The sequence below is a fragment of the Schistocerca cancellata genome, chromosome 1 (genome assembly GCF_023864275.1).
Source record: "Schistocerca cancellata isolate TAMUIC-IGC-003103 chromosome 1, iqSchCanc2.1, whole genome shotgun sequence".
In the NCBI taxonomy this organism is placed as follows: Eukaryota; Metazoa; Arthropoda; class Insecta; order Orthoptera; family Acrididae; genus Schistocerca; species Schistocerca cancellata.
This window is the reverse complement of record NC_064626.1, coordinates 662,908,551-663,485,266: the sequence shown is the minus strand read 5'-3', so window position 1 is coordinate 663,485,266 and position 576,716 is coordinate 662,908,551. Positions and strand designations below refer to the sequence as shown.

Sequence of the window (576,716 nt, the reverse complement as noted above, 5' to 3'; positions counted from 1 at the left end):
AATGCACAACGCGACTCTTTTAGCGTCTGCCACCGTAGCTTTGTGAACATTTTCGTCACGCTCTCGCGCCGACTAAACAGTCGTGTGACGAGACACATTGCTGTTCGTTGGATTTTGTCTGTCTCTTCTGCTAAGAGACTGATAAGCATTACTCAATAATCGATCGAGCAAGTGTTCTGTGAGCCACTTCTTTCGTGGATGAGTTACATTTCCTTGAGATCCTTCTGGCTGGCGAAAATTTGTTCATATGTTTTACGAGGTCATTCCACTTTAGGTCGCTCCCGATTGTTACTCACATGCATTTTAAGATCTTTACTGCGAGACGTACAGGAAGAGTCAGTGAGATTCTGGAAGGTACCGACAGGGTTGTGAAGTCACTCCAGCCTTGTCCAGCTGCGACAGTTCACTCGGTTGATATTGCATTGCGCGAACAGCCCGATCGAGAGGCTTCCACAGGCTATCCATTGGATTTTAATCTGGTGAGTCTGGTGGCCACGGAAGTATTGTAAACTAATCCTGGTGTTCTTCTAACCACGCACGTAGACTGCGTCATGTGTGACACTTTGCACTGTCCAACTGGTAGATGCCATTGTGCCGAGGAGAAACGAGGATAGCTGCATGCTTGTGTTGATCCATTGTGACTTCCAGAATGACGAGAGCGCCCTGGGACCGCTATGAAAACATTCCCCGGGCCATAATGTTCTCTCCTCTGTCCATGGACTCGTACAACGATGGTTGCAGGACGTTTGCTTTCAGACGTGCAAATTCCAGCCTCCGTCACCGCTGAACAGGAGTCAGCATGGGTGCATGAACCTGGCGCTTTCTGCGGAGCCAAAAACGCAATAACGTTCGCTGAACGGTTGTTGAGGAGACGCGGTTAGTAGCCGCTTGGTTCATATGGGCGGACAGTTGCTTAACTTTGCACGTCTGTTCGCCGTTACACATTTCCGCAGCTGACGTTTACCCCTGTCATTTATGGCTCTTAATCTGATGGGTATCGACTAGAATTGTGCTTGGATGACAGATATGAGTACGTCAGCCTACGGAGCTTTGCCTCTGTGCCAGGGCCCATCAACAGTAGTGTCTGGCTAGTGGTTGTGCGCCATTTCTCTGTAACCCATGACCAGATGTTTTCAGTGAGTGAGAGAGATCTGGAGAACTCTGTTTTCTGGACAACAGTCGAGCACACTTTGTATAGAGGCAGGTCAAAACAGTACGAGCAGCATGCAATCTTGTTGAAATATGACGTAACGGAGACCTAGAAAATAGGGCACAGCCACCAGCCTTACGTCAGAATTGTACTGGCTAATGTAAAGAACAATTACAAGCTAGGCGAACCAGAGGTGAACATATTGTGTTTTCAATGCCCCTCGTACCGTCATTCCAGGTACTGGGCCGGTATGACGATGACGAATGCGCTCTGGCAACGTCGCTTCTGCTAGCAGTCTCCATTCACGGACGCAGTTATCTTGATGCTGCACGTCGAACGCGGCACGTATCAAAAGATGACATACGAACACTCCTGCGTCCAGTGTTGACGTTGGGCGCACCACTGTCGCCTAGCCTCTCTCTAATGTTGCCTCAAGGGAAGCCGAGAAAATGGTCGCTATGTTGACATTCCGTGATGCTGCAGACATCGTCGCCATGTCCGTGTGGATAAGTGTCTTGGGGTAAACGAGCCTATTACCTGATACTAAATACACTGATGGAAAAAAAATTGCAGCACCAAAACATAGATTAATGAAATTTCGGGACTACATTTGTCTACGTAACATAATTAAGTGATTAACATTGCAGGATCACAAGTTACTGCAATCGCGACATAAGCCATTGCAAATGTAAAATTCTGGTACATTAATAACCGGCGTAACCGCCAGAATGTTAAACGCAAGCCTGCAAAGGTGCATGCATTGTGTTTTACAGGTGTCGGAAGTCAGTTTGTGGGATGGAAATCCAAGCCTGCTGCACTTGGTCGGTTAATACAGGGACGGTTAATGCTGTTTGTGAGTGACGCTGCGGCTATCGTCCGGTGATGTCCCATATGTGCTCCACTGGAGACATATCTGGTTATCGGACAGGTCAACACGTCATGTCGACGCTCTGTAGAGCATGTTGGCGAGCATTATCCTGTTCACAAACACCGTCTGGAATGCTGTTCATCAATGGCAGCACAACAGGTCGAATCACCAGATTTATGTACAAATTTGCACTCATGGTGTGCGATAACCACATTCATACCTGTCACATACTCCAGACCATGACTCCAGCGTGTTTAGCACGCGAACAAGTTGGTTGCAGGTCCTCAGCTGGGCTCATTATAACCAACAAACGGCCATCACTGGCACCGAAGCAGAAACAGCTTTCATGAGAAAACACAACAGACCCTCCAATGAGCTCTCGTTTGACACCACTGAAGCCGCAAACGGCAGTGATTTGGGGTGAGTGGAAGGCACACTACGGGAGGGGGGAGGGGGTCTAGCTCGGACCTGTCCTTCAAGTAACCGATTTGTAACAGTTCGTTGTCACCGTGGTGGCAGATGCTGCTAAAATTGCTGCTGCGGCTGCAGTACGATGCACCCGAAACACAAGCCGAACACGATGATCCTCCCTCTCGGTAATGCCATGTGGCCGTTCGGAGCCCGGTCATCTGGCGACCGTTCGTTTTTGCGTACATTGCTGCCCGCAATCACGTACAGTGGTTAAATTCCTGTCAAGCCTTTCTGCAGTAACGCAGAAGGAGCATCCAGCTTCTCGTAGCTCTATTGCACGACCTCGTTCAAGCTGCATGCCACCGCCAGTTACTGTGAACGTGTAGGCAGAAACTGTGTTGCTAATGGCGCCTTTGTCGCCTTGCAAGCATTCATGATTATCATCAGCTCACCAAGTCCAGTCTCAAAGGTAACTACCTCTCACGACCGTTACAGTGCGTATTTAAAGCGAACCTGATTTGCATCCTCATAGTGGCGCTGCTAGTACCACTCTAACGGTACTGGCGTGAAATTTGAAAACATATCATCTTTCAGATGTAGAAACGCGCCTACCAGCTTTCATTTATGTGGCACAACTCGCTCTTGGTGTTGCAATTCTTTTTTCCGTCACTGTACGTGGCGTGGCTGTACGATCCTGCTTGGTCCGTGCACACAGTATATCTTTCCTGTCGGGCGCTACTTCGCGGGCAGTTGAGATGCTGCATGACTTCGAACATGCTCTCCTAAACCCACTAACTCTATATTCGAATAACAGCCGTGGGATCTCGACCTAGGCGAGCGGCAATATCGCGAAACGGTAAACCATATTCTCGACAGGACATGATCCTGCCGCTATCGAATTCCGACACGTCCTTCTCACTGTCATTCACTTCGCACGTAAACAATATTCAAATGTAAATTCCTGTATGAGAAATTGGTTGTGTAATCATTTCTTATATGCTTCGGGAGGTTGCAGCGAAAAGCTAATTATTTACATCTACATCTACGTGATTACTCTGCTATTCACAATAAAGTGCCTGGCAGAGGGTTCAGTGAACCACCTTCATGCTGTCTCTCTATCGTTTCACTCTCGAACGGAACGCGGGAAAAACGAGCGCTTAAATTTTTCTGTGCGAGCCCTGATTTCTCTTACTTTATCGTGATGATCATTTCTCCCTATGTAGGTGGGTGCCGACAGAATGTTTCCGCAACCGGAGGAGAAAACTGGTGATTGAAATTTCATGAGAAGATCCTGTCGCAACGAAAAACGCCTTTCTTTTAATGATTGCCGCTCCAATTCACGATCATGTCTGTGACATCAACTCCCCTATTTCGCGATAATACAAAACGAGCTGCCCTTCTGCGTACTTTTTCGATGTCATCCGTCAGTCCCACCTGATGCGGATCCCACACGGCACAGCAATACTCCAGAATAGGGCGGACAAGCGTGATGTAAGCAGTCTCTTTGGTAGACCTGTTGCACCTTCTAAGTGTTCTGCCAATGAATCGCAGTCTTTGGTTTGCTCTACCCACAATATTATCTATGTGATCGTTCCAATTTAGGTTATTTGTAATTGTAATCCCTAAGTATTTAGTTGAATTTACAGCTCTCAGATTTGTGTGACTTATCGGGTAATCGAAATTTAGCTGATTTCTTTTAGTACTCATGTGAATAACTTCACACTTTTCTTTATTCAGGGTCAATTGCCACTTTTCGCACCATACAGATATATTATCTATATCATTCTGCAAGTCGTTTTGATCATCTGATGACTTTACAAGACGGTAAATGACTGCATCATCTGCAATCAATCTAAGACGGCTACTCAGATTGTCTCCTATGTCGTTAATATAGATCAGGAACAATAGAGGGCCTATGACGCTTCCTTGGGGAACGCCGGATATTACTTCTGTTTTACTCGATGACTTTCCGTCTATTACTACGAACTGTGACCTTTCTGACAGGAAATCACGGATCCAGCCGCACAACTGAGGCGATACTCCGTAGGCACGCAGTTTGATTAGAAGACTCTTGTGAGGAATGGTGTCGAAAGCCTCCTGGAAATCTAAAATATGGAATCAATTTGACATCCCCTGTCGATAGCACTTGTTACTTCATGAGTATAAAGAGGTACTTGTGTTTCACAAGAACGATATTTTCTGAATCCGTGCTGACTGTATGTCAATAAACCGTTTTCTTCGAGGTACTTCATAATATTCGAATACAGTATATGTTCTAAAACCCCACTGCAAATCAACGTTAGTGATATAGGCCTGTAATTCAGCGGATTTCTCCTACTTCCCTTTTTGGGTATTGGTGTGACTTGAGCAATTTTCCAGTCTTTAGGTACGGATCTTTCTGTGAGCGAGTGGTTGTATATAATTGCTAAATATGGAGCTATTTTATCAGCTTACTCTGAGAGGAACCTACTGGTATACAATCTGGACCGGAGGCCTTGCCTTTATTAAGTGATTTAAGCTGCTCTGTTACACCGAGGATATCTACTTCCATGTTACTCATCTTGGCAGTTGTTCTTGATTGGAATTCAGGAATATTTACTTCGTCTTCTTTGGTGAAGGAGTTTCGGAAAACCCTGTTTAATAACTCTGCTTTAGTGGCACTGTCATTAGTGACTTCACCGTTGTTATCGCGCAGTGAAGGTATTGATTGCGTCTTGCCACTGGTGTGCTTTATGAATGACCAGAATCTCTTTGGGTTTTCCGCCAGATTTCGAGACAGAATTTCGTTGTGGAAATTATTAAAAGCATCTCGCATTGAAGCACGCACTATATTTAGAACTTCTGCAAAACTTTGACAGCCATGGGGATATTGCGTTCTTTTGGAATGCTTTTTTCGTTGCTTCTGCATCAACAATCTGACCCGTTTTGTGTATCATGAGGGATCAGTACCATCAATTACTAAATTATATGGTATATGTCTCTCAACTGCTGTTGATACTATCTCTTAGAAAACATTCCACAACTTTTCTACACTTACATGATCAGATCGGAAGAAGTGAAGATTGTCTCTTAAAAAGGCGTTAAGAACATTTTTATCAGCTTTTTTAAATAAATACGCTTTAAGTTTCTTTTTGATGGTTGTAGGTGTTACGGTATTCAACCTAGTAGCAATTGCCTTGTGGTCGCTAATCCCTGTATTTGTCACAACACTCACTATTTGCCCTGGATTATTTGTTGCTAAAAGGTCAAGTATGCTTTCGCAACCATTTACGCTTCGAGTGGGCTCTTGAACTAATTGTTCAAAATAGTTTTCTGAGACAGCATTCAGTACAATTTCGGATGATGTTTTATGCATGCACCGGCTTTAAACGTATAATTTTTCCAGAAATACAGAGGGTGGATTGAAGTCACCACCGACTATAATTGTATGAGCGGGGTTCTTATTTGAAACGAGACTCAAGTTTTCTTTGAACTGTTCAGCAACTATATCTTCTGTGTCGGGGTTCGGTAAAACGATCCAATTAATAGTTTAGTCCGATTGTTAGGTATAACCTCTACCCACCCTATTTCACGTGAACTATCTACTTCAATTTCGCTACAAGGCAAAAAACCTCTGACAGCAATAAATACTTCACCACCAACTGTATTTAATCTACCCTTTCTGAACACTGCTGGATCGTTTGAAAAAATTTCGGCTGAATTTATTTCCGGCTTTAGCCAGCTCTCTGTACCTATAACTATTTGAGCTTCAGTGCTTTCTATTAGAGCTTGGAGCTCTGATTGTTTCCCATAACAGCTACGACAATTTACAACTACAATACCAATCGTTTCTACAACTGCCTTACTCAAGCATTTACAACAAATCATGCTAATTTGAATTTTGTTGGAAATCGCCTTCGTGACGTTGCTATTTTAATGGACAGCTGTGTAGATCTGAGACATAAGTCTATTTCAGACTAGATGCTTTGGTTGTGCACATTCAGTTATTCTACATTCTGAAATGAGAAGCTGTGTGGTAGGCTATAGGTGACACTGGTATTAACGAAGTTTTGTTTATGTTTTATTAGGATATATTGCGCGATCGTGTTGAGTACGTTTCGCTCAAATGTGTGTAACAAAATAACAAGTCGTCACGAAATTCTCTGCTTATCCCTAACACAAAATCATCCGAAGCTGGACAGAGTTGGTAAGGAGTTTGTTCATTCTAAACGATGAATAAATTATCTGCTCAGTTTAAACTAAGTTATACATTTTCTTGTTACCGTGCGTCCCAAAACTGCAAGCACGGAGAAACTCCACACATGCAGCTGCCCCTAAAGCTGTCGTTTTATGCAACCCTCAATGTTATATCTGGTCTTCAAAAACCATGCTCGAGATTTTCATATTTCTCGAACGGTACGCGCAAACTATTACTCCTACACAAAAAAGAGAAGGATTTTTTTGTAGGAAATTTGCTGCAGTTAAATTTTCTACTGGATTACGTTGTCGCTGGATGCCACAGTTTTTGAGTTATTCAAGGGAAACACTCAATTTCGCCTTCAAACGCACCTCCACTCATACTATACGAGCCCGATATTTGACCTTTTCTGGTCTTCATTGACTGGCCTTATTATGCCACCAGAATAATCGAGCACTTACAAATTGTAAAACTGGCGTTTGTGTAAACGTAATAAGTTTTAGCATAACGTTTACAAAAGTCGTTTTCCTGTCATTACCCTCACGGCCGCGTTTAAATTGATAGTGCTAATGAAACAGCCGACTATGCTAGTGACATAGTAGTCCAATCAAGAGAGAACATGTAAGGTCGAGTATCGGTAATATTTGGTGTAGTAGGAAATTTTTGTACAGTGATAGGGGGAAGGGCCACGAACAAAATATTAGAAATCTTAATTAATGATGGGTGAGGTGAAAGTGCTATTGAATGTCACTTTTGTACGTTTTACTTGAATAACTCGAAAACCATGGCCTCCATGACAACGTATCCCAGTACAAAATTTACCTATCTTGAATTTCCTACAAAAAAAGATACTCTTAATTTTTTGTAGGACTAATAGTTTGATTGTAGCGGGCGAATGAATATGAAAGTCTCACGGGTGGGTTTTGGATGTCAAATGTAACACAGTGGTTTGCATAAAATGACAGCGGTAAGGGCAGCTGAATCAGCGTGAATAATATTCACTAACTAACATAATAAGTGTATGCTACACCTGATGCCATAGGGTTATCAGAAGGGAGAGTACGTTCTGCTTAACATGATCGCGCTTTACATGAACATCCAGGTGTGGAAAAGAAAATAACACTGGATTTCTTTTAGACGTCTGGATCACTTGCTCAGTTGGGTGAGTAAAGAATTGCGGTAGCTAGAGCAGTGTCTTAAAGTCGTTCTTTCTGTGATTCAATATATCATTCAAAAAAATGGCTCTGAGCACTATGGGACTTAACATCTGAGGTCATCAGTCCCCTAGAACTTAGAACTACTTAAACCTAACTAACCTAAGGACATCACACACATCCATGCCCGAGGCAGGATTCGAACCTGCGACCGTAGCAGTCGCGCGGTTCCGGACTGCAGCGCCTAAACCGCGTGGCCACCGCGGTCGGCATATATCATTCAGTCTGAGATAAAACAAAAACAAAGAACTAGACCGACGACATACGCTATGTGATCAAAAGTATCCGGACACCTGGCTGATAATGACTTTAAGGTTCGTGGCGCCCCCCATCCGTAAGGCTGGAATTCAGTATGGTGATGACCCACCCTTAGCCTCGATGACAGCTTCCATTCTCGCAGGCACACGTTCAATCAGATGCTGGAAGGTTTCTTGGAGAATGGCAGCCCATTCTTCACGAAGTGCTGCACTGAGGAGAGCTATCGATGTCGGTCGGTGATGCCTGGCACGAAGCCGGCATTCCAAAACATCCCAAAGGTGTTCTATAGGGTTCAGGTCAGGACTCTGTGAAGGCCAGTCCATTACACGTATGTTATCCTCGTGTAACCACTCCGCCACAGGCCGTGCATTATGAACAGATGCTCGATCGTGTTGAAAGATGGCCGGCCGCTATGACCGAGCGGTCCTAGGCGCTTCAGCCCGGAACCGCGCTGTTGCTGCGGTTGCAGGTTCGAATCCTGCCACGGGCGGCCGAGCGGTTCTGGGCGCTACAGTCTGGAACCGCGCGACCGCCTCGGGCATGGATGTGTGTGATGTCCTTAGGTTAGTTGGGTTTAAGTAGTTCTAAGTCTAGGGGACTGATGACCTCAGATGTTAAGTCCCATAGTGCTTAGAGTCATTGTTGAAAGATGCAATCGCCATCCCCGAATTGCTCTTCAACAGTAGAAAGCAAGAAGGTGCTTAAAACATCAATGTAGGCCTGTGTGTGATAGTGCCACGCAAAACAACAAGGGGTGCAAGCCCCTCCACGAAAAACACAACCACACCATAACACCACCACCTCCGAATTTTACTGTTGGCACTACAAATGCTGGCTGATGACGTTCACCGGGCATTCGCCATACCCATATCATGCCACCGGATCGCCACGTTGTGTACTGTGTTTCGTCACTCCACGCAACGTTTTTCCACTGTTCAATCGTCCAATGGTTACGTTCCTTACACCAAGCAAGGCATCGTTTGACATTTACCGGCTTATGAGCAGCCGCTCGACCATGAAATCCAAGTTTTCTCACCTCACGCCTAACTGTCATAGTACTTGCAGTGGATCCTAATGCAGTTTGGAATTCCTGTGTGATGGTCAGGATAGATGTCTGCCTATTACACGTTACTACCTTCTTCAACGGTCGGCGGTCTCTGTCAGTCAACAGACGAGGTCGGCTTGTATGCTTTAGTGCGTATGTGACCCTTCACGTTTCCACTCTACTATCACATCGGAAACAGTGGACCTAGGGATGTTCAGGAGTGTGGAAACCTCGCGTACAGACGTATGACACGAGTCACACCCACACCTGACCACGTTCGATGTCCGTGAGTTCCGCGGAGCGCATCATTCGGCTCTCTCACGATGTCTAATGACTACTGAGGCCACTGATATTGTGTATCTGACAGTAGGTAGCAGCACAATGCACCTAATATGAAAAACGTATGTTTTTGGGAATGTCCGGATATTTTTGATCACATAGTGTATATGTTAGCGAACTTTCGAAATTAGTTATTGCGTGAAGTTGTGAGTACAGAGTATTTCAGAAGTAAACTGCCGTAGATTAAGATGAGGTATGATGGACCATCAACGAAACAAGTGGTCTTTTGCCTATGGTTTCCAAGATAAAGCTGCTTGAAATTATCACGAATAGCAATGACGCAGGCTGTAGTAAATTAACTGACCCCTTGGAGCGTCTTATTGTTCCTGTACCTTGACTACTAATATTAAAAATTCCGCCGCTGGTTACAGTACGTCTCCCAGCACGTGGAGTCAGAAGGCGTTTTGGTGTTCAGAAATAGTGTCTGTATTCTTTCGTAAGGCGTGTTCAAGGAAACTGGTGGTTATTCTACTGTTGGCAAATGCTTTCTCTATAATGAAGTCATCAAGCTTCTGTACAAAACCTGACTAACAGTGAACCGAACATAACCATTTATTCTAAATCAATCGCACTCATTCCGAAAACCTCTGTAAAAAATCTTCCATTCTCTGTATTTTTCACGGTTCTCCATAACCATCATTTTGATTTTTCTGAAACTGTCTTCGAAAACCCACCTATAATAAACAGCATGATATTCACTTCTGGAAATATCCTATGTTTTTTTGCGGTTTGTATATTTTTTGGTTAGGTGCGAAGTATGAGGGCTGTGAATGGAAAGGCCGTCCCGTGTGGCCTGTGGTGGTTGTGTATGGTTGGCATACTATAGTGTTGTCTATATCTTTCTACGCATCAATAAAAGTTTAGGGAAGAGATGAAAACTCAGAACGAAAGGATGTCAGCGGTAAGATTGGCTCATGACATTGCTGTCTTCAATGAAAGTGAGGAGAAACTACAGGCCCTGCTAAATGGAATGGACAGACTGTTGAGCATAAGCTATGGGTTGAGAGTAAATCGAAGAAAAACGAAAGTAATGGAGAGTAGCAGACATGAGATTAGCAAAAAGCGTAACACCAAAATTGGTGACTATGACGTATACAAAGTGAAGGTATTCTGTTAAGTTGGAAGCAACGCAACACATGAAGGACGAAAGAAAACTAGCGAGGGCAAAGCAGGCATTCCTGGTCAAAAGAAGTCTTATAGTACCTAGCACAGGCCTTAATTTCTGAGAGTGTGTGTTTGGAGCACAGAATTTTATGGCGGTGGAGTACACACTGTGGCGCTAAAGAAGGACGTTGAAAATTAGTTGGAATGAGGATCGGCGAGGAGAGGAACATGTTGAAAAAATCGGTAAGTAGGGGGGGGGGGGGAGGGGGAGAGAATGTCAGGACTTTAAGGAATAACCTCCATGGCACTTGATGGAGCTACAAGGGTAAAATCTGTTGGGGAAGACGCTATTGGAATACAGCCTATAATTGACGACGTTGGTGTAAGTGCTATTCCGAAAGTCGGCGGGTTGGCGCAGGGGAAGAATTCGTGGAGGACCACTTCAAGTCAGTCAGACCCAAAGTGTTTCAGTCACTTCAACTTGGAAGTACTATCTGTGAAATTCATCAATGTCCAACTCCCCGGTCTTTCTGTAAAACTACGCCTTATAAAAAATTGTTGAGGGCCGTGAATAACAAAATGATTCAAATGGCTCTGAGACTATGGGACTTAACTTCTGAGGTCATCAGTCCCCTAGAACTTAGAACTACTTAAACCTAACTAACCTAAGGACATCACACACATCCATTCCCGAGGAAGGATTCGAACCTGCGACCGTAGCGGTCGCGCGGTTCCAGACTGTAGCGCCTAGAACCGCTCGGCCACTCCGGCCGGCCGTGACTGACACTAAACGAACATTTTTGTATGTGCATGAGAAATTTCCAAGTCTCAGAGAAGTTAAAACAGAAGAGTTTTCTTTGGTTCGCAGAAATTCACAGTAATAAAGGACGAATCCCTCAACAATATTTCATAGAGGACGAGGAGTTAATCTTTGCGTTAGTGTCTACTGATTTCGCTGGAGGCACAGTGCGAAACTAACGTATTAGAATACGGCAGCGCTTTGAAGCAAGTGTCCTTGAGCTACCTTCTTTTAATTCAAACTTTTGTGATCGCTCGAAAACTCTAGTACTTTCAATGACAAGTATGATTGAGATGAACTCAAAAAATTTATGAATGGAAGAAAGGTGTCGGAGGATGTTGCTGAAGAAATTTTAGTTGATTACTGCCGAACATCTACCTGAGTGTCACCAACGGCAGCATATAAATGTCAGACAAACCGTGTTCTTTCTTCGAAGGAATACAACATGGTACATACATTCATGACTAATGATTGTCACCAAACGTGAAACTCACTGATCGTTTCCTAGATCAGCAACATGAAAAAGAAATAACGATGTATTGTTTTTATGTGAGATGCAGACAACATGTAAAATTTTATTTAATAGTATGCACTGATGGGTATACGTTAGGTAACGTTAATGCCACGCAACAGGACTGCAGTCGACCTCACGTATTGTAATACCTTTAGTATTGTACCACTGGCTACGAGAACGCGCAAGGGCCCTCTTCTAGCGCTTGTAAGCTGCAGTCGTCGTTGTCCTAGGAACATCCTCCAAAACGGCCAAGGAAAAAAAATTACAAGAACGAAAACGCAGCTGAAAACAGGGAATGTGTTCATGAGATTACAAAATGGAGTAGTTCTTCGGACAAGAAACGGGAAAACATCCCTTCAGTGTTTATTACATGTGCCTCCAGAATGAATTTTCACTTTCTAGAAGAGTTAGCGCGCTAATTTGAAACTTCCTGGCGGATTAAATGCATGTGGTGGACGGCGACTCGAACCAGAAACTATTCCATCGCGAGCAATGCTCGTACTAAGTGTACTGCCCAAGCACCACTTCGACCCGCCCTCACAGCTGCACTTCCACCAGTATCTCATTTCCTACATTCCAAAATCCACAGAAGTTCTCCTGCATACCTTGCGGGGCTAGCACTCCTGGTAGAAAGAGGGTGAGGGCGGGTCGTAAGTCGTGTTCGGGCAGCTCAGTTGGTAGACTGAAAGGTTCGAGTCGCGGCATCCCACAGTTTTTAATCACTCAGGAAGACCCAGGTGTCTTGACTTCAGACGGCTTATCTTATCGCTCTTAATGCATCTCCATTTACTCCAAGAAGATCCAGTGAATACTCAAAGAAAATGAGATCAAAGACAAGACGAAACTGTGAATACTGCCTCCTCATAGTAAGATAAATAACGATGGTACTTAGATATCGAGAAAGAGAAGACAAAAACAGCTTCGCCACTGCCAATAAGATAAGAATATTAAATTTTTGAGGGTACTTAGTCCTGTCGTTCCAACTCACCAGACGCGTTTAGCTTTATTGAGGTAAAGCGTCATCAGTAGTCTGTAATTAAGTTACGTACATTTTGATTTGCTTTAAGATCGAAAAACAGTTCGTTAACAATATGTTGGCTTGTGCTTACGGCGATTTTCGCTTCATTTCTCTCTTACATCGGGAAATGCCGTCTGATAGCACATCGTTTACGTTTTTTTTCTTCAGACACTGGTAATTGCGGTCTAATAAAAGTTGTTCTGCAGCACTACGCATTTCTTATGATTTTCACACAACACTTTCTCGCACACCACTGTTTACTGTTTGTTTTTAAACTTCCCAGTATGTGTTGTGGTTTGTGTTTTGTAGAGTTGCTAACGTAACTTTGCCACTAAGTTGTCTTTGACCTAGAATCTTCTTTTTTCACCGTAAGTACGAACCAACATATTGTTAACGAACTGTTTTTCGATCTTAAAGCAAATCAAAATGTAAAAAACTTAATTATAGACCACTGATAATGCTTTACCTCAAAAAAGCGAAACGTGTCTGGTAAAAAAAACACGCATTTTTGTAGTTGCAACGACAGAACAAAAATACTCTCAAGAATTGAAAAGCAACTACTGACAACATGGCTACACAAATGAAGAAAGAATACTAAAGTTTATAAAGTCGGGAAGGTCAGCATATAAGAAATGAAAATGCTGTTACGGCTACAGGAAAAGAACGCGTTGCAGCGCCAGCATAGGACGCTAGCGTAACAGGATTACTGAATGTCTTGCTCGGCCGCTCGTCTTCATTAGGAGTTAAGGCAAAGGCAGCCAGGAACATCGCGTTTCTCTTCATCTCCAGGGAGCAGTAGCACGGTTTCCGCGGGCAGTGTCTATGCATAGACGTACGTAACGACATCAGAACGTCCCAGAACGTGCAATACGTGCAAGTGAATTACACTCAATTCATTAGCGACGGCACATACAATTCCGTTCAACTTACCTGGTTGGAGGTAGATGGGAAAAAAAGTCGGAATTTCAACTGAACACGAAAGACAAGTGAGTCACCGTCAAATATTATTGTGTAAGCACCATGATTTGTACTTGTGTGTCAGCAAATGGCTTCAAATGCAAAGTTTTTAGTTGAATTGACTGTGGGATCTTGTGAAATACTGGAACTACTAAACTATAAAATACACTTACGCGTATGCTTACAGTTTGTGCCTACATATTTAGGTCGTATACGGCAAGATCTGGATTTTATATCTAAAAAGTGTCTAATTTCTTGGTCGCATACTGTAACCCTCGTTGTATTTAGAATGTGACTTGGAATCTGAAAAATAGGTCCCGCGTAATACATCATTGTGAAACATCCTCAGGAATATACTTTCTTGTGAAATAACTGTACTTCATAACATACATAACCTGCCTGACAAAAAAAACCACCCAGAAAGAGAGAAGGAAACGAAATGAACTTTACAGGTTCAAAGGGCATGTAAGTTACTTCCGTGATTAAGCCCGCCCGGTTAGCCGATCGGTCTAACGCACGGCTTTCCGGAGCGGGAGGAGCGCCTGGTCCCCGGCACGAATCCGCCCGGAGGACTTGTGTCGAAGTCCGGTGAGCCGGCAAGTCTGTGGATGGTTATTAGGCGGTTTTCTATCTGCCTCGGCGAATGCGGTCTGGTTCCCCTTATTCCGCCTCAGCTACAATATGTCGGCGATTGCTGCGCAAACAAGTTCTCCACGTACGCGTACACCACCATTACTGTAACACGCAAACATAGGGGTTACACTCGTCTGGTGTGAAACTTTCCCAGGGGCGTCCACCGGGGGCCGAACCGCACAATAACCCTGAAAGAGTGGTTCGGTGTGGGGCGGCGGAGGGGCGAAGTGCACTTCGGTAGTCGTCGTGGGGTTGTGGACCACTGCGGCTGCGGCGGTGACGGAGCCTCTCCGTCGTTTCTAGGTCCCCGGTTAACATACAACAGACAATAAACTTCCGTGATTACAAAATCCCTTCAAATTTACTGAAAAAAAAACTTGACAGTATAAACCCACTTATCATTATGAGGTTGCACCTCTTCTGGCCTGGGTACGTGCACTGATTTGGTTGGCGAGGGTGTCATAAGGTCGTTGTATCCTGTCCTGAGACAACCTGGCCCACAACGGTTGCAACTGCTCCTCGATATCCTGCAAACAGGCAGTGGGGCAGAGTTTATGTCCGAATTGGTCCCACCCTTGTTCTACTAGGGGCAGACCTGGGGATCTGCCTGGCCACATGAATACGTCAACGTCACGCAGACGGTCCGTAGAGACATGTGGACGAACACTGTCCTGTTGAAAAATGGCGCCACAATACTGTCTCATGCGAGGTAAGAAATGAGTACATACGTGTCCGTGACTTGCAGTTCCAGCATCAAAATTCTGACAATCACTACCGACCGTGGCCGGAAGTGTTACCCGGTGGCTCCCCAACCATGACGTCAGGAATAACACCGCTCTACCTATTCAATACAGTGCACGACTGGGACCACTGCCCCCCCCCCCCCCCTATCCACCCCAGGTCGCCGCAGTACGCGCTGACGACAATGATATCCAGTAGTACAGAGCAGCGGTTCATCGCTGATCACAACGCGACGCCGTTCATCAGCAGTCCATGCTTCCCGCTCACGGCACCACTCCAGAGGCAGCCATTTGTGTTGTGGAGTTAATGGCATGGGATGGTAATACCCTACTTTGATTGCTCCTAATCTTCACTCAGCGGTGAGGGATTGCACAGAATGTTGCAGAGAGTCCATTACTTGATGTCGGATGGCAGGCACAGGTGTACAGGAATTGCGATGTATTTGGGCTTCAATACGACAATTGTTCGTTGTGGTGGTCAGACATCATCGAACGGAAACTTGACGACAACTCTGCCTGTCCTCATGTTCTGAAGCAGTCCATCCGAATGCCCCACAAATCTGGATATTGCACGATTTCACCATCTGGCCAAATTGAGCCTAACAGTGGGGCCACATTCAGACTATGTCAGGTAGGTGATAACACTACCTCACAAGAGTACGCAGTGTCTCCGTGTCCTTTATAGTGATCTTTCTACAGATGATGCCGTTCACGCCCCTTACATACCGTAGCAAGCCTGGTAACAACACAAAACACGAACAACAATAATGCACTCTAGTGGCCGCTTTACTTGTCACAGATAATTGCAACTTCACCCATTTATACCCATGTCTTCTGTGTGTTCCACTTCTTTTTTCAAGCAGTGTATTTAATGGCCGAGCTCATCCAGTGAATTTTATATATCATCTGAAACAACTAACTCAAAAATTCGAAAGTAGCGTAAATAACTTCAGAGGTCAGTATGATAGTTATCTCGAGTATACTGTAAAATGTGAAAAACTGTGGCACTTCTGCAATTGTCTTAAGCTACTGCCTGCCGCTTTCTATGCTTCACTCCAATAGTAAATGTGTTGGATGGGCTGCAGAAACAAATGTAAGAGATGTCTATTTATTTGTGACTAACATTTACAAAGCACGAGCAATACAAAATTTACCGAACAGATCGGTCTGAGAACTGGTCCATAGTACAGCGTTGAGGCCACAATTCCATTTCCACTAGTAGTCGTTTACCATTCTTTTGTACACTCTATCTTCGTTCTCGTTAGTTTCCAAATGCTTTTGTTTCCTAAGGCATACTGAGACGACAGTGAGCATGGTAGTCGGGGAGTTGATGACGCTGGTTTTTTTACCGGAAAAATACTACACAAAATTACGAGGGTAAGTCAATTATTATCCGCAAAGTTGTTATAAAATTTTATTGTAATAAAATAGGAAACTTACAAGAACATCATTTTTCGACATAATCTCCTTGCGTTTCAACCCACTTGGTCCATCGTCATACAAGCTTCCTGATCCCCTCATAACAGAAGGTTCTCGGTTGAGCTGCGAGCCAAGAATGCACTGCTTGCACTGCTTCTTTCACTGCTTCCTCCGAGGCAAATCGACGCCCCCTTAATGTCTGTTTGAGTGAACCGAACAAGTGATAGAAGGGGTAAGATCAGGATCACATGGAGGATTATTCAGTACTTCAAATTTGAATTTCTGGAGCGTTTCAGCAGTGTGGGCAGCAGTATGCGGACGGGCATTGTCGTGCAACACAACACTTTTTGACAGCAATCCTCGGCATTTGTGTCGAATTGCAGGCTTTAGCCTGGCAGTAAACATCTCACTATAACGTACACTGTTAATTGTTGTGCCCCTTTCCCCATAATGTTCCAGTACTGGACCTTGTGCGTCCCAAAAAACCGTAATTATCAGTTTTTCTGCGGACGGTTAGGTCTTGAACTTTTTCTTGCACGAAGAATTTGGAGGTTTCCATTCCATACTCTGCCGTTTACTTTCCGGCTCGTAATGATGGATCCATGTCTCGTCACCAGTAATGATTCTGTCTAAGAAGGTGTCCTCTTCGTTACGATATCGATCCAAATGTTTTTCCAGATATCCGAGCGCGTTTGTTTATGCAACTGTTTGAGTTGTTTTGGGACCCATCTTGCATAAACTTTATGAAACCCACGTCTGCTGTGGATGATTTTGTAAGCAGAACCGTGAGTAATTTGCAGACGATGTGCCACTTCGTCAATAGTTAATCGTCTGTCTAAGAGAATCATTTCGCGTGAACGTTCAATGGTTTCTTCATTTGTGGAGGTAAACGGTCGTCCGGCTCCTTCATTGTACATAACACTCGTGCGACCATTTCGGAATCTTTCAGTCCATTCGTAGACACTCCGTAGTGGCAAAACACTGTTCCCATACTATACAGAAAGTCTTCGATGAATTTCGATCACTTAACGTTGCTCTTCTTTGGTGCAAATAGACAACGGAGCAGCCATGATTAACAGTACGGCAGCGATAACGAAACTAACCTAGCAGTTTGAAAATTGCAAAGATATAACAACAAATAAACAAAGCATGATTCATCAACGTAAAACGACAGTACTACCAAAATAAACAAAAATATAACTAAATTGCGGATAGTAATTGACTTACCCTAGTATAAGAGCGACTTCACCCTGGTTGATCACAACAGTTTGATCTCAGTGTACACTTTATCACATTTGGCCATAAGGTAAGAAATTATAACGACAAAGCTTCAAGTCAAAATACACATAATGATATTCAACCATAAGAAAATGAATATTGACCTTCCAATGGTAGCAAAATATGCGTGGCTGTAATGTCTCATGCACATTATGAAGAAAGAATAAGAAAACTCATCGAGGCACATTGATTCACCGAAGGTGGTGACAAAACTGAATGCAAATGATCAATTTAAAGAAAAGACTGTGATGACAAATACACTTTAAGAAAAACATAAAAACACTCCACGAAGGAAGTATCCGAATGAGTTGAAAATCGGTAGATGTGATTTACATTTACAGACAAATGATTTCAATTTCAGAAAAATTGGATGATTTACTCAAAAACTTAGCAAGTCAACATCAACAACGCGTTGGTCCACCTCTGGCCCTTACGTAAGCAGTTATTTGGCTTAGCATTGATTGAAAGAGTTGTTGCCGGCCGCGGTGGTCTAGCGGTTCTGGCGCTGCAGTCCGGAACCGCGAGACTGCTACGGTCGCAGGTTAGAATCCTGCCTCGGGCATGGGTGTGTGTGATGTCCTTAGGTTAGTTAGGTTTAAGTAGTTCTAAGTTCTAGGGGACTTATGACCTAAGATGTTGAGTCCCATAGTGCTCAGAGCCATTTGAAAGAGTTGTTGGATCTCCTTTTGAGGGATACCGCGCCATATTCTGTCTGATTGGCGCATTAGGTCGTCAAAATGTAGCGATGGTTGGAGGACCCTGCTCATAATGCGCCAAACGTTCTAAATTTGGGAGAGATCCGACGAACTTGCTGGCTAAGGTAGAGTGTGGCAAGGACGAGGACAAGCAGCAGAAACTCCCGCCATGTGCAGGCGGACATTGTGTTGCTGAAATGTAAGCCTAGGCTGGCTTGCTATGAAGGGCAACAAAACGGGGCGTACAATATCGCTGACGTACTGCTTCGCTGTAAGGATGCCGCGGATGACAACCAAAGGAGTCCTGCCATGAAAATAAATGGCTCCCCAGGTCGTCACTCCTGGTTGTCGGCTCGTATGGCGGGCTACACTTAGGTTGGTATCCCTGACGTACCAGACACGTCTCCACTGGGCATAGGGAGACAGTTCGAAGTGAGACTCGTCACAGAAGATAATTCTACTTCTGTCAATGAGATTCCAGTCCGAATGTGCCCGACACCACTGCAAACGGGCTTGTTGGTGTACACAGGTCAACGGTAGGCGGCGCAAGGAGCGCCGAGAATTGAGCCCTCTTTCTGTGAGTCGTCTGTTATTGGTCCCTGTGGTCATTGAAGCACCAGTTGCACGCGGATCGACGGTAATGACGCAGCTGGGGCTCTGAATGCGTCTCTAAAGACGATTGCTCGGTCCTGACGTTTTGTCGTCTCTCTAAGTCGACCGCTTCCTTCTTGACGCTGTGTTCGGCCATGGTTCACCCATTCCTGCCAACACGGTGGAATAGTGGCATCGTTCCTATTCAAATTTCCAGTGATTCGCCGAAAACTACACGTCTCTCTCAAATGATGACATCTGCATATAGCGAAACACGCCTATCTGCGAGGCATATTTACTGCCCAACTGAGTACGCTGAAGGAAAGTTGCAGAACTTTATCTTCTGGTACTGACATGTCCCCTGTTTACTATCCTTGCCAGCTGCGGAGTGACATCATGCTGCAGCGTCAGACATTCATCCATTGACTGTCAAAGTTTACAATGTTGCAATTTCTATAAATACCTATGTGAACATTGATGTGTGTCCGACTTGCATTTTTGTTTTGTTTTAGACCTATTTAAATTTACAGTTATTGCAGCTTCACAACCAGCAATACTTTCTGCTTATGAATCGTGAAAAGCCTTTACAAATAATCAACAAATTATTTAAAATAAATATTCACGTAAAAAAATGGATTAAAAGAATATATAACTCATGTACATTGGTTAGATAAACTATGCCCTAACTAGAGCACTAAAGCTCACATAATTAAGTGGTGACACATTTACGAGGAGATAAGAAATTCTTTAAAATCAATATCCAAGACAAAACTCTGCAGAAAAAAAGAACACACATGAAAGTACATCAATTATCACATTTCGAAGTCTTCACAGACCATTGGCCGAATTGGCGCACTAAACCTTACAGAATCTAGTAGTAGCAACCTGAGATCAGTAGCTTTACGTATTTGTATATGAAACCATATGGTAGACTACCCCAGTGCTACCGGCACAATAAATATCTAACGGTAATGGACTGGTGGGAAGCTTGACAAATCAACATCCCAATAAAACATAACAGCCCTTTGCGGCGCGTAAAACACATAGCTACCGACACAGACAGAGAAACGACAAACCAGGCTAACACTAACTGCAACCAACAGCGCCATACAAGAAAGAGTTCCACATTCGAAAACAGGCCACTCGCTTGTACGAAAGTCCCACGCACTGAGATACCCAGTTTACCAAGAACACTAGCTCAGCAGCAGCAGGCAACACTAACCCAACTCAGTGAAATACACAACATGACATCAAATACAAGAGAAAAAAAAATACAAGGCCGTATGGACCACAATGGAAGACAAATAACGTCGCCCACACACATGATCGAATTTTTGTAGCCGCAGCTAAGTTCCATGCTAATCTGATGCCGTCACTTCAGCATCTACACCAATGGGGACGTGTGGTTGTTATGCGTGTGTGCTTTTGCTTAAAGTCTAATCCCTTTGATGATTTATACTTCTGTAGTGTATGGTACAGTTAAAAGATTTGCATATTTTGTTTATTGCTTCAGTCAACCATCAGCTAATTTGTGGCTGATTTCAAAGAGATAGTATCGGCGGCAATTGAGAGATATATACCACATAAATTAAAGGGTGATGGTACTGATCCCCCATGGTATACAAAATGGGTCGGATCGCTGTTGCAGAAGAATCGATAAAAGCATGCAAAATTTAAAAGAACGCAAAATCCCCAAGGCTGGCAAAGTTTTGCAAAAGTTCGAAATATAGCGCTTGATTCAATGCGAGATGATTTCCACAACGAAACTCTGTCTCGGAATCTGGCAGAAAACCCAAAGAGATTCTGGTCATACATAAAGCACACCAGTGGTAAGACGCAGTCAATACCTTCATTGCTCGGTAACAACGGTGAGGCCACTGATGACAGTGTCAGTAAAGCACGGTTTTCCGAAACTCCGTCACCAAAGAAGACGAAGTAAATACTCCCGATTTCCAATCAAGAACATCTGCCAGGATGAGAAACATATAAGTAGATATCCTCGATGTAGCAAAGCAACTTAAATCGCTCAATAAAGGCAAGGCCTCCGGTCCAGGTTGTATACCAGTCAGGTTCATTTCAGAATATGATGATACAATAGATCCATATTTAGCAATTAAGCAATTATATACAACCGTTCGCTCATAGAAAGATCCGTGCCTAAAGACTGGAAAATTGCTCAAGTCACACCAATACCCAAAAAGGAAAATAGGAATTGCACGCCCATATCACTAATCTCGATTGGCAGTTGGCTTTTGGAACATACACTGTGTTTGAACATTATGAATTGCCTCGAAGAAAACGATTTATTGACACATAGTCAGCACTGATTCAGAAAATATCGTTCTTGTGAAACAGAACTAGGACTATAAACTTATGAAGTAACGAGTGCTATCGACAGGGGATGTCAAAATTATTCCATGTTTTTAGATTTCCAGAAGGCTTTCGACACCGTTCCTCACAAGCATCTTCTAACCAAACTGCGTGCTTATGGGAATATCGCCTCAGTTGTGCGACTGGATTCGTGATTTCCTGTCAGAAAGATTACAGTTCGTAGTAATAGACGGAAAGTCATCTAGTAAAATAAATGTAATATCCGGCGTTCCCAAAGGAAGTCCTCTATTGTTCCTGATCTATATTAACGACCTAGGAGACAATCTGAGAAGCCGTCTTAGATTGTTTGCAGATGATGCTGTCAATTACCGTCTTTTTAAGTCATCAGATGACCAAACCGAATTGCAAAATGACTTAGGTAAGATATATGTATGGTATGAAAAGTGGCAATTGACTCTGAACAAAGAAAAGAGTACTACAAGAAATACGCTAAATTTCGATGAAACGATAAGTCATAAAAATCTGAAGGCTGTAAATTCAACTAAATACTAAGGAATTACAATTGCAAATAACCTAAATTGGAACTATCGCAAAGATAATGTTGTGGGTAGAGCAAACCAAAGACTTTGGCTCTGAGCACTATGGGACTTAACTTCTGTGGTCATCAGTCCCCTAGAACTTAGAACTACTTAAACCTAACCAACCTAAGGACATCACACACATCCATGCCCGAGGCAGGATTCGAACCTGCGACCGTAGCAGTCCCGCGGTTCCGGACTGCGAAACCAAAGACTTTGATTCCTTGGCAGAACACTTAGGAGGTGCAACGGGTGTACTTATGAAACTGCTTACACCACGCTTGTCCAACCAATTCTGTAGTACTGCTGTGCGGTGTGGGATCTGCGTCAGGAGAGTAAGCAGTAGTAGGAGAAGAAATAAAAACTTTGAGGTTTGCCGATGACATTGTAATTCTGTCAGAGACAGCAAAGGACTTGGAAGAGCAGTTGAACGGAATGGACAGTGTCTTGAAAGGAGGATATAAGATGAACATCAACAAAAGCAAAACGAGGATAATGGAATGTAGTAGAATTAAGTTGGGTGATGCTGAGGGAATTAGATTAGGAAATGAGACACTTAAAGTAGTAAAGGAGTTTTGTTATTTGGGGAGCAAAATAACTAATGATGGTCGAAGTAGAGAGGATATGTAGACTGGCAATGGCAAGGAAAGCATTTGTAAAGAAGAGAAATTAGTTAACATCGAGTATAGATTTAAATGTCAGGAAGTCGTTCCTGAAAGTATTTGTATGGAGTGTGGCCATGTATGGAAGTGAAACGTGGATGATAAATAGTTTGGACAAGAAGAGAATAGAAGCTTTCGAAATGTGGTGTTACAGAAGAATGCTGAGGATTAGATGGGTAGATCACATAACTTATCAGGAGGTATTGAATAGAATTAGGGAGAAGAGAAATTTGTGGCACACCTTGACTAGAAGAAGGGGTTGGTTGGTAGGACATGTTCTGAGGCATCAAGGGATCACCAATTTAGTATTGGAGGGCAGCGTGAAGGCTAAAAATCGTAGAGGGCGACCAAGACATGAATACACTAAGAAGGTTCAGAAGGATGTAGGTTGCAGTAAGTACTGGGAGATGAAGAAGCTTGCACAGGATAGAGTAGCATGGAGAGTTGCATCGAACCAGTCTCTGGACTGAAGACCACAACAACAACATTATCGTGAAGTAGGGGAGATAGTGCCACAGACATGATACGTGAATTGGAGTGGCAATCATTAAAACAAAGGCTTTTTCGTTGTGACGGCATCTTCTCATGAAATTTCGATCACCAGTTTTTCCTCCGATTGCGAAAACATCATTCTGTTGGCACCCACCTACGTAGCGAGAAATGATCATCACGATAAAATAAGAGAAATCAGGGCTCGCACAGAAAAATTTAAGTGCATGTTTTTCCCGCGCGCCGTTCGATAGTGGAACGGTAGAGAGACAGCTTGAAGGTGATTCATTGAACCCTCTGCCAGGCACTTTATTGTGAATAGCAGAGCAATCACGTAGATGTACATGTAGAAGTGGGCACACTCGTGGGTTCGTGATCCTGCTGTTATTTAATTTTGTTTTTTCGCATGGTCGGATTTGTAGAACTGATAATGTCTCTACGACTTAGTGCCATGGTATACGGAGGGTAAGGTACTATTGGCTTGGGAACTTCGTACTTGCTTCTCGGTTCAGCTGTCTCTATTGAACCTATTTGGCATACTATGCATGGGAAGGGTCGTACTTGTCAAACAACTTTGTAGCCTCGTCTTACAAGGATGTGACGGATGTAGCATACACCCGGGTGCCGTACCCCACACAGTGAGAAAGTGGTATGCCGACAGCTTACACCCATTTCCGGTGAATCCGCTGCATTCATCCGAGCCTCATATTTGGTACACGCCACCGAAGTAGTGACAGACAGACAGCCTGCGATCAATGCCAGTTTTGCCACAACTTCCATATGGACGCCACTGAGAAGTGACACACAAGCAAACAGCGTGCACTCGGCGGACACGACTCGGGGCTGCCCTCATCGCCCACTGTCGCTGCCACAGCTCCAGTACCCGAGCTGGCCGCAACTCGAGGCACTTCAGCGGGTCGGGTGTTACCTTCCTCATCCGAAGACCGACTTCAAACTGAGAACCAACGCTGCTACGCTTCCGCCTCGACCACAGATAACAAGCCTCAAAGTGCACTCGTGGCATGGCTCTACAGGGTGTTACAAAAAGGTACGGCCAAACTTTCGGGAAACATTCCTCATACACAAAGAAATAAAATATGTTATGTGGACATGTGTCCGGAAACGCTTACTTTCCATGTTAGAGCTCATTTTATTACTTCTCTTCAAATCACATTAATCTTGGAATGGAAACACACAGCAACAGAACGTTCCAGCGTGACTTCAAACACTTTGTTACAGGAAATGTTCAAAATGTCCTCCGTTAGCGAGGATACATGCATCCACCCTCCGTCGCATGGAATCCCTGATGCGCTGATGCAGCCCTGGAGAATGGCGTATTGTATCACAGCCGTCCACAATACGAGCACGAAGAGTCTCTACATTTGGTACGGCGTTGCGTAGACAAGAGCTTTCAAATGCCCCCGTAAATGAAAGTCAAGAGGGTTGACGTCAGGAGAGCGTGGAGGCCATGGAATTGGTCCGCCTCTACCAAATCCATTGGTCACCGAATCTGTTGTTGAAAAGCATACGAACACTTCGACTGAAATGTGCAGGAGCTCCATCGTGCATGAACCATGTGTTGTGTCGTACTTGTAAAGGCACTTGTTCTAGCAGCACAGGTAGAGTATCCCGTATGAAATCATGATAACGTGCTCCATTGAGCGTAGGTGGAAGAACATGAGACCCAATCGAGACATCACCGGCAATGCCTGCCCAAACGTTCACAGAAGATCTGTGTTGATGACGTGATTGCACAATTGCGTGCGGATTCTCGTCAGCCCACACATGTTGATTGTGCAAATTTACAATTTGATCACGTTGGAATGAAGACTCATCCGTAAAGAGAACATTTGCACTGAAATGAGGATTGACACATTGTTGGATGACCCATTCGCAGAAGTGTACCCGTGGAGGCCAATCGGCTGCTGATAGTGCCAGCACACTCTGTACATGGAACGGAAACAACTGGTTCTCCCGTAGCACTCTCCATACAGTGACGTGGTCAACGTTACCTCGTACAGCAGCAACTTCTCTGACGCTGACATTAGGGTTATCGACAACTGGACGAAGAATTGCCTCGTCCATTGCAGGTGTCCTCGTCGTTCTAGGTCTTCCCCAGTCGCGAGTCATAGACTGGAATGTTCCGTGCTCCCTAAGACGCCGATCAATTGTTTCGAACGTCTTCCTGTCGGGACACCTTCGTTCTGGAAATCCGTCTCGATACAAACGTACCGCGCCACGGCTATTGCCCCGTGCTAATCCATATATCAAATGGGCATCTGCCAACTCCGCATTTGTAAACATTGCACTGACTGCAAAACCACGTTCGTGATGAACACTAACCTGTTGATGCTACGTACTGATGTGCTTGATGTTAGTACTGTAGAGCAATGAGTCGCATGTCGACACAAGCACCGAAGTCAACGTTACCTTCCTTCAATTGGGCCAACTGGCGGTGAATCGAGGAAGTACAGTACATACTGACGAAACTAATATGAACTCTAACATGGAAATTAAGCGTTTCCGGACACATGTCAACATAACATCTTTTCTTTATTTGTGTGTTAGGAATGTTTCCTGAAAGTTTGGCCGTACCTTTTTGTAACACCCTGTACAATATAGACACCCAGAGACGTGCAGGCATTAATCACACGTCTGAGATTACTTTCCCTCTCTTCTGTCGTCACTTGTTCCATCTAGTAAACGACTCGCACTGGAATCCTGCAGCAAACACCACTGACATTCTAATTTACCTTATTTTAGTCTGTTAATGTCATCAGGCATTCTTCCATCTGAAAAAGTGTATGTATGCACAAAAACATACTTCCTAAGTATTATTACAATCGGCCGAGCGGTTCTAGGCGCTTCAGTCCGGAACCGCGCTGCTGTTATGGTCGCAGGTTCGAATCCTGTCTCGGGCATGGATGTGTGTGATGCCCTTAGGTTAGTTTGGTTTAAGTAGTTCTACGTCTAGGGGACTGATGGCCTCATATGTTAATTCCCATAATGCTTAGAGCCATTTGAACCATAATTACAATCTGTTGTTTGGTTAACAATACGAGCCCCTGCCTGCCAATCCATTCTGTGTGAACCGCACATCAATAGCACTTTCCATTTCCGCAATACTGAGAGTGCAAGCTTTAAGTGATTCAACCTGTATAAACTAATACGAACAAAACGTTCCACATAACGTGTGTCCAATTTTCAATAGTTAATGAGGTACAGCTCTTAGAATGTAGTCCGAACTAATATTCATAGAAGGAGTTAGCAAAGGCGTGATTATTTTTTCTTTGTATTCTTCATCTGCCAATCACAGGCAAAAATCAAAAGAGGACCTTGGTGGCCAAGCAGCACGACGATTTCTGCTGATACGTCTTCCTGGGAACGTTAGGTTTATATGAAGTGTCACCCAACGTTTAGAAAGTGCAGCGGCTTACAGGAAGAAAATAGGCCACTCTCATCCTTGTAGCCAAAGGAACCTTTTATAGTATTACTGTAAACTCATTTTCAAGAAATTCTAGTTAACGGTGTGATTTGTCTTTTTCATTGAACGTTTGTACCTCACTGCATCGCGTTGCGATATCTAAATAGCTATAAAGCTATATGCACGACCCTTTTATAACTATCTGACGACATTCTACATTTTGCTCACTGGAAGAGGGCAATATAAAAATAATTGTCATCCACTACAGAAACCATTTTATTCGATATTCTTGAACTCATCACGAATGAAGTGGTAGTGCTGTTATGATACTGTATGCTTGAGCAGTAAATCAAATAATTAAACTAAATAATTTTAAATACGAACATTTTAGACCAGGCTTTACCGGGAGTGTTACTGATATCGAATGAAACATCAAGTTTACTGTTACCAGTCGCTGTTTATTTATTTCCACAGCGCTTTTCAAAGGTTTAAACTTCCATCAACACGTGGATTTATGGGTGTTATGGCATATGTGTGTTGTGTTACGGCTTTGGGGTAACCTGTGACTCTGTCTAATAAAGGAAAACAAAACCCTGTTTCCGAATATGCCTTTGTTGAGGTCTTTGACTAAAGACTGAACGTAACTTGGCAAAACATTTACATTTACATTTACATTCAGTCGTTAGTCAAAGACACCAAGAGACATATTCTGAAAAAGGGTTTTGTTCTTCTCTACTACAAATTGTCACAGGTTACCCCAAAGTCATAACACGACACACACACATGCCATAATACATGTAAATTCACCCGCTGATGGAGATTTATACCTTCGAAACGCATTGTGGAAAGAAATAAACGGTGACTGGTAACAAACAACTAACTTGTTGTTTCGTTCGACAAATGAAATAATTTCACTCGGCTACGTAATTTATACCAACTTCGGTCGTTGACATATAAATGAAATATTTAAGTGAACGAGCTTTAAAGATCACAGCAAGACAGACGTGAGAGTAGTATAATATAATATGTGATGTTTTCGTTTTCTGTCTTATGCTGAATCGGTTTATGATCTTATTTTTTATTACGGCTACTTTAATAAGAACTTGCAACTTGGAGATAGTTTTCAAGACAAAATTTTTCATTTTCATACCGCGAAAGTCAATTTGTTTTACGCTGTGCACCATATAGGCAATGTACTACCGCATATTTTGGTTGATGATGCATAACGTATTACTACGGGGATCTGTATATAACAGACCAAGTTAACCAGTAGTCTATTGTACCACACCACATATTTACAGAGAAGTGTTCTTGAAAATGTGTCACCACAACGGCATACGGGTTTTCGTCGAACAACCGATGAGAGTTGCGAGTGTTACTGATACCGTCAAGAGGGAAAGTGACTTCATCAGTAAACGGTATTAATGGGATTACTCGGCGATTTCTGAGTAGCCAGTGACAAAATCTACTTACTCCTTCTCGAAGGTATTGAACCCGCTGTAAATGGTAGGGACAGAGGCCGTGCATACGTAATGTACGCCATCTTGTTTATGCGTAACACATATAGGTGTAGAAATTATGGGTGTGATTGCTGAGAGATTAAGTTGTACCAACTGCGTAATACCTCCATCCACATTCTGTTCATTTGAACGTTCAGATTAGATACGACTGCTGGTCACTGCACCAGTCTTATGCAGCTTAGTAAAATCAAGAGTGAACGCTCTTTAATCTGGTACTCTGCAGTTAGGGAATCGTTTACCATGTTTTCAACAAGCTGCAGCACGGTTTCCATTACAAAATCCGGCGAACTCAGCATCTGTAAATACGTGACGCATGGCAAATAAAACAGTAGAATTGGCCAACAAATCACAGCCACAGTTGAAAAATTTAATTATGTAAACTCAGTCACAACTTCATAACTTAAACTTCAAAGCAAAAATGATAATGGATAAATAGAGCTATAGCAGCTGGAGTCCAACAGGCAGAACAAAACTTATGTCTGTAATCGGCTGTAGTTCCTTAAGCAACATAATTATTGAATGTATGGGTCAACTCAACTATAAATACCGGATGTTGGCTTCATCCCCTTACGTGATGATATTGTGGAGTATGACGCCACATGTGTGCAAACAGAGGTGGAACGGAATACTGATAATATTTTTTTGCATCTATATTATTACTTAGAATGTAGCTTATGCTAAGTACCTGGTCTGTAACAAAGCGTGTGGTATAATACACGCCTGGAAATTGAAATAAGAACACCGTGAATTCATTGTCCCAGGAAGGGGAAACTTTATTGACACATTCCTGGGTTCAGATACATCACATGATCACACTGACAGAACCACAGGCACATAGACACAGGCAACAGAGCATGCACAATGTCGGCACTAGTACAGTGTATATCCACCTTTCGCAGCAATGCAGGCTGCTATTCTCCCATGGAGACGATCGTAGAGATGCTGGATGTAGTCCTGTGGAACGGCTTGCCATGCCATTTCCACCTGGCGCCTCAGTTGGACCAGCGTTCGTGCTGGACGAGCAGACCGCGTGAGACGACGCTTCATCCAGTCCCAAACATGCTCAATGGGGGACAGATCCGGAGATCTTGCTGGCCAGGGTAGTTGACTTACACCTTCTAGAGCACGTTGGGTGGCACGGGATGCAAGCGGACGTGCATTGTCCTGTTGGAACAGCAAGTTCCCTTGCCGGTCTAGGAATGGTAGAACGATGGGTTCGATGACGGTTTGGATTTACCGTGCACTATTCAGTGTCCCCTCGACGATCACCAGTGGTGTACGGCCAGTGTAGGAGATCGCTCCCCACACCATGATGCCGGGTGTTGGCCCTGTGTGCCTCGGCCGTATGCAGTCCTGATTGTGGCGCTCACCTGCACGGCGCCAAACACGCATACGACCATCATTGGCACCAAGGCAGAAGCGACTCTCATCGCTGAAGACGACACGTCTCCATTCGTCCCTCCATTCACGCCTGTCGCGACACCACTGGAGGCGGGCTGCACGATGTTGGGGCGTGAGCGGAAGACGGCCTAACGGTGTGCGGGACCGTAGCCCAGCTTCATGGAGACGGTTGCGAATGGTCCTCGCCGATACCCCAGGAGCAACAGTGTCCCTAATTTGCTGGGAAGTGGCGGTACGGTCCCCTACGGCACTGCGTAGGATCCTACGGTCTTGGCGTGCATCCGTGCGTCGCTGCGGTCCGGTCCCAGGTCGACGGGCACGTGCACCTTCCGCCGACCACTGGCGACAACATCGATGTACTGTGGAGACCTCACGCCCCACGTGTTGAGCAATTCGGCGGTACGTCCACCCGGCCTCCCGCATGCCCACTATACGCCCTCGCTCAAAGTCCGTCAACTGCACATACGGTTCACGTCCACGCTGTCGCGGCATGCTACCAGTGTTAAAGACTGCGATCCGCTCCGTATGCCACGGCAAACTGGCTGACACTGACGGCGGCGGTGCACAAATGCTGCGCAGCTAGCGCCATTCGACGGCCAACACCGCGGTTCCTGGTGTGTCCGCTGTGCCGTGCGTGTGATCATTGCTTGTACAGCCCTCTCGCAGTGTCCGGAGCAAGTATGGTGGGTCTGACACAATGGTGTCAATGTGTTCTTTTTTTCCATTTCCAGGAGTGTATATGCTTGACATCATTCAGGTTACAGATTATCAGGTAAGTTGCAAGGTGACGATTTGATTGTGAATAGGCGGTGCCAACGAATGTATTAAATCATAGATTCGATGAGGTACTTATCTGTAGGGTAGACCGAGGCTTAGGTCACGTTGACATGTCGCAGCATGGTTGTCATTTGGCAAAGCGGTATCGAAGGGTGCAGCTAATCAGAATCGATTTTTTTCTACTTAGTCTACACTACCATCTCTTTCAATGTTTACTGTTCTTCCTGGAACGCCCTATAGATCAGTAATAAATAAAGAAATAAGTAACTCATCCCCAGTAGTAGCACAGTCTAATATGAACTGTCGTAGTACTCACTTCTGTGAAAGTTGTTATTGTCAGGCAGTTGCAACTACACTAGCGCCCCTAGCGGAGATAAAGCTGGCCGTAAGATTGTTTGTTTATAACTGTATTTCTATTTAATTAAAGAAAGGGTTATTATATATTTGTTTTCCGAGCATTTACTTATTGAAATAATCGGCAAAAGCACTATGAACCGCATGACCACAGCAATATGCTGCATGCATTTTATTTTTGACACTCGCAAATAATGCGATAGTTACAATCTGCTGAAGAAGGATACTAAGCGCCTAAAGCCCATTAAGGTAATAAAATTTCTTTCGTGCAACTGGATGTTGATTATTTCAATAGATACAACTATAGTTGCTAAAAATGGTTAATTACTGATTTATCACGAGACATAAATGATCGTGAAGTAAATGTAAAAAAGAGCCGATAGTCACCAATTCAGTGACAAGCTACAATTTATTCTAGCAAAAGTACTTTCGAATACGTATATAATAGTAGCTTACTCTGTTGAAAGCAACAGAATATAACCACGGTGTTTCATCCATGACAATCATACATTTCTGCCGCTGTCTGTTCTTATTACGATAGTCGTTTTCCTTGACACGTCATTCTTTTGTTTGGAGTCTGAAAATTCGCACTTTGTTATACTTCATTCGATTTACCAATGCAAGTATATTTTTGCAAACATAATTAATTTTTCATCAAAAGATGAATGTATTGAAGATTCTTGCCATTTGTAGCTCAGAGGAAGCAACAATTGCAGAATTGTTTTTTTTCTGTGTTGGGAAAGAATTGAATTGTTTTTGATGTTTTATTATCACGTCTGTGTGGTTTTCTCTTGAGCTACATTTGTGGTGGCTTTATGTTGCGGTAAATAATGTAGGTTTTATATTCTACAGAGGTTTCCTACGTTTCAGATTCACTGATTTGGCTGGAAGTGTAGCGAACATAACTTCACTTTGCTGAGTAGATATACGGCGTCTTCCTACAATAAAATCTGGTCTTCTGCTGTTTCGTGGACGTTCTTTGTCCTTAAAGGAAACGACATTTTTCAGTTAATGGCTCTAGTTGCAAGAGAATCATAAATAAACTGTCTCGTAGTGAAGTACCGTTTCATGCATCGCAGGGTGTTTTGGAAACTAAAGAAAGAGAAATGTGGTCTAATTTTTTACTTAATGCCGACTTTTATTGCATACGTACGCCCACATTTGCAAAAACTATGTTACAGTTCAATATAAACCGTACTATTCGCCCTCATCCGATGTTGTTGTTGTCGTCTATAGTCTGAAGACTGAATTGATGCAGCTCTCCAGACTGCTATATCCTGTGCAAGCCTCTTTACCTCCGAGTAACTACTGCAACCTACATCCTCCTGAATCCGCTCTCTCGGTCTCCCTCTATGGTTTTTACCCCATACTTTCCTCCAATACTAAACTGGTGCCGGCCGCGGTGGCCGTGCGGTTCTAGGCGCTCCAGTCCGGAGCCGCGCTGTTGCTACGGTCGCAGGTTCGAATCCTGCCTCGGGCATGGGTGTATGTGATGTCCTTAGGTTAGTTAGGTTTAAGTAGTTCTAAGTTCTAGGGGACTGATGACCACAGCAGTTGAGTCCCATAGTACTCAGAGCCATTTTTGAACTAAACTGGTGATCGCTTGATGTCTCAGAATGTATCCTATTGACCGATCCCTTCTTCTTGTCAGGTTATGCCATAAATTTTTCTCCCCAATTCTATTCACTATCTCCTCATTAGTTGCGTGATCTACCCATCTAATCTTTACCATTGTTCTGTAGAATCACATTTCAAAAGCTCCTCTTCTCTTCTTGTCTAAAATGTTTATCGTCCATGTTTCACTTCCGTACATGACTACAATCCATACAAATACTTTCGGGAAAGACTGCCTAACACTGAAATGTATAGTCGATGTTAACAAATTTCTCTTTTTCAGAAACGTTTTTCTCTACTTCGGCCATCATCAGTTATTTTTCTGCCCAGATAAGAAACTTCATCGAGTAATTTAATTCGCTACATTCCATTTTCCTTGTTTTGCTTTTGTTGATATTCATCTTTCAGTACACTGTCCATTTCATTCAACTTGTCTTCGAAATCTTTCACTGCCTCTCACATAATTACAATTTCATGAGCAAACCTCGAAGTTTTTACTTCTTCTCGCTGAACTTTCATTAGTACTTCAAATTTTTCTTTCGTTTTCTTTATTGTTTTCTGTATTGCTTTCTCAGTGTACAGATTGAAGAATATCGGGGTTGGCTACAACCCCGTCTCATTCCCTTCTCAACCAATGCTTTACTATCATGCCCCTCGACTCTTTGTAACTGGCGTCTGGTTTGTGTATAACCTCTCTCCTCCTGCATTTTACCCATGCTACCTTCAGAATTTCAAAGAGAGTATTCCAGTCAACATTGTCCAAAGTTTTCTATAAGTCCACAAATAATAAAAACGTTGGTTTGTCTTTCCTTAACCTATCTTTTAAGACAAGTCGTAGAGGAAGTATTTGCTCGCGTGTCTCCGGAATCGGAAATGATCTTCCACGAGGTCGGCGTCTACCAGTTTCCCATTCGTATGTAAAGAATTCGTGTGAGTATTTTGCAACCACGACTTATTAAACTGATAGTTCCGTAATTTGCACACCTTTCAGCAACTGCTTTCTTTCGAATTGTAATTATTACATTCTTCTTGAAGTCTGAGGGTATTTTGCCTTAGGTCTTTCAATGCTCTGTCAGATTCTTCTCCCAGTATCATATCTCTCTTCTGATCTTCATCTACGTCGTTTTTCATTTCTCTAATATAGCCTCCGAACTCAAGTTCATCCAATGTCACATTCAAAAATGTAGCTTACTGTCCGCTTGAAGCTCTACTGTCGCAGTGTGTAACAAAATCGAGGAGGAGTATTGTGACTAATGTGTTACAAACGGTAGTACAACTGAACAGAGAATATACAGAAAAGAAAGCAGAGGATGGCTCCTCTGATTTGCATGAAGTCAAGTATTGCGCTTGACGCCATATGGAAACCGGGTATTCAGGAACGTGGCTGCTTCTTACTGCGGCTCTAAGTAAACATTCTTACGAAACAAAACTAATCTAATCGACGAAATGGAAAATTTTAGGAAAGGAAAAGCTAGTACAACAAGTTATGATAAATTTTTAGTAAAAAACGTATCGCAAAAGCTTTTCAATTCTTACTGTTTGTAGCCTCCCCCTCACTTATCGACCTTAATGACACTGAAAAATTAAACTCCTAATCTTATTCCACTCTGTCATCTTGCACAAAATAAAACAGGTTGACAACATAGTAAAATTCATAGAAAACGTAGAAAATGATTTAGCTATTCCAAAATCGTCAAAATTCGTAACACTATCAAGAAATGGAATACTATTTACAAAATTAATCAGAGTACATGGTCATAAAAACAGGTAGATCAAAAAACGCAAATTAATTATTAATTACATATTATACACATTGTATGTAACCTTTTCATAATTAATATTCTCGTCATGAGAATCCAATTAACGCTAAACAAGAAAATAATATTCAGTAGATCGAAAAAACCATAAATATTGACAACGGAATTCTTTCACATCAGCTGTTCGGGAAGAAAAACAACTCCGCCTTCCGTACCCGCAAGTACAAAGAATGCCGACAGCGGCACAAGAGCCGACAGCGGCACAAGAACCGACAGCGGCACGCTTGATCTCACTCGCCCTGTGTAACGGCATCTCCAGAACGTCCGTTTCACTGAATCCTTTTGAAAAAACTCACTCCCGAGTAATCTCAAGGAGTCCATTAACACTATCACAGTGGATAACTCAACACTGTCCATCATCACACATGTACAAGCCTGAAACTTAAAACATTGTCTAAGTACATCGGCAATGACTAGTAAAACACATATTCATGAAATCTTACAGCTTGTTACAAAATCATATTTCCATTCCTTAATCTACTGTGACTCAGCTGAAAACTTAAACTAGCAGCTTGGATTTTTCAGTAGATTAATAATCAGTTTCTCTTAAATCATTTAGTAAAAATTAATTACTTATTAATTACAACTTCTTTAATGTCCTCTTGCTCAGGCAAAAGCATAGCAATCTAGCAAATCATTTAATCTTACACTCTATATTTACATACTGTACAAATTACCCATTGTGTGGTATTAATCGATCCTAGGTTGGTACAATTTCAAGTCTACAATATTCCCACAATATTCCGTATACCTAATCGTTTTCCAGAGCTTGGATACTCTAAGCAATAAGCATTTGTGTGAGGTATACCAATGACTTTATATGGTCCATTATACACAAACTTAAATTTAGAGATTTCATTGTCTATCTCGCTCAATTTCTCATGAGCTTTTACAAGTACTAAGACTCCGATTGCAAACTTAGCAAAACGCGCTTTAGCTTCATGACGACGTATGCGAGCATCGGCTTTTAGCTTCATTACTTCTCGCAAACGATCTTTTTTCACACCAATACTAATGTCAATCCGTGGAGGGAATTTGATTATCTCTTTCACTTCACTTTCTACACTTTTGTCAATGCCGAAATTCCTCACGTTACGGCAGTTCAAATTCATTCCTACGTCAATGTCATCTGGCCAGTTAACAATGTGTATAGGCTGGTATTGCCTATGCACACCGTCTCCTGCCTCGTCAAAACCAACTACCATTGTTTTATCTAGTGACATACATGTCAAAGTTTTGCTTTCGCAGTTAATCACTGCACGGTACTTTAATAGCCAATCTAACCCGATAATTACTTCCGTAGTTAAGTCTGGCGCGACGACAAACTCTCGTTCAAATCGTGCCCCACATATCTCGAAGTGGACAAAAATCTGTTTTGTGACCCGTTTACTGGCCTTCCCAGTAGCAACGATAATTTTCACTCCTGTTACTGGCATAACTACGATGCCAGGTCTGTCTTTCAGTAACTCAAATATTTTCCCAGATATAGCACTCAATTCTGCACCGGTGTCAATCAACACGTTTAGTTGTAGGTCGTGCATATTAACAGACACTACTATCTGTCTACACTTGTCCTCGACTGTTTCTTTATTTTCCCACAGTAAATCCTCGTCTATATCCAGGTCATTCCAGAAAAAACCATCCGGCTTTGATCCTAAATCCGGCTTATCGGCCTTTTCGGCCTCTGTTCACATACAGTTTTAATTTCAACACGTTTGTTCTGCGGCTTAGTCTGTAGCTTCGCCTCCAATACCGAAACCTTTTCCTGTAACTCGTCAACTAGTGAGTGTTGCTTTGCTATAAATTCACTAATTGTCACCTTCTTTGATTCCACTTTGGTCAGATTGATCTCATCTGCCAATCTACCTGGAAGAATGTGCCCAGTAGTATCTGCAATTACTTCCTCTGGATCTGCGCAACCCACACTGCTACCGTCTGAACGTTTGACGTCAGCTCTAACCTCATACAAGCTGTAATCTACGGCTATCACTAAAATTTTCGTAATCTTTCTCCTTAATACTCTCGCATTGTTTAAACTGAAGGTTTGCGTCGGATGGGTCGGCTACTTCTGCCACTACAACTTTCGGTAAGGTCTGCCGGTTAGGGCCAGAACTTTCTGTCATTTCACAAACACTATCTTCTTGCGGGACGAGACGCGGAAAATCCTGCACGCGATCCCCATAAACACTTCTCCCATACAGGTCCCTATAATCTCTTAGTTCGTCGTATAAGCGACCGAACTGCCTTAACCAGACCTCATCCCTCTCTGCATCCACTCGCTCGATGACGGACGTTTTATCCGACATCTGATCTTCTCTCAACAATTGCGAATCATTCTTAAACTCAATCTCCATTTCCGTTGTGGGTGTTACAGCTGCCACTTTATAATCGATTTCCGGAACACTACTTAAATTGTTCTGACAGTGAATGTACTTCCTACTGCCGTGTATACAGCTGATCTGCTACTTGTGGGCGCACTCCATTCTCCTAACACTGGCACACTCTCCCGCCGTTGATTATTCCACACGGAATTTTCATAACGACGACACCTGGGTTTTCTCCTGTTATTGGGCCGCCAAAATTTCTCCACGCCCGGTCGGCCCCTCACCGGCGCGGCTAATGGTTTCCCTGTCTCGTCCCAGCAGATACGCTCCCCGGATGCTGCTGAGGCGGCTGATCACACCCTCTGGCGTTATTACTATTCTGCGAAGCCCGAATCGCGCTAGTATGATACTGGTTTCCGTCATTCCTGTTATTATTTGCATTGTACCGATTGTTATTACGGTCCGAACCATTATTGTTATTGCTGCCATGGTTGCGGTATGCATTATTCCCATGGTTATCGTTGTTGTGGTTGCTGTGGTACCCGTTGTTGTTACCACGGCCTCTACCACTGTCGCGATTATTGCGCCAATTGTCCTCGTCCTCAACTCTTTCCAGGAAATCATTGATTGTCCTGTAATTGCTTCCTATGTAGCGTTTTGTATCATCTGGAAGCTTCTTGTAGAGTTCCCAGACTATTTCGGATTCCGTGCGGCGATCACGCAAATATTCCAACTTGCGGATCCAGCCCTAACAAAACTCCTTCATCGAACCGCGCGAATTCGCATCGAAAGGCCTCGATACGACAAATTCGCGCCAGACACTTGGTTGTTTTTGCTCTGACCAGTATTCAGCCAGAAACAAATTTTTAAACTCGTCAAAAGTCAGGTTCGTAATGTTGAGGTTTAAGCTCCAACGCTTGGCATCACCAGCCAACACATCAATAATCGCATTAATTTTTCTCTCATTAGTCGATGATCTGGGTAAAACTCTTTCACAATTTTTAATGAAATGCGTCGGGTGTATACCGCCTTTTTTCAAGGGGTCGAACCGCTCCTCTTTCGTCAACAATTCCGAACTGTGTGCACAGATTGGCACATAGCTCTGTTTTTCAAGTTTCTTTTCTAATTCCGAAACTCTCGTAATTACTTGGCAAGTGGTTGTCGCAAGCGTTTCCACTTCCCTTTTTTTCTCTTCGCAGGTATTAGCCTGCTTCGTCACTTTAGCATCAACATCGGACACTAAAGCCTTTAAAGTTTCCACCTTCTGTTGATCCTCTTTTTTCACTAATTGAATTTGTTCCGTCACCTTATTCTCGATGATCGGAGCAACTGCTTTTCCTACACTTTTCTCGATTCTGCTAATTTCGGAATTAAAACGAGTATTAATGCTCACAATTTCCGCCTGAACGCCTAGCATTTCCTGTTTAAGATTACCGATTTCGGTATTAATTACAACAATATCTTCTTTGATTTTATCAACTTTTGCGATAACAACTCCAATATTGTTGTTAACAACATTAATAGCTTTGTTCTGATTGTCTAGCTTCCGTTCAATTTTTTCAGACTGAGCTTCTTGCTTGGCAGCCTGAGCTTTAATTTCTGCCGATTGACTCTTGATTTCATTAAACAAAACATTCAATAAATCAGTTAAATCCCCGGAAACTACCGGTTTTACTTCCGTAGCTGGTTCCTCTATATATGTTCCCCCGTATTCGTCATCAAGGGGCACAGATTTGATTTTCGCTTCCGATTCCGAAACATTTTCTAAAGTTTGGAATTCCATTTCTGCTCTTTGTTGCGTTTCGGCGGCCGCGTCTTTCATGCTAGCCGCCTGCCTCTGACCAATGGGTTCCGCGGTGCGCGTTTCCCACTGTTCGACCGATTGTTCCGTATCCAAGTCTACCAAATTTTGTTAATTGTTGCCTTCACTCATTTTAATAATTTTCAGTATAAATGACAAACCTCAAATCTAATTAGGAATCCTCCCACTACTTATTCTCGCTGACGTATCGACCATTTCGTAACCGGTACTTTGTTACGAGATTTTCACAATGCAAAATTCGTGTCCAGAACAACCTCAAATTCGAAGATTGTCCTGTCACCAGGTCGCCACGTGTAACCTCCCACTCACTTATCGACCTTAATGACACTGAAAAATTAAACTGCGTGTACCTAATGGAAATTTGAGAAAAGCAATCGTCACCGAAGTCAATCTGTCGGTAAAGAGGGAGGAAAGGGTTACATCTAAATGAAAGGAAAAATGCAAATGAAACTGGCGGAAATTAATTTTGAAAAGGGGCAAAGTTAATAAAGAAAGTAAATGTGCGGCCGTTACGTTAACAATTAACTAGTGGTAATTAGATATTTGAGATTTGGGGGAAATTACGGTCGCCAGTCCTAAGGACAATTACTATAGTAACTGAAAAAGAAAGGTTATTACACATATAATTAGCACTAGAAGCGTGGCAACTGAGGGTTGACACGTGTAGTGTGAAAACTGAAAGTTTGTCAGAAGTAATAAATTTCGCTACACTCTAACTTAATTTAGCAAAAGAATTAATAAAACCGGATAATTGAAAGTTAATTTAGTGACTGAAATTAATAGTGAGCTTTGTTTCTGAAGCATATCGAAATTCAGTAAAATACGATTAGTGTTGGGCTACCTCAACAATCATTTCAAAAGCTACTTGAATCTACGCAATTTAGAAATAAGAGATTTAACTTTGAACTTGAATTAAATGATTCTGAACAATTAACAATAGTAAAATTCAGTACATACCAAGCTGAGCTGCAGTCAAAGGTAAGCTAAAATACGGTAACAAAACTCGCACTCTTAATTTGTGCTTGTGTAATCTAAATATTGTAGCCAGCTATGAATACCTTAACTGAACTTTGAAATTAAAGCAGTGAAATCGAATGATGCTGGCGTTTGAATTTCAATGACACTCGGGTTCATTCCCGAAAAGGAAGGGACCCTGCTTGGTAATGCATTTGGGACAATGAGCAACAAACGTTCATGCTAAGTTGCGGCAACTCGCGGGAGCTTCACACAACACACCTGCTCCACTGCACCACCCCAGCCAGACTCTCTCTGCTCAGCCAGCGCTCCACGTGGCAGAGTTAACACTACCAAAGATCCTACACACTTTGATTCTTCACACGACCTATCGATGTAATCGTTCGATAGCAGTTTTCCCTAGGCAAGACCCAGCGTAAAAATACAAATAATATTTACGAAACAAACCAACATAAATGCATAAATACATACATACATACATACATATATATATATATATATATATATATATATATATATATATATATATATATATATATATATACAAACAGTAAAACAATTACAATATATAAAGAGACAGAAATGTCATATCTTGAGGTAACAAAGCAAGGAAAAAAAATTACAGTACAATAGATGGAAATAAGAGGATATGCATTTCCGGCGTTACATGTTGACATGAGCAAACTGTGAACTGCCACTGCTTTTTGCATATGGCGGTGAAGCTACTTTGTTCTGTAAATATCGGTTTGTTCCTTGCAGCAGTTTTATTTTACTTATTAATCTGATTTAGGATTGTGATCTCATCAATCCACTTCCAATCGCAACAGCTGTTACGGGAAACTCTGCAGGAGTTTCAGTGCATTAGGCTGGAATTCTCATTCGTGTTTTTATCCTGAACGTGAGACATAGGTATTACTTTAAATGAAGAGAGGAGCTTGCACTAAAATTTAATTTATACGAATGTTTTGAACTGGCCCAAGATCTGTAAGTCCACACTAACGTATTATGTAATATGAATCGTGTAAATTTAATAACTGACGCTTGATAACTGTCGTAAAATACTTTTGTAAACGTTTGTCCTAAATATGAGATGTGTTTCACTTTTTCTGTTATGTAACTATTGGTCATTTTCTTCATCATTTTCTTCCAGCATTAAGCAGGCAATAAATCAAGACCACTAATTTGAGAAACGTGCCTCTACTTGCACGAATTGTTCACGACTGAACTGCAGGCTACTTGCACGACATGCGCTCGGCGCCAGCGCACTCAAACAAAACACTTTAACTTCTATTTTTTTCCATACTGTAGCAAGACATGACTTTTCTTCCAACTTTAAAAACAAGTTCGATATGTTAGCTACAATTGGTACACAGCAAGGTATCGCTTAAAATGAACCAAACGTAAAGCAGTCAGAGACAATGACTTCACTGCAAACCTACAAATTTTATGATACAGGGGACTTGGAAATTAAGTACCGCAGGAACTGTGACAAAATCGAAAAAATAGTCACTTCACTATCAAGCTATGGTATGAAAGTATAAGTTACGAAAGAAATCAATTTTCTTTGCCCTTTAGTTTAATCAGAATCGAATGAGAGGTATTTTTTATACAGCAGTGAAGAAAACGCACAAGTCGTTTTTAATTTTTTTTAAAGAAAAAGGAGAACCTCTTCCAGAAAAATAACTACAGGAGTTGATGTAACTTTCCTTCATCTACCCATATACTTTTTTATAGTTTAATGACTTTTTATTCTTTACGGTAAGAAAATTGTGAAACTGATTTTTCCCATATACTGCTATCAGCCGCTTTGTGGAAATCGCTCATTACTTTCCTGTGTGGCGTTTTATCTTACTACTTCTCGTTATATATTTCTAACGTTAACAGTACATGAAACAACTGTGTAATTGTACGAAGGTGGTTGCGAAAGGAATGCCTCCTATTTTTTTGTGGCGCCTTTCGATGTCCGTGTCAGATGTCACTGGTGTAGTGCTTGATTGAAACTTCCACTTTCGTTTGCGGGTGGTTCCGTTGTTCTGTGGTAGCTGGAGCCAGCAGAGGAGTGTTCCAAAATGGAGCCCAATAAGGGCCCGCGTATAAAATAGCGATGTATGATTGCATTCTCACTGCTGAAAAAATTGCACTGATTGAAATCCATCGGCGCTTGCTAAAGGTATATGGAGACGATACGATAGACGTGAGCAATGTGAGGTGGTGGGTACGGCATTTTCAAGGTGATGTGCAGGGTCTGCACCACAAGCCACGGTCCGGTCGGCCATGCACATCTGTCATTCCCCGCAATGAAGACAGTCTTGATCAACTCATACCTGCTGATCGGCGTATAACGACCAGAGAATCGTGTGCAAAGCTGAATGTCGGCTGTAATGCCTTGGAATCAATGTTGGGACACCTTCGTTATCACAAAGTCTGTGCGAGATAGATCCTCGGATGCTTAGAGAAGAACAAAAAACTCATCGAATGGAAATTTCTCGGGCCTGCTGCACCAATATGAAGCTGAAGGTAACAATTTTCTGAATAGCATCGTCACCGGAGATGAGAGGTGGTGTCACAACTACGAGCTGGAATCCAAAGCCGGCCGTGGTGGCCAAGCGGTTAAAGGCGCTACAGCCTGGAACCGCGCGACCGCTACGGTCGCAGGTTCGAATCCTGCCTCGGGCATGGATGTGTGTGATGTCCTTAGGTTAGTTAGGTTTAAGTAGTTCTAAGTTCTAGGGGACTGATGACCTTAGAAGTTAAGTCCCATAGTGCTCAGAGCTATTTGAACCATTTTGGAATCCAAAAGGCAGTTCACGGACATGCGAATTTCAAGACACAGCCGTCTGCGGGCAAAGTGATGTGCACAATCTTCTGGGATGGCCAGCGTGTTGTTCTTTTGGATGTGCTGGAGCCTGGAAAAGTGTCAATTCGGCATGCTACAAGACAACACTGACTAAGCTGAAAGCCCGAATTTCCAGCGTAAGACCAGAGAAGAAGACAAACCTTCATCTGCAACACGATAACGCCAGGCCCCACACCACTTTTGCGACCACGCAACTCACTGAAAAATTCGGCTGGACTTCCTTAACACATCCACCGTATACTTCCGATTTAGCACCTTCTGACTTCCATCTCTTTGGACCTCTGAAAGATGGATTGCGTGGCGAACATTTTAAAGACTCGAATGCTGTCGTCAGAGCTGTAAGGGAGTGACTAGCCTCAGCTGGTTCCGATTTTCACAAGGGCGGCAAGCAGGCTCTGGGTCATCGTTGGCAAAAGTGCATAAGGAACGGTGGTGACTATGTGGAACAATGACAGTCTGTATCTGAAATAGTGCTGTATTTAGCTGTGCTGTTATGACTTATGTATCTCCTGTAGTTTCCATGAATCAAAATAGGAGGCATTACTTTCGGAACGACCCTCATAGGTCAGCCCAGCGGCTAAAATGCACAATTACTAAAATAAACAGAGCGTATGCGTCACCCCCAACTTTTTACTTGTTTTCAATATGGCAGACTTCAAGCGTGTGCACTAAATTTCGGCGCACGGTTTGCAGCCGAATTTTCATTCTGTATACTGTCTATTTCAATGGTTTCCAACCTGGGGGTAACTGCTCACTGAGGGGTGAAATGAAGTTTTCTGAGGGTTTATAAATAATTAATTTTTCTCTATTAGTAGTACCGCAGTGGTGTGTGGCTTATGAGCAGCGGCTCGACCATGAAATCCAAGTTTTCTCACCTCCCGCCTAACTGCCATAGTACTTGTAGTGGAATTCCTGTGTGACGTTCTGGACAGACTTCTGCGTATTACACATTACAACCCTCTTAAGCTGTAGGCGGTCTCTGTCTGTCAACAGACGAGGTCGGCCTGTACGCTTTTGTGTTGCACGTGTCCCTCCACGTTCCTCTTTCACTGTCACACCAGAAACAGTGCACCTAGCGATGTTTAGGAGTGTAGAAATCTCGCGTGCAGACGTATGACACAAGTGACACCCAATCACCTTACCACGTTCGAAGTCCACACACACATAAACTAAATATCATTCATCTGTCATCGTTTTAAAAATAAAAGTGTTGGAAGAAAAGTCTTTCATTATCCGTTTTAGTTGGTTGCTAAAGTTGGTGATAACGTGGGTGAAGAGGGGAGGCACAGATGCCTGGCTTTGGGGGAGGGGGGGTGGCGGTGTGGGGGGGGGGGAAGGCGGGGGTACTAGGTAGTGTCTGATTGCATTCACACCCAAACCTCTAGGTGTCAGACACTCAGATCGATACCAGACGTTCTATGTTGATAGAGTATCAACCAAAACTCCGATTTAGTTCGTACTATGTGCTGTCGCCTAGCATAACGGGCGTAAACGTTAATTAAAAGTAACACCAAAACTACGTAGCACATCAAAAGCGCAATTGTGAGTAAATTAGAGAAATTGCTACTGTCGGGAAGTTGGCAGAGCGCTACATTTACGATACCATGGGTCGCGGGTTCAAGCCCAATGATGATAAATCTTTTTCCTGTATTATGCGTAAAAGTGTTATACAGCAATATTCTGTTCGCAATCTGCTTTCACTTCGTTTCTTTGAAAGTAATAAACCTATAGAATACATTTGCAGTTTCACAGAATATACTATCAGAACAGCAGTAATTTGTCGTAGATCGCTTGAGCAACGAAAGGTACCTAACGTCAGGAAGAAAACACAGGTCATTCCCATTTTTAAGAAAGGCCGTAAGACAGATCCACACAATTATAGACCTATATCGTTGATGTCAATCTGTTGTAGAATTATGGAACATGTTTTATGCTCAAGAATTATGACGTTCTTGGAAAATGAACATCTCCTCTATAAAAATCAACATGGATTCCGGAAACAGAGATCCTACGAAACTCAGCTCGCTCTGTTCCTCCATGAGATCCACAGCGCAGTGGACAACGGCGCTCAGGTTGATGCCGTGTTCCTTGATTTCAGTAAGGCATTTGACACCGTCCCGCATTGCCGTTTAATGAAAAAAAGTACGAGCTTATGGAGTATCGGAGCAGACCTGCGATTGGATTAAAGACTTTCTTGCAGATAGAACTCAACACGTCACTCTTAATGGAACTAAATCGCTAGATGTACAGGTAATACCCGGAGTACCACAGGGAAGTGTGATAGAACCTTTGCTTTTTACAATATATATAAATGATCTAGTAGAAGGCGTCTGATGCTCTTTAAGGCTGTTCGCAAATGATGCAGTTGTCTATACCAACGTAGCAACTCCAGAAGATAGTAAGAATCTGCAAAACGACCTGCAGAGAATTGATGAATAGTGCAGATTCTGGCTATTTGCTCTCAATATAACATATTGCGCATACATAGGAAAATAAATCCACTATTATACATCTTTACTATTGATGACAAACAGCTGGAAACAGCGTCTGCCGTAAAAGACCTAGGCGTAACTATGCAGAGCGACCTTAAGTGGAATGTGTTCAAATGTGTGTGAAATCTTATGGGACATAACTGCTAAGGTCATCAGTCCTTAAGCTTACACACTACTTAACCTAAATTATCCTAAGGACAAACACACACACCCATACCCGAGGAAGGACTCGAACCCCCGCCGGGACCAGCCGCACAGTCCATGACTGCAGCGCCCTAGACCGGTCGGCTAATCCCGCGTCACTAAGTGGAATGACCGTACAAAACAGATAGTGGGAAAAGCAGAAGAATCTTAACGAAATGTAACTCATCCACGAAAGAAGTGGCTTATAAGGCGCTTGTTCGCCCGATTCTTGAGTACTGTTCATGTATCTGGGATCCCTATCAGATAGGACAGATAGAGAAGATACAACGAAAAACGGCGCCTATCGTCACGGTATCGCTTAGCTGGCGAGAAAGCGTTACGGAGATGCTAAATAAGCTCCATTGGCAGACGTTCCAAAAGAGTCGTTGTGCATCACCGAGATATTTACTATTGAAATTTCGGGACAGCACTTTTCAGGAGTTCAAATGGTTTAAATGTGTCTGAGCACAATGGGACTTAACTTCTGAGGTCATCAGTCTCCTAGACCTAGAACTACTTAAACCTAACTAACTTAAGGACGTCACACACATCCATGCCCGAGGCACGATTCGAACCTGCGACCGTAACGGTCTCGCGGTTCCAGACTGTAGCGCCTAAAACCGCTCGGCCACCCCGGCCGGCACCATCAGGAGGAGTCAGACAGCATATTACTTCCCTCACGCCAGCCGGAGTGGCCAAGCGGTTCTAGGCGCTACAGTCTGGAACCGCGCGACAGCTGCGGTCGCAGGTTCGAATCCTGCCTGAGGCATGGATGTGTGTGATGTCCTTAGGTTAGTTACGCTTAAGTAGTTCTAAGCTGTAGGGGACTGATGACCTCATACGTCAGGTCCCATAGTGCTCAGAGCCATTTGAACCAACTCCCCCCACATACATCTCGCATATTGTCCACGAGGAGAAAATTCGAGAAATTAGAGGCACTACAGAGGCTTACCGACAGTCATTCTTCCCACGCACTATTCGCAAGTTCAAAAATGGTTCAAATGGCTCTGAGCAGTATGGGACTTAACATCTTAGGTCATAAATCCCCTAGAACTTATAACTACTTAAACCTAACTAACCTAAGGACATCACACACATCCACGCCCGAGGCAGGATTCGAACCCGCGACCGTATCAGTCCCACGGTTCCGGACTGCAGCGCCTAGAACCGCTCGGCCACCGCGGCCGGCTATTCGCAAGTAGAACAGGGTTTGAGATATCAGATAGGGGTACCGAAAGTACCCTCCGCCACACACCATAGGTTGCTTGCAGAGTATGATGCAGATGTAAATGAAAAATAAAGAAACAATTGCATCACACATACGGAAGTGATAGTAATAATAATAAGTAATAATAAACAAAATAGTAAAATCGATAATAAGTATATAACGTTCAATTAACGAAGCGAAAGCAGGCTGCCAAAAGAATATTGCTCCAAACTCCGAAAAGTTCTTTTACATATCAACAAAATGTTAATCCATATAATAGTTTCACGCGTAAACAGTTAAAAAAATTATCAATGGGATTTGGACGCGGGACATTTGCTACGACAGCCGATCGCTCTACATTCTCATCCGCCCGATATATACAATACAATCACTCACAGATACACCTTTCCTCTGCTGCTTAGCTCTGGCGATATTTTTAATTACCGTTCACGCATGTTCTATTCGCCGACAGCGCACAGCACGAACTAAATCGGTGTTTTCGTTCATGCTCTATCCTCATACAGCGTTTGGTACCGATCAGAGTGTCTGACATCTGGAGGTTTGGGTGTCGGGGGCAATCGTATGAGAAAGGTTGGGATCCACTGTTTTATTTTTACTCTCGTTCTTGGAAGTCCGTCTCGGCGAGAGGGAGAGGATGGAACGGCCGGTGTGTCTCCCTGGAGCCTGTCCCGCCGGGCTTGCCTCGGTGTGGCGTGGCGTGGTGAGCCGCGGTCCCGTAAGGGGATCTGTCAGGGCCGCGGCGTCGCTGACGCCGCAACAGCAGCGAGCAGACCGCCGGCGCCTTACGTGTGCGCGCTCGGCCTCAACATGGCCGCTCCATTCACTGCGGACTAGAGAGCTTGTATACGGAGAGAGTGGCCATAGGTGGAGTTGTCCGTGATTGGTTGATTAGCTTTGGCCCCATTTTTCTGCCAAACGTCTCTCGCGCTTCCAATGTTCGCCGTGCTTTTGAGTTGGTATGAAGTTCAGAGGACTTTTGGAAACGATTAAAAGGTATCTGAATAATTGAGAGACTTGTTATGCGTTGTGCATACATGTTCGATTTAGTTGTATATCGTTTTTAGTACGTAATTAGAGTTTGCGATCTTAAATACGAGTTGAAATAATGAAGCGTTTTGTGATGAAGTCGGTAAGCCTACATGTTTGATGTAAACACTGCATTTTTAAGCTCTCATTTCTTTAACAGTTCGTGCATACTGGTAGCATCACAAGCTTTTCTGAAGCCAATATCTGACAGTCCTTGCTGGAATCGGGAAGTGCCTGTAATTGTTATGCCATGCTCATTCGACTTTATGGCGACAAACTGTATTTCGGTCCGAATCAGAACACTAGGCATTATTTTGGTTTCAGTATCATTGCCTGACTGTTGACGCACGCAAGTTGTAAGCACGTTTTCCGCAGTTGTCGTGGTTGCTGAAACATTATTCATAATAAATAACTGTAGGTACTTTTGAAGACAGTTTTTAATAGGCCTACTTACTGTGGGGTAGAAAGGATACGGTATTTTCTTGTTATATTTGGTCGTTATTACAGAAGTGTAATGTCTCTTGCAGCGGTCTCTCCGCGATATTTTCAGAAATTTTATAAATTATATAACTCAGTACATATCTCGAAATATCTCTTCTTATCTTACCGATTCCTAAACTTTAATATACGATGATTATCAATGCAAAGTAGTTTCAAGCCCTATTATTCCTTGGAGCGTCCATTTACTCCATGGAATAGCTTCTCTGTTATCTATGTTTTCTCCTATGAAAAGAATGAAGGAGATCTTGCCGATTAGACGTGAAAGGAGGAGGATGTATATGTATGTATTGTTGAGCTAGTCGCCATGTTGATGAGATTCTGTATGAGAAGGAATTTAATACATGAAATAAACTAAAGTAAGTGTGTTGGCGTATTATTTAACTGATTATTATTGACAGTGTCTGCTTACTACGCTGTGTTGCACGGGATCAGTGGGGAACGTCTGATTTACACTGGACGAACCTGCCGTTTTGTATGCTCAAGATATCTAGTTTATTACTTCAAAGAAATACGCTAACACGGTCTTACCAGCAGATCTCCGGTCTTCCCCATGTGATCACCGAAAGTTAATAATTATTACAAATGTTTTCAGGAGATCGACTGACAATTTTCGTCGCACCGAGACTTCGAAATTGCTTCACTGCCTTATGGAATTTAAGTTAAGCTCAATTTAATCAGGATAGAACAGTATTGAACTGTGTGAATGTGATAAGCCTGCTTTGTGAATGAAAATTCCCTTAATATACGCATGTTTTTTACTATCCTGATCAGTGAAGCTAAATCAGGCCGGTGTGAGAGAGGTTTTCAAATTTTAGATCCAACACAAAAAAAATTAAAGTAGCCTACATTCAACATTACCTGATTTTTGTAATCTTTTTCGTTTGTTATCTACGGGAGGTATATATATATATATATATATATATATATATATATATATATATATATATATATATATATATATATGTGAAAGAAAGTCGTAAGCAGTTGTTTACCTGTGACATGCAAAATGTTTGAAGACGTGACAAGAACTACTAATACGTCTCACACTTTTTGCATGTCACAAGTAAACAACCGCTTACGACTTACATTCATCTGATGTAATACAGGTACGTTAAATCTTTAGCACTTCCGATACAAAACAAATGCTATACACTATATTTTTTTATTTACGTTACTTTCATTGCAATATGTCTAGTAAACGAACTTTAAAGGAGATAAATGCAAGTAACGAATAATTTTTACAGCCACTGTATCAAATTTTCCTGTGCTCTACGTAGTAGGCTACTATGAGTATATTATAGCTGTAAAGTAAGGCATTTAACGAATGATTTCGCCATGTTGTCTTGTGCTTTTGATTCGTTGAGTGTGTACTCCACTACTCCATTACTGGCCATTCAAAAGTCCCGCCCACAGTTTGGCAGAAAAATGGCCGCCGTATCGTCCGGTTGGCCACACTCTCCCTATACAGGCTCCACCCTGCGGACGAGCGCCCAGCGCTCCACCAGCTGACCACGTGCGCGTTGAGCCGCTTTTTCCCCTCCTTCTCTCGCATCACCACGTGAACCGCTCGGCGTCGTGTCTTCGTGTCTTCCGGCTTGCTCGTCTCAGGGAAGGAGCGAGGGAGACCGGCACGCAGAGTTTCGGCAAGCGTGACAAAATTCCGACAGGTATGTAATGTACTGGCATTCAAAGTTCAAAAGATTGGTCTTACGTTGAGAAAATCGAACAACATTGAATATGTCGAACAGCGGTTTACTGATCCTTCTGAAATAAAACTGCAGTCACTCTGCATCCACTCATCTTAAATAGTGTGATTTCGTGTACAACTGTAATTGTGCTGAATGATTCGTGCAAGCCGGTCGTGGTGACCGAGCGGTTCTAGGCGCTACAGGCTGGAAACGCGCGACCGCTACGATCGCAAGTTCGAATCCTGCCTCGGGCATGGATGTGTGTGATGTCCTTAAGTTAGTTAGGTCTAAGTAGTTCTAAGTTCTAGGGGACTGATGACCTCAGAAGCTAAGTCCCATAGTGCTCAGAGCCATTTTTTTGATTCATGCAACCTAGCAACGGAATCAATGAGCTACTCCGTATTGCCCATTATTTCAAGATTCAATATTTTAATACTTAGTCTTTCAATCGCTGCTATTTATTTACGCACTACACTATTGTCTATCGCGCAGCTATTCAAATCTGCGTGTTTTCAATTAATTCGGCAAAGTCAATCGCACACAATGCGTCTGAATGCTTCCTATACCATGGTGTTATTTGTGTTCTCTCTGTGACTTTAAACTACTCTCGTCGATGTTGTCAAGCGACACAACTGGATTAATGTACCAATTACAGAATGTAGTACTTTTTCCTACAAATAATGCGGACAAATCACCAAGACCAATTATTGATTCATGCATACGTCTTCGTCCAATAAAACAGAATAAAGCAAAAGCGCTCTCTCCTCTGTTCACGGAATAAACACGGCACTTATATCTCACCTTCCTCTGACACGAAAATCCAAAACACTTCAATAAAGGTATCTATGCAATTCAAAGCCAGACAAAATGTCAAAACAAATATTCTACTGTAAATAGAATTATATCCCGTAATTAAATCACCACGTTGCAAAAATTTAATTCCGAGATCGTCCACTTTGCAAGCAAGAGCAAATTTGATGTTTTGGTACTTATCGCGAGTGCAAGTAAAGTCTTTCTCGAGATTCATGTTAAATGGAGAAACTCAAACTTTTATTGATTAGGGGAGGGCACATTCAGTCACGTTATAGTGTGTTATCACTGATCGATTCACAAGAGCTACTTGCCCTCATAGACGTCCGGAAGGAGTAGCAAGAGGGAAATTTACTCCCTTCTGGTATCTGGTTCAAAAAAATGGTTCAAATGGCTCTGAGCACTATGGGACTTAACTTCTGAGGTCATCAGTCCCCTAGAACGCAGAACTACTTAAACCTAACTAACCTTAGGACATCACACACATCCATGCCCGAGGCAGGATTCGAACCTCCGACTGTAGTGGTCGCACCGTTCCAGACTGTAGCGCCTAGAACCGCTCGGCCGCCTCGTTCGGCTGGTATCTGGTGCCCAGACTTTAAATTCATTACGCACATCAACAAATAGTTGCCGTTTACTGCGCTAAATTGCAGATTTAGCACTGCTGTGACGGGAGATATTAGTGCTCTAGCAGACGATAGGTAACTTAATGTTGTTAGGTTGTCACACTCCCGACGGCAAATCTTTCCTCGACGAGTGTCCTGCAGTTCTCAGGACATATTGCCAACGGAAACCTTACCGGAACTCTTTTTGTGAATATAATTATAGATGGTTACACATTTCATGTTACAGTTATTTTTGCACATTTTACTGAATTATACCCTGAAGAGCCAAAGAAACTGGTACACCTGCCTAATATCATGTGGAGCCCCCGCGAGCTTGCAGAAGTGCCACAACACGACGTGGCATGGGGTCGACTAATGTCTGAAGTAGTGCTGGAAGGAATTGACTCCATGAACCGTGCAGGGCTGTCCATAAATCCGTAAGAGTATGAGGGGGTGAAGATATCTTCTGAACAGCACGTTGCAAGGTATCCCAGTTCTGGTCAATAATGTTCATGTCAGTGGAAGTGTTTAACTCAGAAGAGTGTACCTGTAGCAATTCTGAACGTGTGGGGTCTCGCATTGCCTTTTCTGGAATTGACCAAGTATGTCGGAATGCACAATTGACTCGAATCTATGCAGATGATCCGACAGGATGCTTACCTAAGTGTCACCTGTCAGAGTTGTATCTAGATGTATCAGGTGTTCCATATTACTCCAACTGCATACGCCCCACACCATTACAGCGCCTCCTCCACCTTGAACAGTCTCCTGTTGACATGTAGGATCCATGGTTTCATGAGGTTGCCTCCATACAGGTACATGTCCATGCACTCGATACAATTTGAAACGAGACTCGTCCGACTAGGCAACATGTTTTTTGTCATCAACAGTCCAATGTCGGTGTTGACGCGTCCAGTCGAGGCGTTAAGGGTATACGAGTGAGCCTTCTGGTCCGAAATCCCATATCGATGATGTTTTGTTAAATGGTTCGTACACTGACACTTGTTGAGGGCTTAACATTGAAATCTGCAGCAATTTGCGGAAGGTTTGCACTTCTGTCAAGCTGAAAGATTCTATTCAGTCGTCGTTGGTCCCGTTCTTGCAGGCTCTTTTTCCGACCGCAGCGATGTCGGAGATTTGACGTTTTACCGCATTCCTGATATCCACGGTACACTCGTGAAATGGTCGTACGGGAATATCCCCACTTCATCGCTACCTCGAAGATGCCGTGTCCCATCGCTCGTGCTTTGACTGTAACACCACGTTCAAACTCACTTAAATCTTAATAACGTGCCATTGCAGCAGCAGTAACCGAGCTAGCCCGCCCGGTTGGCCGTGCGGTCTAACGCACGGCTTGTAACCTCCCCCTCACGTATCGAGCTTAATGACAGTAAAATTTAAACCGCGTGTACCGAATGGAAATTTGGAAAAGCAATCGTCACCGAAGTTAATTTGTCGGTAAAGAGGGAGGAAAGGGTGACATCTAAATGAAAGGAAAATGCAAATGAAATTGGTGAAAATTAATTTTGAGAAAGGGGTAAAATTAATAAAGAAAGTAATTATGCGGTCGTTACGTTAACAATTAATTGGCGTTAGTTAGATATTTGAGATTTGGGGAAAATTACAGTCGCCAGTCCTATGGACAACTACTATAATAACTGAAAATGAAAGATTAATGCACATATATTTAGCACTAAAAGTGTGGCAACTGAAGGTTGATACGTGTTGTGTGAAAACTGAATGTTTGTCAGAAGTAATAAATTTCGCTACACTCTGACTTAATTTAGCAAAAGAATTAATAAAACAGGAAAACTGAAAGTTAATTTACTGACTGAAATTAATAGTGAACTTTGTTTCTGAAGCACTACGAAATTCAATAAAATAAGGTTAGTCTTGGGTTACCACAACAATCATTTCAAAAGCTATTTGAATCTACGCAATTTAGAAATAAGAGATTTAACTTTCAATTTGAATTAAATGATTCTGAACAATTAACAATAGTAAAATTTAGTACGTACCAAGCTGAGCTGCAGTCACAGGTAAGCTAAAATATGGTATCAAAACTCGCACTCTTAATTTGTGCTTGTGTAATCTAAATATTGTAGCCAGCTATGAATACTTTAACTGAACTTTGAAATTAAAGCAGTGAAATGGAATGATATTACTTTAATGCTGGCGTTTGAATTTCAACGACACTCGGGTTCATTCTGGAAAAGGAAGGGATCCTGCTTGGTAATGCAATTGGGACAATGAGCAACAAAGGTTCATGCTACGTTGCTGTAATTTAGTAAGAAAAATTTAACAATTTGAAAAGCTGAGGTCTGCCATACAGTTCTAAACCTTTACGTGCTTCCAGTCTTCCTTGTTGGTTGGTTGAAGGTTTGAAGTCGTCGATCGAGGAGGTGGTGACAGTCACTCATTGTCGGCCGTCGCTGTTGCAGAAGCTGGATGTTGGCGCGCCTTCTTCTCGACATCGTCACCAGGCGAAACGGGCTCTTGATGTGCCCCAGCTAATGCTTCCCGTCCGCGGCACCGTGTCAGAAACTATCATAGCCAGTCGAGCGCAATTACATGCTGCCAAACCCCGAAAGCCCGGCAAATCGCGGGAGCGTCACACAACTCACCTGCTCTACCGCCCTACTCCAGCCAGATACCTCTCTGCCTGCGCTCCATGCGGGAGAGTTAACACTGCCAACGATCCTAAACACTTTGGTTCTCCAAACGACCTATTGATGTAGTCGTTCGATAGCATAGTTTTCCCTAGGCCAGACCCAGCGTAAAAATACAAATAATATTTACAAAACAAACCAATTATACACTCCTGGAAATTGAAATAAGAACACCGTGAATTCATTGTCCCAGGAAGGGGAAACTTTATTGACACATTCCTGGGGTCAGATACATCACATGATCACACTGACAGAACCACAGGCACATAGACACAGGCAACAGAGCATGCACAATGTCGGCACTAGTACAGTGTATATCCACCTTTCGCAGCAATGCAGGCTGCTATTCTCCCATGGAGACGATCGTAGAGATGCTGGATGTAGTCCTGTGGAACGGCTTGCCATGCCATTTCCACCTGGCGCCTCAGTTGGACCAGCGTTCGTGCTGGACGTGCAGACCGCGTGAGATGACGCTTCATCCAGTCCCAAACATGCTCAATGGGGGACAGATCCGGAGATCTTGCTGGCCAGGGTAGTTGACTTACACCTTCTAGAGCACGTTGGGTGGCACGGGATACATGCGGACGTGCATTGTCCTGTTGGAACAGCAAGTTCCCTTGCCGGTCTAGGAATGGTAGAACGATGGGTTCGATGACGGTTTGGATGTACCGTGCACTATTCAGTGTCCCCTCGACGATCACCAGTGGTGTACGGCCAGTGTAGGAGATCGCTCCCCACACCATGATGCCGGGTGTTGGCCCTGTGTGCCTCGGTCGTATGCAGTCCTGATTGTGGCGCTCACCTGCACGGCGCCAAACACGCATACGACCATCATTGGCACCAAGGCAGAAGCGACTCTCATCGCTGAAGACGACACGTCTCCATTCGTCCCTCCATTCACGCCTGTCGCTACACCACTGGAGGCGGGCTGCACGATGTTGGGGCGTGAGCGGAAGACGGCCTAACGGTGTGCGGGACCGTAGCCGAGCTTCATGGAGACGGTTGCGAATGGTCCTCGCCGATACCCCAGGAGCAACAGTGTCCCTAATTTGCTGGGAAGTGGCGGTGCGGTCCCCTACGGCACTGCGTAGGATCCTACGGTCTTGGCGTGCATCCGTGCGTCGCTGCGGTCCGGTCCCAGGTCGACGGGCACGTGCACCTTCCGCCGACCACTGGCGACAACATCGATGTACTGTGGAGACCTCACGCCCCACGTGTTGAGCAATTCGGCGGTACGTCCACCCGGCCTCCCGCATGCCCACTATACGCCCTCGCTCAAAGTCCGTCAACTGCACATACGGTTCACGTCCACGCTGTCGCGGCATGCTACCAGTGTTAAAGACTGCGATGGAGCTCCGTATGTCACGGCAAACTGGCTGACACTGACGGCGGCGGTGCACAAATGCTGCGCAGCTAGCGCCATTCGACGGCCAACACCGCGGTTCCTGGTGTGTCCGCTGTGCCGTGCGTGTGATCATTGCTTGTACAGCCCTCTCGCAGTGTCCGGAGCAAGTATGGTGGGTCTGACACACCGGTGTCAATGTGTTCTTTTTTCCATTTCCAGGAGTGTACACCGACATAAATGCATAAATAGTAAAACAATTACAATATATAAAGACACAGAAATGTCATATCTTCAGGTAACAAATAAAGGAAAAAAAATTATAGTACAATAGATGGAAATAGGAGGATATGCATTTCCGGCGTTACAGGCTTTCCGGGCAGGAAGGAGCGCCGGTCCCCAGCACGAATCCGCCCGTCGGGTTTGCGTCGAGGTCCGTTGAGTGGGCCAGTGGGCCAGTCTGTGGATGGTTTTTAGGCGGTTTTCCATCTGCCTCAGCGAATGCGGGCTGGTTCCCCTTATTCCGCCTCAGCTACACTATATCGGCTATTGCTGCGCAAACAAGTTTTTCACGTACACGTACACCACCATTACTCTACCACGCAAACATAGGGGTTACACTCGTCTGGTGTGAGACGTTCCCTGGGGGGGGGGGGGGGGGGGGGTCCACCAGCGGCCGAACCGCAGAATAACCCTGGGTTCGGTGTGGGGTGGCGGAAGGGTGAAGTGGACTGCGGTAGTCGTCGTGGGGTTGTGGAACACTGCGGCTGCGGCGGGGACGGAGCCTCTGCGTCGTTTCTAGGTCCCCGGTTAACATAACATAACATAACCGAGCTAACGACTGTGCCATGTAGGCGTTGCCGACCGCAGCGGTGTTTATTTTGCCTGTTTACATACATCTGTATTTGAATTCGCATGCTTATATCAGTCTCTTTAGCTCTTCGATGTATAAAGGGATGAAAGCTGCATTCCTTCATTCCTTGCTGAAACCTTTTACATTTTGCATAAAAAATTGAAAACCCTGAATTTTGGAATCCCATGTTCTTTGACGGCGTTTTCAAACAATTGATTATGATATTTCGAGTTAAGTAACTCACTGCTCGTTGTTGGAAGAATCTGCATCGAATGATGACTGCGAATTGCGATTGCAAATGTGAAGGAAGCAGAAATTAACAGTCTGAGATTGTTGTCTTGTTTCGAAATGCATCCCACAACCATCTGCAGAAGTCCTTCGGAATTTTCTGTAGTAGGATGTCTTTAAAATGTCAAGAAGTTCGTTCCGAGGTCTGTTTCGTTCTTTTAGACTCTCACGAATGCACCATCGTTTATGAGCAACGCTGCTAGTTTGCTTTTCGGTTGGTGCACTTCAGATTATACATTGCTGTACACGAAATGCAGCTAACATAGGCCAATCGAAATTTTTTTTATGATCGTAACAGCTCTAAACCCCTTTGACGCTAGCGGAAATTCATTTACCAGTCTTAGGTATAATGTTAAAGTGTCCAAATAAATAATATCTCAATACATTGAGTCGCGTCACACTGAGTGAACCTTGATGAACCAAACACATTCCACATGTTGTTTGCACATGAAACGAATAGTGGCGGTTGTGTCCTCAGTTTCACTATGTCTGTATCGTATTTGTAAACGATACACAGAATACTTTCATCGTGATCAGTCTATCCATTACTGAGAGCCGTATCAAAATTCATACGGTATTTCTTAGGATTAGCCGAATACAGACATAACACGGTAAACGATTTCCATTTATGTATTAATTTTGTAGAAAAGAGGACAGAAGATAGTACAATATTAATTTTTTCATAACTGCTTTTCTTCTGGTAGCCATGCTCATCATTAGTTATTTTGCTACCCAACTAGCAAAATTCATGTATTAGTTTTAGTGCCTCATTTCCCAATTTACCTCATACAGCTTCGCCTAATTTATTTTTATTACATTCCATTAACCTTGTTTTACTTTTGTTGCTGTTAATCGTATAATCTCAGAACAGTATCCATTCTGTTAATGTTTATCTTCCAAATCCTTAACTGTCTCTATCGAAATTACAGTGTCATCGGCAAAGCTCAAAGTTTCTATTCTTTCTCCCTGAGCGTAAAATCACTTCTCGAATTTCTCCTAGGTTTACTTACTGCTTGTTCAGCGTACAAATTGAGTAACGTCGAGGAGAGCTACAGCCCTTCCTCACTCCCTTACCAGCTACTGCTTCCCTTTCACGTCTTTCGCCGGTTGGTGTGGCCGTGCGGTTCTAGGCGCTTCAGTCTGGAACCGCGTGACCGCTACGGTCGCAGGTTCGAATCCTGCCTCGGGCATGGATGTGTGTGATGTCCTTAGGCTAGTTAGGTTTAAGTAGTTCTAAGTTCTAGGGGACTGATGACCTAAGATGTTAAGTCCCATAATGCTCAGAGCCATTTAAACCATTTTTTCACGTCTTTCGACTCTTACAACTGCAATGTGGTTTCTCTATAATAATCTTTCACTTCCCGTATTTCCACATCGTTTAGATACACTGCACAACAAAATGAAAGCACCCCTTTTTTGAAACCCCATAGATGCCTCCCAACGGAATTCGTAAGTTTCGAATTTGGTACAAAGGCACCTACAATATTTACTTGTAATGGTGCAAAAGCATGGCTCCCGTCTACCTCACCCCCCGACTCGGAGACGCTTCAAACAGCAAGGTGTCAACATACGCGGAAAAAGGCCACAGGTCAGATTTTCATGTGAGCCTTAAGGTGGGTTAATGATGTCACATTAGCACCAGAATTCACCACAATTCTGCTCTCCTCAACCGTGGACGTGTCACACGATAGGAAGGTCGTCACAGCCCCTCTTACCCTCATTTCACCCCTTGTTTAGACGCCTCTGCGACGGAGATCAGAAGCGCGACACCCAGCGTTGAAATCGCGCGGTTTTTAATAGGTGCCCAAGGAAAACATTTCAGTCACACCGCCGCTCAGAATCGACAAGCAAAGGCCTAAGGGAGCGGCATGAAGGACGTCAATGAAACCACCCCTTCTCTTGGGGCGATGATCCCGACACATTTCTCGGCCGAAAACGACAGTTCACAGTGCGATGAGCAACAACTCGACGTTCTTGACAGATCTGGCCGCTGCTGCCACCTGCTGGGTGCTTCAGCAATACTGTATGGACTCTGCGCCCTTTATGCTATCCCGCGAGGTCTTTGCTTGTCGATTGTTAGCAGCGTTACGTCTGAAACGATTTCCTCGACCACTCATTACAAATTCGCAGGGTTTCAACGTTACGTATCGCGTTATTGACCTCCATCGCAGAGAGGTCTAAAGAAGGGGTGAAATGAGGGTAGGACGGGCTGTGACGATCTTCCTATCGTGTGACATGTCCGCGGATGCATCTTGGAGAATTGTGTTGAAATTCGGTGCCAATGTAACATCATTAACAAACCTTACAGCTCACATGAAATTCTGAGGCCGCGCGGGATTAGCCGAACGGTCTCAGGCGCTGCAGTCATGGACTGTGCGGCTGGTCCCGGCGCAGGTTCGAGTCCTCCCTCGGACATGGGTATGTGTGTTTATCCTTAGGATAATTTAGCTTAAGTAGTGTGTAAGCTTAGGGACTGATGACCTTAGCAGTTAAGTCCCATAAGATTTCACACACATTTGAAATTCTGAACTGTGGCCTTTTCTCCAGAAGTGTCGACACCTTACTGTTTGAAGCATCGGCGATCCCAAGGGTGAAGTCGTAGGGCGCCATGCTTTCGTATAACTAGAGAGGAAACTTGCAGACACTTTTGAGCTAACTTTCAAGCTCACGCATTGCAACACGAGGCAGTTAAAGGTTTCGAAATAGTGACCCTTTAATTTTGTTGGGCAGTGTATTTAGACGTTATAGTAGACAGTGATATGATACGGGTCAGTATTCGAGAAGACGAATGAAATATTTGTCGGAACGGCTCTGCGAAATAGCACTGCATCTGTCATGGTTATTGCTATTGCGACCATTTCTAGAACTTTTCCGGCTTTTCCAAGCAGACATGACAGCAGATTTCGGAAGAATTCATAGACGTGTTGATAGGACTGTAACACATCGATATAGCCTATATGAAAGTGTAACACAGATGCTCAGGGAACTTATATGGGAATCTCAGGGTGAATGTCGACGTTTCTCCAGCGAAACATACTGGCTAAATTTAGAAAAGTGGCGTCTGGGGGAGACAATGTGACAATTCTGCCTCCACTACCGTATATGTCGCGTAAGGATCATGGGAATAAGCTAAGGAAAATTAGTGCGCGTCATAATGGAGTAGGGTAAAAACTCGTTAATACTGGAATATTTGGACGATGTACCCTCCACCACCGAAAGTACACTGGCTTGCGGAGTATACAGGGTGCCCCATAAGGAATGGTCAACATTTGGTGATGTGACAGGAACGATCATTCGCAGCAAAATAGTCTAATAAACATCGGCTCTTAAATGCGCATCGTAAAAGCTACGGACACTTTGACACTGTGAAACAAATCTCTTTGCTTTCCTTATTTTGGGAGGTGGTAGTATGGACTGGAACAAAGCGAAAAAATCCAATAAACATGAGCTCTAAGCTGCATAGCTGAAAAGCTATGAGTACTTGTTCATCTTCGCTATTGCTGGTTACTGAAGGAGTGCTCATAGAATTTTAGAGCTAACGTTTACGGACTGTTTTGCTTCGTTTCGTCGTTATTGCCATACCCCTGAATACCGACAATCCGACCTGGGACAGCCTGTATAGTAATGTAGCTGTGCACGTACCAAGGTACTTCGTCTCTTGCCAGTGACCCGTGTCCCTCTCACTCAAGATTCACTGTGGTATGATTAATACAAGTAGTCCGCTCCTGGTAGCTGAATGGTCAGCGCGACGGAATGTCATACCCAACGGCCCGGGGTCGATTCCCGGCTGGGTCGGAGATTTTCTCCGCTCAGGGACTGGGTTGTCCTTATCATCATCATTTCATCCCCATCGACACGGAAGTCGCCGAAGTGGCGTCAACTCCAATGACATGCACCAGGCGAACGGTCTACCCGACGGGAGGCCCTAGCCACACGGCATTTCCATTAATACAAGTAAAATGTTTCGTAAATGGAAATATGTTGTTGCACATTCGTTCTGCACGTATAATGCTGTGATCATACTTGCAGTTCGCTTCTTCTCTGGTACCATGCAACGTTATCGCCATTCTGACGTCAAGAATAAAACGCAGCTCGTCTCTAAGGGACTGCCCTTCTGGAACATTGTCTGTGTTTCGTAAATTTTCAGTTTGTAAGATAGGTATTGCTACAGTCGCACGTTTCCACGACGTGTGTGCTAACCAAGTGCAACACTGAACTACATCTGTGCACGTGGCGGAGATTCTTGGCGGGTATAAACTACAGTAGAAAGGTGGAGAGTTTGTGTTCTCTGGCCACAGAGATCATCAGAAACTGGGTGCTAGCTCAGTTGGGTTAGTATATCGGACGAAATAGGTTGTCTTCCAACAGCACCGTGTACAGCACCCTTTCAGTGTTCAACGGAATGTGTTAGCAGTGCGGGCTGAGACAGGCACTACACATGATGGTGGCCCGCTGTCGACTTCAGACAAGCCGTAGACGACGGCACACTGTTTATAGGGGAGCAGCTCCCTTCATGCCCTGTGAGCGCTGCTAGTTGTTGCTGCTGCTGCCATTGGTTCCTTTTTTACGGGTCCTCATTCGCTGTTTACGGCCTCTCTTTTGTACGACGCCGCCTTCCGCAGCTTGTCTGCTGCTGATAGGGCGACAGCACCACCTCTTCTGCTTGCTGCCTGATTCGGCTCGGAACATTTCCTGTAAAAGAACTCTCGCAAACTCTTCAGCAAAAACATACTTATCGCTGTCATCCTACTCGAATGACTGTGCTCGTGCCTAGAATTAACGGCTGCGGGGTCAACTGGTCAGTTCGCTCTAGCAAACGAAAGAATAAAGCAGATACGTAATATGACAGGTTTGTATTGTAATATTCCGCGTGTATGGTTCAAATTGCTCTAAGCACTATGGGATGTAACATCTGAAGTCATCAGTCCTCTAGACTTAGAACTAGTTAAACCTAACTAAACTAAGGACATCACACACAGCCATGCCGGAGGCAGGATTCGAACCTACGATCGTAGCAGCAGCACGGTTCCGGACTGAAGCGCCTAGAACCGCTCGGCCACAGCGACCGGCCCGCGTGTATGGCTTTATTACACGCTGGAGATATTCTGAAGAACAGTTCTCCAAGTTGTCATTTATAACTTGACAACTTACAAGCCTATTGTAGCAATTACCATTTAATTTCTTTGCATTTTGATGCCTACCCTACTTCGTGGCCGAGGTCGCTAACGCACGCCTACGTGTTAGCGCCCGACTCTGACGGAAACCAGTTAGAATCGTGCTGGTAGATGGAACTTTCACTGCCTGTACACTGAGGTGACAAACGTCGTGGGACACCTCCTAATATTGTGTCTGGCGTAGTGCAACAACTCCTCAGGGCATGGTGTCAACAAGTCGTTGGAAGTCCCCTGCAGAAATATTGAGCCGTGCTGTCTCTATAGCCTTCCATAACTACGAGAATGTTCCTGGTGCAGGATTTTAAGTACGAACTGACCTCTCGATTACGTCCCGTGAATATTTGATGGCTGATCAAATCATTCGCTCGATGTGTCAAGAATGTCCATCAAACCAGTCGCGAACAATTGTGGTCCAGTGTCAAGGCGCATAGTCATCCACAAAAATTCCATCGTTGTTTGGGAACAAATGGTGGCCAAGCAGCCGAAAATAATCATTTTCAGTCAATGGTTGGTTCAGTTGGACCAGAGGACCCAGTCCATTCCATGTAAACACAGCCCAGGCATTATGGAGCCACCACAAGACTGCACGGTGCCTTGTTGACAACTTGGGTCCATGCCGTCGTGGTGCCTGCGCCACATTCGAACCCTACCACCAGCTCTAACCAACTGCAATTTGCACTCACCAATATGGTCACGAGCCCAGGAGAGGCGCTGCAGGCGAAGTTAAGGCCAAATTTAGCCGCACTGTCCAAACGGATACGTTCGTCATACGTCACACATTGATTTTTGCGGTTATTCGACGCAATGTTGTTCTGACAACTCTACGCAAAAGCGCTTCTCTCGGTCGATAAGTGAAGGCTATCTGGCACTGCGTTGTCCGGGATGAGACGTAATGCCTGAAACTTGGTATTCTCGGCACGCTCCTGACACTGTGGATCACGGAAGATTGGATTCCCTAACGATTTCCGAAATGGAATCTCCCTTGTGTCTAGTTCCAGTTACCACCCCACGCTCAAAATCTGTTAATTCCCGTCGTGCGGCCATAATCACGTTGGAAACCATTTCACAGAATTCACATGAGTTCAAATGATAGCTCCGCCAAAACACTGCCCTTTTGTATCTTGTGTATGCGATATTATTGCCAGCTGTATATGACTTTTGTCACCTCAGTGCGCTTGGCCGGCAAGGAGAGGAGAGGTAGTGGTGTGAAGTTCGTGATCTCCAGTCTTTACACCAATGTTCTTGATTAAATTCAAAGTCTCTCCGCAGTGTGTTCTGAAGTAAGGCGATATGACAGTGTTGATGGTGATCCATGCGTCACATGGGGACGTTAAACTCGGCGGTCCTCTGGATGCTATTGTGTAGGAGCAGGCTATGTGCCAGCACAAGGTTTCACTCTCTCTCTCTCTTCACTCATCATCATAAAACACAAATATAACACTACACTATATACGAAACTATAAAATTCACGTTACATACACAAGTACACATATGACGCAAGTGTCACATATTCGCAAGGAAAGGGGTCAATATGCGCGGAGGAAGAACACCTATTCGAACAGGCAGCTGAACCCACCCTCTGAGATTTCGCAGCCAACAATACCATACGACATTTGCGTTTACATTCTTATATCTGACGAATCAAACAATGCAGCAAAGTACTCATGACTTTGATATTATTCATAATTAGAAGCGAAATTACTCTGGTGTCACATTTTCACAACCTGTTCAGTCTTCAGCGATTTGTTCATACTACGCTCCTTGCTACACGCCACTCAGCAATGTAATTGCACGTATGATCGTTGCTGAGCTAAAAATGGACAGACAAATACTGTTAGTAATTTAGGCATCTTCTAAACTCAACTATGCTAAGTGTTTTCTGCGATAGTTTAACTGTTCTATCACGAGAAAAACTGTCCACATCTTTGCTACTATCATCGTAGTAATTTCTGAAACCATTCAAAAATTAAAGCTATATAAAGTAATAATACACAAAAAACGTAACTGACCCTGACTAGATCCGACCTTTATCACCCATGAGCTTCTCCATTACTTATCAAATAGAAATTTCTTATAAAATACTGTAGCTAAGGAACGTCTGTTTCCAGAGAAGATAATTTATTAACCAAACATTACTTGTACAGTCAACCAATTGTTCTAATCATTGTACTGTTTTAAATTGGTCAAGTTGAACTCTATATCAAACAATGCCAATTACTGCTTTGTCTTTCATAGAAAGGTAAAAATAAAAGACATTCACACGAGCATTCATGTCGCACCAAGTTCATACTCAAATGAAAACATGTTATTAAAGAAATCTTTACAAGATACCACTCTACGTGCTGTTCTCAATATCTCAAACGAATCGAGTCTGAAAGTATAATTGCACCGAATTGTACAGGAGTAGCAGTTAAATAACAGCAAATGGGTTAACTTAATACCGCCAGTTACAATCACTTGAAACATGCAACGTTAGTGCTATGCAAAGTTAATAATATTAAGTGTTCCAAATTTACGTCACTGTGGAATCTAGGATTATGATCTGGGATACTAATAAGCACAGTACAAAGAATTGCGTTTTGAAAAATAATCTACACATTTCAAAATTTACGGACTGAATGAAGAACAAGCTTTTACAGTGCTGACTAGATTCTACCTTTCTGCGTCATTTCACCTTCGTTGTGATGCGCAGATTGCAGCCAGAGCCCTCTTTCATCCAGAAAAATACACTTCCCACTTATGCTCCCTTCGTGCAGAATCAGCTTAGTAATTTCATTCCTCTTAAAGGGCAATGTGTGTATGTGAAATAGACTGATTGGACTACAGAAAGCATTCGCGTGTTGAATACTAGATCCCTTCTGTTGAATATGAGCTCGCTTCTGTTGGGTTTTGATCAGCCACCTCTTACCGCTTTATTTTACGTGAAGAACACCTGGATTTGCAGCCTAATAATTCCTAATAATGCCATAGATCTGAATCCATTAACATGCCTTAGAAGTCATGTAATTTAAAAGGGAGAACAGAATTGTTGTTTCATTGATACAATAAAATTGTTGGTTTCTTTCATGACATATGCTAACATAGGACATACATACAGAGCGGGCGCACCTGGAGCAGTATCCGTTTCTGTTTTACACACGGTATTTAGTTTAGTTTGTTTTCAAGTACTTATGCGAAGAAGTGAATTGAACCCATGTATTTCACTGTGTAGACTGGAGTTCACTAACTTACTCTAAGTATTTTGTGTAAATTTTAATGCATTAGGTTTATGTGAGCCGACTTCGGAGTGTATTATAAAGCAAAAAAAAAAAAAGGTTCAAATGGCTCTGAGCACTATGGGACTTAACATCTGAGGTCATCAGTCCCCTAGAACTTAGAACTACTTAAACCTAACTAACCTAAGGACATCACACACATCCATGCCCGAGGCAGGATTCGAACCTGCGACCGTAGCAGTCGCGCGGTTCGAAACTGAAGCGCCTAGAACCGCTCGGCCACCGTGGCCGGCTATAAAGCAAAAGTGCATAGTAGTAGAACTTTGACTGCACCCAGCGACTTATTGTTTCAGCTTTCGATGACTACCTCCGTCATCTTCGTCAGGGGTAAAACTGACTGTCGTGGACCGGTGAGGCTTCCGCTTTTATATGCAGTGGACGGCTTCTCATTGGCTGGATGACGTCACGGAGAAACCGATGCGTACTGAGGTGGCGGCCTCTATATCCTATAGTCGGCCACTGCAGCCATCATATTACTAACTCACAAATGTTTGTTGACATTATAAAGCAGATGAGGATAGGTCCGAATGACATCATGATCAGCCTAGATGTGGTCTCTTTGTTTACAAAGGTTCCAGTGGAAGATACGTTGAAAATGTTGGCTGCTCATTTCTCTCCTGAAATACTAAAGTTATTTCGACACACTTTGACGACCACCTATTTTTTGTATGGTGGAAAATATTATGAAATGATTGACGGAACAGCCATGGGTTCGCCGCTGTCACCAGCCATAGCTAACTTCTTCATGGAGGATTTCGAAGAACGAGCGTTGAACAGTGCTCCCTTACGTCCATCCTGCTTCTTCAGGTATGTCGACGATACTTTTTTAATCTGGCCACATGGCAATGAGGCACTGCAGCAGTTTGTTGAACATTTGAATGGTATACATCAGAACATAAGATTTACAGTGGAGGTGGAGAAGGATGGAAAGTTACCCTTCTTAGATGTACTGGTGGAGCGAAAATCAGATGGACGTCTCGGACATTCTGTGCACAGAAAACCGACGCATACAGATTTATATCTAAACGCGCGTAGTTTTCACCACCCAGCTCAGAAGAGAGCTATGCTGAACACCTTGGTACACAGAGCAAGGACTATTTCGGACAAGGATCATCTCGGCTCCGAGATTAACCATCTGACGACGGTATTCATAAAAAATGGTTATTCTGATCGTGATATCAGATCTACTCTGGCGAAGAAACCAAGAAAGGACGCTGTTCGAACAGATCAAGAGGACCAACACATCGCGCGGCTACCATTCTGCGGTGCAACGACCAGCAAGATCGGCAGAGTCCTAAGCCGGCAAGGAATCAGACCAGTCTTCCGGCCACCCAGGAAGAATAAGGAAATGCTGCGACCCGTGAAAGATAATCTTGGCCTGAGAGTACCGGGAATTTACAGCATTCCTTGCGAGTGTGGCAAAAGTTATGTGGGCCAGTCTATAAGAACTGTCGCCGATCGCAGTGTGGAACATCAGCGTCACCTGAAATACAGGTATCTAGAAAAATCAGCGGTGGCTGAGCACAGTTTGTTAAATAAACATAAGATTTTATTCGATGAAACAAGACTACTTGCTCACGCTTCAAACTATTGGGACTCTGTCATCAGGGAAGCAGTTGAAATTAGACTCTGTGAAAATAATTTCAACAGAGATTCCGGTTATGCACTCAGCAATGCATGGAAGCGCGCAATTGATATAGAAAGAGCGCAGAGGGAGACTTCTTACATTCCTCGCAGTTCTCCGCCTGTTGCGATGGATGGCGCTGCAAGCAACGCTGGATAAAGCGCGCAAATAAATCTGTGGATATAGAGGCCGCCACCTCAGTACGCATCGGTTTCACCGTGACGTCATCCAGCCAATGAGAAGCCGTCCACTGCTTATAAAAGCGGAAGCCTCACCGGTCCACGACAGTCAGTTTTACCCCTGACGAAGATGACGGAGGTAGTCATCGAAAGCTTGGGATTTTATCCAAATTTGACGCGGCAAGTAAACCGAGAACTTTTTATGCAAGGACTCCGTCGCGAAAGACTTCGTAGTCATACTTCAGACATTAGTCGAGTCCAAGCCACGTCGTGTTGGGGCGCTTCTGGGTGCTCGCGGGGGCCCCACACGATATCAGGCAGGTGTACCAGTTTCTTTGGTTCTTCATTGTACGAGTGTGTAACATTCGGTTGTTTGATCACATCAGTCCTGTGCTACGTTAGACTGGATAGGGTCGGACAGGGGAGCGGTTTACACGCGTTCTGTTTACGTTGCTACATTGTAAACTATCGTTACTTTTCACTTCTGTATTGTTGCCATATCTTTCTGTTACATGTCATACCTCATATTCGGAGACAGCATAATGGAAAACTGCTTAACTGACTGTGAATAAGACATATATCTTGAAGTCCATATATTCGCTATTATGTATTCATTATTATCTATTGGTCACCTAGGAGGTGGGCAAAAATATGAAAACACCGTGAGAAACGCATGCATGAACGCAAACGCAGTGGTAGCTAAATCTTCAGGTTGCGCTGTTGTATTTGACCACGAACGGCACTTCTGCAATGTCCTCCACGCGTTGCAAGTGTCAATCGTGGTCAGAACAGCGTTCTGTGTAATGGGTGCATTATGTCTGAGCCAAGTGAAGTCGAACATGGGCAAACTGCTGGCGCTCGTATGGTGGGTGCTTCCGTAAACAAGTCGTTGGTGACTGAAGAAGCGCCTTATCGAAGATTTGTACTTCATACAGGGAAACCGGAAGAATATCATCCACCAATTCACATCGCGGACAAAACTGTGTGCTGAGTGGTCGTGACAGACGGTCGTTGAAGAAGATTGTGACGAAAAATAAGAGGACGATAGCCGCAAAAGTCACTGCAGAACTGAATGTCGCACGCGCTGTCAGCAGCAAAACGTCGCGAAGAGAGCTCAACAAACAAGGCATTGCAGAGCGAGCTGGAATTCCAAATCCACACGTCAGTAAAGCAAGTGCCCGTAATATTAAAACGTGGAAGCCAAGAAACCTGGGCTATGTAGCAATGGAAGAGAGTCATTTGCTGGAGTGAGTCTTGTATTACAGTTTCCAAATTCTGACCGAATTTATACTCAACGAGTAAAACATGGCGGGGGTTCGCTGATGATTTGGGCAGGAATATCGTGGTGTACCACAGGCCCATTGGATACTCTGTAAGGTCGCATTACTGGCAAAGATTATGTGACCGTTTTGGCTGAACGGGTCCATCCTACGGTATAATGGTTATTGCCCCGTGTCGTGCTGTGCTCCAAGACGACAGGACCCCTGTTCCAGCAGTGAATTTGTGAGCACGAAGAAGAATTATCGTATCTCCGCTGGCCTCCACAGTCACCAGATCTCAATGTTACTGAGCCTTTGTGGGCTGCTTTAGTGAGAAGTGTGCGCGATCGCTATCCACCTCCATCATTGTTACCTGAGCTTGCCACTGTTTCGGAGGACCAGTGGTATATGATTCCCTCAAAAACCATACAGGACCCGCATTTATCCATTCCGAGATGACTGGACGTTGTTTCGAGTGCCAACTGTTTTCCTGTCCCATATTAGGCTTGGTAATGTGCGCTGTTTTTCTTGTTTCCATATTTATGTCCGGCATTTAATGTTGTACAAATTATACTGTTGACTCACTAAGGATGTCTGTTTAGGTGTAAGAGGTAGCGCGAAAGCCCTAATCTTGATGATAAAAATTTTTTCGGGCTTCCAGCCGCGTCCATAGATTTAAAATCCACGAGCTTTCGGCCGCGTTCTCCTCGGCCATTGTCAAGTGGTGACTGTCGAATGATTGCTGCTCCTTTCCTTATACAGCCACGCTGTCTTCAGTGACGTCACTGGTGCTCACTCCAGCACCATAAATGGTAGGGTTTTCATTGCGCGCTTGCCGCTCCCTCTTCAAATTTCCGATGGCCGGGTTCCAAGCTATACTTAGCTGCAGGCCGCCGTCTTTTTGAGGATGATGCCAGAAATTTTTGACTCGATCGCTTCTTTTGCTACACTGTCCCAAAAAACTAGTAGTCCGCGTAGTGACAGATGTACCGGAAAATGCAATACGGTGTCCGTTTTCTAATGCATGTTCCGCCACCGCTGATTTCTCAGGATACCGTAGGCGAAAACGTATCTCGTGTCTCACACGGCGCTTTTCAATAGTACGTACAGTCTGCCCAGTATAGAACTGGTATTTTATATACGGTATTTATATACTCCTAGCGTTCTGAGACCAACCTCGTCTTTCACAGGCCTCATTAGCTGTCGAATTTTGGACGGTGCCCTAAAACCGTATCGATTTTTCGCTTCTTTTCTATTATTGAGACACAGAACGGCAAGAACGTAAGCTTTTTCGTGCCCTCCTGAGAGATCTTCTGCTTATATTTCTTCGGCAAGATGGCTTGCGAAATTTGGCGGTTGTTGAAGCAGTTTTCTTTGAAGAGTTTTCGTAAGTGGCTCGGTTCCTTCGAAAGGTTTTCAGTGTCTGAAACGGCTTCCTCTCGATGCACCAATGCTCTTAGAATAGAACTTTTCTACGAAGGTTGGTGATAGCTGACAGTATGTAGATATCGGTCTGTGTGGGTAGGTTTCCGATAAACGCTGTGGCTGAGACGCCCATTTTCTTTCCGGCGGACGAGAACGTCTAGAAAACGAAAGGCGCCATCTGTCTCTAGTTCCATCGTGAATCTGTTGTTATCATGGATGCTGTTGATGTGGTGGACAAATTCTCTCAGCTTTTCACGCCCATGACGCCAGACAACGAATGTGTTGTCGGCGTAACGATAAAAGCAGCTAGGCTTTGCAGGAGCTGCGTCCAGGTCGATGTTCTCAAAGTACTCTATGATGAGGTTGGCTATAACTGGAGCTAATGGGCTTCCCATCGCGATTCCCTCCCTAATTTTTCCAAGTTAAATACATAAATAAATGAAATACGTGGTATATGTAATTTGTCGTATTCAACGTAATTCTCTGGGCACGGAGCGTCTATCTCAGATGAAATTCTTCTATTTAAATGACGTTGTTCTTTCTTGAATGATTTGTGTTCGTGAAAATGTCCACTTCAGAAGAAATTGTTTCCATTTTAACTTGCTGAGTAAGAAAAGTTATGGTAGCAAATATTTAAGGTGTGGTAGTTCTATCAGATGCCCATGTGCGTTGCGCTTACAAAATGTGCACAGAAAACACGATTTACAACGTAATATAAGCAATCAACACTTCTCTTACATGCAATGACCATCTCTAAGACCTTAACTTCAACGTGATTATTACCTAATCTTTGTTCTTCAGGTTACACGCCGCAGGACGTCAGTAACGCGAGGTCGGATAGGAACACCCAAAGTGAGTTCTAAAGAGACTAAATCGCCATGTTCTGCTGATGTTTTCACCATGTACAGCATCTAAAAATGGTTCAAATGGCTCTGAGCACTATGGGACTCAACTGCTGTGGTCATCAGTCCCCTAGAACTTAGAACTACTTAAACCTAACTAACCTAAGGACATCACACACATCCATGCCCGAGGCAGGATTCGAACCTGCGACCGTAGCGGTCGCGCGGTTCCAGACTGGAGCGCCTGGAACCGCTCCGCCACTCCTGCTGGCGTTCAGCTTCTGTGACAAGTTCCAGATTAGCATTACACGGAAGTTAGGTCCCGTATATCTTTCGTGGATAATGTCACTTCAGAGGACCATTGTAACAAACCATCACAGTTAAACTAAAAGTACCTGCCCTTAGGTACAATACAGTAATCACCAGAGTAGAACTCTAATTTTCGAATCTCACTTTGCATATAACTAAGATATTTCTTTCATTAGTTTCTATTCGATGGTTGCTAGTCTCTCGAGGCTCACGGGAACGTTTGTGTAAAGATTTGAAGAGGAGCTTAGTCAGCTCATGAGTCATTCTATCTCCAGGTCTCATCGTTTGCGGAAACCTTTGTGCATTGGCTGAGCCCAGAATATCGTGTGTTTTTGATGGCAAAAAATTATAAAGTATTGCTCTCTGCAGTCCACTGACAACTACAGTTGTTCTTCAATGCTGATGAGAGAAACTCCCGCTCAGGGGGATCATCTGTCGTGTCAGACGAAACATGACTCGCTGCAGTCACTGCAAGCGTGGTCGAAAGAAGTAAGACACGAAACTTCGCGTCTGACAGAGCCTCGTCAAACGTCGAAACCAAGTGTCTTTATTGTAAAGCTGACGCAGGGCAAAATTCAGTTACTTTAGCCATTCGCTGCACAAGACTGTATTTGAGAACATGCAGGTCCCGGAATCCTATGATAAATTTATAAATGGTTGTTCTCAGAGTACAGAGGTCGACAATGTGAACTGGAGTATCAGCAAAATGACACTAGCAAATCCATTATTTGGAATCTAATAATTCCTAATTTATATGCTGATATTATTAATAAATCCGTGCCTCTTTTAACCCAATAAAAACAGAGATAAACTCAATAATGGAGAGGATTCGTAGAGAAACCGAAGACAATGGTGTTAAATTGTTCAAAATAACAAGCAAAAGGCATATTCTATCTAGTATAACCGAATCCTTATGCAAAGCTTTCCGATACGAGACCAATAGCAGAGTATGTAATGACTATGTTACAGTGGTCTGTCCAGGTTGAGATAAAGGGCGCTTTAAAAACTTTCCGTTCGAAGGCCGTACGGTGCACAATCTGTATGCTAATCAGGCAAAATCGCCCTGAGCATTGGGGGAATCATTCCTCCGACGCGTCTGGTTGAAGGTAGTCGTTTCGTAAAACACCTTGCGCTGTTGTGTGAAGAAGACCGGAACTGCCTGCTGCACATTCTCGTCCGGCAGGATCATCTAGCTGATACTATTATGGCTTTTATTTTAGTGTACTTAGTGTTCAAGCGTGTTTGTTATCGTGAGGTAACGTTACTTTAGTCTGTGACTATTGAGTCAGCAAAAACTTTTTTAGCAGCTTCTTTTCCGTAATATTTTCAATTTCACCGTTCACCTCCGTGTTTTCCATGCCTAGATGGCAATGTACCAAATGTAATGGCTTTATAACTGACGTATCCGATGGCATATAAAACTTAGTTAACGTTTTTTAAGGAATTACGTTTGACAAAGTTTGTAACATAATTGTAACTCTTGCCGATCTGAAGATGGCAATGTAACTATGCTGAAACTAGGAATTAGGATCTGCATCAACGGCGGTATGGGCTATAAAACTTCTATTTTGGAAGTTTTTTTACACTGATGTAGAGATCGCAGACCTTTTGACAACGCCATTTAATTATAGTTGCTGATAGGATTTACGTCTTGTCAGAATCGGGGACTATAATTGCCATTGACTTTTACGAGACAAACAAAAGCTGTTTGTAACAGTTTTCTGGGAAAATATTAATCCTTCCCGGGCAATGTTGTACAAGTGCATCAGGTTATTCAACTGGTCGACAGTTATTTCCGTAACTTTCTCACCTCGGAATAATAAAGTTCCTTGTACTAGAGATGTGATACATCTGGTTTGATCCCTAAATGCCGCACAGCGAGCTGATGAGGTGGCGGCGAAACTTTGTCATTTTCCCGGAACCTATTGAGTATTGGTGCCTAAACCAAAATACATGACCTGTTAAAATGGTTCACATGGCTCTGAGCACTATGGGACTTAACTTCTCAGGTCATCAGTCCTCTAGAACATAGAACTACTTAAACCTAACTAACCTAAGGATATCACACTTATCCATGCCCGAGGCAGGATTCGAACCTGTAGCGGTCGCGCGGTTCCAAACTGTAGCGCCAAGAACCGCTCGGCCACTCCGGCCGGCGATGACCTGTTATTTTTGCCGTTGTTTCACCCCGCGGAGCTTCGACTGTGTCATAGAGAGACCTATTAAGGGTTCCTATTGTGAGAAAAGAAAACAGTGTTTACCCGCTGACTGGTTTGATGCGGCCCGTCACGAATTCCTCTACTGTGCCAACCTCTTCATCTCAGAGTAGCACTTGAAACCAACGTCCTCAATTATTTGTTGAATGTATTCCAATCTCTGTCTTCCTATACAGTTTTTGTCCTCTACAGCTCCCTCTAGTACCACGGAAGTTATTGCATGACGTCTTAACAAATGTCCTACCATCGTGCCGCTTCTCCTTGTCAGTGTTTTCCACGTATTCCTTTCCATTCAGATTCTGCGCAGAACCTCCACATTCCTTTCTTTATCACTCCACCTAATTTTCAACATTCGTCTGTAATACCACCTCTGAAATGTTTCGATTTTCTTCTGCTCCGGTTTTCCTACAGTTCATGCTTCACTATCATAGAATGATGTGCTCCAAACGTACATTCTCAGAAATTTTTTCCTCAAACTAAGGTCTATGTTTGATACTGATAGACTTCTCCTAGCCAGGAATGCCCTTTCTGCCGGTGCTAAGTCTGTTTTTGATGTCCTCCTTGCTCCGTCCGTCATTGGTTTTTTCTCGCCTAGAGAGCAGAATTCCTTAGCTTCATCTACTTCGTGGCCGTCAATCCGTATGTTAAGTTTCTCGCAGTTCTCATTTCTGATACTTCTCATTACTTTCGTCTTTCTTCGATTCTCTCTCAGCCCATTATTCTGTACTCGTTAGACTGTTCATTCCGTTCAGCCGATCATGTAGTTGTTCTTCACTTCCACTCAGGTTAGCAATGTTATCAGCGAATCGTATCATTGATGTCCTTTCACCTTGAATTTTAGTTCCATTTGTGAACCTGCATACAATATTGATTGTTGTTGTTGCTGTCTTCAGTCCAGAGACATCACTCGCTATGCACGCGCACGCGGAATCCACGCGGCCGGCAATTCACTTACTCGATATTACACGGCACTCACTCATAGACTGAAGGGCAGCAGCTGCATGGCTTTGTCACATGGGTAAAAGGAAACATTGACTCTACCTATACAGCATAGACACAACATAGCGGCACTAATGGGCCCGACAAGCATTCAAATGTATTTAGAATAATAATTTCTTTTTAGCTGTCCATTTTCCGTTTTTCTACGGAGACGGTGTGTGCTACATACCTGAGATTCACTTAGATTTACCGTGGAATAACAAAAAATAAAGTGAAAATCGATTATTCAATGTTCTGGAAGGTCATTGCTTCAGTTATGGGACTGTATTTCTGTGAAATAATAGCTCATGAATCAATGCTCGCTTTCAGTCAGCTCCTAAAACCGCAGTGACATTTAGATATATTTTCTACAGAACAAATTAAAAAGATTTCCGTTGAGAGTATGAGTATGACTACAGACTGTCCGCAGCTCGTGGTCGTGCGGTAGTGTTCTCGCTTCCCATGCCCGGGTTCGATTCCCGGCGGGGTCAGGGATTTTCTCTGCCTCGTGATGACTGGGTGTTGTGTGCTGTCCTTAGGTTAGTTGGGTTTAAGTAGTTCTAAGTTCTAGGGGACTGATGACCATAGATGTTAAGTCCCATAGTGCCCAGAGCCATTTGAACCATTTTTTTTTACTACAGACTATAATTGTCAACGTTGTTTATACTTAACAAAAAACTTTCGTCCAGCTACACCATAGGGTTTCATGGGTAACTGGAGCAAACAAACTAGTAGAACTCGCTACATTTGATAATATGAACAGAAAGAGAAAGGAAGCATAAGGTGTACTGGCGAAAAAAAAAGGTTCAAATGGCTGTGAGCACTATGGGACTTAACTTCTGAGGTCATCAGTCCCCTAGAACTTAGAACTACTTAAACCTAACTAACCTAAGGACATCACACACATCCATGCCCGAGGCAGGATTCGAACCTGCAACCGTAGCGGTCGCGCGGTTCCAGACTGAAGCGCCTAGAACCGCTCGGCCACTCCGGCCGGCGTAGTGGCGCAAAGAGATTGGTATTATTCGAATAGATTTCTGTCTGGGTAATTGTTCAAATAAGTACAGTATTCAAACAGATTTATTCGGCAATAAATTATCTGTAAATTTTTAATGAATAACACATAATACCACTACATTTTCTTTGTCTGCTTCTTGTACAGAATTGAGATTTGTTCCATTGGCTCGGTTACGGTTCTGTTTTATAAATAACTTATTGACACCATCGTCCGACACAGCGGTAGCCGACAGCAGCACTGGTGACAACACGACGACGCCGTTTTTTTTTTTTTAAATAGTAAGATCTGCAATCGGCTTCGACATGTGTAGGCCGCATTGTACTCAGTAAACGTTAAAGTGTTAATGAGTAGGAAGAAGATGCTCTTCTGGCATGCATAGGTTTACGAGCTCAAATTTCGGGAGTTACTCTCGTCAGATCGCGGAAAACGTATCAGTGTGCTAATAAAATTGTAATCTACCTGTCGGTTGTTTGTCTTGAATCTCCACCAACCTTAGTTACTTATAAACGATTCGTGTTCTTGTGATAATTTGTCAGTGAACAGCATGTTATTAAACATGTTCGTGCTATGCTTCAGGGCAACTACTGCACTCTTTTGTGTGAGTATATAATAAAGAATAGAACCTACGGTAACTTTGACTTTAATTAAATACGTATCTCACCTGATCGCAAAATTAAATTACAGTGTCACTATTCCACCGCCCTTTTGAGTCTACAGGGCCGTAAGTTACCATTAATTAAAAAAATCTTTGCGCAATAAATGATAGCTCGGACTTCATTGGCCATCTACATACCGGAACAGGTTAATTACCTAAAAGCTTGGGCGATGGGGTAGTACATTTTTTCGGAGTACATGTTGAAATGTAGAACAGCTGTATAAGTCTGTTCAGACGTGGGAGGAAGTCTAGGGCACACCACCAAGCCTAGTAAAGCACTGCAGTGCCGAAACCATCCTTCAAGTTGAGCACAGCTTTACTTGATTTACAGATCAACAAACGAAACATAAAAATGCTTCTAAGCGGACGGACACTGCAGTATGGGCTATAACGCACTAAGCACCTGCAATATTAAGCAGCCAATTTAGTCAGTCAGCTGTCAGTCGTGACCGATCAGCCGAGCGAGATGGTCGTGGAATATGTTATTCCTTTTTCCTGATAACAAAGGTACTTTTCTATAACTGTCAAAATTATTTTTATGTTGTTTTACTTGCTTTATGCACTATGGGTTATAAATTCACTTACACATATGTTTGAGCATACGGAAAATATAGCCACTCACCTATTTTTATGCATCCAGTTTTGCATGAAATCTCGTTACCAAAGAAGGGAGTACCGATGCAGTGCGTCTTTGTCGGAGACGAGGCGTTTGGTATATCTGAAAATTTAATGTGTCCTTAAGGAGGAAGGAGTTTAACAAACAATAAAAGAATCTTTAAAAAACGGCCGTCTTGAACTAAGTAGGCAGTTTATAGAATACACTCTGGCAAATAAATGGAAAATGGAGAACTTGTCATCGCCCAATGAAAATTCGCGGTAAATTTGAAATTTCTTTAATAAATGCGTGCTATGTTTTACAAATTAATGTGCCACAAAGAGATGGGTATAAATCTGAAGTCACACTGCACATCCCTCCAAGATCTAGAAACTCCCCCAAGTCCTACAAACTGTCGAAAGTCACCACGAAATTTGTTTTAGGGTGCAAGGGAGGTCAGGCTGATTCGACATGTGCACGGACACTGAAGGCAGCCACACACGGCCTGCTCACAACTGGCAACGCACAGCCAGCTGGCTGTCACAGCAGCCCAGTGCGAGGGCTACAACGCTCGTCATTTTTTTAGTGGCTGCCGCAGACTGCCTGCCTAAGGCTGCGGCCACAGTGGCTCCGATATCGGTGAATTACGATTACGACCGACATCGGCCGAAGACGGCCGAGCTTTTCAAATCAGTACGCCACTACGTGCGTGGTCACACTATAGCCGCTCTTATCTCTCGAACGTACAGACTTCGGATGACAATCGGTGAAATTCAGATCAGTTTGTTTTCTTCGGTAAAATCAACCGACGTTCTCGCACACGAAATTAGGATCGTGTGAAACTGATAAGTTCAGTCCAAGAAAGAGTGAATTCGTGGCACCCTGAGAATGAAAATATCATAATCAGGTTATAGCTCGGAATCTATGGACTGAAATCGCAGGTTTATTCGAAATCTCAAATAAGCAAAATCCTTATTGAAAATTTTAAGCGTAGATTATAACCTTAAAAAATGATTTATTACCGAGCGAGGTGGCGTAATGGTTAGCACACTGGACTCACTTTCGGGAGGACGACGGTTCAAACCCACGTCCGGCCATCCTGGTTTCGGTTTTCCGTGATTTCCCTAAATCGCTTCAGGCATATGCTGCGATGGTTCCTTTGAAAGGGCACGGTCGTTTTCCTTCCCCATCCTTCCATAACCCGATGGGACCGATGACGTAGCTGTTTGGTCCACTCCCTTAAATCAACCAACCAATAATTTGTTGAAGTGAAAAGGGTGGCGTATCTTATGTGCCTATACCTACTGTACTGGATCTTTTTTGTGGTATGTACGAGTAGTCATTAGTTGTCTACGAATTATTATTACTGGTTCAAATGGCTCTGAGCACTATGGGACCTAACTTCTGTGGTCATCAGTCCCCTAGAACTTAGAACTACTTAAACCTAACTAACCTAAAGACATCACTCACATCCATGCCCGAGGCAGGATTCGAACCTGCGACCGTAGCAGTCCCGCGGTTCCGGACTGTGCGCCTAGAACCACTAGACCACCGCGGCCGGCTATTATTACTGCTTGTTGTTGTTGTTGTGGTCTTCAGTCCTGAGACTGGTTTGATGCAGCTCTCCATGCTACTCTATCCTGTGCAAGCTCCTTCATCTCCCAGTACTTACTGCAGCCTACATCCTTCTGAATCTGCTTAGTGTATTCATGTCTTGGTCGCCCTCTACGATTTTTAGCCTCCACGCTGCCCTCCAATACTAAACTGGTGATCCCTTGATGCCTCAGAACATGTCCTACCAACCGAGCCCTTCTTCTAGTCAAGGTGTGCCACAAATTTCTCTTCTCCCCAATCCTATTCAATACCTCCTGATTAGTTATGTGATCTACCCCTCTAATCTTGAGCATTCTTCTGTAGCACCACATTTCAAAAGCTTCTATTCTCTTCTTGTCTAAACTTTTTATCGTTCATGTTTCACTTCCATACATGGCTACACTCCGTACAAATACTTTCAGAAACGACTTCCTGACACTTAAATCAATACTCGATGTTAACAAATTTCTCTTCTTCAGAAGCGCTTTCCTTCCCATTGCCAGTCTACATTTTATAGCCCCTCTACTTCGCCCATCATCAGTTATTTTGCTCCCCAAATAGCAAAACTCCTTTACTACTTTAAGTGTCTCATTTCCACATCTAATTTCCTCAGCATCACCGGATTTAATTCGACTACATTCCATTATCCTCGTTTTGCTTTTGTTGATGTTCATCTTATACCCTCCTTTCAAGACACTGTCCATTCCGTTCAACTGCTCTTCCAAGTCCTTTGCTGTCTCTGACAGAATTACAATGTCATCGGCAAACCTCAAAGTTTTTATTTCTTCTCCTATTACTGCTTACTCTCATTTTATGCAAGAAGGGTAGTGACTCTATTAATATGAAGTGGTTTGCAAATGTTGAGTATGTATTTCAATTTTTAAGTACTTTAGGTTTTCAGAGTATCTTATGCTATACTTTATACTTGACTTTCACTCGTGTGTTAAATGACAATCATTGAATTGATGAACGTCTGCACAACTTTAAATAATTACAGCGAAACAGAGTGTTTATGACACTCTTTTTCAAGGTCACCACGAATTATCTCGAGTATTTAACAGAACATTTCTCCCGTCATCTCGTATATCCAATAAATTTGTCTGGTTATTCCGATAACTGAGGACAGAGTGCACAGTACTCCCCACGTTCTTTGCGAGACTGGAAAGCTCATTCGCATGCATTCGGCGTCTCTTTAATAGCAGAAACCGCTATGCAGCACTCGTTTCCAAGCACATAGGCGTCGTGGTATTCACCCCACCCTAAGAGGTTAAAATCTAACCCACTTCGTACATAGAATAGATTCTAACCTAACCTAGCCTAACCTCCTTGACCATGCCAAAAACTGACGGAGGAGGTCTGACGCACTATGACCTCGCTGTCGGCCGATGTTATGGTGCGACCACAGGCGACAGTGTCTGACGACCGTTGTCGGTGCCACTGTGAACGAAGCCTAATGCGTTACAGCCCTACTACATTATCGACTCGACGCCCTTCATCTGTCTTTGCACCTGCCAATACGCCTCCTCCTCCCACTGCTAACATGGCGCAAGAACTCTAAGTAAGCAGCCAACGATGAGAATGCAGCCGACAAAACCCTTAATGTTCAAAAACTTTCTTAGGTTGCTAAAGCTATCGGATCTGCGAGTCTCCTTAGTGTAATTACTGTATTAATGGTTGTAGTGCTACAAAATGAGTGAACCAAGGAAGACCTCAGTGGTTCATAACGATTAATATCACAAGAGTTTTAACCTAAAATCTCGTAAAACGTTTATGAATTCTGCTGGAAGTCCTGAGTCATCCAAAGTATTTTCGGATTAACCCTGATTGAGCTTGCCGTTAAAATGTGGAATAGTTTTTCGATATGACATCCGTCTATGCAAGTACGCAGAGCTTTGAGATTTAAAAATTTCGGAAGAGCTACTGTGTTCGAGTATATAAAAGCGTTCGTAATACTGCAACACACTTGCAACTTGTGTCTCGTGGAATTATTAAGAGACGATTGGAAGACGTTTTTCTTCTTTCTATTCCAACTGCAGTTACTGCAGCAAAGTCTTTCCACGATTTCAGAACAAGTAGTTCTCCTGTATTGCTGTCCTTGAGCAAGGGAAGCTTACAATAAACTTCAGACATACAACAGCCAAACAAACGTCAAAGAAATCGGGTTACGACTTTAGAATGACATTATGACGTAAAAAGAAGAGTTTATTTGGAATGTGATTTGAAAAGTGAAGTTAAAGTTGAATCACAACGAATTATTTACCAAAAACTACAGAGGTATTGATGATTTCTCAATTCTTGCTGAAAGTCATACATCGAATTTATGATAAAGGACGAATTCAGAGTGCATTAAATGTGTAGAAAGTTGTGTCGCAACAGTAAATCTCCATAAATCAAACGAAGTTTTTGATGAGACGTTTCGAAAAAAGAGTTATTCTGGAAACTGATTTAAAAGAAACGACAAGTACACTCGTTTAATAAATGATAAAAAACTAGAGCTGTAAATGCAATTAGCTTTAAGATTTTTTAAATTATTCTTAGCACTTTTTAGTCATAGATGGCGAATATGAGTTTTTATTTGTGCATGTGAATAATGTTTCGAATAACATTTGTTACTCACGAATAACGGATAATAAGTTCTGTCTGTATTCGACCCGCCAGGGTAGCCGAGAGCGCTAATGCGCTGCTTCCTAGACTCGGATAGGCATGCCAGCCTAGGATCGAATCCGTCCGGTGGATTAACGATGAGGGCCGGTGTGCCGGCCAGCCTGGATGTGGTTTTTAGGCGGTTTTCCACATCCCACAAGGTGAATACTGGGCTGGTCCTAACGTCCGTCTTAGTTACACGACTCGCAGACATCTGAACACGTTCGTACTATTCCATGGCTTACACTAGATGCAGACATCTAGGGTATACTAATTCCTTCCCAGGGGGTACGATGTGGCGAAGGGAAGGGCATCCGGCCACCCCTTGTTATCAACCTTGCCAAATCCGTTCCTAACCATGTGGACCCTGCACAACCGCGGGATAAAGGCGCAAGCAAAAGCAGAAGAAGAAGATTTCTGCCTGTATTCGTTATTCGTCATTCACACGAATTTCTCCCATGTCAGGTGCTCAGCAAGAGTATCGCAGCAGCGTGTACATGAGTTGTCACTGCCGCGCGGGGTAGCCGCTCGGTCTTAGGCATTTTGTCACGGTTCGCTCGGTTCCCCCCCCGTCGGAGGTACGACTCCTCCCTCGGACATGGTGTGTGTGTGTGTGTGTGTGTGTGTGTGTGTGTGTGTGTGAGTGTGTGAGTGTGTGTTGTCGTTAGCGCAAGTTAGTATAAGTTACATTAAGTAGTGTATAAGCCTAGGGGCTGATGACCTCAGCAGTTTGGTCCCTTAGGAAATTTTCAAAAAAATTGCGGCTGTTATTAGTACCGGTAATCTTCCGCCAACGTTCGCCTTAGCGTATTAGCGCTCTCACTCGCACAACACAGGCGCGTGCAGGTCACGCGGATAAGCCACACTGTTGCAGGGCTATAGCACGCACCCTTCAGTACCCCAAGTGGATTTTCGGAAAGTGCGTGACATCCGGAGCAGTTAGCTCTTCTGTGGTGATCAATCTACAGTCATTTCTTCTGAGAAATGCTACCTGCTCCTGTATTAGTGCCCATATGTCTCTATAGCGTTTGCAAGTAAACTTATGGACTGTCACGTCCATAAATCCACAGCTGAGACACAACTATCAGTCAGACATACCTATAGCGTTTGGCCTCTTGTTTGTTTCTACAACACCGGTAACAGCCTGACAGTATGTCGACCGTATTTCTATAATTAGTATTTTGTTACTAATGTCCTTCTATACATTATCACAATCTTTGAAGAGGGATTATTTTCTCTATTCTATTCCTGCTGATATGAATAGGACATCTGAGCAATAGGTACAGGAACACACATTATGCTTACAGACTTCTTTCGATCCGACGCTGCTCAATTTCAGCAAACTGTGTCTAAGTTATTACTGAATAAAACGGTGTGTTCTACCCATACACTTCAAGAGACCAGAAAAAAGAACCATCTTCTTTTTCTTTATCTTAGCATGGTGTTTTTACATTGTCTAGTGGTGTATGTATACGTTCTACAAATCTACTGCGTTACTTTTCGGGTTTTACGTAGATATTGTGCCTTGTGCAGTGCCTGCGTTTATATTACATACTGCTCGGTGCTGATGCAACAAAATGTGAGCAGCTGATAGTGTCCACCTATCGTTACAGGCGTCGTTGCATCTTTAACCGTTCCACGAATTAAAGTTGTTGATTCATGGCCGTAGGAGGTAAAGACAGGAGATAACGACGGTGTTTTGTAGATAACTCCAGCCGGATGCGGGTGTGTGTTTTGCTCAATTTTGTTTGTTTCTATAAATAATGCCATCATTCTATTCTCCTCCCAGCTAGAGTGGAGAAAGTAAGTATTTGGGAAACTGCTAGCTTCAGTTCTGGAAATTCTGATTCATAGTACACAGACTTTAGGAACAATAAAGATTACATGAGTGTCATGAAAAGAAAGGTCCACAATCGTATGTTGGTTTGAGAGAATATTAATATCCACTTTATTTCCTTAAAACTTTCAGGCTGCTTTGGTTCAAATGGTTAAAATGGCTCTGAGCACTATGGGACTTAACAGCTGGGATCATCATTCCCCTAGAACTTAGAACTACTTAAACTTAACTAACCTAAGGACATCACACACATCCATGCCCGAGGCAGGATTCCAACCTGCGACCGTAGCGGTCGCGCGGTTCCAGACTGAAGCGCCTAGAACCGCTCGGCCACAACGGCCGGCCAGGCTGCTTTAAGTAATTAAAGTTGCAACATATTTTTTGTAGGAAGTGTCTCAAAATTAGTAAATATTTAAAATAAGTCATCTTTATACAACGCCATGAGTTGCTCATAATTATGGAACCTCTACATAAACGGAGAAAATATGCGAGATACATTTGACTATCTGGTAATAAAGGTGATAGTATGTGCTGAGCATATTCACGGAAAGTGTCATAGCATAAATCTTTTATAAATAAAAATTGTTATTGGAGACTGCATGGCCTGATCAGTGATGCGTCGTTAATAAAAAAAAATAAATTCGCAGGAAGCCATTAAGTCACTGAAAATAAAAAAAGAAAACAAATAAACTGGTGGATGAGTGTTTTAGCGTTACCAAGAGAGACGTTCAGCATTTATTCGCCAATACCAGGCTCTAGACTCTCAGTAAATACACTGGTGTCCAAAATTAAAGCTACAAACGGAAATTGTGCAAAGCTGAGTCTATTTTGTCTCGAAATAGTATAAACGGATGACTGTAAACTATACACAATGTAAAGAATACAGAAGATAAACAACTGCAACGCGTATAACGGTAGACAGAAGTGTTCTTCGCTATTGCAACTTATCGGATTTGCGCACACATTCCGATGACTGGTTAATGAGCTCAGTGTGCGGTGTGACCACCTCTGGCAGCAATACAGATCTAATAACGAAGGAGAATGCTGTGAATGACGTCATCAGTCTCGTGTTGAGGCGTAGCGCCCATTCTTCCTGCAAGGCTGCTCGCAAGTCTGGGAGAGTGGTTGGTGAATGCTGGCGTGATGGAGTCCGTCTCCCTTGGGCTCCAAGACGTGCTCTATGGGATTCAAATCAGGAGAGCGAGCAGGCCACACAACGCGTGCAGTATCTTCCGTTTCCAAGAAAACATCAACCACATGTGCCCTATGAGTTCGAGCGTCATCGTCCATGAGTATGAAGTCTGGGCCCACAGTATCCCGCAACAACCACACTTGAGGTCCCAAGATTTCGTCACGATACCTGACCACACTTGCCGATCTACCTGTACAATTTCATGAAGAGGCATTCGAATGTTCCATATTCACTCCAGATTCGAATGCGCCCAGAATCACTCTCCAGACCAAATCTGGATTCATCTGTAAGAAGAACATTGGCCCACTGTTTGACCATCAAGGTTGCATGTCGACAACTCCACTCTAGACGTTCCCTTCTATGAAGACGCGCCAGAGCTACACATACAACAGGTTTCCGACAGTAAATGCCACTGTGCCGCAGCCTTCTCTACGCCGTTCGCCTCTATGAAACACGTCCAATGGATGCTGCGAGGTCAGATGTCAGTTGCCGTGCAGTGTCCTTACAGTCTAATAATAGTCTTCTACTTCTGATGTCACACGTCGTCGGCCTTTCTCTCGTGTTTCTGATACGGTTTCGGTCTCTACAGACTGTCTCCACATTCGAGAAACAACAGAACGATTCACATTAAGCCATCGGGCCACATGAGTTTGCGACTGTCCTGCTTCCATTCTTCCTATGCCCCTCCACTGGAGAGAGTCTGGTACGCGTTTTTTCTGTTCCGTACTGCACCGTTTATGACTGTGTACACAGCTCTTGTGGATGTGGGTCTACTTGGAAAACAGTACCACATTTGATAGGTACCATGACGTAATCGTTGACGTGATTGTCCGTTGACCGGGATGCCATCCTCTGTGCAGAATACGATCATACGGGCAACTGTTGACAGTTTGTATGATTATATCGTGACTTAGACACAGGACGGGAAATAGCGGTTTGTTGCTTCTATTTTGGAACCAGTGTACGTCCTTCCTGGACGGGAATATAATGTACGAATATATGTTATGTTACAAGGCCGACGACATAGGGAAGTTTTGGTCTGGCTGTGATTCGTGCACGGATAGCCGAAGCGGTTAATGCGACTGCTCGCATAAAGCAAAATTTTCATTGTCGTCTTACCAATATACAATAGATGGTGGCTCGTATTCGCAACTAGAAATACATTTCCCGTACATAATCAGTAGGTTAGGGTTCAAATTCCTCTGAGATTCTTTTAATTTCCATGATTCCTCCGAACACTATGATGTATCCTGACACAAGGACTGGGAAGGTTTTATTTCTCTCATCCTCCTATATTTCGTGTTCTTGATGCATTGTGGCATGGCATGGAAGAGACGTTAAACGCTGGAATTCTTCCTTTGAAATTTGAGAAATATCGATATATGTTAGCATACAAAAAGAGACAACTCTGGTACTTCCACAAGGTACGCGAAGAATGGAAGAATGCTGTAGAAAATGGAAAATGGTAATGCGATAGAAAAACTGTAGTTAGTCGTATGTGGAAATGACTGATGAAGTAGCAGTATTAAGAAAATGCCACGTCTGGGAATAAAGAAAGAAATCCGCGAAAGAGACAGGTGGAAGTTCCCGCGCGACGGCGGCTGCTGGCAAACACGCAGCAGCAGCACTCAGCGCGCCGACAGAGCGGCGGCTACAAGTAGCTCGGCCGGCGCCCGCCACGCAGGCGCAAACAAGAAAACATCGCCTGTCGTGTGGTGAAGCATACTGCACAGGCAGTGAAAAGCGGTAACCGATAAAGTACAGACTGTCTGACCCGCATTCACATCCTTTTAAACTGACAAGGGGGCCGATTTCGTCGAAATTTCTCGTATTCGTAGAATTCTGACAGAAATGAAAGTGACAGAAGTTGGAATTCCAGACGGCCAACAGTGTAGAGAAAATAGCATTTTCGGCGCGGATAGTGCGAGGCTCGAACCATTTATATTGCGTAGTCACCAGGCAGTGGTTGGCGCAGCGGAAGAAGAACAGAAAGGTAATCCAGTGGTGGTGGGGTCAAAAGCCTTCTTTCATTTTCAGTTTTTTCTTTACTTACGGTGCAGATAAACAGAAAATTCAGAAATAGTCCACTCGTGTACACTGCAATACGGTATAACCCTTTCTGCAGAATTATTGCCAACAGTCTACGGAATCTCTCTTGGACCGAGGAATCTATAAACTGTGGATGAATAGGTGGCAAAATAGGAATGTCGTCATTAGTTCGTCCAAATATGGGAAATCCACAACAGCTTCATGGGAAAAAAGGTCGACTGATGAGACGAAACTCTAAGTGCAGGAGAACAAATGCCTTGTGTTAATTTACTCAAGAGTAATAGAGACAAATCCACGATTGTACGTCAAGATTGCTATAGCGCAGTATTAAAATAATTCCCCCATCTCCATATGTATATGGACATGGTCTTTCGTACAAGATGCTGTGTGGTTTTAAATATTTTTAGCTATGACAAACGTTTATAATAGGCTGAGTTTTATACACTTGATATCTTGTGCATTAAATCAGCGTAAAATGAACATGTTTTCCAAAAAAAAGTATAAGAGTTGAAGATGACGGCTGAGACTGTTGAAACCGATTGCCTTGAATAAAAAATATTTTGTGTGATCTTGGCTTTTGAATGGTTTCTAACAATACAAGTATCTAATTTTATATACGAAGTGATCGTTTATGCCTTGTAACCACTTACTAGAAATTTATTTACAATCCCAAATTTTCCACTACCATTTCTTTTCATGCCTTTTATTAAAATTTTAATAAATGCAAACACACTGAACATTATTTCGGTTTGTTTGCATTCCACGTAACGTAAAAGTTGAAAAGAAACAGGTTTTATAGAGGGACTCGACCCTACGACCTCCGTATTTTCACTCGGTACTCTTTCCGCTGTGCCAACCGCTACCTGGAAGCGATGCCGACAAATGTACCTCATGCTTCGCCCGATCCGCATCAAAATTGCATCTAAACGCTAAGCCGCCCCTTGATCTACTACTTCTGTCACTTTCCGTTCTGCCCAAGTAGTACATATACCATAAATATAGCCGAAATCGGTGATGAAGGGCAGATGTGTTCCCCTTGTGAGTTTATTTCGTTAAACGTTCAGTAGGCACTTGACATAAATCGCAAGTAAGAAGAAGTGTTTGTAGGGGTGTGTGTTCTAATGAACAACAACCTTAGGTGTGATTGCCTTGGTGGCCTGGGGGGTAACAGCGCTGTCTAGCGGAGCTAAGGTCACGCTTTCGAGTTCCACGGGTACGGGATTTGAAATACATCGCACAACTGTTGCAGAACCCTCACTGAGAGCAGCATTCGCAGATAATGGTTCTGACTTATCAATACCAACATCACTCCCCTCCCCCCCCCCCCCCTCCTTTGACTGTTTTTGAACTGTTGAACTTTTATTCATGCTATCGGCACTAGCTCGTTAAAAAATAACGTCGTATTTACATATTTTCTAGCCTCTAGTTCGTACTAAAGAAGTTGTACGTGAGTAAGAGTATCGTCTTTCACTAGTAATCAAAACGTCCTGTCTGCTGGGTTGAATCTCAGCTACTCCTTGTATTCCGAAGAAAAACCATCATCAATGATGACCGAAGATTCCCGGTAAAAACAGTTATCCTCTCTCAGCTTACGGGATTGTCAAACAGAGCGAAAGAACGGACCGAGGTTCAGGGCACTCTCTTGTCCATGGGTTGGGAAACTGCTCCTAAAAGACCGAAGAGTTAGCATTCATCAACGGCACGAGGACGCAGGAGGCAATGGAAACCACTGAATTAAAGACACATAATTTGTATCCACAGAACATGTGGTCTGTAATTGGTTGGTTGGTTGATTTGGGGGAAGGAATCATACTGCGAGTCATCCGTCCCATCGGATTGGGGAAGGAAGTCGGCCTTGCATTTTCAAAGGAACCATCCCGGCATTTGCCTGAAGCGACTTAGGGAAATCACGGAAAACCTAAATCAGGATGGCTGAACGCGAGTTATACTGTCGTCCTCCCGAATATGAGTTCAGTGTGCCACTCGCTCGGAGGTCTGTAATTGAAAACTGTAATGATGATCTCGCCATTAACAAAATATTCCAAATTAGTCACTCATTCGGATCTCCGGGAGGGAGTGGGAGGTAATCATCAGGATAATATTGAATAACTAACGAAAGAGTAACATTCTACGAGTCACGGAGGAGGGGGGGGGGGGGGTTGAAATGTTAGAAGTCTGATCGTGGTAGGAAAGCTAGAAAACCTGGAAAGGCAAATGCAACGGTTTAATTTAGATGTAGGGGGGTCAGTAAAGTTAAGTGGAAAGACGGTAAGAATTTCTGGTTAGACGAGTGTAGGGTAATACCAACTACAGCAGAAAACGCTGTCACGGGAGTAGGATTCGTTGTGAACTGGAAGGCAAAGCAGATAGTGAGTTACTGTGAATAGTTCGGCGATACGGTTGTTCCTCTGATTCTATAGCAAATTAATACCGACATCAATCGTCCACTTGTTCATGCCGTTGCCTCAGGCATAAGATGACAAGAGAGAGAAAGTACACGGGTAATCAAATATATAAAACGAGATGATAATCTACTAGTCATGGGAGATAAGAATGCGGGTGTAGAGGAAAGAAGAGAAGAGAGTGTTACGGGCGAATAAGGGCTTGACTGCAGGAATGAGGAAGGAGAAAGGCTAATTGAGCTCTGCATTACATTTCAGCCTGTAGTAGTAAATACACTCTCCAAAATTCACAAGAAGAGGAAGCTGTAATATTTTTGGTTTTACAGCCATCATATTCAGGTGGAATAAGCTGTTCTTAGAGCAGTTGAGAAGGCAGCAGTGGGAAGATGAGGTAATGTGGTTTGAGGTACCGATGACAGATGGTTTCTTCGGTACCGGTATCGTGAGAAAGACCGCCTTTATTGTGGTCCTCATCCGCGATTGGCTGCTTCGTTCGGAAGTAGCGCGCCAAAATATAATCTTCTGTTATTAATATTTGAAAAACTGAACAGCGTATTTACTTGCGTTTCATATTAAAACATCTCTCAGTAGTGTGCTATCATTCAATTATTTCACAAGTATTAATAACCAGCAGAATAATAAAGTGTCTGCTGTACGAAAAGGCAGACGAAGCACTTCGGAGATCTTCAGATCGCGCCTAAATTTGATGGCGGGCGAAGTGTTCGGCTGCAAGACCAGAACTGGACTGGCAGTCTCGGAACACAGACATGTTGTCTGCCGCGGTCCGCATCAGGTTAAGATTATCTTAACAATGTATGGTTATGTGCGCATGTAACTGAGAACAATTTGATAGTAATTACGCAAATAAGCAGTTTATTGTCTGGTTTTAATGAAAATATGAAGATTGGAGATTATTTGTGTTTCATAAAGTGGAATATAATTGTACACTTTCTCGTATTCTGCTAATAAAAATCGAGTGGCATTCCGTGCAAACGAACTAAGTGGAAATTTAACTATTTATAAAATATCAGTTCCTCGCTAAGAATTTGTTACAGCCTCAGGATAACGGATTTATGACCTACGTGCTGTTTTCTGTACAGGGGACAACGTCTATAGAAGACTGCAGGTTGATGAATGTTGATTAGAGCCTATGCATTCACTCAGGGCGGTGGAAGCAATTAGGCACTCAGCGTGTACTGCAATCTTAGTAAAAAAATGGTTCAAATGGCTCTGAGCACTATGGGACTTAACATCTGTGGTCATCAGTCCCCTAGAACTTAGAACTACTTAAACCTAACTAACCTAAGGACATCACACACATCCATGCCCGAAGCAGGATTCGAACCTGCGACCGTAGCGGTCACGCGGTTCCAGACTGAAGCGCCTAGAACCGCACGGCCACAGCGGCCGGCTGCAATCTTAGTACAAATGAGATCAATGACACGTGGTGGTGGTAAGTTCCTGTTGTGGCGTAGCAAGACAGCCACGCCACTCGGAGGTAGCCGAAAGGCACGCGTACACACACGCCGGCAGGCGTGAGTTCTGGAACAGGATACTTGGTGAATGCTATAGAGAAAAATATGCAGTTCCTCGGGTACTTAACTTTATTGCATTCTTGTGGTACATCGCTCTTGACTATACAAATGAGACTATCTGCAGATACGGTTAATTACAATCACTGTAAGGCTAATGGCGCCTTGCTAGGTCGTAGCCATGGACTTAGCTGAAGGCTATTCTAACTATCTGCTCGGCTAATGAGCGATGCTTCGTCAGTGTAGTCGCTAGCAAAGTCGTCGTACAACTGGGCGAGTGCTAGTCCGTCTTTCTAGACCTGCCATGTGGTGGCGCTAGGTCTGCAAGTACTGACAGTGGCGACACGCGGGTCCGACACGTACTAATGGACCGCGGCCGATTTAAGCTACCACCTAGCAAGTGTGGTGTCTGGCGGTGACACCACAGTTCCTATGGGACCAAACTGCTGAGGTCATCGGTCCCTAGGCTTACACACTATTTAATCTGAATTAAACTAACTTACGCTAAGGACAACACACACACACACACACACACACACACACACACACACACACACACATATATATATATATATATATATATATATATATATATGCCCCAGGGAGGACTCGAACCTCCGACGGAGGGAGCCGCGCGAACCGTGGCAAGGCGCCTGAGACCGAGCGACGCGACTACCCCGTGCGGCATAGTGACACGTCATCTGTGGTAACACAGAAGAGGTATGAAGGAGGGAAATTTTCAAGGGAAGGCGTTTATCACAGGTTCGAAAATATCACCCTCTGTCCCTCTCTCTTTTTCAACTTGCTGTAAGCTATAACTGCGAAAGGCCAGGAGACACGGGAAGATTACAGATGGATTACATCATGGTCAGATAGAGATTCTGAAATCAGAGGAATAGAGATTCCGAAATCAGATGTTGGACTTTAAGCGCAGCCAGGAGTAGAAACACACTCATGTCACAATTTAGTAATGATGAATAACAGAGCGATGTTTAAGAAAATTTGGTAATTTGTGGTAAGGTCTTATGGGACCAAACTGCTGAGGTCTTCAGTCCCTAAGCTTACGCACTACTTAATCTACCTTAAACTAACTTACGCTAAGGACAATACCCACACACCCATGTCCGAGGGAGGACTCGAACCTCTAACGAGTGGAGCCGCGTGGGCCGTGACAAGACGCATCAGACCGCGTGGGTACCCCGCGCGGCGATGTTTAAGAGAATCGTCCAGAAGACACAATTCACAAAACAGTGGGATACTCAACCACTGAGGAATGATGAGATGCCCTCGAAGTTCTCTGAAGGTACAAATACTGCGATAGTGAATAGTTCAGTAGGCACTTCAGTTGAGGGGGAATTGACACTTCTAAAAAAGGCATTTACAGAAGTAGGCGAAAGAAAACAGATAGAAGAATGGCAACAGTGAAGACGTCTTCGTTAATAGAAGAAATACTTCAGGTGATGGACTAAAGAAAATATTACGGAAACGTTAAGGGAGAGACAGAAATACTGCAATACGAGTCTCTTAGGAAATAAATAAATAGGAAGTTCATGGAGACCAAAGCGAATTGACAGAAAAAAAATCAAGAAATCGAAAAAGAATTGTCTGCAGAAGAACTGATTTTTCTTCTTCATTTGCCTTTGCCTTTATTCCTTACCTACACTAGGGTGTCATGACTGTTATGGGATTTGGTGTTGTTAACATTGGAGGGTGGATCTATGATCTCTCTGTCACCACCCCATTAGCACATTGGGGAGGAATTTGTGTAGCTTAACTGTCTACGTAAAGTGTTATGAATGTGAAAGTGAGCGACGTTTTCTAAATGTTTGCGAATCGTGTAATTAACGCGGGACATAGGTACCAGCACGGTATTCACCTAGTCATATGTGGGAAACCACCTAAAAATTACATCCACTCTGGTCAGCGCACTGGCCTTCATCGTTAGTCCGCCGACCAGCACGCCTGCCCGGGTGGCGAAAGCGGCGTGCCAACTTGCGCAGATGTCTGGGAGAGAGTTGAAAGAGTTGATTCAGTACATAAAAAAATAAAAACAACCTTCGGTTAAATTAAAAGCAAGGGTGTCAACAATTAGAGAACAATGGGAATTTTAGAATTAAGCGCTGGGGACATTATGGGTAGGTGGAAAGAACACAGGGACAGCCTCTACGGGAAGGAGGACTTGTTTGCTGACGTGATAGAAGAAATGGGAGTCAGTATGGAAGATATAGAGGATTCAGAATAAGAGTTAGAGTTTAAATGAGTTTTGGAAGGCTTGAGATGAATTGATACTGAAGGGATAGACAATATCCCTTCGGAATCTCTAAAATCATCAGGTAGAGTGCCACCAAACGATTATTCAGGTTGGAGTGTATACTCTATGAATTGGAAAAATACAATCAGACTTTCGGAAAAATATCATACACGCAATGCCGAAGACAGCAAGGGCAGGTAACTGCGAGAACCAACGTGCGTCCAAGCTGCTAACAAGAACAGTCTACAGAAGAATGGAAAAGAAAGCTGAGGCACTATTAAATGGCGATTAGCATGGAAATAGGAAAGGCAAAGGCACCAGTTATGACTTTTCAGTTGACGATGGAAGCAATACTGAAGAAAAATCAGAGATTTGTCGATCTAAAAAAAGCATTCGACGATGTGAAAAGGTGAAAGATGTTCTTAATTGTAAGAAAAATAGAAATAATTTATATGGAAAGACGGATAACGTGCCATATGCGCAAGATGGTTCAAATGGCTCTGAGCACTATGGGACTCAACTGCTGAGGTCATTAGTCCCCTAGAACTTAGAACTAGTTAAACCTAACTAACCTAAGGACATCACAAACATCCATGCCCGAGGCAGGATTCGAACCTGCGACCGTAGCGGTCTTGCGGTTCCAGACTGCAGCGCCTATGCGCAAGAAACTAGAGGAAACAATAAGAATAGAAAATTAAGAAAGAAGTCCTGTGATTAAAAAGGATGAAACATAGGGATGCAAACTTTCGCCCTTACGATTCAATGTACCAATCGAATAAGCAATGACGGAAATAAAAGACAATCCAAGAGTGAGTTTAAAATTCAGAGTGAAAAGACATCAGTGATAAGTTTCGATAATGACATTGCTATACTGAGTGAAAGTGAAGAAGAACTACGTGGTCTGTTTGATGGAGTGAACAGTCTAATGAGTACAGAATATGGATTGAGAATAAACCGAATAAAGAGAAACGTAGTAAGGAGTACCAAAAATGAGACGATAAAAACTGCAGGAGAAGACAGTCAAGAATATATCTAACAAATAGTTACGGACGTTGTGCAGAAACGCTACGCTGAGATGAAGAATTTATCAAAGGAGAGGAATTCGTGTTTGATCTCATCAAACCAGTCAGAAGAATGATGATAAAAAAATGGAAATGAGCGTATGGCATCGTTCGCCGGGATGCCCTATCCGGGGAAGTTCGGCCGCCAAGTGCAAGTCTTATTTCAGTCGGCGCCACGTTGGGCGACTTGCGCGCCGGTGATGAGGATGAAATGATGATGAGGACAATACAACACCCCGAATGAGATTTTCATTCTGCAGCGGAGTGTGCGCTGATATGAAACTTCCTGGCAAATTAAAACTGTGTGCCGGGCCGAGACTCGAACTCTGGACCTTTGAATTGCGCGGGCAAGTGCTCTACCAACTGAGCTACCCAAGCACGACTCACGCCCCGTCCTCACAGCTTTGCTTCTGCCAGTACCTCGTCTCCTACCTTCCAAACTTAACAGAAGCTCTCCTGCGAACCTTGCAGAACTAGCACTCCTGAAAGAAAGGATATCCTTTCTTTCAGGAGTGCTAGTTCTGCAAGGTTCGCAGGAGAGCTTCTGTTAAGTTTGGAAGGTAGGAGACGAGGTACTGGCAGAAGTAAAGCTGTGAGGATGGGGAGTGACACGTACTTGGGTAGCTCAGTTGGTAGAGCACTTGCCCGCGAAAGGCAAAGGTGCAGAGTTCGAGTCTCGGCCCGGCACACAGTTTTAATCTGCCAGGAAGTTTCAATACAACACCCAGTCCCCAAAAGGAGAAAATCTCCAACCTGGCCGGGAATCGAAACCGGGCCCGCTTGCATGGGAGGCGAGCACGTTACCACCCACCTAAGCAGGCAGACATAATTTGAAAAAAAGCTAGTAATAAAATGTTACATAGAACGGTCTTCATCGCATAAAAACACGCTTTTATTCATAATATGGCGCCTCTTTATGAACAGATTAGCAATTTAATAAAGTATCTCGTTTTTCAAAGTAATTCTACATATATACCGGAAATAACTGTGTTCTACAGTCCTATGATTTACGTAAACTGCCATGTTTATTTGAGAGTATGCGTACATTAAGGAGATAGGGCTCCTGGTTTGTTTCATGTTTCAGCACATAAGTATAGTTATTCACAACAGTGACTCGTTCATTCGAGGACACTCTCTTCTGTTTAGCTATACGATTACCATTGCGATTGCTGCCTTTGTTGTGTGAATGTGTCTCTTTCTACTCGAAATAATAACGATTGAAAAGATTCTTTCGACTTTCTTTACTCGATTTCCTATCCTTTACTATTCCGAAACATTAAAGTGAAACGTGGCCGCTGTAATTGTAATAGTGGAAGCTAGTGTGATTTGCGTAGCGCTATCAACTTTGTCATTTTTGATAGCAATTACTTCTATCTATCGTTTAATAGAAGCTAAACACAGTTTATTTGCTTTCGGAGTCCGATACTTTATTGGGTTGACGTGGTGTAGATAATTTTTAAGTAGATTTATATCTGGAATGCAACCACGTAAGCCGAAACTATTTAGAAACTTTCGCTTGAGCAGAAATCAGTGTTTTCGTCCTTAAAAAAGAAAATAAATGGATCATGATTTGAGTAAAAGGGAAAATATTACATGCAGTCTGTGTTAATAATGGAACTCTAAACTCAGAGATGTTATTTAACTTCGATAATCATTTCTCTCAATTGCGACGAGTTTATAGCGGATCCCCTCAACATATTACTGCAACCTATCAAAAAAGATTGCATGACATACTTGTAGTGATATAGATTCAAATAACAATAAAGGCCAGTTATAACAAGTCGTGACCGGTTTCGACACGATGTGGATTGTGTTCGGACGATACTACACTAGTGATCAAAAGTATCCGAACACCCCAAAAAACATACGTTTTTTATATTACGTGCATTGTGCTGCCACCTACTGCCAGGTACTCCATATCAGCGACCTCAGTAGTCATTAGACATCGTGAGAATGCAGAATGGGACGCTCCGCGGATCTCACGGAATTTGAAAGTGGTCAGGTGATTGGATGTCACTTGTGTCATATGTCTGTACGCGAGGTTTGCACTCTCCTAAACATCCTTAGGTCCACTGTTGCCGATGTGATAGTGAAGTGGAAACGTGAAGGGACACGTACAGCACGAAAGCGTACAGGCCAACCTCGTCTGTTGACTGACAGAGACCGCCGACAGTTGAAGAGGGCCGTAATATGTAATAGGCAGACATATATCCAGACCACCACACAAGAATTCCAAACTGCGTCAGCATCCACTGCAAGTACTATGACAGGAGGAAGGTGAGAAAACTTGGATTTCATGGTCGAGCGGCTGCCCATAAGCCACACATCACGCCTGTAAATGCCAAACAATGCCTCGCTTGGTGTAAGGAGCGTAAACATTGGACGATTGAACAGTGGAAAAACGTTACGTGGAGTGACGAATCACAGTACACAATATGGCGATCCGATACAAGGGTGTGGATTTGGCGAATGCCCGGTGAACGTCATCTGCCAGCGTGTGTAGTGCCAACAGTAAAATTCGGAGACGGTGGTGTTATGGTGTGGTCGTGTTTTTCATGGATGGGTCTTGCACCCCTTGTTGTTTTGCGTGGCACTATCACAGCACAGGCCTACATTGATGTTTTAAGCACCTTGTTGCTTTCCACTGTTGAAGAGCAATTCGGGAATGGATATTGCATCTTTCAGCACGATTGAGCACTTGTTCATATTGCACGGCCTGTGGCGGAGTGGTTACACAAGAATAACACCCCTGTAATGGACAGACCTGCACAGAGTCCTGATCTGAATCCTACAGAACACCTCTGGGATAGTTTGGAACGCCGACTTCGTGTCAGGCCTCACAGACCGATCATCGATACCTCTCCTCAGTGCAGCACTCCGAAGAAACCCTCCAGCACCTAATTGAACGTATGCCTGCGAGAGTGGAAGCTGTCATCAAGGCCAAGGGTGGGCCAACACCATATTTAATTCCAGAATTACCGATGGAGGACGCCACAAGCTTGTAAGTCATTTAGTGTGTGTGATTGAGAATACAACAGAAGAGAGGGAAGCATCTAATGTAATTAACGTTATGTTAAACATAAATTATAGGGTGTCATATTCAGTGATGACATGTGGAGACGATGGCTTGTGATCTGTAGATACCACCGACTAATGTCGACTGCTGACTATGTGGCGGTGTCATGGAAATAAAAAGTAGATATCATCCCCCTTGCCTGTCATAATACGTATTCTTTATCCAATGGTATAGAACGTTTCGTTACCTGTCATACAGCATGAACATAAAACTTAATACTATGCTACGTACTATCGTAATTCTAGTTAAATAAAAATTTATATGTTATGAGGTTAAAATTTAACATAATATTGCATTAAAAATATAACAGACCAGCCAGTGGCATCATGTTACATGACTGAGTATAACGTCGGGTAATTTATTTTTAACATAATGTTAATTACTTTAAATGTTTCCCTCTTTTCTGTTGCATTCCAAATTGCAGAGTATGGTACGAAAATGATCCATATCGGGTCGAAACTGGTCACTACTTATGAATAAAAGTGTGTTTTTATGCGATCAAGCCTGTCCTGTATAATACTTTATTAGTAGTTCATTGCGGTCGCTGCTGTTCCCAATATGTTTACAAAGATTGCGTAAAAGGCTGTCTTACTGTTGCCTCTACAGTTGTGTAAAAGGGATGTAAATAAAAGCCTGCATGTGACTGAGTGTCGGAAGTGGAGAGGAAGGGAGCTGATGTTGTTGGCTCCGCTTGTTGTGTCGGTGTCCGGTGGTGACCTGGAAGGGTCAGCTGGATGCATGCCGTTCCTTCCGTGTGGAAGTATTCACAGCCGCGAGTAGGAGAGTCTCGCGAACGACGGGAATTTCCGCTAAATATGCCATTCCTCTATTATACACTCCTGGAAATGGAAAAAAGAACACATTGACACCGGTGTGTCAGACCCACCATACTTGCTCCGGACACTGCGAGAGGGCTGTACAAGCAATGATCACACGCACGGCACAGCGGACAGACCAGGAACCGCGGTGTTGGCCGTCGAATGGCGCTAGCTGCACAGCATTTGTGCACCGCCGCCGTCAGTGTCAGCCAGTTTGCCGTGGCATACGGAGCTCCATCGCAGTCTTTAACACTGGTAGCATGCCGCGACAGCGTGGACGTGAACCGTATGTGCAGTTGACGGACTTTGAGCGAGGGCGTATAGTGGGCATGCGGGAGGCCGGGTGGACGTACCGCCGAATTGCTCAACACGTGGGGCGTGAGGTCTCCACAGTACATCGATGTTGTCGCCAGTGGTCGGCGGAAGGTGCACGTGCCCGTCGACCTGGGACCGGACCGCAGCGACGCATGGATGCACGCCAAGACCGTAGGATCCTACGCAGTGCCGTAGGGGACCGCACCGCCACTTCCCAGCAAATTAGGGACACTGTTGCTCCTGGGGTATCGGCGAGGACCATTCGCAACCGTCTCCATGAAGCTGGGCTACGGTCCCGCACACCGTTAGGCCGTCTTCCGCTCACGCCCCAACATCGTGCAGCCCGCCTCCAGTGGTGTCGCGACAGGCGTGAATGGAGGGACGAATGGAGACGTGTCGTCTTCAGCGATGAGAGTCCCTTCTGCCTTGGTGCCAATGATGGTCGTATGCGTGTTTGGCGCCGTGCAGGTGAGCGCCACAATCAGGACTGCATACGACCGAGGCACACAGGGCCAACACCCGGCATCATGGTGTGGGGAGCGATCTCCTACACTGGCCGTACACCACTGGTGATCGTCGAGGGGACACTGAATAGTGCACGGTACATCCAAACCGTCATCGAACCCATCGTTCTACCATTCCTAGACCGGCAAGGGAACTTGCTGTTCCAACAGGACAATGCACGTCCGCATGTATCCCGTGCCACCCAACGTGCTCTAGAAGGTGTAAGTCAACTACCTGGCCAGCAAGATCTCCGGATCTGTCCCCCATTGAGCATGTTTGGGACTGGATGAAGCGTCGTCTCACGCGGTCTGCACGTCCAGCACGATCGCTGGTCCAACTGAGGCGCCAGGTGGAAATGGCATGGCAAGCCGTTCCACAGGACTACATCCAGCATCTCTACGATCGTCTCCATGGGAGAATAGCAGCCTGCATTGCTGCGAAAGGTGGATATACACTGTACTAGTGCCGACATTGTGCATGCTCTGTTGCCTGTGTCTATGTGCCTGTGGTTCTGTCAGTGTGATCATGTGATGTATCTGACCCCAGGAATGTGTCAATAAAGTTTCCCCTTCCTGAGACAATAAATTCACGGTGTTCTTATTTCAATTTCCAGGAGTGTATGTCTGATCCCGTACTGAAACATTTAAAAGACAACATTTTTTGCAATCAGTCTAAAATGTTCAGCTGAGTGAGTCACGACATCCTCCAGAAGAAAAAGTTAATGGCGTTGAAGGTACAAGGGGTAACTGATTCACTTCTGATTCAAACGGTAGTTATGCGAGATAGTTGAACGAATTTTTACACTGCATCATCTGCTGACAGGAATAAATCGTTATTAAATGTTGGGAAAGTTCGATATTTGGCGTGCTCTTTGAACGTTCTGAGCGTTTTACTCAAGTTTGGAGAGACTGTGTAGAGCACCTGAAGCAGTAAAACTAACATATTAACTTTTCTCTGTTTCTTGCGTCGTGTGTCTGTAAAAAGTTGGATGCGTGAAGTATACAACAACAACCACCGTCATACCTTAGCAACAGAACTTGCTGAGAACCCGAGAAAATTCTGGTCCTACGTAAAATCGCTAAGCGGGCCTAGTGCTTCTATCCAGTCTCTCGTTGGCCAGTCTGGTGTGGAAGTAGAAGATAGAAAAAGGAAAGCCGGAGTTCTAAATTTCGCATTTAAGAAATCGTTCACGCAGGAGAATCATACAAACATACCGGCGTTTGACCGCCGCGCAGACTCCCGTATGGAGGACATGGTATAGAAACAACTGAAAAGGTTGAAAGCAAATAAGTCATCAGGTCCGGACGGAATCCCAGTTCGGTTTTACAAAGAATACGCTGCAGCATTAACCCCTTACTTACCAAGTGTTTATCGCGAATCTCTGCCCAGCGACTGGAAACATCAGTTTGCTGGAGAATTCTTGAACATATTCTAAACTCTCTTCGTCCTAACAGGCCTCGGAAGGGCCGGTGGTACTGACGGACCACTGTGTCATCCTCAGACTATACGCGCCACTGGATGCGGATATGGAGCGCCGTGCGGTCAGCGCAAAGCTTTCCCGGGCGTCGTGAGTTTTCGAGACCGGAGCGCTACTTCTCAGTGAAGCAGCTCCTCATTTGACTTCATAAGAGCTGGATGCACCCCTGCTGCCACCAACGCTTGGCAGACCCGGACTATCACCCACCCAAATGCTAGGCCAGCTCGACAGCTCTTAACTTCGGTCATCTGACGGGAACCGTGTTACCACTGCGGCAACGCCGTTTGCATTCTAAGTTCGAATATAATAAATTCACTTGAGACAGAAAATCTCCTGTCCACGTATCAGTACGGTTTTAGAAAGAATCGTTCTTGCGAAAACCAGATTGCCCTTTTCTCGCATATCCTGCGAACTAATAAAAAAATAATGATCGTATGACATTGTTAGCCGGTTGGTCCCATTCGGGGGAGTTCGGCCGCCGTATTGCAAGTCCTTTCTATGCGACGCCACATTGGCGACTTGCGAGTCAATGATGATGGATACACTGTACCCAGACCCCTGCCGGGATTCGAACCCCGGCCCCCTGCGTGGTAGGCGGTAACGCCACCGCTACGCTACGGAGGCGGACTGCGAGCTATAGATGAAGGGCAAAAGGCAGATTCCTTATTCCTAGATTTCCGAAAAGTATTGACATGTCGCTCCGCTGCAGACTGAAGACATAATGTGTGAGAATATGGAATAGGTACCCAGATGTGTGAGCGGCTCAAATACTTCTTAAGTGGCAGAACCCAGTACGCTGTCCTCGACGGCGAGTGTCCATCAGAGACAAGGCTGTCATCAGGAGTATCCCAAGGAAGTATTATATAGGACCACTGTTATTTTGTATCTACATAAATGATCTGGGAGGCAGATTGAGCAGGAGTCTGCAGTTGTCTGCTGTGATGTACAGGAAGGTGTCGTCGTTGGGTGACTGTGGGAGGATACAAGATGACTTCGACAAGATTTCTGGTTGATATGATGAATGGCAAGTTGCTCTATATGTAGAAAAATGTAAGTTAATACAGGTGAGTAGGATAAACACACCCATAATGTTCGTATAGAGCGTTAATAGTGTTCTGCTTGACACAGTCACGTCCTTTAAATATCTCTGAGTAACGTTGCAAAGCGAAAGTAAATAGAACGAGGGTATGTTCAAATGTGTGTGAAATCTTATGGGACTTAACTGCTAAGGTCATCAGTCCCTAAGCTTACACACTACTTAACCTAAATTATCCTAAGGACAAACACACACACCCATACCCGAGGGAGTATTCGAACCTCCGCCGGGATCAGCCGCACAGTCCATGACTGCAGAGACTGGGGAACTCAAATGGAATCTCTCTATGGAACGCGATACTCTTTTCGAGGAAAACAACTGGGAAAATTTAGAGAATCGGCACTTGAAGCTGTCTGCAGAACGCTTCTGCTGCCGCCAACGTACATTCCGTGTACAAAAGACGAAGATAAAAGAAACTAGTGCTCGAACGGAGGCATATAGACAGCTGATTTTCCCTCGCTCTATCTGAGAGCGGAGAAAGAAAGGAAACGAGTGGTAGTGGTGCAAGGTGCCGTCCGTCATGCACGTACGGTGGCTCGCGTAACACTCATGTACATGTAGATGTACATAAATGATCAGTCATTGTTTACTGACAAAACATAGATAATATCTGTTGCTTATGATGAAGGAACAAGCAGAAAAATTTTGATTTGAAGACTGAACGTCGTAATATACGTAGAAATCTGGAAAAGACCTATATTCAGCGGGTGGTGATAACTGGCTGCTCCTGCTGCTGTTGATGACGATGATGCTGATGAAAATTATCCACGTGGAGTGAAAGTAGATTAACCGCGCAAACCTTGTGGAATGAAAATCGGATGCCTGGCTGCTATTCGTTGAAAAAATCCTAAGGAAGTGTGATTCATTACAAAAACTAGTTTGACCTTTCTTTAGTGTTGCTTCTAGTCCGAGACCCTTACAAAGGTGAATTAATAGAAGAGATAGGAGAAGGTGCCGGATGAGTGTTAGGGAAATGCTCATCGAGCTCCAGTCTCAGAAACCGCAAGAGGAGTGTTGGGGGTCACGGAGTACTGTTGGAAATTCCGAGAGCGTATGTTCCTGATAGAGTGAGGCGACACGTTATATCCTGCCACATACGCCTCGCGAAATGTCCAGGAAAATTAGATCTCATATGGAGGATGATCGAGAGTCCATCTCTCGCATTATTTCCGAATGGGAGAGGATAGTTGGGAAATTACAGTGGCGAAAGAAATACCTACTCTACACCAGTACGGTAGCTCGCAGACTACATATTTAGATCTAGACAATTGGGAAAACACCGTCATAGACAGTGGTTTGTCACCTCCTAGAAGTTTATGAATGCATGATTTCGCGGCGATATATAGGATGTTTCACTAAGAGCGTGCAAAAATGTAACATGACATAGACAGTGCTCCACTGAACAATTTGAGGCCGGGAACCTGGGGTCCCAGAAGCCAGCTTACGGAGATATGGAAGTAAACTTGTCTACCGCTTTGTCTAGCATTATTGTTTTCCAGCTTATTTACAAGTAACATGCGTACAAGTTTACACGTACTGTGCTGTTTACTTATACGTACATTCTTTATTTCTTGCATGGAAACAAGGAGAACGAGCTGTCAGGAAAACATGATGCAGGTCTAGTTTACTTTACTTGTCCATAAGGTTGGTCTGCTGTATCGTAATTACATTGCCCCATGACAGAACGTGCCACGAATCAATGAAAAACACATTCATTACTCACTGCTGTTCAGGGACGTACAGTACAATACGGTTGAGCAGTACCGGTACAGTTTCGCAGAACTCATTGACGTGTACCTTGTCTGTGTGGAAGTACGTTGCAATGCTCTCGCTGCTGAAAGGCTGTAGAGGGAAAGATTTCCTAACAGGCATCATCCGTCTCTCGATCGACGAATGCGGGAGACTGGTTCATTGGAAAGAAGAAACGAAAGATCTGTCAACATGAGGACCATTCGTACACCTGATTTTGAAGAGGGGTATTGGAACGTGTTGCAGCGGACCCCACTGCAAGTACTCCTCGTGTTGCCCGTGAAATTGGCGCTGGACATACTAGCCTGTGGCGAGTACTATACCAACAACGATTACACACATACCACCCACAACTAGTCCATTCAATGCTTGTGACTGACTTTGCACCATGGGTCGCATTTTGCCAGTGGTTGCTCCAACAATAGATTGATCGCCATTTTTCCTCCAAATCGTGCTGTTTGCTGACGAGGCCTCATTTTGTCATGATGCTGTTTCGAACAGCAGGAACAGCCATGTGTGGGATGACGAAAGCCCTCGCGCTGTAGTAGAGTCACACCATCAAGTATGTTTTGCTGCGAATGTCTGGGCCGGCATTGTAGGCGACAATTTAATTGGGCCATATCCTCTACCTGGCCGTCTGATTGGCATCTGTACTTGAGGGCCGAGCAAAGAGTTCTACGCGAGTCGTTGGAGAACGTACCCTTGGCTATTCGTTAGAGGGTGTGGGTGCAGCATGATGGTGCACCGCCTCACTTCAGTGAGGATGTTAGGAACCACCTCAGAGCTGTATACCCTGTTCGCTGGATTGGAAGGGGAGGTCCTATTCCATGACTTCCGAGGTCACCTGATCTGAATCCCCCTTGATTATCTCATACGGGGATATCACAAGTCACTTGCGTATAAGACCCTAGTGGACACACAGGTGGATTTAGTTGCCAGAATTGTAGCTGCCTGTGACGTGATTCGAAAAACAACAGGGATATTTGTCAGGGTGCGTCAGAATCTCGTTCGCCGATGGCATGCTTGCAATGAGACGTCAGTTTCAAACATTTTGTAAGATACGGTAGAGATGGCATGTTCACTGTGTCAGTGACGATATTTGCAGTCAACTGTAACTAATGTAAGCAAAAAAGTGCAAGTAAGGTAATTTTGTTCCTATTCTCTTCTTAAGCTGGCTTTTCCGACCCCAGCTTCCGTGCCTCAAATTGTTCTGTGTAGCTTCCTTTATGTCCTGTTAAATTTCTGTACACTCTTACGGAAACACCCTGTATGTAATGATAAAATTCTCTCTGCCTTACAACTTCGTCAAGTGGTTTATGATCCATGAGATTTTGGCCAAGTGCTCCTCGGCCACTGACAAGTGCGACGGCAGCAGCAGTCTCACGACAGTAACCATCTGACAATGACCAAGCAGCACTTAGCCAGAAACTCCAAGATTTTAAACCACTTGACGCTGTTGAAAGCTCGAGAGGATATTATCCTTCCTAGAAATTGTCTACTGAAGTAATATTGGGTTGGTGCATACGTTCGTAGCGTCATCCATAAGTTTCATAAACACGAAAGATACACATAACAGAGACCTCAATCATCAGTAATATAGTCTCCTTCACCATTTACAACAGTCTCTGCCAACGTTGTGGTAAGTTTTCGATTCCGCAATTGTAGAACTCCCGTAGATTTGGAGTGAAGAACTCGTCAGCCATGTTTGGAACACATTTTCCTCAGGAAAGGGAGTTGCTTGAAGACTTTACCATAGAGAGAGGGAAAGGTAGAAAATCTGACGGCGCAATGTGAGGTGAATGAGATGGATGTGGAATTACTTCTCAAGTTAACTCCTATATAGCGTTTTTTGTCGGTCTATCAGAATGCTGGCTGGCATTATCGTGGAGTAGCCTCACTTCACGCAGTCTTTCTGGTCGTTGTTCTTGGACTGCCTCTGTTAGACGTCTCATTTGTCAACAGTAAATGTCAGCATTTATGCTTATACAGGGTGTTTCAAAAATGACCGGTATATTTGAAACGGCAATAAAAACTAAACGAGCAGCGATAGAAATACACCGTTTGTTGCAATATCCTTGGGACAACAGTACATTTTCAGGCAGACAAACTTTCGAAATTACAGTAGTTACAATTGTCAACAACAGATGGCGCTGCGGCCTGGGAAACTCTATAGTACGATATTTTCCACATATCCACCATGCGTAGCAATAATATGGCGTAGTCTCTGAATGAAATTACCCGAAACCTTTGACAACGTGTCTGGCGGAATGGCTTCACATGCAGATGAGATGTACATGTACTGCTTCAGCTGTTCAATTGTTTCTGGATTCTGGCGGTACACCTGGTCTTTCAAGTGTCCCCACAGAAAGAAGTCACAGGGGTTCATGTCTGGCGAATAGGGAGGCCAATCCACGCCGCCTCCTGTATGTTTCGGATAGCCCAAAGCAATCACACGATCATCGAAATATTCATTCAGGAAATTAAAGACGTCGGCCGTGCGATGTGGCCGGGCACCATCTTGCATAAACCACGAGGTGTTCGCAGTGTCGTCTAAGGCAGTTTGTACCGCCACAAATTCACGAAGAATGTCCAGATAGCGTGATGCAGTAATCGTTTCGGATCTGAAAAATGGGCCAATGATTTCTTTGGAAGAAATGGCGGCCCAGACCAGTACTTTTTTAGGATGCAGGGACGATGGGACTGCAACATGGGGCTTTTCGGTTCCCCATATGCGCCAGTTCTGTTTATTGACGAAGCCGTCCAGGTAAAAATAAGCTTCGTCAGTAAACCAAATGCTGCCCACATGCATATCGCCGTCATCAATCCTGTGCACTATATCGTTAGCGAATGTCTCTCGTGCAGCAATGGTAGCGGCGCTGAGGGGTTGCCGCGTTTGAATTTTGTATGGATAGAGGTGTAAACTCTGGCGCATGAGACGATACGTGGACGTTGGCGTCATTTGGACCGCAGCTGCAACACGGCGAACGGAACCCCGAGGCCGCTGTTGGATCACCTGCTGCACTAGCTGCGCGTTGCCCTCTGTGGTTGCCGTACGCGGTCGCCCTACCTTTCCAGCACGTTCATCCGTCACGTTCCCAGTCCGTTGAAATTTGTCAAACAGATCCTTTATTGTATCGCTTTTCGGTCCTTTGGTTACATTAAACCTCCGTTGAAAACTTCGTCTTGTTGCAACAACACTGTGTTCTAGGCGGTGGAATTCCAACACCAGAAAAATCCTCTGTTCTAAGGAATAAACCATGTTGTCTACAGCACACTTGCACGTTGTGAACAGCACACGCTTACACCAGAAAGACGATGTACAGAATGGCGCACCCACAGACTGCGTTGTCTTCTATATCTTTCACATCACTTGCAGCGCCATCTGTTGTTGAAAATTGTAACTACTGTAATTTCGAAAGTTTGTCCGCCTGAAAATGTACTGTTGTCCCAAGCATATTGCAACAAACGGTGTATTTCTATCGCTGCTCGTTTAGTTTTTATTGCCGTTTCAAATATACCGGTCATTTTTGAAACACCCTGTACCTAGGGGAAGCAATTCGTAGTACACCACACTGTCGCTGTTCCGTCAAATGCATAACGTTATCTTTTGTGCGGGGACTTGCTGCATTGTATGGGCTCATGCACTACTTTCTTTTCGTTATGTTAGCATAAAGACACCAATTCTTGTCATTAGTCATGATACACGATAGGAATCGTGGGTGTTGCTCACGAGCCTGTTGATGACGAGCAAGCAGAGATACATACATGGCCACAAGCAGATTTTTGTTATTTTGGCTTAGAGCATGCGGTACCCATACACCCAATTTTCGAATCTTTCCCACTGCATGCAAATGCCGTCTACGGTGGAATGATCACAGTTCATCACACCTGCCAGTTCTCAAGTACACTAACGTCGATCATTGCGGATTAACGTGTTTAAACAATGCTAGTAGGTAGATGTAGCTCCCAACGAGACCTGTAGAATTATAGCAGGTTGTTTGAAATCCATTCCTGTCGAATGGATTTATCACCTCGCAGGAATAGCACCACCTCCCATTCGAAGAGAAATTGCGGCAAAGAAGGAACGAAAGACGGTGGAACACGAACAAACGGATCTCTTGTATGGGCATAAACCGCATTCGCAGCGATTGAAGTCAATGAAGAGTTTCCATCAAAGGCACTTACTACCACTGCAGAAAATGCCAGGATACAACTTTGGAGGGGTAATACTTCCCTTCCCTCTAGTTGGAAAAGAGTTTCTGAAACTCTGCCTCTAGGACGTGACTAGGAGTGGAACGCCTGTATCTTTGAACAGGTAGTGATCAGGAGTGGGTGGATCAAGGTTTAATCTGGAAAGATGGTGCTATGGTACAAAAACAATATTAGGTGCGATTGTGAAGAAGTCCAGACTGTCCAGCACATGCTTCAGTATCGACTGTGTCAGTCTCCTGTACGTCGGAAGATCTCCATCAAGCGACAGAAAATGGACTGTAAGTGGCTAAATTTTTGTCAAAGATTATATGATATTTAACTGTGAATCTATGTATGTTTCTGATAGGATAATAATAATAATGAAAATAATAATGTGTTTAAACGATCTTCATCAAGCCAGAGGGTCTTCCGAATGAGGAGAGTCACTAATGTCAAAACGATCCTCCTTAAAACAAGAAAACCTTTTTCTTGCTGTGCTCTGTCCAATGACATTATCCCCATGCACGGTGCAAATACTGTATTTCTTGCTGCCTTCGTTACTGCCATTCCACTATAGAACTCAAAAAAGCGAATACGTCGCGTATGTTCCCATTTCTCTACTTGGCATTTCATTTTCTAACGTCCACTGCTCCACTCACTATCTCCTAGTGACAAAATGACAATAAGTAAACTCAAATAGCAACTACAAATAAAAAAGGCAATCGATAAATAAACCAAGAGCAGCTGAAATACCAGCATGCAGAAGAAAAACGCTACGAACTTACGTGCGCCCTAATATTTAAATCAACAGAGAAATGTGTCTAGTTATGAAACTTCCTTAACATACAACTGTTTGCCAAAACTGGACTCTTGCTTTTGGCGAACAAAATTCTTACAGAGTTTATTATCCACGTTGTCTCATGTTCAAATGTGTGTGAAATCTTACGGGACTTAACTGCTAAGGTCATCAGCCCCTAAGCTTACAAACTACTTAACCTAAATTATCATAAGGACAAACACACACACACCCATGCCCGAGGGAGGACTCGAACCTCCGCCGGCACCAGCCGCACAGTCCATGACCACCTTGTCTCATGAATCGACTTAGTTTCAGTCTGAAATACAGGAGAGAAGTGTTGCCAGTTGGGACGTGAGACGCGAGCATTGAGCACTGCCTGCACACAGCGCCTGGGTTTGATTTCGAGTCCAAGTGCGGTTCGCAGTAATAGAGTCTGGGATTTTACGTGTACAGTTGCTGATACCTTACAAAATATCATTAAATTTACACGCCCAGTTGCGTGTGTAGTGTTGACGGTGCCGTGCGCCAAGTTTCTTGCGAAACTGAATCCCAGATTGTTGGGAATTTACAGCGGTAAAACGCTAAAGATGTGTAGCGTGCTCCGGTTAATGTGATAAACAGACGTACGCAATGCTGAAAAGCTGGAAGCAGACTGCTTTCTTAACGCCCTTATTCTGGGCACGTCTCTCGCCAGTATTTGGCCAGCCACGGCCGACGCGCTCAGCAGGCAAGGTCTTGGCCTTCGGTCGTTGGCGATAGCATTCAGCTTTTGGGCAATAAAGATTGTACTTCGTTCCTGCTGCATGATGTCAAGAAGAATTCTGCAGACAGCTGGTAAAATTGTTGTTTTATTCATACAGCGTCAACAAAACAACAATTTTACCATCTGCCAGCGAAATTCTTCTTAACATCACACAGGGACGTCGGTTTTATCTTAAAGCCCGTAAAGCGCGAGCGACTTTCTGGTCAGACTCGAGTACTTCACGTATGCGTGCTTTTCGTGCCTGCGTGTAAATCAGAAACCAATCACGACACAGTTATTTCTATGACGTCAGTTATCTATAGACAATGCCGAGCGGGAGCTGTAAGTTTCTGAATATGTTACAAATTGCGAACGCGAAGGAAGGAGGTACTACGGCGGAAGTTAACCTATTCTGGCCGAGCGCACTCCTGTGATAAAAGCGAAAGTTGTACTTTCGTGTTATCTTAATCTTTATTGTGTTGTTCGCTTTGTTTTAGTGTGACACATGGAGAAGATTGTACGAGGTCTCGGTATTTTTCCTACTAGTGTTCTCCAACAAGGGAGAGGAACTATATGAAAGCAAAAAGGTATCTTTGTTTTACAAACAAAAATCCTACATCATGCCCAAATAAGAACGTAAATAGACAACCATGTTTTAATGAAAATCATTTCAATATTCAAAGAGTCAGATTTATTTAATGAGAAATATTGGTTTCGACGTTATTAGGTACTTTAGCCATAAGACAAGATAAAAGAAAAGATAAACTAAAATGGCGCTATTTAATGTGTCCTGGATATTGATTGACGTGATTGCAATATATGTTTTTTTGAGCAAATAAATGTTTATGTTCTGAACTATTTGGATGACACTTTTCGAATTTCTTGTTTTCTCAGGAATGGAAAGAATCTCCTTTGACAAGAACTTTAACTATGAATTTAGTATTGGTCATTAAAAAAATAAACTCAATAAACTCTATTATCATTGCATTTCTGAAAGTATTTGTATGCAGTGTAGCCATGTATGGAAGTGAAACATGGACGATAAATAGGTTGGACAAGACGAGAATAGAAGCTTTTGAAATGTGGTGCTACAGAAGAATGCTGAAGGTTAGATGGGTAGATCACATAACTAATGAGGGGGTATTGAATAGAATTGGGGAGAAGAGAAGTTTGTGGCACAACTTGACTGGAAGAAGGGATCGGTTGATAGGACATGTTCTGAGGCATCAAGGGATCACCAATTTGGTATTGGAGGGCAGCGTGGAGGGTAAAAATCGTAGAGGGAGACCAAGAGATGAGTACACTAAGCAGATTCAGAAGGATGTGGGTTGCAGTAGGTACTGGGAGATGAAGAAGCTTGCACAGGATAGAGTAGCATGGAGAGCTGCATCAAACCAGTCTCAGGACTGAAGACCACAACAACAACAACAACAATTCCTATATTTTGTTACTATATTTAGATTTTTTCATAAAAAAGATAGTCCCTTATAACATCACTTTCACCGCACAGCAGACAGCTCTCACACCACCCGAAATTTTAGCACTGACGTGTAAACGAAAGTTCAAATGGTTCAAATGGCTCTGAGCACTATGGGACTCAACTGCTGTGGTCATAAGTCCCCTAGAACTTAGAACTACTTAAACCTAACTAACCTAAGGACATCACACACACCCATGCCCGAGGCAGGATTCGAACCTTCGACCGTAGCGGTTGTGCGGTTCCAGACTGTAGAGCCTTTAACCGCTCGGCCACTCCGGCCACTGTAAACGGAAGTGACCACTCGAAACAGACGAGATTTAGTAGAGACGTAAAACGCCAGGGGCGCTGCTGTAGATTCACTTGTCCTGGGCAGTCAATGGGGACAAGAGAGTTGATTGTGTAAAAGGCGTTTAATGCAATGTCAGTGATATCTGGCACAGTTTACAAGTTTAGAGTTATAAAACCACATTTCAGTTGATGAGGTTCGAGAGGAACAAGCCAGTCTTAGGAACATTCACGTAATTAAAAAAGCTTCACAAAATTACAACACTAGAAACGTTAAAAATAGTTAAAACGTCGAGCTAAATTGTCTCCCTCATACGGTAAAACGGATCTTGCTCTTGTACCGTTGGCTCTGCCGAACTCACATGCTAACTTTACGCTGTAGAGTGTCCTCCTCTACCACCCAGCATATATTTGTCGACTTCAATATTATTGCCCCTGGGAGTCGGCTTATCGTGACTTTTTAACTTGATATTTCACGAGGACGCAATGAAAAACTCGGTAGTATATGCACATGTCTTGAAATCATTTACAGTGCAATGCGTTTCTTTCAGATGTAGTGGTAATATGGGACGGAGGATAGCCCGTAAAAATGCAGACAGATCAAGCATAAAAACACGAAGAAAGTGTACTGGTGTATGAAAAAAAAGCAAAATAGAAACAGCGAACGGTTCAAGGTCAACAACTGCAACATCGAGCGCAAGTCAAGAGCTCTGGTGTTGTGATTAAGTGAACACAGTATTGAACAGCTACCAGGCTGACGCGAGTTCTAAACTCCTCTGTGACTTTTTAATTTATTTTTCCTCAAAATTATGAACTGTCCGTCCGGTCATCGAAATGTTTGTTCTCTTTCTGTTGTCTTGGCAGTTGTCGTACTACACATTGGTTATAGAATATGAGTGGTAAGTATACACCAAGTAAATGTGACGAATAGTGAAAGCAGACGAGATACCCAACAGACGTCTCACGGAGGTGAAAACAACAAATAAACGTGCGTTACAACAAAGGAATTCAAGGGTCCAAGCGTCCAAAACGTTAAAAATATGTTTTGACGGAGCACACGGAAAACTGTGTTATTGTCTGCGTTCAATTTTTTGCAGATTATGTGACAAAATATTATGTTTTCATCGTTTCATTTGGCAGTAATCACACTCACATTCACACTAACACCTAAATCGGGCAAGGAGGCATATCTCACTCGCTCACCAGGCGCAAGTGTTAGGTGTGTCTATAAGAGATTCCTATCATATGTCGCTAATGCCGTGTGAGACACTCCAGACGTGTTTTCCAGTGGAGCATTCGGTTGACCAGTGGCCTTGTCATCAAATGTTTGCGGTTCCCATTCGAAAGCCACTTCCTTTCGGCAGTTAACAGAGTAGCTAGACGGCCGCTGTGGCTTCAGTGCGGAAAGCGCGACCGCTACGGTCGCAGGTTCGAATCCTGCCTCGGGCATGGATGTATGTGATGTCCTTAGGTTAGTTAGGTTTAATTAGTTCTAAGTTCTATGAGACTGATGACCTCAGATGTTAAGTCCCATAGTGCTCAGAGCCATTTCAACCATTTTTTGAGAGTAGCTGTGCAGAATCAACTTCCATTATAGGTCCCTTACACCTCGCTCAACTGCGCGGTCATCAGGGTCCGCACAGAGTCTCAGTTTTTACACAGTCCAATTTTTTACACGGTCCAATCTAGACACTATGACGACTGATGATTATGGTGAAATGATGAGGACAACACAAACACCCAGTCCCCGGGCATAGAAAATCCCCAAACAGGCCGGGAATCGAACCCGGGACTCCGTGATACAGAGGTAGGAACGCTAGTCACCTCGCTGTTGGTAACGGATGTTACCCCGCAACAGACACACATTTGAATACAGCGAGCAGCGAAAAAAAATATTGGGACGAAGAAGCTTTTAACCTCGCCCACTTTACAGTCAAATACCGTTACTACTTGACCACGACGCCGTTGCACTTTGATGCTGCTCTATGTTGCACTTCTTGTGCTTGAACCGTTCTCTGTTTCTATTTTGCTTTTTTTTCGCAGTTCAGTACACCTTCTTCCTGTTTTCATGCTTGATCTGTGCTCAGTTTTTGACGAGATGTTCGACTGGGCCCTCTTACCACTGAATGTGATGGGGAGTTTCCCTTGTTACTCACCTCTGTACTTGTTTACTGTATCGTCACGGATTGTTTCCGATAACGGCCACGGAAGGTCAAGTGAAATAATGTCAGGGTCAAGTAGTACATACAGCCCTCGTGAGCGATGCGATGTGTTTACATTCGCATCAACGGTACGGCGTACTGGCCTGCTGCTGTAGAGCGTTTCAGTAGCCTACAAAGCCACTTGCTATATTGTATCAGCTACTGGTCATCACATACAGATTAGAAAGATCGTTGGATTTCAGAGTATTATTTCCGTGGTATATTGGTAAGTGAATTTCTAGAACAAAGTAATAATTTAAATTCAGAGGGGTCCAGAAAAATGTAGACACTCTTTGATAGTTAATATCTTTGGAACAAAATGACATGTCATTGCAGTTTTAAGCGGTACCATAGTCCATTATTTTTTTAGCAGATCTTGGCGCGTGTTTTCCAGCAGATGACAGTTAAACAATGAATGAAGTAAGATTGTCAGCCCGCATCTCGTGGTCGTGCGGTAGCGTTCTCGCTTCCCACGCCCGGGTTCCCGGGTTCGATTCCAGGCGGGGTCAGGGATTTTCTCTGCCTCGTGATGGCTGGGTGTTGTGTGCTGTCCTTAGGTTAGTTAGGTTTAAGTAGTTCTAAGTTCTAGGGGACTGATGACCATAGCTGTTAAGTCCCATAGTGCTCAGAGCCATTTGAACCAAGTAAGATTGTCAGAGCAACGCATGGCCGTTTCTGAAGCGGTAGAGAAATCACGAAAACATGATGGAAATACAACGCGAATGGCATAATGTGTACGTAACTCAGCCACCAACACGTACAGCAATATAACGTATACAAGATAAATCTGAATCTGGCGGTAATGTTCAGGACGTGCATAAGGAAAGGTCTGGTCGACCAAAATATCAACAAATCTAGCTTCCAGCGCTGAGACGTTGCAAGAGTTTACTAGTTCGCCTCAGAATTCTGTGAAGCAGGGTGCACATGAAAGCGGGAGTAAGCCGATCAAACGTACGACGAATTCTGAAGGCTGAAACGTGGAAAGTGTACCTTTCAAGATCGCTGCAAGCTATGAACGAGGACCATCCGGATCGAAGAATGGAATACTGCGAATGGTTTGACGGCGTGCTTCGCGTGGATTAGCGGTTTGTAGGGTTGGTTATCTGGTCTGTCGAGGCGCAGTTCAAACTGAACGGTACTGTAAAATGCCACAACTCCGTGTACTGGGCTCCTGAAAAGCCTCTCATTCGCGTGGACGAACATGTTAATCTTCCGGGTGTTAATGTGTGGCGCAGTCTGTCATCGCGCCATTGACCGATTCTTCTTTAAAGATACCGTAACTAGTGAGATGTATCTTCATATGCTGCAAACGTCGATCTTACCTGCCATCCGAGAGGTGTTTGGAAATTAAAGATTTTACCTACAACAAGATGGCGCTCCGCCTCACTACCACAGAGATGTGAGACCTACTTGGATGAAAATCTACCTTGACGATGGATATGAGAAGAGAAGCTGTTGGTTACGCATCACGTTCTCCAGACCTTACAACCCCTTGATTTCTACCTACGTGGGACCTTGAAAAATGAAATTTATCAACAGCAGCCAGCTACACTGAACGAGGTACGAAAACTATCGAGGTGTCCTGTGAAGCTATCACACCGGCAACACTGCGAAACGTACTTCGGTTATCAGTTCAGCGAAATCGACGTTGTTTGGCTGCTAACAGAGTTTCTTTGACTACATATAATAACCTTATCCCCCGCGCAAGAATTGTGACGGTATGCCATTTTTTCCATTAAGATTGACTATCAAAAGGTGTGCACATCTTTCTGCACCCCTCTGCAGTTTTCTGTCTGGCAGTCTATTCCATAAATAACTACCTGTCACTGAAGATTTTTTACTGAATCTTTGTTGAAAATTTAAACACGTTATACTACTCGTTCGTAACCTAAAATCAAAAGCAAAGTAGGAACGAATCTACCTCAAAAAATATAAAAAGAAAGAAGACTGTAGGATTTCTAATTCTTCAAGCAGGTCCAACATCTGTCCTTCATTTACTGTGCGCAGCTGCCGCGCGGGGTAGTCGCGCAGTCTGCGGCGTCTTGTCAAGATGCGGGTGGCTCCCCCCGTCGGAGGTTCGAGTCCTCCCTCTGGCATGGGTGTGTGTGTCGTCCTTAGTGTAAGTTAGTTTAAGGTAGATTAAGTAGTGTGTAAGCCTAGGGACCGATGACCTAAGTAGTTTGGTCCCATAAGACCTTACCACAAATTTTTGTGCGCAGCTAAGGCCAACACGTACACATACAGCGCAATACACATTTCGCAAAGACAAAGTGCCAATCTTTGTGATAAAGAAAATAAATTTTTCTTGTAAATTGGCTCAACCTATCCTAAGAGGTTCCCGAGCCAAAACAAAAAAAAAGGAGCTTTACTTAACTTTAGAGGATGCCATTGTGAAACGCGTATACACCAACTCCAGTTCCGTAAGTAAAACGAATGCAGTTAAAAGTTAATATTTCGAGTTTTAGATAACAATGAATCGCCAACTGTTACTGAACGAAAGTGCAAACAGTTAAATAGTTTTTAGCTGAATGAAGCTGTAAGGACGCAACCAGCTCTGATTCTCCGCATACAGACGCACAAGTATGTTCAGGATCAGTTTATATTACTGTATCACTTACTTGAACTTCGTGATTAGTTTTTAAGTATTTCGATTGTTGGTAGGGTACTGGTCAAAATTACTGAGTGTTAATGATGGATTAAGGCAAAGAAATGAAGTAACCAGACGGGAGGGAGGAAGTGAAATGAAGCTTCACGGGTTAAGAGTATATGCAATGATGTTTCAATGATTACAAAATTGAACTAATTGATAAACAGTTTCGCAATATGAGTCCTCTTATCAGCATGACGTTCCGCCCCTAGGGCCTGAAAGCATTTACTGATTCAGTTAGGAATGGAATTAAAAAGCCACAGTATCCTCTCCCGAAGCAAATTAGCCAACGACAGTTGTAACTGGTTCTTGATATGCTGGATACTGGGAATGGAGCGGAGTCCGAGGGGATTTTGCTGTCCATGGGTGTGTCTCAGCATCACGTGTAGAGGAGTATTGTGCTGCTGAAAAATGTCACTGTTAAACTTCCGCATCAGAGGTACCACATGAGGATGTGCGTAACGTACCGTTGTGCCGTCGGAGTTCCGTGAGGCCGCGCGGGGTAGCCGCACGGTCTTAGGCATCTTGACACGGTCCGGGCGGCGCCCCGTCGGAGGTTCGAGTCCTCCCTCGGGCATGGATGTGTGTGTTGTCCTTAGCGTAAGATAGTTTAAGTGAGGTTTAGTAGTGTGTAGGCTTAGGGACCGATGACCTGAGCAGTTTGGTGCCTTAAGAATTCACACACATTTGAACATTTTAGTTCCGTCAGTCGCTACGAGCCGTGACCGGAAGCCATAACTGATGGCTCCCCACGCAAAGACGGCAGGAGTAACATCGCTGTACCTCTCCAAAACACGGAATAATGGTACCATACCCGCTGATGATGGTCATTTGGGATAGTGCAAAACCACGATTCGTCGCTGAAAGCAATGTGTCGCTATTCATCAGCCGTACAATCTTCCCGGGTCACGGCACCACTTCAAACACAGCCGTTTGTTTTATGATATTAACGGCAGCCTATGTTTGGAACAGTAATTCCCTAGTCCCGTTGCTGCTAGACTCCGACCAGTGGAGTGGAACCACACAGAATGTTCAGGGAGTCCATTACATGTTCTCAGATGGCAGGCGCAGATGTGGAGGGGTTACGATGTGCTTGGAGCACAATGCGGCGACCCTCCGTGGTGGTCAGAAGTAGTCAACAGGAACCTTGACGACCATTTTGTGTGCCCTCATATTCCCCACAGTCGATTACAGAGCCACTGCCACACCCCAATGGCCCACAAATCTGAATACTGCACGATTCAACCGGCCATCCAAATGGAGACGAACAATTAGGTCACTTTCAAACTGGCAGGTGCTGATAAACCTGTCTCTCGCCAACACGAGGCATCGCCGTGTCCTTCACCCGCTCAATGTCTGACGCTGTTTGCGCCCCTTATATGCCGTTCACGCCCTTGATATAACGTACCAGGGCTGGTAACAACACTTCCGGAAGGCTTTTGACACTGTACCACACAAGCGGCTTGTAGTGAAATTGCGTGCTTATGGAATATCATCTCAGTTACGTCACTGGATTTTTGATTTCCTGTCAGAGAGTTCACAGTTCGTAGTAATTGACGGAAAGTCATCGAGTAAAACAGAAGTGATTTCTGGCGTTCACCAATATAGTGTTATCGGTCCTTTGCTGTTCCTATATATTAACGATTTGGGGGACAATCTGAGCAGCAGTCTTAGGTCGTTTGCAGATACGCGGTCGTTTATCGACTAATAAAGTCATCAGAAGATCAAAGCAAATTTCAAAACGATTTAGAAAAGATATCTGAAAGCCGCGAAAATTGACAGTTTACCCTAAATAACGAAAAGTGCGAGATCACCCACATGAGTGCTAAAAGGAACTCGTTAAACTTCCATTACGGGATAAATCAGTCAAATCTAAAGGCCGTAAATTCAACTAAATGCCTAGGAATTACAATTACGAACAACTTAAATTGGAAGGAACACATAGGAAATATTGCGGGGAAAGCTAACCAAAGACTGCGTTTTATTGGCAGGACACTTAGAAAAGATAACAGATCTACTAAGGAGACAGCCTACACCAGGGCTTCCCAACCTTTTCAACTGGTGGACCCCTTCCCCTTCTTCAGTCGAAAATCCATGGCGGACCCCTAGTCTGTTCCCAATGACCACCCGTTCCCCCCCCCCCCCCCTACCCCACGAAGTATCAATAGCCTTTGGTTTAGAGGTGAATGAAAACAACTTGAAGGTCAAAAATCGACTTATGAAATCGGTAGTGCACTGACAAAGCAAGTTTAACATTTAATGATGCCTGGGGCCGCATACGTGCCAGCGAGTGCTGTGATTGGTCGACAAAGTGCGCTCCGCGCATGCGTAAAAGGTTTCAGCGCATCTACCGCCGTGAGCCGGCGCACAAACGACCCCCGTATTGTTGCGAAACAGTCGATCAGAGAAGACGCATTCTCCGGCACTAAACTGCGTATGCGCTCTCACTTAGGTACCGCAAAGGCTGCTTGGGAATGCGACCTGAAGTAAAAGTACACGTTTTTTTCACACGAAAAAAAAGTGATGAATTTGATTTTCACATTTTTATTCAATAATTTTACTCATCATTTTACGCGATTTGGTGAAGGGTGGCCGCGGACCCCCTAGAAAGAGCCGGCGGACCCCTAAGGGGTCCGCGGACCACACGTTGGGAAGCCCTGGCCTACACTATGCTTGTCCGTCCTATTTAAAATACTGCTGCGCCGTGTGGGATCATTACCAGATATGACTGATGGAGTACATCGAAAAAGTTCAAAGAAGGGCAGCACGTTTTGTATTATCGCGAAACATGGGAGAGAGTGTCACTGAACTGGTACAGGATTTGGGTTGGACATCATTAAAGGAAAGGCGTTTTTCGTTGCGACGGAATCTTCTCAAGGAATTACAGTCACCAACTTTCCCTTCGTATGCGAAAATATTTTGTGGACACCGACCTACATAGGGAGAAACTATCACCGCGATAAAATAAGAGAAATCAGAGCTCGCACGGAAACATATAGGGGTTCGTTCTTTCCGCGCGCTATACGAGATTGGAATAATAAAGAATTGTGAAGGTGGTTCGATGAACCCTCTACTAGGCACTTAAATGTGATTTGCAGAGTATCCATGTAGTTGTAGATGTAGAAACACCATCAACTCTATTGCATTCTGGTGGACGCTCTATCTGTCACAGAGAAATACAAGCCTAATCATTTACTTACACGCCTATGGCGTTACGTGTTCAACGTTACATTCACATAATTTGTAAGTTGTATGGACGTAAGGTTAAGGAAAACATGTCACACATAGCTATGGAATCAAATACCTTATACATCAGACCATGCCAAACTGGCATGGTTGGACATATTTTTGATCCCATGCCTATGTATCATGTGTTTTTCTTAACCTGGTGTCAGTTACAGCACTGATACAATCTTCAAATTACGTAAAAATGGGTGCATACCTGTTAAGTGACTTCACGTCACACCTATTTCATTGACATCCCACTGTGTGTTCTGGGTGCTTCACGTGTTTTTATAAGGCATTGTATGACAATATTATGTATCAATATTCATTCATAATTATAGACAAACCTTATAGTCATTTCGTATAAACATTTGTCCACTTTGGAGGATTCCAGCCCTATTGCAATGTAACTACACTGATTTGGGCATGAGAACTTACATATAAACTACGCAATGTAGAATACACTGCATGGCGGCTTGAATACAGTATGTCTGTCCCTGTCTAAATTTCAATGATCAATGAGCAAAAAATGAGTCACCCGCTTAAAAGAGACACTGGTAGCTTTGGGGCCCTCTACATGGCGTACATGGTACTAGGTCATAACAGTAAGTCATGGCAGTAAAGTGGTGTGTGTTTGTGTGTGTGTGTGTGTGTGTGTGTGTGTGTGTGTGTGTGTGACAGTCAGTTGTACGGAATCAGCGCAGTAAGACGGCTGAATATGGAGCGTGACAGAATGGCAGAAAGAACATGCCGTGTTTGGACGTGCCCGTGACGACAACGCGAACGATGTCGCGCGATTTGTTCATGTGTAAATGTGGACGGTCCAGCTTGTCTACGAAGCTATGATACATCTCTTAAACCGTGAAACACGGCCTAAGAACAGTCGTCATGAGAACAGAGGGAGCGAAGATGAACGTCACCTCTTGTAAATGACAATGAGCTCCGAAGCCGGCATCAATTACTGCCTTCAATGTATGCACGTCCATCTCAACCAATTTCCGAACGAGAATGGTGTAGGCAACTGCATAAATGAATATTTTGAGTGGGGTACCTCACAAATAATCATTGCTCTCTGTAGATTATAAAGCTGCACGTCTGCCATAGGTCAAACAACATACACTCCTGGAAATTGAATAAGAACACCGTGAATTCATTGTCCCAGGAAGGGGAAACTTTATTGACACATTCCCGGGGTCAGATACATCACATGATCACACTGACAGAACCACAGGCACATAGACACAGGCAACAGAGCATGCACAATGTCGGTACTAGTACAGTGTATATCCACCTTTCGCAGCAATGCAGGCTGCTATTCTCCCATGGAGACGATCGTAGAGATGCTGGATGTAGTCCTGTGGAACGGCTTGCCATGCCATTTCCACCTGGCGCCTCAGTTGGACCAGCGTTCGTGCTGGACTTGGCAGACCGCGTGAGACGACGCTTCATCCAGTCCCAAACATGCTCAATGGGGGACAGATCCGGAGATCTTGCTGGCCAGGGTAGTTGACTTACACCTTCTAGAGCACGTTGGGTGGCACGGGATACATGCGGACGTGCATTGTCCTGTTGGAACAGCAAGTTCCCTTGCCGGTCTAGGAATGGTAGAACGATGGGTTCGATGACGGTTTGGATGTACCGTGCACTATTCAGTGTCCCCTCGACGATCACCAGTGGTGTACGGCCAGTGTAGGAGATCGCTCCCCACACCATGATGCCGGGTGTTGGCCCTGTGTGCCTCGGTCGTATGCAGTCCTGATTGTGGCGCTCACCTGCACGGCGCCAAACACGCATACGACCATCATTGGCACCAAGGCAGAAGCGACTCTCATCGCTGAAGACGACACATCTCCATTCGTCCCTCCATTCACGCCTGTCGCGACACCACTGGAGGCGGGCTGCACGATGTTGGGGCGTGAGCGGAAGACGGCCTAACGGTGTGCGGGACCGTAGCCCAGCTTCATGGAGACGGTTGCTAATGGTCCTCGCCGATACCCCAGGAGCAACAGTGTCCCTAATTTGCTGGGAAGTGGCGGTGCGGTCCCCTACGGCACTGCGTAGGATCCTACGGTCTTGGCGTGCATCCGTGCGTCGCTGCTGTCCGGTCCCAGGTCGACGGGCACGTGCACCTTCCGCCGACCACTGGCGACAACATCGATGTACTGTGGAGACCTCACGCCCCACGTGTTGAGCAATTTGGCGGTACGTCCACCCGGCCTCCCGCATGCCCACTATACGCCCTCGCTCAAAGTCCGTCAACTGCACATACGGGTCACGTCCACGCTGTCGCGGCATGCTACCAGTGTTAAAGACTGCGATGGAGCTCCGTATGCCACGGCAAACTGGCTGACACTGACGGCGGCGGTGCACGAATGCTGCGCAGCTAGCGCCATTCGACGGCCAACACCGCGGTTCCTGGTGTGTCCGCTGTGCCGTGCGTGTGATCATTGCTTGTACAGCCCTCTCGCAGTGTCCGGAGCAAGTATGGTGGGTCTGACACACCGGTGTCAATGTGTTCTTTTTTCCATTTCCAGGAATGTAGAATGGTGGTTGCAGGCGTGTACTGTGATCCGACGCGGCGCGAATTTCGCTTCTATCGAATAATGCAAGTGGTCGATTGAACCGACAGTCCAATGGGGGCTTTAACCCACTGTGTGTGGACGGTGCAGTTCCGGCCGGACAGTAGTCTGTGATATATTGTGGGTATTTTTCGTACCATTAATGTCCCCACGCATTCACGCCACTGTGAACATAAACTAGGACGTTTACTTCAATTTCTCGATGACCAGTAGTTTTGCCTTCCTTCTCCATCCTCATTATGAGTATTTTTTGAGCCCTTTCATCTTCCAAGGTGAGAACAGCCGTGAGCACAGGGCTGTATTCAGACATTTCTGATTTGACGCATACTCAGCTTGCCCTTTCCCCTTCCGATATCCTGCTAGCGAGGATGAAGTACAATACCAAATTTGGTGTTCCTAGATTTCCGGAAAGCGTTTGACACAGTGTTCCACTACAGACCGTTAACGAAGGTCCAGGCATACGGAATTGGTTGTCGGATAAGTCAAGATTTCTTAAGTTACAGAACGCAGTACGTTGTCGCGGACGGCGAGTGTTCGTCAGAAGCGATGATACCGTCAGGAGTGCCCAAGGGAAGTGTGATTATTTTCGGTATACGTAAATGATCTGGCGGGCAGGGTGAGGACGAATGTTCGGTTGTTTGCTGATGAAGCTGTGGTCTATGGGAAGATGTTGTTGAGCTACTGTTTACCGTAGGAAGATACAAGATGACTTGGACAAACTGTCTGGTTGGTGTGACGAATGGCAGGTAGCTCTAAATGTAGGAAAATATAAGTTAATGTAGATGAATAGGAAAAACAATCCTTAATGCACTGGTACGGTGGTATGGTGCTTGACACAGTCACATCTAACCGTAATTTTACAAAGCAATATGAAGTGGAACGAACTCGGAAGGTCGGAAGTAGCGAAGGCGAGTGCTCGAGTTTGGTATCTTGGGAGAATTCTAAGAAGGTATGGCTCATCTACAAAGGAGAACGCATATAGAGTGCTTGTGCGACTCATTCATGAGTAACAGTGGCGAGCTTAGGACCCCACCATGTCGGATTAAAGAAAGACATCGAAGGAATTCAGAGGCGTCCTGCTCGGTTTGTTAGCAGTAGCTACGATCAACACGCGAGTATGACAGAAATGCTCCTTGAATTCAGTTGGAAATCCGTGGAGGAAAACATTCGTTTCACCAAACACTGTTGAGAAGATATAGAGAACCAGCATTTGCAACTGACTGCAGTACGAGTCCATCGCCACCAACAAAAATTATTGTTGATTTGACCGTTCAGATGTCTCTGAGCACTATGGGACTTAACATCTGAGGTCATCAGTCCCCTAGAATTTAGAACTACTTAAACCTAACTAACCCAAGGACATCACACACATCCATGCCCGAGGCAGGATTCGAACCTGCGACCGTAGCGGTCGCGCGGTTCCGGACTGAAGCGCCTAGAACCGCTCGGCCACACCGGCCGGCCTGTTGATTTGAGAGGAGGGGACCAAACAGCGAGGTCATTTGTCCCGTCGGATTAGGGAAGGACGGCAAAGGAAGTCGGCCATGCTCTTTCAAAAGAACCATCCCGGCATTTGCCTGAAGCGATTTAGGGAAACCTCCGGAAATCTAATTCAGGATCGCCGGAGGCAGGTTTGAACCGTCGTCCTCCCGAATTCGAGTCCAGTGTCCAATGTAAATACCGCGTAAGGACCACAATGGAGCAGTCTAAGGCACTGCAGCCATGGACTGTGCGGCTGTGCCCGGCGGAGGTTCGAGTCTTCCCTCGGGCATGGGAGTGTGTGTGAGTTTGTCCTTAGGATAATTTAGGTTAAACAGTGTGTATGCTTAGGGACTGATGACCTTAGCAGTTATGTCCCATAAGATCTCATACGCATTTGAACATTTGAACCACAATGGAAAGGTAAGAGAAATTAGCGGCATATCGAGGCACAGAGTCATTTTCCCCTCGCTCTGTTTGTGGGAGAAAGAAAGGCTATGACTAGTAGTGGTTCAAATGGTTCAAATGGCTCTGAGCACTATGGGACTTAACTTCTGAGGTCATCAGTCCCCTAGAACTTAGAACTACTTAAACGTAACTAACCCAAGGACATCACACACATCCATGCCCGAGGCTGGATTCGAACCTGCGACCGTAGCGGTCACGCGGTTCCAGACTGACGCGCCTAGAACCGCACGGCCACACTGGCCGGCAGTAGTGGTTCAAGGCAGCTTCCACTATACACTGTATGGTGGCTTGCAGAGTGTGTATGTATGTGTAGATGATCTTAAACAGATAGAAAACGTCTGGACGTATTTAGACCAGGAGATGAAACGTAGAAATCACTGTCCCTACAATTTGGTAGCCCTGCAGGACCAGTCAGATGGATAAAACGTAATGTTTTCCTCGCCAAAGTGAGCTCATTATCAAGGACAGAAGTGGTGGTAAAGGTATTAGCAGGATAACTCCCATGGATGACTATTTTTTGTGAGTTTAGGTTAGTTGTAAATTACATAGTCACGGTCAAGTGCTGGTGTTGCCGATGTGATGCCTGTGTCTACAGAAGTGGTAAGACCATTACTTTTCTGCCGACCCTGTGTAACGGTGTTGTCGGTGTTGCAGAAGCGAAACCTGTGACTGTATGTGTATCGGCTCGTGACGCCGGGACGCCCCGTGTTGCAGGCGTGCCGTGCGCGCTGCTGGCGGCGGTGGGGCAGCCGCGCAACCTGCGCGCCTGCCTGTCGACGCTGTCGCTGCTGCTGGCGCTGTGCACCTCCTCCATCCTCAGCCTGGTCGCCGTCTCGCTCGACCGCTACTGGGCCATCCTGCACCCGCTCGTCTACTCCAGGCACATGCGCACGCGCACCTCGCTCAGTGAGTACGCACGCCACTCTTCAGTAATCCTATGTCACACACTTACAGCCGCTTCCATAACATTTTTGGTGCGTGGGTGCCTTTTCGTACCACACTTACCCACCATATCTTGGATACCACAAAAGAGGAAGCGGTATGGAATCGTGGTTGGTAGCAACAATTTATAATTAAGAGTGTTTATTGACATTACGCCTTTTAAGGAATTTGACAATTACAAATTGTGGACGAGCCACTATAGACAGGGCGTACAAACTTTGTGAACCTGTTTATTTATGTGGTGTGCGTACTGTAAGACCTTCGGTACACACACCATCAGATTATTTGACTTGTCGCTCTAACAAAGTAGGCGAGTGTCAGCAATATGTCTCGTGGTCTTATCGTGGCGTGTTTATCTTCTGCCCTTAGGTCAGACGATAGAAATGCCACTTGCACGCTTAGAGTAGCAGATTGACGGTGACCAACTGTAAACAGAACTTAATTAATTTTCACACACATTTATTAAAATAATAAAAAGCATATACACTCCTGGAAATTGAAATAAGAACACCGTGAATTCATTGTCCCAGGAAGGGGAAACTTTATTGACACATTCCTGGGGTCAGATACATCACATGATCACACTGACAGAACCACAGGCACATAGACACAGCCAACAGAGCATGCACAATGTCGGCACTAGTACAGTGTATATCCACCTTTCGCAGCAATGCAGGCTGCTATTCTCCCATGGAGACGATCGTAGAGATGCTGGATGTAGTCCTGTGGAACGGCTTGCCATGCCATTTTCACCTGGCGCCTCAGTTGGACCAGCGTTCGTGCTGGACGTGTAGACCGCGTGAGACGACGCTTCATCCAGTCCCAAACATGCTCAATGGGGGACAGATCCGGAGATCTTGCTGGCCAGGGTAGTTGACTTACACCTTCTAGAGCACGTTGGGTGGCACGGGATACATGCGGACGTGCATTGTCCTGTTGGAACAGCAAGTTCCCTTGCCGGTCTAGGAATGGTAGAACGATGGGTTCGATGACGGTTTGGATGTACCGTGCACTATTCAGTGTCCCCTCGACGATCACCAGTGGTGTACGGCCAGTGTAGGAGATCGCTCCCCACACCATGATGCCGGGTGTTGGCCCTGTGTGCCTCGGTCGTATGCAGTCCTGATTGTGGCGCTCACCTGCACGGCGCCAAACACGCATACGACCATCATTGGCACCAAGGCAGAAGCGACTCTCATCGCTGAAGACGACACATCTCCATTCGTCCCTCCATTCACGCCTGTCGCGACACCACTGGAGGCGGGCTGCACGATGTTGGGGCGTGAGCGGAAGACGGCCTAACGGTGTGCGGGACCGTAGCCCAGCTTCATGGAGACGGTTGCGAATGGTCCTCGCCGATACGACAGGAGCAACAGTGTCCCTAATTTGCTGGGAAGTGGCGGTGCGGTCCCCTACGGCACTGCGTAGGATCCTACGGTCTTGGCGTGCATCCGTGCGTCGCTGCGGTCCGGTCCCAAGTCGACGGGCACGTGCACCTTCCGCCGACCACTGGCGACAACATCGATGTACTGTGGAGACCTCACGCCCCACGTGTTGAGCAATTCGGCGGTATGTCCACCCGGCCTCCCGCATGCCCACTATACGCCCTCGCTCAAAGTCCGTCAACTGCACATACGGTTCACGTCCACGCTGTCGCGGCATGCTACCAGTGTTAAAGACTGCGATGGAGCTCCGTATGCCACGGCAAACTGGCTGACACTGACGGCGGCGGTGCACAAATGCTGCGCAGCTAGCGCCATTCGACGGCCAAGATCGCGGTTCCTGGTGTGTCCGCTGTGCCGTGCGTGTGATCATTGCTTGTACAGCCCTCTCGCAGTGTCCGGAGCAAGTATGGTGGGTCTGACACACCGGTGTCAATGTGTTCTTTTTTCCATTTCCAGGAGTGTATATTACGTAACTTGATTCTGGATGCTGTTTACAATTGACAATCTGAAGTTCCTTTGGTCTTGGTACGTTAATCTTATTCTCACATATCTCTGATACTTGACAAAGTGTCTATACATTTCTCTTCATGGCTATGTACAGGAATATGATAATCTTATTAGGTACAGACTAATGCAGACTGGTGCAGACAAAGGGAGAAACTAATCGGAGGTCTGTACACTCGTTATAATACCTCGCGCGTTCAGGTATCACTGCGCGAGTGTGATCCGCGAGGAGAAAAGGGTTCTACGTTAGCAGCAATCTCATTGGCTGCGTTACATATTAATACGCGGATCGGCGGAAGCAGAATTTGGTCCGTCTCTAAGAGAGCGTCATCTCGTAGTGCGGAGACGGACGAGCGCTGCGCCTGCGCTGTTGTGCTTAGCGGGGCGCGCTCTGGTGGGAAAGTTGTGTAGGCGCTGACTACGCGGAACTATGTACACAACAATTTAAAAGATGAGATTGAACATCTACGGTCAACTTTCGTGAAGAATGGCTATTCTAGCAAGGAGATCGAGCACTTCGCTCTAGGCAGAGAATCAGGAGTAACGACGAACAACAGTCGTCCAAGGGCGAAGTTTTTCTTTCGTTCATTAGTAAGGTCACAGATCGCATTGGGAAAGTTTTAGGCAAGTATGGGGTGGAAACTATTTTCAGACCCACCAGAAAATTAAAAGAATTTTTAAGGTCGGCAAAAGATGCACGACACCCTTTGGCTACACCGGGGGTATATAAAATTCCTTGTAGTTGTGGACAGGTTTACATCGGTACCACAAAGAGAAGTGTGAACACCCGTCTTGTTGAACATAAGAGGTTCAAAAATGGCTCTGAGCACTATGCGACTTAACTTCTGAGGTCATCAGTCGCCTAGAACTTAGAACTAATTAAACCTAACTAACCTAAGGACATCACACACATCCATGCCCGAGGCAGGATTCGAACCTGCGACCGTAGCGGTCGCTCGGCTCCACACTGTAGCGCCTAGAACCGCACGGCCACTCCGGCCGGCAACATAACAGGAAATGCCGCCTGGGTCACACGGATAAATCGGCCGTAGCGGAACATGTTTACCAGGAAGGTGATCATGAAATAAAACTCAGCGAGACGAGCGTCATATCAAAAACCTCGCATTATTATGCAACGTTGTATAGAGAGGCTATCGAGATTGATAAACATCGTAATAATTTTAACAGGAAAGACGAAGGTGTTAAATTGGATAAAATTTGGATGTCAGCGTTGCACCGAAAGCGTGACGATCAATTACTTTCAATCGAGAATGTTGGCATTACCAGAGACAATCTCATAGCCGACGCCACGTGATCGACAGTGGCGCCCTCTGTACTGCCTATATAATCAGCGCTTCCTCGAGTTCTCTTCGCAATTCGCCGCTTTACCTCCGAGGATGTCTCCCGCAGTCGGAGACGAAACGTCAGGAGAAAGTTTTATACTTCGACCATGGACTATCAGCCCTGAAGTTTGAAGTGAAGACAATACCGGCCGTGAAAGCTTACATTGTATGACCACTATATAAACTTTGCGAATACACTTAGAAACCCAACGTACTCATACTCAAATAAACAGTCCCGTAAGAGAAGGTTATAAAAAACTTTGTGCCAGGCGTTTATAGAAAACTTAAGCATAGCAATTATCAATTACTTCACATAGCCACTTTATCACACTTCTTAAGGGGGCTAGGACGTGAAACGGGCCGACTTGGAGCAGGAGAGGCACCACAGGACATTTTAATTTGCACTGTCTATACTTTTACAAAAAATGGTTTAAATGGCTCTGAGCACTATGGGACTTTACACCTATGGTCATCAGTCCCCTAGAACTTAGAACTACTTAAACCTAACTAACCTAAGGACATCACACAACACCCAGTCATCACGAGGCAGAGAAAATCCCTGACCCCGCCGGGAATCGAACCCGGGAAACAGGGCGCGGGAAGCGAGAACGCTACCGCACGATCACGAGCTGCGGACATACTTTTACAAATAAATTCATTAAACTTTGTTAGCATGACCAGGAAGGATTCAGAATTCACACTCATAGGAGTGGATGTTCAAAAACCTAACAAAACAATTTTTTTACATGTGTAATTTCATCATTTTTTCACTTGTATTGGCTGCATTTGTTGCCGTAGGTACACTTTTCTTCATAAGTAAGAGAGATTCTTCGATGAATTTTGCACAGCATATAAACCATACTTGCAGGTGTATGAAACTCTAGAATTTCCCAAATCTGTTAAAAACTGTGGTAAAAATTGAGACAATTAACTATAAAATTCGAGTTTTCTCTAAACACGAAGTTTAAAATGTAACAGCCCATTCATTTTTTCATAGATTGAAGAAATTTTAGAGTTTCATACACCTGTAAGTATGGCTTGTAAGCTGCGCAAAATTAATCGAAGAATCTCTCTTACTTATGAAGAAAAGTGTACCTATAGCAACAAATGCAGCCAACAGTAAGTGAAAAAAAATCATGAAATTTCACATGGAAAAAAAATTATTTTGTCATGTTCTTGAACTTTCACTGCTATGAGTGTGAATCCTGAATCCTTGCTGGTCATTCTGGCAAATTTTTATGAATTTATTTGTAAAAGTACAGACAGTGCAAATTAAAATGTCCTGTGGTGCCTCTCCTGTACGAAGTCGGCCCGTTTGACGTCCTACCCCCCTTAAAACCATTTATTACATTAAGATGGCCACACTTAACATTCTTCACTGAAATACCCTTACAAACTTACTACTTCAATCCGTTAAAGAAGCACCTGTTAAAAGGTTAATTACAAACTTAACGTTGCCAGGCACTAACGCCCCTTGCTTTATTTTCCCTTACTAAGAAAACAGAATTACTGACAAACTTCAGAAATTCAAACTCACAAATAGGATTTCCCTCAAAATACGAGTACATATAATGAAAACAGGTACCAATGAAGGGTGACTTAATGACACTTCAACACTAGTGCCGAGCTAAGATCCAATTACATAACATGATAGTACCACTTACATAAAAAACTACAGCAGAAACACTGATCTTTAAAAATGAATGTTCACGACGAGTTCAGACGAGTTAATAAAAGACTGCTAGAAAGAGCTGCGCAAGGAACTCAGCAGATGCTATGCAATTTAAAGTTAGGCAGTTGCCAGTCGCCAATATTTAAGGAAACAGGCTCGTATAAGAACAGGTTACATGCAATATATATTTATGTATCTACCAGCTTAACCCGCCTTGGCGGAAGGAAGATAAATACTAAACTTTGGAAGGCGGTATGTGAACAACTCCCGGTAGTGGCCAGGTTCTTAAATACTGCTAGGCCTAGACCTCGGGTGACATTTCACTCCCCACCAAGGCGCTGGCACAATCAAAGGTTTTTGCACGAATCACAAAGACATTCCAATAACTAACATAGAAACACTCGGCAGACCCTTTGACTCGATATATGGGTAAGCGTGCAAAGGAACACGTTACACTACTGACAAATTTGCAACTTTGACCTTAAGCATTTGACCCACGAATAACTGTATTAATAGGGTGCAGGCTTTGAAAACGTCAACATAAAATCATTTGATGCAAGAAACACAGAGCATTAGTAAAACTTCTGAGAAAACTTTCAAATAACGGCCACCATTTAACTACGCCAACTGAACTGTTCCACACCATCTTAAAGTTCGACTATGAAAGTCTCACCATAATAATAAAATTTAAATGCCTCTGAGTGCCTCGGTCAACAAAACACAATTACGACCACTTACTTCATATCAAGTACACAACGCGAAGGAGCGGGTTCCACAGTTTCACCGCTTCACTTTAAATTTTGTTCCGAACGAATCACAGAATTTGTATCTCCAAGCTGCCCATGTCGCCAAAACGCCCGACCTATTTCTCACCGCAACATATAACGGTCCTCCGGCTCGTTCGGCAGCCTTTGACACTCGTCTCCCAGCGAATGCCTCGAGATCTCGACGGCTACTCCTCGATAGGCTAACAACCCAATCCCTTCACCCGCCTGGAGGGACTGGGACCGACCGACCGTCGCGTCGTCCCCAGACAATGCTGTAAGGAGGGACGTGGGATCAGCACACTGCTGTCCCACTTGGAGGTTAGCAGACCTAGTGCTGCTCCTAGTCGTTCAAGTAGATGCTCAGTTGTCATCACGAGGCTTAGTCCACCCTGTTCCAATCCTTCCACCAAGGAAAAAAATCCTTGACAGTACTGCGGATCGAATCCGGGTTCCCCATATGTCAGTAATCCGTGCTGACTACTCAGTTCTGGGGGTGGACGGGGGACCTCCGTAAGACATTTAAAAATAAATCTGAATCTAGCGATCGAGGAAATACGGCCTGTTTTATTTTAAAATAAGTAACACATGGACATTCTATAACAGAACTTCACAAGCCAAGATCGCTTAAAAACAATCTTACTGGATGCTGTCATCATAGGATTTCACGATCTATAATTTTTGCAACATATTGCAAAAAATTTTAACGTATAACACCCTATGATGAGAGCGTAGCTCTGTCGAAATCAGTCATTCCTTTAAAGTGCTTTCTTAGCAATCTTGGCTTGTGAAGTTTTCTTCGGTAGCCATACATTGCAGGTAGCCCCCAGACTGACGATGTCAGGAATGCATAAAGAAATAAACTGCCGAATCTTATTCCAGTGCTAAATATTAAATTAACAGACAATAAATTTCCATTTAAGGTAATTCCTGAGATCATTGAAAGCTGAAACGTCCCCTTAGAACAATTTATACAAGACTGTGCTTAAACTGACACACAATATTTTTTAGCGCAACGCAATCTGACTTTCAGAAATCCCTACAAAGGAATGGCCCTAACTAACATTAACCTGTACCTTTCACAAATCACTTACCTCACCAAAAATCTTCGTTACTCGAACTACTGCAATACAGCGAGCGCCACTACTGCCAGCTAAATAAAAGATTCAAACTACGGAAGTCACTAACTACTGATAGGGATAGTTAGCAAATGAAAGATTTTAATAGAGAACAAACAATGTATTTACCTTAATAGTCATAATATATATAGCAGTTCATAATATCCAGTATAACAAATTTCAAAACTCCGCCATCTCACTCCCCACATCCACCACTGCTGGCGGCTCACCTCCAACTGCGCAACGCTACGCGCTGTTCATATCCAGCTGCCGCTGCCCAACACTACAATGGCAGACAACAATGCAAACTAGCCACAGATTGCACACAGCACAGCCAGTGATTTTCATACAGAGCGCTACGTGGCGTTACCAATAAGAAAACATAAACAGCCTACTTACATAGCCCCCATGCTCCCCACAAAAAATTTTACAAATTGTTTTGGGCAGTGGCCAATAATGTCAAAATTCGGAAGGATGAACATCAAATGACAGGCATAGATAACAACTTACAAATGCTCCACCTGACTGACGAAGGGTAAAGAGTGAACTTACTTTAAGAAACTGAAATTTATTCTCACAGATGTGCATCCACAAAAGATATCCCAAACGGGCAAGTAGAACTTTTTCTAACGAATTTTCATATTTTTCCTGTCAGCCATACACTAAGTACAGTTGTGACAAAACAAATCCTATATGAGCCCACCCAATGCAAATAACAATTCTGCACCAAGTAAGTCAGTTGTTCTGCCTTTTGTTGTTTCTAAATGTAACTCCAACAGTGAGTAAAATATGTAAAAATTAATTCTTTTATATAATATGTACTGTATTATTTTATAATTATCGATGTATTTTAATTAACCAGTCACTACTGTGTTCATTAAATAACCATACAAGCAGTCAGCACATTCATGCCAAGCAATTACAGTTTTTTAGTCATATAGAAGTGGGCTTTCAGAACCTGGAAGTAAAATATGACTTTGACCATAGATATAATTTTACGATGCAAAAAAAAAGACGTAAGTCGCCAACACGGCGGATACTGCATTATCTTCGTGCAAAATACAAGTAAAGAAGGTCTCGTATGTGTCAATCTAATGTTGTTAACAACCATTTCTTTATATTTGTACGTGGCAAGCACTTCGAATTTATTTCTCTGTTCAAATAGCAATCCGAACAGCCACGTGCAGATATAGCGCAAAAAATCGCTAGTACTTCCAACCGTTGGGACTGGAAATGATGGGCTTTCTAAGCTAAGGTGGGCCACTGGTTGTAGGCGGGGACAGAGTTGGTATGTATGACGGCATTTCAGACCCTTTGGTGTGTCATCTGATGCACTGTGCTGGGTGTTAATCATTGTTGCAGGTGTCTACATGTCCTTTACTTCGTAAGGGCGTACTCGCACTACTTTACCCACTGTGTATCGCCCTGAATGCTGGTTCCTGGATTCACGGGGCTGTAGGTCCAGGAGATGGAGGAGCATTTACAGTTTTCTCCACTGGAGGAGCTTGGCCACACGGGCCATAAGTTGTCCCTCACTGTCATCGTTCCTATGTGCTAATACTGCACTGAGGCCCTATGGAGAGGCATCTACAACCAGAACAAGTGGACGTGACGGTGAAAATGGTATAAGGCAGTGTTGAGCGCAATATACGCCTCAACTGTGTGGAGGCGCTCTCACGGGCTGCCGTCTGCCTGTACTGAACACTTTTCTTCAACTGGTTCAGTTGTTGCATGATATGTGCTGCTTGTGAGAGGAACTTTGAACAACAATTGACAACTGACTTTTCCCAAAAAACTTTGCATGCCCTGCAACTTTCGGGGTCGGGATAGAAAGTCAGTCAGTTGCTTGGATCCCTTCTTTGTTTAGCAAGCGCACAAAGTGTTCCACTTGCTCTTAGGAAAACTGGCATATATCTAAGCGGCACTTCAGCGCCACGTCACGAAATTTAGTAAATAAAGTGAAAAGGTTCGCAAGTGTTCCTTTCGCGTAGCACCCGCAACATTTAGGTCGTGTAGATAGTTAGTGCAACTTGCACTATTTCAAGCGGGTGCAGACATCGTTAACAGTTCATCTACCTCAGGAAGATTGTAGGAGCGGAAGAGATCGCAAAAGCCAAGCGCTTCCATTTATATAACATGAAGGAAGTGGCGATAACCACGATGTTTTGCGACTCCTCATCCAGCAGTATATACAAATATACGTCGGAAAGATGTACCGGGTGATCAAAACGTCAGTATAAATTTGAAAACTGAACAAATCACGGAATAATGTAGATAGAGAGGTACAAATTGACACACATGCTTGGCATGACATGGGGTTTTATTAGAACCAAAAAAATACAAACGTTCAAAAAATGTCATTTGATCAGAATAGCAATAATTAGCATAACAAAGTAAGACAAAGCAAAGATGATGTTCTTTACAGGAAATGCTCAATATGTCCACCATCATTGCTCAACAATAGCTGTAGATGAGGAATAATGTTGTGAACAGCACTGTAAAGCATGTCCGGCGTTATGGTGAGGCATTGGCGTCGGATGTTGTCTTTCAGTATCCCTAGAGATGTCGGTCGATCACAATACATTTGCGACTTCAGGTAACCCCAAAGCCAATAATCGCACGGACTGAGGTCTGGGGACTTGGGAGGCCAAACATGACGAAAGTGGCGGCTGAGCACACGATAATCACCAAACGACGCCCGCAAGAGATCTTTCACGTGTCTAGCAATATGGGTTGGAGCACCATCCGGCATAAACATCGTACGTTCCAGCAGGTGTTTGTCAGCCACGCTAGGGATGATGCGATTCTGTAACATGATTGTCATGCGCAGTCACTGACGTTTTGCTGTCCAGCGCCATCTGCTGGACATTTTGTGAACTTTTTTGTTCTAATAAAACCCCATGTCATTCCAAGTATGTTTGTCAATTTTTACCTCTCTATCTACATTATTGCGTGGTTTATTAAGTTTTCAAATTTATACTGACTTTTTGATCACCCGGTATATTAGAAAAATGTTCTCCTTCTTCTCAAGCTTTTGTTGGGAGGTTTTCTGGGTGTGGTATAGACTTGTGCCTTGACATTTATTGCTGATTTAAAAATTCTGCATAGCCGGAGGGAGCCATTGGGTTTCTTGATGACTACCAGGGGCGGGGCCCAAGCGCTTGTGTTAACTGGTTCAGTCACGCCAGCCAGCCTCATGGAGGTGGTAGAGTTCCTGCTCAGCGGATGTCCGTAAGGAGACGCACTCAGCAGAAACGGGGCACTACGTCTGGTCGCAATGAGGTACAAGCCTGGTAATCTGTGGCCCACCCCAAGCTAAGTTCGGATATACAACACAGACGCCAATATGAAACACAGGTCATCCAGCTGCCATCATCAGATCCTTTATAATTACTTGTACATCAATCGTTACTTATAGATTCATTTGGAGTCTGATAAGGCCTGTAATAAGTTGGATGTAACACCGAAATATTTCTTCACCTAGAAGAATTTAATTCTTTTAGTCTGCTAAATTAAGTGTATTGTTTGTTTAAATAACCTCAGTGATGTCCTATACTACACTTTTGGTCAATATGTTCTTGTCTGACACGCAGATCACATGAATGAACACAGCACCATCACTTCAAACTTTCAACTACAGTTATTTACAATCCAAAGATAACTGCTGAGATAAAACGCTCTAACACAGTAAATACGCTAAAAACATAGGCTTTTTTATGTGGTAGGTATAGTTAACACATAAATGCCTACCAAACAAATAGTTACACGAAATCTGCTATAGCCACCCACATTAAGAACAATCGCTACCCATTCCAGGATATCGCGAATGGTCTTCATGTATTACCTAAAATGAAGAAATGAGTTTATGTGAAGTTTTAGACATTTTCATCCCTGGCTCAGTAGGTAGTAACGAGTTGCTAAATGACAGGTTGGAAAAGAAAAAGAAATCCAATGTGGAATGCTTGTTTCATTAATATTTCAGAGACCAACTTAATTTAATAATACTGTATAACATGTGCCATGACATAAATACGATCATGCAAAGAAGTTTGTGTTCTTTGTGTAAGTGGTATTTTACCAATTGAAAAGAGTTTTATCTTAGCAGAAAAGAATCTTTAAAATGGGAACAACGGTAAAGTGATGGTGAAGTGTTTATCTTAATATTGTGTGTCAGACCAGGATATATTCGCCACAAATGTAAGTCATCACTGCGATTATTTATATATTCAATGCACTTAATAGTGCACATTAAAATAATTAAGTCCTTCAGCACAGGGGCAAATTTCGGTGCATAACATCACTGGTACACCCAAAAAGTGAACCTTATCGCACTCCAAAGGAATCTGAGTAAAAATTAATATACATGTAACTGTCAAGCAACTGATGATAGCAGTATGATTCTGGAACTGATCGAAGCTGAATAATTATTTTATAAATTTACTTTTGATAAAACATATCTAAATTATTTTCAAAATTTAATCTGAGTGCTCACAGCGGCGTTTGTTTTGCTGTAAGTATGGACGCTTATAACTAAACAGATCGCTTTCAGATATTTTATTCACGTTACTGCGACAAATGCAATTCAGGCGCCAGTAGGTGTATAATTACTTAATGTGAAACGTCCCCTTAGAACAATTTATACAAGACTGTGCTTAAACTGACACACAATGTTTTTAGCGCAATGCAATCTGACTATCAAAGATCCCTGCAAAAGAATGGCCCTGAGTAACTTTAACCTATACCTTTCACAAATCACTTACCTCACAAAAATCTTCGTTACTCGAACTACTGCAATACAGCGAGCGCCACTATTGCCAGCTAAATAAAAGATTCAAACTACAGAAGGCACTAACTACTGATAGGGATAGTTAGCAAATGAAAGGTATTAATAGAGAACAAACAATGTATTTACCTTGGCAATAGTGGCGCTCGCTGTATTGCAGTAGTTCGAGTAACGAAGATTTTTGTGAGGTAAGTGATTTGTGAATGGTATAGGTTAAAGTTACTCAGGGCCATTCTTTTGCAGGGATCTTTGATAGTCAGATTGCGTTGCGCTAAAAACATTGTGTGTCAGTTTAAGCACAGTCTTGTATAAATTGTTCTAAGGGGACGTTTCATAAGTTAGTAGAAATTCTCTCAACTCTCGTAGAAAGACGCTTGTCGTAATCAGGTGTGCAGATGTAAAAATATTTCTCGTCATTTCATTAGGAATTTCAGTAAATATCATAAATTACGAGCTCCACAGTATGCTTTCAACGGAAATGTCAATAGCGAGGATAATGGCCACCCTTTTTTTTTCTACCTGTGCTTCCGGAAAGGCACACCCTAATGGCTTGTTCTCCAGGTGTCTGACACAGCTGTGTGCCGACGACGCACGTGCAGGTGGTCACTTAACTTTCTTACGGAAATATTTACAACAGCAGTTTCCGCTACAGTGACAGTCTCATATAAAAATTTCACAGGTCCAGAATTTACGTTGCAAATGTGTAGAAACAAAATCCTATGAATATAACAGTGTCCAAAAAAATTTTTGCCGGCATTGTGATACATTCACGCATTTACACACATTTCATAACTCTTAAAGTACGATTCTTGGTTTCCAACATCCTTTTTCACAAGTCAAGAGTCCCTAACTTTTATTCATTATTCATATACATATAAACACGTAATCACATTCCTCATATATGGTAGCATCATCTTATTGACATAAATATACCTCAACAGCATAATACACATCGTCGTCGTAAAAATAACATCATAATACCTCAGTCAAATCTCAAAAAGGTCGTAGCTTTCTGCAATAATTTCAAACCATAAAAAATATTCTCTGCTCATTTCAATAGTGTCATCTGCATTATCCGCAAGACTCTTCAATGGTGATTGTGCACCTGCACAGTCACAACAGATGGCTGCTGGCCATCTCTACAAGGACTGCAGTGGGTCTGCATCTTTGATGACTCACCAATACCATTATTTCTACAAGGACTACTGTGGGTCTGCACCTCTGGTGGCCCACCAATACTCTCTACCAGGACTGCAGTGGGTCTGCTCTGTGATGACCTACCTACCAATATTCTTCAAAACTTCGAATGACTGTGCTGTGGGTTTGCTCTGTTGTGGCCCATTACCTGTCAGCATGTCAAGAGTCAGCACTGTCTTTCAGTTGGAAGGACAACACTACTTCTTCAAGACTGCATGGAAATCCACTACTTCTGTGTGCATTGTCTTTTACTGCTCAGACTTTGAAAAAAAAAAAACACTGAAATTTTACTGTGATGAACAATGTGGACTGTCTTTATGGGCTGTGAGAAAATTTTAGCTTTTGACCAACATTGTATCAATAAGTGTGTGCATTTGATTTCTTGGTTATTGTAATTATGAAAAATTTTATCAAATCATTATTGGCCACTGCCCAAAAATATTTTGTAAAATTTTTTGTGGGGAGCATGGGGGCTATGTAAGTAGGCTGTTTATGTGTTCTTATTGGCAACGTTACGTAGCGCTCTGTATGAAAATCACTGGCTGTGCTGTGTGCAGTCTGTGGCTAGTTTGCATTGTTGTCTGCCACTGTAGTGTTGGGCAGCGGCAGCTGGATGTGAACAGCGCGTAGCGTTGCGCAGTTGGAGGTGAGCCGCCAGCAGTGGTGGATGTGAGGAGAGAGATGGCGGAGTTTTGTAATTTGTCATGAACTGCTATATATATTATGACTATTAAGGTAAATACATTGTTTGTTCTCTATTAATATATTTCATTTGCTAACTATCCCTATCAGTAGTTAGTGCCTTCTGTAGTTTGAATCTTTTATTTAGCTGGCAATAGTGGCGCTCGCTGTATTGCAGTAGTTCGAGTAACGAAGATTTTTGTGAGGTAAGTGATTTGTGAAAGGTATAGGTTAAAGTTACTCAGGGCCATTCTTTTGCAGGGATCTTTGATAGTCAGATTGCGTTGCGCTAAAAACATTGTGTTTCAGTTTAAGCACAGTCTTGTATAAATTGTTCTAAGGGGACGTTTCAAATGGAGCTCTTAATCAGTCGCCCAATACATCAAAACGAAAAAAAGCAGACGCTACTGAGACTTACGGAACTAAACTGGTTAATTTAATTCGCAGCTATGGGAGGTTTATTATGACATGAAGCCCACTATTATTATTTCTTAACACGTGTCTTACGAATCTCTGCAGTTAACTGAGATTTCATGCATCTCAGCACACCTTTGTATTAGACTTAATATCTCGTCGGAGGTATTCCATTTTAGCTTATGTTGGACTGCAAATACAACTTTCTGCTCAAACCTTTGGAAGAGACAGGTACGCTGAAGCAAAGTGTCAACACCGCCGACAATCTGTCGCTGGCCTCACCCGTGTGCGTTACTACCAGTAAAAATATGAGGGGTATTTTGGCTGTAGCCGTTACCTGCGTTTGATTAGCCTATTGAAGTCACTCGTCAGTACCATTCATTTGCACTTGGCACCTCTCTAATGAAGTATTCAACGCAGCGCAAAGTGAAGAGCCGAACAAAATGCTCTAAGCGTATCAAAATGTTCACATCTTTATTCGATTTACTCTCGGTGTAGCTTCAGTTTCAAAGTCGCGGTACTCTATGAGCGATCAGTTAAATGAGTTCTGTTGCCAAGTATTGGGTGTAACAAAAATAATCATCCGATTTTTAAAAAAATCATAACTATTATGTTACTTGAGGTATGTGCGTGAACAACGTAGTGCTGTTGTACGTGATTCCCGCTAGGTAGCAGCAATTCAGTTACATTAAAAATAGTGTCGGGACAACAGAAAGCGTTTTGTGTTCTACGTTTTGCGCAGTGCAGGTCAATAATAACTGTGATTTTCGTACTAGGTATGGTGTGGATCCTCCTACAGCACAGAACATTAGACTATGGCATGAACAATTCCGAGAAACGGTTTGTTCGTGTAAAGGCAAATTGTTGGGCCGTCCCCGAGAGTCTGACACAGATGTCGACTTCATCCACCACTGTTACAGGAAGCACACATGCTTGAGAACTTTCTTTTCTCACAGTTGGAGACTGATTCAAACTACTTCATTTACTAACGGGATAGGGCACTGCCACACTGGCATCTGGAAGTGCGGGGATATTTAAATCAAAGGATTACTGAATGTTTATGTGCGTCCGTTACCAACAACAAAGAATGAACTGAGATACCGCATAACAGCAGCTGTGGAAGCTGTAACTCAAGACATGCTCGCTGCAGTCTCGAAACAATTTGATTGCGGCATTGACATATGCCGTGAATCTCAAGGGAGGCCTATTGAACACCTATGGAAAGGTATGAAAAAAAAACTTCTTGAGCTTCCCGTCCATAAAAAAAAACAAAAAAGAACTGATTGTGTATGTTTATTAGTTTCAGAAATACAGATGTGCCAAATCAGATGATTGTTTTTGATACATCAGTTTAATAAGCCACAGCTGCAAAATACTAACACGAATTCTTTACAGACGAATGGAAAAACTAGTAGAATCCGACCTCGGGAAGATCAGTTTGGATTCCGTACAAATACTGGAACACTTGAGGCAATACTGACCTTACGACTTATCTTAGAAGAAAGATTAAGGAAAGGCAAACCTACGTTTCTAGCATTTGTAGACTTAGAGAAAGCTTTTGACAATGTTGACTGGAATACTCTCTTTCAAATTCTAGAGGTGGCAGGGGTAAAATACAGGGAGCGAAAGGCTATTTACAATTTGTGCAGAAACCAGCTGGCAGTTATAAGAGTCGAGGGACACGAAAGGGAAGCAGTGGTTGGGAAGGGAGTAAGACAGGGTTGTAGCCTCTCCCCGATGTTATTCAATCTGTATATTGAGCAAGCAGTAAAGGAAACAAAAGAAAACTTCGGAGTAAGTATTAAAATCCATGGAGAAGAAATAAAAACTTTGTAATTCTGTCAGAGACAGCAAAGGACTTAGAAGAGCAGTTGAACGGAATGGATGGTGTCTTGAAGGAAGGATATAAGATGAACATCAACAAAAGCAAAACGAGGATAATGGAATGTAGTCGAATTAAGTCGTGTGATGTTGAGGGTATTATATTAGGAAATGAGGCACTTAAAGTAGTAAAGGAGTTTTGCTATTTGGGGAGCAAAATAACTGATGATGGTCGAAGTAGAGAGAATATAAAATGTAGACTGGCAATGGCAAGGAAAGCTTTTCTGAAGAAGAGAAATTTGTTAACATCGAGTATAGATTTAAGTGTCAGGAAGCCATTTCTGAAAGTATTTGTATGGAGTGTAGCCATGTATGGAAGTGAAACATGGACGGTAAATAGTTTGGACAAGAAGAGAATAGAAGCTTTCGAAATGTGGTGCTACAGAAGAATGCTGAAGTTTAGATGGGTAGATCACATAACTAATGAGGAAGTATTGAATAGGATTGGGGAGAAGAGAAGTTTGTGGCACAACTTGACCAGAAGAAGGGATCGGTTGGTAGGACATGTTCTGAGGCATCAAGGGATCACCAATTTAGTATTGGAAGGCAGCGTGGAGGGTAAAAATCGTAGGGGGAGACCAAGAGATGAATACACTAAGCAGATTCAGAAGGATGTAGGTTGCAGTAGGTACTGGGAGATGAAGAAGCTTGCACAGGATAGAGTAGCATGGACAGCTGCATCAAACCAGCCTCAGGACTGAAGACCACAACAACAACAACGTATAATCACTGAAGATATATTATCTCGCTATTAATTTCTTTGACTGTGAAGTCATTTATCCCACTCAGTCAAGGCGACAAGTCTGCGTCCAGCGTGTCTTGAATTATTGCGGGAAAAAATTCACATGCCGCCTGCCCCACTACGTCCACCCTTAGATGGCGTCCTTGCTCATCTCTATATCTTTAAAACTGGACGCAGTGAAATATGTCAAATTTAAATCGTCAAGTGTAGCATACACTATAATTTCTGCTGAAGTGTGCACCTTACGTCACGACGAACCCCTTCTGCATACTTCGGTAGTGCGAAAGAATAAGCTTCAGGATTGTGATATCGACACCCCGTGACATTTGAGATATAATGCAGATGTATCGCAACATGGTCATGTATCTGCAGCGGATGACGATATCAATGCCTACTGGATCCGAATATGGTACTGTTAGTGATCTAAATAAAGACTGGAGAATGGTTATAGCAACTTATCATTTTAAATAACATTTTAATCCTTTTCTTGTTTTGAGTATCGAGACCCATAGATCGGAGTCGTGCTTTATTCATCATACTATGAAGCCATCAACATTTAATATCAATCAGTAGCGGACATTCAAACGGTTTGTAGTGAACAAGACCCATAATCCGTTAAAGGAGCGTCGAAAATTATAGAAAAATATTGCTGAATTGCTGATTCCTACGTCTGGTGCAACAAAAATTCCGTAAACAGATTTGTGGCTTTCTTTTTGCGTTTAACATTACAAAATTAGTACACGTGTTATTTATAGTACACTTTGAGAATGTTTGTAAAGTATCTTCTTGGATATATGTAACAAAATTCGGTCACGTCTTGACAAGTGTCACATCACACTTCCTTCTATGTTCGGTAACATGTCTGCTTCGAATAGAAATGACATTGTGTGTTGCTTAACGCTTCTGATAAAGCTTGTTTTGCCGTCGCGGAACGCAAGCATCGGGAAAATCGTATTTGAAATGCTGTTCTGTCGAATGAACTTAGATTAATTGAGAAACACACTTACAGCAAGAATTTTTAAGTAACACCGAGAGCTGTTGCTAAAACAGACCTTTCTCTGGCACCAGTTTCGCTCGACATAATGATCACCAAGCAACGGAAGAGTGTTACAGTGGCCTATATGGAATCACATGCGTTTATGCGTCTGAGTAATGTAGGCTGATTCTTGCTGAGAAGAAAACAGCAACCAGCCACTTTTTATAATGCTATTCGCTCGCATAAATTGCACCGTTACCGGTTCCGAACAGGCAGGTTCATCATCAGACGGTTGCTCGCATTAAAATACGAATTTGTTGTTGTTGTTGTTGTTTGTGCCTTAACGTCAACAATCGTCTTCTGATTAACCTGTCGGTTAGCAACCGGTAAGGGCACTATTTATGCGATTAAATAGCATTATAAAAAGTGGATGGTTGCTGTTTTCTTCTCAGAAAGAATCAGCTTCTATTTTATTCACAGCCACGATCTCAAAATGTCAGTTTTCGACATCATATCATATACGATTTGTACACTGCCCGTTTCTACATCCCTTGCTTCAAGGAATATAGCAGTTTTCAAGCTATGTAACTACGACAGAAATGCAATGGTTGGACTCTAAAGGCGCTATTCTTGAAGACAGTGTTCAAACTCAATTGAACGATAAGTCAGAAATTTTCACACATACCCAGCTTCATAACTGCTTTGAGACAGAAGTCGTAGTGTGTCAAGCAGTTTAGCGGACGTACATGCACTGCGGCGCTTCGCTATACTGTACGCAGCGGGTGCGATGAATCAGGTTTCTTCTTGGTACTCGAGTGTGTTTGATAAATGGCATGCGTCGGCTCAAAATACAAATGAGTTTACTGTCATTAAGAAGGAAGCAAAAAGAGTTATACCTTTTTTTTCTCACCGGAACGATCGTGTTAAGTTTCAAAACATAGTAGTCAGTGGTAGTGTATAACAGACGACTCTGTGATCACGTCACGTTCTTTATAAGGCAGTGCAGTACTGCGAAATTCTCACTCTTACATCAGAGATGCCGGACAAGCTGAAATATGCACTATCTTTGGGAAAATTACGATGCAAATGACTGAATGAATTTCATACCAAAAACTTGTGTACGTGACGATATACAGATGAATGTCATTACAGAACTGTACTCTGGTAAGCCAAAGCATTAAGACCACCGCGGCGTTGGATGACTTCTGGTGACGTTGCGGGAACATGACGCTGTAACAAAAGTATGTAGGCTGGGAAGACACGGATGTGGGATCACTCTAGCGAAGATACGGGCTGAAAATGGGGAAATCTGTTGAGATAAGCGACTATGCCAAAGCGCAGATCATTATTACGCAGAGACTGTGAATGAGAATTTCGAAAACGGTGAAGCTGGTCGAATGTTCACGTGTTCCTATTGTGAGCGTCTACGGAAAGAAACAGAAGGACAGTGAAACTACCACTAGGTACCAAACGGTTGGACGTCCACGACTTGTCACAGAATGTGGGGTCAGAGGCTTGATCTGTGGCATCTCTGCCGAAAGAGCAGAATGCGGTGCAGGTACAAGTGCTTCGGAGCACATCGTTCATCGTACATTGTTGAACATGCAACTCCGCGGCGGACCACACCTACGTGTTCACATACTGACACAACGACATCGTCAATTACCATTGCAGTGGGCGCGTCACCATCGGGATTCGACCGTAGATGAATACATACACTCCTGGAAATTGAAATAAGAACACCGTGAATTCATTGTCCCAGGAAGGGGAAACTTTATTGACACATTCCTGGGGTCAGATACATCACATGATCACACTGACAGAACCACAGGCACATAGACACAGGCAACAGAGCATGCACAATGTCGGCACTAGTACAGTGTATATCCACCTTCGCAGCAATGCAGGCTGCTATTCTCCCATGGAGACGATCGTAGAAATGCTGGATGTAGTCCTGTGGAACGGCTTGCCATGCCATTTCCACCTGGCGCCTCAGTTGGACCAGCGTTCGTGCTGGACGTGCAGACCGCGTGAGACGACGCTTGATCCAGTCCCAAACATGCTCAATGGGGGACAGATCCGGAGATCTTGCTGGCCAGGGTAGTTGACTTACACCTTCTAGAGCACGTTGGGTGGCACGGGATACATGCGGACGTGCATTGTCCTGTTGGAACAGCAAGTTCCCTTGCCGGTCTAGGAATGGTAGAACGATGGGTTCGATGACGGTTTGGATGTACCGTGCACTATTCAGTGTCCCCTCGACGATCACCAGTGGTGTACGGCCAGTGTAGGAGATCGCTCCCCACACCATGATGCCGGGTGTTGGCCCTGTGTGCCTCGGTCGTATGCAGTCCTGATTGTGGCGCTCACCTGCACGGCACCAAACACGCATACGACCATCATTGGCACCAAGGCAGAAGCGACTCTCATCGCTGAAGACGACACGTCTCCATTCGTCCCTCCATTCACGCCTGTCGCGACACCACTGGAGGCGGGCTGCACGATGTTGGGGCGTGAGCGGAAGACGGCCTAACGGTGTGCGGGACCGTAGCCCAGCTTCATGGAGACGGTTGCGAATGGTCCTCGCCGATACCCCAGGAGCAACAGTGTCCCTAATTTGCTGGGAAGTGGCGGTGCGGTTCCCTACGGCACTGCGTAGGATCCTACGGTCTTGGCGTGCATCCGTGCGTCGCTGCGGTCCGGTCCCAGGTCGACGGGCACGTGCACCTTCCGCCGACCACTGGCGACAACATCGATGTACTGTGGAGACCTCACGCCCCACGTGTTGAGCAATTCGGCGGTACGTCCACCCGGCCTCCCGCATGCCCACTATACGCCCTCGCTCAAAGTCCGTCAACTGCACATACGGTTCACGTCCACGCTGTCGCGGCATGCTACCAGTGTTGAAGACTGCGATGGAGCTCCGTATGCCACGGCAAACTGGCTGACACTGACGGCGGCGGTGCACAAATGCTGCGCAGCTAGCGCCATTCGACGGCCAACACCGCGGTTCCTGGTGTGTCCGCTGTGCCGTGCGTGTGATCATTGCTTGTACAGCCCTCTCGCAGTGTCCGGAGCAAGTATGGTGGGTCTGACACACCGGTGTCAATGTGTCCTTTTTTCCATTTCCAGGAGTGTATGTGTCGGTTTTTCGCGTGAATCACACGTCTCCACAAACGCCGTCATCGAGGTGAACGGCAACTCGAAACGTGGAGCGTACCACAGATGCAGGCTGGTGGGAGCAGTATAATGCTATAGGCGACATTCCCCTACGCTTTCAAGGGACCTGTGGTAGTAATCGAAGACACGCTGACAGCTGTGAACCACCTGCATTCCTTCATCCTTGTTGTCTCCCCTGACGACGATGTCCTCTTTCAGCAATATAATTATCCATGTCTCGGAGCCACAACCGAGCTACAAAGGCTTGAGGAGCGTTGTAGTGAACTCACATTGATGTCTCGGTGACCAAATTCGTCTGTTGTAAATCCTGTGGAACCCATTTGGATTGCTATCGGGTGTCATCACCGCGTACGCAAATCAGCAGCCCGATATTTACGTGAATTACATGACCTGTATGTAGACACCTAATACCACATACCTCAACAAACCTATAAACAAACTGTCGGATCCCTGATGCGTAGAATCAGTGGTGGATTTCGTTCCAAAGGCGAACAAACAAGCTATTGAGCAAGTAGTCATATTGTTTTGGCTCATCAGTGTACTTGATCTCTCGCTGAAAGAATTCTGTATCAACGAGGGTTGGAACTTTAATAATGGCAACTATTTATTTACAGCTCGTACAAAATAGATACATATTTCAAAGTTTTACTGACCTTCAAAGTAGTCACCAGCATTGTGTATAACCGGTTGCCAGCGATGTGGAACTCGTAGGATACTCTTAGCAGTGGCAGTTGTGTTGACAGTTCGAGCGGCGCGGTCTATTGACCGACGAATTTGTAGCAGTTCTGGAGTGCCGTGACGTGTTTCCTTCAGTTTAGAAATCGAGTTGAACTCACGACGGCTGAAGTCAGGGGAGTGCAGTAGGTATTATAGCACTTAGCAGCCTCATCAGTCAAACAAATCAGTAACAGCTTGCACTGTACGTGCTTGAGCATTGCCCTGGAAAATGATGGTCAGGTCCTGCACAAAGTGTCATCACTTCTGCCTCTAAGCTGGTCTTAGGTTGTGTTCCAAAAATGTACACATTTAAGTGCCTGGCAGAGGGTTCATCGAACCACCTTCACAATTCTCTATTATTTCAATCTCGTATTGCGCGTGGGAAGAACGAACACCTATATCTTTCCGTACGAGCTCTGATTTCCCTTATTTTATCGTGGTGATCGTTTCTCCCTATGTAGGTCGGTGTCAACAAAATATTTTCGCATTCAGAGGAAAAAGTTGGTGACTGGAATTTCGTGGGAAGATTCCGTCGCAAAGAAAAACGCCTTTCCTTTAATGATGTCCAGCCCAAATCCGGTACCATTTCAGTGACACATTTTCCCTTATTTCACGATAATTCAAAACGTACTGACCTGCTCTGAACTTTTTCGATTCACTCCGTCAATCATATCTGCTAAGAATCTCACACGGAGCAGCAGTATTCTAAAAGAGGACGGACAAGCTTAGTGTAGTAAGTCTCCTTAGTAGACCTGTTACATTTTCTAAGCGTCCTGCCAATAAAACGCAGTCTTTGGTTAGCCTTCCCCAAAACATTTTCTGTGTGTTCCTTCCAATTTAAGTTGTTTGTAATTGTAATTCCTAGGTATTTAGTTGAATTTACGGCCTTTAGATTTGACTGACTTATTATGTAACCGAAGTTTAATGAATTACTTTCAGAACTCATGCAGATGACCTCACACTTTTCGTTATTTAGGGTCAATTGCCAATTTTCGCACCATACGGATATCTTTTCTAAATCGTTTTGCAATTTGTTTTGATCTTTTGATCACTTCATTAGTCGATAAACGACAGCGTCATTTACAAACAACCTAATATGGCTGCTCAGATTGTCTCCCGAATCGTTTATATCGATAAGGAACTGCAAAGGACCTACAACACTACCTTGGGGAACTGCAGAAACCACTTCTGTTTTACTCGATAACTTTTCGTCCATTACTACGAACTGTGACTTCTCTGACAGGAAAGCACGAGTCCAGACACATAACTGAGACGATATTCCATAATCACGCAATTTCATTACAAACCGATTGTGTGGTACAGTGTTAAAAGCCGTCAGGATATCCAGAAATACGGAGTCAATCTAAAATCCCTTGTCAATAGCACTCAACACTTCATGCGAGTAAAGAGCTAGTTGTGTTTCACAAGAACGTTGTTTTCTAAATCCATTTATTCTTCGAGATAATTCATAATTTTAGAACACAATATTCGTTCCAAAACCCTGCTACATATCGACGTTAATGATATGGGCCTGTAATTTAGTGGATTAGTCCTACTACATTTCTTGAATATTGGTGTGACCTGTGCACCATTCCAGTCTTTGGGTACGGATCTTTCGTCGAGCGAACGGTTGTATATGGTTTTTAAGTGTGGAGCTATTGCATCAGCATACTCTGAAAGGAACCTAATTGGTATACAGTCTGGACCAGAATATTTGCTTTTATTAAGTGATTTTAGTTGCTTCACTACTCCGAGGATATTTACTTCTGCGTTACTCATGTTCACAGCTGATCGTAATTCGAATTCTGGAATATTTACTTCGTCTTCTTTTATGAAGGCATTTCGAAAGGCTGTGTTTAGTAACTCTCTTTTGGCAGCACTGTCTCTGAAAGCACACATGTAAAAGAAAAGTTTTGCATCACGAGTTCCGATACCTGTACAGGATATTGGAATCGAGATACATAAACATCATTTCCGTCCTTTTTATTGCTCATGAAAACCACACATTGCATGTTGTATCACCATACAGAGAGACCGTCAGAGGTGGTGGTTTAGATTTCTGTACACACCGGTATCTCTAATACCCAGTAGCACGTCCCCTTCCGTTGATGCATGCCTGTATTCGTCGCGGCATACTATCCACAAGTTCATCAAGGCACTGTTAATCCAAATTTTCCCACTTCTCAACGTATTATAGTGGCCAAGATAGACACGAAGCCCATGCCTACTACAGTAGTACAAGTTTATATGCCAACTAGCTCTGCAGATGACGAAGAAATTGAAGAAATGTATGATGAGATAAAATAAATTATTCAGGTAGTGAAGGGAGACGAAAATTTAATAGTCATGGGTGACTGGAATTCGACAGTAGGAAAAGGGAGAGAAGGAAACATAGTAGGTGAATATGGATTGGGGCTAAGAATGAAAGAGGAAGCCGTCTAGTAGAATTTTGCACAGAGCATAACTTAATCATAGCTAACACTTGGTTCAAGAATCATAAAAGAGGGTTGTATACATGGAAGACTCCTGGAGATACTAAAAGGTATCAGATAGGTTATATAATGGTAAGACAGAGATTTAGGAACCAGGTTTTAAATTGTAGGACATTTCCAGGGGCAGATGTGGACTCTGACTACAATCTATTGGTTATGAACTGCAGATCAAAACTGAAGAAATTGCAAAAAGGTGGGAATTTAAGGAGATGGGACGTGGATAAACTGACTAAACCAGAGGTTGTACAGAGTTTCAGGGAGAGCATAAGGGAACAATTGACAGGAATGGGGGAAAGAAATACAGTAGAAGACGAATGGGTAGCTCTGAGGGATGAAGTAGTGAAGGCAGCAGAGGATCAAGTAGGTAAAAAGACGAGGGCTAGTAGAAATCCTTGGGTAACAGAAGAAATATTGAATTTAATTGATGAAAGGAGAAAATATAAAAATGCAGTAAATGAAGCAGGCAAAAAAGAATACAAACGTCTCAAAAATGAGATCGATACGAAGTGCAAAATGGCTAAGCAGGCTTGGCTAGAAAACAAATGTAAGGATGTAGAGACTTATCTCACTAGGTGTAAGATAGATACAGCCTACCGGAAAATTTAAGAGACCTTTGGAGAAAAGAGAGCCACTTGTATGAATATCAAGAGCTCAGATGGAAACCCAGTTCTAAGCAAAGAGGGGAAAGCAGAAAGGTGGAAGGAGTATATAGAGGGTCTATACAAGGGCGATGTACTTGAGGACAATATTATGGAAATGGAAGAGGATGTAGATGAAGATGAAATGGGAGATACGATACTGCGTGAAGAGTTTGACAGAGCACTGAAAGACCTGAGTCGAAACAAGGCCCCGGGAGTAGACAACATTCCATTAGAACTACTGGCGGCCTTGGGAGAGCCAGTCCTCACAAAACTCTACCATCTGGTGAGCAAGATGTACGAGACAGGCGACATACCCTCAGACTTCAAGAAGAATATAATAATTCCAATCCCAAAGAAAGCAGGTGATGACAGATGTGAAAATTACCGAACTATCAGTTTAATAAGTCACAGCTGCAATATACTAATTATTTACAGACGAATGGAAAAACTGGTAGAAGCCGACCTCGGGGAAGATCAGTTTGGATTCCGTAGAAATGTTGGAACACGTGAGGCAATACTGACCTTACGACTTATCTTAGAAGAAAGATTAAGGAAAGGCAAACCTACGTTTCTAGCATTTGTAGACTTAGAGAAAGCTTGTGACAATGTTGACTGGAATACTCTCTTTCAAATTCTAAAGGTGGCAGGGGTAAAATACAGGGAGCGAAAGGCTATTTACAATTTGTACAGAAACCAGATGGCAGTTATAAGAGTCGAGGGACATGAAAGGGAAGCAGTGGTTGGGAAGGGAGTGAGACAGGGTTGTAGCCTCTCCCCGATGCTATTTAATCTGTATATTGAGCAAGCAGTAAAGGAAACAAAAGAAAAATTCGGAGTAGGTATTAAAATCCATGGAGAAGAAATAAAAACGTTGAGGTTCGTCGATGACATTGTAATTCTGTCAGAGACAGCAAAGGACTTGAAAGAGCAGTTGAACGGAATGGACAGTGGCTTGAATGGAGTATATAAGATGAACATCAACAAAAGCAAAACGAGGATAATGGAATGTAGTCGAATTAAGTCGGGTGATGCTGAGGGAATTAGATTAAGAAATGAGACACTTGAAGTAGTAAAGGAGTTTTGCTATTTGGGGAGCAAAATAACTGATGATGGTCGAAGTAGAGAGGATATAAAATGTAGACTGGCAATGGCAAGGAAAGCGTTTCTGAAGAAGAGAAATTTGTTAACATCGAGTATAGATTTAAGTGTCAGGAAGTCATTTCTGAAAGTATTTGTATGGAGTGTAGCCATGTATGGAAGTGAAACATGGACAATAAATAGTTTGGACAAGAAGAGAATAGAAGCTTTTGAAATGTGGTGCTACAGAAGAATGTTTAAGATTAGATGGGTAGATCACATAACTAATGAGGAAGTATTGAATAAGATTGGGGAAAAGATGAATCTGTGGCACAGCTTGACAAGAAGAAGGGACCGGTTGGTAGGACATGTTCTGAGGCATCAAGGGATCACAAATTTAGCATTGGAGGGCAGCGTGGAGGGTAAAAATCGTAGAGAGAGACCAAGAGATGAATACACTAAGCAGATTAAGAAGGATGTAGGTTGTAGTAGGTACTGGGAGATGAAGGAGCTTGCACAGGATAGATTAGCATGGAGAGCTGCATCAAACCAGTCTCAGGGCTGAAGACTACAACAACAAGAACGGCGATTCGCCGGAGATCCCTCAGAGTGGTAGGTGAGTCACGTCATCCATAAACATCCCTTTTCACTCTATCCCAGGTGTGCTGGAGAACATGCTGGCCACTCTAGTCGAGCTATGTCGTTATCCTGAAGGTAGTCATTCACAAGATGTGCACGATGGGGCGCGAGTTGTCGTACATGGAGACGAATGCCTCGCCAATATGTTGCCGATGTGGTTGCACTATCGGTCGGAGGATGGCATTCACGTATCGTTCAGCCGTTACGCCGCCTTCCATTACCACCAGCAGCGTAGGTCGGCCCCTCATAATGCCACCCCAAAACACCAGGGAGCCTCCACCTAGCTGCACTCGCTAGACAGTGTGTGTAAGGCGTTCAGCCCCCGGTTCTCTCCAAACACGTCTTCGACGATTGTCTGGTTGAAGGCATATGCGACACTCATCAGTGAAGAGAACGTGATGCCAATCCTGAGCGGTCTGTTCGGCATGTTGTTGGGCCCATCTGTACCGCGCTGCATGGTGTCGTGGTTGCAAGGATGGACCTCGCCATGGCGTCAGGAGTGAAGTTGCACACCATGCAGCCTATTGCGCACACTTTCAGTCGTAACACGATGCCCTGTGGCTGTACGAAAAGCATTACTCAACATGGTGGCGTTGCTGTCTGGGTCCCTCCGAGCCACAATCCTTAGGCAGCGGTCATCCACTGCAGTAGTAGCCCTTGGGCTGCCTGATCGAGGCATGTCATCGACAGTTCCTGTTTCTCTGTATCTCCTCCGTGTCCGAACAACATCGCTTTGGTTCACTCCGAGATGCCTGGACACTTCCCTTGTTGAGAGCCCTTCCTGGCACAGAGTAACAACGCGGGCGCGATCGACCCGCAGTATTGACCGTCTAGGCATGGTTGAACTACAGACAACACGAGCCGTGTACCTCTTTCCTGGTGGAATGACTGGAACTGATCGGCTGTCGGACCCCCTCTATCTAATAGGCGCTGCTGATGCATGGTTGTTTACATCTTTGGGCGGGTTTAGTGACATCTCTGAACAGTCAACAGGACTGTGTCTCTGATGTAATATCCACAGGCAACGTCTGTCTTCAGGAGTTCTGGGAACCGGGTTGATGCAAAACGTTTTTGATGTGTGTATCTCAATTGCTATCGTGCAGAGAGGGTCTTGCCGCTAGCATACTTCACTGACGACCAGAATCTCTTTGGATTTTCTGGCAGGCTTCGAGACGAAGTTTCGTTGTGGAAACTATTATAAGCATGGCGCATTGAAGTCTGGGCTAAATTGCGAGATTCTGAAAAAGATCTTCATCTTGGGGATTTTGCGTCTGTTTAAATTGGACACGTTTGTTTCGTTATTTCTGCAACAGTGTTCTGACCAGTTTTGTGTACCAAGGAGGATCAGCTCCGTCGTTTGTCAATTTATTTGGTATAAATCTCTCAATTGCTGCCGAACTATTTCTTTGAATTCAAGCCACATCTGATCTACACTTAATATGTTAATTTGTAAGGAGTGGAGATGGTCTCTCAGGAAGGCGTCAAATGAATTTTTATCTGCTTTTTGAACAGGTATATTTTTCGGTTATTTTTGGATGATTTGGAGGTTATAATAATATTCACTCTCGCTGCGACAACCCCGTGTTCACTAATCCCTGTATCCGTTCCGATGCTCATTATTAACTCAGGATTATTTGTTACTAAGAGGTCAAGTGTGTTTTCACAACCATTTACTATTCGCGTGGATCATGAACTAACTGCTCAAAATAATTTTCAAAGAATGCGTTTAGCACCATTTCGAATGATGTTTTATGCGTACCTCCGGAATTAAACATGTATTTTCGCCAACATATCGAGGGTAAATTAAAGTCGCCACTATAATCGGCTTCGTGCTTGGAATCAAACTCAAGTTTTCTTTGAACCTTTCAGCAATTGTATCATCTGAATTGGGAGGTCGGTAAAGGGTTCCAATTATTATTTTATTCCGGTTGTCAACAATGACCTCTGCCCATACTAACTCACAGGAACCATCCACTTCAATTTCGCGACAAGATAAACTATTTCCAACAACAACAAACACGCCACCGCCAACCGTGTTTAGCCTATCCTTTCGGAAGACCATTAGGTTCTTCACAAAAATTTCGGCGAGTTTATCTCTGGTTTTAGCGATGTGTCCTCAGCCCGTAAGACGGCAGAAAGGAAGATTAGGCTCTAACGACCCATCGACAGCGAGGTCATTAGTGAGGGAGCACGAGCTCGGATTATTTCACGGATGGGGAAGGAAATCGAGCGTGCCATTTCAAATGATCCAGCCTGGCATTTGCCAGCAGCGATTCAGCGAAATCACGGTAAACCTAAATGTGGGTGGCGGATTTGAACCGTCGTGCTCCCGAATGCGAGTCCTCTGTGCTAAGCACGTCAACCCGTAAGAGATGAGATGGCGCGAGTAACCAATAGCTCCCCAGATCATAGGATTAGTCTGTCCGCTACGCCGTTCAACAGTGCAGTCTGACATTATGCAATCAACATGGTAGCTTCTTGCAAGTATGCAGCTATGTCTAGACGAGTTTTAAGTAGACTTGTACGTAGAGCTACATTTTATCACTCAGCAAGCTGGCGGCCGGCCGGTGTGGTTCTAGGCGCTTCAGTCTGGAACTGCGCGACCGCTACGGTCGCAGATTCGAATCCTGCCTCGGGTATGGATGTGTGTGATGTCCTTAGATTAGTTAGGTTTAAGTAGTTCTAAGTTTTAGGCGACTGATGACCGCAGATGTTAAGTCCCGTAGTGCTCAGAGTCATTCGAACCACCAAGGTGGCTTATCCGAAAACATGAATTCTACCATATAGCACGACGTTTACAATGTTCGCTTTCCCACTGCAGTGAGAGGGGTTTCTGATTTCTGGACACTGCAAGCCGGCTCACTGCCACGCACGTCACCGGCCCATCGTCACCAAGCAACGTCAGACTGTCCATTCATTCGACACCAAACTTCCCACTACAGCTATCGAGACAAGATGGAGGCCGTCCTATTCTGTGATCGTGGTCACGGTCCAATACTCACTGTTAATGAACACCTCCCTTTTTTTTGTTTCTGTACAGTGGTCCCCATTCAGGCCACTGCCTTAGCAGCATCCCCTCTACATGCCGAAATATTTTCTCGGTACAACAAACCAGTGTTCAGAGTATCGATCATTTCTGCCTCGGTCGAATTCACTCCTCCACTACTTGACGCTTACCGTCATATGCTTTCACAGACATGTTGAGCCTACTTACAACGGACGTTGTTTTTGACCCGTGACGTAGTTTTGTGATGTACGAGGCACAGACGGAGATAGAACAATGACAATGTTTGTTTTGCTTCTGTATTTTTTTTTTTCGAAATGTAGATTGCGGCGACAGACTGACGCGTTGCGAGCCTGCGGTTTACGTTAGGTTGGAACACGACAGTTTCTTTGTGAGCTGGCGAAGTCAACGAATCGGTGAACGAAAGGGACATTGGATTTGAGTGAGTTGTTTATGTCCGCCATCTTGAAGACGACATTGCTCAAAGCAGCGGGAGGTTAAGCTACGAGGTGCATTCAAGTTCTAAGGCCTCTGATTTTTTTTCTCCAGACTGGAAAGAGATAGAAACATGCGCATTGTTTTAAAATGATGCCGCGTTCATTGTCAATACATCCCAGAGATGGCAGCACCGTATGGCAAATGGAATTTTACCGCATGCGGCGAGAATGAGAACTGTTTTAAATACTTAAAATGGCCACGTTTTCCTTACTTGAACAGCGTGCAATCATTCGTTTTCTGGATTTGCGTGGTGTGAAACCAATTGAAATTCATCGACAGTTGAAGGAGACATGTGGTGATGGAGTTATGGATGTGTTTGTGGGTGCGACAGTTTAATGAAGGCAGAACATTGTGTGACAACAAACCGAAACAACCTCGGGCTCGCACAAGCCAGTCTGACGACATGATCGAGAATGTGGAGAGAATTGTTTTGGGGGATCGTCGAACGACTGTTGAACAGATCGCCTCCCGAGTTGGCATTTCTGTGGGTTCTGTGCACACAATCCTGCATGACGACCTGAAAATGCGAAAAGTGTCATCCAGGAGGGTGCCACAAATGGTGACGGACGACAACATGGCTGCCCGTGTGGCATGTTGCCAAGCAATGTTGACGCACGACGACAGCATGAATGGGACTTTCTTTTCGTCGGTTGTGACGATGGATGAGACGTGGATGCCATTTTTCAATCCAGAAACAAAGCGCCAGTCAGCTCAATGGAACCACACAGATTCACCGCCACCAAAAAAATTTCGGGTAACCGCCAGTGCTGAAAAAATGATGGTGTCCATGTTCTGGGACAGCGAGGGCGTAATCCTTACCCATTGCGTTCCAAAGGGCACTACGGTAACAGGTGCATCCTACGAAAATGTTTTGAAGAACAAATTTCTTCCTGCACTGCAACAAAAACGTCCGGGAAGGGATGCGCGTGTGCTGTTTCACCAAGACAACGCACCCGCACATCGAGCTAACGTTACGCAACAGTTTCTTCATGATAACAACTTTGAAGTGATTCCTCACGCTCCCTACTCACCTGACCTGGCTCCTAGTGACTTTTGGCTTTTTCCAACAATGAAAGACACTCTCCGTGGCCGTACATTCACCAGCCGTGCTGCTATTGCCTCAGCGATTTTCCAGTGGTGAAAACAGACTCCTAAAGAAGCCTTCGCCGCTGCCATGGAATCATGGCGTCAGCGTTGTGAAAAATGTGTACGTCTGCAGGGCGATTACTTCGAGAAGTAACGCTAGTTTCATCTATTTCGGGTGAGTAGTTAATTACAAAAAAAATCGGAGGCCTTAGAACTTGAATGCACCTTCTTAAAAGAAGGCAGTATGTATACGTCATCTCTCTACAGTCTTAATCATTTATTATTGCTACAGTGTTTAACACACCCTCAGTTTTTTGTTCATTCATCTCATTGCTTCTATTTGCTTCATGCTGACAGCCATTAATGGTGAGTGGAACGTATCCTTTACTATGAGAAATACAGGGTGTCATACTCAAACCTTCCTGATTTCAATGACCCAGGAGAGAAAAACGACAGTAGATACGACAATGAAAAATGCACCACATTGTAGAGTATCTCAAAGAATTTATATTCCCGCGTCAGAAGTGCCAAGTATTGTCGCCAAAGTGCAGCATGGTGGTATGAAGTGAAAATGGCGACTCCACAGCAGTACGCGCAAGCAGTAGTGTGGTTTGCAGAAACAAATTCGCCGATTACTGTGCAAAGAAATGATCGTCGTGTGAATGAATGTGATTCACCTGATGTGAAAACAATTAAGGAATGGTATAGGACGTTTCTGGCAACAGGAAGTGTTCTGAAACTTTCTGGCGGTGCACGTTACGGAGTTTCAGAAGAGGCAGTGGAGGACACCAGACAAACGTTTCTCAGAAGCCCACGTATGTCAATTCTTCAAGTATCTAGGCACTTGATGTACCTCGACCAACATTGCGTCGTGTAGCTCACCAGCGTCTTCCTATGTGTGCTTACAAAGTGCAAATTCTGCAACATCTGACGCCAAACAACAAACCATAGCGACAACAATTTGCTGCGGATATGCTGCAGCGTTTTTATATGGATGCCAGCTTCCTGGAGAGATGTTTATTCTCAGATGAGGCAACCTGTCATCTATCAGGAAGGGTTAATAGGCATAATGTTCGGATTTGTCGTTCGCAAATTCCGCACGTTGTCATTGAAGATGTTCGTGATAGCCCGAAACTAAACGTCTGGTGCAGGCTAATGCACCACAGGATTGTTTGACCGTTCTTCTTTGCAGAGCAAACAGTAATGGGTTAGTGTATCTGGACATGTTGGAGCAGTTTGTGTACCCTCAGATACAAGACTTGCAACCCAACACCAGTTTTTCAACAAGATGGAGCTCCGCCGCATTGGTCAACGGCTGTTCGCAAGTTCCTGGATAGGAAATTTCCCAATCGTTGCATCGGATGGGGAGGACTCATTGCCTGGCCACCACTTTCACCCGACATTACGCCGCTTGATTTCTTCACGTGGGGATTCGCCAAGGACCGCGTGTATGCGATCAAAGTGGACGATATTCCTACGTTGCGACATCGTATCACTAATGCGATTGCAGCAATAATGGAGAAAATGTTACAAAGAACTTGGCAAGAAATTGAATATAGACTCGATATTCTTCGAGCTACAAATGAATCACATGTAGAGTCGTACTGATGATAAATAAATAAATGCTCTACAATGTGATGCATTTTTCACTGTCGTATCTACTGTGTTTTTTTTTCCTGGGTCTTTGGAATCAGTGAGGTTTGATTGGGACACTCTGTATAATAAAATGACTAGCTATCGAGCTCAGTATTCACTTTTATGTGTACGATAGTGATAACTGGAGGGTAGTTAGCGTAAATTATCTAAATTCCACAATCAGCAAGTGTTTCCACAAAACATAACAACAGTTGCCGAAGTTGGCATTTCGTCAGAAGGGAGCCCAGAGAATTTCGCAGAGTGTGAAAGAAGTGGCAGATGAAAGATTAGCCCTTCTGCAGGATGAGTCAGTGAAACGTGTAGTGTCGTATACAGTCGACTGTGTGGACAATATACGTGAGGAGTACAATGATGACGATACGTGCTTAACAAGTGAAAGAGATACTGAAACAGGTGTCGAGAACTGTAGTTCATCATCCTTGTCGGACAGGCAGCCACAAATCCTATCTACAATGAAACGTAGTAAAGGACAGTCGTTGTCCAAGGAGCGGGTGCAAAACATAATTTTGTACATGACAGATCATCTACAGCATAGTAAGAAAACAATTATGAACAGATTTCGAATAAGTCCGCAGCAATGTGACGGTATAGGGCATAGGAAAAACTACGAATATTCCAGGAGGAAAAGACGCACTTGTTACAAAACTGCTGTTTGCGAGTTTCAAGGATGCTCAATACAAATTACAGGATACGTATGATAGTGCAATGCCACGTTATACATATTAAGTTGCGCGTGACGTAGATATAGTGATTTCAACGGAAGCGATGGATAGTTGCATAAATTCAAGCAGCGCTACAGAATTGGAAGACGTAAGATAACGAAACTTCAAACTAAGTGTCAGCTTGATGATGCACGGCAAACTACTGAATCGGCCAGAAACTTATCCAATCGTTCAGTAAGGAATTTGTTTTCAACTCCGGCCTATCGCAATTTGGAGAGGAAATGCAAATGAAAGCAACCCTGGAAACTAGAGGTGCCAAGAGAGTTTTATCGACATAAACTAACCTCAATGCCTTAAAGCATCGTGTACAACTATGCCGACTGTTACTGTGGATGGAAAATTGTCTGGAAAGCTATTTATTGTGCTACGAGAAGTTGGAGGTGCTCTGCCCTCTACTATTCATACCCGTGTGCGTGATCTTGCAACGGTAGTGAGGAATTTTTGCGTCACAGCAAGCGAAAGTGGTAAAGTAGGCGGAAGAGAACTACAACCACGGTATGAGCACTGCTTTTGGCCAATAGCTCCTCGAAATAACTTAGTTTTGCTTGATTCCTGGTCTGCGTATAAAAATCATACTTCTTTAGAGCAAACTATCTCTCCTGAAAACTCTGTGACTTTGCATTTCATACCACCTGGAACCATTGGACAAATACAGCCTCTGGGCGTTTGCTTCTTCCGTGTCTATAAAATATATTGTCGCAATATCTGCAGCTACGCCTCGAAGGACAGTCAGTTTAACTATAAGCTCTACGACAGGCTGTTTTGCAGTCAGTTGCATGCTATCACATTCCATCGCTTCTCATCACCCCGTTACACCAATATGATTCTATACGGTTTTCCCAAGAGTGAATACCTAGATGAACGCCCTGTACAGTATGCAATTCCCAAGGAGTTCGCCTTCGATGTTGATGGTGCGAACCTTTGTGATCAATGTCACTTGTGATTTTTCATTCGATGCTCATGGCGCAAGTTAATGGTTTGTTTTGAGCTTTTCTTGAATGTCGACGATATTCATTTTGTGACTAAAATACATCCTATAGAAGGTCGAACTCTGTACCTGCCAGACACTCATTTTTCTGTCGCCTTCCTGATGAACACAGTGAGTCATTAGCAGCTAAAACTTTTCCTGTCATATTTTTTAACATAACACGTTCAAATGAACTTAACTAGAGATTGAATTTGCAACCTCGCATTCAAGAGGTTCCTTGTGAGCCACTAGTGTCACTTGTTGTCAACTGGTACTTATCTTTCCTTTTTATGTAGCAACTTTAACAAATGAGGAATACATACTTTCTTATCTTGTTTTGTGTAAAAATATTTAAGATAGTAGTTTTCAAAAAAAATGGTTCAAATGGCTCTGAGCACTATGGGACTTAATATCTGAGATCATCAGTCCCCTAGAACGTAGAACTACTTAAACCTAACTAAGCTAAGGACATCACACACATCCATGCTCGAGGCAGGATTCGAACCTGCGACAGTAGCGGTCGCGCGTTCCAGACTGAAGCGCCTAGAACCGCTCGGCCACACTGGCCGGCTAGTAGTTTTCAAATTCACTTATTTTACAATCTTTAAATTAAATACAGCTGAAGCAAACATTTAACAGAGGCACAGTAGACTGTGTTCGTGATGTGTAAAGCATGACAGCATTCCTGTAATTCCGTTTTCTTATTGTGTAAGGGACAGAGTCGTTTTATCGTTGCGTGTCACGTACCAGTATGACGTGTCAGATGCTTGAGAGCGTAGAGTAGCTGAATACAAAGACTACACGATAAGTACATCGGTTTGTTTGTGTACCTATCGATTGGCGTGAGGAAGGAATCGAAAGAGTTGATACTCGATACCGACACATAGCTTAGTCTTCAAGGACAGCAACTAGGGTAAAATTTACTGTACGATGAATGACATTTAAAATTCTTTTCTTATTCATTTCACAACAGGAGACAAAGAAAAGTATGTTCAATGAGTACCTCATGCTGTCTGCCAAATATCTCTGATGAAATGTATTCCATTTATAGATTTGAAACAACTCTGCATGGAAGACCACCGTCCTGCCGGAGATTAGCTATCTCAGATTCGGAGTAGAATAGGAATAAAGGCCATCTGAACGTCGACTTCTCTTCCGTTCTTGGCTGCTAATTTCTGTCAGCGCCAGGATTGGAATCGGTTACCTCCAGGTTGGACGCCATTACGCACTTTTGCGTCCTCGATCACGAAACAGGTAATCGACTGGGGAACAAAGCTGAAACTGTTCTAAAACATTCATGACGGAAAATGTTTAACAAGTACATTAATTAGATTATGTCAATCATCAAAGCAAAGCTACCAGAGGAACATTTGTACGCAGTTCCTTAGGTGATAAAATTCTATATACGGTAAGCATTCGATCTAGCAATATTTTATATGGATATTAATAGAATTTGTATATCCTCTTTTTACAAGGAGGTCTAATCAACGAGAAAAGAAGAATCAATGCACCTGCATTGAGTTTTGAAAGCGAACTGAATAGATGGTTCTTCTGTGCAAAATTTTCTAGTAAAGAACATGGATTAACTAACTGTTAACTATTTGATCTTTATGAACCTTCAGCCTTATTGCAGGACAACAGGTTAGCAACTCAACGTTTATTAAAATTACAATTTGTAATTCTGTCGAACTTGCAATGAGAAACATCCTTTATTTTCGGTGACTAGTTTTGGACACAACGTCCATCATCAAACCATCACCTATAAACAAATTACAAAAATTGTTACAAACTTTTTTTTAAAATGAACATATTCTCACTTACAGTGAATATAGTTCTTGTTTTTATGTCCAAACAATTACATACCTTCATCGTAAATATTGAAATATAACACAACCAGTACACTTGCAAATAGCCACAATCGGCAATCATGCATAGCATGTACAAAATCATCTACAACATATTATCAGTGCTTCTCGCCTCACAGCACCACGACAACTGATACATGACGTTACGGCAGCTTAAAGGTAAAAGCACCAGAGAGCGCCAATGGTAGCATGAGACCCTGCGCTGGGGTAAAATGGTATTACTGCAAAGCGTTAACCGAGCAGTATCTTTAGTTATTAAAGCATACAACTAATTTTAGTCTTTTAATAAAACATATAATTCTCATAAAATGTGCGATAAAAACAATAATCGGATAAAATATAGTGTGCTATACTAAGGCGCAACTGTAATTATATAGCAGAACGTTAAAAATTTACTGGGAGACTTCACGTTTACAACATTAGCGCCTAAGTGTGTGTAGGCCACTGGCTGAAGAGCGAGTTGTGTGTACCGCTGCCAGTCCCCCCCCCCCCACGCCCTCCCCCTCCTACACCCCCTCACCCCACCCCACCCATTCATTCATTCACATGGTGCGAGGGGGAGGGGGATGAAATCCAAATAAAGAAAATAATATATACTCTATCAGCGTCATATAATAAAACAGAAAGCTTATCTACAGAAATGTCATAAGAAATCCGAAATAACGATGAAATGCTTCATTATGTGTAATCGTAGAAAGAAACGCAGTACTCGGATTAAAAACCATGGTTAATTGTCATTGTAGTTTATTAATAAAAATGACCGGTTAATGGCGTGACACATGTATCAACACTAGCTGTCAATTTTCTACATGCACAACCTCACACTAATGAGGGAACATCCAGCCAGTATCCTTTGTTTGTATAACAAACTGAATAACCCTATGGTCAAAATTGTAAAATGGGAATAAAATTACAAAATAAATCCTCAAACCTGTATGACAGCATTACTACAATAATTTTATTAGCCTGGTATCAAATAGTAATGATCAAATAATGCAGACCTACTCAACGATGAACGATTTTATTTATTATGTTTTTATGTTTTTCTCTTATATATTGTAAGTAGAATAGATTGTCATCCTTATTCAATTCATACATTCTCCACAAACAGTGAGTCACAAAAAAAAAAAAAATACATACGTTGTTAATTTTATGAAGAAGACTTACAACCCAACCTGCCACTACCACCGGGAGACATTAGCCACGTTAGGCTACTTCGTTGGAAAAAGCAAAGTATCAAATAATTTGCTTCATTAAGCAACTTATCCAGCTCTTTAATCTTACTCTTATAAGTCTTGCTCCAACAGAAGTGTTATGTGGACGATACTTTTCTTATAGTCAAGGGAGTTGTAGAGAAATTATCAGCCTTACATTCTATTTTCATCCAGCAACATACAAACATAAATTGTATCTTCACTCACAGTCAAATCTTCAAAATTTATTTTATTGTTTTTTTTTTCTTGAGCAAATTATTGGCTTCTTTCTGGGATTAGAGAGGATGTCATATTGTGGCGTTCCATCATCATTTTGCATTTCTTATCAAATTTCTGTACAAGCTTTTTCTTTTACCTCATACTGCTGGTCAGTATTTTTTTTCTTTATTGTTATTTCACTCCCCAAAAAGGGGTGGGCTGGCAGCGGCGCAATACACCACTCTTCAGCCAAGAGAGTTATAGAGAAAACATAGGCAAATGAGAAAATAACACATAACATAGAATGGTATAAAGTGATGAATCAACAAGAACAAAAATAGACGAGTAGAAACAGTAGATTTAAAAACAACATAGACGGGAGCCATACACACATGTGGAGAATGAACACTGTGAGTCCACATGAAAACAAAGAAACACCATAGTGGGAACACAAATGAATGAGGCTGGCAACACTGGCGACACTGCTGGTGCTGGTGGAACGTAGCACTGCTCACTGCACTGGAGTCACACTGACACCACAACAAAAACGTTAAAAATTACTGCACCGAAGGGGACATACCACTTGGTGAAGGGAGGAGGGGAGGAAGAAAAGGGAGGAGAGAAAGTAGGGGGAAACCTGGAGAGGGTAGGAGGGGGCAGTGGAGGGGAGAAGGAAAGGAGCTGGAAGCCTGGAGGGGGGGGGGTGAAAAGGAAAAAGAGGGTGTTTGGTAAGGGAGAAGGAGGAAGAAGGGAGGGAAGGGGGAGAGGGAGGGAGAGAGGGAGCCCTGAGGAGGGGGGTACAAAGGAGGGATTAGATCTGGTAGGAGGGGTAGGTGGAAGGCACAAGGACATCATCCAGGAGGGGAAGTTGGCGGAAGCCACCTTGGGCGAGGGTGTGGAGTGTGTGGAGATGGAGACTAGGCGGGACACTGTGGTACAGGTGCGGCAGTGGGCTGGGGTGGGAGATAATGGAGGAAACCAAAGTATGGGGAGGATCCAGTTTGCGGGAGATATATAGGATCTGCATTCGTTCTAGGAACAGCAGGAGATGGGGGAAGGGAATCATACCATAAAGGATCTGTGTGGGGCATGGGAGACAGATGCGATAAGTGAGGCAGAGTGCATGGTGCTCAAGGATTTGGAGGGATTTGAAGTAGGTGGGGGGGGGGGGTCAGAGATCCAAGCTGGATGGGCATAACATAGGATGGGGTGGAAGAGGGACTTATAGGTATGTAGGATAGTAGAAGGATCTAATCCCCATGTTCGACCAGAGAGGAGTTTGAGGAGACAGAGACAGTTACGTGCCTTGGCTTGCGTGGTGAGGAGATGGGAGGTCCAGGAAAGGCGGCTGTAGAGGGTGACTGGTCCGTATGTTTTAACTTTCTTTTATATGATTACAGTTGCGCTGCAGTATGGTACTGTATATTTAATCCCATTATTGTTTTTATGACACTTTTATGAGAAATTTGTTTTATTAAAAGACTGTAGTTAGTTGAAATCATTAAAAACTAAATCTATTACTCTGTTAACGCTGTGTAGTAGTACCATTTTGAAGACAGTTGACAGTTCATGTCTCAGAGCGAGCACAGGTTCTCACGCTACTACTGGGGCCCTCTGGTGCATTAACCTCTAAACTGCTGTAACTTCATGTATCAGTTGTCGTGGTGCTGTGTGGCGAGAAGCACTGATAATATGTTACAGACGATTTTGTACATGCTATGCCTGACTGCCGATTGCGATTATCTTCAAGTGTACTAGTTGCATTATATTTCAATATTTACGATGAAGGTATGTAACTCTTTTGGGTATAAAAACAAGAATTATGCTCTCTGTATGTGAGAAAATGTTGATTATAAGGAAAGTTTCTAACGACTGTTGTGATTTGGTTTTAGGCGATGTTATGATGATGGGCATTGTGTCCGAAACTTGTCACCGGAAATAAAGGATATTTCTCATCGCAACTTCGACAGAATTAAAAACGTAGTTTTTAACTATTGGATCTGTTCTAGATTACTTTGTGTACTACCAGACCTTCAACTGTGAACTCTCAACATCCGAAACGGTACTTAAACTAGAAGTTCTTTCACTTGAAGGAGAAAATTTGTGCACTACTTACTTTTGTTTGGTACATTCTAATCTTCCTCATTTTCACTTAACTACATGGGACTCTAAAGAATAAAAAAAGAATGTTCCGGAGTGGATTCTGAATTTCAACAGTTTCTTGGGAATTGTCACCAACAAGGTACAGCGAAATAAGGAAACAAATGTATTGGGCGCCAGTTCCTGTTCCAGAAATACATCGGAAGCTTCGCCATGTCCGTTTGTCCTATCATGACAGAACTTTTAGAGGAAAATAAATTTCCCTGACCACCTAGAGGATCCATATATCACTCCTCATTTCTCCGGATTTCCAGAGCACGTTCCAGCGTGCTGCCAACGCAGAAGACAGCAGTAACTGATTGGTCGGAATAGTCATGTGGTGGCGCGAAGGAATTAAATTGATTCACCATCACTAATCTTTAGTCGAAGTCATTAGTTGTCAATAGCGTCTACAAGTAAACGAATTTTTGACCAACCGGCAGTTAAAACAGAAACATTGCGTCGAAAGAAACTTTTCATAAACTGATAACGAATTGACAACTTCTGAAGTAGATATATGTCTAATCGTCAACGTAGAACCAAGACAAATAAGAGGAAAATGTCTCGTCGACAAGGAAATCATAATAGACTAAATATTGGCTCAGGTGTTCATGGATTAATCTTGTCCATTTTTTTCATGGAATCATCCTAGTGCTCAGGCCGTGTGATTTAGAGAACCCACGAAAAAAGCAAATCAGGAAACCATTTGGGGATCTGATCAGCCATCTGTTCAAATGACTCTGAGCACTATGGGACTTAACTTCTGAGGTCATCAGTCCCCTAGAACTTAGAACTAATTAAACCTAACGAAGCTAAGGACATCACACCCATCCATGCCCGAGGCAGGATTCGAACCTGCGGGCGGTTCCAGACTATAGCGCCTAGAACCATTCGGCCACCCCGGCCGGCTCAGCCATCTGTCCAATACATGTTCCGAAAGAACAGATACTACGCGGAATCCGCTGCTGTGATACGTTATATGTAAATGGAAGGTGCCGGGGGGGGGGGGGGGGGGGGGGAGAGGAACGGATTACTGCTGTCAGTTGCATCGGGACATTACACGGAATCAGCAGCAACGAGTGAAAATGTGTAGCCCGCATCTCGTGGTCGTGCGGTAGCGTTCTCGCTTCCCACGCCCGGGTTCCCGGGTTCGATTCCCGGCGGGGTCAGGGATTTTCACTGCCTCGTGATGGCTGGGTGTTGTGTGCTATCCTTAGGTTAGTTAGGTTTAAGTAGTTCTAAGTTCTAGGGGACTGATGACCATAGATGTTAAGTCCCATAGTGCTCAGAGCCATTTGAACCATTTTTTTTGAAAATGTGTACCAGACCGGGATTCCAATCGGGGCTCTCCTGCTTACCATGCAGGTGCGATAACCACTGTGCCATCCGGGAGACGGTGTTAGCTTAACTGCTCGGACTATTTAAGCGGTCCTCATGGCCGACCCACATTCCCACCCATCGCCACCTATCCGTAGTCGCTGTCCATTTCCTGCATGCTCGCTACTCTGAGATTCCCGCGCAAGTTCGGACGTACTGCCTCATTCGCACTGAGGAAGATGGATCCATTGCCATCTAGCTGATTCAGTTATACGAATACGTGGTGTCTGTTCTTTCGGATATGTACAAATCAGCGGCGAGGAGTGAAGATGTGTCCGAAAGAAACGACACAAGGCTTTGACATAATTGATTCGTCTTGATGAGCAACGGATCCAACTTTTCGGTGCGGATGCATAAGTCTGTCAGACCTCCTGAGGGAATCTCAGAGTAGCGAGTATGGAGGAAATGGGCAGGGACTGCGGTTAGGTGGCGCTCGGTGGGAATGCGAGTCGGCCGAGAGGCGCATCGAAATAGGCTGCGCAGTTGCGATTACACTGTGTTCCGGATGGCACAGAGTTTAACACACGTACCAAGTAAGCAGGAGATGCTGGATTCCAACCCCGTCCAAATACACATTTTCACTCGTCACCGCTGATTCCGCTTTATGAACCGATGCAGCTGACATCTGTAATCCCTCACTTTTCCTTTCAGTTTACATCTAATGTATCACAGCTGCAGATTCTGCGTGGTGCCTCTTCTTTTGTACATTTCCGAGAAAACAGAAGCCACACATTCGTATCATTGATTCACCTGGATCGGCAATGAGTCCGCCTTCTACTCATGCGGGAATCTCAGAGTAGGGAGAATGAAGGAAATGCGCAGGGTCTGTGGATAAACAGGTGATGCCCGGTGGGAGTGTGAGGGCCGCGGGGCGTCCGATATGAACCGCACAGTTGTGATTACACTGCGTCTCAGATGGCGCAGTTCTTAACACACCTGCCGATTAAGTGGGAGATCCAACGTTCAAATCCCAGTCCGGTACACATTTTCGTCGCCGCTGATTCCATATAATATCCTGATGCAGCTGACATCAATAATCCTCTATCCTTTTGTTCTCACCCCTTCACCTTCAATTTACATATAATTTACCACAGCTCCGGATTCCACGCAGTGTGAGTTCCTTCGAACATGTCCAAAAGAACAGAAACCATGCATTCATATAACTGATTCACCTAGGTGGGTACGGATCCCCAGGTCTATGGGCGCAATATTATGCTATGAGGAACGTTCAGCTGGGCATCCATGGGACTTGTGGTAGTAAATGAAAGACCATGGCAAGTGGAGAATTACAGAACATTATTGCAGACCGTCTGCTTACCTTCATGCTTAATGTCTTCCCCGACGGCGATTACATTGTTTAGCAAAATAATTGGCTCAGCAAACTAATTGGCTCAGCATCGAACTAAGTCACTTGAGGAGCATGTTAGTAAACTCACATTGCTATCTTCTCCACCGAATTCGCCTGTTATGACCCCCATGGAACCTCGGGCTACAGCTTCACGCCCATAATCCACCGTTCAGAAATTTACGAGAACTGCGTGACCTGAGCGTAGGCACTCGGTTGCATTTACCTCCTGAAATTTACCGAGGACTTGTCTAGTGTTTTTTTTCCGGCAGCGGTAGTTGTACAACACCATGGACAGATTTCAAATGGCTCTGAGCACTATGGGACGTAACATCTGAGGTCATCAGTCCCCTAGACTTACAACCACTTAAACGTCACACACATCCATGCCCGAGGCAGGATTCGGACCTGCGACCGTACCGGTCGCGCAGCTCCAGGCTGAAGAGCCTAGAACCACTCGGCCATACCGGCCGGCTCCATGGACAGATTTACTAACAAGAAGTTTGCCGATCAGCACCTGAATGCAATAACAGAGTACCACAATGGCGCTATATTACGCTGTGTTCGGGTGTCATCTGAAGGCTGTTTCATAACCTGTGTTTTGTGTTCAGCATTTTGGTGACTAAATATTACAAGCTTTTTCACTGTAGTGAAAGTATTTTCAAAGAAAGAAAGATAATTGTGGTAAAAAACTGAGTAAAGGATAACTACTTTGTAACAAATGACCTGAGACCATGGGTTCCTTTTACAAAATGAAATGTGTCCAGTCTGACATTTTTATATTTTGGGGTATGCCAAACACATCTGACACAGACTATACATGTAGGCAGATCAACTCATTATTTTTTATTCGAATTATGGGGATTACGACAGTGATTGTATACGTCAACTCACTTTATCAGTCTCTTCATTGCGATCTGAGGCTTTCCCGGCGCATACGGTTCTCTCAAAGTTCTCGGGTGTACTGTCGGATGCAATCATCGAAGGCCTACGATATTTCGGCGAACAGCCGTTCCGCCATCATCAGGTGGTACTGACAAGGGAACCTCCCCATCGCACCCCCCTCACATTTAGTTGGCACAGTGGATAGGCCTTGAAAAACTGAACGCAGATCAATCGAGAAAACAGGAAGAGGTTGTGTGGAACTATGAAAAAAATAAGCAAAATATACAAACTGAGTAGTCCATGTACAAGATAGGCAACATCAAGGAAAGTGTGAACTAAGGAGCGCCGTGGTCTCGTGGTTAGCGTGAGAAGCTCCGGGACAAGAGGTCCTTGGTTCAAGTCTTCCCTCGAGTAAAAAGTTTGCTTTCTTTATTTTCGCAAAGTTATGATCTGTCCGTTCGTTCATTGACGTCTCTGTCCACTGTAATAAGTTTTGTGCCTGTGTTTTGCGACCGCACCGCAAAACCGTGCAATTGTTATTGAAGTCGCGAGCTATATTTGCTGGATTCATATTGCCCGCGGAATACATCTCACGTATTTAATGCACTCTCGTCCAGAGTAGCGAACAGTCAACTGTCAGCCAGGGAGCCTCGTTAGCAGAAATACTCTTTCTTCCGTGCGCTGTAATCGACTGACGTGGTGTGTTTCGATGTTTGTTTAGGCGTAGCATCCCCATACTACGGCGCAGTTACCTCGCATCGGACGGACGGACGGACAGATAATAATTGTCCGAAAATAAAACTTTTCACTTGAGGGAAGATTTGAACCAAGGACCTCTCGTTCCGCAGCTGCTCACGCTAACCACGGGACCACAGCGCTTCTGAGCTCGCATTATCCTTGATTTTGCCTATCTTGCGCATGGACTATTCAGTTTGTATATTTTGCTTATTTTTTCATAGTTCCACACTACTTCTTCCTGTTTTCTCGATTGATCTGTGTTCAGTTTTTCAAGGCCTATCCACCGTGCCAACTTATAACTAAAACTGAGGGGGGTGCGATGGGGAGGTTCCCTTGTGAGAGAATGAGAGGTCTGCGAAGCGCTCCCAGTACCTGCGGGTACAGATTTCTGGCCTCGCAGGCTCCGCTTTTTGCTCGGAAGAGGGGGGGGGGGGACAAAGGTGACTGCGGCGGTGGGGGCAGAGCCTCAGATGTCTGCCGGCAGCCGTCCGCATCGCATCTCACGCCAGTTAGTTGGAACCCGTGATCCTGTTAATTAAATTACCCATCACATATATTTCAATAGTTTCTTCGAAAATGGAGTCCCAAATTTTTTCGTGTTGGCCAAGACTTTCGTTCGCTGATGATTCATTAAATGTTCATTCTCAATGCAGTGTCCTCCTGCTGCCGACTTGCTGGGCTGCAGTAAGCAGGTGTGGCGCTCGTGTTCTTTGCAGCGATCTTCAATAGTGTGGATTCCTTGACCAATATAGGTTTTCCCACATTCACTCGGAACTTGCTACATTCCCGCTTTTCTGAGATGCAGTTCGTCTTTGACCGACCATAATAGGGCTCGTATTTTGGCTGGAGGACAGAACATTGGCGTTATTTTGTGTTTTCGCATAAGTCCAATTTTGGACGATACATTAGCAGCAAACGGTCATACTGAAACATCGTGGGCCTTCGACGATTGCATCTGGCGGTACACCCGATAACCTTGGAAGAATCTCTTTTCTATCTGGTCATTGGTAACTGGTAGATTAAAGAAGTATTTTCGCTTAGAAGCTCGGACGCATACAGCCAGTGATAACAGTAAGCGAGAGACAGTGACTGGTACACCCTGCCGTTCTGCTCCCAAGGGACTCTTGGGCAGACTTAAAATCTGGAGGCTGACTGAGGGCAGCGGCGCTCCTGGCCGCCCAAGGTAGTTGCTCTGCAACTCCATTGCCTTTTTGGCGCCGACTTTCGAATGCAGCAGTCTTCTTCTGAGAAATGTGGGAAGCTGAGAGTAGCACGTGGACCAAGCGGATAAACTGAAAAGACAGTCTATGGTAACAAATTTGTTTGCGTTGCCATCTTACCCAGCAAGCACAGAAATACTTGTTTTGTAACTGAAGCCGCCTTTTCTTGCCGCAACTTAATTCACTTTTCCCAGACGCGTTTCGCCTTTTTCTTGCTCTAAGGCATCATCAGTGGGATCTATACCGATACGGTTTTGTTATTTTCAGACTATCAAACAATTCACGTCGCGATTTTTTAAGTAAATAAGTAATTGCTTATGGTTCGCTGTGATCTGCGTTTCCTGTCATCTTGTCTGCAGGTCGCACTACAACTTTATTAGCGACACATACGCACAATTTTGCATTCCGAACTTTATCATGCTGTTCACCGTGTATCTCCTTCCTTTTTGTGGTGTACTATTGTTCTTTTGCCGCTCGATATAGCTATTTCTTCGGACACTGTGCTTTTAGCAACGTAAATTTTGTAACTTCATCACGTGTTTCCTTCTCTTTGGTTTGTTTACGTACATGTTATCAAGCTAACGAAGTATACGTTCAAGCCAACTTCTATTCATGATGTTATATGGTTTCAGTTGTAAAGTGTTGAATTTGAATGTACTAGCTGTTAGCTAGTGGTTGAAAGCTTTGGTGACAGCTGATTTGACTTTTCGTTCAGTGTTCTGTGGTGGAGTTAGTGGATAAGTGAGTCTAGAGATGTTGGGTTGTATCATTATTATTCTGGGTCGTATTACTATATTAATCCTCTTTCGGAGTGTTATTCTATTATTTTATCTGTTAGTGTAAACAATGAATTGTTTAGAACGTGTACTTGATCGTTCAACAGGGTTTCCTTTCTGCTTTGATTTTCTATATGTGGTAATTTAATTGCAAGTTAGGGGAGGTGTTTCTTATTGTTGATTCTAATTATTTTCATGTCTTTCTTTCAAGTGGTTGGTTTGTGGTTATGTTCTCTTAGATGTTCTGCAAATGTGGAGTGTTTCGTCCCATACTTACAGACTCTCTTGTGTTCTTTGTATCTGACACCAAACGTCCTACCTGTTCGTCCTATGTATCTGCCTTCACACGTGTTACATAGCAAACCGTAAGTAATTGCACTCCTGGAAATTGAAATAAGAACACCGTGAATTCATTGTCCCAGGAAGGGGAAACTTTATTGACACATTCCTGGGGTCAGATACATCACATGATCACACTGACAGAACCACAGGCACATAGACACAGGCAACAGAGCATGCACAATGTCGGCACTAGTACAGTGTATATCCACCTTTCGCAGCAATGCAGGCTGCTATTCTCCCATGGAGACGATCGTAGAGATGCTGGATGTAGTCCTGTGGAACGGCTTGCCATGCCATTTCCACCTGGCGCCTCAGTTGGACCGGCGTTCGTGCTGGACGTGCAGACCGCGTGAGACGACGCTTCATCCAGTCCCAAACATGCTCAATGGGGGACAGATCCGGAGATCTTGCTGGCCAGGGTAGTTGACTTACACCTTCTAGAGCACGTTGGGTGGCACGGGATACATGCGGACGTGCATTGTCCTGTTGGAACAGCAAGTTCCCTTGCCGGTCTAGGAATGGTAGAACGATGGGTTCGATGACGGTTTGGATGTACCGTGCACTATTCAGTGTCCCCTCGACGATCACCAGTGGTGTACGGCCAGTGTAGGAGACCGCTCCCCACACCATGATGCCGGGTGTTGGCCCTGTGTGCCTCGGTCGTATGCAGTCCTGATTGTGGCGCTCACCTGCACGGCGCCAAACACGCATACGACCATCATTGGCACCAAGGCAGAAGCGACTCTCATCGCTGAAGACGACACGTCTCCATTCGTCCCTCCATTCACGCCTGTCGCGACACCACTGGAGGCGGGCTGCACGATGTTGGGGCGTGAGCGGAAGACGGCCTAACGGTGTGCGGGACCGTAGCCCAGCTTCATGGAGATGGTTGCGAATGGTCCTCGCAGATACCCCAGGAGCAACAGTGTCCCTAATTTGCTGGGAAGTGGCGGTGCGGTCCCCTACGGCATTGCGTAGGATCCTACGGTCTTGGCGTGCATCCGTGCGTCGCTGCGGTCCGGTCCCAGGTCGACGGGCACGTGCACCTTCCGCCGACCACTGGCGACAACATCGATGTACTGTGGAGACCTCACGCCCCACGTGTTTAGCAATTCGGCGGTACGTCCACCCGGCCTCCCGCATGCCCACTATGCGCCCTCGCTCAAAGTCCGTCAACTGCATATACGGTTCACGTCCACGCTGTCGCGGCATGCTACCAGTGTTAAAGACTGCGATGGAGCTCCGTATGCCACGGCAAACTGGCTGACACTGACGGCGGCGGTGCACAAATGCTGCGCAGCTAGCGCCATTCGACGGCCAACACCGCGGTTCCTGGTGTGTCCGCTGTGCCGTGCGTGTGATCATTGCTTGTACAGCCCTCTCGCAGTGTCCGGAGCAAGTATGGTGGGTCTGACACGCCGGTGTCAATGTGTTCTTTTTTCCATTTCCAGGAGTGTATTTATTTACATAAAATTCGTGACGTGAACTGTTTGATAATCTAAAAATAACAAAACTGTATCGTTGTAAATCCCACTGATGATGCCTTAGAGCAAGAAAAAGGCGAAACGCGCCTGGGAAAAATAAATTAAATTACAGCAATGTAAGGCGGTTTCATTTAAAAACAAGTATTGCCTATGGTGACTTGCTACCCGCAACAGTGTTCGTTTTACGTCTCTCTTCCGACAACGCACTTGCTGCAGAGGGCATTGTGCGTTGGCCAGCAGGTTCGCAGAAGGCAGGTAGGATGAGGGAAACTTTTCTATTCCACGGTAATGAAAGCTACGACTTGGATGTTCTGAGCTAAGAAAAGAAATTCACTGACCGGTTTCAAAATTTTTTCAGCGGAGACAGCGGGTTGGTAGGTAACGAAACAAGGCTCTGACGTAGGCCCACTTCCCTGTTATTTTTAGAACAGTGCGAACAGCAAGACAGACGATTAAAGGGCAATTTTTACTCACTCCGTAGTGGGAGAAATTAACAGCAGAAAAATTACACCATTGGCTAGCACCAATCGAACGTTTTGCTCATTCGTGTGAGATGATTTTCAAAAGAGACCCTGGGGAGAACAAGCACAAAAGACAAGCGAGGAGGTTGACTTGGTGGACGAGCTTCGACGGGATCCTTCTGAAGCACTGAATCTACTCGTCCACACGCACATAATTGTGAAAATATCCAGCGCATCGGTTGTTTAGGGTGGAATGGAGTTTAATGTTTGTTACTGTCTCAAAGGAACGCCTTAAGTGCTAGGTCCCAAGTTCAATCTTTAGTAAGGTTCATTTGAATGTGTTATGTTAACAAATATGACAGGAAAAGTGTTAGCTGTTAATGCCCACTATGTTCATCAGGATGGTGACAGAAAATGAGTTTCTGGGAGGTGCAGAGATCACCCTCTATAAGATGTATATATTATACTTGACAAAGTGGATATCGTCGACATTCAAGAAAATCTCAAAACAAACCATTAACTCCCACCATGAACACCGAATAAAAAATGGCGCGCGACATTGATCACAAAGGTTCGCACCACAACATCGAAGGCGACTCCTTGGGAAATTACAAATCGTGCAGATCGTACTCTTAGACAATGCTTATAGAATCATATTGTTGTAGCGGGGTGATGAGAACCGATGGAATGTGACAGCACGCAACTGACTGCAAAACATAGTTAAATTGGCTATCCTTCGAGGTGTAGCTGCAGATAGTGCGACAATATGTTTTATCGACACGGAAAAAGCAAACGCCCACATGCTGAATTTGTACAGTGGTTCCAGGTGGTATGAAATTCAGTGTTACACAGTTGTCAGGAGACATATTTTGCTCTAACGGAGTGTGGTTTTTATACACAGACCAGGAATCAAGCAAAAGCAAGTTATTTCGACGAGCTATTGACCAAAAGCAGTGCTCATACCATGGCTGTAGTTCTCTTACGCCCACTTTACCACTTTCGCTTGCTGTGACGTAGATATTCGCTACTAGCCTACTAACCTTGCAAGTTCACGCACACGAGAAAGACATACGATAAGGCATTGATGTTACTTGACCTTGATAAAACTCTACTGGTACTTCTAGTTTCGAGGATTCCTTTCACATGCATGTCCTCTTCAAATTCCGATTGGCTGAAGTTGAAAACAAATTCCTTATTGAACGAATCGGTAAGTCTATTACCCTCATCTACAAATTTTCGGACCGACTCCGCAGTTTGCTGCGCATCGACAAGTTGACACTTTGTTTGAAATTGACCTTACGTCTTCCAACTCTGTAGCACTGCTTGAAGTTATTCGACCATCCACTGTTTCCTTTGAAATCGGTGTAATGTATGTAACGAACAATTTCATGTGCATAACATGGTAGGTACCTATCATGCGCATTCTGCAAGTTGTATCGAGCATCCTTGAAACGCGCATTTCCTGTTCCAATAGCAAAAAGAGCGAAGGAAAATCGACTCTCTATACATATCCTTACGAGACATAATCTGTTTTCTCTCCTTGATCCTTACACGAGATATACGGTGGCGGCATTAACACCGTTCTTCAGTCTTTAGCAATCGCCGGTTCTCTAAATTTTCTCGATAGTGTTTCGCGAAAGAACGTCGTCGTCATCCCTCAAGGGATTTCCACCTGAGTTCATGGAGCATTTCCTTAATACTCCCATGTTGATTGAACCTACCGGTAACAAGCCTAGCAGCATGTCTCTGAATTGCTTACAGAGCGAAGTGTAGTGGTTAGCGTGCTGGACACGCATTAGGTAGGAAGACTGTCCAAATACGCGTCCGGCCATCCTGACTTAGATTTTCCGCGATTTCCCTAATTTACTCCAGGCAAATGCTGAGATGGTTCCTTTAAAAGGACACGGCCGACTTCCCTCCCCATCCTCGAAACAGCCCGAGTTTGTTGTCTGTCTCTAATGATTCCGATGTCGACGGAACGTTGGACGCTAATCTTCCTTCCTTCCTTTTCCTAAATTACTTCGATGCCTTCCTTTAATCCGACATTGTGGGAATCTCAAACACTCGAGTACAATTTCCTTCACAGGTAAGATATCCTTTCACAGAAGTCTCCCTCTAGTCCAGGGTCGGCCATTCGTCTTCCCTATAACCGACCTCATGTGCTCGTTCCATTTAAAATCGCTGTGCAACGTTGCGCCTAGGTATTTAATAGAAGTGACTATGTCAAGCAGCACTGCATGATTGTTTCTGTTGCTCATGTACATTAACTTACATTTTTCTGCTATCATTCATAATACCAAAGAGAAGTTCCAAATCATCTTGTATCTCCTACAATCAACGGCGAAACTTTCCCATAGGTTGCAGCGTCATCAGCAAAGGGTCGCAGACTGCTGCTCACCCTGTCGGTCAGACTGTTTATGTAGACAGGCTGTTTCAGGAAGAAAAATAAATATTTTGGGGGTGGTATTACAGACTAACTCGAGCGAAACATGTCACATAACAAGTGCCCAGTTTGTAGAGGTTAAAGAGATACAGCTGGTTACAAAGATAAGCGTTCATTTCGAGTATTTCCACTCAAACACTGTTGGTTTAATTTATCGATCGTCATATTTATCTGAAGTTCAACCTATGAAGTTTTAAGAAAACTTTTCGGTTTGGTATAATCGACAATCAGTTGACTGAACCTGTTGTGTTACCGTATCTTATCACATGCCCCCCTCCCCTTATCTTGACTTCCCTGAAAATGAGTTTCGGATATTAATGGAAGAGGTTCCTTGAGTTGCAACAATAGGATGATCTTCCAGTGTGAGTAGATTCCTGCCCATTCTGCTTGTCCGGGGACATATCATCTGAAGCTAACATTCCGCGGAAGATAGATCGACAAATTGGTCACTTTCTTCGTTACTGTAGGTCCCATTGCACACAGCGTCAGAATTTTTTCCCTGTGGTGACGGCTGAAAGGCGAAATCTACACAGAAAATGTTAGAACAAGAAACCAACTGGTCGTCCGGGCAACAAATGCTGCCGCCCTCATAAAAGAACGCCAAGACGACCTCAGCAGAGAACACTATAGTCGGAGTTGGAAATTATGAAATCGTCTTGGAATTTAATCACAAGCCTTTGTTTAACGTATTCTGTTAAAACACTACACAACAAAAATAAAAGGTCATTATTTCGAAACCACGTAAAAGGGTGCCATTCAGAATAATACGAGGGTAATCATAAAAGCAAGGTCTCCCTATTTTTTAGAAGTACATAGACCTGTTTATTTCTACAATGGTTTACATCAGTTTACAGCTTGAACAATTAGCTATTTTTGATGTAATCACCATTTCTGTCGATGCATTTTTGTAGACGCTGTGGCAGTTTTTGTATGCCCATGTCACACCAGCTCGTCGCCATGCTGTTCAGAAAGTTATGAACCTCCTCTCTCACCTCGTCGTCGGAGCTGAATCGCTTTCCGGCCAGACGTTCTTTTAACCTAGGGAACAGGTGATAGTCACTGGGCGCCAAGTCAGGACTATAGGGTGGGTGGGTGATTATGTTCCACTGAAACTGTTGCAGGAGAGCAACGGTTTGCCGAGCGATGTGTGGGCGAGCGTTGTCATAGAAAATGTGTACACCCTTGCTCAACATTCCTTTCTCCGGTTCTGAATTGCCCATTTGAGTTTTTTCAGAGTCTCACAGTACCTGTCAGTGTTGAAACACGTATGTATTCAGTACCAGCGATGGCGAGCCATGAGAGAATCTCTGACCAGAGAGTTATTTATCGTGGCTAGTCTGCGCTTGACCGCGCGAGAGTTCAGTTGCGAGTTAGCAGTTGGAGAGTAGTAGTCAGTACTGTAGTGTGTGAGGAGTCGGCGGGGGTCGACATGGGTCTCTGGCCACGATTCAGGACGAGGTATATTGTTAAATAAGGTAATAAAGCAGCATTGCGCTCAGCTAATAATGTATTGTAATTGTAATTAATTTGTTGAAGAATTGCCCCAATAATAATTTTTTTATAAAGTAAATCTTCTAAAGAAAGGCAATCATTCCCATTTAAAGAATTTTTCCTATGCATTTCCTCCAAGAATCAAAATTAAATATACGCCAGCATTGCACGGAGCTGTGCCGCAAAACAAGAGCAGATATTGAGGGAGTTTACTGATGTAAGAATTTTGTTTTTTTTGTTCACATTTTATAATCGCACAGGGCCGAGGGACAGCGCAGCTGCCCTTATAAAATTTATCAGGTTCATTTTAGCGTTAATTTTGTTGGAAGTCAACATGTGGCACACGTTTTCATTACTATTGTCATTAGAAATTTTCACGGGGAGGTAACACTTGGCTCCATTTATATTTAATAATTGTCATACATTTTTGTGGGGAGGTTACAGTGTTAATTGTGGTCCCGGCGATTCAGCTCTGACGATGAGGTGAAAGAAGAGGTTCATAACTTTCTGAACATGATGGCGGTGAACTAGTATGACATGGGCATACAAAAACTGCCACAGCGTCTACAAAATTCATCGACAGAAATGGTGATTATGTCGAAAAATAGCTAAACTGATGTAAACCATTGTAGAAATAAACAGTTCTATGTACTTATAAAAAAATAGGAGACCATACTTTCGGGACCACCCTCGTAAGTTTCAAATTTGGCTCGAAGCTACCTACAAACGCCCTCTGTTATGGTGCAAAGTATTGGAGCTCTGCGACTTAACCTTCTGGCTCGGCGACATTTCAAACAGAAAGGGGTCGACATATGCGGAAAAAAAAGACCAAATCTCATAAGATCGTGTGATGTGTAAAGTGGGCTAATGATACCAGGATGGCATAAAATTTCACTACAATTTTGTACAGCACCACCGTCGACGTATTAGGCGTTGAGAAGTTCGTCACACTCCTTCTTACCCACATTTCACCCCTTCTTTTGACGCCTCTGCGAGCGATGTCAGAACCGCGACGTCCAGGGTTGAAATCTCGCAGTTTCCTTATGGGTGGCCGAGGAAAGCATTTCAGACACACCGCGGCTCAATATCGGCACGAGCAGGCCTCAGGGGTGGCATAAAGAGCGCCAGTGAAACCACCCCTTCTCTCGAGACGGTTATCCTGCACATTTTGCTGTCGAAAATGACAAATAGCAGTGCGATGAGCCACAGGATGGCGTTCTTGAGAACCTGACACATTGCTGATGTTCCTGGAAAATTTTACCCTTCTCTAAGGACATCGAGGCTCTGCAACCCCAGTGAACATCATCATACCCATTTGGAGTGTAACGCGACAGCAACTTTAACTCTGGTGTATGCATTTGAACAGCTAGGGACAGTTCAAAACCATGCGACGAAATTTGAACGTGATCCGAAGCGGCAAAGTGTTTTTACGCTTTTCGAGTCCTCCCAGCCAGCGTTATTTCGCTGAACTAGCGCCTGCTGGTCGCATGCAAAATCTAAGGGGTGTCACAAGGACGCCTGTCATTCCAGCACCAAGGAAAATATGAGGTGCATTCAAGTTCTAAGGCCTCCGATTTTTTTTTCTCCGGACTGGAAAGAGATAGAAACATGCGCATTGTTTTAAAATGAGGCCGTGTTCATTGTCAATAAGTGTCAGAGATGGCAGCACCGTACGGCAGATGGAATTTTACCGCCAGCGGCGAGAATGAGAACTGTTTTAAATACTTAAAATGGCGACGTTTTCCTTACTTGAACAGCATGCAATCATTCGTTTTCTGAATTTGCGTGGTGTGAAACCAATTTAAATTCATCGACAGTTGAAGGAGACATGTGGTGATGGAGTTATGGATGTGTCGAAAGTGCGTTCGTGGGTGCGACAGTTTAATGAAGGCAGAACATTGTGTGACAACAAACCGAAACAACCTCGGGCTCGCACAAGCCGGTCTAACGACATGATCGAGAATGTGGAGAGAATTGTTTTGGGGGATCGCCGAATGACTGTTGAACAGATCAACTCCAGAGTTGGCATTTCTGTGGGTTCTGTGCACAAAATCCTGCATGACGACCTGAAAATGCGAAAAGTGTCATCCAGGTGGGTGCCACGAATGCTGACGGATGACCACATGGCTGCCCGTGTGGCATGTTGCCAGGCAATGTTGACGCGCAACGACAGCATGAATGGGAGTTTCTTTTCGTCGGTTGTGACAATGGATGAGACGCGGATGCCATTTTTCAATCCAGAAACAAAGCGCCAGTCAGCTCAATGAAAGCACGCATATTCACCGCCACCAAAAAATTTTCGGGTAACCGCCAGTGCTGAAAAAATGATGGTGTCCATATTCTGGGACAGCGAGGGCGTAATCCGTACCCATTGCGTTCCAAAAGGCACTACGGTAACAGGTGCATCCTACGAAAATGTTTTGAAGAGCAAATTCCTTCCTGCACTGCAACAAAAACGTCCGGGAAGGGCTGCGCGTGTGCTGTTTCACCAAGACAACGCACCCGCACATCGAGCTAACTTTACGCAACAGTTTCTTCGTGATAACAACTTTGAAGTGATTCCTCATGCTACCTACTCACCTGACCTGGCTCCTAGTGACTTTTGGCTTTTTCCAACAATGAAAGACACTCTCCGTGGCCGCACATTCACCAGCTGTGTTGCTATTGCCTCAGCGATTTTCCAGTGGTGAAAACAGACTCCTAAAGAAGCCTTCGCCGCTGCCATGGAATCATGGCGTCAGCGTTGTGAAAAATGTGTACGTCTGCAGGGCGATTACGTCGAGAAGTAACGCCAGTTTTATCGATTTCGGGTGAGTAGTTAATTAGAAAAAAAAATCGGAGGCCTTAGAACTTGAATGCACCTCGTATGACTGGCTCTCTCTACACAGATACATTTTTAAACTTCACAACAAAGAAGCACTGGTGACACCGTGGGTGTTGCCGAACTGGGGGATGTCATTTTATTCGCACATGTGTCAATGTTCCTGTATAGAGGACAAAAACTGTTCTGCCACACCTTCCTGGGATATATATGAGGATACCTTCGTCCTTGATAAACAATCGCCGTCCAGGACGCAGACTGTCGTTACAAAAGTCGTGGAATAGTGATATGCACGTATGTAAATGGTAGTAGTATTGCGTACACAAGGTATAAAAGGCGGAGCTGTCATATGTTGTCAGGTGATTCATACGAAAAGATTTCCGACGTGATAATGGTCGCACGACGGGAATTAACAGACTTTGAACGCGGAATGGGAGCTGGAGCTAGAGTCATGGTACATTCCATTTCGGAAATCGCTAGGGAAATCAATATTCCGAGATCCACAATCTCAAGAGTGTGCCGAGATTACGACATTTCAGGCATTACCTGTCACCTAGGACAACGCAGTGGCTGGCAGGTTTAACTTAACGAGCAAGAGCAGCGGCATTTACGTAGAAGTGCGGCAAAATTTAGCGTTAATGGACTATGGCCACAGACGACCGACACGAGTGCCTTTGTTAACAGCATGGCATCGCCGCAGCGCCTCTCCTGGGCTGGTGACCATATCAGTTGGACCATAGACGACTGGAAAACCGTGGTGTGGTCGGATGAGTCCCGATTTCAGTTGGTAAGAGCTGATGGGAGGGTTCGAGTGTGGCGCAGACCCCATGAGGCCATGTCAACAAGAGAGTGTGCAAGCTGGTGGTAGCACCGTAATGGTGTGGGCTGTGTTTACAAGGAATGGACTGGATCCGCTGGTCCAGCTCAATCGATCATTGACTGGAAAAAGTTCATGTTCGGCTACTTGGAGACCATTCATGGATTTCATGTTCCCAAACATGTGACTGCATCACAATTGTTCTCGATTTGTTTGAAAAACAGTCTGGACAGTCCGAGTGAATGATTTGCCCATTCATATCGCCCGACATGAATCCCGTCGAATATTTGTGGGACATAAGGAGAGGTCACTTCGTGCACAAAATCTTGCACTGGTACCACTTTCGTAACTATAGACTGCTACAGAGGCAGCATGGCTCGGTATTTCTCCAAGGGTCTTCCAGCGACTTCTTGAGTCCGTGCTGCATTACGCCGGGCAAAAGGAGATCCGACAGGATATTACAAGGTATCCCGTGGCTTTTGTCACCTCGCTGCATAGCGCTGGCATGCCTGGTTCCCGCTGTGTAAACTGACAGCCCGGCCAGCTGGACAGAGACTAATGCGACGTCACGCGTACGCGTCTGCGAGCTGCGCCCGGCGCGTCGCGTGCTGATAAGGCGTGAGTTCGCGTGCGCTGTCCCCCGGCTGGTTCCTAATGAGGTGCCGCGGGCGATAGCGTTGGGTCTCCGCAGCCGCACTCGACGGTTATTAATTCGGCAAATGCGCGCCAAGGCCAGGGCCGCCCGCACCCACGGCGGCCGTTCGATGACGGAATGGGCGGCATCCGGTGAGCGCCCGCTCGCACTGGCGGTGGGTGGCCGCGCTGCGACATCTGACACCGTACTGTGAGGGGCCCGTGGCGACACCACACTGCCGGCAAGAACTGCGAAGAAATCACCGACGACTGAACCTGTAAAACACATAAGTCATTATTTATGAAGATGGTATCTGTTCTTTCGGACATCTCCGAAAGAACAGATACCATCATATATATATATATATATATATATATATATTACAAATGATTGGAGCGATTTCACAGCTCTACAATAATTTTATTACTTGAGATATTTTCACAATGCTTTGCACACACATACAAAAACTCAAAAAGTTTTTTTAGGCATTCACAAATGTTCGATATGTGCCCCTTTAGTGATTCGGCAGACATCAAGCCGATAATCAAGTTCCTCCCACAGTCGGCGCAGCATGTCCCCATCAATGGGTTCGAAAGCATCGTTGATGCGAGCTCGCAGTTCTGGCACGTTTCTTGGTAGAGGAGGTTTAAACACTGAATCTTTCACATAACCCCACAGACAGAAATCGCATGGGGTTACGTCGGGAGAGCGTGGAGGCCATGACATGAATTGCTGATCATGATCTCCACCACGACCGATCCATCGGTTTTCCAATCTCCTGTTTAAGAAATGCCGAACATCATGATGGAAGTCGGCGCTGTCGGTCTCCAGTTGCATGAGCCAATTTTCCAGCATGTCCAGATACACGTGTCCTGTAACGTTTTTCTCGCAGAAGAAAAAGGGGCCGTAAACTTTAAACCGTGAGATTGCACAAAACTTTGGTGAATTGCGAATTTGCTGCGTCTGGAACCGCGTGACTGCTACGGTCGCAGGTTCGAATCCTGCCTCAGGCATGGATGTGTGTGATGTCCTTAGGTTAGTTAGGTTTAAGTACTTCTAAGTTCTAGGGGACTGAGGACCTAAGAAGTTAAGTCCCATAGTGCTCAGAGCCATTTTTTGAATTTGCTGCACGAATGCGTGAGGATTCTCTACCGCCCAGATTCGCGCATAGTGTCTGTTCACTTCACCATTAAGTAAAAATGTTGCTTCATAACTGAAAATAAGTTTCGCACTGAACGCATCCTCTTCCATGAGCTGTTGCACCCGCACCGAAAATTCAAAGCGTTTGACTTTCTCATCGGGTGTCAGGGCTTGTAGCAATTGTAAACGGTAAGGCTTCTGCTTTAGCCTTTTCCGTAAGATTTTCCAAACCGTTGGCTGTGGTACGTTTAGCTCCCTGCTTGCTTTATTCGTCGACTTCCGCGGGCTACGCGTGAAACTTGCCCGTACGCGTTCAACCGTTTCTTCGCTCACTGCAGGCCGACCCGTTGATTTCCCCTTACAGAGGCATCCAGAAGCTTTAAACTGCGCATACCATCGCCGAATGGAGTTAGCAGTTGGTGGATCTATGTTGAACTTCGTCCTGAAGTGTCGTTGCACTGTTATGACTGACTGATGTGAGTGCATTTCAAGCACGACATACGCTTTCTCGGCTCCTGTCGCCATTTTGTCTCACTGCGCTCTCGAGCGCTCTGGCGGCAGAAACCTGAAGTGCGGCTTCAGCCGAACAAAACTTTGAGTTTTTCTACGTATCTGTAGTGTGTCGTGACCATATGTCAATGAATGGAGCTACCGTGAATTTATGAAATCGCTTCAATCATTTGTAATAGCCCTGTATATATATATATAAGGCTCACCGGCCATTTGACCATCTTCTTCTGTGCAAATCCACAAACAGTGCTCGAACTCTTACGGGAATCGGCAGTAAAGCCGCCAGTAATGAGTATAATGGGCAGGGTACTATGAATATAGTGCGGGACAATGTGGGTCTCACGGGAGGCGTGCCAAAGGTAAGTCCTTGCAGTCGCACTATCGTCTGTATCCCCGGTGGCTCAGATGCATAGAGCGTCTGCCATGTAAGCATGAGATCCCGCGTTCGTGTCCCGGTCTCGGCACACATTTTCAACTCTCGCCGTTGACTTATATCAGCGCCTGTATGCAGGTAGTGGTATTCATTTCATTGTAATTTCACATATGTCATTACCTGACTGGTATTTCAAGAGATTTCTGAGAGGCCAACAACTTTATTACGCAAGCAGCCGCGAAACTGGCAGTTGCCCATTCATCCGTGAACTATTTCGTCGGTCTGGAGACCGAAAACCTGCTTTTAACGATCCAGCTTGGTTCTCAAAACAACGTTAGCGTGAAACCTTGTTCATTCTTTCCGTCCATAGGAACCGGAAATCAGCAGATACAGGCGCCCAGGTTGATGCCGTGTTCTTTGCCTTCAAGAAGGCATTCGGTACAGTTCCGCACTGCTGCCTAATCTATAACATTCGCGCATGAGGAATATCACAAGAATTACAATGTTAGTTATAAACCGTCTTGATTGGTTTGGGTTGTTGGGGGGGGAGGAGACCAGACAGCGAGGTCATCGGTCTCATCGGATTAGTGAAGGACGGGGAAGGAAGTTGGCCGTGCCCTTCCAAAGGAACCATCCCTACATTTGCCTGGAGCGATTTAGGGAAATCACGGAAAACCTAAATCAGGATGGCCGGACGCGGGATTGAACCGTGGTCCTCCCGAATACGAGTCCAGTGTGGTAGCCACTGCGCCACCTCACTCGGTCCGTCTTGATTGCAAAAATGTTTATTCACATGACCGCTTTCGCTTCCTCTAGAACTATCTTCAGATCTGAAACGGTAATGATACTAATTTGCTATTTCACAAATGTAAACCTTTTTCATCCTATCCGATCAACATCAAATGTACCAGAACATACCTGCAGTTTCGGTTACAGGAGTAAGCAGTCCACACACAGCAACCTTCACATGCTGCGTCACATAAAATTGGCTGGCAGAATGCACGTCACTTATATTAATTATAAAACTATTAGCAACAGGTGGCGTCTGGTACATTTGTTATATTACATATGCACATATGACGTCTCAAGACCCTGTCAGTTAGACGAAGAAAATATTTGATCCAATGCAAAAACTTTAGATTGTAGCACAGTTTGGCTTGTTTATATCCTGTCAAGCACGTGGAAGCTGCTAGCTGTGGCAAAGTGTACGTAATGTTATCTAATTTAAGCAGCCAGCGACCGAAACAATGATTTCCAGAGGAAGTTTTACACCAGGGGTTGTAGTGCAGAATCAGATAATTAGATGAAACTATATGGTTCCAGATATCTTTTCAGGTCTCAAACATCAATAATGTACGTATGCAGACTAAAGCAACGAATGAAAATTTCTAGCAAGGCGAGGATCTGAACCTCGGTCTTGTGCCCGCTAGGCAGATACGCTAACCAATACGCCACACTGATACAGTGGATTTGCGCAACTGCCCGGACTGCCAAAGCTCTCCTCTCTTCTCAGTCCAAATTCCCATTCAATGCTGCTCGAGTTTAGTGTGTTTAGTACGTGGCCAGCGAATATAAACAGTGTGTGAGGCGTGAATAGGAATTTGGATTAAGAAGGGAGTAGAGCTGCGGTAGTGCGTGCACTTCAGCAAAGCCACTGTGCCAGGGTGGTGTACTGATTAGCGTATTTGCCTAGTGAGCAGTGGACAAGGGTTCGAATCCCGGTCTTAGTACAAATTTTCATTTGTCGCTTTAGTCTGCATATACACGTCATAGACTCAAACACATGTAAGTAGTGCTACGATTTTATGATGTAAATACCTCCACGTGTCTCCCTATTGTGTATGTGTGTTGAACTGGGGACCTAGAAACGACGGAGAGGCTTCGTCCCGCCGTAGCCCTCAGTGGTTCACAATCCCACAATAGGCCACAGCAGTCCACACACCCCACCGCCGCCCCACACCGAACCCAAGTTACGGTTAGGCTCCCAGTGGACCCCCCCCCCCTCTCGGGACGTCTCATACCAGAGGAGGGTAACCCCAAATGTTTGCGTGGTAGACTAATTATGGTGTAGGCGTACATGGAGACTGTTTGCGCAGGAATCGCCATAGTGTAACTGAGGCGGGATACGTAGAACCAGCCCGTATTCGCCGAGGCAGATGGAAAAGAACCTTAAAAACCATCCACAGACTGGCAGGCACACCGGACCTCGACACTAATCCGCCGGGCGGATTTGTGCCGGGGCCAAAACGCCTTACCGCTCGGGAAGCAGCGCGTAAGACCGCGTCGCTAGCCGGGCGGGCTTGCCTCCGCATACTCTCTGCTTACTTTTTTACATCATTTTTCTGTTTTGTCACAACTACAAAACGACCTGCACAATGTTGCGAACGAATAATGAGACTGTACCATCTGATGGTGAATCGCTAGGCGACTTGAAACCGAAAATGGGAAAATAAACAGTCTTCCATCACAAAAAGCGACCGGTTGCAGTCATTACTGAAAACTTCTACACATAATGTGTTACGTGATTTCCTCCATGAACTTTTCAGGGTTTTGGTATTTACATGTCGTCGATAGGCTGACTAAATAAAACTCAGAGAATGTGTGGAAGTATGTACCAACAATAAGCGAGCCACACCGCAGTGAGATTAAGCGCACATCTCTTGAGTGTTCGGAAAGTTCAATATTAAGCCAGGCTTAGTAAAGAGAGCCCCGTCAAACGGGAGTAGGATCGCGAAAGCAGATGCAAGCATAATTAATAGAAGAACGGCATTACACACACTCATAAAATACACATACAAGAACGATTGACAGTCGCATGTGTTTTACAAAAGTGCGAGAACTGAAACTCAGAATGACTTTATGGAAATTGACACTGGCCGCGAAACTTACTAAGAGCAAACGTCTGAAAGGAAGAAGAAGCAGCTTGTAGGGCAACGTCTCCTACAGGACGGTATTCATTTGAGATGTAGTATAGGCTCACTTACGGTAGGATATAGAAGGAATCTGTCCTATCGAAGGACACTTTAGTGATTCTAGGAATCACAATGAGTGTAAATTAGGAATAGCGGACGTCAATTTGAATCCCACTCATTAAGAAGGCGTTTCGCAACGCACGCAACAGTGATAATTTCACTCCAGCGCCAGCCGACGATGCGTACTACGTATTTTGGCAGAGCCCACAAAGTTTTAACTGTTACCACGAAAAAAGGAACATAATAAATTTTTTGCGTGTTTGCAGACACATACCCGCAGTCCCGGTGCAAACTGAAATCCCTGCCCCACAATGCAGTAACACGCCGCAAGGGGGAAAAAATCTGTCTTCTTCAGCCGTCTGGATGACACAACTGCAGCATTTTCGCAAAAACGAATTACTGCACGATACTGCACTTTAGCAATGAGATGCACCATTCTCTTTTTGCTCCTTTCACGGCGTATTAGGACAGTTTGGCGCGGGCATTTCAAAGTATACCATGAATGTCCTGAACGTCCTGATTGAGAATTCCCTTGTCAGTGAGTTACAGCTTTGTCCACTCCCCTTTGTCCACTCGCCACGTCCCCCATAATATTGTTTAGGACATCGTTAACTAGCTACATCTAAAAACAAATAAACAATTTTATTACGAACTTCAGTTTTACAATGTGACAATTAAAACTTCGACTATCCTTCGGTTACTTTGGTTGATCGTCCTGACAGGACTGATCGTATTCCAGTATGACCTTCCCAATGGAGTTTTACGAGGGGCGTCCAAGAGGTAATGCAACACATTTTTTTCTCGGCCAGTTTGGTTTAAAAACTGTGAAATTTGTTGTGGGACGTCGTGGAACATACCTGCTTCAGCCGCTATAGTTACATGAGGTTCCGATACGTGGCGAAGCTGTGCTTAGCCTTCAAAGTGGCGTCTGAAAAGGAGGTACGTTCCAAGCAGAGAGCTGTCATTGAGTTTCTTTTGGCGAAAAATCAAGCAGTGCAGGCGATTGCAGCATGTTTACGGAGACCTCTCAGTGAACAAAATCGTGGTGAGTGTTTGCGTGAGGCGTCTGTCATCATCGCAACAAAGTAGTGCAAACTTGTGCGATCTCTCGCGCCGGCCGGCCGCACGGAGCTGTGACTCCTGCACTGTTGGAACGTGCGGACACTCTCATTCGAGGTGATCGACGGTCTCAGTCAAGCACCTCGCTGCACAAGTGGACGTCTCTGTTGGAAGTGGTGACACACTCGTCCATCAAATAGGGTGGTGAAAGGGGTGTGCCCCCTGGCTTCTTCGCCGCCTAAGAGAAGACCATACAAAACAACGAAGGACTATCTGTGCGGGATTTCTTGCGCGTTACAAGGCTGATCGTGACAATTATTTTGTCAAATATCGTCACAGGCGATGAAACATGGGTTCATCATTTCGAACTGTAAACAAAACGCCAATCAATGGAGCAGCGGCACATTACCTCACCCCCGAAAAAAGTTCAAAGCCACTTCCTCAGAGTGTAAAGTCATGGCGGCGGTCTTCTAGGTGTCTGAAGGGGTTCCTCTGTTTGATGTCCTTTCTTATGGTGCTACGATCAACTCAGAAGTGTATTGCGCTTCCCTCAGGAAACTGAAGATACGACTTCAGCAAGTTCTACACTACAAATGGTTCAAATGGCTCTGAGCACTATGCTACTTAACATCTGAGGTCATCAGTCCCCTAAAACTTAGAACTTCTTAAACCTAACTAACCTAAGGACATCACACACATCCATGCCCGAGGCAGGATTCGAAACTGCGACCGTAGCAGTCGCCCGTTTCCGGACTGAAGCTCTTGGAACCGCTCGGCCACTGCGGCTGGCTCGTCACCACAACAATGTAAACGTGCTTCTCCTCCTCTACGACAACCCAACGCTTCACACGAGTCTACACACTCGAGAGCAGCTCATAAAACCTCACTGGACTGTTGTTCCTCATCCACCTTACAGCCTATCTCGTACCTTGCGACTTCCAGCCGTTTGGCCCAATGGTCGATGCACTCCTCGGGAAGCAGTACGTGGGTGGCGGGGAGGTTATTGGTGCGGCAAGACGTCGGATCCGACGCGGCCAGTAGGGTGGTACTGTGTGGTCATACAGGCTGTATCAGTAAGATGGTGTAAGGCCGTCGCATTGAGCGAAGGTTATATTGAAGAATAGGGTTTTGTAGCCCAAGGAGTGAGGAATAATATGGTGTACTGGAATCCTGAATAAAACTGACCTATCTTTTCTTTATTTTCTTTTGCTTGTGCCTGTTCTCCCGTGGAGACGCAGGGTCGTCATGGTTAATCGGATGTGGCAATGTTAGTTTAAGGGGTGGCCGGATGCCCTTCCTACCACCACCCCGTAACCCCCCCCCCCCAGGAAGGAATTAGTGTACCCAAACTGTCTGCGACTAGTGTAATCCATGGAATAGTGTGAAAGTGTACAGATGTCTGCGAGCTGTGAAACTGAGGCGGAACGTGGGGACCAGCCCGGTATTCACCTAGGGGGATGTGAAAAACCGCCTAAAAACCCCATCCAGGCTGGCCGGCATACCGGCCCTCGAAGTTAATCCGCCGGGCGGATTCGATCCGGGGCCGGCGCGCCTACCCAAGTGCAGGAAGTAGCGCGTTAGCGCTCTCGGCTAACCTGGCGGGTTCCTGAAGAAAACTGACCTGGTTTCATAAAAACAGTGCTGCATTACTTATTGAACGCACCTTGTATGACGTGAGGTTGTCACGGTACGTTCTGGAAAAAGTTGGTGATTGACAGCTGAGTGATAACTGTTCACGTGAAGTAAGACGAAATTAAAACCTCCGAATGAACATTATGAGTACTGTTTACCGTCACTGTACTCGGCACATGTAGGGTGCCAGTTGTTAGTTACCTTGTTTGGCTTGTAACTATCGCGTAAAGAGCCGCGGCTAATTTACTTTGCCCCTTTGGTGGCGGGACGGTGGCCGTCGGCAGTGACTCACGCCGTAAAGAAGATATACACGGCGCCCGGCTCCGTCCTTGGTACGCCGAGGTCAACAAGCAGGGAGCTGTGTTCACGACGCGCAGTCTGTCGCCAGAGGTCTTGCCGTGATACGCCTCCGTGGAATGTGACCGTGTGCTTGCGTGCCACAGACATCACATTTGATATAACTAAATATGTAAATATATAGTTGTGTTATACGATGAAGAGCCAAAGAAACTGGTACAGCTGCCTAATACCGTGTAGGGCCCCCGCGAGCACTCAGAAGTGGCGCAACACGACGTGGCATGGCCTCGACTAATGTCTGAAGGAGTGCTGGAGGCAACTGAAACCATGAATCCTGCAGCGATGTCCATAAATCCGCAATAGTACATGGGGATAGACATCTCTTCTGAACAGCATGTTGCAAGGCATCGCAGATATTCTCAATAATGTCCATGTCTGGGGAGTTTGGTGGTCAGCAGAAGGGTTTGAAATGAGAAGAGTGTTCCTGGAGAGGCTCTGTAGCAATTGTGGACGTGTAACATTTTTCTGCTGGAATTGCCCAAGTCCGTCGGAATGCACAATGGACAGGATGCAGGTGATCAGACAGGAAGCTTACGTACGTGTCACCTGTCTGAGTCGTATCTAGACGTATCAGGGGTCCCATATGACTCCAGTTGCACACGCCCCACACCATTACAGGGCCGCCTCCAGCTTGAACAGTCCCCTGCTGACATTCACGATCCATGGATTCATGAGGTTGTCTCCATACCCGTTCACGCCTGTCCGTTCGATACAATTTGAAACGAGACTCGTCCGACCAGGTAACATGTTTTCAGTTATCCACAGTCTAATGCCGGTGTTGACGGGCCCAGATGAGGCGTAAGGCTTTGTGTCGTGTAATCACCAAGGGTACACGAGTGAGCCATCGGCTCCGAAAGTCCATATCGACGATATTTCGTTGAATGGTTCGGACGCTGACAGTTATTGAGGACCCAGCATTGAAATCTGCAGCAATTTGCGGAAAGGTTGCACTTCTGTCATGTTGAACGATGCTCTCCAGTCATCGATGATCTTGTTATTGAAGGATATTTTTCCGCTGCAGCGTTGTCGGATAATTGATGTTTTACCGGATTCGTGATATTCACGGTACGCTCGTGAAATTGTCGTACGGGAAAATCCCCTCTTCATCACCGCCTCGGAGATTCTGTGCCCCATCGCTGGTGCGCCGACTATAACAGCACGTTCAAACTCACTTAAATCTTGATAACCTGCAATTGTAGCAGCAGTAACCAGTCTGACAACTGTCTTATTTAGGCGTTGCCGTCCGCAGCGTCGTATTTCACCTGTTTACATATCTTTGTATTTGAATGCGCATGCCTATACCAGTTTCTTTGGCCCTTCAGAGTACGTATTTTCTCTGTAGTCACAGATTTTGCTGAGAATATTTTTATTGGTATCCAGACATTATGGCAATTTGTTTTTGGCGTATGTTATCGATATTTGGATTAGTTTTTTCTTTGACGTAGTGTGAACCAGAAATGGACGTCGATACTCGACACTGGAGATATTATTGTGGGATTGAAGGGACCAGACTGCTAGGGCCATCGGTCGGATGTGCTATTCAAAGCATATATTCAGTACATTATTTTTCGTATTCTTCTATATATTTACCGACTGCATATCCTTTGGATCAAAATGGTTAAAAAATGGTTCAGATGGCTCTGAGCACTATGGGACTTAACATCTGAGGTCATCAATCCCCTAGAAATTAGAACTACTTAAACCTAACTAACCTAAGGACATCACACACATCCATACCCGAGGCAGGATTCGAACCTGCGACCGTAGCAGTCACGCGGTTCCGGACTAAGCGACTAGAGCCGCGAGACCACCGCGGCCGGCAAATATCCTTTCTTGCTTTCTTTTAACTCAGCTTATTAGTATTTGAAACCTTACAAGTCTTTCAGGCGTTATATCCTCCCACAAACATTATTAAAGAATGAATAACATCTTTGACCATTTCGCATCTCGTAACCGTGTAAAATATACTTTTTTCTGTTCGATCGTCATTTAAGACTGGCGATAAAAAGTGGAATACCTATCAAAATAAATTCCTCAGATAATGTAGTTTATTTCCACTACACTAATAAAATATTTATTTTCTTCACTTCGCGACTGTATATATTCACAGTTACAAATACAGTGCTATCGTCATCGGTTGTAAGGTTTCTCAGTGTACCATAAACAGACAGCCTTCCAGGACGAGATGCAAGATATAAACTGCCTATTACAAATTCATATAAGTTTTACATGTCATTTATTTAAAGTTACAGTAATGATGCTCATAGGAAACGGAACAAAACGGTACTGTCTTGTTACGATCGTTGCCCGTTGTCTTAATGTGTCATACTGGCCTGCGTGGAGGTAGTCTGCTCCCAACGAAGTATACGAAGTCGCGTTGCTCCTATCTCCGCTCTTTCAACATAAAACATTAAAGATACATATTCTGTAATTATTTCCCAAATCTTGAGGGGTAAAAGCATGTTGAATATGTCGTGTTTGAAGACTTCATCATTAACGCCATGAACTGCTCATCAGATTTCTTTATTTAACAACCAGTCACGGTCCCCAGACTGTAACGGGGTTCAGAAAACCATTCAGAACACGTTGTTAGACGTTATCAAATCAGTGACGTCAGATAATAAAGAAAATCCATGAATTTGTTCAAATGGCTCTGAGCACTATGGGACTTAACATCTGAGGTCATTAGTACCCTAGTCTTAGAACTACTTAAACCTAACTAACCTAAGGACATCACACACATCAATGCCCGAGGCAGGATTCGAACCTGCGACCGTAGCAGTCGCGCGGTTCCGGACTAAGCGACTAGAACCGCCTGGCCCCAACAGCCGGCCATTAATTTGTCACTGTTGTCACATAGAAATAAAATTTACATCGTTAATCATAAACTGTGCTAGACACTGCCATGCTACATCAACGCTCAGCATTAGCCCAAGGAAGGAAGGTAATTTCCATGCTATGTCAGCATGTAGAATGCCTCCGTTCCATGCTAACGTAGTATGCAGAATACCTCCGTTCCTAGAGTTAATCCTGAGCGTTGATAAAGCATGAATAAGTCCACTGTCTGGCACAGTTCATGATTTATGATGTAATTTATGCTACAATGTGACAACAGTGATCAATTCCTGGATTTTTCTTTCCATTTCCTACTTCACCCTCTTGGACGTCGATTATTTGTTTACTTTATAAAGTAGCCTATGTTCTTCCTCAGTGTTGAAACCACCTCCATGCCAAATGTAATCAAAATCGGTTTAGCGGTTTGATCGTGTAAACGTAACAGAAAGAGAGAGTTACTTTCGCATTTATGTAAGTATGGATTGCTAGACGTTGAAGTCTCATTGCTTTAAATACCACTTCCGTAATTCACCCCTGATTATCGTCGCGCTAAAATACTATTTTCCTACATGCAAATTTGTCATTTACTTCCATGATAAGTCTGTAAATCGTTTACATTGAGTCCTCTTTGGTCAGCTCAGGTACTGTAACAGCTGTCAGGCGGACCCTTTGCCGTATACATTTTTTTGCGAACACATCATTATGTGAAGAATACAGCACCATTACTGTCACTGCAACAGGACGTTCCAATTTCACAAGTCAGCTCTCGAAGATAAACAGAAAGAATGCAAGAAACTTCCTGGCAGATTAAAACTGTGTGCCCGACCGAGACTCGAACTCGGGACCTTTGCCTTTCGCGGGCAAGTGCTCTACCAACTGAGCTACCGAAGCACGACTCACGCCCGGTACTCACAGCTTTACTTCTGCCAGTACCTCGTCTCCTACCTTCCAAACTTTACAGAAGCTCTCCTGCGAACCTTGCAGAACTAGCACTCCTGAAAGAAAGGATATTGCGGAGACATGGCTTAGCCACAGCCTGGGGGATGTTTCCAGAATGAGATTTTCACTCTGCAGCGGAGTGTGCGCTGATATGAAACTTCCTGGCAGATTAAAACTGTGTGCCCGACCGAGACTCGAACTCGGGACCTTTGCCTTTCGCGGGCAGTTGGTAGAGCACGTGCCCGCGAAAGGCAAAGGTCCCGAGTTCGAGTCTCGGTCGGGCACACAGTTTTAATCTGCCAGGAAGTTTCATGTCAGCGCACACTCCGCTGCAGAGTGAAAATCTCATTCTAGAAAGAATGCAAGTTTCTGTTCATCTACATGTTCCTGTTGTATTTTCCGCAGATTTTATTTTGTTTTGGGCTATCACTTCGTCTTATTCCGATCTGACGAGCGTTCAGTACACTGTCTGTAACATAGCTTGGTAACTGTAAGTAGAACCTTGCCGATGTATGTGTGACTGTGACTCGCAATCGCTGACCTTGCTCGTGCGGGTCATGTGCGTTAGTCGCGTCCAGTGTCGTCTCGTTTGTTCCGGAGCACGCAGGACACACGCACGCAGGTATCTGTAGTGCTGCCGTCACGTATACGTGAGAGCAAATTGGCGGTTACAATGCGTACTCAGCGCCACGCCCTCTCTGCACTGACTGAGCTCCGCTTTTTGCGTGAATTCCATTCAAATCAGCTTACCTCGGCTACGTGACGCGGACGTTGGTTAGAATTAACATCCTCTCGATATCGATATCACCGGAAACTGAGCACTGTCCATGTTGGGCAAAGATAAGGAAGGAAATCTGTCGTGTCCCTTTCCATGGAAACATCGCGGCGTTCATTTAGAATCTCAGAGAAAAGCAATTACGGATGGATGAACGATCATTTCATCCGCGCAGCTCCAGAATGAAGATATAGTATCGGTGGAACTTAGTACTACGGGGATCGCAGGAGTAAATAAATTTGATTCAGACACAAAAGCGTATTAAAAATCACGTCGCAATGCCTTGTATCCTATTAAAAAATTTCAAACAGTTGGCGGTATTCGGCAACTGAAATTTCTTTTTATTTTCTCTCGGGCCCGCAGCAAATGTTTTGTAATGACACTGTAATAAGTGTTGAACCAGACTGCTGTTATAATTCATGTTTTTTATTGTTGTAGATTGTACAGTAGCAACAGGCCTGTTTCATCTCTGTGGCCATCTTCTGCTGGAAAATACGCTTTGTTAACAGTTATAAAATTATCACCAATAACAGTTTTGTTTCATTGTATGTTGGTACCTACATCCATATTACATCGCGGCGCTGTCGCTGTCTTATAATATTAATGCTGCTTAAGGATCTTCGGTTGCAGCCTAATTTTATTCTTTAATCATTTAATTTTCGTTTATGTATAATTTCTGTTGATGACTAATGTTAAACGCCGATTAATTCCATTCGAATTATGCATTGATTAATATATTTCCACTCGTGTCAGCATGAACTATAATCGTAGCTCAAATTACTACACATAACGTTGTGAAGAGACATATTAAACATCGCTTGTATTTAAATATGCCGGCCGCAGTAGCCGAGCGGTTCTAGGCGCTTCAGTCTGTAACCGCGCGACCGCTACGGTCGTAGGTTCGAATCCTGCCTCGGGCATGGATGTGTGTGATGTCATTAGGTTAGTTAGATTTAAGTAGTTCTAAGTTCTAGTGGACTGATGACCTCAGATGTTAAGTCCCATAGCGCTCAGAGCCATTTGAAAAAATTTGTTTATTTAAATATTTGGTGTAGTATTATCGACAACGCAGTAATTGGATATGTTGGGTTAAAAATGGTTCAAATGGCTCTAAGCGCTATGAGGCTTAACATCTGAGGTCATCAGTACCCTAGACTTAGAACTACTTAAACCTAACTAACCTAAAGGCAGCAAACACATCCATGCCCGAGGCAGTATTCGAACCTGCGACCGTAGCAGCAGCGCGGTTCTGGACTGAAGCGCCTAGAACCGCTCGGACACAGCGGCCGGCTGTTGGGTTAGCAAATCATCTTACAACATTAATATATTGGGACCCTCTGCAAAATGAGCTGCAACTGTTGTTGGAAGAGATTATTCCCGGTGCAAGTCTTGGCATAGTCTTTCAGCATAGCGCACTTCTACACCCTCTAGCCGTAAGGTTCCACATAATCTATAACTCATTAAGAATAGAGCTACATCTACATCTATATCCATACCCCGCAAGCTGAGGGTACCTTGAGTACCTCTATCGGTTCTCCCTTCTATTCCAGTCTCGTATTGTTCGTGGAAAGAAGGATTGTCGGTATGCATTTGTGTGGTCTCTAATCTCTCTGATTTTATCCTCATGGTCTCTTCGCGAGATATACGTAGGAGGGAGCAATATACTGCTTGACTCCTCGGTGAAGGTATGTTCTTGAAACTTCAACAAAAGCTCGCACCGAGCTACTGAGCGTCTCTCCTGCAGAGTCTTCCATTGGAGTTTATCTATCAACTGCGCAACGCTTCCGCGATTACTAAATGATCCTGTAACGAAGCGCTCTGCTCTCCGTTGGATCTTCTCTATCTCTTCTATCAACCCTATCTGGTACGGATCCCACACTGCTGAGAAGTATTCAAGCAGTGAGCTATCCTCATAAAAGCGCACAATTGCTTGGAGCTATATGTAATTGCACGAGGAAGTACGAAAAGTGTATTGGAGGCCGTTGTATTATTTGTAAATTTAAGCTGCCGCATATAATAGATCGGAGAAATAAACTAAATAAATTCCAATTGATGTGTATCATTATACACAGAAAACGTATTTAAAGCGAAGGAAGGACACGCAAGTGGAATTCTGTTAAGTGATGACGGTGTCTATGTTGTGTAGTAGTTGGGCTCTAAAGTAAAAGAAGAAAGCTACTGGAACAGCGGAAATGAAATTTGTGAAAAGAACGGCTGGCTGTACCCCTAGAGATGAGATACTTCATAAGGTTTACTTCAGTGATATATACCGTATTGTCTCTGTTGAGGATGAAGCCAATCATATAGGGCCATCAGCCATGATTTTAAATAATTTTGTTAATACTTTTCTATAACTGTAAATTATTTTAGTGGTTATTTCAAAAATTATACTAAGAACTTCTAGGCGTAAGAATTTATAGTTAGGTAGCTTTTATGTAAGTCTATATATAGTCGAGACAATAGATTCTCGCTCTCATTTTGTCATTTTGTCTGAGCTAATCTTGTCTCACGTTGTCTGTATTGTGTTAGCTCGTCTGAGAGCTGTGAAAATATATAGAGTGGAAGTATTCAAAACTTTAATTCCAGACGTACATTCCACCTTATCTGAAAGTAATTACCTTTAAGAGAGGGAAAAGTTTTATTATTATGAAGAACTGATAATTTTTTAAGTGAGTACAGGGAAGTGAGATAGGGAGTTTCAGTGGACAGGATTGAATTCAAAGCTTCATTTTTACATCAAATCGAACGAAAGTTAACATTAAAATAGGATCTTTGACTGCCAACATTAATGAACACCGACTTTATAGCTCGCAAAAATAGCTTTTGATGTGAATTTAACTTAGTTGCAAGAGCACAAAATTAATTTGGATAGGGCTTGCGTAAAGATATCGTCTTTATTCATTGATTAATTCATCAAAGTTAGAGAGTTAAACATATTACGAAATATTCAGTCCCACTACGAGCCCTGTCTTATGACGAATTTTATAGTCAGCAAATTGTGGCGTCGTCTTGCAAAGAATATCAACAATTACCACGGTCTGAGATGAGAAAGAAACCTATATTGACGACGACTAACTATACCAACTGGTCAAGAGACATCCAGATTACAAGAGCCGCTACAGAGAGAATTGTGTTACTGAGATGCAGAGAAAGAAAGCTCTACCACACGCCAAAAGCACATCAAGCAGATACATCTCGTTAGACAATAACGATGCAAACATCTTCCGGAGTGGCACTGCACTCTGCTGGTCAGAGGGACCTGACGCGGGGAATCGAGAAAATTGATGACTCAATAATACACAGAGTTTTGCCAATGTTTCCTATCCGCATCCTCATCTGGGGATGACACGGCGGTCGGACGGTCCCGATGGGCCACTTCTGGCCTGAAAACAGAGTGCTTCTTTCCTGCCAATGTTGGGAAACTAAAGGTTACGTAGGATTACACAGGACTGCTTCTAGAAAGGAGGATTCATGACGATGGTTGTTGGAAAAGTAGTCGTTACACCACCGCAATGAAAATCGATAACAAATAATTCGACTCGCGACGTGAAGTTTACAAACTGGCAGTGTCAGATATGTGGACATACCTGTCGAAAAATTTTGCTGAATGCTAATGGGGAGACCATCCCAATTTGGAACAGACTGCAGCCAGTTCTAATATAAGGCGTTTCAATTATTGGTCGGAGGACAGCGAAGGCTGACAATCAGTGCGACTCATTGAAACTAATGTCACAGGACTGGTCCACTTGCTTCTGCCGCCTATTCAAGCCCACTGTCCGTAAATAATACACCTTGCACAGTGGATCAGCAGCCTCTCAAAGTCAGCTCATCGAAATGCATTGCCTTGTAATGTCGTACACTAAACTGCTCCAGTAACACTCCTCCCGCCCAAGCATTATTTATGTGAGAGCAGTAACTAAAACCTAGAAAAAAATGGCCCTGGATTAGACACCAGCACAGTGGGCACATCATTGTTTTTCTTATCGACGGAAAGACATGAATTGTGTCAGAATGAGCTTTGTAATAGGCAACCGCTATCAAATGGTTCAAATGGCTCTAAGCACTATGGGACTTAACATATGAGGTCATCAGTTCCCTGGACTTAGAACTACGTAAACCTGACTAACCTAAGAACATCACACACATCCATGCCCGAGACAGGATCCGAACCTGCGACCGTAGCAGCCGCGTGGTTCCGGACTGAAGCGCCTAGAACCGCTCGGTCACAGCGGCCGGCCAACCGCTATAGCTGTAGCTGCTTTCCAAAACATATATTTTGAGGAAACAATGTAATGTATTCTACTTACATTCCTAGAGCTGAAATACCTTCTCACTTTATTTCTCATTAATTGCAAATTAATTGCTCTCAGGTGGATAAGTATTTCAAAGTTAATAAATGTAAATGCATAAATTAACTTTAAACATTAAAGTTTAGAATTTTCCGCAACTTTTTTTTCGAAAAAGTAAAGAATCTCCGAAGTAATAGTTGTTGTAATCATTCGGAAAAGCAATACCTTGCAGCACTCTTCTGTATACGCCACCATTGATATTTTGAAGCTGATGTTTATAATTAGCCCAAGGTAGAGCCCCGTTCATATTGTGAAAGTCATAACGTGGAGGTTTGATGTGTTGGCGTAAGTAACACTGATGCGTTTCACATCTTGATCGATGGCCCTCAAAGCACTTCAGTGGGAGCAGTCTCGTCACAAAGTACAGAATCTGACAAATGAATTAGTGAAGTCTTTGAGAAATTGGAACTTACCGTTTTATCTCTATTGTCCTTCACGTGACTCTACTGAGTGTTCGCAACATGTGACCGCTGAAGTAGAAGTACGACACAGCTACTTTGTGTTCAGACCGTGTGACGGATAACAGACTGCATCTGAAAGCAGTAGCGTAAACTTCCGGCCTCGGAACACAGCTCCAAGGCCTGCAGATACGTGCTGTGTACACTGTTCGACGATTACTGGGGAACGACGAGAATTTCCAGGTCCGTCTCTACGCTGTAGCTATGTGCTTAGCAGTAAGTTACTGGTAGACATCTCTGCTCATGTCTCTATTAACATAAACGGTTTTCGAGAATCCCCCGTTACGAACTTCCAGGACTTGGAGAGAGAAGTGAGTACATAATTTGTTGAATAGGAATCAGTCCGGAAACGTACTGTTTCCGTTCTACGACGGTTTTCAGTGCAGTTGTGTAAAGCGTCAACCTCTACTGAGGGACGGAGAAGCGTCTCAGAGTTGATTGTCCTGGGATGCAACAGGGTAGGCAGGATGACGTGTACTGCTGCCACGAAATGTCCGTCAGGAAATGTTGTTACAGCTTGATGGTGCACTACCTTACTTCTCACGTGCGGTTCGAAGGCATTTCAACAGATAATATGTTGAAAGATGGATAGGCCGAGGTGGTCCAACCGCGTGGCCACCGCAGTCGTTGAAATTAGCTCCTATGGACTTCCTCTTGTGGAACTGTACCCAAAATTTAATTTACAAGCCTCATGCAGAGTCAGATGAAGCTCTACTGGCATGAGTTCTGGCTCCGCAGTAGAAATTGAAGAGACACCATGTGGGATGGACACTGTGTACCAGACCATGCCTTGTAGGTACATGTCTGTAACAATGTTCGTGGTCGCCACATAGGGCCACTGTTGTAATGCATCAGTACTGTTCTGTACGTACAGTTTGCTTGTTTTTATTTTATTTTAAAAAAAATAATATAACCACGTAATGTTTAAGTGTTAATACAAAGAATGTAGTTCAGTTATAAATGTATATTTCGTTATGTTTCCATCCGAATTTGTTCGTAGTAAATGTCCAGTACACGCCTAATTCAGTTCTTCAAGCAGAACTGGGTGAGTTAAACATTTGAATTGTAGCCGTCGTAGAACGGAAAAGGTACGTCTGCGGACATGGGTTCCTATTCGTGATATGATGTCCTAGAAGATATGAAGTCCTAGAAGTTTGTAACGATAATTTCCAAACACTATAAGACAAAGGAAACGACGCACCACGAAGGAATTATCCTAATGGAACGGAAATCGGTAGATATTATGTACATGTGCAACAAACTAATGATTACCATTTCGGAACAATTGGACGATTTATTCAAGAGAATGAGCTTCACACATTGAGCATGTCAGTAACGCTTTGGTCAACCTCTGGTTCTTATGAAAGCTGTTATTCGGCTTGGCACTGATTGATAGAATTGATGGATATCCTCAAGAGGGATATAGTGCAAAATTCTGTCCAACTGGTGCTTTAGATCGTCAGAATCCCGAGCAGTCTGTAGGTCCCTACCCATAATATTCCAAAGTTTCTCAATTGGGGAGAGATCCGCCGAATTTTCCGGCCAAGGTGGGGCAACCACGAAGACAATCAGCAGAAACACTCACCGTGTGCGGGCGGACGTTGTGTTGCTGAAACGAAACCCCAGGATGGCTTATCACGCACGGCAACAAAGCAGGGCGTAGGATATAGTCGACGTACTGCTGTGTTAAAAGGGTGCTGCGGATCAGAACCAAAAGGGTCCTGCTATGAAAAGAAATGGCACCCCAGACCATTTCTCCTGGTTCTCTGGCAGCATGGCCGTCACCATTCAAGTTGGTATCCCACAGCTGTCCCGGCCGTGTCCAGACACATCTTCGCCTTGGAATCCCATTGACTGGAATAGAACTGTCTTCAGTGACGTGTCCTGTTTGGGTTCAACACCGATGACCAGTGGAGATGTGTTTGGAGACACCCTGGACAGAGGTAGGCTACCAATCTGACCGCCGTACAGCCCGACAACCAGAAGCGATTGTCTTGCGTGCCATTTCTTTCCTTAGCAGGACTCCTTCGGTTACCATCCGCGCCACCCTTACAGCTCAACGGTATTTCAACGATATTCTATGCCCTGTTTTGTTACTCTCCATGGCAAGCCATCCTGGGCTTACGTTTTAGGAAGATAATGCCCGCCCGCACACGGCGAGTGTTTCTACTGATTTTCTTCGTGCTTGCCAAACTCCACCTCGGTCAGCAAAGTCGCCGGATCTCTTCCTTATTGAGAACGTTTGGAACATTATGGGCAGGTCCCTCCAACCAGCTCGGGATTCTGATGATCTTACGCACCGACTGCACAGAATATGGCACGGTATCCATAATGAGCATATCCAACAACTCTATAAATCAATGCTAAGCCGAATAAGGGCCAGAGGTGAAACAGCAGGTTGTTGACTTGCTCAGTTTGTGAAGCTAGTTCTCTTGAATAAATAATCAACTTTTTTCTGAAGTTTTCATCAATTTTTTGTCTGTCCATGTACATCACAACTGCCGATTCCCGTCCCATTTGGACAAATTTCTTCGTGGTGCATCGCTTTATAATTTTTTCTTAAAGCGTACGTTTTTACTCTAAAATCATATCAAGAGCTTATGACGGTGGGCACTTCACCCCAATATTGTTCATCCCTTTCTTATTCCGTTCACTTATGGGGCAAGGGATAAACGTCTATCTGTGCTAATTGCTTCTGCCATAGATCGTATTCACGATGAACGTTATGATGTGGAACGTAGTAACACAACAAACAAAGAAAACATTTCATATATATTGAAAAAATATTTATATGCGTACAAGCTCACCATTTACAGATAAAAATCTCTATTTGTCTATATTTACTACTTCCTGGTAAGGTGGAACTTGTTTAATCAACGTCTGATAATATTTCTGCTGTCTGTCAGACATTTTATTTCCAAGATAGATTGTCTAATAGTTTTAGAGCTACATGTTTCACCCTTTTCTATGCCAAAGCTAGATTCATTAAAGGGTGACGCAGATCGTTTTTCCTTCTAGTGTTGTAAATATCTCTGCTAATCTCCTACACATATGCAGTGTTAGTAAGAGCTGAATATATGTACTGTAAAGTTGTAGTTAATATACCTAGATCCTTAAATAGATGCCTGCAGGATTTACATGTGTGTACTCCGCAAGCAATTCGAAATACTTTCTTTTGTGTAAGGATTATCTTTTGACTAAGTGAGGAATCATCCCAGAACACTCGGTGTATAATAGAAATTCTAGTTAAACTTCTATTCATCGTACCTGATACCATACGAGTTTACTGACTGTACCATATGCGCTTACAGGGGGCAATAATGTTGGAAATAAACAATGGTGGGACGTCGACTCAGTTAACACGTAGTGAACTCACGCAGCGGTGATATAAAAACAGTGATTAACACAGTTTGCCCCGCAAAAGGCTAAGTTTGCCGATATCGCGGGTCACTTACTTCCTAATTTGGTTACCAGAGCTACTAGTTAAAAACGCAAACTTCAAAAGTGTCTCGCTGAGAGAGTTATCCAAACACCATGCAAAAATGTTCGAAACTAGTGGTTACGAAATTAAATATCTCCCTGCGGTGTGGTGTGCACACAGGTCACGCCGTAGTTAGCGGGTTCTGGTCCCTGCCAGATTATAGAGATTTTGGTTGTACAAGAGGTCACAGTAATCGTTTAAAATCAATGCATGGGTGATTCCTCTGAAAAGTATTTGGCTGGTTTCTCTCCCCATATGTGGCTAATCCAATTGCCTCGTCCTTGACGAGACGTGACCTACTAAACTTGCTTCATTGTCATTTCACTATAATGTCAAGTACTTGGTCGTAATTTTAACAACTGTTGTTATTGTTGTTATCTTCAGCCCGAAGGTTCTTTCGATACAGCTCTCTGCACTAATCAATCTTGCGCAAACCTCCTTATCGCTGCATAGCTACTTCAACCTACATCCATTTGAATCTGTTTACTACATTCATGCCTTGGTTTAGTTGTACAGTTCTTATCCACCACACATTCCTCCATTACCAAACTGACGACTCTGTGATGCCTTCGGACGTGTCCTATCAACCTTCTCCTTCTTATTGTCAAGTTATTCCATAAACTTTATTTTTCCTCAATTTGTTCCTCTTTACTTACTCATCTACCAATATAATCTTCAGCATTATTCTGTACTACCACGTTTCAAAGCTTCTATTCTCTTCTTATCTGAACTGCTTATCGGCCACGTTTTACTTCCGCACGAGTCTATACTCCAAATACCTTCAGAAAAAAAATTTCTTAATATACAAATTCGTTCGACGTTCTCAAATTCCACTTTTTCACAAACGCTTTTCTTGCAATAGCCAGTAAGCATTTTATGTCCTCTCTATTTCGGCCGTCGTTTAATATTTTGCTGCCCAAATAGCAAAAAGTCATCTACAACTTTTAATGTCTGATTTGCTAAAATTAATTTTTCAGCATCGCCTGATGTAATGCGGCTACATTCCATTAACTTACTTTTACTTTTGTTGACGTTCGTCTTATGGCCTGTTTTCACGATACCTGCGGCTCTCGTTGTCGCTATAAACCGAAGGTAATGGATCGGTACGATACGAGCAGGTGTGCAGGATGCCTCGCAGACGTACGCGCGAACCGCGCCGTCAAATCAGTGAGTTTGATAGAAGGCGCATTATTGGCACGAGAGAATGTGATGCATGCATCCGGTAAATTGTTGCTCATGTGGGCCGAAGTGTTACGGCAGCGCAACGGGTGTGTGCGGAATGGTTCATGGAAGGCAGTAGAGCACGACGATATGGGTCAGGTGGCACCACGCAGATCCCCCCCCCCCCGCCCCCGCCCCTCTCCCCCATTGAGAAGATCGTCGCCTCATCCGAATGGCATTGCAGGAGAGATCTGTTTACTCTGCGGCTCTGGTGCAACAGTGGAACACATCGTACGCTATAATGGGTAACAGTCGGTCGCCGTCTATTACAGCATGGGTTTCGAGCGCCTTTGGCAAGTGTGCAGAGACATGCTAGATGGCAACGGTGTATGGAACAACATCACTGGGGACAGGGGTAGCATCAGATAGTGTTTTCGGACGAATCCAGGTTCTGTTTGTTTAAAAATGATGGCCGCATTTTCGATCGCCACAGACGGGGGTAGCGGCATCACAGTGACTGCATTCGCCCAAGACATACAACGCCAACTGACGGCCTTTTTGGATACAGCCACAGTTGGTGGATGTCCAGGGCACTGTGACCAGTGTGACACACCGTTGGGTGGCTTGCGGAGTATAAATGTAGATGTAGACCTTTGTGAATGACATTCTGCAGCCCGTAGCCGTATCCCTTCTGCACAACACCCCAGATGCCATTTTACTACAAGACACATGTTGATGCATGTGCCTTCTTGGTGTCACAGGATGTCAGCCTTTCGCCCTTGCCTGCCAGATCACCAGACATGCCGCCAACCGAAAATATGTTGTGTGTGGTGAAACGACGGGTGCAGCGCTGTGATCCAGTGCCAACAACCACAGATGAGCTTTGGAACTGGGTGAATGCAGTATGGATAGCTGTAGCATACGACGCCATTTGTGCCTTATACGCATCAATGCCATCAAACATGGAACAAGTTATCAGGGCCATGGCGGCCCTGTGCCTACTGGGCAACAGGATACATGCTGAACAGGGGTGACTGAAATGCTAATCATTTCTGCAGAACATACTAACGTACATATCCTGTGAATATGAACGTCCTATCTCCGCTCGTTCAAGGTGTTCTGTATGAACATAAGTGTATAAAAGGCTGATTTGCTGAGTAATTAAAATATTGACACATACTGAAAGGCAAATAAATGTTTCACAAAATATAAGAGATAGATAGACAGTTGCACAAGTTAAAAGTAAAAAGCCGTTGTGTTGTCTGATTAAGACAGAGGCATAGACGAGTATAGAGACGCGTTGACGTGGACTGCCAGCGATATTCATGCGAAAGTAGCAGTTGGGGTAGTGCTTAAGAGGGTGAAGAGCGATACTGTTTTGGGTCAAGCCATAGGTTGTTGATGGAAAGGAAGGGAGGCCTGACGGGGGAAGAAGGGGTGCATTCTTGAGATGTTGACGATGTTTGGTTTGTGGGGCGCTCAACTGCGCGGTTATCAGCGCCCGCACAAATTCCCAACCTTTGCTCAGTCCAAACTCGCCACTTTCATGAATGATGATCAAATGATGAGGACAACACAAATACCCAGTCATCTCGAGGCAGGTGAAAACCCCTGACCCCGCCGGGAATCGTACCCGGGACCCCGTGCTCGGGAAGCGAGAACGCGACCGCGAGACCACAAGCTGCGGACGGGGTGCATTCTTGTAGATCTGGCAGGACAGGTATGTATCAGGGCGTATGTAATGGTGGGTTAAGGGAAGGCGATGATAGTTTCGTTGGGAGACGACGTGGAGATTGTGGACGTGTAGTGTTGGCGGAGTATGATGTTAGAGGCATGGCAGAGTGTCAGGATAAGTGCAGGGAGCATACTAGCGGGTGAGTAATGATAAGTTTACGGGTAACGTAGGATACTCGGAGGTGTTTAAGATGGGAGGTTCAAATGGTGCAAATGGCTCTGAGCACTATGGGACTCAACATCTTAGGTCATAAGTCCCCTAGAACTCAGAACTACTTAAACCTAACTAACCTAAGGACACCACACACACCCATGCCCGAGGCAGGATTCGAACCTGCGACCGTAGCAGTCCCGCGGTTCCAGACTGCAGCGCCAGAACCGCTAGACCACCGCGGCCGGCAAGAGGAGATCGGAATGCCATATACAGTCATATGCTTCTTCGAGATAAGGGAGACAAAAATTGTGGATTTTCAGTTACTGATTTGGTGTGATATGACTAAGAGAAAGGAGTTGGTCATCGGAGGAAAAATTTGGACGGAACCCATCTTCGTGAACGGGAATGGGTAGGTGTTGTAGGTGTTTTATGGATACGTCGAGAGATAATGAACTCAAAAACCTGCATGATCATGGAGATAAGGCATTTGGTGTGGTAGGAGGAGGTGCCAGGGACAGGTTTATCAGGTTTGATGGAAAAAGAGGATTCTAGAGATTTTCTACGGCTCAGGATAGAAACTCGTGTGTAGGATTATCTTGTAAAACGTGACTAGGATTTCCATGACAGAGAGGGGGCATTCCTTCAGGTGTCTGTAGGTTGACTTCATAGTTAATTAGTCTGCCGTTTGTTATAATAACAATCTGTTTCATTTGGGAGGATTGTCTTTCTTGGCGTGTAAGTCAGCCAGGAATCTGTCGCCTCCGTGGTACCATTCCGATCGATAACACAGAGCAGAAGTTTTCCGCAGGACTGCTCAGAGGAGCCTTCCAATTGCACACTCGTAATGAAGTTTGATGGTGTAGCAGGACAACTCCCAACGGAGGGCGGCCATCTAGTAGCCTCCTTCGAAGTTCCCTTTCGCTGTGTCACGCGCAGACGACCACCAATTTCTGCTACAAGAAACATTCCGACCTTCAAAGTTCTTCCTCACATTTCACAGAGAAAACCAGCACGACGTGTTCGCGTCAGTGATGTACACGTCAGTCAGTTATATGGACAACCACACTTTTTGCCACTTGTTTCGCCAGATATTTATTTGTGCGACCTCGGTGCCCAGTATAACTGACAAAGATGTTGCTATGCACAATGGTATAAAAATGAACTATAAATTATTTACTAACGAGGAAATAAAAAATTTTGTATCCATAGTATAGAAAACTAATACACATAACTCACAAATACATTTATTGGAGAATAATTGATGTCAGTCTGCTCGTTGAACAATTGTTCATGATGGTTCTTTTGGTGCACCTTTGTCTCCAGTATTTCTAGCCTTGTCCTTGTTTCATTAAAGGAGAAATGTTAAGGTTCTATTTCAAGTGACTTTCACGTACGTTTGTAATCGCTTTATATTTCACCTCTCCTATTGCCCCAAAATTTGACTGTGCTCGTGGTGACTTACTACAGAGGAAATCGTGGTTGCAAATGAAAAACTCCAGCACTGGAGGGAGTGCACATCAAGCACAAAACTGTGGTCTCAAAGAGGAAGTTTTGCGGACAACCGATCAGATTTTTGAGGTGCTTACGGATACTCCATGTAGCTGATGATCAGGCAGTTTACCGGGTCGGATTCTGCAAAACATCTATCTAACAACGATGGGCACTGATAGTTGTGAACAAAGGGTTCTGCGTGTAATTTTGAAATTTAGTTTTCTACTTTTCATTTATACGATGATGACAACAATAATAAAACTGAATAAGGCGGTGGTATGAGCAGATAACAGGCTCAGAAGTACAGATGTACTGCAGATGAGAAGTGTTATAAAACACGCATTGGTGTGCAGTTAGTCCAACAGCTGCGGCTAGCATAAAAATATGAACTACAAGAGAAAGTGTTACAATTGTGACACTGCTCAGACAGCCAACAACATTGCTGAGATTAACCAATGGTTGTAAGCACTGCAGGCTGATGATCAGACAGTTAGCTGTGCCGGATTCTACGATACGTGGATGATAAACTAAAATAGTTATTCTTCGACATTGTCATTTTGGGATGTATGCCATCTTTTGATTTGAAACACGTGTGGATAAAAACCCTACGTCAAGATGGCAAGTTTTCTTTAGTGTTACCGGTTTTGACTCTTTACCGAGACATCGTCAGATCAATCTAAAATGTTTTTGAATGTGTGACACTCATTACCCATCGTCGTATTTTTTAGACTAAATCGTCCTAGTTAAACAAAAAATCCTGAAGTGAAAATCTTACTTGGTTATGTAAATTGACAATTTTAATAACTAATCAAATGTTGTTACACTGCCCTTTTGCCAAACAAGTGTAAGGAATAGAAAGGAATGGTAGTTGCATCGCTCATGAGTGGATGGAAACAAAATATCATTTCTAACATTCATATCAGGAACAAGGAAGTGTCTGTGTGACAGCTGTCAGCTGTTAGAAATGATACTTTATTTACATCCACACATGGGCGACGGAAATGCTGCTGTCGATCGTTTGTACATATGTGTGCAAAAGAGCACTGTAACCACATTTGATTAGTGATTAACGCTGTCAGTTTAAGTGACCAATTAAGTTTTTCACTTCAGGATATTTTATTTAACTAGGGCGATTTAACTCCAAAAAAATTCGATGGTGGGAAATGAGTGTGACACACTGAACAACATTTTAAATTGATCTAAATATGGCTCGGTAATTAGCCGAAACCGGTATTCAGCAAAGAAAATTTGCGATCTTGAGTAGAATTTTTATTCACACATGTTTTAAAGTTAAACAGGCCCGGAAAATGTTTCATGCATCTCAAAGTAGGCAACCAAAATTGCACCTATTGTGTTGTGTACATACTCGCCGCTCCGACTTAAATATCTGTCGTAGCGTTGTACCAACTTTCCAACACACTCGTAGTAGAAGGCAACCGCCTGTGCTTTTCGCCAATTCTCTACTCTCGCCTCCAGCTCGTTGTCTGTGCCAAAATGTTGTCTTCATAGTCACTTTCCACTGAAAACGTTGCAGGAGCATCTTCATTGCCCCTGCAGAGTGCGGCTGAAAATTGTCATGATGAACGAAACGCACGACAGGTATGTTATGTGGACTGCACGACATCAGGCGAAATCTCTCACCAGGCCCTCGTCCCACACACATCAAAAAAAGTTTTGCCTCACCCCGGTTCCCAGAATTCTTGAAGATAGACGTTGACTGTGGATTTTGTATCACTGACACAGTCCCTTTGACTGTTCAGAGATCCCACTAAACCCTCCCAAATATGTAAACAACCATGGATGAGCAGCGCCTATTAGACGGAGGGGGTCTGACAGCCAATCTGCCAGGATGTGCTCTCAACAAGTGAGGTGCCCAGGCGTCTCGGACTGAACGAAAGCGATATTGTTTGGACATGGAGGAGATACAGAGAGACAGGAAATGTGGAAGACATGCCTCACTCAGGCCGACCAGGGGCTACTACTGCAGTGGGGGATCGCTACTTACGGATTATGGCTCGGAGGAACGCTGATAGCAACGCCACCATATCGAATACTGCTTTTCGTGCAGCCACAGGACTTCGTGTTACGACTCAAACTGTGCGCAATAGGCTGCACGATGCGCAATTTCACTCCCGACGTCCATGGCGAGATCGATCTTTGCAGCGACGACACCTTGCAGCGCGGTACAGATGGACCCAACAACATGCCGAATGGACCGCTCAGGATTGGCATCACGCTCTCTTCACCAATGAGTGTCGCTACGCGTTCAAACAGAAAATCGTCGGAGACGTGTCTGGAGGCGACCCGGTCAGGCTGAACGCCTTGGACACACTGTCCAGCGAGTGCAGCAAGGTGGAGGTTTGCTGATGTTTTGGGGTGGCATTATGTGTGGCGACGTACGTCGCTGGTGGTCATGGAAGGCGCCGTAACGGCTGTACGATACATGAATGCCATCCTCTGACCAATAGTGCAACAATATCGGCAGCATATTGTCGAGGAATTCGTCTTCATGGACGATAATTCGCGCCCCCATCGCGCACATCTTCTGAATGACGTCCTTCAGGGTAACGTCATCGCTCAACTAGAGTGGCCAGCATGTTTTCCAGACATGCCTGGGATAGACTGAAAAAGGCTGTTTATGGACGACGTGACCCACGAACCACTCTGAGGGATCTACGCCGAATCGCCGTTGAGGAGTAGGACAATCTGGACAAACAGTGCCTTGATGAACTTGTGGATAGTATGCCACGACGAGTACAGGCATGCATCAATGCAAGAGGTCGTGCTACTGGATATTAGAGCCGTGTACATCAATGTGGACCAACGCCTCTGAAGGTCTCGCTGTATGGTGGTACAACATGCAATGTGTGGTTTTCACGAGTAATAAAGAGGGCGGAAGTGATGTTTATGTTTATCTCTATTGCAGTTTTGTGTAGAGGTTCCCGAACTCTCGGAACCGAGGTGATGTAAAACTTTTTTTGATGTATGTATTTTCTAGGCGTCTTTAGGTGTCCACTGTCCGCTCGGAATTGGAAACAGCAATTTGCCGCAATCGACGGGGATACTAGAGACACTATCCAACATATATGTGAAAAAACTTCATCGGCTTGTCGCAGTAGTTTCCAATCCGCGATAGATCGGAACGTACTTTCCAAAGAGCCCTCGTATTTTCAGGACTACTCTTATTTCACCGGCCCTGCATATCTACGAAACAGCGTGGAGCACTGATTGTTGTGTGCAAAGCGTTCAATGTATGATTTTGAAATTCACGACCCTCCTTGTTACTTGTATTTGTGGTGCGTTCCATGATTGAATAAGACCGTGGTTATGAGGGGCCAATGGCGCTCAGTGGGGCCTACGGCAGCGGCTGGCGTAGCGGCGGCGAGAGCAATGAGATTGGCCACAGCGATGACAGCGGCGATAGGCAGCCGGACGCATCGCCATCTGCCGCCGACAGCTGCCGTCGTGCGTGTCACCTACCTGTGACCTTTGATACACGACGAAAGGCAGCGTTCCAGAAAGTCTTCCGTCACGCGAAGTATGAGCTATGATGGCGACAGTGTCCTCGAGTACATGTCTAATGTGGGACTGTCTCTACACTTGAAACGTCCCCTTAGAAAAATTATACAGGACTGAGCTTAAACTGACACAGAATATTTTTAGCGCAACGCAATCTGACTTTCAAAAATCCCTACAAAAGAATGGCCCTGACTAACATTAACCTATACCTTTCACAAATCACTTACCTCACAAAAATCTTCATTACTCGAACTACTGCAATACAGCGAGCGCCACTACTGCCAGCTAAATAAAAGATTCAAACTACGGAAGGCACTAACTACTATAGGCATAGTTAGCAATTGAAAGATGTTAATAGAGAACAAACAATGTATTTACCTTAACAGTCATAATATATACAGCAGTTCGTGACATCCAGTCTTAAAATTTCAAAACTCCGCCATCTCTCTCCCCACATCCACCACTGCTGGCGGCTCACCTCCAACTGCGCAACACTACGCGCTGTTCACGTCCAGCTGCCCAACACTACAATGGCAGACAACAATGCAAACTAGCCACAGACTGCACACAGCACAGCCAGTGATTTTATACAGAGAGCGCTACGTGGCGGCGGCGTTACCAATATAAGAACCTAAACAGCCTACATATAAGAACCTAAACAGCCTACTTACACACTCATGCTATTCCCACATAAATCCTTCTCCCTTGGCGCGTTCCTTACTTTTAGTCGTCTTAAAGCCTTACACCTAGAAAGACGAAAGGTCTTCAACTGAAATTCTGTCGCTACGCCGAATTAAAAACTCCACTGCAGAGTGTTTCAACAAAGTTACTTCTCACAGCGTTAAGTGTTTGTTTTACTGTAGATTACAGCCCAGCGAGTATTGAGTACAATATTTTATTGTCACTTACTATTGTAAAGTGGGCAAGTCATTTTGATTTTGGTAAGTTATCGTCGTGCACATCAGAGAGAGAGAAAGAGAGCACGTTACGCTATTGTTAAATAATCTTTGGTCTTGTTGTGGCGCAGGCTTTGCCTCTGGGCAGTCTGATACATTCTTAGCTGAAGTGGGGTAGGTGATGCTCGTATTCAACAGTGCTGTGTTCACTTGTGATGGTGTCTGTTACATGAAGAAAGATTTCTTGTAACGGACAGAAAGGATGATTATGATGTTTATGCAGAAGGCGAAAAGAATATAAATTTTGAATAACTTTTTTTTGAAGACAGGAAGTTTGAGGTACTGCGCAGCTAGTTTGTCGGTATGATTTTTGTCAGTTAGTTAACTTCGTTCACTTGCTCAGAGTCCGCCCCCGGTAGCTGAATGGTAACCGTGTTGGATTGTCAATCCTGTGGGCCCGGGTTCGATTCCCGGCAGGGTCGGGGAATTTTCTCCGCCCAGGGACTGGGTGTTGTGCTGTCCTCATCATCATCCTATCATCCTCATCGACTGCAGGTCACCAGAGTGGCGTCATATGGAAAGACCGGCACCCGGCAAACGGTCTGCCCTACGGGGGGCCCTAGCCATGTGATTAAATAAATAAACTTGCTCAGAACAGAAAGAAAGACCATCCCACTACCCTGAGTCATGCATTGACACATCAGCTGCTTAAGCTGTTTACTTTTTATAGCAATTTTCAGTTAACATTCTTCCATTTTAAATCATTGTTCACTTTGTTAAGCATAGTATTGTTCACACCAAAGTTATGTGTGAAGATCACTCGAAGTTTTACTCTGTCTTTTTGAATATATACTTCATTCTGAAATCGTTATCTTGGGATATCATTTCATACGAATAGTTACTCTCCCCATCCCACTGTTTAATGAAGGGTTAAAAATGGTTCAAGTGGCTCTGAGCACTATGCGACTTAACTTCTGAGTTCATCAGTCGCCTAGAACTTAGAACTAATTAAACCTAACTAACCTAAGGACATCACCCACATTCATGCCCGAGGCAGGATTCGAACCTGCGACCGTAGCGGTCGCTCGTCTCCAGACTGTAGCGCCTAGAACCGCACGGCCATTCCGGCCGCCAATGAAGGTTCATCATTAAGCATTACCACATTGCACCATATGGTATGCAGCAGTTATAATATTGTTGGGAAATTTTATTTTAAAACAAATCTAGGTTAGCCGCTGTCTGCTTGCTGTTGTGCTTTCGATAAATCAGCAATGATGTTCTCAAGACGCGAGGTATGTGGAAATTTTGATTAGGACCCCCATAATTGACTTATTTCGGTTACGCAGTCAATGTAAATGCAACTTGTGTTCAGAGCTGTTACAGTTAAATTGAAATTAGGTTCTGTTTAGCCAAAGGTTAGCGTACGACTTCAAGTTGGATAACAGTTTGTGGGTACATTGTTTTGGTAGTGTGTACAAAAAAAAAAGGTTCAAATGGCTCTGAGCACTATGGGACTCAACATCTTAGGTCATAAGTCCCCTAGAACTTAGAACTACTTTAACCTAACTAACCTAAGGACATCACACACACCCATGCCCGAGGCAGGCTTCGAACCTGCGACCGTAGCAGTCCCGCGGTTCCGGACTGCAGCGCCAGAACCGCACGGCCACCGCGGCCGGCGGTAGTGTGTAAACTTTTTATAGAATGGAAGGTAAATGTGGGCTAAATTTCATACAGAAACACATAGTGGGAAGTTACACTATGTATATGAGTCTCAGTGCAGAAGATTCGTAAAATTTGGCCAAATAAAAGTTTCGGTTCCATTGCGAAGAATAATTGTCTCTCTGACACAGAAACACACACACACACACACACACACACACACACACACACACACACACACACACACACACACACGCTCGCACACACGCTCGCACACGCGCAAGCAGCCGGCTGGAGTGGCCGAGCGGTTCTAGGCGCTTCAGTCTGGAACCGCGCGACCGCTACGGTCACAGGTTCGAGTCCTGCCTCGGACATGGATGTGTGTGGTGTCCTTAGGTTAGTTAGGTTTAAGTAGTTCTAAGTTCTAGGGGACTGATGTCCTCAGATGTTAAGTCCCATAGTGCTCGGAGCCATTTGAACACACGCAAGAGGGAGACATAGGGAAGCGAGAGGTAGAGAGAGATACTACAACGACGACGACGATGCTGTGAAAGAACGCAGGTCACCCTGTCACTAGCACTTTCATTTCTTCGTTCTTTTCTTTTGATTTTCAGCAACACTTTGGTATTTTAATGTTATTAGACGCAAATGTTTGATAAAGGAGAGTTTAACAACCAACATTAATAGCTACCAAAAGAATAAACTGCATAATATTTATATTACTTTCCGTAACATTTCTTAAATATTGTTCTCTTGTTCATTGATATAATGCGAGACAGAAGCAAAAAGGTATCTCATGTCGAAAATTTTGGATTTTTGATTCATCGTAATTTTTTAAGTTTGCCGTTAAATTATGAACAATGTGTAAAAACAAAAAATACATTTATATCTCTAAATCTGTGTGAGTGATGACAGGCTGAATATTTATGATGGAGCGAAGGTGTTTTGAGGTAATGCATTTTAAAGTTTTACTTTATTGCCATTGTTTAGCTGGACATTTTTAAGAAGCAAATTCTTCATATACATTCATCTTAAAATGTCCTTTATCAAATGGTACAGAACGTTTTAAGTTAACATTAGATACTACGTGGTTAACCCTTTCCGACTTATAACACATTACAGTGTACATAATTTTAAAATCACGTACATTGGCCCCAAATGGAAAGAAGTGAATCCTGTGACGCTTTCTTTTGGCAGAGTATTGATATTTTTATTCTATTTTATGGCCAACTGCAAACTGGTAACATCTGCATGCATTTATAACTGTAATATAAAAACGGAGCCCTTGTCTTTTTTGGCGTTATTGTGATCACAAAATTTTCTTGTTTTACAAAAATTTGCTCTGAGCTCCTTGAAAGCGTTAAATGCACAAGTGCAGTACTTTGAAAAGAGGGCTTCTGCTGGGCCAGAGTTATCTCCTCAAAACGACAAAAGATCCGTTTTCAGAAGACTGACCGATTTCTTTTAACGATATTATTGACCCTGTAGGAGTCAAACAACTTCCAAATTGATGCGAGCATGTTCAGAATAAAGTAAATTCTTATTATACAGAAAAACGAAAACGGATATTTTAGACAGTATCGAACGTTTTTGCTTGGACTGAAAATTTTATTTCTCCGACAAGAGATTCGACTTCGCTTTCCATTTCTTATATGTTGCTACTGTAGAAACTAAGAGTTCCATTTGATCGGCAGAAAACGACCAGCAGCGGTAGGAGAGGTGATGACACAAAATTTCTGATAACCGTTCCTTGTGCCGATGTCCTGGATTAAATTTTAAGTTTTTCCGCAAGATCCAAGAGTGTGTGGGCATGTGACACTGTTGATGGTGATGCGTCCGTTCGATGGGACTGTGAAAGTCCGCAGGCCCCTTGTCCTATTCGAGAGGAGCAGATTGTGCGCCGACATAGGGTTTCGCATCTTGCCTCTTCTTTCATCATCAGTATCATCGTCATCGTCGTCATCGTTATCATCATCATTACCATCCTCGTCGTCGTCGTCGATGCAAAATAACACTACACATCCCACGTCCTCATCAGCCACGCTCACTACTATAAAAAGACACACTTTTAACAACGAATCACGACTCACGCCCGGTACTCACAGGTTTACTTCTGCCAGTATTTTGTCTCCTACCTTCCAAACTTTACAGAAGCTCTCCTGCGAACCATGCATAACTAGCACTCCTGAAAGAAAGGATATAGCGGAGACATGGCTTAGCCACAGCCTGGGGGATGTTTTCAGAATGAGATTATCACTCTACAGCGGAGTGTGCGCTGATATGAAACTTCCTGGCAGATTAAAACTGTGTGCCCGACCGAGACTCGAACTCGGGATCTTTGCCTTTCGCGGGCAAGTGCTCTACCATTTGAGCTACCGAAGCACGACTCACGCCCGGTACTCACAGCTTTACTTCTGCCAGTATCTTGTCTCCTACCTTCCAAACTTTACAGAAGCTCTCCAGTTTTAATCTGCCAGGAAGTTTCATATCAGCGCACACTCCGCTGCAGAGTGATAATCTCATTCTGGAAACATCCCCCAGGCTGTGGCTAAGCCATGTCTCCGCTATATCCTTTCTTTCAGGAGTGCTAGTTCTGCATGGTTCGCAGGAGAGCTTCTGTAAAGTTTGCAAGGTAGGAGACAAGATACTGGCAGAAGTAAAGCTGTGAGGACCGGGCGTGAGTCGTGCTTCGGTGGCTCAGATGGTAAAGCACTTGCCAGCGAAAGGCAAAGGTCCCGAGTTTGAGTCTCGGTCGGGCACACAGTTTTAATCTGCCAGGAAGTTTCATCTACTGACAGAATTATAGGCGAAATACAGTTAAAGATAAATTCACAATTCTTGTGGATCATCATTTTGTCTTATGAATGATCATATTTTTTTCCAAGTAACTTTTCAGTGCCGTTAGGGAAGTACCAACACTGACGCAAAAGTCCTGCGCATTTGTTTTGCGTCAGGCGATCAATCGTTATGTGCTTTCATTAAGTTTTAAAGGCTTCTGTAGTCATTTCTTACAACTCAGCAGTCCCCCGAACAGTGGAAGGTGAGTAGTGGTTATAATTTTGCAAGTGGTAATCTTATGACCGTTTGACATTCATCGTAGATGTGTCACAGACTATACTAGGGATGTTATGAAGTGTCCGAAAGTTCTGGTCAACGGTTAAGAAAAGGGCGGACAGACGTCGTCGTTGAGGCGGACTGAGTCAAAGAAAGCATATCTTCAACATTATTCTTTCTGAAGATGAAAGAACATCTTTGTTCTTGTTTGAGGCTTATGATGTCCTCCACGATGCTGTCGTAGTCTAGCTAAATCACCAGAGGGACGCGTAGTACCAGAAAAGAAAACTTAGAGAATATTTGTTTAGTTGTTTGGCATCAAAAAAGCAGACATGTCGTCTCGTAAAGCACAATAAAAAGGACATCAGTTGGGTCTGAATCACTACATTTTCGCTAGTCAGTCCAGTGCTGTTTTTGGAAAAACTGGTCAAGTCCCTGAAATGTCTGCCTAGCCTATCTATGTCGCACATCAGTAAGTGCTCCATAAATTACACCAGTGTAGCAAACACTCGGTCATCATCTTCCTACGTCCATCGATCCGCTCGCGTTCTATCCTGTTGAACGGCGTCCATTGTTTCGTAGTGAGATTAAAGTCGACCAGTTAACCAATAGAGCCAGTCACAAGGCTATGGTTTCCAGATATATATGTGCTACATATCTTCGCCTTTTCTCTCTTTGATCGCATTCTGTATCGAGTCACCCGTCTGATTCTCCTGGATGTAACATGGTTTCAGCTTATGCGAACTTCATGTATGGTACAATCGATATTGTTCTCGAACTCGTTGTTTTACTCACCTGTTCAAAATGGTTCAAATGGCTCTGAGCACTATGCGACTTAACTTCTGAGGTCATCAGTCGCCTAGAACTTAGAACTAATTAAACCTAACTAACCTAAGGTCATCACACACATCCATGCCCGAGACAGGATTCGAACCTGCGACCGTAGCGTTCGCTCGGTTCCAGACTGTAACGCCTAGAACCGCACGGCCACTCCGGCCGGCTCCTCACCTGTTCGTGAGGCTCAAGCAACTAGGAGATTGCAGCGAAATGCAAGAAGACATGAAGAGGAACGACGCTCGGTGCAGGAATTCACCATAAACATAAATAAATGTAACGTATTGGGCACAAACAGGCGTAAACACCTATAATTATATGAATAGGGACTCTGGAACAGTTACTGAAAGCAGTTGTATCAGTTAAGCATCTAGGCATGTAAGTACGGAGCGAAAGCGTAAAATTAATCATCGGTAAGATAGACAACAGACTGACATCATCGACAGGATCCTCAGCAACTGCAGTCCACCGACAAAGAAGGTAGCTTACAAAACCCTCATTCGACCAATAGTAGAACATTGCTCCTCAGTTACGCATCCGTACCATATAGCTCTGATAGACAAAATAGGGAACACTCCAAGCGGAGTAACGCGTTTCATTACAGGTTCATTCAGTAGGACCGAAAGCCTAACGAAGACACTCAACCAACTCCAGTTGCAGACGCTACAGGAGCGGCGCTCTGCATGACGGTGAGGTTCACCTTTAAAATACCGAGAGCGTACGTTGACAGACGATTCAGCAATAATATTACTCTCTCCTATGTAAATCTCACGAAGTTAAAAACAGAGAGAATCTAGCTCTCTGGTGGCTTAACATCAACCGTGCTTCCCACGTACCATTCGCTACTGGAAGAGGAAAGGGGGTAAGTGACAGTGGAACATTAAGTACCCTCCGCCTCACACCATAAGATGGCTTATGGAGTGTAGTTGTAGCTTCAAGAGATTCGATGTGTGCCAGGGTCTCATGCTATGTTCTTGACATCACTTCTAATGCCTCTGTCAGTAGGACGAGCATTCTAGCCACCTGAATTGATCGTGGTGCCAAAGTAAAACAAATGATTCATTGTTGATGATAGAATGGTGGAGACGTAGTTGAAGTCGCGTGGGCTAGCCGCGCGGTCTAGGAGGCCTTTCCATGATTCTCGCGGCTACCCCCGTCGGAGCGTCGAGTCCTCCCTCGGTCATGGGCGTGTCTGTTGTCCTTAGCGTAAGTTAGTTTAGGTTAGGTTAAGTAGTGTGTAAGCCAGGGACCGACAACCTCAGCAGTTTGATCCAATAGGAACTTACCACCACGTAGTTGAAATAATTTCGGAAATGTTACCATTCTCTTCTTTACAGTATTCTCAGTAAATATTATTGTATGACGAAAGACTCACTACTTCGTGAATAACTCGGTAGATAGTTAACAAATGGTAAACTGTTCCCCAGTTGTTTTGAGAGGTAAACTCAATTTAATTTGCATTACTTCCGTGTATCGCAAACAACTGAAACAATAGGAAGAGTATCGATGAATGCTATGTTGCCCTGCGCAACCCGTCGACATTTCCTCTGTTTCAGATCCAGCAGGGGTAGAAGCGCGCCACAACCAGAAACCACCGCCGAGGTCTCCTTTAATTCCGTTGCCGGCGAGATTTGCACAGCCGTTCCAGGCTCACACGCGCACACTCCACTGTACGTGGCTGATTGGTGGGGCGCTTGGGCCTTGTGCTATACACATGCACTACGTTTCTTAGCTTGAACGACCTTCCTTTGGATTTCCGAAATACCTGAACCATTCCCCACTGAGGGGTGGCAAACAGCATTAACTCGTGATTTCGATTCAGCACTACACTTGTAGCTAGCCAGTTCGTTTCCCGTGGCTAAAACTATCTGATAAACATTTCCCACACGGATACGAAGGATGCGCAACTCTTCTTATAATAACAACAGTATGAAGGTCTTTTTTTATTTTTTCATTTCTATTCACAGTTACCGTTTTCATACCGAAATTAGCCTGCTGCAATGATCATCGCACATTTCAAACGAAGTACACAAAATTTTTGTATATCTGAATGTGAAATTAGGCTACAACATATCTAAATCCACTTTAAAGGTTGCAGAACGGTACTTCGCATTACATTCGTCAATGTTTGATTTGTGAAGCAGATTATTCTGTTAGCCAGATTTTGCACCGTGTGACCTCCACTTCCTCTTTTCCTTATCTACAGCGCAGAACTATCTGAAAAAAGTAGCACAAATATTCACTCTGATTGTAATAAGATTTCAGTCCGGCACAAAGACTGGCTTTAAATGTTCATTAATGTAAAGTAGTGCTCTTCACAAAATGTGTTCGCTTAGTATTCCGTGGCTAACAATACAGGGTTATTCATGCACTGAGGCGACAAATGTCATGGGATGCCTCTTAATATTGTGACAGACCTCTTTTTGTCCTGCGTAGTACAGCAGCTCGACGTGGCAAGGATTCGACAAGTCGTTGGAAGTCCCCTGCAGGAATATTGAGCCATGCTGCCTTCGTAGCCGTCCATAATTGTAAAAGTGTTGACGGTGGAGGATGTTATGCACGAATTTATTTCTTGATTATGTCCCACAAATGTTCAATGGAATTCATGTCGGGTCACCTGGGTGGCCAAACCATTCGCTCGAATGTTCTTCAAACCAGCCGTGAACAATTGTGGCCCGGTGACATGGCGCATTCTCATGTATAAAAATTCCATCGTTGTTTGGAAACATGAAGAACATGAATGGCTGCAAATGGCCTTCAGGTAACCGAACATAACCATTTCAAGTCAATGTCTTTTCAGTTGGACTAGATGACCCAGTCTATTCCGTGTAAATACAGCCCACATCATTATGGAGTCAGTACAGGGTTGTACAGTGCTTTGATGACAGCTTGAGTCCATAGCTTCGGGGGGGGGGGAGGGGGGAGAGGGGAGGGAGAGGGGGAGGGGGGAGGGGGAGGGGGGGAGGGGGGAGGGGGGGCCTGTCTGCGCCACACTCTAACCCTAACATCTAACATCAGCATTTACCAATTGAAATCGGGACTCATCTGACCAGGCCACCGTTTTGCAGTCGTCTAGCGTCCAAGCGATATGGTCATCATCCCAGGAGAGACGCTGCAGGCGTCGGTCGTCTGCTGTCATAGCCCATAAACGCCAAATTTCGCCGCCCTGGCTTAACGGAAGGTTTTCGTACGTCCCGCATTGATTTCTGCGGTTATTTGGCGCAGTGTTGTTTGTATGCTAGTACTGACAAATCTACGCAAAAACAAATCTACGCAAACGTCGCCGCTCTCAGTCGATAAATGAAGGCCGTCGGCCACTGTCTTGTCCGTGGTGGGCGGAAATGCCTGAAACCTGGTGTTCTCGGTACGCTCTTGACGCTGTGGATCTCGGAATATTAAATTCTCTACCTGTTTACGGAACGGAATGTCCATGCGTCTAGCCCCAACTACCCTTCCGCGTTCAAAGTCTGTAAATTCCAATCGTGCGACCATAAACACATCGGAAACCTTTCCACATGAATCATCTGAATACAAATAGCAGTTCCGCCAATGCCCCCATCTGTATATGTACGTATCACTATCCCATCACTTTTGTCATCTCGGCGTAAGTAGCTCTCGGGTTGCAGAGGACAAAGGTTGCGCGATAGGAGCCCGCTTTTTAACCGTATTCACTGGATTGCCTATCTGTAGGCGCAAAGTAATCTGATGCGGCATTGAGAAGCGAATCATTTGTGTAAATGTTGTGAGACGGGCGCCTCCTAGTGCAACTACTTTATGGCTCTCATTACGAATCGAAATATGGAGAGGTTCTCCATCCACTGATATGTGTCATTTTCCTGTACCAATTGTAGTTTTCGTTATTCGTCATCAGAAACCCTGGAAGTGCTTCTGAATAACCCGATATAAGACACCGTTGGATCAACGAACTCACAAATATCTGAAAGTAACACTTTGCAAAGGTATGAAATACAACAGTCGTAGTTATATGAAGTGTAAGGCTTCAGTGCATTTGTAGTTACATTGCTCAAGCAAGTCGGCCCATACTAAATAGGAATAACGAGGGAAATCGAACGTTTACAAAGAAGAGCAGCACGAATGGTCACAGGTTTTCTTGACCTACGGGTGGCATTGCGGAAATGGTCAGAAACCTGAACTGGCAGACACTCGAAAGTAGACGTCGAATATCCCGCGAAAAACTTTTTGAGCAGATTCATGAATTAGTATTAAATGAGGAATATAGTGCAATGGAGTACCTACAGCTCTCGTAGACGTCGAATATCCCGCGAAAAGCTTCTTGAACAGATTCATGAATCAGTATTAAATGAGGAATGTAGTACAATGCAGTACCTACAGCTCTCGTAGGAGCATAAAGGCAATGAAGCAATCATTCTTCCCGCGCTGTAGATACATGTGGAAAGGGAAGAAGATTAAATACGCGGTGAAATGGGTAATGCCTCTGTCGAGCATTTCACAGAGGTTTGCAGACAATACAGGGTGTCTCTCCTAACAGTCGTTAGGCGCACTTTCTCTGGTGTTTCAACAGGCATTTGCAATTTCGTTTTTTCATTGTCTAACGGGAGTCAACCCAAACAATAATGCTCATCATTTCTTTCATGCGACACAAACTATTGACTGATAGCGTGGGATTGTTTCTCGTAGGAACAAAATTATTCTGAAAGCTGAATTTTACGTACCCATTCAATAGAGCGATCACAGATTAATCTAGTACGATTTTTGTTTTCTCGTTATACACTCCTGGAAATGGAAAAAAGAACACATTGACACCGGTGTGTCAGACCCACCATACTTGCTCCGGACACTGCGAGAGGGCTGTACAAGCAATGATCACACGCACGGCACAGCGGACACACCAGGAACCGCGGTGTTGGCCGTCGAATGGCGCTAGCTGCGCAGCATTTGTGCACCGCCGCCGTCAGTGTCAGCCAGTTTGCCGTGGCATACGGAGCTCCATCGGAGTCTTTAACACTGGTAGCATGCCGCGACAGCGTGGACGTGAACGTATGTGCAGTTGACGGACTTTGAGCGAGGGCGTATAGTGGGCATGCGGGAGGCCGGGTGGACGTACCGCCGAATTGCTCAACACGTGGGGCGTGAGGTCTCCACAGTACATCGATGTTGTCGCCAGTGGTCGGCGGAAGGTGCACGTGCCCGTCGACCTGGGACCGGACCGCAGCGACGCACGGATGCACGCCAAGACCGTAGGATCCTACGCAGTGCCGTAGGGGGCCGCACCGCCACTTCCCAGCAAATTAGGGACACTGTTGCTCCTGGGGTATCGGCGAGGACCATTCGCAACCGTCTCCATGAAGCTGGGTTACGGTCCCGCACACCGTTAGGCCGTCTTCCGCTCACGCCCCAACATCGTGCAGCCCGCCTCCAGTGGTGTCGCGACAGGCGTGAATGGAGGGACGAATGGAGACGTGTCGTCTTCAGCGATGAGAGTCGCTTCTGCCTTGGTGCCAATGATGGTCGTATGCGTGTTTGGCGCCGTGCAGGTGAGCGCCACAATCAGGACTGCATACGACCGAGGCACACAGGGCCAACACCCGGCATCATGGTGTGGGGAGCGATCTCCTACACTGGCCGTACACCACTGGTGATCGTCGAGGGGACACTGAATAGTGCACGGTACATCCAAACCGTCATCGAACCCATCGTTCTACCATTCCTAGACCGGCAAGGGAACTTGCTGTTCCAACAGGACAATGCACGTCCGCATGTATCCCGTGCCACCCAACGTGCTCTAGAAGGTGTAAGTCAACTACCCTGGCCAGCAAGATCTCCGGATCTGTCCCCCATTGAGCATGTTTGGGACTGGATGAAGCGTCGTCTCACGCGGTCTGCACGTCCAGCACGAACGCTGGTCCAACTGAGGCGCCAGGTGGAAATGGCATGGCAAGCCGTTCCACAGGACTACATCCAGCATCTCTACGATCGTCTCCATGGGAGAATAGCAGCCTGCATTGCTGCGAAAGGTGGATATACACTGTACTAGTGCCGACATTGTGCATGCTCTGTTGCCTGTGTCTATGTGCCTGTGGTTCTGTCAGTGTGATCATGTGATGTATCTGACCCCAGGAATGTGTCAATAAAGTTTCCCCTTCCTGGGACAATGAATTCACGGTGTTCTTATTTCAATTTCCAGGAGTGTATATTAACAAGTACAGTAAAACTCGATGAATAACCGGTAGGGTGGTACCATGCCGTCGCTATAAACGGAGACATGTTGAAAAATAGGGTTTGTAGCTAAAATAATGGATAGTAATATCGAATATTGGAATGCTGAAAAAAACGAAGCTGCTTTCAGAAAAAAAAAATTTGTTGCAATACATTTTGAACGTCCCTCGCAATATCTGATTACGCAAAAAATGATGGAATTCTAATGCGATGAACGCGTCCTTTCGGGTAAAAACGTCCGCGTCTTGTGATTGTAGTGATGACTGTTATGTCATTGGGCATCCGGGCAGCGAGCTAGGGATGGGAAAAACGATCAGTTAAAGCCGATATCAGTATTTTAGTTGTGAATAACCGGTATTTTCGCTCTTTATTTTTGGTCTGAATTACTACAGGTGTTTCTCATTTCTTACTTATAACTGAGTAAAATCCGAAATATCATTTATCCACAGCACTAGTGCAAAATTTTTCGTTTTTAAATAAAGCTTCTTAAACAAAGAAGTCACTTTCATTCATAACATTTGGATTCGTCTGAAACGTTGAGTTATTTTAGAAAATGACAATGGCGATCAGTACTGATAGAAACGAGCAGCAAACACATGGCATAAGAATTGGTACGGAATTCCTGAGACAATTATGTCCCTGTTACCGTTTGTCGTGGCTTAAGATACGCGTGTAAGTGCAGTGTGCAAGACTTGGCCCCCAGCTGGCCTATACCGTAGTTTCTCGCTAACGTCGGCGAACATCCAATGTATTGTCACCATCCCCATTCTGGAAATATTTTTACGCAGTGACGTAGTACAATGCTTCATTTGCTTTAAAGGATCAGAAATTTGTATTCCATTTTTGTGAAACAATGAAAGAGGAAGGAAATTATGGTAACAGTAATACATTAAAAACTCATTTATACATTTTGATTCATCAGTCTTCTGACTGGTTTGATGCGGCCCGCCACGAATTCCTCTCCTGTGCCATCTTCCTCATCTCAAAGGGGCACTTGCTACCTATGTCCTCAGTTACCTGCTGGATGTGTTCCAATCTCTGTCTTCCTCTACAGTTTTTTTCCCTCTACATCTCCCTCTAGTACCATGGAAGTCATTCCCTGATGTCTAAATAGATGTCATATCATCCTGCCCCTTTTCCTTATCAGTGTTTTCCGATACTCCTTTCTTCTCCGATACTGCGCAGAACCTGCTAATTCCTTACCTTATCAGTCCATCTCATTTTCAACAATCGTGTATAGCACCACATCTCAAATGCTTCGATTCTCCTCTATTGCGGTTTTCCCACAGCCCATGTTTCACTATCATACTAAGCTTTACTCGAAACATACATTCCCAGAAATTTCTTCCTCAAATTAAGGCCTATGTTTGATGCTAGTAGACTTGACTTGGCCAGGAGCGCCCTTTTTTGCCAGTGCTAGTCTTCTTTTGATATCTTTCTTGATCCGTCCATCATTGGTTATTTTACTGACTAGGTAGCAGAATTCCTTAATTTCATCTACTTCGTGACCATCAATCTTGATGTTAATTTTCTCGTTGTTCTCATTTCTGCTACTTCTCATTACTTTCGTCTTTCTTCGATTTACTCTCAATCCATATTCAGTACTCATTAGTGTGTCCACTCCGTTCAGCACATCATGTAATTCTCCTTCACTTTTTCTCAGGATAGCAATGTCATCAGCGAATCGTATAATTGATGTCCTTTCGCCTTGAATTGTAATTCCACTCTTGAACCTTTCTTTTATTTCCGTTACTGCTTGTTCGATGTACAAATTCAACAGCAGGAGCTAAAGATTACATCTCTTTCTTACACCCTGTTTAATCCGAGCACTTCGTTCTTGGTCGTCCACTCTTATTAATTTCTCTTGGCTCTTGTACATACTGTATATTACCTGTCTCTCCCTACAGCTTACCACTATTTTTCTCAGAATTTCGAACATCTTGCGCCATTTTACATTGTCGAACGCTTTTTCCATGTCGACAAGACCTATGAACGTGTCTAGATTTTTCTGTAGTCTTGCTTCCATTATCAACCGCAACGTCAGAATTGCTCTCTCTTGCCTTAACCTTTCCTAAAACCAAACTGATCGTCATCTTCATTCGTCTGTATATTATTCTTATCAGCAACTTGGGTGCATGAGCTGTTAATCTGATTATGCAATGACTCTCGCACTTGTCAGCTCTTGCAGTCTTCGGAATTGTTTGGGTGATATTTTTCCGAAAGTCGGACGGTATATTGCCAGACTCATACATTCTACATACCAACGTGAATAGTCGTTTTGTTGCCACTTCCCCCCCCCCCTCCTCATGATTTTTAGAAATTCTGATAGAATGTTATCGAACCTTGTGCCTTATTTGATCTTAAGCCCTCCAAAGCTCTCTTAAATTCTGATTCTAATACTGGATATCCTACCTCTTCCAAATTGATTACTGTTCCTACTTATACAACATCAGAGAAATCTTTCCCGTCATAGAGGCTTTCGTGTACTCTTTCCACCTATCCGCTCTCTCCTCTGGATTTAACAACGGAATTCCGGTTGGTCTCTTAATGTTACAACCTCTGCTTTTAATTTCACCGGAGGTTGTTTAGAATTTTCTATATGCCGAGTCAGGTCATCCGACTATTATTTCTTTTTCGATATCTTCATATTTTTCATGCAGCCATTTCGTCTTGGTTTCCCTGCCCTTTCTATTTATTTCCTGAATGTTCATGAATATTTTTGTACTTCCTTCTTTCATCGATGAGCTGAAGTATTTCTTCTGTTACACATGGTTTCTTCGCAGTTCCCTTTCTTGACCTATGTTTTTCTTTGCAGCTTATGTGGTTGCACTTGTTAGAGATGTACAAGCCTCTTGAACAGTTCCATCTACTGAGCTATTTCTTACTGCTGTATCTATAGCCTTAGAGAACTTCAAGTGCGTCTCGTCATTCCTTGGTTCTTCCGTATCTCACTTCTTTGCGTATTGATTTTTCCTGACTAATCTCTTAAACTTCAGCCTACTCTTCATAACTACTAAATTGTGATCTGACTCCGTATCTGCTCCTGGGGATGCCTTACAATTCAGTATCTGATTTCGGAGTCTCTGCCTGACCATGATGTAATCAAACTGAAATCTTCCCGTATCACCCGGCCTTTTCCAAGTATACTTCCTCCCCTTGTGGTTCCTGAACAGAGTATTCGCCATTACTAGTTGAAATTTATTGCAGAACTCAATTAGTTCTTCTCCCCTCTCATTTCTTGTCCAAGCCCATATGCCCATGCCTGTAACCCTTTCTTCTACTAGCTCCCCTACGACAGCATTCCAGTCCCCCATGACTATTAGAGTTTCATCTCTCTTTACGTACTGTATTACCATTTTAATATCGTCATATACTTTCTCTATCTCTTCATCTTCATCTTGCGACGTCGGCATGTATATCTGAACTATGGTTGTCGGTGGTGGTTTGCTGTCGATTCTGATAAGAACAACCCTATCACTGAAATGTTCATAGTTACAGACTCTCTGCCTTACCATCCTATTCGTAAGGAATCCTACTGCCGTTATGCCATTTACTGCTGCTGTTGATGTTGCCCTATACTCATCTCAGAAGAAATTCTTGTCTTCTCCCCATTTCACTTCACTGACCCCTACTATATCTAGATTGAGCCTTTGCATTTCCGTTTTCAGATTTTCTAGCTTCCTTGCCACATTCAAGCCACTGACATTCCACGCCACACTCGTCGGACGTTATCCTGTCATTGTCTATTCAATCTTTTTCTCATAGTGACCTACTCCTTGGCAGTCCTCTCCCGGAGATGTGAATAGGGGACTATTCCATAATCCTTTGCCAATTGAGAGACCATCATGACACTTTTTCAAGTAAAGGCCACATGTCTTGTGGATAAACATTATGTGTCTTTAATGCAGTGGTTTCCATTGCCTTCTGCATCCTCATACAGTTGATCATTGCTGATTATTCCGCCTTTAGGGACAGTTTCCCACACTAAGGACAAGAGACTGTATCTCTGTCCGCTCCCCATTCTTAGCGTACAAAAAAATAGCAAGTAGGTGATCTACTGACTGTGTCTACTAATATAGATTTATCTACTTGTAGGCCTTGAAAACGGACAAAGTAACACCAGAATAGAGTTCTTCATCCTCAGTATTCACCAATTAGCACTGACTATTCGTAATGCCTAAATAGTGGTATGACTTTTGAGCACAGGTTGGAAAAATTAGAAACAACAGGAGAATACTGCTGATTTTTGTAGTATTCAACCACCTATCACTTTTCGAGAAAACCTGCGAATAGTGGACGGACTTCGTTTTCTTTTATTTGGCAATTTAAGCTAATATTTTGATTGTACGTATCTTGTAGCAGTATGAGTCAAAACTTTTCAATCTTTATTCGATGTCATTTACATTTACATTTATACTCCGCAAGCCACCCAACGGTGTGTGGCGGAGGCACTTTACGTGCCACTGTCATTACCTCCCTTTCCTGTTCCAGTCGCGTATGGTTCGCGGGAAGAACGACTGCCGGAAAGCCTCCGTGCGCGCTCGAATCTCTCTAATTTTACATTCGTGATCTCCTCGGGAGGTATAAGTAAGAGGTAGCAATATATTCGATACCTCATCCAGAAACGCACCCTCTCGAAACCTGGACAGCAAGCTACACCGCGATGCAGAGCGCCTCTCTTTCAGAGTCTGCCACTTGAGTTTGCTAAACATCTCCGTAATGCTATCACGCTTACCAAATAACCCTGTGACGAAACGCGCCGCTCTTATTTGGATCTTCTCTATCTCCTCTGTCAACCCGACCTGGTACGGACCCCACACTGATGAACAATACTCAAGTATACGTCGATCGAGTGTTTTGTAAGTCACCTCCTGTGTTGATGGACTACATTTTCTAAGGACTCTCCCAATGAATCTCAACCTGGCACCTGCCTTACCAACAACTAATTTTATATGATCATTCAAATTCAAATCGATCTGTACGCATACTCCCAGATATTTTACAGAAGTAACTGCTACCCGTGTTTGTTCCGCTATAGGAGCAGGAAGTAGTGGGAACAAAAAACCGAAAACCGATTGTTTCAAAAACCGGTTATTTTGGGCAGTTTTAGCGGTGAGGTTAAGCGGTCGTGGAAAAGAATAGATATAACCGATTCAGCGATAACCGGCATCCCCACTGACAGCTGGCTTGTTGACTGTGTAGTAGCGGAGTACCCCAGCGGGTGTGAGGCAGCGGGCCGGGCGTCCTGCACAACACACGGTTGCGTGACTGCGGCCGCTGCTGTGTGTGGGGTGTGGCACGCGGGCCGTGCCCTGCCGTCAGGCGGTGGCCGTGGCTGGCCGTTTGGCGCCGCAGGTGGCCGTGGCGGAGGGGCTGCAGGTGGGGGCGGGGGCGGAGGTCGCCGTGATTAGCACGCTGTGGGCGCCGGGCCTTCCGGCGGCGCGCGTACAGCAGTTAACGGCAGGAAGCCATCACACAGCCGTCACCCACCGCCTCGTCGGGGTTCCAAGCGACACTTCGTCAAACAGCAATTACACTACTGGCCATTAAAATTGCTACACCGCGAAGATGACGTGCTACAGACGCGAAATTTAACCGACAGGAAGAAGATGCTGTGATATGCTAACGATTACCTTTCCAGACCATTCACACAAGGTTGGCGCCGGTGGCGACACCTACCATGTGCGGACATCAGGAAAGTTTCCAACCGATTTCTCATACACAAACAGCAGTTGACCGGCGTTGTCTGGTGAAACCTTGTTGTGATACCTCGTGTAAGGAGGAGAAATGCGTACCATCACGTTTTCGACTTTGATAAAGGTCGGATTGTAGCCTATCACGATTGCGGTTTATCGTATCGCGACATTGCTGCTCGCGTTGGTCGAGATCCAATGACTGTTAGCTGAATATGGAATCGGTGGGTTCACGAGGGTAATACGGAACGCCTTGCTGGATCCCAACGGCCTCGTATCACTAGCAGTCGAGACGACAGGCATCTTATCCGCATGGGTGTAACGGATCGTGCAGCCACGTCTCGATCCCTGAGTCAATAGATGGAGACGTTTGCAAGACAACAACCATCTGCACGAACAGTTGACGAGGTTTGCAGCAGCATGGACTATCAGCTCGGAGACGTGGTTGTGGTTACCCCTGACGCTGCATCACAGACAGGAGCGCCTGCGATGGTGTTCTCAACGACGAACCTGGGTGCACGAATGGCAAAACGTCATTTTTTCGGATGAATCCAGGTTCTGTTTACAGCATCATGATTGTCGCATCCGTGTTTGGCTACATCGTGGTGAACGCACATTGGAAGCGTGTATTCGTCATCGCCATACTGGCATATCACCCGGCGCGATGGTATGGGATGCCATTGGTTACACGTGTCGGTCACCTCTTGTTCGCATTGCCGGCACTTTGAACAGTGGACGTTACATTTCAGATGTGTTACGACCCGTGGCTCTACCATTCATTCGATTCCTGCGAAACCCTACATTTCAGCATGATAATGCACGACCGCATGTTGCAGGTCCTTTCTTTCAGGAGTGCTAGTTCTGCAAGGTTCGCAGGAGAGCTTCTGTTAAGTTTGGAAGGTAGGATACGAGGTACTGGCAGAAGTAAAGCTGTGAGGACGGGGCGTGAGTCGTGCTTGGGTAGCTCGGTTGGCAGAGCACTTGCCCGTGAAAGGCAAAGGTCCCGAGTTCGAGTCTCGGTCGGGCACACAGTTTTAATCTGCCAGGAAGTTTCATATCAGCGCACACTCCGCTGCAGAGTGAAAATCTCGTTCTGTATATTCGTTGTTTGTTGCCTATAAGCCAATAATCTACACTGTATGAAAAAGAGTAGACTCAGCAAAAGTAAAGTTCCTGAATCGCCTCTAACATATCTTCCTTAGGGTTTTTTTTTTTTTTTTTGTAGAGAACCACTCTAAACCACTCTACTAATTTAATTATGTAGCATGCAGCACATGTATTTAGTAGACCCTGTTAGGTCAATGACATCTCATGGTCCCTTAGTCAGCGAATACAACAGAACGCCTAACGTTGGTGGACATTTTGTTTCTAACAAAAGCTGTTCCCCATAACTTGATCTGTCACCCCCATATGTTTGATGCAAAGACTTTGAAACACCATGTTTACGGCAAATAATTTTACCACCAGTGCTATCAACAAATTGGTCATAAAACTGCATGTTTCTGAGAGTACCGCTACACACTGGCAAGTTATTAGGAAAGAGAGGGATATGGAAAGAGAAGGTGGAGGTAGGCAAGTATGAATGTGTTTTGGAAGGTTAAAAAAAAGAAAGCTACAGAAATGATAGACAACTGCACAGAAGACTGTACTTCTATCACGCCTGCTTTGGATTTCCAACTGTAGGAGTAGCCCAGAAGCTAATCAAGTCCATAAGAAAAAGTTATGAACGAATGCTAAATCCGTTCCACAATTAGTAAATTACTTTAGACAAAAAGGAAATCCTTCCAAGTTAAGCCCATTTCACTAACAGCAAGTTGAAAAAAATAAAGCCTACGTATTGGGATGAACACATTAACAAATGAGTTTGTTAAAAATAAAGTGACTGCATAAAGAGGCCCATTAAACGCCCACCTTTCTATATAACGCCGAGCTGTTTAAAATGTGGAGGCCACCTCGCGTAATCTCTTCCATAAAACTGAGGAGGCGGCGCCCCACCTCCTTCCTCGGCTACAGAAGGGCGTAGGAAGGCTTTTAGTGACCATTATTGATTGACGGCGTGAGCGGCATGCAGCGACGGCGAACCACTGTCTCATGGGCGTCACGTTCCTCTGCGATCTTCAGAGCATAAATCTCCAGCCGTTTGGCGTCTGAGAACACTCTGACTGGCAAGCTGCGAACTTGGAACTCTTTCGGCCTTATACCATGAGTGTTATGCACTGCTGGCTTTTAAAACTACACGAAATTTTACTTATTTTCGTATGCAATGCAGTAGAAAGAGTACATGATTAATTTCTTGGAAATGTGTTTCGTCTAACGCAGCTAAATTAACGGCTGTTTCTAGTGTCTGAACTTCTTTTTATTTGTGAAGGATCTTCAGTAGCCTGCAATAAATATTTGTTTTTCTATCCAATAATCGAGCTACCAGATTTGCTACCACATTACATTTTTTTATCATTCTCTTGTTGCTAGGTGAGAAAATTTGTAGTAAAACTTACGTGAAGTTAAATTAATGTTTGTTTCCATTTACGATTTGTGATCTTACTGGTGCACATGCGCCGTCCTGGAGTTGTGCTTAGTTGGTATGAGTACCCTCGATGTCCGATTTTCGGCGTTTTACGAACATATTTCGACTTAACACTTCACTTCCAGTGTTCGCTATGTTTTACTTTGTTGTGTTTACTACATGCAGTGTTGCCAACTGTCGCTCTGTGTGTTTTGCTCGCCCGTGTGTTGTGTGTGTGTGTGTGTGTGTGTGTGTGTGTGTGTGTGTGTGTGTGTGTGTGTCTGTTGGAACAACTTTGTGAGAAGATTTTCAGATCTAGTTTCACTAAATGATTGTGATGTCAATCTCCACTTGAGAAACCAATACAATCAAGCTGCAGTCGCTAACACGTAGTCGGTTCTTTTCGCTGATGTATTTCGATGTACTAAACACGCCTGGTACAAATCAGGATTTTTAGAGGCTTGCCCATTACAGTTTGAGAATCCTGTTGACTTTTGTTGTATATTGTGTTACCCGTCGTGAATATTACGTGAAGAAATTTTGTTAATTTTATGTTCGTGGTATAAAACAACGTCATATTTTAAACATTTCTTTACAGATCATCATTGTTGTAATGGTTTTGTATCATAATTGTATGTACAGGCTTAGGCATAAAAACTGACCGCCGGCCGGCCGCCACAGAGACTAAGTCCGAGTCGTTCACTTAAGGTGGCCAATAAAACTGACCTCCCCTGACAACTCTTTAAGTCCGGCCATCTGCACAATCTGGCAACACTGTAAGATGCGGAAGTGTTAGGCGGAAGTGTTGCTCACTTCCGATTTGATATGGATGGAGTGGGCCCGTGGTCTTGCGGTAATCGTCGTGCGTTCTAAACTTAAGAGTCGCATGTTCGCGTCCAGCTGTTTTTTTTTTTTTCCACATTTCGGTCTAAAGTTATGAGTCTGATTGAACATCGAAGACAATTCGCTTAACATTCTACCCACCCGCAATAACAAGTATTCCAGAAACAATTCCGCAGGACAGCTCGTGGCTGCGTCGCGATCATAACAGCTTACGCTCGAGCGTTTCCTCGCGCTGCAGCGGCTACCGGCCACCGGCCAGACGCCACCCGCCGCCTGAAATCCGGCGCCGCCCATGTAAAGGCGGCGCCACGCTGTCAGTGTGTGTATCAATGCAATTTTCGAATTTGAAGTTCTAGTTATCATCTTGCAATTAAGCACTGGATTTTGCATACTTGAAAATCATGAACTACAGTTAAACATTGTAAAATTGAGTCGCAAGTGGAAAATGGTGTAACATCTGCAACACAAAGTTTACTTTTGGTATAACAGAGGGGTGAATGTAGAGGAGGCAATTAGAAAGATTTGAACTGTGCGTGGAGCGAGTGCTTTTGGGGAAAATACGCCAGAAAAAGATATTCTTGTTTCAACAAAGATCGTTCTGGCATGAATGATTTTCCACATTAAGGAAGTCTCGACAACTGATATATGTGACATTTTACCATTTTACCATCATGCGACATTTGCATTCAACAGGCTAAGTTCAGAAGTCTGGTGTAGGAGTACTGCATTCTCTAATTCGAAACAACAAAAATCAACGGAGTGACTATTATTGAAAGCCATCAGGTCGCTCATTGAGGATTCCTTTGCAGTACTGTTGCTGGTGACGTGTTATGATGCCTTTATCGATAACTTCCTAAGAAGAAATGAAAGGCTGAGCCCCACTAAAAGACGTAGACTAGAGTAAAGAGTAGTGTGAACGTAATAGTTTACATCTGATACCTCCAAAAGTGTGTTTTGGGCTACGAATTCTGCCCCATAGGGTGTGTGCAACACAGCTGGAATTTGTTGCCAACAACTGAGACACCTTTCTGTCGCAGTGTAAGAAAACCGAGCAACAAAACTACATCACCTATGATACTGCATGATAACTCACTCTGTTGATTTGAGAAACAAAACTGTCCAGGAGATTGATAGGAAAGTCGTCTCTCAGGCACTTGTATTGATAGGGAAGTCCTCTCTCAAGCCCTTGTCCCTCTCGTCATATATTCGTAAAATTTTACCTTTCCCGCTCTTGATCGATCAACCGTCAAGGCAATTCATTTCTAGACGAAAATACTCTTAAAACTACACTGGTTTAATGACATCGTTAGAACCAGTGGGTTTCTACAGGCGTAGAATTTGCAAACAACTTTAGCATTATCAGATTGTAGTAGATATCGTGAAAGAAAATTCAGCTGCTGATTAATTTCTCTTTGATGATTAATGTTGCGATTAGTAAACTAATGGAAAATGCAATTAAAATATTCACTGTACTAATACAAATTAAATTCAGCCTACTACAGAAACATCACGACGGCAATCTATCTTAATAAAGCATTATGTGTCTGTAAGACAATTGAGCCTATTTTAACACGAATTAGTAGAATATTACCGACTTTTGACTTCGAAAAGATCTGTATTTACTTCATTTCCTGTATCATTCGCAAGTATTATGAAAATGTGGCATTTCATAGATAAAATTATGTATTCACAACAACAAAAAATATGTCGGCAGAAAACAAAAGTGGCATTATGGTATTGGCAGTACCGTAAGGTTTCCGCTCTGACACTAAGGGTTACTGAAAGTACCAAGACGAATTTTGCTCGAGCGTTATCTCACGATTCCCTTATTGAGTTTGTATCTGCCTGATTGTAGCTCAGCTACAAAAGAATAAAAAGTCGTGGTTCGTGAAGAGCAATGATGAGAATTTTTTGTTGGTCGATTTCTTTTGTGAGATTATTTACTTTTCGTGCTTGGATCAATCTACCGATATTTAGTTTTCAAATGTATGTTTTCTGTTTGTAGGGAAATTTGCCAGAGATCTTCGATATTCTCTGCCGTGTTAACCTGGACTCCCCAGAATCCGAAAATCCAACTGCCGCCTGTCGACAGCCGGGTTGTATACCACCTGTGGTAAAGTTAACTTTGCTTGCACAGTTCATGTTTGCTTGTGTTTCATTGGTTTGGCTTGGGTGATACCAGGATCGGACAGGACCAGGGGTTGTTGAAGCCTTTGGATGCAAATATTTTCAGCCGAGCTTATTGAGCTAACAGACGGTGACCAGAGTAGCGGTGGTTTTAACTCAGACGTGCGTGGAATTTGAGTTCAACGGATTGAGTAGTCGCTGAGAATTGCTTTAGTATTTGGTTCACCCCAAGTATTTGATTTCGTCGGTACCACCCATATGGGGGAGGGTCTCCCCTATCGGCCCCACGAAATTATTATTATTATTGTTATTATGTAATCAGCAAATCCGATATGATGCACATTCCCACCACTGAAATAGATGTGCATTGTTCGATTCAGTATTTCCATCACATAAATATGGGTTATAATTACGTTACATTGCTGCTAGTAGACATATTAATTACTTTTTCTTAGGTAGTTGCTACTTGTTACTCCATCATAGGAATTTATGTGGGCAGCATTGTTGCAATACAGACGTTCGATTTATCCGATTTCTGTAATTTCATTTCGATACTAGATCGTTGTAATCGGATTTAGGCAGCTAGGCTTAATGTGGATATCCGAATGCGACTCTCATCATTTGATAGACTGGGTAAACCACATTCTTAATCGGACGGTTGAATCTAGATCACTTATTAAACACTGTGGAAAATAATAATACAATGTGCTTATTACTAATATGTTATTTAAATATAAATATATGAACGAACTAGATAACAGTTTATTTACAGGAGCAGAGCCCCATCCATCACAGAAGAGCAGTGCGAAATTGGTTTCAGGGCCAAGAGAGGATAAAGCTGTTGCCGTTTGTTCCACGATCACCGAACATCAACCAGATAGAGAATATGTGGGCAGAGGTAACAAGGTCATTGCCATGTGGACCTACAAATGCAAGCAACCTTTGGACGAATATAGAAAACGTATGGTGGGAAGTAAACCATCACGTTACACTGTCGACGACTTAATGAAATCAATGCCCCTACGCCTTTGAGAAATCTTACGTAATGATCGTGGGTGGGTTGGTTATTAAAAGTATACTCGTCCACAAACCCATGTGGACAATTATCTGATAGTCGGTTAAGCTTTGCTTTGTCGCAGCTCTTTACATACAAGTCCATTTACTTTCAGTCTCCTCCTTACAATTCTTGCAATGCAAAGTAACTGAAAAATCTCATCCACTCGACACCAACTGAGGAATTGACTGGTGCCTGTGTTGTTCAACACACAGTAGTTGTCACCCTCACTGGAATCAATGACTGTTTGTGTGTGTGTTTTCGTGCTCACGCACAATCTGAATCATTACTATTAACATTAGAGAGACAACCAACAATAAATATTGCATCAAATATGACTGTAAAGTATTTTAATGCGATGGGAAGTTACAAACAGACTTTTCACCCAACCCACGACCTGCATTTTACGTTACGATAAGTAAGATGTATTAACTCCATAGTATCGTTAGCAGAGACAGTGCGCTCTTGTTGTCGAGGCTCGCGACAACTGCAGTGATTAGCAGTGCCCAATGCCGCCGCGATTTGTTTATCTTGGCTGAGCGTGGACACTGCAACAGACGCTTCGCCATAAACAGAAAGAAATCACCTTGGCTCTGACTGCAGTGAGCGGATATCACTGCCTGCGCGTTCTTATAGTAACCAACGTGAGACTCTACTCACAGGTGTCATGGAGCAATTGCAACGGGTATCTGTCATTAGTCATCAGAATATTAACCAGTGATGAAATGTCCACTCTACTTGAATCCCAAGAAAATAAGAACCTTCTCACAAAGGAATGTGAGGTGATATCAAAATTTATTCAACATACAAAAATTAACTGCAGGGCTTTCATGTATGCTGTAGTAGCACACAAGGAAATATTATGTCTTGGAGGCGTATATTTAATTTCCTCTTCTCATATTAACGCCCTTGTTTTAGTATGAAGTGAGAAAATAAACACGAAAAACTTAAGTTCCTGAGAAGCATATCAGTCATTTCCTCTTCTCATATCATAACTTTTGTTTTAGTATGAAGTAAAAAAACGAACAGTTTAAGGTTGTGAGGCATAATATGACACCAGATTCTTACCGTAGGTGCTATCGGAAACGAAAAACGCAGGGAGCTGTCCACTCTTTTGTCCAACAGTCTGTCTCGTTCCATGCATTACTCCCGCTAGGAGATTCTTATTTAACGACTTGTGGGCATCAAGTTGTTCAGCAGAACAAGCCTTATGTTATTGTGCTAATTACGGTATGGAAAAAATGCAAGAAAGACGATTTCCCCTAAAGCAGTGGGGATATTTGGCTGATGGCTCTGAGCACTATGGGACTTAACATCTATGTTCATCAGTCCCCTAGAACTTAAAACTACTTAAACCTAACTAAGCTAAGGACATCACACAACACCCAGTCATCACGAGGCAGAGAAAATCCCTGACCCCCCCGGGAATAGTGGGGATATTTGCAAATGTCTGTATTTAGCAATGACTGCCAGCTGCCACAACACTTCACAGAATCCATGCGGCACAACTGTGCGTGCACTTCAGACTTCATTCAGTAAGACTGCAGGAGATGGATGGAAACGTCAAATTAACGTCGCTTTCCAAGTCATATTCATTCCAGAATGAGGTGTTATTAAGATAGTTGAGCGTTCTAGCAATTACACTTTTATAATTCCCATATGAGTATTCCGATAGCCAAAAGAACCCGTTAGTGGAAAACTATCGAGAACTGCATTAATGTCAAACTGCAAGAACTTGAGACAATACGTGGACTCTTCTCTTCGCTGGGTGACCTATTACTGTTATTTAGGATTCTCTCCGTCCGAGGCGTAATGCAAATGGAACTTCAGAGGTGCTTTCCGCTAGTCTTGACAAACATCAGCAACTTGTAATCACTGCGAATTACAACTGCGTGACGGTATTGCTCAGGTTGTCAGTAGTTGTAGTGGTGTTATGCTGTGAAACTGCTTACTGCAACATTAATGGTGGCACAGATAATTTAGCGCTGACTACCTACTTAAGTAACGATAGTGTTGTGGCGTCGTCGCTTCTCTTTATTTGGCCTCAGCTTGAGTAATCAGATTTAACGAACATAGTACTCCATTCGCGGGCTGCTAATGATACAGTATGACTACAGAGATCATCGTGCTCGTATTACATTAATTCTGCAATGAATTAATTAACAAATATTACCCTCAGCTATGCAGCTGGAGTGACTCGTTACACAGGTACTCTATGTTGCACTTGGTTAAGGGATCATTTCGCTGCAATCCTGCTTCTACTGTTCGTACATACTTGTATTCTTCATAAATGGTTCAAATGGCTCTGAGCAGTATGGGACTTAACTTCTGAGGTCATCAGTCCACTAGAGCTTAGAACTACTTAAACCTAACTAACCTAATGACATGAGACACATCCATGCCCGAGACAGGTTTCGAACCTGCGACCATAGCGGTCGGGCAGTTCCAGACTATAGCGCCTAGAACCGCTCGGCCACCCCGGACGGCATACTTGTGTACTGACCATTCGTTATTTGACTAAATATGAACTACAATCTGATTCGCATATATATGACATGGGTTAGCACCGGCACAAAGGAATGACTAAGGGTTGGATGCCGTTGAAGTTCCGTTACACTGATGGCAGGACAAATGTTCGCAAATCACCTCTATTGCCTCAAAAAACAATTGCTTCTTATATATCGAATGACCGACGTCCACACTGTCACAGAGCGTTGAAATACAGGTAAGACGGCTGATGAATATTTGTGACCGACTGGGCTTCGAACCTGGACCTCCTGCTTACTAGACAGACATACTGATCACTGCACTATTATTTTTTTTAAAAAGTTTGAGAAGACTTTCAGCACCAGGTAGGCGGAGGCAAAGATGGCAGGGGTCGAAGATCAGAGGCCTGGCCTCAATGCCTCCCCCATACCTGTCACTGAGCAGCTGCATTATTCCCATGTATTCCATGTTTGCACCCACATATACCTTTAAATTGTGGAACAAAACTGAAGTAGTAATTAAGGTAAAATAAATTACAGATTCCCGCCTCCAATGGCGTGCGTTCCTTGTAGAACATAACTTATAACAGTGAAAAGGTGACGGAAAAATACTTAACATACATTCATTCAGAAATATATTCACAATTTATTTTGCACTGGATGCATATGAGGTCTGTAAGGAAGCCATATATTTTTCCACAAATGAAAAAAATTTCGGAGCCGAAGGGGTTTTGCCAAATTAGAACAATTCTGATTTTAGAACCAACGTAAAAGAATATTCCAGGAATAAAAAAGTGAAAGAATAGTATTCTGCTTCTAATCAAAAAAACTGTCCACCTCTTCGTAGCCCACATAAAGCAATAGATAAAAAAAAATTGAAACCATTCCTTATTTTTGTTATTCTTCTTCAGCGTAAAATGTTCTTCTGCAATATAAAACATGTACTCTTCTAAGTTCTGTTTGTTACGACGTAAAACACGAACTGTCCCAGAAGCCACGAATAACTTATTCTTTGCGGACGGGTAACATTTCCAGTCGGGTTGTAAAGCTTCAGTTATCCGTATATTACTTTCTGTGGTTCTGTTGATAGTGCTAATTTCTTCCTAGTCCAGTTCCAAATTCTGATTCTATTTTCACATAAGATGTGCGCTACAGTTTCTACAAGCCGACATTTGTCGCAGTATGGAGTTGGTCTCAATTTGATTTTCTATAATCCTTCCGCTGAGGGTATGGTTTCGTTTACAACGTCGCACCATACGGCACTGACACTCGTTGGTAGAATTTTGTTGTTGATATTTTTCCAGACGTTCCTCCAGTTTTTTGTAGGTTAATTTACCGGAATTGGTTTGTGAAGACGATATGTGGTAATATAATCATAGACAGTTCTAGTGTTGGTTTGTGCTGGTGGAAGTCTTATACAGCTCCAATCGCCATAGTGCTTTCGGAAGTAATCTAGGTTGGCATGCTACATTAACAGGAGCGTTCCTATCCCCAGGATCTAACGAGAGGAACAGAAGTTTCGTGATGCCTGTCTTAGTGGCATGTATTAGTTTAAAAGCACGTCTTTAATTCCAAGTCCTCCGTTTTGCCTCTGCAAAGTCGCCGAGTGGAGAGATACTTTGAAGATATTTTGTTTCCACACATACCAAGAGGCTACAGCTAATATTTGATGTGCAGTGACATGCAGTATCGGTAAGAAATGCTGCGACATGATATATTTTGCTAAGTATGTATGTATTAATAAAGTGAACTTTCTGCAGTCGGTCTAACAATCGCATGTCATGGTCCTTCAACAAGGTTCCGATGACATTAAGTTTCCGCTCCCAATTGTTCGTGGCCATGCGCTTGGGATTCGCCCTTAACCTCAAGCCGAGTTGGAGTCTCTCTTCAGTTACATCTAACCAGTGCGCACCTGTTGCACTATTGTAAGAACCGAGATGCAGGTTCATTTGACTATAAGAATGCGTATGTTCCTCCAGCATGACGGGGCTCCTGCACATTCTAGTCGTCAGGTGACACATTATCCAAACCTCACATTTCCCGGAAGGTGGATAATTAGATATGGGCACTTTTCTTGGCCTTCAAGGTCCTCGGACCTTATCGCTTTGGATTTTTGCCTGCGGGGATGGCTAAAGGCGAAGTCTACAAATAAAACGTAAACCCTAGAGCCTATTTGATCGTTCGGGTTATGAATAGTGCAGCCCTCATAAAAGAACGCAAAGACGACCTCAGTAAGGCTACACGTGGTGTTATCAAGAGAAGTCAAATGTGCATTGAAGTTGGTTAGTGAATTTTTGAAAATCAACTTTGAATGTCCTCATTTGCCTTTGCTTTGAGTTTGTTAGCGTTATGTACTAACAGCTGTATCTCTGTACTCAATAAAAAGTGGACGCATTTATATGGAATTTTTTTTCGTCTGTACTACCACCTGCTAAAATATGTACTATTCCTCCTGAAACACCCTGTATATGGACACATGTGTGGTGTCTGTTCTTTCGGACATGTCCGAAAGAAAATGCTTCATGGCATTCTGCAACGACCTTCGATCTAGTTGAAGGGGCCGATAGAAATTTCAGAGCTGCTTGGCTGTCTGAATAAAAATAGATGCTACGATTTTTGTAGGGTCTACTCTAATTTTCCTCCGTGCACATGCTGACAGAAAAAAAACGTGTAATACTGTGGCCATCTTCCCTAAAGAGATTCTAGGCAGTACACCAGACCTGGTACTTTCATCTGTTTTCGACCTGTCAGTAAACCACTATATTATGTCTCCTGCACGGTGTTGTGGTTAGTTTTTCCACTGCTCCCTGCTTCCAACTGTTACATGGCAAAGTTTATTCAAACAGCTAGAAGTTATTGTGTATGTTAGTCGACATTTCCCCAGCCATCGCGTTACTGATTTGGGATTCCGTATGTTCTAACTGTATCAAGTTATTTCCAATTTTTAGCCTTTATGTCCCTGCCGCTGCCTCTATTTTAAGCCACAGGTGTAAGGCGGGCATGTCTAGCATAATATCCATTCCAAGAATGGATGTTCTGCTAATTCCATCCGTTTGTGAAAGCAGGCCAGTCTCTGCACTTTGCCAGACTCCCTAGCAGCCACCTTCTGTTCGACTTTGTTCATATTAGAGGCCGATAAATTATCATTGGTCTTTTTGTAGGGATGTATATGCAGTACGTACTGGGTTTAGACCCCAGTTTACCCTACAGCAGCTTCTAGTGCTTATAAGATTATCTTTCGCAGTGGAAAATATTCTTTATGTGAGGTGTTCATAATAGTTTTCCATCCAGGGCTACCTCTAGATACACTACAACCCTCTCTAAAGTTTCATCGAGAAACATAATTATTCCGTATGTGTGCTGGACATGCTTCCCCATAAATAATACTACACCAGTTTTCGTTGGGCTCGTCTTTAAATACTTTTTTCACAATGTTCAGTGCACATAGGCTTAATAGTACTAGGAAATTTTCTAAGTCTTACTGTGAATAGATCGTCTACTTATTCTTTTCAAGAGTAGTCTCCCGCATTCAGCTCATCTATGAGTTAATTCACCACTAAATTCTTCATCTCTAACCATTTACTCGAAGGTCGTATTACTCGACATCCAGGAAGAGACAGAGAGCATCCAGAAAGGGTAGCGCTTCTTCCACCTTCCCAACAAGTTGGTGAAGTGTTACCTCACATGATTTGCTTCGTAAGTATTATGAAAATGTGGCAGTTCATAGATAAAATTATGTATTCACAACAACAAAAAACATGTCGCAAGAAAACAACGTGGCATTATGAATTTAGCAGTACCTCAAGGTTTTCGCTTTGACACTAAGGGTTATTAAAAGAAGCAAGACGAATTTTGCTAGAGCGTTGTCTTACGATTTCCTCATTGAATTTGTATCTGTCTGCTTGTAGCTCTGCTAGAAAACAGTTAAAAAATCTAGCTTTCGGCGAGGCTCGAAAGTCGAACAGAGGCAGCATGCACCTGACAGGTAAGAACGTTACCTATGAGCTAGCGAATGGGCGCGGTGTCTTCCACTTACTTATTGACTCAGTAAGCGCTATGGCAGATAAACCGCAACATAAGAGGCGACAGTAGTTGTATTTCCCATGTGGAACGACTTTCGTGGACTCAAAAGGATTAATTGATATCCTTATGTCACATCTCAAGCGAAAATCACTCAGTATTAAACTGAAATGACACGATAATATCAAGTGAATTTAGCAGGATAATTCTGTGCCATCAAGGAAGTAACTCATCGGTCACAGAATTGCCAAACATATTCTGCGCTGTTGCCAAGTTTCAGTTATACCGCCAGGAAGGATACCAGCTGATGTGTTCTGTGAGTGACCTCGGAAGTGACTATATGGTTCAAATGGCTCTGAGCACTATGGGAGTCAACATCTGAGGTCATCAGTCCCCTAGAACTTAGAACTATTTAAACCTAACTAACCTAAGGACATCACACACATCCATGCCCGTGGCAGGATTCGAACCTGCGAACGTAGCAGTCGCGCGGTTCCGGACTGAAGCGCCTAGAACCGCTTGGCCACCGCTGCCGGCGAAATGACTGTAGCTTCCTTTCAAAGTCGCGGGTGGCAAGGGCCGCAAGATCCTCATTATATGTCAATTAGTCTTATTCTCATTTCTGTAACTAGGTTTAGGGGCTAGAGTGCGATTGCTCGTAGTACATCGATGCACTGAATGCAAACTAAATGTCATAAATTAATGACTGCGGCAATTATTTTTGTTTTACTGACTTAATCGGACCGAAACCTTGAAACCGTATTCACCAGACGCGATTCACAGTTTTGGAACTTCTCCAGTGGTTGAGTTGGCAATGTATATTTGCTGTACAATATTGTTATTGAGATCACTGTCATTGACACATCCACCAGGAGACAGGCATGGTCTGGCTTATTGTTGTCAGCTTTCCTGACGGATATTCTGCCTTTGTTCGAAACGTGAAGACTTAGAGTGAATTCGAACATTCCAATGGCAAAACTTGACGTTTCTATTCTTCCAGCTCTAACATTCAAATAACAGTTACAATAATAGGCAGAAAAGCGCCTGTGAATCAACAGTTAATAATGCAATCATAATTAGTGGAATCTGACAAATTTCATCTGTCATCTGATAATTGTGAAAAACTACTTTTTTCATCTTCACAGCACCACAGTATGAACTCAAGGGTTTCACAGGATACCTATACTTAATTTCGTTGTCATCCTTTTCAATGACAGTACGGGAGGAGCAAAACCATCTGACTTGAAACATACTTTTCCAGCGGAATTTGAATCTTTGGCTACAGTTGCAGTAGCACGTCCAGTGAGGTATCAAGAGTGTGAGCAATCACTCAGTGCTATAGTATAGGCTAGGGCAGAGAGAAGCAGGTTTCCGACAAAGTAAACGATGAGAGACACTGTCGCGGTCACTTACTAAACAGGAATTGTTCAGAAATTTACAACTATATCTAGTGAAATGAGTAGGTTGATGCAGCTCCAGTCCAGCACTATCACTGAGTTGACAAACATTTTCCGAATAGCACTTAAGATAAAAATGTGTGTGTGTGTGTGTGTGTGTGTGTGTGTGTGTGTGTGTGTGTGTATGTTTGTTCTTTCGGAAATGTCCGAAAGAACAGAAACTACGAATCGAAATAGAGAGCCTTGTTAATCAATTAAAGATTGAAGGACAGATGTCCAGGCAGTCATGCGCATTAAAATAGAACAACGGCGTCAGATGAAAATTTGCGCCTGACCAGGTTCGAACCCGGATTCGTAGTGTCTTTTCTTCCGGACATTCCCAAAAGAACAGACACCACACATATATACATATACAGGGAGTTATATGGCATTTTTCTGCAATTTGTCTATACCACCACCTCCTACAATATTTACTATTCCTCCTCAAACATCCTGTATCATTATAGGTTTGTTTATAAGTAAATAAATCTTCTGCTACCAGTCACGATTTTTTCTTTATTTTACTATTCGCACGACGCGTTTCGAGAAATAATTCCCATTTTCAAGTGCGTTTTTTATGTGTGTTAAGCCATTTCTTTTGATGTTGTCAGCGTGTGTGAGTGCTTCATTTTGTTGACTTTTACTGTAATACATAAGAAACGCGATTTTTAGTTGGGTATCAATTCTTTCTGTGAGGTTAGTGGCTAAAGTTTGAGAACAATTTGTACTTACAGTTTTCTAATGGTCCATTTGTGTAGAGTCTCACACACACTTAACATCACACACAACTTGTACACTTTACACATCGAAAATATCTTATATAAACAAAACAGTTACAAAGATCTTCTTACAGGTAGTTCACAGAGATAACATTATAGGTCTTCCACAGATTATGATATGCTTTTTTACAGAGGTTATTTATCTTAACAATTTGGCTCATGAATTACTTATATTGATTTTACAGTTGTGCTTATTTCTATGTTTTACTATTTTTATTTAAGTATATTATCGAAACATCTGAAGAAATTGACTGATTCACTTTCAAGTTTTTCATTTAGTATTTTATCTTCATATTTTCTGTAATGTGAATATATCTCCAGTTCTTCAAGCAAATCCATTTTATGTCCTTTATTTAGTCGGTGGAGTACTTTGACATTTTGCTCTATTTTTCCAATTGGGTGTCCTGTATTATGTATGTGTGTTGCTATTGCTGATGTAGTGTGTTTGTTGTGTGTGTATGCTCTAATGTGCTCTGTGTACCTGGTGTTGATATTTCGGCCTGTTTGTCCTATGTAGAACTTGGAGCATTCCTGGCATGTTATCTGGTATATTCCAGAGTCTGAATATGGATCATGATTACACTTTATATTATGTATTAGTTTTTGGTGTAGTTTATTTGATGTAGAAAACCCAATTTTTACTCTGTGATTTTTGAAAATATTTGCAATCTTCTGTGATACATTGCCTATGTATGGAATGTTAGATATATATTTGTTTTTATCTTTTTCTTCTGTGGTGCAGTTTGTACCTGGGTTTCTCTTCACTTTGTCTAAGATTGTGTCAACCATGGAAGCATTGTAACCATTGGCAACTGCAATCTTCTTCACTGTGTTTTTCTTGTTGCATATTTTCCTGGTTCAATGGTATTTTTGTTGCCCTATGCAGCATTGACCTGTATGCTGCCTGTTTATGGATATTTGGGTGACATGAGGTTGCAGGGATTGTGGTGTCAGTCATTGTGTTTTTCCTATAAATTTTGAATGTGCATGTGTTGTTGTGTCTTGTAATATTTAGGTCCAGGAAGTTGATACTTTTATTTTGCTCATGTTCCACTGTAAATTTGGTTTTCTCATTTAGATTATTGAAATGATTAAGAATGTCTGTGATGTCTTTGGTATCTCCTTTCACTAACAGTAGTGTGTCATCAACATATCTCCTATAAAATTCTATTTTCCTTAGGCAAGGTTCTTGGCTGTCAAATAATTTTTGTTCTAAGTGATTTATGTATATGTCAGCTATGGTACCGGATATACATGATCCCATTGCTAGGCCATCTGGTTGCTTATTATTTCTCGAAACGCGTCGTGCGAATAGTAAAATAAAGAAAAAATCGTGACTGGTAGCAGAAGATTTATTTATTTATAAACAAACCTATTATATCTACAGACGCAGGCTTTCAAAAACCATTTATAATGGATCAAATCAGATCCTGTATCATTATTTGGGTCTCGACGGGTCACCGAAAGTTTTCAGCACTAGACGCACAGCATCGTCCGAACCCTAGCGGGAATACAGTGTGGCCGCGAGCGAGTGGAATAATAGCGGAATAGCGCCTATGAAGTTCCATTTGCATTACGTCTAGGACGGAGAGAATCCTAAATAACAGTAATAGGTCACCCAGCGAAGAGAAGAGTCCACGTATTGTCTCAAGTTCTTGCAGTTTGATATTAATGCAGTTCCCGATAGTTTTCCACTAACGGGTTCAGTTGGGTATCGGAATACTCATATGGGAATTATAAAAGTGTAATTGATAATAACACCTCATTCTGGAATGAATACGACTTGGAAAGCGACGTTAATTTGACATTTCCATCCATCTCCTGCAGTCTTACTGAATGAAGTCTGAAGTGCACGCACAGTTGTGTTGCCTGCCGCATGGATTCTGTGAAGTGTTGTGGCAGCTGGCAGTCATTGCTAAATACAGACATTTGCAAATATCCCCACTGCTTTAAGGGAAATCATCTTTGTTGCATTTTTTTCCATGCCGTAATTAGCACAATAACATAAGGCTTGATCTGCTGAACAACTTGATGCCCACAAGTCCTTAAATAAGAATCTCCTAGCGGGAGTAATGCATGAAACGAGACAGACTGTTGGACAAAAGAATGGACAGCTCCTTGCTTTTTACGTTTCCGATAGCGCCTACGATCAGAATCTGGTGTCATTTTATGCTTCACAACCTTAAACTGTTTATTTTTTTACTTCATACTAAAACAAAAGTTATGATATGAGAAGAGGAAATGACTGATATGCTTCTCAAGAACTTTAGTTTTTCGTGTTTATTTTCTCACTTCATACTAAAACAAGGGCGTTAATATGAGAAGAGGAAATGAAATATACGCTTCCAAGACATAATATTTCCTTGTGTGCTACTACAGCATACATGAAAGCCCTGCAGTTAATTTTTGTATGTTGGATAAATTTTGATATCACCTCACATTCCTTTGTGAGAAGGTTCTTATTTTCTTGGGATTCAAATAGAGTGAACATTTTATCACTGGTTAATATTCTGATGACTAATGACATGATACCCGTTGCAATTACTCCATGGCACCTGTGAGTAGAGTCTCACGTTGGTTACTATAAGAACACGCAGGCAGTGATATCCGCTCACTGCAGTCAGAGCCAAGGTGATTTCTTTCTGTTTATGGCGAAGCGTCTGTTGCAGTGTCCACGCTCAGCCAAGATAAACAAATCGCGGCGGCATTGGGCACTGCTAATCACTGCAGTTGTCGCGAGCCTCGACAACAAGAGCGCACTGTCTCTGCTAACGATACTATGGAGTTAATACATCTTACTTATCGTAACGTAATATGCAGGTCGAGGGCTGGGTAAAAATTCAGTTTGTAACTTCCCATCGCATTAAAATACTTTACAGTCATATTTGATGCAATATTTATTGTTGGTTGTCTCTCTAATGTTAATAGTAATGATTCAGATTGTGCGTGAGCACGAAAACACACACACAAACAGTCATTGATTCCAGTGAGGGTGACAACTACTGTGTGTTGAACAACACAGGCACCAGTCAATTCCTCAGCTGGCGTCGAGTGGATGAGATTTTTCAGTTACTTTGCATTGCAAGAATTGTAAGGAGGAGACTGAAAGTGAATGGACTTGTATGTAAAGAGCTGCGACAAAGCAAAGCTTAACCGACTATCAGATAATTGTCCACATGGGTTTGTGGACGAGTATACTTTTAGTAACCAACCCACCCATGATCATTACGTAAGATTTCTCAAAGGCGTAGGGGCATTGATTTCATTAAGTCGTCGACAGTGTAACGTGATGGTTTACTTCCCACCATACGTTTTCTATATTTGTCCAAAGGTCGCTTGCATTTGTAGGTCCACATGGCAATGACCTTGTTACCTCTGCCTACATATTCTCTGTCTGGTTGATGTTCGGTGATCGTGGAACAAACGGCAACAGCTTTATCCTCTCTTGGACCTGAAACCAATCTCACACTGCTCTGCTGTGACGGATGGGGCTCTGCTCCTGTAAGTAAACTGTTATCTCGTTCGTTCATATATTTATATTTAAATAACATATTATTAATAAGCACATTGTATTATTATTGCCACAGTGTTTAAGAATTCAGGCCCTGTCATAAATAAGTGATCTAGATTCAACCGTCCGATTAAGAATGTGGTTTACCCAGTCTATCAAATGATGAGAGTCGCATTCGGATATCCACATTAAGCCTGGCTGGCTAAATCCGATTACAACGATCTAGTATCGAAATGAAATTACAGAAATCGGATAAATCGAACGTCTGTATTGCAACAATGCTGCCCACATAAATTCCTATGATGGAGTAACAGGTAGCAACTGCCTAAGAAAAAGTGAGAAATACGTCTACCAGCAGCAATGTAACGTAATTATAACCCATATTTATGTGATGGAAATACTGAATCGAACAATGCACATCTATTTCAGTAGTGGGAAGGTGCATCATATCGGATTTGCTGATTACATAATAACAATAATAATAATAATAATAATAATAATAATAATAATAATAATAAACCCCGTGGAGGCCCGGGAAAAGAATAGGCCTCCGGTATGTTCTGCCAGTCGTAAAAGGCGACGAAAAGAACAAACCACTAATAGGGCTAACCCCCCTTTTAGTGTGATTACTTGGTTCAGGACAGAACTAAAGAAGCCTCGGACAAGTGCCGTCATGGTCGGGGACGACGCTTGAACCCTATGCCCGCCCACAATGGTAACAACACTGCTAGCCAACTGGAAAAGGATTTAAATCCGAATAGAGGTGTTTTGCAGGATATGCTTCCTGCAACCACCCTAGAAGGAAAACAAAGACAGAGGATGAGATGGTCAGATGAAGTTAATCGACACCTCATGTTCTGTTATTACCAAGCAACAAACCTAGGAACCAACACAACTGGATACAGATCACAAGTATACACAACATTTATTACCAGATACCCGGAATTAAAATTTTTAACAGAACAACGACTAGCTGATCAGATCCGTGTAATAATAAAAAATAACAGGATACCCCAGTCAGAATTAGAAAACATCAAACAACAAGTACAACAAATACTGGAACAAAATAATGTGCAATCAGAAGAGGAAGAAAACACAGTAATGGACTCAAACATCCCAGAGCAAACAAACAAAGACCAACACGCATCAATTAAACAATCAGAGGAAAACGAAATCTTAAGACAGCCACCAGAACAAGCACAAATAGAACACGAACAGAGACACGTGTTAGATGTAGAAGAGAAATTTCAGCTGACATATATAGAATACAAAGACACAAATACAGACATTAGACCATTCTTGCATAGACCGCCAAATAACCCACAAGTCGAAACAACAATAAAAACTATCAACACAATCATACACAACAAAATAAATGAAAACACAACTATGGAAGAGTTACAACTACTGGTTTATATAGGAGCACTCACTACACTAAATATACACACTAGGCAGAGATCAGAACAAACCAACACACAGAAGAAACCCACAAAACCAGCATGGCAACACAGGCTACAGATCAGAATAGGAAAACTGAGAAAAGACATCAGACAGCTAACACAATTTATAAGAAATGAAATATCACACAAAAAACGAAAAAGTTTAGGTAAAATCTCACAACAAGAAGCAATAGAGCAATTAGATGAAAAAAAGCAGAAATTGCAAGCATTGGCCAAACGACTTAGAAGATACAAAAAAAGTGAAAATAGAAGGAAACAAAACCAAACATTCAACACAAACCAAAAGAGATTTTACCAAACAATGGATAACACACACATTAAAATAGACAATCCACCAAACATAACTGACATGGAACACTTCTGGAGCAGCATATGGTCAAACCCGATACAACATAACAGGCATGCACGGTGGATACAAGCAGAAACAGACACATACAAGATGATACCACAAATGCCTGAAGTGATAATTTTGCAACATGAAGTCACCCGAGCAATTAATTCTACACGCAATTGGAAAGCCCCTGGAAATGATAAAATAGCAAATTACTGGCTAAAGAAGTTCACCTCAACACATTCACATCTAACTAAATTATTTAACAGTTACATTGCAGACCCATACACATTCCCTGATACACTTGCACATGGAATAACCTATCTGAAACCTAAAGATCAAGCAGACACAGCAAACCCAGCTAAATATCGCCCCATAACATGCCTACCAACAATATACAAAATATTAACTTCAGTCATCACACAGAAATTAATGACACATACAACACAGAACAAAATTATAAATGAAGAACAAAAAGGCTGCTGCAAAGGAGCACGAGGATGTAAAGAGCAACTGATAATAGATACAGAGGTGACATATCAAGCTAAAACTAAACAAAGGTCCCTACACTACGCATATATTGATTACCAAAAAGCCTTTGATAGTGTACCCCACTCATGGTTACTACAGATTTTGGAAATATACAAAGTAGATCCTAAATTGATACAGTTTCTAAACACAGTAATGAAAAACTGGAAAACCACACTTAATATCCAAACAAATTCAGATAACATCACATCACAGCCAATACAGATCAAGCGTGGAATATACCAAGGAGACTCATTAAGTCCTTTCTGGTTCTGTCTTGCTCTGAACCCACTATCCAACATGCTAAATAATACAAATTATGGATACAATATTACTGGAACATACCCACACAAAATCACACATTTGCTATACATGGATGATCTAAAACTACTGGCAGCAACAAATCAACAACTCAACCAATTACTAAAGATAACAGAAGTATTCAGCAATGATATAAATATGGCTTTTGGAACAGACAAATGTAAGAAAAATAGCATAGTCAAGGGCAAACACACTAAACAAGAAGATTACATATTGGATAACCACAGCGACTGCATAGAAGCGATGGAAAAAAAAGATGCCTATAAATACCTAGGATACACACAAAAAATAGGAATAGATAATACAAATATTAAAGAAGAACTAAAAGAAAAATATAGACAAAGACTAACAAAAATACTGAAAACAGAATTGACAGCAAGAAACAAGACAAAAGCTATAAATACTTATGCTATACCAGTATTGACCTACTCATTTGGATTAGTGAAATGGAGTGACACAGACCTAGAAGCACTCAATACACTTACACGATCACAATGCCACAAATATAGAATACATCACATACATTCAGCAACAGAAAGATTCACATTAAGCAGAAAGGAAGGTGGAAGGGGATTTATAGATATAAAAAACCTACATTATGGACAGGTAGACAATTTAAGAAAATTATTTCTAGAACGAGCAGAAACTAGCAAAATACACAAAGCAATCACTCATATAAATACATCAGCTACACCATTGCAATTTCATAACCACTTCTACAACCCTTTAGATCACATAACATCAACAGATACAAATAAAGTAAATTGGAAAAAGAAAACACTACACGGCAAGCACCCGTATCATCTAACACAGCCACACATAGATCAAGACGCATCCAACACATGGCTAAGAAACGGCAATATATACAGTGAGACGGAAGGATTCATGATCGCAATACAGGATCAAACAATAAACACCAGATATTACAGCAAGCATATTATTAAAGATCCCAACACAACAGATAAATGCAGACTTTGCAAACAACAAATAGAAACAGTAGATCACATCACAAGCGGATGTACAATACTAGCAAATACAGGATACCCCAGAAGACATGACAATGTAGCAAAAATAATACATCAACAACTTGCCATAAAACATAAACTAATAAAACAACACGTTCCCACATACAAGTACACACCACAAAATGTACTGGAGAATGATGAATACAAATTATACTGGAACAGAACCATTATAACAGATAAAACAACACCACATAACAAACCTGACATAATACTCACCAATAAAAAGAAGAAATTAACACAACTAATTGAAATATCCATACCCAACACAACAAATATACAGAAGAAAACAGGAGAAAAAATTGAAAAATACATCCAACTGGCTGAGGAAGTCGAGGACATGTGGCATCAGGATAAAGTCGACATTATCCCAATTATACTATCAACTACAGGAGTCATACCTCACAATATTCACCAGTACATCAATGCAATACAGCTACATCCAAACATATATATACAACTACAAAAATCTGTAATTATTGGTACATGTTCAATTACCCGAAAGTTCCAAAATGCAATATAACATATACCATACAGTTACAAGGAAGTCACGCTTGACCGAGGTCCGCGTCACGTTCCATTTTTAACCAGACTTAAGTCTGAGAAAAAAAAGTCAATAATAATAATAATCCCGTGGGGCCGATAGGGGAAACCCTCCCCCATATGGGTGGTACCGAGGAAACAAATACTTGGGGTGAACCAAATACTAACACAATCCTCAACGACTACTCAATCCGTTGAACTCAAATTCCACGCACGTCTGAGTTAAAACCACCGCTACTCTGGTCACCGTCTGTTAGCTCAATAAGCTCGGCTGAAAATATTTGCATCCAAAGGCTTCAACACCCTCTGGTCCTGTCCGGTCCTGGAATCACCCAAGCCAAACCAATGAAACACAAGCAAACATGAACTGTGCAAACTGTCGACAGGCGGCAGTTGGAATTTCGGATTCTTGGGAGGCCAGGTTAGCACGGCAGAGAATATTGAAGATCTCTGGTAAATTTCCCTACAAGCAGAAAACATGCGTTTGAAAACTACACGCCGCGCGGGATTAGCCGAGCGGTCTGGGCGCAGCAGTCATGGACTGTTCGGCTGGTCCCAGCGGAGGTTCAAGTCCTCCCTCGGGCACGGGTGTGTGTGTGTGTGTTTGTCCTTAGGATAATTTAGGTTAAGTAGTGTGTAAGCTTAGGGACTGATGACCTTCGCAGTTAAGTCCCATAAGATTTCACACACTTAAGAACTGTTTTTTTTATAACAAATCATCGATACATTGATCCAAATACGAAAACTAAATAATCTCACATAATAAATCGACCAACAAAAAATTCTCATCATTGCTCTTCAAGAACCACGACTAACTGACAATGAAACCTTGCATTACGGAAACCACTGCATGTTGAAGAGCAAAATACAACAAAAGGTAGCGAACGGCGTACCAATCTTCGGCATGGCATTTCTCGAACACAGATCTATCATCAGTTCTGTCAAAGAAATCACACCCATCAACAATAGACTTGTGACTATGATCATTCAGAGCCTCAGTAAAAAATAAACACTCATCAATTCAGATGGCCCCACCAACATCGAAAATAAGAAACACACTAAAAATGTCGAAAACTTCTGCAACACACTCGAAAATACTATGAGCAAAATTCACCAAGATGACGTGAAAATAGTAAAAGGAGACTTCAACACACTATTTGGGACAGAAAAAACCTGTAGAAAAATCATTGGTACAAATTCAACACACCGAAACCATTGGACCAACAGCACACGTCTGACTGATATTTGCCAACAATTCAACCACAAAAGGATGTCTTCCCACTGCAGGAAAATACCATTTCTCAGGTAACATGCTTGGCTACCAGGTGCAAGCTTATGTGGTTCCCCTTTCTAGACTCACTGAAAGCCAGATTTTTTATTCTTTTGTAGCTGAGCTACAATCAGGCAGATACAAACTCAATAAGGGAATCGTAAGACAGCGCTCGAGCAAAATTCGTCTTGGTACTTTCAGTAACCCTTACTGTCAGAGCGGAAACCTTACGGTACTGCCAATATTATAATGCCACTTTTGTTTTCTGCCGACATATTTTTTGCTGTTGTGATTACATAATTTTATCTATTAAATGCCACATTTTCGTAATACTTGCGAAGCCGGCCGGAGTGGCCGAGAGGTTAAAGGCGCTACAGTCTGGAACCGCACGACCGCTACGGTCGCAGGTTCGAATCCTGCCTCGGGCATGGATGTGTGTGATGTCCTTAGGTTAGTTAGGTTTAAGTAGTTCTAAGTTCTAGGGGACTTATGACCACAGCAGTTGAGTCCCATAGTGCTCAGAGCCATTTGAACCATTTTTAATACTTGCGAATCATACAGAAAATGAAGTAAATACAGATCTTTTCGCAGTCAAAAGTCGGTAATATCCTACAAATTCGCGGTAAAATAGGATAAATCGTCGTACAGACACTTAATGCTTCGCTACAGTCTGGAACTGCGCGACCACTACGGTTGCATGTTCGAATCCTGCCTCGGGCATGGATGTGTGTGATCTCTTTAGGCGAGTTAGGTTTAACTAGTTCTAAGTTCTAGGGGATTAATGACCTCAGAAGTTAAGTCCCATAGTGCTCAGAGACCTTTGAAACATTTTTGAACTAAATGGTTTATTAAGATAGACTGCCGTCGTGATGTTTCTGTAGTAAGCTGAATTTAATTTGTATTAGTAAAGTGAATATTTTATTTCCATTTTCCATTAGTTTACTAAAAGCAACATTAATCATCAAAGAGAAGTAATCAGCAACTGAATTTTCTTTCACGATATCTACAACAATCTGATAATGCTACATTTGTTTACAAATTCTACGCTCGTAGAAACCTACTTGTTTTAACAATGTCATTAAAACATAGTAGTTTTAAGAGTATTTTCGTCTAGAAATGAGTTGCCTTGACGGTTGATCGATCAAGAGCGGGAAGGGTAAAATTTTACGAATATATGACGAGAGGGACAAGGGCTTGAGAGAGGACTTCCCTATCAGTACAAGTGCCTGAGAGACGACTTTCCTATCAATCTTCTGGACAGTTTTGTTTCTCAAATCAGCAGAGTGAGTTATCATGCAGTATCACAGGTGATGTAGTTTTTTGCTCGATTTTCTTACACTGCGACCGAAAGGTGTCTCAGTTGTTGGCAACAAATTCCAGCTGTGTTGCACACTCCCTATGGGGCAGAATTCGTAGCCCAAAACACACTTTTGGAAGTATCAGATGTAAAATATTACGTTCACACTACTCTTTACTCTAGTCTACGTCTTTTGGTGGGGCTCAGCCTTTCATTTCTTCTTTGTTGAAACAAGAATATCTTTTTCTGGCGTATTTTTCCCGAAAGCACTCGCTCCACGCACAGTTCAAATCTTTCTAGTTGCCTCCTCTACATTCACCCCTCTGTTATACCAAAAGTAAACTTCGTGTTGCAGATGTTACACCTTTTTCCACTTGCGACTCAATTTTACAATGCTTAACTGTAGTTCATGATTTTCAAGTATGCAAAATCCAGTGCTTCATTGCAAGATGATAACTAGAACTTCAAATTCGAAAATTGCATTGATACACACACTGACAGCGTGGCGCCGCCTTCACATGGGCGGCGTCGGATTTCAGGCGGCGTGTGACGTCTGGCCGGTGGCCGGTAGCCGCTGCAGCGCGAGGAAACGCTCGAGCGTAAGCTGTTCTGATCGCGACGCAGCCACGAGCTGTCCTGCGGAATTGTTTCTGGAATACTTGTTATTGCGGGTGGGTAGAATGTTAAGCGAATTGTCTTCGATGTTCAATCAGACTCATAACTTTAGACCGAAATGTGGTAAAAAAAAAAAAACCAAGAACAGCTGGACGCGAACATGCGACTCTAAGTTTAGAACGCACGACGATTACCGCAAGGCCACGGGCTCACTCCATCCGTATCAACTCGGAAGTAGATAACACTTCCGCCTAACACTTCTGCATCTTACAGTGTTGCCAGGTCGTGCAGATGGCCGGACTTAGAGGTGGCAGGTGAGGTCAGTTTTATTGGCCACCTTAAGTGAACGATTCGGACTTAGTCTCTGTGGCGGCCGGCCGGCGGTCAGTTTTTATGTCTAAGACTGTACACGTACGTCGAACGGCAAACTAAAAACAAGACATGAACTTAAAAGTAAAATAATCATTTAAACCAAAATAAGGAAAACAAATAATCAGAATAATAATGTACTTTCTGATATTTTATCAGGTAAGCTGAATTTGCTTCGACAGCACATTTGTACCACTTATTTTTCAAAAATGGCATTTCGGAAAATAGCATTATTACACGTCGTTGGATGTAGCATGAAACCTTCTTTAATTTATTTTACAACAAAAGTTTCATTTCACAAAAATAATTAGTGGTGGTGCGTTATGTCGCAAAATTTCAAATTCTTACAAAAGTTGATTATCTAGTTTTCAAGAACGTTACTTACATTTCAACTTTTACATTAAACACCTGTTTTGTATTTCATGTTTCGAAAATATACCCTGTAAATCTAATACGCGAAATTCCCTTCTGGTGTGTGTTTTCCACCTTAAAAGTGAAATTTAGTACATAGAAAAATATACGCATTGTATTATTGTGAACCCACTTACATCTCAAGATCGTTTATTTACACAGGGGAATATTCCCTTGTAAGTATAGCTCCAGGACATCCAAATCTTAAGCAGAAACAAATACAGTTGTAATTTACGCTCATGAAACTTTTGCTACAAAAAGTTGTTTCTCACCTAACAACAAGTGGATAAAAAAAACTGCAATGTAGCAACAAGTCTGTAATTATACAGGGCAAGTGAGGAGTTAAGGTACATTCTTTGAGACGCGATAGTATTAGTGATTATGAACAAAAAAACATCATATGGACATATGCCCTACTGCGAATGGTTTCTGAGATAGAACACGTTTAATATCACTTTTGTACGTTTTTCTTTAATAACTCGAAAACCTCTCACTCCAAAGAAAAGTGTTCCAGTAGACAACTAAAGTAAATTAAACTTCCAACAAAAAAGGTCCTATTTATTTTTTGTCTAGGACTAACAGTTTGCTCGAAGAGGTCGTGAAGATGATGGAAACTTCGCTCGACACGCGTGTGCTGTAGCTTAAGTACTTTTTGTAGGCCATTTTGAGGTACTTTTCCGACTTGATAGACCACAAGCGTCCCGTATGAAAATGTTCATCTCAAGTGCCTCTATACTACTGTGGTGCGTTGTAAACAATGAGAAAAAATAATAGAGAAAATAAATACAAATGTACATTAAAAGTGTTCAATCTCGGAAACCATTCGGAAAAGGGCATATGTCCACATCAAGTGTTTTGTTCAGTATCACTAATGATATCACCTGTAAAAACACGTACCTTTCCTCCTGACTCACCCTGTGTATAACACGATCATTATATACCAGAACAAATATAAATTACAGGGCTACTGGAGATGCTTCACAAATAAAAAGAAACGAAACGCATGTGGCACAATACAAGCGGCCTTTCACTTAATTGTATCAGACGAACTACACCTGCAAGACTATAGCAACGACCAAGAAAGGGCGGAAAACGTTTGAAAAACTGATCAGTAAATTTGTAGCCGATTTGGGATTGTACAGAGTGCAAAATTTAGCACAAGCAGGTGCCAACTCTCGAGGCAGCCACAGCTTTAAGCCGGCTGGGCATGGAGTGCAACTAAACTTGGATGAGAGGTACGGGTGCATCATTCCATGCTAATTCACCTCAGTTTCAGAGTTCAACAATAGTAGTGTCTGAAGAGCGATGACGAGCGAATCTCTAGCCAACCCATAACAGCACGGGCAACATGCCATCTTGCGTTATCTTGTTAAAAGACAACGTCACAGAGACCTAGAAAATGGGGAACAGATACCAGACTTCATGCATCACAAATGTTTCGCCTGCTGTCCAGCTTACTGGCTATGCGAACGGTAGTGATCGTGTTGTGCACCCCTACCACAGGTGGTGGACCTGTGTTACGATGATTCTTCTCAGAACCTCCGCACACGAATATATCCGTCGTGATGCTATGCGTCAAACCGGTACTCGTCTGCAAGGGTGACGTAGCATCGCTCTCGTGTCCTGTATTGTTGGTCGTCTGACAGTCAGCGCTCCACCCTCTGCTGTCGCGTCCAACAGTCGCCCTGCTGACTGTCCGTGGTGGTGCAGGCGACCTCGTTCAGTCCGTGTGGACACTTTTATTTCTGAAAATGAGTCCATTTCCTGACTCAAGACCTGAGATGTGGCTGTACGATTTTGGACGGCCGAGTGAACAATACGTCTGCCCTCCAAGGTTCTAGTTGAGATACTGCGTAGCACTGAGTAAGATCCTTCCGAAACTAACTACACCCATCAAAAAAAGTTATGCATCACCTCCTTTCCGGGAGTTCCGGAACCTGTACAGAAATTTGGAATAGAGATCAACATAAACATCATTTTCGTCCTTTTTATTGCTCATGAAAACCACACATTGCATGTTGTACTACCGTACAGCCAGACCTTCAGAGGAGATGGTCCAGGTTGCTGTACACACCGGTACCTCTAATATACAGTAGCACGTCTTCTTGCATTGATGCATTCCTGTATTCGTCGCGGCATACTATCCACAGGTTCATCAAGGCACTGTTGGTCCTGATTGTTCCAATCCTCAACGGCTATTCGGCGTAGATCCCTCAGAATGGTTGGTGGGTCACGTCGTCCATAAACAGCCCTTTTCAATCTATCTCAGGCATGTTCGATAGGCTTCTTGTCTGGAGAATATGCTGGCCACTCTAGTCGAGCGATGTCGTTATCCTGAAGGAAGTCATTCACAAGATGTGCACGATGGGCGTCCGAATTGTCGTCCATGAAGACGAATGCCTCATCAATATGCTGCCGATATGGTTGCACTATTACTCGGAGGTGGCATTCACGTATCGTACAGCCGTAACGGCGCCTTCCATGACCATCAGCGGCGTACGTCGGCCCCACATAATGCCACCCCAAAACAGCAGGGAACCTCCACCTTGCTGCACTCGCTGAACAGTGCGTCTAAGGCGTTCAGTCTGACTGGGTTGCCTCCAAACACGTCTCCGACGATTGTCTGGTTGAAGATATATGAGACACTCATGGGTGGAGAGAAAGCGATGCCAATCCTGAGCGGTCCATTCGGCATGTTGTTGGGCCCATCTGTAACGCGCTGCGTGGTGTCGTTGTTGCAAAGATGGACCTCTCCATGGGCGTCTGGAGTGAAGTTGCTCATCATGCAGCCTATTGCGCACAGTTTGAGTCGTAGCACGACGTCCTGTGGCTGCACAAAAAGCATTATTCAACATGATGGCGTTGCTGTCAGGGTTTCTCCGAGACATAATCAATAGGCAGCGATCATCCATTGCAGTAGTAGCCCTTAGGCGGCCTCAGCGAGGCATGCTATCAACATTTCCTGTCTCTCTCTGTATCTCCTCCATGTCCGAACAACATCGCTTTGGTTCTCTCCGAGACGCCTGGACACATCCCTTGTTGAGAGTCCTTCCTGGCGCTAAGTAACAATGCGGACACGATGTAACCGCGGTCTGGACTGTCTAGGCATGGTTGAACTACAGACAATGCGGGCCGTGTATCTCAAAAATTTTTCAAATGGTTCTGAGCACTATGGGACTTAACTTCTGAGGTCATCAGTCCCCTAGAACTTAGAACTACTTAAACCTAACTAACCTAAGGACATCACATACATCCATGCAGGATTCGAACCTGCGACCGTAGCGGTCGCGTGGTTCCAGACTGTTTCGCCTAGAACCGCTCGGCCATCCCGGCCGGCGCCGTGTATCTCCTTCCTGGTGGAATGACTGGAATTGATCAGCAGTCGGACACCCTCCGACTAATAGGCACTGCTCATGAATGGTTGTTTACATCTTTGAGCGGCTTTAGTGACATCTCTGAACAGTCAAAGGCACTGTGTGATACAATATGCACAGTCAACGTCTATCTTAAGGAGTTCTGGGAACCGGGGTGATGCTGAACTATTTTTGAAGTGTGTATTTCGTACCTGCATGGCAGTCGTGGGAACCCATGCAATGTGATAAGAGATATCGTGGAACGACAGACCGCAGTCTTGGTACAGTACGATTCTGGTGCTGTCGAAATCGGAGTCGCCTTGGTAGACGTTTTCCCTTTTTATGCGAGGCATAACATGATCTTCTCACCAACAAAAAATAATATACAAATGCGTAGCGTAATCTTTCCTTACGAGAGTGGTTTGGTAAATATGCTAAATTCCCATGAAAGAATGGAGCATTTTTGATAATATTCTTCTCGGGAGTGCAGCCGGATCATTACGTCATCTTGACATAATATTTCAGCGGTCTGCCTGGCCGCCATCTACAGGTGAGAGTGCTGGTACACGATCTCGCCAGAACTGACTTCTCAGCGCAAGCGGTGGCCTTTATATAGGCCGCAGAAGGCCCACAACGCGTGCGTGAGAAGGTGCCGTAACTGCCCTCTAGCGCAAGTACCGCGCCGCCAATGGTGGAAACAGGCGAAATCGATATATCGCTATCAAAGATTAGAAATTATTCCGACGATCGAAACACAGACCGTTAATTTACAATGTCTGATAAAACCGAGTTCCAAGTCTTACTTAAAAGGTAACCCCTGTGTCTATTAATAAGATTATCAGATAAACGAATATCTATGGAATCTTTTATAACACAATCCCAATAGCGAGATGCAGGGGCAACCATTTGTGTCTCGTCATACAGCATTCTATGTCCCTCGGTGAGACAGTGCTCCGCCACTGCAGATTTCTCAGGCTAAAGCAACCGTTTGTCCCGCTGGTGCTCAACACATCGGTCCTGAATGGTCCGGATTGTCTGACCAATATAAGCCTTCCCACAGTGGCAAGGGATCTTGTACACGCCTGGCTTCCTCAAACCCAAGTCATCCTTAACAGAGCCAAGAAGCGCTCTAATCTTGGCTGGCGGACGAAAAATACTTTTGATATGATATCTTTTTAGAATTCTTCCTATCTTCGAGGAAATGCTCCCGGAAAAGGGTAGAAAAGCCACCGATTTGCAGGTATCTTCTGGTGGTTCAGGTGAAGGTCCAAACTGGAAAGCACGATGGATCTGTTTATCTGTATAGCCATTCTGCTTGAGATGGTCCAATTCTTGTGTCAAGCTTTCTCCGTCTGAAATGGCATAAGCTCTTCTCGCAAACGCCCGCAAGACCCCCGTACGCCGGAACGATGGATGACAGCTAGAAGCGTGCAGGTTACTGTCCGTGTGCGTGGGCTAGAATATTATCAATTATTACTCCGGGAAAGCCTTTGTAATCACATGGAGTATTTTTGTTTATCCTTCACGGCTGGTAGCTTGATTATTGCGAGGATCGCATAAAGAATTTCAACGATATACAGCGGTCTGAATTGGTCAGTGGGTCGACTCCTGTTGAAAATGGAGAAATCGAGTTTGATGCTATTGTGAAACATTTTCATTTGAAGGGTGTCCGCGGCTTGTGGTCTTGCGGTAGCGTTCTCGCTTTCCACGCACGGGCTCCCGGGTTCGATTCCCGGCGGAGTCAGGGATTTTCTCTGCCTCGAGATGACTGGGTGTTGTGTGTCTTTCATCATCATTTCATCCTCATTCACTCGCAAGTCACCGTAGTGGCGTTAAAGAACTTGTGGAGCGGCGGCCGAACCGCCCCGCGAGAGGTCTCCCGGCCACCAATGCCAGACGCTCATTATTATTTGAAGGGTTGGACTGCTGCACAAATCAAAATAGAACTGGATGAAGTTCACGCGCCCTCTGCACCATCATTGATAACCACTTACTTTTGGATTAATGGTTCGGACAAGGACCGGACACGAAGCGCGCTCCGGCCGTCCATTTGAAATCGTCTCAAAGGAAACCATTGACTAAATCCACGATATGGTTACGCAAAATCACCGAATAAAAACTCATTAGATTGTTGAGACTGTAGGCATACTTGAGCGGGTGCATAATACACTGCACGGAGAATTGGCTATTAAGGAGCTGCGTGAGGGGTGGGCGTCGGCATTGCTCGCAGTCGACCAAAAGCGCATCTGGCACAACACAATATCTGGCGATGTTTAATCACAATCCTCAAGAGTTTTTGCGCCGATTTGTGACAGTTGACGAACCTTGGATCCATCATTACACGCCAGAGACAAAACATAATTCAAAACAATGGACAATTGATGGTGAAAATTAGCTGAAGAAGGCAACGACCATTTCGTCAGCTGGTAAGGTGATGGACACTGTTTTTAGGGATTCCTAAGGAATAGTCCTCATAGGTCACCTGAAAAAGGCAGAACCATAACTGGATTCATTGTTGGATCGTTTGAAACTTGCGTTTGTTGAGAGAGGCCAAGGTTGGCATGCAAAAAAAAGTGCTGTATCACCAGGATAATGGACCATCCCATACATCATTTCTACTCCATCGATGAATAATGAATATCTTCACAAGAATTATAGCTCACAACTCTATCTCCATTGGAATTGTACAATATCCACGTATGTGAGTAAAAAAAAAAATGGTTTGACTGTTTCCACATCCCAGAGACTCCTCTCCAAGGGATCCATGGAAAAGATGAATGTAATCAGCTATAACAATGCCGAAAGTGCATGAACTGCGCTTTGAATTAATTCCTTATCCACCTTGTTCACTAGCATTAGTCCCCAAGTGACGTCTACATCTTCTCTAACTTGAAACTTTGTTGGAAGAAATTTTCATCAAATGAGGAACTGCAGGCAACGAGTATTTTTCAGAGTTTGACACAACATATTTTTTCTATGGGACGAGACAGCTGGAGTATCACTGGAGCAGTTGTGTATCCCTATAAGAAGACTATGTCGAGAAGTGAGGCGAGTTGTTTAAGAATCAAAATTTTTTCCTTGCTATTTTACCAGACTTATCAAACTACCCTCGTATTTACAGAATGTAGATGGCATTACTACTACCTACTATGTGTGGTTATGCTGAAATGCTGGCCATTTGCACATGCAAATGTATAATGCACTTAATGTCAATATGACGTTTGTTGCATGCCGCCTTAATGTTGTTGCAATATTAATGGTCAGTGGAGTATGTCTGCTGCAGAAGAACTTCTAACATTATAATTTTGATGTAGAATGAGCTGCTTTTTATTTTTTTTCTAATTGCCTCTTCCGGCTATGCCATCTTGACACCAGAATGATATTGCGGTGGTAGTGGAGGCAGTAATGAAGAAGTGACGCCTTATACTGGGTGCAGATTTTTTTTTTTTTTTGTGGGGATTAAGGGATCTCAACTACTGAGGTCATTAGCGCCCAGTCACAGTTGTTAGAGCACATGGAATCTAGTAAAGCTCAAGGGAAGTGAGGGACACCAGAAAGTCCTGACAAAGATGCAGATAAAATAAGTAAAAAAGTTAGATGTCTTTGGACAAGCCAGTCAAAGTTATAAAACGCAGAACACGAGCAGCGGCTCGAGCGTCATCAGCTAAAATATCCGGTAAAGTAGATGGCAGGGACAGGACAACACGAGATTGACTGAAGCGGGGACACGACAATAAAACATGGCGCACTGTTAGTGCTTGACCACAAGGGCACTGCGGGGCTGGGTCACCGGAGAGCAGGTAGCGGTGGCTAAACCAGCAATGCCCGATCCGCAACCTGGTCAGAAGGATCTCTTCTCGCCGAGATGGTCGGGAGGAGGTTGTCCAAGCAGTTGGGAGCGGTTTTACTGCCCGGAGCTTGTTTCCTTGGAGGGATGACCGAACATCCCACCACAACGACACAAGCCTCTTACAAAAAACCCCACGAACGTCAGATGACGGGACACAATGGGAGGCTGGCCGAGGCAGGAGGACTGCAGCCTTGGCTGCAGCATCTGCAGCCTCATTCCCAGGCACTCCTACATGTCCGGCAACCCACAGAAAGCTGACAGGAGAACCATTATCTGCGAAGGAATGGAGGGACTGCTGGATCCGTTGAACCAAGGGATGGACCAGATAGGGAGCTCCAAGGCTCTGAAGAGCACTGAGTGAGTCAGAGCAGAGTATATACGATGAATGGCGGTGGCGGCAGGCATACTGAACGGCCTGATGGAGAGCAAAAAGCTCGGCCGTAAAGCTGGAACATTGGTCGAGGAGCCGGTATTTAAAGGTGGCGGCCCCGACAACAAAGGCACAGCCGACACCATCGTCAGTTTTGGAGCCATCGGTGTAAATAAAGGTGTGACCGGCAACTCGAGCACGAAGTTCGACAAACCGTGAGCAATACACTGCAGCCGGAGTACCCTCCTTTGGGAATGAGCTAAGGTCGAGATCAATATGAACCGGAGCCTGGAGCCAAGGTGGTGTCGGGTTCTCACCCTCTCTGAAGGTGGTAGGGAGGGTAAAATCCAATTGTCGAAGCAGGCGCCGGAAGCGGACTCCGGGGGGGGGGGGGGGGCAGCAGGGCAGGCACATACAACCCGTACTGACGTCGAGAGAATCGGCGAAGAAGGACTGATAAGAGGGGTGGTCGGGCATTGACAACAGCCGGCAGGCATACCGACACAGCAGTACGTCGCGCCGGTAGGTCAATGGTAATTCGGCAGCTTCAGCATAAAGACTCTCGACAGGACTAGTGTAGAAGGCTCCGGTCGCAAGACGTAACCCACGATGGTGGATGGAGTTGAGACGGCGTAAGAGGGATGGCCGAGCAGACGAGTAGACGAAGCTCCCATAATCCAGCTTCAAATGGACTATGGACCGATACAAGCGAAGCAGGACAGTGCGATCCGCTCCCCAAGATGAACCACTAAGAACCCTGAGGACATTAAGGGAACGTGTACAACGGGCCGCCAAATAAGAGACATGCAGAGACCAACAAAGTTTCCTGTCCAGTGTGAGCCCTAGAAACTTAGTTGTTTCCACGAATGGGAGAACAACGGGACCGAGATGTAAGGATGGCGGAAGGAACGCTTTATATCGCCAAAAGTTGATACAAACCGTCTTCTCTTCAGAGAACCGGAAGCCATTTGCCACGCTCCATGAGTATAGGCTGTCTAGACAACGCTGAAGGCAGCACTCCAGGAGGCATGTTCTCTGGGCACTGCAGTAGATCGCGAAATCATAGACAAAGAGAGAGCCTGAGACATTAGGTGGAATGCAATCCATAATTCGATTGATCGCAATGGCAAAAAGGGCTACGCTCAAGACGGAGCCCTGAGGCAATCCGTTCTCCTGGAGGAAGACGTCGGACAATACGGAACCCACACGTACCCTAAACTTTCGATCTGTTAAAAAGGAATCAATAAAAAGGGGCAGGCGACCGCGTAGGCCCCACCTGTGCATAGTGCGGAGGATACCTCCTCTCCAACAGGTATCATAAGCCTTCTCCAAATCGAAGAACACGGCTACCATTTGGCGCCTTCGCAAAAAGTTGTTCATGATGAATGTCGACAAGGTCACAAGGTGGTCAACAGCGGAGCGGCGGCGACGAAAGCCGCATTGGACATTGGTAAGGAGCCATCGAGCTTCAAGAATCCAGATTAACCGAGCATTAACCATGCGCTCCATCACCTTACAGACACAGCTTGTAAGTGAAATGGGGCGGTAACTAGAAGGAAGGTGTTTATCCTTCCCGGGTTTGGGTATAGGAACAACGACGGCGTCACGCCAACGCATGGGGACCTGACCTTCGGTCCAGACGCGATTCTAGGTACGAGGAAGGAAGCTTTTGCCCGCCGGAGAAAGGTGTGCCAGCATCTGAACGTGAATGGCATCCGGCCCCGGAGCAGAGGACCAGGACAGTGCAAGCGCACATTCGAGTTACCGCATAGTAAAGGGGGCATTATAAGTTTCCAGATTCAGCGAGTGGAAGGAAGGTCGCCGAGCCTCTTCGGCCTCTTCCCTGGGAAGGAAGGCAGGGTGGTAATGGGCGGAGCTTGTAACCTCCGCGAAAAATCGGCCGAAGGCGTTGGAGACAGCCACAGGATCAACAAGGACCTCATTACCGGAGGTCAGGCCAGGTACCGAGGAGTGGGCCTTAATGCCCGACAGCCGGCGCAGGCCACCCCAGACGACAGAAGAGGGAGTAAAACTGTTAAAGGAGCTGGTGAAAGAGGCCCGACAAGCCTTTTTGCTGTCTTTGATGACTACGGCAATGCGCTCGGAGTCGTTTGTATCCAATACAATTCGCCAACGTAGGATGGCGGCGAAAGGTGCGTAAAGCACGTCGTCGAGGACGTATAGTGTCTCTACAAGCCTCATTCCACCAGGGGACGGAAACGCGACGTGAAGAAGAGGTAGTACGAGGAATGGAACGTTCGGCATCATTGATGATAACAGCCGTGAGGTATTCGACCTGACTGTCACAACTGAGAAAATCGTGGTCTGGAAAGGTCGCCAGTGAGGAGTAAAGTCCCCAGTCAGCTTTCGGTATGTTCCAGCTCGAAGGACGTGGGGATGGGGTGTGGTGCAGGAGACGAACGACACAGGGGAAGTGGTCACTCGAATAGGTGTCAGAAAGGACATACCACTCGAACCGACGGGCAAGAGTGGTAGAACAGATCGAGAGGTCCAAGTGGGAGTAGGTATGAGTCGAGTCTGAGAGGAAAGTCGGGGCGCCAGTATTGAGACAGACAAGATTGAGATGGTTGAGGACATCCGCCAAGAGGGAGCCTCTTTGACAGGATGCAGGAGAGCCCCAAAGGGGATGATGGGCATTGAAGTCGACAAACAATAAAAACGGTGGAGGAAGCTGAACAGTCAGGTGCATCATGTCAGCCCGACTAACTGCGGATGACGATGGAGTGTAGATGGTACAAACTGAAAAAGTAAAAGCAGAAAGAGTAATACGGACAGCTATTGCATGGAGTGGGGTGGTCAATGGGATGGGATGGTGATAGACATCGTCCCGAACGAGCAACATGACCCCACCATGAGCTGGGACACCGTCCACAGGGGTGAGGTCATACCGCTCTGAGGTATAGGGGGTTATGGCAATACGGTCAGTCGGGCACAACTTGGTTTCCTGGAGACCAAGGACGAGCGGACATTGCAGGCGGAGGAGCAGTTGTAATTCCTCCCGATTAGATCGAATACCTCTTATGTTCCAATGTAACAAGACCATCGCTAGTCAAAAAAGAGGGGGAACGAGACGGAGGAAGAGCTGGTCACCTCTACGGCCGTGGATGGCCAGGTTTCGAGGGAACAACGCCACAACCGGCGGGAGGTGGATCCTGTTCCATCGAGTCATCGCCAGCTGCGGCCACTGTCCCGGGTTGTATAGGAGGGGCAGCATCATTTGCCGACGAGAGGCCAGCTGAGCGCCTGGCAGCAGAGCATCCTGGCGAAACTGAGGACGGCCGGGAGCAGCGACGCACAGATGGAGCGTCGGACGAAACGCGCCGTGGTGGAGAGGGGGATAGAGACTTCTTCTTGGAGGCCTTCTTGGAAGTCCGAGGAGGCACAGGGATGGTGGGCTGGACCCGAAGAAGGTCCTCACGTGCGGGGTCCGTTTTGGAACGCCGGACCTCAGAAGCCGGGGTCCGGAACGTTTCCCCGATGGACGCCTGAGAAGAGGATCGCTTCTCGGGCTGCGGGGGGGGGGGGGAGGAGGAGGAAGGGTAGCCCCTGGGGCAGAGGGGGTGGGGGAGGAGGATTTGGAAGGGAGGGATTTGGGAGGCAGAGGCAAAGACCCCGGATGGGGGAAGGATGTGGAGGGGGGACAGGATAGGGGTGAGGATACCGTGGAAGGAGTGGACACGACTGAGGCAAACGAAGTGGTCAACGGCACGGGATGGAGGCGGTCATACTTCTTCCTGGCCTCAGAATAAGAGAGACGATCCAAAGTTTTGATTTCCTAAATCTTCTTCTCCTTCTGATACGCGGGGCAGTCTAAGGATCTAGGCGAGTGGATGCCAGGACAATTAACGCACCGAGGTGGTGGGGTGCATGTATGTTCCTCACAAAGAGGACGTCCACAATCGCCACAAAGGGGCTCAGCCTCACACCGTGACGACATGTGCCCAAAGCGCAAATACCGAAAACAGCGCATAGGAGGCGGGACGTAAGGTCACACATCGCACCGGTAGCACATCACCTTTACCTTCTCCGGGAGAACGTCCCCTTCGAAGGTGAGGATAAAGGCCCCGGTGTCGATGCGACGGGCTTTGGGGCCGCGCTGGACTCGCCGGACGAAATGCACGCCTCGGCGCTCCAGGTTGGCCCTGAGCTCCTCATCAGATTGCAGCAGGAGGTCCCGATGAAAAATAACCCCCTGCGTCCTATTCAATGCCAGATGCGGGACAATGGACACTGGGATGTCCCCTAGTCGGTCGCACGCCTGGAGCGCCGCCGACTGTGTGGCGGAGGTGGTCTTTATAAGAACGGACCCCGAACGCATCTTACTCAGAGCCTCGATTTCCCTGAAGATGTCCTCGATGTGCTGAACAAAGAACATGGGCTTGGAGGTGGCGAACGTCCCCCCATCGGTTCGAGAACAGACCAAATAGCGGGGGAAGTACTTCGCCCCAAGCCGGCGGGCCTGTCCCTCCTCCCAGGGAGTGGCCAAGGGGGAAAGGGCAGGAGAACCAGAACCAGAGACAGTACCTTTCCTTTTGAAAGACTCGGCCGCAGAGTGACCTGATACGTGTTGACGTTTCATCTGCAAAACGTCCGCCCCGATACCACCCACTCCGACCAGGGGCTCTCCCCACGGGCGCCACCCAGCCTCAGCAAGGGCCACCTGGCAGGATGACCATTGCCGGGAGTCCTGATGCCCCAAGGAGACGGGCATCTACTCCTTGGCCGACGTGGGGAGGGTGCAGCTCAGGTATCGGCAGTACGATCCCTGTGTTGTCAGGGGGCTACAACGTAGAGGGTACATGACGACCCCACCACAATGGGCTGGCTACCGTGCTGGATTTCGGGTGCCATGGAAAGTCCATCATGATCGTAGGTGCAGATGGGGACGCACTATGGGCGTAACTTGTACAACCCATCAGGCGTTTAGGCCCAATTTGATGAATAGTGGGTATGGTTACAACGCCGTTACAATGCTGAGTGCCAAGGTCTTAGTGCACGGAGGACCAGTGATACACCACGTAAGGTGTCCTTCCCCAAAAGGCTCGTACTTCTGTAGAATTTTGAAAAATGGAGGTCAAACCCCAAGGGGGACCATTACATGAAAGGCCGAAATGGTTGAAACTCCTTTTAGTCGCCTCTTACGACAGGCAGGAATACCTCGGGCCTATTCTTACCCCAGACCCACAGGGGGTATACTGGGTGCTGAGAACGTAATTGAATGCTATTATTAATTCAACCCAAACATCAACGGCAGCAGAAACGGGTTTACTGCTATAGTTTTATGAGGATGGCAGATTGCACACTGTAACTACTAATTTAAACGGTAGACAGTGCGGCACTAGATGAGATGAGAAATAACCAATAACATATGTTAAGAGTATATTACAAAATGATACTTAACTTTGGTACATACTGATACGTGGCACTTGATCATAAAACTAATAAAATGATTTTATAAGAAAGAAATTCGCTAAACAGGCGTGCAGATGAGAAGTTATTTTATTTTGGCTACCAGTTTCGGCCATCCAATACGCCATCTTCAGGCCCCATATGCACCTGTCAGAAATTATCAATATTGGCACACCGGGGCCCTCTGGATGTTGTGAATTCTCAAGTGCGTCCTTCGAAGACTTGACTGCAGTTGTCTGGTCGTATGGCGAGCAGCAGTCAGGCTGGTACCGCACTGCTGTCCTGGGTATCTCCAGACCCGTCTTCGCTGGTCATTGGGACTCATTTCGAAGCGGAACTCATCACTAAAGACAGTTCTACTTCAGTCAATGTGATTCGAGACTGGATACGTGTATGGAGACGCCCCAGAAAGTGCTGATGTAAATTATTCAACCATGACGACATACTTTAGCGGGTACGGGATAACAAGGGCGACTCAGCTCAACAGATTACGACGATGTGTAATGATGCCTTGTTGCTGATACATAATGAATTAAGTAATAATTTTTATTGATCTGAAGATAGCTGGTCGATGAGCTGAAACTAGTAATCATGAAAGGAATTTTAGGGAGCCTATCCTACGAGTTTTATCCATAGGTCTCCTGTCTCCCCATTTGACTGTATAGAAAAACGACATACAAAGAAAGCTTTTTTATGCAGTACAGACAGTTCGAAATTCGAAAAGTATGTGGTAGGTAAATGCAGGAAAGCTTCCTTCTGGTGTCTACACCGCTACCGACAGAGGGCCGCACACAACGAGCAAGACACGGGCCTATCTGTGTAATTGCTCTGCTCGAATCCCACTCGGGCTGCGTCCATAATGTGTTAATACAGACTTTCACGTTTCTCTTAACCTTTTGCTAAAAGTAAGGGTAGAGTTTCACGTCTCATCGACATCGTCATCATTAGATGACAACCATGGGGTGCTGCTATGAATAGAAATGGCACTTCAGATAACCACTCCTGGCTGTCAGAGACTATGTTCTAGCTCAGTCGGACAGGATAGGGAAGGAAACCGGTCACGACATATTTGAAGGAATCATCCCGTCTTTCTATCTTTTGGTTGTGCCTTTTTCCCGCAATGACGCAGGGTCGGCATGGTTAATTTTAACGGGTGGCCGGATGCCCTTCCTGCCGCCACCCCATACCCCCCCCACCCCCCAGGACGGAATTAGTGTACCCCAACTGTCTGTGTCTAGTGTAATTCATGGAATAGTGCGAATGTGTTCAGATGTCTCTGAGCCGTGTAACTGAGGCGGAACGTGGGGAGCAGCCCAAAATTCACCTAGTGGGATGTGGAAAACCGCCTAAAAACCACATCCAGGCCTCTGTCGTTAAGCCACCGGGCGGATTCGATCCGCGGCTGGCGCGCATACCAGAGTCCAGGAAGCAGCGCATTAGCGCTCTCGGCTAGCCTGGCGGGTTAAGGAAGCATCCCTGTATTCTCGAGAAATGAGTTAGACAAACCGCGGAAAACGATCTCAGTTGTTGATCGGATGTTCAATGTCTACCTCTACATAGTCCAAACTGTGCAGACCACTGTGAACTCCATGGCTGAGGGCGCTTCCCATTATACTATTTATTATGGCTTCTTGCCGATCCATTCAAGCATGCAGCGCAGAAAGAAATATTTCATAATCGCCTCTGTGTGCACTATAACTATTCTAGTTTCTATGGGACAATCTGTAGGACGTCCGCTGTAGTATATTTCCAGACTTACCACCTAAAACTGACTCATAAAACATTTTAAGCTGTCTTAGAACGGATACTCTGCGTCTATTTTCAAGGTCTGCACCTTCAGTTTTTCCAGCATCGCTGTGACGTTCTCCCATTGGTCCACCAAACCTGCGTCTACCGGAGTGGCCGAGCGGTTCTAGGCGCTACAGTCTGGAACTGCGCGACCGCTACGGTCGCAGGTTCGATTCCTGCCTCGGGCATGGATGTGTGTGATGTCTTTGGGTTAGTTAGGTTTAAGTATTTCTAAGTTCTAGGGGACTGAAGACCACAGCATTTAAGTCCCATAGTGCTCAGAGCCATTTGAACCATTTTTTTCCATCAAACCTACGGCCATTCATGCTGCCGTTCTTTGTATAGTTTCAAAATCCCTTGCTCGTCTTATTTCGTGTGGGTCCCACGCACCTGAGTGATATTCCAGGATGGACCGTTTGAGTCTCAACACACAATTTAGCGCATCCTATATGTCTATTAAAATTGTTCACAAATGTTCTAATTTCCACCGCGTATTGGATGATTGAGTCCGCTAAGAATAATACTGTGGGGTTTCTGGATTTAAAGTGACCTTGAACTGTTGGCTCGTCTACACGCAGGGCAGTGGTGAGGAGAGCAATGGTGACAGCATGAGACATCACCACACCCCCTTTCCCTTCCGTCCCTCTTCAAAGCCACGGCATTTTCTTGGGTATATGTCAATCAGGGAGCAGTCAGGGAGCTTCTAAGTCCACACACACACACACACACACACACACACACACACAGAGATTTTTCACTCCTAATCACAGTCAGTATTTTAATGCCATTAAAATGAACCTGAATCGCCATCATGTCAAGATTCGCAGAACCCACGCATCTCTGTCAAAACACATATTTTCGCACAAGTGCAGCCCCGTATTTTCCGTCTTAAAAAAAAAGCCAAGCAGCAAATTAGCAAGTACGCCCAGTCAGGTATCTTTTTTCCTGTGCTCCACCGGATGACGATTAAAATTTGATCTCGCCTAGGTGCAAGGCACATTGGACATAAAATGAAGTATTTAAACATCAATGCGTTATGTCCATGTCTAAATTTTCAGTATTAATTATCAAAATACGCAAAGATATTGCTACTACTGATGTAACTTACATCTTGAGGTACACTGACGCCTAAAACATGACTGACATGACTGTGGACTCTCAAATTAAGTGGCACAATGTTAATCCCACATCTAAATTGTCTGTAATATTCACGAAAATGTTTAAAGAATAGTTACTGATAGTTCAAATATCACTTTTTCACAACCGGAAGTTTTCAGTAGTTTTTTCAATCATATTTCCTCACCACATACCAATTTGGGGGGGGGGGGTGGAAGGGGGGGAGGAGGTGATAATACATCATGTTGTACTCTATAAAAATATAATTGACATAATTGACAGCCTAGTACAGCTTTTTATTATTTTAGATCTTAGTTCTGTTGAGTTTATGCTCTACCGATGCTACAAAAACAAACATTACAGAAAGGCTGTGACATTTACCAGCCATAACTCTGTCTGAAACGTTTACAAACTGTTTCATAAACAACTACCAAATAAAACAATGATGTATAGCATACTTAGCAGCGGGTGTAAAATTTTTCTACACTTTAGCGTACCAGACTGTACTTAAAATGACGCATTTCGGAGAGATCTTTAAAGCGATGTATTACTTAAATTCCACATTTTCATAGTATCGATGTATAATTATGAAAAGTATCAAACGCAACGTGCTAGCTTGTAAACAATTACTTCAATATGGCGGCTGCTCGCTTTGTTTGACACGCTTCCTGTACTATTACGAGTTTCAGAAGTAGTACTGTCTTTGGACAAAGTTCTACATAGAGGAAATTTCGATATCTGATCGTGGGCAAAAATTCTGTATTTGCCTCAAAGCAAAACAGCACTTTAAAGAATAACATAAATCCGCATGCAAATTCTGCTGGTATATGGGGAGCAGTTGCCATCTTACATCCTAGAGGATGTGGAATGTCTTAAAATTAGTACTATGCGAGAAATAAAAGGCAAAATCAAAGTTACTGGATACTCTCAGCTAGAAGAAGTGTTGCACAAGGTGTATGCAAGTGCAGTATCCAGCGTTGTGCAGGTTCCAATCCCAGGGAGGCAGACTCCAGTCACTGCAGATGCTGTGCCCTGGTCACCAGACTCTGGGTGCAGGTGTTTGACACGGCGTGCACAGGTGCTGTGTCCAGCGTTGCACGGATTCCATTACTGGGGAGGCAGCTTCTGTTTGCCACACACGCTGTACGCTGATCATCAGACTCTGACAGGCGCTGTATCGCTCTTACCCAAACTGAGACGAGTTTTGGACAACTAATGTGGACAGCTTAGACGCGGGCATAACACTGTTTATTTTGGTACAAAGCTCACAGGAAGGTCATCAGACGTTTATCTTAACCTGTAAGCTACAACAGTAGTGGCAATAGGCGAGCCACATGTGTTTTATAGAGTTATGCAGAGTAACTTGAAGTTCATTACTATAGCAAGCGAATGGTAGTTAAATGTAGTTATTTTCTATTGCTTGAAGCCCAGTGTCAAGACTATCACATTTTGATGCAATGTAATTATTTATTTTAAGCAGAACGAAATGGCGATTGTGGTGTATAAACAGATTTATTGCGTATCCTCTAATACAATACATGTCCTTGGGTCCATCAATTTCTGCAGATACTCCAACATATGGCAACTTTCCATTGGTATTTACAGAAATTTCGATATCTTGTATCCCTCCTAGTCATATACAGACCTTCTCGCCCCCCCCCCCCCCCAAGTACTGTGTTTAAAGTAGTTTGTAAACGTTGTTTGCAAATCTGAATTGACTTGTTCCTTTTCTAATATCAATTTACAATCTTTTTTGTGTTTTCGCCAATGGTATGTGTATAAGTAACACATTAACTGTACTTAAATCAGTAATTTCTGTAATAGGGAATGTTTTAACTCTGTTATGTATATTGCTTCTTTATTTTCTTAAGACCTGCGGAACGACTGTATTTATGGGAACCAATCTTAATTCGGTAATATATAGCTTTAGTGAGAACAATGTCCTAAATTGAGAAAAAATTATTTCTCCAACTTTAATGTAACAACTATGTTGTCCTTGTCGTAGTCTGTGTTAGCAGTTTCTAAATAGTTTACAGGTAACTCATTCAAACTATAGGCGGACAGAACATAGTTGATATTCTTTTTTTTCAATCCTGACTGTCTGGAAAGCTTGCCTTTACACTAGCAAACTTTCTTTCATTCTTATTGCCCCCTCCCACGCCCTACCTCCATTATACAAATTACAGAACACTATTAAATACAACATAGCAACTGTCCTCTAAGCTGTTCAATATTTGACCCTGTACATATATGTCTTTGGCACAGAGTACATTGTAAATACTACTTTTTGGCATTTAACACAATTAGACAATTTTTCAAAAGGTCAGACATACCATCCATTCTGTAGTTAAACATCATAGCTTTCAGTCTGGTAACAGCATATTCTTTAGCCAAGCAAAACATTAAAGTTTCTCATAGACGCATCTCAGGGACACTTTATAAAATCCATGAGATGATTACCGATGTCTTTTCTCACCTGGGCTTGTAAGTTGACTTATAAATTTGTTATATATTTCAAAATGATGGAGCACAACCATCAGCCGTCCTTTCTTTCAGGCTTTATTAAAGCAAATCTAGATTTCGGCTGGTAACTAGCCATTATCAATGCACTATTTCAGGTACATGTCCTAGTACGTCAGTTCCCTGTTGTTCGGACTCCTGTGACAGTTCATTCAAGGCTGAAAGAAAAGGACGACTGATTGCTGCGCTCCATGATTTTGAAAGTCATATCATAGTGGTTGAGTGCATTCCGCATTTCTAATGAATTTGTTGTATATTCTCTACATCTGAAGCTCGTCTACGTTAAACTGTCTGTTCCAGCTCTTGCACTGTAGTCTTCTTGCACAAAGAATTCATGGTTCGACGTTAGGTAATCTTACATATGCATAAAAAATAAAAAAGGTAATTACATAGAGTTACGGCAATATCCCAGGCAGCTCATCCTGGAGAATTTGCCGCATAGATAACAGTTAAATGCACCTTGTATTTCCTCCTTTAACATTACAGACCGTCGTTTCTCTAAGTATTGTTGGCATCCGTTATCAGTTTTCTCGGGCGGGGGAGACATTTTACTTGAAAGTCGCTTGGTGATGTCGGCGGCTAATACGTTATTTCAGTGCCTGTGTTAGTCCGAATTACCATGCAATGTTTCTTGGGACACGCGTGCATGTCCATAGGAACAGGCACCGTGGCGACTACAGTCATGATGAGACACACATGAAACGTATTCGCAGCTGCGAGTTTGAAGAATCATCAGCATCATAATGGAATGATGACAACGAAAATTTGTGCCGTATCAGGACTCGAACCCGGATTTCCCACTTATAGCGAGCGATCGCCTTACCATTTGGCTATCCGAGCACGACTCACGGCCAGACCCAAATTTCATATGTCGTCAACCACATGTCTACAACCTGTACTCGTGCATCCATTACGTATTCACAGCAGTGCATGCATGTCCGAAGGAACATTGTTTCGTAATTCCGTATATCACTGGCACTGCAATATCGTATTTATCCGCCGATACCGGGCAAGTGACTCTCAAGTAAAATGTTTCCCCTGTAAAGGAATATTCATAGCGGATATATAAGTACAGGTTGTAGACACGTCTTTGACAACATAAGAAAGTTTGGGTCTGCCCATGAGTCGTACTCCGATAGCCTAATCGCGACCCCTCGCGATGAGCGGACATCTTGGTTCGAGTCGCGGTGCGGCACAAATTTTGATTGTCATTCCATTACGCATCTGATGGTTGTTCGTATTCACAGTTGCGAATACTGTCATGTACGAGGGTTGGAACTTTAGTAGTGGCAACTACACTCCTGGAAATGGAAAAAAGAACACATTGACATCGGTGTGTCAGACCCACCATACTTGCTCCGGACAGTGCGAGAGGGCTGTACAAGCAATGATCACACGCACGGCACAGCGGACACACCAGGAACCGCGGTGTTGGCCGTCGAATGGCGCTAGCTGCGCAGCATTTGTGCACCGCCGCCGTCAGTGTCAGCCAGTTTGCCGTGGCATACGGAGCTCCATCGCAGTCTTTAACAATGGTAGCATGCCGCGACAGCGTGGACGTGAACCGTATGTGCAGTTGACGGACTTTGAGCGAGGGCGTATAGTGGGCATGCGGGAGGCCGGGTGGACGTACCGCCGAATTGCTCAACACGTGGGGCGCGAGGTCTCCACAGCACATCGATGTTGTCGCCAGTGGTCGGCGGAAGGTGCACGTGCCCGTCGACCTGGGACCGGACCGCAGCGACGCACGGATGCACGCCAAGACCGTAGGATCCTACGCAGTGCCGTAGGGGACCGCACCGCCACTTCCCAGCACATTAGGGACACTGTTACTCCTGGGGTATCGGCGAGGACCATTCGCAACCGTCTCCATGAAGCTGGGCTACGGTCCCGCACACCGTTAGGCCGTCTTCCGCTCACGCCCCAACATCGTGCAGCCCGCCTCCAGTGGTGTCGCGACAGGCGTGAATGGAGGGACGAATGGAGACGTGTCGTCTTCAGCGATGAGAGTCGCTTCTGCCTTGGTGCCAATGATGGTCGTATGCGTGTTTGGCGCCGTGCAGGTGAGCGCCACAATCAGGACTGCATACGACCGAGGCACACAGGGCCAACACCCGGCATCATGGTGTGGGGAGCGATCTCCTACACTGGCCGTACACCACTGGTGATCGTCGAGGGGACACTGAATAGTGCACGGTACATCCAAACCGTCATCGAACCCATCGTTCTACCATTCCTAGACCGGCAAGGGAACTTGCTGTTCCAACAGGACAATGCACGTCCGCATGTATCCCGTGCCACCCAACGTGCTCTAGAAGGTGTAAGTCAACTACCCTGGCCAGCAAGATCTCCGGATCTGTCCCCCATTGAGCATGTTTGGGACTGGATGAAGCGTCGTCTCACGCGGTCTGCACGTCCAGCACGAACGCTGGTCCAACTGAGGCGCCAGGTGGAAATGGCATGGCAAGCCATTCCACAGGACTACATCCAGCATCTCTACGATCGTCTCCATGGGAGAATAGCAGCCTGCATTGCTGCGAAAGGTGGATATACACTGTACTAGTGCCGACATTGTGCATGCTCTGTTGCCTGTGTCTATGTGCCTGTGGTTCTGTCAGTGTGATCATGTGATGTATCTGACCCCAGGAATGTGTCAATAAAGTTTTCCCTTCCTGGGACAATGAATTCACGGTGTTCTTATTTCAATTTCCAGGAGTGTATTTATTAACTGCTCTTACAAAATAAAAACGTGTTTCAAAGTTTTACTGACATTCAAAGTAGTCACCAGCATTGTGTATAGCCTGTCGCCAGCGATGTTGAAGTCGTAGGATACTCTTAGCAGTGCCAGTTGTGTTGACAGTTCGAGCGGCGCGGTCTATTTCCCGACGAATTTGTAGCAGTTCTGAAGCGAATTCCGTGAAGTGTTTCCTTCAGTTTAGAAATCGAGTTGAACTTACGAGGGCTTAAGTCGGGGGAGTGCAGTAGGTGGTATAGCACTTAGCAGCCTCATCAGTCAAACAAATCAGTAACCGCTTGCACTGTACGTGCTTGAGCATTGTCCTGCAAAATGATGGTCAGGTCCTGCAGAAAGTGTCATAACTTCTGTCTCTGTGCTATGTTCATTTTTGAAACAACCCTCGACCAGCTTAGAGACATAAGTGATGACACTTTCTTCTGGACGTGACCATCATTTTGAAGGACAATGCTCAAGCACGTACAGTGCAAGCGGTTACTGATTTGTTTGACTGATGAGGCTGCTAAGTGCTATACCACCTACTGCACTCCCCTGACTCAAGCCCTCGTGAGTGTAACTAGATTTCTAAACTGAAGGAAACACTTCACGGCATTCGCTTCAGATCTGCTACAAAGTCAACGGGCAATAGACCGCGCCGCTCGAACTGTCAACACAACTGGCACCGTTAAGAGTATCCTACGACTTCCACATCGCTGGCAACGGGTTACACACAATGCTGGTGACTACTTTGGAAGGTCAGTAAAACTTTGAAACACTTCTCTATTTTGTACGAGCTGTAAATGAATAGTTGCCACTATTAAAGTTCCAACCCCCGTACATTGTAATTAAGGTCGAGTAATCGTTGGATGCGCCATCCAAAACTTCGTTCAGAATTTCGAAGCGGGAGAGTGATTAACCAGCGCCCGCGGACGCCGGCAACTGGTTACGTCCAGCAGCAGACTGTTGTCCAGGCGGTGAGAAGCTGGGCAGTACAGCGTTGGAATGGTTGCGCCAGCAGCGAGGAAGCCGCCGGATGCGCGCGCCGCTGCCCGCCGGCAGATGCAACAGATTACAGTGTCGGGGCGGGGCGGCGCGGCGAGCCGCGCACGTGCTGCAGTCCGCACTGGCCCGAACACGGCAGCAGCATGACGCGCCGCTCCGGCATCCTCAGCGAGGTTTGGTCGAAACTCTCAGAAGCTATAGGTGCAGCTGTACAGGATAAACTATACGTAATTTCTGTTTCTGAAACATTCATTGCTCTCTTCTTTGTACTATTAATATTATTAATAAATCATAATTAGGGCCCGGATTTAAATTACCTAAAACAGTGAAATATGTAAGCATTTATGACCTAAAACTTACATAAATATGACCTTAAAAATAAAATAGGACTTAATAGAAGTTTATTTAAAGCATTCTTGTTTGTTTATTTAATTTTTTATTCACCATAAAGTAATACAAATTGCACTTCTCAAAATATTGTAAGTATAGTTCTTTCTTTCTGTAGGGTTTGTGGCTAATTTACACCTATTTTTTGAATGTCGGAATGTTTTATTTTCTAAACACAAAGTACAGTGAAAAGATCATCTATCGAAACAGTAAAACAATGTTTTTATTTCTACGTAGTATTTAAAGCGTTTCACATTATTTAATACCATATGTCAATCTTCAGTATCTGCAAAGTTGCACTGGAAAACAAGGTGCATTTGCAGGTTTTCCATTGACAAAGATGGTTGGTTCAAATGGCTCTCAGCACTATGGGACTTAACATCTATGGTCATCAGTCCCCTAGAACTTAGAACTACTTAAACCTAACTAACCTAAGGACATCACACACATCCATGCCCGAGGCAGGATTCGAACCTGCGACCGTAGCAGTCGCGCAGTTCCGGGCGGAGCGCCTAGAACCGCTAGACCACCGCGGCCATTGTCAAAGATCTACGGTTGTCGCTGAGGATAGTTTTGTACCCGGAAAAGTTCCTCTCCACTTCACAAGACGTCACTGGAGCGTATTCGAAGGCAGCCAGGGCACTGGAGTTCAGCTTTGTTTCAGTATCTTCAAATGTTGCGGCATTCCCTGAAAGACTGTCACTAATTTTGCACAGTGTAGAATATCCAGGATTCCGTTGGAGAACACTTTGCAATTTGGTTTTCACTTTGTCAGCCACATGACCACGAGCTCGACCCAACTCACTCTGCACATGTTGCACAACATTCAGGGTCTCACATAGCTGAGTGCCAACAGCTTCCAGTTGTTTGATGGCTTTTGATATCACTGAAAAACTGGCGTTGATTTATGCCAAGTTTCGAGACAATGTATCTGTAAAAACTTCTTTCACACTTTTGACAGAACTTGATTTATCACTATAAAGCTCACAGAAGATTGTCTTTATTTGCGTGTAGTTGGTGCAGTAATACTCAGCAGCATTAAGCCAAGAACCCCATCGTGTAAGAACAGGTTTAGGTGGGAGGGGCGTTGAAGGTGCTTGTTCCTTGAATTTCTGCACCCGTAGCGGAGCCTTCACATACATTTTCTTGCCACAGGAAATTAATTTTTCCACTTCAGGGTAATTTCATCGCACCTCTTCGGCAACTCTGTGAAACGCATGTGCAAGGCAAGTGGCGTACACCATACTGGGGTAAAGAATCTGAATCCCTTTGGCTGCTTCTACATCTACATCTACATTTATACTCCGCAGGTCACCCAATGGTGTGTGGCGGAGGGCACTTTACGTGCCACTGTCATTAACTCCCTTTCCCGTTCCAATCGCGTATGGTTCGCGGGAAGAACGAGTGCTGGAAAGCCTCCGTGCGCTCTCGAATCTCTCTAATTTTACATTCGTGATCTCCTCGGGAGGTGTAAGTAGGGGGAAGCAATATATTCGATACCTCATCCAGAAACGCACTGTCTCGAAACCTGGACAGCAAGTTACACCGAGATGCAGAGCGCCTCTCTTGCAGAGTCTGCCACTTGAGTTTGCTAAACATATCCGTAACGCTATCACGCTTACCAAATAACCCTGTGACGAAACGTACCGCTCTTCTTTGGATCTTCTCTAACTCCTCTGTCAACCCGACCTGGTACGGATCCCACACTGATGAGCAATACTCAAGTATAGGTTGAACGAGTGTTTTGTAAGCCACCTCCTTTGTTGATGGACTACAGTTTCTAAGGACACTCCCAATGGATCTCAACCTGGCACCCGCCTTACCACCAATTAATTTTATATGATCATTCCACTTCAAATCGTTCCGCACGCATACTCCCAGACATTTTCCAGAAGTAACTGCTACCAGTGTTTGTTCCGCTATCATATAATCATACAATAAAGGATCCTTCTTTCTATGTATTCGCAATACATTACATTTGTCAATGTTAAGGGTCAGTTGCCACTCCCTGCACCAAGTGCCTATCCGCTGCAGATGTTCCTGCATTTCGCTGCAATTATCTAATACTGCAATTCTCTGTATACTACAGCATCATCCGCGAAAAGCGCTTGGAACTTCCGACACTATCTACTAGGTCATTTATATGTATTGTGAAAAGCAATGGTCCCATAACACTGGGAGATAAATTCTGCCGAAATTTTTACAAATGCACAGACAGTGTTTAGAAAGGATAGATTGCATACAACCGGTGGTGGCGTGTTTGTCGCTATTAGTAGTGGTTTATCCTGTAGTGAAGTAGAAGTGGATAGTTCCTGTGAATTATTATGGGTGGAGGTTACACTCAACAACCGAGCTAGGTTAATAATTGGCTCCTTTTACCGACCTCCCGACTCAGCAGCATTAGTGGCAGAACAACTGAGAGAAAATCTGGAATACATTTCACTTAAATTTCCTCAGCATGTTATAGTCTTAGGTGGAGATTTCAATTTACCAGATATAGACTGGGACACTCAGATGTTTAGGATGGGTGGTAGGGACAGAGCACCGAGTGACATTATACTGAGTGCACTATCCGAAAATTACCTCGAGCAATTAAACAGAGAACCGACTCGTGGAGATAACATCTTGGACCTACTGATAACAAACAGACCCGAACTTTTCGACTCTGTAAGTGCAAAACAGGGAATCGGTGATCATAAGGCCGTTGCAGCATCCCTGAATATGGAAGTTAATAGGAATATAAAAAAAGGGAGGAAGGTTTATCTGTTTAGCAAGAGTAATAGAAGGCAGATTTCAGACTACCTAACAGATCAAAACGAAAATTTCTGTTCCGACACTGACAATGTTGAGTGTTTATGGAAAAAGTTCAATGCAATCGTAAAATGCGTTTTAGACAGGTACGTGCCGAGTAAATCTGTGAGGGACGGGAAAAACCCACCGTGGTTCAACAACAAAGTTATGAAACTAATGCGAAAGCAAAGAGAGCTTCCCTGCTTTACACGCAGCCAAAACGTCTGACAGACTGAAGCTCCCCTGTGGCACGCCAGAGGTTACTTTAACGTCTGTAGACGTCTCTCCATTGAGAACAACATGCTGTGTTCTGTTTGCTAAAAACTCTTCAATCCAGCCACACAGCTGGTCTGATATTCCGTAGGCTCTTACTTTATCAGGCGACAGTGCAGAACTGTATCGAACGCCTTCCGGAAGTCAAGGAAAATGGCATCTACCTGGGATCTTGTATCTAATATTTTCTGGGTCTCATGAACAAATAAAGAGAGTTGGATTTCACACGATCGCTGTTTCCGGAATCCATGCTGATTCCTACAGAGTAGATTCTGGGTTTCCCGAAATGACATGATACGCGAGCAAAAAACATGTTCTAAAATCCTACAACAGATCGACGTCAGAGATATAGGTCTATAGTTTTGCGCATCTGCTCGACGACCCTTCTTGAAGACTGGGACTACCTGTGCTCTTTTCCAATCATTTGGAACCTTCCGTTCCTCTAGAGACTTGCCGTACACGGCTGTTGGAAGGGGGGCAAGTTCTTTCGCGTACTCTGTGTATAATCGAATTGGTATCCCGTCAGGTCCAGTGGACTTTCCTCTGTTGAGTGATTTCGGTTGCTTTTCTATTCCTTGGACACTTATTTCGATGTCAGCCATTTTTTTCGTTTCTGTGAGGATTTAGAGAAGGAAATGCAGTGCGGTCTTCCTCTGTGAAACAGCTTTGGAATAAGGTGTTTAGTACACTCCTGGAAATTCAAATAAGAACACCGTGAATTCATTGTCCCAGGAAGGGGAAACTTTATCGACACATTCCTGGGGTCAGATACATCACATGATCACACTGACAGAACCACAGGCACATAGACACAGGCAACAGAGCATGTACAATGTCGGTACTAGTACAGTGTATATCCACCTTTCGCAGCAATGCAGGCTGCTATTCTCCCATGGAGACGATCGTAGAGATGCTGGATGTAGTCCTGTGGAACGGCTTGCCATGCCATTTCCACCTGGCGCCTCTGTTGGACCAGCGTTCGTGCTGGACGTGCAGACCGCGTGAGACGACGCTTCATCCAGTCCCAAACATGCTCAATGGGGGACAGATCCGGAGATCTTGCTGGCAAGGGTAGTTGACTTACACCTTCTAGAGCACGTTGGGTGGCACGGGATACATGCGGACGTGCATTGTCCTGTTGGAACAGCAAGTTCCCTTGCCGGTCTAGGAATGGTAGAACGATGGGTTCGATGACGGTTTGGATGTACTGTGCACTATTCAGTGTCCCCTCGACGATCACCAGTAGTGTACGGCCAGTGTAGGAGATCGCTCCCCACACCATGATGCCGGGTGTTGGCCCTGTGTGCCTCGGTCGTATGCAGTCCTGATTGTGGCGCTCACCTGCACGGCGCCAAACACGCATACGACCATCATTGGCACCAAGGCAGAAGCGACTCTCATCGCTGAAGGCGACACGTCTCCATTCGTCCCTCCATTCACGCCTGTCGCGACACCACTGGAGGCGGGCTGCACGATGTTGGGGCGTGAGCGGAAGACGGCCTAACGGTGTGCGGGACCGTAGCCCAGCTTCATGGAGACGGTTGCGAATGGTCCTCGCCGATACCCCAGGAGCAACAGTGTCCCTAATTTGCAGGGAAGTGGCGGTGCGGTCCCCTACGGCACTGCGTAGGATCCTACGGTCTTGGCGTGCATCCGTGCGTCGCTGCGGTCCGGTCCCAGGTCGACGGGCACGTGCACCTTCCGCCGACCACTGGCGACAACATCGATGTACTTTGGAGACCTCACGCCCCACGTGTTGAGCAATTCGGCGGTACGTCCACCCGGCCTCCCGCATGCCCACTATACGCCCTCGCTCAAAGTCCGTCAACTGCACATACGGTTCACGTCCACGCTGTCGCGGCATGCTACCAGTGTTAAAGACTGCGATGGAGCTCCGTATGCCACGGCAAACTGGCTGACACTGACGGCGGCGGTGCACAAATGCTGCGCAGCTAGCGCCATTCGACGGCCAACACCGCGGTTCCTGGTGTGTCCGCTGTGCCGTGCGTGTGATCATTGCTTGTACAGCCCTCTCGCAGTGTCCGGAGCAAGTATGGTGGGTCTGACACACCGGTGTCAATGTGTTCTTTTTTCCATTTCCAGGAGTGTATTTCAGCTTTACGCGTGTCATCCTCTGTTGCAATGCTATCATCATCCCAGAGTGTCTGGATATGCTGTTTCGAGCCACTTACTGATTTAACGAAAGACCAGAACTTCCTAGGATTTTCTGTCAAGTCGGTACATAGAATTTTACTTTCGAATTCACTGAACGCTTCACGCATAGCCCTCCTTACGCTAACTTTGACATCGTTTAGCTTCTGTTTGTCTGAGAGGTTTTGGCTGCGTTTAAACTTGCAGTGAAGCTCTCTTTGCTTTTGCAGTAGTTTCCTAATTTTGTTTCTGTTCGAGCCATATATGAAGCACCATCTGTTACAAGCAGCAAAACGTTGTCTCTTTTCACACCATCCGGCCACAGTTGCTTCAGAGAGTTGTCAAACAAAGTAGCAATCGTCGAATTGTTTATCGAGAGCTTCACACGTTAGTAAGAACATATCTCCGGGGCATCAACTTTTAGAGCACCAACAATAACATTTGCAATATATCGCCCACTAATATCAGTGGTTTCATCTATCGACAACCAAATCTTTTGCTCAGCAATAGTAATTCGTATTTTGTTGAGCATATCATTGTAGCATAGGGATAAATAGTTCTTTCTCAGTGTAGATTCATCTGGAACTGGATGTGTTGTGTACTTCTCCAAGAACCGTCTGAAGCGTGGATTCTTCGGCTTTTCCCTTGGGATGTTGGAGGACACCATCATCTCACGCAAATCCTTGCAGAATGATTGCACGGTTGACGATTGACCTGTCTATTCAAATAACAGCGTTTGGCTGCTGTTATTTTCAGCACTTCGCTACATACAGATGCTGTGTTTAGCGGTATTACAGAGCTGTTGCATATTAAAGCGCTTTTCTGCTCTAACACACAGTTTACAAATAATATTTTCCCATCGGTACTAAAGAACTTCTCTCCAAATTCCCGAACGTATTCTCGCAACTTCACGCTGTCGGAGCACTTTGCTTTAGGCATGTTGAACAAGGCAAAGGCTGAATTCAAACTGGTTACTGGGAACACCTGTGCGACTGCGATGATTATTACGGCAGAAGGCGCCTTTGTTGGCTCTGAGTGCGTATTGTCGACTCTGCGCAACAATGTTTTATGTTCGCGAAACGACTGTTGTGGTACACCGGTTTTCTGCTACAGTCCTGAGAAATAAAGCTGTGTACTAATTTGTCTGTTTACCTTTCATAATAGCACGTTAAATATTGTCTCGTGAGCAACATATTCATTTTCTTATTCGTGTGTCCCGTAAGTTACGAGAAAAACGGTATACGCATTTTTGGCAAACGTTGACGGAAATATGACCTGTTATATTAAAAGTTAGCCGCAATATGACCTATTACTAAAATTTGTTGAAATATGACATCAGAAAAAAATTGACTTAAATCCGGGCCCTAGTCATAATACACTGATCAGTCAGAACATTATAACTACCTACCTACTAGACGGTATGTACACCTATGGCACGGAGAACAACGGCGCCGCGTTGTGGCATGGGAGCAACGAGGCCTTTGTAACTCGCTTGAGGCAGTGGCACCACATTTAACACACAAGTCACCTAAGCACCGTAAATTTCGGGGAGGGAGGCGATGAACTCCGACGCACTATCTTGCTGAAAAGTGTCAGTGCTGTCGGGAACCATATTCGTCATGAAGGGATGTACGTGGTCTGCAAACAGTGTACGATACTCATTGGCCGTTATGGTGCCCTTGCACTGGATGCTCAAGTGAATTTTCCCCAGAGCCGCCACCACCTTGTCTGTGTCCGTATAAGTCCGTGAGACGAGTGATTGGTACTGACAGTGCCGGCGGGCAGACGGCGCTGTTGCCGAACGTGGCTCACAGCACGCGGCGCCCTGTCTGCTACACGCATTCTCTAGCAGCAGAAATAAAAGCGAGACAAAATACAAGTCGTATTGGTACGCGTGAATTTATTTAAAGTTGATGCTTGAAATATATTAACTCGAAAACTGATAAGAGCTATTTAGTACAAGTATCTTAGATGCTGAAACATAATAAAGTTATTTGTTAAACTTCACAACTGAAATGAAAACTATTTTCGCAAGTTGTTGAACATTAGCAGTTTTGGTTTCCATTGTTAAGTATTAGCATTATTAATTTGTTCTACTACAAGCTACAGAATAATTGGTCAGTGTATTATGAGTTATAATCTGAAGAAAGTACTCACAATATGATGATTTGGTTGTAGATCGATAGCAAACTCCCTCCTTACATTCCTGAATATGTTGTAGTTACTGTAATGCAAAAACACCACTCACATCACTGTCAGAATCTGATTTGACATTGTCTTCCTCAGCACTACTCGAACTATCACTGCTCTCTCCCAGATGTATAATTAAATTTTCGATGCATTCTTCCACAACCCCTTCGGTTTTGGCCGCCTCTCTGATGGCACTTGCAGTGCTGTTTACAATTTTAGCCCACGTCTCGCTTGTCACTTTATTGATAGCTGCCGGAAGGAGAGTTTCCACTTCAGAGATCGTGACTTTTTTATTGTTTGCAGCAATGTCATTTTTTATCTGCGCCCACACTCCTTCAATTGCATTGAAGTGACAGTGGTATGGAGGAAGCCGAACGATTTCATGCCCGTGCCTTTTAGCAATCTCGTCAATTACATATGTTGGAAATTGGGGTTTCTTTTGTGCCACAATTTCGAGCATTTCCGCCTTCCTTAAATCTTCCCTGAAATCTACTTTTCGCCGCTTCAACCTCTGAGAGATATCGTCTTTTTTTGTTGCCAAGGTTGGTGCCTTATCGTGAACAACGGAATGATAAGGCGTATTGTCCATAACAATCACTGATGGACTTGTCAGATTCGTCATAAGCGATGTCTCGAACCATTCTTGAAATACTATACTGTTCATTTCTTCATGGTAATCTCCCGTCTTTTTTGACCGAAACATTTTCAAGCAGTTTGGCACAAAACCTTTCGATGTTCCTGCATGTAAGACAGTAATACGCCCTCCTTTGCCAACAGGCACTGCCATTGTCCCTTCGGGCGTTCCATCATTCCAGCCTCTACGTAAAGAATGGCTGGCATTGACCCAAGTTTCATCTAACCACACTATACTTTCGAATTCCACACCCATGATCCTGCGCAGAAATCTGACCGCCATGCAACTACATCTGTCCTTTCCATTAATATTTTGCGTCCGTTAAACAGTTAATAGCTGAAGCCTATGTCTTTCAACACTGTACGCAATGAAAATTTGCTCCCTTTAAAAAGATCGTCTTTCTGAAGCGACACCAGTAATTTAGATAGAGTGGGATGTTCCCTTCTCTTATAATAGCTGTATATATGACGACGAATAGCGTCTTTCTGAAAATCGTCCAAAGCTGTCACCTGCTTATTTCTCGGTCGCTTCTTTCCTGGTGCGTGCAGCTTTGTTGTGCCACTCTCGTCACAAGCTACACTATACTGTTCTTTCCCTACCTTTACAACAGTGTTCTTACTTATTTTCAATGCTGCTGCAGTTCTCTTCACAACCTGAACAACAGGAATTAAGGGCCCACCTTTGTCCTTTTCTTTCTCAAAGTAATCCCTCACAGAGCACACGAATTCACGGGCCTGGGTGTGTAGCACACTTTTCTTCCTCCATTTCACTTCTTGTGTTGGGCTGGTACTACCCGCCGCACTAGACATTGTTTACAACGAAACATAAACAAAGAAACACTAAAAACAACAAAAACGAAATAAACTGCGAATTCAACTTCAGACAAACGACGAACTGCCGCACCGCCTGCAAGCGAGACACTGGTAAGTTTCATAAGCGCGCGCGACCGGGTTGCAGAGCGGCAACGTGGCCCTTGCTACCCGCTCAAAGTCAGGCCGTCATTGGCTGCCTGCCTGCGGTCGCTAGGCAACGGAAAGACGCTACCGAGCTGTCAATACCAAAGACTCGTCTCCCAGACTAATCAAGCAGCTGTCCTCCTGGAAGACGACGGATTCGCGCCCTCCCATCGGCACGATGAAGACGGTAGCGGGATCCATCATACCATGCAATGCACTGCCACTGCTCCAACATCAGCGCCGATGGTTACGTGCCCATTTTAGTTGTACACTACTGGCCATTAAAATTGCTACACCACGAAGATGACGTGCTACAGACTCGAAATTTAACCGACAGGAAGTAGATGCTGTGATATGCAAATCATTAGCTTTTCAGAGCATTCACACAAGGTTGGCGCCGGTGGCGACACCTACAACGTGCTGACATGAGAATAGTTTCCAACCGATTTCTCATACACAAACAGCAGTTGACCGGCGTTGCCTGGTGAAACGTTGCTGTGATGCCTCGTGTAAGGAGGAGAAATGCGTACTATCACATTTCCGACTTTGATAAAGGTCGGATTGTAGCCTATCGCAATTGCGGTTTATCGCATCACGACATTGCTGCTCGCGTTGGTGGAGATCCAATGACTGTTTGCAGAATATGGAATCGGTGGGTTTAGGGGGGTAATACGGAACGCCGTGCTGGATCCCAAAGGCCTCGTATTACTAGCAGTCGAGATGACACGCATTTTATCCGCATGGCTGTAACGGATCGTGCAGCCACGTGCCGATCCCTGAGTCAACAGATAGGGACGTTTGCAAGACAACAACCATCTGCACGAACAGTTCGACGACGTTTGCAGCTGCATGGACTATCAGCTCGGAGACCATGGCTGCGGTTACCCTTGACGCTGCAACACAGACAGGAGCGCCTGCGGTGGTGTACTCAACGCCGAACCTGGGTACACGAATGGCAAAACGTCATTTTTTGGGATGAATCCAGGTTCTGTTTACAGCATCATGATGGTCGCATCCGTGTTTGGCGACATCGCGGTGAACGCACATTGGAAGCGTGTATTGGTTACGCGTTCGGTCTCCTCTTGTTCGCATTGACGGCACTTTGAACAGAGGACGTTACTTTTCAGATGTGTTACGACCTGTGGCTCTACCCTTCATTCGATCCCTGCGAAACCCTACATTTCATCAGGATAATGCGCAACCGCATGTTGCAGGTCCTGTACGGGCCTTTCTGGATACAGAAAATGTTCGACTGCTGCCCTGGCCAGCACATTCTCCAGATCTCTCACCAATTGAAAACGTCTGTTCAATGGTGGCCGAGTAACTGGCTCGTCACAATACGCCAGTCACTACTCTTGATGAACTGTGGTATCGTGTTGAAGCTGCATGGGCAGCTGTACCTGTACACGCCATCAAGCTCTGTTTGACTCAATGTCCAGGCGTATCAAGGCCGTTATTACGGCCAGAGGTTGTTGTTATGGGCACTGATTTCTGAGGATTTGTGCACCCAAACTGCGTTAAAATGTAATCACGTGTCAGTTCTAGTGTAATATATTTGTCCAATGGATACTCTTTTATCATCTGCATTTCTTCTTGGTGTAGCAATTTCAATGGCCAGTAGTGTAATTGCCAAAGTCGTGGTGTTAACAGTACACATGCGTTCGTCGTGGGCTGTGGAGGCCCATCGCTAGGCTTGTTCAAAGTCTGATGTTAATTCCCTCACAGTTCGCCGCCTGTGCTGTTTTACCAGTCTGCCTAGCCTACGACCCCCAACATCGGTTCCTCGTTAACGTACTAGAATATCTGCCAAGTTTCGCTTCTATATGATAATTACCGCCAACACTGGACCTCTGTGAGCAGCTGCAGTTTAATTATAATGACGTGTCAGCTTGTTGAAAGACGCCGCGTGTCCCGAGAGAGGGCTGAGCTGGGAGCACGAGAGCCGGCAGCGCGCGCAACTCGTCAGCCGCGTCGTCCATCAATTAGGAGAGGCCGTCCGGCCATTCAGAGCGCCTCGCATTCCGCCTTCGGCTGCTCTTTTGTGTGGGTAATTGGGTGCCGCCGTGGGCGATACCAAACCGGCCGTCCTCTGCCACTGGTCATGCGCGGCGTGAGCAGACGCAAAACTACAGTTGCACAGTGTAAGTACACCATCTCATCAAAAGTTTCCGAACACCCACTTTTTAATGCAGCACTGACCACTAGATGTCACGAGAGGTGGATCACCTGGGATAAAAGGTGGCGAGTACCACGTTGTCAGTAGAGAAGCAGGAGCAGCAGAGAGGCTCAGTCAGGAGAGCAAGGTGACTTCGTACGTGGGCTGGTCAATGGATATCAGCTGAACAACAATTGCACGTAAAACATCTTAACCCTTCTAAAGTCAGTCGCGTCTAATGTTACTGATATTTTTGAAATGGAAACGCAAAGGAAGAACCGTAGCTAATCCAAGATCAAATAGACATCATGTAGTGAAGGAGAGGTACCATCGAGCATTGCAGAGGCTGGTTGTAAAAAAATCACGTGAAATCACCGGAAGGAATCACTCGCAAGATCCAAGTTGCTTCCAGTAGTCCAGCTAGCACAATGACTGTGCGTAGGCAGTTAAAAAGAATGTGGTACAACTGTCGACTAGGTCCTCATAAGCCACCTCTTTCTGCAGCCAATGCTAAGCGACGGTTAAGATAATGTGGGCAACGACACTACTGTAGAGTGGGTGACTGGAAACGAGTTATTTGGAGTGACGAATCACACAGTATCCTGTGGCAATCCGGTGGAAGCTTTAGCTTCGATGAACGCCTGTCGAAAGTTACCTGCCATCATGTGTAGTGCCAACAGTGAAGTTCGGAAGAGTTAGTGTTATGGTACGAGTGTGTTCTGCTTGGTTAGGGTGTGGTCCCTAATTGTGCTTAAGGAAACGCTGCCGGCCGCGGTGGTCTAGCGGTTCTAGGCGCTCAGTCCGGAACCGCGCGACTGCTACGGTCGCAGGTTCGAATCCTGCCTGGGGCATGGATGTGTGTGATGTCCTTAGGTCAGTTAGGTTTAAGTAGTTCAAGTTCTAGGGGACTGATGACCACAGATGTTAAGTCCCATAGTGCTCAGAGCCATTTGAATCATTTTCTTAAGGAAACGCTAAATCCGGAATGGTACGAACACATTTTACAGCACTGCGTACTGTGTACAGCAGAGGAACAGTTCGGAGGCTATGACAGTTCGTATCAGCACGAAAATACATTCTGTATTGTAGCGGCGTATCTGACAATGGAACCTCCCCATCGCACCCCCCTCAGATTTAGTTATAAGCTGGCACAGTGGATAGGCCTTGAAAAACTGAACACAGATCAATCGAGAAAACACGAAGAAGTTGTGTGGAACTATGAAAAAAATTAGCAAAACATACTAACTGAGTAGTCCATGCGCAACATACGCAACATCTACGGAATCGCCAGCTCAGGAGCGCAGCCGGCACGGTAGCTCAGCGTGTTCGGTCTGTGTGTTAGCTGCCCTCTGTAATAAAAAAACTGAGTGAATGGATTAATAACGAACTTCAACGAGCGTCAGGTGACGTCCGCCACGAACAATTGAAACAAACAATTACGAACAAAATGAGATTAAAACAAAACAAGGGAGCGCCGTGGTCCTGTGGTTAGCGTGAGCAGCTGCGGAACGAGAGGTCCTTGGTTCCGGTCTTGTCTTTATTTTCGCAAAGTTATGACATATCCGCTCGTTCATTGATGTCTCTGTTCACTGTAATAAGTTTAGTGTCTGTGTTTTGCGACCGCACCGCAAAACCGAGCAATTAGTAGACGAAAGGACGTGCCTCTCCAATGGGACCCGAAAACATTTGATCGCAAGGTCATAGGTCAACCGATTCCTCCACATGAAAACACGTCTGACATATTCCATACAACACTGGTGACGGCATGTGCGTCACATGACAGGAATATGTTGTCGACCCATCTAACTTGTACACTTGGCGAATGGATAAAAAGATTCTTCTGCCTTGCCCGACTTAGGTTTTCTAATGGATGTGATAATCACTCCCAAAAATGTGATGAAAACATAAACGTTTGTCACATAAACTGCAACAAATGAATGCAACAGTTTCACAGTCGCACAGTTTTCCCTGTGCTCTGTCAAAACATATGTTTTTAACGTTTTCATACAACGTCCCCATACTACGCCGCAGTTACCTCGCATCAGACGGACGGACGGATGGACGGACAGACAGATAATAATTGTCTGAAAATAAAAAAATTAACTTTTCACTCGAGGGAAGACTTGAACCAAGGACCTCTCGTTTCGCAGCTGCTCACGCTAACCACGGGACCACGGCGCTCCTGAGCTTACATTATCCTAGATGTTGCATATGCTGCACATGGAGTACTCAGTTTGTATATTTTGCTTATTTTTCATAGTTCCACACAACTTCTTCCTGTTTTCTCGATTGATCTGTGTTCAGTTTTTCAAGGCTTATTCACTGTGCCAACTTATAACTAAATCTGAGGGGGGTGCGATGGGGAGGTTCCCTTGTGAGGTAAAGGTTTGTGCACATTAACATTTGCTCCAGAACCCGAGCGTGCAACAGCATTACCTTCTCTGGTTTCGGCCCTTGAGGGGAGAGCGAAGTGCCGTTTCTCCACAGACATTCAGACACCTCATTGAGCAGCAGAGTTTGGACCGTCAGAAACGTAAAAGGCGCCCAAACGTCGTATTATTGTCCATTAATACTTTTGATCACGTAGTGTACGTATGTTTCCGGACCAGGATAATCTCATTAAATTCCTTCTGGTTGTACTGATGCGTCATCTTATAAAACACTTGAAATGCTAAAATACTATAATATTTTGGACTCTTATCTATTTTCTAACATGATGCGGCTACACCCAGAAGTGTTTTCATGAGATACCGTCGCATACTTTGCGGCACATACTGACGGAACTCATTCCGACTCATCGACACTACCCGATTTAATCCGCCAAAGTGGAATATAAGATCTATCGAATCCCTCCAAAATTTAAGTATTAAGTTCAGCAGAAATTTTTAAAACTTAAAAAATGTCACTAGGAGTCTGCTATTTATAAAAAGTTACGAAATATCAGCAGAATAATCGAAATTAACAAGACAGAAAACTGTGAAATGCTTTCTCCTAAAAGGAGGGTCTGTCGGTAAGTAAGGCAGCACATTTTGTTTCTCAGAACACATTTATTGTTAAGAGTCAGAATCTGGTGACAATATACATCAACATGTCTTGTCCATGTCCTATTTTTCTACGTAGTCTCCATCACGTTCTATGGCCGTATGCCAAGGTTGCGGAAGAACATGTATTCCCCGCTGGTAAAAGCTCCAATCCTGTAAAAATGGTTCAAATGGCTCTAAGCACTATGGGACTTAACATCTGAGGTCATCAGTCCCCTTGACTTACAACTACTTAAACCTAACTGACCTAAGGACATGACACACATCCATGCCCGAGGCAGGATTCGAACCTGCGACCGTAGCAACAGCGCGGTTCCGGACTGAAGCGCCTAGAACCGCTCAGTCACAGCAGCCTGCTTCAATCCTGTAGGCGTTGCCATGTTTTCATTGCATGACTTACACTCTCGTCATCGTCAAAGTGTGTTCCCCGTAGAAAATCGTTAAGCAGCGCAAAGCGATGGAAGTCCGAGGGTGACAGGTCTGGATTGTAGGTTGAATGAGGCGATGATGTCTAACCAAATTTGGCGATATGTTCTCGGGTTCTCAGACTTGTGATGGGCGTGCATTATCGCGTTCAAGCAAGATTTCTGCTGGATTCTTGTCCGATCGAACACGTCAGAAACGGTTCTTGAGTTTATTTAGAGTCTTAGCGTATGCCTTTGAATTGATGGTTGACGCTCTTTATGAAACGTCCCCTTAGAACAATTTTACATGTGAAACGTCCACTTAGAACAATTGTACATGACTGTGCTTAACCTGGCACACAATAATTTTAGCGCAACGCAATCTGACTATCAAAAATCCCTGCAAAAGAATGGCCCTGACAAACATTAAACTATACCTTTCACAAATCACTTACCTCACAAAAATCTTCGCTGCTCGAACTACTGCAATACAGCGAGTGCCACTACTGCCAGCTAAATAAAAGATTCAAACTACTGAAGGCACTAACTACTGATAGGGATAGTTAGCAAATGAAAGATTTTAATAGAGAACAAACACTGTATTTACCTTAATATTCATAATTGACATCCAGTATTACAAAACTCCGCCATCTCTCTCCCCACATCCACCACTGCTGGCGGCTCACCTCCAACTGCCCAACGCAATCTGCTGTTCACATCCAGCTATAGCAGTTCATGACAACAATGGCAGGCAACAATGCAAACTAGCCACATACTGCACACAGCACAGCCAGTGATTTTCATACAGAGAGCGCTACGTAACGTTGCCCATAAGAAAACATAAACAGCAAACTTACATAAAGAAAACATAAACAGCCTACTTACAGCCTTTGAATTGATGGTTGACGCTCTTGGCATCACATCCACAAGAATGACACCATCACAATCCCTGGAGACTGTCACAGCGACTGTCCGTCAGAGCGGGGTGTCTTGAATTTCTTCTTTTGTGGTGAATGAGGATGATGCCACTCCATGGACTGCCCCTTTTTTTCCGCCGCAAAGTGGTGCACCCAGCTTTCGTCCCCCGTAACTAACCGTGACAGAAAGGCCTTTCCGTCGGTCTCAAAACGCTCCAACAATTCAGATGAAATGACCTTTCTTCGAATCTTGTGGTCCGTTGTGATCATTCGTGGAATCTATCGTGAACATCTCTTTGAATAACCGAGAGTCTCGATCAATGCAGACGCACTTGCAATGCTGACCGACAGCTGTAGAGCCAATTGTCGAGTTGTTATGCGGCGGTTGGCACGAATAATGGCATCCGCACGATTCAGCATGTCTGGAGCAGTGGCTGTGACAGGACGCCCCGAGCGTGGCTGATCATGGAGCTCTGTTTCTGCATTTCCTGAGGCTGTAACGTTCTTTACCCATTGCCCAGCTATACTCCTATCAACTGCAACATCGCCATACAGTGCACACAAACGTTTATGGATGTTCGCCACGATTTTTTTTTCTGCACATAAGAATTCAATAACAGCACGCTGCTTGTAACGTGGGTCTTATGTAAACGCCATTTTCACGCTGTGCTACGGCTCTGATATCTGCCAGAACGGTTCGAAACTTCGCCGACGAACAGAACAAATATCAAATGTGAAGCACTAACAACGACTTTTGTCTATGTACACTCCTGGAAATGGAAAAAAGAACACATTGACACCGGTGTGTCAGACCCACCGTACTTGCTCCGGCCACTGCGAGAGGCCTGTACAAGTAATGATCACACGCACGGCACAGCGGACACACCAGGAATCGCGGTGTTGGCCGTCGAATGGCGCTAGCTGCGCAGCATTTGTGCACCGCCGCCGTCAGTGTCAGCCAGTTTGCCGTGGCATACGGAGCTCCATCGCAGTCTTTAACACTGGTAGCATGCCGCGACAGCGTAGACGTGAACCGTATGTGCAGTTGACGGACTTTGAGCGAGGGCGTATAGTGGGCATGCGGGAGGCCGGGTGGACGTACCGCCGAATTGTTCAACACGTGGGGCGTGAGGTCTCCACAGTACATCGATGTTGTCGCCAGTGGTCGGCGGAAGGTGCACGTGCCCGTCGACCTGGGACCGGGCCAACACCCGGCATCATGGTGTGGGGAGCGATCTCCTACACTGGCCGTACACCACTGGTGATCGTCGAGGGGACACTGAATAGTGCACGGTACATCCAAACCGTCATCGAACCCATCGTTCTACCATTCCTAGACCGGCAAGGGAACTTGCTGTTCCAACAGGACAATGCACGTCCGCATGTATCCCGTGCCACCCAACGTGCTCTAGAAGGTGTAAGTCAACTACCCTGGCCAGCAAGATCTCCGGATCTGTCCCCTATTGAGCATGTTTGGGACTGGATGAAGCGTCGTCTCACGCGGTCTGCACGTCCAGCACGAACGCTGGTCCAACTGAGGCGCCAGGTGGAAATGGCATGGCAAGCCGTTCCACAGGACTACATCCAGCATCTCTACGATCGTCTCCATGGGAGAATAGCAGCCTGCATTGCTGCGAAAGGTGGATATACACTGTAGTAGTGCCGACATTGTGCATGCTCTGTTGCCTGTGTCTATGTGCCTGTGGTTCTGTCAGTGTGATCATGTGATGTATCTGACCCCAGGAATGTGTCAATAAAGTTTCCCCTTCCTGGGACAATGAATTCACGGTGTTCTTATTTCAATTTCCAGGAGTGTATATTAATGGTCTTTTAAAAAATGTGGGCATTTTTTATTGAACGGCCCTCGTATTATAAATAACTGTTTTATACTTGTTTTATTCAAGTAATCACATGAAACGGTCCCTTATGGCAGCGTGTGATTATGAGCGGTTTCTACAAGAGAGTTACAGTTCTTTCGTTGCATTATATTCATTATTTCGGGAGTTACTGTGCATGATACTTGGAAGTACTCACTTGAGTGATCACTTCCAGCTACCCACTGAGCATAGTCCACAGGGAACCGAAACGGTGCCTGTAGCCTGTTGTCTGATAGGACTTACAAACTTACAAGCACTGCACGTAGAGTACTGACAAGCCATACGAGGATTGGCTAAAAATAGCGGGACTGATTTGTAAAGGATAAACAGTGCAGGTCTCAAGATCAAACGCTACGTTGCCGAGTCATGTGACATCTGGTCCTTCCATTCCCGTTATCCATTCACCTGCCGACCGCTCAGTCGGGCCGTGACCTTCGTTTGTATCGGACCTTGTATCAGCAGCCCGTTGAAAAAGTGCTTTTTTTTTAAAAAAAAGCTATAGATTAATGTCAATTTTTTAGTTGGAGAACCAGCCGCAGAGCCCCACTGTTTATTGAAAGAAGGGTTCGGTGATGAATGCTTTTCGAGCAGTCAAGTTTCTGAATGGTTTAAGCGGTTCAAAGCGGGACGAGAAGGAATTCCGGGTGATTCGTGCCTACGGCATTCCTCAAAATCAACAACGAGCGAAAACATCGAAAAACCTTAAGGTCATAGGATGAGTATTCGTTAGATAGCTGATGTTAGAAGAATCGACATTAGGAGAATTCGGCGGATTTAAATGTTTTTCACGTGAGGGAAGTTTGCTCAAAAATGGTGCCCAAGAACCTGACGCCTCTTAAGCTGTTTATGGCTAAGCTTGCGATCCCTGTGTTGAGGCGTCCGCCCCACTCACCAGATCTTATTCCATGTGAGTTTTTTTTTTGTTTCCGAAAGTGAAATTTGCATTGAAAGGAACGAGAATTGAAACAGTTGAAGCTGTGAAAGAGAAAGGGTCGGAAACCATGAACATGCTTTCAAGAGCTGTTTTGAGTAGCGGAAATTTTGCATGGAGCGGTGTAGCGATCGTGGAGGAGAGTACTTCGAAGGGGATAATGTAAAATCTGCAAAGAAGTAAAAATAAAGAATGTTATTCCCCTTACCCGGTTACTATTTAACCAAATCGAGATTATCTTCTGTTTGCATTAGGCTCTCTACCCCACAATGCCTGGAGCAGATGGTTTGTTTTAGTGAGCGTTTTGACTATTTAAACTGCGGTTTGTAACGAAACAGCTCTATTCTGTCTTTTTGTTTCTATGACGCTGGATTGTGGTGCCTTAAACTGCTAATTATTTTATTTTTGAGCACACTGGCCATTTTCATATTAATTTTTCATTCATCTGTGTTTGTTTTATTCGCAATTTATTTAGAAAGCCTGTTTACTGGCAAATAAATATTGTTGTTGTACCACAGCATCTAGTAAAACTGTTCAATAATTCGTGCATACAAGTACTTGCAACTCATCCACCATATGGCTTTAACTTGTTTAATACTCACACATATGGTAGAACTGTGTAGTTCGATATCATATGCCTCATATTTGGAATTAAAATAATAATAGCTGTTTGACTGCACATGAAAAAAAATGCACAAGTTTTCAATAGCTAAATTATAGAGCAGAAAAATGTACATTACAAAAGATACCTATTTGGAGCCTGTCAGTGGTGCTTATTGGTCTTCATGTAATTTCTGCTACAATTTAAAGTACGACTACGATAGCTAAATCGCTATGCGCATACTTTATTAAGAGTACGAGAGGCATCGATTACACCATATGTACAGCACTGACGATAGCAATACGTCGGCACTACTGCTGACGACTTTAGCGTTATGTAAGCCTGAATCACTCTTCTAAACTCTACCCTCAATTGAACAATGTACGTATTTACGTACATGATACTCATTTCAAAATGGGCATCACACTCGTTTGCTTCCTCCACATTCAAACTCCCGTGCGTCTGTACCTAGTTATGAAAAACAAACACCTTTGTTAAAGATTGTTCGAATTCATCATAGATAAATTTACCATCACTGTCTCAGACACACGGTGACTTTAGTATTGCATCAGAGCAGCGTGTTTAAATAGTTTCACGAAACGGAGGAATCCTCATCGCACAATCGTCGCTGAATGAGCAACACTGGTTATTAATATTTCTGCAATGTTACATGGCATTTCGTAAATGTGGCCAAGTACCTTCTGTAATTATTAAATAAATTAAAAGAGCCATCCTGTTGCAAAGGTATTGCTGTTGACACAACGTATTTACTACTTTTGTTAAAGTGTACACTCGCTCCCTAGACGCGTTTCCTTTAGGTTGCATCGCAAGCACTTTTCAAATTTAGTACCGTCGATATTGTCCGCCGCTGTTTCCAGTTTTACTCGTATCCAATGCTTCTGTTGCCACTTTACATCTCTGATCATACATACCTTTGAGCGCATCATCTTTGACTCCCACTGAAGAAAATCGCTCTACCGTACAAAAGAGTTAGTGAAAAAAGTAGACAATGTAATACTGAACAGGATGAAGTGTAAATTACAAATGAGCTGCTTATAAAATTCCTTATTGTTTCCCGCCTCGACTACTCTTAAAATTTACTAACAAATATTCGAATGGATTGCACTAGTGAGAACACTAAAACACAACAGAATAACACTCGACAAGCAGCTAACACGGAAATCTATCCTACTAACAGAAAGCTCACGACAGGTTGAAGTGACGATCCCGCCGAAGATGGGGATTCCATCCCAGCATCATCCTATACAACTATAAAATTGTGATTCGACCTGTCGCTTTCGTAAGCCAAAGTTGCCTGGATATCAGATCCATGACCCACACTGAACACGTCCGTGCATCGTACGCCATCAGAAAACTTGAGTCCTATAACCCCATTTTAACCCTCTGCTTTCTGCTACGGTCGCAGGTTCGAATCCTGCCTCGGGCGTGGGTGTGTGTGATGTCCTTAGGTTAGTTAGGTTTAAGTAGTTCTAAGTTCTAGGGGCTTATGACCTAAGATGTTGAGTCCCATAGTGCTCAGAGCCATTTGAACCCTCTGCTTTCCAATCCCAGAATGCTACCGCGCTTGTAACGATCTATCCCACTATCCTGCACCTATCATACTACACAGCCTCCCTCTCGCGGACTACGAAATCCGCCCCGATGTTTGCCCTTCCTATCCGATCTAGCTTTTCCCTCCCTGACCTACCTCATATCAGGACTTATCTACCCCCCCGCCGCCATCCGTTCCTCCTTTCGGTTTCCCTGTTCCTCTTCATATCATGGCCTGCTCTCCACCCAACCCTGTACCCTCATCTCCACATCTAAAATAGATCTGATCCCTTTGATTGCACCCACATCCTACGACCTTACAGAAACTCCATCCCAAGGAAGAGGAAAAGGATTTAGAGATACGAGTCTACTTGCAATGCCGACATTTAAATCCAGTCTCGAAGGTGAAACTTGGCAAGAAGTCCACAACACAGTCACTGAAAGACAAGCATAATGCATTTCGTCACACCGTGATCACTCGCTTTGATAGCTCTTCCCGTTAAATAATTGCAGGCAGTCATGCAGTACTAATAAGCAACCGATTTAGATAACTAATGGGATTAAGAATATCATTTAGGGGAAAAAGAGAGTTGTATCCTAACATGAAGTGCAGTTAGACCCGGTAACAGAATTTCACTGCAGACAATACTGCAAAGTGCTGAGGAATATCATCAGACAGGTCAAGACAATGTATTAAACCAAGAGAGGTGAAATCTCTGCGAACAAAATTGAAACTATACATTAAGTTGAGAAAGAGGAATTGGGGCAGGATTTGGGTGTTTAATATATTACACCTCTCTTGTGTGAATGAAAATTTTAGCGATTTACTAAGAATCGCACAAGATATTTAATAAACACCTCATACCCGTAGTCGGCATATTAAATCAAAATTTTATTGGTACAGGTAAATATGCAGAACTGTCAAATCCTGGTTTTCCGAGGCAACGTCAACTGCAGCTACAAGCAAAATATTAAATTGAATCAAATATTACATCATGAGCGTAAAGAATCCCATGAGCACAATGAAACTTCAAGTAATATTGTGGGAATCACTGCACTGTATGTTAGTTCTGTACTCAGTCACCCGCGCTGGTTCTCTTTCAGGAGTGGTCACTTTCCTGACAAACTGAAATACTTGTTAGTGAAATAACTTTATAAAAACAATGAAAGCGACAAGCGATATACAGGAGAGTAGTGGGACTTCTCATTACACGTAATTTGCTGTCAGATTCGCAGTTTACCTTCAGGAAACGAGTATCCACAGAAAATGCAATTTAATCTCTTGTGTATGGGCTGCGATCACGGCTCAATGATAGACTGAAGAGAATCGGTATTTCATTTGATTTAACAAAAGCATTTGACTTTTGCATAAGTTAGTACATTTTTGGATTAGGGAAAAAGCTCAACAATAGCTCATTTCATATCTGGAAAATTGGAAGCAGTTGGTTGTACTGTAGCGTCAACAAGCAGGGAAATGATATATACTGATGTCCAAAATTAAAATAACGAACCGCTATTTCCCCTTCTTGTGTCTAATTCATCGTATAATCGCGCAAACTATCAACAGATGTCCATACAATCGTGTTCTGCACGGAAAACGGCATTCGGATCAACGGACAACTACGTCAACGATGACGTCGGGGTACCTGTCAAATGGGGTGGTGTTGTCCGAGTAGTTCCACACCCACAACCGCTTTGTATACAGTCACGACGGTGCATTATCGCTCAAAGAAGACGCCTACCAGAGTCTCTGGGGTGGAGGGTCAAGAGAAGAATGGAAACACGACAGTCGCAAACTAATGAGGCCCGATGGCTTAAAGTGAATCGTTCTGTTGTTTCTCTGACGTAGCAGCAATTCAAAGAGACCGGAATAGAACCCAAAAGACCACGCAGGGCCTTCGGCATGTATCAGAAAGAGAGGACCGTTATTTGCATGTAAGGGCACGACGGTACCGCCCTGGTATTGTACGGCACCTGGCATCTTACCGAACATGCTGTATCGAACCAAACAGTGTACAGAAGGCTTCAACAGAGTGGCCTTTATTGTTGGAGACCTGCAGAATGTGTACCTCTTATGCGTCTCCATAGAAGAGAACGTCTAGAATGGAGTCGCCAACATGCCATCTGGGTAGTCGAACAGTGGGCCAATGTTCATTTCGCAACCGAGTCCCGATTTGGTCTGAGAGTGATGCTTGACGCATTCGCAATTGGAGGAAACGTGCAACACAGTTTCGGATCCAAACATTACGGAAAAGGCCGATATCGAGGAGGACCCCTACATGTTTTGGGGACGGTTTATGATGACCACATGAAAACCTCTTCATGATATTGTGTGGGTGAATGGACAAGGTTTAACTGCTGTCAGGTATCGTGACGAGATCTTGGGACTTCATACGCAGTTGTTGCTAGGCGGTGCGGACCCAGACTTCGTACCGACGGTCGGTAATGATCGACCTCATAGAGCAAGAGCGGCTGATGTTTTCTTGGAAACGGAAGATACTGTCCGTATGGAGTGGCCAGCTCGCTTCCTAGAGCATGTCTGGGGTGCACTACGGAGACGGGTTGTATGACGTCAGCATCCACCAACCACTCTACAAGATTTGTGAGCAGCTCTCCGGGAAGAATGGGCGTTATCGCCTCATCATGAGATTGGTGAGGTCATTCACAGCATGCCCTTTTGTTGTCAGGACTGTGTTGTTGACAGAGGTCGCCGACCCCCATACTGAACATATAAACCAGTTGTCGGAATGTGTGTGCAAATCCGTTAAACTGGAAAAAACGCAAAACATTTTTGTCTACCGATACGCTTAGTGCAGTTATTTACGTTCTGTATTCTTCACATTTTTTTTCTACTTTACTATCACCTGTTATACAGTTTTGTGGCAAAATAAACACTGCCTTGTAAGATTTCCGTTTGTTGCTTTAATCTTGGATACCAGCGTATGTTTATGATCATCCACTAAACATGACAGGTTGCTATGAAAAACTTTCCCTTTGCAGATGACGTATGCAACGTAATAATATAGTCAACGTAAATAATGAAGTCGATAAAATAATCAGCAAGTGGCATTCAGAGAACGGATTAACAAAAAAATGATTCAAATGGCTCTGAGCATTACGGGACTCAACTGCTGTGGCCATAAGTCCCCTAGAACTTAGAACTACTTAAACCTAACTAACCTAAGGACATCACACACATCCATGCCCGAGGCAGGATTCGAACCTGCAACCGTAGCGGTCGTGCGGTTCCAGACTGTAGCGCCTTTAACCGCTCGGCCACTCCGGCCGGCTAACGGATTAACACTTTAACTATAACAAAAGGCACGGCGTGTAGATTCTGACTCGGAACGTCCGTAAAGTCGAAATTTTAGTGTCTGAGAGTGATCAAACAGTCAGGGAAGCGGATAATTTTAAGTTTTTAGGACACTGATAGATGTAAATCCTTCTTACAAGTGTCAAGTTCAAGATTTTATGAAGCAATTAAGTGAGGCTATCTTCACTACAAGAATGTTCTCCACTGTCTCTGACTCTGAAGTGTAAAGGCTTTGCTGACTTTCACTCTATTATCTCGTGTGGTGTTAGGTTTTGGAGCAGCTCTGTGCACTCACCAAGAATATTCTTAGTACACAAACAAGTGGTCAGACTGATGAGCGTTGTCAGTTGGCGAACTGAGTGTAGGCCATTGTCCTGGATATCGGCATTCTAGCTCTGCCGTGTCTTTACAGATATTCCATTACGGGATTTGTTGTTGACAATAGTGGCTCATTCAGAAGAAAATGCGATATTCGTTCAGTGAACAGTGGACGGATTAACGATATGCACTTTGTTAACGCTTCCTTAAGACTGTACATAAAGCTGGGGGCTCTTCAGCAGGTTTCCCTTGTAATAGATTTTCAGCAGAACTGGAAAAATCAAATGATAAATCTCAATTATTTAAATACTAGCTGAAAGATTTCTTTGTGGCACACTCCTATTCTGTACGGGAATTCCTCGCAGTACTTCGAAACTTTTCCCGGCAAAGTGTTCTTTATGTATATAATTTTTTGTATTTTATTAATTCTTTAATTCTGTTGTTTCTCAATTTCTAATGAGCATTCTGTAAACTGTGTACTGATTCACTATACGAATAATTAGTTTTGTTTCGCCTGGTTCCACAAAACTTGATAAATAAACAAACAAAATGAATAACCTTTCCTCATCTACTTCTATCATTTCCCACTGTAAGTTCTGCTTTATTAGTGCATTGTACTGATTCATTTCAAGATCTTTCTGTTTTCTGAGTAACTTTTCCAACAACAACAAAATCGACAGTTTTAATTTTCATGTCACCAATGTCAACCATTTTTAGGGTTCCGTGCCTTAATCTGTAAAAACGGACTCCGTACTGAATCGCTTTCTGGTCCATCTGTCCGCTTGTCTGTCCAACTATTAAGACGCTTTTCTATTGATCGAATAGGCGTATCAAACAGCAGTTTATATCACATACTTAAGATCTATGGTCCCTTGGCGGTGTAAGGATTTTAAACTTCTAAGCCAATTCAGTCAAAAGATACGGCGATTTATGTCATATAATTTGGCACTCGAAAACGCATTCATCGAAACTTGTAGGGTACTTCCGATTGACCCAGAATCATGAAATTTGCCAGGAAGCAAGGTTTCACAGCACTAGTAAAGGGGAAAAACCCCGAGAATAGTAAATTTTTAATTTCATAAAATAAAAAAAAATGTCATTTTTTATCTGTCAATCTGTTTGTCCGTCCATGAACACCCCTTTTGCTCTTGAACAGGTTGGTATATCAAGTTCAGGTTTATGTCACATACTAAGGTAGGAAAGGAAATGATCGAATGGTATTATTTGGCGGGAAAGCTCCTCTGGGGTTGTTCGTCCACTTAGTGCAAGTCTTTTTATTTGTCGCCACTTCTGCGACTTGCGTGTCGATGGTGACGAAATGATGATGAAGACGACACACATCCAGTCCTCGAGAGGATACAGTCTCGCCCCAGCCGGGAAACGAACCCGGACCCCCTGAGTGATAGCCAGCCATGCTGACAATACAGTTACGGAGGCGTATGCGAAAGTCTATGATGCCTTGGAAGTGGAAAACATTTAAGCTTCTATGTCAATTCAGTCAAAAGATACGTCCGCTTATGTCGCATATTTCGATACTCGAAAACACACTCATCAAAACTTATAGGGTGCTTCCGACTGACTTACTGTCACGAAATTTGGCAAGAATCAAGATTTGACAGTGCAAATAAAGTATAAAAAAAGTCCGAAAATTGTTAAGTTGTAATTATACCACATAAAATATCTTGTTGCCATTAGAATATACATTGCATGCATCATCCATCAAAAGCGTAATAGACGAACATCACTCCCTGCAAACATATCATATTAGTTGTAGTCATGTTTCAGTGAACAAAGAAAAAATATTTTATTAAATCTTCTACATCTGCTTATATAAACTGAAGTCCCCTGGTCGCTTGTTTTTCAGAAATGGTTCAAATGGCTCTAAGCACAATGGGACTTAACATCTGAGGTCATCAGTCCCCTATACTTAGAACTACTTAAACCTAACTGACCTAAGGACATCACACGCATCCATGCCCGAGGCAGGATTCGAACCTGCGGCCGTAGCAGCAACGCAGTACCAAACTGAAGCGCCTAGAACCGCTCGACCAAAGCGGCCGGCTTTTCTTTTTCATGACTGCGCTAGGAACTACTCCAGAGATTTTGATATGATCTTGAAATTACCTGGACCGATGTCTTGCCAGTATCTGTATCGAAAACGGGCAAAATGGATGAGATTCTCGATTCACAGGATGGAATACATAATTAAGTTCGTTTGCTTGGAACAATCAGCGCGCGAGTCCTACTCGCATTGAACAGTTTTTAATTTCTTAAAATATATTTAAATTTTCATTTTTTTATTATTTTGTTCCCGGGTTCGATTCCCGGCGGGGTCAGGGATTTTCTCTGCCTCGTGATGACTGGGTGTTGTGTGATGTCCTTAGGTTAGTTAGGTTTAAGTAGTTCGAAGTTCTAGGGGACTGATGACCATAGATGTTAAGTCCCATAGTGCTCAGAGCCATTTGAACCATAAAATATCGTGGAGTATGCATATAGAGCGATTTGAAGTGGAATTACCACACAGAATTAATTGCGAGTAAAGCACATGCTGATTGAGATTCGTTGGAATAATCCTTAGGAAATGTAGTGCATCAGCGAAGGAAGGTAGCGCAGAAAACACTCGTTCGACCAATACTTGAATATTGCTTGACGGTCTGGGATCCGAATCAGACATGGTTGATACAAGAAATAGAGAAGATCCAACGAAGAGCAGAACATTTCGTTACATGATCATTTAGTAAATGCGAATGTGTGACGTAGATCCTTAGGCAGCTTCAGCGGCAGACGCTGCAATTGAGGCTTTCTGAATCACGGTGTAGATAGTGTTAAAATTCCGAGAGCATATTCCTAGAAGAGTCAAGCAATATACTGCTTCCTCATACTGTGGGGTCCCGGTTTCGCCGATCAGCACACCCCTATGATGTTATAATCCGATCTCTGGTGATCTTCAGAAAAGGGAAACACTCCATATGATCATGCAAATTAATTTTAAGGAATTGATAATGTCGTGCAACGGAACGGGTGGACCAATCAAGCATGAAAATATGGGTATCACGCCACACACACAGACATATTGATGAGATGAAGAATCATTTATCTATAACAGAAACACGTGGTCGCTATAACAATAAGGTTAACTATCGTAAAACATCAACATATAGGATACTAATTGAACAAGGGCTTGTAACTGACAAGATTTAATCTTGGCACAGATGGTGTGCACGATAAAAGCGTAGTTACAAAAGTAATTCGCAGATATTACTAATGACTGCAAGAATGGTTAGTTGATTACAGAAAGATCATTGAAAAATGGGTAGAAACATCAGTAAGATCTTTCCTTCATGGGGGGGAAATGTCAGACATCTTTAACATTTCGTTATGCTCTTGAGAATGGCTGCAAAGTCAAAATCGTGATAGTGTAAAATAAATGGACAAAAACAGTCCAATGGCGGAAATTGCTTTAGAAAAAAAAAGATGGTAATATCGCCAAACTGCATAATGAAAGCAATTAACTGGCTACGAAACGTTAAAACTGTAAAAATGGCTCCTGAGGGAAGTGAACTACGTCTGTACCGCATCATTACTTGCAATAACTGCCCGTTCTCGCCACACTCGACCAGCGAGAATGCGGAAGGCGACAAGGTTAGCGGCTGGGGGTTTTTGACTTCAGCTTGCCCTCTGCACTCAAGTGCTAAACTGGAGGCATCCTTCTTTACAACAGCAAGGTTCATCTCATCAGTCTTCTCTACCCTTCCATTATCGGCCCAATTTTATTCTCTTTCTTAACGCACTGAAACTTAGCTGTTTCTCTTAGAGCAGGAATCTCGCCGGTTAGTATCGACAGACATTGCGAGTTCCGCCCAATGAGAATTTAGTTATGAGTTTAAACAAACCCCTATTTTTGCGAACTTCGTTATTGTTAACCAACAGTGCTATTGCGTCAGGAGGAAGCCTGGAGACTTCTGTCATTTCACTATACAATTCTGCAGCAGACACAGTGAAAGGTTACACATAGACCCGTACAAGAAAGTACATGCTCTATGGAAAATAACACTATGAAACAGTATGTTTCTAAAAGTTTATACGCATCGTTCTTCTGTAGAGTTGCTGTTAAGGCAAGGGCGGTTCTCATGTTCGCTTCTGGAAAGGGACACCCAGCTCGATTTTCACATTTCTAAAAGGGCTATTTAAACAGTGCAGTTTTCTTGGCAGATACGTAGCTGTCCCCGTGAAATGCCCAGAGTGTGGGGGTTCAGGAATGCATGTGCCATGCCAGCAACCTGTGCTAAAACCCAGCTTTGGACTCTTAGCAAATTTGTGGCCCAGCCCTTTGCTTTTAAGAAACCTCTTATCTTTTTCCATCCAGCTCAAAGGCTTTCAACTGTGCGGTCCCTCAGCACGTTCATAGAGAAGGAAAAAGAAAGCACTAAACTGAGTGACCGCTGGTATTAGTGAGTGTTGTCTGCATTAATGAAGCAGCATAAAATGACGAGTACATTGATCAAAAAAATAAGTATGTGACATCCTGAAATATATTTTGTGACTGTTATAGAGAAAATGCGCCACGTAACACTGCGTATATGTCACGAAAAGACCATGAAGATAAAATTAGAGAGGTTCAAGCCCACATGGAGGATTACCAGCAATCGTTCTTTCTGTGAACAGGAGAAAGGGGAAGTGAGTGGTATACAAAGCACCCTCCGCCATTAAACAGAAAGGTGGTTTGCAGGCTATAGACGTAGATGCACATGGAAAACACTGACAAGGAGACAGAACAGAGTAGTAGGGCATGTGTTAAGACATCGGGGAATAACTGCCATGGTATTGTATTGTATTGTATGTAACTGGGGACCTAGAAACGACGGAGAGGCTTCGTCCCCGCCGTAGCCCTGAGTGGTTCACAACCCCACAACAAGCTACAGCAGTCCACTCACCCCACCGCCGCCCCACACCGAACCCAGGGTTATTGTGCGTTTTGGCCCTCGGTGGACCCCCGCCCCCGCGAACATCTCACACCAGACGAGTGTAGCCCCAATGTTTGCGTGGTAGAGTAATTATGATGTACGCGTACGTGGAGAGTGTTTGCGCAGCAATGGCCGACATAGTGTAACTGAGGCGGAATAAGGGAAACCAGACCGCATTTGCCGAGGCAGATGAAAACCGGCTTAAAAACCATCCACAGACTGGCCAGCACACCGGACCTCGACACTAATCCGGCGGGCGGATTCGTGCCAGGGACCGGCACGCCTTTCCACCCGGAAAACAGTGCGTTAGACCGAGCGGCTAACCAGGCGGGCAACTGCCATGGTACTAAAGGGGGCTGTAGAGAATAAAAAGAGGAAGACAGAGATTGGAATACATTCAACAATTAATAGAGGATGTTGGATGAAAGCACTTTTCAAAGATGAAAAGGTTGGCATAGATTTGCATTCAAAAATGGTTCAAATGGCTCTGAGCACTATGGGACTTAACATCCGTGGTCATCAGTCCCCTAGACCTTAGAACTACTTAAACCTAACTAACCTAAGGACATCACACACATCCATGCCGGAGGCAGGATTCGATCCTGCGACCGTAGCAGTCGCGCGGTTCCGGACTGAGCGCCTAGAACCGCTCGGCCACCGCGGCCAGCATTTGCATTCAGTTCTATTCCTGGAACTAGTGATAAACTTAATGTAACTGAGTGTTGTCTGGTCTGTCAGGCAGGTCCAGCACAACAAACAACTCTCAGTTACAGTAGTATAATTGGACGCAATGGTTCCATGACATATATTTTGGTGCGGATACACAAATATCATTCGAAGCCCTACGGGAATCAAGAATTTGCGAATAGGAGGCGTAATGGGCGAGGGACATTTCAATGCGGTGTGCGGTAAGTTGAGAATTTTGGTTGGACAGGAAGCTTGTCTGGTTGGCAGTTAAGGCATCTGCTGTAGAGGAGCAGAGTGTCCGGGATCTAAAGACAGTGTGGCACAAATTTTCAGTTTTTGCCATTGCAGTACCGCAGGACCCTGTGTGGCTGCAAGTCATGATTTCCCCTTTCCCTTTCTCCGCAGTTCGCCGTTTCTCTGTTACAGAAAATTTAGTAATATTTTTTTAGCTATTCATGCTAGTATATTTTAATGAAGAGCTCTTATATGGAATAGAACGGAGTTGACCACAAGAAATGATTTTAAGCTATACTTTTTAAAATTTTCTTTACTACCTGTTTCACATTTAATGATCAAAATTTTTGTGACTGCATGGTGTTCTGATTTCTGAGACACTGCCAGCTGTAATAGTGAGCAATGTAGGTCTTTTTTTCTGTTCTAGTGTTGTATTTGTGGTCATTACTGTTCTTCTCAAATTATGATTCGTTATTTCTTTTGAATTTCATTAGTGGATATACGTGTTATCAAGGAGAGGTAAAAATGGCTAAGTCCTTCAAGAGATGTCTACAAGATGACTGTTCGTGAACACCACTGCTCGCTTTTGTACAGTCAATATAGTCTAAGTGATTAGTTATCCCAGAACATTATGTCACAACATATTCGGTTTCTTTGAAACAATAACCTGAAATAACTAAAAGTAGAAACTTCAAGATATATTATTTTTTTCTCGTAAAAATATGAAACACTTGTTTGCAGCAGATATTCTCAGGGGTGATGCCCTGACGTGTACGTTCCGTCGCCAGCTGCGGCTTCGATGAGAAACTCGCCTGGATCAAAGCGCGCAGGCCCCCGGGGCGGCGGCTGCTGCCGCTGGAGGCCAGAAAATTGGCATTGGCTGGCCGACGGCCTCGCATCGTCTCCTCGATTGGATAATTGCTGACGCCACTGAGATTCCTGCACAGCGTCAGGCACCGCGAACTCTGTAACGCCACTCATTTCACTGTTGCTTATTTTTTCATTAGTCCTCTTTGGTCCACGTGGGCGAGAGGGGTGGGCTGTCAGTGGAACAGACATACAGTTTTCAGTCTAATGGTTTTCAAACACATAATGGCTCTGAGCACTATGGGACTTAACATCTATGGTCATCAGTCCCCTAGAACTTCGAACTACTTAAACCTAACTAACCTAAGGACATCACACAACACCCAGTCATCACGAGGCAGAGAAAATCCCTGACCCCGCCGGGAATCGAACCCGGGAACCCGGGCGCGGGAAGCGAGAACGCTACCGCACGACCACGAGCTGCGGACACGATATTTTACGGAACTAACTACTTCCACTGATTGTTCCGCAGTCGTGTAACCATACAATAAAGAGAGAGATTAGATTAGATTAGTACTTGTTCCATAGATCATGAATACTACACTTCGTAATGATGTGGAACGTGTCAGGTTAATAACAGGTGTCTATACAAGATATTACATTAGACAAAATATTACATGACACTTAATATTTTTATTTTGTGGGGGTTGGGAAATTACCCACTTACTATATCCAAAAGTCTTTCTGTACATCTATTCCTGGTAAGTTAAACTGGTTTATGTTGAGGGTCAATTGTCACAACCTGCCCCAACCGTCGAACCTTTACAGGTTCCTGCATTTCGCTAAAATTTTCTGGTGTTACGACTTCTCTGTATACAACAGCATCATCCGCGAAAAGCGTCATGGAACTTCTGACGTTATCTACTAGATTACTTATGTAATTGTGAAAATTAATGGTTCTGTAACACTTCTTGGAGCACGCCCGAAGTTAATGTTACGTCTGAAGACCTCTCTCCGTTCAGAATGACTTGCTGTGTTCAGTTTGCTAGGAACTCTTTAATCCAGTCACACAGTTCGCTGATATTCCGTGCGCTCGTATTTTGTTCATTAGGCAGCACTGGGGAATTGCATCGAACGTTTTGCGGAAACCAAGTTGGTTGGTTGGTCGGTTTGGGGAAGGAGACCAGACAGCGTGGTCATCGGTCTCATCGGATCAGGGAAGGATTGGGAAGGAAGTCGGTCGTGCCCTTTCAGAGGAACCATCCCGGCATTTACCTGGAGTGATTTATGGAAATCACGGAAAACCTAAATCAGGATGACCGGACGCGGGATTGAACTGTTGTCCTCCCGAATGCGAGTCCAGTGTCTAACCACTGCGCCACCCCGCTCGGTGGAAACCAAGTAACACGGCATCTAGCCTGTCTGTACTGCTTTGTGTGTCTCGCGGACAAACTGTGTTTCGTACGATCATTGTTTTAGGAAAATATGATGATTCGTATAGAGGATATTATCGGTCTCGAGAAATGCTGTAATAGCATAAAACATGTTTCAAAATTCCACAACAGATCGACATCAGACACGTAAGCATAGAGTTTTGTGCGTCTGTTCGACACCTCTTCTTCAAAACGGGAATGACTTGTCCTTTTCTCCAGTTATTAGGAACACTTTTCTACTGAAGAGACCTACGGTATACAGCTCGTAGAAGGGAGACGAAGTTCTTCCGCATACTGTGTGTAGAATCGGTGTCTCGTCAGGTCTTGTGGGTGTTCTTGTCTTCAGTGATAGCTGTTTTTTTTTGTTTAAATCGTTTACTCACTGATTTAGATACCTGTAATTTTTTCGTTCCTGCGACTACTTAAAGGACGAACTACAGTACGGCCTTCCTCTGCGAAACAGTTTTTGAAAAAGACGTTGAGTATTTCGGCCTCTCCTGTTCCATTTTCTGTCAGTGCCATTATGGTCACAGAATGCCTGGATGGATGGATGGATGGATAGATGGACTCAGTCCGTTTACAACTTTGATATATGTCCAAAACTTCTTAGGATTTTCTGCCAAGTCGGTAAATAGACTTTTCCTTTCGAATTCGCTTCACGCATAGCCCTCCTTATGCTAATTTTAACTTCGTTTGGTTTTTGTTTGTCTATTCGTCTTTGACTAAGTTTAAATTTCCAGTGAAGCTCCCTGTGCTTTCGTAACACCTTCCTAACATTTTTAACACCGTTGTTGAACACCGGTAAGTCTTTTTCATCCCCCAAAATGTTGCTCGGTACACATCTATCTACACTACTGGCCATTAAAATTGCTACACCAAGGAGAAATGAAGATGATAAACGGGTATACATTGGACAAATATATTATACTAGAATTGACATGTGATTACATTTTCTCGCAACTTGGGTGCATAGATCCTGAGAAATCAGTACCCTGAACAACCACCTCTGGCCTTAATAAAGGCCTTGATACGCCTGGGCATTGAGTCAAACAGAGCTTGAATGGCGTGTACAGGTACAGCTGCCCATGAAGCTTCAACACGATACCGCAGTTCATCAAGAGTAGTGACTGGCGTATTGTGACGAGCCAATTGCACGGCCACCATTGACCAGACGCTTTCAATTGATGAGAGATATGGATAATGTGCTGGCCAGGGCAGCAATAGAACATTTTCTGTATCCAGAAAGGCCCGTACAGAACCTGCAACATGCTGTCGTGCATTATCCTGCTGAAATGTAGGGTTTCGCAGGAATCGAATGAAGGGTAGAGCCACGGGTCGTAACACATCTGAAATGTAACGTCCACTGTTCAAAGTGCCGTCAATGGCAACAAGAGGTGACGAGACGTGTAACCAATGGCACCCCATACCATCAGGCCAGGTAAATAATAAATGTCGTATGACTAGGGCCTCCCGTCAGGTAGGCCGTTCGCCGGGTGCAAGTCTTTCGATTTGACGCCACTTCGGCGACTTGCACGTCGATGCGAATGAAATGACGATGATTAGGACAACACAACACCCAGTCCCTGAGCGGAGAAAATCTCCGACACAGCCGTGAATCGAACCCGAGCTACCGGGGGCGGACATCACGCCGGGTGATACACCAGCATGGCGATGACGAATACACGCTTCCAATGTGCGATCACCGCGATGGCGCCAAACACGGATGCGACCATCATGATGTGTAAACAGAACCTGGATTCATCCGAAAAAATGACGTTTTGCCATTCGTGCACCCAGGTTCGTCGCTGAATACACCATCGCAGGCGCTCCTGTCTCCGATGCAGCGTCAAGGGTAACTGCAGCCACGGTCTCCGAACTGATAGTCCATGCTGCTGCAAACGTCGTCGAACTGTTCGTGCAGATAGTTGTTGTCTTGCAAACGTCACTATCTGTTGACTCAGGGATCGAGACGTGGCCGCACGATCCGTTACAGTCATGCGGATAAGATGCATGTCATCTCGACTGCTAGTGATACGAGGCCGTTGGGATCCAGCACGGCGTTCCCTATTACCCTCCTGAACCCACCGATTCCATATTCTGCTAACAGTCATTGGATCTCGACCAACGCGAGCAGCAATGTCGCGGTACGATAAACCGCAATCGCGATAGGCTACAATCCGACCTTTATCAAAGTCGGAAACGTGATGGTACGCATTTCTCCTCCTTACACGAGGCATCACAACAACGTTTCACCAGGCAACGCCGGTCAACTGCTGTTTGTGTATGAGAAATCGGTTGGAAACTATCCTCATGTCAACACGTTGTAGGTGTCGCCACCTGCGCCAGCCTTGTGTGAATGCCCTGAAAAGCTAATCATTTGCATATCACAGCATCTACTTCCTATCGGTTAAATTTCGCGTCTGTAGTACGTCATTTTCGCGGTGTAGCAATTTTAGTGGCTAGTAGTGTAATTCCATGGCGATGGCGAACACTTAGAACGCTCTTAGACTACGAAAAGCTGCATTTGGAAGCTCATTCAATACTGCAAGGTTGGCCAGTGGCCAAAGTCAGGAATAGTGGCGAAATGCAATATCAGCAGTGTTGACAGCAGCCGGCTGGGGCAGCCTTGCTGAATAAGCGATGTCACCTCAGCCTTCCGAGGAGACGCAACCCTCAATGAGTGCTGAGTGCTGTAAGCATGGTGGGGGGGCAGAGGGGTCAGTTGGCGGCCCTGACAGCGTGGCTCGGGACGAACGCAGGACCTCCGGAGACGACGTTGCTAGGTGATGGCGTGCACCGAACGGCTCCACCGTATTGGACCCACTTCGGCGCTCATGAGCATCAGGCTAGCTGACGCTAGCACGTCTCTGACTGCGTGTAGCAGTCGGTGCAGAAAGGAGGCAGTTGGCTGGTACTGAGATTGTGTTGAAGCCGAGCTCGAATCTAAGACTTTTTTTTTTTTTTTACTTTATTGGCTTTCAGTACTTGCCCGTACAACCATCTTAACAGTGAAATGTCAGTTAAGACGATAAGAACGTAAGGACGATGCACCCATTTTCCGAACGGAGAGCCGGCCGCGGTGGCCGAGCTGTTCTAGGCGCTTCAGTCCGGAACCGCGCGACTACTACGGTCTCACCTTCGAATCCTGCCTCGGGCATGGATATGTGTGATGTCCTTAGGTTAGTTAGGTTCAAGTAGTTCTAAATTCTAGGGGACTGATGACCTCAGATGTTAAGTTCCATAGTGCTCAGAGCCATTTGAACCGAACGGAGAAAATCGCCGACTCGGCCGGGAGGGCCCCTTTGACCAGCAATCTGACGGGCAGCTACCGAGGCGGACATGAGTCTGAGGTTGAAGGCAGTTTGGCCCTGGTGGTAGTTGCGACAGAAGCTCACTCTGACGTGAGGACATGTCAGATTTGGTGTAGGGTGATGAGAGACAATTTCCCAATGCATGTGACCTTCGGGTGAGCTGGAGGCCCAGATATAGAGTGCGCGCAAGATACGGTGAGCGATGCACAGTGACCAGTTTTCGTCCAAAGCGCTAGGCGAGTTCATTTGACAGTTCAGAAATGGAGACCGACAGTGTTTCTCCCCTTTTTTTGGCCGGTCGACGTAGACACAATCCTGGAATCTTTCTCAAACGATTGTGTGGAAAATTTTCCTTAAGAAAAAATCATTTTGCCTTACTTTTAGCTTTATGTCAGCTTCATTGTGATGTGCAAATTATTTCGTTAGTAGTCAGAGCTATTGTGATATTTGCAATGTGCGAAATTCGAAAAATGTTTCCAATGAAAAATTGGGGTTGCTATAATTTTGTGTTTGGTACATATTACATAATATGTTACTGTGTATTAAATTTTACTGAAATACTGCTTTTTCTTTAGAGTTGGGTTGTGATCTTTATCGGTCACAATCTCAAGAAAATTGATCCAACGTAGCACGGCCATTTGCGATAGCACGCGCCAGTGAGAAAGCCAAAGTGAAACACCCACAACATTTCTCATGTTGTTGTTGTTATGGCTTTCAGTCCAAAGACTGGTTTGATGCAGCTCTCCATGCTACTCCCTTGATGCCTCAGAATGTGTCCTACCAACCGATCCCTTCTTCTAGCCAGGCTGTACTACAAATTTCTCTGTTCACCAATTCTATTCAGTACCTCCTCATTAGTAACGTATTTTACGCATCTAATCTTCAGCATTCTTCTATAGCACCACTTCTCAAAACTTCTATTCTCTTCTTGTGTAAACTGCTTACGTCCGTGTTTCACTTCTATATATGGCTACATTCCATACAAATACTTTCAGAGAGGACTTCCTCACCCTTAAATCTATACTCGATGGTAACAAATTTCTCTTCTTCAGAAACGCTTTTCTTGCCATTGCAAGTCTACATTTTATATCGTCCCTACGTCGACCATCATCAGTTATTTTGCTTCCCAAATAGCAAAACTCCTCTTCTAATATCCTCGTTTTGCTTTTGTTGATGATCATCTTATATCCTTTCAAGACACTGTCCATTCCATTCAGCTGCTCTTCCAAGTCCTTTGTTATCTCTGACAGAATTACGATGTCATCGGCAAACCTCAAAGTTTTTATTTCTTACCCCTGGATTCTAGTTCCTACTCTACATTTTTCTTTTGCTTCCTTTACTGCTTGCTCAATATACAGATTGAATAACATCGAGGACAGGCTACAACTCTGTCTCACTCCCTTCTCAACCACTGCTTCCCTTTCGAGCCCCTCGACTCTTATAACTGCCATCTGGTTTCTGTACAAATTGTAAATACCCTTTCGCTCCTGTATTTTACCGCTGACACTTTTAGAATTTGAAAGAGAGTATTGCAATTAACATTATCAAAAGCTTTCTCTAAGTCTACAAATGCTAGAAACGTAGGTTTGCCTTTCCCTAATCTATTTTCTAAGATCAGTCGTAGAGTCAGTACTGCCTCACGTGTGCCTACATTTTAGATGATAACTAATGCTGTGGTAACAAATCTTTTTGAGTGGTCACCATGCAAATGAGGGTGTGTAGGGGCTCTACTTAATATTTACTAAAAGTGTGAGCTTAGCCTTGAGTTTAGAACGGCACGTCCCCTCCAGCGCTCGAAAACTCCCCTACAGCGCCTGCCCTTAACCCGCAACTCTACCGCTCCCCCCACGAGAGCCCCGCCGATTGCGCATCTACCGGCCACGTTACTCTACGCGCACTCGACTCGTCCGTTGCGTTCTTGTGACAAAAAGCCCCGATTGTTATGACGTACAGCTGAAAAGCATTGCCCCAGTTGTTGTACGAGGGTGAAGCCGGTCCATAGCAAGGCAACTTGCGCAGTGCAGCGCGCTGAAGTAGCGATATTACATTGCCTGCCACTGGATTTTCGTAACTGGCAAAATCACCTGCTGGGCACTCGAGCCTGTGCCGTAACATCACAAACAAATCCGGATCATTAAACTGACTCATCTACTGAATATTTAACCAACAAAATAAAGATCAGTGCAACAAGCTCTTTGTGTAGAAGGAAAGAAGTTGAGGAGTGGACTATATAAGAAAGGCAGCAGGATTTGTGTGACGTAGCGTAAACGTTGATGTTCTTAGAGGGAGAGCAGGGGTTCATCACTACAAGGATGGAAAAACAATCGCTGGTGGTCTTTTTGAAGGAATCTTCCTAGAAATGGCCTGTGGTAACTTGTGGAAACCACAGACACATGAAAGAGGATACCTCTCAATGAATATGAAGCCCACTTCTCTTGAATATCTATTTGATGGGAGATTTTCTCTGTCGTGACGCGAGAATGCTTAAAGAATACTCCAACATGGCTCCAAACTTAACGTCCCAATGCTATCTGCACTCCTTCTAGAAAGGTCAGGGAAGCAGGCTGTTACCCTGCTTTAATCGTCGAATTACTGGTGATGAAAATGTACCCCGCCACCATACGTCTAACTGGCTACTTACGCATCATGTGCCAATGCATCATTGCGCTGTCAGGTTCCGGTGGCGGATAAGATTCCGTTTACAAATAACCCATTAAACTCAGAATAAAAACGTAAGAAAGCCAAAGTCGCTGGTAAAGCTTTTATTTCGATAACCAATTCGCTAAGAATGCGTTTCCATCTTCGAAACTTACTGTCTACAAATTCACAAAATAACCGAGAGCGGTTATCGAAATACATGCTTTACTAGCGACCTTGGTTTTTGAAGTTTTTCTTCTGATTCTATTACACTTCAGATAGCCCCATTCCGGCACAATGCCAGGAATATATAGGAATATCCTACACCCATCTGACAGGGTAGTGAATGAAAAGATTTAACTTTAGAGACCGGGTAGCATGTTTCGAGTGGGCTGTCGCCTTAAATAGGGCGAGTGTTCCAGTGCGGCGGCTACGGTGCGTGTATCGCCGGAGTGTCGTGGTAACCGCTACATGAATATGGAACGAGTGGGTAATGCAGCATTCGTTAAGAAGGAGATCCATACTGGCGGCAGTTCACAGGGCCTGTGGCCTGAGCCACAATCTACGACCACGAAATCAGGCCAAACGTCTGTCCTTGGAGATAACTATTAAACGTGAATAAGTGTTTTGCCACAATTAGGTAATCATAATCACTATCTTTGCCATTATCGACACAATCATCATCTTCAACAGAAACATCCACATTTTTACTCATTCGTCCTCTCCTGCTGGACTCTAGACTCCTCTTTTCTATTAGCTGTAATTTTCAAAAATATATAATATACAGGGTGTTTCAGGACGCCTTTTTAAAAATTTGTGGACAGGTTACTTATACGAAAACAAGAAAAATGGACATGGGCTCTAAATTGCATACTTTAAGAAATATGAGCTCTTGTACAGTAGAAGAGATGTGTTTCACAACAGCGAAATTGGATAAGTGCTCGTAACTGTTAAGGTATGTATTTTGGAGCTCATTTGTACTGGACTTTTTCTTGTTTTTGTCCGTCCCACCACCTCCTGAACCTTGGAAAGCAACTACAGCATTAGTATACGTCTAATTTGAAATTACGAGATTATATAATGACGATGCTATTTGAAAATGATCAAGTTTTAAATTCGGACAGGGAAAATGGACTACACAAATTATGTTGAGTATCCACTCTAAGATAAAAAAAGACGCACCACAAAGGAATTACCCGAATGGGATGGAAATCGGTAGCTGAGATGAACGTGTACAGACAAACAATGATTACAATTTCAGAAAAAAATTAAATGATTTATTGAAGAGACAGAGCTTCACAAACCGAGTAAGTCAACAACGCGTTAGTCCTCGTCTGGCTCTTATGCAAGCAATTACTCGGATTGGCACTGATTGACAGGGTTGTTGAATGTCCTCTTGAGGGATATAGTGCCAGATTCTGTCCAATTGGTGCGTTAGATCGTCAGAATCCCGAGCTGATTGGAGGGTACTGCCCGTAATGCTCCAGTTGGGGAGAGATCCGACTACCTTGCTGGCCAAGATACAGGGCAGTAAGCACGGAGACAAGCAGTGGAAGCTCTCGCCGTGTCCGTCGGGCATTATATTGCTTAAGTGTAAGCACTGGATAACTTGCTATGAATGGCAACAAAATGGGGCGTGTAATATCTCGATGTACCGCTGGGTTGTAAGTGTGCCGCAGATGACAACCAAAGGGTTCCTGCTATGAAAAGAAACGACACCGCCGACAGTCACTCCTGGCTGTCGGACCGTACAGCGGGACAGCCACGTTGGTATCTCACCTCTGTCCAGGGCGCCTCCAGACACGTCCTCGGCCTGAAATCCCTTTGACTGAAGTACAGGGTGTTTATAAATGAATATCGGGGTTTTAACGCTGTATAATATTTATTACATTAAACTTACACTTACAAATGACATGTCAAATGAAAGAGCAACTCAAACAATAGTGTTTGGCACCAGTGCGCATGCGCAGGATCGTGTGTACGTGCCTCCGCTACCAGCAGACCTCCCTGAATTAAGAAACCGGATTGAAGCAGCTGTTGCTACAATCACTGAAGACACAGTTATCAACGTTTGGGAAGAACTCGGCTATAGACTTGATGTGTACCATGTGACAAATGGTGCTCACATTCAACATTTATAAGGTTCTTAGTAAAACTGTTTGAGTTGCTCTTTCATTTGACATATCAATTGTAACTGTAAGTTTAATTTAATAAATATTATCAAGCGTTAAAACCCCGATGTTCATTTATAAACACCCTGTATAATTGTCTTCAGCGATAAGTCCCACTTCTAAATGAACCCCGATGTGCAGCGAAGACATGTCTGTAGATGCCCTGGGCAACAGTGAGAGATCGACCTGACTGTCGCCTACGATATGGCCCGACAGCCAAGAGTGGTGGTGCGGGATGCCAGTACTTTTCATTTGATTGTCAACCTAAATGTGCACGGAAAAGTTTCTCCTCCCTTTTGAGGTGTCCTCGTCCTTCTAAGCCTCACCCAGACGCGAATAGTAGGCTTGACTGACCATTACTCGATAAGACTATGATCAAATGCTTCAGACTCCTGTCGAGACGCTGTCGTTCTGGGATCTCTCCCGATAAAAACGATGAGCGCCACTGATTTCCACTGATTCGGGAAAATCATAACCCAATAAAATCTCTAAAATAAAGCATGCGCGGTCATGACAAGCAGGTTGTCACGATAACAACGGCGCTTTTTTTGTACAGTTTTCATTCTCTAGGTATTGTGGGCTGTGCGAATAATGAACCATTGTAGAGTCAAAGACTTTTCTGCCAGGCGAACTGGTATCTGGACACAGGAATTGCCAGCTGAGGAAATTTGGGAGGGATTTGTGAAATGACAGGGAGGCGCAGCTAAAGGTGTGATTCCAGCGCGCCCGCTCTGGCGACACGAGCTGTGCGGCAGTGTATGTGCGTCTGTCCAAAGGCACTCCTTCAACATAACTGAATGCAGCCCTTTCCAACGGCGCTTCCAGAGACGCGTGGTAGCAGAAACATCAAAACCTCAGTTCGTTAATACATATCTTCCCCAGTAATACTGTCATCATTGCATTAGCATCTCATTATCCAGTAACTGATAAGGATAGTTAACCTTCTGTAGATCGTGGAAGTTACAAGACATACTGCGAAACAATACTAAGTTCTTTCTCTGAAATTTACTTAGAATAGCTAGTTCGGGAGATCACTCATGACAGAAATATACGCTTATTAGATCTGATCGCAACATGCAGTCCTGACCTCTTCGAGCAAATCCACATTGAAATTGGGGTCTGTGACCTTTAGGTAGCTGTAGCAGTGCAGATTATTAAAGTATAAAGAGCCACGGAAACGATTAGAACGAATTATGTATTCAGTATACTAGAGATAAAGGCAGTAGTGTGATATTTCTAGGATGAGCTTGAAACATTTAGCTCTCCACAGGATCATGTAGAGCAACTGTAATTCAAATTTAAAAGAATAGTTCACAAAACACTGGATAGGTATGTACCGGGTGGTTATAATTAAAGTGCAGCTATTCACAGAGGTCCAATGTGGGCTGTTAATTATCGTATGATTCAAATGGCTCTGAGCACTATGGGACTTAACAGCTATGGTCATCAGTCCCCTAGAACTTAGAACTACTTAAACCTAACTAACCTAAGGACACCACACAACACCCAGTCATCACGAGGGAGAGAAAATCCCTGACCCCGCCGGGAATCGAACCCGGGAACCCGGGCGTGGGAAGCGAGAACGCTACCGCACGACCACGAGCTGCGGACAATTATCGTATGACAGCGAAGCTCGGTAGATATTCTAATGCGTTAAAGCGGAAGCGATTTGCACTGAAAATAATTAGTTCCAATTTTGGCCATCGGGTGCAAATCTGGCACTGTGAATGAAAGAAAGACATATAGAAATGTTGCACATGTAATGGATTAGGAACGGGAGGTGGGCAGAAAAGGTCAAACAAATGAGAATGGCACAATATTGATTTTATCATTATCCGCCGCTTACAGAGTTCGTTTAGTATGAGCATCGGAGATGTCAACTAGTTGCTGTACAGCGCCAGATTTGCACTTGGTGGCCAAAATTGGAACTAATTTTTTCCAGCGTAAATGGGTTCCGCATTAACGCATTAGAATACCTACCAAGTTTCGACGCCACAATACAGCCCGCAAAGGGCCTCCGTGAGAAGGTGAACTTCAGTTATATTAATTACTAATTATAACCACTTAATAAAACAGTTCGCGTAGGAAGAGCTTCTCCTCGTCCTGTTATCATATACAGACATCGTAAACTGCAAAAGAGAAGTAAAATATTGAGCTGTAGATAGATAGATATCGAACGAAACATGTTGGGGTGTCAAAAGGACAATGCGTAAGCCCCTGCAGATGCTACAATTTTCTACAGTGAAGTATTATCTGATAAAATCTGCACAAATATCCAGTCGGATGTTGATAAGATCTGAAAATATTACACCTTGCTTTAATGTTCAGAAATGTAAAAAATAAATAAATAAAAAGATGTAATATCATTTGACTACAATATCAATGAGTCTCAACAGCACTCAGTCAACGCTTACAATTATATGGGTGTAGCGCCGCGCTGGATTAGCCGAGCGCCGCGCGGGATTAGCAGAGCGGTCTAAGGCGCTGCAGTCATGGACTGTGCGGCTGGTCCCGGCGGAGGTTCGAGTCCTCCCTCGAGCATGGGTGTGTGTGTTTGTCCTTAGGATAATTTAGGTTAAGTAGTGTGTAAGATTAGGGACTGATGACCTTAGCAGTTGAGTCTCATAAGATTTCACACACATTTGAACATTTTTTTGCGTAACAGTTTGTGAGAATATGAATCTGAATAATCATTTAGACTCAGTCGTCGCAAAATCGGGTGGCAGACTTCTGTTAATTGGGATAATACCGGGGAAATTCAGTCAGTAGACAAAAGAGGTAGCTTACAAATCCCTCAAGCAGACAATGCTAGAAAACTGCTCAGGTGTGGGCGACCCATACCGCTTAGAATAACAGAGGACGAATGGACACAGGGTTTTTTTTCCCCTCACGTAAGAGTGTCACAGAAACGCTAGAAAAAATTGGTACTGTCGGAGTATTGAAGTAGACAACTCTACCGCGAAGGCCCAGTTGCAATGTTTCAACAACCACTATTAAGTAAGAATTTAGGAATACTATATAGCCCCCAAGGTGTCGCTGTCTAGAAATCCGGGAACGGAAGATTACATCAAATACAGCACGTGCAGGAGAAATTAAGGTGCAGGAGAAATTGTACGGTTATTCTTACATCGCTCCACACGCGAACAGCAGTGAAGGAGATCCCAATACATGGTAAATGTGAAGCACCTGCTACAACGCAATTCACAGTGGTTTGTAGAGGACTGACGTACAGGTGTTGCTGTATCTTGTAGATACACACTATCTTGTCAGAAATATCCGGACACCCCAAACTAACGTGTAATAGCTATTGTATGTCAAGGGAGGAGGACCCGCCATTAGAAAAGTAACCGAGGAGTACTGTGTTGTTAGTACAAAAGCAATGCCAGCAGTGTGGGTCGGTCAGGAGACTCAGTGACTTCGAACATGGGATACTCACTGGACGTCACCTGACTCCTTCTAGTGCTAGCCGAGTCGACTGCTAGTGACGTGAATGTGAAACGGAAAAGCGAAGGAACAACCGTAGCCAATCAAGGACCAGGCAGACATTATGTACTGACGGACAAAGACCGTCCAGCATTGCGGATGAAATCAGCGCAAGAAATCACTTGTAGATTGCAAAGTGCTCCCAGCAGTCCAGCTAGCATAACAGTGATGCGCCGGGAGTTATAAAGATGACGTCCAGCGGTCGAGCAGCTCCTACTAAGCCACATATTTCTGGACGGGGAAGGAAGTCGGCCGTGCCCTTTGAAAGGAACCATCCCGGCATTTGCCTGGAGCGATTTAGGGAAATAACGGAAAACCTAAATCAGGATGGCCGGACGCGGGATTGAACCGTCGTCCGCCCGAATGCGAGTCCAGTGTCTAACCACTGCGCCACCTCGCGCGGTATTCCTGTAGGCAATGCTAAGCGATGCTTTAGGTGGTGTAAAGAACGACGCCACTAAACAGTGGATGACTGCAAAGGAACGGTTTGAGATGATGAATGATGCTATGCCCTGTGGGAATACCATGAAATGGTTTGGGTTTGGTGAGTGTGTCACGTGTAGTGCCATCAATGGAGTATGGAAAATCTGAGATTACGGTATGTGGGCGTTTCTCGTGCCTAGGGTATGATTTGTTGTACTTAAGAAAACACTAAACGAGAAAAGATATAAAGACATTTAATAGCATTGTGTGCTACATACAGTAGAGGAACAGTTCGGAGACAATCATTGATAGTATGAGAATGCAGCGTGTCATAAAGCATCATCTGTGAGGCAATGGTTTGTGTACAGTAACATTCCTGATATCGATTTGCCTGTCTAGAGTCGCGACCTGAAGCCAATGGAACGCCTTTGGTATGAGTTAGAACGTCTATTTGCTCCAAATCCCAGCATCCAACATCAAAACCTTCTCTGGTTTCGGCTCCTGAGGAAGAGTGGGCTTCCATTCCTCTAGAAACAGACACATCCTCCAGCAGAGTTCCACCTACCACAGAGGAGGAGGATGAACGCGCCCTATATTAATGTCCACTAATAGGTGTCCAGATACTTTGCTTCAGACAGTGTAGCTAAATGTAAATGTCGTGTGACTAGGGCCTCCCGTCGGGTAGACCGTTCGCCGGGTGCAATTCTTTCGATTTTACGCCACGCTCGGCGCCTTGCGCGTCGATGGGGAGGAAGTGATGATGATTAGGACAACACAACACCCAGTACCTGAGCGGAGAAAATCTCCGACCCTGCCGGGAATCGAATCCGGGCCCTTAGGATTGACATTCTGCCGCGTTGACCACTCAGCTACCGGGGGCGGACACAGTGTAGATTGACAATACAGGCTACATTGTTCTATAACGATGTAAAAAGATAACATCGATTCTGCTTCAAGGTAATTAAAAAGATGTTTCAAACACACATCGAGATGGTATAGAAATATTTTTCGGGTTCTGTTTGCGGCCTTCATTGGTCTACATCTATAGGGAGAGAGGTGGCACAGGGTCAAACGCAGTGGACTCACTTTCTACGGTAACCACTCCAGCCACCCATAATTCGGTTCCGTGGTTTCTCTGAGTGGATTGAAACAAATTCCGAGACGATTCTTCTGACTAGTACATGGTCAATTTGCTTCTCTCTTCTTCTCCGTTCCGAGAATATGCGCGATCTCTTAAGGACTTCGTCGTCGACGGGAAATTAAATTCCAATCATACTCCTCGTCCTCCAATGTTCGAGTGACGTAGGGTACGTTCTTTGGAACAAAAATTGTACCTTATTAGCACTTTGCTGTCAAATGCAAGCAGATAACAAAATCACTGATATGTATATATGAAAAAGTCTTAACGTGCGATATACAGCATATAGTTTGGAAGACTAGCCGTACCTTCTGTAGTTATTGAACTAGCTATTCTCAGTGTTGTGTATATTAATTTATCTGCAATTTGCAGTGATGTGTAAAATGAATGGTCCTAGACAATCTGAGAAGTGACTCGATCCTTTGTAATATGCAGTGCAAATTAGCTACGGAACCAGCTATCTAATTAAAAGGTGTGAGTCGGCCCTCTTGCCATTCTACTTCCCTTAGTCTTCGGTTATTTGTTTTATTTTCGGATTTCTTTTAGTACCCATGTGGATGACATCACCCTTTTCTTTGTTTAGTGCCAATTGCCACTTTTCGCACCATACAGAAATTCTCTCCAGATCATTTTGTAGATGGAATTGATCGTCTGATGATTTTACTAGACGGTGAATTATAGCGTCATCTCCAAACAATCTAAGGGGGCTGCTCAGATTATGACCTAGATCAGTTATGTAAATCAGGAACCGCAGAGGGCCTCTGACACTACCTTGCGGAACGCCAGATATCACTTCTGTTCTACTCGATGATTTACAGTCTATCACTACGAACTGTGACCTCTCTGAGGGGAAATCACGAATCCAGTCACACAACTGAGACGATACTCCATATGCACGCAATTTGATTAATAGTCGCTTGTGAGGAACGGTATCAAAAGCCTTCTGGAAATCTGGGAATATGGAATCGATCTGAGACGCCTTGTCGATAGCACTCATTACTTCATACGAATAAAGAGCTAGCTGCGTTGCACAAGAACGCTATTTTCTGAATCCCTGTTGGCTATGTATCAATGGGTCATTTTCTTCAAGGTGATTCATAACGCACCAACCCAATAAAAGCCAAGTTTTTAAATTCACGAATCGTTAATCTATTAGAGACATATCTGAACTGTGCTCCTACGATCGCTCAGAAGAGCATACAAAGCAAGATGTACGCTGGAATCTCTTGATGCCATTAACTGTCGTTAGCAGCCAGCATCGTTGTCAATGGTGGCCGCGCCTCCATTATAACAGATGACGTCTATGCTGGCTGCGTGGTGCCATTATAGCACGCTGCGGAGATCACCGGGAGAATGCTAATGCTCGTTCGGCGCTGACCAGCAACTCTCGTTGATCTGTCATTTCTGTTCAAGGCTTTTCAGCCACCGCGAATAACCGATAGGCAAATATGTAGATGGACTTGTGATTTTCCATTGTGTGGTGTTCTCCTTTGCGACTAAGTACCTTTTGAATATTAGTCTACGCGTTTCACATAATTTATTTTTTAAACATGCCCAGTATTGCTATTTCTTGATAATTTGTCTTGTATGTGCCGTGCTGCACTAGTATCTGATTTCTAAAAGTTTGCCACTCCTCCTAAAACGCCCTGTTTCTCCGTTTGAATGCGAAACATTTTAGGTTAAGGCATGACCGGGACTGCTACTGATTCGATTGAGACAAGTATACTGTTACCGGACACAATTTGTTTTTTTCCTACTACACGTTTCAGAAGTATCTTCAGGTGGACTTTGTGTATGTGCTGTGTTTGCTATTTGAGGTAAACCACCGCACTATCGGTAGAAAAAGACAAAAACAAAGCACTATTTTAGTACATGGCTCATAGTTTTGTGGAGATCTTTGAATGCAAAGATGAACAAAAATATAAATTTAAAATTAAAACTACCTCCGGAGGCTACGGGCTCCTTCTTCTATCGTGTTACATGACCTAAAGCACACATGCATTGTAAACACTGAATTGAGCAAGGATGGTATCTACCTAGACCGTAAAAAGTACGAATAAGATATGAAATAATAATGTTGCCAACTGTGAGAAAAACAAGAACAAAACAATATTTTGGATCGCGTGTCAAAGCACTTTGTTTGCTTGCGTAGGTGAAGAGAAATATAAATGTAAACAACTCCAGTAGTCACAGTTTTTTATCTCACGTTTACATCTGAGTAAGCAGGATGGCCTGTTAGAAACATTAATTTTCAATCTGTTACTCTGTATTTAATGGCAGTACCTAAAAGGTTTATTGCACTGGTGCTTGCAACAGCTTTATCAAATAACTCCTGTTGACATTAGGAGATTATCGAAAGGGAATTGGATTAGCCGTAGTGTAGTGTCAAGATAATGTATGATGTTCTCCGCAGAATTGGCCAAGATAGGAACTTACAGGAAACACTGAGGAAAAGCAGGATGATAGAACATAAGATATCAGGCAACAATTTCCATGGTACTAGAGATATCTGTAGGGGAAGACAGAGACTGGAATACATCCAACAAATAATTGAGATGCAGGGTGAAAGTGTTACTCGAGATGAAGAGGTTGGCACAAGTGAGGAATTCGTGTCAGGCCTCTTCGAACCAGTCAGAAAACAGATGACATCAAAACAAGTTGTTCGAGTCTATAGTGAATACTACTGTTGGAGAGTAGCTATAAGGCGTAATCCAAGTGAGTGTGATCGACGAGAGGCTTTCGATTTGCTTGAGAGCGGTCAGTCAGCACACTTTCCATTGCGTTAGAAATGACTGATGAAAACACCTGGTACCCAAAGAACAGCAATTCATGTACATTGCTTAGGTTGTGAAACTTCAAAATTTAGTAGTGTTCCAAAAACCCAAATTTTCCCCAGAACCAGATCACAACTGCGCAGACTAAAACCGATTCGTAGGACCTCGACCGAATGGCTGCACTCTCATCCGTGATAAACTGTAAGAGTCACGATGTGTGCGACAGGGGCAGACCATGGTGACGTTCTCAGACGAATTTACTTCCATTTTTCAGACAGGCCGACTGTGTGATTTAGTGTTCAGGGTCAATGCGTATTCACGTGAAGGTCACGGGGGCAATTCACAGAGTATGTATATCTGCGCATCTTCTCGACATCAGACCGGCCTATTCACTTGATTTTGGCATGACACTGTCTACAACTTTCGGTAATAGGGAAACTTGAATACTAGACGTATTCACCTTGTTCTAAAAACGTTTCCGCACGTTTGAGTTTTAGTAACAGCTATGGTGCAGTACTTTCGTTGCCACGGATGTAAAGAGAAATAAGTGAAATGTGAATGGAGAACCAGTTACTTTTCGTAGCTACGTACAATAAATGTACACTGTTTAAGAGCCAGAAGAACTGGTACACCTGCCGAACATCGAGTAGGCCCTCCGCGAGCACGCAAAATTGCCGCAACACGATATGGAATGGACGCGACTAATGTCTAAAGTAGTGCTGGAGGAAACAGACACATGAATTCTGTAGGGATGTTCATAAATTCATAAGAGTACGAAGGATGGAGATGTCTTCTCAACAGCACGTTGTAAGGCATCCCAGTTACGCTCAATAATGTTCATGAGTTTGGTGACCAGCTGAAGTGTTTAAACTCGGAAGAATATTCCTGGTGCCACTCTGTAGCAGTTCTGGACGTGTGAGGTGTCGCTTTGTCCTGCTGGAATTGCCAAAACCCGTCGGACTGCACAATGGATATGAATAGATACACGTGTTCAGACAGGATGCTTACGTACGTGTCACCTATCAGAGTCGAATGTAGACGTATCAGTACTTCAATATCACTCCAACTGCACACTAGTTATTAGTCTGATGTTTTCCTGGGGCAGACTGGCTCACGAATCTTGAACAGTCACCTCCAAATCAGATACAGAAGGACACTTCGGCATCTGGCGTTTCAGCTGGTCCCACACATGCTCTGTAGGGGACATGTCCGGAGTGCAGGCTGGCTATGGAAGAATCGCAACATGACGTAAGACGTCTTGAGCAACTCTAGGTGTATGCGGACGAGTATTATCTTGCTGGAAAAGGGTTCCTGGTAGACCACGTAGGGGAGGTCCCACAAAGGGGCGGAGAATGTCTTCAGCAGAAAGCTGGCCCGTTAATATCATCAAATACCACAAATATAGGGGCAGCCTATCATTGGCTTGGCCCTCCAGACCGTTACGCCAGCTGGACAGTGTGGTTAGAACTGCACCGTTCATCAGACTGCCTCTACACCCATATGCGGTTATCATCCGTCCCCAAACAGAATCGAGGTTTATCACTAAACACCATGTTCATATCAGTCGACGTCGTTCTGGCTTCGCACCAGTATAGCCACCAATGTGTACAGGACAATGGCGCCTGGGTTGCAAATTCATATCTTCAAAACGTCTCGAAAAGCTTTGCGGAACAACTGGCTTCCGTGCATCCGTTTGTATCGTGGAACAAGTCACTGTAGGATCGATCATCTTGCCTCGTCGTCTTCCTGGTCACTCCATTAATCCCAACAGCTTCCAACGGAACACTCCGAACGATCGACCTGGCAAGGCGCACGGCGAGTCGACCAGCCTTTGGTTTTCGTACTGATAATTTGATTGTGCCCTTCTGAAACTGGCTCAGCTGTGACAAACGTCGTCTAACACGTCTGCCTGGCATTCTGCGCCTATTAACGTCCTGCTCGAGTGGGGGTGTAATCGACACGTGTATGACTGGTCCACTATGCGCCGTTTAAATAGGGCCCCTGCCCGATTGCAGGGTCACTTCAGGGTCTGCGGACATGCACACTGGCACCAAACGTGGGTAATTTGTATAACGGATCTCACTGTACTTATTGGCCTTTCTTCCCTCTGGGTACACTATTTTCTGTGTTCCTGAGGGTACACTGATCAGCCAGTACATTATGACCACCAATCTATTATTGATATAAGCCCGTACAGGCGATAGCAGTGTCACCTGACGGGATGTGACTGTTAGTCATACACACGCAAGTTGCATGTAGTATCAGTGAGCATGCTATCCCTGCGTGTAGGATGCGTAAGTCACGCGTTCTATCTGAGTTTGACAGAGGGCAGATTGTGATGGTCAAGAGGCTCAGCACGAGCATTTCGGAAAATACACGATTTTTCGGGTGTTCGAGGAGTGCTGTGATCAATGTCTTCAGCACATTTCGAATCCAAAGAGGAAACCACCGCCAGACGTCGTGAGGTTGGACGGCCACCCCTCATGACAGATTTCGGGCGTCGTAGGTTGGGCAGATCGGTAAAATAGGACAGGCGGCGAACTGTAGCAGAACCAACAACAGATTTTAATGCTGGGCGGATTACAGATATGTTCGAACACGCAGTGTACCTGGTACGCCCGCTTAACCCGCTGGGCAGACAGGTAACAGGGCTGTGGAAGGAGTCCAAAGGTTGAGGTCAGTTTCTCCTTCTAATTGTCATTTATTCTAATTTAATAACCTTTACAACCAAAGCGGCACATGGCCGGAGCTTTACCGAATGCAACTCTTTCATGGCTGAAGGCCTCCAAACATGAAATCTTAACACATCAACAAGATTAAAATCCAATTAACATAGCAATAAAATAATTTAAAAAGACAGTAAACATATGCAAATTGCAATGCAAATGGCTGAGGGCCAGAGCTAAATTTCTAAATTTTAGAATCTATTACCATAGACTTTTAAAGGCGGAAGGCTAGAATGTTTATCAACAAGAAATATTTAAAAAATCAACAAGATTAAAATGCAATTAAAGAGGTAAATCAGATAAATAAAAGAAACGTATCACGGCTACGTGGAAAGCCTTAAGGCAAAGCAGATAGAACATACATATGTAAGGTGCAATTCCAATGGCTGAAGGCCACAATTAAGTTTCAAAATTAAAATACATTACCATAATCTTTTAATGGAAGAAGGCCGCAATGTTTAAGCTTGAAAGATAATATTAAAAATTAATTTTGCAAAATTTTTGAGAAAATTAAAAAAAATACCATAAGCCTTGAATTTAAAGTAGCTGACAACAGATAATTAAACACTGGTGGCACTCAGAAGCCTCCAGGGAGGTCGGTCTGCCCTCGTTCACTTAGGCGAGACAGGTGGTGAGCCTAACTATACTTGATCCGTCGGAACCCAACGAGGGGACAGCCACGGACCGACCGACACAACGACTTGCTTCCCGTCAATCAGTACATGAGAACTCAAACCGGAAAGGTTACAAACGTGATAATCCACAATGGAGTATGTATTAGCTGTCAAAATTACACACCATGTTGGACAGCGACAACAGGTGAGGAAAGGACGCTGCCTGAAATTACGTTAGTGGACAGGGCAGGTAACCGGAACACTAACGGCCACTAGGCAGAAAATTCCGCTAGTACACTTGAATTTGAAACACCGTAATGTAGTTAACTTCACTCAAAAGAACGCTGCCTGAATTTACGTCAGTGCCCAGCGCAGGTAACCAGAACACTAACGGCCACAAGACAGAAAATTCCACTGGTACACTCAAATTGTAGTCGACCAAAATAGTTAATTGCACCGCATGGCGGCTAAATTTCAGCAGTAGAAACATTCAGCGTTGTTCAAAGGAAAACGTTCCCAACAGCAAACCACCGAAACGAACCACCACAACATTAATGGACGTGGCTTGGGTAGTTGAAAACACTACTCAACTTTGACGTCCTGGGTCGGTGAACCACTAAGCTCGTAGCGATCGGACAGCTCCACACACGCTCCGACACTGCGCAGGGGCTGCCAGCGGCCCCAGCCGACTGCACAGCGCGGAGTTAACTTCCCTCGTCCACAACAACCGACCGACTCCCTCAGATCACCTAGCCGGAAACTATATGCACCAAACCAAAGATGGTACACGGCGCAAATATCGATACATATCACTGCTGCCACACGTAGAAAGAAGAAGAACCACGACGTAACCGCAAAAAGGGCGGGAAACCAAACACAGATAGCGAAGTTGACGAAAACGCATAGTTGGGAGTGAGCACGGCTCAGCACGGAACACTCGTAATGAAATACCTCCGCAGGGGACGACCTATGTATGTGCCAATTTTAACACCACGAGATAGGCAACTACTACTGAAATAGGCACGTGATCTTCAGCACTGAACATTGGCGCATGGCAGAGCGTTGCATGGTCTGATGAGTCCCGATAATTTATTCATTATGCCGAAGTGATGGCGCTAATCTGTCGTGTTCCAGGGGAACAGCTCCTTGACTGCTGTACTGCAGGACGGAGGCAAGCTGGCGGCGGCTCCATTATTATCTGGGGAGCATTCACGTGGATATCCATGGGTCCTGTGGATCTTGTGCAAGGCACCTTAGCGGCCAAGGGGTATCGTACACTGATTGCAGACCACGTACATCGTTTTATGAAGTTCGTGTTTCCCGACGGCAGTAGCATTTTCCAACAAGATAATGCCTCTTGTCCGAAGATCAGAATTGTGATGGAGTGCTTAGAGAAATACAGTGGCGAGTTCCAATTGATGTTCCGGCCCACTAAGTCGGCACATCTGAACCCGGCTGAATGCACCTGGGATGTCACTGAATGTGGCGTCAGAGCCCATCACCGCTTTCCCCGGAATTTACTGGAATTTGTTGACTTAGGTGTGCAGATGTGGTGCCAACTCCCTCCAGCAACCTACCGAGGCCTCACTTCCACGCCACGATGCGTCGCCGCTGTTATCTGTGCCAAAGGTGGAAATATCGGCTAATTGGTAGCTGGTCATAATGTTCTGTCGGATCAGCGTATGTGCACCACAAAATACGTTCGGAGTAGTGTCGGTCAGAGAGGGGCGACATGGAACCAAAATGGTAGAGCGTTATGGCGGTGCAGTAGGTTGTAGTTACACTCCTGGAAATGGAAAAAAGAACACATTGACACCGGTGTGTCAGACCCACCATACTTGCTCCGGACACTGCGAGAGGGCTGTACAAGCAATGATCACACGCACGGCACAGCGGACACACCAGGAACCGCGGTGTTGGCCGTCGAATGGCGCTAGCTGCGCAGCATTTGTGCACCGCCGCCGACAGTGTCAGCCAGTTTGCCGTGGCATACGGAGCTCCATCGCAGTCTTTAACACTGGTAGCATGCCGCGACAGCGTGGACGTGAACCGTATGTGCAGCTGACGGACTTTGAGCGAGGGCGTATAGTGGGCATGCGAGAGGCCGGGTGGACGTACCGCCGAATTGCTCAACACGTGGGGCGTGAGGTCTCCACAGTACATCGATGTTGTCGCCAGTGGTCGGCGGAAGGTGCACGTGCCCGTCGACCTGGGACCGGACCGCAGCGACGCACGGATGCACGCCAAGACCGTAGGATCCTACGCAGTGCCGTAGGGGACCGCACCGCCACTTCCCAGCAAATTAGGGACACTGTTGCTCCTGGGGTATCGGCGAGGACCATTCGCAACCGTCCCCATGAAGCTGGGCTACGGTCCCGCACACCGTTAGGCCGTCTTCCGCTCACGCCCCAACATCGTGCAGCCCGCCTCCAGTGGTGTCGCGACAGGCGTGAATGGAGGGACGAATGGAGACGTGTCGTCTTCAGCGATGAGAGTCGATTCTGCCTTGGTGCCAATGATGGTCGTATGCGTGTTTGGCGCCGTGCAGGTGAGCGCCACAATCAGGACTGCATACGACCGAGGCACACAGGGCCAACACCCGGCATCATGGTGTGGGGAGCGATCTCCTACACTGGCCGTACACCACTGGTGATCGTCGAGGGGACACTGAATAGTGCACGGTACATCTAAACCGTCATCGAACCCATCGTTCTACCATTCCTAGACCGGCAAGGGAACTTGCTGTTCCAACAGGACGATGCACGTCCGCATGTATCCCGTGCCACGCAACGTGCTCTAGAAGGTGTAAGTCAACTACCCTGGCCAGCAAGATCTCCGGATCTGTCCCCCATTGAGCATGTTTGGGACTGGATGAAGCGTCGTCTCACGCGGTCTGCACGTCCAGCACGAACGCTGGTCCAACTGAGGCGCCAGGTGGAAATGGCATGGCAAGCCGTTCCACAGGACTACATCCAGCATCTCTACGATCGTCTCCGTGGGAGAATAGCAGCCTGCATTGCTGCGAAAGGTGGATATACACTGTACTAGTGCCGACATTGTGCATGCTCTGTTGCCTGTGTCTATGTGCCTGTGGTTCTGTCAGTGTGATCATGTGATGTATCTGACCCCAGGAATGTGTCAATAAAGTTTCCCCTTCCTGGGACAATGAATTCACGGTGTTCTTATTTCAATTTCCAGGAGTGTATTTTCGTGGGTTATAACGCCCATATCAAGCCAGTTGGTGCAGTGGTCAGTACTCTGTACGCGTTTATGGGGCTCAATTACTCGTTCGTAATTTACCTAAATCATTGCACTCGAACGTTAGGATGATGCCTTAGACACCACAGCCGGTTCTCTCCTTCGTCGTCCATTCAGAGCCTTTACTTCGTTTCTGGTCACGTCGTCTATGGCCAGAGAGTGACAAAACTGTACGAGTCGAAGTTTCAGTCAGCCCGAGGCCCATGGAGCATAGGAGTATCTCCATTAAGGCACGGCACACTGAGTGAATATCTCTCCTAGGGTCATTGGTTATCTGCACTTCGCGTTGTGAGAATAATCTAATAGCTGCAGAAGTCTTATATAGCTTTTTCGTTGGCGTCCCAGACAGGTAAAAATCGTTAAATGCTGATAGCGGTGGGTATGTGCCAAACTGGTCTGCTGACATGCATGACACGATGAGAATTCTCATCACAACACAATACTGTTCCCAGTGCAGCTTTCTGGTTTTTTTTGTTGTAACGCACTATCAGTGATGGGGAAAAGCAAGATACACCTATGTACCGGGTTGTTATAATTAAAGTGCATCTACTCAAGGAGATCCATTGTGGCTTGTAATTGTCGTATCGTCGTATGCCAGCGAAACTTGGTAGTTATGCTAATGCGTTAATGCAGAACCAATTTATACTGAAAAAAAGTGTTCGAATTTTGGCCACCACGTGCAAATCTGGCGCTGTATGGCATCTCTTCGACGTCTCCAGTGCTCATATTGAACAAATTGTGTAATCTGCCGTTAATAATAAAAGCAACATTGTACCTTTATCGCGTATTTCACCTTTTCTGGCCACGTCCCATTCCTAGCCCATTACATATGGAAACGTTTCTATACGTCTTTCTTGAATTCTCAGCGCCAGATTTGCATCTGGTGGCTAATACTGAAACTAATTTTTTTCCAGCATAAATCGATTCCGTATTAACGCAGTAGACTATTTACCAAGTTTTGCTGCCGTGCAATAATTACAGCTTACACTGGACTTCTGTGAGTTGCTGCACTTTAATTGTAACCAACTGTTAGATACACATATTCCAGATACATTCATAGAGTTTCTTTATGCCACAATCGCAGTGTTATCAAAAACATTAGCAAAATACTTGAACACCATTTATGAAGTGTCGTCTAGAGCATCAGACAATACAGTTTAATCAAAACAACTGTAAGTAGGCTGTTTAGGTTTTTATGTTGGTAACGCCACGTAGCGCTCTGTATGAAAATCACTGACTGTTCTGTGTGCAGTCTGTGGCTGGGTCGACTCGTTGTTAGAATATTCGCTTGTGTAGTTTTGGTCAGTTGGATGTGAACAGCGCGTAGCGTTGTGCAGTTGGAGGTGAGCCGCCATCAGTGATGGATGTGGAGAGAGAGATGCCAGAATTTTGAGCGGACGATCAGGACGTGACATGTGTCCGTCAAAAAAAGGAAATTTGTTTAATTGGCTGTCACAAAATTTTATATATATATATATATATATATATATATATATATATATATATATATATATATATATATATATATATATTAATGACTTTTGAACGCTAATAAGGTAAATACATTGTTTGCTCTCTATCAAAATCTTTCATTTGCTAACTATGCCTATCAGTAGTTAGTGCCTTCAGTAGTTAGAATCTTTTATTTCGCTGGTACAACTGGCGCTCACAGTATTGCAGTAGTTCGAGTAACGAAGATTTTTATTAGGTAAGTGATTCATGAAAAGTATACGTTATTGTTAGTCAGGGCCATTCTTTTGTAGAGATTATTGAAAGTCAGACTGCGTTGCGCTAAAAAAATATTGTGTGTCAGTTTAGTGATGATCAGAATAAGTAAAGAGAGAACTGTCTGAGTACGTTCAGTTTTACTCAGCTGTCTTTGTATCAAATAACGTAGAAGTTTACCAGCACAATCATTCATAATTTTTCTAAGGGGACGTTTCACAACAGGGCGGCTATTGAAGTGCAGATGCATAAAATTGAACGAAATTTTGAATAATGGCAAAAGTAATTGCTGCAACTGAGCATAAGCTACATGTACAATGTAACGATACAACCATCCCGTGCAACTAATGATGTAAACTAAAAAGGTAGGTGCGTGGAAATTTGTGCATTGGTTTTCCGCGCTCGGCATGGAGAGTGTTGTAACCGGCTAGCACTGCTTATTGCATGTTAAAGACATCTCGTATGTTCATGATTTCCGAGGAGATTCTTGTAGTGATTGCTATATGGTCGGTCTGGTTTTCACCTACACCGTTGATTGATTACGTAAATGTGGTCTTTTTCCTTGAGGGTTCCTTAAGGTATGTGGACATTAGTTGAAAGGTGATCATTCTACATGCATTTATTATATCCTGTCCATTGGCATATCTCTTCTTGTGTGCTGACAAACTCCCTTTGTGTCCGTGTTCCTGCCGATATCCCATTCAAGTCGCATAGTGGGATCGTGGTGCGTGGTGTTGGGGGTTCTCTGAGAGTATTCAAGTTCTGACCAGAACTTGATTTTTGCCGTGTGGAATCTGACTGAACTTTAAACTTGTCACTATACATTTCCTTGACTTATAAATTCCATGTAATTTATTCTACCTATTCACTGCGTGGCAGCAAGACGTTTTCAACATAAATACTTTACACCCCGCTCTAATTGCAGAACGCTTTACGTCAACATTTTACGTCAACGTCTGACGGTGAGAAACACTCGATAGCTGTGGTTCCCCCTTTACTTTTATACGTCGTGTAACCACAGAATAATCATACAGGGTTCACCCGCTGGACACGGAACTCAAGTATTACGCCTTGGGACACAGTTTCCTCCAGGCATCGTCTTCTGTTTGCGTGGGCGCCGGCAGCTCGGTCAGCTTCTTCCTTGTCGAGCAGAAATACGATGTCTGTGCATACGTCAAGAACCTGGCTGCGGCTTCGCATTCCAGCGGCTCCTCATTGTTGTCAATGGCTCATTTTGTAGCTCTCCCAATTCATCCCCTTACAAACTACAAATTTCACTTGGGACGTTAACAATGGTTCAGAAAATACAGGACGTCTGTTTGTTAGATTATTTATTTATTTATTGCTGTTACAGATTAAACCTGTAATCTTGTTACAAAATTCAGGTTGTGTAATAACAAACTGTGATTATGATAAACATTACAACAAAGCATTCATAATATCACAACAATTTGAACTTTTTTGCTTCAACTAGAATAATCTATTCTAAGAATCTACCACCTAATCCCCTAAAACTAAGGACTATGCTGTATCACTTTGAGTAGATGTGTTGTTTTATGTGTGAATTAGTTCTTCGATATATATATATATATATATATATATATATATATATATATATATAGGGCTATTACAAATGATTGAAGCGATTTCATAAATTCACTGTAGCTCCATTCATTGACATGTGGTCACGACACACAACAGATAAGTAGAAAAACTAATAAAGTTTTGTTCGGCTGATGCAGCACTTCAGGTTTCTGCTGTCAGAGCGCTCGAGAGCGCAGTGAGACAAAATGGCGACAGGAGCCGAGAAAGCGTATGTCGTGCTTGAAATGCACTCACATCAGTCAGTCATAACAGTGCAACGACACTTCAGGACGAAGTTCAACAAAGATCCACCAACTGCTAACTCCATTCGGCGATGGTATGCGCAGTTTAAAGCTTCTGGATGCCTCTGTAAGTGGAAATCAACGGATCGGCCTGCAGTGAGCGAAGAAACGGTTGAACGCGTGCGGGCAAGTTTCACGCGCAGCCCGCGGAAAATTGGCTCATGCCAGAACTGGAGACCGACAGCGCCGACTTCATCTTTCAACAGGATGGTGCTCCACCGCACTTCCATCATGATGTTCCGCATTTTTTAAACAGGAGATTGGAAAACCGATGGATCGGTCGTGGTGGAGATCATGATCAGCAATTCATGTCATGGCCTCCACGCTCTCCCGACTTAACCCCATGCGATTTCTTTCTGTGGGGTTATGTGAAAGATTCAGTGTTTAAACCTCCTCTACCAAGAAACGTGCCAGAACTGCGAGTTCGCATCAACGATGCTTTCGAACTCATTGCTGCGCCGAGTTTGGGAGGAACTTGATTATCGGCTTGATGTCTGCCGAATCACTAAAAGGGCACATATCGAACATTTGTGAATGCCTAAAATAACTTTTTGAGTTTTTGTATGTGTGTGCAAAGCATTGCGAAAATATCTCAAATAATAAAGTTATTGTAGAGCTGTGAAATCAGCAATAGACAAGACATTTGTAATAACCCTGTATATATATATATATATATATATATATATATATATATATATATATATATATATATATATATGGTGTTACAAAAAGGTACGGCCAAAGTTTCAGGAAACATTCCTCACACACAAAGAAAGAAAATATGTTATGTGGACATGTGTCCGGAAACGCTTACTTTCCATGTTAGAGCTCATTTTATTACTTCTCTTCAAATCACATTAATCATGGAATGGAAACACACAGCAACAGACGTACCAGCGTGACTTTAAACACTTTGTTACAGGAAATGTTCAAAATGTCCTCCGTTAGCGACGATACATGCATGCACCTTCTGTCGCATGGAATCCCTGATGCGCTGATGTAGCCCTGGAGAATGGCGTATTGTATCATAGCCGTCCACAATACGAGCACGAAGAGTCTCTGCATTTGGTACCGGGGTTGCGTAGACAAGAGCTTTCAAATGCCCCCATAAATGAAAGTCAAGAGGGTTGAGGTCAGGAGAGCGTGGAGGCCATGGAATTGGTCCGCCTCTACCAATCCATCGGTCATCGAATCTGCTGTTGAGAAGCGTACGAACACTTCGACTGAAATGTGCAGGAGCTCCATCGCGCATGAACCACATGTTGTGTCGTATTTGTAAAGGCACATGTTCTAGCAGCACAGATAGAGCATCCCGTCTGAAATCAAGACAACGTGCTCCATTGAGCGTAGGTGGACGAAACTAAAATGAGGTCTAACATGGAAATTAAGCGTTTCCGGACACATGTCCACATAACATCTTTTCTTTATTTGTGTGTGAGGAATGTTTCCTGAAAGTTTGGCCGTACCTTTTTTGTAACACCATATATATATATATATATATATATATATATATATATATATATATATATATATATATATATAATCACGACAAGTTTTTAGGTGGTTGGCGTGTGGTAGGTGAATACCGGACTGGTACCCGGATCCCGCTTAAGATACACGATTCGAAAACATTTAGAAAACATAAGCTCACATTCACATGATTACCATTACACGCAGACAGTTGAGGTCCACATATTCCGTCCCGGCGGGAGGAAGGGTGGGGGGGAGCTGGAGGGAGAGGGGGCGGGTAACGGGGTGGCGACTATTCCAAACCCGTTTATATCCATGCCGAGCGTGCACCGAAGCCGGACAAAAGGCACAAGAATATAGGATGATTTATTCCACTGGGTACGAACTCTAGGGATTGATCCATGAGAGGATACGGAACAGAAAAGGTCTAATGAACTTATGTCCGGAAATGCGTGGCTTGGTGGCTTGGCACAAATGGTTCAAAGCACTATGGGACTTAACATCTGAGGTCATCAGTCCCCTAGACTTAGAACTACTTAAACCTAGCTAACCTAAGGACATCACACATATCCATGCCCGAGGCAGGATTCGAACCTGCGACAGTAGCAGCAGCGCTGCTCCGGACTGAAGCGCCTAGAACCGCTCGATCACAGCGGCCTGCAGTGCATGGTTTCGATGCGAGAGGCTATTAATTCAATCACACGTTGTTCCAGAGACTGCTATCTCATCCGCACTGTACTATGCAGCCACAGTTACAGTGTGCATGGTTTTTTCCTAGAAGGTGGTACTGTCCCCCAAAGCCATGCACTAGCGCTCTCTTCTGCCATAGTAACTGGTAATGTTATGTCCGATTCAGTCTTCTTGCTGGATCATCTTGTAGTCGGCGGGACACAGCGTTGTACTCAATGTTTCCGTATTCGAATCGACAGCTTGCCTACATGTGTTTACTTACGGAAAGGCAAATGGCAACGGTCGGCGGTCAGCAAGGATGTATCAAAAGACCTATCCGCACCGACAACAAACACAGCATTCAATGTTTACAACAGTGTTTCACAATTTGTCTGAGACAGATTCGTTTCAGGAAGTAGGAATCCACGAAGGACGTACCCGAAATATTCGGACACCAGACCTGGAGGAAAATGTAATTAACACTCTCCAAGGCGACCGCTGTTTCAGTACGAGGCAGTTGGTTCGCCAGTATAGGGTAAGCCAGACGACTGCGTGGAACATTCTCCATAACAGTTGTTACTACCCTTACCACTTACAGGGTTCAAATGGCTCAAATGGCTCTGAGCACTATGGGACTTCACATCTGAGGTCATCAATCCCTTAGAGTTAGAACTACTTAAACCTAACAAACCTAAGGACATCACACACATACATTCCCGAGCGCCTAGAACCGCTCGGTCACAGCGGCCGTCCACTTACAGGGTGTGCGGGGCTTACTAGGGACAGATTTTTCCACAGCGGGAAGAGTTTTGCCGCTGGTTTCTTCACCAGGCAACCATGATTCTGAGATTTGTGTCATCCGTCCTATTCACAGATGAGGCCACCTCCGGCTTTCATAACAGTCACGTGTGGGATGATATGCAGAACCCCCATGGTATGATGACAGTGAATTATCAGCGACGGTTCAGCCGCAATATGTGGGCCGGCGTAATTTGGAAACCGTATTTTGGAACCAATCTTACTTCCACGTCGCCTAACAGGCTGGAATTATCGCCGTTTCTTGCGAGTGACTTTGTCTCCCCTGCTGGAAGAAGTGCCATTGCGGATACATATCTTGTTTTCGGTGTAATTGAAGGTCTTCGCGCTTCGGGTTTCTTCTCCAACGATTCTCTCAGTCTTGATCCCTCCTGTCTTCACGGTAGAAAAAAATATTATATATATATATATATATATATATATATATATATATATATATATATATATAGTGTGTGTGTGTGTGTGTGTGCGTGGAACTCTAGGAACTGATCGATGAGAGAATACGCAACACAAAAAGGTTTAATGAACTTATGTCCGGAAATGCATGGTTCCCATGCTAGGGACCATTTATTCAATCATACATTGTTACAGAGACGGCGGTCTAAGACGAACTGTACCATGCAGCCACAGTTATATCACGTTTCGAAAATGAATTCCATGTGCCTCAACGCATGCGTTTAAGCGCTGTAGCATGTTGTCTCACTCATTCACGACGGTCAGGCTCCATCCGAATAGTGTCAAAGGCAGCTCCAGTATCTCTACATCTGGAACGGTCTCTGCATACACGATACTTTTAAGATGACCCCAAACACAGGAATCGCACGGGCTGAGATCCGGTGAATGAGCAGCCCATGTAACTGGACCCTCTCGTCCCATCCATCGACCATGGAAGACACGACTAAGGAAGCGAGACCGCACGTTATAGACAAGGGCGCCCCAAACTATGATACTTGGTTTGTATCCGCTATACCGTCCAACAGTGCAGTCTGACTGACTGCTTTCGTCCCAGCAGTGACTAATACGCAAGCGGTCATCACTGTAGAACAAGATGAAGTGTGATTCGTTCAAAATCACTACGTTTTGCCACTCAGCACACCGGTGATGGCGATCAAGTGCACATGAGTTCCAAAAGAAATCCGTTGGAATTCGATTACTCGATAAATAGTACAATTCTCAAGGCTGTCAATTCAACTAAGTACCTGGGTGTTAAAACTACGAACAACTTCAGTTGGAAAGACCACATAGATAATATTGCGGGGAAGGCGAGCCAAAGGTTGCGTTTCATTGGCAGGACACTTAGAAGCTGCAACAAGTCCACTAAAGAGACAGCTTACACTACACTCGTTCGTCCTCTGTTAGAATATTGCTGCGCGGTGTGGGATCCTTACCAGGTGGGATTGATGGAGGACATCGAAAGGGTGCATAAGAGGGCAGCTCGTTTTGTATTATCACGTAATAGGGGAGAGAGTGTGGCAGATATGATACGCGAGTTGGGATGGAAGTCATTAAAGCAAAGACGTTTTTCGTCGCAGCGAGATCTATTTATGAAATTTCAGTCACCAACTTTCCCTTCCGAATGCGAAAATATTTTGTTGATCCCAACCTACATAGGTAGGAATGATCATCAAAATAAAGTAAGAGAAATCAGAGCTCGAACAGAAAGGTTTAGGTGTTCGTTTTCTCCGCGCGCTGTTCGGGAGTGGAATGGTAGAGAGATAGTATGATTGTGGTTCGATGAACCCTCTGCCAACCACTTAAATGTGAATTGCAGAGTAATCATGTAGATGTAGATGAAGGTCGTCTGAGGGGTTGGTAGTTTCCATTCTATGGAAGCCGACGCAGTGACATGTGTATCACCATCAAGCCCTCAAGAAACGGGATTGAAACACATACCACGCAAACATGTCCACACCTGTTGCAGTGCTCCACGGAGAGCCAGTACTGTGGACGAAGCTGTTTTGTTGGTTACAACACAATCATGCGGACGAGATGTGGGTCTTCCCGCGCTGTGGTCATATTTTGTGGTTCAGTACCTGCCCGCCGCTGTGTACGGCCGTCTTCTATGCACTGGTTCCACACACGCACACATCATTGCGGCAAAAGCCTGCCGCGTTCGATCCCCAGTGTCGCAGAACTATAAACCTAGGCACTTGTTTCCGCCTTTCCACTTCATTTGACGTCTCTGCACCGAAAGGCGGTCACACAAAAGAGGGCGCTCCTGAGCCGACTGTACGCCATTTCTCTGTAATCTTAAGCGCTTGTTAGATTTCCACTGCTATATAAGAAGGGCTTATTTCAATAGTGGTACAAGTCCATTTTTGTTCATTTTGAGATACAGAGTCCTAAAGTTAAATGAGCGCTGAAAAATCAGCAGTTGAGATACCAGAAATATTCAAGCATATGGCTTCTTGCTAGAGATGAACCTTTCTTTCTGTTTGTTTGGATCATTAGTTTCAGAAGTATTATAGGCAGAAAAATGGATGTAATGGACTTGTACCACTACTGAAATAAGCCCTTCGTATATCCTTCGATTTTGGACCGATTCAGACCATTCCTTCTGGGTATCGCAATTTTCACGAACGATGTGTGTGTTTAAAATACAAGCTGACCATTTACGGGTTTTTCCTACAAAAATGACTACTTAATTCTATTTAAGAATTCCTGACGCGATATTCCTCGACCAACTGGTGCACAGACACTCGAAATATATTCTAACCATACAACAAGACTTACTAACTTGGCCCCACAAATCGCAGTTGGTTTTTGGCTTCGTCAAACAGCCACCATTACAGCGTTCTTTCGTTGGCATCTTCTTTCGTTGCTCCAAGTGTCTAAAGATCATTGGCCACCTGGTCTCTCCGCCTTGTTTTCGGTCTGAAGATCTTCACATTTTGGCTTTCTTCTCCTACGTTTCTCTCAGTCTTGATCCCTCCTGTCTTCTATAGACGTGCCCAGCCCACCTGAGCCTCATTATCTTGGCTTCCGCAACAATATCTGGTTCGTTATATACCTACCCGAGCTCCCTGTTCTTTCTTCTTCGCCCCTTTCTTCTTCCTCCCTCACAAATTGGTCCAGGTATCTTCCCCATAACCCGGCCGGTGTGGCCTAGCGAGTCTAGGCGCTTCATTCTGGAACCGCGCGACCGCTACTGTCGCAGGTTCGAATCTTGCCTCGGCCATGGATGTGTGTGATGTCCTGAGGTTAGTTAGGTTTAAGTAATTCTAAGTTCTAGGGGACTGATGACCTCAGATGTTAAGTCCCATAGTGCTCAGAGCCATTTTAACTATCTTCCCCAGACGTTTACATTCAAAACTAGTCTGATTATAGCTTTTATGGCCTTATTTTGATTCATCTCGATAAAAATTTGTACCACAGTAATTTGTTGAGTGAATATGATGTTCTGGACGCCACTTTTATGCTCCTATTTCTTATTTCTCATAATTTCTGTTATACCATCCAACTCTAGATATTTAAACTCTTCTGCTTCTACAAACACTTGGTCATCAATCCGTATGGTTTTCCGCTCTTTGTCATGCAATTTCGTCCTATCCTCCTGAGTTTTGTTTTCTAGTCATTTACCTCTAATTCAACTTCCTTTGCTTTTTGTAATAGCTTTTTTGCCATTGACTTCAGGTCACCTAGTTCAGCCATAAATGCTACATAATCCGCAAGGAACGGTACATGCGTTTTCATTCTATGCTAATTCCTGCCTCTGTTTCGCTTGCTGCATCCAGTGCTTCCTGTATTATTACACTGAACAAGAGTGGTGACATTCAACCTCTTTGCTAAACCCTGTTTTTATTTCAAAAGCCGTGGAATGTTGTCCATTCATTACCCTACCTGTTTTGAGCCTTCTAGTGTAATTTTTACAAGACCTGTTGGTATTCCAAACTTTTGATCTTGTCCCATAACCTTTTCCTTTAGCCACCCATAGCCTTTCTTAAAATCAACAAACAATATTGCCATCGTTTTTTATATTCCCAACATTCTGATTGGCTTCTTTCAATACAGATATCTGATCACTGGAATATCGACTCTTCACAAATTCCGTTTGCTTCTCATCTATTATCTCTTTTAAATATGGTTCACATTTTTTTCTGGAGAATCTTGGAGAACACTTTGTAGACTGTGATAATTAGTGATCTGCGTCTACAATTCCTGCAGTCTTGTTTATCGCCCTTTTTATGGATTGGTATTGAGTTTTTTCTTTTTCTAATTTGTTTCTTTCTTTTTTCAGTTTCATGGGTGCAGATAAAGGCGTTACATTCTGATATTTATCTTGTTCCCCATTTTCGTGATTCCACCATCAACATTTAAAAGCTCTTCAAAAGAGTGCTTCCAAATTTCCATACCTTTTGTTCTTTCCAAGACTGTGTTGCCATTTTCATCTATAATCTCATACATCCGTCATCCTGAAGAACTTAACTGATCTGTAAAAATTTCTTGAATTCCCTTCCGTTTTATGCTATCCTGCTCTGTTCACTAGACTTTCGACATGCTCTCTCTTTTTCCTTTTGGAAAGAGTTTTAGTTTCCCTATTAGAATTTTCTCATGCTTCTTAGCTTTCGTTGGAATCTTTATGTAGGCGTTTTTCCTTTGCTCTTCTTCTTTCTTTTACTTTTCACTCACGCTGTTCCGAAAACTATGGATTTTTCTTCCTTTTTTTCTTTTTCCCCACAGTTCTATTGCTGCTCTTCCCATATTTGTTTTTATCATTTCCCAGTGTCCTTCAATGTCGAGGTTGTCTTCCATTGTCAGAAACTCAAATTTGGTTTGAAGCTTACTGACAAATTCACGAGCCTTTTCATTCTCTTTCAATTTGTCCGAGTCAGTATTCTAGTCTTTTATACTATTTTCACCCCCTGGCTTTTCTGAAGGCACTTGTTGTCGTACTGCTGCCATGAGTAAGTCGTCATTTGTGCCTGTTATGGTTTCCTCATTCATTACGCCGTTTTTATGCCTTTTGTCTACCAGGATATGGTCTAGTTCCTTTTTTGGTCTGGTGTTACCCAGGTTGTCTTGTGAATGTCATTTCGATGAAAGTATGTGTTCATAATCCTTAAGTTGGCTGAGTCTGCACAACTAAAAAGTCTCCCTCCATTACTTTCAGCGTGTAAACTTTCTACCCCTGCTAGTCCCTTCCAAACGGTCTCCGTACCGACTTCAACATTGGCGTCTCCAACAGTTAACTTCATATCACATCCTGATGTCTTACTGATTACCTCTTCAAGTATCTCATAGAAACTTTTTTCTTGTCGTCCTCCGCTACATCAGTTGGGAGTTGTAGCGTAGTTATTGTTGTAATTGAGAATCTGTCTCTTCGTCTCATAACAGCTACTCTGCCATAAATTGGCAGAAACTCAATTACTGCCGCAGCTATTCTGATACTGACCATTAAACCTACTCCATTTTGGAATTTCCCATATTCCGATCCGCTGTAGCATAGAATGTGTTGGTCCATCACCAGCTTTCCCATTCCTGGGTATCTTGTTTCTTGTAGTGCAACTCGATCGATACCTGTCGAGTTCTTCCGACAGAATATTAAGAGCCCCATGTGTCTCAAAGTTCTAATGCTCCATTTTCCAAATAGTAGGTCCTTGTTCGTAAACCGTTTTAGATGTTCCTTGTTTCCATTTTCACCAAAGGCATGTTCTCGACGATTCGTAACAGATTCCTTTTTTAGATACGAGTTGTTAGCCCAGTGCCCAACCCATAATCTGGAGGATAAGCCCGGTAATTTTTCACGTCTAAAGAATGACAAAGAACATGCTAAGACAAAAAGATGACGCACCACTAAGGAATAATCCGAACAGGACAGAAATCGATCGGTAGGATTTACACGCGCAGACATAGAAATGCTTACAGTTTCAGAAAAATTAGATGATTTATTCAAGAGGAAGAGCTTCACAATTTGAGCAAGTCAGTAAGGCGTCGGTCGATGTCTCACCCTTGTGCAAGCGGTTATTCGGCTTGGCATTTCTTGTTAGAGTTGTTGTGTGTCCTCTTGAGGGATATCGTCCAAAATTCCGTCCAATTGGCGCGTTAGATCGTCAAAGACACGAAATGGTTGGAGGACCCATTGATGAAATGTGAGCCCAGGATGGCTTGCCGTCAAGGAAAGCAAAACGGGGCCTAGAATACCGCGACGAATTGCTGTACTGCAAGGGTCCCGAGGATGACAACCAAAGGGGTCCTTCTATCAGATGGAATGGCACCCCAGACCATCACATCTGGTTGTCGGGCCGTTAGGCGGGCGACTTTCGGGTTTGTATCCCACCGCTGTCCGGGGCGTCTCCAGAGACGCCTTCGGCCTGTAATCTCAGTGGCGGGAGTAGAGTTGTCTTCAGTCACGAGCCCTCTTCCAACTGGGCCCCGTTTCGTTGTCCTTGATGGGAAGCCATCCTGGGCTTACATTTCAGTAAGATAACGCCCGTTCGTCCGCCCTCGGCAAGAGTTTCTACTGCTTGTCTTCGTGCTTATCAAACCCTACCCTGGCAAGCAAAGTCGCCGAATCGCTCCCCAATTGGAGCATTATGGGTAGGGCCCTCCAAACAGCTCGGGATTTTGACAATCTAACCCGTTGGCTGGAAAGTATTAGGGACGATATCCCTCAGGAGCACACCCAACGACTTTATCAACCAACGCCAAACAGAATAACTGCTTGCTTAAGGGCCAGAGTTGGAACAACGCATTATTGACTTTTTCAATTTATGATGCTTTTTCTCTTGCATAAATCATTCAATTTTTCTGAAATTGTAATCATTTGTCTTTCTGCACATGAACGTCACATCTACCGATTTCCTTTGCATTCAGATAATTCCATCGTGGTGCGTCGACTTTTTTTGTCTTAGAGTGTATTATTCACTGCAGTATCGAGTAGCTGCCGCTTTTCCTCGTCACAGTCTATGCAGATCTTATATCAACTCTGGTCATTAATCGCATTCAAACAAAGTATGTTCAGGTGTGCCTATGAAGTCAACTGTGTCCTAATCTTGTTACTTCCACGTAAATTTATAGTATGTTTAGTGCCTGGATCATGTGATACCAAAAACTGTATCGTTTCTTTGTGAAATTTTATATAATTTAGTACTAGTCTTTCGCGGATGTTTGGGAAAAACCCATCCAACATAATGCGCTGCTTCCCATGTCCCACTTCCTTTCCTATTCGGCAAGTATCCATTCGTTTTCATTTTTTTCTCCCATTGACGCTCTGACCAGTAATGTTTGCACTACTGTTAGACTGCCTCTGTGCAACCAGTGACAAGCTACTAGATACCGTACATTTATGTCTATGAGGGAAATTCATAACAATACCATAAGTAACTAGTCTAAAAGTGTCACCTATTCTTAGAAATATTCATCTGTGGATGCGACGCAACTTGTTTGCGATGTGGTCCTATCATTATTTCGAGCCCCATATACTCATTCCGAAGTTGATCATTGTTATCAAAATGACATCGTCACGTAGGAGACTATTTGGGAAGTAAGTTCTGCTAATGTAGTAACACTATTTGCAAAGTAAGGAACCATTGTTCGCGAAATGGAAACCGCAGTGATAATCAACACTGTTTTATTTGCAACAGTTTGTTACTTCTCCCAACTACTTCCGTACATAGTCACCGCTCCGACTTAGACATCTGTCGTAGCGTTGTACCGACTTTCCAATACCCTCGTCATAAAAGGCAGCCTCCTGCGTATTATGACAGTTTTCTGCGCTGGACTGCATCTCGTTGCCTGTGCCAAAATGTTATCTCCATATAGCAGAAATGAAAATCAGAGGGAGCCAAATCCAGGCTGCATGGTGGATGATCGAACACTCTCCATCGAAACCGCTGCAGGAATGTTCCCATTGTCCCTGCAGTGCGCTGCCAAAAACTCTCAAGAAGAAGGAAATGCCTGAGAGTTACGTCATGTAGGTTCGCATGAAACCTCTCGGCACCCACCCATGTTTGGCGGAAGACACTATTTTCTAGCCATCTTTACGCACTCACGGTGCGTTCAGAAATGACAAGAGCGACATGAGGCTGTCTATTAGAGACTATGCCCAACACATCTGTGAAAAGGTTGATCGGATTTTCACTGTGGTTCCCACATCATGACCGATCGTTCCTTTCTTTGTGAATAGCCACCAGTACATAAAAGAATTTTTTTGTGTACAGCTTAAAACTTCAGCTCTCAGCTGTGCTTCTATTAAATGTCCTGCTACATTAAGGCAATCGTCACATCGACGAACGAGCTTTTGAATGCCACCGTTGTAGAATTTAGCCACTCCTTGACAGCCTCCTTTAACTCGCCGTCATCTTCAAACTGATGTGATCCTAGACATTATTTCATTTTCTGAAACAGGCGAAAATCACTGTGTGATAAATTAGGTCTGTAGGGAGGATGATCAAACAACTCCCAGTTTAAACTATTAAGGGACGTTTGTGTGCTTGCGGCAGTATGTGACTGAGCGTTATCGTGTACAAAAACGATTCAGAAAGAGTCGAAGCCTTCGATCACTCTGGGACAGGAGATGGAACATGAGTTGCGTACGTCAATGTGGAGGCACAAATCAGTCAATGGAGTGAGGCCATGCTACCTCGCGACCAAACTGCGCGAAAACTGATGGTAACCAATTACTGGCGCAGAAAGAGGGAAGTCTTTGTTGATTTTTGGAAAGAGACACTGCTGTCAGCTCTGAAATTTACTGTGAAATACTAAACAAGGTCAGAAGGGCCCTCCAGAACAAAAGGCGTGTAATGTCGAGTTTTTGTGCACGATAACGCTAGGCCCTCATACGGCCACACACACAAGAAAGTTGCATAACTGTTTCAGTTGGGAGCAGTGTGATCACCCTTAACCTGTTTCCAAGAATGAGCAAATGGCTATGGTCGTAGCGGTTTGAAGATGAGAAGTTATAAAGGAGTGTCAAAGCACTGAGAAGCTTACAGGCGGCAGAGTGCACTGAGAAACTCATTCTTCGGCATGAAAAGTGCAGTGATGTAGGAGGCAGTTATGTAGAAATATAGCTGACAGCTGCATGTTTAAGTTGTAACAGGAACGGGAACGATAAAATGAAGAAAAAAAGGCTCGTAATCATGGGCTTTAAAATGCATACATTAGGAGTTACAAGCGCTCGTTTATCTTGGATACTGTGAACAAATCTTTTTCACTGAAAGCTCTTTGATTTCCAATTTTTGAGGGGTGATAATGTGGACCAAAGCAAGAAAAACATGTGCAATAAAAATGGGCTCTAAAATGCGTGCCTTAAGAGAAGTAGAAGGGATTTGTTTTGAAGGAGCGAAGATGGGGAAATGCTCATAGTTCTTGAGGCATGCATTTTTGCTGCAAATGATTGCTCTTGTCATATCCCTGAATACTGAACATTCCTCCTGGGACACCTGTACAGCAAACATCTCTCAATGTACTAACGTTTTTTGTAGGTTCCGAATAGTCGTCGTACTTTAAACGCTACTTGGATGCAAACCACGCTTCTGTTGTGTAAGCGCTGAAACACACCACTGTGTGGAGAGCCGCCGGAGATGCGACCTCGCCAGAGACACTGCAGGCGCGCGAGCCGCGGTCCTCCATTACCATCGTCAGCCTTTTGTCCGCCGTTTCAGTAGGCTCGCCAGCTCACGGCCTCCACACACAGCTGTGTAATTGTCGGCCTATCTGCTGTTATCCTGCTAGGTTTTCAATGATTAGTCCACGCGATTTGTCACTGTTAATCTCTTGCAAATTAAGAACTGTTGCGACCTGGAGCACTGATTGGAGTATTTCCCTTATACAATGTCTATCATAACTATCAACGAAAACTGACACAGGTGCAACCGACAATAGAATCAATAGAAGCAAAAAAGTTCCAGTAAACGAGACGTTTGTTCGTTAAGTGGGACCGAGCGGGGTGGCGCAGTGGTTAGACACTGGACTCGCATTCGGGAGGACGACGGTTCAATCCCGCGTCCGGCCATCCTGATTTAGGTTTTCCGTGATTTCCCTAAATCACTCCAGGCAAATGCCGGGATGGTTCCTCTGAAAGGGCACGGCCGACTTCCTTCCCAATCCTTCCCTAATCCGATGAGACCGATGACCACGCTGTCTGGTCTCCTTCCCCAAACCAACCAACCAACCGTTAAGTGGGAATGTGTGGCTAGGAGCTGCCACTGGCTTTATATGAAATATTACCCCAGTTAATACAACGTATTTGAAATGTAATCTTTCCGATTGCGTTCAAATTTCAACGAAGGTCCATATCTGAGGAATATGGTTCATGCTCGATGTAAGACAACAATATCGCGCAAGGCAGAGGTGGGTCGTTCACGAAGGAATGGCCCCAAACGAACGGTTTATTAAACTGAAGAAAAGGACCGAGGAACGACTTCTAAGGAACTGTCGTTCATCGCTCCGTCTGGTCAGTCTCGTTTCCGCGTCGATCTCGTTCAGTCGATATCGTTCCTCTCTCCAATTTCGCCAGATCTCGTACCCACTTCAGCCTCGTTCTGTCAGTCTCGTTCCTCGTTCCAGTTTCTCCGTTACTCATTCCCGCTCCATTCTCGTTTGCTCGGTCTCACTCTCCATTCCGATTCTCCGTTCCTCTATCCCCTCCTGGATCTCATTCTTTTTCGCAGATCACTCGATCCTCATTCCAGCTTCACCGTTCTTCAAACAATCGTAATCCATTTGGTTCACTCCCTCCTGGATCTCATTTCGGCAGATCACTCGTCCCTCCTTCCAGCTTCACCATTCTTGATACAACTGTAATCCATTCACTCTGTCCGCTCGTTCTCGTTCAGTACTTCCATTCTTTGTGTTAACTATTCAGCATTCACGACAGATGATTTATAACTTTAGCAGTAAACCCCTAATTTTCAAAGATTCGAACTGCTTCTGTAAAACAGCTTCACACTTCTTGCTACTTCGCAAACGAATGAAGGTGTAAAATATTTGACGCTAAGCATTACGTGACAAGAAGTTTAGAAATGTTTACAGTTTGTTCGAAGTCGCTAAGTGCTGTACTTATGAAAAATGGATGAGTGTAGGCTGCCTTTCAAGCAAAATGTTTATGACATCATATGTGCTCAATTGTGTGTTCCAGAATGATATAACTTTGTAGGCACACTCAGTGCTGTATGTGGGTACTGTCTGCAAACATGTGGTGCGCGTACAGTTAATAGTAAAGCAGTAATAAATTAAAACGTCAAGCCTTATGCTGAAGTTTGACTGCATAAGCTATGAAAGTTTTTCCTTTCATTCTTTTATGTGTGCGGAGTTTCAGCGAGAGAAACTGCCATGGAGATTCGAAATTATGTTTAAAATTTATTGGAAGTCGCTAACCGTTCACATTTTCAAATTGTTGATGAATAAAGTCTGAGTGTTTGTGCACCGTATTGTTGGCACGTTGCCTCAAGAAATGGTTCAAATGGCTCTGAACACTATGGGACTTAACTTCTGAGGTCATCAGTCCCCTAGACTTCGAACTACTTAAACCTAACTAACCTAAGGACATCACACACATCCATGCCCGAGGCAGGATTCGAACCTGCGACCGTAGCAGTCACGCGGTTCCGGACTGAAGCCCAGAACCGCTCGGCCACCGCGGCCGGCAGTAGAGCAATGAATGGACGGAAGACTTACAGGATAATAATGGCTTAGTAGTAGGAATGAGAGGGGAGAAAGACTATTTATGTTCTGCAACAAATTTCAGTTAGTAATAAATGGCAAGAGAAGGAATGTATTTGGGAAAGACCTGGAGTTTGTGGAATATGTCATGACCAGACAGATTCAGAAATCAGGTATTAAATTATGCGGAATACACAGGATCAGATATAGACTCGGATTACAGATTAGTGATGATGAAGATCGCGGTGAACGTTAAGAGACTCGTCGGACAATGTATGTGGGAAAAAGTGGGATTCTGAAGTACTCAGAAATTATGGGATACGTTATAGTTCCCTGAGCTATACATACTGCATTAATAGGTAACACAGCAAGGAATTCAGTTTAAGTGAAATGGATACTCTATAAAGAGCAGTAACAGAAGTCTGACAGACAAACATTGTACAAGGAAGGTAGCTGCGAACGAACGTTGGGTAACAGGAAAAATCCTTCAGCTGATCGACGAGAGGAGGAAGTATAAAGGTATTGAGGGAAATTTAGGAATGCAGAAATGTTACTCACTTAGGAATGAAAAACAGGAAGAGCAACGAAACCAAGGAGAATTGGCTTCAGGAAAAATGTCAAGGTATCGGAAAAGAAATTAACTTCTCACGATTGGGGTTCACGGTGACCCAGAACTTTTTCAAAATGGCTCTGAGCACTATGGGACTCAACATCTTAGGTCATAAGTCCCCTAGAACTTAGAACTACTTAAACCTAACTAACCTAAGGACATCACACACACCCATGCCCGAGGCAGGATTCGAACCTGCGACCGTAGCAGTCCCGCGGTTCCGGACTGCAGCGCCAGAACCGCTAGACCACCGCGGCCGGCCCAGAACTTTTTAAAGACATCAATTTCGCTCTCACGGTAGACGGTATTTATTTACAAAATAGCAAGATAATGCTTTAGCACATGTCGAACTTCAAAAATCCTCCAACGACATCACGTGTACACAATGTCTTTTAAAAAATAAAAAATAAAAAATATCGTCGGAATAGCTGATCCAGCATATAGGAAAAATTCAAAATAGCCTTCCGTGAAATTAAGAGCGAGGATGACACCAACGTAAAGAGTACAATGTGCGTTCCACTGTTAAATGCACGGGTGAGAATTGATAGGTGGAAACAGGACATCGAAGGCCCATACGATGGAAAGACTTGCCTGTCGACGTGTTAGAGGAAGAAATGGGAATCGATATAGAAGACATAGAGAATCTGTTATCAGAGGCAGATGTCAAAAGAACTTTGGAAGATTTGCAACCAAGTAAGGCGAGAGACATAGATAACGTTCCTTCGGATTTTCTGAAAACATTGGGAGAAATGGGAACCAAGCGACAATAAAGGTTCGTGTTCTAACGGTAGTGGACAGTAACCTCAATGGCGTGTTTGATTGGAGCAAAGCAGACAGCAGAGGTTAAGTTTGAGCAATTTATGAATATTTAACATATTGACCGTCGCACATATAGTGAGGGACGTTTCACAGCCAGGCCTGGCTACGACGTCACACAAGTGGCTTTGCTGTGCGCGCCGGTGGCATCGTGGCAGTCAACGTTATAACTGAACAAAGCCCTTAAAAATAGAATCCCAAAGGGAAGATGTTCCTTATTTTCAAGAAATATAAACAACTTACCGTCTGAAACTTCCTGGCAGATTAAAACTACGTGCCGGACAGAGACTCGAACTCGGGACCTTGCCTTTCGCAGGCAACTGCTCTACTATCTGAGCTACCTAAGCATGACTCACGCCCTCTCCTCACAGCTTTACTTCTGCCAGATCCCGAGTTCGAGTCTCGGTCCGGCACACAGTTTTAATCTGCCAGGAAGTTTCATATCAGCGTACACTCCGCTGCAGAGTGAAAATCTCATTCTGGAAACTTAACGACTGTTTGATAAATAATGAGTTTCTCTTGCTGACTCTGGAGGACAGCAAACCTTAAGTCTTTTTTTTTTCGTTATAATTAAAGCAATTCTTAATACGTACAAGAAATCATTATTTACAATTTTCAGAACTGAAATAGTCGAATAAAGTATTTCTGCCTGTTTTGAAAGGAAGGTAATAATAACCTTGATAGATGCTTGTTAATAAACGTCAGCAGTAGCTGTCTTAGAAAAATCAACAACTATAACATCTTTCTTTAAATTTAACGATCTTTTAGGTTACAGATTAAACAGTCAACAGTCATTCATGTGTCAATAATCAATCAGACAACCCATGCTATAACTGACATTTCAGACTGAGCCATTCATTGATTCATTGAAGACTCATTCCCTTAGAACCGTTGTTAAACAACTCCGACACTTAACTGGTTTGGTAGATGGGCAGCTCTTTCATCACTGCTGCTTATGTCTCAAGTTGACAGTTCACCTTCCCTGCTCATTAATTCAGATAGATAAAAAAAAAAGAACTGAGTGAAGGATTCGACGATGACTTTGAATGAATGTAATATGATGCACGCACAGGCCAAATGCCGAGAGAAGTAACGAACACAATGACGAAAAAGAAAAAGGCGTAGGGTCTTTGACTACTAATCAAAACTTCGAGTTCGAACCGCGCCACTGTTTACGTTTTGAATAAAAATCATCAGAAATAGCGGTCGAAGACTTGCGGCGTAACAAGTCACCTTTTGGCAGCCTGCCGTCGGCAGTGTTGAGGCGAGCAGCCCATGTTCGCCCGTCGCCTGCTGCGCTACTTCCGAGCAAGCGCGTGTTCTTTTGCTTCCGTGTAACGGCTTGTCTTCGTGTTCGAACTAATTGACCATCAAGGCGACTTCCTGTTGCCAATCGGCGGTTAAATTTACTTTTCCTTCGGACGAAAAGCGTATGAAGTACGCGTACAACAATTCATGCGGGACGAAATGCGCCTGTCACCGCAAAATGTTCTCGGGATTCATTTTTCTATCCTCAGTACCACTGTGTAGTACATAAATATGGAGAATAAAGAGTTATGCGCTGACGTTGCGCGGTGCCATGATACCGATCTCAAGTTCCGATGCTCTGACAGCCATGCAGGGACAGTCGTGGTCATGTCCTCTGAACTTTGAAGGTTTTCGAGCTCCCGTTTGAGTTGCCGTCGGACGTTGTGGTGGCTGCCTTTAAAGCTTACGGCAACGTCGTCAGTAATGTTGCTGAAACGTGGAAGAGATTCGAAACCTGCCGTGTTCTCGGTGGTGTCCGTCGGATGAAAATTGAAGTGAGAAAACACGTGCCTTCTTACTTGATTGTTGCCGGCTGTAGGGCTGACATCATGTGCCAGCCGTGCACTTGTTCAGGTCGTGGCCAAGAGTGCCAGGTCCGCTCTAAATGTCTCCGACGTAGACTGGTTCAGACGCCGATCGGAGACGTCGCTCTCCCTGCGGCTCCCACTATGTTACTTCTGTCTTTCGCGGGGCTGCCTGCTGCGCCCCCTCTGCATCAGTCGACGCCGACGTCGTCTCCTCTCGACGACGCGATGGACGTTTTGACTGTCCCTCCTACACTGCCGCCGGAGACAGTGCCGTCTGTCGTGATCCCATGTTGTGTATGGAGCTGTAAGGACCTCCGCTTTTCTGCCACCTGGCCACGTGTCGACACGGAACATTTTAGGAAGGAACGGTCAACGAAGGAACGGAGGCAACAGCCACATACCCCTTCTGATGACTGCCTCTATCGGATGTGTGCACAGTATGACGATCTTTCTACTGATGATGCGCTGTCCTCCGACCCCCTGGCACTGGACCACGTGATGTCTCCCCCCACCTGTCTCCAGTCAGCGTCCACCTACATACACTGACCATCCCCGGCGCGCATCAATGTCTGTGTCTGATCCGGTTGTCCCCCTTTCTGTGTCTGGCGCTACCTATGGGCGCAGCTGTGATAGCGTTCCAGTGAACCGGCCCGGTGAGACATGGTCTCCTGAGAGGGCGACGTCGATCGTCGATGCTGACGATGGTCGTTCTAGAGCTGTACATAGCGGGTGGGGTCGGCTCCCTCCCCGTCACAGTGATTTCCCCTTACATGGGTGCCTAACGGGGAGTCCCCCCGTGCTTACTCCATGTCTGCATCGCCTGCCCTCCTGGCCATGGCAAATATTCAAACTTATCGCATAGACAGGGTCAATGTCACTACCTTTCGACTACGCCATAAACTACTCCTCGAAATGCTGTGTGCTGCGGAAGCTTTCTCCTTTAGGAGGGCACGTTGCAACCTTTTGTGCTCCTCATGTCTTTACGACACACGTCTCTCATGCTTAACCTACTGGTAGTGAGGTCGCTATCCTGTAACGTGAAGTTATTCTCGCTGATGCAGTTGCTTATCTACTGGATGCCAGAGGTATAGCTCTCGCATTTTGTGGGATCGGGATCATTAACGTCCATGTGCCATCTGGCTCGGGTCGCCGCCGTGAACGTTCCACTTTCCTCTTCGAGGCAGGATGCCTTAATCGTGGGATGCGACTTCAGCTCTACCCAGGCGCCCGAAGACCAACAACTGCCTGTCACTCTCCGTGCGCTGCGCTAGTGGCAATTGTCCTGCCCCTCAGCCTTGTGTACTCTTGGCAGCATGTTCATGGTGTTCGTCCGGAGTTTATACAGGGTGTCCCAGCTATCTTGTCCACCCAAAATATCTCTGGAACAATAACAGCTTTTGGAAAACGACTTTCACCGGTATCAATGTAGGGCTGGGGCCCATGAATGTACATATTTGGAAACATTCTAAAACGAAAGCATATGTGTTTTTTAACACAAACTTATATTTTTTTTAAATGGACCTCCTATATTTTTTCTTCAGCAATCCATAGCATGACAAGGCACATCCACAATGGCGTTGATTGCATCGCAATATTCCCATTACATCCCGAGATATTGAGACCCGAAGTTGACACTTGAAACACCCACCATGCACTGCTAGCGCACGTCCTGAGGCTCAGGCGTGAACCCCATGCTGCCCGTAATCGCGATGTGATTGACAAGTAAGTGTCCCTCTTTATAAGTATGGAGGTGTGATTACACATGTCAACCACATCGCGATTACGGGCAGCATGAGGTTCACGCCTGAGCCTCAGGACGTGCGCTAGCAGTGCATGGTGGGTGTTTCAAGCGTCAACTTCGCGTCTCAATATCTCGGGATGTAATGGGAATATTGCGATGCAATCAACGCCATTGTGCATGTGCTTTGTCATGCTATGGATTGCTGAAGAAAAAATATAGGAGGTCCATTTAAAAAAACATAAGTTTGTGTTAAAAAACACATATGCTTTCGTTTTAGAATGTTTCCAAATATGTACATTCATGGGCCCCAGCCCTACATTGATACCAGTGAAAGTCGTTTTCCAAAAGATGTTATTGTTCCAGAGATATTTTGGGTGGACAAGATAGCTGGGCCACCCTGTATATGACACTAGCCAGTTTTCCAGACGCCTCGGTCGTATTTCTGTCTCCCGCGATATCGTCGGTGGTGTGCAGGCTGCTGAAGTCTGGCCTGTTGCCTTCTCTGAACATGACGCACAAAAATGGTTCAAATGGCTCTGAGCACTATGCGACTCAACTGCTGAGGTCATTAGTCGCCTAGAACTTAGAACTAATTAAACCCAACTAACCTAAGGACAGCACACAACACCCAGCCTTCACGAGGCAGAGAAAATCCCTGACCCCGCCGGGAATCGAACCCGGGAACCCGGGCGTGGGAAGCGAGAACGCTACCGCACGACCACGAGATGCGGGCAACATGACGCACATATCCCTGCCGTAAATCTCCGCCGCCAAAGGGTGTAGCTAGGCCGTGGACCATGGAAACTGAAGACTATCCATCTTTTCTCATCCCACTGCTGGCAGCTCATCGCGATCACGTGAACGGCCTGTTTTCGGTGCCGTTATGCATATCAGTCTGACCCGTGAAAGGGGGGGGGGGTCCTTTGTGCAAAGCCTGACCTCTGCAAGGCCTTGTTTGGTTGCAGAAGGGAGGTCGTGGCGTGGTAGCGACGAACCAAGGATTTCTGCTTCACCGTTCTCTGGGAATATATTCACCACAGCGTTAGGCGCGGTGCACTGCCCTCTCTTGACGTCACCTTAAAGGAGCTATGGTCAGGCGCGCACACATGACGGACTATCCCCGTAGCATCCGTCTACGAACCATGTGATGGCTGAACGGTGCCGTCGTAGGAATTGATTAATGTTTCCATGGCTGATGACGGGTGGCGCTTAGATGCCCAACGCGATGTAGGGTCTTCAAGCACAACGTATTATACTGTACTCTGCTGCACAACGTCACGACCGTGCCAGCATTACGATGGCCTCCTGACTCTTCTTTGGCTCGGTTCCTGGAGATGCAACGATGGACCTGTTTGCCGACGTCATGGAGGACGAAATTCATCATAATATCCAGCGAATTCCACGAACAAGTTGCGCCGGTGTAGATGGAAATTTGTCGGGACTTTACATCGCTTCTCCTACAGATCTTAGATGATTTCCTCAGGGTACATTGACGTTGCTCAACAACGATGCGAAAGTCTTTATTCGGTTGTTGGCTGCGTGCCTTAAATGAACGGCCCAGTAGGTGGTTTCCCTTGATAAAATCTCTTTGGGAGGTGCTAATAAAAGCCGCACTGGCTCTGTCGCTATTGAGACATAATCGCTCATCGTATGCCTGGACTTCTAGCCACTCTTGACTTCATCCAGGCGTCCGATCGGGGTGCTCCGTAATATGGGATACCCTGATACAACCGTCAACGTCGTAAAACGTCTCCTTCGCGGAGCGACGTCCCGTGTCCTCTACAAGGGCCGTCTCACTCCTCCTATCTAGATCCATCGTTCAGTGCGTCAAGGCTGCCCGCTCTCTGCAACGTTGTATGCTTTCACCATAGAATTGTTGCTCCGTGGCTTCCATCAACCCCTGTCTGGGATGTCTATTGGTGGCTATGTATTCTGCTGCCTCTGTTTATGCAGACGATCACATCATCGTTCTTCGTAGCGGCGTTGGGGTCAGGGAGTCATTGGCATAGTCTGCCACCTATGGCGAAGCTGTGAGGTCAGGAAGTCATTGGCATAGTTTACCATCTATGGCAAAACTTGTGGTACCTGTCTTACAGTCTATGGGAAGCACGTCTCCCAGTCACGCCTTCAAGGGGTTCACCTTGCAGAAACCCCATTGTGTGTCGCCTATGTTGTTCTGGACACGGGCGAGTATCGCATAGTGTGCGGATGGGCGATAGGTGTCTTGTTCTTGTGCTGACCTTAATCATCTTACCACTCTTCATCAGACCTTCTCCTCTTTCCGGATTCGGGATACCTCACACAAATGAAGACGAACTTTGTGAAGTGGATTTGTGCACACGCAGTTCACTACTTGTTTGCTGATGGCGAAATATGTCCCAAATATAGATAATATTTCTCTAAATTTCTTTTTAGTACCTTCTTAACCCACCCCAGAGTTGGGGTGTTATTGCGCGAGCTGATCCACTCATTTTTACTCTTAGTACCGGTTATTCTCTGATCATTGGATGTTCTTCTCCAAAAAAACTGTGCATTGATAGTGCCACCGAGTGTGGTGACTTGCCGCTCCCACCTCCTCGCGATATCGGTTTCCGGCTAAGCTAGGTGGTATTAACAAAAAATATTAAATAAATAAAATAAATAAATCATTTGTTATGCTATGTACCACTACTTCACATTCCCTACGCTTTCCTTGGTCCCTAGGAGAGGGAACTGAACGTGATGGCCAGGTCACGTGTTGCGATTCTTGTCCACTTTTCCCCAATCCCTCACTCTGAACACCAGGAACGATTCTTTGTAGATAAAAAAAAGAGGGGTTAGTGTGTTTCATTATTAACTAAAACGTCGTCGATCCCGAGCGAGTTCTACGAGTCGGAGCTTGGAATGTCAGAAATCTGAACGCAGTAGGAAAGCTAGAAAATGTGAACAGGGAAGCACAAAGGCCATGGCGGTCAATGAAGTGAAATACAAAGAAGATAATGATATCTGATCAGATGAGTATAGGGTAACATCAACAGCAGCAGAAAATTGGACGACGGGAGCAAGATTTGTTATGAGTAGGACAATAAGGCACAGCATGAGCTATTGTGAACAGTTCAGTGATTGGATTGCTCTCACCAGATTCTACAGTAGACCAACGCCGACGATGATATTTCAGATATACATGACGATATCGCAAGCAGCAGATGAAGACTTAGAGAAATTATGTAAGGATAATAAATGGGCAATTCAGCACGTATAGGGAGATGAACATCTAATAGTCTTGGGGGACTGGAACGCTGCTGTAGGGAAAGGAACAGAAGAAGAATTAAGCGAGAATAGTGGGTTGGTACTAGGACTGAGAGAGGAGAAAGACTAATTGAGTCCTCCAATAAATTTTCTCCCAGTAATAGCGAATACTCTCTTCAAGAACCACAAGAGGAGGAGGTATGCCTTGAAAAGGCCGGGAGATGCGGGAAGATTCCAGTTGGATTACATCTGACGTTTAAGAGACTGGTCAGGAATAATTAATGCGAAAAGAAATGATATACAGAAGTACTACGGAATGAAGGAGTATGTTTGAAGTTCTCTGAGGCTGTAGATACTGCGATAGTGAATAGCTCAGTGGGCAGTTCAGTTGAAGAGGTATAGACATATCTAAAAATGGCTATCACAGAAGTTGGAAAGGAAAACGTAGTAACAAGGAAGGTAACAAACCATGGGCAACAGAAGAAATACTTCAACTGATCGACGAAAGAAGGAAATACAAAACATGTTCAGGGAAATTCAGCAATACTGAAACACAAATCACTTTTAATTCCACCAAAGGTTGTTTTAAGTTTTCTGTATGCTTAATCAGTCCTTCTGGCAATCATTTCCTTTTCAATTTCTTCACATTTTTCATGCAGCCATTTCGCTTTAGCAGACCTCCACTGAAGGTCTATTAGACAACGATGAGTTTGGCTTTAGGAGCGGTAAAGGTACCAGAGAGGCAGTTCTGACGCTTTTGATATGGAAGCAAAACTGAAGAAATATCGTGATCCGTTCATAGGATTTGCGGACCCAGAAAAGCGTTCGACAAAGTCTAAAAGTGCCAGATGTTCGAAATTATGAGAAAAATAGAGGTAAGCTGTACGGAATGACGGGTGATGTATAAATGTACAAGAACCAGGAGGGAACAATAAGACCGGAAGACTAAGAACAAGGTTCTCGGATTAAAAACAGTGTGACGATGTAGTCTTTAGGTCCTGCAGTTCACTTTATACACCGGAGAAGCAATTATGAAAATAAAAGGAGGGCTCAGCTGTTGGGAGAACGGTTTTTAAGTTGGGTAGGAAGTTTTATTCATTTATTGATGACCAGTTTCGGACTGCTAGCCTATTATGAATTCATCCACGTACATAGGTCTTGCCAGACGTGCATGTAAGTTACTGGCTACAAAATATAAACTTGGCAATTTACAATGTAGCGTCTACATATGACGCGATGTTCATGTGTAGACGCTACATTATATATTGTCACGTTTATGTTTTGTTGCCAGTAACTTTCATACACGTCTGCTTGTACGGCAAGACTTATGTACATGCATGATTTGATAATGGACAAGCCGTCCGAAACGAATCATCAAAAAACAAATAAAACTTCCTACCCATCTTAAGACGGTTTCTTTAACAGTTAATCTAATCACATAAAAGTTGCAGGCCTGTTTCAACCCCAGCAAGATGGAGAGCTTCAGAGAATGCTTGTTACATAGCGTGAACGTATGGTTGGAGGTGATCTTCTCAATTTTTATTTTAAATACGGTTTCCAAAAGTTTTCGAACAGTCTCACTGACTGGAGTGCTTACAATTGGTCTGTGATGTACAAAAATAGCAGAAATTTCAATAGAAATGTATCGCAACATGTGCTTTATCTTCCAAGATCTGCACTATTTCTGTCACCACGCCGCATTAAGATGATCTGACAGACGTAGACAACACGGGGTTATGGGGAGCCTGTAGGTCCTTCTCAATCTTGTTTTTAAATACTATTTAAACAGTCTTCTTTAAAGTACGCTTTACGTCACATCAGATATTCGATAAGTCTGAACACATGATGTTGTGTTTTCTGGTACGTTACGATTGGCGTTTCCTCTTAGCTTCCAGACTCATGTCCTCTGTAACCTTCAACCGTAGTTTCTGTGTAAGTCGGACAGTCGAATCCCTTTTCTCGCATATTCCTCACTGATCAGTTCTATTCACAAGACTTACAAGCTTCTCTATGTCTTTAGTTGGTAATTAACCCATTTTATACCAGTGGCAGGTTTTCCTGTCAGGTACAGCTGGTTCGTGTTTGTCTTTCTAGAAGGCAGTTGAAAATAAACAAAACAGGCGTGCCCTCTGGGGATATAGTGAATGAACTAAACAAACATGTAGCCGTTTTTGTTTTAACTTTTATCTGCAATGGTTTTTAAACGCAGAGTTTACAGCTTTTAATTTTATAACGTACCCCTCATATCATTTAATGTTAGTTTTTAACCACTTAGCTTACATACTGGGTGTTAGGGGCGTAAGTGCAGGTAAGTGGACACGTGTACACATCACAGTTGGTCTATAATGACAGGTGCACTTCATTTAGTGGTGCCTTTACGACTGTGCTTTGCTATATTGTTGATTACGCCTGGCAGGTTTTCCTTGCCATTGGTGTATAACAGTGTCATTATAAGAAGGTTGGATTATTGTAAATGAGCAATGGTTATCCTTTCTGGGGGCTTATCGGCCACTGAAATTACGATGCGCTGGAAGCAAGTGGTGACGAGGGTGATAAAAACACTGTGGGTCTTGTCATGTTTCCACCTGCTGAATCTGCAGAAGCAGAAACTGAAGCTGATTCCAATATGTCAGACAATGAAGCAGAAGGAAACCCATTGCTACTCCCAACAAGACTACTCCAATACGGACGTGAATTTTAAGTGTGGTCTTCCTCTGGGAGAAAAGAAAAAGCACGGAAGTTCCTCAACTTCCGTGTGTTGTTGATTACAGTAAACAGATTGGAGGTCTACATGCACATCACAAGTATGCAGTTACAAATCGTTGGAGATAAGGTCAAAGAAGTGACGACGGCCTTTCTTCAACAGGACACTCAACGCGTTAGCTGTAAATGCATGACGCCGCTACAAAATTCTCGGCCAGCGTAGTGTTCCTCTTCTGAACTTTACAACGACAATGGATCTTTGACCTCCCTCCCCCCCCTCCCCCAACAATTCTTACCTTCAACTTTCCCTGGAAAATCACCGGACGTGAATATTCATGGTTGACACTGGCGTGAGATATAATGCTAAGGCTCGATTATTGGTGAGCAGCCAAATTCAAGATGCAAGGTGCAAGATGTGAAAAATATAATATTGACCTACAGCGTAAGTATCGAAACCCTCATCATGTACAGTAAATAGCGTGCTGAAAGAAACAATTAATAAAATGTTGATGAAGCACGTAAGTACACTACTGGCCATTAAAATTGGTACATCAAGAAGAAATGCAGATGATAAACAGGTATTCATTGGACAAATATATTATACTAGAACTGACACGTGATTACATTTTCACGCAATTTGGGTGCATAGATCCTGACAAATCAGTACCCAAAACAACCACCTCTGGCCGTAATAACGGCCTTGATACGCCTGGGAATTGAGTCAAACAGAGCTTGGATGGCGTGTACAGGTACAGCTGCCAATACAGCTTCAACACGATACCACAGTTCATCAAGAGTAGTGTCTGGCGTATTGTTGCGAGTCAGTTGCTCGGCCACCATTGACCAGACTTTTTCAATTGGTGAGAGATCTGGAGAATGTGCTGGTCCAAGAAGGCCCGTACAGGACCTGCGTCATACGGTCGTGCATTATCCTGCTGAAATGTAGGGTTTCGCAGGGATCGAATGAAGGGTAGAGCCACGGGTCGTAACACATCTGAAATGTAACGTCCACTGTTCAAAGTGCCGTCAGTGCGAACAAGATGTGACCGAGACGTGTAACCAATGGCACCCCATACCATCATGCCGCGTTATACGCCAGTATGGCGATGACGAATACACGCTTCCAATGTGCGTTCACCGCTATGTCGCCAAACACGGATGCGACCATCATGATGCTGTAAACAGAACCTGGATTCATCCGAAAAAATGGCGTTTTGCCACTCGTGCACCCAGGTTCGTCGTCGAGTACACCATTGCAGGCGCTCCTGTCTGTGATGCAGCGTCAAGGGTAACCGCAGCCATGGTCTCCGAGCTGATAGTCCATGCTGCTGCAAACGTCGTCGAACTGTTCGTGCAGATGGTTGTTGTCTAGCAAACGTCGCCATCTGTTGACTCAGGGATCGAGGCGCGGCTGCACGATCCGTTACAGCCATGCGGGTAAGATGCCTGTCATCTCGATTGCTAGTGATACGAGGCCATTGGGATCAAGCTCGGCGTTCCGTATTACCCTCCTGAACCCACCGATCCCATATTCTGCTAACATTCATTGGATCTCAACCAACGCCAGCAGCAATTTCGCGATACGATAAACCGCAATCGCGATAGGCTACAATCCGACCTTTATCAAAGTCGGAAACGTGATGGTACGCATTTCTCCTCCTTACGCGAGGCATCACAACAACGTTTCACCAGACAACGCCGTTCAACTGCTGTTTGTGTATGAGAAATCAGTTGGAAACTTGCTTCATGTCAGCACGTTGTAGGTGTCGCCACCGGCGCTAACCTTGTGTGAATGCTCTGAAATGCTAATCATTTGCATATCACAGCACCTTCTGACTGTCGGTTAAATTTCGCGTCTGTAGCACGTCATCTTCGTGGTGTAGCAATTTTAATGGCTAGTAGTGTATATAGTTTAAGGCATGCGAAGTTCGATTTTATTCGTTATTATGAAAATTGGGTCATTCCTTAGAAACTACATTAATTCGTTTTATGTTGAAACGGGCTTATTGCAGCTGCTCATTATTTGCTCCCTTCGTTTACCGCTGGCAGAAAAACCTGCCAATGAAAAAATGCGATACAAACAAAACTAAAATCAGTTCTATTTTGGTAAAATGTTAAGACTTGTGATACTTTAATTACTATACTAAATATACAGGGTATTTCAGAATGACGTTTTAAAAATTTGGGGACAGTTTCCTAACAGCAAAAAAAGAAGAAATGTACAGTAAAAATGGGCTCTAAGGTGTGTATCTTAAGAGCTATGAGCATTTGTTCATTATCGATACTGTGAACCACAGATATTCTGCCGCAAGCTCTTTGCTTTCCATATTGTGGAGGGGTAGTAGCCGGCCGCGGTGGTCTCACGGTTCTAGGCGCGCAGTCCGGAACCGCGCGACTGCTACGGTCGCAGGTTCGAATCCTGCCTCGGGCATGGATGTGTGTGATGTCCTTACGTTAGTTAGGTTTAAGTAGTTCTAAGTTCTAGGGGACTGATGACCACAGCTGTTAAGTCCCATAGTGCTCAGAGCCATTTGAACCATTTCTGAAGGGGGTAGTATGGACCACAACATGAAAAGAATATCCAGTAAAAATGGCCTATAAAATGCATACCTGAAGCGCTATGAGTACTTGTTCGGTAGAAGGGATGTGTTTCACTGTAGTGAAGATGAACAAGTGCTCGTACTTCTGAAGATGCACATTTTAGAGCCCACGTTTACTGGACATTTTTCTTATTTTTTCTTGTTTTTAAAACGTCATTTTGAAACACCTTGAATTTAAATATGGAAGGATTTTGGAAACCAAAATAATTCTGATATGGAATGGTTAAAGTGCGAAAGACACGTGCACAAGGAACAACAGGCGCTCGCCAGCACCGACTACGTCTGATCGATCCCATCTCACTGGGATCCGTCCTCAAGTAGCGGCAGCGACGGTGTCAGTGCCGCTACATGCCTTGCGATTAGCCGGCCACGTGCAGTCGTGTACCACCGTCAAACTCGTCGGACGAATCCGGTTACACTGGATGTTCAGCCTTGTCTTCTAAGTCCATTTGGGTTCCAACCTCCTGTAGCATCACGTCCCAAACACTTCGTCATATCTTCCGCTTTTCCCACATGCTACCACAACTGATCGGATCAGACGAAAGTGCCATTGAAATTTCCTTGACGCGAGGGTGCGCAACACTTTAACGCGCATCTCCGACCGTAAACGACACCAGGCTTGAAACTTCCTGGCAAATTAAAACTGTCTGCCGGACCGAGACTCGAACTTTTATAACATAGGAATTCAGAAGCCAAAAATTCCAAAACCGAACGCAAGGGTCAACATGCGGAACTTTTGTTGAACAAATAGGAGGTACGTACGTCTAGAGGCCCCTTTCTTGCACCTCGCTGTTGCAAACGGACGTTACACTACGACACTGACACAAATCTGAATACAGCGAACACACACGTCAATAACCAGACGGATAGTTCATAATTTTGAGAAAAAAAATTTGGCCGCGAGTGAGACTTGAACATGGTTCACCCTTTTCGAAGCGCAACACCGTAACCACCTGATGGGTACGTAAATATTGTCGACGCTGCACATCTTGAACTTGGAGGGTTCACTGTTTATTTTGTTTTTGTTTTCACATTTCAGTACACCTTCTTTCTGTTTTCATGACTGTCTGTATTCAGTTTTTGACGGGCTATCCACTGGGACACCTTTCGACTAAATCGGTGGGGGGGGGGGGGGGTTACGATGGGGAGTTTCCCTTGCTGCTTGGCTGTAGGTGCTCTTTAAACCTTACATTACAAGAGAAAGCTGTTTGGCCGGTATGCTGCAGAGAGAAAATCTCATTCTGGAAACATCCCCCAGGCTGTGGCAAAGCCATGTCTCCGCAATATCCTTTCTTTCAGGAGTGCTAGTTCTGCAAGGTTCGCAGGAGAGCTTCTGTAAAGTTTGGAAGGTAGGAGACGAGGCACTGGCAGAAGTAAAGCTGTGAGGACGGGGCGTGAGTCGTGCTCGGGTAGCTCAGTTGGTAGAGCACTTGCCCGCGAAAGGAAAATCCCCTAGTTCGAGTCACGGTCCGGCACACAGTTTTAATCTGCCAGGAAGTTTCATATCAGCACACACTCCGCTGCAGAGTGAAAATCTCATTCTGGACACCAGGCTTGTTAGGCTGCTTTCTGGTCTCACCTGTGCTGCCTGTGTCTTCACGAGAGACCACGGGCCCAGTAAGCAATTCGCGCGCAGTTAATCCGTTATCGACTCTCCCCTAGCAGCGAGACCGGCAGCTGTCAGAAATGCGATAACACGCCGGCAGCCGCTATCTCGCCCATCACAGCCATGTGCCGCTACGTCACTGCCCTTTCCTCTGCTTAACCGTGCCTTGAAAGTACCAGAAGCAGGGATCTATGAGCACACAATGAAGGAGGTTTCATGTGTGAAGTTTCTGGGTATCCGGATGGTTAATAAAATGAGGTGTCACAAGCAAGTGCCAGTTAACCAAACAACTTTTCATTCAGAAATCTTTCTCATTGTGCTGATCTACAAATAAGATTGCTAGTATACTTTGTACATTTTGCTCAGTTCCGCCCGATGTCATAATTATCTGGGGCATTGAAGCTGGACTGGAAAAAGTAACAGTTCTACAGGAGTGTGCTATAAGAATATTAAGTAAAATGTCCGGCCCTGGTAGTTGAGTGGTCAGTGCGACGGACTGTCATACATAACGGCCCGGGTTCGACTCCCAACTGGGTCGGAGATTTTCTCCACTCAGGGACTGGGTGTTGTGTTGTCCATTATTTCATCCCCATCGACATGCAAGTCGCCGAAGTGGCGTCAGCTGGAAAGACTTGCACCAGGCGAACGGTCTACCCGTCGGGAGGCCGTAGCCACACGGCATTTCCATTTATTTACTAAAATAAATTTCTTTTATTTACATCCATGATCACAAAACTTTTGGTCCTTAGGCTGACGGTTTCGGTCAGCAATGACCATCTTCAGATCTGCAGTAAAACATTGCCATTGAAATACAACGAATCTATATATTAAAAAAAAAATACGTCATAGCGGAAAATTATTACTTTCATAGATGTGGAAACATGCGTTCAAAATTCACATGAAACGTAAGTTGAGAAGAGCACATGAAAAATTTAACGGCTGTGGTGCAGAGCGTAATAATTGTGATAAGTTTTATATCGGCCAAACAGCTTTCTCTTGTAATGTAAGGTTTAAATAGCATCTACAGCCAAGCAGCAAGGGAAACTCCCCATCGTAACCCCCCCCCCCCCCCCACCGATTTAGTCGAAAGGTGTCCCAGTGGATAGCCCGTCAAAAACTGAATACAGACAGTCATGAAAACAGAAAGAAGGTGTACTGAAATGTGAAAACAAAAACAAAATAAACAGTGAACCCTCCAAGTTCAAGATCTGCAGCGTCGATAATATTTACGTACCCATCAGGTGGTTACGGTGTTGCGCTACGAAAAGGGTGAACCACGTTCAAGTTTCACTCGAGGCCAAATTTTTTTTCTCAAAATTATGAACTATCCGTCTGGTTATTGACGTGTGTGTTCGCTGTATTCAGATTTGTGTCAGTGTCGTAGTGTAACGTCCGTTTGCAACAGCGAGGTGCAAGAAAGGGGCCTCTATACGTACGTACCTCCTATTTGTTCAACAAAAGTTCCGCATGTTGACCCTTGCGTTCGGTTTTGGAATGTTTGGCTTCTGAATTCCTATGTTATAAAAGTCCGCATCCGCTTATTTGTTGCTTCCATTTCTGTGAAAGGTCGATGCCGGATTTAATCTGCGCCCATTATTCATTACATTTTTTTTGCGACTGTTATACCTTACCATATTCTACAACCATTGCGTAGTATGACAATTGCCAAGATTACATAAAAAGAAAAGACACGTCAACAACAGGACGGAAAGTTCATAATTTTCTGAAGGAAAAAAGGGGGTTAGGGGCGACACGAGTGGGATCTGAACACGGACCCTCCCCTTCGCGGTCCAACACCGTAACCACATTACGACGGCGGCAAGGCTTCAGAGTATAGCTTGATGCTGCACGTATTAAGCTTGGAGCGTTCACTGTTTCTATTTTTTTCACAGTTCACATCACCTTCTTCCTGCTCTCATGCTTGAACTGTGTTCAGTGTGTAACGGGCTATTCACTGGGCCATATTACAACTAAAACTGAGGAAGGTGTTATGGGGAGTTTCCTTCGTTAGCAGAGAACGGCCATACTATAGGGAGCATTGAGAAAAATTTGCGCCTTCTTCACAGAGTGCAAATAGGCCGTTCTCTCGATTTATACAGTAGCAAAAGCTTGAAATTTACAAAGCCAAATAACAGAAGCCAGCAAAAGGGCTCATTGGCCAACGCGATTTTGTATCCAGTGCCTACTTTGCTTTATTTCAGAATGTTTAACATTAATTATTGAACGCCTTTCGTAATACATCTTACACTTTCGTCACATAGTAAGAGTTCCTCACATATTTGCTTCGTTTCGTTACGTTGATCGTATTACTCTCGAGTTTGAATGTACCTTCCTTGTTCATACAATACATTTCATTAACAAGATATTCTTATTAAGCGACTAACACAATATTTTAGTATACTTACCTAGGAACAGCGTGTCACAGGGTACGAGAAACCCTCTAGCGGTTAAGTTCCTCCGGCTTCTCTCCTATGTTGCATTCTGGCTGCTACGTCTGGCTTTAGTCTTTGTGTTTTCATCCATTTCGCTTCTGTTCCTAGTTGTTTTATCAATTTTATATTATTTTATTAGCTCCATAAGCTTGTTCTTGTGCATGCCATTATTTTTGTTTGAAATGACCACAAGAGCATGTCAGAATCACATATTGACTTAGACATTTTTTCTTAACAATTTGAAACTTAAATTTATTCATGTTTCTAATTTATTACATTTTATGAGTCTAATAAGTTTTAAATTTGTTAAGTCTACTATACAATGTACCTACTATACTCTTCATTCATTGAATTCTGTACAGTTGTATAATGGACGAATATGTGTAGACTTACAGTAGCGAAATGTAACGCGCCCACTGCAGAAACATATGTTGTGGCTACTGTACAGCAGTTTATTATGAACAGTAGCGCTAGTGACAGCATGACTGTGGTCTAGCTTAGACCATAGTTTAAATATGTACGACAATGCTAAGTTGATCTTGTGCATACATTGTGACGATGCCACTATGGCTTCATTATATTAGGACACGTTACAAAACAGGTATGCTTCGTCTTATTTCAAGCGAATTTTTCCACATCTTTGAAAGTAATAATTTTTGATTGTGGCATACTTTATTCCTTTAAGACGTAAACTGTCAACTAGTCTATTTCCTTTCCCATGCTTTGGTGCAGATCTGTAGCTAGACATTGCTGACCGAAACCGGTAGTTTAAGGATCAAAAGTTTTTTGATCATTGACGGAAATAAATTTACTCTGCACTTCCTGAAATCACCTATTCCGCGACTATGTCGCAGCTCGTGAAAATATTGTATAAATCTGATAACTTCTCGCAAAAGCCTCTTCAAGGACATAGGTATTCTTACACTTATCCGTACATGAAAATACATATGCTCCCTATTCATGGTTAATAAAAGGAGTGAAATTAGGGTGAACTCAGCAGTTTACATCCACAATACCAGAAGTAGAAACAATTTCCATATATTCTACACATCTCTCTCTAGGATTCTGAATTGGGTTTCCCATTCTGGGGCAACGATCTAAAACAGGATGCCAATGGACTTCAGTCAGGAAATCTAAAATCATCGAATATTTAAACATAAAGTAGAAGAGTATTTTATAATCATTCATTCCACAGTCTGAGTACCTACAGAGGAACATCACCGACTTCATACTTTTAGTTGAAAAAAGTACATTACAGCCTCAGCAACCGATAACGGCGAAAATTTTGGTCGTGACTCTGATAGTTTACAGTTATGACCTCTGAACGAACAGCTTATAAGCCTCCTCGTGCAATGCCGGGATGGTTCCTCTGAAAGGACACGACCGACTTCCTTCCCCATCCTTCCCTAATCCGATGAGACCGATGACCACGCTGTCTGGTCTCCTTCCCCAAACCAACCAACCACCCTCCTCGTGCATCGCTTGTCACTCGCTCCGCCTCACTGTAGCCGCTTAATGCCCGAGCATAAAAGCACAGAGCAGTGGAGCGAATAACGGGCTTTTAAGCTACTGTTCTGATGCTGGTGATATGCACAGGTTATTAGTAAGAAATGTAATCAAAATCACAGTCTTGAAAGCAAAAGATAATTTATTTTCGCTTTAATAGGTGACCAGTTTCGATCTGTGTGAGGTCATCTCCGTGACTGTTGGAGACGGTGGCAGCCCGCAGAAGACGGTGCGGCAAGGCGTGGAGATCAGCAGTTCCCGCTCCGTGTCACCAACAGTCGTCAGGGAGTAAGTGCTCTGAAGATGGTCTCACAGAGGATGAAACCGGTCACATTTCAAAACAGAAATAAATTATTCTCTGCAGTCAAGAGTCTGTCTTAATTAAAAATGTTAATAGTGCTTTTCGACCGCTGTTGTTTCCATGAACAACGTTTCAAAAATTTGTTGTTAGGTGTATTTTTTCTAACACGTAGCTGGTGCCAGAGATATTTCTGCTGCAAACCTGTTTGTATTGCGATTCACAATCGCCCTGCAAAAGAATGAAACGAATGATTGTGTCATTAAATAAATTGCGCGCTGCTGTTTAGTTATTAACATTGTCATTGAGCGTTACTTTATTTCGATTTTAAAAAAGGCGCTATTAAAGTCAAGCACATTTGTAGGAGATAGGCTGTTCTTCAACATTATTGGCGTGGTTAAACTGTAAATCGGCAATCGTTAACTTCATAATAATTCTTCACTTGTTTAGATTTATTCTTTTTGATTTTGAGGCGTATATATAGCTTCAGAATATCAATACGAGAATGTTGTTAAAACAACATGAAATGCATATGTTTGTGCAATTGACATATTACGTACTCTCATTACTTAATATTTATCGAGTAGAATAACGTGTTGTCAAACAAGATTTCAATATCCCCCGAATAGGAGGGTTCTGATTGTCACTCCACTGTACTGCATTTCGCGGTCGGGCTTTTGGCACTGCAATGAAGGGGAGAGAGTGACAAACAACTGGTGCGCACGAAAATTTAATAGCTGTACAAACAGAGGGTTATAACCACGGACCGTCAGAATTACGGCCAAAAATTTCTCATGGGATCAACTTCTGTCTTTTTTCTCCTTAAAATGTGAGGTAAAGTTGGTGATCTTTCGTTGCTAGACTGCAGAATGTAAATTCTAGCTAACTCTAATATTTTTCCAGACCGATCCTGATTTTGCCAGAATGTAGGCAGCTAACGATAATTTGTGTAATGTCAAAAGACTTTGAAGTTTTATATAATAAGAGCAGCTGATTATTCCACGTATCCTGAATACCTAGAATGAGAGGAGGAAACGAAATGAAATTTGACAGGTTAAAAGAGAATATGATATTAGTGCAGTGATTACAAAATAGAGTCAAAATTACATGAACTTGGCAGTATGATGGTTCAAATGGCTCTGAGCACTATGAGACTCAACAGCTGAGGTCACCAGTCCCGTAGAACGTAGAACTACTTAAACCTAACTAACCTAAGGAGATCACACACATCCATGCCCGAGACAGGATTCGAACCTGCGGTCGTAGCGGCCGCGCGGTTCCAGACTGAAGCGCCTAGAACCGCTCGGCCACATAGGCTGGCTGGCAGTATGAATCCGCTTATCAGTGTGACGATGCATGCACTGACTGGACTGCTAAGTCAAAGATATTGCATCCTCTTCTGACGCTAGTTGACCCACAGTTGTTGTGACTGGTCTTTGATAACCTGGATGCCGGCAGCGGGATGGAGTTGACGTCCGAGCCGGCCTCGCACAGGTTCTGTCGGGGACAGATCTGGGGATCATGCTGTCCACCGAAGTACCATAATATCACGCAGACAGTTTATAGAAAAATGTTCCACGTACGGACGAGCATTGCACCGTTGACAAATGACATTGCTGTAGTGTCGCTTGAGAGGTAACTTATGAGGACGTAGAATGTCCTTTTCGTGCCGTTGTGCCGTTAGAGTCCCCTCAATCATACCAGCTGAAACCTAAAATACCCGATGGCTCCCCCCACCACGAACGGCAGGAGTAACACCGCTGTTCCTTTCCAAAACAGTAGAAGAAAGGGATCTCTCCATTGCTCGTCACCATACTCGTCGACGATGTTCATCCGGGGTATTGCAGGACCAGGATTCATCACTGAAGGAAGACAACGCGACGCCATTCATCAGCAGTCCCTGGTTCCCTGTTGCTGCGCCACTCCAAAAGCAACAGTCTGCTCTATGAGGTTACCGGCAGCCTACGCGTGGTACATTAATTCCCTAGTCCAGCTCCTGCTGGACTCTTACCAATGGTGCGGGACGACACGGGGTGTTCCAGGAAGTCCATTACTGGTTTTCGGTTGGTAGATGCAGATGTGAAGGGGTTACGATTTGCTTGAGGCACAATATAGCCATCCTCCGTTGTGATGGTCAGACGTATTGACCGGAACCTTGAAGACGAGTATGGCTGCCCCCACGCGCTCGCGCATTCCAGCATCGGCCCACTATTACATCTGAACTCTCACAAACCTAGATATTGCGAGATACGAGCAGAAGGCCGTGTCCCACAATGAGGACCCCGTCAGACTCTTGTCAGATGCTGATAACGTTGTCTCCGACGTAAATGGGGCTTCTGCGTGTCCTTCACAGTGGTCACTCAACACCTAACGCTTTTCGCCCTCTCACATATACTATCAGTCCTGGTAACTACACCAAACACAAACAACACTAACGCAGTTTGGTAGCCGTCTTGCGTGCCACTGACGATGTGCAATCGTATGTGCGCGAAGTTAAATTGACACCCGACGGTGTCCTCTGAGTCCTTCACTTACTTTGTCTGGCAGTGTACGCGGAGTAACAGTGATTTTTTTCCAAAGTGGCAGGTTATCTCCTAACATAGATACACTCCTGGAAATGGAAAAAAGAACACATTGACACCGGTGTGTCAGACCCACCATACTTGCTCCGGACACTGCGAGAGGGCTGTACAAGCAATGATCACACGCACGGCACAGCGGACACACCAGGAACCGCGGTGTTGGCCGTCGAATAGCGCTAGCTGCGCAGCATTTGTGCACCGCCGCCGTCAGTGTCAGCCAGTTTGCCGTGGCATACGGAGCACCATCGCAGTCTTTAACACTGGTAGCATGCCGCGACAGCGTGGACGTGAACCGTATGTGCAGTTGACGGACTTTGAGCGAGGGCGTATAGTGGGCATGCGGGAGGCCGGGTGGACGTACCGCCGAATTGCTCAACACGTGGGGCGTGAGGTCTCCACAGTACATCGATGTTGTCGCCAGTGGTCGGCGGAAGGTGCACGTGCCCGTCGACCTGGGACCGGACCGCAGCGACGCACGGATGCACGCCAAGACCGTAGGATCCTACGCAGTGCCGTAGGGGACCGCACCGCCACTTCCCAGCAAATTAGAGACACTGTTGCTCCTGGGGTATCGGCGAGGACCATTCGCAACCGTCTCCATGAAGCTGGGCTACGGTCCCGCACACCTTTAGGCCGTCTTCCGCTCACGCCCCAAAATCGTGCAGCCCGCCTCCAGTGGTGTCGCGACAGGCGTGAATGGAGAGACGAATGCAGACGTGTCGTCTTCAGCGATGAGAGTCGCTTCTGCCTTGGTGCCAATGATGGTCGTATGCGTGTTTGGCGCCGTGCAGGTGAGCGCCACAATCAGGACTGCATACGACCGAGGCACACAGGGCCAACATCCGGCATCATGGTGTGGGGAGCGATCTCCTACACTGGCCGTACACCACTGGTGATCGTCGAGGGGACACTGAATAGTGCACGGTACATCCAAACCGTCATCGAACCCATCGTTCTACCATTCCTAGACCGGCAAGGGAACTTGCTGTTCCAACAGGACAATGCACGTCCGCATGTATCCCGTGCCACCCAACGTGCTCTAGAAGGTGTAAGTCAACTACCCTGGCCAGCAAGATCTCCGGATCTGTCCCCCATTGAGCATGTTTGGGACTGGATGAAGCGTCGTCTCACGCGGTCTGCACGTCCAGCACGAACGCTGGTCCAACTGAGGCGCCAGGTGGAAATGGCATGGCAAGCCGTTCCACAGGACTACATCCAGCATCTCTACGATCGTCTCCATGGGAGAATAGCAGCCTGCATTGCTGCGAAAGGTGGATATACACTGTACTAGTGCCGACATTGTGCATGCTCTGTTGCCTGTGTCTATGTGCCTGTGGTTCTGTCAGTGTGATCATGTGATGTATCTGACCCCAGGAATGTGTCAATGAAGTTTCCCCTTCCTGGGACAATGAATTCACGGTGTTCTTATTTCAGGAGTGTATTCCAGGAGTGTATTATTTATTTATTTGCTATTTTTCTTTAGCCTGTTATCTAGTTAAGCAGAGACAAATGTTGCACACATGAATAGAGCACATAATATTTTAACATAACTTCAAATGTGTCTGTATAGCTAAGCATTATGTTATTTAAGGGGGTATAATTTACATACCATATCTACATAAAAAGGAAAATATTTTTAAACGAACAAAAATATGTCTACATACTATCATTTGCCATCTGATGCACAGGCATATGTTCATCCGGAATCCAGAAGGCATATGCTACTGGTTTAGTACACTATGCAGCATTGGTAGACAAAAATTTAGGAATTTATAATTCTGCACTACGCTACACAGCACTATACTGCAATACACTACACTACTGTACTTTTTAATAGAACCGAGCTGGATTTTTCATTTGCCTAGGCATTTAGCCCCCGACGCGCTGAGTACAACTCAGGCTTCATAGGGGCTGCGCTTCTGTGCCACCCAAGGTGTAGAGATTGTCAGGGTCTCAAGAAATCTGTCCAGGTCCTCGCTTCAATGCTACCAGAGGACTGCGGTAGGTGAATGTTCTACAGTGGCAGGTCTCGTTCTCATGGTGTATGGCCTCTTCTTCTTGGTTGTCTGCCAGGCATGTAGGCTTGCAGTTCTTAAGCTGAAATTTTAGCTGTGAGTGAATTAAGATTACGCCACTATTTCTCATTCCTTATTATATTATAGACTGTGGTATTATCAAAGGCGTTCCCGTCCTGGTCTGTAACATCTTGTCTAATGGTGCATTCACAGACGATATGATCCGGGATACCGACTGCTCCACATTCACAAGTGTCACCTAACATGCATATATAAAGTAATCTAACAGTAATTACTATAATTATCAGTTTGTGAAAAAGACAGAAAGCGAGGAACTTGCAGAGGCAAGGTATCAGATCAAAAAGACAACACTCACTAGAAGAGATAAGCCGAGTATATTAGCAAGTTGTGCAAACTTTTATTATATTTTTTCTCATGTCGAATTTGAGAAAATCAAATAAGTGCAGTTATTCATAACAATCCAAGAAAATGAGTAAAAGACGTTTAGTAATTCAAATGTAATCAATAAAAATTTCAGATTTGAAAACATGCGATTGACTGCGGTATACAGATTCACCTCAGGAAGTCCTGTCTCAGAATTCAATAAAGAAAAGTATAAATTTGGGTACTACTAAAACAGACAGCCGTGCGCGGGCGCGCATTATCCTACTGAAATGTATGCCCAGTATGGCTTGCCATGAAGGTCAACAAAACATGGCGTACAGTATCGTCGACGTACTGCTGTGCTACAAAGGTGCCGTCGGTGACAACCGAAGGCGTCTTGCTATGAAATGAAATGGCACCCCAGATCACCACTTTTGGCTGCTGCGTCGTATGACGAGTGACAGCCAGTTTGGTATCCCACCACTGTCTGGGGAGTCTCCGGACTTGTCTTTACTGATCGGCTCAGTTCGAAGGAGGGCACATCACTAAGACAATTCTGCTCCAGTCATTGAGATTCCAGGCTCCAATGACCACCGAAGACATGACTGGAGACGCCCTGGACAGTGGTGGGATACCAGCCTCACTGTCACCCGCCATAAGGCCCGACAACCAGGAGTGATGATCTGGGGTGCCATTTCATTTCATAGCAAGACCCATTTGGTTGTCATCCGTTGCACCCTTACTGTACAGCGGTACGTCGACCATACTGTACGCCCCATGTTGTTGCCCTTCTCGGCGGGTTCCTACTACTTCTCTTCGTGCTTGCCAAACCCTACCTTGGCCATAAAAGTCACCGGATCTCTACCCAAACGAGAATGTTTGGAGCATTATTAGCAGAGCCTTCCAGTCAGGTAGGTATTTTGATTATCTAACGCGCCAATTGCACAGAAGTAGACACGATATATCTCAAGAGGACGTCTATCAACTCTGTCAATCAATACCAAGCCGAATAACTGCTTGCAAAAGTCCAGAGGTGGACCAACACGTTACTGATTTGCTCAATTTGTGAAGCTCTTTCTCTTGAATAAATCATCCAATTTTTCTGAAATTGTAATCATTTGTTTCTCTGTACATGTACGTCACATCTATCGATTTCCGTCCCTTTCGGAGAATTCCTTCATGGAACGTCTCATTTTTATTTATTTAAAGTATTTAAATGATGTCGATATCACCAAATTTACTAAAGGGATTGCCTACACTTCGCTGTACGTCCTCCCCTACAGTACTGCTGCGTGCTGTGGGCTCTCCTTACTGTACTTACTACATCAAAGACGTTCAGAGAAGGGCAGATCGCTTTGTCTTATCATAAAACCTGGGAGAAAATGCCACGGATATGGCAAGCGAGTTGCGGTGATAGTTATTATAACAAATGCATTCTATGTTGTGGCGACAACTGTACTTGGAATTTCAAGTGTTCTCCTCCGAATCCCGTAAGACTGCCAACTACATAGGAAGAAAACACCGTCTTAATAAAATAAGACAAATCACGGGTGGCACGAAAAGTTTTAGGTGTACGTTTTTCCCACGTGCTGTTCGAGAGCGAAACGGTCGAGACATAGTATGAAGTGGATCTGTGAACAGTCCGGCGAACACTTAAGTGTGAGTTGCAAATTAGTCATGTAGCAGTTGGTGCAGAGTCGCATGTGGCGGACGGATCGCCATCTGCAGTGGCACGTGCCCTCACTCCGTGAGCCACTGTGGACAATGACGCAATGTTGGCTGATCACGAATTATACGTCAGCTTGTTGCCACAATTTCTTCCACACCTGGATTCGAAACGGCTACTTCCCAATACAGTGCCGCCGCGTATGCGCGCATCACAGACCTCGAGTACCGAGGCAGATGCCAACTGAAAAGACGAACGTAAAAGTGTTGGAAAAGTGTAACATCCCAAGAAACCCGAAAACCCAAATAAGAATGTCATGATAATTTAAAGTAGGGAACAGTGTTATCCTGACAGGTACGACAACTTTGATAATAATATAACACCTTGAAGTTTTGATGGACACCAGTTTCAATAATTACTCAGTATGTCATGATATAGAGATAGAAAGGAAGAGAGGTTATTTTTAATTAGCTATCAAACATCTCAGTAATAACTGCAAATCAGTACGACTAAATTAAGTCCAAAGTAATAAGTCGGTCAGAGATACCATTTATTGTGAAAGAGACTTGTAAACGCCGCGAAAAGCAAATTCAATACGTCTATAATGCTCAGTCATGGAAATGTTAGTCGCTTGGTAGCTTGCTTGCTATGAAGTCCTGAGAGAGCACCGTTTGTTATAGTACTACAAACGGAACGCTACGACATTGTTTCTAGTAAAAAAAAAGTACAATTGCATGACAGAGATGCGCGGACTTTGTTCTCGGTTATTCTGATTTGGAACTCGAACTGAAGTGATATTATGATAGTGTACGACGAATTAATGAACTTTAATTATTGGAGATATTATTTTTGGACTCAACCTTCATCAAAGTGAACAGTTACAACGAAGAATGGACATAGTATCGAAGACTGCAGTACCTGATTAGCCTTGAGTAGGAAACATTAATACGATCACACGAAGATAATACAAATACGCCGATTCTAAAAGCTGTCGTAATTGTCACGATCACCGAACTGAAAAAAATAGTAACTGATCTGATCCTTCGGTGTTCGTGTGGTGTGATAATTATAAACTAACTGCTAAGAAGGAACAATAAAAATTGTCCGTCAGTAATGGAAATCTCACGTATTGGCTCCATCATTTATTGAACTGTGTGATAGTTGATGATCAAAATTAATTAACTGTGAACATTTTAATTGAAAGAGTGACTTGATGAACACTGAGCATTGAAAGGGGTGTTTTGCCGAAATAATATTACGACGCTCGAAAGCAAAATAGCATTATAGATTATCTCTGGATTTGCGTCGTGCCGCAGTGAACAATTCTGCCTAGCAACGTAACAACAACTACTGATACTGAACCGCAAATGAATTTTTCCTCGCTTCAGTGGTGTGAAACGACGCCGGTGATAAATGATTCACCCAATACTGCAATAACTAACTAACCGAGCTTAGCAAATCATCATAAAACTATACACACAATTAAAATGAGCAGGTCGCATCGCTGAGAAGACTGTGCGAACTCGCAAACGGACTTTCATACATTACGCGAGGAACAACTTTCTTTAGAGATTTTCAGGTGCTGTTCCACGTTATCCGACGGGGACAACCATTACTGCGCGCCGCGTCTCCATTCCCGCGAGCGAGCTGTGGCAGCAGCGGCTCAACATCAACAGCGACAACAAAAGGGGAGAGGGGACGTCACAAAAGCGAGCTAGTCACCGAGGGCAATAGGGCAGTGGTTAAGGGTCTGTAGTCGTAGTGGGGAAAAGGGAACTCACTTTCCTGCACACTCATCCCTGTTGCAGTTTCTCGTGATTCGCCGCTCTAGACGTGAATGCCAGAAGTATTCGTGCCTTCTAACCCAAATCTGTACCAAATTAAATGTCGTTTGTTCGCTGAAATTAAATCTAACTTTCTCACTCCCACGCCAGCGACAGCTAGATACATATGTTCTCAGGTAACATAAATCACAAAATCCTCTCATTATTGCCAAGTTATATGGTTCCACAAAGCTTAACAGCGTACTCCACAGACGACAAATAGCTCCCTTTCAACAATTTCTGTTCCAGAGCCAAATGCAGCTTTTGCGGCGAATACGAGTTCTCGAGGTAACGAAATTAAGGAATCTTCTTGGGAGCTATTTGAATTGTCATTGTTTCCTTCTTCTTTAAAAGTATTTAGCCAGATGAGAAGGGGAAGAAGTATTTTGAAGTCAGTTCGGCCTACAGTGAACTTCAGTACGGTAGATATCGTCGAGATATTTGTTTTTTATACTGCCTTGTAACAGCTACGCGTCGCTGCATTAGCAGAGGCTTTGAAGAAATATCGTAGCTCCCACTCTGATTTCATATCACATTCTTGACTTTCGAGTCTCAGACAGTACTCTGCAAGCAATATATCACTTTCCTCGAAAAGCTGCCTTTTAAGCGACTCGACTTTGTCGTCCTCCAATGGATTAAACACTAAAGCCATATTTAGGTCGGTGTTATACGCTTACATTAGAATTTATTCGTTCATTTACGATGGTGTACCAATAAATTATAATTGTTTACTAAAAGCTTAAACCCCTGGTAGATCCACGGCTCTAGCTTTTCGCAAGACCTGAGAGACACTGGAAAGTAATATGAACGAAATGACTGATTAAATTATTATTCGATGTGTGAATATAACAGTGAGGCGGAGATTCATTCTCTGTGCTGCAGTTAGTGCCAAGTCTATAGGATCGACATGGAAGCACAACTGAAAGTTCACTAACGCAGATGGCACTCGACTCGAAAGTAAGTGACCTGAATTCAGGTAACGGAAGATATGTATTCAGCGGTGTTTGACAATCAAGAGGATGATAGATGGTGGCGCGAAATTCCTGATCGTCTTACGTTGTCCTTGGCCACTCGATCACTCGTAAGACCCAAACACTTTCGCCGGCCGGCGTGGCCGTTTGGTTAAAGGCGCTTCAGTCTGGAACCGTGTGACCGCTACGGTCGCAGGTTCGAATCCTGCCTCGGGCATGGATGTGTGTGATGTCCTTAGGTTAGTTAGGTTTAATTAGTTCTAAGTTCTAGGCGACTGATGACCTCAGAAGTTGGGTCGCATAGTGCTCAGAGCCATTTGAACCCAAACACTTGCCACACTGCGCTGTGTGTCATGGAGTCGGTACACGTGACGTTATTGATGTTAACCATCTTTTAGTATCGTCAAGTTCATTGCCTCTCTACGACGATATTCAACTAACTCTTTTCCTTTCATTTCTTAGTCATCCACAGCGAAACAGTACACCAGTGCACAAGCGCTACCACAGTCCACCTTGGCGATACATATACCCACTTGACAGGAGCGAATCCAGAGAGAGAGAGAGAGAGGAAAGTAGTGTCATGGGATCCACGGTATCTTCGCCCCCCCCCCCCACAAACACAAAAACACACACACACACACACACACACACACAAGACATTTTTAGTAGAAGCGTTTTTACACTGTAAGACACAAAAAATTATTATCCGGATGTGATGGAAATTAGTAGACGTGACGTACAGGTACAAATAAATGATTACAATTTCAGAAAAAATTGGACCATTTATTCAAGGGAAAGAGCTTCACAAACTAGCAAGTCAATACGTGTTGGTCCACCTCTGGACTTATGACTTACGCAATAACTGCTATTCGGCTTGACATTGAAAGAGTTGTTAGATGTCCTCTTGAGGTATATCGTGCCTATTTGTCCAACTGACACGTTAGACAATCAAAATACCTTCCTGCTTGGAGGGTCCTGCCCATAATGCTCCGAACGTTCTCATTTGGGGACAGATCGGCGACCTTGCTGGCCGAGATAGGGTTTCACAAGCACGAAGACAAGCAGTAGAAACTGCTGGAAGGGCACTATCATGCTGCAATGCAAGCTCAGGATGGATTGCCGTGAAGGGCAATAAAATGAGGCGTACAATATGGTCGAGGTACCGCTGTGCTGTAAGGGTGCCATGGATGAGAACCAAAGAAAAGAAATGGCATCATCACCCGTAGTTGTTTGGTTCAAAATGGTTCAAATGGCTCTGAGCACTATGGGACTTAACATCTGTGGCCATCAGTCCCCTAGAACTTAGAACTACTTAAACCTAACTAACCTGAGGACATCACACACATCCATGCCCAAGGCAGGGTTCGAACCTGCGACCGTAGCAGTCGCGCGGTTCCGGACTGAGCGCCTAGAACCTCGAGACCACCGCTGCCGGCCCCTAGTTGTTTGGCTGTGTGGCATGTAACAGTCAGACTGGTATCCTACCACTGTCCAGGACGTCTCCAGATACGTCTTTGCTAGTCATCGGAACCTGGAATCTCAGTGACTGGAGCAGAATTGTATTTGTGATATGCCATCCCCTTTTCGAATTGAGCCCCAAAGACCAGGAAAGACGTGTCAGGAGGCGCCACAGGTAGTGGTGGGATACCAAACTGGCTGTCATTCGCCATACGACCCAACGACCAGAAGTCATTATCTGGGTGCCACTTCATTTCGTAGCTGGACCGCTTCGGTTGTCTTTCGCGCCACCCATACAGCACAGCAATACGTCGATGATATTGTACGCAAAGTTATGGTGGCCTTCGTGGCAAGCCATCGTGGGCATACATTTCAGCAAGGTACTGCCTGCCCGCACATTACAGTACAGTAGTTCATCGACCTGCCAGGATAGCCGGGCGCGTTAGCACGCAGCTTTCAGGATTCACGGAGACGTGACGGCTCCGGATCGAATTCGCCTGGCGGATTAATGATGGCTAATGTACCTGCCAGCCTGGATGTTGTTTTCAGGTCGCTTCCCTCATCCTGTTAGGTGAATACCGAGCTGGTATCCACATCACGCCTTAGTTACATAATTCTCAAAGGTTTCGAATCCGTTCGCACAATTTCATAGGGCTTAACGTTAGATGCAGTCAGATGAGGTACACACATACCGTCCTCGGTGACAGGGTGGCTTATGGGGGGCGGGGGGCGGAAGGGGGCATCAGGCCACCCTCTGCCACCAACGTTTGCATATCCCGCAACTGACATGCCGCCCCCATAAAGAAGAAGAAATTACAATATTTTATGGTAGTTAAAATTTTATTATTATGCTTAAACATTTCATTTATTGTTATTGGTTCAAAAATTGTTCAAATGGCTCTGAGCACTATGCGACTCAACTTCTGAGATCATAAGTCGCCTACAACTTAGAACTAATTAAACCTAACTAACCTAAGGACATCACACACATCCATGCCCGAGGCAGGATTCGAACCTGCGACCGGAGCGGTCGCGCGGTTCCAGACTGTAGCGCCTAGAACCGCACGGTCACTCCGGCCGGCTCATTTATTGTTATTATTATTATTATTATTATTTTGTCTTGAAAGGAGGGTATAAGATGAACATCAACAAAAGCAAAACGAGGATAATGGAATGTAGTCGAATTAATTCGGGTGATGCTGAGGGAATTAGATTAGGAAATGAGATACTTAAAGTAGTAAAGGAGTTTTGCTGTTTGAGGAGCAAAATAAGTGATGATGGTCGAAGTAGACAGGATATAAAACGTAGACTGGAAATGGCAAGGAAAGCGTTTCTGAAGAAGAGAAATTTGTCAACATCGAGTATAGATTTAAATGTCAGGAAGTCGTTTCTGAAAGTATTTGTATGGAGTATAGCCATGTATGGAAGTGAAACATGGACGATAAATAGTTTGGACAAGAAGAGAATACAGGCTTTCGAAATGTGGTCCTACAGAATTATGCTGAAGATTAGATGGGTAGATCAGATAACTAATGAGGAGGTATTGAATAGAATTGGGGAGAAGAGGAGTTTGTGGCACAACTTAACTAGAAGAAGAGATCCGTTGGTAGGACATGTTCTGAGGCATCAAGAGATCACCAATATAGTATTGGAGGGCAGCGTGGAAGGTAAAAATTGTAGAGGGAGACCAAGAGATGAATACACTAAGCAGATTCAGAAGGATGTAGGCTGCAGTAGGTACTGGGATATGAAGAGCTTACACAGGATAGATTAGCACGGAGAGCTGCATCAAACCAGTCTTAGGACTGAAGACCACAACAACAACAACAACAATTATTATTATTAAAATCGTAAGAGTACAATCTATGGCATGTTACAAGTTTCATTTGAGGATGGGAGAAAAGAGAGTAACAAAATGCGACACGTTTCCTTTCCTTCCCCACCCCCCCATCCCCCCTCCCCACCCCCATCTCCAGAACCGGAAGATGCACCCACGCCTGCCATTTGACACCAGACAACACATCGGGGGAATGTAACAGCAAACAAACGTCACTAAGTGCTTATCCAGTTCAACAATAGGCTATTCCGCCATATCTTACGACGCTCGCCACATAAATATAGGGTGAGGCAAACCTCTGGATAGACCCCTATAAAAGTCGGACGGTGTCAGAACTCACAGTGGCCTCAGGTATCGGTGTCTATCGGGGGGGGGGGGGGGGGGGGCAACTTACAGAAGCTATAGCAACAGCGGCGGGCATCTTGAAATCCGCGCCCTCTTGGATTTTGGCTACGTGTTTCAAATGGAAAGGGGGTCATGTGGCACATCATTTTGAACTGTTAAAATTTAGGAACTTTGTCAAAGTCGGAATTACAGCATATGCTCAATATGACCTCCATTGCGCTGCACACACAGTAGGAGTCTTATTTGCCAGCCCTGCTGTATGCATTTCAGGATCTTTGGGTCACCAGAGGCACACGCCTTCTCAATACGCCGGCAAAGATGGACTACATTCATAGCGTGTAGGCTTTCACGGCCGGCGTCTTCAGTAATTAAAACTTCCGGGCTAAGAGGCCGTGGTCCAATAATAGAAATACTTCTCCCTGACGTTTCGTTGCCAGCTGCGGGCAACATCATCTGAGGTGAGTCTACGACTGTCGTAGACTCACCTCAGATGATGTTGCCCGCAGCTGGCAACGAAACGTCAGGGAGAAGTATTTCTATTATTGGACCACGGCCTCTTAGCCCGGAAGTTTTAATTACTGATGGACTACATTGTTCATTTTTTACCTCATACACAATTGATTTTAAATGTTCCTGCAGATAAAAGTGACTAGGTGTAAAATAATGAGACCGGGGTAGCCACTGGATAAAACCATCCTACCTATCCAGTGACCTCGAAACTGTTCATTCAGAAACTATCTGACTTCCGTAGCATAGGGGGCAGGTGCACCGTCTTGTTGGAAGAAGATTGGGAAGTCACCCTGTGGATTCAACAGCGTTGGAGGTACATAATCACATAACACGTTAAGATACCTCTTCTCAAAAATGGTTCAAATGGCTCTGAGCACTATGAGACTTAACATCTGTGGTTATCAGTCCCCTAGAACTTAGAACTACTTGAACCTAACTAACCTAAGGACATCACACACATCCATGCCCGAGGCAGGATTCGAACCTGCGACCGTATCGGTCGTGCGGTTCCAGACTGTAGCGCCTTTAACCGCTCGGCCACTCCGGCCGGCAATTGTTATGAAGTTCGGCTGAAGGCCATATACTAAACATAAAACAGACAATATTAATACACGGCTGGTGGCCTGGCACAGTACCTGCGACTAAATAAAATGACAATCACAAACAACAGACAGTGATGCTCAGAAGTGTTCCAAGGATCGGCCTGAGGAGGAAACTCTAACCACAGTTTAGGTGAGACAGACAGCCAAGCGTAACACTAAACAATCGGGTTGCAGCACGACCTACGGGAGAGAAATATAAGTCCAGTGCAAAATAGCACTGTGCCTTTGTAAAACTAGTCAATATGGAAACGCCAAGCTACAAGGGGCTCAAAAGGCAACGGACAGAAACCAAGGTTCGCAACTCCACGTGATCCTATCGAATCAAAACACCAGAGAGGAGTTATGGAGACTCAGAACAACTCAAGGGATGGCTGACAGATTCAAAGGTTAGTCCACACAGCTCCCAACTTAGGTCACCTCGGAGGAGGCAGCAACTTTTTCAGTTGCCAGGTGGAGTTGTTGATAAACACCTATTATCCCGAAGATGTCGGGAAGTATCCAGAGTAGAACACCGGGTGGGCCTTCAGATTAGATGGATAAATATAACGCAAGCGTCAGGAAGTTGACACTATGCAGCCTCATTCTTCCAGGAATGCGAATGAGCAAAAAGCAAAGCCATAAGTCCGAGTTTGTCACTGGGATCAAAGCACTACAGCCAGTGCGCCAGATAACGGATGTTAAAGAAGGTCACGACCAGGGTGGATGATGATCCCCTTCAACCGGATGCAAACATCTGTGGCCCTCTCGTTCTGAAAAGCGATGGGGGCACCTCCTGCCTGTTCTGGCGGTTGCTTCCTAACTCATGCTGCCACTTCCGTCCATCCAGAGCCGCTCCACCCGACAGCCCTGCATCGATCGCTCCATCTGCCGTACTGCCGAAAGCGTCCTCCCGGGGCCACCGTCGCTGAAATGTAGCTGCCGCCTCGGGGCGCGTACGTCCACCAGAAAAAGTGCATCTCAGAAGCGAACAGACAGCTCCTGGGAATTCGAAGGAAGCTGAACCGCACGGCTCAGTGGGCAGGTGAGTTAGACGCACTTAGCTAACAGCACGTGTAGTCCCGTTTTGCCACGCTGGTGATGCCAATTCATCATGGCATAGACTGCATGTGTAACAAAAAGTGCTGGGGAGCCATGTTGTTGCTTCACGGGTGTCGACTACCTCTCTTTGGCTACGGAGACGGGTCGTCGGTATCCCCAAGGCGCTCACGTATTTTTCTATTGCGGCACGCAGACATTCACTAGCACTGAGGTCATGTGATCTGGGACCCATGCAGCACCCTCGTAACTGTAGGCGCTGTCCTGCAGTTTCTTCCTGAAGTTTCAGGTCGAGTAGGTCTACTGCAATGAATCGACACCTTACTTAATAGAAGCCTACACTAGGGTCATTATCTAACATCACGTGAGGCCCTGGTGGCTTGATCTGAGTTAAAACCACTCATTTTGCCTGAACACAGTTGACCCAAAATGTCATCCGATACGACGTCAAGGAACGAAAGTGTACAAGATAGGGATTATGAAACTTGGTATTAGCCATTTTCTTCGTATTCACTCTTCAATGTGACTCATTTTTCCAATGGTGGATGACTTCGCAAAGACCATGGCTATATCAGTCTGCATTTTTTACTGTTCACGAAGAGGTCCACCTAAAAAATCATCTCGTCGGCGTTTTGGAAATGCCTGCAACGCTATGGTTTCATTACCTCATAGATTTAGGTGCATTATTGTTACACTTATTCATCATACAAATGTAACCTCAAAATTATTAATCTAGTATTAGTAGCAATGTTTCTAATAACTGAGGATTGATAAATCAACAACATTAACGAATTACGGTTCCTACTCTGTTGTATATTACTTCTTCGGAACAGTTTGAAAACACAGGCAAATAATATTGGTTTGTAGCATGTTGCATACTAATCCTCTCCGGTAAACAAAAATTAGAAACCCGCTCAGGTCGACGAATGTCTGGTAAAAAGAGCGTCTCTATTTGATTACGACAACTCATGTAGCACAAGTATACATCTCAGAAATGTGCTGTCAGGTACTTTCATAATGTAACAATAACAATGCGACTGCAGATAAATTCTTTAATCCTACTGCATCTTTCATGAGAATACCATTTGTTTGACAGTGAATTGTGTGTGAACACCCTTATGCCAGGAAAACTGTGAACCAACCTGTTTTTTGATGTCTCGTTCCTACAACAATAACTACAAAATCTAAACACACCCTCACAGTACCATAAGAAAAATTAGTTAGCGTATCACACGTTGTCAAATATAACCTGAAGAGCCGAAAATAACCTCGGCTTTCTGTTTAAGCGTTTCACCTACACAGCATTTGTAGTTAGCATATATCTGTGCCTATTTTCGCTATTAATTATATACCTCTATAGCTATTCCACTTTCAGTATTTAGTCACCTATACGTTATCAAAACGCTATGTCAGCATGATTTGTTCAAAATTTGGTGAAGCACTGAAAACGGGAACATCTTGTTATTTTCACTGCACTGTTGTGACTATTTTCAACATCACTTCGCTGACAGTGAAGAGCTGGACGAGAACCAACAAATATTTGCCAACTAAACCAACTTAGAGAATGGGAACATGATTTGCTGCCCTATGAGACGTTCTAATTTGAATAATAATGAAATCGGTTCTCTACCGTTGTTTAGATCCCTGAAAAGAGGGTGTGGTTAGTCCTCGTATGTATGCGACATCGGCCTGACTGTTAAGCATTATTTCTCCAGAGAGGAAATCAGTTGCCTATGCCTATTCGTTTTGGCCGAAAGCAGACAACATTTCTGTTGCAGCTCACTCGTACCTAGAACTCTGACTTCTTTAGTGTAGCCCGCCGATCCCCTTGGGCTTCACTGGCATGCATCAAGCGTTCAGATCGTTCTCGAGAACATATTAATTGTACTCTGTTTTTGTAGCGGACTTGTTCATTAATCGGATATCGCTAACCAAAGGGGTTACCACCTGGAAAATTTTCTAAATAGGCAAAAAATGTCTTGCCTCCGCAAGGACAGTATTCACTGGGCAGAAAGATAGTTCCAGAAGGGACATTTTAAGAAAATAATCTCTCGTAAATGTGGAGTAGCTAGCTGTTACACTGCAAAAATAATTATGAATTGTCTATGTCTTTCACATAAAATTTCAATAAATAAATTAATAGCATCGTTAAAATACTGTTTAGAAAAACAGGGCTTGGGTTATGATATCGTTGCTTTCCTTACTTCTTCATGAATAACACTCAGTAGTATGTACGAACTTCTCCGAAGAGTATCGTTTATGTCTCTTCGGAAGACAGTGGCGCAATTTCATGTTTGAACACATGCTATCTTTATGTTATGCAACACTTATGTCGATTCTCGATACTGTATCTCTATTCTGTAACTTCTTTGACTTGAGATGTATGCAAATATTTTTTATCGCCCTCTAATATGATGCAATCTGGAAATATTTTCTAAACGTCTTTTCTGATGGTATGTCATTTTATATATTGAATTGTAAGTATAATTGGTTGATGCTTACGGAACGTATGATTGTACTCAACAGAAAAGCTGAATGGAAGTCCCTCCGCAACGATAAGTATTAGATGGGAATGTAAAATGTGGACTCACGCGATTTGGCGCAAGAAGACTTTGTGGTAATATAATCAGTAACTAGCTCTCGACGTATCAATATCTCAAGTGATCAATGAGGCAAAGATTTGTGGAAAAGTGGAGAAATTATGTCTCGAATAAGGCGTGTTATTAGACAGTGTATCATGGCATTTATTTGTTTCCTCTAAAATCTGCACTTACAAGGCCAAGAAGATGTTTTACAGGGCATATTGCATCAGGAGCCATGAAGAACCTACTCCTCAAAAGACCACAACTGCATCCACATTCAGGCAAAGTAATATTTTATTTTGTGAATGCGTCATGGACCAGTGTTTGCTGAAGATTTGAAATAATTCTCGCTTAAAACTAAATTTGTATCATGAACCGTGTTCTATCCTAAGTCATTCACTTTGACAGGATCCTGTTCTGTTACAAAAATCTTCCGAGTTTTCCTTTTCTGGAGAAAAAAATACTTAAATGATAAATTGCAACAATTAAAAGACTTTCTAAATTTTGTGGAGTAATAAGATCTGCTTTTACAAATAGTCTTTTGGGTGAAGTGCTCCACGTCATAGTGAAAGTTCTTAAGTTCAATCTATAGTAAAAGCATATTTCAATACTATTTCATTCTGAAGTGAAACTTTCAAAGATTATGAAAATCATTTATCAGAATACGAAACTCACTATTCACAGAATAGTAATTACAGGAACGAAATGTAGGTCATAAAAGTCTGAAGGCCCACAACAGTCATGCTCGTATAATACGAGGGTCATTCCAAAAGTAATACCTCCTACACTCCTGGAAATGGAAAAAAGAACACATTGACACCGGTGTGTCAGACCCACCATACTTGCTCCGGACACTGCGAGAGAGCTGTACAAGCAATGATCACACGCACGGCACAGCGGACACACCAGGAACCGCGGTGTTGGCCGTCGAATGGCGCTAGCTGCGCAGCATTTGTGCACCGCCGCCGTCAGTGTCAGCCAGTTTGCCGTGGCATACGGAGCTCCATCGCAGTCTTTAACACTGGTAGCATGCCGCGACAGCGTGGACGTGAACCGTATGTGCAGTTGACGGACTTTGAGCGAGGGCGTATAGTGGGCATGCGGGAGGCCGGGTGGACGTACCGCCGAATTGCTCAACACGTGGGGCGTGAGGTCTCCACAGTACATCGATGTTGTCGCCAGTGGTCGGCGGAAGGTGCACGTGCCCGTCGACCTGGGACCGGACCGCAGCGACGCACGGATGCACGCCAAGACCGTAGGATCCTACGCAGTGCCGTAGGGGACCGCACCGCCACTTCCCAGCAAATTAGGGGCACTGTTGCTCCTGGGGTATCGGCGAGGACCATTCGCAACCGTCTCCATGAAGCTGGGCTACGGTCCCGCACACCGTTAGGCCGTCTTCCGCTCACGCCCCAACATCGTGCAGCCCGCCTCCAGTGGTGTCGCGACAGGCGTGAATGGAGGGACGAATGGAGACGTGTCGTCTTCAGCGATGAGAGTCGCTTCTGCCTTGGTGCCAATGATGGTCGTATGCGTGTTTGGCGCCGTGCAGGTGAGCGCCACAATCAGGACTGCATACGACCGAGGCACACAGGGCCAACACCCGGCATCATGGTGTGGGGAGCGATCTCCTACACTGGCCGTACACCACTGGTGATCGTCGAGGGGACACTGAATAGTGCACGGTACATCCAAACCGTCATCGAACCCATCGTTCTACCATTCCTAGACCGGCAAGGGAACTTGCTGTTCCAACAGGACAATGCACGTCCGCATGTATCCCGTGCCACCCAACGTGCTCTAGAAGGTGTAAGTCAACTACCCTGGCCAGCAAGATCTCCGGATCTGTCCCCCATTGAGCATGTTTGGGACTGGATGAAGCGTCGTCTCACGCGGTCTGCACGTCCAGCACGAACGCTGGTCCAACTGAGGCGCCAGGTGGAAATGGCATGGCAAGCCGTTCCACAGGACTACATCCAGCATCTCTACGATCGTCTCCATGGGAGAATAGCAGCCTGCATTGCTGCGAAAGGTGGATATACACTGTACTAGTGCCGACATTGTGCATGCTCTGTTGCCTGTGTCTATGTGCCTGTGGTTCTGTCAGTGTGATCATGTGATGTATCTGACCCCAGGAATGTGTCAATAAAGTTTCCCCTTCCTGGGACAATGAATTCACGGTGTTCTTATTTCAATTTCCAGGAGTGTATTTTTATTCATGCAAAGTACAGAAGATACGCAAATCACAACTACACAACTAAATACAAAATTTTTCAACCACAGACTGTCATTGTTCCACATAGTCACCACCGTTCCTTTTGCACTTTTGCCAACGATGACCCAGAGCCTGCTTGCCGCCATTGTGAAAATCGGTACCTGCTGAGGCTGACCACTTCCTTACAGCTTTGAACACAGCACCCGAATCCTGAAAACGTTCACGACGCAGTCCATCTTTCAGTGGCCCAAAGAGATGGAAGTCTGAAGCCGCTGAATCAGGACGGTACGGTGGATGTGATGAGACTGTTCAGCCGAATTTTGCAACGAGTTGCGTGGGCTCAAAACTGGCGTGGAGCCTGCAGTTATCATGTTGCAGGTGAAAGTTGGTCTTCTTCTCTGTCCTTACCCTGGAAATTAGGGCTTTCAGCTTAGTCAGTGTCGTCTTATAGTCTGCTGAATTTACAGTTTCTCTAGGTTCCAGGACATCCAACAGAACCACAACCTGGCGTTGTAGTCTTTTGGTCAGTCCAGCAGTTCCCGAAAAATTTCCATTCGATGAGTTTTTTGTTCTTCTATAAGCGTCCATGGGACCCATCTCGCACAGACTGTACACATCACTTTGCCTGCAGACGGCTGTGTATTGAATTTCTTCTTTGACGGAGGATTCGCATGTCGCCATTCCAGAGACCGTCTTCTGAATTCCAGCTCGTAATGGAGACATCACCCATCATTTCCATTGACAATACTATTCAGAAAATTTTCTCCTTCAGCTTCATATTGGTCCATCAGTTCCTGACAAATTTCCATTCGATAAGTTTTTTATTCTTCTATGAGCATCCTTGGGACCCCATCTCTCACAGACTTTGCGGTAACCAAGATGTTCTAACATTGTTTCCAAGGGATAACAGTCGACATTCAGCTTTGCACACAATTCTCTGTTCGTTATCCGCCGATCAGTACGGATGACTTGATCAAGACGCTCTTCATTGCGAGGAATGACAGCTGTGCAGGGTCGACCGAGCCGTAGCTTGTCATGCATAGCCTTTTCATCACCTGGAAAATGTCGTACCCATTGACTCACATTGCTCACTTCTATTATGGTCTCCATACTACTCTAGCAAGCCTCGATGGATTTCAATCCGCGCAATTTCTTCAGCGGTGAGTAATACAATCAAACATCGCTGTTTCATACAGGCATCCGTATCAGACTCCATTTTGGAACACTTGTCTGCTTGTGCAAACTACCGCAGAACAACGGAACCACCCGCAAATGAAAGAGGAATGTTCAAGTATAAGCATCACAGCAACGACATCTGGCGCGGATATACGGAGTCCCCAGAAACAAATAGGAGTCATTACTTCGGCGCGAGCCTCGTAGAAGAGTAAATAGCGATTTTTTGTGTCCATTGTGTTTATGTATGTTGTTACTATTGTTTATTATTGAAAACTTTAATCTAGAAATGTGTTGTGAGGCTGATCAGTTTTAGGATGCTCCGTCCCCACCGTTTTGTAGTCATTTAATCAGTAAGCCACCGTGAAAGCTCGCGCAAAGCTTAATTAATTAGTATGGTTGGTTGATCTGGGGGAGGGGACCAAATAATGAGGTCATCGGTCCCATCGGATTAGGGAAGGATGAGAAAGGCAGTCGGCCGCGCCATTTAAAAGAAACCATCCCCGCATTTGCCTGAAGCGATTTAGGGAAATGATGGAAAACCTAAATCAAGATGGTCTGACGCGGGTTTGAACCGTCCTCCTCCTGAATGTGAGTCAGTGCGCCAACTACTGCGCCACCTCACTCGGTAATTAGTATGGGATTAGATGTGCTGTTAGAATAAAAGGATGCAATACCATACTTAAACAGTAACAGATTCAGTGTCCCCAAGTACAACTCGTATTCCGTGCTATGCAAAAGTTACATACAGTCTATGAAAACTATTTGCATTCATGTTAGTTAAAATAATACCTTGGTGACCTTCAGGAATGAAGTTTAAGGGCCATCTCGTGTTCAAACGACCAGTATTTTTCCCCTGTTTAGTGGTGCGTTGTAATTAACATTATTTACACAATAAAGCAAGTAGTGTACTTTGAGGTGAAGTAGTTTGTTGCCTCTAAACTTAAACAGATATCATCTCTGCTCATAACTAGTTAATTTGCTAATAGATGCCAGTGAGTGCTTTTGATTTTCGTGCCCGATTACTGAACAATCATCTCTCTTGGAAGTGAACTTTACTTTGTTTGTAATACGTTTGCTTCAAACTGTATTTGGCTGATTAGGCTGGTGACCATATTCATTTGTTTGACCCATTTTTTTATTTTTAAATATCACAGCTTCGTTTCGACTTCCGGTGGAATAAAATTAAGTCCCTTCAATAGTTAACTCCTCAGGTGACTAATTACAGTTCTATTACGTGCCATTAGCAGAAACGACCACGGTCAGTTTAACAATCTTGGTAAATACACTCCTGGAAATTGAAATAAGAACACCGTGAATTCATTGTCCCAGGAAGGGGAAACTTTATTGACACATTCCTGGGGTCAGATACATCACATGATCACACTGACAGAACCACAGGCACATAGACACAGGCAACAGAGCATGCACAATGTCGGCACTAGTACAGTGTATATCCACCTTTCGCAGCAATGCAGGCTGCTATTCTCCCATGGAGACGATCGTAGAGATGCTGGATGTAGTCCTGTGGAACGGCTTGCCATGCCATTTCCACCTGGCGCCTCAGTTGGACCAGCGTTCGTGCTGGACGTGCAGACCGCGTGAGACGACGCTTCATCCAGTCCCAAACATGCTCAATGGGGGACAGATCCGGAGATCTTGCTGGCCAGGGTAGTTGACTTACACCTTCTAGAGCACGTTGGGTGGCACGGGATGCATGCGGACGTGCATTGTCCTGTTGGAACAGCAAGTTCCCTTGCCGGTCTAGAAATGGAAGAACGATGGGTTCGATGACGGTTTGGATGTACCGTGCACTATTCAGTGTCCCCTCGACGATCACCAGTGGTGTACGGCCAGTGTAGGAGATCGCTCCCCACACCATGATGCCGGGTGTTGGCCCTGTGTGCCTCGGTCGTATGCAGTCCTGATTGTGGCGCTCACCTGCACGGCGCCAAACACGCATACGACCATCATTGGCACCAAGGCAGAAGCGACTCTCATCGCTGAAGACGACACGTCTCCATTCGTTCCTCCATTCACGCCTGTCGCGACACCACTGGAGGCGGGCTGCACGATGTTGGGGCGTGAGCGGAAGACGGCCTAACGGTGTGCGGGACCGTAGCCCAGCTTCATGGAGACGGTTGCGAATGGTCCTCGCCGATACCCCAGGAGCAACAGTGTCCCTAATTTGCTGGGAAGTGGCGGTGCGGTCCCCTACGGCACTGCGTAGGATCCTACGGTCTTGGCGTGCATCCGTGCGTCGCTGCGGTCCGGTCCCAGGTCGACGGGCACGTGCACCTTCCGCCGACCACTGGCGACAACATCGATGTACTGTGGAGACCTCACGCCCCACGTGTTGAGCAATTCGGCGGTACGTCCACCCGGCCTCCCGCATGCCCACTATACGCCCTCGCTCAAAGTCCGTCAACTGCACATACGGTTCACGTCCACGCTGTCGCGGCATGCTACCAGTGTTAAAGACTGCGATGGAGCTCCGTATGCCACGGCAAACTGGTTGACACTGACGGCGGCGGTGCACAAATGCTGCGCAGCTAGCGCCATTCGACGACCAACACCGCGGTTCCTGGTGTGTCCGCTGTGCCATGCGTGTGATCATTGCTTGTACAGCCCTCTCGCAGTGTCCGGAGCAAGTATGGTGGGTCTGACACACCGGTGTCAATGTGTTCTTTTTTCCATTTCCAGGAGTGTAGATAGCATTGTAGGGTGGACATATTTCTCTAATAATCCCCTAGAGTGTTGCAAACAGACGCTGTTTGGCCCTGAATTGTCGGCTGTGTGGTGACACACGTATGTAACAATGTGTCATCATCGGATACAAAGTTTTGACACCCACCTTCCGAATGCGCTACCCGTGGCTGCGTATACTCACAGGCAAATCTCTTTTTTTGCGGAGAAATTCGTAATAAATAACGTGAGATGCTTATCGATACTTCGATTGCGCCCGCAGCAGAGGAATTACGTTTTGTGGCTGGCAGCAGTTTCCTCATCCTCAAAGATTTGGAATTCTGGAACTGAAATAATTTCTTAGTGATCGACTGGTCCATGCAACACAGGATAACCAGCTCGTAATCGCCGTAAGCGTACGTTTTTATGATTCCGTGTCTCAGTCTGTAAATACGGAACCGTTATAGATCGTTTTGATGTTTGTCTGTCGATCTGACTGCTCGACTGTTAAGAACCCTTTTTCTCAGGAACAGGTGAACATTTCAAGTTCAAATTTATGACCCATGTTGACGTCTATGGTCCCTTGACAGTGTAAAAATTGTAAGCTTCCAGATCAACGAAGTCAAAAGATACGGCCATTTATGTTACATATTTTGATACTCGAAAATCGCTCATAAAAAGTGCTTCCCATTGACCTAGAATTGTGAAATCTGGCAAGGAGCAAGGTTTGACAGTACAAGTAAAGGAAAAAAACCCGAAAATTGTTAATTAGTAAGTATATCACGCGAAAGTGAATTTTTGTCATTTTCTTTCTGCCTGTCTATCTGTCTGTCCGTCTTTTAAGGCCGCTTTTCCTCTGGAACTAGATGGCGTATAAAGTTCAGATTTATGTTATGTACTAAAGTCTATGATCCCCTGGTGGTGTAAAAAATTTAAACTTCTAAGGCAATGCAATCAGAAGATTCGGCCATTTATGTCACGTGTTTTGGTACTCGACAGCTCACTCACCAAAGCCTATACGGTGCATTGACCTAGATTCATGAAATTCAGCAAGCAGTAGGTTTTCACAATACAAGAAAAGTAAAAAATCTGAAACATGTTAAATTATAATTACATCACATCACCTTTTGCGATTTTGACATATATTGGCTCACCATTCGTCACAAGCATGATAGACGAACACTATTGCATTCAAACATAAAACGTAAGTTCAGGAACAGAAGGAAATGGTTACAATGGAAGTGCAACGTACGAACCAGCATGCACAATAAACACGGTTATTGCAACTATTGCTTTCTTCCCCAATCAATCATCTCACGTTGAAAGTCTTATCTGGTAATTCTCATGACAACCAAGTGATGGTGGGTAAAACTTTGAATGAGTATTCTGGAAAAACAAGGAAACAGAGTTCTAATTCCCAACTAGACGTTCAGTTTCAAATTTTTCCGGATTTTGTATCCCGGCAGACGAATGATGGAGTGTTTGCTTCGGCAGCTTCCTTGCCTACCATCGCTCGCCGCAGCTAGTTCTCTGCCCCGGATGTCGCTGATTTAGACTAGAACTGGATAGTGCATGCGGCTAACTGACGACTAAGTTGCGGTTTCCGACTGGTGCCCCTTCTCTGGTAATCTCCGCTATTGTCGTAGGAGGTGACAAGCGAGGCAGAGGCCAGAGGGAGAAAACGGAGGAGTTACAGACAATGCGCTCCTAAGGCGTATTTGTTTTACAATCATAGGAGACGATGAGAGAGCGTAGACTCATTTGACGAAAGACAGTGAACGCACTTCCAGAGTGTGATCGAGTACACTTTACCTACCACGTACAGAGCTACACTACTCGCCATTAAAATTGCTACACCACGAAGATGACGTGCTACAGACGCGAAATTTAACCGACAGGAAGAAGATGCTGTGATATGCAAACGATTAGCTTTTCAGAGCATTCACACAAGGATGGCGCCGGTCGCGACACCTACAACGTGCTGACATGAGGAAAGTTTCCAACCGATTTCTCATAGAGAAAAAGCAGTTGACCGGAGTTGCTTGGTGAAACGTTGTTGTGATACCTCGTGTAAGTAGGAGAAATGCGTACCATCACGTTTCCGGCTTTGATAAAGGTCGGATTCTAGCCTATCGCGATTGCGGTTTATCGTATCGCGACATTGCTGCTCGCGTTGGTCGAGATCCAGTGACTGTTAGCAGAATATGGAATAGGTGGATTCAGGAGGGTAATACGGAACGCCGTGCTGGATCCCAACGGCGTCGTATCACTAGCAGTCGAGATGACAGACATCTTATCCGCATGGCTGTAACGGATCGTGCAGCCACGTCTCGATCCCTGAGTCAACAGATGGGACGTTTGAAAGACAACAACCATCTGCACGAACAGTTCGACGACGTTTGCAGCAGCATGGACTATCAGCTCGGAGACCATGGCTGCAGTTACCCTTGACGCTGCATCACAGACAGGAGCGCCGGCGATGGTCTACTCAACGACGAACCTGGGTGCACGAATGACAAAACGTCATTTTTTGGATGAATCCAGTTTCTGTTTACATCATCATGATGGTCGCATCCGTGTTTGGCGACATCGCGGTGAACGCACATTGGAAGCGTGTATTCGTCATCGCCATACTGGCGTATCACCCGGCGTGATGGTATGGGGTGCCATTGGTTACACGTCTCGGTCACCTCTTGTTCGCACTGACCGCACTTTGAACAGTGGACGTTACATTTAAGATGTGTTACGACCCGTGGCTCTACCCATCATTCGATCCCTGCGTAACCGTACATTTCAGCAGGATAATGCACGACCGCATGTTGCAGGTCCCGTACGGGCCTTTCTGGATACAGAAAATGGTCGACTGCTGCCCTGGCCAGCACATTCTCCAGACCTCTCACCAATTGAAATCGCCTGGTCAATGGTGGCCGAGCAACTGGCTCGTCACAATACGCCAGTCACTACTCTTGATGAGCTGTGGTATCGTGTTGAAGCTGGATGGGCAGCTGTACCTGTACACGCCATCCAAGCTCTGTTTGACTCAATCCCGAGGCGTATCAAGGCCGTTATTACGGCCAGAGGTGGTTGTTCTGGGTACTGATTTCTCTGGATCTGTGCACCCAAATTGCGTGAAAATGTAATCACATGTCAGTTCTAGTATAATATATTTGTCCAATGAAACCCCGTTTATCATCTGCATTTCTTCTTGGTGTAGCAATTTTAATGGCCAGTAGTGTACTTTCTCCGAGATAGATATTTGCGTTTGTAACTTGGAAACCATAAAATAGATCAGTGTCGTCTTATTTGAAAGTTGGAGATGAAAAACTATTTTTCTTGAGTGAATATTAGATTATTGATGAGTGTATTCGATTTCGATGACAGTGCCATCGGCCTTGCCGCAGTGGTAACACCGGTTCCCGTCAGATCACCGAAGTTCAGAGCTGTCGGACTTGGCTAGGCACTTGGATAGGTGGCCAACCGGTCTGCCGATCGCTGTCGGCAAGCGGGGTACACTCAGCCCTTGTGAGGCAAAACAACTTGATTGAGAAGTAACGGCTCCGGTCACGAAAACTGACAGCGGCCAGGAGAGAGGATGTGCTGACCAGATGCCCCCCCGCCCCCCCCCCCCCCCCCCACACACACATCAGCATCCGGTGACGCCTAAGGGCTGAGGATGACACGGCGGCCTCTCGGTACCGATAGGCCTTCAAGGCCTATTCGGACGGCGTTTGTTTTGCCTTTGTAATGGAACGCTACTGATGCATATAGAGAATACTGTAGATAATTTCCTAACCGCAGGATTAATAGCGTTACTCGTGTTTCCGCTAAACGGAGTGGGACTGGTGCCGTGCCCAGCACTCGTATCTCGTCTGAACGAGCAAATGAACAGAGTTTTGGTGAAGTATAAGGCATTATTCAGTTACTAAAACGCAGTTCTTCAGCAAGCACACGCAGAATTTTTACACTTATTGGTTTCTCGCATATAATAATATGGCAGACATTACGTCTGCACGGCCTCATTATCGTCCATTGGGTTCAACACTTTCACAAGCAGATGAAGGTAGACGACTGAAATTTTGCCGTTGGCTTTTTGTAAACTACTGAATAATCCCATTAATAAGGAAAGTGTATACCTTGGAACACTTTACAGACTTTTGGCTCTAGCAAGCCCTGTAATAGAAGTGGAATATATTTCTTACTCTGTTTTGAAATGATAGCAGTGCGTGGCTCGCGCTCGTACCATCTCTTATTTTACATCCTGTAGTTTTTCGTGTTGCCACCTCCTTATGTTAGTTTCAATTTCTGTTGTCACTGATTTGTTGCTTTCTCTGCCCGTCAGCGGCAGCAGCAGCGCCTATCGATAAAGCCCTCACGTACTCTCTTTGCTGCACTGCTATTACTTCCCGGTTGTCGTCTGTCGCGGGGTGAGTTGGAACGTGCCAGGAGGGCAGTTCGGACCTGCCAGTCGTGGAGTGGGAACGCGGCACTAGTTCAGTCGGGTTGGATCAGCAGATCGCTTATGGGTTGGCTGTGTGTGTGTGTGTGATTGCACAGCCACTGCTGAGTCCCGTTCAAGTCTTCATGCAAGTGTTTGTCAAACTATGTGTGTAGTTGGTGTCATTTCCAGTGACGACTTGTTTTAAATGTTGTCGGCGTACTGGCAGTGAGTCGGTCGGTTGGAGCGGATCAGCAAGCAAGCCTTCGCGCGGCGCAGTCGGCCGGGCCCGTGGGGTCTCTACGCAGTGTCGGAGCGTGTGGGGGCTGTTCCGAGTGCGGCGAGGTTCGTGGCTCACCGACCCATGACATGAAAGTTGAGTGGTGATTTAATTACAGAAGCCACGTCTGTTCACATTGTCCAGTTGGTCGGTGGTTAGCTGTTGGTGGTATTCCTGGGAGCAACAACCAGTGTTCGAGTTGGTGAAGATTTAGCCGCCGTGTGGTGGAATTAACTATATTTGTCGATTTGAAATTCAAGTGCACCAGCGGAATTTTCTGCCTTGTGGCCGTTAGTGTTCGGGCTACCTGCCCTGGTCGCTGACGTAAATTCAGGCAGTGTCCCCTCCTCACCTGTTGTCGCTGTCCAACATGGTGTGTAGTTTTTGACAGCTTAATGTATTTTTGTTTGTGGGCGGCTATGTCTGTAACGTTTTGCTTTAGAATTCTCGTATACTGGATGGTGGTTGGCAAGTCGTCTTGTCGGTGAGTCTCTGAGGTCTCTTGGTTGTGTTGCCGGCGGATCGAGTATAGTCGGGCCGACTTCTTGTCTCACCTAAGCGAACGTTAAGATTTCAAGGGCAGACCGAGCGCCCTAGAAACTTCTGAGCGCCGTTGCCTATACTGCCTTCTTATTAGCGTTTAATTGTGTATTTTAAATGGCTCATAGCCGATGGTTGGAATTTGTGTGCTTGTAATTGTGTTTCTAAAAACAAAGGCCTTCAGCCGTTTTAAAGGTAAGCTTTTCTAAATTGGGCAAATCTTACGTTGTCTGAAGACAAAGCTTCGGCCTACTGCCTGTTGAAAATTTATTGTATTGTTTTTTAAAAGCATCGGCGTTCAGCCGCTTTAAGTTGTAAGGTTCTTATTTATGAAGTATTACATTCTTTCAAGATAAAGCTGTGGGCCTTCTGCCTGTTGAAAATTTACTGTAGTTGTATTGTTCTTAAAATGATGGGCCTTCAGCCGCTTCAAAATTTTGGATTCTTATTTATCAGGTCTTACATCACTTGGGCTTAAATACTATCTAATTTAAAATCTTTGGGCCTTCTGCCTTGAAAAATTGGTTGCAGTTTTTTTAACAAAGGCCTTCAGCCGTTTGAAGTACGGTTTCTTATTGGTCACACAGCTTGGGCCTTCTGCCTATTGAAAGCCGGCCGGTGTGGCCGAGCGGTTCTAGGCGCTACAGTCTGGAGCCGCGTGACCGCTTCGGTCGTAGGTTCGAATCCTGCCTCGGGCATGCATGTGTGTGATGTCCTTAGGTTAGTTAGGTTTAAGTAGTTCTAAGTTCTAGGGGACTGATGACCTCAGATGTTAAGTCGCATAGTGCTCAAAGCCATTTGAACCATTTTTTTGCCTATTGAAAGGTTATTGTAGTTATGTTGTTTCAAATTTATGGGCCTTCAGCCGCTTTTAAAAACTTAATCCATCTGACCAGTCAAGTCTTACATCGCTTGGCCTTAAATACTATTTAAGGTTAAAGCCTAGAAAAAAAAAGAAGAAGAAGCTCTATTTAATTCATGGGCCTTCAGCCGTTTTAGAATTAAAGACATTTTCTGTCGATAGTCAAGCTTAGAAGTTGCGCTATAATTGTTGGACAACTAAATAAAGTGTTATGTATGGAGTGTAACTGACAGCCGCTCATTCTGTCCCCCTTCCACAATTCCTACTACTAGTCCTGTCTTGTCCTGCGGGTTTAGCAGGGCGTGTCAGATAGCGTGCTCTTCATGTGTGCTAGTGTCTTTTTCTGGAATTATGAAGATTTCTCCGGAAAACTAATATGAAATACTGTTCCAAGATAAAACTTGATCATGTACCTAGGAACACATATTCTATTCAAATTTATAAGTAAAACAGCAATCCATAAAATTCGTCAGTTCTGCATTTAATAGCTTATGCGTTATTTTATTACTCTACTATAAGCCAATCACCAGTAAGTGTAATCAAATTAAGAAGAAGTACTATGAAAAGCCAGTTAGAAGTTACAAGTTGACAAGTAACAGAAATTTCCGTTTACAAGAAAATTAAAATTGTTAAGACATTGAAGAAACTGACGTAACTGGCAGATATCACAAATTCAATATTATAAGTCTTGCGCAGATTCAAGCGCAGTAAGAGCGAAGCCCAGATAAACGATAGAGAACAATTTTATCAAGAAGTACATAAACGAAAAAAAAAATTTCTTGGACGAAAAGTTAATCATAGCAACTGTCTGTGAAGCTTCGTAATATTCACTGAATCTACACAAGTCTGAACTTGAGCTGATGGCTTTAGTTGGTTCAAATGGCTCTGAGCACTATGGGACTTAATTTCTGAGGTCATCAGTCCCCTAGAACTTAGAACTACTTAAACCTAACTGCCCGCATCTCGTGGTCGTGCGGTAGCGTTCTCGCTTCCCACGCCCGGGTTCCCGGGTTCGATTCCCGGCGGGGTCAGGGATTTTCTCTGCCTCGTGATGGCTGGGTGTTGTGTGCTGTCCTTAGGTTAGTTAGGTTTAAGTAGTTCTAAGTTATAGGGGACTGATGACCATAGATGTTAAGTCCCATAGTGCTCAGAGCCATTTGAACCATTTTTTTTTAAACCTAACTAACCTAAGGACATCACACACATCCATGCCCGAGGCAGGATTTGAACCTGCGACCGTAGCGGTCACGCGGTTCCAAACTGAAGCGCTTAGAACCGCACGGCCACACTGGCCGGCTGATGGCTTTAGTGAAGAATAAGTTAAGCCTTAAGTTCGCTTGATAGCGCAACAATATTACATGCGGTAATGTCGACAGGCAGTAACAAAAGTCCTTGCAGCCCACAATGTAGGGGCCACACCCCAGCGGTGGAGGTGACAGACACTAGCAGCTCCCTCGTTCGGTGGTGGCTGGCTCACACCACTGTTCAATGGTTACAAAGTTCCCAGTGAGACTCTGACTGAAGAAAACGGGTGATATCAGCGCCTGGCCCAGAGACTCCACGACGGCCTAAATACCCAGGAAGCACAGCAATACTAGAGGAACTATTTGTGATCGTGTGGCCTATTAAAGCAAATATGTCTGCGGGACCAGTGACCTATAGTGGCGTACATTCTGTTGTCTGCTGGAGTAGCAATCGTGCTCGTTCGTGGCTCTGTCGTCTGCTGATGTAGCCCCTTTACTGTTAGGCTGCTTGCTTACCAAAGATGTGAGAGAGGTTGCGGATCTGTCAGGCTAACAGCCGATACACAACATACTCCCATGAAGGACGAGAGGATGTAGCACAACGGCAAGTGTGGACCTGCCTGTGGAACTGGTGACTCAATAGGACTGTGGTTGATGTCTATTGGCCTAGGAGCTGGGTCGAGATGGGTTGACATCCCTGGTTTGAATCCTGTTGAGGCAGCAGCAAATCGATGTTATCAACGTAAGAGGGGAGTGAGGCCGTGCCTGGAACAAAAGAAAAACGAAAGAAAACTCTCTGGGAGGAGGTGTCGGTGTTTTCCAGGGGCAAACCAGGTTGATCTGGAAAGCGGCATGTGGACTGGGCATGCAACATCACTTCTCCCATGGCCTCACTCAGCCCATGGATGATCACTGCTGGCGTCCAATGTCGGCAGGTCTGAGTAACGCTGGCGACAGATGTCCAGTATTCTCGCAGGTACCAACCACATCACATAACATAAGCCCTTTTTGAGCGTTTGTATGATCATGGGTCCTTTCAGATAGATGCCCAAAAAGGGCTTTAAATGTTGTGTGATATGTTTGGTGTCTGTGAGGGTACTTGTTTTGGTATAGCCGTGCTGCTTCTCGACCGTTTCCATTTGCTTGGCCATATACAAACACCATCTCGGGTTGTTCCCGACATGAATACCGGACCATTCTGCTGCTTACAGTTCGCTGCGTCTATCACACAGCTTGCAACACACAAGGAACACACGGCCAGAGGAACATTTATATACACTCCTGGAAATGGAAAAAAGAACACATTGACACCGGTGTGTCAGACCCACCATACTTGCTCCGGACACTGCGAGAGGGCTGTACAAGCAATGATCACACGCACGGCACAGCGGACACACCAGGAACCGCGGTGTTGGCCGTCGAATGGCGCTAGCTGCGCAGCATTTGTGCACCGCCGCCGTCAGTGTCAGCCAGTTTGCCGTGGCATACGGAGCTCCATCGCAGTCTTTAACACTGGTAGCATGCCGCGACAGCGTGGACGTGAACCGTATGTGCAGTTGACGGACTTTGAGCGAGGGCGTATAGTGGGCATGCAGGAGGCCGGGAGGACGTACCGCCGAATTGCTCAACACGTGGGGCGTGAGGTCTCCACAGTACATCGATGTTGTCGCCAGTGGTCGGCGGAAGGTGCACGTGCCCGTCGACCTGGGACCGGACCGCAGCGACGCACGGATGCACGCCAAGACCGTAGGATCCTACGCAGTGCCGTAGGGGACCGCACCGCCACTTCCCAGCAAATTAGGGACACTGTTGCTCCTGGGGTATCGGCGAGGACCATTCGCAACCGTCTCCATGAAGCTGGGCTACGGTCCCGCACACCGTTAGGCCGTCTGCCGCTCACGCCCCAACATCGTGCAGCCCGCCTCCAGTGGTGTCGCGACAGGCGTGAATGGAGGGACGAATGGAGACGTGTCGTCTTCAGCGATGAGAGTCGCTTCTGCCTTGGTGCCAATGATGGTCGTATGCGTGTTTGGCGCCGTGCAGGTGAGCGCCACAATCAGGACTGCATACGACCGAGGCACACAGGGCCAACACCCGGCATCATGGTGTGGGGAGCGATCTCCTACACTGGCCGTACACCACTGGTGATCGTCGAGGGGACACTGAATAGTGCACGGTACATCCAAACCGTCATCGAACCCATCGTTCTACCATTCCTAGACCGGCAAGGGAACTTGCTGTTCCAACAGGACAATGCACGTCCGCATGTATCCCGTGCCACCCAACGTGCTCTAGAAGGTGTAAGTCAACTACCCTGGCCAGGAAGATCTCCGGATCTGTCCCCCATTGAGTATGTTTGGGACTGGATGAAGCGTCGTCTCACGCGGTCTGCACGTCCAGCACGAACGCTGGTCCAACTGAGGCGCCAGGTGGAAATGGCATGGCAAGCCGTTCCACAGGACTACATCCAGCATCTCTACGATCATCTCCATGGGAGAATAGCAGCCTGCATTGCTGCGAAAGGTGGATATACACTGTACTAGTGCGGACATTGTGCATGCTCTGTTGCCTGTGTCTATGTGCCTGTGGTTCTGTCAGTGTGATCATGTGATGTATCTGACCCCAGGAATGTGTCAATAAAGTTTCCCCTTCCTGGGATAATGAATTCACGGTGTTCTTATTTCAATTTCCAGGAGTGTATATATAGGTTCACCTCTAACATCATAAACATAATGAACGCTTCATCTTCCCATTATAAACTTCATTGTTCGCCATTTGCCTTTCTGAAAAACGGAGTCAGCACCCTCCCCCTCCCCCTCTTTCCCCATACTCAGGATAGTAAACGGAGATCAGTGTTATCCATGGCACGCACCTTGGACATACAACTTTTCAGTGAGATGCATTACACAGTGAGAGTATATTACCTTTCTGTAAGTCTATACTCTATGTTATTAAAATGGTTGTCGATTTTATAATGTGTGTTATTTAACATATACATCTAAATTGCCTTCACAGATATGTTAGCCTTAAGTGTCCCTTCCATCTTCTTGGTCAGTGTATTGTACGATTTTTCTCATAGTAGAAAGAAATATGTTTATGTTTGCATTTTTTCTTTATTTTCCAATGATGTTCGGCATAATGTGCAATGTTGAGATATGTATGTGGTGGTTACAATTAAAGTGCAGGTACTTACGGAGGTCCTGTGTGGGCTGTAATTATTGTATGGCAGCAAAACTTGATGTATGTGCTAATGCATTAATGTGAAATCTGTTTACGCTGGAAAATAATTAGTTCCAATTTGGCCACAAGGTGTCGCTGTGCACTGTTTGTGTGACGGTATGACATCCACGCTGTCATCTGACAAACCATAAAGTGAGTGAACAGTATGGCTATCGAGAAGAGACGTTGTGCACTGTAAGTGAAATTATGCTATGTGAACAGAAGCAATCACACTGCTGCAATGAGAGGATATCGCCGAATAAAAGGTCTGAGGTGTGGAACGATTTAAAGAAGATGATAATGAAATTAGAAAACAAAGGTGATCTTTGTCTGACACTTGGAAGAGGAATGCATCCTTTCCCGAAGGAAGTTATTGACCCGGTTGCTGTTGCTGTAACTGATCATGCAGCATGTGCGCGGGTAGTTCTAGAGCTCCTGCAGAGTCACGAGAATTGTCCATCTCATAGTCAACAGTTCCGAAAGTTTTGTGATCTGTTTTACCCTGCTGCAATATCTAGACGGGGAAGAAACTGAAACCTCATGATCCGCAGCAACTTTCTGAATCAGCCCTTCGGTTTCTGGCTCGAAACGAAGTTGATGACATGTGGCCGGGCAATATTCTACGGGGTGACGAGACACACTACAGCGTGCAGTGAATACACAAAACTACTGAACCTGGAATACTTTTAAACCGCATGTGGGGCACTAAGGGCCATTGCAATCGCCGTATGGTACTGTGGTGTGGACTCACAAGAACTTGTACTCTCTGTCTGTTATTCTTTGAAGAGAATACACACATGGGGCTTGTCAGTTGTGGACACCACTGTTCTCATGCAAGATGAGGCAACAACACGTCTCGCTCTTCCAATGAAAGATCTGCTTAATGCAACCTTCCACAAACGTGTTATCTCCAGATGTTTGTCAGAAGCATGGTCTGCAAGGTCACCTGATCTGAATCCATCAGACTATCGTCTCAGTAGATATCCAAAAGAACACGTTTACCAGGGACACGTTCGGTCTCTGTCTGATCTGAAGTCCAGTATACAGGAGCATGTTGCTCAAATTCCACCGGAACTGCTGCGAACAACTATTGATCACGTCGTTTTATTTATGCAGCATCTCATCGACGGCTCCGGTGATCGTATTAAAAGAACTGTGTAAGCGGTGGTTAGTAATAAGATCAAAATTATGCCTCCCTCGCCTGTCTGACGTTTCCTGCCCATTCCCGTTCCTAATCGGTTACATACGAAAACATTTCTGTACGTCTTTCTTGCATACACAGCGCCACAATTGCACCTGGTGGCCGAAATTGGAACTAATCTTTTTTCAGTGTAAATCAGTTCGGCTTTAACCCGTTAGCATATGTCGAAATTTCGCTGCCACATGATAAATATAGCCCACACTCGATCTCTATGAGTAGGTGCACTTTTCATCCGATATAAGTGTATTATTCTCGGTACTACACAATAATTTATACGACTCCGAAAATTGAAAAGAAAAAGAAACCGTAAGTTCTTGGAAGGCCTTGATATTTTCTCTTGTGCTAGAAGGAAACTGTAATTGAATTGCGCGCTGCCGGGAGTTTACCAATTCCGTTGTGAACAGTAGCGGATGTATAAAAGTTATTGCAGGGCTTCATAGCCTTCAGCTTGGTAAGGATTCCTTTACAAGGTGTCAGAAGTGTACGCTGTTGGCAGAAGCGGGAGGCGGCATCTGGGACCAGACGATAGAATTACGGCGCTGTAGCCGGCCGGTAAACAAAGCCAGAGAGGCGGAAATGGGGCGGCATTCCGACAAACCTCTCTCTCTCTCTCTCTCTCTCTCTCTCTCAGACGCGAAGAACACACACACACACACACACACACACACACACGCGATAATTGAAACTGAAATTCACTGTGTGTGTGCGTGGCGCTCGCGCGCGCACACACAGTGAATCTCAGTTTCAATTATCGCAAAATAGAGGCGAAACATTACAACTGACTAAACGGTTGTAGATGCTGTGTAACTAGGGATAAATGATACAAGGTATTTCCACTGCTATGAGTGCTAAATGGGACAAGTAGAAGCTAGTGCCCATAACATAGAGAAAGGATAGCTGGAAAAAATAAGTTGACAGCAGCTCAAATCAATGTACAATTAAGTTTCAGGAAGTCCATCATTAACTCCATTGCACGTGTAGCCTCACGGGAGACATAATGCTTCGTTAGTCTCACTGCATCTCTATAACTCTTTGTGAGGTAGCGAGTGTTTGTGATGCGACTCAGCAGTTTATCTCAAATATTCACTTTCCTTTGCACACTTTTATAAAGAAAAGCAGCGTTATGCTGTTTGGAGATAGCGGTGTCTTAATGTTGGTACAAACACTGAAAAGTAATGAAATAGAGAACTGTGATTGAGATGCTGCGTCGCCCGTGAAGAAGTGTTGCGGTGCTCTATCATACTAAAATACCACTGCATTTCGTTTGGTCGCCGGCCGCGGTGGTCTCGCGGTTCTAGGCGCTCAGTCCGGAACCGCGCGACTGCTGCGGTTGCAGGTTCGAATCCTGCCTCGGGCATAGATGTGTGTGATGTCCTTAGGTTAGTTAGTTTTAAGTAGTTCTAAGTTCTAGGGGACTGATGACCACAGATGTTGAGTCCCATAGTGCTCAGAGCATGCAGGCACGGTAGCTCAGCGTGTTCGGTCAGAGGGTTTAGCTACCTTCTGTATTAAAAAAAACTGCGTGAACGGATCAACGAACAATCAAAACGAGTGTCATCGGACGTCCGCAACGAACAATATAGAACAAAATGAGATTAAAAAAAAAAGAGCCATTTGAACCATTTTTTTTTCGTTTGGTCAAGGAAGCGTCCTCAAATTGCCCATCTAACGTATTTTTCAAAAAATTCAAGTAATTGTCTCTTGTAGGTACAGAAACTATTCGCCACTAGAAAAAAATGTGATGTTCTTAAATTTGCTCTGTTCGTTATGAATTGTACATCCTTGGCCGCTTCAAAAAAATGTTCAAATGTGTGTGAAATCTTATGGGACTTAACCGCTAAGGTCATCCCTAAGCTTACACACTACTTAACCTAAATTATCGTAAGGACAAACACATGCACCCATGCCCGAGGGAGGACTCTAACCTCCGCCGGGACGAGCCTCACAGTCTATGACTGCAACGCCTTAGATCGCTCGGCTAATACTGGCCGCTTCAAATGACAGTCTGTGTCGCCTCCTGGAAAAATAACCTTTGATTATGCACATCCCGTAAAACGGACAGACTGAGGAGCCCCGGAACAAAACCCGATGAATCCGCATTTGCTGTTAATACAGAAAGTAACAGTGATCTCTAAATGGCTCCACAAGCTATAAGAAGAAGAAACACGCCATGAAACACTTGATGTCGTGTTGTGCTGAAAATTATTTTGTGGCAGCATGTATTATTACTCCAGTATCTCCCACCTACAGCTCAAACACTCGAATACAGTAAAAGTGGATATATCGGGTTTTGTTCCGGCGCTCCTCAATTTTAATATATAATTCGGGGTAACGATAATAAAACGCGCGTGGAAGCTGTTAGAACAACAGAGCGGTGAACAACGATTTGATAGCGAGTCTGTTTATTCGAGACAGTGGAAGAGGAGACAAACAATTGAAATCAGGAAAAGTAAAGATAAACAAGACATCCGAAGCTGGGAACATACAGGGAACAGAGTGGTGCAAATGAAAAGGGATTTCTCTGAAAGAAATTGAGCGGTGCTATCGATCCTCATCGACAGCGCGTGGCTACATGTTTGACGGTCGCTAAGCAGTCTCTTTCCTGGCGTCGCTGCTTTCACTCTTATTCAGTTCCATCTAGCCGCTACTTAGAAGATCCTGAGCAACAACGGATAGTCGTTCCGAGCGACTGCCCTGTGAGCGGATCTTCGTTTGCTAAGCCCACTTGCCTGAGAAACACGACGCGCGAGTTCCAGCACAGCCTTGGTTCGCCTTTGCTGCTTGGTCCGTGGATATAAGGACAAAGCGTATAGTGGACGCACATGACGCACATGAATTGTTTGGTGAGCATTTTGCTTCATCCTATGGCATGCTTGCACTCAGGGGTTACAGCACTTGTCTTTTGGTGTTAGCGTGTTTTTTTTTTCCATTGAGAAGTTCTGTGATTAGCATAGCTACGTGTGCAGGACAAGGTGAAGTGGTTTTGTTTTGCATGAACTAGTTCAGTCATTCGGCCTCTAAGTGACTGGTACCTTACTTTTTTAATCTGTTGTTCATTTGCTTAAACATCTTTTAAATTAAAAAACCATCTTTTGAGTCTAAATTCTATTTGCTCTGTAGTTGCCATTTTAAATTTTATTAGTATACTATGGAACTCTGTTTAACTTATATGATTACTGAAAAGGTATTCTTACATGTGTAGCGTGTACTATGTTTTAAGTTCAGTATTATGAGCACTCTTGTTCGTTCACTAACTGGGCCGCCATTTCCTTAATTGCACATATAATGCGTCGACCTGCTGTTATAGCCTTTGATTATGACTGCTCACTGGTGGATTGTGACCGATTCGTAAACCTTCTCGAATTCTACTTCTCATCAATACCTCTAATATAGTTTTCTTTCTCTATTTTAATGTTCTTTGTCTGGTATAGACTGAGCCAGGGACAGTGAAAACTACAACTAATTAAATTTCACCTTTATGTACCTCCTGTAATAATGTTAATGGTGTCTCAGTGTTTTTAAATTGTTACTCATTTTCTCAAATAATGTTTTTGTAGCAAGAACAGGATTGCAGTGGATGTGGGTAACGTTGAGTTGAGACGAAAATACATGGTCAAGCAACTTTCATTTATTTTCTTTTGACAACCTTCCCTTCCAGGAAGGCCTGAAACATAGAATACCCTGCTACTAGCATCAAATTTGAAATAGTTGCAATAACTTACAAATAAGAAACAAAATACACAATGTCAATGAACATCCAGTGTAGCAATTAACTATCAGTCTCTTGTTTTCCTTCTTAGAACATCAAATTTGAGAAGTTACTATTATGTAAAATTAAGGAAAAAATACATAATATCAATGAATGGCCACCGTGAGATATTAGTCACTTCTTTTCCCTCTTAGAAACCAACAGGCACGAGAATTTAGCAACAGCAGACGTACCATACTATTTGGTACCCAACAGCTTTCCTTAGAACAATTTCAACTTATCTTGACAACACACCTTTACAGGTTTCTCCGGAGCCTGTTACAAATAGCTACTAATGCTAAAATAAAAAGAGAATTACAAATGCACATTCGACAATTCATATTTTCAACTCTTGCACAATTACCAAAACCAGCAGGAAAAAAGGTTAGAAATGACAGACCGACAATAGTTATTTGGTCCGAAATTCATTTGTTGCCAACACAGAGACCTGAGCAAATGTTTTTAATTACACCCTTACCGCTTATCGTCTGAACCACAAAAACATCAAATCAGTCCTAACCGCCCAAGCCAAGTCCTTGATCAGACATCTCCGCCGGAGAAATTCTACAATAGTAGTAATCCAGGTTAACGTGCTTAACTTCACCCAACCACCAAGAGCACATTGACATGTAAAAGTATAACTTTTTGTGTACCAAGGGATAAACAACTATAAGCAGTCAGCATCTGACACATGAAAAGACCACAACAGCTCAACTTAACTAGAAAGTTCAATTAGATTAACAAGCTAACCAGTTAACACTTTCGTGGACAATTTCCATCCATCAAGTCACTGCTTCGGCTCAACTGACTAGTATCGTAAAGGCTTCACTTTTCTTTTCAGTGCAATGTAAGGTTCCTTCTTCCACACACTTTGAAACAGACGTACTGCGCAACGCCATTGGCAAGGAAGCCCTACGAGTTCAGAACACTTGACATACCGCAGCAGCAGACAAATTCGTCAGTATACAGGGAGTTCACAGAACCCTCAGCGTCTAAAGCGCATGGGACAAGATGTCCAAATAGAGTTAGGAATTTAGTACCCAAGACAGAGTGCTTACAGCAAACAAAGTATTTCATCTTGAGCGAGCAGAACATTGCAGTGAATGATACTTTTCACTCCAGCTAACTGAATCGTTATTCTGCCCTATTACTCACTAATTAACATTATCAGTCTTTCACGTTTTTTTAATTTTTTGAGCTGTAAGAGTCATTCATCCTCGTGCCGTAAGCAAACTTTTTGTAATAAAAGTCAAAGCGAAATATTTGAATTTTTACGGTAATTAATTTTAACTGATGTTCCCCAATAAAATTCTTTCCTGGCGTAAACGTCAATTTTTACTTTCCAGTACCTTACTGCTGCCAGCTCCCCGATAACTGCCCCAATTCAAAGACACATCAACTTTTATCAAATCCTGCTCTAGAATAATTGGAAAGGGGAGAGGTTTCTAAAACAGTGTATTCGAGATTTGGCATTGTATAGATGTGAAGTGCAGCAGTAAGAAAATTGGAAAGGAAGAAAGGCGCAACTGTCAAAATGTGGTGTTCCAATACCACATTAAGAATCAAGCAGTCATATATATTGAAATTAACTGAAGTTATTGTTTTGAACCATTTGTTCACAGATTTCGTTTGGAAATAAGTTATTTCTCGGATATAAACACAGTTAGGGGACCCAGTACAATGTTGAGTATGCACTGTGGGCCAAATGTGTCTGGACTCACCGCTATTACACTCTCTAACTCATAAAAACGAATTCCACATACACATTTGATACAGGTGTTGCTCAAGATGTCCCAGTCGGTTGATTTTACCTATGGCTGCTGCGGTACTGAAGGTTGGTTTTCAAACTTTTTCATCTTCATTGATTCGTATCCTTTTTTTAAATTGCACACTTGGATCCCACGATGAGTTTCAATACATACACTCCTGTTCAAAAAATACAAGGTTGACCTAGATATTTAATCTCTGAGATGTGGTTTACGTATTGCGTCGATTTCATAAACTCGAAAATCGTGGGTTCGGACGTCGTGGAAGTCAGAGTGGTACTGACACAACTGCTCATCCTTTCCCTTTAAAATGAGACCAAGTTGGTGATTTTATGTCTATTTTTAGCCTAGTTATTGAAATTTGGAGTTACTTCAACAGAAATTGTTGCTCGTTTTGTCGCAATTTTTAAGGCATTTACGTGACAAAGTACAATATTCTGTGACGTTTGAAATATGCGGCAACGGCCTTGCCGCAGTGGATACACCGGTTCCCGTCAGATCACCGAAGTTAAGCGCAGTCGGGCGCGGCCCGTACTTGGATGGGTGACCGTGCGCTGTTGCCATTTTTCGGGGTGCACTCAGCCTCGTGATGCCAAATGAGGAGCAACTCGACCGAATAGTAGCGGCTCCGGGCAAAGAAAACCATCGTAACGACCGGGAGAGCGGTGTGCTGACCACACGCTCTTCCTATCCGCATCCTCATCTGAGGATGACACGGCGGTCAGATGGTCCTGATGGGCCACTTGTAACCTGAAAACGGAGTGTTTTGAAATATGCAATATATTTCACGAACATAAGTGTGTTCGTTAACAACACTGTATGCACTTTAGGTCTGCGTACAGCTGAAAGATTTGCACTTTCCGACGTACGAGAGTGTATTTTTGTACCATGTATGTTCCCATGGAAACAAATGTGTGGCTGCCCATAGTGATATAATTTCGTAATCGATTATCGAAGCAAAGTCGACCGCGATACATAACAACATAATCTTTGAAACTAACCAACATTTATATTGTGTGAATTCCATTTTCTATTGTTAAGACGTATTTATGACAACAGCCCAACATTGCGTATTGTTTGCCTATCCGATTGGTACCATACAATCCTTCCGAAATGATATTTTATAATTCCTGTGAAAAGTTTAATTCATCACCCGACATTTTGATGACATGAATGAGGAGTGATAGCAACTAAAAACCACAGAATAACAATAAGTCTCACGGAGACCAACTGATTTGTTTAATTACAAAGTTTTATTGTACATGAACAAAGGAAGCTGTTGTGTAGTAGTCAGATACAATTAAGGAGCTGTTTTTAAAAGCAACATTTATTACGTAAATGCTGATAAATGCTGAACTACAGAATATCGTGATTTACATATGCAACTGTAAATACAAACGCACTAGCTGAATTAATATTACTGAAGTATAAATAATAATATAAAAATTATCCATAATTTCGGATATATTAGAGACTTGAAACAATTAAGATTAGTTTTGGAATCACCATAAAATTCCTTTTAAATGAACACTTTATATATTAATTCTAAGTTAATTCAAATTTCACAAAAATTTTGCTCATTTTGTGTTGCTGAGACGGCAGACAAGTTTTAGGATCTAATGATGGTCTCGAAAATGATTGCTACCATATTAATATACATTCAAACGAATTTAGCATGGAACAGGAAATGTCTCTTAAGTTAGTACTAATATAAATTTAAATAGAGCTAGGCTTCAGGCAGTTTAATTCTGTTAGTAAATATGTTTTTATACTTCGTTTTGTGGCACCTCATTCCGTAAATTTTTGGGGAATGTGGCGTCTTTAAATCATCTTGGGTAGACTCCAAGCGTCACAAGAGAGTGAGTTGATGTGGCAGGGCATGTATATCAGCAGTACTTTTACTTTTTGTGAATGTCAACCAAATGTTGGTCGGCAACAGTGTAAAAACGTGTCCGGCGTCGGCCATGAGCGGCTTCTGACAGTTATTTACGAAATAAATACTGAGCTGTAAAGACATGTTTTATTTTGTCAGTACTTGTATTTCACATATACTGAGGTGAAAAAAGTCATGGAATACCTTCCAATATCGCTCTGGACTTCCTTCTGGTCGGCGTAATGCACCAACTCGACGTGGCATGAACTCAACAAATCTTTGAAGTACTCTGTAGAAATATAGCCGTCCATATCTGCGGAAGTGTTGCCAGTGTAGGATTTTGTGCATGAACTGATTTCTCGATTATGTCCCATAAATGTTAGATGGGAATCATGTTGGTAGCCAAATCATTCGCTCGGATTGTCCAGAATTTTCTTCTAACCAATTGCAAACAATTGCGGTCGGTGATAAGGCACATTGTCATCCAAAAAAATTATATCATTGTATGGGAACATGAGGTCCATGAATGGCTGAAAATGGTCTCCTAAGGGCCGAACACAACCATTTCCAATCAATGATCGGTTTAGTTGGACCAGAGGACCCAGTCCATTCCATGTAAACACAGTCCTCACAATTAGGGAACCACCACCAGCTGACACAGTGCCTTGGGTCCATGACTTCTTGGGGTCCGCGCCACATTCAAAGCCTACATTCAGCTCTTACCATCTCACCAGGACACGGTTTTCCAGTCGTCTAGCGTCCGACCGATATAGTCACGAACCGAAGAGAGGAGCTACTGGCGATGTCGTGCTGTTAGCAAAGGTAATATCAACTGTCATCTGTTGCCGCAGCCCTTTAATGCAAATTTCGCCGCACGGTCACAACGTATACGTTTGTCGTATGTCCCACATTGATATGCAGTATTGCTTGCCTGTTAGCACTGGCAGCTCTATCAAACGCCGCTGCTCTCGGTCTTTAATTTTAGGGCCGTCGGTCATTGGGTTGTCCATGGTGAGAGGTTATGCCTGAAATTTGGTATTCTCGGCACGCTGGTGACACTGTGGAGCTGTAAATATTGAATTCCATAACCATTTCCGAAATGGAATGTCCCAAGCGTCTATCTCCAACTGCCAATCCGCGTTCATAGTCTGTTAATTCCCACCTTTCGGTTTTAATCATTTCGGCAACCTTTCCACATGAATCATCTGAGTGCAAATGACAGCTCCACCAGTGCACTGACCTCTTATCTTTTGTATGCGATACTATGCCATCTCTATATCTGCACATCGTTATCCAACTATTTTTGTCACCTAGGTGTATACTGCACATAGCCAGCCTAACACTGTCAGTGAAGTTCTGGAGCAGACACCTGGAATCGAGTGCAACCATCAGCTTCATCACATTTCACTGATTAAATCCACAAGACTGATTTGTGGAGTGTTCTACATCTACATCTACATTTATACTCCGCAAGCCACCCAACGGTGTGTGGCGGAGGGCACTTTACGTGCCACTATCATTACCTCCCTTTCCTGTTCCAGTCGCGTATGGTTCGCGGGTGGAACGACTGTCTGAAAGCCTCCGTGCGCGCTCTAATCTCTCTAATTTTACATTCGTGATCTCCTCGGGAGGTATAAGTAGGGGGAAGCAATATATTCAATACCTCATCCAGAAACGCACCCTCTCGAAACCTGGCGGGCAAGCTACACCGCGATGCAGAGCGCCTCTCTTGCAGAGTCTGCCACTTGAGTTTGCTAAACATCTCCGTAACGCTATCACGCTTACCAAATAACCCTTTGAAGAAACGCGCCGCTCTTCTTTGGATCTTCTCTATCTCCTCCGTCAACCCGATCTGGTACGGATCCCACACTGACGAGCAATACTCAAGTATAGGTCGAACGAGTGTTTTGTAAGCCACCTCCTTTGTTGATGGACTACATTTTCTAAGGACTCTCCCAATGAATCTCAACCTGGCACCCGCCTTACCAACAATTAATTTTATATGATCATTCCACTTCAAATCGTTCCGCACGCATACTCCCAGATATTTTACAGAAGTAACTGCTACCAGTGTTTGTTCCGCTATCATATTATCATACAGTAAAGGATCCTTCTTTCTATGTATTCGCACTACATTACATTTGTCTATGTTAAGGGATATGTTGCCACTCCCTGCACCAAGTGCCTATCCGCTGCAGATCTTCCTGCATTTCGCTACAATTTTCTAACGCTGCAACTTCTCTGTATACTACAGTATCATCCGCGAAAAGCCGCATGGAACTTCCGACACTATCTACTAGGTCATTTATATATATTGTGAAAAGCAATGGTCCCATAACATTCCCCTGTGACACGCCAGAGCCCGCATCTCGTGGTCGTGCGGTAGCGTTCTCGCTTCCCACGCCCGGGTTCCCGGGTTCGATTCCCGGCGGGGTCAGGGATTTTCTCTGCCTCGTGATGGCTGGGTGTTGTGTGATGTCCTTAGGTTAGTTAGGTTTAAGTAGTTCTAAGTTCTAGGGGACTGATGACCGTAGATGTTAAGTCCCATAGTGCTCAGAGCCATTTGAACCATTTTTGACACGCCAGAGGTTACTTTAACGTCTGTAGACGTCTCTCCATTGATAACAACATGCTGTGTTCTGTTTGCTAAAAACTCTTCAATCCAGCCACACAGCTGGTCTGATATTCCGTAGGCTGTTACTTTGTTTATCAGGCGACAGTGCGGAACTGTATCGAACGCCTTCCGGAAGTCAAGAAAAATAGCATCTACCTGGGAGCCAGTATCTAATATTTTCTGGGTCTCATGAACAAATAAAGCGATTTGGGTCTCACACGATCGCTGTTTCCGGAATCCATGTTGATTCCTACATAGTAGATTCTGGGTTTCCAAAAACGACATGATACTCGAGCAAAAAACATGTTCTAAAATTCTACAACAGATCGGCGTCAGAGATATAGGTCTATAGTTTTGCGCATCTGCTCGACGACCCTTCTTGAAGACTGGCACTACCTGTGCTCTTTTCCAATCATTTGGAACCTTCCGTTCCTCTAGAGACTTGCGGTACACGGCTGTTAGAAGGGGGCCAAGTTCTTTCGCGTACTCTGTGTAGAATCGAATTGGTATCCCGTCAGGTCCAGTGGACTTTCCTCTGTTGAGTGATTCCAGTTGCTTTTCTATTCCTTGGACACTTATTTCGATGTCAGCCATTTTTTCGTTTGTGCGAGGATTTAGAGAAGGAACTGCAGTGCGGTCTTCCTCTGTGAAACAGCTTTGGAAAAATGTGTTTAGTATTTCAGCTTTGCGCGTGTCATCCTCTGTTGTTGCTGTAGTGAATGGGGACCGACATTATTTTGATCAACTCCAAACATAAGCAACGCCATACGCTGTTGATTGGGGAACCAGTTTTTCTGCTTTTTGTGGGCCAACCTGTGGTTTCCTTTTCTATTCCGTAAATTTAATGATATGTCCATTACGCTGTCATTAGCAACGTAACCACTGCTTTGACAAGATGTGTGAGGCATACCAATGTAGTCTTTTCGGGAATCAGTTCTGAACTAACCCCTCGCCGTAGCTGAGATCACCGATGAGCGCCGCCTTACAGTCACTAAGAAAAGCGAGGTCTGGTCCCTAACACAATGCATATTGGCCTGCTAATTACACTTTCCACCAGCAACGGTCTACCCAAATTTCCTGCCTCCCCCAGCTAAGCACCACGCTATCAGGTAGATCCGAGGTCAGGCGATCGCCTACCTTTCCCATTATCCCACACACTCCACACTTTACTTTTTTTGTGCCATATACTGGAAGCTCACAATACGCTCGAACATTTCCCTACATATTGCCGAGCCTTTGGCAACTATATGCGCACAGCTTGGCAACAATCTCCCCCCCCCCCCCCTCTTAGTTCCGGAGTACCCAACGTCCTACATTCTTGACACGTGTACGTTCGTTCAGGAACAGTGCGGCGTACAATGTCCAGGCTGGCGACCTGAATGTGTGCACGGTTAAGTGCACGGTTGAATGCTTTTTTAATTTTTTTCTGAATTTAAATTTTAGTTCACGTGTCTGTCTGCTCGTGATATCTCAGGCCACCATACAGCTCCCCCAGTCCCAGGAGTGGGCTCATATGCTGACCCACTCTCGTCTCATAGATACATATTTTAAAAATACAAAAAAACTAAAGATTAAAAAGTAAATAACGTAAAAATAACAAAAATAAAAATTAAATAAAATCTGAACATACAAATAAAAAATAGAATAAAAACAGGTCGCTAACGGATGCGTGCGCGATTGTGCTCGACACAGAGGTAAGTCCGTTTGAATCCTACTGGTGGATGAAATTTTTTCACTGACAGTATTTGATCGGCAAGGGGAGGGGAGGTAGTGACGTAAAGTTTCTGATCGCCTTTCTTTGCTCCATTGTCCTGCATTAGATTCCAAACTTCCTCGCAGTGCCTCGTGAAGTGAGGGTTGGTAACTGTTAATGGTGAACAGTCCGCTTCCTTGGTGCTATGTAGACTATGTGCCTCTCCCGTCTCTCATCATCGTGATCATCGTGATACAGCATAAACATAACAGTACGCTATACAAGCACCCACTCGGCTCAACTTCGCTACTGTAGACTATGTGCCTCTCCCGTCTCTCATCATCGTGATAAACATAAACATAACAGTACGCTATACACGAACCCGCTCCGCTCAACTTCACTACTATAGACTATGTGCCTCTCCCGTCTCTCATCATCGTGATACAACATAAACATAACAGTACGCTATACACGCACCCACTCCGCTCAACTTCACTACTGTAGACTATGTGCCTCTCCCGTCTCTCATCATCGTGATACAACATAAACATAACAGTACACTATACACGCACCCACTCCACTCAACTTCACTTTAAAAATACAAATTCGACACAACGCTCACATATCCACAGGGGACAATGTCCACATAGGAAGAACTCCCTTACCTACAGCCGACTGAACGCGCCACGCGGAGCTCCCCAGTCAACAGTTCCGCACGAAATTTGCACTTACATTTTACTTCTGAACTAACCTGTTTACACGTATGAAACACCGGAAAGCTGACCGCAGCCTGCCACAGAGGGCGTATACTTTTTACACAAGCGGTACCCCTTGCCCTGCCACACGCATGGCGGCAGTGTGGTGTCGGCTGCTGCCTCGGTTCGTTAGGCGCCGACGGCTGCGTGCACAGTTAATGGCACTCAATCGATCCGTTCTGACCCCTGACCATATAACAGCTCCTATCTGCTCCGCTGTTTGCAGATAGCACTCTCTTCGCTCCCCACCACATTTTCTTAATAGGTGCAACTGATTTAATAGCAAATAAAGAGGGAGCTTGCCTTAGCTCCTGGAGAGACAAAATTAATGTATTACCACGTAGTCTTAGCTCTAAACTCACGCAGCGGACAGCCGATCTGAGGATACATAAATTCGAACATGTTAAGAAAACAGCCTTCCTTAGGTGACAAGCTCTTTGACCACCGCCAGACTAATTCTTACCCTTAGCGCTAGCTTGTCGAAAATAAATATTATGAGAACCGTGGCTGTAATATTATTATAATGTATATAATTTTAAACGGCGATCAGCCCTAAGTATGATTTTTAAAAAATCGAACCATTACCGTTTTCATATGTCTTACAAACCCTTCTTCAGATGGTTCCTACAGACTTACTTTCTTCCCGTGTATGACACGATTTACATATTCGACGCACTGATGACCGCGATGTCTTTCGCGCTATTTTAGTAAATAAATCCATTATATCTGGTCTATAAAAATCGACATGTATTCCACAAACAGAGATCCTTCGAAACTCAGCTCGCTCTCGTTCCCCAAGAGATCCATAGCGCTGTAGACAACGGCGCTCTGGTTAAGGCCGTGTCCCTTGACTTCAGGAAGGCATCTGACACCGTGAAAAAAATTACGAGCTTATCGACTATCGGACCAGATTCGTGACTGGATTGTAGACTACCTTGCAGGCAGAACTCAGCACATCGCTCTTAACGGAACAAAATTGACAAATTTTAAGGTTATTTCCAGAGTATCCCAAGGAACTTTGATAGGAGCTTTACTGTTAACAAAGTCTATAAATGATCTAGCAGAAAGCGTCGGATGCGCTTTAACACTGTTCGCAGATGATGCGGTTGTCTACAACAAAGTAGTAACGCCAGAAGACAGTATTAATTTGCAAAATGACCAGCAATTGGCCCTGAATGTACTTAAATGCAATATATTGCGCATACATACGAAAAAGGCCACTACTTCGTAGCTACACTATTGATGAGAAACTGCTGGAAACAGTATCTACCATAAAATATCTAGGAGTAACTACCCAGACCGATCTTGAAGGGAATGAGCGCGTCAAACCAATAGTAGGTAAAGTAGATGCCAGACACATTGATAGGAAGAATCTTAAGCAAATGGAACTCATCCACGAAGGAATTGGCTTATGAGGCGCTTGTTCGACCGATTCTTGCGTATGGTTCATCAGTATGGGTAGAATTAATAAGAGAGAGAAAGAGAGAGAGAGAGAGAGAGAGAGAATATCTAAAGAAGAGCGGTGCGTTTCGTCACGGAATCGTTCAGTCGGCGCGAGAGCGTTACCGAGGTACTCAACAAACTCCGTTCGCAGTCGCTGCAAGAGAGGCGTTGTGCATCACGCAGAGGTTTACTATTGATTTTTCCGGAGAGCACTTCCCAGGAAGAGTCGGAAAAGTTATTACTTCCTCCCACATACATCTCGCGTAATGATGAAGAGGAAATTCGAAAAATTAGAGCCAATACAGAGGCTTGCCCACAATAATTCTTCCCAAGCACCATTCGCGAACAGAATAGGATAACGGGCATCAGTTGGTAGTACCAGAAGTATCTTCCGCCACACACCGTTAAGTGGCTTCCGAAGTCTGAAGTAGATCTAGATGTATGAGGGACGAAAAGACACTTGGACATGGTGTTACTTCAAAAGGAATGATTAAAGCTGGGGGGTAAACTAATAGAAACAGAAGTAGGAAAAATATTTACAGAACATTTGCATGAATCACAGCTTTAATTACTTTACAAAAAGGAAACAGACAAGACATAACATAGCTCTTGAATAAAATCGATTGATCATTCCTCCTGGCTGCGTTGCTTGTCACAGTAAACTTCAATTGCAGTTTGTACGTAATTAATGTTAAAACTACACTGTTATGCATATATTGTAGAGGTTACGTAATTCATGTTAAAACTCTACTGTTATAAACACACTGAAGAGGCAAAGAAACTGGTACGCCTGCCTAATATCGTGTAGGGCCCTCGAGAACTTGCGGCAGTGGCGCAACATGACGTGGCGTAGACCTGACGAACGTCTGAACTACTGCTGGAGGGAACTGACACCATTAATCCTGCAGGGCTGTCCATAAAATCGTAAGAGTACGAGGGAATGGAGATGTCTTCTGAACAGTACTTTGCAGGCAAACCAGATATGCTCAATAGTGTTCACGTCTGGGGAGTTTGGAGGCCAGCGGAAGTGTTCAGACTCATAAGAGTGTTCCTGAAGCCACACTGTAGCAATTCTGGACGTGTGGGGTGTTTCGATGTCCTCCTGAAATTGCCCAAGTCCGACAGAATGTAGAATGAACATGAATGGATGCAGGTGATCAGACAGGATGCTTACGTACGTGTTACCTGTCAGAGTCGTATCTAGACGTGTCGGGCATCCCATATCACTCCATCCGCACGGCCCACACCATTACAGGGCCTCCACCAGCTTTAACAGTCCCCTGCTGACATGCAAGGTCCATGGATTCATGAGTGTCTGTATACCCGTACACGTCCATCCGCTCGATACAATTTGAAACGAGACTCGTCCAAGGCAACATATTTCCAGTCATCAACAGTCCAATGTCGGTGTTGATGGGTTCAGTAAAGTTCTTTGTCGTGCAGTCATCAAGGATACACGAGTGGGCCTTGGGCGCCGAAAGCTCATGTCGAAGACGTTTCTTTGAATGGTTCGCACGCTGACACTTGTTGATGGCCGAGCATGGAAATCTGCAGCAATATGAGGAAGCGTTGCACTTCTGTCACGTTGAACGATTCTCTTCAGTCGTCGTTGGTCCCGTTCTTGCAGATCATTTTTCCGCCGCAGCGATGTCGGAGATATGATGTTTTACCAGATGCCTGATATTCAAGGTACACTCGTGAAATGGTCTTATGGGAAAATCTCACTTCATCGCTACCTTGGAGACGGTGTGTCCCATCGCTCGTGCGCCGACTATAACATTACGTTCAAACTCACTTAAATCTCGATAATCTGCCATAGTAGCAGCGGTAACAGATGTAACAAGTCCACCAGAGTCTTGTTGCCTTATATAGACGTTGCGGACCGCAGCGCCGTATTCTGCCTGTTTACATACTCTTTATTTGAATACGCATGCTTATGTCAGTTTCTTTGGCGCGTCAGTATATATTGTAGATGCAAGCTATAGCGAACTGTCACAACGATGATGGTGCTGGATAAACAACTTCTCATCCCATTCCCCTTGGCCACGTAAGCCTTGAAGCCTCTTGAATGTATGAGGAGACGTGGCAGGTCGTTACTGGCACAGCGACGCGCTGTCGAGCTATTGAGAGACCAACTGGCACACAACGGGCACGCATGAGGCGCTGCCCTCGACCTTGGCAGCGTCGTAACACGCTCCACAGCGCCCGCCAACAGATGTCACGGTTCGTACGTGTACGTTCCTGGTCTTTAAAATTGCAACACCACGTCCGCGGCACGCAACAGTGATCAGTATTTCAGCGCGCGCCCACAAAGTAGGTGCGAGGATGGACGTCTATATATTACAAAGTCCTCTGCCGCGGTTTCTGTCTGTATGTTCGGGCTAATCTCAAGACCACCTATAGGGCTTTTGGTACAGTTTTCACTTATAGATTGATCCATGAGAAAGGTTTGAGTACACAGGGTAATTCAGTTGCCTCCAGCTATGGATTTTATGCAAGCCGCTAGACCGTCAAAGACCACACGCGAGATTTTCATATTCTCTCGCTCACTATGCGTAAACTATTAGTCCTCAGTCCTAGAGAAAAAATGATCAGGACCTTATTGTAGGAAATTCAATGTAGTTCAGTTTTTCAAGAGAAACACCCTTGAAGATCCTTTTGTAGGTTTACTTGAATAATTCGAAAACTTCAGTACCTAGTGAAAACGTATCTCAGGATCCAGTTGGTTTCCCGCTTACGTTTAGGCAGCATTCAATAAATGCGCACTCATCTGATAAAAACCTTTCACATACATAATTCTACACGTGAAATGAACCGTACTCTATATTTTTATATCACACCTATTGTGTCAGTCATTTCACAAAGATTGCATTGACACTCGTAACAGGAAATATAAAGGTGTGCAAAACGTTTGTGCGAAAGCAACTTTCGCATGCTGTGTCACAGCCAAATAACTTAGCTCGATGAAACGTGAACCATAAATAGAAAGAAATAACGCAGTACAGTACAGAATGTAACTGAAAAAAATAGCAATGACGCCAACAGAAATGACACTTTTATTCAAAGAAAATAACTACCCGAAGTCATAGAGATTTATGTGGTCCTCTGGACATTGCAAAGGGCGAGATGTGGTTCGTAATAGGCTGTGTGATCAACACGGGCGGCAATGCACGCTCTCCAATGTGCTTCCATGGTGGCCACGAGGTTGCTGAAAAGTTCAAGTGGCGGAGCGTTCCACCCCTCCATCAGCGCTGTTGACAATTCCTGGACTGTTGTGGTTGCATGTGAGCTGGCTGCTGCTATACTCACCGCTCAGCGTTATTCGGCCACTGTAGTCGTTCCCCGTGTGCCTCTTTTCAGTCATGCATTGCGTCCTGTCTTCATTTTTACGGATGACAATGGCGCGCTCGCATCGAACAGCGCAGGTCCTCGCTCTTGGAACGAGAGGATATTCGGCGAATGGACTGGCCTGCCCGTCTCCTCACTTAAATCCTGTCGAGCACTTGTGGAATGCGTTGGAGACACGTATTGCAGCACGTCCACATCGAGCAATGACCATCCACCAGTTGTCAACAGGGTTGGTGACCTAGTAGATAGTGTCGGAAGTTCCATGCAGCTTTTCGCGGATGATGCTGTAGTATACAAAGAAGTTGCAACATTAGAAAATTGCAGCGAAATGCAGGAAGATCTGCAGCGGATAGGCACTTGGTGCAGGGAGTGACAACTGACCCTTAACATAGATAAATGTAATGTAGTGCGAATACATAGAAAGAAGGATCCTTTATTGTATGGTTATATGATAGCGGAACAAACACTGGTAGCAGTTACTTCTGGAAAATATCTCGGAGTATGCGTGCGGAACGATTTGAAGTGGAATGATCATATAAAATTAATTGTTGGTAAGGCGGGAGCCAGGTTGAGATTCATTGGGAGTGTACTTAGAAAATGTAGTCCATCAACTAAGGAGGTGGCTTACAAAACACTCGTTCGACCTATACCTGAGTATTGCTCATCAGTGTGGGATCCGTACCAGGTCGGGTTGACAGAGGAGATAGAGAAGATCCAGAGAAGAGCGGCGTGTTTCGTCACAGGGTTATTTGGTAAGCGTGATAGCGTTACGGAGATGTTTAGCAAAATCAAGTGGCAGACTCTGCAAGAGAGGCGCTCTGCATCGCGGTGTAGCTTGCTGTCCAGGTTTCGAGAGGGTGCGTTTCTGGATGAGGTTTCGAATATATTGCTTCCCCCTACTTATACCTCCCGAGGATATCACGAATTTAAAATTAGAGAGATTCGAGTGCGCACGGAAGCTTTCCGGCAGTCGTTCTTCCCGTGAACCATACGCGAGTGGAACAGGAACGGGAGGTAATGACAGTGCCACGTAAAGTGCCCTCCGCCACACGCCGTTGGGTGCATTGCGGAGTATAAATGTTGATGTAGATGTAGACTGGAACGCCCTCACCAAGCTTGTGGTCGGCATGGGAGCACGATGTTGAACATGCATTGCCATCCTGTTGATCACACACCTATTAAGAACCATGTCTGGCTCGACCATCATAAATCACGGTGACTTCAGTTTAATAAAAGTGTATAAAAGTGTCATCTCTATTGCTCTCACTGAGTTTTTCTTTCAATTGCCTTCTGCACTATACTTTAGTAGTTCTTTCAAAGTATAGTCCAAGTTTCATCGAGCTGTGACACACTTCATGGAAATTACTTTCGTCCTTGGTACGTAAGCTAAATATCAGTGGTATGAAGATTGTTCTCTGTAGAGAAGACTTACATAATGTAAAATAGCGGAATATACGGAGTACATAGACAGCTTGTATATAGAGCTGTGATGATTTTCTATTCCCACCCTACTACTGGTGGCAGCTGTAACTTCCTGACATAGGAGTGTCTGTTGGTTTCCCATGTACGACTTCTTTCGATCTAGTGAAAATTAATTTATGTATATTTTCGAACTGGAATTGTTAATTCTCCTTATTCTGCGTGCTTCTCAGTGTTATTGATTTGTGCTTTTTTGCTACATAGTAAAAATCATTCCTTTCACATGCCTGGCAGCATGGTAGTCACAGCTTCTGCGTATATTGAGTCCCATGTGTCTCATCTCATTTACTCAAGGTGATACGTACCCATAGTGAGAGGCGTTCATAGTTGGTATTATTGTTCATGTCTAGTTTCATAATTTTCGCAACATTCTTCGTGTCAAATTGACGTCGCAAACAGAAACACCTTCATATTCTTTTTGACTTCTTGCTGTGCTTTGGTTTCATCTACGTTTTTGTTATCAATACGTTCTTGGAGATGTGGTCCGTCTATGTAACTAAATAAAAGGCTGTTTTTTTATGCCATACGCTTTTCGCTTCTGTATATTTGCGAAATATCCTCAGTGGCCTGTCATATACGTTTTGTTGTATGCAGATAATTAATGTGTTTTCAGATGCATTGCTACAGTATAAAATTATAGTAATATATCTTGAAGCGCAATAATTATAAGCATACTATTTCAGCTTAGAGCAAATCTGTAGTAAGGGACTCGAGATGCTTGCTGTGTATCGTTGCACGTTAAAAATCAAATTTAAAATGGCGAAGTGCCTGTCAAATCTATGTTGCCAAAAAAAAAAAAAAAAAGTGCGCTCGTGGTAAAGCTACATAGGCCAGTACTGCTTTGGATTTGTCCGTTTTACTACGGGTGATCTTCCGCTGCTATCTCGTTGTTACAGACAAGCGTACTGCGTGTAGACGAAGGTTGTAACGAGAACCCCAGTGAGCAGCGATGACGTGAGGTGGTATGGGGGGACGGGGGGGGGGGGGGGGCTGGTGTTGTGTGGGGGCTGATGAGTTGTCGAGGCCAGGTGGTCTGTTATCTGTCGCAGCCATCCGATAGCTCATTATCACGCGGCTACACTTGATCCACACTTCACATTAAACGTGGGGAAACTAGCCTCCGTCAGCACTGGTTAATGTTAGCAGTCACTTACACTGAGCAACATGTGAACACTGAATACAGAAATATGGCCTGCAGTCTCCATTTCAGCCTTTCTAACTACTACTTCGATGTTCTGTCAGCATATTCTGTTTGCTCCAAACCTGTCGACACCTACTTTGCTTCGATTGCTCGTAACAGGTGTTGATAACCTCTTTGTCGAGCACCATGAAACCAAACAATAACTATGTAGAGACTTCAGAAAGTAAGTCACACATGGCGGCACATGCTAAGACTACATTCTGTATCCTCGAAACCTGTGGACATCTACTTTGCTTCGATTGCTCATGACAGGTGTTGATAACCTCTATGTCGAACACCATGAAACCAAACAATAACTATGTAGAGACTTCAGAAAGTAAGTTACACATGGCGGCCCATGCTAAGACTATTGCACAAAAGAGTGGCGTTTTGTCAGAAGAGAGTGCATTTTCTGGGTTTCGTGCGAACACAGTTGTGCTGTGGCGCGGATAAAAGGTGTATCACATTGTGGAAGTGAAATGGCGTGGTAACTGGTAACTCTCTCTACTGTTGAAGTACGCGTGTCATTACGACTCTTGCGAACAAAACGTCTAAGCTTAACACAGATTTACCCTAAATTCCAAATGCAATGCAGTAGTGAAATGGTTCCAAGAACATCTGCAGAGAGCGGGGGGACATTTTCCATTGTTGAGGATGTTCCCATAGCGGTTCTCGAATGGCTGCAACCAAGTAGCGGATTTCTATCGTCGAGAAATTGAACGGCTAGTCCAATGTTCCATCCGTTGTTAGACACTTGGTGAAAAAAATGTCATGTGCCTGTGTAACTTTGAAGCGCAGTACAGCATTCAGTAAAAGTTACTTGACACAAAGGAATTAAAGACATTAGCTGCCAGTCAGCACTGATTTACACATAATGGAGAAAGTTGTTGTGTCTTGATTCATAGTGGCTGCAGGATCAAAATGGTGTCGGACATGTTCACATATACACTGAAGCGCCAAAGAAACTCTTATAGATATGCGTTTTCAAATACAAAGAGATGTAAACAGGCAGAATACGGCGGTGCGGACGGCAACGTGTATATAAGACAATAAGCGTCTGGCGCAGTTGTTACACCGGTTACTGCTGCTATAATGGCAGGTTATCAAGATTTAAGGGAGGCTGAACGTTATAGTCGGCGCACGAGAGATGGGACACAGCGTCTCTGAGGTTGCATGAAGTGGGGATTTTCCTGTACGACCATTACATACGACCGTTACACGAGTGTACCACGAATATCACGAATCCGATTGAACATCAAATCTTCGACATCGCTGCAACCTGAAGAAGATCCTGCAAGAACGGGACCAGCGACGACTGCAGAAGGGCAACACTTCCGCATATTGCTGCAGATTTCAATGTTGGGCAATCAACAAGTGTCAGAGTGCGAACCATTCGACGATATATCATAGATGTGGATTTTCGCAGCCGAAGGCCCACTCATGTAGCCTTGATGACTGCACGACGCAAAGCTTTACGCCTCGCCTGGGCCCGTCAACACCGACATTGGACTGTTGATGACTGGAAACATGTTGCCTGGTTGGACGAGTCTCGTTTCAGATTTTATCTAGCGGATGGAGACAACCTCATGAATCCATGGACCCTGCATGTCAGCTGGTGGGGGTTCTGTTAAGGTGTGGGGCATGTGCAGTTGGAGTGATATGGGACCCTTAACGTCTAAATACGACTCTGACAGGTGACACGTACGCAAGCATCCTGTATGATGACTTGCATCCATTCATGTTCATTGCACATTCTGACGGACTTGGGCAACTCCAGCAGGACAATGCGACAGCCCATAAGTCCAGAATTGCTTCAGAGTGGCTCTGGGAACACTCTTTCGACTTTAAACTTTCTGACCACCAAACTCCCTAGACATAAACATTATTGAGCATATCTGGGACGCTTTGTAACATGCTGTTCAGAAGAGATCTCCACCCCCTCGTACTTTTAAGGATTTTGGACAGCTATGCAGGATTCATGTTGTCAGCTTCCTCCAGCACTAGTTCAGATATTAGTCGAGACCATGCCATGTCGTACTGCGGCACTTCAGCGTGCTCGCTGGGGCCCTATACAATATTAGGCAGGTGTAACAGTTTTTTTGGCTCTTCAGTGTACTTCACGTGCATGTATAGCCAAGGTCTAAGGATTTATAATATTGCTAATTTTGTAGGCTTCTGAAAATGACAAATAAATTTGCCGAAACCGGTAAACACAATAAAATTTACTTGCAACTCGTCACTGAATTTTATCCTAAAAAAAATATAGTACTAACGTTACTCAAAGTTACAGACATGAATAAAATAATGTATTCATTACTGCAAGATCCAGAAATGATACAAATTAATAATGCTTTCTTGAGAATACCGTTCCAAATGAGATTTTTTTCTACTGACAGAAAACCTGAAGCTTTCGACATAGCGTTGATGATTACCTTAAATTACAGATTTGCTGATATAGGCTACATCCAAATAACAGAAAAAATGAAAAAAAGCTTTATCATGTGGTAATCAGAGTGTCCTTGTCTCGTACGCTCCGACCAAATGCATAAATTCTGAAGCTAAACAAATGATTAACGGTATATGTTACCCCCTCCTCTTTACTACAACCGGGAAACTTACTTCTCTTGCGGGAAGAGAGATTGAAACTGTATTCCAGACAGGAAATCAAGGTCTGAGGTGGTATCGCCCGAGCTATTCATGCACTTCTCGTTGCCCATCTCTTGGCTCCAGTGTGTCAGCAACTGTCACCTACACCCCAGAGTCTGCACGCATTGCATCAATTGCTGCGGGAATGGATCTCTCGGAGATTGCGCTTGCCACAGCCTAGCGATGTTTCATGCTGTAGTGGGGCGCACGGTGTTACAAACTTTCCGACGGATTAAAACTGTCGTTTTAATCTGACGGCAAATTTCATCGTGGATTAAAACTACAATTTTAATCTGTGTGAAAGTTTCATAGCGGCGTACGCCCCGCTATGGAGCGAAAAACTTTTAATCTGCAAATATTTACGTGCACTCTGTTTTAAGCACAGTAAAAGATTCTTATTTCGTTGTTTCTTATATGTGAAGAATAAATTTATTCCATTTTATTATTAGTTACAAAATATGTAATTTTTTCTTAGTATTAATTTAATTGCGTATTTGTTCAGTATAGGAGTCTCCACGCTTGATACTTATATGCCTGTTCTACTCTGCGATTGTAGATAAGGCATTTAAGGGCTTTACGAACTTGTCGACGACTTAAGAACTATATCAAATTGAGTTCCCGCAAAGAACATGGAGTTCCAATATTCTATCTCCTGTCGTTCAAAGGATATAACTGAAGACACATTGTCTATATCACAACTATCATTGTTCCGATATTTAACCAGACTCAAGGAAGGAAATAACATTTTTCTCAGGAGGCGTGCGGAACAAAGTAAAATTTAACCTAAGACATTTATCTTTGTTTTCGTATGGATCTAAAAATATAGGGTTTTCTATTCATCACTTATATTGGATAATGTTATCTTCTGATAATATACAGAGTCAAATGAGTGGTCGCATGAAGTCTTTTTTACTTTCTCTTCGACGTTGTGCATAATCATTCATTTGAGTGAGCACCTCCGGTAGATTTTGTATCGACCTCCAATGTCTAGTCTTGTAACTTACTAGGTATGACTCATCACAACTATTAACATTTCTACAGCGCAAATTAATGCTATTTATTCCATTTTTATTCTGCATCCAAACCTCTATTTATTGTTTTCCAATTTAAATGCAATCTATTTCGAAGACACACAGCTGCATTCATCCGTTAATCGGAGGCTTGGTTTCTGATGGATGAACAAGTTGCCTCGTACTTAAAACATAATGTTTACTGAATATACCACTGGTCATCGCAGAAATTATTTTCGTGTTCTTAGACAGTGTTCGTGCACCAACTACACAAGTGAGCACATACAGTGTCTAAGAACGAGACAATAATTTCAACGATGACCATACCGTATTAGATAAGCATTCTTTTTTAAAATCTGACGCTTGCAAGTATATGTGCTCGCTTACGGAGTTGCCTGATGTTCAGATAACAATAAATTCAAATGGTTCAATTGCCTAGTGCAAGTGTTTCTACTGGCCGCCAGTTCGGCGAGTTGCTTGTGCCTAACCAACCCCGGACGATACACATGCAGATGTACATTACATCTATTCCTTCATTTCATGCGTGAAATTGGAGTCTCGGGATTCTAAATCACCTGCAGCTAAATTGAAAAAGCAATAAATATAGCTGTTCGTGTATAACGTTAAAACGAGTGTTATTTTCTACGGGCAAAATTTTCCGTTTCCCAGAGCCGCCGCCACGCTTTTAAACGACAGTTTAAGAGAGGTTCGAAGTTTTTGAGATTTATCTGCGTGTTTGCTTGCTCCAAAAGTTATAGAATTTCATCTTAGCAACGTGACGTGTTGCTTTTATCCCTCCTCCCTCCAAAATTTGAATTACAGTCATGCCCACTTTTAAAGTGCCACAGATGTCTAAAGTGTTGATAAAAATAATAATAATATATCAAAAATATTTAATATGACACATTGTTTAGTTACCACAAGACTGGCAAAGTTTCACGGAAGCTCGAAATTTAGTGCGGACGTCAATGCGGATGCTTTTAATAGTTTCCACAATGAAATATTGTCTGAAAATATGGTAGAAAACCCAAAGAGATTCTGGTCGTATCTAAAGTACACCAGTGGCAAAAAAACAGCCAATACCGTCACTGCGCCATAGCGATGGAAATGTTACCGATGATGGTGCCACTAAAGCGGAGTTACTAACACAGTTTTCCGTAATGCCTTCACGAAAGAAGACGAAGTAAATATTTCACAATTCGAAACCGGAACAGCTGTTAGCATGAGTGACATAAAAGTAGATATCTTAGGTATTGCGAAAAAACTCAAATCACTTAAGAAAGGCAAGTTCAGATCGTATGCCAATCAGGTTCTTTAGCGCCTTTCTTAGCAGTCATATACAACCGATCACTTGATGAAAGGTCTGTTCCTAAATACAGGAAAGTAGCACAGGTTACATCAATATTCAAGAAAGGAAATAGAAGTAACCCATTGAATTACAGACCCATATCACTGACCTCAATTTACAGTAGGATTTTGGAGCATATACTGTACTCGAACATTATGAATCACCTTTAAGAAAATGAATTATTGATACATAACCAACACGGATTCAGAAAATATCGTTCTTGTGCAACGCAGATAGCTTTTTATTCCCATGAAGTAATGAGTGCTGTCGACAAGGGATCTCAGATCGATTCCATATTCCTAGATTTCCAGACGGCTTTTGATACCGTTCGTCACAAGCGACTATTAATCAAAATTCGTGAATATGGAGTACCGTCTCAGTTGTGTGACTGGATTCGTGATTTCCTCTCAGAGAGGTCACATTTCGTAGTGATAGACAGTAAATCATGGAGTAGAACAGAAGTGATATCTGGCATTCCGCAAGGTAGTGTCATAGGCCCTCTGCCGTTCCTGGTTTACATAAATGACCTAGGATTCTAGGTGATAATCTGAGCAACCCCCTTAGACTGTTTGGAGATGACGCTGTAATTTACCGTCTAGTAAAATCATCAAACGATCAATTCCAATTATAAAATTATCTAAAGAGAATTTCTGTATGGCGCGAAAAGTGGCAATTGGCACTAAGCATGGGTACGAAAAGAAATCCGATAAATTTTGGGTACACGACAAATCGCACACATCTAAGGGCTGTCAATTTGATTAAATACCTAGGAATTACAATTACGAGCAACTTAAATTGGAAAGACCACATAGATAATATTGTGGGGATGCGAAACAAAGAGTGTGCTTTGTTGGCAGAACACTTAGAAGATGCGACAAACCCACTAAAGAGACAGCCTACATTACAATTGTCCGTCCTCTGCTGGAATATTGCTGTGCGGTGTGGGATCCTTACCAGGTAGGATTGACGGAGGACATCGAAAAAGTTCAAAGAAGGGCAGCTCGGTTTCGTTTTATACCGCAATAGGGGTGAGAGTGTCACTGATATGATATGCGCGTTGGGTGGCAGTCACTGAAACGAAGGCGGTTTTCTTTGCGGCGAGATCTACTTACGAAATTTCAATCAACAACCTTCTCTTCCGAATACGAAAATATTTTGTTTACACCCACCTAAGTAGGGGGAAATGATCATCATAATAAAATAAGAGAAATCAGAGCTGTAACGGAAAGATTTAGGTGTTCCTTTTTTCCAGGCGCCATTCCAGAAAGGAATGGTAAAGAAGTTGTATGAAAATGGTTCGATGAACCCTCTGCCAGGCACTTAAGTGTGAATTGCAGAGAAACCATGTAGATGTAGATGTAGAACGTAATAATAGGTTTGTTTAAAAAAGTGAACAGTGCATTAAGTCCAAGAAATGTTGTAATTCAGTTACTTAGTGCCTGTGAAAAGCACACGCCAAAAAGTTTGAGAAGTACGTGTGACATGCAGTTAATTTAAGAGCTATAATAGCAACATACACAGTATAAGACAACGATATGAAATCATAGTGCTCACTCACGGTTACAAGTATTTCACTAAGCACCACGGCTGTGAACACTGGGCTGCGAACTAAGCCTATCCCAGTGTGTAAAAGAGCGAATGCTGTTTCTTTCAGTAGCTTCCACCTATGTTGGGAAATCAGTTCTCTCGTCCCTTACTCAGCCTCCTGAGATTTTTTGCCGGTTTCAGCTGTGTCAGTCGCATTAAGGTTGGCAAACTGAGTCTTTGGAACACTTCCTACAGCGTATTCATGGCTTTGTTTGTTTATTTTTGTTAACAATGAGAATTAAATTTTAGTATTTTCATTCAAATCAGCTCTCTGGTATACAGGGTGGTCGATTGATCGTGACCGGGACAAATATCTCACGAAATAAGCGTCAAACGAAAAAACTACTAAGAACGAAACTTGTCTAGCTTGAAGGGGAAAACCAGATGGCGCTATGGTTGGCCCGCTAGATGGCGCTGCCATAGTTCAAACGGACAACGACTACTTTTTTAAAAAATAGGAACCCCCATTTTTTATTACATATTCGTGTAGTACGTAAGGAAATATGAATGTTTTAGTTGGACCACTTTTTCCGCTTTGTGATAGATGGCGCTGTAATAGTCACAAACATATGGCTCACAATTTTAGACGAACAGTTGGTAACAGGTAGGTTTTTTTTAATTAAAATACGTAATTTCGGTTGTTCCAAAGTGACACATGTACCTTTGTGAACTTATCATTTCTGAGAACGCATGCTGTTACAGGGTGATTACCTGTAAATACCACATTAATGCAATAAATGCTCAAAATTATGTCCGCCAACCTCAATGCATTTGGCAATACGTGTAACGACATTCCTCTCAACAGCGAGTAGTTAGCCTTCCGTAATGTTCGCACATAATTGACAATGCGCTGACGCAAGTTGTCAGGCGTTGTCGGTGGATCACGATAGCAAATATCCTTCAACTTTCCCCACAGAAACAAATCCGGGGATGTCACATCCGGTGAAAGTGCGGGCCATGATATGGTGCTTCGACGACCAATCCACCTGTCATGAAATATGCCATTCAATACCGCTTCAACCGCACGCGAGCTATGTGCCGGACATCCATCATGTTGGAAGTACATCGCCATTCTGCCATGTAGTGAAACATCTTGTAGTAACATCGCTAGAACACCACGTAGGAAATCAGCATACATTGCACCATTTAGATTGCCATCGATAAAATGGGGGCCAATTATCACTCCTCCCATAATGCAGCACTATACATTAACCCGCCAAGGTCGCTGATGTTCCACTTGTCGCAGCCATCGTGGATTTTCCGTTGCCCAATAGTGCATATTATGCTGGTTTACGTTACCGCTGTTGGTGAATGACTCTTCGTCGCTAAATAGAATGCCTGCAAAAAATCTGTTATCGTCCCGTAATTTCTCTTGTGCCGAGTGTCAGAACTGTACACGACGTTCAAAGTCGTCGCCATGCAATTCCTGGTGCATAGAAATATGGTACGGGTGCAATCGATGATGATGTAGCATTCTCAACACCGACGTTTTTGAGATTCCCGATTCTCGGGCAATTTGTCAGCTACTGATGTGCGGATTAGCCGCGACAGCAGCTAAAACACCTACTTGGGGCATCATCATTCGTTGCAGGTCGTGGTTGACGTTTCACATGTGGCTGAAGACTTCCTGTTTCCTTAAATAACTTAACTATCCGGCGAACGGTCTGGACACTTGGATGATGTCGTCCAGGATACCGAGCAGCATACATAGCACACGCCCGTTGGGCATTTCGATCACAATAGCCATACATCAACACGATATCGATCTTTTCCGCAGTCGGTAAACGGTAGATTTTAACACGGGTAATGTATCACGAAGCAAATACCGTCCGCACTGGCGGAATGTTACTTGATACCACGTACTTATTTGTTTGTAACTATTACAGCCCCATCTATCACAAAGCGAAAAAAGTGGTGCAACTAAAACATTCATATTTCCTTAAGTACTACACGTATATGTAACAAAAAATGAGGGTTCCTATTTAAAAAAACGCAGTTGATATCCGTTTGACCTATGGCAGCACCATATAGTGGGCCAACCATAGCGCCGTCTGGTTTCCCCCTTCAAGCTAGACAAGTTTCTTTGTTTGTAGGTTTTTCGTTTGGTGCTTATTTCGTTAGATATTTGGCCTGGTCACTATTAATGGGCCACCCTGTATATGTTAGCTACAAGGTGCCGCTGAAGTTCGGTGAATGTCCTCTAAAAATAAAGGAAAAACGTTACAAAATACCTTTACTGATCTTCAAAACTATTACCACTAACTACGACAGACTGCTGACATCGGTTGTAAAACTGTCGGAAACTATCAGCAGTCGCTTCTAGTGGAATCACTCGTAGCACTGAGATGTAGTGGTTATTTTTTTATTTTATTTTATTTTTACTTTTTTATTTAATTTTTTTCTTTCTCTCTTTTTTTCTTTTTTTTGTGTATATCCGCATCATTACCTGAGATGAGACCTGTTGCTACCAATACAAGGCGGAGACCAAGCGACAATCAGTGGCATGGTGTTCAAAGTCTTCCCGGCCTCACAAAAAATGACGACTGACAAAATCGAACATTAGGACGATGTTGGGCGCCTTTTTCGATAGCACGGGCTTAGATCCATCATGCATTTCTATCATAGGGAGGTGTGGGAAACGATCATGACATTGACTGTTGCTTGGTCTCCGGACCTTATTGGTAGCAGCGGGTCTCGTCTCCCGGTGACACAAAAAGCGCTCGCTGGCAGATTCCAGCGGCTTTACAACCTATGTCACAAGTCTGTTCTAGCTAATGGTGATTACTTTGAGGGCCAGTATAGGTGTTTTGTAAGACTCCCTCTGAAGTACCGTCTATGGTTTGTTGTACGTTGTGAATTCTTTGGTTAATTTGATGTGAAGTTCATTTTTGATCTTGTTTTCTGGAAATTATTTTCGCTAGAAGTAACTCAATTCAAATTCGTGTACTTCATAGTGTCTGGATTGAGGAGGAAGTGTAAAAATACAGATTTTCTGAATATTATTGGTTTGCGTTAATTACGATGGTTGCCCAAAAAGTAATGCATCGCATTTTATTCTTCAACAGTTCTTTATCGAATATAATGAGAATTATATTATTAAGGATGTCGAAGGCGACGTTGTACGTCCTTTCACGCAATTACATTAAGCCTATCATACTAATTTGACCTTTTTCTGGTCAACAGCGCTTAGAATTTAATATAGTAACTTTACATGCTTATTCAGGCGTAGTCTTCAAATACTATCACCGACCCCAAGTAATTGAAAATGGGTTATTCATCCCCATATTTTTAGCCTGCTTCTAGCTGATGGTACTTTGTCTGTCCTGCGTGCATGCGTTTTGACCATCCGTGGGATTTGCTATCCCACATATATAGTTTCAGCCTATCCACGTTCTGTAGTTCTATAATATCGCCCTCGAGCTAGGACATTATACATGCACACGCATTAACTTCCTGCGCCTTCGACCCGCCCATCGGATCACTTTCGTAACACATTTTATGCCAATAACATGAAAGAAGACGATTTCTCAGTGTGCGCATGCGCGTTCCTTACCGACATTCTCACAGCCTAGCTGCCGGCGCCACCTCAGTTTACCTGACAAGGGAACCTCCCCATCGCACCCCCCTCAGATTTAGTTATAAGTTGGCACAGTGGATAGGCCTTGAAAAACTGAACACAGATCAATCAAGAAAACAGGAAGAAGTTGTGTGGAACTATGAAAAAAATAAGCAAAATATACAAACTGAGTAGTCTATGTGCAAGATAGGCAACAACAAGGACAGCGCGAGTTCAGGAGCGCCGTGGTCCCGTGGTTAGCGTGAGCAGCTCCGAACCGAGAGGTCCGTGGTTCAAGTCTTCCCTCGAGTGAAAAGTTTAATTTATAATCTTTAGACAACTATCAAAGGCACTCACACATAATCAACTTCTCTCTCCAAAATTCCATGACATGTTCAGATATGCTTGGACATATGCAGGATTTGACGGTCTACACACGGAAAAATTTGAAAACGTTAAAAACATATGTTTTGACAGAGCACAGGGAAAACTGTGCGACTGTGAAACTGTTGCATTCATTTGTTGCAGTTCATGTGACAAACTCTTATGTTTTCATCACTTTTTTGGGAGTGATTATCACATCCACAAGAATACCTAAATCGGGCAAGGTAGAAGAAACTTTTTACCCATTCGCCAAGTGTACAAATTAGGTGGGTCGACAACATATTCCTGTCATGTCACGCACATGCCGTCACCAGTTTCGTATAGAATATATCAGACGTGTTTTCCTGTGGAGGAATCGGTTGACCTATGACCTTGCGATCAAATGTTTTCGGTTCCCATTAAAGAGGCACGTCCTTTCGTCTACTAATCTCACGGTTTTGCGGTGCGGTCGCAAAACACAGACACTAAATTTATTACAGTGAATAGAGACGTCAATGAACGAACGGACAGATCATAACTTTGCGAAAATAAGGAAAGTAAATTTTTCACTCGAGGGAAGATTTGAACCAAGAGCCTCTCATTCTGGAGCTGCTCACGCTAACCACGGGACCACGCCGCTGCTGGGGTCAAAGTATCCTTAATGTTACCTATCTTGCACATGGACTACTCAGTTTGTATATTTTACTTATTTTTTTCATAGTTCCACACAACTTCTTCCTGTTTTCTCGATTGATCTGTGTTCAGTTTTTCAAGGCCTATCCACTGTGCCAACTTATAACTAAATCCGAGGGGGGTGTGATGGGGAGGTTCCCTTGTGAGAGCCCGCGGCCCACCGAACGTTGGTTGGGGTGGGGAAGCACGCTTCTGACGTTTGAGCTAAGTACAGCTATTGACATGGGACACACGTACCGTTTATTTTACATTTTATGCGGGTCTTTTGCCCTTATGGGCGTTCTGTATTAACATTGGGCCATGCCTCTTTAGGCAGTTTGTAGTTTTAGTGTGTTCCGAAGCAGGAGTGATTATCCGCGCCGAAACCTAGGTCAACATCCGGTTTCTATTTGCAATCGAGGTGGATTCTTTATAATCATTATAATGAGAATTGCACACACGAAAAATGGTGTTCTATCTACGCACCCTGTTTTTCCACGTAATCTCCATCTCGTTCTGTGGACTTCTTCCAGGGCGAAACACCTGTAAGTACCACTCCCTATACTGGTGGCGGAGGCAGCGTTTCACTATGTGAGTCGTTTTCAAAATGTCTTCGACGAATGGCACCTTTTAATGTCCTCGCGAATGACATCAGCTCGCTGCAACATGTCAGCTGCGACAGCCGTGGATGTTCTCCCCGACCATTGCAAATCGTGGAGCTCCACCGAACCGCCTTCTGATGACCACACCGTCCGTGACCTGCGACTAACAGTACTTCTGTCGACAGTAGATGCTCCACAGACTTTGCACAAGCGTTTGTGAATATTCTCCACAGCTTCTTTTCCGCAGTGACAAATTCAACGACGGCACATTATTTTTAACGTACAGCACATACAAACGCCATTTTGAAACTGTCCTGCAGCTACACTATCTGTCGGAAGTGACGGAAACGTCACGCAGAAGTCTTCAAATAGCACATATGTAACAAAATGCAGCGCATTACTTTCTGGGAAACCCTAGTACAAGTTTGATCAAGAATATGAAATCGTTTTATGTTGCTGAAGTATCTGATAGTAGAGAAAAAAAAGGAATTATGAAGAAGCGAGTCTTCAGACAATCAACCGATAGCAACTGCCAACATTTGCTATAAGAATTTATTACATTTGTACATCTTATGTCGACTTGGAAAAGAGAAAATTGTTGTGCAAGCACTGGTAAACCTTGTCCGGTTTCCAAATAAAGATACTACTTGTGAATTGCCGGAGCAGCTAATCACCTCACTAAAATCTCCCACCATTTCTAGTATCGTTGCATGTAGTGCGACATTAATAGCTCATTTATTTGAGTAAACAGTAACGTTGCTGAGAACGGCGAGAAAGCTGCCTAGGAGGGACCACTCACAGTTCCGACAGGGTAGCGCCATAACCCCTGAACACTGAACTCCTCCACTGCCTTATTCTCTTATCGGCCACGTTCCGCCCAATGTAGAAGACTCCCGCCATTGGCTCCCGCTAGAAAAGAGCCGGGAGCGGCTCTTTCAGATGAAGCCCGCATGTGTTGACACTGAAATCAGGTGCTGGGGCCATGGTTGAACGGAAAATTTGAACCGCGAATGTACGAAAACGCCAACATCCTATTGTCCTCTCGCAGTTTGTCGCAGTTTTTCGCAGGCGTAAGTCGAGTTACGTGGCCATTCGCGGTCCGTCTCCGTCTCTGCCGCCGATGCGCGACGTGTGAACAGCTTCCATGAGGTAAGCCGCGCCGTCATTGTTCCATCTTGCAGCATACTCAATCGATATCACTCGGTTTAGCACCTTCATAAAGTGATCACTTGGGTGGCTAGGCGCAGTTGTGCTATGTGCAGCCTCTAGTTTTTCCTGTTTTACGAAGTGTGTGTGTGTGTGTGGGGGGGGGGGTGTTCCTTGTAACCCTTTGTTCAAGTTCAGAGTGCCCTTTGCTAGCAGCTAAGTGATACCTAAAAGACAGTAAGCACGATTCTGATACTCCAAAGCTGAATTGCTGTCTAAGTTCCGCATTAAACTTCAGGCAATTGTTTCTCAATGAAATTTTTCGGTAACGGGGGTACGGAGGAGTTACGTGATACTTGCATGATGCCAGACTGAGATTCATTGGAAGAATCCTAAGGAAATGCAATCCGAAAACAAAGGAAGTATGTTACGGTACACTTGTTCGCCCACTGCTTGAATATTGCTCACCAGCGTGGGATCCGTACCAGATAGGGTTGATAGAAGAGATAGAGAAGATCCAACGGAGAGCAGCGCGCTTCGTTACAGTATCATTTAGTAATCGCGAAAGCGTTACGGAGGTGATACATAAATTCCAGTGGAAGACTTTGCAGGAGAGACGCTCAGTAGCTCGGTACGGGCTTTTGTTGAAGTTACGAGAACATACCTTCACCGAGGAGTCAAGCAGTATATTGCTCCCTCCTACGTATATCTCGCTAAGAGACCATGAGGATAAAATCAGAGAGATTAGAGCCTACACCGAGGCATACCGACAATCCTTCTTGCCGGCCGGTGTGGCCGAGCGGTTCTAGGCACTTCAGTCTGGAACTGCGCGACCGCTACGGTCGCAGGTTCGAATCCTGCCTCGGGCATGGATGTGTGTGATGTCCTTAGGTTAGTTAGGTTTAAGTAGTTCTAAGTTCTAGGGGACTTATGACCTCAGATGTTAAGTCCCATAGTGCTCAAGAACCACTTGAACCATTTGAACAATCTTTCTTTCCACGAACAATACGAGACTGGAATAGAGGAGAGAACCGATAGAGGTACTCAAAGTACCCTCCGCCACTCACCGTCAGGTGGCTTGCGGAGTATGGATGTAGATGTAAATATGGTTATCAGCAGTAAAAAATTTGCAGGACACAAAACCCTCCGCGTAGGCTACCAAGTCTGATTTGCCAGTGAAAAGATCCACAGATTTAATCATATTAGTTGCTTGTGCATTGACTTCACTTTCACAACATCTTTTCCACTTACCAGCTGCCAAATGGAATCGATTCCTTCCTACTCCCACTTGCACACTATCGCAATGCCCATCTACGTGAGGACGCTCTCAGGCAAGCAACTGAAAAGTATACGTGTTGTGTTACACGTAGCTTGTAAGTTCTAGAATCAATTGACATTTTGCAGACTTAGTTTCCATGCTACTTCATTCTCTGGAAAGCAGCTGTGAAATATGGTGACTGATATACAGGGTGTGTTCAGACAGAAACGAGAGTTTTCTAAGTTCACGTATTGTGGTAGTCTGAATCAGCAGCAGTTTTCGTTGTGTTGGTAATCATGTCTGAAAAGTATCTGTACAGTATTAGCCATATCAGTTTTTCAATCTATTGTCAGCTGTCAGAAATATGTTGCGGTAGTATCACTGATAATTTGTTTTGTACAAAAATCTATCAGATAATTTGTATTACATTTTGCTATAAGAATTCAATAAAGAATATCCAACTTCTAGAAATGTTAAATTACTTTCGGTGAGCGTGCTACGAGTAAAAGAAGGGTATATGAGTGGTATGAGTATTCTGAAGAAGGCCATAAAGATGTTAAAAAAGATGAGCGCTGTGGACGCCCCAACCCATCATCAATTGATGGAATGGTGGAAAAAGTTGAAAGAAATGATAATGAACGATCGCTGAGTCACAATGAGAAAAGTCGCTAATGATGCTGGCATATCAATTGGCTCATTCCATGACATTTTTTCGAATATCTGGGACTGAAACGTGTGACAGCTAAATTTGTTCCAGAACTGTTGAATTTAGAATAAGAACAGGGTTGAAAGCAAGTTGCTAGAGTCCCTGGACGAAATCAAACGATGCACAAATAATGGAACGTGTCATAAAAGATGATAAAACACGGGTTTATGTCGACAATAGGCTCAGTCGTCCAAATAGATATATTCTGGATCGCCAAGACCGATAAAAGCTCAGAAAGTACGGTCAAACGTGAAGATAGCGCTGTCTGTGTAGTTTTATTTCAAAGGCGTTGTACTCCACAAGGTTGAGCGATTAATGAGTAGCCTACTGTTTATAAGTTCAAAGCCATTTGCCTGAGGCAAACACACTACAGCTTTTGCACGACTGTAATGCATCCGTTCGTACTTCGTTGCTTGTTCTAGAATTTTTTGGCCAAAAACAATACAGCTTCCATACTTGCCAGATCGCCCCATTTTCTTTTCCTTGTTTACAAAAATAAGATCTTAAAGGACCTTTGTTTTACAAGTACGGGTGGGACTGCAAACGCATCGCTGAGAGGGCCAAAGGTATTCTAAAGATCGAGACCCAGAAGCATTTAGGGGATCGCGAAAAGCGCAGGTATAACTGTATAATATCTACAGGGTCTATTGTTAAGCGGATAACATAAATGTAGAATCATCATAGTATGTTTTTGTCTGCGCAGCATAGCGTAGCTCGGAGTTTCAAGGCCGCTTCCTTATTTACCACGCGTTACTGGTACGCGCAGCGTGTCTAAAGTATCTACTTCTAGCAGCACAGTGTCGCTGTATTAATAGTGTTGAGCTTACATTGAGCCACAGGATTTGTTCTGTGGGTACTTTTCTGCTCCTAAAAGCGTCACTCGTACACAATGAGCACTTACGTGGCTTCTGTCAGCCAAAGAGCTGCGTATTCAAACAGGGTTGTTTTTAACGTATGTAATCGAACTCAAAATATAGCATCCATCCTTCAGACTACTTTTTACATACATTGGGAAGACGGTTTGAGCGACAGGCGTGAGAAGAGGGAAGGACCGTATGCAGCATCATGGATAATCATGTAAATAAAAGAACAGTACAGCGAGTGACAATTCTTCTCCATGTAAGTTGAGTATTATTTTCCAAGTACAGTACCCACTTTTTCACGTTCAGGCCGTTGACGAAACTACTGAGGTAAACTAGGTATACCTAGTTCTTTGCAACTTCACATTAACATTCCGTGAAGTTTACGCTTATAGGAACGTGTTCGTCACTTACACTATGATTCCAAAACTTAATTTTGAAGACTTTTATTCTATTTATCTGCTCTCTGGATCGAAAATACCTTTCCGCCAGCAGATTTAACTTTGCAGAAGGCAAATCTGGCACGAAAGGAGAAGTAAAGCTGTTGCTTCGACTCAGCACTGGAACCTCGCCTCTGATTCACTGCAACATTACTTGGAATGAGTTACGTCCAGTTCTGAAAATTCAGCTCGACACAAGGCAGCGGCTTTATTGGTGAGCGGTTTCAAATATTTTTAAAACCGTTAACTGTTACAAACGTCCCACTTGAAGCCAAATGGGTTATCTCGAAACATCGTCCCGAATTACTTGCAAACGTCGGTCTAAGAATGTTTACAGTTGACAAAGCAGTTAGTGTTGTGTCAGCAGTTGATGCGAGGTGACGTAGAGCACTATAATCATTTAATAAATGAGTGAACCATAAAGTACATACAAAGTAAAGAAAGTACTGTAGTTTTCTTTTGAAGACCACTTTATTTGCCAAGATCGCTATATTAACACAATAAGTGGACTACTAGTTTCGGCACTACCTATTGTCATCCTCAGATCTATAAAACCGGACAGTGGCAATTACGTCTTATAATGCTTACGTCACTCTGTTACATGAGAACTATACAATATGATAAAAAATGTCGAGGCACTACAATGTCATGCCAGGTGTGCTATTATAAAGTATGTACAATTCCGAGCACGAGTACTTTATGATAGCTCACCTTGCTTGTCATTGTAATTCCTGGACTGTTTTATGCATAGATCCTCATGTGACAAAGTGGTGCAAGCCCAACTGCCACTGCCCGTTTTTATGAATCTGCGGATGGCAATGCCTATAGCCGAAACTAGTTATCCAGTAATTGTATTAACATAGCGATCTTGTCAAATAATTTGGTTTTCAAAAAAAAAGAGTACAGTACAAAATTATAGACTGCGCCCTGCATTGAATGATCATGTCAGGTAATCATAAAGCAAAGTACGTTGCACATTACTTAGGTTTCGTGGTTGTCTGTACCACACTGGTTATCATATATGAATAACTGAACTGCCTGTATTAAAATGTCGATCACTCGCTAACAGTTTCAATCACTGAATATCAACAGCATCGTGCGTGTCTTCCGAAATATGGGGCGAAGCTCGGTGTGCGTCGTCTTAAAAAGACGCGCGAACCGATTTATTGCCATTCAGGGAGTAGAAGAGAAGACTGCGGGCTCATATGTTGCCAAGATTGTTTAGATTACGTTGCAGAAGGTTCGCTGGGAATCCATTACACATCCTGCTCTGAAGAAAGATATTCGTGGTTCTTGATTTGCTTCGGACGAAGAGGTGCACGCCTGGGTACAATCATAGTTCTGCAGGCAACCGAAAATATTTACCTGTGAAGTCAATGATCGTCTCGTCTCACAAGGGATAAATGTGTTAAGAGTTGCCGGCCATTGTGGCCGAGCGGTTATAGGCGCTACGGTCGCAGGTTCGAATCCTGTCTCGGGCATGGATGTGTGTGATGTCCTTAGGTTAGTTAGATTTAAGTAGTTCTAAGTTCTAGGGGACTGATGACCTCAGATGTTAAGTCCCATAGTGCTCAGATCCATTTGAACCATTTTGTGTTAACAGTTATGGCGATTTATTTTTATAAAATAAACAGTTTGCTTAGTTATGTTCCATCCGTCTGCTCTTTATTTTACTTTCTCTTCTGGATAGGAGTAGGACATTCCTTAACGTGGCTGCGTTGTGGCTACGACAACAGCGTCCAGTTTTGATGTGGGAGAAACCGAGAGGCGAAACCAGAAGCTCTAGCTGATGTGGGTAGGCAAACACTATGAATACGTAAAATTACATAGGCTTCCTCTGTCAGTCAATTGACACAAAAGTTTTCTGGGTATGCTACCGCGCCATGCAAAACTATTACTGATGAACAAGCGTTTCGTCCACTGTAACGGTCGTCGAAACGACGGTTCATCAGTAATAGGTTTTTATAGTTTGACGCGGTGCCATCCCCAGAAAACCTTTGTCAGTGTTAGTACAGACAATCAAGCTGCTAGTCTCACACAGTACATTTGCATCTCTGGATCTGTTTGGTCATTGGACTGGCGCCACTGGAGATAGTTGCTACCTTGAACAAGGAGTCTGGTGACCCAGTAGTACCAGGCTTGCAGCGAGCGCATAGCTGCTAATGTCTACTTGTATTACTTCATAGCTACGCAGTCTTTTAGGCTTGACAGCTCTGATCAAAGGCATACGAGCAGGAGGTCCCCACTGTGTCGGCAGTCAGCCTCGCCCCGTACAAAGCACTGTACACAGACGCCTGAATAACGCAAGCATACTTCAAGCACTTGAGTGGTGCACTCAAAATGCGTCAAGCAGGACAGGTCGCCTGTGTTTACCTCGGGGGAAGGTGGAGAATGGAGTTTTTCAGCCATAAAAACATAGAAGGTTCTATTCGGCGTCAGAGTCGTTGTGCCGAATCTCCTCAGCCAGTCTTCTATCATCATCCATTTGTGGCACTTGAGAAGCGTACAGATCCTCTGCAGCGCCAACTCACTTTTTGTATAGCTGCTCGCAGTCATTGGTAGTAAGTTGGTAATTATTTTACTTCAGTGCTTATTTCTTAGGAATCTCTTTTCTAAACATTTTTTGCTATCCAAGTGCAATACAGGTGTCCCTAAAAAGAACCCACTGTCAGCTCGACTTTCACTGTTGGATCAGATAGGTCTTTACAACTTGCAACACCTAAAGGTGTTGCCCATACCTTTTGGTCACAACTCCTGTATGTGATAGACTCGTGCTAGCGAGTTTCTTATCGTTTTTTGGAATTATGTCTTCTGTATCATGCAGTGTGTCTGAATCTGTTCGTGGTTTGAACTTTAAGTACTGTTAAGTGGCGAGCAGGTAGAGCTAAGTGCATGATTATTCGATTTTGATGTATGGTTTGATATTATTACTGATAGTGAATGTGTCTTCGAGAAATGAGGCAGAAAGACTGGCTTCAGTTGCCAGCAGAGGGATTAATTGTTATGAAGTAAAGGACCGTATGACCAGCGAGATTGTGAAAAGACTTGCAGTTCTTACTAAATCCTCGCAATATTTACGATTTTAAATGGTGCAAATTCGCTGTTCCCGTCAACCTGGTATTGTCAGTATAGGGTGTAAAAAGGACATTTTGTTGAAATATGACAGCAAAATCTTTTTATTTACAGGACGCGACGCGTTTCACTCTTTTGGGGCATGATGAGATTGACCTAGGTGTGAAAAATGACTATAGTGAGGCATATGCACATTAAAAGGAGAAATAGAGTTAATAAAAAACACAAAAGAGGCCAAGTTCCAAGCTGGGCAGCCATTTTGACAATTAGCCATAGCGTTAACTTACGTAAACGTTAATGTGGAAGACCAACATCCGTCCATTAATGCCCACAGATGGCATTAAGATAAAATTTTACAGGAAACCATCGTTCTACCGCCATGGGATGAATAAAAGCACTACGGAACATGGAACCGGGAATACAATGCCAAGTACAGCTACAGTGCCTGCTGGACAGGAAAAATTAAGATATCTTACGTAACGCGGAGCCAACCGCCTTCCGGCGTACACAGCACGGAGCGTTGCGTACAGCTGACAAATAGCAGATAGTGTGGTCGAGAACAGGATACGCCAGCCCTCCAAGCCGGCCACACAAACATACAGCCGCAGAGGCAAGATTGTACAACCGTAGTGCCAGACATTAAAGGGAGATGGCGACGGCTCACCAACGTGCTTACAAAAAGCGAATGCATGACTAAATTACATATGCGGAAGACAAATTAGATAAAACAGTGACTTACTAAAAGTGAATTTAGTGCAAGAATGTTAAAGAAATAGGTACAAAAACACAAAATTAGTACCGCTAAAAAGAAATCTATAAAGCTAATTTTTTAAAACTTGTCCAGCAGTAAAATGATGCTAAAACATTAGTCAGAGTGATAAAACCAGTTAGAAGATAAGGAATAAAAAAAGATAGTGTCACATTCACAATAAAAGCTGCTGGTGGGTTGGAATAGTGGGTACTGTAATCATTAGTAGTACGTTGGTAATTATTTGACTTCGGTGGTTGTTTATTAGGATTCCCTTTACTTTCTTAGTTATCCAAGTCCAATACAGGTGTACCTAAAAAGAACCCACTGTCAGTTCGACTTTCATTGTTGTATCAGATAGGTCTTTACCACTTGCAACGCCTAAAGGTGATGCACAGACCAATTGACCATTCAGTGAGACACATATCCCTGTAACGGAGTGTTTCAGAATTTCAAGTTCCTCTAAAAAAAATTTAGTCTTTTCTCTTTGCTGGCGGTTTGGAATACATGTAAATCGTGGGAGAGCGGTGCCCACTAGCTTTTAGGGTCCCTGCAAAGACCGGATTCTGTTTAAGTTGTCCATGCTTGTTAAGCAAATGTTCACTCATCTGGTTCGAAACTTCCTACCAGTCTGGCACACATATGAATCTTCACAGTCGACGCGCTCTATTCTGGAACCCGGATTCGGCGTATTTGTCTTTGATAGCTATTCCATTATGGATGTACCGATGCTGGACTTAGTTTGTCGACGAAAACCCGACGTCCACACCGTATTTTCTAAACAGATTTGCAAGGCTATAAAGCGATTTTAACAAATTTATTAGGTCTACAACTTTGCTTCCGCCGTTTCTTCTCGAAGTTCTGGGCTTTATTGTGAAAAGCTTAAAAAAATATGATTCATAGTATTGCCCATCGCTGGCCACTACATTCTCCCATCTTTCGGATAGCATACGAATCCCGTGGCGGACGAACTGGGCCTCTTTTGTCGGGATCCATGAATCAGTTCAATTTTGCACTTGTTCATATGATCGAAAGTGCTGGTCAGCCAGACTGTATGCCACTGATCGGAAAAGGTGGTAGTCAGAGAGAGCAACGTATGGAGAATACGGCAGGAGGGATAGCACTTCTCATTTCAACGTTTCCATGTATATTTGGCGCGTTTTGCGACATGGGGTCGAGCGCTGACCTGCTGAAAAATTTCCTTTACGTGTCTATCGCTGTATTGTGGCCGTTTGTGTTTCAGTACTGGGCTTGAACGCATCAATTGCTTTCGATAATGATGTCCTGTGACTGTCTTCGTCTGTTTCAGTAGCTACGAACGCGTTCTGTCTTCCACCGCCATGCCGGTCTTAGACATCAAAATCACCGTTCTTCAGGCGTTGAAAACATTCTCTGCACGTTCTTCCACTAATAGTTCCCTCACCATTGGTCTTACCCAGCATTTTAAGAGAGCCGCAGCCGCAGATTTCTTCATGTTGAAGCAGAAAATTAAAACTTCCCGCAAATGGCGATAAATGGGAATGTAAGTTGACGTACTTAATCAAGAATAACCTTATGATGCAATCACAAATGGACTAATTTTTTATGGCATTATGTTTATAGATGCCTAAGCTTGTTGTATTAAACCTATGACCAACCACCCGAATCCCACTTGCCGCTACTGCCGTCTATTGCAAAACGGCGGAAGCAAAGTTGTAGATCTAATAGTATTCTTGGGTAATAAATCAAGTTTATATTCACGTGGAATTGGTTTTTTTGTTGATACAGATAATCTATAATGTTAGGGTTGGAACCAGTTTTACACGACATTTTGTACTTATTTTGTGTGAAACATACCAATGGAGACCTTATAACTGAAATTAACCAGTGCAGCGGTCACACGCCATGGGCCGCGGACCAGTTGTGGGCCGCCAGCAATGTGGCACTGGGCCGTGAACGCTGGTTGAGAATCGACGCCAAGATAAAATTTATGGAGAGCGCTAGGTATTTGACTCGTCAGTCGTCAAGGTCACCCAGTGCGGAATGGAATAAAAACTGAAATACCTTGTCGCTATCATATACCACTCATAAGCAAATGGGTCAATCCTGTCATGTCGAAACCTGCCGTGTTCCTTACACACAGACAGAATACAAAAAAATCTGCTAATATGAAATGCAACTGATTTTTATTTATTTATTTTTAAAGGTTGAAAATCATTAACTTCGTGTGCCACCAGGCGATTGGAAGTGCAGGACCTACACTCCTGCAGACTGTGCTAAAGAACTGGCGCGCGGTCTTGACTGGCGGCTCATGGCACAACCACACAACATAGCCAGTTTGTATTGTTTGTAGTTTCTCGGACACAATTTTTCACAAGAGCGATTCGCTTGAATTTGCTAATTTCAAATCCAAGCACAAGAGGAAGGAAGGAAGGAAGATTGGTGTTTCACGACCCGTCCGCAGCTAAGGTTATTAAATACGGAGCTTTGAGCAAAGCTTTCTTTCTACTGGACAATAATAAAGTGACCATCGCCCTTTTGGGGGTCGATCCCAGCTTTTTCTCTTGTGCCGGCCGCTGTGGCCGAGCAGTTCTAGGCGCTTCAGTTTGGAACCGCGACACCGCTACGGTCGTAGGTTCGAATCCTGCCTCGGGCATGGATGTGTGTGACGTCCTTAGGTTAGTTAGGTTTAAGTAGTTCTAAGTTCTAGGGGACTGATGACCTCAGATGTTAAGTCCCATAGTGCTCAGAGCCATTTGAACCATTTTTGCACTTGCACTGAGCGATCTGTGTGACCGGAGAAAACCGATATATGGATAGCCCTCAGTTGCGAGCTTTTGGCGTTAGCCACTACACCACCTCCCTCACTCCCGTATTTGCTGCTAATAGAACTTGTATTTGTGCAGGATTCTGGAATTACTGTAATACACAGCAACTGGCATTTCGGTATGAAAAATAATTTTTATAGCTAAGTCGTTTAGAAATAAAAACAGAGAGAGAGAAAAGAGAAAATTGTTACTAAATCTTTTCTGCAATTTCCACAAGTAAAATTTCATTGAAAAGTCAATCAGTATATTTATTACATATTCACTGTTAAAACTGGCATCCGACGTGGATGTGTATCGCTCAATATCTTCGATAGTTTTAATGAAAACTACAGCTGAGGAAGCACTATCGCTGGCATATTCTGTGTGCAGACGCGGTTTTAATCGTATTTGGAAACTGCAGAGGCATAATGGACACTGTGAATGACTTCAATGATTGAGATTGTTGTGATTTGTAAATACTATGTTGTCTGTTAATTCTTTAAAAAATGCCTAGCTCCGATGGATAAATCACTGACAACAGAGGAAGGAAATAAATCTAACAGCTAAGGCACGCTCGTCGTACAATTAGAATTTAACATTATAATTTCCCAGTGTGTCATAATGAATCTCACAATGAGACACGAGTTTTCGTGACAACATAAGGAAACTCGTTAAAGAAGGGATATATCAACATGGAACCGAGGAGAGTGAGTGGCACATAAGTAGGACGACGGCGAGAGCACGGTTTGCACTGTCGTGGTCACACCATGAACGATTGCGAATACTGCCAATTAAATTCATACAACAATACTTCCAGCCAAGTCGGTGGGATCACGGTCCAGTCACCGCACTGTTGTGTCCCTCATGTATGCAAATCCACCTGTAGTTAGTGGCTGTGTGTTGAATAGTAGGGTTGTGTTAGTTGCTGCTACTTCACATCAATATGGATGCTTTGTTTGGGACGGGGTCTCGTCATAAAACGAAGCAGTCAAGTGAAGAAGGAACTTCAGCATTACATTTTGTAACTAGTGAGATATTTAGTAAGTCAATGTAGAGCCTAATTAATACCAAAATAGCACAGAAGACAAACTAATTTTCGCAAGTATAGCCTCTATTTTATAAATCTCGGGTTTTTTTTTGGTGTCAAGGAAGAGCCTATGCCTCAGTCTGTGATTTGTTTCGAAACCATTTCCATCGAATGTATTAAACTCTTAAAACCTGAAAGGCGTCTGTCAACTAAACATCCAGAATCCGTGTGAATGTCTCTACTTTGTTTCAAATCGAGATAATAAATTTTTCTTTGACTAAATCCACCATGAAAAAGGCTTCAAAACAGAACATACTAAGTACTGGAGTTTTTTTACGACCTATCTTTGTTAATTGCAAAGAAAAGTTTAGATTACCCCATGGGAGAAGAACATGTTATAACTGTATCAAAAGTAATAAGTAATGATTTGTTTGATGAAAAATGTACGCTAAAGATAAATAAAATTCCATTATCAAATACCGCTGTGAATAGAAGAATTGATGAAAAAGTCAGAAAATGTGAAAGAAGCTATCATTAGTGCTTTCAAACAAAGCGAATATTTTTCGCTGTAGCTTCATGAGAGTACACACCTTGCTGACCAGGCTAATTTATTATTTTTACCCCATTTAGAGTTGAATGGCAATGTTCATGAAGAACTGTTGTTTGGCCATTCTTTACAGACGAAAACAAATGGCGAAGAGATTTTGAAATTGACAAATTTATGAAAGAGAATGAAGTAGATTGGAAAAGTAGATTGGAAAAGTAGATAGGTTTAACAGTGGATGGGGCTTGTGCTATGTCTGGTATTCATAATGGCTTAGACGCTAAAGTTAGGTGTTAGGTCACTTGCTCCTTTGGCTCAGTGGGCACATTACAGCATATTTCGGGAATCTCTTAGATTTAAAAGTTTGGAGGAGTGTCCCAACAAAATCCTTGACGGTGCAGCAAAAATCGTCAATTTCGTTAAAACAAGTTTTTTTTATGTCCATCCTTCTGACTGGACGTTTGAGGGTCTTCGGCCATTCACTTACGATTTTATTTATTATATGGCTACCGGTTTCGGTGTTTTAGTATACCATCTTCAGGCCTTAACTGACGCTGAGGGGGTTAAAGCCAATCGTACACACGATTCCATCAGTGGTCAACATTTATGAACTGGTTTTCGCAGACTACGTGTAACGATGATGCTGTGTCTCCAGTTATCAACCGGAGACTGGTAGGAGACGCAATATCGTTGTTACAGGTAATCTGCGAGAACCCGTTCGTAGAAGTTGGCCACTAATGGAATCGTGATGCGACTGGAGTTAACCCCCTCAGCATCAGTTAGGGCCTGACGATAGTGTGCTGAAGCACCGAAACTGGTAGCCATATAACAAATAACATCTTAAGGACGGCAGCAGGTGCTGCATGTGATTACATTATTAAGGCAAGGCCTGAAAACTCAGGACTGTTCGGCGTTCTGTGTGATGAAATGGGCAGTGAACACACTCAGTTTCTACTTCACTGCGAATTTCGGTGGCTGCCGAGATGTAAAATATTATCCAAATTCTTAGAACACCGCGACAAACTCAGCATTTTTCTTATGGATGGAGATTGTGATGGAAAACTTGCAACTTGCTACTTAGACTGTGTGACTGAGGAAAACTGGTTGATATGGTTGGCAATTTGGCGGACATTTCCGAGCTTTCAACGTTCTTAACTTTGTAGAACAAGGTCGTTCATAAGTTTTTTGTGTAAGACAAAGTAGAACCAATGACAATGAAATTTCAACGAATGACTCAAAGAGTGTAACAAGTTTTACGAAGTCTAAATTGATAAAACAACAGCTACAGCCATAAAATATCATCCTACATTTGGCCTCCAGCCACAATTAATTTGCAGTTATATATATTCCTAAAAATTATGCAAATATTTTTAATAAGTCTAATTGTGAGCACAAATTTTGTATGCACAGTAACTTTATCTAAAACCCTTAAATTTTCGAACGCTACCATTTTTAAAACTAATAGTAATTTATTTCAGTTACTTGTCTTATACTGTGATAGTGTATTTATTACTAACTAGACTTAGAGCAGCATCTAAATCTTTTAATGTTTAGGAACTACTTCCCTAATATCGAGGGCCTAATACAATGGATCAGAAACCCCTCTGTAGAAGATAACTTTAAAAAATTGAAAATGTCATCACATGAAAAAGAATAATTGAGATATCATGTGATGAACTCTAAAAACGTTTCTGAAAAGACCACCGTTGATTCAGTTCTGGATAATTGTTCGGCAAGAGTATTCAGCAATTTCCATTTGCATTGATAGACTTGGTCGGCTTTTTGACAACCTATCAATGTGAACGAGCCTTTTCAACATAACTTTTTTTTGAAAAATAAGTACTGGAATGGACTCAACGTAGATAGTGATTCCAGACTGAAATTAAGTAGTTTTAATCCAGATACTGATTCTCACGTAGGAGACAAAGAATGTCAAGAATGCCACTGAGTTCTTTTTAACATTGGCCTCTCCATTTTGAATTTTCTTATAGTTGCGACAGTGAATACAATAACAATTTTTCTTTATAATAAAATAAATATTTTTTATCCTTCTTGTATACTACGGTTTAGTATTTACCCTTAATGAGATGTGTGCACATAATGATATGAAAACGAACTGTCCAAATGTTTCAGTACAGTTTATCACATGAGAACACTCATCAGATATGATGTCTACCGAGCAAGTAAAATATTGGGGACGAACCAAAAACTAGCATACCAAAACCAGGCGCGGCGGTATTGGGAGCCGAGACGGCGTTATCGCTGAGATCACGGGTTTTCGGTTATATCGGTTGTTTTCAACGCCAGTTTAACCACATTGGTAAAACCGTTCAAAATAACCGGTTTCTAAAATAACCGATTTTAGGTTTTTATCCCTATTATATCCTGTGGTAATGTAGAAATCGAACAAAATTGAAATATTTGACCCTGCTCAATTTAAAAATATACAGAATCTAAATATTTTGTTACATTGGCAAATAAAAGAAAACTTCCGCTGCTTTTCTCGAAAAGTGAAAAGTGGTTGACTACTACAAAAAATCACCAGTATTCTTCTATTGCTTCTATTTTTTTGAGACTCTTCTAAAAATTCATATTGTAATCGGGAATCATACCACTATTTGGGCATTACTATTTGAAACCTGAAGCAAAATAATTACTTTTCGTGTTAATTTGTGCATTTTCAAGGGCTAAAAGCAGACAAAGGAGTATTGTGTAGGCATATGATGGATATCAGCTGTTCTCTATTTTTATTGTAAACTGTGAATGATCTGTTAAGTTTTAAGGTTTCTGGTTACATTATGTTGTAAGTTTTTCGTGGCTCCTCCCGTTTCTAATCTTTTAAAGCAAATGGAGCCTGGCATTTCATTGACAGCGCACTTCGTAAAACACTTGCAGACTAGGAATGGTGCCATTCCGTAATATAGCTGTTGTCAGACGACGACAGTATAAATCAGCTTAGGGGCAAGTCTTACACACTGCACGTACAGGCATACCTTAAGCTACGACTCATGGCGACAGGAATAGTATTGTCTCAGCAATATTGTACCAGTGCTTATGCTGGTTTCTGTCGGCATTGTTGTTAAAACAGCACAGATCGCTTTTCCCATTTTCTATAATAATGCAATATTCAAACCAATAAAAATTTTACGAATTAAAACTAGTCCTTTTTAAAGAAAGGTTTCTTTCTAAAAAATTCAATGCTGCTGCTATAACTAATAGATACTTCGTTTTTTACTCGGTTATTAGTAAAAAAAAATTTTAAAAAGTTTTATAACTAAGACCAGACAAAAACCGAAAAATACCGGTTATTCAGAACCAAAATACCGGAATCAGTTTTAACCGGTCGGTTTATCGGTTTATCGGTTTATTCCACCCCTAATCCAGAGTGGGCGGCTTCCTAGTCAGCGTCTGTCCACCCAGAGGGTGTAGCTGCAAAGGAATGCTCCAGGAACTAACAATCCCTGTTTCTAATTTCCCAGTGAAAACACTGCACCAACAACACTACAAGCATCCATGACTAGTGCGAGGAATAACAACAATACCGCAGGTGGTAACCAATCCACCCGTCAACAGACGGCAGCCAAGAACTCGGATTCAGGGGAACCTGGACTCATGTGACCACAGAGAAAATCGGAGTTCTCGGGGAAACTTCCACAAAAAAACTTCTACGTTTCTTGGAACCTTCAACATAAACACACTGAACCATCCAGGGAAACTGCATAACCTATCACTACACCTCCATAAACAAAAGATAATGATACTTGCCATGCAAGAAACACACATAACACACGAGGACACAATGTATTGTGGAAACTATCGTATTTTCAACAGCAAGGCAGAAAAACAAGCCTCCAGGGGTACCCCATTTCCGGGCATGGCCTTTGTGATATACAAGAAGATAAGCAATTCAATCAGAGAAGTCACCCACATAAGCAGCAAGCTAATAGCAATGCGACTACAGTGCGCAAACAAGAAATTTACTATGATCAGCGTACATGCCCCACGAATGGGAATAACGAAAATAAAAACCAAGTCAACAGAGAAATTCTGGGCAACATTAGAAACACTGATGGCCAAGATATGCAGAGGCGACATAAATTTTTTTCTATGTGATTACAATGCACAAATCGGCAGAGAAAAAAATCACCAGAAAACAGTTGGAAAGGTTCACGCACACGTTTATAGAAACGAAAATGACATGACGCTCATCAAACTTTGCTCAGATCAAACTGAAGGTTGTGTCAACATCCCTCAGGAAATCCCCGCAGAAACAGAAAATATGGAGGTCACATCCACAACAGAAGGGAGGATTCAAAATAGACTATCTAGCGACATCGTCCCCAGTCAGAAAGATATCTAACACATTCAAGTTCGCAGAGGTGTGAATGTTGATTCAGACCACTATCTAATTAGAATCAAAATCAAATTTACACCGAAGAAAATCCATTAGGAAAGAACATACATGAAAACATCATAGAATCCAACATAAAGCAGGACTGGTAAAGACAACAAGCAAACAGTTGGGAAGAATTCCATAGAAAGATCACAAAAACGCCAAAGAACTGGTACCATGGAAAAGAACACTAAACACCCACGGTGGCACTCAGAATGTAAAAATGCACAGAAAGACTCATACAAGCATTCCAAAAATACAATAGTAAGAAATCTCCGAAAACCTATATCGTTTTAACAAGTGCAGAACAACAAAACTAATTAGACAGTCCAAGAGAGAGTACATGAAGAAGAAACTGGACTCCTTTTTTTTATTTATTGCTTTTTTTCTTTTCTCATGTCTTCACAGATGTTCTGTCATCGTATCCCTTCTCCTTATCAGTGTTTTCCACATGTTCCTTTCCTGTCAGATTCTACACAGAACCTCCTCATTCCTTACCTTATCAGTCCACCTAATTTTCAACATTCGGTTCTCTTCTGTTCCGGTCTTCACACAGTCCATGTTTCACCACCATACAATGCTGTACTCCAGACGCACACTGTCAGAAATTTCTTCCTCAAATTAAGGCCAATATTTGATATTAGAAGACCTCTCTTGGTCAGGAACGCCCTTTTTGCCATTGCTAGTCTGCTTTTGATGTCCTCCTTGCTCCTTCCGCCATTGGTTATTTTACGCCTATATAACAGAATTCCTTAACGTCATCTACTTCGTGACCATCAATCCTGATGTTAAGTTTCTCGCTGTTCTCATTTCTACTACTTCTCATTATCTTCGTCTTTGGCGCTGAGCACTATGGGACTCAACTGCTGTGGTCATCAGTCCCCTAGAACTTAGAACTACTTAAACCTAACTAACCTAAGGACATCACACACATCCATGCCCGAGGCAGGATTCGAACCTGCGACCGTAGCGGTCGTGCGGTTCCAGACTGTAGCGCCTTTAACCGCTCGGCCACTCCGGCCGGCTATCTTCGTCTTTCTTCGATTTACTGTCAAACCACACTCTGTACTCATTAGACTGTTCATTCCATTCAGCAGATCATGTAATTCTTCTTAACTTTCACTCAAGATAGCGACGTCGTCAGCGAATCATATCATTGTTATCCTTTAACCTTGAATTTTAATTACACTCCTGACCCTTTCTTTTATTTCCATCATTGCTTCCTCGATGTACAGATTGAACAGTAGGGACGAAAGGCTACATCCTTGTCTTACATCCTTTTTAATACGAGCATTTCGTTCTTGGGCGTTCAGTCTTATTATCCCCTCTTGGCTGTTGTACATTAGAGATGGGGGATCCGCTCTTGAACTAATTCATAGAGTTCAATCTTTCAAAGGAGTGAACAATCAGTGATTCAGAAAAAAAGAACGGTAGCTCCAAACGTTTCCCACGGCAGAGAGAGAGTGAGAGAGAGAGAGAGAGAGAGAGAGAGAGAGAGAGAGACGGAGCATATCAGCAGCACCTCTGCTGGTCACAGCACAGTGCACGCCACACAACACAGCCAGCGCCGGCCTCTGCCCTGCTTCTACCTTGGCTGCCTGCATTGTGCAGTGCCCCATTGGATTTTGTGTTTCACATATGCCGTGGCGTCTCTGTGCGTCGTCTGCCGCGCAGTGTCTGGCGCAGCTAACTTCGCATCGCACTCTGTCGGCGATCGTTTCAGTCGCACGTCCTGCCCTCTGGGCAGTTGATGCGAGCAACAGGACAGAGAGCCACCTAGCGGATAACATAGGAACTACTTGCAAAAACCCGCTCGCAAGGGAACGAACTATTTGTCTCGGAGCGGGTGAGTTCACCGCTACCCCCTCCCTCGGAACTCGCCCGCTCAATGCTCGCCCCACCGTCTCGACTCTAGCCAGAGCGTCGAGCAAAGCGACTCACGTGTCACTGAGGTCTCTGCGGTCTCAGCTCACGCAGTAATACAGCTCGCGGCTCGACCTGCTCGACTCAGCGCCTCTGCATCGGAGTTCGTCCCCACTGGATATTGTTCTTCGTAGTAATGCCGCTATGTATATTACATTATTATGTTATGTATACATCAATTGTTTTTATTTTATTTTTATTTGTTTAAACTGATTAGTTTAGGTTCCTGATGACTCCTCTTACTATAGGATTTTTATTATAGACACTCGAATTTACGCTTTAATTACGAGCGAACCGATAAACGTATCGCAAAATGTGATACACCAATATTTTCCTTGTTTTATTCTGCGTAAGGCTATATGCAGCACTTTCGTTTTACAGTCAAATTTATATATTTTTTTCTTATTCTGGTACGGATTTTGCGATTTTAGGCGTCTTCGAAAGGAAACGTTCACTTTAAAAATATATGGCTTGCGATGTATTTGTATGAGGTTAATGAAATTTTAATACGTTATAGCCAAATATATTGTTAATGTAAATCTCAAGTTACAACATTTTCCGATCACCCAAAAAACCACGATAGTGCAAAATAAATCAATAATCAAAAACTTTGTCATATCGTGGAAATTTCAATAAACAATACAAAATTCTTACTCATTATCTGTGTTACTTCAAAATAGGATCAAATAAGATCATAATACAGGTATAGTACTGGAATAAACCAAGTTTAAAGGGCAATGTGCCTTCCATTTATTTTATATTGTAAATGAGTGGTGAGTCATGAAAAAGAGCTAATTCATTTCAGGGAGTGAACAGTTCTGATCCAATCTCTGAAAAGAACAGTTTTGCCCATCTCTATTGTACATACTGTTTATGACCCGTCTCTCGCTATAGCTTACACCTACTTTTTTCGGAATTTCGAACATCTTGCACCATTTTACATTGTCGAACGCATTTTCCAGGTCGACAAATCCTATGAACGGGTCTTGATTTTTCTTTAGTGTTGTTTCCATTATTAACCGCAACGTCAGAATCGCCGCTCTCGTGCCGTTACCTTTCCTAAAGCCAAATTAATCGTCGTCTAGCGCATCCTCAATTTTCTTTTACATTCTTCTGTATATTTTTCTCGTAAGCAACATGGATGCATGAGCTGTTAAGCTGATTGTCCGATAATTCTCGCACTTGTCAGCTCTTGCCGTCTTCGGAATTCTGTGGATGATGTTTTTCCGCAAGTCACATGGTATGTCGCCAGACTCATACATTCTGCACACCAACGTGAATAGTCGTTTTGTTGCCACTTTCCCCAATAACTTTAGAAAATCTAATGGACTGTTATCTATTCCTTCTGCCTACCTCCAACGCTCTTTTAAATTCAGATTCTAATACTGGATCCCCTGTTGTTGTTGTTGTGGTCTTCAGTCCTGAGACTGATTTGATGCAGCTCTCCATGCTACTTTATCCTGTGCAAGCTTCTTCATTTCCCAGTACCTACTGCAGCCTACATCCTTCTGATACTGGTTAGTGTATTCATCTCTTGGTCTCCCTCTACGATTTTTACCCTCCGCGCTGCACTCCAATACTAAATTGGTGATCCCTCGATGTCTCAGAACATGTCCTACCAACCGATCCCTTCTTCTAGTCAAGTTGTGCCACAAGCTCCTCTTCTCCCCAATTCTATTCAATACCTCCTCATTAGTTATGTGATCTACCCATCTAATCTTCAGCATTCTTCTGTAGCACCACATTTCGAAAGCTTCTATTGTCTTCTTGTCTAAACTATTTATTGTCCACTTTTCACTTCCATACATGGCTACACTCCATACAAATACTTTCAGAAACGACTTCCTGACATTCAAATCTATACTCGATGTTAACAAATTTTTCTTCTTCAGAAACGCTTACCTTGCCATTGCCAGTCTACATTTTATATCCTCTCTCTTTCGACCATCGTCAGTTATTTTGCTCCCCAAATAGCAAAACTCTGTTACTACTTTAAGTGTCTCATTTCCTATTCTAATTCCCTTATCATCACCAGACTTAATTCGACTACATTCCATTATCCTCGTTTTTCTTTTGTTGATGTTCATCTTATATCGTCCTTTCAAGACACTGTCCATTCCGTTCAACTGCTCTCCAAGTCCTTTGCTGTCTCTGACAGAATTACAATGTCATCGGCGAACCTCAAAGTTTGTATTTCTTCTCCATGGATTTTAATACCTACTCCGAACTTTTTTTTTGTTTCCTTTATTGCTTGCTCAATATACAGATTGAATAACATCGGGGATAGGCTACAACCCTGTCTCACTCCCTTCCCAACCACTGCTTCCCTTTCATACCCCTCGACTCTTATAACTGCAATCTGCTTTCTGTACAAATTGTAAATAGCCTTTCGCTCCCTGAATTTTACCCCTGCCACCTTCAGAATTTGAAAGAGAGTATTCCAATCAACATTGACAAAAGCTTTCTCCAAGTCTACAAATGCTAGAAACGTAGGTTTGCCTTTCCTTAATCTTTCTTCTAAGATAAGTAGTAGGGTCAGTATTGCCTCACGTGTTCCAAGATTTCTATGGAATCCAAACTGATCTTCCCCGAGGTCGGTTTCTACCAGTTTTTCCATTCGTCCGCAAAGAATTTGCGTTAGTATTTTGCAGCTGTGGCTTATTAAACTGATTGTTCGGTAATTTTCACATCTGTCAACACCTGCTTTCTTTGGGATTGGAATTATTATATTCTTCTTGAAGTCTGAGGGTATTTCGCCTGTCTCATACATCTTGCTCACCAGATGGTAGAGTTTTGTCAGGACTGGCTCTCCCAAGGCTGTCAGTAGCTCTGATGGAATGTTGTCTACTCCCGGGGCCTTGTTTCGACTCAGGTCTTTCAGTGCTCTGTCAAACTCTTCACGCAGTATCATATCTCCCATTTCATCTTCATCTACCTCGTCTTCCATTTCCATAATATTGTCCTCAAGTAAGTCACCCTTGTATAGACCCTCTATATACTCCTTCCATCTTTCTGCTTTCCCTTCTTTGCTTAGAATTGGGTTTCCATCGAAGCTCTTGATATTCATGCAAGTGGTTCTCTTTTCTCCAAAGGTCTCTTTAATTTTCCTGTAAGCTGTATCTATCTTACCCCTAGTGAGATAAGCCTCTACATCCTTACATTTGTCCTCTAGCCATCCTTGCTTAGCCATTTTGCACTTCCTGTCGATCTCATTTTTGAGTCATTTGTATTCCTTTTTGCCTGCTTCATTTACTGCATTTTTATATTTTCTCCTTTCATCAATTAAATTCAATATTTATTCTGTTACCCAAGGGTTTCTACTAGCCCTCGTCTTTTTACCTATTTGATCCTCTGCTGCCTTCACTATTTCATCCCTCAAAGCTACCCATTCTTCTTCTACTGTATTTCTTTCCCCCACTCCTGTCAATTGTTCCCTTATGCTCTCCCTGAAACTCTGTACAGTCTCTGGTTCTTTCAGTTTATCTAGGTCCCATCTCCTTAAATTCCTACCCTCTTGCAGTTTCTTCAGTTTTAATCTACAGTTCATAACCAATAGATTGTGGTCAGAGTCCACATCTGCCTCTGGAAATGTCTTACAATTTAAAACCTGGTTCCTAAATCTCTGTCTTACCATTATATAATCTATCTGATACCTTTTAGTATCTCCAGGGTTCTTCCATGTATACAACCTGCTTTCATGATTCTTGAACCAAGTGTTGGCTATGATTAAGTTATGCTCTGCAGAAAATTCTACCAGGCGGCTTCCTCTTTCATTTCTTAGCCCCAATCCATATTCACCTACTATGTTTCCTTCTCTCCCTTTTCCTACTGACGAATTCCAGTCACCCATGACTATTAAATTTTCGTCTCCCTTCACTACCTGAATAATTTCTTTTATCTCATCATACATTTCATCAATTTCTTCGTCATCTGCAGAGCTAGTTGGCATATAAACTTGTGCTACTCTAGTAGGCGTGAGCTTCGTGTCTATCGTGGCCACAATAATGCGTTCACTATGCTGTTTGTAGTAGCTTACTCGTACTCCTATTTTTTTTATTCATTATTAGACCTACACCTGCATTACCCCTATTTGATTTTGTATTTATAACCCTGTATTCACCTGACCAAAAGTCTTGCTCCTCCGGCCACCGAACTTCACTAATTCCCACTATATCTAACTTTAACCTATGCGTTTCCCTTTTTAAATTTTCTAACTTACTTGCCCGATTAAGGGATCCGACATTCCACGCTCCGATCCGTAGAACGCCAGTTTTCTTTCTCCTGATAACGACGTCCTCTTGAATAGTCCCTGCCCGGAGATCCGAATGGGGGACTATTTTATCTCCGGAATATTTTACCCAAGAGGACGCCATCATCATTTAATCATACAGTAAAGCTGCATGCCCTCGGGAAAAATTACGGCTGTAGTTTCCCCTTGCTTTCAGCCGTTCGCAGTACCAGAACAGCAAGGCCATTTTGGTTAGTGTTACAGGGCCAGATCAGTCAATCATCCAGACTGTTGCCCCTGCAACTACTGAAAAGGCTGCTGCCCTCTTCAGGAACCACACGTTTGTCTGGCCTCTCAACAGATGCCCCTCCGTTGTGGTTGCACCTACGGTACGGCTATCTGTATAGCTGAGGCACGCAAGCCTCCCCACCAACGGCAAAGACCATGGGGAGGACTGGATCCCCTATCTGTTCTAAATCGACTCCTGTTTCTTCTTCTATTTCATCAAAAGAATCTTCCCTCTCATAGAGGCCTTCAATGAATTCTTTCCACCTATCCGCTCTCTCCTCTGCATTTAGCAGTGGAATTCCCGTTGCACTCTTAATGTTATTACCCTTCCTTTTAATGTCTCCGAAGGTTGTTTTTACTATCCTGTATGCTGAGTTTGTCCTTCCAACAATCATTTCCTTTTCGATGTTTTCACATTTTTCCTGCAGCCATTTCGTCTTAGCTTCCCTGCACTACCTATTTATTTCATTCCTCAGCGACCTGTATTTCTCTACTCCTGAGTTTCCCGGAACATTTTTGTACTCCCTCCTTTCATCAATCAAGTGAAGAAGTATTTCTTCTGTTACCCATGTTCCTACGCAGTTACCTTCTTTGTACCTATGTTTTCCTTCCCAACTTCTGTGATGGCCCCTTGTAGAGATGTCTATTCATCTTCAACTGTACTGCCTACTGAGCTTTTCCTTATTGCTTTATCTATAGCCTTAGAGAACTTCAATCGTATCTTGTCATTCCTTAGTACTTCTGTATCACACTTCGTTGCGTATTGATTGTGTCTTAAACTTCAGCCTACTCTTCATCATTACTATATTGTGATCTGAGTCTATATCTGCTCCTGCGTACGCCTTACAATCCAGTATCTGATTTCGGAATCTCTGTCTGACCATGATGTAATCGAACTGAAATCTTCCCGTATCTCCCGGCCTTTTCCAAGTATACCTCCTCCTCTTGTGATTTTTGAACAAAGTATTCGCTATTACTAGCTGAAACTTGTTGAAGACCTCCATTAGTCTTTCTCCTCTCTCATTCATTGTGCCAAGCCCATATTCTCCTGTAACGTTTTCTTCTACTCCTTCCCCTACAACTGCATTCCAGTCCTCCAGGACTATTAGGTTTTCACCCCCCTTTACACACTGTATTACCCTTTCAATATCCCCATACACTTTCTCTCTCTCTTCATCTTCACCTTGTGACGTCGGCATGTATACCTGAACTATCGTTTTCGGTGTTGGTTTTCTGTCGTTTCTGATAAGAACAACCCTGTCACTGAACTGTTCACAATAACACACTCTCTGCCCTACCTTCCCTGGCGCAGTGGTTAGCACACTGGACTCGCATTCGGGAGGATGACGGTTCAATCCCACGTCCGACCATCCTGATTTAGGTTTTCCGTGATTTCCCTAAATCACTCCAGGCAAATGCCGGGATGGTTCCTCTGAAAGGGCACGGCCGACTTCCTTCCCTAATCCGATGAGACCGATGACCTCACTGTCTGGTCTCCTTCCCCAAAAACAACCCAACGACAACCCTACCTTCCTATTCATAATGAATCCTACTCCCGTTATACCATATTCTGCTGCTGTTGATATTACCGTATACTCATCTGACCATAAATCCTTGTCTTCTTTCCACTTCACTTCACTGACCCCTACTATATCTAGATTGAGCCTTTGCATTTTCCTTTTCAGATTTTCTAGTTTCCCTAACACGTTCGAGCTACTGACATTCCACGCCCCGACTCGTAGAACGTTATCCTTTCGTTGATTATTCAGTCTTTTTCTCATGGTAACCTCTTTCTCGGTAGTCCCCTCCCGGAGATCCGAATGGGAGGACTGTTCCCGAATCTTTTGCCAATAGAGAGATCATCATGACACTTCTTCAGTTACAGTCCACATGTCCCGTGTATACACGTTACATACACGTTGCGTGACTTTAATACAGTGGTTTCCATTGCCTTCTGCATCCTCGTGTCGTTGATCATTGCTGATTCTTCCGCCTTTAGGGGCAGTTTCGCTCCCTCAGGACAAGAGAATGCCCTGAATCTCTGTCCGCTCCTCCGCCCTCTTTGACAAGGCTGTTGGCAGAATGAGGGTGACTTCATATGCCGGAAATCTTCGGCCGCCAATGCTGATTATTAATGAAAATTTGAACAGCGGCGGGATCCGAACCCAGGACCGAAGACGTTTTGATTATGAATCAAAGACGCTACCCTTTTTTTCCGTTGCGTTTGATCTGGGCGGACGTCACGAGATATCTGTCCAAGTTGATTCCTTTACTCAGTTTTTTTATTACAGAGGGCGAGCAGCCCTCTGATCGAACACGCTGAGCTACCGTGCCGGCTACCCCTGGACCACGGGTGCAAGTAACTGCACGCTATAGAGAAAAATGTCCGCAACCATAACTCAAGGGAATTCTACGGGACTTTCGCAAGGGAGGTACATACATCAAAACTAATGCTTCAGAAAACAGTATGATAAACTCACATTAACTAATCAAGAGAACAGTCTGGAACTGGAACGTTATTTCTCTGTTGCAGAACGTGAAACAAGATTCCCAACACAGGGCTCCACTTCCACTCACCCAGAATCTTTCGCATAAACACGTGAAGAGATCCACAAACATACATTTAAATCAAAAAACAAGATATCCGGTGATGACAGCATCGTCGCAGAACTACTAAAGAACCTCGGACCAAAGTCTTTACTGGAACTTACGCAAGTAATAACAACCATCAGAAAAACAGAAAAAATTCCTGACGAGTAGAAATGTTCAAATATCCACCACCTGCACAAGAAAGGAGATAGGGCGTATGTGAACTGCTACAGAGAAATGTCCTTGCAACGTTTTCTCAGCGTGCTTAATCCAGAGAAAACAAGAATTTTAGAAGACAAAATTGGTGGATTCCAGGCAGGTTTCCACCCCAATCGTTCATGCACAGAAAAAAATCTTCAATCTGAAAACAGTTCTAAAATACAACGCTATCATGAATACTCCAATCACTTGCAGTTTCCTAAATTTCAAGGAGGCATACGATTCTGCTGACCGACAATCCTTCTTCAACATCTCAGAAGAATAAAGAATCAACCCGAAAACACTACGACCAATCAAGCAGACATTGCCTGGCTCAACATCGAAAGCGATATTCATGAGTGAAATCTCTTCTCTTTCATGATCAAAACAGGTGTACGCCAAGGCGACGGATTATCCCCAGTATTGTTTAACCTAATCCTCGGCCAGATAATGAGGGGATGGGAAAAATAATTGAAAATCCAAGGACACTGGGAACCATCTAGGACGATCCCGGAACAAGATAGGAATCTCAAACCTAGCTTTCATACACGACCAGGCCATACCCTCGGACAACGAAGCAACAGCAGCCAAACAAATAGAAATATTAAAACAATGTGCAGAAAAAGTTGGCCATCAGATCTCTTTCCAAAACTCTGAATTCGTCTATTCAAAATTAAACACACAGAACCTAGACACATAATACGGCAAGATAAACAGCCTTACATATTGCAGATACGTGAGTAAAATTTTCGAATCTACAAGAGGAGAAAGGATTTCACAGAAGACTTGACTACAAAAAATGAATAGAGTTTACGGCAGAACACAAGACGTATAAGAAATGCTCACCCATTCAGACAAAGATCAGACGCTACAACACCGTAATCAAGCCTGAAATCCTATATGCAAGTGAGACGCCAACACTTCATACGGAAACCGATGTGGAAGGCATACTGAAGGAAGAACGCAAAATCGAAAGAAAAATTATCATTCTAAATTGGATCTATCTGATTGGCTGCTGATGATGTCATCATGTCTATATAAGCGAGAAACCGTAGCAGTCCCGGCAGTCAGTGAACTCGTGACGACGATGGCGGAGATGGCCACCGAAAGCTCCAGGATTTTATTCGAATTGACGCGGATTGAAAACCGAGCACTTTTTATTCAGAATTCTGACATACACACAAGTGGTTAAGTCAAGAATACCATGGATCACACAAGTCAAGCTTGACCTGGAAAAAGCACAAATTGATTCAACAGTGTGCTCCCTGCCGCCGTTGGATAAGCAGCTGCAGCAGCAAGTCGTATACTCCTAGCTCACTCATTTGTTACATAGTTTAATTCTTAATTTCTTTGCGTGTTTTTGGTACTTGCATTGTTTAATTCATAAATTTCGGGCGTATTATAGTATTTGAGAGTTGTAGCATCGCGTTTTAGTACCTGATTAGTGTAAATTCGCGTAGTCGTCTGTCTTCTGTTTTTGTTTTGAACGGCCAGTGTCGGTTGGTCACAGTCAGTGTGCTCCCTGCCGCCTTTGGATAAGCAGCTGCAGCAGCAAGTAGTATACTTCTAGCTCACGCATTTGTTACATAGTTTAATTCTTAATTTCTTTGCGTGTTTTTGGTACTTGCATTGTTTAATTCATAAATTTCGAGCGTATTATAGTATTTGATAGTTGTAGCATCGCGTTTTAGTGCCTGAATAGTGTAAAATCGCGTAGTCTCCTTCCGCCGCCGAGCAGTGTGTCAGCAGTGCGCAAGTAGCACCATTACTGCATTTACTAGGCAATCTTGTATTTTAATAACCGTTTAAATTTTGTTTCGATTTGTTTGCGCTCTCTGTAGATTAGTTCAGACGTTCTTTGCACAACATTTTTTAGCATGGATAGGGACTGCAACTGCTGTGTTCGGATGCAGGCTGAGTTGGCATCCCTTCGCTCCCAGCTTCAGGCAGTGTTGGCTTCGGTCACACAGCTTGAGGCTGTTGCCAATGGGGGTCCGGATGGGGGTTTGTCGGGGACGGCCAGCTCGTCCCACGCATCCCCCGATCGAACTACGACTGTGGTTGCCCGAGATACTGCTCGCATTGAGGCTGATCCGTCACCTGTGGTAGAGTGGGAGGTCGTCTCAAGGTGTGGCATGGGGCGAAAGACATTCCAGAGGGCTGAACGGAAGGCCTCTCCAGTTTGTCTGACGAACCAGTTTCGGGCTCTGTCTCAGGCTGATACTGGTCTTCGGCCTGACATGGCTGCTTGTCCTGTTCCAGAGGCTGCCCCTCAGTCTGCAAGATCCGGGCGTCGCAGAGGGTGGGCTTACTGGTAGTTGGGAGCTCCAACGTCAGGCGCGTAATGGGGCCCCTTAGGGATATGGCAGCAAGAGAGGGGAAGAAAACCAATGTGCACTCCGTGTGCATACCGGGGGGAGTCATTCCAGATGTGGAAAGGGTCCTTCCGGATGCCATGAAGGGTACAGGGTGCACCCATCTGCAGGTGGTCGCTCATGTCGGCACCAATGATGTGTGTCGCTATGGATCGGAGGAAATCCTCTCTGGCTTCCGGCGGCTATCTGATTTGGTGAAGACTGCCAGTCTCGCTAGCGAGATGAAAGCAGAGCTCACCATCTGCAACATCGTCGACAGGACTGACTGCGGACCTTTGGTACAGAGCCGAGTGGAGGGTCTGAATCAGAGGCTGAGACGGTTCTGCGACCGTGTGGGCTGCAGATTCCTCGACTTGCGCCATAGGGTGGTGGGGTTTCGGGTTCCGCTGGATAGGTCAGGAGTCCACTACACGCAACAAGCGGCTACACGGGTAGCAGGGGTTGTGTGGCGTGGGCTGGTCGGTTTTTTAGGTTAGATGGCCTTGGGCAAGTACAGAAAGGGCAACAGCCTCGACGGGTGCGGGGCAAAGTCAGGACCTGCGGGGTCCAAGCAGCAGTCGTTATTGTAATTGTAAACTGTCGAAGCTGCGTTGGTAAAGTACTGGAACTTCAAGCGCTGATAGAAAGCACCGAAGCTGAAATCGTTACAGGTACAGAAAGCTGGCTGAAGCCAGAGATAAATTCTGCCGAAATTTTTACAAAGGTACAGATGGTGTTTAGAAAGGATAGATTGCATGCAACCGGTGGTGGAGCGTTCGTCGCTGTTAGTAGTAGTTTATCCTGTAGTGAAGTAGAAGTGGATAGTTCCTGTGAATTATTATGGGTGGAGGTTACACTCAACAACCGAGCTAGGTTAATAGTTGGCTCCTTTTACCGACCTCCCGACTCAGCATCATTAGTGGCAGAACAACTGAGAGAAAATTTGGAATACGTTTCACATAAATTTTCTCAGCATGTTATAGTCTTAGGTGGAGATTTCAATTTACCAGATATAGACTGAGACACTCAGATGTTTAGGACGGGTGGTAGGGACAGAGCATCGAGTGACATTATACTGAGTGCACTATCCGAAAATTACCTCGAGCAATTAAACAAAGAACCGACTCGTGGAGATAACATCTTGGACCTACTGATAACGAACAGACCCGAACTTTTCGACTCTATATGTGCAGAACAGGGAATCAGTGATCATAAGGCCGTTGCAGCATCTCTGAATATGGAAGTTAATAGGAATATAAAAAAAGGGAGGAAGGTTTATCTGTTTAGCAAGAGTAATAGAAGGCAGATTTCAGACTACCTAACAGATCAAAACGAAAATTTCTGTTCCGACACTGACAATGTTGAGTGTTTATGGAAAAAGTTCAAGGCAATCGTAAAATGCGTTTTAGACAGGTACGTGCCGAGTAAAACTGTGAGGGACGGGAAAAACCCACCGTGGTACAACAACAAAGTTAGGAAACTACTGCGAAAGCAAAGAGAGCTTCACTCCAAGTTTAAACGCAACCAAAACCTCTCAGACAAACAGAAGCTAAACGATGTCAAAGTTAGCGTAAGGAGGGCTACGCGTGAAGCGTTCAGTGAATTCGAAAGTAAAATTCTATGTACTGACTTGACAGAAAATCCTAGGAAGTTCTGGTCTTACGTTAAATCAGTAAGTGGCTTGAAAAAGCATATCCAGACACTCTGGGATGATGAAGGCATGGAAACAGAGGATGACACGCGTAAAGCTGAAATACTAAACTCCTTTTTCCAAAGCTGTTTCACAGAGGAAGACCGCACTGCAGTTCCTTCTCTAAATCCTCGCACAAACGAAAAAATGGCTGACATCGAAATAAGTGTCCAAGGAATAGAAAAGCAACTGGAATCACTCAACAGAGGAAAGTCCACTGGACCTGACGAGATACCAATTCGATTCTACACAGAGTACGCGAAAGAACTTGCCCCCCTTCTAACAGCCGTGTACCGCAAGTCTCTAGAGGAACGGAAGGTTCCAAATGATTGGAAAAGAGCACGGGTAGTCCCAGTCTTCAAGAAGGGTCGTCGAGCAGATGCGCAAAACTATAGACCTATATCTCTGACGTCGATCTGTTGTAGAATTTTAGAACATGTTTTTTGCTCGAGTATCATGTCGTTTTTGGAAACCCGAATCTACTATGTAGGAATCAACATGGATTCCGGAAACAGCGATCGTGTGAGACCCAACTCGCTTTATTTGTTCATGAGACCCAGAAAATATTAGATACAGGCTCCCAGGTAGATGCTATTTTTCTTGACTTCCGGAAGGCGTTCGATACAGTTCCGTACTGTCGCCTGATAAACAAAGTAATAGCCTACGGAATATCAGACAAGCTGTGTGGCTGGATTGAAGAGTTTTTAGCAAACAGAACACAGCATGTTGTTATCAATGGAGAGACGTCTACAGACGTTAAAGTAAACTCTGGCGTGCCACAGGGGAGTGTTATGGGACCATTGCTTTTCACAATATATATGAATGACCTAGTAGATAGTGTCGGAAGTTCGATGCGGCTTTTCGCGGATGATGCTGTAGTATACAGAGAAGTTGCAGCATTAGAAAATTGTAGCGAAATGCAGGAAGATCTGCAGCGGATAGGCACTTGGTGCAGGGAGTGGCAACTGACTCTTAACATAGACAAATGTAATGTATTGCGAATACATAGAAAGAAGGATACTTTATTGTATGATTATATGATAGCGGAACAAACACTGGTAGCAGTTACTTCTGTAAAATATCTGGGAGCATGCGTGCGGAACGATTTGAAGTGGAATGATCATATAAAATTAATTGTTGGTAAGGCGGGTACCAGGTTGAGATTCATTGGGAGAGTCCTTAGAAAATGTAGTCCATCAACAAAGGAGGTGGCTTACAAAACACTCGTTCGACCTATACTTGAGTATTGCTCATCAGTGTGGGATCCGTACCAGATCGGGTTGACGGAGGAGATAGAGAAGATCCGAAGAAGAGCGGCGCGTTTCGTCACAGGGTTATTTGGTAACCGTGATAGCGTTACGGAGATGTTTAACAAACTCAAGTGGCAGACTCTGCAAGAGAGGCGCTCTGCATCGCGGTGTAGTTTGCTCGCCAGGTTTCGAGAGGGTGCGTTTCTGCATGAGGTATCGAATATATTGCTTCCCCCTATTTATATCTCCCGAGGAGATCACGAATGTAAAATTAGAGATATTAGAGCGCGCACGGAGGCTTTCAGACAGTCGTTCTTCCCGCGAACCATACGCGACTGGAACAGGAAAGGGAAGTAATGACAGTGGCACGTAAAGTGCCCTCCGCCACACACCATTGGGTGGCTTGCGGAGTATAAATGTAGATGTAGATGTAGAACAGAAGTTCAAGACGGAAACATATACAGAAACAATACATGTAAGAGGAATGTTAAGTCAGAGAATTAAGTCTCAAAGGAACCAGGGAGAAAGTGGACTGAAGATAAAAATGAACTCCATGGAGAAAAAATGAGAGAAGCGTGAAGATCAGAAAGAATGCTCGAATGAGACAGAATGCTTTGCGTGATCCTCCATGGTTTCGACGCAGATAATAATAATAATAATAAATTGGAAAAAGAAAACACTACATGGCAAGCACCCGTATCATCTAACACAGCCACACATCGATCAAGACGCATCCAACACATGGCTAAGAAAAGGCAATATATACAGTGAGACGGAAGGATTCATGATTGCAATACAGGATCAAATAATAAACACCAGATATTACAGCAAGCATATTATTAAAGATCCCAATACCACAACGGATAAATGCAGACTTTGCAAACAACAAATAGAAACAGTAGATCACATCACAAGCGGATGTGCAATACTAGCAAATACAGAATACCCCAGAAGACATGACAATGTAGCAAAAATAATACATAAACTTATAAAACAACACGTTCCCACATACAAGTATGCACCACAAAATGTACTGGAGAATGATGAGTACAAATTATACTGGAACAGAACCATTATAACAGATAAAACAACACCACATAACAAACTTGACATAATACTCATCAATAAAAAGAAGAAATTAACACAACTAATCGAAATATCCGTACCCAATACAACAAATATACAAAAGAAAACAGGAGAAAAAATTGAAAAATACATCCAACTGGCTGAGAAAGTCAAGGACATGTGTCATCAGGATAAAGTTGACATTATACCAATTATACTATCAATTACAGGAGTCATACCACACAGTATCCACCAGTACATCAATTGCAATACAGCTACATCCAAACTTATATATACAACTACAGAAATCCGTAATTATTGATACATGTTCAATTACCCGAAAGTTCCTAAATGCATTATAACATATACCGTACAGTTAAAAGGAAGTCACGCTTGATCAAGGTCCGCGTCACTTTCCATTTTTGACCAGACATAACGTCTGAGGAAAGAAAGAAATAATAATAATAATGATGATGATGATATAGTGGCCTATTTGTGAGTGTTTAAATTTTTTATTTGTATTTTTTAGTTACTGGGCACCTAACTTGTTTCTCAAAATAGATGGCCCGTACAGTTAAAATGTTGGGTACCGCTGAACTAGTGCATAAACTATAAACTATTACTTCCTTTTAATAAATTAAAAATTGACCATGTAACATTTTCCCCCTTTTAGCATTCTGAGGTTAGTGGGCAGTGTTGTTCTGAGGTTAACACCAGTCCCTACAAGTTTTTGCGATTAGTAAATTGGATATGTGTGTCTTGTACTGCCAGTGGAATGTGAATGTGTCGCAGTCATAGTTGTGAAGGAATGAATGCTAGAGCCTTTGGATTTCTCCGAACATTTAAAGAGCTCGAGGTGGAATGGGGATAGGTTCCTATACATTGGACGAGGACGGCATGTGCAGATTAAGTCCAGTATTTTTCACACAACCACTGGTCTCCTCCGAGGGTCCTTCTTTCACCACTCTCATCTTTTACATAAAGATGAAACCCCAAAACCACCCCTTCAAAATACGTATTCCACTATAAAAACGACACTACCTTTATCGCAATAAATCCCACCCTCCAATTCTACCAGTGTTGCCTTCATAACTAGCTGACTAACTGCATAGCTTAATGTAATCAACAGCACCTCTCCATCGACCGCGCTAAACTCCAGGAAATACACTCCTGGAAATTGAAATAAGAACACCGTGAATTCATTGTCCCAGGAAGGGGAAACTTTATTGACACATTCCTGGGGTCAGATACATCACATGATCACACTGACAGAACCACAGGCACATAGACACAGGCAACAGAGCATGCACAATGTCGGCACTAGTACAGTGTATATCCACCTTTCGCAGCAATGCAGGCTGCTATTCTCCCATGGAGACGATCGTAGAGATGCTGGATGTAGTCCTGTGGAACGGCTTGCCATACCATTTCCACCTGGCGCCTCAGTTGGACCAGCGTTCGTGCTGGACGTGCAGACCGCGTGAGACGACGCTTCATCCAGTCCCAAACATGCTCAATGGGGGACAGATCCGGAGATCTTGCTGGCCAGGGTAGTTGACTTACACCTTCTAGAGCACGTGGGGTGGCACGGGATACATGCGGACGTGCATTGTCCTGTTGGAACAGCAAGTTCCCTTGCCGGTCTAGGAATGGTAGAACGATGGGTTCGATGACGGTTTGGATGTACCGTGCACTATTCAGTGTCCCCTCGACGATCACCAGTGGTGTACGGCCAGTGTAGGAGATCGCTCCCCACACCATGATGCCGGGTGTTGGCCCTGTGTGCCTCGGTCGTATGCAGTCCTGATTGTGGCGCTCACCTGCACGGCGCCAAACACGCATACGACCATCATTGGCACCAAGGCAGAAGCGACTCTCATCGCTGAAGACGGCACGTCTCCATTCGTCCCTCCATTCACGCCTGTCGAGACACCACTGGAAGCGGGCTGCACGATGTTGGGGCGTGAGCGGAAGACGGCCTAACGGTGTGCGGGACCGTAGCCCAGCTTCATGGAGACGGTTGCGAATGGTCCTCGCCGATACCCCAGGAGCAACAGTGTCCCTAATTTGCTGGGAAGTGGCGGTGCGGTCCCCTACGGCACTGCGTAGGATCCTACGGTCTTGGCGTGCATCCGTGCGTCGCTGCGGTCCGGTCCCAGGTCGACGGGCACGTGCACCTTCCGCCGACCACTGGCGACAACATCGATGTACTGTGGAGACCTCACGCCCCACGTGTTGAGCAATTCGGCGGTACGTCCACCCGGCCTCCCGCATGCCCACTATACGCCCTCGCTCAAAGTCCGTCAACTGCACATACGGTTCACGTCCACGCTGTCGCGGCATGCTACCAGTGTTAAAGACTGCGATGGAGCTCCGTATGCCACGGCAAACTGGCTGACACTGACGGCGGCGGTGCACAAATGCTGCGCAGCTAGCGCCATTCGACGGCCAACACCGCGGCTCCTGGTGTGTCCGCTGTGCCGTGCGTGTGATCATTGCTTGTACAGCCCTCTCGCAGTGTCCGGAGCAAGTATGGTGGGTCTGACACACCGGTGTCAATGTGTTCTTTTTTCCATTTCCAGGAGTGTAGTTGCGTGGAACACTACCCGGATTTTTCCCCTGACCTCTTTTATATCTCTTCTCGGATAGAAAAGAGATTGGCTTTACTAGTAGACTAAATTCTTGTCTGCTTTTAGTTGTAATACATTGTGCAAGTCAATATCAACTGCTGTAAAAAGATATCGTTACAGAGCCAAAAAATGAAACAAAGGAACTATTTGTCAAAATCGTGGATTAGGTCACTGTTGCTATTGCAGCTGGACAAGTATTCTGTCGCAGTTTCGCCAGTAGACGCATATTCCAAATATATTTCACAAATATAAATGTTTACGTTATATGTAATATATGTTAGATGTTTCACGCATCTTTGCACACTTATATCATCTGTCTCTGTAGCGAATTTCACCACGCCGTTCATTTAAATCCTGAGTAAACTTTTAATTCTGCCTCGGTAAGGAGTCAGCCATACGTCGTGGGCAGTGGTTCAACTTTTTACGTGTAAAAATGCCACAAATATTTTAATTTTGTTTATCCCACTGAACAACACAAATAAGAGACGGACTGCGCTTCATACTTTGAAAGCATTCCAAATCACCTAAATAAATGAAATAAATACCAACAGGTCGTTTTCAAACATTTTTGTATTCCCCTTTCGCATCCCCAACTGGCCCATAGTGTTAGTGGAAGTATCTTATTTCCACAGTATTTTTATACAAATAATGAGTCATGCATACACCGAAATTGGTTGAAATTGCTCCAGACGATTGTACGTCACCCCATACTCACCAATACCCCCACTACGAGGAGAGTTAGGTGATTCTTGCCGCAACAGTGATTCTTTCCATGTATTGTATTGTAATGTATCGTATATTAACTGGGGGCCTAGAAACGACGGAGAGGCTCCGTCTCCGCCGCAGCCGCAGTGGTCCACAACCCCACGACGACTACCGCAGTCCACTTCACCCCTCCGCCGCCCCACACCGAACCACTCTTACAGTGTTATTGTGCGTTTCGGACCCCGGTGGATCACCCCAGGGAACGACTCACACCAGACGTGTGTAACCCCTATGTTTGCGTGGTAGAGTAATGGTGGTGTACGAGTACGTGAAGAACTTGTTTGCACAGCAATCGCCGACATAGTGTAGCTGAGGCGGAATAAGGGGAACCAGTCCGCATTCGTCCAGGCAGATGTAAAACCGCCTAAAAACCACCAACAGACTGGGCGACTCACCGGACCTCGACACAAGTCCGCCTGCCGGATTCGTGCCAGGGACCAGGCGCTCCTTCCCAGTCCGGAAAGCCGTGCGTTAGACTGCAGGGCTAACCAGGAGGGCTTCCTTCCGTGTAGTGATATATATACCAAGTATGGTTTAGGATGATAGTGGTACGCACTTACGTAAATACAAAGATATAGTTAGTTACAGATATACACTCTAAGTAAAAGCAAGAAAAAGAAAAAGAAAAAGAGATCGACGCACCGCGAGGGAATTTCTGAATGGGACGTTAATGTAATGTACATGTGCTGACAAACAAATGATTAGCTTAAGAAAAATTAAATAATAAATTGTTCATAAATCGAACAAGTGAATACCGCATTGGTCCACCTCTGACCCTTATGCAAGGAGTTATTCGACGTGCTATTGCCTGATGGAGTTACTGGGTGCCCTCCTGAGAGATATCGTGCCACATTCTATGCGATTGGCGCGTTAGATCGTCAAAATCCCGAACTAGATGGAAGGCCCTACCCATAATGCTACAAATTTTCTCAATTGAGAAGAGTTCCGGCGATCTTGCTGGACAAGGTAAGGTTTGACAAGCACGAAGACAAGCAGTATCTTGATGAAATGTAAGCCCAAGATGACTTACCATTAAGGAGATGAAACGGAACGTAGAATATTGTCGATGTACGGCCGTGCTTAAGGGTGCCGCGATGACAACCAAAGAATCCTGCTATGAAATGAAATGACTCCGCAGACCATCAGCGCTGGTTATCGGGCCGTATGGAGGGTGACAGCCAGGTTGGAACCCCGCATCTGTCAGCGGCGTCTGCAGACACGTCATCGTCGTAGATTCTCATTGACTGGAGCAGAATTGTCTTCAGTGATGCGTCCTGTTTTAAACTGAGCCACGACGACCAGCGAAGAATTGTCTGGAGAGTTCCCAGATAGCGGTGGCGTAGCAATGCTCCTTTCACCCGTCATATAGCCCGAAAACCAGTAGCGGTGGTCTGTACTGCCACTTCATTTCTTATCAGGACCGCTTTGGTTGTCATCCGAGGCTCCCTTACAGCACAGCGGTACGTCGACGATATTCTAGGTTTAATTTTGGGGCCTTTCTTGGCAATCCAAGTGTTCAAATGTGTGTGAAATCTTATGGGACTTAACTGCTAAGGTCATCAGTCCCTAAGCTTACACACTACTTAACATAAATTATGCTAAGGAGAAACACACACACCCTTGCCCGAGGGAGGACTCGAACCTCCGCTGTGACCAGCCGCACAGTCCATGACTGCAGCGCCTGAGACCGCACGGCTAATCCCGCGCGGTCTTGACAATCCATCCTGGGCATACATTTCAGCAATGTAATGCCCACCTGCAGACGGCGAGAGCTCCTACTGCTTGTCTTCGTGCTTGGCAAACGTTACCTTGGCCACAATGTCGTCGGGTCTCTCCCCAATTGACAACGTTAGGAGCGTTACGGGCACGCCCCTCCAGCCAGCTCGGAATTTTGACGATCTGACACGCCAGTTGGGAAGAACTTTGCACGATATTCCTCAGGAGGACATCCAATAATTCTGTTAATCAATGCCAAGCCGACTAACTGCCTGTATCAGGGTCAGAGATGAACTAACACGTTGTTGACTTACTCAGTTCGTGAAGTTCTTTCTCTTGAATAAATCATCCAATTTTTCTGAAATTGTACTCATTTGTTTGACTGTACATGTATATCACATCTACCGATTTCCGTTCCATTTGGGTAGTTCCTTCATCAAGTGTCTCTTTTTTTTTGTCTTAGAGTAGAATCCTTGCTAGCACTTGGATCGGTCACCGTCCAGGTCAGGCGAGTGCTTCTGGCTGGTCGGAGTGCACACAGCCCTTGTGAGGCGATTGGATGAGCTACTTGGCTAAGAGCAGCTTGCATAAGGGATAGAAGTGGAAGAACGCGTTAGTGACTTGCTCAGTTTGTGTTAGCTATTTCTCTCGAAATAATCATCGAAGTTTTCTCAGATTGTAATCATTTGTTTGTCTATACATGTACATCTACCGATTGCCGTCCCATTGCTTCGTGGTACGTCGTTTCTTTTTCTTTTTTCCTTGTTGTGCATTTACTCTACCTTGAAAAATATGGCACAAAACAAAGACGGACAGCTTGGACTGGAAGTGCGTTTACGGTGGCTTTTTCCGGCAGGTATAATCTGCGCGTGCTGGGCTGCTGGTCTGGTGGTGGGTCTGCTGCCGGTGCTGGGGTGGCACCAGGGCGCCGGGCAGGACGCGCGCTGCGTCTTCGACGAGATCATGGACCACGGCTACCTCGTCTTCGTCTACTTCGCCACCATCGTGGCGCCCGTGCTGCTGCTCGCCTTCTTCTACGCGCACATCTACCAGGTCGTCCGTAAGCAGGTACTGTCCCCAACAGCTGGCTCGGCGCCGCTCGTCTTCTCCAGCATGCACTCCTTCCAGGTCGCTCGCGTAATCCTGCGGTCGTATTCAGCAAGAAAGTTTACGCCTCACGGCTCCAGCAAGGTATCACAGTCACCTACGTTGACTCCAGTGCTGGCAAGTCAACAGCAATGTTCATGCTCTGATTGTGGTTTTCGATATTGCTAGTGTACAGTGGCAAATGTACTTCTATCTACATCTACATCTACATCTACATCCATACTCCGCAAGCCACCTGACGGTGTGTGGCGGAGGGTACCTTGAGTACCTCTATCGGTTCTCCCTTCTTTTCCAGTCTCGAATTGTTCGTGGAAAGAAGGATTGTCGGTATGCTTCTGTGTGGGCTCTAATCTCTCTGATTTTATCCTCATGGTCTCTTCGCGAGATATACGTAGGAGGGAGCAATATACTGCTTGACTCTTCGGTGAAGGTATGTTCTCGAAACTTTGACAAAAGCCCGTACCGAGCTACTGAGCGTCTCTCCTGCAGAGTCTTCCACTGGAGTTTATCTATCATCTCCGTAACGCTTTCGCGATTACTGAATGATCCTGTAACGAAGCGCGCTGCTCTCCGTTGGATCTTCTCTATATCTTCTATCAACCCTATCTGGTACGGATCCCACTCTGCTGAGCAGTATTCAAGCAGTGGGCGAACAAGCGTACTGTAACCTACTTCCTTTGTTTTCGGATTGCATTTCCTTAGGATTCTTCCAATGAATCTCAGTCTGGCATCTGCTTTACCGACGATCAACATTATATGATCATTCCATTTTAAATCACTCCTAATGCGTACTCCCAGGTAATTTATGGTGTTAACTGCTTCCAGTTGCTGACCTGCTATTTTGTAGCTAAATGATATAGGATCTATCTTTCTGTGTATTCGCAGCACATTACACTTGTCTACATTGAGATTCAATTGCCATTCCCTGCACCATGCGTCAATTCGCTGCAGATCCTCCTGCATTTCAGTACAATTTTCCATTGTTACAACCTCTCGATACACCACAGCATCATCTGCAAAAAGCCTCAGTGAACTTCCGATGTCATCCACCAGGTCATTTATGTATATTGTGAATAGCAACGGTCCTATGACACTCCCCTGCGGCACACCTGAAATCACTCTTACTTCGGAGGACTTCTCTCCATTGAGAATGACATGCTGCGTCCTGTTATCTAGGAACTCCTCAATCCAATCACACAATTGGTCTGATAGTCCATATGCTCTTACTTTGTTCATTAAACGACTGTGGGGAACTGTATCGAACGCCTTGCGGAAGTCAAGAAACACGGCATCTACCTGTGAACCCGTGTCTATGGCCCTCTGAGTCTCGTGGACGAATAGCGCGAGCTGGGTTTCGCATGACCGTCTTTTTCGAAACCCATGCTGATTCCTACAGAGTAGATTTCTAGTCTCCAGAAAAGTCATTATACTCGAACACAATACGTGTTCCAAAATTCTACAACTGATCGACGTTAGAGATATAGGTCTATAGTTCTGCACATCTGTTCGACGTCCCTTCTTGAAAACGGGGATGACCTGTGCCCTTTTCCAATCCTTTGGAACGCTACGCTCTTCTAGAGACCTACGGTACACCGCTGCAAGAAGGGGGGCAAGTTCCTTCGCGTACTCTGTGTAAAATTGAACAGGTATCCCATCAGGTCCAGAGGCCTTTCCTCTTTTGAGCGATTTTAATTGTTTCTCTATCCCTCTGTCGTCTATTTCGATATCTACCATTTTGTCATCTGTGCGACAATCTAGAGAAGGAACTACAGTGCAATCTTTCTCTGTGAAACAACTTTGGAAAAAGACATTTAGTATTTCGGCCTTTAGTCCGTCATCCTCTGTTTCAGTACCATCTCGGTCACAGAGTGTCTGGACATTTTGTTTTGATCCACCTACCGCTTTGACATAAGACCAAAATTTCTTAGGATTTTCTGCCAAGTCAGTACATAGAACTTTATTTTCGAATTCATTGAACGCCTCTCGCATAGCCCTCCTCACACTACATTTCGCTTCGCGTAATTTTTGTTTGTCTGCAAGGCTTTGGCTATGTTTATGTTTGCTGTGAAGTTCCCTTTGCTTCCGCAGCAGTTTTCTAACTCGGTTGTTGTACCACGGTGGCTCTTTTCCATCTCTTACGATCTTGCTTGGCACATACTCATCTAACGCATTATGTACGACGGTTTTGAACTTTGTCCACTGATCCTCAACACTATCTGTACTTGAGACAAAACTTTTGTGTTGAGCCGTCAGGGACTCTGAAATCTGCTTTTTGTCACTTTTTCTAAACAGAAAAATCTTCCTACCCTTTTTAATATTCCTATTTACGGCTGAAATCATCGATGCCGTAACCGCTTTATGATCGCTGATTCCCTGTTCTGCATTAACTTTTTCAAGTAGTTCGGGTCTGTTTGTCACCAGAAGGTCTAATATGTTATCGCCACGGGTCGATATACTTCCTGATATACGTTTGGATACTGTACTATGGAACACTTTTTGGATTTCCGAATGTAGCCAACGCTATAACACAAGTTTATTACATTTTTTTTCCTTTTTAAATAAAGGCTTTCACGTTATATGTGCTTCAGTCTTTTTCTGAAAGTACAAACATTTCTCGGATAACTTAAGGTTTTACAAGTGTGAAATACTATTCCTTGGTGCAGGGTGTGGACAAAAACATCTGAAAACCAAGAACACAACCCATTACAATACCTAATACGTTGCAGGAAAACCGTCGGTGCTCAAAACAGCTTGCAGTCGTCTCGGAATGGATAAAAACAGGTCCTGCATCATTCTCCCTGCAAAATAGTGGCAACTTCTGGTAACGATGATGGAAATGGACAGCGATCACGTACTCTTCTCTCAAAAGTGGACCGCAAAGGCTCAGTAACACTGATGTCTGGTGACTGTGGAGGCCACGGTGCCACAGTTCATTCCTGTGCGCTCAAAACCAGTCCTGGGCGATGCAATCTACGTCAACAGGGGTGCTGTCCTTTAGGAACACAGCATCACCACGGGGGAACAAACACTGTACCTCGGATTGGACCTAATCAGCCAGCACGGTCACATAATCATTGACAGTAATGAGGCCTTGCAGATCACTCATGGGGCCCATGGACAACCATGTTATGACTGCCCAAATCATCACCTAAACGCCGTCATGTTTCACTTATGAAAGATAAACTTGTTAACAAGTTGAAAACAGTGTGAACTAACACTCATCGGAACAAATGACGCTCATTCATTCCTCCCTAGCCCCGGTTCTATGACTTCAGTACCACGTTTTCCTGTTCCGAGCATTTGCATCGCTGATGAGCAGTGGTTTTGGAATTCCAGCTCGTCCTGGACTTACCAGTTTATGGAGCTCTCTTCGTTTTGTTTTGGTGCTGACAGAGTTTGAGCTTGCAACATTCTGTTCTGCAGTTGCTGTTGTCGCCCTCTTACTTTTCGTCCTCTTCTAAGACGGTCTGTCACGATCTCTCTGCATACATTTTCGTCTGCGTTGTGACTTGATGGAGGATGTTTTTCCGATTTCCCTGCATGCGGTATAAATCGTCGCCACGGTGCCTCTTGAAACACCTAACACTTCGGCTGTTTAGGTTACGGAAGCATCAACAATCTGCCTACATTCGATTTCATTAGCTCCAAATACTGCACTCACAGGGGCACAGAACACTGTTCCCATCACGCCTGGCACTCACTATCGTTGGTGGTCAAATACAACAGCGCAACTGTTACAGCACTCAGAAGGTTTGACACCAGTTCAATACCATTAACAGAAGTTGCCCAAACCGAAACACTCTCAGCAGTAATCTTGAAGACTTACCAACTACGGTCCACTTTTAGCAGTTCACAGTTGTTTATAATTACGATTTTAGTATCTTCGAACAAAATGTCTCAAGAATATACTTCTGCATGAATTGGTTAAACGGCACCAGTAACATTCCAGTCCATTTTAAGGAACACGCAATGCGAGAGATTACTTTGCGAGAAATGTAATTCAAATATAATATGTCCTGCAAGAAACGTAAATTAAGCGCAGCTGGAAGCGTGGTGTATATCGGGAGCATACAGTGATCTCACCCAAGTAAGTACTTCAGCAAGATGAAACGGCAGATCAGTGTCCGTACGATAACAAAACGTAGCGCAAAGTGATGTCTCTTCTCGCAGATCACGCTCTCGCTAACTGAAATTGACCCTGAGGCCTCTGATTGTCTTTCTCAAAGCAAAATCTTCGAACACTGTGCAAAATACCAAGCACGGCTGCTCAGTAATAACACAGTAGTCACTCAGGCAGTGCAGGCTCTGAAAAGTGCTGTCCATTCTGTTCTTTGAACGAAAACAAGACTGGTCAGTGGTACGCTATGCGCTAATGAAACAAGTCGGCGAAAATAGGAAAGTATATAAGCGGAGATGAAACGAATGGTGGAATCATTCTAGCGACCAAATGGACGGCAAATTGGGGAAATGCACTGACACAAGCGTCTTTGACAAAAGTCAGATTGTTATCGCCCGGCGCCTGGGAACGCGCAGCGCGGAAACGACGAAACTTGTCGGCTGCTACTGTCGCGAGAATCTATGTAATGTGGTTGAAGGACGGTGAAACCCGAAGTATGAAATAAGATGTTGGAGCCCACGCCTCGTCACAGAACGTGGAGGTAGAAGGCTTCCTCGTTCCATAAAGCAGGACAGGCATCGAGCAGTGACAGATCTGACGACACGGTACGGTGCTGGTACAGGCACAAGTGTTTCGGAGCACAGGGCTCTGTAGGACGGCCTCTAAGTGTCCCAATGTTGAACTAACGGCATCGTCAACTACGACTGCGCCGGCCGGTGTGGCCGAGAGATTCTAGGCGCTTGAGTCTGGAACTGCGCGACCGCTACGGTCGCAGGTTCGAATCCTGCCTCGGGCATGGATGTGTGTGATGTCCTTAGGTTAGTTAGGTTTAAGTAATTGTAAGTTCTAGGGGACTGATGACCTCAGATGTTAAGTCCCATAGTGCTCAGAACCATTTGAACAGACGCATGCCGGTGGGTGGAGTACAGGGACCTTCACTGGACTTCCATAAGAATTGTGGTAGTAATCGAGGGCATCATGAGGTCTAACCCCGAATTGATTCCGAAAAGGACGTCCTCATTCCCTTAGCTGCCACCGTATTTATGTGATAGCCGATGCAATGATTCACGTTCGTTCCATCTTATTTTTCTAAATCGTATGGTGATTCCCATAGGCCACCAACTATGCCACAACATTTCCATTTTGCACAGATTTAGAACTGCCTACATGCAATAGGTCTGGTCAAAAATATTTGGCTCTTTGGTATCCTAATAATGTAACACAATACAAGCAAAGTCGCAATCGTCAAAAATAAGTAGCAAACTTTATTGGGTGTGGAAAACTTGTGGCAGAGGTTTTGAAGATATTCATACTGGGTAATGGTTAAATTAGACAGCTTATCCATCTGTTTGTACCACATGTTTTTTAGGAGTAGTTTTCTTTTCGCTTCTCATTTTAACGTAAGTTTCAGTTTGAATACACTTTACTGTCTCTAACGGATGGAATATGTTGGGATGGGAAAGTAAAATTGAGCGTTTAGTTCAGAGTGGAGTGCATCACAGCAGTTAGTAGTCCGTTCAAAACTACTATTAAATTCGACCCACATGATGGGCGGAAAGTCACTATCTGTCTTGCGGGACCTTACGTCTTCGATAAACCATTCTTCAATTTGGTTAGAGGACAGCAGAAGCAGTCAAAACAAAATTTTCAGAAGTGTTCCGATTTAAGATTCCTTTGATTTAAAATCATTTCATAATGCCAACGATGGAGTCTTTTTTCCGCAATGCCTACCCGAGAGGAAATCTGCAGGCTTTTACATTCGTTGGGTGCCAAACGTAAGCAACTGACGGGTGAATTGCCGTCTCGGAATCAACGTATGTAACGTTCGCATCTGTGTCATTGCAATTAAGGACAAAACTTCCTTATATCTTTTTTTGTTGAGCAAAAGAAATAGCAATTGGAAATAGATTTTTGCATTTACCCATGAATTATAAATATTTATTATAACACCTTAGGGCAACTCTTTAAGGTCCACTCTACAAATAAATTTCTCGACTCTTTTTAGAAAATTCAAATTCCTTTGGCATGAGAAACGCACACTATTTTTTCAGAGTCTTTCTCTGTGGAAAACTTTTCTCGCCCGTGCTTCCCGTAATTTTGGTAAGTTATTGGGGAACATCAGAAGTTTGCGTAATCGAGAGGCATTAATACTGTTCCTTATTCGTATCAGATACTGACTTTTGAGAGTGTTAGTACCACCATTAACTACCTCAAGGCTTATTTGTTTGGAGGGGAGCTCACACAAATTTTCTTCAGCCTTTCTGTTCACAATATGACCGAGTTTCTGTCGGGTTAATATATCAGAGTCATCCTTTTCATTATTATTATCTAATTGCGAACCGATAATACATTTTACAGAATTTATTTAAAAAAAACACTTACATGCTCTCCTCGTTGACCTTTGACCTGTATTTATCAGCGCCATCGACAAGACACTTTCGGAAACAGAATTTATTACTGTCTGCCACCAACAGTTTGTTGCCTTATTCACTTGTCATTATATCATTCTCCATCGCTCACACGCAACGCACTGATTGCTTAGAAGCCTGAGTGACATGTTTTCGCGGCGATGGGATGGAGTAGCGAAGCTCCGCCGGGCGAAAGTTAGCGGAATCAACAGGGATGTTAGTGTTAGGCGCACTTATTGAAAGTGTGAATCAACCCGTTCATTATTGGACCACAGTGGGATGAAAAACGGCAGTAGATCATGAGACATGCGGAGTACGTGAACATTACTGCGGACCACAGCAATCCTACGTGGCACCTTACAACAGGGTAGCTGTCCATGCCCGCGTACAAGGTCAGAACCATGCTACAGCAAGTCGGGGAGCATGACAGTGAACTCATGTTGATGTCTTGGGCATCAGATTCACATGTTTTGAACCCGATTCAGGGACACTGTATGACCTGTGCGTAGGCATCTGGTGCGAAAAATCTTCGGAAGCCTACCAAAGACTTGTCGAATCCATGCCATGCAGGTCGTAGCTATATTGCTTTCCAAACGTGGAGCAACACACCACTAGGCCAGGACGTCATAATGGTTTGCTTCATGAGTGTATACGTAGTATATTCATAGTGTCCCACTATATAGTCACTCACTACAATAAGTTCACAGCCAACAAGGATTTTGCAGTATACGTCGCGAGTGATTTAAGGTGGAACTACTGTGTTAATAAAGTCTTCTTTTGATCAGTTCCTGCATATGATATCCTTGCAAAGTTGGGTTTAAGAAAAGAGAGACCAAATGGAGAGATCAGCTGAGCATTGCACTGAAATGACAGTCATAGGGACAGGTCACAAGGGCCAGCACGAAAAGCTGTGCAGTGGAAGGGCTATGCCAGCAAAAGCAACTTCATCCACAGTTTGCATGACGACAGTTTATTTGTACAAGTTTAACCAGTGAGTGCAAGGACGCAATCAAGCAAATCTCTTCCTGAATAGGCAGCCGGAGTGGCCGAGCGGTTCTAGGCGCTACAGTCTGGAGCCGAGCGACCGCTACGGTCGCAGGTTCGAATCCTGCCTCAGGCATGGATGTGTGTGATGTCCTTAGGTTAGTTAGGTTTAATTAGTTCTAAGTTCTAGGCGACTGATGACCTCAGAAGTTAAGTCGCATAGTGCTCAGAGCCATTTGAGCCATTTTCTTCCTGTATAAATTACTCGGATGAAATGCTGATTATACAGTAAGCAGTTTGTAGTTAAGAAATATACGTCACAATACTCAGTAAAGCACGCGTTCGTGAGAATTTCAATAAATTTTAGATTTAATCAAATATGCGCATGGCGCTTGCTAAACTATCTGTCAGTAATCATTTATCTTTTCAAAACAATTTAAACGAATTTCACAATTTTAAAAAATGCGCACCTAGTGCTCACTGAACCATCTGTCGGATGAGGTGTCGATCTTCTCGGGGTTGGTCTGCGTGGTGCGACTTGACTCACCTCGTCGTGTTCTACAGGCTATATTGAACCGTTCTGCACACACTTATTGCACTGCATAAACACTTCGTCCCACACGAGCAGCAATTTTCCGGATGGATGCCTCACATTCTCTCTTGCCACTAATGCGCTCTCTTTCAAACTCACTGATTCGACGATACAGCTCGCGCATCGTCTGCGAGGTATCCTGTACGTCTGCTCAAATCACGCTGCTCCATTATCTTCGGTTTATAGCGACAACGAGAACCGCAGGCACATTTTACCGGTAGTTGGTGTTGCGTTGCGATATCGATGTTGACCACACATCCGCAAGACGACGTGGTTCGAATGCTAATCATTTCTGTAGAACATACTAATGTCTTTTGAATAGGTAAGTCGTATCTATAGTCGTTTAAGGCGTTCTATTTTTTTTCTGAACATGAGTGTATATTGAATGGGAACAGTGCTGTGGATAGTGTAAATATGCGTCCTGTGGCGGAAGACGTAGACGTTGAGAAAACAGAGTGAGACACAGGAGTACAAAAATTTTAGTTGGATTGACTTAAAATATACAAATGTTTGCTTTAATGTAATTAATGCATTCTACATCAGTAATACTCAAAAAAATGTAATAAACTTTTTATTGTGTTTCCTTGGTAAACGGATGATAAGAAAGAAAGTCTTACATCAATATGTTATGCAGAAAGCAACTTTTGAAACTGTTTGATATTTCCATGATCTTCTTTAAATATGTGTATGCAGATTGATCTTTTGATTTACGGATGCATAAATTACTGTGTCGATATTAATACATCACTTTGAAGTTTGGAAAATTTTTATCCATATCAAAATCCCTAACAGCCCCTCGCGTTTCCTGAAAAATTACAATTTTTCAGAAAGCTGGTTTTGTGAAAATGGCCTTCATTTGTTTCCCACCTACGAGTGACTTGGCGGAGGCATTGGTCATAGAACACATTTTGTCTGTTTAGAAAATGTTCCACATCGAAAATCACGTAGTTGTAATGCCTGACACTCAACGGTATATTCATCCGAGGAACGAACACGTCACTGGGAGTACAGAACATTGGGAAGTCAGGCGAATAATGACCTTAAGGGAAAGCAAGTGGGGTGGTTTGCTGTACAGAATAATCTGAGCTGTTATTGTGGAGCACGAACACCACCTCGGACAGCTCCGGCGACGCTTTGTCTCGTCAGCCTGCCGCAAACTAGTCAGGACATTTCGATAGTATACTCGTGTGTCGATCTGCCACCTACTAGCACAATCTATAAGCACCACACAGTGGCCGCCGCGAAATTCACGCGGCGTGACCTCTCCCGGCGATAGTCGACGGCGTTGACTCCGCTTGCTTTCCTCCTTTGTCTCCTAGTCGTAGTGATACACCCAGCACTCATTGTACTTTTCCACCAACTCAGCATGGATTATTCATTTCCACCAACTCAGCACGGATTGATGATTCGTTGTTCCCCTTCACAAGCAGAAAAACAATTTCCTCAAAATACTCTACATTACCAACGGGCTCCGCCATTTTGTTTTTGCTCCTCAAGCGGTATGCAATGGTACTTTGGTGTGGAGATTTCAATGTATACCAGGACCACAGATATTTACGTAACATTTTCATTTCGAGATGATAGTTAAAACTCTTTCAAATTCTGAAGGTGGCAGGGGTAAAATACAGGGAGCGAAAGGCTATTTACAATTTGTACAGAAACCAGATGGCAGTTATAAGAGTCGAGGGGCATGAAAGGGAAGCAGTGGTTGGGAAAGAAGTGAGACAGGGTTGTAGCCTCTCCCCGATGTTATTCAATCTGTATATTGAGCAAGCAGTAAAGGAAACAAAAGAAAAATTCGGAGTAGGTATTAAAATTCATGGAGAAGTAGTAAAAACTTTGAGGTTCGCCGATGACATTGTAATTCTGTCAGAGACAGCAAAGGACTTGGAAGAGCAGTTGAACGGAATGGACAGTGTCTTGAAAGGAGGATATAAGATGAACATCAACAAAAGCAAAACGAGGATAATGGAATGTAGTCAAATTAAGTCGGGTGATGCTGAGGGAATTAGATTAGGAAATGAGACACTTAAAGTAGTAAAGGAGTTTTGCTATTTAGGGAGTAAAATAACCGATGATGGTCGTAGTAGAGAGGATATAAAATGTAGACTGGCAATGGCAAGGAAAGCGTTTCTCAAGAAGAGAAATTTGTTAACATCGAATATAGATTTAGGTGTCAGGAAGTCGTTTCTGGAAGTATTTGTATGGAGTGTAGCCATGTATGGAAGTGAGACATGGACGATAACTAGTTTGGACAAGAAGAGAATAGAAGCTTTCGAAATGTGGTGCTACAGAAGAATGCTGAAGATAAGGTGGGTAGATCACGTAACTAATGAGGAGGTATTGAATAGGATTGGGGAGAAGAGAAGTTTGTGGCACAACTTGACTAGAAGAAGGGATCGGTTGGTAGGACATGTTCTGAGGCATCGAGGGATCACAAATTTAGCATTGAAGGGCAGCGTGGAGGGTAAAAATCGTAGAGGGAGACCAAGAGATCAATACACTAAGCAGATTCAGAAGGATGTAGGTTGCAGTAGGTACTGGGAGATGAAGAAGCTTGCACAGGATAGAGTAGCATGGAGAGCTGCATCAAACCAGTCTCAGGACTGAAGACAACAACAACAGCAACAGTTAAAACTGTTTAATTAATCCTCGCATCTTCTGTCGTACGCCGTGCAGCAACTTTATAAATACATATGCAGATTAAGAATCGCTCAGTTCTTTTTCAAATTTGCTCAATCGCCTCAGTTAATCGAACTGCGTAAGATTTTTAGACTGTCGAGTGATACTCGTGGATTGGCCCAACTAGGGTTTTGTATGCGGCTTCGTCATGAATAAACTGCATTTCCTTAGGGTTCCTCAAATAAATCTCATCTTAATCTAATATCGTTGGTAAGTTGTCTGAGAATCGCCATACATGTGATTTTTCACGTTTATTCGCCACACGATTTCTGCAGGAACTCACAACTTGGTGTGGTCACGAGGCTGAGACACCACAAGGACAGCGGGAGCAGCCGCTGCGGCGAAGTAAACTCAAACCAGGAGATCGGTACTCGGTCATTAGCACGTGCTGAACGTAGCACCGACGAACTCAGCAGTGCTGTGACTCTCTAGAAATTGTTGTTGTTGCCTCTCCTCTCTAGCACACGTCGTAGACTATGGAATGTCTTCACGTCCACACCATTCAGTTAATACCTGAGAACAATAATACTGTTCGCCCGGTAAACAATGAACAACAATGTTACGGAATATCACAAGACAGGATGTCGTTTTCGGAGAGGCATGAAAGTAACGTCAGAAGCCCACTGTGTTGTGTGACGCGATCGTTAATGATCGCTATAAGCCGGATGTCTCTCCTTCGAGTCATCAGGGACGTTTTCTCAGGCCTTTCGGCAGATATTTGCAATTTCGTTTTTGCAGTGTGTAGCAGGAATCGGACCATAAAAATTCTGCTCATCAAGTTATTCATGCGACGCCCTCTCTCAGCGGTAAACGACGGTTTATTTCCCGTTACAAACAAAAAATTTTCGAAAGAGGAATTTTACGTGCCCGTTCGATAGAGCGGTCCCAAATTAGTTTACTTCGATATTCATTTTTGCGGCAGTAACACACGAAGATCCGCCTGTACCGTCACGCCCAGTGCTGTATGCTACCCCCACCCCCCAGCAACACTACTCAACCGCTGCTGGAGTACTGGTTATTCTTTGTGTTTTGCTATCCCTGTTAACACATATCGCTTAACCCGATATCGCACTAGACTGATTTTGGTCCGCTATATCGAACGGGTGCATTAAAATTCGGTTTAAAAACAATTTTGTTTGTAACTGGTAACAAACCAACGTTTCCTATTCACAGTGGGTGTCACAGGGAAGTCCTGGTGAGTAGTACTTTTTTTGGCCGACTCCATGTGCACACTATAGAAACGAAATTGCACATATTTAATGAAACACAAGAGAAAATGCGTCTTGCGACTCTTGCCTCTTGCGACTTTATACATAAATGGCCTGGAATAATATGCCTCTCAGATAGGGACGTTACAGCTAAGTATCGATATTTTTGTTTCGGTATGTATGGTACGGGTGTTAAAATGATTCGATAATTTCATAGTATCGTAAAGAGGATCAGATTAAGTGAACATTCACTACCTAGGAAAATTAGTTCCAGTATTCACATGTACGTGAACAAAATGTAGAGAAAGGAAAGCGTTGATAACGTGATATAACTGCGTTTTTCGAAACCCTTTGCCTCCGAAAATTACTTATGCCCCGGGTGTCTAGAAACAAAAGATTCCGAATTCTTCCCTCATATGAAACTCCGGGAGGGGAGTGCCGAGAATATTGAATGATCAACGAAAGAATAACGTTCTGCGAGTCGGGGTGTTGAATATCAAAAGTCTTAATGTGGTAGGTAAGCTAGAAAATCTGTAAACGGAAATAAAAAGGCTCAGTCTAGATATAACTGGGTGAATATGTGGAATTATGCTCAGACGAATATACACTACTGGCCATTAAAATTGCTGCACCAAGAAGGAATGCACATGATAAACGGGTATTCATTGGACAAATATATTGTACTAGAACTGACATGTGATTTCATTTTCACGCAGTTTGGGTGCATAGATCCTGAGAAATCAGTACCCAGAACAACCACCTCTGGCCGTAATAACGGCCTTGATACGCCTGGGAATTGAGTCAAACAGAGCTTGGATGGCGTGCACAGGTACAGCTGCCCATGCAGTTTCAACACGATACCACAGTTCATCAAGAGTAGTGTCTGGCGTATTGTGACGAGCCAGTTGCTCGGCCAACACTGACCAGACTTTTTCAATTGGTGAGAGATCTGGAGAATCTGCTGGTCCAGAAAGGACCATACAGGACCTGCAACATGCGGTCGTGCATTATCCTGCTGAAATGTAGGGCTTTGCAGGGATCGAATGAAGGGTAGAGCCACGGGTCGTAAAACATCTGAAATGTAACGTCCACTGTTCAAAGTGCCGTCAATGCGAACAAGAGGTGACCGAGACGTGTAACCAATGGCACCCCATACCAAGGGTGATACGCCAGTATGGCAATGACGAATACACGCTTCCAATGTGCGTTCACAGCGATGTCGCCAAACACGGATGCCACCATCACGATGCTGTAAACAGAACCTGGATTCATCTGAAAAATTGACGTTTCGCCATTCGTGCACCCAGGTTCGTCGTTGAGTACACCATCGCAGGCGCTCCTGTCTGTGATGCAGCGTCAAGGGTAACCGCAGCCACGGTCTCCGAGCTGATTGTCCATGCTGCTGCAAACGTCGTCGAACTGTTCGTGCAGATAGTTATTGTCTTGCAAACGCCTCCATCTGTTGACTCAGGGATCGAGACGTGGCTGCACTATCCGTTACAGCCATGCGGATAAGATGCCTGTCATCTCGACTGCTAGTGATACGAGGCCGTTGGGATGCAGCACGGCGTTCCGTATTACCCTCCTGAACCCACCGATTCCATATTCTGCTAACAGTCATTGTATCTCGACCAACGCGAGCAGCAATGTCGCTATACCATAAACCGCAATCGCGATATGCTACAATCCGACCTTTATCAAAGTCGGAAACGTGATGGTACGCATTTCTCCTCCTTACACGAGACATCACAACAACGTTTCACGAGGCAACGCCAGTCAACTGCTGTTTGTGTATGAGAAATCGGTTGGAAACTTTCCTCATGTCAGCACGTTGTAGGTGTCGCCACCGGCGCCAACCCTGTGTGAATGCTCTGAAAAGCTAATCATTTGCATATCACAGAATCTTCTTCTTGTCGGTTAAATTTCGCATCTGTAGCACGTAATCTTCATGGTGTAGCAATTTTAATGGCCAGTAGTGTAGTTTCTCTATCTCTTCATCTTACGTCGTCGGCAGGTGTACCGGAATGGTCGTTGTCGGTGTTGGTTTGCTGTCGATTGTGATAAGAACAACCCTATCACTAAACATATCTCAGTAACACACTCTCTGTCCTACCTTCCTTTTGATGACGAATCCTACTCCTGTTACACCATTTTTTGCTGCTGTTGATATTACCCTACACTCCTCTGACCAGAAATCCTCTTCTTGTTTCCATTTTACTTCACTGACCCCTACTATATCTAGATTGAGCTTTTTCGTTTTCCTTTTCCGATTTTCTAGTTTCCCTACCACGTTAAAGCTTCTGACGTTCCACGCCCCGACTCGTAGAACGTTATCCTTTCGTTGATTATTCAATCATTTTCTCATGGTCACCTCCCCCTGCCCCTTGGCGTCCCCTCCCGGAGATCCGAGGGGGGACTATTCCGGTGTCTTTCCCCAATGGAGGGATCATCATGACACTTTTTCAATTACAGACCACATGTCCTGTGGATTCACGTTAAGTGTTTTTAATGCAGCGGTTTCCGTTGCCTCCTGCATCGTCATGTCGTTGATCATTGCTGATTCTTCTGCAGTTAGGGGCAGTTTCCCACCCCTCGGACAAGAGGGTGCCCTGAACCTCTGTCCGCTCCTTCGCCCTCTTTGACAAGGCGGTTTGCAGAATGATTCAGATGGTTCAAATGGCTCTGAGTACTATGGGACTTAACTTCTGAGCTCATCAGTCTCCTAGAACTTAGAACTATTTAAACCTAACTAGCCTAAGGGCATCACAGACATCCATGACCGAGGCAGGATTAGAACCTGCGACCGTAGCGGTCAGCGGTCGCGCGGTTCCAGACTGTAGCGCCTAGAACCGCTCGGCCACCCGGACCGCCTTGCAGAACGAGGATGACTTCTTATGCCGGAAGTCTTCGGCAGCCAATGCTGATTAGTCATCAAAATTTAAGCAGTGACGGGACTCGAACCCGGGACAGAGGACGTTTTGATTCCTAATCAAAGACGCTACTCCTTTCTTTATTCTAATCTCATTTTGTTCGTTATTTTTCGTTGCATTTATTCAGAGCGGACGTTCCATGACACCTGGTCAAGTTCGTTATTGATCCATTCACTCAATTTTTTTTTTAATTGCAGAGGACAGCTAACCTTCTGACTGAACAAGCTGAGCTGCCGTGCCGTCCGAGGTGTAGCTGAAATTAATAAATTAAAATAAAGCTAATAAAAAAACATTGCAGGACGTGTCTATTAGTAGGAGAGGCCGTCGTATCCCGGTCGGGGTTTCCATAAATATGTTCATCTTTAAAAAAATTTATATCGTTTATTTTTCCATCCCAATTGCACGTTTTCTGTGGTATGAATAGATCCGATCACAATCGATCGCCTTCAGATCTATTTAGTTGCGTAAGCAACCCGTTGTGCCTATACAGGAATTCTGCATCAGAACACAGTATTCCGATGTATACTGAAGAGCCAAAGAAATTGGTACATCTGCCTAATATCGTGTAGGGCCCCCATGAGCACGCAGAAGTGCCGCAGCACGACTTGACATTGACTCGACTAATGTCTGAGGTAGTTTTGGATGGAATAGACCCCATGAATCCTGCAGAGCTGTCCACAAATCCGTAAGAGGACGAGGGTGTGGAGATCTATTCTGAACGGCACGTTGCACGGCATCTCACATATGCTCAATAATGTTTATGACTGGGAAGTTTGGTGGCCATCGGAAGTATTTAAACTCAGAAGATTGTTCCTGGAGAAACTCTGTAGCAATTCAGGACGTGTGGGGCGTCACATTGTCCTGCTGGAATTGCCCAAGTCCGTAGGAATGCACAATAGACATGAAAGGACGAAGGTGATCAGACAGGATGCTTACGTACGTCTCAGCTGTCAGAGTCGTATCTAGACGTATCACGGGTCCCATAACATTCCAACTGCGCACACCCGACACCACTACACGAGTTTGCCGGCCGCGGTGGTCTAGCGGTTCTAGGCGCTCAGTCCGGAACCGCGCGACTGCTACGATCGCAGGTTCGAATCCTGCCTCGGGCATGGTTGAGTGTGATGCCCTTAGGTTAGTTAGGTTTAAGTAGTTCTAAGTTCTAGGGGACTGATGACCTCAGATGTTAAGTCCCATAGTGCTCAGAGCCATTTGAACCACTACACGAGTTTGAACAGTCCCAGCCGGATTCATAAGGTTGTCTCCGTAACCGTAAACGTCCATCCGCCCGATACAGTTTCAAACCAGACTCGTTTGACCAGGCAACATGTTTCCAGTCATCAACAATCCAATGCCGGTGTTGACGAGCCCAGGCGAGGCGTAAAGCTTTGTGTCGTGCAGTCATCAAGGATACACGTGGGCCTTATCGACCATGTTTCGTTGACTGGTACGCACGCTGACACTCGCTGACGGCCCAGCACTGAAATCTGTAGCAATTTGCGGAAGGTTTGCACTTCTGTGACTTTGAACGATTCTCTTCAGTCGTCGTATCGGCGCTCGCTGTATTGCAGTAGTTCGAGTAACGAAGATTTTTGTGAGGTAAGTGATTCATGAAAGGTATAGGTTATTGTTTGTCACGGCCATTCTTTTGTAGGGCCGCAGCGATGTCGGGGATTTGATGTTTTACCGGATTCCTGATACTCACGGTACACTCGTGAATTGCCGCACGGGAAAATCCCCACTTCATCGCTACCTCGGAGATGCTGTGCCCTATTGCTCGTGGGCCGACTATAACGCCACGTTCAAACTCACTTAAATCTTGACAATCTGCCATTGTAGCAGCAGTAACCGATCTAACAACTGCGCTGGACACTTGCTGTCTGATACAGGCCTTGCCGACCGTAGCGCAGTATTCTGCGTGTTTACATATATCTATATTTGAAAACGCATGCCTATAGCAATTTCTTTGCCTCTTCAATATACAACATGCAGAGACAGCGTTGTTTACTCAATTAAACATGAAAAAGTTCTCAAGATTATTTTGATCGCATTCTCAAAGGTCGAACGAATATAACCAAGGGAGATAAACTAGTTAACCAGTTTATTTAGCTTGTTATTAACAAATAACATGAAGGAAATTTTCTATGTCTATGAAAATAAATAGTAACTACCTCAGTGGTTGACCTCATGTGTTTGATAACTGTATTTTATCGACCCTGAGTGGTGCTTAAAATAAATTTGTTTAAGTGTATCCTTGCATCTAGGTGCAACGTTTAAGTAATCTTTCCAAAGCAAACAATAAATAAAGTCACTGCCACTTATAATGGGTATATTTACCATACTACATTAACCGAAGTATACTGACATATACTGTGTTTGGCATTTGGGGACAGGAATGAGTTTACGCGAAGTACTGTGTTTGTTGTTGACGTTTTGGAGCGGCGTAGTCGTGTCTCGTACGCACACTTACGTCACTCACTAAAAGAAAGGTGCGAGGACATTAAAACACATTTGAGCTGTCCACATTCACCGAGAGTAAACTCCGACAGTGGCAACGGCATCAGTTACGCCACGCGCACGCAACCTTCTCGGAATCGTGCGGTGCCGCTAACAGCAGCGGAGTCACGCAAGCGCCCTGTCCCTACTATTATTAGCGCAGCTTCTCGTCGAGGTGTGACAAAGTAAGGAGGCAGCATTAAGCAGTGGCACGCAGCGTAGCCGTCACAATTCATGCTGTCTCGATGATCATTCTCTCTAGAACGTCACAAGTGCCCCAGCCAACTCGAATATCTAATGCCGCTCGAAGACAGGACTTTGCAGAACCCAGAGATATGGCAATGCAGATAGCTCCTTAACGTAAACAGGTTGTTTTCCTTCTTATAATGGGTGGCCAAATAGTTTCTATTCGAAGGCCGTACAGTCCAGGATCGGTATGTCGTTCAGGCTAAATCACCGTGACCATTGAGGCAATCATCCAATCGACACACTAAGCTGAAGATACTCGCGCCCTGATGCTTGGAGAAGCTCCGTAACTGCCTGCTGCACGTCATCGCCTACAGGAATCATCGACTCTTCAAGGCCTTTTTAAGGACACGAAGGCGTGATAATCGCATGGCGAGATATCAGGATTGCAGGGCGGGTGCTCGAGCATCTCCTACTTGGATAGGCGTAAATTCTGCGTTACGAAGTTTGCGATAGGGGGACGCGCGTTATCAAGAAGCAGCAGCAACTCTGCTCGCACCATTTCACAACAGTGGTTTGCGGCAGACATGCTACCCCATGCATACTCTGTAAGTAGGCTGTTTAGGTTATTATGTTGGTAACGCCACGTAGCGCTCTGTATGAAAATCACTGACAGTGCTGTGTGCAGTCTGTGGCTGATTTAGATTGTTGGAATATTTGCTATTGTAGTGTTGGGCAGTTGGATGTGAACAGCGCGTAGCGTTGCGGAGTTGGAGGTGAGCCTCCAGCAGTGGTGGATGTGGGGAGAGAGATGCCAGAATTTTGAGAACGGACGATCTGGACGTGTGTCCATCAGAAAGAGTAAATTTGTAATACTGGATATCATGAACTCATATATGATGACTTTTGAACATTATTAAGGTAAATACATTGTTTGTTCCCTATCAAAATCTTTCATTTGCTAACTATGCCTATCAGTACGTAGTGCGTTCAGTAGTTAGAATCTTTTATTTAGCTGGCAGTATTGGCGCTCGCTGTATTGCAGTAGTTCGAGTAACGAAGATTTTTGTGAGGTAAGTGCTTCATGAAAGGTATAGGTTATTGTTAGTCACGGCCATTCTTTTGTAGGGATTATTGAAAGTCAGATTGCGTTGCTCTAAAAATATTGTGTGTCAATTTAGTGATGATCAGAAGAAGTAAAGAGAGAAATGTCTGAGTACGTTCAGTTTTGTCTCGATGATCATTCTCCCTCGAACGTCACAAGTGCCCCAGCCAACTCGAATAACTAATGGCGCTCGAAGATAGGACTTTGCAGAACCCAGAGATATACTTGAAAATCAAGTAACGTAAGAGGTTTACCAGCACAGTAATTCATAAATTTTTCTAAGGAGATGTTTCATATCTCTTCATTCTCCGAAGGATGTCTACCAGTGTTTATCCTTCGGCAGCCAAGAAAAGAACAAACGTACTTTCGTTCTGTTTGGACGCATTTGGTAATAAAGTCACCATAGTTCACGTTTCCGCATTTACCGCACGTACGTCAGAAAGACACGAATGCCACGGTAATCCTTTGCCTATACGTCGGTGCTTACATACCCGCATCAAAGTTGCTCTATGTTGCAAATACGGTGTAGCGACTCCCTCAAACGGCAGCTGTTTGATCGCCTCTTATACATCAGCCATTCTCTCAATATACTTCGCAAAACATTAAGATTACGAAAATAATCCCAAAACTTATAAAAGATGTCTTCTTCGTGTTGTTCAGACTCCTACGACACCTTAGCATCACTCCACGGGCTATAGCCCTCAGGTAGCGTTTGTAGTTTTTTAAAACGCTATATAAGACGTCTCATTACTCAAATGAAAGATATTCTCTACACAAAGACTCTCTGCCCCGCACTCGCCCTCCACTGCTCCTTACAGAATGAATGAAAGTTGACCCTAGCGTCTCATTGTGTCCTCACATGACGTCTTTCTTTTTAATGAGTTTCAAATTATTGTCACTTTATCATCGTCATACGGCCATCCGCCGCATCTTTACAGTAATTTTATTGAATATACAAGTTGCTCGAACAACTAACAGGAATGCAGAGGGGTGAAGTCGTCGACAACCGCCGATGCAGATTTGCCTTGAAAATGACGGGTGTCCACCTGTCCAAATATCTGCGGTTGTCAACGACCTCACATCGCTGCAGTCCCGTAAGTTACGAGTATTTTATCGTTGTAGTATATGTCAAGAGAAACTCACGTCTCACAATATACAAATCTGCTCATAAGTACCTCCAGGTTCTTAAAGACGACTCTGTGGAAACTACAAGACGTACAGAGGAGTGACACAGCGTCTCCCCAAGTTTCGAATCGTGGCACGCGTCATGGCGGAGTTTCAAAGACTACCAACAGCGGACAGGCGTTTCACAATATGTAGGCAAATCGCCCGCTTCGTATTGTCGCATAGAAAGTTCGCTCCTGCAGATAGGCAACCGAAGGAAAAAATTTGGAAAGCGGCCTGCTGTCGCGGTTTCCATGGCACAGCGGTAGCGCCTTCAATGAACTGCTCGCGCTAATTGTCGTTTGTCGTGTCACAAACGGTGGCGATATTGAGTGCCTATAATGTGAGTTAAGAACTTCGAGAGATGCTCTGCGTACTCCTGTATTCTCCTATGTGTTTTATTAATTAGGCTAATTAAGTTGGACAGGAACGAGGAAATCAGTGTGCTATAATTTCCAACTGAAAGTCACTGGTTCTGCACCATAAATGAGATTCAGGTCGCAGTACAACCCAATTTTCTTGGCATAATTACTCGTGAAGCCAAACTGTTGCTTTGTTTTCAGTTTTAGAATACAAAGGCATGATTTACATAATGAACTGTAACTAAAAAGACAAGAAGACTCAAATCGTTTAAATATATAGTCAGTGATCGGTCACCGAAATGAGTCAGATATACCAGTCCAGAGAGTCTTCATGAGTATCAACCACATGAATCTAACCATGGCGAAGGCCGCTACCAGACAGAAATCACTCGGAGGAATTCTAAGAAACTGTAATAAACCCACGAAGAACGTCGCTTACGGAGTATTCGTGCGTCCAGTTCTTGAGTACTGTTTGTTGATCTGGGAACTCTACTAAATTGGGTTAACTGAAGAGGTAGAGAAGACGCTCTTCTTTACATCACGATTCGTCATGGATTTGTGTCACCTATAAATGCGCAACAAACTCACTTGGGAGGCGGTATGAAAAAGACGTTAAGCACCATGAAGAATTTTGTGAGTTCTGAGAGCTCCATTTTCCAGTGTGCTTCATGAATCGTATTACTCTTCCAACATACATGTCGCAGAACAAACATGGGTAAATTTGAAGAATTTGGGTTTGTGCATGGTGAGAGAGACAATGTGTGTTACGGCGTACCAGCCACGAATGGAAAAGATAGCGAGCGAAATGGGTCTGGTACAGTATACGTTTCCCAGCACATACCATACGGTTTCACACATCTCCGGGGAAGACATCAAGCATGGCCGAATGCAAGTGGTCCGCAATAATATTCGCTTAGCCCACAGCGGTCATGGTGCCTTCAATCACTGCCACAGGTTCCGCGGTAGCCCACGTGAGTGTCCCTAAGTGCATTATACTACTTCTGTAGTGTGGTGCAAATTTTGAGAAGACGTCGTCTGGATGTGGGTTTATTAGAACACATTAATCTATATCTACGTACATACTCCTCAAACTACCGTACGGTGCATGGCGGAGGTATTGTACCCCTACTAGTAATTTGTTCTCCTGTTCCACTCGCAAACAGAACGAGGCAAAAACGGCTACCTAAAAGCCTTCCTTTAATCCGACCTGGTGGACATCTCAAATACTCGAAGACTGCTCAAGAATGCGTCGCACTAGCATTCTATACGCCGACTCCTACTGGATGAACTACACGTTCCCAAAATTCTCCCAATAAAACGAAGTCGAACAATTGCTTTCCCTACTGCCAAAATGATGTGCTTATTCTATTTCATATCGCTTTGCAACGTTACGCATAGATACACTCCTGGAAATTGAAATAAGAACACCGTGAATTCATTGTCCCAGGAAGGGGAAACTTTATTGACACATTCCTGGGGTCAGATACATCACATGATCACACTGACAGAACCACAGGCACATAGACACAGGCAACAGAGCATGCACAATGTCGGCACTAGTACAGTGTATATCCACCTTTCGCAGCAATGCAGGCTGCTGTTCTCCCATGGAGACGATCATAGAGATGCTGGATGTAGTCCTGTGGAACGGCTTGCCATGCCATTTCCACCTGGCGCCTCAGCTGGACCAGCGTTCGTGCTGGACGTGCAGACCGCGTGAGACGACGCTTCATCCAGTCCCAAACATGCTCAATGGGGGACAGATCCGGAGATCTTTCTGGCCAGGGTAGTTGACTTACACCTTCTAGAGCACGTTGAGTGGCACGGGATACATGCGGACGTGCATTGTCCTGTTGGAACAGCAAGTTCCCTTGCCGGTCTAGGAATGGTAGAACGATGAGTTCGATGACGGTTTGGATGTACCGTGCACTATTCAGTGTCCCCTCGACGATCACCAGTGGTGTACGGCCAGTGTAGAAGATCGCTCCCCACACCATGATGCCGGGTGTTGGCCCTGTGTGCCTCGGTCGTATGCAGTCCTGATTGTGGCGCTCACCTGCACGGCGCCAAACACGCATACGACCATCATTGGCACCAAGGCAGAAGCGACTCTCATCGCTGAAGACGACACGTCTCCATTCGTCCCTCCATTCACGCCTGTCGCGACACCACTGGAGGCGGGCTGCACGATGTTGGGGCGTGAGCGGAAGACGGCCTAACGGTGTGCGGGACCGTAGCCCAGCTTCATGGAGACGGTTGCGAATGGTCCTCGCCGATACCCCAGGAGCAACAGTGTCCCTAATTTGCTGGGAAGTGGCGGTGCGGTCCCCTACGGCACTGCGTAGGATCCTACGGTCTTGGCGTGCATCCGTGCGTCGCTGCGGTCCGGTCCCAGGTCGACGGGCACGTGCACCTTCCGCCGACCACTGGCGACAACATCGATGTACTGTGGAGACCTCACGCCCCACGTGTTGAGCAATTCGGCGGTACGTCCACCCGGCCTCCCGCATGCCCACTATACGCCCTCGCTCAAAGTCCGTCAACTGCACATACGGTTCACGTCCACGCTGTCGCGGCATGCTACCAGTGTTAAAGACTGCGATGGAGCTCCGTATGCCACGGCAAACTGGCTGACACTGACGGTGGCGGTGCACAAATGCTGCGCAGCTAGCGCCATTCGACGGCCAACACCGCGGTTCCTGGTGTGTCCGCTGTGCCGTGCGTGTGATCATTGCTTGTACAGCCCTCTCGCAGTGTCCGGAGGAAGTATGGTGGGTCTGACACACCGGTGTCAATGTGTTCTTTTTTCCATTTCCAGGAGTGTATTTAAACGAAGTGACTGTGTCAAGATGTTAATGTTGTATTCGAACGTTACAGGACTGTATTTCCTACTCACCCGCATTCACTTACTTTTTTCTAGATTTAGAGCAAGCTGCCGTTCACCACACCAACTAGAATTTCTCATAAGTCATCTACATGGCGTAACAAGAAACTTGAGTCATGTGATAAGCCGAAACGTTTTCATTGATCCGCGGTCCAATCTCTATGATCCCGAACCATTGCAGCCGCAGTTGAAGATGTAATTGGGTAAACATGGGAACACATTGAAGCGGAGGCCCATGTTCAACAGTGCGCGTAGAAAGGTGTCCATCGAAACAATTGAGCGTGCACCAGCATTGTCATCTGCCGTCAGATCTGCCACGCATCGCCGCCTATCCCGCTTAACGGAGCGGACAAAACTACGACGTCTAACACTTAGTCCCTACTCATGGTTTCATTGTCCTTCAACCACGCTCACGACAGCAGCACGTGAACAGCCGACCAGCTTTGACCTTTCCGAGATGCTCTTTCCCAGACGCCATAATATAACAATTTACTCTTTGTCAAAACCGGTTCTCAGTCAATTTCCCCATTTGTGGCCTATATCGTCACTATAATGATTCCACACTTGTCTCTTCCACACTTATATGCTTTCCTTACTGCGCCAGTTGCCCCAAACGCCACCATGAAGCATTCAGCCTCGCGTTGGCGTTTTGTGATAATCTTTTGGCTCATCAGCGCATCTTTAAAAATGGAGTATGGGAATGAAGCGGTTAAAACGCTATACTCACATTCGGAAGAAGTCGTGTTCACTTCCAATCCAGCCACCTTGAATGAAAGTGTCTCTGAATTATTTAAGCAGAACGCTGGGGTGTTTCCTTAAGCAGACAAAGCCTTTTCACACTCTCCTGAAGCTGAGGCATTACTTGTATTGTATTGTATGTTAAATGGAGACCTAGAAACGACCGAGGGGCTCCGTCCCCGCCGGAGCCGCAGTGGTCCACAACCCCACGACGACTACCGCAGTCCACTTCACCCCTCCGCCGCCCCACACCGAACCCAGGGTTAATGTGCGGTTCGGCCCCCGGTGGACCCCCCAGGGAACGTCTCACACCAGACGAGTGTAGCCCCTATGTTTGCGTGGTAGAGTAATTATGGTGTACGCGTACGTGGAGAACTTGGTTGCGCAGCAATCGCCAACTTAGTGTAACTGAGGCGAAATACGGGGAACCAGCCCGCATTCGCCTAGGCAGATGGAAATCCGCCTAGAAACCATCCACAGACTGGCAGGTTCACCGGACCTCGAAACAAATCCGCCGGGCGGATTCGTTGCGGGGACCAGGCGCTCCTTTCCTCCCGGAAAGTCGTGCGTTAGACCGCACGGCACGACCAACCGGGCGGACCAGGCAGTACTTAGTGTCTAACAGTCTCCTTGGCGAACAGACATGAAACAGTGTTCCTCCTTGCTTCTACTCAAAGAATCTGTTGCAGTTTACTCTTGCTGTTTCTGCCATTTACTGGTGAATTTAGCTGAAGCTAGCCCTGTCACGCATATCTCCGTGATTTGCGGACTATTTGTGATAATTCACTTCGTAGCGTGCCGGTACGTCGCGTCAGCAAGTTGAACTCTGCGCTTTAAATCTGTGACAAAGATTGATTCCAGTTCGAATTTGGAAAAAAGTCTCGCCTTTTTCTTCCAGTAGTAAACATTCTGACACTAGTGAGCCGCTCCTCAAACTAGCTGTCTCGTTACCGCTGACCTCTAGACGTCGTTGCATGTTTGGTGCACCCTTTCCCTGACTGACCGACTTCGTACCTAGAAACAAATCATTTCAAATATAAAAATGGGTACTACAAATAAATAACAGCAGAAAATCCTGACAATAAGGCATCTGTCCGAACAGTGTAACATTCTGCGCGGTAGCTGGCGAGACAGTGAGGTCGCCCAGACCTAAATGAATCCGCGCGGCTGGTTAATCGCAAATCTGGTGGAGCAGCGACCCATACTGTTATTCTTAGGCGGTTTCCCACACTCTTTTAGGTAAATTGTGGGCTGCTCCCCAAACTACGCCTCAGAGAATACAAAACAGATAAAACACGATAGTACACTGATCAAAGTTTACGCGGTTCACAGACGAATGAGGCACACGATTTCCCTCCCTTTGCTCAATTGACAATTGTGGCGACAGGTAGGCATTAGGCTACAAAGTTAAACAAAATAAATTTGCCGAATAATGAAAACAGCGGATCCCGTACTTCTGTGTAAAAGCAAGGAAAGACACGGGTTTTGGTAATAAGAGCGGGTAAGGCGCTTACCAGCCTGAAAGTTCTTTCGAACTTCACAATGCACTGCTGAAGGTGGCCGTATTCAATTTGATATATTCTTGCCCTGAATCTCTGAACTAACTTGTTGAATCATAGCTACTTTCGTTACTGAACTTAACAAATGAAGAAAGAAGGCTAGGAGAGTGTTACTGCCAGAAAGAGCAGATAGACAGTTTTTAGTATCCCACTTAGAGAATGAATTGGCGTCATTTACTTCCAGTACGATGGACGCAGAAGAATTGTAGGTAAAGTTTAAAAGGATTGTAAACCGTACTCGGGAGAAGTACGTGCCGAGTAAGTGGATTAAGCACGGAAACGTCTCACCGTGGCTTAACAACGAACTCTGAAAAATGCTGAGGAAGGAAAGGCTACTGCACTCTCGGTTCAAAGCAGAATGCGCAAATGACGAAGGCAAAAGTTCTCCATTTACATAGATACTCCTCAAGCCACCGTACGATGCGAGGTGGAGGGTGCCCTGTAGCGCTAGTCATTTCCTTTTCTGCTGCACTCGCAAGTAGAGCGAGGGAAAACAACTGTCTATCTGCCTCCGTATGTGCCCTAATTTCTCATATCTTATCTTCGCGTTTCTTACGCGCAATGTTTGTTAGCGGTAGTGGAATCGTTTGGCAGTCAGCTTCAAATGCCGGTTCTCTAATCAGTAGTGTTTCTCGACAAGAACTTCGCCTTCCCTTCAAGGATTTCCATTTGAGTTCCCGAAGCATCTCCGTAACACTTAAATGTTGTTCAAACCTCCTGGTAACAAATCTAGCAGCCCACCTTAGAATTTCTTCGATGTCTTCCATCAATCCGACCTGGTACGGACCCCAAACATTCTAACAGTACTCAACAATAGGTCGCACCAGCGTCTCCTTTGCAGGTGAACCACTCTCCCCTAGAAATCTCCCAATAAACCGAGGTCGAACATTCGCCTTCCCTACCACAGTTCGCACATGCTCGTTCCATTTCATATCGCTTTGCAACGTTACACCCAGATATTTAAATTCCTTGACTGTGTCAAGCAGGACAACACTAACTCTGTATCGAAACGTTACAGGTTTTGTTCTTCCTACTCATCCGATTAACTCACATTTTTCCACATTAAGAGCTTGCTGCCATTCATCACATCACCTGGAAATATTGTCTAAGTCATCTTGTATCTTCCTACAGCTACTCAACTTCCACACCTTACCACACACCACAGCATCATCAGCAAACAACTGCAAACCGCTGCCCATCCTGTCCGCCAAATCATTTACGTATATAGAGCGGTCCCATTACGCCACACTGGGGCACTCCTATCTGACAAATACTCACCGTCGAGGACAATACACTGGGCTCTATTGTTTAATAAGTCTTCAACCGATTCAGATATCTGTGAACTTATTCCATGCGGTTGTACCTTCGTTAACAACCTGCACTGGGGCACCGTGTTAAATGCTTTCCGGAAACCTAGAAATATCGAATCTGCCTGTTGCCCTTCACCCACAGTTCTCAGTACATCATGTGCGAAAAGAGCAAGCTGTGTTTCACACGAGCGATGCTTTCTGATCCGTGGACACAAGCTTCTCAGTCTCAAGAAAATTTAATAGATTCGAAGTGAGAATAAGTTCCAGGATTCTTGAGGAGATCGAAGTTGGGGATATTCATCCGTAATTTTGCGATTCCGTTCTTTCACCCTTCTTATATACTGGAGTCACCTGCGCTTTTTTTTGCAGTCACTTGGGAGTTTGTGCTGGGCGAGAGTTTCACGATAAAGGCAGGCTAGGTAAGGGGCCAATGCCGTAAAGTACTCTTTGTAAAACGGAATCCGGATTCAATCAGGGCCTGATGATTTATTTGCTTTCAAATCTTTCAGTTATTTCTCTACCCCAGAGATACTTAAAACTATTGGCCATTAAAATTGCTACACCAAGAAGAAATGCAGATGATAAACGGGTATTCATTGGACAAATATATTATACTAGAACTGACATGTGATTACGTTTTCACGCAATTTGGGTGCATAGATCCCGAGAAACCAGTACCCAGAACAACCACCTCTGTCCGTAATAACGACCTTGATACGCCTGGGCATTGAGTCAAACACAGCTTGGAGGGGGTGTACAGGTACAACTGCCCATGCAGTTTCAACACGATACCACAGTTCATCAAGAGTAGTGACTGGCGAATTGTGACAAGCCAGTTGCTCGGCCACCATTGACCAGACTTTTTCAGTTGGTGAGAGATCTGGAGAATGTGCTGGTCAGGGCAGCAGTCGAACATTTTCTGTATCCAGAAAGGCCCGTACAGGTTCTGCAACATGCGGTCGTGCATTATCCTGTTGAAATGTAGGATTTCGCAGGGATCGAATGAAAGGTAGAGCCACGGGTCGTAACACATCTGAAATGTAACGTCCCCTGTTCAAAGTGCTGTCAATGCGAACAAGAGGTGACCGAGACATGTAACCAATGGCACCCCATACCATCACGTCGGGTGCTACGTCAGTATGGCGATGACGAATACACGCTTCCAATGTGCGATCACCGCGATGTCGCCAAACACGGATGCCACCATCATGATGCTGTAAACAGAACCTGGATTCATCTGAAAAAATGACGTTTTGGCATTCGTGCACTCAGATTCGTCGTTGAGTACACCACCGCACGTGCTCCCGTCTGTGATACAACGTCAAGGGTAACCGCAGCCATGGTGTCCGAGCTGATAGTCCATGCTGCTGCAAACGTCGTCGAACTGTTCGTGCAGGCGGTTGTTGTCTTGCAAACGTCCATATCTGTTGACTTAGGGATCGAGACGTGGCTGCACGATCCGCTACAGCCATGCGGATAAGATGCTCGACTGCTAGTGATACGAGGCCGTTGGGATGCAGGACGGCGTTCCGTATTACCCTCCTGAATCCACCGATTCCATATTCGGCTAACAGTCATTGGATCTCGACCAACGCGAGCAGCAATGTCGCGATACGATAAACCGCAATCGCGATAGGCTACAATCCGACCTTTATCAAAATCGGAAACGTGATGGTACGCATTTCTCCTCCTTACACGAGGCATCACAACAACGTTTCACCAGGCAACGCCAGTCAACTACTGTTTGTGTATGAGAAATCGGTTGGAAACTTTCCTCATGTCAGCACGTTGTAGGTGTTGCGACCGGCGCCAACCTTGTGTGAATGCTCTGAAAAGCTAAACATTTGCGTATCACAACATCTTCTTCCTGTCGGTTAAATTTCGCGTCTGTAGCACGTCATGTTCGTGGTGCAGCAATTTTAATGGCCGGTAGTGTATTATTATTTTCTCCATAGGGGAGTCTGTCCGATGGTCAGATGATAGTATGTTCGTGCGATTCTCCTGTGTGAACGATTTACTGAACGTGAATTTTGAAACTTCGGCTTCCGTTTTGCTATCTTCAACTGCCACAACATACTGCGTGTGGCCGAGCGGTTCTGAAACCGCGCGACCGCTGCGGTCGCAGGTTCGAATAGGTTTAAGAAGTTCTAAGTTCTAGGGGGCTGATGACCTCAGATGTTGAGTCCCATAGTGCTCAGAGCCATTTGAACCATTTTTGAACCACAATAGACTGGTCGACAAGGGACTGAATGGAAGCCTTAGAGCCGCTTAGCGAATTTTCATAGGACCAGAATTTTCTCGGGTTCTCTGCCAGATCTTTTGCTAAGGTGTGACGGTGGTAGTTGTATGCTTCGTGCACAGATCTTTTGGCAAATGGACGAATCGCTGCTAACCTTCGCTTGTCGTAATTTGTGCGTTCTCCTTTGAACCGAGATTGCAACAGCCTCTGCCTCATCAGCATCCCCCGAGTTTCGTTGTTAAACCATCGCGGATTTTTCCCATCTTTTATACACTTACTAGGCACATAACTCTTCACACTACGATTTCCAATCTGCTTAAAGTTTTTCCGTAATTCCTATACATCTGTCTTAGTGGAACTAAGCGACGTTAATTCACTGCGTAAGTGAGATTCTAATAGAAATTCGTGCGTCTGTAAAAATATCGATGTGCTAACCCCATAACAACTACCACCGTCGTACCTCTGCAAAACATCTTGCTGAGAACCCGAGAGAATTCTCGTCCTTCGTAAAATCTAGAAGTGGGTCTAAGGCTTCTATTCAGTCACTCGTTGACCAATCTGGCTTGACTACATAAGACAGTAATAGTTAAACCTAAGAGATCTAAGTGAAAGAAGGCCCCGGAGTAGACGACGTTCCGTCAGAACTACTGATAGCCTTGTGAGAGCCAGTCATGATAAAACTGTTCCATCTGATGTGCAAGATGTATGGGACAGGCAAAATACTCTTAAACTTCGAGAATTATCTAGTAATTCCAATTCCAAAGAAAGCAGTTGCTGACAAGTGTGAAAATTGCCGAACTGTCAGTTTAATAAGGCGTGGTTGCAAGATACTAACACGAATGCTTTACAGAAGAATTGAAAAACTGGTAGAAAGAGACCTCGGGGAAGATTATTGTCGAGTCCGGAGAAATGTAGCAACACGCGAGGCAATACTGACCTTACGATTTATTTTAGAAGATAGGTTAAGAGAAGGTAAACCTTCATTTTAGCATTTGTAGACTTAGAGGAACCTTTACACAATGTTGATTGGAATACTCTCTTTGAATGTCTGAAGGTGGCAGCGGTAAAATACAGGGAGCGGAAGGCTATTTACAACTTGTACATAAACTAGACGGTAGTAATTAGACTCGAGGAGAATCAAAGGGAGGCAGTCTTTGAGAAGAGAGAGGGTGTCAGGGCTGTAGCCTATCCCCGATTTTATTCAATCTGTGCATTGAAAAAGCGGTAAAGGAAACCAAAGAAAAATTTGGAGTACGAATTACAGTTAAGAGAGAGGATATAAAAACTTTGAGGTTTTCTGATGACATTGTAATTCCGTCAGAGACACAAAGGATGTGTAAGAAAGTCGAACGGAATGGACTGTGTTTTGAAAGGAAGACATAAGATAAACATCAACAAAAGCAAAACAAGAATAATGAAATGTAGTTGAATTAAATCAGGCAATACTAAGGGAATCATATTAGGAAACGAAACACTTAAACAGCAGATGAGTTTCGCTATTGGGCAGCAAAATAATTGATGATAACCGAAGAAGAGATGATATAAAATGTAGAATGGCAATGACAAGAAATGCATTTCTGAAGAAAAGAAATCTGTTAACTTCGAATATAGATTTAAGCCTTAGGAAGTCTTTTCTGAAGGCATTTGTCTGGAGTGTAGCCACTTGTGGAAATGAAACATGGACGACAAACAGTTTAGATAAAACCAGAATAGAAGCTTTCGAAATGAGGTGCTACAGAAGAATGCTGATGATTATGTGGGTCCATCACGTTATCAATGGGGATTTACTGAACAGAACAGCGGAGGCAAATAAATTATGGCACAACTTGGCCCGGCTGATAGGACACATTCTGAGACATCAAGGGATCACCAATTTAGTTCTTGAATGAAGTTTTGGGGGGATAAACATCGTAGATGGGGACCAAGAGATGAATTCAGTAAGCAGATTCAGAAAGATGTAGGTTGCAGTAATTATTCGGAGACGAAGAGGTTCGCACAGTATAGAGTAGCATGGAGAGCTGCATCAAATCAGTCTTCGGACTGGAGACCACAACAACAAAAAGTTTTAAATTTCGCGTTTGAGGGATAGTTCACGCAGGAGAATCGTACAAACGAACACACTGTCGTCTGACCGTCGTCAGACTCCCGTGTGGAGGACATAGTAATAAGCATCCCTGGGGTAGAGAAACGACTGAAAGACTTGAAAGCGAATAAGTCGCCAGGTCCCGATAGAATCCTAGTTCTGTTTTACACAGAGAACTCTACAGCACTGGCGCCTTAGTTAGCTTGCATTTATCGCGAATCTCTCTCCCGGCGCAAAGTCCCAAGCGACTGCAAAAAAAGTGACGGTGACCCCTGTATATGAGAAGGGTAAACAACGGACACGCAAAATTACAGAGCAATATCCTTAACATCGGGTTGGTGGAGAATCCTTGAAGAAATTCTCAGTTCGAGTATAATAAATTTCCTTGAGAGGCAAAGGCTTTTGTTCACAAAACAGCACGGTTTTGGAAAGCGTCTATCGTGCGAAACTCAGCACGCCCTTTTCTCACATGGTATCCCGTAAACTATGGGTGAAGGCAACAGATGAATTCCATGTTCCTTGATTTCCGAAAAGCATTTGATACAGTGCCACACTGCCAGCTGTTAACGAAGGTACAAGCATACGGTATAGGTTCCCACTTATATGAGTGGCTCGAAGACTTGAGTAACACAATCCAGTATGTTGTCCTCGACGGCGAATTTTCATCAGAGACAGGGCTACTGTAAGGAGTACCCCAGGGAAGTGTGATAGGACCGCTGTTGTTTTCCATACACATAAATGATACGGCGGATAGGGGAAGCCTCAGTCTGCGGCTGTTTGGTGACGATGCCGTGGTGTAGGAGGATACAAAATAATTTAAACTAAATTTCTAGTTGGAGTGATAAATAGCGTCTTGCTCTAAACGTAGAAAAATGTTAGTTAATGCATATGAGTAGGAAAAACAAGCCCATAATTTTCTATTACAGCATTAGTAGTGTGAGGCTTGCCACAGTCAGTTCTATTAAATATCTAGGCGTAATGATGCAAAGCATTCTATGAAATGGAATGAGCATGTAAGGATTGTAGTAGGGAAGGCGAATTGTCGACTTCGTTTTATTGGGACAGTATTAGAAAATTGTGGTTGATCTGTAAAGGAGGCTGGGTATAGGACGCTAGCTCGACACATTATTGAGTGCTGCTCGAATGTTTGGGATCCTCACCACGTCGGATTAAAACAAGACATCGATGCATTCCAGAGGTGGGCTGCTAGATTTGTTACCGGCACGTTCAAACAACAGGCAAGCATTATGGAGATGCTTCGGGACCTCAAATGAGCGTCACTGGAGCGAAGGCGACGTTCATTTCGAGGAGCACTATTGAAAAAAATGTAGGGGTAACCTGGGGGTAATTACCTCCCGATGAGTAAAAACTAAACGGATCGATTCTGTTTAAGTCACGAAACTAAATTATTTTTAAAGGGCCATTACTGTTATTACAATTTTGTAAGACTCTAATATTGATAATGTAACTTATCGATAATTACTTTTTCTCAGTTGCAGTAGTAGCATTAATGCGATGGAGGTTACAGGTTCCCCCCATAATCCACCCACTACGCATACATGTTGTGCTTTGTCCCGTACATCGCTAGTGATAAAAGTGAGCCGGCCGGTGTGGCCGTGCGGTTAAAGGCGCTTCAGTCTGGAACCGTGTGACCGCTACGGTCGCAGGTTCGAATCCTGCCTCGGGCATGGATGTGTGTGATGTCCTTAGGTTAGTTAGGTTTAATTAGTTGTAAGTTCTAGGCGACTGATGACCTCAGAAGTTAAGTCGCGTAGTGCTCAGAGCCATTTGAACCATTTGATAAAAGTGAGACAAATACGTAACAAATTCTACATATCTCAATAAAATGTCTTCTTCAAGTTGTAAATAGCAGCTGCAGCAGTCTAGAAATTGCTTCATTAATCGCTTTGAAACAGATAAATGAATTAATTGACTGCTTAGGGCTACTATAGTGCTATACACAATATTAATATCATTACCATTACTATAACTGTCTGTGGTCAGACACAAAGCATTAACAGCATGAATTCTTTCCATTTCTGTCAGTTCAGACGTAAGGACTGCAGCAATCAAGTGATTTACGAACAATAAGTATAGTGCACACATTTTAACTTGGTTGATTTTTATTGCGGTTCCAGTGTGCAGTTCAAGCAAATGCAACAATGGAGAGAAGTAAAGCAGGGGAAGTAGCAAGTATAGCACTTGCGATGCACCGCGAATTCCTTCTAACACTCCCGCCCCCCTTCCCACACACACTCACCCACCCACACAGGCACACGCACAACCACACACACACACACACACACACACACACACACACACACACACACACACACACAAACGTAAGCACAAACACAAACAAACTGAATATCATTCGTCTTTCATAATTTTAAGAATAAAAGTGTTCCAAGAAAAGTTTTTCATTCTACTGTTTAGTTGGATGCTAAAATTGGTGACAATGTCAGGAAATGGGTGGGAGGGAGGGGGGGGGGGGGAGGAAGAACGAGAGTACTAACTTATGTCTGATTGCACTCAGGGGTAATGGTACAAGAAAGGTTGGGAACCACTGATGTAGAGAAACAGCGTTTGAGGCTGACTGCGAAATGATTGTATGCCGCCACCGTACATTTCGCGTAAGACCCACGAAGGTGAAATTAGAGAGATTAGTGCTTATACACAGGCATGCAATTACTCGTTTTTCTGTAGCTCTGTTTGTGAATGGAAGGGAAGGATATCTCTCGTAGCAGCACAGGGTATCTTCCACCATGAATTTTACGGAAGCTTGCAGAGTATGTTTTTTAAATGTATATAGGGGAACCTAGTTTAAAGTGAAATCTGAAATAAGGTGCAACCTGATTTTCTTCACCGATCTAACAGTGTTCCCCGAGGTTAATATAATGTCAACTACTATGGACCTCTACATGTTTAGTCTATGTTGTACACCAAGTAACAGGTACACAACAAATACCGTGAGAAGTCGCCGCCACACAGGCACAACAAATCATTTGGTGCCTGTCCGTTTCATGCAGCAGCCTCCAGGTGGTGCTCACGAACACAGGCCTTTTCCTGCTTCTGCGCACATTCCCTCAGCATGTGTTATATGTGCGCCAATAGAGTGAACATCCACCAACAGGAAACGCTGTCAGCCGCAGACTACATTGCTTCCGATTTGTACAGGCGGACATTGGAATGCTTCCACTCACAGGCACTGCGGACACTCAGTCACGAAACAACAATTGGACAGTTCAGTTCAGTGTCTGAAGTCTGCTCAGTACAGTACCCTGAAGGCTACCTTCCACCTTAGCAGTCGCTATTTAGGAAGAGCTAGGGCAACCACAAGTGTCTGCTCAATTACAATTGATTATACTGACAAAATTATAAAATGCCAAAAGACAGCGAAGTTACCTAGGTGTCATAGTACTAGGTTTAGGACATCAGGTATCATGCGTTAAATTGTACCAATGTAAATACCATTTGTAAAACACTGTTAATAAATGTTATTTCTTATTTCCTACTGCATCGCCACACTTCTGTTATAGTGTATCCTATTTCAGCAAGTGTTTACTTCATAATCTTAGTGTGCAACACCTACCACTCAGGAGCTATAGCCGGGCAACACTTTTTTGCCACCGTGGATGTTTAATTAAGCATAGCATTCAGTTACTACTTTCACAATTGTCTGATAGTCACGTTGCCATTTGTGGTATAAGAAAACAGCAGCAGATAAGCAACACACGTATGTCAGCTTCATGCGAGCATAGACAACAGCTACAGGACAATGAAACTAGTACAAATTCATTGTATTTTGAATTGAAACTCAAGGTACATTGTTGCTCTTAGAAAACATCTTATGTCTCTCAAACAGCAAATTTATTTAAAAATGTTGCATTTGCCTCCTGGAACGCTCAGATCTTTTTCATTTTCCACTTATTCCTAGTAGGCTAACACCATCGAGGATCCTAGTTTACCACGTCTACAGCAACATCGGATTACTAAGTCCACATCCCCTATCACATAAATTGCTTCTTTTTTATATAGCCAGCCGGGTTGGCCGAGCGGTTCTAGGCGCTACAGTCTGGAACCACGCGACCGCTAAGGTCGCAGGTTCGAATCCTGCCTCGGGATGGATGTGTGTGATGTCCTTAGGTTAATTAGGTTTAAGTAGTTCTAAGTTCTAGGGGACTGATGACCTCAGAACTTAAGTACCATAGTGCTCAGAGCCATTTGAACCATTTTTTTGTTATACTTTGCATCTGTAGTAATGGTTAAGCCTGCAAGCCCAATGCAGTTGTGATTTATTCTTATTTTATCCTGACGAAAACCATATTTACACTGCAGCGTTCAGAATGAGTTTTGTATTTACATTCATTATCATCTCAAATGCAGTTGCAAATACTTTACGTAATTAATTTTGAGTCTGTTAAGATTTATTGCCTTCATTTTCCTCATTAATATTTTATACCTTCAGCTCTTCTAATCTTAGTTTATTACTATATCTCTTAATGAAGTGCGTATTCAGGAGTATCTGCTTGTCTGGTTTTGAGTTCTTAGTTCGTTTCGTTAACCTCTTAAGACAAATATCGCTCTCGGATCCTCCTGCCACTGTCTCACAGTAGTGCTGGTACTTCGTCTTTAATTAATTCAATCTCGATGAGACAGTAAACACTTTCTGTCTGCCGCTTTATTTGGCAATAAAATTTTAATTACAAATTCCAGTCACATGCAGTAAAATAGGAACGTTATAAAAAAAGTCCTATGACCGACAAGAGATATGACTCGAAATTGTGTCTAAAATATCAAGAGAGTAAAAGCCTTTAAGAAACTGAAGGATTATTTATGTTTTAGATTCGATCTAGTACGTAATCTATTAGCTTTTCTTGCCTTCTATGGGTTCTTGAGGGTCCGATTGATTCATCCAGCAGCTGATAGGGTACCATGCAAAAAGGTTTTGAGAACTGGAACTAAATTTGCCAGGCTACCCGCCTTGAATATGAAGGCAGGCGGTAAATGGCGTTTAGTCCTTAATCTACTCTGCTGATCATTGCTGATCACTAACATTGCAACATTATAAGCGCGGAATGCAGCACAAATTGGCATGGATTTCCAAGTGATTGACACTGAAGAGACTGGGACGACGACCCATTTCTGTCATCATAGCTTAGTTCGAGCTGAATTAGGGAAGTGTTATTTCTAGAGGTATCGACTCTTGTTATTAAATTTTGTGTATCCTCATATCACCTAAAAATTCTTTATAGCACACTGTATAAGTAAAACTCCTTAGTTGCTAGCCATTCTGGAGCTGCAATTTTCAATACACGCCCCCCTACCACCACCCCTTCCCCTAGTGTATAAACTTCATCTTATTTTGGCGAATAGGCATCTCCTACTATTTTCTACCTCCCTTCACCCTGTCTGTGAAAGAATTACAATATATGTCTCAACTGCTGCGAAGAAAATTACGGAAGAATGCGGATGTACTGCGTACCTCTGTTCGAAATTGCTAACTTCACAGGGTGGCTTCGGAGCTCTGTGGTGTCTGCCATCAAATGTCAGCTGATTCTTGAGTTTTCGTTGAAAGGGAAGCAGTGAAGTGAGTGGAATATTCTGCAGTGAATAATTCAAATCTCAGGATACTGTGACTCACTTATTATTCAAATTAATGTGATAATCACAGCAGAGTTCAAATGCCCATCCAGCAATCCTGACTTAGTTTCTTCGTGTTTCTCTGAAGTGGATATAAGGTTCGTCAAACAAAGCTGCGGTCATTTTCGTCACCCAGCTTTCCACAATCCTGAACCAGCGTGCTTTCTGCATAGTAACCCTGATACTGGACACTAATCTTCCTTCCATCACTTGAACTAGTATTTAATAGTTAAATTATTATGTATAGTATATAAAATGTTTAGTTCTTTAAATTAATGCTTCTTGATTTACGTTGACTAAATGATGATTTGACAAAAATAATGAAATAAGAAAAATTTGAGATTCACATATGATGAACATAAATTACAATGATGAGTCAAATCGTTGTGACCATCTGGTTGAAAACATGTTGCTACACCTTTGGAATGCAATGCAGCAGCGATTCTGCTTGGCATGGATTCAACTGTTGTAATGCGCGCAGAATACTGTGGACAGCAGATGCGCAGACGGCAAGGGAACGTATGGGGAGAGCGGTAGTGGGGGTTTGGGTGCAGTAGGAGAAGTGCCGAGTGCTGGAGGGGAAGTGCCGTTCTAAACTGAAGCCTACTCTCACATTTTATGTTAGTATTGAGAGGGGGCCCTCCACGCACTCACTTGCATGGTAGCCATTCAAAAAGATCTACTGTCACTTCTGCTCTGATTAGCATCTAGAAAGAACTTCGCCAAAAATGCAGGCATTTATTTTCGCTTGGCTTTTTGACTACTTGTAACTTTCTGAGAAACGTGATGAGTGGTGAATTTTGAGTAAAACCTACACATCTCTCTAGTTGCCGTGTTAAAATTTGCATCTTTTTCCAAAACACAGTGGAGTTTACACTGTCTCACCTCAGTAAGATGTGCAGATGAAGCTGCAAAAGAATTCTGAAAAAGTGGTTTATTGAGGAACTAAGGAAAAGTAAGGTCAGTAGCTTATGAAACAGCACATTCTCGCTACAAAATAAACGTGTAATGTCTTCACTTATGTTGTTCCAAAACCCATAGCATTTCTCGTTTCACCAGCTATCGATAGCCCTTAAAAATGTGTTCTTTCATCGAAAAAGTCTGTAGTTAATGGAATAATTCTGTAGATAGTCAAGTTTTGCGTAGTAACCAGGTGACAAAATAATCTCCTCTTTGCATCCTATCGTTTGTCAACATCTCATTTAGATATCTCAAACCGTTTATGAAATATGAGGAATGTTGTGGATATTTCACTCTGGCTTTATCGCTGTGATCGCTAATGAGTGTAGTACGTCAGATAAATTTTCTCGAGACTGGTAACAGATAGAGACCTCCCCAACCAAGTCTAAAGACAAATTCTGTATGTTAGTTAGATTTCACACTCAGCAGCATATTATGTAAAATGGAGCAAAAGCAAAATCATAGCGACCCCTATTTTTCATCACAAACTTCTTCGAATTCGTGCAGTGCCTTACTTCCACGTAAATATCACTGTAGCTATGACCATAAACGAAATGACGGGAACGAAATCATGAACCTGACGTATAAAGCAACAATAGGTAAAGAAAAATGATTTTTTTTACCGAATAGCTTCTGTAAAATCGTTTGAGAAAGATTGCTGGGGGTGCGCCTCGACTCTGCCATCTCCATTGAGTTCACATCAGGCGAATTTAGTGGCCAAGACATCAATATAAGTTCATAATGTTAATCAAGTTGAGCCCACGGCTGACAACGTTAATGATTAATGAAAACCGCTTCAGCTGTATTTTTAGACATTAGTTGTGTACGACCAGTTTCGTTTCTTTGAATATCTCCAGGTTGCCGACTTGTGCTGAGGTCAAGACATAGGTGGTCTGGCTGCCGTACGTAATGTTAAAGACAATACCCAAGAATACTGATCGTAAACATTCTGCCGACTGATTGGCGGAAGTATGGCTAGCTGATAAGGCAAACTGCGTTTTTATTAATGATCGATCAAATGAGTTCAGTACCATGCTCCTCAAACCACTGCACACTTCAATGTGCATATAAATGATTTGATTAAGAACTGGAGACACTAAGTAAATTTGGGTTCACAGATTAATAGAAACAAATATGTTAATTCCCTTATGTACACACATGATGTAACAATTCCGAAATAATGTAAAGGCGTACCACAAAAAGCAGTGAATAAACTACATTAATAACAGAAATAAGAATATGTTGTCGTATGTAAGCAAAGAAAACTAAAATCATAGGTCATCGTGGGAAATGCCCCAAAAACTCAAAAATATTGATAGATGTGCTCCACTTGAGCAGGTCTCCAGCTTCAAATTTTTTGGATCTACTTTGACATGGACAAGGATACAGGTAATGAAATTCACAAATATAAAACAGTATGCATAATGATAAACTAAAAATTCTAAATCAAAATACGTAAGCAAATAAAATAAAAATTTTATGAAACTACAACTACACCTGCGTTACAATATGAAAGTGCGTCATGGACACCTAAAAAAGTGATAAACGTGAACTACAAGCAGCAGAAACAAAAAGGAAGATTAGAGATGTTACCAGGGAAGACCATATAAGAAATTAGGAAATTAGGAATCGAATATATAATGATAAAATTAATGAAAAGATTGGAAAAATAAAACATCACAGAAAGGTCAACAGCAAAGAATGATCGTAGAGACAAGAGCACGTCAGGCCTTTATTTACCAGCTAAGACGAAAAGGGAGCCGGCCGCGGTGGTCTAGCGGTTCTGGCGCTGCAGTCCGGAACCGCGGGACTGCTACGGTCGCAGGTTCGAATCCTGCCTCGGGCATGGGTGTGTGTGATGTCCTTAGGTTAGTTCGGTTTAAGTAGTTCTAAGTTCTAGGGGACTTATGACCTAAGATGTTGAGTCCCATAGTGCTCAGAGCCATTTGAACCATTTTGAACGAAAAGGGATGTAAGAAGACTTAGAACTAGGTCGCAGCGAATAGTGAAGACGGAACAGACACAACTGTCTCAACTTCGAAGTGCAGAAAAAAGAAGAACATCTATGTTGATAAACGGTTTCAGTCATTAAAGCCGGCTACAGTCCTAGGCACTGAAATAGAAACTGCGGTGACAAGTCAAAGGATACGTTCTAACAGCATGTCGGACATCCTTCTGTCCAGCGTATTGCAGCAACTCGACGTGACAGGGATTCAACAAGTCGTTGGAATTCACCTGCAGAAATATTGAGCCGTGCTGTCTCTATAGCGGTCCATAATTGTGAAAGTATTGGCAGTGCAGGATTTTGAACACGAACTGACCTCTCGATTATGTCTCATAAACGTTCAATGATATTCATGTCGGGCGATCTGGGTGGCTAAACGATTCCCTCAAATTGTCCTGAATGTTCTTCAAATCAGCCGCAAACAATTGTGTACCGGTGGCATGACGCATCGTAATTCATAAAAATTCCATCGTTATTTGGGAACATGAAGTCCATGAATGGCTGCACATTGTCTCAGGCAGCCGAACATAAACGTTTCCATTCAATAATCGGTTCATCTAGACCAGAAGACCCAGCCCATTCCATGTAATCGTAACGAATACCATCATGGAACCACTAACAGCCTGCTTAGTGCCTTGTTGACAAGTTGAGTCCATAGTTTCGTGGGGTCTGCGCCACACTCGAACCCTACAATCAGCACTTATCAACTTAAATCGGGACTCATCTGACCAGGCCATGGTTTTCCAGTCGTCTAGGGTCCAACCGATATGGCAACGAGTAGGAGGGGTGCTGCAGGCGACGTTGTGCTGTTACCAAAGGCAATCGCGTAGGACGTCCGCTGCTGTAGTCACTTCGAGCTACGTTTATAACCTGGAACGCATAGATGATGCGCAGTTAACAAATGATACCCTTTCACGTGGAAATTAAAACATGTACCTTTCAATGCTTTATTCGTTATTTCTCTTCCGCATGTCCTAACAAATGTTTCCACAAAATTTAATTGTCACATCATTCGATTTTAAAGGTCCGCTCTCAAATAGTGAAACGTAAATTATAGCAACCTTGTACTATGAAAAAATGCGATAAATTTGCAATGAGCAGGATGGACTGAAATTAGTGTTGTGGTGGACGAAACATACAATGGGATTTGGCTTTGGTGTTAAAAATAGATAAAATATGTATCATCATTGTTCATAATTTATTTATTTAGCAGCAGGTTTTGTGTTTCTGATTGATTCATCAAAGCGTTGTGCAAGCCAGATATCCTCCCGTATGCCCGTCCTGCAATTCTAGCCGCAGGAGGTCCACAAGCGTTGTGCCATCTCTTACGCAGAGATATATCGCAGCGTTCCCACTATCCCAGTTCTGCTGACAATACAAGTGTGGGCCGCTGGGCAGTAATCCTGCTCTACCGGACAACAGCAAGAAAATGTGTCGCATTTCTCTCGCTGTGATACTGCCCGATGGATATATTGTTTGATTGCGCCCCTTCCACAAAACTGTACACAGTGGCAGAAACCGTAAGATAACGCAGCTTCTCCGCCCAACAGGAGAGTGTCGGCTCGTTCTGGTCGAAACTGTATTTCTCTTTCACCCTCATCGACCAACGCTAATGAAATGGAAGTCATTTTCTGTTTCTCTTTTATTTATTTTCTCCGGAGAAAAGACAGAAGCTCGCACACTCTTCTCGCCGCAACATTCACATATATGCCCCTATAATCTGATGTATCCGCAAGGTTGGTAAATAAAATTAATTTATCTAACAATTCCGTAACCACCTTATATCACTTTTTGTTGTTTCTGTGCATCAGAGTTCTAAATTAAACTTTACTTGAAACTACGGATCATAATTCTTATCCATGTTATCTACCATACAAGTATTTGTAATGTTATCTTTAATTCTTTCTTCACTATACACCGAGGAGACAAAAGTCTTGGGCTAGCGATAGGCGCATATGCAGGTGGAGATAGTATTGTCTCACAAGGTGTAAAAGGGCAGTACATTATTGGTGGAGCTATCATTTGTACACAGGTGATTCATATGAAAAACTTACCGACGTGCTTATGGCCGCAAGACGGGAACTAACAGACTTTGAACGGGAAATGGTTGTTGGAGCTAGACGTATGGTACAGTCCATTTCGGAAATCATTAGGGAAATCAATATTCCGAAACCCACACTGACAAGAGTGTTCCGAGAATACAAATTTTCAGGCCTTACCTCTCACCACGGACAACGCAGTGGCCAACGCCTTAAATACTGAGAGCAGCGAAGTTTGTTTAGAGTTGTTAGTGCTAACGGACAAGCAATACTGCCTGAAATAATCGCAGGAATTTATGTGGGACGTACGACGAATGTACCCGTTAGAACAGTGCGGTAAAATTTGGGGTTAATGGGCTATGGACGACCGACGCGAGTGCCTTTGCGTACTGTACGGCATCGCTCGCAGGGCCTCTCCTCGTGACAACATCGCTTGAAACCCAGGCGACTGGAAAACCGTGGTCTGGTCAGAAGAGCCCCGATTTCAGTTGGTAAGAGCTGGTGGTAGGGTTCGAGTGTGGCGCAGACCCCACAAAGCCATGGACGTAAGTTGTCAACGAGGCACTGTGCAAGCTGCTGGTGGTTCCATAATCTCATGGGCTTCGTTTACTGAAACGATCATTGACTGGAAATTGTATGTTCGGGTAGTTGGAGACCATTTTCAGTCATTCACGGATGTCATGTTCCCAAACAATGATGGAATTTTTGCGGATGACGATATGCCATGTCACCGAGTGACAATTATTCTCAATTGGTTTGAAGAACAATCTGGACAAACTCAGCGAACGGTTTGGCCACCCATATCGCCTAACATGAATCCGATTGAACATTTATGGAACATAATCGAGAAATGAGTTTATGTACAAAATCCTGTACCGGAGCATGGCTTAATATTTCTACAGTGAACTCTCAGCGACTTGTTGATTCCATGCCACGTCGAGTTTCGCATTGCGCTGATAAAAAGCGGTATTAGGAGGTATCCCATGACTCTTTCCACCTCAGAGTATTACTCAAAATATCAGCTCGCAGTATTCCTATCCTGAATAGATGTTCAGAATGTTTGCCCTTCAGTGTTTCTCAAATGGTTCAAATGGCTCTGAGCACTATGGGACTTAACATCTGAGGTCATCAGTCCCCTAAAAATTAGAACTACTTAAATCTAACTAACCTAAGGACATCACACACATCCATGCCCGAGGCAGGATTCGAACCTGCGATCGTAGCGGTCTCGCGGTTCCAGACTGTAGGGCCTAGAACCGCTCGGCCACTCTGGCCGACTCAGTGTTTCTCGCTAGTAACTTAGATTCTATCCATTGCATGTGCAATAGAACAGGTAAGTGGTAGAACTGGGTTGATCCATAAACGAATATTGTTCTTGGACGCCGGCCGCGGTGGCCGAGCGGTTCTACGCGTTCAGTCCAGAACCGCGCGACTGCTACGGTCACAGGTTCAAATCCTGCCTCGGGCATGGATGTGTGTGCTATCCTTAGGTTAGTTAGGTTTAAGTAGTTCTAAGTTCTAGGTGACTGATGACCTCAGATGTTAAGTCCCATAGTGCTCAGAACCATTTGAACCATTTTCTTTTCTTTTTTTTTTTTTTTTCTTGGACGTTTTGTATTCCATACCGAAGGCGTCACAAAGTTGATTTCATGGTTGAGTGCTGAAGTTTCATATGCTAAAAAAATCATTCAAACATCAACTGATTTGAAATGCATCTCCATAACAATTTAAATAAAACACATTTAACTTCGATACTCATCAGTTGGCCGATAATTTATAAAATAGAGTCTGTATTAGATTAGCAAATCAGTGAGAGCGTAACTTGGACCTGAAAACGATTAAAATTAATTAAAATTGTACGTCGATGTGTTCAATAAAGTAGTTACTTAGTTACCCAACAAAGGCTCCACCAGCCACAGTTTTAAAACATCAGTTAAAATTCCATTCGAGATACAACGTAAGACACTGAAACAATTACAAATCAGAATGCTTAAAATGATAATCAGATTCGCTAATTACACCCAAAAATCTTTAAATTAACGAAGAGAGTTGACACTGTTCGGCCGTGTTTTTAAACATAGCGATTGTGTAAGGCATTCAGGACACACAGTCATCACAAGGCCCAGGAGCTCAGACTCGTACAGTCCTTCACCAAGTTATACTCGTATCAACTTGTGTCCCGCAAACCACTGTCCTCGAATGGGTGCAGCTGACAGTCCACCTAAATGCTTGGCGCACGTGCAACACGCCTATCTTCCAGAGCACATTCCCACAGGCGGAGGTCTGTCATCGCCTCATACGACGAACTGAGCGGTATATTTCAGTGGTGCCACGCACAGTCGCACTGGCGCGGCATTTAGAGTGCTGCGGAGTTGTGACGTTTCGTGGTGGCACAGTATCAGGCATGAAACATACACTGTTGGTCAAATTAAAATATTTTTCGTCGATGACCACTTCGTTAAAAAGAGTTCTGTTTAGAACCTAAAATCACTGTAGGGTTTGGTGAACTGTTCTGATAGACATGATCTAGGTTTATCGAGAAGAAGAGCTACTCTAGAGATATAAGAATAACTTCATTACAGCAGATGTGGTTTTAAACGATTTCATAAAAGATGTGTTTTGTCACATGAATTGCTGCATCGCACAAGACAGGCATGTCCTGCGGGCAGCGGAACACCTTAGACGAGGAAAGAGTTAGAAGGAGCTGGAGGCAGAACTTACTGTCTACTGCCTGTTCAGTCGTTGCACGGTATAGGAATCCACAGAAGAGTTTGTGGCCATCGTAGTTATCAAGCCCACTGCAGCGATGTGGCCTCGTGACAGCACGGCGAAGCGATTTAAGATAGTGGAAATTAAACGAACTATTAAAATATGACATGAGGACGTTATCTCCTGAGTCTTCCAGAAAATGAATACAATGAAAAGAACGAGTAGAAAAAGGGACAGGATGACTGGATATGCGGTAAAATACAGTGCCCTAGACGGAACTGTAGAGGGCAGAGCCTGTACAGGAAGAAAGAGATCGGAATATACTTAACAAGTAATTCAGGACTTTTCGTGTAAGCAGTACCCCATCAAACCGTCAAAAGACTGATTCCCACCTCCCCCTTAGGTTAGCCCAGTCGTCAACAAAGACTCTACTCGTCCTACTAATCGGTCGATTCGTTTGAACGAATGGTTTAATGCAGCCAAATGATATCCCACACACGGACAACCGCCAGGCAAGAGAATTTCTTCATTAGACATCGGATGGTGAGCTCCACTTTCTGCAAAGTGCTTAAGAATCTCGTGACATCGTGGGAACTGCACGGCCAGTCCCACACTATCCAAAGTAAGCAAAATTTCGTAGCCTACAACAATAGGTCTGTAAAGAGTGTACACAGTTTGAACAGAGATGCCATACAATAGCATTTTTGCAATGGTGTCGTCACATACATTACACTTTATACTATTATATGCAGTCTGCTTGTAGGCAAAATATCAATAGATCACTTTACGTGGGTGATCTTACACTCTCGGAACACGAATTTACCGTGTAAACAGTAAGTGTAATCACTGAGAAATTACTTTCTACGTGTACGTTATGGACGCTACCGATAATGACTCTCCTTGATTAGAAATGTTATGATAGGAGCTACAACCGACGCAAGACCGCTCGTGATATCCTCCGCTGCCTGTTCAACTCTTGTGACAAGTGGAAGAGAACTGCTTCCTTTTTCTGCAGTCATCCAGTCAGCACAGCGGAAATTTTCTTTGACAACATACAGGGTAAGTCACGAACTACTTCCACCAAGAATAAATCCAAAAGTATGATAGTAGCTGAAAAGTTTGTGGGACAAATGGTGCATCGGGCAACGGGGGCCATAACATGACGTTGGTTTTTGGTTGCTAGGTGGGGCCGCTTCAGAGATGTGGCCAACTTTGCTTTTTTTTCATGGGATGCTGTAGTTTGTTACTTATTTTCTGATAGCGGCTATCGAGACGAATCCAGTCATGAGTAAAAGGTCTCTGAAGGTCAACGAAGCTCAAAAAGGTTGCATGAACGTCCATTTCTAGAAGGTGTTCGAAGTTATGACCATTGGTATCAACGCAACACTGTAATCTTCTTATCATAGATTGTCCGCCCCGATAGCCGAGTGGTCGGCGTGACGGATTGCCGTCCTACGCGCCAGGGTTCGATTCCCGACTGGGTCAGGGATTTTCTCCGCTCAGAGACTGGGTGTTGTGCTGTCTTCATCATCATTTCATCCCCATACGGCGCGCAGGTCGCCCAATGTGGCGTAATAAGACCTGCAACAAGGCGGCCGGACCTGCCCTGCAAGGGGCCTCCCGGCCAATGACGCCAAACGCTCATTTGCATTTCCATCATGGATTGAGTGGTATTTCTTATCACTTCGGCACTTATCGAAGCACATACTCCGACAATTCTCTCTCGTATATCGTGCAAATAGTAAATATTCGCCGAATACGGCGTATCCATTTAACCTGACATTGACATGTAAACACCATTCGACGGTTTCGCAATACAACACTAATAGGAACGGTGACACTAGTATCGTCGAATCAAGCGAATGTGGATGATTTATTCCTTCGACGAACAAGTCGATATTTTTCTCATTTACGGAGAATGCCAACGAAATTCAGTGAGAGCTAGAGACTTATACGCTGAAAGATATCCTCAGCATACTCACCCTACATGTCGTACATTTAAATATGTGTATGATAAATTGAGAACAACTGGATCTATAACGCATCGGAAACATATCCGGCAAACGAAAGTTACTAACTAGGAAACGAAAATTTTTCCTCTTGCCACTGTGATTCGAGATCCTTGTGTTAGTTCGCTGGCATGAGCCAGAGTAGTGTTGTTCGTGTTGTGGATCGCCATAAATATTGTCCTTACCATATCAGTCTCCACCAAGAATTAACAGGTACGAATTGTATGCGTCACATTGAATTCTGCCGATGGGCTCAACTTGAGATTCAGAGGGATGACACACTTATTAATATTATTTTATTTACTGACGAGGCTACATTCACGAACCATGGAAGTGTTAATTTGATAACATGCATTATTGGACAACTGAAAATCCATGTTGGCTGCGGCAAGTTGCGCACCAAAATCCGTGGTCGGTGAATGTATGGTGTGGGGTTCTGGAGGACAGAATTATAGGCCCCTATTTCATCGAAGGAAATCTTAATGGTAGGAAGTACACCACATTCCTGCAAGACAAAAAAATGGTTCAAATGGCTCTGAGCACTATGGGACTCAACATATTAGGTCATAAGTCCCCTAGAAATTAGAACTACTTAAACCTAACGACATCACACACACCCATGCCCGAGGCAGGATTCGAACCTGCGACCGTAGCAGTCCCGCGGTTCCCGACTGCAGCGCCAGAACCGCTAGACCATCTGCAAGACACATTAGGTCTGTTATTGGAAGAAATAGCTTTAAGAACAAGGAACAGATTGTGGTATCAACATGGTAGGTGTCCGCTGATGGTTAGAAATGAGTTGGAGAGACAGTCGCCAAATCGTTGGATTGGACGCGGAGGAGATGTGCCGTGACCGGCTCTTTCGCCCGACTTGACGCCTCTGGATTTTTTCTTGTGGGGATTTGTAAAAGACATTGATTATAAAGACGTTCAAATTACACATGAATATATACGAGAGAGAATTGTTAGAGCATGTGCTTCGATAAGTGCCGAAGTGATAAGAAATACCACTTAATCCATGATAAGAACATTGCAGCACTGCACTGATACCAATGGTCATCACTTCGAACATCTTCTATAAATAGACGTTCATGCTATCTTTGTGAGCTTCGTTGAACTTCAGTGACAATATTGTTACACACCATTGGATTCGATCCCAGTAAAGGAAAAAAGTTGACCTTCATATCTCTGAAGCGACCCCACCCAGCAAAAAAAAAAAAAAAAGTTGTATTATGGCCCCCGTTGTCCCACCCTTTTGTCCCACAACATTTTCAGCTACTAACATACTTTCGGAGTTATTCTTGGTGGCAATAGTTAGCGATTCACCCTGTATTTTGCAGCCAAGACCCCGCAGTAGCGTTCTTTTACGTGGCTGACGCAATGCCACCTCTCTAAGGTACCATGCCGGGAGTTCTGTGGCTCCCTAAGCCGTCTACCCTCCCTCACTCACAATGATCTGGTAACATCTTGCACAACATTATGAAACAGTAGGAACCACTTATTGACATAATTCTTACAACTTCGAAGCTAAATTTGTGATACAATGTTAGGTGTTCATAGATATGTGTTTGAAACCAGTCAATGACGTGAGCAAGGGTGACAACAGACGAACAGAATGATGAACGTGGCCTCTGGCTGCGTGTTAGTGTAATTTCACAGAGTGACGCTTTCTTAGGAGAGCAAGTTCAGACTCGGATAGAAGACAAAGATATCGTTCTCAGGACTCGTGAAACATCGACCATACCAGGAAATTTAAGAGAGACTGTTATTTCTGTCGTTATTGTGGGGGAAGTGTGTCAACGACACCAACTTGGTTGGCAACCTGAGAAGGGTTACTGGAGCACAACTCTAAAGCCAATGGCTGAAGAAAGACCAACGCTTTTCTGGATAGAACAACAGCTCACTTTCATTATTAAAAGTCCGATGATGTGGGTATCAAGCAAAATATCTGAGTGAATTGAGGATTTTATGGTAGGGAGGACACAGCAAGTTATCTTGAACCCAGAACTATTCACAAATGTGGAAGTAACTTCGGCTGTGTCCCATGGAACTGTGTGTGAACTTTTACTCTTTACTTTGTATACTGATAAGCTAACAGACAGTTTAATAATAACCTCAGAACTTTCGCAAATGATATAGTTATCTGTAATGAAGTGCTGTCTGAACGAAGCGGCACAAATATTCAGTTTTAAAAGTGGTGCAAAGATTGGCAAATTCCTTTTAGATACATAAATGTAAAATTCTGGACTTCAAAATACGAGAAAACGTACTATCCTATGACTATAATGTCAGTGAGTCATCGCTGGAATATTGCCCAAGTGTGTGGGACCAGAAGCAAATACAACTAACAGAAGGTACTGAATAGACGCCAAGAAGAGCAGCCCGACTGGTCATAGGTTTGTTTGGCGCATGGGAGAGTGTCACGAAGCGGCTGAAGGAACTGAATTGGCAGGCACTTGAAGATAAACGCCAAGTATCCCGTGAAAGTCTCCTTAGCAAGTTTCTAGAGTCAACTTCAAGAAATGAGTCTAGGAATACACTATAACATCATACATATCGTTCCCACGGGATCACGAAGCCGAGATTAGCATAATTACAGAGCACTCAGAGGTGTTTAAGCAATCATACTTCCCCTGTTCCATGCGTGTATGGAACGGGAAAAAACGCCAACATCTGTTACGATGGGAAATATCCCCTGCCATGCACCTCGCAGTTGTTTGTAGAGTATTTATGTAGGCGTATGTTTAGAGGTAGACAGTGTTAGAGGAGAGATATCACGCGGCAGTCTCCGTTAACGATCAGCCTCTATTCCCGTCGTCGTATCTTAGCGCGACTGGTATTTCTGTCTACCCGCCGCCGCACCAATTAGCATTGCAGTGCTAAGGTAAACACTCGGTGCGTAAAAAGACCCTTTAGTTACTGTTCCTTTCATTTGTCCTACCTCCTTCGGATTTCTGTCGTTTTTATCATTACAACCTGTGGTAGTAATCAAAGACGCACTGTGAACCATCTGCATCCCTTCACGCTTGATGTTGAAACTTCTTTATTGAAATTGTTTTCTGCTTCTATTGATGGATGAAATTGAAAGCTGAAGCTTCTACGTTATTTAATTCTGAAACAGCTGAGTAAAACTGAACGTACTGAGCCTACTTTCTCTTTACTTATTCTTATCATGTCAACACTGACCCTCAATATTCCAGCGAAACGCAATCTGACTGCTCAAAAAAAATTACAACCTGACTTCAAATAATTAATTCAAAAGAATGGCCCTGACTAAAAAGAAATCTTAACAATAACCTATACATTTCATTAAGTACTTTCCTCACAAAAATCTTCATTACACGAACTAATGCAATACAGCGAGCGACAATACTAAATATAAGATTCTAAATACTGAAGGCACTAACTTCTAATAGGGATACGGTTAGCAAAGGAAAGATTTAGTTGCGGAGCAAACAATGTATGTGGCAACCAGTCCAGAACCATATAATATATAAACGTGCGTGACATCCAGTTACAAAAGATTACATGATCATCGACAAATTACATTTCCATGACGGACACACGTCCAGTTCGTCCGCTCGAGCTAACACTTCAAACCGCTAACTTTCACCACCTCTGGCTATTCTCTCCCCGCATCCATCACTGCTGCCTGTTCACGTCCAAGTGCCCAATAGTACTTCCATCCCTGCTGGCGACTAACCTCCAACTGCCCAACACTACTGGCGATTAACTTCCAACAACGAGTCCAACCAGCCACAGAGTCTCTTATGAAGAAAGCGCAGTCAGAGGTCCTATGCAAAGCGCTACACAGCATTGCCAACAAAGAAGCAGCCCACTTACAATGTCTTTCCCGACAGCGATGTCATCTTCCAGCAGTATAATTGTCCGTGTCTCGGAGCGAGAACCGTGCTACGTGGTATGAGGAGCGTTATAGCTAACTCACTTTGGTGTCTCGGCAACAAAATTCGCCTGATGTAAATCCTAAGAAACCCATCTCGGACGCTATCAGGCGCCATCAGCGCATACGCAGTTCAGCTGTTCGCTATTTGCGCGAATTACATGACTTGTGCGTAGGGATCTAATACCACATATCTCCACAAACCTACTAAAAAACTGTTAGATCCCTGATACACAGCCGGCCGCTGTGACCGAGCGGTTCTAGGCGCTTCAGTCGGGAACCGCGCTGCTGCTATGGTCTCAAGTTCGAATCCTGCCTCGGGCATGGATGTGTGTGATGTCCTTAGGTTAGTTAGCTTTAAGTAGTAAGTAAGTCTAGGCGACTGATGACCTCAGATGTTAAGTCCCATAGTGCTTAGAGCCATCTGAACAAACTGAACCTGATAACACAGAATCAGTGATGTATTTCATTCCAAAGACGGGCAAAAAAGCTTTTAAGTAGGTAGTCATAAAGTTTTGGTTCATCAATGAGCACAGTTCTTACTAGGATTCCTGTCTTCATAAATTCTTTACGTGGCCAGTCCAAATAGTAGTTTATTTCCATCCCCATCAGAGTTGCAGCTAAGGAATCTATCCACCATCATTGGGTGCCGTTAAAATCTGCATGTAGGACTCAGTTAACGCCCTTTGATCCAGAACACTACTATTTCATTTAATGTAGGCACTTACTCTTTCACAGGAATCGTCGCGTAACATTAATATGGCGACCGTATTTTATTCAATTACTTCAGGTATCCGTAGGCACAGTCGGTCATAATAACCAGTGAGCCGTGTCCAACTGATTAACCTCAGGCACAGATCGACAGAGGGGAACTACCGGAATACGACGCGGCTGCTTATGTGGCATAAGGCTGCCACTGTGGTCAGATGAGTCTGAATGATGAAGAACCGAGTGGCAGACCATCTATTGGTGAAGAGTCGGCAAATGCAAGTAAAGTGGAGCCCCCATTGCTGGAATACCAGCGTATCACAACCGAGGCCACAATGTAGGAAGTGCAAACAACCCATGGATCAATTTTCAGCGTCTTTCATGACATTTTGAATATGATAAAGGTCGTCGCAGCTGGGTTCTGCTGCTGCTCACATCGAGTCAAAACGCCCGCCAAACAGGGGCAGCAGCGGAAATGTTCCAGCTGCATCATGCCAACCCTGATGATAGCCGTCTAATCGCGAATGGACGAGCGATGGATCCCTCAGTAAGACCGCGAGACAAAGAAGCAAGGCAATCACTGTATATAGAGTTTACGACAAAAAAGACGCTCCAAGAAGGTGTCATGCAAATTGGTAATAAATCGATATTCATACAGGTATCGACTGGTAATGCGAAACTGTAAACTTTGGTGGCTAACGGATAAATTTGTGACGCTGCAGTGCAGTTTCACCGTGCGGCTGTGAAGGATAGTAAACAGGAGACGTGTAGGTACCAGGGCATAAAAGGTTTGCGAATTTCGTTCCATGTACTCAGCTGGACAGCAACTATCCCTCGCAGACAGGGGTATGGACAATGTAAGCAGATGTTGGCATTTGAGAGAGGACATGTAGTTGGGGTCAAACATGTCGATTGGAGTATTTGGCGAATCGCTCAACATTTGAATAGGAGCGATGCCTCTATTCGACGATGTTGGCAGGGAATGGGTGAACTGTGGCCGAACACAGCATCAGGAAGGAAGCAGTCGACCTACAGATATGATAGAACGTGAGGACCGATGAATCACCAGACAGGCACTCAAAGCCCCAGATTCATCTTTATCATGAATCCGATGGGCAACTGGTGCTTTTGTAACCCCAAGGACGATTAACTGAAAGGGGATTGAGCTGATGGTGCTGACTACCGATGACCTCTGTAAACAACAACACCGTTTGCGGTGGTGTGGGGCACCTTCGGTCTGGAATCTCATTGACTGGAGTAGAATTGTCTTCATTGATGAGTCCCACTTCGATCTGAACCCAGATCACCGGCAAAGACGAGTCTGGAAACACAACGAACAGTGTTGGGGATAACAACTTGACTATCTCCCGTCATAAGGCCTGACAAACAGGAGTGCCATTTCATTTCATAGCAGGACCCATTTACTTGTCATCTGTGGCACCATTACAGCACAGTGGAACGTCGACGAAATTCTAGGCCCAGTTTTGTTGCCCTTCATGGCAAGCCATCCTCGTCTTGCATTTCAGTAAGACAATGCCCGCCTGCACATAGCAAGAATTTCTACTCCTTGTGTTTGCAAGATCGCTGGATCTCTCGCCAAGCGACAATGTTGGGAGCGCCTTGGACAGGACCCTCCAACCAGCTAGGGCATTCGACGTTCTAACGCGCCAATTGGACAGCATGTGGCACCATATTTCGTAGGAGGATATCCAACAATTCTATCAGCCAATACCAAGCCGAATAGGTTCTTGCGTAAGGGCCACAGGTGGACCAATGCATTATTGACTTGCTCACTTTCTGAAGCACTTTCTCATGAATTACTCATCCAACTTTTTTCTGAAATTGTAATCATGATTGGGAGTGTCTGTTGGATCTGACATGATCTGGTGCTAACAGATTATGCCCGTCTCAGGCCTATACTAACGCGCAGATACCATCACTGTTTCACGGCCACAGATTAATTTTTTCCAGTTGACAGTTAAAAATTTCTGACTAGCCCCTCGTGAATGAGGTGTCAGTTTCAGCTCACCTCCTGTAGGTGGCGAGTTGGATAGGCCTGTGCTAATGAAAGGAACTGTTCGGGGAGGAGTGCTGTGTTAACGTGGGTGACGGCGGCCGCTGTGCAGTGTGTGCTGGGCGGGGCCGGAGACGGCCCGTTAGCGTCCGTTCGATGGCTCCCCCTCCCCCTTCCCCCCCCCCCCTCACCACCACCCGCCGTCCTACCTGGCCAGCCTCACTCACATTTAGCCGGGCATTACTAAATCACTCCGCCGAGCCGCGCCAAACCAACCCTTCGATTCCCAGCCCGCCGTCACCTGACTAATGAACAAACACACCGTGACGACACGCTGTCAACATCGTCTCTGTCCTGCTTTTTCCGCCTCTCCGCCTTTGTATTTAGAGTGATCCTCGCCTCAATTATTCTTCCTCCTGTTGCTTACAGCTTCCCTTTTCCTGCGTCAGTTTTGTTCGATAGATAACTGTATTTCGTTCCGTCCAGTGCCATCGACGAAACACGGCAGAATACGAAACAGTTGAAATAGGGATTGGTGCAGTATCCTACGGGAACGAATCACTGTGGCACAAGTTAGACTAAATACCCGAGTATGTATAGTACAGAACTGGAGATTTATCTTGAAACAAAAATAGAGGAGAATCCGAAGAATTAAGCTACAACATTATAAATTAAAGTTCCCGCCGCGATTTTCTGTCTCTACATGAAGCGAGTCTCAGGAACTAGTAAAAGAATTTTTATACCATTTTCAGTAATAGAGAAACTGATTCACGAGGTGGATTTGTTTATATAATTCGTTATTGTACATTGTCCAGTCACATAAATGTGACAATCTGTCAAAAGCCTGAATAACCACCTTCTGCAGCGCGGCCGCTGTGAGATGTGTAGGAAGACAAATGGTTCAAATGGCTCTAAGCACTATGGGACTTAACATCGCAGGTCATCAGTCCCCTAGAACTCAGAACTACTTAAAGCCAACTAACCTAAGGACATCACACACATCCATGCCCGAGGCAGGATTCGAACCTGCGGCCGTAGCAGCAGCGCGGTTCCGAACTGAAGCGCCTAGAACCGCTCGGCCACAGCGGCCGGCTGTAGGAAGACAGTCAGTGACGTATTCGAAGGTGCCGGCAGGGTTGTGGAGCCATGTCAATTTCAGTACCGATGCCAACTGCGCTACGTTTTTCGGCTGTGGATCCACTGCGCGAACAGCCCGATCCAGATGGTCGTACAGATTCTCGCTCGGCTTTACCGTAAAACCGCGCAGTTTGGTAGCCAGGGGCGTACCGTAAACTGATCCTTGTGCCCTTCGAACAACGCACGTGCACTGCAAGCAGCGCGACGCGGTGCCTTGTCCCGCAGGTAGATACCGTCGTGCAGAGGAAAAACAAACTGCATGTAGGGATGGACATCTTCCCCAAGGATAGATGCACGCTTGTGTTGATCCATCGTGCCCTCCTGAATGACCGGAACCTAGGCCACGAAAACGTTTCTCAAACCACAATGCTCCCTCCTCCGGCCTCGACTCTTCCGACGATTGTTGCAGTGTGTTTGCGTTCAGACATTTCACTCCGTACACGCCAACGGACATTTGTCCAATGTAGCATAAAACGTGATTCATTTAAGAAGGCCACCTGTCGCCGCCCAGTGTACGACAAACGGCAATGGTAACGTGCAAATTCATAGAAGAACAGCAGTCAAAATGCCTGCATGAACCTGGCGCCTAGTGCGGAGGTCCATACTCAGCAACTTCCGCTGAGTGGACGTTGAGGAGACACTGTTGGTGGCCTTTTGTTTCATTTGGGCGGCCAGTTGCTCAACAGATGGATGCAGTAGCACTGCTCTGTACAACTCTCGAAGTAGAAAACACGAGGCGCCGCGAAGGAATTTTATTTAATCGTATGGTGATTTTACACAGTACACAGTTGATATAAGACAAGTGATTTTATACAATATACGTATAATAGAAGACAAGATTAAACCTTAAAGTCCGTGTTTTTCAACCAATTAATTAAGCTGAGTGTAAGAGTGAACAAGTCGTCGGGAATTCCAGGGTATGAATGAAGTGGACAGCGTTGGACTAGATGTTCAATAGTCTGCTCTTCTTGATTACATTCACACATTGGTGAACTGATCCAGCCCCATTTGTACCTGAAGTAGCTACAACAACCATGTCCAGTCCTTAAACTGTCGAGGCGGCACCAGAGGTTCCTCGGTAGGTCAAAACCTTTTGCCTTCTTTGTGGGATCAAGGTGATGGACTCTTGTTCCCAATGTTTTTGTTGACCAATCATGCTTCCAGCTTTCATTTAGATCAAAACCATCTGCGACGAGTTGTCCTGCAGTAACACTTGCTGGTCTTCTTCATAGCAATCGTTGCTGTGGCGGATGACAGAATTCCTGGTGCAGTGGTAGAGAGGGTGGTGCAGAGATTTTCTTGGCCTCTTTCAGTAGAGCTCGTTTCCGCCTTAAGTGAGGTGGAGGGCTGTGATTCAGTACAGGTAACCAGTGGCATGGGGTTGACGGAACCAGCAATGCAGCGCATTGTGTCGTTCAGTTTTGTGTCTACTTTCTTCACATGTACACTTTCCAGCCAGACAGGTGCACAGTACTCGGCAGCAAAGTACACACTACTGATGCCAGTTAAACGCAGACATTCAGCAGAGGTCCCCTGGTGGTACCACTGAGCTTATGTAGTATGTTGTTCCTTGCAGCAATTTTATGAGAAGGCTTGGTGATGTGCTCTTTGTAGTACGGAGTTCTATCTAGAGTGATTCCGAGATACTTTGGGAAAGGATTGTACCTAAACGTTTGTCCATTGAGCAGACCTCTTGGTTTGTAGTTCGCAGCACTATTCGCTAGATGGAAACAAGAGACCAGTTTTTGATGTATTTGGGATCAATCTCCAGCAAAGAAATTATCCGATGGGACGGAAATCGGTATATATGATGTACGTGAACGGGCAAACAAGCGATTACAGTTTCAGAAAAACTGGATCATTTATTCAAGAGAAAGAGCTTTACAAATTAGGCAAGTCAACAACGTATTGGTCCACCTCTGGTCCTTATGCAAATCGTTATTTGACTTGGCGTTGATCTATAGAATTCTTGCATTCCTACTGAGGGATAGCGTGTCTAATTCTGTCCAATTAGCGCATTAGATCGTCATAATCCTGAGATGATTGGAGGGCAGTACCCATAAAGCTCCAAACGTTCTCAAATGTAAGATATCCAGAGAACTTAATGACCAACGCAAGGTTCGGAAAGTACAACGACAAGCAGTAGAAATTCTCACCGTATGTGGGTGGGCATTATTTTGCTGAAAAGTAAAGCTTAGAATTACTTGCCACGAAGGGAAACAAAACGGGGCGTAGGATATCGTCGACGTATCGCTGCGTCGTAAGGGTGTCGCGGTAGTATATCTCCAGACATGTCTTCTCTGGTCATCGGGGCTCAAATCGAAGCGGGACTCATCACTGAAGACAACTGTACTGCAGTCAATGGGATTCCAGACCGAAGGCGTTTGTGCAGATGCCCCGGACATCGGTCGGACACCAACCTGACTGTCGCCTGTCATATAGCCCGACGGCGAAGAGTGATGTTTGAGAGTACCACTTCTTTTCGTAGAATGACGTATTTGGTTGTTATCGACAGCACCCTTCCTGCGTAGCGGTACGTCAACAATATTCTACTCCCCGTTTTGTTGCTCTTCACGGCAACCCATGCGGGGCTTACATTTCAACAAGATAATGCCGCCCGCAAGCAGCGAGAGTTCCTACTGTTTGTCTTCGTGCTTGTCATACCATCCCTTGCCAGCAAGCTCGCTGGATCTCTTCCCAATTGAGAAAGTTTATATCATTATGGGCAGGATCCTCCAACCAGCTCGGGATGTTGACGATCTAACATGCCAATTGGACAGAAAAAAAAAAAAAAAACAAGAAAGAAATTGTGTGAAATCTTATGGGACTTAACTGCGAAGGTCATCAGTCCCTAAGCTTACACACTACTTAACCTAAATTATCCTAAGGGCAAACACACACACCCGTGCCCGAGGGAGGACTCGAACCTCCGCCGGGAACAGCCGCACAGTCTATGACTGCAGCGCCCGAGACCGCTCGGCTAATCCCGCGCCGCAATTGGACAGCATTTGGCATGATATACCCCAGCAAGACACCCAACAATTTTATCAATCAATACCAAGCCAAATAATAGCTTGCATTTGCGCCAACGTCTAAGTGACTTGAATCAATTATCCAATTTTCCTTGAGACGTAATCATTTGTTTGTCTGTACATGTGGATCGCATCTATCGATTTCTATACCACTCCGTGGTGCGCGCGTGTGTCTCTTTCCTTTTTTTCTTAAACTGTATTGTATGTCCCCCAACACATTTTTCTGTATTATGTGAAGTCTAAGGTCAGGAACTACTGTAGGGATTTTGTTACAGTTTTCATAATAGACATTTACAAGAAGGATATGTGCACATAATTTATCACTGCTACGCCATGAAAGACGTACGGCCGTAGACAGTACTACACCTGCGAAGACGGGGTGGGACTATAGTTATATAATTAAAGATCAAATGGAAAAACTGAGAGATGCTGACCTCGGAGAAGATCAGTATGGGTTCCGTAGAAATGTAGGAAGACGGGGAGCAATACTAATCCTATGGATTATCTTAGAAGATATGTTAAAGAAAGGCAGACATGTGGTTATAATATTTAAAATTTTAGAGAAAGCTTTTGAGACTGTTGACTGGGCAAAACTCTTCCAAATATGAAGGTAGTATGAGTGGATTACAGGGAGCGATAGAATATCTGCAACTTGTACGGAAACCAAACACCAATCGTAGGAGTCGGACATTGAAGGGAAGCAATAGTTGGGACGGGAGTGAGACAGTCTCTTATTCCACTCATACAACAAGCAAGCCATAAAGGAAACCAAGGAGATATTTGGAAAGGGAATTAAAGATCAAGGAGAAAAAACAAAAGCTTTTGCGTTTTCATCAAACGTTGTAAGTTGTCAGAAAAGACAAAGGATTGGAAGAGTGGTGGGAAGCAATGGATATACTTGAAAAAAGTATTGTAAGATGAACATCAGTAAAAGCAATGAGTAGCCGAATTTAATCAGGCGAAGCTAGTGGGATTGGATTAGGAACTGGGACACTGGAAGTAGTAGATGAGTTTTCTTATTTCGGCAACTGACAATGGGCGAAGTAGAGGCGATAGAAAATAAAGAGTGGCAATAGCAAGAAAAACATTTCTTAAAAAGGTGGATTTTTTTAACATTTAATACAAAGTGTTAGGAAGTCTTTTCTGAAGGTATTTTGTCTAGAGAGTGGTCGTGTATGGAAGTGAAGCGTGGACGATACGCAGCTCAGGAAAGAAAAGAACAGAAGTTTTTGATGTGTGGTGCTTCAGAACAATGCTGAACAATAGATGTGAAGATCGAATAAGTAATGAAGACTTATTCAGTCGAATTGAGGGAAATAGAGATTATGGCACATTGTGATTAAAAGAAGGGTTCAGTTAATATGACACATTCTGAGGCATCAAGGACTCACCACTGGTAATGGATTAGTACAAGTAAATGAGGATAACATGACCACGTTGAAGGTTGCAGCAATTTAATTAATATTTAAGAATTCGTAGGAGCTAAAACAGTATTTGATCGTCAATTTCATTCTTTAATTTAATTTCCAATCTCGATCATTGTGGTCATCATCAGACTGATCTGACTCAAGCCGTGATTTATTTGCTTCCTTTAGTAAAAGAAACAAACAAATCATGGTTTCAAATTTAATTACTTTCATTTACAAAGTTAAAGCAGACAGATCAGAATGAGAACCATCATAATGATCGAAGTCAGAAGTTGAATTAAATAAAGAAATTGACGACAAAGATTATTTTAGTTCCTATTGCAAATAAAGATGACGATGTCAATGTAACGTGTTGATCTGTATGTGACATGGTCTGTGCAGTACCAGGAGTTACAGCTTATGTGCAGTTTGGAAGTGGCTTCTCGGCAGCTTGTTTACCAATCTCCAGCGAACATTGGTTGATGTATCGTGAACCCATGTGGAGTAAGATTGTTCCGGAGCATATTCAGCTCCGCGTTGATTTCCTGTCGCCTCGTTTAGAAGTTCTGATTGCGCCACGCAGGGGCCCCACACCACTCCGAATTGTTAGAGTTACACAACCTTAATCGTTTGTGGATTGTCGTGTATATGATCTAACATACGTTATACAGATTGTCTGTCCTAAGAGATACACTGACGAATGTAGAGTAGTGAATTTCTGGAATACATTTTTCTAGGTAACTTACTAAAGCGATTAACATTGTAAAATCACAGGTTAATGTAAGCCATTGCTACTGTGAAATGCTGGTACATCGATAAGCGGTGTAATCGCCAGAATGTTGAATGCAAGCATGCAAACGTGGATACATTGTCTTGTACAGATGCCGAACGTCAGCTTGTAGGATGAAGTTCCATGCCTGTTGCACTTGGTCGGTCAATGGAGGGACGGTTAATGCTGCTTCTGGATGACGCTGGACTTGTCGTCCGATGATGCCCCATATTTGGAATCAGATCTGATGGTAGAGCAAGCCAAGCCAACAAGTCGACACTTTGTAGAGCGAGTTAGGTTACAACAGCGGTATGAGGGCGAGCGTTAACCTGTTCATGAACGGCAGTTCAACAGGTCAGACAGATTAAATCGTCAGACTGAATCAGAGAATTGCGGTCAGAGTCAGGGTGAGTGGGATAATCAGGAGGGTGCTGCTGCTGTCATATACACTCCTGGAAATTGAAATAAGAACACCGTGAATTCATTGTCCCAGGAAGGGGAAACTTTATTGACACATTCCTGGGGTCAGATACATCACATGATCACACTGACAGAACCACAGGCACATAGACACAGGCAACAGAGCATGCACAATGTCGGCACTAGTACACTGTATATCCACCTTTCGCAGCAATGCAGGCTGCTATTCTCCCATGGAGACGATCGTAGAGATGCTGGATGTAGTCCTGTGGAACGGCTTGCCATGCCATTTCCACCTGGCGCCTCAGTTGGACCAGCGTTCGTGCTGGACGTGCAGACCGCGTGAGACGACGCTTCATCCAGTCCCAAACATGCTCAATGGGGGACAGATCCGGAGATCTTGCTGGCCAGGGTAGTTAACTGACACCTTCTAGAGCACGTTGGGTGGCACGGGATACATGCGGACGTGCATTGTCCTGTTGGAACAGCAAGTTCCCTTGCCGGTCTAGGAATGGTAGAACGATGGGTTCGATGACGGTTTGGATGTACCGTGCACTATTCAGTCTCCCCTCGACGATCACCAGTGGTGTACGGCCAGTGTAGGAGATCGTTCCCCACACCATGATGCCGGGTGTTGGCCCTGTGTGCCTCGGTCGTATGCAGTCCTGATTGTGGCGCTCACCTGCACGGCGCCAAACACGCATACGACCATCATTGGCACCAAGGCAGAAGCGACTCTCATCGCTGAAGACGACACGTCTCCATTCGTCCCTCCATTCACGCCTGTCGCGACACCACTGGAGGCGGGCTGCACGATGTTGGGGCGTGAGCGAAGACGGCCTAACGGTGTGCGGGACCGAGACGGTTGCGAATGGTCCTCGCCGATACCCCAGGAGCAACAGTGTCCCTAATTTGCTGGGAAGTGGCGGTGCGGTCCCCTACGGCACTGCGTAGGATCCTACGGTCTTGGCGTGCATCCGTGCGTCGCTGCGGTCCGGTCCCAGGTCGACGGGCACGTGCACCTTCCGCCGACCACTGGCGACAACATCGATGTACTGTGGAGACCTCACGCCCCACGTGTTGAGCAATGCGGCGGTACGTCCACTCGGCCTCCCGCATGCCCACTATACGCCCTCGCTCAAAGTCCGTCAACTGCACATACGGTTCACGTCCACGCTGTCGCGGCATGCTACCAGTGTTAAAGACTGCGATGGAGCTCCGTATGCCACGGCAAACTGGCTGACACTGACGGCGGCGGTGCACAAATGCTGCGCAGCTAGCGCCATTCGACGGCCAACACCGCGGTTCCTGGTGTGTCCGCTGTGCCGTGCGTGTGATCATTGCTTGTACAGCCCTCTCGCAGTGTCCGGAGCAAGTATGGTGGGTCTGACACACCGGTGTCAATGTGTTCTTTTTTCCATTTCCAGGAGTGTAAAACTGCTCCCCACACCATAACTACTGGGTCCATTGTGCCTAGCACGCAGACAGCTTGGGTGCAAGACCTCAACAGGCCTCAACCTAACCAACACACGATCACTGGCTCCCAGGTAAAACCAGCTTACGTTGTAAAACACAACAGACCTTCACTCTACCGTCCAACTAGTTCTCGTTTGACGTCGCTGAAGTCGCAAATGGCGGTGGTGTGGGGTCAGTGGAATGTACGCTACAGGGCTTCTGGCCCGGAGCCTTCCTTGACAGTTCGTCGTGCCACTGTGGTGACACCTGCTGCTCAAATTACTGCTGCAGATTCACTACGATCAGCCAGAGCCATACGCCGAACTCGATGGTCTTCCCTCTCGATAGCGCTACGTGGCCGTCCGGAGCCTGGACTCCTTGCGACCGTATATTTCAATGACCGCCGCTGCCAGCAGCCATGTACGGTGGCTACATTCTCGCCAGGTCATACTGCAGTACATGAGCGTCAACTCACCACGTACAGTTTCAAAGATAACTAACGCTCACGACCGTTACAGCACGTCTTTACAGCAAAAACTCTTATGCGATCGCGCAAAATTTTAACAGACATCATCTTTCAGATGTAGAAAGACGCCTACCAACTTTCCTTTATGTCACGCAACTCCTCCATAGTGTTGCGACTTTTTTTCCATGAGTGTATTTGCAATTTCATTCTTGCAATGTGTAGCTGAAGTCAGCCAAAACAAATTTTCCTTCACATCTTTCATGCGACGTCCTCTGTAGACGGAAAGCGTCTGTTGCTTTCCCGTTACAAACAAACTGCTTTATGAAGCTGAAATTTACGTGTCAATTCGGTAGAACGGTCCCAAATTAGTCTAGTGCGACGTTCGTTTTATTCATATGTGTTAATAGGAAGATTAAAATACGAACAATAAGCAGAACCCCAGCAGCTACAGCAACGCCCTAGCCCACGCCATGCAGTATTGCAGGTCCTATCCCTTCTTTTGGAACTCAGACTTTCCATCAAGCGATGTGAAAAAGTTCATATTCGTAACAATGCAGACGCAGTGGTAAGTTACGTGCTCAGGTGAATCCAGCACCCTAAAGCGCAAGGAAGCACAATACAGTGTGTAATGGCATAAGTGCAGATATCCTTATATGTGCTACCTTAATATGTACACAAATCAATGTGTTTGTTGTTTTTTCTCTCCTTCTAATACCCTTCCCACAAACACGACACCAACTATGCGACCTGATGTTTCACGGACGGCCGTAACTACACCACTAAGTGGGCTACGCTTGTCAGTACAGAATAACCATTTTATGTCCACGCGTCCACACTTCTGACCTGTTGCCCAGGGGAAAATAAGGGTTAATAGCTTGCTCTTGTTAGATGTACTTGGAGGTACTAACCAACCTAAAAACATACTATTCTTAATAGCAATAATTATTAGCCTGCGAATGAAGTAAATACTGTTGTAATCGCCAATAAAAATAGCTTCCCTTGTACTCGTTACATTCTGTATAATGACAGAGCTTCTTTGGAGTTTGAAAGTTTTGATCGGTCCACGACATGTACAAAAGTTGTCTACATTGGAAGAGCAAAATACGGGTTATGCGGTAACGGAAGTATGTACCTGGAGCAGAGACGAATGCGCCTTCCTGCTAGCGACGATACGATCCACAAATGGGAAAAACCACTGACGTAAGGGACTTTAATAAACTGCAGAGTGTTGCGTCCCGGAGCTAGGAAACGAACACCTCGGAAACGGCGCTGGTCGGCTGCTCGTGTGCTTTCGTGAAAATCTATGGAAACTTCAAGAACGCTGAAACCACGAGCAGTGATAAGATGCTGGACTTCAGCTGCTCATGACAGAACGTAGAGGTTGGAGGCTTGCCCGCTTATAAAGCAGGATCTGACAACAGAGTACAATGGTGGTGTAGACTTTTAACAAGTATTTCGAAAAGCACCGCTCAGTGCCCGTTGTTGAATATGGGACTCCGTAGCAGACAACCCCTACGTCTTCCCCCTGTTGACTCAACGACACCGTAAATTACGTTTTCGACGACATCGTAAATTACGTTTTCAATGTTCACGGGTATCATCAAGACTGAATCGGGATCAATGTAAACGTGCTGGCTGGGTCGTGTCCAGATACACCGTCATCTAGGCTGACGCCTGCTCGAAGCACGCACCGCGCTATGGACGCAGCCCGGTGGGCGCGGTATAGTGGTGTGGGCAACCCTCACCTGGTCTTCCATGGGACGTGTGGTAGTAACCCAAAGTGCCATGACAGCTACGAACTACATGAACATCATTGCGGATCACCTACACCCCTTTACGGATGGCGTCTTTCCCGATGACGACGGTCTTCCACCTGTTCAACTATCCCTTCGCAATAGCGGAATCGTGGTATAGTGGTTTGAAGAGCATGGGAGTGACCTCACGGTGATATCGCCTGTTCTGAATGCGGTGGAACACATCTGGGGCGCTGTTGCCAGCTCCGCGCCCACAAACCACCTGCCAGAAATTTACGAGCACTGCGTGACATAGTATGATTAATTTCTGGTGGCTCATGCCTTCGGAAATCTACCAAGGACTCGTCGAATGCACGCCACGCTAGATCGCTACTATTCTGCATTCCAAAAGTGGAGTAACACACTATTAAACAGGTGGTCGATTTCTTTCAGCCCATCTGTGTATTACACTGAGGTGACAAAAGTAGTGGGATAGCGATATGAACATATACAGATCGCGTACACAAAGTATAAAAGAGCAGTGTACTGGCGGAGCTGTCATTCGTACTCAGGTGAATCATGTGAAAAGTTCCCCGACGTCATTATGGCTGCACGACTGGAATTAACAAACTTTGAACGAGGAGTGGTAGTAGGAGCCAGATGCAGAGGACATTCCATTTCGGAAATCGTTAGAGAATTCAATATTCCGAGATCCACAACGTCCAGAGTGTGCAGAGAATACCAAATTTCGGGCATTACCTCTCACAACGCTGTTCCAACGGCCTTCACTTAACGATCGATAGCAGCGGCGTTTCCTTAGAGTTGTCAGTGCTAACAGACTAGCAAAACTGGGTGAAATAACCACCGTATGTGCGACGAACGTATCCATTAGGACAGTGAGGCGAAATTTGGCTTTAATAGGTTATGACATCTGACGATCGACGCGTTTGCTACCAGCAGTACGAGGTGCATTCAAGTTCTAAGGCCTCCGAATTTTTCTCCAATTAGCTACTCACCCGAAATCGATGAAACTGGCGTTACTTCTCGACGTAATCGCCCTGCAGACGTACACATTTTTCACAACGCTAACGCCATGATTCCATGGCAGTGGCGAAGGCTTCTTTAGGAGTCTGTTTTGACCACTGGAAAATCGCTGAGGCAATAGCAGCACGGCTGGTGAATGTGCGGCCACGGAGAGTGTCTTTCATTGTTGAAAAAATCCAAAAGTCACTAGGAGCCATGTCAGGTGAGTAGGGAGCATGAGGAATGACTTCAAGGTTGTTATCACGAAGAAACTGTTGTGTAACGTTAGCTCGATGTGCGGGTGCGTTGTCTCGGTGAAACAGCACACGCGCAGCCCTTCCCGGACGTTTCTGTTGCACTGCAGGAAGGAATTTGTTCTTCAAAACATTTTCGTAGGATGCACCTGTTACAGTAGTGCCCTTTGGAACGTAATGGGTAAGGATTACGCCCTCGCTGTCCCAGAACATTGACACCATCATTTTTTCAGCACTGGCGGTTACCCGAAATTTTTTTGGTGGCGGTGACTGTGTGCTTCCATTGAGCTGACTGGCGCTTTGTTTCTGGATTGAAAAATGGCATCCACGTCTCATCCATTGTCACAACCGACGAAAAGAAAGTCCCATTCGTGCTGTCGTTGTGCGTCAACATTGCTTGGCAACATGCCACACGGGCAGCCGTCTGGTTGTCCACCAGCATTTGTGGTACCCATGTGGATGACACTTTTCGCATTTTCAGGTCGTTATGCAGGATTGTGTGCCCAGAACCCACAGAAATGCCAACTCTGGAGGCGATCTGTTCAACAGTCATTCGGCGATCCCCCAAAACAATTCTCTCCACTTTCTCGATCGTGTCGTCATACCGGCTTGTGCAAGCCCGAGGTTGTTTCGGTTTGTTGTCACACGATGTTCTGCCTTCATTAAACTGTCGTACCCACGAACGCACTTTCGACACATCCATAACTCCATCACCACATGTCTCCTTCAACTGTCGATGAATTTCAATTGGTTTCACACCACGCAAATTCAGAAAACGAATGATTGCACGCTGTTCAAGTAAGGAAAACGTCGCCATTTTAAGTATTTAAAATAGTTCTCATTCTCGCCGCTGGCGGTAAAATTCCATCTGCCGTACGGTGCTGCCATCTCTGGGACGTATTGACAATGAACGCGGCCTCATTTTAAAACAATGCGCACGTTTCTATCTCTTTCCAGTCCGAAGAAAAAAAATCGGAGGCCTTAGAACTTGAATGCACCTCGTACATCGCCTGCAGCGTCTCTCCTGCGCTCGTGATCATATCGGTTGAACCCTAGACGACTGGAAAATCGTGGCCTGGTCAGATGAGTCCCGACTTCAGGTGGTGAGAGCTGGTGGTGGGATTCGAGTGTGGCGCAGAGTCCACAAAGCCGTGGACCCAAGTTTTCAGCAGGGCACTGTATAAGCTGGTGGTGGCTCTGTAATGTGTGCGTTGTGTTTACATGGATTGTACTAGGTCCTCTCGTCCAACTGAACCAATCATGAACCGGATATAGTTACGTTCGCCTGCTTGGAGACCATACGCAACCATTCATGGTATTCATGTTCCCAAATATCGATCGAATTTATGGGTGACAATGCGCCATGTCATCGGGCCACGATTGTTTGCGAAAGTTTTGAAGAACTTTCCAGACAACTCGAGCGAATGGTTTGGCCACCCAGATCGCCCGCCACGAATACCTTCCGGGACAGAATCGAGAGGTTAGTTCGTGCACAAAATCCTGCACCGCAAGAGTTTCGCAATTATGGACTGCTATACAAGCAGTATGGCTCAGTATTTTGCAAGGGACTACCAACGACGCGTTGAGTCCATGCCACGTCGATCTGCTGCACTACGCCGGGCAAAAGTTGGTCCGGCATGGCATTAGGAGGTAACCATGACGTTTGTCACCTCAGTTTAACTTACTTGTCCTCATGTGGCGTGGTCTGTTGGATGGTATGCGGGTACATGCAGCGTACGAGAGATTTCCCATATGGTCTATATGATAGTTTCAAGCTATCGTCGTTGGGCATCAACTGTGTTACAGAATAGCAACGCCCCTAGTCTGGAAGTATTTTACGAAGTGCGGTACCAGTGAAGTACAATGATCCATCTCCTTTAAAAGATTAAGAAAAGGAGGATCCACAACAAACTGGCGATTTCATATAAGGAGAAAACTTCTAACTTCACAATTCATTCATAATTTACAACAAAAACTGGAAGTAGCTAATCTGTTGCTTGTCTCTACGTGATATTTCTTTATATGCTTGTAGCCCTTGAAAACAGACAAATTAACACGAAAGAGAGAGTTCTTCAGCCTCAGTTTCCCCGTTTAGTATTGATTATTCCTAAATAATGGTATAATTACAACATAATTGTTTAGCGGTGTTTCGAAAAATTAGATTCAATGCGAGTGTGCTGGTGATTTCTTGTAATATTTAGCCACTTATCACTTTTCGAGGAAAACAGCGGATGGTGGACGGACTAAGCTTTCTTTTTATTCGCCTGTTTGATATAGTACTTTTTTTCTACGTATTTTGAAACTGATGGAGACAAAATTTTTAGTCTTTGAATTATTTCTACGTTTATTACACGAAATAACAGGAATAAAACATCTAAAAGCAGTTATTACAGAAACCGTTTATTGTGAGCGGTATTAATACTCAGATTAAACACACGATGAAAAAGACGATATAACCGAAAACTGGTTGTTTCAGTGGCGCTTTTTTCGCTGTTTTTTGTGTAATGGTTACGTTCAGCATTTTCAGTGCTTTTGTTCGGCGCAGTTCGCAATTGTAGAGTTTATTTCATAACGTGAGTTTACGTTTTTTCCTTTTTGTTTTATTGCATTTTATTTATTTATTTATTTTCCACTGGGATCTCCTCCAATTACGTGAGCTGCTCAGAGTCTGAAAAGATATTCACATCTTGAGTAGGTTTCAGCTGCTTTCGGCATTCATACGGTGTTTTCAGAATTCATTGGAATGTTGTAGCGCTATTAATTTGTGTAATTCCACGACAATTAATTTTTGTCCTTGATAATGAGAATTGTAACTGCAGTTTACCTTGATCTGAGAAGCGCTTTTGAAGATAAATAAATTAATGTTTAATTCTGACGGCTTGAGTATCATCATTTTTGCCCTGCAACTGTCTGTCGAGGCGACCCTTTAATCTTAATAAACATCATAAGTCGGTTCTATATGACTCAATTATGGTCTCCCTGTGTGAGCATTGCGGTGTAAAATAGGCTCCATTAATAGGAACCTTTTTGATTAACCAAGAAAGTTAATTGTTTCATTTATTTTTTCGATTTTTAAATTATTTTTTGGAAATTAATCTTCGCCAGCATTTGCACTGAGCAGCGTAAGTGATTACATACCCAATGTCATTCTGTTGTTTTGTAGACCTATAAGACGCAAAGCTGCTTTTCAGTCAATCGTATTTTAACTTCACAAGTGTGACAGACAGCTTGCACTAACTGCTATGGAGATTAACCTGCATATCTTACATGTGTATTAAGTTTATTTCTATGCTGTACCAAAATATTGGCACCATACGCTGTTCACCATAATTTTAACATTGAAGTAACCGTTGATTTATGAGATCCTCCACGTTTGTTGTTACCTCGATGGAGTCTCCTTAGCGCGGAACGTAAATCAAGCCCCGTCCACTACAAGTCGCGCGCGTACTGTTATTACGACGCGTCTGTGCTGCAGCTCGCAGCCTGTACTTGACTTTACCAGCTGTGCGTTTCACTAACCAGCAGCTGCCCACAGCCGCCCTCCCCGTCACTTAGATCCGCGTCTGGAGGGAATTAGAGTACAGCGTCAACATTAGGGTATCATAACAGCCGAACAGCTAAACGTCCATTCCCCGAAAAGTGATTCATCGAAACAATGAAAAATGGGCAAATGCTACAAATTCCTTTCATTACAGTAGGTAAACATAACGAAACAATATACAGTAAATTGTCTAAATAAGAGATAAAGAAGAAAACGAAAGTTACGAGATATACCGATCAGTAGTACAACCTATCGTAGACACAGGGTATTTTATGTGCATGATGTATGTATAGTGTAACAGCGTATTGTGGACGTTTCACTGCACAGCAAAATACTGAAGCCACACAGGGCAGGGGAATCTCTCAACTCCTTCCATAACAGAATTAGAGAAATCCAGATCACAACTGGAGCTATCAGTGAAGGGGTCGACGGAAGAATGTGCTAGCCCACGATAGAATAATTGCTGCTTCTTTGGTTCAGGGGCATCGCGTCGGATAATGTTGTGGAAGCTGCACCATATTTCGACGACACAGCTGCTCGTCATCTTCAGGTGTTTACTGACGTGTTGCTGCAATGGCTCGTCAATATAAACGCTGACTCACAAGAAAAGCATATATATATTGCAATGGAAGAGACCCAACATTTTCCCTGGCAAAACATCTGGCTTCTACTCTAAGTCCACTGATAGGAAAATGTGAACATCACATTCGAAACTAGGAAGATTTTATACAACGACTGAAGACCTTGCGTCTCGAACCAGCTGACGTATTAGTGAGTTTCGATGTGGTCTCTTTGTTCACACGAGTACCTTTGGTGGACTCATTACAACTTACAGGAACTAAGTTCGAGAAGGACATCGTGTATCTATTCAAACATGTGCTTACCTCGACGTACTTTTAAATAAAAAGTACAAACGATATTTTGAACAGACTGACGGTATTACTATGGGTAGCCCATTGTCTCTCATAATAGCTAATCTTTTTATGGAGGACTTCGAGGAAAAAGCACTTCAGTCAGCGCTGTTGAAACCTAAATGTTTCTGGAGATACGTGGAAGACACTTTGTAGTTTGGCCTCAAGGAGAAGCAACGCTTCCTGTATTTCTGGAACACCTTAACTCCCACAGCCCAGCGTTTGCTTCACCATGGAAGTGAATGAAAATGGTGACCTACCGTTTCTTGATGTCTTGGTCTATAGAAAAGAAGATGGTTTCTTTGGGTCAGAGTGTGTTTTGAAAACCGACCCACACTGACATATATCTTCGAGCTACGAGCTGCCTTCACCCATCTCAACGCCGTGGCATGTTGCGTTTTGTATCCCGCCTGGATAGGCGGTGCGTGGGTCTGCTCCTGCTCCTATAGGCCGAGAGTGAAGGAAGCGAGTAGGAGCAGGTACTGCATGTAAGTTTAACACTTTTAATAGAATCAAAAACACAAGTAAATATCAGATGCATACATAACTTTGGCTAGGATGAGCACGTAGGTGTGAAGCCATAATCCATGTCTAATCAAAGTCTCAATAGCAAGCTAGCCCTTTCGATAGTCGAAGCGATGTTTCCAGGCCATCTGCTCTTGATGAAATGGGTCGAAATCAAGACGGCACCCCCCCCCCCCTCCCTCCTGAGCTCCATAGCGTCGGCCAGAGGGTGCTGTGGTCGGCGTAGTTAGTCTTCTCTCGTAGTGCCACCTTACGAGAGAGTGCACCTACGTTGTGGCATCGTAACTATCGACGCCACATTGCGGACTCTCGTTCATAGGGCCAGAATTACCTCTGATGCAGGGAGCTTATCAGTAGAGCTTAGCCATCTTCGCTCTATGTTTGTACAAAACTGTTACTCAGATAAACATATCCATAATGCATTTGAACCTGCACCCTCTAAAGCTCAAGAACAGCCAGAACAAACAGAGAACTCCACGAGGCTGGGTTTTCTAGCGTATGTTTGGTGGCGTGTCCTCTAAGATTGGCAGGCTCTTCAAAAAACATCAAATAAAATGTGTCCTCCGCCCTCCAGCGCGAGTGCAAACTATGCTGAGTCCTCTTAAAGACGACCTAGTTCTAAGGAGACCAGGAATATATAAAATCCCGTGCCAGTGTGGGAAATCATACATTGGCCAGACGTGTTGCACTATCAAGGATAGATGTGCCGAACACAGACGTCACACCAGACTGGGTCAGCGAGAGAAGTCTGCTGTGGTTGAACACTGTCTTGACACAGGAAACAGCATGAACTACGGAGAGACAAAGATCCTTTCATCCGCTTCTACATACTGGGACTCCATCATTATAGAAGCAGTCGAAAATCGTGTAAGTAATGACCTGATCAATAGAGACATGGGATTTTAACTCAGCAAGGCATGGGAAACAACACTTGCGGTACTAAGGCGTCGTCGGCCGCAGACGAACGAATCTGAGTCAACACAGACAGGAAACCAAAGTCCGCACACTTAAACTGGGCGCTAACGCTCTGCCCGCACGCGCGCTGGGCCGCTATTTGAGGCCGCGCTTTTCCCGCGTCGCGGATAAGAAGCCCGTGGCCCGTTTGTACGGCAGGGGGCACAGGATGTCGCCGTGCTCCATGATTCGTCTACAATGACGTTATGGCCTCAACCCATGGCGCGTGCGCTTTCCTTGCGAGTCAGCGTATATATTGGCGAGCCATTGCAGGAACACGTTCTTTTTTCCCTCCTCTCCGGCCTCCAGTCCCTCAGCAGTCCCAACCAGTGGTTTTTATTCTTCTTGAGTGTTCCATCGTTTCCAGAGGTTTCTTTTTAAGTGTCTTGCTCTGTGTGGTTTTTATACTGTGGCTGACTTTTAACTTGTGTTTGACTTCAGTGATTTTAAGTGTGCAACGAATTGCCAGCCGTGTTCTTTTAACTTTATGTCGACTTTTTAACTGTCCCCCAGTGCATGTTACCGTGTTATTGTATATTTTAACTCTCATCATCTCCATTTACTGTGTTTTTTATGTCTCACTTTTATCCCCTTTTTATGTAAGAATTCCCCTTCCATGTATTTTTGTTAAGCCATTTGGCTGAAGAGCAGTGGACTGTGCCGCTGCCAGCCCTCCCCTGCCCATGTGGGGCAGGGGCATGAAACTACAATAAAAGAAAGAAAACAGGAAGAAGTGAGTAAGCACCTGAGGATGACGAGCAGCTGTCTCGTCGAAATATTGTGCAGCTTCCACAACATTATCCAACGCGACGCCCGTCAACCAATGAAGCAGTTACAATGTCGGGAAAGTCTTAAACAGAATAACTGCTACTTATTGTATGTTGGCTAAGTTTAAAGACAATAATATAATAGAGAATAAGATACAGCTATATATATATATATATATATATAGCAGATGGTTCTTTCTGCAGGTAAAAAAGAAACTACTTGTTGCCAGCATGTGGTGTATTTCAAAATGTAACAAATACTGTGATCAGATTTATCCTTACTAAATTATATGTTAGCACTCTCCTCTATCGATCCCTTCAGTTCCTACCCTGATGACGGAGCGATCAACAATAGCTTCCATAAGCCATCCAATTCCCACGCAGGCACCATCGATCTCACAGCCCTTTTCACAAAATCGTCATATTTTCCTACCACACGAGTTTTTTATTTCAGAACACGAAGCAATTCCACACAGTTTCACAGTGTACGGGAACAACAAGACTGCATGGGCATTAGTTCAATACTAGTAGCTAGCAGAATACAGGGTGCATACACCTTCAAGACATTCATCCGTCCCATCCTCACCTATGCACACTTTACATTGATCTCCACCCCCTCCTAAGTTTTAGCACTCTCTCTAAATTCTTACCCCGATCGCTTTGCACATCCATTCATCCTCACACAACAGTCTCCTGTACAAGTCACGTCCTCAAACATGTCCAATATCTCCGTCAGTTCTAGGTCTACCGCAAAATCTTATTCACGAAAACTTTCGCCTACAGTCGTAGTTTAACTTTAACCTTACGTCCCACCTTCCTCACACTTAAAAACATTTCCTGTCTCCAAGTTCAGTTGACATCGAGATGATGACGTTATTCCTGGTATCTACCCATCATATCAATTATTCCCTATAATACCTCCTCCACCTCCAAAAGGAGGCTCCAACTCAGCCTGCACAACTGTGATCCTACCCCCTACATCCTGCCCCTTGGCGCTCCCATTACCATCTCACATACTCTCTCACGTCACTACCTGTCAAATTACATCGTCATCCAAATCCCTCACCTAGGAACAGTTACTAGCAGCCCAAACGACTTGCATCCTCCCAGATCTCTAGATTACGTACATCAGCACCTTATGAAGATCAGATAATCCTCGTTCTTAAAAATATGTTTTACGCTGGCAGTTGTTTTAATTATAGGACGAAGAGCAGCAGCATGGTGACTGCCAGTCTGCTTCCTATGGGGGTTGTAAATAACAGATAAAAAGTGCGATAATAGTTGTAGTAGTCAGATCTTGCCAAAATACACCGAGATGGCGTAAGTCATGGGATACCGATATGCACACAGGAGCAACGTGAATCAGTTGGCTTGTCTGTTCCGCTGAAAAATGTAGCACAATCGCCGAAAAAGCCCTGTAGGTAGACACTTGATACCTGCTTAAAAAATAAATGGGCCTGTACACTTCATCCGACACTCCGACCTTTTATGGAAAGGAAATAGTCCTTAACTTACGGTACAATGAAAACTACCCTCTGCCGCGCACTTAATTGTGATGCACAGAGTGTGTACGTTGAAAGAAAGTTCCTCTGCCAGCGGTGCTGATGGGTTCTGTAGCCTTCACGGCGTCCTGTGGTCTTGCGCGAGCTAACCTGCTGGCGGTGTCTGCCCAGCAGTCCTCAGGGCCCTAACCTCCGCCTTTGCCGGCGGCGCCGAGGTCAGTGTCGCCATTACAGCCGCGTCACCGGCTGTCGGTCCGCCATGCGCCGAATGTTGAGCTACCGCCTGCCGGCCGAATATTCCCTCCAGCTCGTGACGTCACTGCTGACGCACAAGGTTACAGTAGCGCCGTTTCAAACGCTGTTGTCATAAAAACAGCAGCGCAGCAACACCCGCAACCACTAAATGCTGAACAGCTGTGCTCGATAGTGACATGTCAGCTTGGAAAAGTACGATACCAAAACTACAAGTGAAAAGGTGGCCGTGTCTTAAGTAAATACCGATTACGTCTGCATGACCCGCATAGAAAGTTGTTGAAGCGTGTGGTATCGACACCAAAAAGGACTAACACAGGATATTGAACTATACAAAGGAGGACAGCTCGACTCGTCATGTGTTTGTTTGGCTCACTGGAGCTGCTGAAATAACAGACGCCTAAAGCAGATCTCAACTATCCCACGACAGCGTATTTAGCTCCAAGACCCAGTGTTAAGCGAGACTCTACGTGCCGTTCCTGTAGGGGCTGCGATGTGAATACTGGACTAATTACGACGCACAAGCACTATTCTTGCCAATGGAGCAGGAAAAAGCCACAATAGTGGTGTAATGAGAAGTATCCTCTGCCACGCACTTCCTAGTCATTGGGAGAGTGTGCCATGAGTATACGGCAGATGATCAAATTGTTATTCTTATATTATGCGATGATACCTTGTGTTCGCCCGCATCTCGTGGTCGTGCGGTAGCGTTCTCGCTTCCCGCGCCCGGGTTCCCGGGTTCGATTCCCGGCGGGATCAGGGATTTTCTCTGCCTCGTGATGGCTGGGTGTTGTGTGATGTCCTTAGGTTAGTTAGGTTCTAAGTTCTAGGGGACTGATGACCATAGATGTTAAGTCCCGTGGTGCTCAGAGCCATTTGAACCATTTTTTTTTTTTTTTGATACCTTGTTTTCGTTGAGCGGAATGTGAACGGGCATTGTTGTAGCCCATTTACTGATCTTGCTATGCCTTTCGCTTTAGACTGTCCGACACAATTTATTTAAGATCTCACAATAGTAGTGTTACTCTTAGGCAAAAGATTCCTCCATATCTCAAAACACAGTTCACGTAATCGACAACAATTATTTTCTTGAACTTTATTTTCTTTGTTTATGAAGAATGCTTCTTTTCCATGGACTGTTGTGTAGATTCCGCTGCATCATGGACCACTTGTGTTTCGTTTCCATTGACGATTCGGCTTAAAAATTCGTCAGCTTCATTATTGTACAGCTCAAGAAAATTCAAATATTTTGTGCACGTCAGACAGCATTTTCGGTACGAAGTGTGAGCACAACTTTTTGTTATTTAAACGTTCTGTAAGAATATTATGAAGATCACTTTCTCACACTCGAGGAAACTCGTTAGATAAGCACTAAATTGTAAAACGTCTGTTTCTGGAACTTATTCATTAGCTTTCTGCACCAAATCTTTAGTGATCTCAAATGGCCGGCCATTTCGCACTTATCATGAGCATTGATAGAGTCACCTTTAAACGATACAACTCATTTTATTCTCATTCCACTGCTCATGGCGTTTTTACATGAACTTCACTAATCTTCCTAACATGTAGGTATTAAGAGCGCATATACCGACCGCAGATGTGCAACGGCCTGATGTGCAAACGGCATTGACTTAAAAACAACACCTCGTACAAAACACTGAAGACAATCCTGAGCCACTAGCTCATTATATTAACTTGATATATGTTAGTACCGTATAGTTAATTAATCATCAAACTAATTACCACTAATATCATATTTTTCTGTGCTTGTGACAAACATAGAGCAGGTAAAGATTATAAATTGAAAGTTAGTATGGATGACGTTGTAATGGATGTTCAGAGATTCACAAAATAAAAAGTGGACGCGAATCATACCACTCGATTCACATTCTCTTACAAAACGATGAATTTCATGAACTTTGGATACCTTACCATACAGTTTTTGTAGACATATTGTACACTCAGACTTTTAACACGATAACGTTGAATCCTCTGAAAAGGTGAAAGTAAAAATTTTATTGTTTCTCGGCACTCACGAAATATGTTGTTCATCATCAGGTACTGTAAGACACTATGGCGCTCAATACATATAACAGCTGATTAATAGTTCGACCAGTAAGCACATTGCATGCACTTGATGATGAAAAAAATGTACTAACCTGTAATGCCAAGAAACCTGTTGCTTTATTAGATCATCAGTTTCATAATTTACGTTTGTTCAAAACTTACCTTACCTTACAACCACAGCAAAATTAGAAATCATCTACAGACAAAATAGCTTTAGGAATATAATGCAAGGGTATTATTTATTTATTTGCTTGCTTTGACTTTTGGCCTAAGTAGTAACCATATTAAGTCATATTACATATGTTATTACAAGTTTTACCTTGCAGTACATACATTCAGCTCAACAAGATGATACTATTCAGCTATGTTATGTTAATGTGTAAGTGAACTTCAGTTATGTGCCTTATGGCAGAATGTTAGAATACTGTAACTAAGAGTTATGATAAAAGCTAAAACTATGTAAAGTAATTAAATGTTTATATTCTGGTATATATGTTTATGACATTCTAATAATTCTGTAACAATCATCTTGTGATGTTGCAGTTCTTCTTATATCCGTGCTTGCTATGAAAATAGGGCGAGGAATTCCGCCTTATGCAAGACACCTTTTCAGTTTAGTTTTACCCAGACATGTTTCAGCACTTTTTGTGCTATCTTCAGTGGGTTACTTTATTTTCTTACTTACATGAAGCTAGTCTGCTACACAATCTACAACTTGTCATGGCTTTGATGTTGTGGTGTTTTCTCATATGTTTTGGCGAGGTGAATACGCTGATTTCTGTGACTTATGGTCGTTTGAGAACGCACTTTCTACGAATTTTCAAACATGGGCAGAGATTTCGCCGCCATTACATATTGTCGTAAGTAAGAAAATAAAATAGCCCACTGAAAATAGCGCGAAAAGTGCTGAAACATGTCTGGGTAAAATTAAACTGAAAAGGTGTCTTGCATAAGGCGGAATTCCTCGTCCTGTAATTCTGTAACATTTGCTACCTAGTACTGTGACTGTGCTGCCACATACCAATATGTGATGTTCATTCACTTTCTGCCACGGTTTCGTGGTTATTTTACTGAGAATACGGGGGCTGAGTGCTTGGAAAGGAAGGTTTGCACCCTCCATCCTTGAGAGTGTCGTCTCTTCTGTAGGTAGAGGACAGTCTGAGAATCTCACAAGGTGAAAACACCTCATTGGCGATACGGGCAGTTTTGTGGAGTCAGTGGCTTTTGAAGGTTGCAGTCCATGAGGTTAGTGAATGCCATGGCCACCCTGTGATGCTCAGAGGATAATTGAGCATGACATTTTTGACTTTTTTGTACGAACATCAAAGAGCAACAAATTACGGCGCCATCTGCCCAGCGTGAGAGAGTCATTTGCATTCGTTCCAAAAACAGGGTCCAGCCAAGATAATTGTGTCACTGTAGACAGTGCTCTTGGTGGATAACGCTGACCAATCGTGAAGACATTGCTTGAGTCCAGTACCAACTTTGTGTTTAAAAATGTGCATCATGCTCATAAAAGTAAGCAAATTACGTGTGCTATCCCCTGCTTTTTCATGAATTTAGCAATAATTCTCGCCCATCACAATGGCAACGGCATAGTCATTCCCTACAGTAAACTTTTTGGGTATGGGGAGTTGGGAAGGATGAAATAAGTTAGGGGATTCAGCGCCCGGCTACAGTCAGGAGTGATAATTCTGAAGGATCGCTTCGTTTTGACCATGTGGTGCTGGTCGGCGCACTTTGCTGTTTTGAGGAAATTTAAGTTCGCAATGTGCGGTAGTGTCATCCATATTATGAACAGCTCACTTACTCGTCTGTTTCTAGTACACAACCTGTGCTGCCAATTTGATTTATTGTAAACTGTAACTTTGGATTCGCGAGCTGCACAGATCTTGGTGTTTTATTCTCCTCGCAATCTTCCAGTAAATTTTGGTACCTCCCACAGTGTTAGCGTCATTCTTAGACAGTTTAACTGAATATTCAGATACCTCTGCTTTCTGTCAGTTTGTTGTTAACTACATGAAACATGCTAATAAAATGAACTCCTCATATAGCCAGGCTTTACTTGAATATCAAGGTCCTTTAACTAGTCCTACAACTTTTCCTGGTTGGACGACCCATTAAAAATAAATATAACGTTTTGCATGCCAGTTTGGTTAATTTCACAGTGTCAGCGTTGACTTGTTCACAGTGGCCAAGTACAAGGAAAATTTACTTATTGTTCTGTCAAGCAATGATATGTGCACCCGCTCGTCTGTTTTCAGGACGATTTATTTGTACTTGTTATTCTATGACAGCAACGAGCGTTGCACGGCAGTCGTACTATATTACCACGATTTAATGTTACTCACTATTGAACCCCTAGCCTAGGAAGTTTCAGTATTATTATATGCCGGCTGGTTGTGACCGAGCTCTTCTAGGCGCTACAGTCTGTAACCGAGCGATCGCTCCGGTCGCACGTTCGAATCCTGCCTCGGGTATGGATGTGTGTGATGCCCTTAAGTTAGTTAGGTTTAAGTAGCTCTAAGTTCTATGGGACTGATGACCTCAGATGTTAAGTTCCATAGTGCTCAGAGTCATTTTGTTATTATATTGAAGCAGCCCCGCATGACAGGTGCATTAAACGTATGTAAATGTTTCTACATCTAGTACTCATTCTCTGCTCCTACACTTGGAGCCAGTGCGTGTTGATTTTACTGTGTCACTGAACTGTGAGGTGATGAGATGAGGATGTGCACAGAGCCAGGAATCTCCACCCACACCTCGCAATGGTCCACTTCATTGCTTGGTCAAGCGCCAGAGTAGTTCTGAAAGAAACGAATGTTTCCTTGGGCACAAAGAAACGCTGTGCTGATATCGTGGGAATTCCAGTAGTCTTGATGGGCGATATCGCCAATGGTCCTGTGCGACAATATCAGCTGCTACCTTTAACGTATTAACATCTTCAGTGGTGTTGATCTGTGAATCCTCAGTTACAATTTTAAAAAATTATGTAAAACGTAAAATGTGGTGTTTCGAATTATTCAAAGTGGGAGAATTTCGTAAATAAGTTCAGAGGAAAAAACAGCACAGGGAGCCGCTGGAATTTTCAGTTTTAATGAATATCTTACAGATAAACGAAAGAATTCACACAGAAACGCAGCAGTCATCTAGCAAAGAATTCTCAGTACTGAGTGATACGTGAAACGATTATTAAAAGTTGTGCACCTGATGTACAAAAGTATTCCACTTACTTAAGTGGATCAACAATAATAACAGCAAAACAACAAAAATCCTATTAGAGTGGCCTTTGAATGGAAACTTTTTGATCGCCGTTTGTACATTGGACTCGAATGTGAACGGTTGATTTTATTTCTGTGGATCGTTAAGCATAAACACTGGATAGAAAAATGGCTGTCTTGGTTTTTCTTACCAACCGCCTTAGCCTGTGCAATTTGTTTGCTAACCCATTATGTAAATTGGAAGTTGAGGTGGGAAAGAGGAAAGGAAAGGCAAGGAACTATTGTTGTCAGCTACATTGGGACTTTATGCAGAATCAGCGGAGACGAGTGAAAAATGTGTGCCGGGCCGGGATTCGAACCCGGGACCTCCTGCTTTCTAGGTAGTTTCGTTAACCACTGCACCACGTTTTTTCTTCTTTTTGTTTTGTTTTCTTTGCTGTTTTTTTATATTTTTGTAAATGGGCCTTCCATACCCCCTTACAGCCCGTTCCTTCTCTCACCAAAGGCGCCTCCATCGGCCAGGCTCCAGTGCCTTTGTTGTGTACGTGCATACCCTAATAATAAAATTATAATATTGAAATGAAGAAATAAATAGGATTTCGTCGCTCTTCCGACTTCATAAAGTAACAAAATTCCTTTAGTATAGATAAATGACAAACTGAATATAAGAACGTATTACTCTTGGTTGAACAAAATGTATTTTTCTCATATGACCAAAAAAAAGTCCTTTCTTCTAGACATTGTAGAGAAAATTAACTTATCTGCATGAACAGAATTTTTTGTTCTTCTTGTTAAATAAATGCAATCATTTGTTGCTGTAGGTTCATCTTACAAATGAATGAAAGTCAGTCGTGTTTATTTATTTATTTCTTGTTCCTCCTGTGTTGCCGACTTCTACTACTAGCCTCAAACCTGTATTACTTGCATGGAACAACTACAGCACTGTAATAGATTCTTACAGAGTCTCTGCTTTCACACTGCATCGATTTTCTATTAACACGCGTAATGGAGAGCAGTTGCGGGGATTCTCTGACCATGACAGGCAGCACGCTCCCAAATGTTTTCCTGCGCAACCCGACCGCCATCCGGACACAGTGTTTATCGCCTTTGTGCAGACTGCCTCGGCACGCCTCCAGGCCGACCTCCCCCCCCCCCCCCCCCCTACAGCGCCACCTATCCTCAGTCCCCGTCCATCTCCTCCATTCTCGCTACTTTGAGATACCCGCAGGCTGACTTCCGGTCCGGCACACATTTTCACTCATTGCCGCTGCTTCTGCATGAAGTCCAAGTCCCGATGCAGCTCACTTCAACAGTTCCTTCCCTTTCCTCTCCTTTCTCCCCCCTCCCCCCATCCACCTTTAATTTACATAATATGTGTAACAGCTGCACATTGCGTGTGGGTGTCTGTTCTTTCGAACATGTCCGAAAAAGCGGAGACCACGCTTTCAGACACACACTATTCAGTCTAAACTTTGTGACACTGCTTATTAGCGAGTTGATCCATCTTTGGGACGCAACAGAGCTGCGATTCTGCGTGGCATGGATTCGACAACTCTTCAGTAGATTTCCGGAAGTATGTGGCACCAGACACCTACGCACCAGCCAGCTAATTCCTATGCAGTTTGCATGCGAGGTGAACCCCATGGCGTCCCAGATATGTTCCATCGGGTCCACATCAGGCGAACGTGGTGGCGAGGGTATCCGTGTGACTTTAAATCACGCTCCTCAAACCACTTATGAAACGAACAATTACTCTGCTGTAAAACGTCAACGCCATCGGGGAAAAAATGAAGCATCTGCAGAAATGTTTACGTAGGCCACAGTTGCCATGGTGCCATCGATTACTGCCACCGATCCCATGCAAGTCCTGGTGAACGTCCCCCATAGCATAGTACTGCTCCCACGGGCCTACACTATGTGATCAAGTGTATCCGGACACCTGGCTGAAAATGACTTAAAAGTTCGTGGCGCCCTCCATCGGTAATGCTGGAATTCTATATGGTGTTGGCGCACCCCTTAGCCTTGATGACAGCTTCCACTCTCGTAGGCATACGTTCAGTCAGGGGCTGGAAGGTTTTTTTAGGGAATGGCAGCACATTCTTCACGGAGTGCTGCACTGAGGAGAGGTATCGATGTCAGTCGGTGAGGCCTGGCACGAAGTCGGCGTTCCAAAACATCCGAAAGGAGTCCTACAGGATTCAGGTCAGGACTCTGTGCAAGCCAGTTCATTACAGAGATGCTATTGACGTGTAAACACCCCACCACAGGCCATGCTTTATGAACAGATGCTCTATACTGTTGAAAGATGCAGTCACCATTCCCGAATTCCTCTTGAACAGTGAGAAGCAAGAAGGTTCTTAAAACATCAGTGAAGGTCTGTGACATTGCCACGCAAAAGAACAAGGGGTGCAAGCCCCTTCTCTGAAAAACACGACCACACCGTAACACCACCGCCTCCGAATTTCAGTGTTGGCACTACACATGCTGGCAGATGACGTTCACAGGGCATTCACCATACCCACACCCTGCCATCGGATCGCCACATTGTGCACCGTGATTCTCACTCCACACAGCGTTTTTCCGCTGTTCCTTACACCAATCGAGGCGTCGTTTGGCATTTACCGGGGTGATGTGTGGCTTATGAGCAGCTGCTCGACCATGAAATCCAAGTTTCCTCGCCTCCTGCCTTACTGTCGTAGTACTTGCAGTGGATCCTGATGCAGTTTGGAATCCCTGTGTAATGGTCTGGATAGATGTCTTCCTATTACACATTACGACCCTCTTTAACTGTCGGCGGCCTCCGTCAGTCAACAGACGATGTCGGCCTGCACGTTTTTGTGCCGTACGTGTCCCTTCACGTTTCCACTTCACTATCACATCGGAAACAGTGGACCTAGGGATGTTTAGGAGATGCTTAGGGGTGTGGAAAACTCGCTTACAGACGTAGAACACAAGTGACACCCAATAACCTGACCACATTCGAAGTCCGTGAGTTCCACGGAGCACCCCATTCTGCTCTCTCACGATGTCTAATGACTACTGAGGTCGCTGATACAGAGTACCTGGCAGTACATGGCAGCAAAATGCACCTAAGGTGAAAAACGTATGTATTGGGGGTGTCCGGATACTTTTGATCACATAGTGTACGTCCGTGGCGCGATTCACTTTTCCAGCAGCCGTTCGCCTGGATGACGGCGTATGTGGACACAACCATCGATCTGATGTGACAAGAAAGCAGCTTCATCAGACCAGGCGATGAGTTTTAATTCACCCATGGCCTAGTCTCGATAATACAGTGTCCCCCGCAATAGTAATTGACGATGTCTTTGGATCTGCCACAGATCACCGCCTAGCCTGCTTTACGGAGTGGGCGAGTTTCTGGCATCCGTGTTGTGTGATGAGGTGTGGATGTCCAACGCCTTCTCGTGGTTTCACTGTCCTTCAACCACTTCCTATAGATACTCACGACAGAAACACGCGAATACACAAACAGCTTCGCCATTTGAGAGATGCTCTCCCTGTCACCGTGCCATTACAAACTGTCCTTTGTCAAGTCACCTAAGTAAGTGGATTTCCCAATTCCCGGCCTGTATGGTAGTTAGACTGATTCCCAGCTTGTATATTTTCCTTTTCGCCTCGCATGCCCGTAACACCACCAGGCGGCATTCATTCTCGCGGTTGTCAACGGTCATAGTATTCTCGCTCATCAGTATGTGCAGTTACTTAATGTTTCTTTTTTATCCTGCAGGGTGATAAATACGTTCAGATGGCCTTTTCGAAATGTTTAGTTAAAAATCAGGTACGAAGTAGACAAAGTCCACTGCTGGAAAAAATACGTCATCGACAAGTGAGGTGATAAGTAGTTCTTCATTGTAGTAGTATATGATAGCAAATTCAGACCAAGTGCTCGGCATTAGCCGAGCGGTCTGAGGCGCTGCAGTCATGGACTGTGCGGCTGATCCCGGCGGAGGTTCGAGTCCTCCCTCGGGCATGGGTGTGTGTGTTTGTCCTTAGGATAATTTAGGTTAAGTAGTGTGTAAGTTTAGGGACTGATGACCTTAGCAGTTAAGTCCCATGAGATTTCACACACATTTGAACATTTTTTCAGACCAAGTGAAACACCACATGTCACAATAAAGGATGCCCAAATAGTTGCATCGATACACACAGCACACACACAAACCCCTCTTCGCCCTCTGGTGGCACCAAAGACGAGTATCCTCGCATGCGAACGATGATTAAGGTGCCGAATGCCAAATTGGATAGATTGGTCGAAGCATCTTGCGGCTTTCATTGCTATTCGCCAATTGTTCTTGCAGGCTTCGGAGAACGAATAAGTTCCCGCTTCAACGCGTACTATAGATGCTCGAATCTGGAGATATCTGGTGATCTTGCTGCAAGGCAGTTGTTTCACATCACGAAGAGCACATTGCATCGTAGGAGCCGTATGTGGATGTGCATCGTCCCGCTAAACAAGTATATCACCTTGAAACGTCCCCTTAGAACAATTGTATACGAGACTCTGCTTAAATTGACACACAATAATTTTAGCGCAACGCAATCTGACTATCAAAAATCCCTACAAAAGAATGGCCCAGACAAACATTAATCTATACGTTTCACAAATCACTTACCTCACCAAAAATCTTCCTTACTCGAACTACTGCAATACAGCGAGCGCCACTACTGCCAGCTAAATAAAAGATTCAAACTACGGAAGGCACTAACTACTGATAGGGATAGTTAGCAAATGAAAGATATTAATAGAGAACAAACAATGTATTTACCTTAATAGTCATAATATATATAGCAGTTCATGACAAATTACCAAACTCCGCCATCTCTCTCCCCACATCCACCACTGCTGGCGGCTCACCTCCAACTGCGCAACGCTACGCGCTGTTAACATCCAGCTGCCCCTCTACAATGGCAGACAACAATGCAAACTAGCCACAGACTGCACACAGCACAGCCAGTGATTTTCGTACAGAGCGCTACGTAACGTTGCCAATAAGAAACATAAACAGCCTACTTACAACCTTTCTATAGAGGAAATGAAAGTAGCACCCGGATATCAGCCCGTGCAATGTAGCGGGCACTGGCTACTTTACCCTGCAGAAACGCCAGATGTGACCTGAGTTGTAAGTGATGGCCCCCCACACCATGAAGCCCGGAATGGGACCTGTGTGTCACGGGCGAATGCGCTCTGGACTAGGCAGCTCACCAGGCCTACGTGTACGTCCATCAATCGCATACAGACAGAAGCTAATCTCGTCCCTTAAGACAACAGATTGCCATGTCATTCCCCACCAGTAAACTCTTTCATGACACCAGAGCAGCCTTCCTTGGCGATGTCGTGGTGTCAGTAGCAGCCTGGCCAGATACCTGATCTTAATCTTGCTGCACGCATACCGTTCTCGATTATCCCTAATGACACTGCAGGTGTAACAGCTGCCCGTATTTTGTTCCTGGATGTTCGGTCGGCCACCGCTGCTTGCACAGTGAGGGAGTCCAGAACTTGGCTTGGTATGTTCCACGGAACACTGTTGAAAACATCGGCGCAGCACCGTCATATTGTGCCCATCACGTGCAACTATCCCTCGATTCGCCCAAGCAGTTTCCCGCAGACCCGCCTAGGTCAAATGGCTGCAGCTGTTCAACAGCACTATGTATTCGTCGGTAGGGCATGGTTGGACCCTAAAGTGAATGCCGAAGACACTGTTCATCTCTAATCTCAGCACAATTATTGCCTGCAGGATCATAACAGAGGGTGCGCAAACAGGCCTCCTGAGCGCCATCTGAACGCCGATCACAGTGACAAACGAATCACTAAAACTACAACCCCTCAGCATGCACATTTTATACCGTTGTAGTGGCATTGAACACAGTCCTTGGGCTGTTGTATTTTTTCCGCCAGTGTATTTGTGGTATTTTTTGGCACTTAGTGACGACGTAAAATAAACAGGAAGGAGATCACTAGAACCAAGTCTCAGCAAGATAAAGCAGTTACACACACCATACGTATAACCCATATCACTAGTTCATGCGATGTTCAGTTGGGCGAGAGCAATGAGCAAAAACAGCACAATCTGCTGGCCAACCACGATAGCCAAATCTCTCTGATTTTTAACAGTGGCACAAGGTGAAGTATCAAATGTTCGAAACGTCCCTCTGGTAGTGGATGACATACAACAGCACACATTGCTGGCATCCCTCAGATGTAAGTACTGAAGTACTGCACATGTCTTCTGTAGAAGAGCAGTCCTTCCGTTGATTAATTTATTTTATGTCAAACTTAAGGAGTATTTCAGGCCATATTCATTTCAGCTAGTCTATATTATCATTCAGAACGGAACTGCGAGTAAGTTTATGTTCTTTCCGCCGAGATGAAACACAAGCTCGGATTGGGGAAAGAACGGGAAAGGGAAATCGGCCGTGCGCTTCTCAAAGAAACCATCCGGCCAGCGATTTAGGGGAACCACGGAAAGCCTAAATCCAAGTGGCCGGATGTGCATATGAACATTCTTCCGAACGGGAGCCAGTGTGCTAACCATCGTGCCACTTCGCCGCTATTACCGGCTGCTCTTCAACACTGGTCCTGTTGCGTAAATGATTTTGTGTAGTTGCAAGCAATTCCTCGCGTAACAAGCGCGTATTTCCTTTCTCTTCATTTTACTTGTGGTTCTCCCTACTCTTTGATTTCGTACCTCTCTTTGCATTCTTCATTAGTGATGCTCCATGAATATACTAAGTAGCCACATCACATGAAATGTCCATTCATTATTTCGTCCTTTTGCAGCTGTCTCTCTACCAGAAGATGATCTGTCAATTGATGTAATGTATATTCTTCAAGGGTCTACCTGTTCTGAGAACGACGAGGTTTCCTTTTCCTCTGAATGAGATGTTTCTTGACCCTGAATGACTGTGCCAACTCGCTCGACGCAAGAAGTGCAGCCCACACTTTGGCTGAGAGCCAACTTGTTAATAATATCGCCTACCGAACGAAATGCAGTGTGGACATATTACATTACAGTAATAAGCAGGATAAGCTGCTGTTGCTAAACCGACAAGTGTATTGGATGTCTCGCGGGTTACTGTATGCAAGAATGCTCGCCACAAGGGGACCACCGGGCAATAGGATTACTGTAATGTTTTATATTTGTGTTTCGAGTAATTCAGAAGCGATATATTAATCAACCAACGCAAATCGATGCAGCTCTTATGACTTCTCCAGGAAATAGACTCTGAAATTTTCCGAGGAACCTTTGATGAATTAAAGTTAAGGCGATTTGTCACGTCGGGCCATGTGGCTCACTCGGTAGTATCTCTGGATAGCAACGATAATAACATTGTTTTCCGATCGCTCTCTAAAACAATAAAGAGACATGTAGATTATTTTTTAACTGCTCGGCTGCCGGCCGCGGTGGTCTAGCGGTTCTAGGCGCTCAGTCCGGAACTGCGCTACTGATCCGGTCGCAGGTTCGAATCCTGCCTCGGGCATGGATGTGTGTGATGTCCTTAGGTTAGTTAGGTTTAAGTAGTTCTAAGTTCTAGGGGACTGATGACCACAGATGTTAAGTCCCATAGTGCTCAGAGCCAACCATTTGAACAGTTCGGCTCTAAATTGTATTGCCTGCAGTGAAACACGTCTCGGCAAAGCAGCTGACGACGATTAAGTTCCGTGTGGTTGCGGCAGCCGTGCTGAGCAGCCTTTTGTGCTGCGAACGGCAGCCAGCTTTGCGGGTGCTTCGTGGTGGGACTTTGTGGATCTGTCATTGAGCATTGTTAGTGGATCTGATGTAAAATTTCCTGGCTTGTAAGTATTGAATCTTACTAACCAACTCACCTTTGTGTTCGTCGAAGAAGCGCATTTCCGCTTCCGACACGTTCACTATGTCCTCTGAATGTCTCAGGAAAAACACATTACGGATCTCGTTTGACAGGAATACTCGTCATCTTTAGCCTACTAACTTGGAAATCCATGACTGGATATATGATAACTTCGGATTTCAGGAGATAATGCTGGATTCACCCAGATTGACAGTGAAAAGTATTGTGTGTTTGTTAAGTTGTATAATGCAGTTTTACTGGACAAAATTTTAATGAAAACTGAGGGCAAGTTTGAGTTTCGCCATCCTGATGATTCTGTTAGCATGTTTGACATCTGTAATGCAAACAGTGTACTCAAAATTATTAGAATTTTTAATCTTCCCCAGGAACTAGGAAACAATAATTTAGTACAGGTTCTTTCAAAACATGGTCAGGTTAAAAACGTTGAATTCGAAAGATGATCGAGTAGGTACAAGGTTCAGTGTTGTAATCGCCTGAGGTCAGTGCAGATGTTCATAAAACTTCACATTTCCTCCCATTTTCCTGTACCTGGATGTAAGGCATATGTTATCTAATCAGGACGCTATCTACATGTCATTTGTGTAACGAGCCAGGGCATCTTCGCGAAAATTGTCCGCAGCGGGTGTTTGTTTTGAGGAATAATCCACATCAGCGTACTATACAACAAGGACAAAATATTAGACCTGCCATTAACGTACAGGATAGTAGTAAAGCCAGCCCAGTGGAATGTACAGAACAACAGCTGATCTCGTTTGAAAACTATCCTGCTTTGATTAATGAAACGAGAAAAGCATCACTGGATGAACAGACAAGTAGCGAGGTAAGCGGAAAGAGTACCCATATCCATCCTCAACTACTGCACAAGGAAACAGCACAAAAGCAGTTGACGTGGAGATTTATCGAAAAGGTAGTGCCACCGAAACGAGAGCGGAGATTTTTTAATTCCAAAGGAGCCTCAAAGAAGAAAAAGCGGCCACTGGAAAAGGAAACTTTGAACTCAGAAGAAGAAGAAGAAGAAGAATAAGATGGTGGGAAACCATCATGGACACCAAGAAAGGAAAAGTCTGATAAAGCGATGAATTTACGGACCGAATTTTAGACGGAAGCAGAAAAGAAAGTGCAAGTTGTGGTACGTCTGAGCCTGACTCCACAAGAAAGTAAACAGCAATTGCTAGACGAAGGAACACAACAGGTTACAATGCAGCTGCGGCTGACCGGGACTTCAACAGCCGTAAACGAAAATGAAAACAACAAGCAAGGAAGCAAAAGGAAACACGCTATGAAAAATACTCACACGGTCACTGACGAACCAGCTGAGCGCGCTGCTAAGGAAACAGAGAAAATTACCGGCATCTCTCAAACACCAAAGTGGAGCAAAATCGTCATACGTGAAGAGTAAACCAAAATTAACCGTGGTACGCCATAAACGAAGAATAAAGAGGATAAAGTACAACACAGAAACACAGGAAAGATTGATATGGAAAGTGAACAAAACAGAATCTGAATCCGAACAAAAAAATAAAACACATAAAAAAGTTAGAAAATATTAAATATTAGTTGCACGGGAAGTAGAAGAGTGCGCACGTTTTTAAAATTAAATATTTGTGGGATTACAAGCAAGAAAGATAAACACTTCGGAGAAATTTCTAAGAACACTTCTTACTGATATGCCTTCTTGCAAGAAGTTGTCTGCGAAGAGGTAGATTTCTTTGCTATGGTGAGAGAGGTTGCTGTATTTTAACCAGAAATGGATTACAGTTAAAGGATGTAGAGAAAGACCCGGGAGGACGCATTGTGAAAGGCATTCTGAATGGGGCAACCTTTTTAAACTTCTAAGCTCCCTCCGGATCAAATAACAGAGCTGCAAGGGAAAAGTTTTCCTGCGATGAAGTCCCGTATTTTCTAGACAGGCAAAAGGTGTCATCGTCATTGCAGGAGATTTTAATTGCATTTTAAGAGCGACAGATTCAAAAGGCACAACGCCCTTCTGTGGGACGCTCCAAAATATGATTGGAGGTCTGAACATGAAAGATGTAGTAGAACGGCTTGCTACTAGAGGTACTCCCTATACGTATGTCTTGACAGAACCTACATCACAACGGGAGTAACTGTGCAAGATTACGACGTAGTCCCTACCATATTTTAAGGCAAAAGATCCACCTCGTCCCAAAATAATTGACAGAGGATACTGGAAATTAAATTGTAACCTGCTCCACATAATATGTGTAAATATGGAGTTCATTGCTCGCTGCAAATCGCGGGTTAACCCGAAACGTTTCTTCCGTAACGCAATTGAGTGGTGAGAGAACCTTGTAAGACCCGATGTTCCGAAATTATTTCTAATTATCGCCTACAGGATTAATGAAACCAGGAAAAATAGCATCGAGTATTACTACTGTATCACTCATGAACCGCAAGCAAAAGTAGACAATGGGGAGGACCGAGCGAGTGATTAAAAACTTGCCAGAACGTAGGAGCCCAGGAGGAGACGGTATTCCCCCATGAGTTTTCTAAAATCTACTGGTCAGTTATAAAAAAAAAATAATTCATGGAAGTAGTGAGAGAGAAACAGGCATGCAGACACCTATACTCCGAAAATTCCGGAATTTTCGTACTCGTTTCTAAGAAATCTATCCCTCAAAGAATAACGGATTTTAGACCGATAATGTTGTTGACCCCCCCATGAACCATGGACCTTGCCGTTGGTGGGGAGGCTTGCGTGCCTCAGCGATACAGATAGCCGTACCGTAGGTACAACCACAACGGAGGGGTATCTGTTGAGAGGCCAGACAAACGTGTGGTTCCTGAAGAGGGGCAGCAGCCTTTTCAGTAGTTGCAAGGGCAACAGTCTGGATGATTGACTGATCTGGCCTTGTAACAATAACCAAAACGGCCTTGCTGTGCTGGTACTGCGAACGGCTGAAGGCAACGGGAAACTACGGCCGTAATTTTTCCCGAGGGCATGCAGCTTTACTGTATGATTAAATGATGATGGCGTCCTCTTGGGTAAAATATTCCGGAGGTAAAATAGTCCCCCATTCGGATCTCCGGGCGGGGACTACTCAAGAGGATGTCGTTATCAGGAGAAAGAAAACTGGCGTTCTACGGATCGGAGCGTGGAATGTCAGATCCCTTAATCGGGCAGGTAGGTTAGAAAATTTAAAAAGGGAAATGGATAGGTTAAAGTTAGATATAGTGGGAATTAGTGAAGTTCGGTGGCAGGAGGAACAAGACTTTTGGTCAGGCGAATACAGGGTTATAAATACAAAGTCAAATAGGGGTAATGCAGGAGTAGGTTTAATAATGAATAGGAAAATAGGAATGCGGGTAAGCTACTACAAACAGCATAGTGAACGCATTATTGTGGCCAAGATAGATACGAAGCCCACACCTACTACAGTAGTACAAGTTTATATGCCAACTAGCTCTGCAGATGACGAAGAAATTGAAGAAATGTATGATGAAATAAAAGAAATTATTCAGATAGTGAAGGGAGATGAAAATTTAACAGTCATGGGTGACTGGAATTCGAGTGTAGGAAAAGGGAGAGAAGGAAACGTAGTAGGTGAATATGGATTGGGGCTAAGAAATGAAAGAGGAAGCCGCCTGGTAGAATTTTGCACAGAGCACAACTTAATCATAGCTAACACTTGGTTTAAGAATCATGATAGAAGGTTGTATACATGGAAGAACCCTGGAGATACTAATAGGTATCAGATAGATTATATAATGGTAAGACAGAGATTTAGGAACCAGGTTTTAAATTGCAAGACATTTCCAGGGGCAGATATGGACTCTGACCACAATCTATTGGTTATGAACTGTAGATTAAAACGGAAGAAACTGCAAAAAGGTGGGAATTTAAGGAGGTGGGACCTGGATAAACTAACTAAACCAGAGGTTGTACAGAGTTTCAGGGAGAGCATAAGGGAACAATTGACAGGAATGGGGGAAAGAAATACAGTAGAAGAAGAGTGGGTAGCTTTGAGGGATGAAGTAGTGAAGGCAGCAGACGATCAAGTAGGTAAAAAGACGAGGGCTAGTAGAAATCCTTGGGTAACAGAAAAAATATTGAATTTAATTGATGAAAGGAGAAAATATAAAAATGCAGTAAATGAGGCAGACAAAAAGGAATACAAACGTCTCAAAAATGAGATCGACAGAAAGTGCAAAATGGCTAAGCAGGGATGGCTAGAGGACAAATGTAAAGATGTAGAGGCTTATCTCACTAGGGGTAAGATAGATACTGCCTACAGGAAAATTAAAGAGACCTTTGGAGATAAGAGAACCACTTGTATGAATATCAAGAGCTCAGATGGAAACCCAGTTCTAAGCAAAGAAAGGAAAGCAGAAAGGTGGAAGGAGTATATAGAGGGTCTATACAAGGGCGATGTACTTGAGGACAATATTATGGAAATGGAAGAGAATGTAGATGAAGATGAAATAGGAGATACGATACTGCGTGAAGAGTTTGACAGAGCAGTGAAAGACCTGAGCTGAAAGAAGGCCCCGGAGTAGACAACGTTCCATTAGAACTACTGACAGCCATGGGAGAGCCAGTCCTGACAAAACTCTACCATCTGGTGAGCAAGATGTATGAGACAGGCGAAGTACCCTCAGACTTCAAGAAGAATATAATAATTCAAATCCCAAAGAAAGCAGGTGTTGACAGATGTGAAAATTACCGAACTATCAGTTTAATAAGTCACAGCTGCAAAATACTAACGCGAATTCTTTACAGACGAATGGAAAAACTGGTAGAAGCCGACCTCGGGGAAGATCTGATGGATTCCGTAGAAATGCTGGAACACGTGAGGCTATACTGACCTTACGACTTATCTTAGAAGAAAGATTAAGGAAAGGCAAACCTACGTTTCTAGCATTTGTAGATTTAGAGAAAGCTTTTGACAATGTTGACTGGAATACTCTCTTTCAAATTCTAAAGGTGGCAGGGATAAAATATAGGGAGCGAAAGGCTATTTGTACAGCGAATGGCTATTTGTACAGAAACCAGATGGCAGTTATAAGAGTCGAGGGGCATGAAAGGGAAGCAGTGGTTGGGAAGGGAGTGAGACAGGGTTGTAGCCTCTTCCCGATGTTATTCAATCTGTATATTGAGCAAGCAGTAAAGGAAACAAAAGAAAAATTTAGAGTAGGTATTAAAATCCAGGGAGAAGAAATAAAAACTTTGAGGTTCGCCGATAACATTGTAATTGTGTCAGAGACAGCAAAGGACTTGGAAGAGCAGTTGAACGGAATGGACAGTGTCTTGAAAGGAGGGTATAAGATGAACATCAACAAAAGCAAAACGAGGATAATGGAATGTAGTCGAATTAAGTCGGGTGATGTTGAGGGTATTAGATTAGGAAATGATACACTTAAAGTAGTAAAGGAGTTTTGCTATTTGGGGAGCAAAATAACTGATGATGGTCGAAGTAGAGAGGATATAAAATGTAGACTGGCAATGGCAAGGAAAGCGTTTCTGAGGAAGAGAAATTTGTTAACATCGAGTATAGATTTAAGTGTCAGGAAGTCATTTCTGAAAGTATTTGTATGGAGTGTAGCCATGTATGGAAGTGAAACATGGACGGTAAATAGTTTGGACAAGAAGAGAATAGAAGCTTTTGAAATGTGGTGCTACAGAAGAATGCTGAAGATTAGATGGGTAGATCACGTAACTAATGAGGAGGTATTGAATAGGATTGGGGAGAAGAGAAGTTTGTGGCACAACTTGACCAGAAGAAGGGATCGGTTGGTAGGACATGTTCTGAGGCATCAAGGGATCACCAATTTAGTATTGGAGGGCAGCGTGGAGGGTAAAAATCGTAGGGGGAGACCAGGAGATGAATACAATAAGCAGATTCAGAAGGATGTAGGTTGCAGTAGGTACTGGGAGATGAAGAAGCTTGCACAGGATAGAGTAGCATGGAGAGCTGCATCAAACCAGTCTCAGGACTGAAGACCACAACAACAACAACAATGTTGTTGAGCACATACTCGGAAATAATTTCTCGTGCTATAGCGGCAAGATTAATGAAAGTCTTCCAGACATCATTGGACTGGAACAGACTTACAGAATACCAAATAAAAGTATTATAGATGGGATCTGCTCCTTAAGAGATACCATCTTCTACTCATGGAAGCATCAGGAACGAACACTAGGGCTATTGAACATCGGTTTAGAGAAAGCCTTCGATGAAGTCAGCCATCAATACCTAAAAGGTGTGCTACAGTATTTCAGATTTTCGTGAGTAATAATAGATTTACTGTTACCAAACCAGTACCAAATGTTTTCAATATGCAAATCAACGGATATTTCAGGGAGGCACCCCCAGTCCAACGTTCTGTCCGACAGGGTTGTCCCTTATCAATGATACTGGTTGTCATCTCTTTAGAACTTTTAATCCGCACAATCAGCACCTCAATACAAGGATTAGATGTTGGTGCACAACGATTCACTACAAACGCCTACGCTGATGATATTACCATTATAATTAAGACACTTAAAAGTCTAAGAAAGAATGGATGATTATAAAAAAACAGCAGATGCAACGACAAACAATGTAAAAACACAGCTACTGTGGCTAAATGGAAGATCTCACCCCGTGCCACATTCCTTCTCCGAATTTTACAATGGAAGTACTGCGACTTAAATTAAGGAAAAATCTACACGTCTTAATTGATGCCAATTCCAAAGGAGTAATTGACGCCAATTCCAAAGGAGTGGTAGAAAAACTAAGAGGTACCCTGATAGCGAACAGTACAAGGATATTGAACACCATGCAAAAGATTGAATGTGTAAATATACTGGTCTTAACCAAAATGTGGTATATTGCACAAATCATACCCATCGATAGAAAATGGATAGTTTATTTGGAAAGGTATGTTGTTTCGGGTAGCCAGTGGTCAACCGACGAAATCAGTTGACGAAGGCGGTCTAGTTTTAACAGACTGCGAGATGAAATGTTCAGCCTCTTTAAGGGGAAAATCTCACAGATTACCAGCTAGTCAGTCGAACTTACTAAAGGTGCGCTGGGGTATCGTGAGAGGAAACAGAGATAATAGAAAGATGCCAGCAGATATAATTCGTGCCTCGCAAACTGCAACATATGATGTAGAAACGACTCCAAATCTAAGATTATATACGACGAAGCCAGATGAAACTCAAACACTTAAACTGGAAGACGGTCTGGACAAATTTTGCAAATAATCCGGAAGTTCAGTGCTGCCCTCAGCAGCTTACATGTTTATAAACGATTTGATCCCGACAGCGGCGCAACGCCGCAGAATAAAACCAGCTAGTCATCCATACTGCCAATATCTTGGAATGACTGGCACTGCAACGCACCGAAAAATAGGTTGCTCCAGAATTCAAGAATTATGGAAATGGATAAAGTTTAAATCAGCAGCTTTGCTGTCAAATACTGTCAACGAAACAAACACCAAGAAAATAATGTATATGGACGCGAAAGCGTTTCCAGCATCCAAGACAAGAACACTCACACATTGTTTTATAAACAACACCTTCATCGAGGGAGAATGAGACCTAAAACAACGCTTGAAGAAAGAAAAACAAGAAATCCGAGCAATAAACGGAAAAGAGAAAAGTTGTTAGCGTTTATACGTCTAACTTAAATGTTGTATGTAAAGTCAAGGTAAAAGTTTTGTGATACCTGTTGATGAATAAATTTATATATATTAAAAGAAAAGGTCGGTAGTGACGGAGAACAGTGATCGGTTAATCAATGGATCGCTTGTTCGAATCTCAATCTGGTCTTTTTTTCGTTCAATTAGATCTACGCCATTTCAATATAAAATTCATCAGTGTATGCTACTTACGACGCATATTATCATTTTTTCCTGAAAAATGAACTTCTTGTTTCTAACTACACATCGCATGCAAAATTCCTGCATAATCGCAAATGTAAATTTTTAATCATCGATATCTTAGAAAAGATTGTAAATAAATTTGTAATGTGGTTTGTAATCTAAACAATCTGTAATAACATTATTGATATAAAATATCGATTTTTATGAAAGATTGTTAATTAATTTGTGATGTGTTTTAGTCTAAAAAATCTTTAATAATAATGTTTTATAAAATATCGATAATTAAGCGTTTACATTTGCAATGCAAGAGATATGGAGTTAGAAACAAGAAGACGTGTGTTTTTCATAAAATATGATGACCAGGTATGGGTTAATTAGCACATATTTTATGAATGTTACATTTAAATGATGTAGGTATTTGAACTGATTGGAAAAAATAAAACGAAAGGAAAACCATACGGAGATTCGAACCCGCGATCCACTATTCAATCAGCATTCTCCGACACTATCGAGTGAGGCACACGGCCCCTCGAAAAGATAGTGTTTTAATTTTAGTGAATAAACGTGCTCTGAAGTCTTCAAAGTCGGTTTCCTCGAGATTTTTTTGGAAATTGCGTTGAACTGCTGCAGGTGATTGATATTTGACTTCTGTCAAAAGTTACAAAAATGCGATTGGGCTGAGTGGGAAAAACTTGTCGTACACAAGCTGCGCTACAAACCTTAAGGTGACACTGTGCTGGAGCAAATTACAATTACCTCACCATTACGGTCTGTACTTTCGTCTGGTTTGTTAATTTTTGCGTAACTGTACAATGTATTAAATAGTTATGGTTTGTTTTCAATATGTAAAGAGAATAGGTTTTGTAGGCAGATATTGTAAAATTTAGTATCATCTCAGCTTCTAAGGAATTAAACGTCATGAAAACAATTTGCTCGCGTAACTGTTTCACTGTAATTATTAATGTTTCTTTGCAAATGTTGTAGAGTCGTTACGGATTAACTACTGCCTATAATTAAGTAACGGCTATTCTCGTAACATTAATAGATAGAGACTGTTAAATAACACTATTGTTTCAACAGAAAGAATGCGTGGCTTGCGAGAAAAATATTTCGCTCAATGGAACAGGTGTCTCGGCTTATACGTAGAACCTCGATCGTTTCAGAGGAAACGACCGTCAAAGTCTTCGAGGTACTTCACGTGCCATTTAGCCAGTACTTAGCGCAACCGAAGCGGTGGCTCAGTAGGAGTGTCGTGACTTTACCCTTTTGCGCCACGTGTTCGAAAACCAATTAGTATTTTTATTTATGTTATCCAGTTACAAACCCATATCCCTAGAAGATTTTACGTGAATGTTTTCCACTGTGTACTAAAATAATGGTGTCCTTATTCGTTTTCTAACTGTATGTCTGGTGAATAAATTTCAAAAAAGGAATGAATTAATGAGAAAATTATTTGAAACTGTTATCGCTGAAATTCCTGTAGTGTTTGTTGATTCATAATCAACTGCAAGCGCCAATTCTCGGAAAAATGATCCGTTATGGGTGGTTCGCTGCGAAATTACTGCCAACGCGCGAAATCTTCAGTGATGTTTACGACGCTTCTTTCCCGTGTGAGATTCATATGAAGGAATGTCACTGTGGAAAACCCGCCTTCACGCAATGCTCGTGGAGTTCGGAATTTCTTTGTTTAGAATGTTTCTACGATCGGTAAAATCCGAGGGAATGCTCCAAATCTTCCTGAAGAGTAAACATAAGATTAAAATATAAGAATTTACATAACAATTGATACAAGAATGAGATATAAGAATAAGAGAATTCAAAAACTGTAGGCCCTGGAAATCTCACCCACCCACCCACCCACCCACCTACACACACACACACGCACACACACATATATATATATATATACACACACACACACACACACACACACACACATATATATATATATATATATATATATATATATATATATATATGTTGTTGTTGTGGTCTTCAGTCCTGAGACTGGTTTGATGGAGCTCTCCATGCTAATCTATCCTGTGCAAGCTCCTTCATCTCCCAGTACCTACTGCAACCTACATCCTTCTGAATCTGCTTAGTTTATTCATCTCTTGGTCTCCCTCTACTATTTTTACCTTCCTCGCTGCCCTCCAATGCTAAATTTGTGATCCCTTGATGCCTCAGGACATGTCCTACCAACCGATCCCTTCTTCTAGTCAAGTTGTGCCACAAACTTCTCTTCTCCCCAATCCTATTCAATACCTTCTCATTAGTTACGTTATCTACCCACCTAATCTTCAACACTCTTCTGTAGCACCACATTACGAAAGCTTCTATTCTCTTTTTGTCCAAACTATTTATTGTCCATGTTTCACTTCGATACATGGCTACACTCCATACACATACTTTCAGGAACGACTTCCTGACATTTAAATCTATACTCGATGTTAACAAATTTCTCTTCCTCAGAAACGCTTTCCTTGCCATTGCCAGTCTACATTTTATATCCTCTCTAATTCGACCATCATCAGTTATTTTGCTCCCCAAACTGCAAAGCTCCTTTACTACTTTAAGTGTCTCATTTCCTAATCTAATTCCCTCAGCATCACCCGACTTAATTCGACTACATTCCATTATCCTCGTTTTGCTTTTGTTGATGTTCATCTTATACCCTCCTTTCAAGACACTGTCCATTCCGTTCAACTGCTCTTCCAAGTCCTTTGCTGTCTCTGACACAATTACAATGTTATCGGCGAACCTCAAAGTTTTTATTTCTTCTCCCTGGATTTTAATACCTACTCTAAATTTTTCTTTTGTTTCCTTTACTGCTTGCTCAATATACAGATTGAATAACATCGGGAAGAGGCTACAACCCTGTCTCACTCCCTTCCCAACCACTGCTTCCCTTTCATGCCCCTCGACTCTTATAACTGCCATCTGGTTTCTGTACAAATAGCCTTTCGCTGTACAAATAGCCTTTCGCTCCCTATATTTTATCCCTGCCACCTTTAGAATTTGAAAGAGAGTATTCCAGTCAACATTGTCAAAAGCTTTCTCTAAATCTACAAATGCTAGAAACGTAGGTTTGCCTTTCCTTAATCTTTCTTCTAAGATAAGTCGTAAGGTCAGTATAGCCTCACGTGTTCCAGCATTTCTACGGAATCCATCAGATCTTCCCCGAGGTCGGCTTCTACCAGTTTTTCCATTCGTCTTTAAATAATTCGCGTTAGTATTTTGCAGCTGTGACTTATTAAACTGATAGTTCGGTAATTTTCACATCTGTCAACACCTGCTTTCTTTGGGATTTGAATTATTATATTCTTCTTGAAGTCTGAGGGTACTTCGCCTGTCTCATACATCTTGCTCACCAGATGGTAGAGTTTTGTCAGGACTGGCTCTCCCATGGCTGTCAGTAGTTCTAATGGAACGTTGTCTACTCCGGGGGCCTTGTTTCAGGTCAGGTCTTTCACTGCTCTGTCAAACTCTTCACGCAGTATCGTATCTCCTATTTCATCTTCATCTACATTCTCTTCCATTTCCATAATATTGTCCTCAAGTACATCGCCCTTGTATAGACCCTCTATATACTCCTTCCACCTTTCTGCTTTCCCTTCTTTGCTTAGAACTGGGTTTCCATCTGAGCTCTTGATATTCATACAAGTGGTTCTCTTTTCTCCAAAGGTCTCTTTAATTTTCCTGTAGGCAGTATCTATCTCACCCCTAGTGAGATAAGCCTCTACATCTTTACATTTGTCCTCTAGCCATCCCTGCTTAGCCATTTTGCACTTCCTGTTGATCTCATTTTTGAGCCGTTTGTATTCCTTTTTGCCTGCTTCATTTACTGCATTTTTATATTTTCTCCTTTCATCAATTAAATTCAATATTTTTTCTGTTACCCAAGGATTTCTACTAGCCCTCGTCTTTTTACCTACTTGATCCTCTGCTGCCTTCACTACTTCATCCCTCAGAGCTACCCACTCTTCTTCTACTGTATTTCTTTCCCCCATTCCTGTCAATTGTTTCTTTATGCTGTCCCTGAAACTCTGTACAACCTCTGGTTTAGTTAGGTTATCCAGGTCCCACCTCCTTAAATTCCCACCTTTTTGCAATTTCATCAGTTTTAATCTACAGTTCATAACCAATAGATTGTGGTCAGAGTCCACATCTGCCCCTGGAAATGTCCTACAATTTAAAACCTGGTTCCTAAATCTCTGTCTCACCATTATATAATCTATCTGATACCTGATCCATCTGATATATGACATTGTGAAACCCAGTTGTGATTTTACAGTTAATATAACGCGCCCTTGTATCCCCTAACTTGGTAAGAACCATTCGTGTAGTAACCTTCTACGGGTATGGGATTTAAATGAAAGAATAACAGAATAAATAAAACAATAATCGGGTTTCGAACACTGGGCTCAAAAGCGAGAGGCCGCGATGCTGACCACTGTGCCAACATTTCGGATGAGAGTGTCGGGTGCAGGAAAACATCTGAATTACTTCGAAAACTACCGTCTTTTGCTCAGACACGGTCGCATACCTATGGATAGGCCCAGGCACGTGTTCGCTTACTTTGACTCCGTCACTACTGAGCAAAGTTCCTGGGAAATCAAGTTGTGGCACTTGCCGTGTTCTCTTCGTTAGTATAGACGCAGTAACTACTCGTAGCTAAAGGTGGCCGATTCAGAAAATTATTTGACTACACTTTTTCGAACTGAAATGTGGTACGTGCATCCTACTACACTAATGGGAGATCACTTGCCTAGAAATAACTATGCCATCCTATAAAATGTCCCAGTTTGGCAGCTATTTGATTTTATGGGTAGTTTTTCGAGTTGACGTGGACGCATTTCGTGAGCTGTATAGTAGAGCATTAGTATGAAACGTTCTACTGTAATTCCTTCAGAAGTGAAGGAAGACAAAATTGACTGTGCTGCAAGGAATCTGAACAGTCGAGATTTCTGCGGAACGAGTACGCTATACTTTCGCCCTGACCAATTCTGAGACCACTTCCAGATTTCAAATAAAACTAAGAAACCATTTGCTATAAACGTTTATCCCGAGTCAAATTTAAGCATCTGCAACAAAGCGTCAGAGGAAAACTGAACATGCGAAGTAGTTATCAGCGAGTTACACCTCCCAAACCGCTGTACGCGGCCAGCTGAATTCAGGTGTAAACGTGTCATGTGGGAATGGGATATTGTCCTCTGTGAAGAACAGTCTCTCTGCATACCATTTCCGATAAAGGTTGAGTTTCCATACATCATCGACCAAAGCTTTGAAACTGCATTATCTCCTGCCTGCTATGAAGCATTTGGCCTGCCATACTATGCTACTCCGCGAAATCCACACGTTAAAGCACCGTAATTCATTTACTTCCCTTCGCGACTGCGCAGTTAGTTAATTGCGTATTCGATAGATTATTTGAATGTTTTTTTATCGAAATAATGTGGAACGAGCATGATTGCCGGCAGAAATTTATCCAAACGTGAGGAAAATTCTCAGACTGACATTACTGACATAGCTCATTCACTGAGTTACAGAACGCGTCGCGCTGCAAGCACAGATTTTAGCAGGAAATACCTACAATTTGGTTTCATCTCGAAGGATTGCTAATTATCCACTTAGTACTTTCAAGGAAGATTGCTTTGATATTTAAACGGTATGCATACCTCAGTACTGTTTGCTGTCTTTTGATATTATTAACATGAGCACAGATCCTACCATCTTGGGGTTTCGTGCTACAGCTGGCAGAAGCTCAACCCGCATACGATCACACTGTTGTTCGTCTGTCGGTCTGACCGCCTGTAACACTCCTTATTCTCAGGAACGGGTAGAGGTATCATGCTGAAAATTTATTCCATATACCAAGGTCTACGGTTCATTGGCCCTCTGAAAAATTTAAGTTTCCAAGTCAGTTCAGTCGAAAGATACAGCCATTTATGTCACATACTTCGATACTTGCAAATATACTTTTTACAAATTATTTAATGACTGTAGACAATCACCTGCGAAATCTCACTCATAAAAACCTATAGAGTTGACCTAGAGTAACTAAATTTGACAAGCAGCAATTAGAGGAAAAAACTCTAACATTGTTAATTTGTAATTACATCGTATAAAAAAAATGCCATTTGTTGTCCGTCTGTTAAGACGTCTTTCTCAGGAACGAGTTGAGGTATTAAGTTGAAATTTATGACAAATATTAATGTCTACAGCCCCTTGCCGGTGTACGTAATTTAAGCTTCTAAGTCAATATAATCAGAAGATACGGCCATGTATGTCATATGTTTTAATATTCCCAAACTCATTCACCAAAACCTGTAGCTGAACTATTCGTAGACATTTCGAGCGTGGTGGTCTAGCGATACCGACACGGTAGCTCAGAGGATTAACTGTCGTAATAAAAAAAAAAGCGTGAATGGACCAACGATGAACCCGAACGGGTGTCATGGGACGTCCGCCCCGAACAAATGCAACGAATAAAACGAGATTAAAAAAAAGCGATAAAACGCGTTCATGGAAACCGAAAGATACGGGATTGCGCCTTCGTCGAACCGCGGATGTTTTTCAGTCTTCGTTTTAAGGCTGCCTTCGCGTCTCAATGATGTGAGGAGTCGCTAGAAATAACAAGTGGTTCAGATTGTACGCTAAATTGTATGTCCCCTTTCCCTGCTTGGATAACTGAGGAAGGTTAGGGACACGAAAATCGGCGAAATGGTGTCCAATAGGAAGACTTGCACCAGGCCACTGAGTCGCACGAAATTATTATTGTTATTATTATTATTATCTGTATACGTGATTAAGCTTGTACGGAACCCTCAAAGCGCGAGTCCTGTTTGCTCAACAATCCGAAAATATATCATGATTTAACAAATATAATCACGAAAAATTGTCACTTTAAAGTTCCACGAAGAGTAAAAACAAGTAAGAAAGTTTTAAAAATGCTTATTGAACTTCGATTACTTCTGTGACACTTGGCTAACTTACGGAACTTTGCATCTAGCCACTTAAATGGATTTACTACATTACTTCCACGCTTTGTGTTTTTAATGTTGGCTTGCATAACTTAAGTTGAATAAAACTGTATTTTGAAATCTACGTTTTTGGGTTGCTCAGGGCCCACACTCGACTGGAAGGACGTGGGAAAAATCCTAGCACCATCCTCAGATTGACCGGTAGAACTGAGTTTTAATAGCCCAAGGTTGAACCAAGGCATTTCTCTCTTTAGTGTGTCCCACTATTGTGCAGTGAGTCCAACTGGACTGCAGAATTCGTAGCTCTGTGATTAAATTTGGCTCTGCCTTACATCCCGTAGAGATTGAGAAGGTCGCAATCGCTGGAGATAACGTCTTTTGGACCTTGAAATTTCGCACTTTTGTCCTCTCTTCCATCGCAGAAAACGGTATTATCTTTTTTTACACTGATGTATTTAGCTCCCAAGATTGAGTATAAACGTCTTCACCTACAGTACAGCGTGCCCGTGTTCTTCAGATAGCACTGCAGTAGCCCTGCTGTGTAAAACTGCATGTATAATCAGTTTGTCATCAGGGCTCTTCTCCGCGCACAGGAAACAGTGGACTACTGCTGTGATTGCATTGCGGAACCTGCAGTTCGATAAAGTCTGTACACTGAGGTAGAGGTGGGCCAACGATAATCCGGAGTATCAGTTATTTTTTATACCAGTTACTTTTAACACTTATTTATAAGTTATTTTTACTACGGAATTCACTAGACGGCGGTACAGTTAAATAACTAAATAGATGGACTCCATCAGTTTAGTTTATCACTACAATCAATTCCGAACTAGCAGGAATGCAACCTTAGCTAATTAACTGTCCATTACAAATCAGTTCATGTTTGGAGAGTTATCGGTGTTCCGTGTTATATGCATGTAGGTTATCGATCGCTATTAGAAATATAATTCTCGAAGCTGCTACAGAAAGTATACAAAATATTGCCGCAATACTATTATAAATGAAACGTTTAAGACGTGCTTTTGCAAGTATGAAGTAATATGTAAGCTAGACACTGTAGACAAAACTCTAAGCTTAATTTTTGGTGCTATTTACTTGCTGCAGTAAGCCTAGAGCCATGAAATACAACACAAAAAGTATGTAACGTGATAGATTCTAGCGTATTCATTTACTCCACTACAGGTCATAGATCGGAGAAAACTGAAGTATGGTAATAAAGTTTTACGTAAAATTTGAAAAACTGCTGGATTTCTGTAAAAATTTCTTCAGCCACCATCATGGTCTTAATTTTTTAGTGGAGAATAATTAATTAAATTTCTCCAGAATGTTGTGTATCTCTTACGTTTAACATCGTTTGTAAGAAGTTTTTAAACCACACAAAATATAAAGTAATTGCTCCTAGTCTAATACAGATAGTCCTGAAAACTACTTCTTGTGAATTTTTAGTAGTTATGACAATACTTGCAAAAATAAAATTAAAAACGTGTGTGTGTGTGTGTGTGTGTGTGTGTGTGTGTGTGTGTGTGTGTGTGTGGGTGTGTGGGTGGGTGTGGGTGGGGGGGAGGGGGGAGGATGTAATAGATAACTGATGCATGAATAGTCCACCTAAGTCACTAACAACTGCACTGCAATTCTCTCTTCGCACCTTACTGTTTTAAATTTTACAAATATTGTCATAACCACTAAAATTTACAAGCACAAATTTTCAGGACTTTCTGTTTGGCATCAGGAATCTGTATGGTGCTAGGAGAACTTGTTTTAAACTTTTTAGTCCGTTTTAAAAACTTGTTAGATTAAAAAGCATTTTGTTTAAAAATAATATTTTTTGCTTTTTTATTCTTGTGTGTGCGAAATTTTTGAACCGATTTCAAGCATGTTGATGAGATTGCAACAGAGAGATTTGGTGAATTTCAGGTTTATTT

The 576,716-nt window shown here is 44.0% G+C and overlaps 1 protein-coding gene across 1 annotated transcript; it reads left to right on the top strand.

The window, feature by feature from the left end:
* Window positions 1-121,586: 121,586 nt before the first annotated feature.
* Window positions 121,587-559,814, top strand: LOC126092449 (adenosine receptor A1). Its single transcript, XM_049908088.1, has 4 exons — window positions 121,587-121,599; window positions 121,795-121,986; window positions 473,410-473,621; window positions 559,770-559,814. Exons 1-4 carry the CDS (start codon window positions 121,587-121,589, stop codon window positions 559,770-559,772), a joined length of 420 nt encoding a protein of 139 aa, XP_049764045.1. The 3' UTR covers window positions 559,773-559,814.
* The last annotated feature ends 16,902 nt before the right edge of the window (window positions 559,815-576,716 follow it).

Bases quoted from the DNA above. Each gene is read 5' to 3' on its own strand.
- LOC126092449 (XM_049908088.1), top strand. The intron at 121,987-473,409 runs GTGAGTACGCAC...TTTTTCCGGCAG, and splicing joins GCGCACGCGCACCTCGCTCA to GTATAATCTGCGCGTGCTGG.